General features: G+C 39.6%; 2 protein-coding genes and 1 long non-coding RNA gene across 8 annotated transcripts; 2 read left to right on the forward strand and 1 right to left on the reverse strand.

Moving 5' to 3' along the window:
* The first annotated feature begins 82983 nt into the window (after positions 1–82983).
* COL9A1 (collagen type IX alpha 1 chain) lies at positions 82984–144197 on the forward strand. The gene is made up of 32 exons (XM_037012601.2): positions 82984–83165; positions 84593–84667; positions 85011–85046; positions 85170–85232; positions 90938–90991; positions 91189–91224; positions 93129–93152; positions 93545–93598; positions 94811–94864; positions 95509–95541; positions 96359–96415; positions 97857–97910; positions 102665–102718; positions 105165–105218; positions 108101–108154; positions 109524–109577; positions 109716–109769; positions 109905–109958; positions 110387–110440; positions 111479–111523; positions 112599–112652; positions 112758–112811; positions 121309–121362; positions 121879–121950; positions 122411–122446; positions 123025–123069; positions 124431–124463; positions 127457–127603; positions 127798–127852; positions 129446–129634; positions 136048–136125; positions 143276–144197. Exons 1-32 carry the CDS (start codon positions 83088–83090, stop codon positions 143458–143460), a joined length of 2043 nt encoding a protein of 680 aa, XP_036868496.2. The 5' UTR covers positions 82984–83087; the 3' UTR covers positions 143461–144197.
* A 1067-nt stretch (positions 144198–145264) lies between these two features.
* Positions 145265–431359, reverse strand: COL19A1 (collagen type XIX alpha 1 chain). 6 transcript variants are annotated; one of them, XR_012125983.1, is made up of 54 exons: positions 431247–431359; positions 423311–423404; positions 420729–420855; positions 410442–410516; positions 408550–408649; positions 385483–385606; positions 383838–384113; positions 380249–380329; positions 377645–377770; positions 376478–376540; positions 354723–354767; positions 352339–352383; positions 319384–319437; positions 310760–310813; positions 309123–309158; positions 283213–283266; positions 247758–247811; positions 228237–228290; positions 221284–221328; positions 216061–216123; positions 211741–211776; positions 210817–210852; positions 210667–210720; positions 209946–209999; positions 208018–208071; positions 207290–207379; positions 206507–206551; positions 206320–206397; positions 204757–204792; positions 204597–204650; positions 204440–204493; positions 203044–203085; positions 199471–199575; positions 199335–199388; positions 199017–199070; positions 194120–194173; positions 192679–192732; positions 190434–190478; positions 188490–188540; positions 188353–188397; positions 187886–187912; positions 184827–184880; positions 180596–180640; positions 177841–177885; positions 177689–177751; positions 173511–173546; positions 173330–173374; positions 170566–170736; positions 168840–168906; positions 159098–159226; positions 153032–153109; positions 152741–152857; positions 151272–151622; positions 145265–148071 (listed from the first exon to the last, which is right to left on the reverse strand). XR_012125983.1 is itself a non-coding variant. In XM_073224018.1 (53 exons), the coding sequence occupies exons 3-53, from the start codon at positions 420817–420819 to the stop codon at positions 151543–151545; spliced, it is 3492 nt and encodes a 1163-aa protein (XP_073080119.1). In that variant the 5' UTR covers positions 420820–420855; positions 423311–423404; positions 431247–431359; the 3' UTR covers positions 145265–151542. The 6 variants fall into 6 exon arrangements, 5 of the variants coding, with proteins under 5 accessions (XP_073080119.1, XP_073080120.1, XP_073080121.1 ...); XM_073224018.1 differs by having other exon boundaries at positions 145265–151622; XM_073224019.1 differs by lacking the exon at positions 211741–211776 and having other exon boundaries at positions 145265–151622.
* Positions 294802–315428, forward strand: LOC140846650 (uncharacterized). Its single transcript, XR_012125984.1, has 2 exons — positions 294802–294964; positions 314644–315428. It is a non-coding gene; the product is annotated as an uncharacterized lncRNA (long non-coding RNA).
* Positions 431360–482084: the final 50725 nt, after the last annotated feature.

Raw genomic sequence — 482084 nt, forward strand, 5'->3', positions numbered from 1 at the left:
TTGGAGTATTCACTAATAAATAGAATATTATAATATTAATAAAATACTAATGCCCCTTCTGGAGCAGTGACTCTTGTTTCCATACACGAGTATAGGTTTAATCATTTGCACATATTTGGGGAATGCTCACAGTACTCAGGTACTTTTTTTAAAAGTTGTATAACCTTAATAACAAATGTGGGATGGAGCAAAACAAAGTTTCATTATAGGACTTCCTTCATGGGTTAGTTAACTACAAACCAGAAGGGCAAGTGTATTACTTCATAATGTTGTAACATTATTTTATGACTTAATAGCCATGGCCTTTCTGGAGGAACCATGATATAAAAGTCAAATACCAAGTTTTTCTCCCTTGTAATGTAGCAAACCTCAAAAAAAAAGTTTCCTTTTTTTCTTAAACTGGTAATGGTTCCTTCTGAGAGGAAAAATCAAAGGCTGGGACCCTTGGTAAGGGGAGGAAAAGATCTTTTTATTGTATATTCTTCTGAGTTTGAACCTAGTGAATGTATTAACGGAAAAAAAGTGAATCTATGTGACATGAATAGTTTTAAAAATGCATACACCATAATCTTTAATAATGATATTACTGAAAAAGAAAACCCCAACCCTAGCTTTAGTATGATTAAAGTGCAAACAACTTTTTGCTATTTGGTGTGAAAGGGGCAGTTAAGCAGTGACTTCTTAGTTGCACCTCAGATTATCTGGATTTCCCAAAATCTGCTTGGATCATTCAGAGAAAATCAGAAGACATTCCTCCTGCCATCATCCCACTGAATCATTTCTGTGAAGTATAATTATTTAGTATGCACTGATAATAATAAAATTATTTGAATTATTCTTTCTTATATGCTTGAAACTTATTTAAAAAAAGATATTTATACTAATTACCATTTCATTTGTGATAGCAAATGTATTAGGGCAACAGTCTCATTCTTCCAATGACTCAGACATTCTTGAGTCCCGATGTTTAAGCCAACTCCAGTCACAGAGCTGTTTTCTATCAGACCTCGTCACTTAGATGTCCTGCTGACTCGTATTACTCAACAGAATCCCAAACTAGAATCCTGCTTTCCTTTCTTCATCACACACAGATCCATCTCCCTCCCAACCTTCTAGTTTCTGTTAATGATCCTCCTTCGCCCACATTTACCTCAACCCAGAAACTTACAGCCGTATTAGTAACTTCATAAATTGAACACATAATCAAAAATTCAAAATATCCTTCTAAAATCTGTGATCTTATACTTTGTATAACTTTCTTTTCTAGCTTCCTGATCTCTAAGATGAGTATCATAATAAGATGCTGCTTCATGAAGACACTGTTGATTATTAGCAAAAAAAGTACACATTTCTGATTATCCTTGTCACTGGCAGGGATAATGAGAAGTAATGATAGATTAATTGCTCAATTAAACTTATAAGGATCATCCATAATTAGTGCTGAGTCCCTCTTAAAAACCAAGACATAGAACTCTTAACTCATGTCAATTTGCAAACCTCCATAGAGAATGCAAAATTAACCTCATGTATTTTTAAATCTCTTCAGCAAAAAAAACTCTCCTTTCCACTTCTTAGTTTTTGCATTGGGAATATTGATGGAAACACAGTAGAAAGGGGAAAAAACTATAATCATTTTTCTGTATTACGATAATCATTTTGCTTTATTTATTTCGTGGTCAACTACCAAATATATTTATACTTAGATTTATTTGAAAGGTGTAACAGTTGCCAAGTTTATCTTGGGTAGAGGAAAAGAAAAGCTTCTTTGTTCCAGGAAATATGAATTTCATCATTTCCATTATGTCTTTAAAAGGTACTTAAACCATCTTTTTCAATTTGTTCTGGGAAAAAAAGTGCAATTTAAAGTGATCTGGAAAGTAAGTAGTTTTTGGGTGATTCTATTTGTAGAGACTCCTTGAAGAAAAACATATGCTATGTGCTTGCTTTTATAAGTTAAGGGAATATATTCTTGGCAGTTGCTTTTCTCTTTCGTTGATACGTCAGAGAGTATAAGAACTAGACAAATGGATTTTATTAAGCTGCACCTTTAAAAACTTCTAATTTCTATGTTGATTTAAAATGATCATATGAATACTATATTGTCAAGATTTAAATTTGTAGATGAAAATTTGTAGGTATTTAAGCAAAACTTACAGATTTCTAAAATAGTATACTGAGATACAATCAACATAGCTGTACTTATTGAACATGTGCAACTTGATACATTGATGCTTGTAAAGTCATCACCATAATCCTGACCATGAGAAATTTCCTTGTGCCTCTTTGTAACCTGATATCCTACCCCTTTCACCCAAGCCCATCCCTAAGGCAAGCACTGAATGGATTTATTTCACGATAGGTTAGATTGCATTTTCTAGAATTTTATATGCATGGAATCATACAGTACATACTTTCTTGTCTGAATTACTTTAATTAGCACAACTATCCTGAGATTCATCTATATTATACATATCAGTAGTTCACTCTCTTTATTGATGAATAGTAGTCCATTGTATTAGTCAGTTCCAGCTGCCATAATAAGACACCATAGACTGGGTGGCCTAAACAAGAGAAATCTATTTCTCACAGTTATGGAGACTAGAAAGATCAAGGTGTGGACCTTTTCATTTCCCAGAGAGAGCTTTGTCCGTGACTTGTGGCCAGCTGCCTTCTTGAGATCTCTTTCTTCCTCTTTTTATAAGGTCACTAATCCTGTTTGATTAGGGTCCCACCCTTATCACCTAATATAAACTTAATTACCTCCAAAAAGCCCTGTTTGCCAATACAGTCACATTTGGGGTTAGGGCTTCCCCACGTGAATTGAGGTGGTAGGGTCACCATTCTCCCCTTCCAGAACTTGAGCTGTTGTCATACATTTTACTTCTAATGTGCTATAAACCTCCCAATGCATTATTATTTTTGTATTAGCAAATTTTCTAAAAAGAATTTTTAAATAGAGAAATTCTTCTGTATTTAAAACATAATTGTATTTTTAGCGCTTTTAATTTCTTTATATTAATCTAGATTTCCATCTGCTATCATTTTTGCTCTTCATTGAGGTTCTTAATTTAATATTTCTTTAAGTATAAGTATACTGATGATGAATATGTTCTGCTGCTGTATATCTGGAAATGTCTTCATTTCACCTTTTTTTTAATAGGGTATGGAATTCTAGATTGACCCATTTCAATGTTTGAAGGTTATTCCCCACTGTCTTCTCACTTGCATTGTTTCAGAAGAAATCAGTGATTATCATTATCTTTGTTACTGTGTAATGTGATTTTTATTCCCCCTGCTTTAAAGATCTTTTCTTCATCCCTGGTTTAATCTAATTTGCTCATGATAAGTCCTGGTGTAACTGTCCTCGTGTTTTTTTGTGCTTGAGGTTTGTTGTGTTCATGGATCTATGGGTTTATTGTTTTAATCAAATTTTGGAACACTTTTGACCAGTCTTTATTCAAATATTCCTCTCTATCCTTCTCTCATTTCCTTTGAAAACTACAATTACACGTTAAAGAGCTTACAGCAGTCCTACAATTTATTTGTGCTCTATTGTGTTTTTGTTCATTTTTTTTCCTCTTTGTTTTATTTTGGATAATTTCTATTGCTATGCCCTCAACTTCAGTAATATTTCCTTCTCCATGTCTACTCTATTGTTAACCATATACACGTGGTTTTCCCATGTACAATAGGGGTCGCAAACTATGACCTATGGCATCATCAGCCCATGGCATTTTCCAGTACAACCCATGAGTTTGCACAATGGTTTTCTGTTTTTGAAAGCATATGTGATGGAAATTGTGTGGCTTACAAAATCTAAAATATTTACACCTAGAAACTACTATGAAAAATTATGTGCCAACAGATTGGACAACCTAGGAGAAATGGATAAATTCCAGAACGATGTAATCTTCCAAGACTGAATCAGGAAGAAATAGAAAAATTTGATCCTTTATAGAAAAAGTTCACCGACCCCTTATCTAGAATTTTGATACTGGTCTTCTTTATATTGCCTGTAGCTTTATTTAACAGGTTCGATATTTCCTCTAGTTTCCGGAATATACAAATACAGTTATAATAAGTCTTTTAATGTCTTGTCTACTAATCTGTATCTTGTCATCTGTATCATTTTTGGATCAATTTCAATGGATTGATTTTTCTCCTTATGATGGGTTGTATTTTCCTGCTTATTTGAATGCCTATTAGTTTTGATTTGATGGTCAATGTTGTAAATTTTATCTTTTTGGTTTTTGACTTTTTTGTATGTTCCTGTAAATATTATCAAAGATGTCCTAGGGTGCAACTAAGTTAGTTAGAAACAGTTTGGTCCCTTCAGATCTTGCTTTTAGGCTTTGTCATGTGGAATAAAAGCATTGAGTCCAGGATTAATTTTTCCCTAATATGAGGTGCAACCTTTGTTAGTAGTCTATGTTACCCTCTGAAGTGAGATGTTTCCCACTCTACGTTGTAGGAAGAGGCATTGGTCCTAGCCCTGTATGAGTTCTGGGGATTGTTTACTCTAATCCTCAAATAAACCATATAACCTTACACTTACAGGGACTAGAAAAAGAAGAAACAACAAAGCCCAAAATTAATAGAAGGAAGGAAATAATAAAGATCAAAGTGGAAGTAAATGAAACAGATAAAAAAAAAATTCAGAAAAGATCAATGAAACTAAGAGGTGGTTCTTTGAAAAAATAAACAAATTTGATGAACCTTTAGCCAGGTTCATCAAGAAAAAAAAAAGAGGACTCAATAAATAAAATCAGAAAGGAAAGAGAAATTGCAACCTAGAGACTCTATTACATGCCAACAAACTGGACAACCCAGAAGAAACAGATGGTAAGTATTCAATACAAAACTGACTCTTGATTTCAGGAGAATTTTTTTCCTACAGAAGATCAGATTTCATTTTATGTCCTTCCATTTATTAATTCTGGTAATTAAATTAATTGAATTAACTCAATTCTGTAATTAAATTCTGTTGATAGTGTCTTATGATTTGTGTCCTCAGCTCCCAAGTGGATGAGAACAGATCACATTTGCTCCTATAAAAAAGGGGAGGTGCCCACCTTGCTATGTCTCATCAAGACCTCCCTGCCCTGCTTTCTTCCAAGTTCTCCTTTGAATCAAGTGTGCGCCTGGTTGGAGGGAGAGGTGTCTCAGACATTGTGTCACTTGACCTTGCCACATCACAGGCTTCTACACAGAACACATTCCAGGGAGTCCATAGGCTTTTCTCTTGGAGGGAAGAAGGGTATATGTTCCCAGAGCAGTTTTTCTTCCAGGTGGAGGAGGAACTTCTCAGCTTTCAGTTGTGTTTAATCATCATATTCTCTCACTTCCAAATTCCCACTTCCATGCTCCCTAAGTTTGGACAGAACTGTACTGTTCTATGCTTTGTGCTAATAGCGCAGGGCCTCATCAAAGTTGAGACGAACAAATATTTGTGAACCTTTTGTAACAAACAAGGCAATGTGGTTTAAAAGATAACAAAGAATGATTCTGTTCACAATGCATCTTTTCATCTGTTAGCTGCTGTGTTTGTGTAACCATGGAGATGTGATGGCAGACTTCCTGGAGCATTCTGCCTTCAGCAGCCATATTTACTAAAAATTACTGATTTGCTGAAATATGAATATACAAACACCCGACTCAACCAAATCGTTTCCTAGAATAGTTAATTGGGTGGAGGCTCACCAAGTTAATAACTAAACCCAATGCTCAAGTCTATCGGCAAAGGGCATATTTAAGTGTAATGCCTGTGTACCCACCCACAAAGATAAAGGAGGCTTTGATATCCTGCTCAGTTGAGTGAGGAAAGGAACGTGACTCATTGGGCACCTGAGATGCTGAGTGAGTGCCTGTACTGGAACTATTTTGAAAGGTGAGTTGCAGTGCTAAACCAGTTCTTGTGGAGACTGAATCACATCGAGCCTGAGGCAGGTGATGATTCAAGAAATAAGACATAAAAGAGAGAAGACCTTGTGCAAGAGAAACATAGGGCAGAGCAAATAATCTTTGCATTATAAACCTGTGAGTCAAGAGTTATGCTGACTTAGACAAATAAAAACTAAACACCTCCCCGGCTTTAGAACATTTCCTATCTACCTTTGTTGCCTAATGACCTAATGTATATAAAGCATCCTGCCCAGTGTTGGGTGGATGATGACAGTAGTGTCACTCAATATATGTTTCTTCATCTCTGATCTTTGCTTTATATTATTATTTTTAGATAAAACGTTCTCTGAAATAATATCTCTATTTAGTTTCACGTAAGCTCATTATTTCTAAGGTATTCGTGTCTAAAATCTAACTCTCTCTGTTGGTTTTACTATGAACAATAACCAAAGATGACAGCAAGTGCAGTCACCTGCATCAGATCTCTGCCATCTGGTACAGAAAGTATTTGGGGGAACATTTTAGAATGAAGACTGTTTGCTCACTTTGGTATGATTTTGCAAAAAAACAACAACCTGTGGCAATAGCCAGAATATGAATTTTAACTGGTAACTCCATGTAGTTACTCGTTTTTGAATGCTACACTACTGATTTTACATTTGAAGCCAATCTTTCTATTCTTTCCCTCAAAAATAAATGATGCCTTGAAATATTATCAAATTAGAATACCTCTTCAGTTTTCCACAATGAATTATTCTGCAGGCTAGGAAAGAAGATTCCCCAAGTACCATTAAAAATCATTGCGTTCTGTATTAGGGTGACAAACACCCTCAGGCGTGATAACAAATGTATAGAGGAAATAGACAATCTAAAATATTTGTGTGCCTCTTTATCAGTTCTACCTCGTCACCTACTTTGTGTTTACTTAATGTGTGTAATAATGATTCTATATATTTAGGACTTCATTAACTTAAGTATATAAAATAATCTCGAAATAACTTTTTGTCACTAACATTTTTTTAAAAATATAGTTGATATACAATCTTATATTGGTTTCAAGTATAAAACACAGTGGCTCAGCAGTTACCCATATTATTAAATCCTCACCCCAACTAGTGCAGTTACTATCTGTCAACATGGGAAGATGTTATCAGAATCATTGGCTATATTCTCCATGCTGTACTACTATCCATCCCTGTGACCAACTTATATTATGATTGAGAATTTTTGTTTTGTCACTCAATCAGAATCTCTCAATGACGTTTTACTAGCATTTTTATTTTCTCAAATATGCTAATATTGCTGTCTTCTAGAGCAAAATATCAGTAAAAACAATCTGAGTACATATCAGTAAAAATTGACTGAGTACGTATGAAATTTGGCAGGCTGGATTTTTATCTCTTTTGAGAATCCAGTTTCTTATTTCAATTTCCCTCTCCTACACCCCTTCTACTCCAACACACACCCTTTGGAGCAAGCTTCACTTCAACAGAAACAACCTTTTGTTGGGCCAGTCTGTCTACAGACAGGATATAGCTTGTAAGAAGGACTGGTGTGCCAGAAAGATTGAGGCAGCCCGCTGAGGGGTAAGTCTGCCACTTGTCTTTGTTCTGCTACCTAGAATATGCCGAAGTGGGCCACTGCATCTGCAGGCATGAGGTCTTGTGACTAGAATCAGGCTCTCAGTACGGAAGTGGGGAGAATGCAGGATGCAGGATAATTGAAGGGCAGGAGGTGCTTCCAGAAGGAGGAGAAAAGAGCCAGAAAGGGTTGTTTGAAGACTTCAAAGATTTGGCCTTATCTTCTTACCTAGGGCCACTGTGTGTGTGCGTGTGAATATGTATACAGGAAAGAACTAGCATTGTGAAATCTCCCCAAGCACAGCTGGTCAGCTGGCCTCTCTTTGAAAAAAAAAAAAAACTTTGAATAATCTCATAACAGGAAGTAACACACTGAAACCTGGAGAATTGTCATGTGGAAAAATCTAAGAACTTAGAACAATAGAAGCTAAATTATTTATATATATAAATTAAAAAGTTGAAACTATATAGAAAGGGGGATTTAGGCACTGAGTTTAGTTCACTAGACTTCAAGTAGACGAATGAAAACTAGTGAGTCAACCATTTGCCGGGTTTCCAAATGTTTCAATAGATTTTTAGTCCTCTCATCCTCAAATAAAATTGTAACCTCTATTCTTTTTGTTTGCAACTTTCTTAAACTCAAATAATGGTAGTAAAGAAGTAAAGTATTGATTGCATAGGTTTCAGGAAAACACAAGTGTTGGTGGTTAGAAAAACCTAACTAGTAAACATGGATGGGTTATTTTGGAATAAAAATGGCATATATGTCATTTTATTTTAATCAAAGAACAAGTTCATCCTGCTATTATGAGCAGAGATACCATGTATATGGCTAGTTAGTGGAGAACCATTGTTTTTTTTATGATATGATATCTACTAAGAACACAATTTCAAAAAGCACTTACACTCACATCAAGGTTATACTCTATGAACTTGAAGGTTATAGAAGGGGGTACTGGAAGTAATAATGAGCCACACAAGCAATTCTCTGATGAAACGTGTTAAGGAATAAGATTTTTTCCCTACCGCTTCTACCTTATTATCTTCACAGTCAGTCTCATTTCAAGACCTATATTTCCCCTTCCTTTAGACGCAGACCACCTCTGCTGCCTCTCATGAACTCATTTCCGTGTAGCCTTTAATTGTGTTTCTTTGGCCGCTTTGCTTTGAGATCAACAGTCAAAGAAAGACGTGGGGGACCGGCTTGAAGAAGTTGCTGCCGAGAACAAGTTTCATCTGTTTTCGTGCTTTGCCTGATGGGAAGCCTGCTGACTGTCACTGGTGCCGCCCTCCCCGAGTTAGTGGGACCGTGTGAGACACTAAAACCCTGTGTTCATAGACTCACTGTTCAGAGTTGTTTATTTTGAAGAATTTGCCACATGAATTTTATTTATAAAATGCACCTTACTCTTCTTATTTTGTTTCCTAATCACTGTTCTTCCTTCTTTTTTTGTTTGCCTCAGTTTGATTCATTATCATTCAATAAATTGCATTGTCCTTCACTCACTATTTCTTGATCATACTTTTTATATTGACGGTCTCCTTGGAAGGAGGGAAAGTAATAATAATTCAATCTCCAAGTAATGATTAGGAGCTGTACTGTCAATCCCGAGCCGTAGTGTTGTTTTGTGAATGTCTGTGGTATTTAATAAACTGTATTTTTGAAACGATCATTGAAAAGATTGCCTATTTATACTCAAAATAATTTGCTATGAACTACTGAATGCTAAAATTGGACAAGAATGCATTTTATCTACATGAGCTACTTGAAATATTGAATTCTAAAACGTCTGTTAGGCTGGTATTGCTCTTTGTCAGGGTTTCAGATGCAGGACAAAGAAAATCCTCCAGACTTTTACACTAAGTACGAAAACTCAGGTCTGAGACTGATGTTCTCTGACTAAGCCTTGTACTTTCTATAGCTTATTATATAATCAGTTGTAAAAGCTTTTAGAGTAGCTGAAAGAAAGGATATTGAAACAATAATATCAACTTGCAACTTTGCTTTCCTTTTCCAATGACTAGCTTACCCGTTAATCAGCATATTCAAGCTTCCTTCTCATTAGTTTTTAAAAATTCTAGGAAATGCTTTCCTTTGTATGCGGAGAGATTTTATTGTAGGATTAAAACCCTTGCAGCAGACAATAGGGGCATGAGCAGGGTACAGGTATTGCGCATCACCAGCCAATGCTATTCTGCCAGGTAACTCGAAATGGACTAAATTGAATTATTTTCTACTTTGTTTTAGGCAAAAGTAAGCCATGTTATGAACTTTGCCTATGACATCTCACCTCATATTCTCCCTCCTGGATCTATCTAACCATCTTGTTCCTATTCAGAACACTGGAACAGTTGCTGAGTCCTGCAAAACTTTTTAAATTTTATTTTTACTTTCAATACTATAGTTCTTATTTTTTATTTAGTGTCTCCTGTGTCCTCGATGTGACTTTTTTTTTTTTGGAGAAGGGACCCCTCTGGCCGCCGTGAACCACCCCTAACGTTCACGGCCGCACTGCTTTCCGTACTGGGGTGTAGATGCTCTTGCCCTTCATTTATGGACAGAACCAAAGCACAGGTGGGGAACTTTTTCAGATGGACCACCATCTGTCAGCTTGTCTCCTTGCACACCTGTCCTTGCAGCTCTCCCTCAGTGAAGGCGTGTCTTCCTTTAAGGAAGCCTGCCTCACTTATCTGTGCTCTCCAAAGTCCTCGAGTGTTTGCCCCGTCTTTTACCCTCTCTCTGCACTGGTGCCTTGTCACAGACCTTGGTCCTCTGCCCAGCCCGTGAAGGCGGGTGTTCCACAGGCTCACTTCTCATCCATTCCTTCCCTCCTTGTGCCCAGGACAGAGGCTATCTTAGCCACTCCCAGGGCTTCAAGGTCACATCTGCCTTCAGCTCTGGCTGCTCTCCTGGGCTGTGGCTACCCAGGGACATCCCTAACTGCCAAAGAACCTCAGCTTTAAAATGCTCAAAAATGAATCCTCTACAATCAAGAAAAGTTTACAATCTTTTCTTCTGTATTCTCCTTATTAATGAATGGCTTTGTGATGGCCTGATCCTGAAACCTAGGCATCATCTTTATCTCCTCCCTCCCTCTGGCTCTCCCACCTTCAAAAAATTACGAAGTGCTATTGAGTTTAACAATAATTAATAGTGCTTAATATGGGCCAGACATTTGCCTGAGTGGATTAAATACATCATCTCATTTACTCTTCAGAGTCACCATATTATCTGGGTGGCTATTATTATCTCCATTTTAAAGGTGAGAAAACTGAGGTACAGGATAATAAAGGGTAGAGCTGGATTCCCAAACCAGGAAGTTTAATGATAGAGCTGCCTTTTAACAACCACACTAAGCTGTCTTCCAACGCATCAGGATCCTCACTGGCTCTTCAATTAATTTCCTCCTCTTTGTTCTCACTGCAGCTGACTTGGTTCATGAGCTTCCTCAGATCTTGCCCATGTAACTTCCTACAACTCCTCACCCAAATCCATTTTCTAGGATATGTCTGATTAATTAGCCTTCATCAGATTTGCTGGTGTGTTGACTAAGCTATGTCTTTGTGATGTATGGATGTGAACCTTATTTCAGGAACACTTATTGAATTAGTATATATTTAAATTTTTTCCTCATCCCATGTATTCTTTTATTCCAAAACAGTGATTATTTACATGTCACCCATATTTACCACATTTTTCTTATAATATTATCTATGTTCTTTTCCATTTCATTTTGTTATTTCCTCAAAACTTTCCTCTTTGTCCCTGATGACATTTTTATTTATTTATTATTGGAAGGTAGTCCATATACAATATTACATTGGTTCCAGATGTACAACATGATGATCTGGCAATTATATACATTACTAAATGTTCACCATGGTGTGGGTAAAATTGTAGTATTTCCAGAATATCTTGCCTGGCTTTAGTATATCTGCATATCAATAGGTGTTCTGAGGTGGAAAGAAGTATAGCTTTAGTGCATTTGCATCATTCCTCAGGGGTGGAGAGAAGTTCATCTCCATATCAATAGGTAATTACCTGGGCAAAGAGGGCTTATCTGGACCTGAGAGGGGAGGGGAGGGCTGGTTTTGCTTCTGCTGGAGCAGGAAAGAGAGAAAGGCCCAGACTGCAGTTTGTAAGCAATAAATGAATTTTAAACTATTTCTCCCTTTAACTGATTTCGGTTTTTAGAGGTATTTTAACCCGGGATTTCCTTTCCCTGGACCTACATTTGGCATAGTTGGCAGGACTCCTCTGAACCTGAAATCTGTCATAATGGGTGTGACCTTTGGGAGGGCTGCCCCTAGAAATGATGGGGAGAAGTGGCACTCATGCCAAGGGAAGTGCGTCCACACTTGTGTGGTCATGGAGGTGCCAACACTGCTGCTGGCCACGCCGACCCCAGCCCATGGCCCAAGCCTAAGGCTACTGCTTCTGCCACTGCTGCTGCTCCTGCTGCAGCCAGAGCCTGGCCACAACCATGGAAAGGAGCAGAGGTCCAGGTCACCTTGATAGTGAAGCAACTGCCTGCTGTGTACCACCCCTTCTGACTATGGAGCCCACTGCTGGAACAGCTACGACCAAGTTAGTAAGCACCTATCCCACCGTGGGGTGGATGAGAGACTGGGCCCAAAGGCCATGGAGTCATGTGGCACAGACACCTACTGTATTATCATGTGACTGGCCATTTGCCTTTGGCATCCCCAGGGAATGATGAAGCAGATGCATTGGCCCAGGTGCGCTGCTACAAGGAAAGCCTGCCTCTGATGTGGCCCAATGGCTACATCAGCATTTGTTGCACATGGGGCAAAAGACAACGTGGGCTACAGCCCATTGGTGGGGCTTGCCACTGACTTTTGAAGAAGTCAGCCGAGCCCAGGAGTGCAGATCAGCAAACCAGCAAGAAGGGCCTGGAGCGTCTCTTTGCAGCCTATGGCTGGCTGCAGGTGATTGAAAGTGATCAAGGCACCCACTTTGTTGGACATGTATTACAAGAATGGGTGCAGCAATTAAGAATAAATCGGAAATTTCATGTACCATATAATTCTACTGGGGCAGACATGATAATGAGGTACAACAGTTTGTTGAAATCTGACCTGAAGTTGGACACCAATAGTCTACGGGGCTGGTCAGTTCACCTATGGACGGTGCTGCTGTGTTTGAATGAGAAGCCACATAAAGGAGCTCCGAGCCCCGTGGATGTGCTCACGCACCTTGCCGCCTCTCCTATACAACTGTACGTCCAAACCAAAGAGGAGCTATTGAAGCCAGGATATGGCCAGCAGAGCAACATTCTGCCACCAGCCCCAACTGCATTAGGCCCTGGGGACACTGTTGAATGGACCTGGCCCTGGACATTTCCACACATGGACTGGCGATAGCTGGCTCTTCTGACACCTTCGGGAAAAGGCCTGGAAGCTAGCCTCCTGTGTATTCCTGGAGTAACAACAAATTGGCACCCCCAAATCATGATTATTTGCTTCTACAGTTCTTGTGTCCTGGATGCCCCCCCTGGCTGCACCTGCCGCATGATGGCTGGAACGGACGAGCTTTGGACTTAATCTGCATGGGACTTTGAACCTAGCTGAATCCTCACGTCATCCCACACCAAAGGTAAAGGAGATGGGCTGGTTATCCATTATCCCCCAGACAGTCATTGGCCGAGGGCTTCTCCCAAAAGGCATTAATTTCTTGGCATTTCTAGCCGTAGTGTATGTTTGGACAATGAAAACCTTCAGGCAAGAAAAAATAAAAACAAAAACAATCCAGCCTTTGGCAAAGGGAAGTCAGGCTAGTGTGCGTGGAGACAGTAAAGGCGAGGGGATGTTGGCTGGGCTTCAGCCGCATCAGAAACAACCCGTCTTCTTTTAGTTCCCAGGGGGCAAGGCTGCTGACTCCACATGGCATCCTGGGGGCTGGACTCAGACACCCAAGCAGAGGCAGAGGGAACACCACGCAGGGACGCGGGGGGCTGCTGCCAGGAGCGGCCGAGAGGAGGTTGTGTCAGCATTGCCTAATCCAGAAGAATGAAGCAGGAATTGAGAAGCTGTACAGCGTCATACTATAGCTCAGTTATAGTGAAACAATGTAATTTATTTGTTTCTGTCTATAACAAGTCCAATCTTTTTAGAAGCTCCCAGCTTCTAATTAGTAGAAAAAGTTAATATTCCAGCCTATGACTTTTACAACTTACTCTAGCCCTCTAGCCTAAACAGGCCTGTCCGGTCAAGTTCAGGTTCATGGAGGATATGTTCAGGCTATCAGGCTATCAGGGCCTTCCATCTCCACAGTTCCCCCTGTGGCTCCTGCACAGGTGATGTCTGGGTACCTGGAGAGAGAGGTGTACCTTCCTTGGCCAGGTCCTAATGGTGGAAGAGCTAAGGTCCTCAGTTGCCACCTAGTCTCCAGGGTATCAGCCTTTTTATCCGTGTAAGGCTTAGCTAAGAAGTTTATTTCATTTAGCCACAATCCCAGTTATAATAATTCTTTACTGGGTTTTACACACACTAGTGCATATTTATCTGCTCATCATTGCGTCTCTCTTCTCTGGCAACAAATCCTCTAATTGGCCGCATAAGTGGCTCCGAGGAACTCAGCAGAGCGCCTCACCCATTGGTCAAGTGACTGTTAATTTAGGCCCAATCAGCATTCTTGTTAGGGTCTTTCAGTCTGGAGCTGAGGCAAAATTGGAAGGAAGAGAATCTATAACTATAGACAACAATGTTCCTTACTTCATGGAGAAACTCATCTGAGTGAGACCAACATCCATTGAGAAACAGAAATGAGAGCTGGAGGAGAATTCTTGAAGAAACTCAGAGTTCTGCTTCCAGTCACAGCCAGCGCCAACTCTACCTTTAGTCTTTCCACAGTTGGTTATGTGAGCCAATCAATTTCTCCTTTTAGACTTTGCTTCTAATACTTGTAACTAAGGGAATCCATAAGCAAAGTTAATATTGCTGCTTTATTTGTAACTGAATAAGTGGGAATAAAAAGTAAATCCAGACATTCGAGAATGGAAACTTGGACAACCACTTCAGCAAAACAATTTCGCATTATCTGCTAAAATTAAAAATATGCATACCGATGACTTATGAATTCCACTCCTAGTTACTTTTAAGAAACTTTGGCACATGGGTATCAACCGACATGTCTAGGAATGGTAGTAGCATCATTTTTTGTAAAAAAAAAAGAAAAGAAACAAAATCTCAAAGTGGAAACAATCCAAATGCCTTCTGCATGAATATAAGAATGGGTATTTTATGTTACGTATTCACACAATTGAATATACAACACTGAAAATGAATGAGGCACAGATACATTTATCAGCATGGTAAATCTAAACAATACAATGCTCAATAAAGAAAATTTATTGAGGAATTCTACCACATGATTTCATTTATTGCTTAAAAACATGTAAAATTAAGCAATATGCATAATTATATGGATCACACACATGTGATAAAACTGCAAAGAAAAGCATGGAGTGATATTCACAAAATTCAGGATACTGTTTGTCTCTTAGGAAGGAGAAATGGAAATGAAGAATTTGGGTATGTTATTTTAAGTTGTGCAGTAGGTGCATGGATGTTTCATTAAAGTAAATCCAATCAATTTATCTTGAGGTGGCACATGACTAAGTTAGGTTCATTTTCAGGCTTCGGATAATAATTATTGGAAGTTAGAAATATTTTACGAATTTAGTTGTGTGGAAGCTGTTGTTACCAACTCTAATACTGAAGCGTTTTTAAGCTTCTAACTATTTTATAGCTTAAAACAAATTATACAGCACACACGGGTACCTCATCCAAAGCCGTCTTACCTAGATGTCAGAATAGTGCTAGTCAGTCAGTTCAAATAATGGAATGAAAAACCACAGCCACTGACTATATTTTTTTATCTTCTAATATCTTGGTTAAAGTTTTAGTTTAGTCTCTGGCTAAACACACCTAAGGCGAAATAAATTCAGGGATATTTTCAAAGTGGCAAAATGACAACTTCTGCCCTTGTATAAACCCCTTTGGGATGTACATTATTCCTCCACACGAGGTTGGGAGCCACAGAACTATGGCTGACACATTGTTGGAACAAGCAAACACAACTATTTTTAAGACAATGTTGATTTTGAATATAACCAACCCTGAACTAGTAAGTCCCATGGAATTAGACTGGCCATGTATTTAGTGCTGAATGAATGCTCACAACCTCTGATCCAATGTCTTCCAGTGAAACATCATAACACCCCCAGGGGGTGAGTCCTCTGGGCCAGTACACAGATAAATATTCACATAAACCTGCTGTGCAGCTTATGTGAACTTAAAAATAGCTGTGTTTGCTTGTTCCAGCAATGTGTCAGCCATAGTCCTGTGGCTCCCAACCTCATGTGGAGAAATACTGCGCTCTGTTATCTTAGTTGTACGTGTGGAGAGACAACTCAAACATCTACAACAAGAATGTCTCGTGCCTCCTTTGGGCTGTAACTTATTAAATTTGTCTTTTAAAAAATCTTTAGTTTTTTCTTGTGACATATGACATACATGCATAGAAATGAATGAAACATAAAGTTACACTTGATGATTTTAAAGGGAATGCCAGTGTAACCACCACTTAGATCAGGAACTAGAACAGGGCCGTGACCCCAGGAGGCCCCTGTGCCTCTGCTCGTGGCAGTCCCCCCTGTGCCCTCTAGAGGGCACTGCTGTCTGGGCGTTTTGTTCATTCCTTACTCTCTCTTCTGGTTGTTTGTCCTCAGTGCCTCCCCAGACAATACAGTTTAGTTGTACCTGTTTTTATGTTCACACGGAATCAGTCTTTATTTACTGTCTTGCTTCTTTTCCTCAACATTGTGTCCCAGTGGCTCCATCCCTGTTATTATACAGAGGTGTTTTTTTAATCCCCTGAATCTTTCTTACGTCTATCATGGGTTGTCATTTCCATAGCACTTGAGTGATGGCAGTATCTACTTTGGTCTGTATGTAATTGTCATCTCCCTGACCCTCCAGCTACATAATATATTTGTAAAAATTATAGTACTTGCTTTGTATCACCGAGTGTTTATATCTTATTGTCATACTCAAGATAATTCTGCACGGTATGTGGGCCTAGCATGCTGTTTTTTGCAGAAGAGAAACTGGAAGCCAGAAAGATAAGGTAAATTTAAGATGTACACTTTCTGAGATTTAGTTACCAGGAACACCAATCTTGTTTCTATTTTTTTTTAATTTTTATGATTTACCATGTGACATGAGTGAGGAAACTCACTGTTTCACAGTAGTCTTTGTCATTGTCACCAAGCTCTTGGCATTTTGCCCTCAAGTCCCCTAGCATATTTTAGGGTAACAACCTTTCTTCTACTAGTCCCACAGTGGCAACTGCCTTGTGGTCTATGGCACCTGCAGAATACTGTCCGCATACTTCCCCTCGTGGGTGTACTGGAGAGGTGACCGCTTCTGTTATAGGAACCCCAGAGGGCAGTCTAAGTAGGCAGATGTCACGGAGGGAAGAGCTCATATCTGAGAGGTGGGCTGCATCCATTCTCTACCTGACTGTCATTACCTAGCTGCGTGACCTTGCGTAAGCCACTGAACCCCTCGGGGGGCTCAGGTTCGTCATGTGAAAGTTGGTGGATTAGGCAGTAATTTTCAAACTGGAGTTCAAGAGTCATCCTGAGTTCTTGTCTTACATAAATTTCATGAGATTTTTAAGCTCACAAAAACCTCCCATAGTTGGAATCCATGTTTAACAAGCTCCTCAATGATGCTCAGCATTAGCGAGAGCCAATGAAGTAAGCGAAGGCCCAAGTCCCCTCTGATTTTAAAATTCTGGGATAGAATGTGAGCTTTTGGTACCCTGGTATATTTCACCAGAGCTGAGTGCTTCTGTTTCCAAGCATTCTGTTTTCTTTTGTTAATAAAAATAAATACAAAGCCATTAAAATTTAAGATGCTAAATAAATACCATCATTGCTAGGAGCAAACAGAAATAAAAGTCTAGGGTACTAGTAATCAAAACAGCTTGGGTCTCTCTGGTGTTCATAAACTGAATACAAAAGTGACTGCCCTGATGGTACTGTGCCCACATGCCCAGGGGGCCCAGGGTAACAGGGAAGGGTAGCACTGCCTGCTTACAGCACACAGCAGCAGCATGACTGACAGCACATCAGTCTTATTAGGAGAACTAAGGCATTGTTTAGAGTCTCAAAACAACCTTGAAAGTCAGCTTATTTAATTACAAGATACGCTAAATATAGCACCCAGCAGATTGGGGACAGTCTGTTCGCTGATCTATTTTTACTTTGATACTGCATTCCTGGCATATTTTTCAAATTCCTATGGAACTACTTAAGGGGAAAAATCTTCTAATACTATTTAATCTTTCTGGGGGCGATTCTTTATATTCTGAGGAAGTAGAGTCACCCAATTAATTGTTTCCATTTGTGTGTGTGTGTGTTTTCTTTTTCACTGGAAATAACTAACCTGAAATTGTGTAGCAGTTCCGCCTCTTCCCACCCGCCTGACATTACCGGGCAGTGGTTCTCAGACCCACACCGGAAGCACGTGAGTGAGAAGACACAGACCTGGGATTCTCGGGTAGCGGGCGTAGCCCCTGAGGGACGTGATAACAGAATCTCCGGGCATGTGTATTATTTTGAAAAGCTCCCCAGGTATTTTTCTCTAGTGCTTGAACTGCAAAGTTGGGCCTAAAATCTGTCAAGTAGCACTTGTTCATATAGTCAGTATTAGGCTAGAAACCTTTAAACATGGGATTTGCTGTGCTACTATAAAAACAGGACATTACTGTTTGAAGTAAATAGGAAACTTCAATATCTAATGTATATACACACATGGGCAGGAACGATACTGTTTTCAAGATCGTATAGTCATCGATCTCTACATTAATACAGAGGTTGCTATTTATTTTCTTCATCAGAGTCCCCCGTCTTTTTGCCCTTCCCTTCTTTCTGGCCCACCAGTAAGGTAAAATAGGTAAAACTGTTTCGTGATTAGTCTTGCTTCCTCCTCCTCCTTTTTCGTAGAAGCCTTGGAATTAACCCGGTCTTGAGGGCAGGTGGGGTTGCTTACCTGAGAAAAGGCAGAGGGCGGATCGGTTAGGAAGCGGAGTGCGCCCGGGGACTCCGGAGGCAGGGACAGCGACAAGCCCGTCTTGGCTGACGCAGGTAGGGGGTGGCCCTCGGGTGCACAGGGAAGACCAACCCTGCAGACGTCACACGATGGGCAGGAGAGGGACAAGAGAGGGTGAGGAATCACTGAAGTTCCTTGGGCGGAGCATCACCCCAGGTAACTGGCGTCCTGGGAGATGGGTCCTGCAGCAGGCTGGGGTGCGGCTCGGGAAGAGGCGCAGGCAGAAGCCGGGGGGTGGGTGGGGGGACCGGAGGCCGGCCAGAGGCGAAGAGGGCCTGACAAGCAACCGAGGGAAGGAGAGGATGGGTCGCTTTTGAAGAGAATTTGAGTGACGTGTTAAGAGAACATGTTTTCCGACGGGACTGAGGGAGTGATGAAGAAGAGACAGGCTCAAGGTCCTCAGTTTGGGACATTTCCCTTGGTCCTGGCTTCTTCACAAGCTGCCATTTTATTTCCTTGTTTCCAAACTTCTTGAAAGAGTTGTGCCTTTGCCATCTTATTTTTGCCCCCACGCCACTGAAATGGCTCTGGCCAAGATCACCAATGACCTGACGGCTAAATGGCGTGGCTTCTCTTCACCCTTCGTTCTCTCAGCCCCTTCTAAAGGGCTGAATTCCGACTTATTGCTTCACTTTGAAGAGTCATTCCATTGGCTGGTAAGACACGGTATTCATTTCACTCCTTCTCACACTTTTAATTACTTTTCAAAATCTTTTAAGGACTTGTCTTACTCTGTCAACATCTTATGTATTGCTCTGCTGCCTTCCTCATGAGACTGGGTGCGGACATGTATGGGAGCATCATAGGCATTGGTAAATAAATAATTTGTAAATAAAATAAATAAATGCATTCAAGTCTTTGCCATCGCTCTTTTCGTGGAGATGCAGAGCTTTAAAAGCAATCAGAGGACAGGTAGTTTTCTTAATGTCTTTTTTTAGGAGGAAAAACCTGTGAAGGCAAGAGAGAACATACTTCTTTTTGGCCCCCATATTAGGGTTCTCCAGAACCAGTGGGTTGTGTGTGTGCATATATAGAAAGGATAGATTAGTATATATACATGTCTGTGTGTGTGTATAATTATAAAATTGATATAATTACAAAATGGGTAATATAAAAATAGATAAAAACACACATACATATATAGGGAGAGACTTGAAAGAATTGGCTCACATTACTGGAGGAGCTGGCGAGTCCCAATCTGCAGGGTAGGCTGACCAGCTGGACCCCCAGGTAAGAGTTGATGTTGCAGCTTGAGTTGAAAGGCAGACTGCAGACAGAGTCACCTCTTCTTCTGGAGAACTTCAGTCTGTTCTCTCTTAAGGCCTTCAAATGATTGGATGAGGCGCACTTACATGATGGAGGATAATCTGCTTTGCTCTAATTCTACTGATGTAAATGTTAGTGTCATTTAAGAAATACCTTCACGGTAACCCCAGACTGGCAGCTGACCTGACATCTGGTTGCTGCAACACATAAAATGAGCCACCACTGTCCGTCACCCCTGGTTTTCCAGGCTCCTGCTTTCACCTGGGATCTGCTGAGAGAAAGCTGTTGTTTATGCAGCCAAATAATGCTGGTAGTTGGTGTGGAATCTTGTGGCTGCTTTTATTTTTCTGTATCGGTAGAAATTTTTTTTACTATCTCGTTAATTAATTACTAACTTGCTTCTCCTGTTAAGTATCTGATCTCTACTGATCAATAGCTTATTACAGTTTCTGTAGCAAAGAATTCTTAACTCATAGTCTTATAAACTAATTTTGATACAGACTACTTTTTGAAAGGATAGATTTTTGAAATACACATAAACAAAACTTTAGGCTTAAAAAAATACATTCTAAGTTATTTCACCAAACTCTATCTGAGATTTAAACAAAACAAAAAATTACTTTGAACATGATTTGGACACTTACAACTACTTACTATCCCATTTTTCAATAATGTTATCTTAACTTTCTGAACTTCTGTTCATCTCACCATTATTCTTGAAAACTGCTTTTCTCTGAGCTGTTACTGTTTGATTATCAAAGCTTTTGATTATGGCCTAACAGACACCAGGGTCATGGGCTCAGTTCCTACCCAGTGCTGTTAGCGCTACCTGCTTTGAACCTGCAGCACCATGTCTGGGCTGTCTCCATCCATTGTGCAAATGTATGTACTAGGGGCCCATGAGGTATTGTCTATAAGAATGAATGGATGTGTGCAAAGCTGTAGTTATTAATAGAAAATCAGTTGGAAGTCTATCATCCTATTAACAGTGATTCAGGAGTGTACACGTAAGCACACTGAAAAAAAAGGGTGCTTTAAAAATTGATCTCCTTAATGATTTATTTCTATTTTTTCCCTCAAAAAGAGAAGAAAAGAATTCCAAGGGAAACTTCCTTCCATATTGCACCACCTAGATGTTCTGAAGAGTCCCCTAACATTTCATGTATTTTTTCAGCATGATCTACTTTAGATTAGCATGAAAATCATGATTGCTCAGATTTTCCTTCTGAACACCCTCAGTGAGGTAGGTGAGATGCCTATAAAGTTCATGGAAATGAATCTGACTCTGTCTTGTGCTTCTAGAACATTTTAGATTAGGTCCTGCTTTTGGAAGGCTTTGAGATAACTGGCATGCAAGCAAATTTCTCAGTATTTTTTCTTATCTTTTTTCTTTAACTGAAATAAAGTTTTGAAAGTGTGATTATTATTCTGATAAATCTTGGGGGAAATTTTGGTTGATGTCAAAAATTTCAGTTATGTGTTGAATAACAAGGTGGCTTGGACAGGGTGATCAAGAAATGAGAAGATGGCTAATTATTTGATGTTTCAGCTTTAGATGGTGCTCTAAACAGTGATTCTTAGAACAGATAATCTGTCATTCATTGTTTCTTGTTCTTCTACTGCTGATTTATTGCGATAGAAGCACCCAGACTTTAAGGGTTTGAAGTGAGGGTTCCTTGTCACTCTTACCACTGTCAGCTAATCTCCTACCAAATTTCTCTCAAGGACATCTTTCCAGATTTTATCAAGGTTGGATGAGAAGGAGCTCAGAACAGCTCATCTTTTGTTGAGGACTAAAAGTAATGGAAGATAGCGTGCTCTATTAATGCTGCGTGCCCATTTAGCAGTTTTAGTCAGCTCTTATCTCTTCCTGTTCCAGTGAGACAACTGACTATGGGGATTTCTAAAACTTTCTGTCAGATCTTGTTAGCAAGAGTTGGTAAGCCTTCAGACTGATTCCCATAGATGCACAGCTTGGCAAACTGGGCAATGTTACACCCTCATTTCTGCAACTATTCTCACATTAGCATGGTTTCTTTTGATGTAGTTTTTTCCTTTCCAAGTTTTTCTTCAAATTTTCCTTACAGAATTTTAAAAAATGTGTTTATTACATAAGTGATCCATGAATATTCTCTCATTAAAAAAAATTCTCTGAATTAAAAAAAAAATAGATTGAGACATTATAGATAAAGTCCAAGATCTCTCTGATAGGTTTTCCAGAAACAATCACTGCTATTATCAGCTGGCATGTCTTCTTGCAGCCCTTTCTTTATGAATTTATATACGTATGTGTATAGGATATGCACACAGGAAAATAGCATGTGTGGGAATGTACAGTTAAAATGTATCACATCATCCCTGTTTCTTTTCATGCCCAAAGTATTTATTACTTGAGTTTTGCTACACTTGGTTAAATTTATCTGTGGGCTTTGTCACATTCCAGACTTCCCTTCCCTTATCAGGTTCCCACACAATTCCCTAGACATTTGCTCTTTTTCTTTGGCCCTATGATACAGCACAATGTAACAACACACTTGTAGCTCTTGTATATACCAAATGTATTCTTTTCTCAGCAAGCAAATCAGGGCTAGATGAAAAACTGGCCAGGAAAAATGCCTTTTCTAATAGTTTTGGCTCCTAGCTTGCTGTTCATCATGGAAGTTTCAAGTAGCATGGAATATTAATTAGAGGTTTTTGAGAAAAGGGCTTGTAATTTTTAACCTTCTTCCCTTTCCTAGAGTCACAGAGGGTTTTAAAACCTTGGCAAGCTGGAACTGTCTTGAAAGACTCATACTCTGAGACAGAATCATTGTTTCATTGAAATGGAAAAGATAGATCAGTTGGTTAATAATATCTACCGGTGGCTGCTAGATTTGTTCTTAATAAAAGTTAAGTGAACTGAACAACACATTAGAACAGACAGACCTGACAGACATTTATGGCACACTCCACCCAAAAGCAGCAGGATACACATTCTTCTGAAGCGTACATGGAATGTTTTCCAGAATAGATCACATACTACGCCAGAAAAAGAGCCTCAGTAAATTCAAAAAATTGCAATTGCACCAACCAGCTTCTCAGACCACAGAGGTATGAAACTAGAAATAAATTATGCACAGAAAATAAAAAAGCCCACAAACATATGAAGGCTTAACAACATGCTCCCAAATAATCAATGCATTAATGATCAGATTAAAACAGAGATCAATCAATACATGGAGACAAATAAAAAAAACAACTCAACAGCCCAAAACCTGTGGGATGCAGCAAACTCAGTTGTGAGAGGAAAGTATATTGCAATATAGGCTCACTTCAAGAAAGAACAATCCCAAATGAGTAGTCTGAACTCATGAGTAATGAAACTAGAAAAAGAAGAACAAATGAGGCCTGAAGTGAATAGAAGGAGGGACATAATAAAGATCAGAGCAAAAATAAATAAAATTTAGAAGAATAAAACAGCAGAAAGAATCAATGAAACCAGGAGCTGGTTCTTTGAAAAATAAACAAAATAGATAAACCCACAGCCAGACTTATTGAGAAAAAAAGAGAGTCTACACACATAAACAGAATCAGAAATGAAGAAAGAATAATAATGGATACTGCAGAAATACAAAGAATTACTAGAGAATACTATGGAAAATTATATGCCAATAAATTGGACAACTTTGAAGAAATGGTCAAGTTCCTAGAAAAACACAACTTTCTAAGACTGACCCAGGAAGAAACAGAAAATCTGAACAGACCAGTTACCAGCAATGAAATTGAACTGGTAATCAAAAAACTCCCCCAAAACAAAACTCCAGGTCCAGACAGCTTCACAGCCGAATTTTATCAAACACTTAAAGAAGAACTAATATCCATACTCCTTAAAGCATTCCAAAATGCAGAAGAGGAGGGAATACTTCTGAATTCATTCTGTGAGGCCAGCATCACACTAATACTAAATCCAGTCAAAGACACCACAAAGAAAATACAGACCAATATCCCTGATGAACATAGATGCAAAAATACTCAACAAAATATTAGCAAACCAAATTCAAAAATACATCAAGAGGGTCATACACCATGATCAAGTGGGATTCATCTCAGGGATGCAAGGATGGAACACCTTTTGAAAATCCATCAACATCATATACCACATCAACAGAAGGAAGGACAAAAATCATCTCAATAGATGCTGAAAAAGCATTTGACAAAATTCAACATCCATTCATGATAAAAACTCTCAAAAAATGGGTATAGAGGGCAAGTACCTCACATAATAAAGGTCATATGTGACAAACCCATAGCCAGCATCATACTTAACAGCAAAAAGGATTGGGAACAAGACAAAGATGCCCATTCTCCCCACTTTATTCAATATAGTACTGGAGGTCCTAGCCATGGCAATCAGACAACACAAAGAAATAAAATGCATCCAAACTGATAAGGAAGAAATTAAACTCTCACTGTTTGCAGATGACATGATGTTATACATAGATAAACCTAAAGACTCCATCAAAAAACTATTAGAACTAGTAACTGAATTCAGCAAAGTTGCAGGATACAAAATCAGTACACAGAAATCTATTGCATTCCTGTATAGTAACTAGGAATTAGCAGAAAGAAAAATCAGGAAAACAATTCCATTTACTGTTGCATCAAAAAGAATGAAATACCTAGGAATAAACCAACCAAGGAGGTGAAAGACCTATACTTTGAAAACTACAAGGCACTCATGAGAGAAATTATAGTAGATACCAATAAATGGAAATGCATCCTGTGCTCATAGATAGGAAGAATTAATATTGTTAAAATGGCCATCCTGCTTAAAGCAATCTACAGAATAAATGTAATCCCTATCAAAATACTGACAGACAGCATTCTTCAACAAACTAAACAAATAGTTCTAAAATTCATATGCAACCACAAAAGACCCCAAATAGCCAAACCCATCCTGAGAAGAAGAACATAGCTGGGGGGTTACACTCCCCGACTTCAAGCTCTACTACAAAGCCACAGTAATCAAAACAATTTGGTACTGGTACAAGAACAGACCCATAGATCAGTGGCATAGAATAGAGAGCCCAGATGTAAACACACACATTACCACCAGCAGAACAAAAAGGCATCCTACAGTATGGGAGATATTCGTAAATGACTTATCCAATAAGGAGTTAACATCCAAAATATATAAAGAACTCACACACCTCAACACCCAAAAAACAAATAACCCAATTAAAGAATGGGTGGAGGATCTGAACAGATAATTCTCTAAAGAAGAAATTCAGATGGCCAACAGGCACATGAAAAGATGCTCCACATCACTAATCATCAGGGAAATGCAAATTAAAACCACAAAGAGATATCACCTCACCCCAGTTAGGATGGCCACCATCCAAAAGACAAGAAACAACAAATGCTGGCACAGGTGTGGGGAAATGGGAACCCTCCTACAATGTTGGGAATGTAAATTTCTTCAACCATTGTGGAAAGCAATACAGAGGTTCCTCAATAAACTAAAAATAGAAATACCATTTGATCCAGTAATTCCACACCTAGGAATTTACCCAAAGAATACAAGTTCTCAGATTCTAAAAGACAGATGCACCCCTATGTTTATCGCAGCACTATTTACAAGAGCCAAGAAATGGAAGCAACCTAAATGTCCATCAGTAGATGAGTAGATAAAGAAGAGGTCATACATATACACAATGGAATATTATTCAGACATAAAAAGATAACAAATCCTACCATTTGCAACCACATGGATGGAGCTAGAGGGTATGATGCTCAATGAAAGAAGCCAAGTGGAGAAAGACAAATACCAAATAACTTCACTCATTTGTGGAGTATAAAAACAAAGTAAAACTGAAGGAACAAAATAGCAGCAGACTCACAGATTCCAAGAAGGGACTAGTAACTGGTTACCGATGGGAAGGGGTTGGGGAGGGTGGGTTTTGAGGGGGAAGGGGATTAAGGGGCAGTATAATTAGCACTCACAAGATAGGTAGGTCACAGTTAAGGCCGTACAACATGGGGAAGACAAGTAATGACTCTATAGCATCTTACTACGCTGATGGACAGTGACTGCACTAGTGGGGGAATGAGGACTTGATAATATGGGTAAATGTTGAAACCACAATGTTGTTCATGTGAAACCTTCATAAGATTGTATCATAAGATTATATATCAATGATACTTTAATAAAAAATAAAAAGTTAAGTGAAATCCAAGTATTTGTAAATGACGTTGTATGTTAATGGGGTAGTGGAGTGTCTCAGCCAGGAATTCTAGTCGCATGATATCCACCAAGCCATTAGATTCCTGAATTCTGAGCGTGGTGCCCTCTCATTTCGGCCTTTCACTCTGCCGCTTTCTCCTGCCTTCACACCGGCCTCCCCATCCCTCTCCCGGACCTCAGCCTGCTACCTGCGGGTTCGCTTCCCAGCAACTACAGCATGTATCTGGCTTCGTGTTGCTGCGGTATGGACTCCAGCTCTTTCCCCACAACCTTTCACTTCTGGAACCTAGCACGAGTGGGTTCTCTTTGTCTTTGATCTATCAATCCTTTGATCTGCCAATAAATTAGCAGCCACAGGCAGTCTTGGTCCAATCACATGCGTCTTGAGGTTAGAGAATGAAATTACATAGTACAAACATAAATGTCTGGGCTGGGTCCCTGAGTGGGATTATAGATAAAGGCAGTTTGCAGAGACAGAAGCTGTGGTTGGGGCAGGAACCCCCAAACATGTTTACCTCTAGGAGCACATACAGCTATTTAAACAAAAAGCCTTGTGTGAATATGGTAAAATAGTGGAGTCTTTTCTTTTTTTGTAGAACAATGATCCGTACACAGCACACTGATACAATACACTCTGCTTGCTTGCTTACCAGCAGAGGCATACAGTGATTTAAACTGTTGGAATGCATCACCTGTTGTGGGGATGGAAAATTTCAATTTCCTCCAGAGGAGGAAAGAGGGAGACAGAGATTTTTCTCTTATTTTAATTAGGAAATTTACATTTTCTCTTTTGTATAAATTACACCTTGCAATGTAAGACTCTTTTTCATGAATTTAACTCTTTCCTTTTTGTTACCTGTGATACCTGATACGTCAGCAAGATCTTCTTGGTCTTCCTTTAAAACATATCCTGAATCTAATCACTTCCACCATATCCACTGGCCATTTTTTTTATTAAGGTATCATTGATATACACACTGGCCATTCTATTTCTCTGCAATTAACTAATATCCAAACCCCTAATCATAGCTGACAAGAACCTAGGTGATCCGACCTCAGCCTGCTTCCCAGATCTCGTCTCCTTCCAGCCTCACTGCCGTCTGCTGTGTTCTCCCCTCCGCAGCCAGCTGCCTGCTGCTCCAGCAGCAAGCTAGTCGCACCTTCCTATGCTTCCGTTTGCTTTGTTTGTTCCCTCCGCCTGGAACTCTCTTTTCTCAGATCTTGACATACTTGGCTCACTTTCACCTAGAGACCTTTTCTGACTCTGCTGCAAAGTGACCCTGACAACTCTTTGTTCCATCATCCTTTTGACATCTCTTCGTAGCTTTCCTCACCATCAAAAATGAGCCTATTTTATTTTTAGGCAGTTATATTTCTCGTCTGTGTCTTTCCACTGCACGGAAGGTCCACAAGTGCAGGAATTTTTTTATTCATTGATATATCTTCAGTGCCTAGGATAGTGTCTAGTACGTGATCATCACGCTCTAAGCATTTACTCAGTGAATGAAGATCACATGAATGAATATTGTCATGTTTCACATTCTGTTACATTTCTTATAGATATGTGTGTGTCTGTATTAAGAGCTTGCATGGGGCACCTGATTTGAATAGAAGGTCTCATTGTCCCTGAGTCGCCTCAGTGTTATTATCATTATAAAGTCAAACCCTGTCTACACATCTGTAGACACATGTATTAAGCCTTTTTTGGGAGATTTAATACAATCCCTACTCTCTCTGAGGATACAATAAAGAGGCCAACAAAACTGTCCTTGGAATCAGACAGATCTGGGTTTGAATCCAAGTTCAGTAGTTGACTAACTTTGCCACGTTGGGCCAGTGGCTTAACAGATGTGAAAGGCCCGGTACCGGGCTCAGTCGAGGGTGGTGGTCATTGTCTTCAGTATATTGTAAATCACTTTTATTAAGTAAGTTCATGAGGTTTGCATGTCATCTGCAGTTGACACTGGTATATTGGGGTCACCTTTGAGAAACAGCACTAATAGGAAACAAACAAAAATATTTCCATCAAACTTGATCATCTAGTCAGATGCTATTTCAGCATATGTAGGTTTCTAAGCATGTTTCTTTGTAGTAACCATTTTTATTAAGATGCAAAATAAATAGATATAAATAAGAATTTAGCGAATTTAACAGTGTCATATCTTATAAAAGTTGAGAATTTTATCATTCATAAGTAAAATGTACAAAGTCAGAGTGAAGGTGGAGATACATTAAGTTGGTTTTTGGGAAGAAAAAGTAAAGTGAATGAAAGCTACAATAAAATAACATTTCACACATTCCAGGGCAGTGTGTGAAAAAAAACACAGAAATAAACTAACACATAATCTCCAGAAAAATAGTACTTGGAATATGTGTACATTGCTAGTGAAAATGTAAAATGATGCAGCCACTGTGGAAAATAGTCTGGTAATTCTTCAAGAATAAATGTAGAATTAAATGTAGAAGTAAATATGACCCAGCAATTCCACTTCTAGGTATATACCCCATGATTTGAAAACAGACAGCCAAACAGGTACTTTATGCCAATGTTCATAGGAGTATTATTCATAATAGCCAAAAGGTGGAAACAACCCAAATGTCTGTCAGCCAATGAATAAATGAAAAAATGTGGTATATCCATACAAATGGAATGCTTTCAGCCATAAAAAGAAATGAAGGTCTGATCTATATTACAGCGCGGATGAACCTTGGAAACATGGTGCCAGGTGCAGGAAGCAGGTCACAAACGATCACATATTGTGTGATTCCAGTTAGCTGAAATAATCCAGAGTGGGAAAATCCATAGAAACAGAAAGTAGATTAGTGGTTGGTAAGTGGGGAGGTAGACAATCTGGGTAGTGACAGCCAGTTGGTACCGGGTTCTTTTAAGGGGGACAAAATGTTCTAAAAACAGATTGCAGTGATGCTTGTATAACTTTGTGTCTATACTGAAAAATACTGAGTTGTACACTTTCAATGGTTGAATTGTGTGATGTGAGAATGTTATCTCAACAAAGCTATTAAAAAATGTTTACAGTACAAATTATCATTGGGATTTATAGATAAGGAGCTACATTCAAACTGCTCAATATGTCACCAGATGATTTCCATTTAAATTCAACCAGTTTATTAATCTGAAACTATAATGTTCCTAATCGTTATATACATATATTTATCGATGTTCTCCCAGAGTAGATGGAGGGGAGCCACGGGTTTTAACCTCTGTACTTCTTCCTTATTGGTATTCTGTTGTGTTATTTGTATAGTGAAAAATAGACACATTTCAGGGAAAACATTGTTTTTCACCAATTATTTTCTTCCCTCCTGCTGTGTGTACCAAATTGTAATATTCTAGTATTTTAAATTTTCCCATGGGAAACCTAAATCTGGTATAAGGAAAGACTCCTTATTAATTCCTCTTTTATTCTTTGGCTCAACGTATAAACTTTGTTTCTCTATGACTACCAATATAGTTGAGTGAATAAGGTTTTTGTGCTTTGTTTTAAGTAATTTTAGACCAAGACTAAGTCTCCGTGTTGCTGCCATCTAGTGTCCATATTGAAGAACTACTAGTTTCCTACATAGCTTTAAGTATAAATGTTGGTAGATGTCCAAGAAATGTTAAGAAACATCAGCAAATTAATGACTAATCTTTATGTTTACTCTTCAATTCAAAGCACTGAACTATGTGTTTACATAGATGTTTATGACTTTATCCATCTTTTATATTTTTGATGTTGACTGCCTGCAATACAAAACCTGGAAATTGAAGACATACATACTAACTTCTTACTAATTTCTAACCACCTATAATTGAGGCCAACTGGATTTTACAAAAAGATTCTGTTTGCTGTGTAAACAGAAGATAACTGAAGAATTTTTTTCATTGTAAATGTTACCTATATTCAATCTTAACACATTAAATGTAGGTTGGGTCCACTGTTTTATAGATGATTATTTTTCCCACATGTGCATAGTGATGGATTTTTATATTATAGGTTATTCATATGATGGATTAAATTATGTTTGTCACGTTAAAAATCAGGATCAGGATGTCTCATTTCCTAGAATATGAAAAATCCAGTGTTGGTAATGTCTTTATCTCCTGGCAACATTATAACGAAGTTATTTTAAAGCCATTTTATAATACATACGTTACTTATAATAAGTTATGCTTACTTCAGACCGATCTACTTTTTGTAAAACTGGCAGCATAAAATTTGGTTTGGATCAGCTGATTTTGTCCAATGACAGAAAAATACTTCTTCACGGAAAACGCCGGAGATTAGTTTAAAAGGCAAAATAAAATACAATTATTTGAAGTAGAAATGAAGTGATTTGTTTACACTGTAGACTCATTTTAGCTCGCTTCTGGGTAAAGTTAATTTACTTTTGAAAAAAATTATGTCAGATATGTAGGCAACATAGTCAGTAATAACTTAGGGAAGGATTTTAATAAATCCTGCTTCCAGACACTCAGCTGCATGTTTATATTCAAGTGAACCAAAATCTTATTATTATGGATCAATTCAGAGAGGATAAGCTTAGAACTCAATCCTCCATAGATCATCTGGTTTGGAAGTGACACTGGCAGACTGTGAATCTTCTCATCACTTTAGAAAATAGAATCATTAGCATGTGTCTGTATTTGTGATTTAAAAAGTCGTCCATTCTCAATAGGGTTGTACAAGGAACAGGAGACAGAGGTAATGAAATCAACATGGCTAGTGTCTCCTCTTTTGAGTGAATGCCATTGATTAACTTCTGCCATGTTCTACTATTAGTAATATTTTTCACAATCCTTCAACTATAGACCACTAGATTTTTAGAACTGGAAGGGAACTTCGAGAGGTCACCAAGTCTGTCCCCAATATTTCTGGGCCCAGCAGCATTCTGGGAGGTAAGAATCATTTTCTTGCTATTGGTAAATCTCAACTCATGGCTTCATGAACTTGGCCGGGGGCTGCCGCAGCAAACAGCCAGTGCACACACCGTGGCTGCACTCCCAGCTCACCGTCATCTTGGTTCATGCACATATTTGCCTGTCCTTTGGGTGTGATTAACTATCATTTTTCCAGTTTTGATGAATTTCTCACAGAAGTTTACTGGCCATCCACATGGGAAGTAGCATTTTAATTTTCTCAAAAAGACCTGCACAATTTGACCCACAGAGACCTGGTCTTATAGTATAATCTTTTGAATGCCAGGGCCAGACATCCAGCTAAATTATTAACTCCTGCCTAGCAATTTGTAAAAATAAGGATTGTAAAAAGAAAGAGTGACCAAGAATATAGGAATGTAGAGAAAATGAAATGATAGGCCTTGTAATGGAGACCTGTGACTCCCATGGAGGCTGTTGGAAAATGTGTAAGGGGATGATTTTCCTGTAGGAGTGGATACAGGGAGGAAGAGAGAGGCCCTTGACTTGTCTCTTTGAAGATGCCTAATATTAATAAGCAAGAAGAGGAAATGCAGGAACGCTCAAGTGCCGCCAGAGAAGTTTTGAAGGAACCCAGGAGACGTAGTTGTCTGTGAAGCCACATCAGGAGCAAACACAGAAGCATGCAGAAGCCAGAGGAAAGAGCAGAGAGTAACTGGTTCCCAGCAGGATCCCTGGTGACCGTGGGTTCTTGTCCCAGGGTCATTCCTACTTGGTGACAGAAGGGGGCAGCAAACAGCGGCTGGGGTGGCCTGGTTGAGTCAAAGTCAACTTGGAGGATGGAAAAAAGCAAGGGAGCCGCTGGAGGGAGAGCCAGAAAGCCTCTCTGGGCGTGTTACAAAGCGCCGGCCAGGCTGATCACACGGCGCAGGCCTGCAGATTAAGCACCAGCATGATTCTCCAGCCCGAGAATGCCTTTCTTCAAAGGACCGTTCAGATACCCCCTCAGCATGGCTGGGCAATGAATGGCCTGGGTCCGGAGAGAGCAGACGCCAGACAGCATTACTTTACCCAGCGCCTATCAGTCACGTAAGGGCACAATACCAGCAGTGAACTTAATAGTGGCGAAGGCACCCCTGCCTCTCCATCAGTTACTCGTGAGTGTCCCCAGGTTTCCATACAGGTTCCGCTCCTCACTCGGTATTGTCTCTGGGTGTCACCTGTGACACGGATTTCTGTGTGACAGCTGTTGACCTTTCATATACCCAAACTCAACATAATTTCAGAAAGCAAATCTGGATGACTGAGATGCTCCAAGAGGAACCTCTCTCTCAGTTCTGGCTGCTGCTTGCGTCACCCTAGCTCCTGGAAGTGTGATGGTTAACACCACCCTTGGGACCAAGATTTTTCTGTATAGACTGGTGATGCTCGACTGTGTTTAGGGCCTCATGTAGGAGGTGAAAAATTAGATGTTTTTACCAGAAAAGTAATATACAGCATAAAAAATTAGTACAGAATTTCAGTGCCTTTAAAAATCCCCTGAAGCCCATTCATGGATGCCGGGTAACTCCCATTATACACAACAGGGAAACGTTGCAAGTTTTTAGGTCTGAGAATAATATGATGAAAATGATTTAAGGCGAAATATGGAGGTTTAAGCATAGACTGGAAGGCTGGGGACTCTGAAGAGCTATAGAATCCAGGTGAAAGGTGATGAGGGGTTGAAATAAAGTGTAACACAGTGTGACTGAAAGAAACAGGCAAATAGAGAGACACTGGAAAAGACGAACAGACGGGCTGGATTGTTCATTGTACTGAGGAACCAGCTAATAGCTATTCTGTGCTCTTGGGATAAGACCCTTGAAGAAGTGAAGTTTGATCTGTTGCTGAGACAATTCATGTAAGAATCATCACTTGTTTTTAAAGAGTGACACTGCACATGTAATATTTCAAATCCACTGACTCATTTGTTGGGAGTAGTACATTTGCATGTCCAGTTATCCACCACTGTGGGTTTAGGCATTTAGTGGGAAAGGGGAGAAATAGGAGGCAGGGGTATCATAACTGGCCAAATTTTTAGAACTGGCTCCTTCCCTCCCTCCCTCCACTTTTCTCTGCCTTCCTCCCTCCCTTCCTTCCTGTCTCTTTAATATAAAGCAGAACACGTTTTTCTATAAATTACATTTTTCCAACATATACCTTTTTCTTCTGCTTGGTGCTCAATTCAAACAAATACCTTCCTATACAACCTGTGCAAAGCGCTGTTGGACTTCTATTGAGTTCAGGTTGGTAAACTCACATCTCAGGAACTCCTGGTCTTAATCTATGATATTGCTGGTGTGCATGGAGCACATGTAACTCTGCCTGGAAAGGCATTAAAAGCATGTAAGATTTAGAAGCTATGAAACTTACTGTAAATTAAGAATAGGTATTAAGTGAGGTCTATGGGGATACAGCTGCATAAATTTAAGTATGTCAGAGAAGGCTAATATAAGCTCAAATTCATTTGGAAATTCCTTTGATTATACCTCTATCAGAAGATGAGCAAAAGTGGTCCATTTTGCTATTAGGATTTCTACAACTTTAATCATTTTCCCCTCATTTCTGTTTCTTCTCCATTTTACTTTCCTTTTCTCTTGTCTCTAACCAAACACTTCTTGCAAGACTTATGTCTTCCTTTGCAGCCTTAATTTTAGTGCTTCATTTCTTTCCATGAAAGTGGACCCATTTATTATCTCCTCTCTTCTTTAATTGCCAGTTCTTTATTGGTTTCTCCCCAGCCATGTACCAACACGCTCACATGGGTCTCCATCACTTCATCTGATCCCCATCCTTTCTCCTCCATTTCTTTGGTCAGATCCAGGGCAGCTCACTCTTCTTACCTCACCTCCCAGTCGAGCTTTGCACTAACGAGGCTCCGTGATAGATTACACCACGATGACAAATAGGTGCTGCAAGGTGTGGGCTTAGCCGGACACACATGCAGACCCTTTCACGCCACAGTCTGGCACAGGCTGTGGGCCATCTCTCTCCTAGCGGCAGCCCAGAGACCCAGGGTGCTGTTAGCCCAGTTCTGCCCCATCAGAGCCGAGTCGTTTGTTTTCAGCCACATAGCCAAGGAAGAGAGTGTAAGAGGAGAAGGGACCCTTGGTTCTAACTGTCCAGGCCAGAAGACACCTCATTTCTTCTTCTGTTCCATTGGTGAGAAATAGCCACATCGCCCCACCTTGAAGCATAGGGCTGGGAAAGGTGGAGGGGCACATGGGTCTCTGATGAGCACTGGTGGCCTGGTCCCCATCTCAGTGTCACCCCTCCATTCCCTCTTCTTGGAAGGGATGAAAGAGGAGATCAGACCTGGACCCAGTCCACACCCCTCAGGGCGCTTTGACCAATGCTTTGGAATGGAGGTTATGAATGCTAAATTGGACATAAGATCTGAAACTTTCAACTGGCCTGGCCTAGATATTTTAATATTCAAATAACTACAAACTGTGGGTTCTGCTTGAGATACTGTTAGGGGTCAGGAAAGGGAAATTTGACAAAGTATATTTGAAAGCAGTGTTGGGGGAAAAAAAAACATGCAACATTTGCATCTTATTGTGCTCTAGACTGCCAGTATAAAAACCTGTGTGTAGCTGAGAAAATGATATTACTAGATATAAAGAAATCTGTGTGACGTTTTATTGTTAAAAGTAAGCTACATGAAGAAACCTAAATCTAATGATGTCATTCTTTTGTCTTTGAATAAGCGTAAACAATGCCTTTACTTCAGTTTAGTTAACAGAAAAGGGAGCGTAATCACATTCTTAAATGAAATTCAAAGATAGATTTTCTAAAACGAATTGAAATTTGGCAAATGCTTTTCTGCTGAAAGGGCTATGAAACTCTTGTCATTTGCCGAATGTGCTTAATTCCCCCGGTGGATTGCAGTGAGTGTGGATCAGCCCTCATCACAAGGTACGTCACATCTCAGCAAAGTAAATGCCCTTTAATGTTCTTACAACGACCTCTTGAGCAGAGTTCTCAAGTTCTCAAACACGTTTTTAATTTATAGGGACTTTAGTGTGAATTATGATTCAAAGAGTGTGTTTTATTAATAATATATGTCCATGGATAATTAAAAGAACTCTTTTTCCATGGAGAAAAACACCTTAGGATGAAGAAAATGTCTCAGGTAATGTTCGGAGGGCTGGAAGGTGCCTGCCGCTTCATCTCAGTTCCCTATTTCTCAAGCTGCAGTTCAGAATCGACTTCAGTTTTAAAGACCTCTAGAGAAAAAGATTTTAGCAACACACAGTTTAACCTTCCTTCCAGCCACAACTTAACCTGTGTATTATTGATTCTTCTGAACATCCCTTATTATATATTTCGTAAAGCCAAGCCTATTGTGTTCTTACAGATTTTCTTGTTACTTATTTATATAAATTCTTTGTACATGAACAATTTTAGGTCCATTTATCCCCCCTGGAAGACACAACATTTATTTGTCATGAAATAGCAAGTTGTTGGGATCTAAAATAATGTTAGGGTTGGAAAGATATTTATCACACAATTTTAAACCTGGAAGGACCCACCCACCTTGTTTTACACAGTCCGAAGTGACAGAGCTGAGATTCAACTGATTTCAGGCCAGTACTTTGTATCTTATGTAATGATTTCTCCACTGTATGTACCTCTTTGATACATACAGTGGATGGGAAGGCTGATTTAGGGTCTAAGCAAGCAAGATTAATAGCAATAACTAAAAAGTAATATAGACAAATTGCTTAGAAGGTATACTCAAAATAAAATCCAAATTACTGTTTGTGATTATACCATGATTTGTTTATTTAATATCTATCTGACCCATTAAATTACCAGGTCCAAGGTAGTAATAATTACATTTTAAATTATATTTTGATAACAGGCATATGGATGTCCTTGTTGAAAGAGATATTTGGCTACTTATAGTTTCCCTCTGAGCATGTTTTCTAATAGTGTATTACTAGTTCCGCAGGTGATTTCAAGGTTCTGAATTTTGTGAATTCTTTGAACTCTTCTTTTTCAAGAAGTCACTGTTTACTTAAAGGGTGTCTTACTGCCACCCTGGTAAATGTATCACTTTAAAGTAGACAAGCGGGTCAATGAGACGTCCTAGAAACGAGGAGTGCGTATTGGTGAAACTGTCCATTCGTGACTTTCATTGGTGACTCATCCAAACTGCGGTGGGTCTCATTCTGGAATTTAAGGGATATTGGAAGGAACCACTACGAATGAAGTATAAGTCTTCTCCCTCCTTGATTTTCTTCTACTTGTTTTAAATTATAAAAGAATACATTCATGTATTCTCAAAGAAAAGCTAAATAAAATAGCAGTTACAGAGTAAAAATTAAAATTCCTCCTTGGTAAGTACATTAGTCTGTTCAGGCCGCCATAACAAAACACCCTAGACTGGGTGGCTTAAACAATGGAAATGTATTTCCTCATGGTTCTGGAGGCTGGCAGCCGGAGGTCAGGATGCCAGCATGGCCAGCCTCTGATGAGAGCTTCCTTCCCCACTTGCAGAGGGCAGCCTTCTCACTGTGTGCTCACGTGGTCCACAGGGAGGGCAAGCCGTTTGGCATCTTGCTGAGGGGCACTGAGCCCATCATAAGTACCGCTCAAAGGCCCGCCTCCAAAGACCATCCCAATGGGGGTTAGAGCTTCAACATACCAATTTTGGGAGGACACAATTCAGTCCACAGCAATAATATGATCAACATTTGTGTGGTGCTTGCTAATTTCAGTAATGCACGTTATGGGCCGAGATCTGTTTTGAGCAATAGTTGCATACCTATACCCATTTCACAGATAAGGGAACTGAGGGATGGAGAGAAAACACAGAGCTAATAAGTGGCAGAGCCAGGACTCAAATCAGGAGGTTTGACCACAGAATCCATGCCCTTAAATATACTCCAAAGAGCTTCTCTTTCCATATGACCCTCCTCAGAGGTAACATTGCCAGCAAGTGGTGTGAATTCTTCTAAGACCATTTATAGGGCATTTTTGGCTCTGTTTTTTGGTCACTTAATTCATCAGGAGCGTAATGGCGTAGCATGTGGATACAGACCAAGATCTCCTGAACCATCCGGACTGCTCTCCTGCCTGCATCTGCCCCTCCCACCTGCCTCATTAATACCGGCCCTTCTGATATCAGCCACGCTGTACTCCATCAGGGGAGCCTCCTAGACTTCCCACCCTTTGATTCCAAAGAGGAAGAAAATGAGATCCAGACGGGTTAACTGACGTCTGCGAGGCTGCCTGTCTGTCTGGTATCTGAGCTCCGACTAGCACTCGTGCCTCCTGGTTTAGCTGACAGCTCTCTTTCAGCACATCACACTCATTTTCTGGAACTCAAACTCACTGCTTGTGACTTAAGGAAGAAATTCGTAAGAGTACTTGTGATTTGGCTGATTTTGGAGAGGTACATTTTGGATCTTGAATCTGTAAACTGGTGCTTCTAACAAGTTGCAGCAGGATAACAGAGACCGTGCTAGCATCTGTACACAAAGCGCATGATACATTTTTGAAATTACTTCTGGGAAAGACAAGATCATTTAACATAATCTTTTGATTGTAAGTTACACGAAGGTAGGGAGCCATTATTACTATAGTATTGGAAAAGCAGAGAGGATCACATTCTTGTAATAATGATCTTAACCTAACTGTGAAGTGGATAGGTATTAGCTGCCTATTGTTAACAAACTCAGCAGCTTTAAATAAGACCCATTTACTCTCTCACAGTTACATAGGCTGGACACCTGGTAGGCTTAGCTTGTGTCCCTGCCAAGGGGGCCACAGGCTGAAAGCTGGGGGTCGGCTGACCTCGGTGCACCTGGAAGTTCTGAAGGCAAATCCACTTCCAGGCTCGTTCAGGTTTTTGGAAGAAGTCAGTGCATGTGGTCATCTCTCTGAGGTCCTCGTCTCCTCGCTGGTTGTTGGGTAGGGGTTGTTTCTGCTTCTAGAACCTGCCTGTGTTCCCTGGCTCGTGGCCTCCTTTCTCCATCTGTAAAGCCAGCAATGGTAGGTCCAGTCCTTCTCATACTCTGAGTCAGCCTTCCTTTTTCATGAAATGTAGCATGTTTTTACAACGGAGTGACTGTATCATCCCTTTTCCTGCAGGCAGAACTGTAGGAGTCTGACGGCCACTTTCAGTCTGAGCTGGCAGTGTTCCTGCTGTCATGTATTCAAAGAACTTTGTGACTCTGCCATGTATGTCACAGGGATTCACCTTATACACCCAGATCTTCCCTGGACAGGCTCATCTCTATTTATGGCTTCTGCTGAAACGGCTGACGGGACCTATGAATCACACCTTCAGTCTCTTCAAATAGCTCTTCGTGCAGCTGAATGATCTGACCTTTGAACTTCCTGAGGTGTTAGCGGTTTTTACAGACACACCTGCGCCTTTTCTTGGTACCATGTCTTCCCAAAAAGTGGATCTCTTTAAACCTGGCAGTGGTGGGCAAGCCCTTCTCAGGGTTCGAACCTCTCCAACCCCCGTCCGCATCATCTCTTTCCTGCCCCTTCTGTCTCCTGTTGCACCTCTCTGACTCCAGCCAGAGAAATGTCTCCACTTTTAAGTGCTCAGGTAATTAGTTTGGGTGAACCTTTGCAATCCAGGGTATCCTTCCTACTTAGGATCTGTTAGAAATGACATAAAACTAAATGTGACTTATTCCCAGAGGAATTAATGTATAAACAAAAGGGTAAACATTTAAACAAGAAGCCTACGTGTAGAAAGATGTACCAGAGAGTCCCTCTGGCTGGAAGGGGGAGGAAGATTGAGAAAGAGCAGGCTGTGCGTCACTCCAGAGAAATGCAGAAAAGTTTTGAACCAGCCAATAAAATCAAGACAAATGTAAAGAAAGCCTAATATGGCTATAACTTCCTTAGGTGATGTCTGGGAAAGACTATGAGCCGTTTAGTTTTCAGCCAGTAAGGAACCAGGGGAGGGCCTTGAGTACCAAGGAATAAGCTGCTTCTTGTAAACGCCCCAAGTGTGCCTGCCCAGCAGACACCCCATCTTGCAGGACGGCCAGTAGAGCGCCGCCCTGCTGTTCTCTTTGACTCCGTGCCCACTTACTGAGCTCGGGCCAGTGAGCGCATTTCTTGCAGATCTGCAACTCTAATGACATTTCCAAAGCCTCTTTCCCATGCAACGACACATTCACAGGTTGTGGGGATTAGCATGTGGAAATCCTTGGCAAACCATTATTGTGTCTGTCACAGAAATATAATCCCACATCCTTTCAAGTTCTGGTTACAAGCAGAACAGAGATGGTAACTGGAGAGAAAAGAGCTTCTGGAAGCCAAAGGGAGTTGGACAGCATCCAGGGGCTTCCGGCCCTTAGGCTGTGGAGCAAGTGCACTGGTCGGGGCTGGGAGCACCTGTTAACCTCTCAGCAGGCTGATGGCCCCAGACAGCGTCTCTGCTTGGAGCTGAGAAAGGTAAACATGGGCGGCGAGGAAGCCCAGGGAGAAACAATTCGCCTCTACCTTTCATCATTATGAGTCAGTCTAATCAGGAGTTTGACAGCGTGAGAGGAGAAAGATATGGTGGCTTCACAGGTCAGCCCTGACCTGTGCTCGTTGGTTAATTAAATGTTTTAATTTAGTCCTGACATGGTAAGAGTCCTGGCATGCTTGTCTCATATTGCAGGTGTTTTCACGAGTGTGAGACTAAGGTTGGGTAGTAAGCCAGTAACATCAAATTCCCTGAAACTACGGACTTGAGAACTCTTGTTACGTGTCAGACAGGCCTTTCTGTGGCTACAACACAGAGCCATAATAGCTGTTATCACTTATTAGAGGAGCTGTGTGGTAACTGTATATTTATGTTTTTCTGCAGTAGAATTATTCACCTGGATCGTGTGAGTCACACTCCTAACCTGGCAGCTTGATCGGAGTAGCAGATATCAACAGCAAATCCTATTAAGATAGGCCATGGTACTTAAATAAGAGACTTCTGAGTCCTGCAAGAGGGTGTAGGAATCTATTGAAGGACTGCCACTTCCGTCTTCTGTAATTGAAATTGCATTGCCAGTGTGATGTTTAAACAGTCTTGTACTGGAAAATTAATCAAAGAACCTCATTCATTTCAGTTTGCTTTTCTGTGGTGTTGGCTTACAAGGACAGAAATATGATGAGATGCTGTATTTAGCTGAGCACTTAAATCCAAGTTGCCAACTCTCTCAGGACATATAGTGACTTCATTGTATTCATACCCCTTTCCCTGCCCTGATGACTTGCCTTCTGACTGGGATTCTTTCCCAGTCCTTTCCAAAGGGCAAATAAAAGCAATTTAGAATTTGAAACAAGCCTGTCTCAGTAGTTCACACTACATGTTTATTAGGAGGCTATGTCTTAAATTAAAATTTTATTCCAATTATCAAGAATTTGGACTTAGACTACAACAGTAACTGAAAAGTTTCTATTTCTTTTCTTTTCTTTTTTTGTTTATGTTAGTGAAATAAAGTCTGTGGTCTGGTAGTTCCCACATCCCCCTCTAAATTGGGTATTTTTCTCATTTATGTCCTTCTGAAAGATTTAATACTTGTATATGCTGTACTTGCTCTTGATGTATTGTATTAAACTCAACCCCAGAGCACCATTTAGTCCGATGTGTGACTTCTCTTTACTATGCCAGGTCACGGGAGATGGTGTGGGATGGGACAGGGGAGTGGGAGAGAGTTAATCTTTTGGTGTACCTAGATTTATAGCCATTTAATTCAATTTCTTATCATTCCCACAGGGGGGCGTACCTACATTTCCTATCCTATGTCACTAATGGTCTGGCTCCAAAGTCCAGTTTTGCCCTAAGATGAAGGAATTTAAAACACAAGCTTCAGAGACTTAAGAATCTTGGCCACTGTTTAGAACTCAACTGGTGTCAAATAATGTCACCTGGGACCCCTTGCCATCTGCTTGGCAGCCTGGGGCAGGGGACTCTCCGGTCCCTAGTTACCTTGGCCTCAGACCTCACATTGCCCAATGGCAGGAGCCAGAGACAACTTGAGAAAACAAGAAGGTAATAACAGATGTTAAAAGTTATTTGTAGAATAATGTGTGAGGTGACCTCTTCCCGTATGTACTCACCCCAGCCCCCACCCTCCCACCAAAACCTTCGGTCAGTTTTACTAACCACATAAATGTTCCTTATCAGAGGGCTTTTTCTTTTTTTTAGTGGAAACTGATGGAAGGTTTGTATTTTCTGTCCAAACTGCTGCCTATTGAAGTAGAGAAACATTCATGGATATAAGAACCCAAGAGCAGAGGAGGCCTTGAGAATATAATCACTCCCAAATCAGCAAAGTCCTAGAAAGGGCTTTGGACTTATACAGACTGGGGCAATTTCGTCTGGAAGTCAAGGAGTGGGGAGACCCCAGTACCACCAGCATTATGCATGTTAACACAGGAATGTACTTAAATGTCACTATCAAAACCTTTATCATCTGTTGCTGATGTCCATTAAAGTTCAGATCAGTAGAAGCATTATTGCTTGCAAAACAACACAGCACAAACGTGATCTCTGCCCTCCTGACAGACAGTTCCAGATTCTATAATCCAGTCTGAGAGGACGTGGGAAAATCAGACTTGAGTCATCTTCCTGCTGTTTCTAAATTTAATTCCAACCCTCGTACCATTTCTTTCCTTCCTACTCAACCTGTAGTTGAAAATTATTCGGCACCAAATGACCTTCTCCAACAGAAGTGGACGATTAATAACAACTCACGGATCTTAGGGGAGGCTGCTGGTGGGGCAGCCATGGTAGAGTGTAACCACCCTCTGCCGGTCTTCGATAGGACACTGGCAGTTTTGCCGGAGTCCAAAATATTCCAGGAAATCTGCAGTCCCAACACTGAAGGTTTGCTGTCTCTCCAGGATCTGTAAGCACACATCTGGGAGCAAAGGGTCTGCTACTTGTTTGCTTTTAGGCAACTGGGCAGGAAAAGAGTTTTAAATATAAAGGTGGCTCTGAGTTTTTCATTTCCCACCTAAAGAAAATCTCTTTGCTTCCTTCCCTGACCTACTTAGACTCTACCGAAGAGACTCTGCTGGACAAACAAGAACTTCCCTTGTCTGCTGTTGAGATGCCAGAAATACGATGAGAGAGGTACACAGGTCCATTTATAAAATAAAATAGGTTTAAGCCATGATGAGCAGCATTCCAATTCAGATTTTCCAGGCTTCACATATTTCTGTAACATTTGAAGAAACATTTTTCTGACATGTTAAAAATTTCTCTAAGCTCTTAACTTTTAGGTTTTTATATTCAGTACTGTATTTAAGATATTAATAGAGAGAATTCATATGCATGTGGTTTGGTTGACTATCATATTAAGAAATCTTTTGAGATGTGTGAAGTTGTGGCTGTAAATAGTTGCTGAGTATGTCATTGATGGGCTCTGCACAACTTGAAATAATTTGAAACAGGATTTTCCTGCAGTGATATATTTGTTCTACTTAACCTTCTGGTGCTACCAGGTAATAAAAGAAGTGACAACATACTAAGAAAGACATGCTGAATACATATTCAAATATATACAGATATACTTGCTAATGCGGCTGCAATTAAGAAAAATAAAAGTTGGCAGATAGTGTTAAGATGAATCTCATGTGCTCTTAATTTCTTTCTGTTAGTCTGTTATTAGAATATAAAAACACAACAGATTTCTACATATTAATTTTGTATTCTGCAACTTTATTGAGTTAGTTTATTAGTACTAATAGTTTTCTGGTGGACTCTTTAGGTTTTCTCTATTATGTCATGTCATCTGCAAATAGTGACAATTTTTCTTTATCTTTACCAATGGGATCAAAAGAGTAAAATGCATAGTAATAAATTTAACCAAGGAGGTGAAAGGCCTGTACTCTCAAAACTATAAGACATTGATGAAAGAGATTGAAGAAAACACAAATAAATGGAAACACATAACATGCTCATGGTTTAGAAGAATTTATGTTGTTAAAATGTTCACACAACCCAAAGCAATCAACAGATTCAATGCAATTCCTATCAAAATCTCAATAGCATTTTTCACAGAACTAGAACAGATAATCCTAAAATTTGTATGGAACCATAAAGGATCCCAAATAACCAAAGCAATCTTGAGAGAGTAAAACAAAGCCATAGTTATCATACTCCCTAATTTCAAACTATACTACAAGCTGTAAGAAGCAAACCAGCATGGTACTGACCCCAAAATTTACACCTACGTCAATGGAACAGAATAGAGATCCCAGAAATAAAGCCATGCTTATCTGGCTGATTAATATATGACAAAGGAGACAAGAATATACAATGGGGAGAGACAGTCTCTTCAGTATACAGTGCTGGGGAAACTGGACCACTTTCTTGCACCATGCAAAAGAATGAACTCAAAACGGATTAAAGCCTAAATGTAAGACCTGAAACCATAACACTGCTAAAAGAAAACATAGACAGTAACTTTTTTTTCTGGTTATGTCTCCCAAGGCAAGGGAAACACAAGCAAAAATAAACAAGTGAGACTATATCAAACCAAAAATTTCCTGTACAGTGAAGGGAACCATCAATGCAAAGGCAACACACTGAATGGGAGAATATATTTGCAAATTACATATCTGATAAGAGGTTAATATCCAAAATATATAAAGAACTCATACAACTCAACAACCCTCACACACACACCAAAAATAGTAATAATCTGATTAAAAAATGGGCAGAGGACCTGAATAGACATTTTTCCAAAGACATACAGATGCCAACAGACACATAAAAAGATCCTCAGTATCACTAATGATCAGGGAAATGCAAATCAAAACCGCAATGAGACATCACCTCACACTGGTTGGAATGGCTTGTATCAAAAAGACAAGAAATAATATGTTGGTGAGGATGCGTAGAAACGGGAAAACTTGTCCACTGTTAGTGGGAATGTAAATTGGTGTAGCCAATATGGAAAACAGTATGGAAGTTCCTCAAAAGATTAAAATAGAAATACTATACCACCTTATAATTCCACTTTTAAGTATCTAACTAAAGGAAACAAAAACACTAATTCAAGCAGTTATATGCACGCTTATGCTTACAGCAGCATTATTTATAATAGCTAAGATATAGATGCGATTTATGTGTTTCTTTTGATAGATGAATGGATAAAGATGTGGTACATAGAGACAAAGGCATATTACTTAGCCATAAAAAAGTGAAATCTTGCAATTTCTGACAACATGGATGAACCTGTAAAGCATTATGATAAGTGAAATAAGACAGAAAAAGACAGACCACATGATTTCAATTTTATGTGGAATCTAAAAAACAAACAGAAGTAGATTCATAAATACAGAGAACAAACTGGGGGTTGCCAGAAGAGAGGGGTCGGGGGGGCATGGTCAACACAGGTGAAGGAGATAAAGAGATATGAACTTCCAGTTATAAGGCAAGTTAAGTCCTGGGGATAAAAAGTACAATGTAGGAGATAGAGTCAATAATATTGTAATAATTTTGTATGGTAACAGATGGCGACTACACTGATAGTGGTGAGCATTTTGTAATGTAATTGTCAAATAATGTAATTGTTGAATCATTATATTGCACATCTGAAACTAATATAATATTGTGTATCATCTATGCTTCAATTAAAAAACAAGTTTAAAATAAAACTTTTAAGACAAAAATAAATAAAGCACAGAAGAAAGATGAATCTCATGTTTTTTTTGAATCTTGGAATCATTGGTTTCAAGTTTTACTTTTGCTGGTGCACAAATTTGAGTTGGCTCAGTATTATTAGCTCACCCAGTATAAACCATTAAAACCTCACCCTGTTTTCTAACATACCACCAGCTAGAAAAATTTCTCTTGTTCATGCTATTTTAATAATAATTTAATAATAATATACAACAGGGATTGAGTATTTCCAAGTAATGGTCATGTGCTAAGTACTTCAATGAATCATTTAGTCCTTAGAACAACTTCATTCAGTCCTATTATCAACCTTATTTTTGCAGATGAAATTACTCAGGTTCACATCAACCCAACAATGAGGGAGAGAAGATTAAGACAAGAAATAAGTCGTGAAGTCAAAATTTGAATCCAGTCAGACTCTAACTCTAAATATTAACCAAGAGTTTTAAGTTATAAAGTTATGCTGTCCAATATGGTGGCCACTAGCCAACTTGTCACAGTTGAAATTTAAGCTAATTAACATTTTTTTAAAAGTTCAGCTCTTCAGTCACATTGACTGTATTCTAATGCTCAACAGCCATGTAGGGCTAGAGACTACCTTTGTAGGGCAGCACAGATCACAGTGCACTTCCATCGCTGCAGGAAGTTCTCCTGAACAGCTGCTCTATGGGCCCTGCACTAATGTTGTCCTGAGGAAATGTTAGTGGAATAATGTGGATTCCAGAAAGAGATTTGGGAAACAATTAAGTTTTATTGTCAACATGTGGACTGATCATTTGGTGTAGACTAATTTTATGGATGGCTCATTTAATTAATTTCATTTTTATTCTTTTTAATCATAAATTTCATGTGAGAAACATTCCTGGTCTTGTCCCTAAATGATGCAAATTTTGGACGCTTATTTTGGATCTGCGGCTCCCTTATCGTGGGTTACATGCTCTTAATAACTTTCCATTCGGTAATTCATTAAGAGGCAAAAATATTGTCAAGGGCACAAGAGGTGCACGAGAACATTAACAATCCACTCTAAAAATTTGAATTCTTCCAATAAATAGATTTAAGGATGTTTTACTAAGAAGAATAATGCTTTTTAAACGAACCATCGCGTTCTGTTTAGTCATTTGAAACATACCTTGTCTTTTCTGAATGGCGTATCTTGCTCTATTTGAATGTTGTTTCAAGAATAAAATAATCAAGAAGAAGTGTTCTTACTTTAAATATCCTTGTATTTTTATGTATATCTAAGTTGGCTTCTTCCTTCTTCATTTGTTGACTTTAAAATAAATGAATGGAGAGAATGCAGCTTATTGTATAAATGCTGCCATTTGGGGTACCTGTTGGATTCATTCCAGTTCATGAAGGTGTTCTGAATGATAATTTCAGAATTGACTGGATGTGTTTCAGATAAAGGCCTGTTTCTATGGCAACATACTGGGTTTATAGACTAAAGAACTATTGCAAACTGCATTAACTAAAATTGCATATTCACATGATGACTCCCCTCCTTCTCTAGAAAACTCATTAAGAGAAAAAAACCAGAACAGGCCAAACCCAATCCCAGTGGCCTGTAATGGTTATGAGGTCACCTACAGGTTGTCTTACCCAGCCTTAGGAATACTCAGTGTCAGAGCCAATATGTGCCCCTGAGGGAAGGGGTCCCTTACTGGGGTGGTACCAGAGTCCCGGGACGAGCTAGGTAAGAACTGTCTCTGGTTGGTTATTTGTGGGAGCACCTTGTGAGAGGGCATAAGTTAGACACATGAGTCAGAGGCAAATCTGAGTCCTGGCGCTGGGAGTGAGCAGTTCAGGCACCAGACTGGAAAGGGTTAGACCCAGTATGGAAAAGCCAGTGGGAAGCCAAAGGGGAAGATGGACAACTTGGGGCTGGCGGGGGGAGTGTGGAGCTCCCGCGGGCCGGTGAGCGGTGCTGTGAAGCTGCAGTAGGAAAGCCAGAGAAACAACCATGTATCTCAGTATGGAGTTTTACTGCCTGGTCGTTGGGAGAAAATTCTCTATCAGTCTCTTAAGTCTCTGTCCATCTTAGGAGCAGAGGCACTGACTGTCTTGTTCTAGATGGTCTTTGTCACGTCTGCACATCTTTGCGGAGGCACTATACAATCCTTTTGTTAGGATGGATTGATTTTATCATCAGTGGCCTCCCTTATCTCCTAAGGATACTGACACCTTCTTGGAACTGAGTTGGACCTTTCCGCCCTCCCTTAGATTCGGCTGCTGCGCACTGACATTAATGCATATCACCTGGCTCGCCTGGGTGTGACATTGGGTCTGAGGAACCCCTTCTTGGAGATTGTTAGGACACAACTGATATTCAGCATACAGAGAAGATATTTGTGGGACAACTGAGAAAGATCAGAATTTTAATTATTAAGTCAAAACTCTCTAAAACATAGGAAAGAAACATGATTTGTTTCTAAAATAATTTCTTGCTTTGTACTCTCACAGAGGATCAAAAAAAAATGTGACTCACAGTTTGCTGCTAGATTCTACTGAGAATTTTTCAACCTGGTGTTGACGTGTTTTGCCCTAGTGAGAATCACAAAACGCTGGATTCAGAATTCTTCCAGATCATCTCCTCCTCCAGTCTCAGGCCGTTACGGCTTCAGACAGTGTCCAGGTTTCTGAGAAAGAAAAAAAAGGCGTGTGTAAAAATTTCTACAATGGAAACCATAAAACCCAACTTCCCCACTCCACAGCTAGCTTGAGAGTGATTTCTATTCTTTTCATGTTCAAGTTCCTGTGTAACAACACGACCTTTTTAAGAATACAAATTAGTGGTTTTAATTTGCAGTTTCATTCACATTACAGAAATATGCGAATTCTAATGGTGTTGGCAATTAACTTCTCCATTTGTGCCCAATCTTGTCTTGCTGATGCATAATGATTGGTTTAGAAAAGAGCCTAGGTAGATAGGAAACACGGCCTATAACTCATAATTGCACATGCGTGCTGTCTTGCCCTGAATTTGTATTTAGAAACAGTGCCTAGCTTTTAACCTTGTGAGCTGAGTTTTTGTGCAAAAGCATTATTTAATTATTTTAGAGGTTTTTCTGTTTTTATGGATCAATTTGTATCACTGCTCAGAATGTCCATCTGGTCTTCATGTGTCCTGGGAATAAAGTGAAGCTTGCGTACTATTTTTTCCCCCATTGGTAATGAATCAGAATATAACCGAAGAAGACATCTATATTCATTAGCCAAATAAAAAATGCAATACACCCAGTAAGATTTTCAGGCGTTTACAGATATTACAATTATAAAATTTGGTTTGCTTTTATTTCAGGTCATTCTTCTCCATTCTTTTCCCCTCTGATAGCACAGATGAAGTAGTTATAAGGATTTAAAACAATCTGGCAACACTATTAAATTCTGCTAATTCCATCTACTCTTAATTTAAAGTAAAAGAACGAAATTTTTTGCTCTCTTGATTCTTTTATATTCCTCATCAGCTGACTGAAGGGCTCCCAGCCCTGACTGTTTTGGCCCCAATGATAATTTAGATGCCATAAGAGTCTGTATTAGTCAGTTTGAGCTGCTATAAAAAATCACCAGAGACGGGGTGGCTTAGAAACGACGGAAATTTATTTCTCAATTCTGAAGGCTGGGATTCCAAGATTCAGGTGTGGGCAGATTCAGGGGCTGCGAGGACAGATTCCTGGTTTATAAACGATTGTCTCCTCATCCATACCCTCACATGGTGGAAGACGCAGAGATATTTGATAGCTGCGGTGTCTTTTGTAAGGATGCTAGTCCCATTCCTGAGGACGGGAGCGCCGCCTGAAGGTGCCACCTCCTAATGCCACCACACTGGGGAGCAGGATTTCAACTATGAAAGTGGAGGAACACAAATATTCAGTCCATAACAGAGGCCACTTAATTCACACATAAAGTTCAAAGGAAGTCATTTCTGCTGCAGGGAATACTCACAACTCTTGGAGAACATCTAATCCAGAGAAGCTAAATTGTATCCCGGTGCTCCATCATGGCCAGTTGGTAGAAGTTACCGAGGAACACTTGAGTCCATTTTTGGTAGAGTATACCATTTCAGTGCCAACATTTAGGTTATACAGGTTTTCCTCAGAAAAAGACCTTTCTGGAAAGCTCTGAAATGTGCCATGTCCAGATCTTCTCCAAGAAAAAGATATCCTAAAGACAGACAGAAATCCTAAAGATCTTTCATTAAACTTTCTCAGAAGATTCAGTTATTAGAGACTTTGGATATAATGGAGACCCTGACAGTTTTAGGGCTGGTTATTGATTCTGCCACCTGTAAATCTGGCTGTCTGAGCACAGCTATGAGTATTTTAAAAACTTGTAAAGCTACGGAACAACTTTAAGGTGATGCAAAGTGAGAGCACACATTAAAAAAAAAATTAAATTGAAGGTCAACATCAAAAAGCTGCCTTCCTGCCGTTCTGCTGAGATATCCGCATGGATACCCTGCCAGGGGCTGTTCCACATTATCTACACGCTCATTTACACTGATGGACATCAATTCTTTTTTTTTTTTCACATGTAGCTACTAGAAGGACATCTCCTGTGGTATGCACTCCTCTGAAGATCCAGCAGGAGGAAGAAGATGCTAGAACTCACCTGCAAGGAAAAATTAGGAGTACACAGGATGGCCCCGTAAAACGCCCCAGACGTGACTTTCTTTAGGAATATCCTTGCAATTATGTTGGTCCAAAAATATGTTGATTTGACTCTTATACTGAGAACAAATATGCATGGTTAAGATTTAAAATATAAATAAAAATGTCTTGCCCCTTTTAGACAGTTCTTAAATAGCAGTTTTATGATCCTATTTTTCTTTGTAAGCATATAGGATAAATCAAAATAAAAAAACTTAGCAAATCACATTTACATTAACTATTGTTGCTCTGAGGAGAAATAACTAGGAACAAAAATATTTTATACATATGAATAGGAATTCTTTTTGCCTAAGGCCATAAGTAATTTACTGGAATATTTCAGAGGATGTCACAAAGAATTTTATGAATTTAACTTTGGGCAATTTGTAAATATAAATTAGCTGCTGGTTGTCTTATTTATGCCCTGAATTTTATTGAATTCATATGAATTCTATATTTTGTTTGTTATTTCCATTCTTCCTCAATATCTTACTACCTGGTTTTGCTTTAGCTCTTACAAAATTTCCTCTGTGTAGGCCTTAAAATTTGTTACAGTTGATGGACTTCAGAATGCAAGAGGCGGAGAACAGAACAGACGGAACATGAGCTTTGAAGTCAGAACTAGGCCTGAATCTCAGCTCCACCACTTCCTCCCAGTGTGGGCAGGCTGTTTAATTTCTCAGTCTCAATTTCTTTATCCTATGATATTAGGATAATGGCAATTACCTTCCACAGTTGTTGGGAGGATTCCCGACGTGTAAAGCACAGCGGAAGCTCTTACAGGGTGGTTAAGGGCATCAGGATGGCCCTCTTTGCCTTGTGTTGTTTAGCAATATCAGGAAAGAACTCCTGAAGGATGGATGGGTCCTGAGAGATGGGTCCACTAGCTCGAAGTCTACTCCAGAGGATTCTGATTCTGGTCATTTTTAAGGTAACCAACTTTCCTGATTCGCTTGGGTCTGGGGTTCGAGAGTGGTTTCCAGGACCCCAGACTTTCAGTGCTAAAGCTGGGGAAGTCCTGAGCACGCTGGGAAGAGTTGTCACCCTAGACATTTTGTTTATGTATTAGTGTGGATGAAGTGTGTGTGTGTGTGTGTGTGAGAAAGAGAGAGAGAGAGAGAGAGAGAGAGAGAGAGAGAGAGAGAGAGAGACAGAGAAAGACAGAGATGAATCTAAGCCTAGAGGCTTTATGAAACAAAGAGCTAATCAAACTGAGTGTCATGAGACTTGTCTCACCGCCCTCTGCACAGTGCAGGGCAAACGTCCCTGCGCCTTGAGAAAAAGGTCTCAGGCTGGTGGCCGAACCAGAGCGTGAAAGCAGCCGGAAGTGAAGTGTAACTGCAAACAAGGCCGAGCCGCTGAGGAGCAGCCGTGGCTGTGGTCAGCTCATAATTAAACCTTGGAAGTGTGATTTATCTTAGTTTATGCCCTCTGAACTGGGGTGCCATTCTTCAGTTTTCACAGGCAATTGAAGGGTGAAAGTTTTGTTATTTTAAATACGAACATTCTGCCTTGGGACCACCTGAACACCCATCTATGATACGACTGGAAACCAGGACTTGAACGGAGGAGTGGCTTCGGTATCCCAGAGATCCCTGTTATATCCTACTGTCCAAACCAGAGTTACACAGTCTGTTGACTAGATGACTTTTTTTTCAAGTACTGTATCTTATCCTACTTACTTTTGGCACAATATGCTTCTTTTTCTGTCATGGCTCAGAGTCTTATTAGCACGTAAAGATAATTTTCCCTTCCAAACAACACTGCTGTCGTGTGGGGTAACTTTGGCAATGTCACATGCAGCTGGTATAAAGATAACTAGGTCAGGTTTCTTGGCTAATCCCCTGAGCAGAGCTGGAGTGCTGTATTAGTTTAATATTTGTGTGCATGTTTGTAAGAAAATAAGAGATATTTTGGTGAATAGTTTGACTCTATTTTAACCTCAGATACAACCTTTATCTTAATAAAAAATAAACTAGATCTAGAATGTGTTCCAAGATTCAATGAGAATACATATATGTTCCATCACCCCTGAAGTTTTTAGGTCTTTGGAAGGGCTCTATACCAGCGTTACTCAACTTGGCTACACTTCAGCATCACTAAATGGGAGGAAAGGTGGGAGAGTGACTGAAGACACCTACGTCCAGGCAGGCATCCATCCCGGAACAATTACATCTCTATCTCTGGGGGTGGATCCAAGCATTTGAATATTTAAAAAGATCCCCAAGTAGTTCTAATGTCCTCTTTCTAACAGCTTTCTCTGCATCACTATTTTTGTATTGTTTTTTTATTATAAAGATGCTAATGTCAACTGTAGAGAAGTCAGGAGTTAAAGAGCAATGCAGTTAGATCATGTCTCTGATGAATCAAAGAATCAGAGGTCAAATAGTACTGGGCTATCAGGTATTGCATTGCATGGCAAGTTTAATGTAATCCTTTTGTGAATATAATCAACTTACTATTTGAGGGGGCTCTCTGTTTATTCTCCTCCTGGGATCCCTCTTACCTGCATTTCTAGGGAGAGTATGAAGTGGGTGCACACTTCTAGCATGCACCTCTTTCGTGAGTGTGCTCAGGGCAGGTCTGCACAGCGCCAGTATACAGAGACTGGCAAAACACTTATCTTTTATCCTCCCCAGCTCTGTCTTCTTGCCCTGACAAAGCCCTGGAACTGGGGAGGAATGCTGCTCATGGAGGGACACTGGAACGTTACACACATGGTAGTCAGGAAACTAAAGGGAATAGTTTTCATGAGAATAAAGAGAAATGTGAACTTTGGAAATGAAGGGAAAGGAAGAATATCAAAATAGAGGGGGAAATGCCATTTCTGCTCCTTCTCCCTTAAATAAACAGAAACAAACTTAAAAAAATCAGTATGTGAGAGAAAAACTACATTAGTTTAAGACTGAATGCAAATGACTGAAATTCAATTTGTAACAGTTTATGACAATGAGAAGGAAACAAAAATGATAGTATGCTCAAATTATTACCTTTTTCCAGGGGAAGCATCGTGAATCCCCAACACAGGAAAACTAAAAGCTGATAATGAAGAAATCTGCCCCCTGGCCCCAGAGGAGCCTCCTTATTTTCTAAGGTCCCTAATAGTGGTGGTGGGAAATAGGTTAATGGAAAGGGAAGAGGGGTGGGGGGTGCGGAGAGAATTAAGAGCAGATCCTACAAGTACTTGAGGATAATAATACTGGGTAGTTGGCACATGGAAAGCTGAATCTGGGGCAGTGTTAACAAGGGTCTGGGTTTGATTGGGTTAAATTTTGTTCCTTTTGAAAGACGCACACACAGGTGTGTACCCAGCAGGTGATGGGGGACAGGAGGCAGAGGTACCTTCCTGCTCTCGGGGAGCCAGCTCTCTTACTGGAGAGCTTATTTTTACATAGAAGAAATAAAGAACCATTTAAAGACAAAATAAATCCCTATTTTTATATTGGCTAGTTTTTTTTTTATTATAAAGTTGGTAACATCTCCTGTAGAGAAGTAAGGAGCTTAAGAGCAATGCAGAAAGGAAAATGATGATCGTGTAATGTAGGTAAAATGCTCACAACAGTTCCCAGCATGGATTAAACACCATACAATTGTTCTTCTTTAATTATTATCTTAAAAAAAAAAAAAGAAAACCTTCTGCTGCTCCATCCTGTCCTCTGACCACTGTCTCAGCTCTTCCTGTCCCTTGCCTCCTGAGCCTCTGCTGACACCTTCTCTTTCTCCCCATCGTGAGCAGGTTTTTGCTGTGGACTTGCAGATACGCTAACCGACCACCCATCTCCTGCCAGGGTGCTTTCCCAGCTCAGCCACATCTCCGTGGTCACCTCCCCTTCTTCCCAGCGCTCAGCTGCCTTACAGTGCTGGTCAATCCGATGCCAGATTTGGTTCTTTTAACCTTTTTTCTGAAAATAAAAACTCAGTCTTTGAAAACAGATTTTAAGCTCTGATACCTCCTGTCGAACTTTGTCCTCGGCATCTAGCCTAAACCTTTTGGTCTAGCTACCCAGACCTAACTCAGCCCCGGTAAGCATCTCGTAAGCACCTTCTTGACAGTGTTTATCATCACCTGCCTTGTACTGGCATTGCTGTGTCTGTCCTTCCCGCTGGACAGGTGACAGTGACCCACTGTGTCTGACTTTGTATCTTAAGAGCCTGTTTCATGGATGTTTGTCAAATTGAGTTGAAGTCCTGGGTGTATTGCTTAAGGCACTTGCATTTTAATTATTAAGGTACATCTTCACTTTTCGACTGCATGTGAAGGTTTTTGAGAGTTGGGAATTGTCTTGAGTTGTGCTCAAAACTGTGCCCTACATGTAACAGGCACTCTCTAATATTTCTGGGACCATAATTACCCTTGTAGTGTACTTTATAATTACAAAGCTCTCCCCCATGGATTAGCTCAGTGAGCCCCTAAAGGAAGTCCTCACTGGAAATATTTGTGAATTCCATTTATATAGGATATATATAGGATGTTTCTCGAAATGTAATGAAAGTGACCCAGTTCCGTATATGTGTGCATATCACTCAAACAAGCATTTCTAATTAAATGCTCGGTGGTTACAGAGCAAGGAAAGGACACATGGTGGTGGAACAAGGGGGCCCCAAGCCCAAGCTGTCTGGTTTCAGATGCCCCTGTTGTCTCTTGCTGTTCTCCTGCTTGTGAAGCTGAGTGTGTAACACACCTTAGGTCAGCAGCTTTTCCTGTGAGAGACCAGAATGGAGAACACCCGGTGGAGGTGCAGAGGGAGGCCTGCGAATAGGAGGCCTGGAAGCAGGCCTTGGAAGGGCGTGCAGTAGGATCGGCAGGGAGAAGGTGCATGATGGTTTGGAAGATCGAGGACATGAAAATCTATTAAAATTAGTTTCACTATTTCTCATTGGAGAAAACAGCAGCCCTTAGATTTGCATAAAGCATTTATTTTGAAAGGAAACACATACATCGCAACTGTACCAATTATAGTTGAATTTGTTGCTGGTATAACGCTGGACACAGAGCAATAGGTATGAATATGGTGGCCTCTGTAGACCCCACAGCAAACACCCAGATGCTTTTTGTAACCCTTCAGTTTCTTAAAAATGTCTTTTTATGGTTATTTGTAGTCCAGTGAAGGTCAACTAGTGGTGTTTTTTTTTCTTTTTAAATAACTTCTCACAATAACACACCAGAGGTCTATTATTTAGTCTCTTGCTATAACACTGAAGTTATTTATTTCTTGCTTTCTGCATGTATAGTGTGTATTTATGGACACGTTTTTTTATGGTACACATCTGTAGCCACATGACATTTCCCAATATTATACTAAGTGACAGGTTTCTACTGGTTACTCCTGTGATTCTTGTAAAAACATTTTACACATTCTTCTGGCTTTCAACAGCGCCCCGTCAGATAACAAAACTTGAAGGACTGTCTGCAGTGCTGAACGCCTTGTGGAGGTGCAGCTTCTCTACAGCTGCTTCCAAAACCAACCCTGTGTAGCAGGTCATGCTTGGTGAGGCCAGTAATTCTAGGTCATTTGTTCTTTTACTGTTTCTCTACTGTTTTGTTCTACTTGACTGAATAGGTTTCAGGAAACCCACCACGGGCATGCTGATGGCCCTTTGAGCTGCTCCAGCTACACTCTGCTTTCCCAGTTTGCCTTTTGAGCTCCACTTGAGAGCTGATTTCACTGTTCAGAGCAACTTCAATTTCAAATCTTTTTTCCTGCATGTAGCACATCTCCCATTCTTGGCCCTGTGTCTTCACTCCTGCAGCCTGAAGCTTAGTGTGAACCCAAGATTCTCTTGGACCTTTAGTTTTTTTAAGTAGTGTATATCTTTATTTCCTGATCAGCTTTTCTGCAGGAAAAGGAAAGCATTGCTAACTGCTTATGCCATCCATCTCTCCTGGCACCTGACTTTAGGCAAGCTTGGGAGCCTATTACTTGTATTAGTGGAAATGGATGAATTGTCATCGAAGTGGTAGCATATATCTTGTTGTGGCCTGGTAAGGACCCTACCTGCTGGCCTCAGGGCACCTGGCTGTCCTTATGTTTTCATGGAATCTGCAAACAGCATCTTTTGCAGACAACAAAGAGGTTCTTCTAGAACTGTACCACTGTACAATTGAAACTCTTATCTCTATGCTTTCCACTGTAGAAAATGGATGGCCGATTTGTTTTTCATTGGCAAAATATTATTGTGACAGGCAGCCTAACAAAAGATAGTCACAAACATTGTTAGACTCATTATTTACTTATCCACCAAATGTAGTTTAAAGATACTAATTTTCTCAATAGCTGGACTAACGAGGATGCACAACTCTTTTCAAAAAGTTATGTTGTGGCGTCTGCATAATTACATACACTCCATGCTTTATCAGGTCTCCAAGGTTTTGTTCTCATATTCCGACCGCCTTGTAATCCTTTCTGACCTTCTCTGCCTATAAAATGTGATTCATTCCGTAAGGTCAAGGTAAAATGTCACTTTTTTGAAATTCTTTAAAATCCTTCTGAAAGGTATCAGTTACTTTTGCCTTTCTGTCCACTTAGTTTCCTTTGGAGGTCCTGTTCGGCCGAAGGGTGCTTCACAGTTTTGGGGTGTGTATGTGTGTGTGTGTGTGTGCAGTATGTCCTTTCTTGAGGGCAGATAAGACATTATGTGGCTCTGAAAATGTCCTTAGTACTAAGCACTGTGCTTTAAATACAGTGGCTGAAGTTTTCACTGCCAAAGAAAATGCCAAATGACGGTCACAATAGGTCATAACAGAAGTGTGGGAGAGATTACAAATAATCGAGCTCCTTAACCTGTCAGAGTTTGAAACGTGAGGCACATTTTGATAATGGAGAGACCCACAGGCCAATACAGAAAAGACCCAACTACCACTGTCTGCCACTGTCAGCAAAGCACCAGTAAGGCAGACCTGGACACGGCCCACCTGCCAGGGTACCAAGCCGGGCATCAGCACGGCGGGCAACCTCCTCCTCCTCTTCAGGAGTTCTCAGCCTGAGCCTTAATGAGGAACATGATTACGAGGGATTAGCTGCACAGCGAAATGGAAAATGTTCTTAAGCTTATTGTGCATTGCGTGTGCGAGCGTGTGCAGGTGTGCCCCCAGAACAGCCAAGACCCGGAAGGACACTGACACTCGGGGCCGATGACCCCAGGCCTAGCTCTGCCCTGACGTCCGGACTTTGCCGAAGCAAGTTATCTGCCGTCTTTGAGCCTCACGCACGTCATCTGTTCAAGGGCAATAGCAATGGGTCGTGTCTATTAGAGGCCTGACTTCTTTTTCTGTTCGCAGCACAGCTCCTGGCGCCGTAGAGGCGGCCCTTCTCCCACTTTTTCCTTGTGCTTCTAGAAAACGGTCTGGAAGCCCTGGCAAAGCCCTAGGCCAAGCCAGGGAACAGCAGTCCCTGCCCCGTCCTGTCGCCTCCCTGGTGCTCCCGGGCCACCTCTCCACCCCCGTGGGCACCTCCTGCGCCGACCACTGCCTGGGATCACTGACTGCATCACCGCTACCGCTGGTCAGCCCCTAAGGGCTCCCAGTTCAGTACTAAGAACAAAGGCTCTTTATCACCTGCCCGCAGCCTGCCGGGGTCATTCCTGGAATTAATCACGGCTTCAGGAATATTTGAAATGCAGCAACGGTAGCAGGCAGGGCCCCTCTGTGGTTGCCATTTCGTGCCTCTGCTGCTTTGTGGTTATTCGGATGGTTTGTGAGTTTACAGTCCCACATGGCTCTGGGTGAGAAAAAAAGAATGTCTTTCAAAAGCCACAAGCTGCTGGAAGAATCCCTCCAGTTACTCAAATGTTTCTTTCCCTACTGTTGTTTTCTCTTGCAAGGTTATACCAGCTGCAACTCAAGCCCGAAATCTTCAAGGCCAAGTTGTTTATGTGGACTGTGCTATTTACTTTGTACGCGATGCGATGCGATGGCATTTAAATGTTGTGAAAGAAAACGTGAGTCCTTGAGGTGATGTGCATTTACAGAAGCTGTCAAAGTATGTAGAGCATGACCACACCTTGTGCACAGGAAAGGGACTGAAAGAAAACATCCCAATGTTAATAGTAAGTTGTCTCATGAGCGATTTTTTTCTTTTTTCTATGTCTGTATTTTCTACTTTTCTATAATGTTCACAGATTGCTTCTAAAATGAAGAAACCAATTATATACGTGTGTGTTCATATGCATATATTTTTGTAAGCAGCTGTTTTACTGTTTCTGCGGCGATGGACGGAGTTGCCCTTCCCGTGCATCTGCTCAAGGTGCAGTCAACAGCCTGGGGCACCTCTTTTTTCACCAAGTAAACTTGGACTCCTGCAGGTCTCTTGTCTCTTCACTTGTTTCTTCATCAGGAGAACAGGGTGGTCACATCTGTCTTGGATTGTTGTGAGGTACAAATCAGGGTATGATGATAACATGCTTGAAAAACCATACCGCAGTATGAGGGAGAAGGCCTTCCTAAATGCGGAGGTGGGCTAAGGGCTTATTAAGGGCAGTTTTGCAGAAGGAAGAGTCATACAAGTGCAGCAAACAACCAAAGATATGAACGTGATTTACTTCGATATGTATAGGTGGATTTTCCAGTAGTTGGATATTGTTTGAGAGTTTTTAGCCCCTAGGGAAGCCCTATCCTTCTTTTCTAAGGAGACTGAAGAGGGCACCACTGACCGCAGCAGGGTGGGGTTAAGTGGGAGAATTTAGTAGATAGACAAGAGTGAGTTATAATAACAAATCAATTTATCGCAAAAATGTATTGCATTCCAGGCACCACTTAATTTCATCCCTAAAACTATCAGATAGGTACTTTCATTTTTCATATTTACAGATGAGGAAACTGAGTCACAGGGGAGTTAGTTACCTCCTCAGGGTCTCCCAGCTAGGAAAGTGGGAGCACCGAGATTTGAACCGAAGTCATCTGACTCCAGAGCCCACACTCTTAACCTTGGGGTTGGCCCTGGTTATCTGTAAGGCTCAGACGGTGGTGGTGAGGGAGGCTGAAGTGGATGGTCACTTACTGGGGTAGAGTGAAATTTAATTGTTCAGTTAGTGTGTCTTTCACCTACGATAGACCTTCTGAACAATCAGAATGCACTGTATTTGCACATTTATTCTAAGAGCAACTCTAAAATGGGTTCAATGATAATATTTCAATGTATATATATGGAAAAGAACCAAGAATGGAATATTTGCATGAAATCAAAGTTATCTACTTTTTAAAGACAAAATCAAGTTCTAGCTGATTCCTTAGGTTAGGTTTCCAATTTCAGAATGACACTGCCACCCACTGGCAACAAAACCTTCTCCCAGAATGTGAAAGCTAGTGGAGGCACGTAAAAATTTCACAATGAGGCAACATAAAACAGTGTCCACTTAAGGGTTCTTTCATAAAAGAGAAAGCGTGATTTCAGAATCAAGGCTATTTCTACACTTTCTCTATTTTTCTGATAAAGAGTTAACACGGAATTCCGGAGCACACATCCTATGGTTTGGTTGATAAATGAAAATAGTGCAGAAGGGAAGGCTTGAGTTTCTGTACTTCATTCTGCCCAATAAATGTCTTTAATAAATATACAGTGAGGAAATTCACTCCATTTTTTTTTCATGACCACAAATCCCCATTAGGTCTTAGGGGTTCAACTGATAATTACTTTAATAGTTTATTCTGCAAAAACTTCCTAAACACTGTCAGAAAGTCAATGTTAGTTGGTAAAAGGAGGGGGAGCTAAACAGAGCTTGGAAACATTACCTTCTGAGCAGCGTTTCTCACTAGGCCAGCATCTCCCAGGACTTTGTCAGAAATGTAAATTCTCAGGCCCACCTTAAATCTCCTGAATCAGAAACTGGGGGTGGAGCCCAGCGGTGTGTGTGTCTAACACGCCATTCAGGTGATTCTACTGTAGCTTTGGGAGCCACTGTTAGAAAGAGGCTTTACTCCACCCCAGATGGACCAGTATGTGAGTTTTATTGGAAGAAGCTAGAGGCGGAGGAGAGGATGGACCCCGCAAACAAGAGCAGGCAGCACCATGTGTTGGAAGCACGTGGGCCGTGGAGGGGACCTGATTTCTCTCTTCCTTGGGGAAATGGAAGTGCACATAGTTTAAAGGAAGCAAAAGTAATATGCCAGAAAGCTTGGGGGTGGGGTGGAGTTTATGTTAAATAACACATTCTTGTATTGAGGGTCCCTGGCAAGAACACATGTATTTGAGTGATTTCAGAGAAATGGCTGTCATCTTGGGGCTCTATTTGCTTGCTACATATGATCAGGCTACAATTGCCAGTATCGAACCAAAATAAGCAGTTTAAAAATAGAGCTTTGATTGTGGTGAAATTTCTTTACAGTTAAATTGAACCCAATGCAAACCTGTGGGAGTCCTAGGTTTAGCAGCTCTCTGATTGTTAATCAGCCTCGCAGCCAGAGTTCTGTGATACATTTCAGCCTCTTGCTGTGGCTAATTTGCAACATCCTCACACAACTGGTATGTGCCACTAGGCATTTTAGGTCTTTTATGTTTAAAGACAAGGTAGACGGAAGAAAGCTCAAAACTAGATGCAATCAGGAAGGTAGTTTTTAAAGCACCTCTTCTTTGTTTTAATCTATAACATAATTGAATAGGGGAGTTATGGCATCTTTAATCAATTCAAAAAGTTTATGGCAATTTCACTTCAAAAGAATACTTAAAAAAATACAGTTGGTCACAACTAAGAAATATGCTCTACTATTTGATGGGTTTCACGGTGTGTCCCCACTACGGTGCCCCACCCCAGGAAACGAGCAGAGATCTCTCTGGGCCTTCCTTGTACCCATTGTATTCTAATCCAGTGTTTTTAAAACCATGGGCTGCACCCCATTAGCTGGTCCTGGAGTCAGTTTATTGAGTTGATCACCATCACTAAGAAATGAAGTAGGATAAAACAGAAAACAGAGTACATCACATTTACGTGGGTAAGTATTGTCTTCTGAAACTTTTGTTCAGTTATATAAATGTAAGCACAGTTATCAAATCCATTCAGTTCATCCCTCAAGCAATATCAGAATCATCTTTCTGAAGGGACATCTAAAAAGTGGTTCTTAGCCTCAAACTCTTCACCAAGTTCCCTTAAGAGCCAGAATAAAACTTTTCAAAGTTTTTCAGGGTCCCGTAGTCACTCCGACTCCACGGCATTTCAGAAGACATCATCACCATCTACTCAGCCACTCAAGCTGGAAACAAAAGGTAGTTGTACTGGCCACCCTCTCACCCCTTTTCCAATCTCTCTCTCAGTCTTTCCTCTTTATTCTCACCCAGTCTGAGTCAACGTTTGCCACCTAAGGGGAGCCTTCCCTGACTCCTCAATGGTGATCAGCCTCTGAATGAGCCCTGCCTTTCTTTAGCACACACTGCCCTCATTCATATATTTAAAAAAATAACAGTTCCAACTGAAATTATCTTGTTTATTCTTGTAAACATATTTGGCACCTGTTTCCCCACCAGAGTGGAAGCTCCGTGAACACAGGGACCTGGTCTTTCTTCTTGTTCATTTGTGTGAGATGAGTTCAGGGCTCATGGTAGACAAGTCACCAATCAATATTTACCAAACGAAAGAGTTGTTGAACTAAATTTCTGGCTCCTGAAATGTTGTCTTTTACCTTTTTGTCACGGTACCTGCTATTTCTTCTGCCCCAAATACACTGTATCCATTTGCTTTCTTGGCAGACTTCTCTTTATCATTTAAGATTTCATCTCTTTCCTGAAAAGTTTCCCGATGTTGTGGGACTGAGTTCATACTTGTTCTCAGCTGATGCTACAGCCTCTTTTCCTCACTATTTTGCTGTCATTTTCCTGTTGGGCTTCCCCACTGGGCCACGAGCTTCCCCAGGACAAGGAGAAAAAGCACATGCTTCCTCATGCTTTCTGACTCAACTCCCAGCACTGGGTAGGAGTGGTGGATATTAGGTACACAGAGCCATTCAGTACGTGGTTGCTGAATGAGCCAACAAATGAAAGAAAGGAGATGATTAGGAAAAAACTATCTGTGATGATGTCCCCTGATTTAAATTGTAAGTAGAATTCTGGATGTTTAGAAAGGGCAGGATCAGTTTGCATGGTGTGTGGAGCCGTGTGTGTTCTGTGGGGTGCAGAGGGGGAGTAGGGAACAAAAGTGTACGTCTTCTGTAGAAAATGCCTTTCTGTTTGCAAAATGGGTCATTTTAAATATCAAGCTGTGTTAGTGCATTTGCAACGTGATGTGATGGACCAGATTCCTTTTTTCATGTGGTTTTTCAGGAACAGAACTTTTAGGTAAACTGAGAGAATGGTGTTAATGATAAAAAAGCTCATGTGCCTATGATTTTAGGGTATGACCTGACCCAGACCAGAACAGTGTGGGGTTTGCACTACTCCCGTGAGAGTCCAGTGCCATGTCAGGTGTGTGATTAATAGAGAATGGCGGTGGAAGGGCAAGAAAAAAGTGTCCTTAAATGTGTGTGTGTGTGTGTGTGTGTGTGTGTGTGTGTGATTAAAAATATCTTGTTTATCTAGGCTTACATTCTTTTTTTTAAATAAAGCCGTTGCTTGTTCTTCACCCTCTTAAATAAAACTGCCAAGCTGAGAAGAAGCCAAGCCGCTTATAAGCAAACCTATTTTCCTTATTCTTTAAGCTTTTATTAAAAAGCCCCCCCCTCACTGGACTTCAGATTCTAGCTACAGAGGATTCTTCCAAGTGGGGGATGAAGGGGGCAAAAGCAGAGACCTCTAAAACACTTAACAAAAGGACTTCTCAAATACTTAATCACATAGAAAAATCTGACTCCCTTCTTTCCAGAGTAAATGATATTAGAGAAGCATATTGGAAATGAAGAACTGCTGTGGGGACAGTCCCTTTGGAAAAGTGCTCCCTTCCCTGCGGATGTAGGGCTGGCAACCTCTGTGGTTCCAGGCTGCCAGGGAGGCTCGCAACTGCACAATTTCTCCTCCAAAGTCCCACCATTGGAGGTTCAGTTCTATGGGTTAATAAGCGGCTCTAGTCAAATGAGCCCTGGTCCACTTACCAGAATAAGCTGAGCTGGGGCCGTATGTAATCCTGTGATTCAGCCCAAAGGGCTGCCCTTGGGAAGCACAATTTTGACAGATGGAAGAATGACAGGGCCTTGTGGAAAGCCCCAAGCGACCTGAGGAAGTGGACGTCCCTATGCCAGGGGAGACAAGAGTCCAACAGGTAAGTCAAGAGTGGAGAAGGAATGGGGAGCAAATGGTGCAGGTGTTCAAGTCTGCCCTGTTCTCGGCTCGTCAAGGCGAGCTTTCCAGTAAGCCGGAGGAGGCAGAGGAGGAAGGATTTTTCTTTTTTTGAAAAGAGATAAAAAATACGCAATACTGTTATTTTGCAAAAAAATATTAATTTAAAAATTAAATAAATTTCAAGGAAGCAAAACTATTTCATGCTAGACACCATGATTTGTTAAGATCATTGGATCTTTTGACCCTGAAAGTCTCCAACGCTCACGTCACTCAAGATGGGCCCAGAAACAGGCATCCTGAGTGGGTGGGGTGCAGGCTCTTTCTCAAGGTGCTCAGGTTCTGGAGAGAGGGTGGGCATGTGAGACAAGGTGTTGATGAAAGTCTCTCTCTCTCCAGGTCGTACTCTTTGTAACTTTCTCTCAGCTTGGAAATTATATGGCTTATTTCCAGGGCTATTCTGCTCAGCTCCAGCAGTTAGAGTTTAAGAAGAAATATGAACTCTGGGGTTTGATGTCACATTTTATGAAGATTTCCAGCCATCAGTGCAGAGAGCTCGCACGTATTGAGTAATTAGCTGTGTAACCTTGAACAAGGTACAAGTTACTCCGTTTTCGGTTGTCTCATCTATGGAACAGAAACGATTTCAGTCGTGCGGTGTAGTGCTGTAAGAAACCTTACCAGGCTTCGGGCATTGTCGCCGGAGGGGGCCGCACGGAGCAGCGTTGGCTGTGATGATGCTGGTGATGGGGAACAATGTGTGTTCTCCCAAGTCGGCATTAGACTCTCTGGTTTGCTATCTTCTTTGAATTCTCAGGACAAATCAATTGTTTTAGATGACCATGTTCAACCCATTTTGCAGTGAAGGCAACTGAGTTAACCGACAGATTAACTAATTTGCCCAAAGACATACAAACAGGAGCCTGTAGGAAAAGCAGGGATTCCAGCCTAGGTTGCCCGGGCACCAAGGCCCTCGTGAGTTCCCACGTCTGCCTTCCAGTAACCCCTCTTGACCTCAGTCCTCTGAAAGCTCCCACTGTTCCCATCGCAGTTCTAAAGCTTCCCCTGTATTCCTACAGCAGCCTGCCTGGTGTTTGCTGGTGAATTTCTCCACATCCTGACTTTTTTATTTTCAGCAAACTTTCCCTTGCTAATCCCTCCTGTTAGCTTTGGGGACACACCCCGCGCTTGCAGGACCGCCTCTCCCCATCTTAAACCAAGCCTCTGCTTTGGTTTAAAGTATCACCTGATGCTTCTGGTTTCCTCCCTTTGCTTTGAGCCCTCGCGGGCAGGAGGCGCCAAGGCTGGGTCCGGAACTCATCAGTCCCGGGGTGGCGGTCCAGGGCTCTTGGGGGAGCACTGACTCCCCTACAGCCCCTTCTTCACTGGGACTCTCGGAAACAAAAGAAAACCGGTTGGGAAAATGAAGAACGTCTGGTAAGACTTTGACCCTAGAAAGAGTGGCAGGGAGACTGGGCTGGGGGGGCCCTCAGAGCCCAAAGTCTGTATTTTTGCAGTGATGGCAGGATGAGAGGGGGTGAGGGGAGATGGAGAGAGGAGAGGAGAGAGAGACACAGAGAGACAGGCGCAGACAGAGACAATGGGGGAGAGTGAGCATAAAAGCCAGAGAGAAAGACAGAGAAAGAGAAAGAAACAGCCACTGACATGGGCAGACAGATAAACTGAGATAAAAGAGAAGCAAATAGGCATAGAAACAGAGACAGGTCAAGATGGAGAAAGTTAAGATAGAAAAAACAAAATCTCATGAGTGGCGTAGGATGGGTGATAGAAATGTGAGAATTCATTAAATCTCTCAAGATTCCAAAGCCAAAATGGAAAAAAATAAACTATGCAGAGATTTGAGCATATACATTCATTAGGTTTGCTACATTTGAAAATGTCAAAGTAGTCCCCATCAGGAGGGACTCTGGTTTGAGTCTTTTGTTCTTCTCTCCTTTACAGGAAAATTCCACTTTTCTTCTTTGTATGCAGTTTCCTGGGACCCTGGGCATCTGCAACTGTCAAGCGTCGCCCAAGTAAGGGCCACAGTTTCTAGATTTGGAAGCATCCCTTGTTCCCAGAAGGCTCGGGTGGGGCCGTGGTTGAGTGAGGGCGGAGGGAGGCATCTGTGGTCCTCCGCGCCCTCGCCCTTCGGCCCCACCGAGGCCGTGGGAGTGCTCTGTGGCTGGTTTCTGCGGGCAGTGCTGGCTGCGGTCACAGCTGGTTGGAAGGCCAATTGTACTCCAGGGCCTAGCCTGGTGCTGGCCTGGTTCAGATGGTGGGTGGCTAGATAGAGGCCAGAAACCTGGACTAAAGAGTGTGTATGTGTAACAAGCACGTTTGATGCACTGTTTTGGCTGGGCCATAGCTCTGTAACTGGAAAAGGCTTCTTCTGAAGTCTTGGGAGCCTCGAAAGCCTCTGTCTGTCTTCAGGGGAGTCTCAGCAGGGCACAGGATTGGACAGGCACAGGAAGCCTTCTGTGCTGGTGATCAAATGCTCCCTTGCTGCAACCTTCCACCTGTGCCAGGGGCACCCAACTTAATTCTAGGATTTCTCGTCAAATTGAGGGCTTACTCCTCAAGACTCTTTTCTTCTCCATGCACTTCCTCCTTTCTGGGATGCTAGCACAAGTGTAGCTGGGAGCCTAATTTGATCTCCCAATACATTCATGAAATTAAATGTGTTCTCTGTATTTTACTTAAACTTAGAGAATCCCCAGACTTGCCCGAACCCCTCCTCTATTTGACAAAGATTCCTAAGAACTCCACTCTCTGGAAGTCCCACTGAACTGGCTCAAGCCCTGTTGTGGATTCTCTTAGGAATTCTAAAATTTGTGGTGTTTAAGGAATATTTCTAGCCCAAACCACCAGAAGTTCTCCAAATAGGCTTCCAACAGTGCATCATTCAGAACACTGAACAGCTCTGGTTCCAAAAGGAGCACATTCCTAACTTCCCCAAAAGGAATATTCTCCCAGAACTTATTAAATCAACTTTGTGCCTTGACCCCCCTTCCAGGATGGGCCAAATACAGATGAATTAAGATCATAGAGTTGTAGTATTAAAGTCAAATGCACTACTTACAAGCCAGTTGTTCGGTCCAATCTTGTACTTTAACTAGTTGCTCAGCTCTTATTATTTTTTATATATCCTATGATCCTGTTAGGGGATAAGGCAGGATGACATGCCATCTCTTTTGCAGGGTTCCCTGTCAATTCAAATTCGAATGGTGGAAATGAACTTTGTCCAAAGGTCAGGATTGGCCAAGATGATTTACCAGGTGAGTAGCAATGTATTATATTGAAAAATGAGTGCTTTCTAGAAATGTACCTGTTGTATTCTTTTATTTGGCAAAGTTGTGGAAGGGAATAAAACCAATCTCACTTCAGGCTTTTTATTTTGTGTTCCCTTTCTATAGGGTTTGACTTGATTTCCCAGTTCCAGGTAGATAAAGCGGCAACCAGAAGAGCCATCCAAAAAGTAGTGGGATCCACCGCATTACAAGCGGCTTACAAATTGGGAAATAATGTAGACATCAGGGTCCCAACCAGGTAATATGAAAAATATTTCACCTAATTATCTGCTTCAAATACATAAAAAAAATGAAAAGCTATCCAATGTTAAAGAATCTTTTCATGCTCAGTGTTTCTTGGATCATGATATTATTTAAAGATGAGGGACTTTATTTGCCTACCAGTCATCAGTGTCTGAATGTGTGAATGCTCTTCGTGTGTTCAGTATGCAATTTACTTTCCACTCCAGGAAAAAAAAAAAAAATCACTGAGACTATTACACATTGATTTAGGACATGTTCTTATTACTCTCCTCTCTGTTTTTATATAATTTGTCTGGTTTTGACTGAAAGGCCCCTCTGTGGAAAGTGCCAGAAGTTAAGCATAAATTTAACTAGGAACCACAGCCTAAGAGGACCTACAGTGGCGCTGTTCAATGTCCTGGTGCTGAAATAGAACCGCAAACCCAGGGCTTGGCTCCTAGCAGGAACCAGAGGCAAAACTGGACTAATGACGACAGAAACAATGGTAGTGATGATAATAAAATAAAATATCCTGCACCTCATTCATTCCTTTCTCTGGAACTAAGTCTTTCATCCTTTATTCAACACGGAGGAGCTTTAGTGCATGTGTAAGTGTTGAGGCACGCCATTGTTATGAATGAGCTCCAAGAGTTTCAGTTTAAAATCACCTAAATACTTGTATGTGATTATTATGATCATTGTAGGTGATAGTGCATTGCAAAAAAATTAAGATCCCTTTGGTGGATGAACAAGAAGGTTAGGGCTTTGATAGAAATTAAGATGTAAAGGTAAATAATGATGACCTAGAACATTAAAGAGTACTATAGAAACTCTAAAAGTTCATGATAATGAAAATTTTGGTCAAGATACAATATTCTGATATAGTGCCAGACTGCAGATAAAAATTCATGTTTTGAACATCTACATTTTATAAAAAGATAATAGTGCACTATATAAGCTCTTTGGTCTATATTTACTAATTAACATTAAATCTCATTCACCACAACCCTGTGGTGGGGTCATCATGATCTGTATCTCATGGAGGAGTAAACTGAAGCCAGAGAACTTAGGTTATTTGTATAAGGTCACAGGGCTGGGAAGGGCTGGGGGTCTGAAGCCCACTCAGAGGATGCACGTCCAATAGCTACTGACCCTGGAAAACCACTCACCTATAGGAAGGTTAAAGACATGACAGCAGCTATGGACTGTTTTTGCTTTCCATGCCCAGAAGTGGCAGTTGTGCTCTTCAATAAGCTTTTAAAAACTTGTATTTTTTCTTTCTTTAATAAATAATTGAATATGACACAACCTTTACCTCCCCACTGACCTGATTTCCTCTTCTACAATTTAAGGAACAACCCATTGTCCTTAACTCACTCTGAACTCCTGACAGCGACCGACTCGGGGCCACATGGACCCCCTTACCGCCTGCTTGTCTTCCTTGTTCTTGTCTGATTGCCTGCACAGACCACTAAGTATTTCCCCAGTCTGTAATCAATGTCCCATCTTCTCTGTCTCCTTTACTCCCTGCCCCTAATAAAACCCTTATTTTGCTGGCAACACTTAATAATGGATGAAAAAGGCGGCAGAAAGAAGGAGAAGAAGGAAGAAGGGGAAGATCCAGAGGGCTGAGATAGATGGGGGCCCGAACAGGTGATAGGGTCTATTCGTAGGCAGGTTGCTTAAACTCTCTCTGCTTCAGGTCCCTCAGTTTAAAATTAGGGGTAGTGACAACTGTGTCACAGAGTTGCCATGAGGAGTAAGTGTCAATAAATGGAGAGAGCTTGGGCAGAGCCGGGTTTGCACTGTGTGGTGACGTGTTTATTCCAAGCAGACGACAGACCTAGGAGCAGAGAGGGCGTCTTTTCCCCTTAGTGGATTCCTTCTTTTCAAGCTGCTCTCCACATCCTCTGCATCCAAAAACCAGGTGGCAAGACAGGCAGGGACTGAAATGGCTCTCAGACCATGCAGGGAGTAGACCGTCCTGGTTTACAATGAATTTCTATGCTGGAGGATATAGGCTCCGAGGGAGGGAGAAGAAACTATTAGCAGGCTCTTCATGGGAGTGGCAAGTATGGCATGTGAGCTAACGTGATAGGGTTGAAATTTATCCTTATTTATCTTTCCATTTTTTTGGAAACATCATGAGACACATAATTTTTCCTGCCCTTTATTCTCTATTTTAGGCATAATAGTTTCATAATCTCAATTCATACAAACAGGCTTGTTTGCCTTAACAGATACAGTTCTTAGCTTTTCTTTGGGTTAAGGTCATAAGCAAATCTTTCAAGGTCTAAAGACTTATCTCTTATTCAAACCCTTATGGTTCTCCTTTTAAGATATTCTGTGCAGATTGTAACATAGCGAAATAAATCATTTATAGATCCAGCTTCTTGTAAATTATGTATGCTGTTGAGTTTACTTATTGATGTGCATAGCATATTTGCATGAACAGAATCTCAGGTATTCAAAAAAGACATTGTGACTGACGACTGTTCCAATAATTAGGCTTGTGAGGACTTCTAAATGGTCTAGATATATACAAATACATATGTATCTTCTTAGTGTAAACACAGGAATTTCCCCTCTTATACTGAATTTCTGCTCCTCTTATACTATGTTAGCCAAGTTTAAAAGATTAACAACACGATAATTTTGAGTATATTTGTATACACACAAACACATTCACACATATATAATCTTCATGTGTATATAGTGATACAGATGGATACCCTGGTTTAACACGTCTGTAAACGAAGTATTCTTCAAGCAACCCTGACCACCACCCCATTAAAAAACAGGTGGCATTATATAATCAAGTCAGAGATGAATGGGGATGTTATGTCCTACTCTCCCTTCAACACAATCTCATTGTTCATTTAACAGGAAAGATCGGATGAAGTACAAATTGGGAGGGACCCCCTCAGTTAACTTCATGATGTCTTTGCAAAAGAGTCACTTATCCCAGTTACTGTAACTTCTAGAATCAAAACAAAATAGATGTGTTTTTTTTCTAGGGAATGATAAAATTCTATGGCTTTGCTCAGTATGTCAGTGAACAAACAGGTGTTTTAAAAAAAACCTAGGAAAAGAATGCTCTAAGGAAGAGAAGGCAAAGCCTTAGGATTTCTCTTCCTTCTGGGAAAATCTCATACCTGAACAATAACTATCTTGGACAAAAGAGAAAAATATGTTCTTTAAGTATCTGGTTAAATCCAGGTCATTTAGAGAAAAGAATATTCAAATTATCTAATCATAATTCAAATGGATACTTGTCAAAGTTCACCACTGAAAAAACTTTTAAAACATCTCCCAGCTCCAAATTAATTGAGGTCAGTTAAATGTATAAACTTTGATAAGGTTTTATAATTACATAGTAGGCAATATGTTATGCAGTTATTAGTGAACCTAAGTTTCTTCTCTGAAGGTTATTCTGGAATATGAATATTCTGGAAAATCTAAAGTCAAAGGAAATATGACAAACAATGTATATTAAAAACAAATATCATGCTAGATGTGGTAGGCATCTCCATGCTGGGGAATAGTTCTTATATTCACCTTGCCTTCATGAGCTCCAAACTGAATCTTTTAAAATGTACAAAGTTCCTGTACACTTGATAGACATGAAAGATATTAGGTGAATTGAAAGCTTTGCAGTGAGTACAGCACACATCACGAGTGATCATTTAAAAACTTGTAGTGACAAAGACATTCAACCGGTATTATAAATAAAAACACATCATTTTAGAAAATAATGGCTAAGGAAGTACTTGGGGGAGAAAAGAGTACAGATGAAAAGTTTCACATTTTTGTTCTTTCTATAAAACTAACAAAGCAATGAAATTTGTTGATGTAGTTGAACTGTTTTATTGAAGGTTTGCAAAAATATGTGTAGAAAAGTTATATGTTTGTTTATGCTATGATAAAGAGTGATAAAGTTTTATGGTTAGTCAAAGTAACATTAGGAAATCTTACTAACAAGAGTTATTCCACTTCCTGCTACACATTCTTGGAACTGAGGAATTTTTTGGTTTGGAAGATTGCTTGATTTGATCCCAACAATGTATGTTAATGGAACTGGCAACAACACATGCCAGTACAATACATTTATATGCTATTCATTTTAGTTTGTAACAAATTAAATTGGTATCCACTTAGAGATTTCTTCTTACCTTTTTCTTCTTTACTTTTCACAAGAAGGAGGCTACTTAACAGAAATTTGACCTGAAGGACGGTATTTGGAACTTTGTATCCTGGTCCATAACTATTCACAGAAATGTCAAATTGTATTAGTTAGCAAACAAAATTAATTGGCTTCTAGTTTTCCTAGCATTTCTCTCTTACTTAGGAATTTTGCTATACTTAGATGGAGAAAGGTAGAAAAATATGACCTATAAACCCTTGAAAGATGGTGTTTACATTTAATATGTTCTGGTTTTTTAAAGTTCAGTCTTGGGCGTTTAGCAGCTTGGCTTCAGCAGAAGATTCAGGTAGTTGTTGGGGCACCAGATCAGTTTCCACGTAGACTGGAGATACCTTAGGATCACGGATGGTCTCTTACTGCCAGTAAAGCAGAAGTTGCCATGTTACATTTAGCCGGCAGACTCAGGTACGACTGGGCTGGAGCAGAGAACTAAGAACTGCTCATCTTTCCTTTATCACACGTCCGATGACAAGCAGCCAGCTGCTACTTTAACATCACTCTTTGAACACCCGGGAAGAAATAAGCATTCTCAGTGTGAAAGCGCTTCTCAGGTCTGCAGTTACTGGTTCTCAAAGTGCTTATGTGGGTTTAGGATATAATTGTGGAGGGGAATACCCAAGCAATTATGACAATAAATACTCCTAGTCTGTTGTAATAAAATAAATAATTTAAAAGCTCCTTTAACTAAATGGTTTCATAAACCAGTATTGCTGAATTGGATTCCAAACGATCTCTTATTTGTGGAAGAAATGTTGCCAAGAACTTGGCAGGAATGTATTTTTTGGCTGAGATGGAATTGCTGAATAGTAGTAGCTCTTTGGCTAGTATAAAGGGTCATACTGTTGGGAGCATGTGGCATTGGGAACCCTCTTTAGCTGGGAGGGAGGGTTTTTTTAAATGTGTATTTTAAGATGGAGCAGTAATGTATACGCATGATTGGACCTCTGTGAAGGTCTTTATGAAGAGCCATGAAAGAACAAATAGTACATAGTTTTCACACTGTAGCTTTTCTGTAGGTCTAGACTCTCAAACAGCATAATAAGGGAACATGGTAAAAGCATGGGTGCAGAAAACAAGATTTATATTTACTGTTTTAAAATTTCACTCAGGCATTTATATCCCAGTGGACTGCCTGAAGAATACTCCTTTTTAACTACTTTTCGGATGACTGGAAGCACACTTGAAAAGAACTGGAGCATTTGGCAGATCCAGGATTCCTCAGGGAAGGAGCAAGTTGGCGTGAAGTTTAATGGCCAAACAAAATCTGTTGCATTTTCATACAAGGGACTGGATGGAAGTCTCCAAACCGCAACCTTCTCGAATTTGCCCTCCTTGTTTGATTCCCAGTGGCATAAGATCATGATTGGTGTGGAAAGGAATAGCGCTACTCTTTTTGTCGACTGCAACAGGATCGAATCCTTACCTATAAAGCCAAGGGGCCAGATCAATGTTGATGGCTTTGCGGTGCTGGGAAAACTTGTGGATAACCCTCAAGTTTCTGTCCCGGTAAGTATGAAACCATACACTATGGTAGGCTGACACAAACCCAGATTGCTACAAATGAATATCGCAGACGTCTTTGATAATCTGAAGGTCTTAAATAATGAACAGTCAATTTTGCACATTCATTCGCAAGCACTTACTCAAAAAGCCTTCAGTGCCTGTGTTGTGCGTAGCACGGACCAGGTGGAAAGGGGAATCAGAGGAAGTTGTTAGATGGCTCCTGGTCTTGAGGAGCTTAAAGTCTACTTGGAAGATCTACATGCCCACCGGAAACACCCAGAATCTTTCTGAGGCCACATGAAAGAAAGCTATATGGGGGCGGTACATGTTGTGTATGTAAGATTGAAAACATCCAAAGTAACATTCAAAAGAATGGTGGATTTCAGCTGTGACAGACAGGAAGCAATGGTGGATTCATGCTTCTTGGAAGCAGTGAACCTTGAAATAGAAGGACTAGAATGGGCAAAGAAGAGGATAAAGTGTCTTCTAGCCTAGGGAAAGAATATTACAGGAAAAAGAAGTAGAGAGTAAAACCCCAAAGGTCTAGAACGGCTGGTGTGGATGAAATGTGTGTGTGAGTGTGTGGGGTGCTGATGGTGAGGGGTACTGACTGCAGACGGTGAGGGATGAGGTCAGGAAGCCGTGTGCTGTCTGATCAAAAAGAATGAAAATTTTACAGATGGAACAATATTTATTTATTTAGAAGTAGGTCTTGTATGACATAAAAGTAAAGGCTTTTAGAGCTCTGTTCATGATAATATTACTGTATAGGGATCCATGGTGTAAAAGTAAGGAATCATATAATGATGCAATGGCTGTGCCAACAGGTACCATACAGTTCATTGTTTTAAACTGCTAAACTTCCAGCGAACGATTCTTTGAAAAGATATTTTATAATATTATGAGAGGAATTAAAAAAAATATATCTTACAGGACAAGTGTTCTTTGGGGGAAGCTAAAGCATTGCGAGCTCAATAAATAAGCTATTGATGCCAATATTTCTCCCTCCCTCCATCTCTCTCTCTCTCTCTCTCTGATGGAGCTGTTAAATTCTAGTCACAAAACTCATATCATAGAGCATAGCAGGGGTGATACAGTGATTTTGAATTGTTTCTGTGTACTTCTCCAAAGAAAAAAGGGTTATCAGGCATCTCAGTACTGGAATTGTTCAAATAACTTATTTTCAAGGGAAGACTTGCGATTAGTGTAAAGGGTAGTGTGAAATTTCTATATTCTGTGACAGACAGGAAGCAATTTGTAGCTGCAGCGTTTACTGCTCTGGCTTGTAGACACTTGAGAAAGTATGTCTTCAACTAATGAGTCATCACACCTCAAGTAGCTGGGTTAGAAAACCAGCGGGACCACTGTTGTGTCGTCCTGAAATCTGATGCAGTAAGATCATGGCAATGCAGTGGTTTTCAAATGACACCACACTTTGGGAATATCTGTGTAATTTCTGGACCACGGGTGAGGGGAAGGACACCTTAGTGTACCTCATCACTGAACATCAGTCAAGTACTTGCAAAATTGATTAATTGACTCAATGGCCTTGAAAAACATTCCAAGTCATTATGATTCTGAATTCTGGATGCTAAGTGCTATTAAATTGTCTGATTGCCAGATGAATAATACTTCAGTATTACTCGATTATATCACAGTCTAGCCAACGTTGTTATGGCTGACAGTAGGGTTTTTTTTTTGCCAAGTCTAGTCTCACATCACAGTGGAGACTGGTTAGGACCAGTTAGTTATCTTCTGTTTTGTTCTGCCACGTGCAGGCATGCAGTAAAGAGCCTGACAGCTGTTGTATTTTGCCTGTGGCCCACCAGGGAGCTTCCCAAAGCCAGTACACTGTAGCCAATGTGAAAAGTACTAGAAACAGGCAGGAACAGTTTTTTTTCCTTAAAACTGAATTTAGACTCCAGCACAAGGAAAAACAGAAGAGAGTTGAGCCGAAAGCCTCATTAAATTTCCATATTTGGTGATATGGCGGTGGAGGTGGTAACAATAACTAAAATAGGTCAAGATTATAGACCAAAAAATTCCTACTGACAGCGACAATGTCAAACTCAAATTTGTCACAAAGAGGTATTCCTCAACTTTCACCCCATAAGACAAAGAAATAGAAAACTATGTAAGAAAAGCCCATTTATGCTTTTTTAGCATCTTAATGTCCTTTAACATGCCAATTTAAAGTTTCTAAAATTCTTTCACACCCATCAACTTATTTGATCCTTGCATTAATTTTCTAAGACAGCAAGCACAGATGGGACTGTTTCCATTTCTCAGCTGGGAGGTGACCTCAGGCTTTCTTGGCATGTAAGAAACCATGTTAGGCCTACCATTTCTAACCTGCTTTATTTTCTGCTATGCCAAACTAGCCTCCCTTTGAGAAAAATAAAAATATGTATAACCACATATCTTTCCTTATCAAACATCTCCTCATTCTCATTCTAGAAGGCCTTCATGATTCACAAAAATTTTTACTTTGCAGGACAAAGAGTTTTTTTTTAAAAAAGAAGATTGTACAGTATAATCCATGTCTTCAGGCATTAATCCTTCTTGTTTATTAATTTAGTACACTTTTGTTGTGTGCCTGTACCCTGGGTATACACGGTCAGCTGAATCGTAGACCTCGTTCCCCTCAGTTTGGTCTGTTGAGGGTGAAGGGTTACAGGAAGTAAACAATGGCGACAGCTGCGGAATAGACACGTGGAGAAAGCTCCCCGCTCAGGTCAGGGCAGGGAGTCAGGAGAGTGGAGTTCAAGGATGTTTCCTAAAGGAGATGATGTCTGAGGGGAATCCTGGGGGCTGGAAATAAGCATTATCCCCAAGGTAAGGTCCAGTGCTCTGGGTGGAGGGACTTTCACTTGGCCACACTTATGCATTCTTCCCTTTCCAAGTTCTATTAGTCCTCAGCCGGTTCATCACTCTTCTTGACTAAGGATAGTCAAGTATCCATACAAGTCCCCAGCAAAGCCCAAGTGCCACACGTCCCTAAGCCCTTGTCTTTATTGACGGCCTATGATTTCTCACCCACTTTTGGCTGACACCTGAAGTCGCTGACAATGAAGTGACAGTGACCACCTGTGCCTTAGAAGACTTAGGAAGTGAGCAGTACTGGGGTCCACAAATTTTGAAGACGTGTATTGATAGAAAAGCCCTCCCTTGATTTAGATGCAGCAAAAATTCAATATTAATGCATGAGAAATTTTAAATGAAAGTGAAATGTGCCCATAGCATGAAAACAATAAGACTCTGTGTAGTTTTCAATTTTTCTTCATGAAATTAGATGCAGTCTAATCTGTGATACTCCACATTAAGTAAGTGCTTTTCTCAGAACCAACACGTGCTTTTCTTCAGTGAATATATCAAAAGCAAATGTCCCTTCTCAAGGCACTAACAGATGTCAGATGTAGCCCTAGGAGCTACGTTATAAAAGATGGATTTGAAGATGGCATTTGATGGAGCACTAATGCCAAGACTCATTTATATTCACTTGTTTGTGATTTTCTCCTATCTGTTCTATCTTTTGTCTCCTTCCCTTTTCTAAATTGAAAAAGGAAACCAATTTCAGGAGGTTTTCATAAAGCTTGCAGTATAGCTGCTCACGTGATCTACAACTCAAACACCTTCTTATCATTCATGGTTATTTAGAGGGCTCAGAGCATTTTATATTTTTTCCCAATGTACTGCTATAATACACTGTTAGTCTGATTTTACAGCAATAAATCCCTCATTTGCTATTCTCCTTTGTGCCCATATTTTAGGATGGTGCCATTTATCCCACTGCAAAGCTCGGCTTCCTGGCAGCATACCATAAAAGCATGTTATTTTATGACAGATTCTTTATTGTTTGCTGTCAGTGTGATTGCCTAGGAGAGTTATTTGGTACAGTTCTATTAGAAAACAAAGTTAGCTGGTCTCCCTTTGCAGAGATGTACATTAGGGGTTTGGGCTTGTTTGAGGAAGGATAAAAGTTTATTTGGCTTTACAAATACATGATTCAGACCCGTTTTCTTTTCACCTTCACATATTCCAAATAAACCAATATAGGACATGATTAATCAGACAGATACAATGCTTTCAAAAGTATATTTCAAGTGTGTGGTCCTGTGTTATTTTTGTTAAACTCAGAGAAAATGTCAGAGCAAATAGGAAGGACTGGCAAAACTGGTGATGGAGAAGTTGTCATTTTCTCCGCCCCACAGAACTAAACTGTACCAACCTCCACAAGTAAAAACAATGAAAGCTTCATGAATGGGAAAATTGATTATGAGGTTGTGGTTAAGATTATTTCTGGGATTTAAGAAATATTCTAGGAAAGTTATGTCTTTAATGATTTAAGAAATGCATAATATCTACTGTGCATTACATATAAACTATTAAGTTTGTTTATGAAATTGTTTTTGACAAGTACACCATTTACAAATACTCTTTCACTTGAAGTACTAAATAAAGATAAAAGAAATGATAGTGTTATCTGTACATATACATAGGAAATACTTTCATAACACTTTGGTGTGATTTGATTGGAATCCTTTTGAATACTGACTGCCAAAGCAATTTTTTTAGAGAGAAAACCTCACCTGATGCATTCTAGACCATATTAACAGGATCAGCTGGATTTTCCACTAGGTGGCAGGGAAACAAGAGCTCACAGAGAAGGATCTGCTGACACAGGGGCAGCCGGGATTGGGGAAAGGGACCTCGGGTGACCAGGAGAAAACTACACGATGGTCACACTTGCTTTTAATGGAAAACTACAAACACTAAAAATCTTTATTGGCCTCAGCTGTGCCTATACTGTTGCAATTTTTTTACAAAAATGGGCTACTAGGCTTTCAATTAAGATATATATGGGCTAAAATCATGAAGAAATCTTTGTTGAGTAGACTGGGAGGCTATAAGGTAGGAGATGAATTCCTTCAGTTTCTGTTAATCTCTATGTGTGTGGTTTCTTCGGTTGCAATGCAGTGTAAGTAGCACTATGAGCTCCCAAAGCTGGAGGAAGCCTCTAGGTTTACATGTGAAGAAATTGAAACCCAGATGGAGGGGGCAGGGGCTTGCCCCAAATCGTGGTTAAACCAGTTCACTATATTCTTTGTTCAGTTCTTTTTTTCACTACATTTCTTATCCAACTTTGTATATTCATTCATTAACTTTCAATATTTATTAAACATCTGCTAAGTAATAGACAGAAATAAAAGCTCCAGCAGAGCTTGCGTTCATTCCGGGAAGAGGAGATGGAGATGAGTGAGTGAGTGAATGTGTAGTGTGCCTGATACTGCTGATACTGTTAATATGGTCTAGAATGCATCAGGCTAGGTTTTCTGTCCAAAAAATTGTTTCGACCATCAGTCAAATATGTTTTGATAAGGTCATAAATTGGGGTGCCTGGAAAGAGGGCCTCTTTGAGAAAAAGCATTCTAGCAGAAACGTGAAGGAGCTGGGGGGATCAGCCTGCGGCTGTGCAGGCCAGGGGGAGCTGAGGCGGACAGAACACGGAGTAAGAAGGACCTGGTTCAGCGTCTGCGACGTCTGCGGAGCCCTCGGGGGACTGAGAGGCCAGAGTGAGGTGGAGGGAAGCAGGCAGTGAGGCTGGGGAGGTGACGTGAGGGACTGAGGATGGGGGATTGTGTTAGCGAGTGGCTTTCATGCTGTGTGAGATGCCAAGTTGGCAGATGGTTCTGGATAGAGAAGACGTGTTCTTTTCTGTTAGTATGTCTTTGGCGGCTGTTTGACAATGGACTGCAGGGTAAGAGAAGGCCAGAGCCTTAGGGGCGCCTTAGGAGGAGACCCGAGGAGACTATTGCATTGACTCCGACAGGGAGAGGTGATCTGGTACAGGGTGGTAGTGCGGCAGGTGGTACAGGGCGGTCAGATCCTGACACCTTTTCAGGGAGGGTGAGCAAATGGGACTTGAAGTTTAAGAGAAGAATCAAGGATGACACCAACATTTTTGGAGGAAGTAACAGGGAAACAGTGTCATTTATTGACATGGGAAAGAATGTGGGGTGAGAAGGTATCAGCGAGCATATCAGGAGCTGTTTGAACACGTACATTTGATCAGGATTTGCTCACTATTCGCATGAAGATGCTGAGTGACAGTGAGATGTGTTTATTCTTCTGGAGTCCAAGAAGCAGGTCCAGCTGGGAATCAGACTTCAGGAATTCAATATAGATATGGTATTAAAGCCATGAAACAAGACAGAATCACTGGTAGCTGAGTGTAATAGAGAAGTCCTGGAATGGACTCCTGAAACAACGCATTTACAGGGTGCTGAGATGACGGGGGCTAAGTGGCAGGTAACTCAGGACGCCTCACCACAGCTCAGAGGGTAAAATTCTGGATGCTTCACAGTCGTGGCTGCCTTCTGCCGCAGAGGGTAAGGCAGGTAGTAGCACACGAGCCTCCTTGAAACGCCCTTTTACATTAGGCCACCTTTCCCATCCCTATTCCTGTTGTACAAAAATCTTCAGTGACAATCCAGCAATTAGGTATTCAGTAATACTCAAATTCCTTAGCTTAGATTCAGGAAAGGGGAAAAAACCTGATGAATACTTAGCCATAGTGAGTTGGGCCTCATATTTATGCATCACTTCCTACCCCGGGACCTTGGTCTAGTCACCTCTTCTCTTCAGAACTCCAACCTTAACCCTCCCCAGTTCTGCTTATTACATGTTCTATGAGCCCCTTGTTGATGACCTTAGCCACCATTCATACCAGCTGCCATGGTATTTATTGCCAAAAGCATTTTTTGGCTTATGTATCGCCCTCTACACTAAATACCATTTGTTTCTCCCAAGGTATCTGTTTCACAGGACGTGAATGTGTTATGTAAAGATACATTGAATAGGAAAATGAATAAATGACTACATGCCAGGCCTGCTAATTCCAAATCTTCTGCTCTTCCCTTTCACCAGTCTGCCTTTGCCCTCGGCATGATTCAGATTATTGTCACGTACTCATATTTAATGACAATTCCAAGCACTGTGTCTGGAACTACACGGCCCAGACTACATGGATTCAGGAAAATTTCTAATTTCAAGGTAGCTCAGAGCCTCCTGCTCAGCCACCAGGAAGCTTCACATGAAGGAGGTCCTTTATGATGGTAGAAACCAACATTTTGTCATAAACTGAAAGGAAGGATGAGATCTGTGGATTCAACTATGTCTTTAAATCTTTGTTGCCACCGAGGAGAGGAAAGCTTAATGGAACATCCCTCCTGTTAAAAAAATTATCTTTGAAGAGCTAGTTTTTAGGCATTTCACACTTGTAAAATGCAATCATAATTCCATTTGCAAAACATCAATCCTTGTATCCATTCTCATTAATATTAAGCCAAGTTCCATAGTTTGTCATTAGAATTCTCTCTCAGGAGAAAAAGAAATTGTCTGCTCTTAGTTTTTGTTCAGTTCTAATGAAGGGCTTAAATACCTTATTAATCTTTCTCAACAATCTAGCAAAATAAGTAGAAATCACCAGCCCTATGAATAGAGTAGAGAGTTGGGGCCAAAATTCCTTGTCTTAATGTGTCATCACCTGGACACTACTCTAGCTTAGAGGACCGAATCTTAGCTTTCTGTCCCATAGAAGAGAATTGAGTAATGTCCGGTCTGGACACTTAACACACACACTCAGTTTTCTGGAGATAATGATGAAGTATTTTATGTTGAGAAGGATGGATTGTGCTAGGGCATTTTATGTGCTAACAGATTAAAGAAACCCTTTTATTTCACTTACTTGTATTTTTCTCATCTTACCAACTGTAAACTCATTGTGGGGAGGAGGTCATCTTCGGTTTCCCTAGAATGTTTCTTTAGTGCTTGGTCTATGTTGAGACTTAACAACAATGTTGACTGAAGGTCTAAATTAAAATATTTGTCACATACAGTTTGCCAGTAGGTATTCAAAGAGAAAAATGATCCCAGGTATGAAAAGGAGAAACGTGTGGTTATCAGCATTTTAGATGTATAATGAAAGAGACTTTTACCAAGGAACTCGGCCAGTCTTCCTTCAAAATAATTAATATGCAAATTGAGATTCATATTGCCTGCCAAAAATGGTCATTGTAGAGATGATTATTGGTGTGTAGGTGGTGTTTGTATGGCTACACAGATGTGTTCAGAAACTTCTGGTCTACGTGGCACTCTGGACAACCCAGCTTGTGTTCATAGATGAATCACATTTCATTTATATTTTCCTGTGCTACGATTGCATCTTGCATATTTAAATGGGTGTACCAACTTATCCACAGAGAATGACATTTTTGAGAAAACAACTTAATGAATTGCTTTGCATCTGCAATAAGTAACTTGAATGAACTACCTAAACAAAGGATATAGGCTTCTTAGTTAGCCATAATTAAGGTTTCTCAAGGTCATTAAGGAATGAATAAACTATCTACTGAGAATCAAAATATCACATGCATACAATGCATGCCTGGTTTGAGTTAGCAATTCATAGAGGAAGAAGATTATATGAGTGGTCACTTTTATTTAAAAGTTAGGGATGGGGAGACATCCTTTCCTTTTCTACTAGCATTTTTTTCTCTGGTCATTGAGGAGAAATAATTATAATTCTCTTTCCTATGTGATATTGCATTATAAATCTGAATACATAACTGCATACAGAAATAGCTGTCAGCTTTTGGAAGAACACTGGAAATTTAGCTTCTGGATATATTTCTATAATAAGCATGCAAATAAGGAAAGATTTGAATTCTTATGGAAGTTTCTTAGTCTGGTTCTGAAGTTTCCTAGCAGATGTTGGAAACATGTTTATGCAATTCTAATTTCTAGATCACTCCTCTCTGCTACTCATCTTTAATACAAATGTTCAAACACCCAAGGCCTTGGTTACCTGCTTAGAAAATTATGACTCATTCTAGAGACAGGATGTACTCTTTGGGGAGGTTGAATCGGATAGAGAGTCCCCCCCACCTCCCTTATTGTAGAGTCAGCCACATTTGGAATACTAGCTCTGCCTGTTGCTGGATGTCTGATTCTAGCGAGTGACTTAAACCTGCCCACTTTACCCGTGGGTGACCTGCTTGAAACAGTTTTTGAGGCACTGCCAGGTATTTAGTTTTAATTAAGGAAAAAGTTGTTCCATTCTTTCTTGCATCTTTTTAAAATTTCCACTGCAGTTCAGAACAAAACCCAAATAAAATCCTCCCCAGGCAAACAAGACTATTCCCAAAAACAATGACGTGTTTGATTAAAGTCATTTCCTTAACTGCAAGATGCTGTGTGACTTGGAGAGCAGCTCCTTGTAGAATGTCAGTATGCTGTTAAGTAATTCACACCACGAACACACAGATGATTTGCTTACAATTTTTAGGTAACTTTGCATCTTAAAATGTCTTGATTTAGCTGCTCTCTTTCTTTTCATTGCACTTAAATCATTTTTCCAGATGTTCACATTTTCTGGAGAAAAGGCGGGGTAGGGTTGAGAGAAGCCAGAGTTATGGAGAAAGAGGGGAACTCTCGCACAGTCAGGAAGCATGTGAGGTGAGAGGCCAGGGCAGGGCTGTGAAAGCTTGGATGTCTTGTCTTCACCACTTCAGGAAACGGAAGCCTTCATTTTGTTTACCTATTTCCTTCCTTAGGGGTAGAGAGGGAAGGACGCACTCCTGTGTCCTCTCCAATTCTGATCTCCCATCCAGTTAGCCTCAGCTCTGGATGTTTCCGAAGCAGTGGAAAAAGAACATATCTAACTAAATTCTAGATCTGGCAGATCTAGAGTCCACTTGGCAGGTGGGATGGGGTGCAAATTACTGTTGAATGAAAGAAAAGATAATGTTTAGATTTGGGACTGGGATACTTAACTAGCCAATGGCATAATGCCAGGAGAATCATCAGAGCAGGAAAGATGGATGTGACTTGATTGAAATGCCTGGCAAGGAACATCCTCAATCCACAGGGGCAGGGAACGGGGCAGGCTTCTGCGGGGCACTTTTGTTTCTGCTGCTTTAACCTTGTTGCCGGAGGCTTTCAGATCCAGACCTGGCCTTTCCTCCTTTGTCCTGTTTCTTTCCTGTTGGACCTCCTCTTTCTCCCTGAACACCTGCTACAATGTACCAAGTTGGCAGGATACATTTGGATTTAAGTATCTGAAAATTTTCTCTCTATTCAACCAATGAAAGAAGATCACACCAAATTAATTCTTTTTTGTTCTCTTGTTTTTTCCCCTGAGCCCTAGATTTCCCCCTCATTCCCTCCTATTTCCATTTTAAGCTGTGACTCTGTGTGCTCTTCTCTGCTGAGTTCAACAGGCCTGGGTTCTAATCCAGACTCTGGGAAACACTGGCTTGTGACTTGAACAGTTCCTTGTTCTCTCTGAGCCTCATTTTAATAGAATCCGCCTCTTGAGGTTGTGCGAAGGACAGAAATAGAGAGTCTGTGCCAGGGGTCTGTTTCCTGCCTCAGGCTGTGCTGCAGTCCTGCAGTGACAGACGTCTGCACCCAGAGAAACCAGGAAGGGCTTCCAGCCCATGTCCACTGGGAAGTTTGTATTCAAGGAACAGGAATACATTAGCCCACAGAGATCAACCAATTCAAGCTGGTGTCAGTCACTTAAGTGGACCACGCTTACAAATTCATCAATGTCTTCAGTGGTCTGCTTCGTCCTCCGAAAGAACCTGAACTGACTGTCTCCTGTTTTTCTACAGTTTGAGCTTCAGTGGATGCTGATCCACTGTGACCCTCTGCGGCCCAGGAGAGAAACTTGCCATGAGCTGCCGGCCAGGATAATGGTTAGTCCCCCGACCACCTGCAAGGGCCACTCGCACCAGGCTTACCTCTCTTGGCACCCGAATTCTCCACCTCCACACTCCCTTTTCTAAAGAGCTCAGGATTTGCTGTTAGGACAGATACTAAGGAAGCGCGGGGCCCATCCACATCCTGGCCTGTGGAAACGACCTACACCGTCTGGTTCCACTTGGGTGGCTTACGACCCTCCCTCCTCTCCCAAACATCTCTCTAAACTCACTGGTGGCCTGCCCGGCCCCCCAGTGACCCACAGGCCAACTGAGGAGGCTCCCAGGACAGTGGGAAGTGCCCTGAGCCTGGTGGCACTGCATGTGTAGTGGCAGGGAAAGGGTTAAGGGGGACTTGTCATTCTATCCGTGCTCCAGGCCACGAGCTCTCCTCCAATCCCCAGGACCCTCTCCAAGGCCCTTATTAAGCACGAGGAGCAGACGCCGCCCAGGCCGGGCCCGCTGAGCTCCCACTACTCCCGGGGCGCCTGTGCGCGCGGCGGGCGGGGAAGCCTAGCGGGCGGCCCCAGGCGGTCTGTCCGGGGCTAGCTGAGGGCGGCGGGCATGGCCTGGGCGGCGCGGGGCCCCGGGGCCCTGGGGCTGCGCCTGCTGCTCTCAGGGCTCTGCCTGTGCGCGGCCCAGGTAAGTTGCTCCCTAGTTCGGGGGCGCCTTCTCACTTTATCCCCATCTTTTCCCCTCCAGCCCAGCCAGCCCACCGAACAGGTAAGCTGGCGGCGAGAAGTGCTGGCGTTTGTCCAGCTCGCACTGGGAGGACTGGGGAGCAGCCGTCGCAGGAGCGCTGGGAGGCGCGGGGCCTCGGCGGGGCTCGGGGACGGCGCGCGCGCCCCCGCCCTGAGCACCTGCCGCGGGAGGCGGAGCAGGCGGGCCCCCTGGAGGACCCCGGCTGGGAAAGGGCGCCTCTGCCCCACCCGGGCCCCGAGGCTGCAGGCTCGCGCGCTGCAGGCTTCGGTGACCCGAGCCCGGAGCCCCGCGCCCTCCTGGTCGCAGGGCCGAGCAGGCCTTGCTGGAGGCGGCGGGAATCCAGGCGGGCGGCCCCAGGCCTCTTCGTGTCCTCGCGCCCTCGGAGGCGGCCCGGAGCCGGTGCCGCGCGGGCTGTTGGGGGTGGGCCCCGGGCCTTGGCTGCCGTCGCCGTTCCAGCAGCTCTGCGACGGCCCGGAGTCCCCTCCCGCCCGCGCCCGGGACGACCCGGCGGGGAGCGCAGCCCAGCCGCGGTCTGAGGTTTCACTTACAAAGACCCCATTGTAACCTGTCCGCCCATTGGAGTTTAGAAAAACACAGTTTTCCTTGATGAAAGAAGCTTTTTTTTTTAATTCAGAAAAGAAAAACAACTCCACATTCCCTAAACTACCTTCTCACACTCTTTCAGACGCCAGCATTCCCTCTAGTCATCTAAGCGTAGCTGTTCGCAAGCCTTAAACCGAGTACACACACCCCAGGGTCAGCGTGCTATTGGGGGAGTTGTGGAGCGAGGTGCAAAGATCTCTTGCAAGAGTGTCTCCGCAGGCGGTTCGGAACCGAGGCCGGTGCCGGCCCAGTACCACGGCTCCCTGCCCTTCTCGGCCATCTTCCTCAAGGGGTTCGCCCCCGATTTCCCCCCGACAGGAAGGTTTACAAAAAGACACTGTAATCGACCTGCTGTGGAGCGCCTCCATTCTTAGCTGTCCCCTATGCACCAAAACAGTGACTTGAAATTACTGATTAAACCGAGGTATCGGACGACCACCATTCTCATTACGGAATCAGGCCCTTCCTTCCTCAAGACCCGCTTGTAGTTTAATGCCCTCTGTAGAGGTGACGCCCTGTCACCCCTCTCCCCACCTTGGGGACATAGATCCTGTTCTAACTCTACTGTTCAGCCTCATTAAGAACAGCAAACCCACGCGCCCTTGGAAGTTTGATGCACATTTATTATATTGTGTTTTAAAACGTGGCCTCCACGGGGAGGTGTCTTTATGGGCGGTGGGAGGGGGAGGAACGCTCAGAACATTGCGCCCAGTTTCTCGTCGTGGGCCAACGTGCTTCACTAACCCGCGCGCTGTTTTTGTCAGAGAGGTCCCCCAGGCCAGCAGGGTCCCCCCGGGCCGCCGGGTCCCCCCGGAGTTCCGGGCATCGATGGCATTGACGTAAGTTTCTGTCTCCAGCCCCAGTGTGTCCTGCCTTTGTGTGCCCTTCCTCCCGCGGCTTGAGGGGGTTTCGGAGAGGGCGAGATGCCCACCCCCAGGCCCCCCTAGAGGCCGGATCGGGCGTGGCTGCGAGTTGGGGGTTGTATCCTAAAAGCCCGGGGGTTCCGGGAGGGAGGAGGTAGACGGTCCAGGTGTCCCTGTCGGTCACGAACCTCCACCGGTTAGCTCTCACCCTGCCTGTCCCAGCCCCCGACCTGCGTGGTGGACACGCGCGGGCTTCTCCCAGCCGGGTCCCCAGCGCCCCCACTCATGAACTGTTTCTCCTTTTCTCCTACCCCTCCAGGGTGACCGAGGCCCAGAGGGTCCCCCGGGGCCCCCGGTAAGTTGCTCAGAGCGTCGGTGCTCCACGTCTTTGCATTAAACCTGCTTTGCAGCCACGCTCATCCCAAGAGTCACAACTTTGCCCCCTTTTCTCTCCCTGCCTCCTCCTCCCCCTGCTCAGGGTCCTGCAGGAGAGCCGGGCAAGCCGGGAGCCCCGGGCAAGCCAGGCACGCCGGGCGCTGACGTGAGTAGGCGTGTGTGCGTGTGCATGTGTGTGTGTGTGTGTGTGCACACGCGCGCGGTGGCGGTGCGGGCGGCGTAGGGACGTGGCCCTGACCCCGGCCGGTGCTCTGGCCCTCTCACCGACACCCCTAGATAAGAACCTGCTGGCAGGGGAAGGGCAGAGCGCCCCTCTAAGTCCTAAGGAGAGAAAAAGGGGAAAGATGCCCTTGAACGAAAGGGATGGGGGGGGGGGGGGCGCAGGGAACGGTCAGCGTTCACTCAATGGGAAATTCAGAACTAGTTTTCTCTCTTTTTACCGTGTTTTCTTTTCTGGCATCGCTGGCAGAAAAGTAAGCTGACTAGGGTTGCTTTAAGATTGGGAACCAGCAACCTTTCCCCAATTTACTCACCTCCGCACTCCCCTCCCCCCGTGTGAGGGAAGCTCAGATGCTGATTTGTACGCTGAACCTAATAATAAGCAATATTTCTGCAGAGTAAAATGATTCCAGACTCTGAGCTTCTCTCTCCACGCACTGGAGGAATGCTTATTGAGGCCCCAGCACAGGCCAGCCCTTGACTTTGCTGCTGGGGTACAAAGTGAAGATAGGCATCTGTTCTCAGAGAACGCACAGTGGTGCGCCCCTCAACTTACCCTTCAAATTACCACTTCATGTGGTTTCCAAAAACTAGAGAGTTTTCTAAATCAAGGGAGCACCTGAAAACCTATTACTATAATTTTCAATAATGTTTTGACTAGAGTTTAAGACATCCTTCATTTGGAAAAGAAAAAAAAAAGCTAGATTTTAGTGGTTAATGTGTTTTCTTTATCAGAATTACCATAATGAGGGTAATTTGGCTATGCCATTTAGTACTTTAGAAAACAGATTTTTTTTTTTACATTTCAGAGCCCCTAATTTGAACTATATGCAAAGTGGCAGTACAGAGGCCCCAAGAACAAATATTTGAAAATACAAACTAAATATCAAACTAATTTTTGTATAATAAAAGCTGAAATTATGTCATTTTCTGGCTAACAGGCTCTTTAAAACACCTTGAATTACTTGAAACTGTCATCATAATAATGTAACTTGAAATTGTAATAATAAAAAAACTGATAAATACAGCCTCTAAATAAACTAGTAGCGCAGTATAGGTCCATTTACTTCTGCATTCCTTTGACATGTGGGACTGCCTTTTGTTTTGAAAATAAAAAATCAGATTTTGTGGTGGTTGAAGCATACACCAATCACCTAAAGTCTTGTTTCACAACTGAGTTGTAGTAATTTCAGACAGAAGACTGGACAGAAGGCTGTGCCTCAGATTAATGGTGCTTTTATAGTGTGCTCAACAAATTCTTCTTTAACTTTTATCATAAACTCATTAAGACAATGCCTGGTTTTACTTTATAATTTCCCCACTTGAACAGAAATTTTGGATGAACAAAAGAAAGTGTTTCAAAATCTTTAGAAGTACAATGTAGATAACAATTACAAGCAGTATTTTTCTTTGTCGGTAGTTGCAGAACAAACCGGTTTGCAAAGTTAAAGAATATAAAAGAATAAGTCTTATATTACAGAATTTTTGACTCTGGAAGGTCCTCAGGGGGAAACTGGTAAGAGCACTGAACCAGTCTCCTAGGATTGAGGTCTCCCAGGAAAGCTAGAAAAAAAGGAGAAGAGAAGGGAAGGAGAGAAAAAAGTAAGAAATACATTTATGTGCCAGAACTAAGCAAAAGAATTAACTATACTAATTTGCCTTTGTGTAGAACTTTTTTCTCAAGTACAGTCACAAATATTATCTCCTTAACCTCACAGTAAACTGGAAAGCAGGTTTGGCTAATTTTCTCCATAAGTAAGGAAACTGAATAATTAGGAGGATAAGTAGTTTTTTCAGGGATCCAGAGTTACTTAGCAGCTAAGACAGCAAAAGAAACCAGATTCCTTGGTTTTTAGATTCATTCTTTCCAGTTTTGCCTCATGTGGGTAAAAATGAGGTTCTTAAATAGATGAATAATCAGAGAAAATAAGGAGAAAAAGATGACAGTGAATTTTTAGTGTCTGAAAAATGATATGGATAATAAAAATAATTTATAATTATCTGTAAATATTGGTAGGTTCATAGTCACCAAATTTTGAAATAGAGCCACATGGCACTTACAAGATACAGAGCTGAAAAATTTTCCTACTGCACTCTTTGGCTCATTTGATATTTTAAGCAAATCTTTTATCCTAAATTGAAACTAGACATTGAGAATAATGAAATACCAGTAACTAATCAGAGTTAGCTGCTTGCCTGTCCCTGGATAGAGGGAAGCTAAGTACTCAGTAGTCTTTTCTTGATAGGTGAGCCTGCGTGCAGTAGGAGGTCCTTAAACCTCAACCACTTTGTCTTCTGTTCTGTGGTTCACTGCAAAGCTGTATTTTTTGGTAATTTTAACAAATGGTTAATCAGATGATGTTTGGAAGAATCTGAAAGGGACATGATTTAAGGGTAACTATCCTAAGTGGATTTTTGACAGAAAAGGCAGCAGAATCATGGCAGCTGTGCAGAATTATGCTGTGAGCCTCAGGAGCCGAATCATTGGAATGCTGGAAGGAAATTACTCCTGAGGGCCGCTGTTCTCTGCCAAGCAACAGCATGAACGTTCAGAACTTGGCCTTGGAGAGCAGTTAGCTTCGATATCCTTCTGTACAGAACTTAATTTCCATTAACATTCATATGAAAGCAATTCTTTCTGCCACTGGTAGTATTTTCTTCTGTCATTTCTTTGACAAATAAGAATTGTTGCAAATTGTGTGTGTGTGTGTGTAAATGCAAATGTGGGAGATTTTTTATATATGTATAATTTTTTCTTTCCTGTGAAGACTTTAGTGTGATTCTTTTCCCTTAAACACATTTACAATTAGAGAAGTCAGAGCTTGTTCATAACCTTGCACCCAAAGGACAACTGTGTTATCATCGTCAGTTATATGAATTGAGTTATTCTGATAGGTATTATTGGCTGTGGTGTGCTTGGCAAGCTCTGTAAAACAGTATTTTACTCGTTCTTACATCATCCATCCAAGAGTAGAGGTAGAATAAATATAGGAATTCTAGTGAAACTATGCCACTTTTTACAGGGAAGAGGTTACAACATCCTCTGAATGTATACACTACTTTCCCTGGTGGATGGTATAGGATTAGGATAGTGAGTTAATAAGAAATTATTCTGAAAGGTTATTATAAGTGGAAATAGGCATCAAAGAAATGTGAGGGACCCGGGAAGTACAGTGCCCAGGGTTAATATCTGGAATGCTTGTTTGCTTGTTTGCGGAACCTTTTCTGAATGAGGGCTTAGGTCCCAGAGGGCAGGAAACATATCTTATACTTCTGTGAATTCTTCACACCATCTAAAACAAAGCTGATCACAAAATAATGATGGTACCTTATGAACAGGTAACATAATTCAGGCCCCACTACACCAGGCACTGTTTTTATTACACATAAAATATCCCATGTAATCTTCAAATTTACCATATGAAGTAGATCTTACTATTATGCCTATTTTACAGATTAGGAAACTGAGGCACTATACAGTTAGGTAACTTGTCCATGGTTGCACAACTAATAATTGGCAGAGTTGGGATTTGACCTACAAATAAAGATGATGTGGAGGGACAAGTGTAATATCCTTCCACTTAATAGGCTAATGGAAATTGATTGTATTCAGTAGCCATGTACTGAGTGTTAGATGCCAGGGGCCATGTGCTGGGACTGTGGTGGGCACACACTTCTTGTCCCCATGGACCTTATAGCTATTTCCTAACAGAAATCACACTACCATCTGACACCAGGATGTATTTTCAGTTTAATTCAAAGAGCATTATGTCCTAGTGATGGACATAATGTATCCTAACTTACGGAGGATACTTTCAGTAAGAAGTGACTGGAAGCAGCTTCCAAGTTATCCAAATACCTACTTGATTCTGCTTTATTATTATGCAGCGGGAATCCTACCATATACAGAAGCTACTGTCCTCCGATCTTGTCAGTTATTCCAGACACAGGTGAACGAGGGTTAGCTGGCTGCCTGGGTGGGACTTGGCCGGGAAAGGTCTTGGAGGGCATGTGTGTGAAGTGGGAGTCAGATGTCCATCGGTCAGACCTGCCCTGAGGTTTAGAGTTTTCTTATGTGCTCCTGGTGAATGGTTTGTCTGCTGACGTACAGAGGGCAACGCTCCACCATCACTGGTGCTCGTTCCCAAATTACAGTGTTTTAATTAAACTAGGGCGATGGAAAACCAAAGACAGTCTGTCAAAAATCCTTTTGTGTGTGTTTAATACTTTTCTTGTGTGGCAAATTTCTTGTAATTACTATTTCAACTCACTTCTTTTTCTAGTTCCTTTGGAGTTATGACAGAAATTAGTTGATGTAAATGTAAAAAGTAAAAATGATAGAAATGTGAAAATGGTGGCCAGTGAACTGGTTTTCTATATACATTACATGGAAGCATTTTATTGATATTTATACAGACTATGATGGACTAAATGTGGATTTTGATAATTCAGTTTTAAGTAGGGCTTTCATACTTTCAAGGAAACCCTCCTTTGATTAGTATCCCTTGAGTCTTTTTCAAGTCTGATAATAGATGGGTTTTGTAATATGCATATGTACATATAGGTAAATATATATACAGATACACATCGACATTATTTTTAGCAAGGTATAATTTCAAGATTACATTATAAATTACAATGTCTGAGAGTGTCAAAGAGTAGGGAAAAAAATGAAAAAATTAAAATGCATCTTCACCAAATAAGGAAATTCAGATGCACATATAGAGTTATCATGCCCTAATTTTATATTGAGGTTGATAATAAAATAAGTATTGCCAGGGAAAAGGACAATGTTTCAAAGATATGCTTTAATAATTGCTTTATTGTTACAAATGATAGCTAAAATGTGTTTTAGAGTAACTGGCGTAAATTCTATATACTGAGTGGCTCACAAGAAAATATATACTTAAATATAGCTATTTTTACTAAGGAAGATAATGCAGAAACATGCATGTTCTCAAATGTTTCAACTTTAAAAGTTAATGTTCTTTAATAAGCAATTTTCATTGCTTCAAGATGGATAGAGGGTGTTAGGTGGTTATAAGACAATAATGAAATTGTTTACTTTTAATTCTTATTAAAGAAAGATTTTCTTAACTCTTAAGACATTATTAGAGAGCTATGCCAACGTATAGTGTCTTTATTTTTTAAATGAAGTACTGGGTGCACTTCATGGGTAAGTGGCAGAATCAAGGACTGTTCCATCGGATTTAGTTTAATTCAAAGAGCATTATGTCCTAGTGATGGACATAATGTATCCTAAGTTACGGAGGATACTTTCAGTAAGAAGTGACTGGAAGCAGCTTCCAAGTTATCCACAATTAGAACACTAATTGTTATACTGTATTTTTTCAAAGCACAGAGAAAAAATACTAAATTATTGAAACCTGTGATAGTGCAGTTAGTAGGAAGTTGGGAATAAGATAAATTTATCAATAGAAACTAACAGGCAGATCTCATGTTAAACATTCCCCTTGGGTATGAATACAGAAAGATATTTCTTTATAAATATTTGCATCACAGGTAACATAGGTGACCATTCTATACATACGAACAAATAAAATGGAATCATCGACTCAGTGGCTTGCCTTAGGATACTGTAATAGTTCTAACATCATCTTGTTTTGTTAGGGACTAACAGGACCGGATGGATCCCCCGGCTCTGCTGGACCAAGGGGGCAAAAAGTGAGTCAGCCACCTGGGATAAAGTAAAAGCTGAAGTATGATTTGATTTTGTTTGCATATCGACTAACAGATTCATTGTAAAGCAGCTGAAATAAACTCGTCAACTAAGATAGTGTTTTAATGATTTCAACACATATGTAGTCTGCATATTTACATATTGCAAAAGCTAAGTACAATGAAGCTGTTTTTATTTTTAGGGAGAACCTGGTGTGCCGGGATCTCGTGGATTTCCAGTAAGTAAATATAAAGTAACAGAATTGACTATCCTTAGGTAACATTCTGCCATTATGAAATTTTTGAATGCAATATTCTATATAAAATAGATCACAGAGGAGTTTACGGCTTATCTGGTACGGTAAGCACTCTATGAGTAGGAAAATTATACAGAATTTGAACTACAGTATGAAACATGTATGTCTGTCTCAGCTGGTATTTCCCAATACACCCTTTGATAGAAAACATTTCTTGCATAACAATAGCAAATCTAAGTATTCAGTGTTTAGACTATGGCATCACATGACTTTCTTCACATCAGGTTTTATCTCTAAGGAAATATCAACCGTCAGATACTATCGCCTGCCTGATTCCCTGGCTGGTCTGTCCCCCATCGCACAGTCCGCAGACTTGTGCTGTTTCTCTCAGTAAGAGGACTAGGTGCTCAGTGTGCTTTTCTTTTCTATTTTGCTCTTCATTCCTCTCTTGTTCTTGTCACTAATCTGTATTTTTCCTTCTTGTTTTCTGTTTACTCTGTTTTCTTTCCCGTATTTCAGCATCTGTCAACTCTTCCACTACAATCCTATTTTCAGAAGTGAATAGCTTGCTCTCCTTTGTCCCATATTTTTCGATTCAGAATTCAACAAGTTAGAGAGATGCCTCTTTAAAAACTTTAGTGACATTTACCAGATATCGAGGTCCTTGATAGTGAAATGATTTATTGATTACTTTGGGATTTTTGAGTGTAGCACTTATCTCCCAAATTGATCCATGTATTTAAAGGTTCAAATAGGTGTAATTTTTTGCAGAATGCCTTGACAATGCTTTACTTTTTCATACTGCGTATGTGAAATTCTTGCAAGTTTTGGCTGCCTAAATAATTAGAAATAACAGTATTATCATCAGAGGGTGTATATTGATCCCACTCTGGATGCTTCAAATATGGTTATTTTATAAGAGACCGTGTAGAGTGAAAAGCTGCCTTGAGGACTGTGTCAGAGCCGAATCACAGAGCGCTGCGGACAAAAGCTGCTCAAGCCGGCATAAGAGAGAGAGTAACGAGCGATCCCAAGGCGGGGAAGATTGGTCCTGGAAATAAAAGAGAGAGAATGAAGGACTGTAGGCAGCTGATAATTTCAGCTTTATTAAGTTCTACAAGCATATAGTTGGGGTTTATTATGCCCTAGGCCCTGGACGAGGTACTGAGGTTAGGAGGATGAATAAGATGTGGTGTCAATCTTTGCTTTCTAGTTTGGCGTTGCTAAGGAGATAGAACGTGGAAAGAAGAGGGAGACCGAATGACTGGCTTTAAAGACAAATTCAGCAGATTAAATTAGGATCCCGTCGTAGGTCACTTCAGGAGTGACACCATTTCATATCAATATCTAGTGGATTTGGTGTCTGAAAGTGTGGCCCTACCTGTCAGGAGGGGGTGTGTTCCTGACCCTTTTTTCTCCCTACCTCACACATCTGGGTGTTTGTTCGGGGAGCTTCCAAACATGATTTGATACATCGTAAAGCAGTCCACTGAACTGTTTTTAGTGTAGGTTTCTTATAAACACAACAGGCAAGAAAGTCCTTAAACTGTCAGGTCGTGGTGTACCTCTTTGTGAGTGATGGTAAGTTCTCCTGAAGTCAAGTATGGATGACGTGTTTACTTTGATTTTCTTTAAAAAAAAAGTGGGAAAAAATATTAATGGTTATCTTAGACATAGGATTCTTTGAGGAGCTGAAACAAACTTCTTTGTCCTTTGGAAGGAGAGCCATGTTTGCTTTTCTTCATCCAGTCCTTTCTTTAGAAAGAGCATCATATATTTATTTAGTGGTGAAGTTTATAGTTACTTTTGAACTGAGTTATATCTGTGTCTGTATTTATACTAAGTATAAATCACATACCATAACAATTTTTATTTTATTCTTTCAGGGCCGTGGCATTCCAGGACCCCCTGTAAGTATTATCTCTTGTTTATTTTTCCTGTAGTTTGTAAAAATGGGCTATTTCTCCGGTCCCAACTTTAGTCTCTAACTAACACTCTACTCAATGGATATTGATAGTATCCTACCCACACGATTTTAGGTGGCTGCTATGACAGCACCCCTATTCTGCTAAAAAAATTTTTCTCATAGCTCAGATACGTAATTCCAAGTTGGTTGTTTATTATGTTTGACATCATTTGTAGTAGATGGTAAAATCATCCATAAATTACCATATCCCTTTAATTTTTCTCATAGCTCAGATACGTAATTCCAAGTTGGTTGTTTATTATGTTTGACATCATTTGTAATAGATGGTAAAATCATCCATAAATTAGCATATCCCATTAATTTTCTTGACTTCAGGGTCCCCCCGGGTCGGCAGGACTCCCTGGAGAGCTTGGCCGGGCTGGATCGATTGTGAGTACACAGTGCATTTTGATAGACATTTGTGGCCAAAAGTAGACATTGCTAATTTAATAGGGAGGCACATGATCCTAACTGTGTATGTTCCCTGCAAATACAAAAAATGGCAGATGAATTTCATTCCAGTTCATAATATTGATGGGGACCAGGGATGATAATGCTGCCTCGTTTTTGTAGACTGATTTTTAATTTTTTTCCTAAAGTTTTCAGCTAACTGTCTCTTCTCAACTTCCAGAATTAATTAGTTATCAAGTCAGAAAGTGTCACCTCCATTTTACAGGCTCTCTGCCAGGATTGGGGTGCAGTGTCTTTTAAAAGTGTTAGATTCTCTGTACGAAAAGTGAGCAGCCATTCGTACCTTGTATAGGTAGGATCACTAAAGTATAACTGAGCCGACATAACTTAAGGCAACAAAGAGTTCAACTTCATAGAAGAAATTGCTGGTATTAAATGCTTGATATTAATATTCAATAAATATTTCAAAAATTCACTAATTCTAGAAGTTGAGAATTTTATTTCCTGCTTCTCTATGTGTGTTTGTTGTTTCACAACTTGTTTAAGGAACAAATGAACGAGTATGAAATGATCGTAAAGCTAAATTAATTGTAAGGTGCTTTTGACTTCTTATGGTAGAACATGAAGAAAGAAAAAAATATGCCAGGGGTAAAACCGGCTATTCAGGCGAACTGGAACCCGTTTTCTTCTGAGGGGCTTCTCTGCAGTTAGCCATCTGCAGCCCTCTGTCCCGTTCGCCAGCAGGCCCCGCAGGGGCTGGTCTGGGGCAGCAGAGCCTCGCCGCCCGTTTCACAGCGTCAGGCCGGGCGCAGGGCTTCCTCCACTACTTGCCGTCCACCGGGTGGCCCAGCAGCGGGGCTGCTCCAGCCCCTCTGACAACCAACTGGAAAAACGCGTAGTGTTCCCAGTTTGTTTTCACAATAAGGTGATCGTTCTCTAAGGAAGGACATGCTCTGCCTCGTCCCCCAGTCTCCCTTCGCCTCGTCCTGTCACTTTGGTGAGCCTGGAACTCCTTCACTCTTCTAGGTTTGTGGAGCTAATTGGATTATGTGCCACCCATCGATTTTAGTGGCAGGTCTATGCACGGCTGAGCTCTGCAGGGGTTTCTAATGATATCACGCCTCACCGGTTTCATACACTGTGTTTTGACACATGTAATAACCACTGTGTCCCAATTCTCAAATAACTTAGGGTGACCCTGGGAGAAGAGGACCACCTGGCCCCCCTGGGCCTCCGGGACCCAGCGTAAGTTATTTGCAGTTTGAATTTCTCTGTGTCTGAGAGTTGGGATTAGAGAAATCTAAGAACCCCAAGTAGAAGTACTGTTGACAGAGCCATGGTCCTAAAATTCCAAAGTGGCTGCCAGGCGTTTCCACCCACATGGACCGTGGGTCCTTCTAAGTCAGAAAAATAAAGGATCATAATAATTGAAACGATGGTTTTCACAGGGAATGGCTTGCTCATTTTATTTGAAGTCCTTTGATGCTGTGATTTCTCAAATGCTCAAAGCTTGGAGGTATCGAAGGAATATTTCCAAGTGAACTAGTATTTATGAAGGATTTATACAGTAAGCAACTTAAAAATGAGTTTAAGTAGGAGATAATCCATATTTTTTATTTATAATTTGGAGTTCCCACATCTTTTATTCTCTCATTTCATCTTCCTTCAGTTCCTTGAAAGAAATAATCTATTGTAATTTCAGGTTCTCCAAAACAAACATATGCCCAGGAGTCAAGTTTTTAGAAAACGCACATTATATGTTGCTATTTGTTCCTTACATTTTATTGAATATATTTATTATATTTTTATCCAGTGAGCTTTCTATTATCAGTGGGTTTGAATTAAATATTTAACTATATTCTTAACTTTAATATTTTCTTTACTTTTAGGGAACAATTGGCTTTCATGATGGAGATCCATTGGTAAGATGTTTTCCTTTGAACAAAATACAGGTTTAAGTCGAATACCATGTAATCTTTAGACGAGTCCTCTTTAAGACAATCTTGCTGGAATATGCTGTATTTCCGTCTTCACTCAGATGGCAGAGCAATCCACAGCACTAGGGGACTGGTGGGTTGTATATACTCAGGCTGTAACTGGTTTTCATTATAGAAATTCCTTTGCTTTTCTGTAGTCATTCTACTTTCTGACTAATGAATGCATTTCACCAGAGCACCCCAATTATAGGAGAGAGAAGTCAGATAACTCTGAGGTTTATTTTACGTAAAGACTAACGTTCAAATGATGTTGGTAAACTGCACTAAATGCATTTTTGGCCCATTCAATGAAAGGAGATAAACCCCAAGGCAGAGCTATTCCAGCAGAGGGGGAGGAGAAGCGGATCACGGTGAGGTGCAATGGGTTGTCTGGAAACATTTTATTTCTTTAGTAAATTAAATCTGAAATGACTATGGCAAAATATTAACATGTATTAAACCTGGATGGTGGATGCATGAGGGAAAGGTGTTGTTATGTGCTATGTATTTTTCTGTAAGCTAGGAATATTTACAAGTTTCAAAATGAAATAAAATATTTTAGTTTTTCAAAATAAAAAAAGAAAAGGGTTATGTATTAGAGTTATTATATGAATATAATGACATTGGAGCTCTACAGCTGGAATCCCTAAAAAAAAACCCCACCATTGTAAAGGTAGTAAAGGAGTAGTAAAAAAAAAAATCATTGTCGTAAAGTAGGGACTCTGGCTTATGCTCTCTGTCTTTGTCTCTCTCTCTCTGGCAGTGCCCCAATGCCTGTCCACCAGGTCGCTCAGGCTACCCAGGCATACCAGGCATGAGGGTAAGAGAACAATTTCAGTTTTTTATTTTCAAGAGTTATCCACAGGAAAAAAAGGACCTTTCCTTTAATCACTGGCCTTGGTGCAGAGACCCCACTTTAATGGATGAGGCCAGACTGTGTGCACTGATTCTGTGGCTTTGTCTGCGGTGTTTATTCAGTCCTGGGAGTTCTGGCCGGTGCACTGCTGGGGTGCCCCTGATAGGCCCTCCCACCGAGACACAGGTGTTTCCTTGTACAGCCCTCTGTTCTGGGAAGGAATAAAAAAAACTTAAAACAGCAAATTAAGGTTCAGAAATTTTTCTCTTATGGAGGGCAAACTTTTCTCCTATGGAGGGGATTGCACACATGTTTTAGACTGTTTTAGTTTTAAAAAAATTGAAAAAGCTGAGCAAAATAGGCAAGAACAGAGACCCTCCAAAAGTGTTGTTCTCTCACTCCGCTTTCATAATCACTTTACAATTTCTCATAAAAATAAAAAAATAAATACCATGTGCTGGAGTTAAAAGGCTCGCTCTCTCTTTAGTCTACGAGTCTGAAGTGATTTTGAAAAATTCCAGCGCCCTGGAGCCCTGCCATGATCTGAAAGGCTCCAGGCACTGCTTCTCCAGTGATGGTTTTCTCTCTAATGCAGGTTTTTAGGGGTTCCCACAACTGCACACGATCTGGGCCTGGACTGGTCCCTTATTTTCCCAAAGCCTTGTGCCCTTGGAACAAGCAGGGCTCTGAGGCTGAGAGCTGTGACAGGCTGTCCTGAAGTGCTGCGTCACATTTGCCTCCTGTTACACTGCCCAGAGCACACGTGTGCTTAGAACAGGTGGCCTGAGCTGTTCTAAGACGGGGATCATCTCATGCTATGCAGCCTTCACTGACTGCCCTTCATGGATTTCCCTGCGTACTTCAGATTGTCAACAAGAAGAGGCAGCCGGCTGTGCGGTCTGGGAAGTGCCCTTCTTACACCAGCCCCTCTTCAACGTCCAGGAGGATTGGCACAGAGGAGGGGGAGGGTTTTCAGAATAGCCTCTGAAGAGCAGAGAGCCTGCTGAGCTAGACCAGGGCTGTCACCTCTGACAGTAAGCTCTTGATGCTGGAGAAGACTTACTGCTCTTAAGCCGACTGTGAGGAAGTGTGGGATGGAGGGATCTGGGAGCCAGCAGAGAGTGAGTCATGTCGCTGAACCAGGTAACGAAGCCTTGTTATTTTAGAACAAGTGTTTCTCTATTAACTAAAAATGATACTTATCATATACAGTAGTCATGTAATACATGCGGTGTTATTAGGGCCGATTAAGGCAGTCATTTTCTTTGTGACATAACCTTTTTCTTAGCAGCACATTGACACAGATTGAGGGAAGCAAGGTCACCTTATGAGCCTTCTGACTACTTTCTGCACCAAACTCAATATGATTTTTTATTATTTGTGTGTTTGTTTTTGCATTTGTTAGGGCCATAAAGGGGATAAAGGAGAGATTGGTGAACCCGGAAGACAAGGTCACAAGGTAAGGAAAATGGGCATGGAGCTGGTAAATTATGATTAGGAGGCAGTGATCTCTTTCACTACAGGAACTAATAAAGCATGACGCTTTGCTCTTCATTTTCTAATGATGACTGACAAATTCTCAGTAGCTGCAGCAATATTTGGATTAAGCATAATATTCTAGCAATAGCCCTGTATAGTTTCATCCTGGTTACCCCTTGCTTTCCTTTTCAAATTCATCTTGCTCAGCTCTTTCCCTTGATGCTTTGGAAGGTCAAATGTTACTCAGCCTGCTTTTCCACTCCATGGAACAGGCTTTTCTGACAAGTGTAAAATTTTATCACAAGTTTGGCTGCGACTAGCAAATGGAGAAGTTGGTAATTGGCTGACAGCTTCTCATCTTAAGCTCTGAAATAATTTGTGTGTTTCTGACCTCATTTCAATAGAATTTAGAATTTTGAGAGATCTGGAAGTTAGTGATAGGACTAACATGCTATCGTCTGGAGAAATATGGACTATGGACTCCAGAGCACACCTTGCATTGAGGCTGGCATGCCCTGCAGAAAACCAGGGCTGAAATAAAGCAAAGTGACTTAATGCCCTTTTCTCAGCCACTAGTGTAAATCACCTTTAAGTGTCTAAGAATTTGACTTGCTGTATAGAATTTTTGTCCCTGTTAGTTCTATCATGTTTTACAAAGTCCAACTGTTCTTATTAATGCAGATCCTCTAGACTTTGTTGACTGTTTCCTTCTATACTTTTACTGGGTAGAGGCAAAGATTAGCCATGTTCTTTGGAATTTAAGGCCTTGAGAAGTTATTAATATCAGCAGGCATTAATATCCTTGAACTCCTTAGCTGAAGTCAGTCTGTTGAACAACTTCAGATAATCAGGATGAATGAGCCAATTTCTGTACCTATTACAGTTTAGACATTTATTTCTGAAGTCTTTTATTACTGAAGCTCTGAATAATTAAGGCATTTTATTTGTCTGGAGTATAACAGCTGGGTCTTTGATGTTAAATTGGAGAAAATAGAGAAATAAATTGAGTACTTGGAAATTTTTCTGCACCCTATTCCTCCACTGAACTTTAAAATTTATAATTAAAAAAACTCAATCAATATTTGTTAAGTACCTGCTGTATGAGAAGGTTCATTCTAAGTGTTGGGGCACAGAAGTGAAAAAATATGTCTAATTACAGGGGACTGGCTTATGACAAATCCGTATAATGGATTATTATCTAACCATGAAAATAGGTGTGAAAGAATATGAAATTTAACTAAGAGATAATTATGAGGCAATAAGTGTAGTAAAATAGATACAGTGGACTTGTATTATTTTTGATGCTAGGAATCCCTTTCTCTGTCTTTCGGTCGCCGCTTTTCTTTGAGGAACATCTACTCCCCCAGCCCATGGGGTTTGGGGGCGGAGCTGTCAGGTACTCTCCACTGCCCACATGAAGCCAGTATTTTTGATACCTATACAAGTTAGTATCTGGACTATCAAATATAGTTTGGTCTCCAGTGAAGAACCAGCAAATTGTTTTGGATTGTTAGATAATGGGCCAAAATTTCCACTGGAAGTTATTGAAAACTCCTTTCTTTCACATTTTGTGTCACTTAAAATTTTCAATGGTTTCTTTGAAAATGGACATATGAAGATAGGATGACAACAGCGCATTGAAGAATGAACCTTGAAAGGGCTAATAGGTGTCCTAAACTATATATTGAAAGCATAAGAATCTATGATAACCATCAGGGAAGCGCAAATCAAACCACAATGAGATATCACTCCATACCAGTCAGAACGACCACCATCCAAAAGACAAGAAATGATCAGTGTTGGTGAGGCTGTGGAGAAAAGGGAGCCTCCTACGCTGTTGGTGGGGATGTAAATTGGTGCAGCCACTGTGGGAAGCAGTCTGGAGGTTCCTCAAAAAACTAAAAATAGAAATACCATACGACCCAGTAATTCCACTTCTAAGAATTTACCTGAAGAAAGCAAAATCCCTGATTCAAAAGACACATTCACCCTGCATTACTTACAGTAGCTAAGATATGGAAGCAACCTAAGTGTCCATCAACAGATGAATGGATAAAGAAGATGTAGTACATATACAAAATGGAGTATTATTCAGCCATAAAAAAGAAATCCTGCCATTTGCAACAACATGGATGGATCTAGAGGGTATTATGCTAAGGGAAATAAGCCAGGTAGAGAAAGATAAATATCATATGATTTCACATACTTGTGGAATCTAAAAACAAAATAGAATGAACAAAATAGCAGTAGATGCATAAACAGTGAGACTGAGCAGAGGCAGGTGGTTACCATTGGGGGGTGTTGAGGTGGGCAGGTGGGGAGTGTGAAGGGAGGTAAAGGGGCACAAAATTTTTCTATCATAATCTAAGTTGGCTACATGGATAGTAGTACAGCATGGAGAATATAGCCAATGATTCTATAACATCTTCCAATGTTGACAGATAGGAACTACACTCATGGGATTGAGGATTTAATGGAATGGGTAACTGTTGAACCACTGTATTGGATATTTGAAAACAATGTAAGATCGTGTATCAATGATACTTCAATACAAAAAGAGAGAAAGCACAAGGATGTGGAATTAAGAGGCCAGGAGCCTGAAGTCTGCATTTGGATTCACAATTGTGCCTTAAATTTACTGTACAATTAGTAAAGATTTTTTAAATTGTTTATGAATATAAGAATAGTCAATAATCTGTCAGTAAAATTATAATGGATTGCTATTCTTAAATTTATCATTTACTTCATGGTTTTTGATTAGTTGTGTGCTGTTCATCTGCTGGTGAAGTATTTCAATCAACTACATTACTCTTAAGGTTTACAAGGATCTATGGGAAAATATCCCAAACCCTGCTAGCGAAAAGTTCCAGTGGTCATAACAATCTCCATTAGAATTTTTGGGCAGTACAAGTAGCATTTAAGTATACAATGTGCTGATTATCTACTCCATGAGCAGGGTTATTCACTGGCTTTCCCACTGGGACAGCCTCTCCCCACTGTCAATCATATGTTTTTATGGAATATAATCTGAATATAATTATGAAGCTAAAAACCACTGTACAAGACTCTTATAATTCATTCAAAAATCAAGTATAAGTGATTTAGGCACAACTGAATTATGTGTATTATGTGCCTAAATGTTCTATATGAATACTGCTGTTAAATTTTCTATATTTCCTTGTGTGTGTGTGTGAAAGTCTCTAAATGTTAGGAATAATCTGTGAATCAAGAACATGGATGAATTGAAACATGTAATAATAGAAATGGATTCTTATTTGATATTATATATATAATATTAAAAATTACAAATTTTTCTCACTATTAATTTCAAAATTTAAGATACCCATTACCATAGGCGATGTAGGGCCATATCTGTTGTAAAAAGTGAACCCTTCTCTGAGGGGAACTAACCTTTTTTTGGAGTCAAGAAAGTAATATTTCTGTAAGAATAGCAGTTGGATTTCTTTCTGGAGTATACTAACATTTAAAAGTACATCAGAGGTTATAAATTAATATTAAAAAGTTAAAACAATAATTAGTTAAAAATCAAAATGGAAGAAGAATCTATTGGCAATATAGGTGCCAAATAGTCAAAATGCATTAGAAGAAACTTAAGAAACTTTTGAGACGAATATGAAGATAGGAACACAACTTCATTGCTGGAAAGAAAAACAAAAAGAAAAGATTTGACTAAACAGAAATACTGAGTTCTCAGATGGGCTCAATATTGTAAAGATTCTAATTCTCCATATGAATCTATTGACTTAATGCCATTCTGATACAAGCAAGTAGTATTTTTGTGAAGATCTGCCCAACACTTCTAAAGCTCATCTGGAAGAGTAAACATTTAAGAAAAACTGGAAAAAAAAAAGAGAGTAACTAAAAATGAAAAATAAATATAAAGCAATTCTCTCTACTTGAGATTAATTTCAATAGTTAAAATGTGTTATTGGCAATATCATACAATGGATCAGTAAAACAGAATAGGGAACCTAGAAACAAGTATATTTAAGAATTTAGTGTCTGTTAGATTAAAAATGTCCAGCCTGTGTGGAGAGACTATTATTTGATGAGTGATATTGGAGAAAGTGGCCAGTTACTGCGAAAAAAGAATTCCACCTTATATTTTGTATCAAAATTAATTACTGATAATGAAATATCTCTATATAAGAAATTAAACCATAAAATGAGTAAAAGAAAAGTATAGATGACTATTTATATATATTGAGGGTAGAGAAAGCTTTTCTATGAGTGATATAAAAAGTTTAAATCACCAAAGGAAAGACTGATTTAAATACATTTTAGAAGTCATATACAGTACAAAAATTATAGTGAGAAAAGCAAAAAATGATAATTAAGTAATACTGTAGTTTATAGAAAAGGTCACATAGTATTATATCTTCCTAATAATACCCCTTGGCCCCACAAAATACACACACACTTGTAACAGGAAAGCATACATATTCTCTCTCTGTCCCTACCCCATCTTTAGAAAAGCATCTAAAAACTTACTGGTATTTACAGTTGAAAGGTGGGATTTGGGTGATTTTGTATACTTTTCTGTGCTTTCTGAATATTCAACAGTTAATATGGATTACTCACATAAAATAACTTAAGAAAGTATAGTAGAAAAACTCAGTGGATACCAAAGGGATTTAAAATATGCTCAGTTAGCCAAGCCTATTTCTGTGTTCGTTTGTTAGAATAACGCTTGGTGTTTCTGTGTCTCATTAGGGTGAAGAAGGTGACCAAGGAGAACTGGGAGAGGTTGGAGCTCAAGGACCTCCAGTAAAGTATTTTAAAAAAATATTTAATGAAGATATGCAAATAACTCTTTTTTTCTGCATGACTTCTGGAACCTTTTCTATTTAGCATTTGGTTTAACAGGTTTACATTAACATGATATTCTGTATTTTTCCACCAATCTAGCATTGGGAAATTACCATTGCTTGAAAACAGGAAAGCATCCCTTTGTACCTTCAAGCAGTATTTTAACAGAAACATTCTACCTATAGTTACACGCCTTCCATTACTAGATTTCAGGGCTGGGCAGCCTGAAAACAGATACCGAACACAGGAAGATAATGTGTATGTTTTATGTTCTGTGGTCCTAGCACATGATATAGTGAGAACATTTCATATGCCCTGCATATGATCACCACTGGATTTAATATAGCTTATGCCAGAATGTAATCAATATAATTAGAACCTTCTTAATTGCTCATAACCATGTCTTTCTAATAGGAAGTTGGTGCTTTACGCTTTGGCAGATTCCTGCAGTAATGTACGGAGTGTGCTAACTTGGGGCATAGACAGACTTCAATTTTAAATGTTTGTTAAATCAGAATATATGTTACTTTTGTATATAAAAGTGGAATTGTTACATTATTTTCTTATCATAATGAGTAATAATTATGGAAACAGTAGTCTCAGAATATTCACGGAACATTGCAGCTAGCCACAGGATAGACTGTGTCAACAATCAGCTCAGGTTCTAGTCTCAGAAACTGAAGAGTTAGGGAGACAAACCTGGGTCAACTCCCTTCTCAGGTTCGGCTCTTGCCTACATGACTGGCCTTTTACAAAGTGCTCAGGGAGCTGTGCAGATTACCGAGAGCTTAAGGGAAATCAAGCCAAAGGAAATGAGCCAGAGAATCTGTCAGACATGGCCTCTGCTTTTAAGCCACGTGAGAACTTAAAGGCGCTAGTGGAGTCTAAGGTGTCTGTTCCAGAAGCTTGCCTTCCCTGAGTCTTTGGTGTGAGACAATAAGGAGATAGGCTAATTTCGTGGGTGGGAGATAGAGATAATTAGTATAAGACATATTCCTTTTTTTTATCTGATGAAAATTTGGTATAAATGACGTTATTTTTAAAGCCATTTCCACAGATCCTCAGAACAGGATTTTGCAAGTACTGTTTCCAAAAAGGGCTTTGATGAATCAAGGATCTTGGTTGGGTGCTGTGTGGACCCACTCAGGTGGCCCACTGAGGGACAGTGTTGTGCTTGCTGACCTTCTGGTGTTTGGGAGTCGATATGCCAGAATACTTCAGTCAAATTCACAGACTTCCCATTTTTAAATATGTATCTATAAAGTAGTGCACAGATTTTGAAAAAAAAATGCTTTTTAACTCTTATACACAAGCTCTGTCCTTCAAAGGAGTCACATCAAAAGAGAATATGTGACATTCTTATGTCACTGCTGTTGACTCAAATATTCTTGGAATTCTTTTTGTAGAATTACCTTCATAAAGAGCAGCTTTGGTCTGATATGGCCACATCTCACTTCATCTCCTAAGTGGGTATCCTAAGCTGGGTTCTCTTCCCATTTTGATTTCGGGTCATTCCTAACTGATCTATGTGGAATTTTGATGGACCTCGATACGCAATGTTGGCTGTGGAATTCCTGCATTTTCTCCAAGTGAGGGCCCCAGGGAGGAGGCTGGCCTAGAGCTGCTCTGTCTTGGGCTAGTTCCAGCACACAGTTAGCTACCTGCTCAGAAGTAGCCACTCCGCGTTCCTGACAGGTCCCCCACCCACCCTGGTGCCCCCATCGCAGGATCCATTTCTGTAGGGCCAGAGACTTGAGAATGGTGACATTTCAATACTAACAAGAATCCTAGAAATCACACCGCACACCCTCATTTTTAGGATTACCTATTCCTGTGCCTCAAATGGGACAAGATGGGTCCCAACTGCTCCAAATCGGAATTCAGAATGCAGCTATGACAGAGACGGTGTGATGGACAGTGGCTCCTAGTGGGTAACAGAGACTCCAACTCTATTCACAGATCATAAGCTTTCGTGGGCTAGCCTGGGAAGCTAGTCTCTGATGGCACACATTGGTGGGGAAAAGTCATTCCAAGATTTAAAATCACAACCATGTGACATGTAGCCAAGTCGCAAAGCATGAAGGAGGTGGGATGGCAGTGTATTTTGTTTATGTGAGAAATATATCATCATAATTCTTGTATGCCAATGCTATTTTTTTTATCATCAGTAATTGTTCCAATTCCAGGTCTATATAAGTTTATAAGATTTAAAAAAAGGTTTACCATCAGAAGAATTCTGCCTGGATTTTTCTTTCTATACTAGAAAAGTTTGTCTATATAATGTCACGATCTCTTAGTACTACCTTTGGTTATGATGAAATCCTTCTTCAGGATTGACTTTTGTGGTGAGATAAACAAATGTGCGCTCAACTCAAATAACTCACTTTTCTTTTTTTGTTTCCAGGGAGCCCAAGGACGGAGAGGCATCACTGGCATAACTGGTGCCAAAGGGGAGAAAGTAAGATGGTGATCATGATATAATGGCAACTGTATAAATACTCAAATTTCTGGCCATTTAAAAATATCTTCTTGTCAACAGCACCACTTTTTATTTTTTCTTTAGAGCTATGTATATGTTTGGTTAGGTTCTCAGATTCCAGTTATAAGCACAGGTGACAGAAATAAGTAGGATGCAGGATACATATCACGTATTATGTAATTTAAATTATCTCAGGTAAACAGGAGCAGGCAGGACTGTCATATTTTATCTCTTTATCAATAACAATAGTTAATACCGATCGCACTGACATAGTACCTGGAGAGTGAGGTGAAGGAGGGCAGGGTGGAAAGGGAGAGGCGAGAGGGGGCAGGGTGCCCCAGGGCCACTAGGGCCACCCACGGCCTTCCTGCCCAGCGGATCCCCGAGCTCTGCCCTCAGCAGAGAGCAGACCCTTGGGGCTGGAGTTCACCAGCCTGTCTTTAGCCTGGTCTCAGAGGCCAGATTCTCCTCGCATTTCCATAGCAGGGCACCTTGAGATGCTGGGGGTAGGGGTGGGTTCTAAGAGGAATAAGCACTTTGGCGAGGGTGCTATTTATTGGGAGAAATGAACAAGCAGACAGCTGACTACCATGCAAACAAAGAGACACAAATTTCAGGGCGGGTGGTATGAGGGGTGGAGACCCCGGAAGGCCGGCCTTGCCACGCCCTGGGAGGGCCCCCGAAGGAGGTGGGGCTGGAAGGATGCGGGTCTGGAAGGCTGGGGCTTTGCTCGGGGTGGTGGACAGCCGGTGTTGGGCTGAGTGAACACCATCAGCGCGAACAGTGGAAACCTGAATATTCATGATGTGCTCAGCAATGTTTTTCTTGCTCTGTGAGTGGGTGTACGGGGGGGTGTTTCGCTTCTCCATCAGATTTTAAAAGAACAGTCACCATTTCTTAGAAAGTAGGCTAGGAAGCCAATTTGTGAGTTCCCGAAAAGAAAGCAGAGCATTCTTGCTCACCACCTCATTCTCTTTGGAACCTCTATGGCTAATTGGTGTCATTCCACACAGAGCCTTTTATTACCGACTAAATAAGAGTAACCTGCACATTATACATGCCCAATAAATAAAATTAAATCTGTTTTTTTTTTTAAAAAAACAGATGCACAATATTTTGTGAATTGAAGGAATTATTTTGTGAATAATCTTTTCAATTTCATTTTTTCCCAGCCTCTTCTAGGTATTCTCATTCTGTCTGTTTTGCTCTTCCATTTCCTCTAGATTATTTATTTTCTAAAAACACTATTTCAAAAACGTTTCCTCTTTCTGTGTTCATTTGCCATAAGTAACCTCCCATGTGTGTCTCTTCTGTTATTCACTAATAAATCCCATTGATTTTGAAGTTGCTGATACCTAAGGCCTTTGCTTTCTCTAGGTTTAAATCATCTACTAAGTTTTGTGACCCCTCACTTTGAAATCAGTCACTGTTCTTGATATGCTCGTTATTAGAGGTATTTTTCTAGTTGGAATTTTTAATAATTTCTCATTTCCTCTGATTTCTGTCAAACTGCTTTCAATAAAAAAAAGCTCTTCCCGCGAACTCAGACCGGTGGAGTGGTTACCTAGTAACAGCACTTTGGGTCTGAGCTCATGCTGAACAGCAAGAGAGAGGGAGGGAGTGCATCAAAGCCATTTCTATCCGGCAAAGGCCGCGCTCTGCTCTCTCATCGCAGGGTGGGTGACGGATTCAGGGTCTTGGTCAGGCCTTCCAAACCTCTTCTTCCCTGGTGAACGCGGAATGCCGTCTCCTCTGGTCTCGTTTGTAGGGATCAGAGGATTTCCAGGCTCTGTGGTGCCGTGGCTGCAGCTGTGATCTCTGTTTGATTCTCCCTATGTCTGAACCTTCTATCAAAGGTTTTCTGATTTTTAGTTCTTCCTATAGATGTTGGTCCACCTGGTTTCCTTGACCTGACATCTATCCAATACTCTTTTGACTGTTTTCCATTTATTTTATCAACTCCCCATCTCAACCTGCTCATTAGGAGATGGCCTGCTGACTCTAGTCCCCCCTTCTGCCTTTCATTCACTTAGTAGGTGAGAAAAAGATGTAAAGAAGGGGGTTGTATTCCTCATGTAGCTTATGCAGAGAGCACTCAAAATCACTATATTTTTGTTTTATAATCATATTCTGGTTTTTATACTGAAAATAAGAAGGTGATATGTACAATACATAGCCAAGTTGGAGTTAATTTAAAAATAATTAGATTTATAAACCTCTGTAGTTCTTATGCCATCATTGCTTGGTAGGGGGGGACTGTTGAGAAGATCGATCACTTTATACAGACTGAACCTAGCATCTATCCGGGATGGAAAAGGAGGTGATCAAATCCTTATTACAATTTATTCTTCTGAATAACATGGCTGGATTCTGGTTGTAGATCTTGGTGGAAATGCAGTCCCAGAAATCCGCACCCCACCAGCTGTCGGGGCTGCAGGGTCCTTGGCACAGATCCTTTGGCTGACTCCTTCTCCTCAGTGGTGGATCCCCCCGGGATTCCTGAGCCCCTGGACGTTGAGCACCAACCCCCTCCCAATAGGTTTGCTCCGTTCTCTGGATAGGCTCCAAGGTTTCAGTTCATGTCATCAGTCAAGAATGCATACAAGGTCAACTAAAATACCCAGAGGTACCTGCAATTGGGTGTAAGTACTTTCAGCGGGATGAGAAGATGCAAAGTAGTGTTTTCATATCTGAACTTTCTGATAACATTCTCCCTGGGGTTCACTGATGAATGGATTATATATGAGAGATACAAAACCTCCTTTTTATCTGGCTATTAAAGTTCTTTGGAAAGACTGAGGTACCCTTTAAAATATATGATCTGACCTCAATTTCATTTCTTTGTCTTGTTTCTTTGTAAGGGTGCTCGGGGCTTAGATGGAGAACCTGGGCCTCAGGGTCTTCCTGGTGCACCTGTAAGTAGTTGTCCTTTCACAAGACCCAATGATAGATATTTTTTAGCAATGATCAGTGATAGAGTTTTTGCTATGTGTGTGTGTGTGTGTGTGTGTACATGCAGGTATCTTTTACAGGTGAATAACTGAAGTGGGAAAATAGGCAATAGTATTTATATTTATTAAATTTTTAAAAAATTAAGACAAGCGACTCTTTCTTGGGTACAGAGAAATGTTCTTCTGACTTAATATGGGTTTTATTTTTCTTCTAGGCCAAGTCAGATTGTCCAGTTTTCATGTTTTCTGTGTTTTCTTTTCATTTTGGTTGTCAGGATGCTTAGTCACAGTATCTCATGTCAGCTTCCTGGCAAGTTCTATTCTTGTCCTTTTCTATGACTCCTGACCTCATTAATCCCTATTTTGATGGTCGTATGTGCATATGTCATTATTGAAGGATGCCTCACACCTTTTCTGGAAGTAAATAAACAAAAGCCACTCACTAATAATCACCTATGCCACAGGAAAAGTAGAAAAGGTATAAGTAAAGTAAAATTTCTAACTCTTGAGGTCCTATGGTCCAGTGGGAAGGCCAGAAGGTAATGAAACGACACATTATAGGGTCAAGCGCTAGAGCACGTGTGAGGTAATCCTGCAAGAGGACCTCAGAGGAAGGCTGGTCTCGAAGCCACCCTGGTTGGGGGGGGGCGGTGCATCACCATGTGGGTGGGACGGGGCATGTGCCCTCAGTCCCTGGAGGGGAACGTTTCTGTTGAGAAGATGAAATTAAATAGGCAACTCCACTGTGGAGAGTGTTTATGCCAGTCTGAGCAAATTTGAACTGAGCCGGTAGCAATAGGAAGGCATTTGAGGTTTTAGATAAACAATTCAACAGAAGCTATATTTTAGGAAGATACCTCCTCTCATTGATTACTACTATACCATTTGTTAACAATAGCTGGATAATTTTGACAGGAACCATTATTGTTGATTAGGGAATTAAACAGACTGGAGAAAAGGTTGGCAACCAATCCAAGCCTCGACCCCCCATGATAGCCAATGAGGATAGCCGGTATGAGATACAGATGCTGATGTCAAGGTTACCTGCAGGATGCGCCTTAATTTCATTATACCTGTACCCACATCCAAAGAACTCAGAAGCACTGTGCATTGAAAATGAAGTCAGTGCATGCAAGTCTCAGTCATCCCTATGGCAGTATCAACTTTTAAGACAATATAATTTTCATAAAAAGATCTCTTGAGCTGGGCATCCATGAGAGAGCAAAGCCATTGGGACGAAAGAGCGAGAGCAAGGTATATGGATGGTGTTTTATAATTTCAAGAGTCTATCAGTAACTTCGGTGTATATTAACAAAATGTTATTTGCATACAGGGTGATCTGGGACAGCGAGGCCCTCCGGGGGAAGCAGGTCCCAAGGGAGATAGGGTAAGTTCACATTAGTGTCAGTCCCTACAGGCATGTGCTTCTCCATGTCATCTGCTGATGACTCTTCTCCCTCTGATGTGTCCTAAGAATTGTGGTAACTGAGCAACTCTTGTCTCTCTTTCCCCTGCTGCCCTGCAGGGGGATCAAGGTTCTAGAGGAATTCCTGGCCTCCCTGGGTCCAAAGGAGACACGGTATGTCCTGGGCTATAGTCATCAAGCACATTTTCCAAAGTGATTATTAGCTTGTCGTAAAACTTCAGAACATAATGAAGGGAAGGAGAGCGTGACGGTGTCTAAGAGACGGTGTGTTTTTTCATGTGTCTTTAGGGCTTGCCGGGCGTGGACGGCCGCGACGGGATACCTGGAATGCCCGGGACAAAGGTAACTGTGTGATTCAGTGAGAGTGAACCCGGCTGTCTCTGCCCTGGCCAGCCAAGCATGGAATTTCCATTACTGCATTTGGGGTGATTTAGTTAGCTGGTTTTGGCTTTTTTCCTCCTTGTAATTTTTTAGTCAAGTGTCAGTTCGAAATACTTATTAGAGTGGTACATTTGTTTGCTTGGTTTCAGGAACTCAATAAAATTGCCCCGTTGATGAAAGTAGACTGGAGAAAATTGTGTATTTTGATTGAATTTATGTTCTAAGTCCTATCCCATTCCTCCACCCTCAACTGGATCCCATTAGAAAAGTGCATGTAAGGTCAGCTGAGGGATAATCCTGCTACTGAGAATGTCTGTGTCCTTCCTCTTCTTAAAAGAAATACAGCAGTTCACACAGGTGCAATGGTGCAATAAAAACTTCTTTTTCAGGGTGAACCAGGGAAACCCGGGCCCCCTGGAGATACAGGATTGCAGGGGTTACCTGTAAGTATTTGATTCCTTAAATGCTTACTGGTGTACATATGTATTTTGAAGAGAGGAATTTGGGGGAGAAATGTTAACTAATTTGGTAAATTCTGGGGATGACATGATGCTTTAATTCTATACATTTAGAGTTCTGCATTTGCATTGTTTATGCTTTTTTCTCTGAATAGTTGTTTCTCTAAAACAATACTAAACTTTAATTTATATTTTGCGTCCTTCTTCTCTAATTTACTCACTCTTCCTTATATCGTTGTACTGATCCTCAGGTATGGGCCAGGGTTGTACCCCGCCTCCTACTTCAACAGTTCTGAAGCTCTTGTTAGTGGGTTGAGCCATAGAGGGGTGAGAGTATCCTCAGAGAACCGCGTGAGATACAAGATGCCATTTTTTGATTATGTGCTCTTTTGAATTATCAGCATTTCTTGGCATTAAGGTGGCTGGACGTTCATGTGAATCATACCACATGTGTCTTTAGCTCTTTGAGGGGAAATGCCTCAGGTTATTAAGGGATCCTTGGTAATATTGAAGTCTGGCCTCCGATTTTTTATGCTATCTGACATTTTAAAAATAATCAGTTGGAGACTCTCAGGACTCCCAGCTTTATTCTCTGAATAGTTATTTCTCCAAATATGAAATCTGAGACCCCACATCCTCCTGCCATTCCATTTTTGGACTTGAAGCTTAGCATTTTTTGATTGGTCCTTGTTTTGTTATGTTGTACATGAAATCATGCCATTAAGAGCTCCTGTTGACTTGAAAAATAGCACTGGATTCTAATTTGGAAGTTCATCCTTGGAAAATAACTTTGGTTTAGAGGTAGAATTTGCTATAAGGGTGCTTCGGACTTAACAAGCCAGCTACAATACAGTGATGCCGTTTACACTGTGGGTAGTTCTGTAACTGACCATTCAGAACTGGGGGCCTAGGGAGAACTGCCCTCACATTAAAGCTTTGAGGTTACTGTGATTCTGCCAGGACTGGCATCTCACCGCCTCTCAGATGGGGTGATTAAGCCCACGTCTGTATGTGTTCTTTTAGGGTGTGCCTGGCATTCCTGGGGCAAAGGGTGTTACTGGCGAAAAGGTAAAATATTAAAATGTAATGGCTTTCTGTATTTCTTTTTGCTCTTATTGGTGTATTTTATTCATCATTTCTAATGTTTCCAAACTGCCTTTTATTTTATATTTGACCTTGAGGAGAAATCATAAAAGCTTTAATGTTTCAAATGCTAATCTCTTGAAGCTGCAGAAGGAATTCTTTGACAAAGTGTTATTTAGACTTGCTTCTTGAAAGTGTCATCCTTTGCCAGTATAATAAAGCAGAGAAACTTTTATTGTTCTTTACCACTCAAAATAAGGAAGATATTATTAAGCCATAGAAATTATGTCAGTAAATATTATTGAGATGATTAGCTTAAAGTAAAAAGATATTATGCATTTTGTTCATGTACTGATCAACCAAATGCTTATATTCTAGCAAAAAAAAATAGGTGAAAGAAAAAAAGTAAAGGGATAAAATACAGCTTTACTTTAAATTAATGGATAAAATGTGAAAAATGTAGAAATGGGTTGCTATTAGATTACATGGCTACAGCCCTCCAATTACAGTGGTCTGTGGCATCTTGAGCAGAGATGTGCCCTAATAAGTGGACCACGAGAGACGGATGGCAGAGAAGCGCGTTCAGGCACGGGCTTCCCTGAGGCTTGCTGGCAGAGTTTTCTCAACAACATATCTTCTTATTTCCTCATGTTCACAGGTTTCTTTATAATTTTAATAGTGTCAATGTCAGGTAAAAGGGCTTTAAAAAAATGTATTGGAGGTGGAGATGGTAAAAGAGAGACATATAATTAATTTTGTGAAGAAAGAAAAATCCTTTCATAATCTTGTCTGGCTAGAGACCTTCATTTTTTGAGATCTGACCTTCAGGTTTGACATTTTGACACTTGTCTTATACTTTTGGGAATTACAGAACAGTATCCTAAATCTACAGAACTTTGATGTATGTACCAAGGGAGAGATTCTACATCCTCCCAGATTATAGATGTGTAATTGGGAAATTAAGGCTCTTTATGTGTAAGAAATACTCATTCTGGAGGAGACAGATTGGCCATCATGCTTACTAACCCGAATTACTTTGACTGTTGCATTTTATCCTTAGGGTAACACAGGTGCCCCAGGGAAGCCTGGTCAGTTGGGGAATTCGGGCAAACCGGTAAGATGCCATCAGTTACTGTTCCTTGCGTTATAGCCTGTTGTGATCACTGAGCAAGGGATGAGGGTGTGTTAACCTTTTCTCTGCCTGCCTTCCTCATACCAGGGCCACCAGGGGCCACCAGGAGAGGTGGGGCCGCGAGGACCCCGGGGGCTTCCTGTGAGTACCCCTTTTCTGGAGAAAAGGTTTTGAGCATTCCTCCATTCATTCATTCCTTTACTGGGTGTTCTTCCATTCATTCATTCATGTACAATGCCTTCTGATGTCTGGGCATGTGCTAGTCCAGAAAGACAATGACATGGAAATGGTGTTTAGATATGCAATATGCTTTTTTTTCTTTTCAGAGAGTGGAAACAAAAATGAAGTGTTAAAAAAAAACATGATAATTATTTCCATGTTGAAGGAAATATTTTGGTGTGATTAAAAGAACAACTTTACTGAGCTATCATGCATATACTGTAGAATTCATATACTGTAGACTCATTGAAAGTATACAGGTCATTCATTTGTAGTGTACTCATAGAATTGTGCAGCCATTACCACGGTCAGTCTTAAAACATTTTCTTCTCCCAGAGGAGAAACTCTTTTCTGGGTATTCGCTTGCAGTCACGTCCGTCAGCCTGGCAACCACTAATCTACTTTCTGTCTCAATAGATTTACCTGTTCTGAAAATCAGATATGAATGGAATCATGCAATATGTGGGGTTTTTAAAGACTGGTTTCTCTTACTTGGCATAATGTTCAAAGTTCATCTCTGCTGTACTATGTATCAATCAGTACCTCATTCCTGTATGTTGCCAAATAATATTCAGTTGTATAGATAGATAATATTTTATTCATCCTTTTATCCATTGATGGACATTTGGGCTATTTCCACTTCTTTTGCCATTATGAAGAATGCTGTTTTGAGTATATTTCTGCAGGTTTTTGTGGGGACATAAGCTTTCATTTCTCTTGAGTACCTCCCAAGGGGTAGAACTGCTGGGTCATGCAGTAATTCTGTGCTTAATCTTTTGAGAAACTGCTGGACTTGTTTTAGTGCACATGTGTAAATGTGTCCATCTTGCAGCAAGTATAGCAATGTATAACTTCTCATCAGATTCAGTTTAACCCTTAGAGAGAAACTGAGTAGAAAATTAAACATTATGCATTTAAAGTTAACTTAAAAAAATTCTCTCCAGCCTTCCTTCTAAGTTCGTATTATCAAAGTTGGCTGGGTAACAAAAGGAACTCCAAGTGAGAACATAGAAACATTTCCAAATCTCACAGTTACTTCTTCTAAAGCATTTCTTGAGCATGTTGATGAGGATTTTTATGCTTCAGGAAAGTGAAATGTTCCAGGGGTCTTGTGACACGGCAGTAGAGTCTTCGTACCGCTCACAGATTCTTGCTGACCGACCTCTACCAGGGGATTTCCAGGAGTCTCTCTGCAGCTCAAGAAGCTAGCTCCTCCTCCCCAGTATGCTCCTTGCTCATGGTCTCCTCACTTCCCTTTTTCTTATCTCTTGCTTGACACCTGTGAGTTTCTTATTAAAATACTCTTCTTAAACGGACTGTCAAAGCAATGAGGTTATAACCACATCACATTTCTAACACAATGAAGATGCCATATAACTGGTCCAGGAAGACTTGACAGCATGGGTGAGGGGCCCCGGGACTGCGAGCACGCTGACGTGATGTCTGGTGTTCATTCTGTGGAGCAGGAACCTGAGTCTGGGTGAAGGACACCCGCTGTGTGCCCGGACCATGCACTCCACACAAACGGTGCCGCAGGTGCGGAGGCGCCTGACCAGTTCAGCCCCGCGGGGTGTTAATGAACTAGAAGCAGCGCTGCCGAAGGAGGCTAGTGTGTGTGGGCGGGGGTGGGGTGGGGTGGGGGTTAACCCTCTAAAGTGAGGGGAGGCAGATCACAAATTGTGCCTTTGCAGGTTTTGAGCTTGATTCAGGTTTCAGTTTTTGAGTTTCTGCGAGAGGTCAGACTCCCCCCATTGCTCCTGTCACGGAGGCGCAAAGCCTTGGTGTTCTTCGCATTTCCTCTCTCCAGCAGCATGTGCTGATTCTCCTGCCTCCTGTTCAAGGTCTGTCTTACTTGACTCAGTCCATCTTCACTGTCCATCTTAAGCCGTCTGTTTATCCCCTAGTTTTACTTCCCATTTCTGCCTTGGTCAGAGGCGCTGTTCAAGTCAGGCTGGACTCCATGCTGATTTCCAAATCCTCTCTGCACTGCTCAGCCTGCCACGCGGTTTTGTTTTCTTTCTGTCATGCTCAGCGTTTAGATGGCCATCTTCTCCACTTCTCTGACTCAGCATCCCACATGCCTCTTAGATGTAGTTGAAATATCAACTCTGCATTTGAAGCATCTGTGATTATGCCCCGCCCCCAGGTAAAAGAGGTCTCTCCTTGTTCTGAGCCCTGTAACCCCTGGCCCCTTGCCGCCCCTCGCTGTGGAACCTGCAGGAAGGCAGGGTGCCTCTGGTCCGGGTGTGCGTGCTCCCTGCATTGTGTACTCAGGCCTGCCAGAAGGTAGTGCTCAGTAAGTATTTCTTAAAATGAACTGAAGGAATAATAAATCTTGCTATGCTGCTTCTGTTGGTAATAATTGACTTCTCACCCACTATAAATTTTTCAGAAAGGTGTCATGAGAGGTTATAAATATTATAGTTCTGGAGAGTTTTAACACCAAATCTGCTTACTGAAAGATGCATTTGTTCTTTCACTTTACATCATTAAACTCAGTTTCATACATAAGTTCACACATTTTCAATGATTCCTCACACATTTCATCAGTTTTTCCTACAAATCTCAAGAATGCAAACCTATCTCTAATGTGTCCTACAATGGACCAGGGTAACTGGCACGTGCCTTTGAAATTAAACAGTACTCCCCTTCCCCCACCATTGTTCATGAACATTTTCCAATACCACGGCGGAGCTTTTCAGCATCAAAAAACATTAGGCACCTACCTTTACCACTTGCATCATGCATCTGGCTTTCTCTGTCACACTCCACTTGGATTACTCCTGGGGCTGGATGGCTCCTGGTTTAGAGCAGGCAGGTGGCTAGGGGGTCCATTCCCCTTCCCAGAACTTGCGAGGCCTGCGTTTGCTGGGCTCTCGTGATTCTGATTCGGATGAGTGCCATGCTGGTCTACCTCCAGCTGTCCCAAGATTATACACCCCTGGAATTACAGAGGCCTGTGTCATTTCTCACAAAGCCGCCCCCTGCCATCACCAACAGCCTCAAGCACAGAGGTCCCCATATGGTGTGTGGCTGAATGATCTAGGCTGCTTTCCTGCCCCATTTGGTCCTGGAATGTTACCCCTGCCAATAATTTGTGAAGCAGCTGTGGTGGTTATAATTTAGACAGATTTTGATCTGCCTGTGTGTGTAAGGGAATATTGAAACCTACACTAGAGAGGAATACAAACCATATAATGCCATAAAATTAAATAGACATTTAAAATATTTGTGGCTAACCTAAAAATTATCATTGTAGTAAGACTAATATGATCTTCCAATGTTAATATGAAAATGAGTTTGTAAAACAACAATCTGTAGACATCATCACGTCTTCTGGGTTAATGAGCATCCTTTTTTGCCAGAGAGAGGCACTTAGTACATACGGACTAAGTATAGTGATTTATAATTTCCTACTTCTAAAATCAGCAAGTTAGTTAGTTCTCTAGCTAGTTAGCATTTTGGATAATCAGATAAATACAACACCCATCACACTCTAAAGTGCAATGGAAGAAAATATTTTTGATAAAATAATTGTGATGGGTATAATAAAATTGATATTCTGTGATATTTTAAAAGTCCAGCAGTTTTATTTTAAGAGGGAAACTCCCAAAGTGAATTATTTGTCTGTATTTGTTGAAATGAGTTTTACACAGTAGCTCTCAGTAGTTGTTTGTAAAGATGGCACCTTCTTGGTGATCAACGGTCTTGACAGAAACTCAAGAAATGAGAACTAGAGACTTGCTTTTTCCAAGCACAACTTGCGCTTTTCAAGAGAATCATATTTGAGAGGCAAAAAACATCTAATTAAGTATTTGAGGAAAAGACATAATTTTGACAAATATCTCTAGTCCTTAGATAAAACCTGGGATAAAAATAATAACTAACACTTCTCTACTGCTTATTATGAACCAGACACTTAATTAATGCCATAAAATTAAATAGACATTTAATTTTCTAAGTGCTTAATATACCTATTCAGTCTTCTCAGAAACCTTTCAGAGACAGATACTATTTTTATCCCCATTGTACAGATGAGCAAACCGAGGCACGGGGAGGTCAAGTGGTGGGCCTGGAGTTAGCTGGGACCAGCAGGGCCAGGCTACATACAACCTGGCACCGGGTTCAGCACCCTTGCCCTCCTCTCTACCTCGACAGCTCAAATCAAGGCTCCACAGTGTGGTTTTTATTTGAAGTGAGCTTGCCAAATTCTAATGGCACAAGACATATTTAGCAAATTAAAAATTTAGTTATTTATAGAACTATCAGAGTGAGCATTTAACAAATGTCTAAGTCAAGCTAGTGAAGACACACACAACATAAGCCCAAACACATTCCTGGGTCTTCCCGAGAACTACAGAATGCGGATCTGGGGAGGGGTTTGGGACACGGAGGAGGAATGGGGAGATGGAGCCGTGGGGGTCATCCAGGGAGATCTGTTTTTTCTAAAAAGCTCCTCAGGGGACCCGAGGCCACAGCCAGAGCTGGGAATCCCTGGCAGAGGGCCTGCATCTCATATTAAAGCCTTGATTGACTCCTTGAATAGGGATGAACTGGAAGATGAGCCTGAACATGTAGATCTATGTAGTGGCACAGAGCTTCCAGGAGAAAGAGTCTTTATCATCGTCTTCACATTTTTAATGGTAGGATTTTGCCTTTTTTTTCCTGATCCCTTCCAATTGTCTTGCTAAAAATCGTAACTCTTGTTTTCACGGGGCTGTAAAAATGAGCCACTGGGTAGAACAGCCATTTCCCTACCAGCCGCCCTTGCCCGCATCTGAGAAGATGCTCATCACCACAGCCACTGAAACAGAAGAGGTTCTTCCGATGTTCAGGGCTCTTGGGGTTCCTAGTCACTGCTAACGGCTCCCGGCAGAATGTATTAAGCTTAATCTGTGGTTTTAGAAATTACTGTTTATATTTTGTTTACTTATGTTCATTTTACTTACAGGTGAAATTTCAAAACTTAGAGAAAGAATATGCATGCTTTTAGAACACAGAGAATTCGTAAGACAGCTACCAGAAAATCTTGCCCTAATACTTTGTTCGTAGCCATTTGGGCATTGTGGAGAAAGCAAACTTTACATTTTTTCAAAATGAGATGATTTATATAGAAATAGCTAAGTTTACAATGGCCAAGGATTTATAGGATGGAAATTAAATAAAAAGGAGGAGCCACATGCTGTCTGTTTGCGCAGTAACACAGGAGTAAATGCCCAGGACTTCCGCCCAACACAGGTGGACTCCTTACCCCAGCCCTACACATAGCCTCTGCCCATTTTTTAATCGGGTTATTTGCTTTTTGGGTGTTGAGGCAGGTTTGTGAATATTGATACCTTGTTCAACTTACAGATGAATGAACAGCATATAGGTCAGATCAGGATAATCTTATTGGAGCATTTATAAATATGAAGCATTAATATGAAGTTGTCATGTCATTTTAAAGAGAAACAAACTCAAAAAACTTTCAGGAAATATGATTATGCATCCAATAAGAAATTCAGATGGCCAACAGGCACATGAAAAGATGCTACACATGTTGGGCTCTCATTGGTGCAGAAGGTCCACAGAACAGGCTGCCTTTACTAGGATTCTGAGTCATTCGTATGTATTACCAAGGGCCTGCCAGTGTTTGGAAACACTTATAAACTGAATAATGAGAACTCACAAAAGACAGAGAAAATAATATTCCAGCAGAGATAATCTTTGTCTTTGACCAGAGAATTAATCTCTCTAAAAATAAATGAAAGGTTATGCAATCCTTTATTTTAATTTAGCCTTGTGGTTCATAGAAGAGAAAAAAACCCTCCATTAATCATCTTTATTTTGGGTAAGACAACACAGTGGCTCATTTTAGAAGTGAATACTTGAGATTGTGTCAAGAACTGAGCTTTCTCCTTCTGATATATCTTTTTCTCACCAATCACTGTTAATTGTTCTGTGAATTAAAGGCATGTTAGCCTGATGACATTTAGGATCTCAATTGTGATGCAGTTAAGAAATTACATGAAAATGCCAACAGAGCAGATACATTAACAAAAATCAGTCTTGAACTTTGAAGGGCTGGGTGAATTTAATGGAGTGGAACCTAATCTCTATATTTATAGGCTGATAGAACTCTATCACAGTGGTTGCTTTTCAGCTAGACTTACATCTCTCCAGCATCTGCCCTCACTGGACACTGCCTCTGGCCTCTAAGCTGCTCACAAGGGTTAAGGACCAACGTGTCATTCAAACTCACATACTTAACAGGTGGCTTATATAAATTTGTTAGAAAAGTTTTAACAGCAGTTCCTTTAAGTCACCTATTAAGTCATGTAATATAATGACTACCACAAAATTATAGCTCATCACTAAAGACTTGTAATTGGGAAAATATTTCTTAATCATTAAAGAAATAAAAAATTCAGAAGGTTTATGGATTTTTTTATTAAGGTATCACAATCTTATGAAGGTTTCACATGAGCAACATTGTGGTTATTACATTCCCCCCATTATCAAGTCCCCCCATACCCCATTACAGTCACTGTCCATCAGCACAGTAAGATGCTATAGAGTCACTACTTGTCTTCTCTGTGTTATACTGCCTTCCCCATGCACCCCCCTACATTATGTGTGCTAATCATTATACCTCTTAATTACCTTCTCCTGCCCTTCTCGCCCGCCCTCTCCACCCCCTTTCCCTTTGGTAATTGCTGGTCCCTTTTTGGGGTCTGTGCATCTGCTGCTGTTTTGTTCCTTCAGTTTTAGCTTTGTTCTTATACTCCATGACTGAGTGAAATCATTTGGTACTTATCTTTCTTCACCTGGCATATTTCACTGAGCATAATACCCTCTAGCTCCATCCATGTTGCTGCAAATGGTAGGATTTGTTTTCTTCTTATGGCTGAATAATATTCCATTGTGTATATGGACCACATCTTCTTTATCCATTCATCTACAGATCGACACTTAGGTTGCTTCCATATCTTGGCTATTGTAAATAGTGCTGCAGTAAACATAGGGGTGCATCTGTCTTTTTGAATCTGGGATCTTGTTTTCTTTGGGAAAATTCCTAGGAGCAGAATTCCTAGGTCAAATGGTATTTCTATTTTTAGTTTTTTGAGGAACTTCCATACTGCTTTCCACAATGGTTGAAGAAATTTACATTCCCACCAACAGTGTAGGAGGGTTCCCCTTTCTCCACATTCTCTCCAGCATTTGTTTTTCCTTGTCTTTTGGATGTTGGCCGTCCTAACTGGTGTGAGGTGATATCTCATTGTGGTTTTAATTTGCATTTCCCTGATGATTAGTGATGTGGAGCATCTTTTCATGTGCCTGTTGGCCATCTGAATTTCTTCTTTGGAGAACTGTCTGTTCAGATCCTCTGCCCATTTTTTAAATGAGTTATTTGCTTTTTGGGTGTTGAGGTAGGTTTATGAATACTGACACCTTGTTCAACTTACAGATGAATGAATAGCATATAGGTCAGATCAGGATAATCTTATTGGAGCATTTATAAATATGAAGCATTAATATGAAGTTGTCATGTCATTTTAAAGAGAAACAAACTCAAAAGACTTTCAGGAAATATGATTATTCATCCAATAATCTCATCTTCAGTTTAGTTGAACCTGTACTAGAAATAAAACAAGCTTTTATCAGATTGCATAAAACTGTACGAAGTTCTTGGGGAAAGAAATCGAAGAGTTTATGTGTCTCCTCTTCTCAAAGGGTTTACAGTTTCAAATAAAAAACTGAAATTGGCTCACAAAATGAAATTAGAGTGTTGCTTTTGGTATATCTTCATTATGATTTGTACTTTCCAAAGTCCATTTAATCTCTTGAGACATGTTTGAAGCAGGAATGAGTAGAACAAAGAATTTTTTTTATGTCAGGAACTTTATAAACTTCTGCTGTGTCTTTTTGAAGTTGCAGTGGTAATTTAAATGCAAACATCTCTGTCCTATGTCTCTTTTTTCAGTCTTTTGAGGTTCACAATCAGTTGCCAGATGTTGCTTAAAAATGTACTGTAGGCTTAAAATTTACTGTGTTTAGGGCATTATGTAGATTTCAAAATTAACGTACCTATACGTTAATAACACATAAAGTAAGTGAATGGATAAAACCTGTGCACAAATAACAATGACATGTTAGATTGTGATTTAGCTGCTGGAAGTTACTAATTGCCGTTACCATGTAGATCTAACGGTCTGTAATCGTAGTGAACAGCACCCGAATGCTCCCTGGAGGATGAACCCCAAGGAGGCCCTGGGCATTTGTGTAAAGGTCACCACCTTCATTAGAAGATGGGAGAATACTTTGATGACTTTTCTATTTAAATATAAACCTAGGAAGACTGTTTTTTCATTGACATAGTAATGAAGCATTTGAATTTTGGTGAGCTCTCCAGCTGACAGCCGTGCTTGTGTTTTTCCAGGGCAGTAGAGGAGAAATAGGGCCCGTGGGACCCCCAGGGCCGCCAGGGAAACTGGTAAGAATTCCAGCCTCCAGCAGTTTATTTGCTTCATATAAAACACAACATCATTTTACAACTAAGCAAGGGGAGAAACACAGTTTACAAAGGGTGATTTCATCATCCTTGCTTGATTTCTATCTAATGTGAATGTGTGGAAATGTAAATGTGGACTCTCAAGCACCCTCAGAGGGTATGTCAATCAGCATGATTTGTAGAGAGCATTTTGAAGTCAGGAGAGACACGCATGCCCCTCCTTTGCGTGTTCTAGGAATGCTGAGATCTGCATGAATGTGGCCCTTTACTTCAGTGCCGGGGCTTGGCTGAAAGGCCCACTGTGGGGGAGCTGAGCACACCCGGAACTGAGGACCTCAGAGCTGGGATGGGGGTTTGGGGGAATGGCCCTTCTTTTCCTGAGAGTGTGGGAGAGAAGCAAATGGGACGAGCAGAGTCCAAGCACCCACAGCGTGTTTCAGACAGGTGTTTTCAGTGTTGCGGTAACGGTGGTTCTGGGGATTTGCATTTGTTTTCCAGGGCTCTGTCGGTAGCCCTGGCCTCCCTGGCTTGCCTGGCCCCCCTGGACTTCCTGGAATAAAAGGTGACAGGGTAAGATATCCAGCCTTGCTTTTGGCCCAGTGGAGGATTTTTCTAGAAATCATCATAGAGAACTATCAGGAAAGATGTCTTTAATTACTGAGCATTGAGACTGAGGGGCAAAAGAAATCATTAATAATTTATCAAAAGGAACAAAATAAAAGCTGAGAAAAGTGAAATTTTCAGTTGTAATCACATTTCCTATTTAGTGCTAAATTTACATTCCTCCTAGTCAATTTTTACATGGATATGAGCAGAGAACACCCCAGGTTGGCAGCAATTTTGGAACAATTATCAGTTTCTCTAGGTTTTACCTGACTTGTTAGGTGAGAAGGTGGGGGACATTCTCTTCCATCACACTATTCATACGTCCTCTTATCCACCAGCCCAGTAAGGGGAGCAGTTTCATTTGAATTTATATAGTCAAAAAATCTTAAAATACTGAGAAAGTATTATATTTTATTCATTACAGGGTGTAGGTGGAGAACCTGGCCCGAAGGGTGAACAGGTAGGTTCTATCATCAGAACAGCACGAGATGCCGTGTCAGTGTGAGTCGCTGAGCTCCACCATTAGAGTTTAGTTTGGGCTGTAACTTAATCTATTATTTCAGTGAGCTGGAACTAATAACGGCTCTCCCTCCAGGACTATACATTTTCTTTCCTTTGAAGAGTGCCCCTGTCTCTCTTACTCACCAAATTGATTTTCTCATGTCTGGTGAACCTTCCATTGCCGCATCATAATGTTTTAATTTTTCTTTATCAAGACAACTTAACAAATAAACTATGCATATGAATTAGAGTTAGTCCTTTTTCTGGGTTCCTTTTTCAAGGATGAGCTACTTAGAAGACTGCTGGATAGAGTCATTAACCCTCATCTGTAGCAGAAACTCAATCTCACCTTCTGGCTTCTCTCTAGGCTGTTCTCTGATTGGATCAGCCACTGACAGCTAGACGGGAAGGCCGCTGAAAACACTTCATAGTTGTGCATGATCTGGGGGCGCTGTGAGCACTTACCAGTGTTGACTGGTTAAAACTGAGCCAAGGGACTGAGAATTCAAAAATATGACTTCTAATTTTAATTTTTAGGGCGCCTCTGGTGAAGAAGGTGAAGCAGGAGAAAGGGGTGAACTTGTAAGACATGTTATTTTTTCTGGTTAATGATGGAGACTGACTGATTTCGAACTATATCAGAGACAGGACTTTTCCTTTCTCTGACAGTGTTATTCTCACTGACTTCTTTAAAGGCCAGCATGTTTCTGTATAAGTCAACAAATGACTCGCCAAGATTGCAGTCTGATCAAGTGAAGCCGAGGGGAAACACCCCAAAATCAATAGACGTGGCCTTAAATATTTGGAGGGCAAAATGTTCCCTTGTAAAGGTGGTGAATTTCCTTGTGGCTTTATATTCTAGACATTCAAGGTGATTCTTATATGACTACAGAAAGTCTATGAATAGTGCCTACCATGGAAGGAAAATTAAAGTTTTATTATAGTAAGAAACCTGTGGTTCACGAGTGTGACCGAGGGCATCTCTCTAGTCTAAAACCCTCTAAGGAAGTGACCTCCACCTGCAGAGGATGCTGCTGCTACATCTCCAGGAAGGCAGCAAGAATAAAACAAGTGCTCTGTGCCGCCAGAACTGCCAGATCGGCTGGCTCCTCTTTATGGCGTGGATGCAATCTAACATGACTTCATGTGGAAACTGATGTTTGCTCCTTTGGTCGGGGGGTGATAGATTTCTCATAAAATAGTTTTGAGAGCTTTCAGTGCAGGCAAAAATTCTGTTAATGTTCTATTCAGATTTCCAGGATTTAGAGTTAACAGAAAGGTAACATCTGAATTAGGTGAAGATTCCTAACTATTAAGTAAATTTTAAAAAGGGTGATTTCAATTTTATTTTCTGTTAAATGTGTCCATTTTATGGGCTAAGAGAATGTTTTAAGTCATTCCTTGTAGTGGAGATGAACTGATAGGCTAAAACTTGAGTTAAAACTATATCTAGAATTAGTGGTGGGAGATGTTCAAGACTTTTTTTAAAAGCCTAAAAACATGCATTATTTGATTAGAGAGACTTTTTGGGATGAATTATAAAATATTGTTAGAGTTTCAAAAATAAAGTCATTAGGTTTAAATGTCTGTTATATTTTATAACAGCATGCTAGTTTAGGATCTTTGAACTTAAACATTTTAATTTTTGCTGCCTAGCATTTTAGATCTGGTTGGAGCTTTGGAGAGCTCTGACTCAACCCTGTCATTTAAGAGATAAGTTAGCAAAAGGCTGGGAGGTTAGAAAGCTCCCATACGGTCACAGAGTTAAGTAGCAGAACTGGGACTTGAATCCAAATTTGAATCTAATGTTTTTCTACAGTGCCCGGGATCATCTGTTCATGGTTTTCTATAGATTTCAGCAGCTTGATAACCTTTTAAATGTTTTTAGTAAACTATCAAATGTGAATACGTTGTTCTAATACGATTTTGTTTTATTGATTTAGGGAGATATAGGATTACCTGGCCCAAAGGGATCTGTAAGTATAATGAGAAGTAGTGGTATAAAGAATAAAAATATCAATAAAGGTATAGAAAATACAATGCTCTGCTTGGAATGATTCTATAAAAGCAATTGTTAAAGGACTTACCTTCAAGGAAATTAATGTCTAAATCTATTCTTTAAGTAATGGATTAATCTAAAGAAGAAAACCGTCACAACAGTGTAAGTGGATGTGCCTTTTGAACTAACCACTCTGAAGGGAGTTTTTTTTCATATCCTAAGTGGCTCAGTGACTATACCTGGCAATCTTTTTCATGAATCGGTCATTGTAAAAGAATTGACTTGTGCTTTGTGGTGACTAGAGTATAACTGAATTTCATTGGAAGTCATGCCATTGCAAATATTTCAGAAATTTTCTTCATCTTCTGTGCATTCTAGTTGGCGAAATAAGATAAAGGCATAATGCATAAGAAAATGTAATAGGGAATTATTAGAGCTAGAAAATGATCATCTCATTCAATTCATCATTTTACAGAATCTAAACTGATGCCCTTAGAGATTGGATGCATTCAGAACTGCAGAACCCATCAGTAGCAAACCAGGAATGATAAGCTAATTTGAAAGGAATGCACATTTGATATAATGAGAAAATTAAGATGGGTTGAGGAGAAGAGCTGAAGCTCAGCCACTACCACCAGCTTCCGTCAATCTCCAAGTCCTTCCTATTTCTGGCATTTCCCCCATCTTTGTCCCTGCCCAACACATTATCCTCATGGCAGCCAGCGGAATCTAGATAAAAAGATAAAGCCCACTATTTACCCCTCATCTGCTTAAAGCCCTTCAAGAAACACACATTATAGAATAAAATCAGACTCTTGGCCAGGTATACAAAGCCTTCGATGCAGAGGACTCGGCCTCGCCAACCTTTCTCCTTCCTCTTGGGGGCTGGTCCATCGCGGCATCTGTGCATGCCTGGTGCTGCCCTGGCAACCTGGGGCCCCCTTCCTCTCCCCTAGAATAGCTGCTTCCTACTCATTCGGCCGCATCTCAGTCCGACTTTCTCCAGGAGGTCCCGCCGGACTTGGTTACAGTGTCCAGCCCTGGGCTCTTTATGACCACTGAGATGGAAATTATTAGACTGCGTTAATTTACCTGTTTATACACTGCCTCTCAAGCAAAGTCTCAAGCTTCAAGTAACATCTTTATGCCTGAGAATCTTTGATAGAAATGGTTTAGGATTGAGAAAAATGTAAACTTTCATAGATTTTGGCCACAGAAATCCTACTTGGCTGCCTATCTAGAAATTATCAGTTAAGTTCAACGGTGAGAATTCAAGTTATAAAAGGTAAAAGTGAATGAAAGCGCAGTGGTCAAAATGAGTTAATTTCATTTAAATTTGGGTAGAATACTAGGAGTTCACTCTTGATTTATCAGCTTCCCCTTCCTGTCCTGCTCTTCTCTGATGCTACCCAAGTAATACTGATGAAATTGAAATGTACTGTCCCAGGATCAGGGGAAATAGCTACTAACAGAAAACTCTCCTCAGTCATTTCAGCACAGACACGCCTGGTAAGTAGAAGTGTGCGCCCTGGTTTCTACTTCAGTATACCCCTCCTAGTGGAGGAGTTCTTTCCCAAAGACCCCAGGTCCTTCCTTAGGCTGTCCCGGCCACGTTGGCCTTAGGTCCCCTCCTCAGAAATGTCCTGTCCCTTGTTCTGGCAGTATTACCGGCATTGCCAACAAAATAATACCCTCTGGTTTTGTCTCCTTTGGTTTCTGTCGGTTCTTCGGTGCATTTCCAAATGCATTTGGCTTCTCTTCTGGGTGGTTTGCGCACTGGTGCAAATCACCTGACCATTCCCCAGCCCTCTGTAGCTAGCACACCGGTAGCTCACCCTGTTGACACCATCTTCCAGGAAGTCTTTTAAGCCGTAATATCTTCACAGAAGCAATTTTGATGGGTTGACTTAGATGAGTATGATTTTTTTGCATAAAGAGTGATTGAAAAGGCACATTCACTGAGCTATATTTTTAGATGTGTCTAGTGAAAGCACCACTTCATCACCTTCTTCCTTCCAGTTTAAAACAGCTGAATGTTTGAAAGAGTTGGCTTTTTCTGGACAAATGTGCATGATAAAGCAGCAGGATTAAGTTGCTTTCAGAACATTTGCATCCTGAACTCTAACCTCCCTTTGATGTCTGTCCTTTCCTCTTCCCGTCCCCCTATAAACAAGAACACAGGGCACCCACTCTGCTACAATTCCCACCACAGGTAGATTAACAGAAGCTGAATTAACTAGTAGTCTCTTCTAAAGGCAGTAATTGTAAATGAAAATTTTTAAATATGCTTTTAGTGGTCTGCTTTAAAAAAAAAGTTTGACTGGTATATCCTTTTGTGCTAAAGAAGTGGTTTGTTTTTAACTTCTTTAATATTTAGATCTTTAACGTTAATCAATTGGAGACATGCTCTTTTCCGGTGTTTTAAACACTTGAAGCATTTTAAATATGTTGATTTAGTTTATGTTAGTATTTTATAATTCCTGGGTACACGTGGCTTCTTTAGATTCTTCAAAGAATGTTCTAAAAGCTAAATAGCTTACGTTCTTGGAAATATCTTTATTTTATGCCTTCTGTATTGGTGATATACAAAGTAACACGTCACATGAATGCAGTGGCCTTTTTGAGACCAGAAACACTTAACAAGTCTCATTAAAAACGAATTTGCATTTAGGAAATAGATTGAAGTAATACAACTGTGGTTTAAAAAATGTATTATTTCAACTAAACTTTTGCAATAATAACCTTACTAAAAAGAAAGATTTGTAAAAGTTTACCTGAACTAGCATTCTAAGGGCCTGGTAAGTTGTGTGGCATTTCGTATCTTTGCCTTGAGGATCTATAACTTCTGACCGAACACCTCTTGGGACACAGCACGTAAGGAAACCCAGTTTCATACATGTGCTTGTGTTGCTATTAAGCTGACTCTTTCCTTGTGTGCAGCTTGGTCTTGTGATGTGCTCTGTCTTCTAGGCAGGTAACCCTGGCGAGCCGGGCTTGAGGGGGCCTGAAGGAAGTCGAGGGCTTCCCGGCGAGGAAGGGCCCAGAGGACGCCCTGGGCCTCGAGGCGTGCAGGGGGAGCAGGGCGCCACCGGCTTGCCTGGCATCCAGGGCCCTCCGGTGAGCAGGGCTCCTCTGCAGGCCCCACCCCAGCCGCAGAAGGGATGGGGGGCATCTGGGGGGCTCCTCAGCCGCGTGAGCAAGTGTGCTTGTAAAGCCAGCCACCTGGTTCCTGGCTGAGTCTGTCCGTTGACCGTTACACAATGGCCTCTTCATGGTTGGGTGTGAGCTGTCTTCTCTCTTTTCTGTCCCAGGGCAGGGCACCGACAGATCAGCACATTAAGCAGGTTTGCATGAGAGTCATGCAAGGTAAGTGAATCATAAGAGCTTCACTTTGGTGTGCGTTCAAGGCGGGAGTTTTTGAGTGATATTAATGTCAGTTATGTTTTTCCAATTTGTGGCTACACAATAGCTTTGTAAGAACAACATTACATTTCTGGGTTAATCTATTTTTGTTTTTGCCAAGGAGGTTAATTTACAGGAAAGTATACATGCACACACACACACACATACTTTTTCTTCCTTTGAAACACAAAGTCTCAGGTACCTGTCCTGTCCCGGCATCCTCCCACTTAGTGTGAGCCCCACCCTGCCCTCGGCTCTCTGTAGTTTACAGAAAAAACCGACAGACTCTCTACCTGTAAGAGGACATTACTTCTATTCATGTATCACATATATAGATAATCACTAACTAATATTTTATCAAAATGGTGGTGTATTGTCACATTTGTTAACCTTTCTCTAAATTAAGCTGTAACTGTAGCAATTGCTATTGGTCATTGACGTCTCAGAATTGCTCTAGCTGTGAAACCACACAGAAAAGGAAGATGTGGCAAACGACCCTAGAACTGGGGAGATCCTGTAACACTGGGGCCTTCTAACAAATAATTACCTTCTGTTTTGGACCAATTCTGTCTTGAAGAAATACTCTTTTTTTGTATGCTTATGAGAAAGTCTAATTTGTCTAGTGGACTTGTAGAATTTTCCAGAATGAAATTGTCACTTGTGTATTCAAAAACCAATATGTCTCTTGATTTCAGACATTTTTATCTTGAAAGGACATTTCAATTGTATGCATCACATATGTTGGAAATCTTATGCTAACTCTTACATATGAAAGGCAAACTAGAATACTTGCATTTAGACAATTTAAAAATGTTGGTTAGAAATCATTTCTAAGTCATCATGTCCTTCATACCCTGGAGCTTGGAAGGAATGTTCCACCAGATTGTTTCCTTTAGGGTTTTTAATGGGAACATGTTCTTGTTCTTCATGGTTTTGGTGGATGGTTCTTAATCTATTTAATGGTTTCTGAAAAAAGCCCAGTTATTAATTTTTAGATGGACTGAACATTCCTGAGAAGCAGGCTATTTTTAAATACCGGTTGTCTATTCCAAGCATAAAAAAACTTTTCAGACGATAATTTATGAGAAGTCATGAATCCTGGGGCCTTTCAGTATCGTTTAACTGAGGATGTGGGGCTTGGTCTCAGGCCGTGGCTCACTGATAATTCTGGAGAATGTCTGTGGCTTTTCAAGAACTCCTGGACACACACTTCCACCTGTGTTAAGAAACTCACTTTCTTCATCCTGGGCTTCCAGATGCCCAGCTGGGATCCGGGTGACACACTCATCCTTGTAGGACGCCCCTCATCCTGAAGCCCTGCAGCTTATGGTCCCTCACCCCCCGGCCCCCTTGTCACAGAACAGCAGGACCAGAGGTAGCAGGGCTGAGGGAACCTCAGTGGAGTTCCTGGCGGGAAGCTCACGGAGAGCTCATCTGACTATTCATTCTGAAGCTCTGGTGCCACATTTAGAAAAAAGGCACTAAAATGCCTCTTTTTTTTTTTAAGTCTCTTTCATGTTCCAGACTTTCTGCACTCTCCCGTTTATTATCTTTTAGAGCACCTTGCTGAGATGGCTGCTAGTCTCAAGCGTCCGGACTCAGGGGCCTCCGGCCTCCCCGGGAAGCCTGGCCCGCCAGGCCCCCCAGGGCTCCCCGGAGACAATGGTTTCCCAGGCCAGGTGGGACCTCGAGGCCTCCCGGGGCTCAAAGGCCCTCCTGGTGCTCTAGGCCTGCAGGGACCTAAAGGTAAGCCAGTACTCCCTCAATGATGGCAAAGATTAGAAAACAATTAGCTGACATTCCCCTGACCTTGCTGTATGACAACAGTAGACCAAAAACTAGAATTTAGGTCCCTGGACTTGCAGCACTGGTCCTCAGTGACACTCCGCCTCAACCATAGTTCAAAGTAAACTTGACCGGATTGGGTAAGGGGTAATTCAGCTTTTTTTTTTTTTCCTGGGAGGTTGGGGGGGACCCTAAAATCATTGTAGAGCTCTCCTAAGGTGGGAGTCAGCCCTGGAATGTTTGCATCCATCACCTAAAATGACAACATTTGTTACCAGGACATAAGAACAATTACATCCTGAGGTAAAGCCGCCTCCCTCTTTTAAAAAGAGACATTGGATGTTTAGTTTGTCTGTATATTTCAGCTCTGAAGCGCAATCTAACTCCATTCCTTCTTTCTCATGTGAAGGAGTGAGAGAGTTAGTTTCTTCCCCTGTTACTTAGAGCAAATTAAGCCGCCGAGGTCAGTGTCGCGCAGAAAACCCCGAGTGGGGGCGTGGGAGGTGTCAGGACCTGCCGCAGGGCCGCCCGCTCAGAGGCATTTGCGAGTCAGACTGAGTGTATCAGCTTTCGGAGTGTGTGCCCCGTGTCGAGGCGAAACACAGGAGTTTCAGTGTCATGATGAGTGACTGGCAGCTCTTTAGGGAACTTCAGAGAGACGTGGCAGCAAAAATAAGAGACGGGGGCTTCTTTTCTCCCCCAACAGTAGTTCCCCAATTAGGGATAAATCTTATCGTGTGAATGGTCAGAGGCATTTTTTTTTGGCTCTGTAAATGAACGGCTGAAGCATTTGGCTAACTACGTCCTTAGCAGAAACAATTTTGTTAATTACTTCTTTTTTTTTGGCATGTGCAGAACTGCACATTAAAAAAAAAAGTCCTAATTGGAGCCCTTGTAAGTCTGGCACAAATTCAAAGCTTTCAGAGGCTGGACAAAGTCCAGTACGGAGAGAGCTCAGAGTTCACCTTAAAGAGAACTGGGTATTTTCCCTGGAAGCGGGACATGCTCATTCATCCCCGTCCTGCCTTTAGCCTCTAGGTCAGGACCTCACGCGGAAGAGCCTTCTCTGGGCTTAGGCCCCATTCGCTCCGTAAATCATTTCTAAGAAAGTCTACTTGCCTCAGGTGGCTCGTTGGCGTGGATGGCTCTGTAGCGCAGGAGGCAGGGGCGACTCCACAGCCGCCCTGGAGCGGCAGGTCAGAGCCGTGGCTCCCGGGTGCACCCGCATCGCCCGGAACCCCGTTAGGACGCCGGGCTCTCCAGCCCCGCCCAGCCCCTGATCAGCGGCCCTGCACAGGGGGCCCAGCAGTCCGAGTTGCAACAAGCTTCCAGGTGATTCTGATGGAGGCAGATGCACGCGTGTGCACAATCACCCGTTTTCCTACTGAAAAGGAACACCTTGTAGGGGTGATAGAAATCACAGGCCTGCTTTCTCTGGCTAAAAGGAGGTCTCCATATTTGGGCCAGAGCTTAACTTTGAGTTAGTGGGAGAACTCTCCTGGAGCCCCAGCTTATTCCCTAAGAAATGAAAACGTCTACTGCCCACCCTGGGAGATTCTGCCTGACGCTGTGTTTCTCCCCCTGAGCTGCACGCTGGAATCACCTGGGAGCTTTAAAAACCAGCCATGTCTGAGTCCTGTCCGACAGGTGGTGATTTGATTGCTCGGAGCATCAGGAGTGAAAAATTTTCCTCAGGTGATTTTAATGTGCGACCAGGGTGGAGAATCACTGAAAATAAAATGCTCAAGAAACTTCCTGGGAAGCTCCTAGGACCACTGAACCGTGGCTGGAGTGGACTGGGTTAGCTCTAGCAGATGGACCTTATTTTGGAGGGAAGAGAACTGTAATATTTCTATATTTGGAACCTGTAAAACGTCTCCAGTGCTAAGTTCATCCATCCATTGAGCGCAGCTGATCATACAAGGAACCGCCCCTAATTCTTCTTCAGTATAACATTGTCTATGATCTAAAAGTGATATAGTCCTTTTCTTTTTTCTAAAGGACTTTATCTGTCCACCTTCCTCCTTGGAACCCTCATTGGGTTCTTTTAAAGCAGCAACTTCTCTTCATTTTTCTTCTTAAGATTTGGGGTGTGGGTAGAAAGGAGCAATTAGATTTTCTTTTATCAATCAATTATGTCACACAGTTGGAAAAATATGATTCCAGGTGACTGGACTTGATCTTTCTTGCCCCACTACACACATTAACAATAATATTCAATTGAAAACATGGACTGTTCTCCTATCCAAAGGTGCAGGTTGAATTTTCCCTGAGAATAAATACTCCACCATTTGAAACTTCAATGTTCAATTAGAGAAAAGAAAAGATGTATTTCAGTATCGCTGTTGCCTTTTCCGGTGCCTAATGAAGAAGGGATGGTGTGGGTCTCACTGCCATAGAGCACTCTGCGCATCTTTTTTCCAGAAAAATTACTAAGTAAATAACAATATTTTACCAAAACTTTTAACCGTTCAGGCTACGTCTTAATCAAATCGCTGTTTTTGTCCTGAAACATTACTCGGAAAAACAGTGAAACTCTTTCAGTAGGAGCTGGTAGAAATAATGCCTAAATCTTACTTATAATTTTTTTGGTTTTCATCAACATGTTTTATCCACTATTACACAAACATGTCAGGGCCAAGGGCCCTGCTCCATGTACATTTCATGCGTGTACTCAAGCAGAAACATGACAGACGTTTAACTGGCCTTAGGTTCACTTCGCTTAGTATTAAGTCAGTCTTTCATGTCATAAATACTCTTTATATGTTGATGGTTTAGATTAGGTTTAGGTCTCTTTGGAGTCAGGCTGTATATTTTTTTATATGTTCTAATGTGAGTCAAATAGATGTACCAATATGTAAATGAAGGCTTGAGAAAATATACATGTCGTAACTGTGACCAAGGCCTTTCTCAGCATTCATCTGCTCACACTGGAGATAGGGCATCGGTTATAGTTTCAAATCAATGACATAAGTAGCAGCTAGGAGCAATGAGAATTTTAGTTTTAGCCGGTCTGTTCACAATGAGCTGTTTTGCTACTCACACTGTAGATTTCCCTTTAATACTTACCTAAAGTTTGTTTCACGAGGTCTTTGTATGTATTTTTCGGACCCAAGAGGCTAGCTACAAAGGTGGACCTGTTGTTCCCCGAGCCAGGTTTCATGCACCTCAAGGAAGACACGACCAGGGCTTGAAGCAGCTTAACCCTGGTGATAAACAGAAGCAGACAGCACATGGCTCGCCGTGGAGTGTGTAGGCAGGGTAGCTCTGTCTTGGAGATCATCTACAATTCTTTTTTCTATAACCAAAAGACAGCCTCACAATTAAAACAGCAGCCTTCTTCCTGCAAGGAGATGCTACATAAGATGCTACAAGTCGGTGCGGCTTCACACTTGCATGTGGTTCACTTTCACTCTCCGTGTGATAGTTACATCAGAATTTATAATCTCCATTCTGTATCTTCAGAAAATGTAGTCCCTTCAGAGGCCCTCTTCTCTCACCAGCTTCCAGAATTACAGTGATATAAGATTTAAATTGCTAAGGTAACAAGGGTGCTTAAGTTGTTAGTTTTTAAAATGTCTATTGTCATAGCTTTCAAATATAGGGAAGCAAAAATGATGATGAGGTAAAAAAAACTCACGTGAATATGAATTCAGCCTGAGCTCTGTATCCTCACACAGTATTTGTATTTAAATTTCAATTGTTTTGAAAAGGTAGCTGATTCATCATAAAATATTCATCCAAGGACTCTTACAGCTAAAAATCAAAGAAGGTGACTCTTTAAACATTCTCTTGAGAATTAGGGATTTTTGACTAATTTGACTATTTGACTAATGTGCAGATAGTTGTACAGAATTCTTCCTGTTTTTGTTGCTTACATCCTTTTGTTTTTTAAATTATAACAAACTTGGTCCAATGTTCAATGAGGTTGGGCTAATACAGATATTTGGAGAGATGATTATGTACAGAATTTGTCACAAAATGCCATTGCATCTTTTTAAAGCATGGTAGAATAATAATATACTATACTAATGGGGTAATAGAATAGTGCCTTTAAGTAGGAGCGGTTAAAAGTGTTTGAGGACCAGTTAGCTAAGTTATTAGGGAACTCTGTTAATAAGGCCAACTTTCTGGGTTTGGTCTCTGCAGGAGCCAGAATCTTAATGTAACTTTGTTCTGTGGTTGCTAAATCCCCAAATTCAATCAGCTGTCTTGCAAATTTACATGGTTGGTTACTATTGAAAATGTATTCCCTATAAATAATGAGTCAGAAATGAAATGTGGGAATTTATGGCAGCATATTTTAACTTTAAAAAATTCATTCATTTTCAGTAATACTATTTCAAGAAATTAGAAATGTATAAAAAGATGTTTAGTGAAGAGTTTCTCTCCCACCCCTGCCTCCCATCGGCCTTTATCCTTCCCATCAGGAAATCACTATTAGTTTCCCGCATATCTTTACCAGTGATAGTATGCAAGCATATATGAATACATGTATTTCCCACATCCTTTTAAAAACAAATCATATTGTGCTTTAGTTAAAGTGATTTGGATCTTGCTTTTCTCACTTAACAATATGTCTTGGAGGTTATTTTGGAGAACTTCCCGGCTCTTCTTCGTGGCTGCATAGTATTCCACTCTGTGGCGGTACCATCGGTATTTAACCCTTTAACAGACATTTACGTTGTTTCCAACCTGCTGTTACAGCAGGGCTGCAGTGAACAACACTGTATATATTTCATTTTGGCACAGATATCAACATAAGCTCTACATCTGTAGGATAAATTCCTTGAAGAAGAATTACTAGGAAAATGGTACTTCTATTTGTAATTTTTATAGATATTATCAAATTGTCCTCCAGGAGACTGTACCAATTTACACTCTTTTAACAATGTGTAATAATGTATTTTTCCACAGACTTGCTAGCATATGTTTAACTAAACTTGGGAAACTTTGCTGATCTTCTAATTCAAAAGAATATCCTTGTCCTTTTTAATTGACATGTATTTTGTTATGAGAGCGAAGACAGGAATTTTTCATTTATTTAAGAGCCATTTTTGTTTCCTTTTAGTGATTTTCTTGTTCATGTGTTCTCACTTTTTAAAATACTGCTGTTGGTCTTTCATATTGACTTTAGGAGCTCTTCATATTTCTGAATCATAATAGAAATGCCAACTTACATCTGAGGTTATAAAGTAATTCTCCTTTGTTTTTTTCTGGTTCTTAAATTATATTAATTGATCCATTTTTAATTGATCTTGGCTTGTGGTGTGGGGAATTGATCTTTTTGTTCTTCAGTATCATTTATTGGCTTGTTTAACTGTTTCCCCTTAAGATGCTACTGTTATTACAAACCAGGTTCCTAGGTGTATTTAGGCTGTTTTGGACTTTCTGTTTCACTGGTCTGTCTATTCATACCAGTACCACACCATTTTAATATCTGGTAGGATTAATTCCCTTCATGTTGCTTTTCTTTTTGGTGTTTTTGTGGTATTCTGGCTTATGTGTTTTTCTTTGAAAACTTCAGAATCACCTTTTCCGGTTTAAAAAAAAGATCTGAATTTTTATTGGAATCATGAAAATTCAGCTTAGGGAGAATTGACAACTTTTTATGATGATGTCATTTCACCTTAAAACAGTTTTCAAGTCTTTTTTTTATCCTTGGGAAATTTAAAAATGTTTTCATGCTGGATTTGCATATTTCTGATTAAACTTATTCCTAGTTATTTAATAATTTGATTGCTATTAGAGATGAGATCTTTTTTTACTATATCTCATTACTAGTTGTTTGCATATGAAAATTATTGCTTTCCATATATAGTTTTGTACCTTGCTACTTTATTGAATTTTCTTACTGTTTGCAGTAGATTTTGAGTTGATGTTCTAGGATTTAAGATACATACTCATATTCCCTGAAAATAGGGGTGGTTTTTACTCCCCCAACCAAATGATAAGTAAGTGGTAAGCAGGCATTCTTACATGGTCTGCCTACACTGGAACTGTCTCTTGTGTTTCTGTTAGGCATGATGCTAGCTTTTAGGTTGAGGTAGATTTATTTTCTCCTGCTAAGGAACTAGCTACTGATTCTTACTTTATTGAATGTTGTAACAGGAATGCATGTTTACTTTGGTAAATGACTTTTCAACATCTCTGGATATTTGATTATATCTCAGCATCTTCATTATTTGATATCCCCCCCTTAGATCGATTAATATGATTAACTTGATTTTGGCCTTCCTAAATTTGCTACAACGTATTTTATGGCAGCTTCATGACATTTGCTTTCTAAATTTGGGCTTTGCTTAAAGTTTAAAAATATGGAATTTTATTTTTATAGATGTACAGAAAAATAACATTTCTCTAATGAAATGCAGGTGACTTGGGAGAAAGGGGGGAACGTGGCCCTCCGGGAAGAGGTCCCAAAGGTTTGCCTGGAGCTCCAGGTCTCCCAGGTAAGTGTGTGGCATGGCATGATAAGGAGAAGTTGGTAGCTCTTGGGTAGTCTGAGGATAACATTTTAAAGAATTGCCCTTTAATTTCTTAAGCATATCATGCGATAATAATGTTTGGCATAGATTTTTCAAGACCAATTTCAGTGAAGAGTTAAATGTTCTGTAAATCATGTCGGTTTTCTTTGTGGGAAAGTAAGTGTTAAGGCTTGAAATACTAGTTTCTTGAATAGATGCGTTTAAAAAATTGTGTCAAGGTCCAGCCACAATATACTTGTTACAAAATTCTGAATGAAGGGGGTCCTATCCATATCTAGCTCAGTTGATGGTTTCCTGTTTTGTGTTGACTGAGAAGAGTAACAAGAAAATGAATCTAAGTTTTCAAATTATTCATGTTGCACAGAGAGTAACTGCAGTGTTATTTTAAAAGCTCCTGTTCAAACATCCAGACCCTTTAGAAAAACCCATACCCAAAAAAAAAAACAGAAAAAGAAAAAACCCCAAACATTCCTTTTCATAGCTGCAAAGAGCCGTGACAAGCCCCATATTACAGCTGCACTGGCTGAGCAACAAAGCAGCCTCTGTGTGAAGAGTGGGTTCTCTCACCGGCCATCTGTCCTCTCTTTACACACTAGCTAGTCTGTCCCCGGAGTCTAAGCAGCCATGCACTCACTCTTGGGAAATGACGGACAGGCTCATCCCAGCAGCAGCGAGACAGGGCTGAGAGCCAGGTCAGTTTTAGAGCCTGAGTGATGGGCAGCCTCCCAGCAAAATCTCTTTTGAAGCAGTGGCTCCAGCGTGTGTGGGGGGGTGTCCCCTAAATCCCCGGGGCTGAGGGGAGATGAGGTCAGATGATGAGCAGAAAAGGTGAACCTGGACACTTGATTTAGACAAGTTCAGAAAAAGCAATGATTGTTTTCTAATTCTGCCAGAGGCCTGCGTATTCAATCATGGCTATAATTGCAGCCCGAACATCATTGCTTTCTAATTATCCATTTCATTGCCCTTGGGGATTGCTTTCTTAATAATAAATTTTTTAAAAATGAATATATTTGGAGATAGCGTGAACACTGCCTTTCTAAAACTGTGATTCATGGGCCTGTCAAGATGTTTTCACAAATTGGTACATTTCTGTGATTGGAAAAGGAATGATTAGAAATGGAAAGAAAATCTGGTTGGAACTAAATGGGACCAAGAGAAGATTTTAAAGGATAGAGTCTAAATTCATTGATGGACATTTAGAAGAGAGAAAAAGGAAATAGAACTTACTGAGTGATTTTCTCCTTTATCAGTGATAGCAATAAGAGGTTTTAAAGCTGATAACATCATTACAACTTACCCAATTATCGACATATTTATAAGATAGCCTTATAATTTCTCTTTCCATTGTGTTGACAAATCACTTAGCCATTCTTAGACCAGTGGCTTACACTATTGGCAAGATTTTCCTTTATCAAAAATACATTGTCATTTCTGGTGAGTCTTATATTTAAAAAAAAATCTGTTGTAAACCACATCTTAAATTTAAAAATGGGAAGATTGCAGAAGACTGTCTCTGTATGGGCAGTGTCCCTGGCTGCCACGAGGGGGCGCCGTACTCCCCCGCATGTTGCAACCCCCTGGGAGTCACTGAGCCTGGTGGGAGGTTGGAGACTGTTATCTGTGCTCCTGGGCCGCTGGCCACCGGAAGGGGTTTTGCTAATTTGTTTTTTAGTTCATCAGACATCCACGTATGGGCAAAATGGTAAGGAAGACAAACATCATTGGCAGCTCTGCCTGGCCCTCATCTGTCTCCCTTACGGAAAGCATGAGATTTGTTACAGCTGCCCCTGGATTGAATGTTAAATCTGATTTGCTGAAAACCGGATGGGCTCCGTAGTTCAGCACGTCAGCCTGTCCTTTGCCTTGTCCTTCCTGCTTTTTGCCAGTCCTTGCCGCCTTCCTGGTACCACTCTGAAATCCGGGTTTGCGTTTTCTGCACTTTTATTTCAGTTGAGAGGATATTTGAGATTACGTAGTGAGAAGTCTGAGTTTCAGATTATTTTTTTAAAGGTTAGGCTAACTTTTGAAAGCATGCCGTTTTCTAAGTGTGTTTGCACACAGGCACAGGGGGGCGCACGCTTGCTCAACCACCAGCTGGGTGCTTGGGTTCCAGGTCGGCCCACGTTCTCCTGCCTAGGCTACGAACGTGCTCAGCTGGCAATTTCTTGCGTCCATCAGTCCCTGAACAAGAGCTGTTCGGGTCACTCTTCCCCCAAAGCTAGTCCTGGGAAAGTGAGCTATTTGGGGCACCACAAGTCAGACATCTGGGTTCAAATCTTGACTCTGTCACTTACAAGCTTTATGGCACTGAGCAAATTACTTAATTCCTTTATGTCTCAGTTTCCCATTTATAAAAGAGTGATAATCATTACATCTCCCTGCTAGTGTAAGTCTGAGAAATCAGTCCATGTTTCGAAAGGGCTTAGTTTCTGGCCACAGTAGGTGCTGAAGAAATGTTGGCTGTGAATACTATTATTAGTAAAACAAATCCACCTGTGCTTTCTGAAGTGGGGAGGAGAGCTGGGGGCACAGCTGCACCCTAGTCAGGCCCTTGCAGCCTTGCCTCCCGCTCTCAGCAGCGGTGACATGCCCGTCTTCTCTCAGTCCGCAGCAGCCCTCACACCTCAGACCTCCTTCCACCAGAACCACTTCAAATAAACCAGCTCACTTATTCTTTGTCTACTGAGAGGCTGGGCCTCATGTCCCTACTGAGCTTGGAGCGTAAGGAGGAATATAATTTCTGGTCTCTCACAAATACAATAGCAACAGGACTTCAGAATGTGCAGGAACCTTCAGTAGGACTCTGGGCAGGAACCTGCCTGGAACCTTCTAGATAAATAACATCTCACCTGCAAAACGGGATATTCTGCGATCCTCTTTGCTGTCTCTGTTGTTGGATTCAGGACTTAAGTCTTCCTGCATGGAAAAAAAAATCATTTGATCATTTTTCTTGGTGCCAGCATGCCAATTTATTTCAAAAACCTGTAACTAATACCTTCATTATCTATCAGTTATCAGATTTCCATTATTCTCTCTGGACAGTTTTAATTCTCTCTCTCCCTGCCAATCTCTCAGCTTGTTCTGTGTTGAGCGTCACAGGGCCCTTTGGGGGTGTAATGGTACCTTGCCTAATAAGGACCACAGGTTATTGGAACTGTTACATCCATGGTCATTCAGGCTGTTGTGCTCTGTTGTCTAAAAAGTACACACAGACCATCCATCTTGTTTCTCACGGCTCCAAGTGGGCAGAGCAGATGTTTAAGAAGTGTGAGCTCCGGCGCCAGGCTGCCCGGTGTGTGCGCTGCCCCTTCAGCCGCTCCATCCCTTGTCATTCTTTCTGAGTATCCGGGGGAGGGACCACACCTGCCCATGGAGTTATTTAGGGGAATGTAGGTGCTGCTAATGCCTGTGAAGCACGTAGGAGCATTCTGCAAGCTGAGCTCTTACCATTCTTGTCGTCTCTCTCTTTATATTTGAGGGAACGCAGACCTACTAAGGTCACACGGCCTGAAGGGCCCTCAGGTTTAAGCGATGGAGGCGATGCCTCCTGCATCCAGGTTCACAGAGTGGATGAAATGATGGGCTGGCAGTCTTTTAATGTGATCAGTTGGACCTTTGCACCCTGGCCTCTGACGTCGGCATGTTCCGTAGGCACGGAGTCTTGTCTGCTCTTCCGCCTCTCTCACAGAGCTGAGTGGGTCACATTAGAGACCCCTGGGACTTCAGCTCCCACCCAGCCCCTCTTCCGCTTCTTACCGAGCATTTCGTGGTGTCGCGTAATTGGGTGGTCTCATTACCTATGCCCGCTGTCCCTGAACTTGCCGTTTGGGACCAGTTCCTTGAAACACTGAGGATTTTAAGGGAAAATATTTGATAATGGGTCCTGACTTCTTGTGCATTCAAACTCAAGGGGGAAAATAAGTTAAATAAGGACTCCTGTGTTCGACCAGCAGGAACATGGCTTGTGAGCTGAGATGCTTTGCCCTTCCTTCCTGGAGGTGGAGGGCAGAGCTGGCTTTGGGCGGGGCCATCCTAGGTGACTAGGCAGTTCAGGTTTCCTGTGCAAGATTTGCATGTAGGTGAGCTGAGCTCCTGAATGCTGAGTGAGAAACATGTCCCCCTCCCCCGGCCCCCGCCCCTCCCGAAACAAAGGGCACACTCAGGCTTAAGTGGAACAGTAGTCATCCTATTTTTATTGCTGCAGCTATATTATTTGGTTGTGGGGATTTTACATAAACAAACCATTTTACAACAATTCCTTAATCATACAGGCTTTGCCAAACACCGCAGGGTAAGCTCACCATGAGGTGGGAAATAGGAGAGAGTCCCTGTGTCCTGCCAGTGGGTTTCAGCCCCTGGCAAGTTCACGATGGACTCAGTGAGACCGAGATATGACAATGGAATGTTCTTGGGGTGAAAGGGTTTATAGCCAATTTTATTCTCACGGTGGCAGGTCAGTCACTAGAATCCCGTCCACGCAGAGCTAGTCTGCTTGCAGCAAGCTGGTCTCTGCCTCTGGGCCCCTCTGCCCCCACAGCCTCTTGGTCTCTGTCCTCAGTGCTGCCAGCACTCCAGCCTCTGCTCTGCTGCAGCCGTGCGGCCATGCCACGTCACCCAGACTACTGGGTGGAGCTCTTTATATAGAGTCAGTAACAACATATTGCCCACATGTGTGTAGTGAGCCAGCCGACCAGGGCTGGGTGAGAATCCTGGGCACTGGAACCTTCACTTTATCCACACCCACTCCTCCAGGATTCTCGCCTCCCTATCTGTGTGCCCTCAATATTCTGCAGTGGCCCCTGGGCGAGGAAGCTGGAACATTGTAACCAAATTCCTTAATAGCATAATAACAACAGAGGCTATGACAATATGAAATAACAAAAATTATGACAAATTACAATAAGCTTCCAGCCTGAGGAGACCCATTGCCACCGAGTGTTCATCCTGGCTGTATTCAAACCAGCTCTACTCAGATGAGTTAACGGAAAGGGCCACGGGTGGGCCTCACAGCACCCACCTTCTCTAGCCTCTCAGCAGAAGGTCCTGCAGACACACGGCCGCTCTTGTCGCTCTGTCTCCGGCTTCTGCTTCGTCCTCAGCGGCCGGAACCGCTGCTCCGGTTTCGCTTGTTGCCACAGCTGCAGTGAGATTCTGTGAGACCGACTTCCCATCCAGTTCCTGCCTGTCTGCTCCTGCCCTTATCACATCAGCCCACATCTGGGTCCTCGTGACCTTCACGGGGCGTGGATGTCCTTTTGTGCCTTCGCCGCTTGAGCCTGGGGATGGGAGCCGAGGCTGGATGCCCCGCGACCTGGTGGGGGCCTGCACCCCTCCTGGAGGAGCCCGCGGCTGCCCAGTCTCTATTTTCTTTCCGGCTCTCCACCCGCTTTCACCGGGTGGGGTCTCCCCCGAGGAGGGGCCGCTGCCTCCTGCTGGCAGGGCCTCCACGCCCACCTGCTCGTCAGACCTCCGCTCCCCCATCCCCGGGACTGACGCTCCCTGACCTCCTCCACCTGCCCCGGGCCCCCGGCGGCCTGCTTCTCGGGCCGCTGCTTCTCGGGCCTCTGCTCCTCCTCGGGCTGCCCCGTCTCCGGCCGCCACGACATCCTTCACCACTCCCACAGCGCCTCAGAGTGACGCCATGTCAGTCACCAGCTAAGTCTGTACCTGCTAGACGGCACCTCGCCGCCCACGTCCTCGCGCTGCCCCTCCACTTCCCAAAGGGCCCACTTACTATGCCAAGGGCCCCCCTACCTCCTCGGGGGTCGCCTCCGCCCTTCCCAGCCGTGGGGTGGGCCAGCCCCCCAGGAGGCAAGCCACGTCGGCCACACGCCACCGGGGGGTCCTCGGCTGCCTCCGTCCGCAGGGGCGGCCCGCGGGGACACCCCTCCCACGAGGGCGGCCCTGCTGTTCCTCGGTCAGCAGCGAATCCTGCCCACGCTGCCGCTGTCTTGCTAATCGGTCTCAGCCCCGGGCAAGTTCACGATGGATTCAGCGGGACCGAGGAATGACAACCAACGTCCTTGGGGTGAAAGGGTTTACACCAGTTTTATTCCCACGGAGGCAGGTCAGTCACTAGAATCCCGTTCACTCGGGGCGAGTCTGCAGGCAGTGAGCCGGTCTCTGCCCCGGGCGCCGCCGCCACCCCGGCCTCCGCGCGCCTGCGGCCTGCAGCCCGGGGCACCGGGCGGAGCTCTCCGGATGGTCAGTAGCGGCGTATTGCCCACACGTGCGGTGAGCAAGCCCACCAGGGCCAGGTGAGGATCCTGACCTAATGAACCTTCACTTTACCCACACCCTGGCACGTACAGCAATTGTATATAACCCGTGAGTTGGGCTCCCGATACCCTCTGCAGGTTTTCTGGTGTCTGTGGTTTTGCTCCTTTGAAGCCTATTTGGAGCCCCTTTCCGCCTGCCGCGCGCGTTACAGCCTGTAGACCGGCCCGGCGGGTCGTCTTCCATCAGTGAAACACGAGTGCCCTCTAGTGTTCACACAGAACGGCGGACATGCATTTTTAAAAATCATGAAATGGTTGGTAATAACATTTTCATAGGTAAGCCCTAGAAATTTCCGGAAACTGTGTCGTCATAAGGCAGTTAGTGTGGCTAACAGACCCACGGGGCAGACAAAGCAGGATGAGGCCACTTCAGGTGTCTGCTTCCTGCTCCTTAGAATCGTAAAGTAGTTTATAGACGCTCACTAATGTAGCTGCGGGACTTCTTGAGTGACTTGGACTGTGACGTCGTGTTACCCCCAAAATTGGGCTCCCACCCAGTCATTTTATAACACCTCTAAGCTCCCAACGTGACGGTTCGCTAGAAGCTGATGACATGTTAGGGGAGGACGAGCTTTTTCCCTGGCCATTTCTATAGGGCAATATCTTAGTATTTCCTAGCAGTACAGCTGTAACTATAGCTATAACCCCGATGGTTAGAGCACTAGAAAAATCGATATACTTGAAAATCGATATTTTATCACCATCATCCATCATTATGAAAGCACTTATTAAGCCCCTCTGTGTACACTGCTGGCCTGGGGGTCCCGTACCTTCTGCCACTTTGCAGCCATGAGGGTTCTCCTGCCCCATGGGCAATCTTTTCTGTGTTTCAGGTGACCCAGGCCCCGCCAGCTACGGGAGGATTGGCCGGGATGGCGAGCGAGGGCCCCCAGGAGTGGCAGGAATTCCTGGTGTACCCGGCCCCCCAGGACCTCCCGGCCCTCCTGGTTTCTGCGAGCCGGCCTCCTGCACCCTGCAGGCCGGTCAGCGAGCATTCAGCAAAGGCCCCGACCAGTGACGGGCCTAGTGCCGCACGGCCGTCTGCATGAGCCCTGCGTGCACAGGAGCCTGGAGCAGAGCCGCCACCCGCGCGGGGGCAAAAGATGACAACGCATCACCTTCAACGTTACCCGGAGTCCTGCTTGACAATCAGACTCAGAACAATGGTGCTATTCAGTAAACCCTCTTTCCTTTCCCTTGGAGGGAGATAACAGAATCATCAGTAAAACAAAAACCAAAAACCCCTCCCTTTAGATAAACTGACAGTCCTGGGCCCAGGATCTTGACCTTTGGTGCGCTATACAAATGTGATACATCACAGGCCCCTGTGCCAATAAACAAAGTCGACTGTTCGGTTTACCTCAGTTGCAGTAGTTATTTTCATTTTTTATTTAGCTGTTCTCAGATTATTGTAGGGGATTGCCAGACTAGTTAATGAAGAAACCCCACTACAGCCAATAGAATCGGTGCTTCAGAATCCCCAGCAGTGCACCCCAGGGGTGGCAGGGAAGCTCTGTGCCACCCGGAGTGGTGTCCTTACATCACATGCCGGGTTTCTCAGTCATCCTGAAGTTTTGTTGGACTGTACTGTACCCCAAACCCGTTCATACCTTGAGCTCTGCTCTGTGAAAGCAAAGAAGGAATTTTAATATTCTGCCATTCATAAGTTTTATTGATAAAATTATTTATTTTAAAGGTTTGAGGTAACATCTCTGGTTGTACCAAGGAAGAAATAAATATGGTTTCTTAATCTCTTGCATGTTTTCTTGTAAGTCATCATGATCATTGGGAACAAGTCACTGAGATTATTCAGATATGTTGAAAAATTTAAAATTACTGGTATTTCTATAGGTATGTTTATAGTATTAGTCTTTTTTTTCTATAGAGAAATTAAAAAGCCTTTATTGTTCCCCAGAGGGTATGACAGAAGTTGTATGTATGTATGTATATGGGGCTGGGGTTGGGGAGCTTCTTGGACCTTTTTGAAATTAATAACCCAGAAAAACAGAAGTGCATATGCACAAACATGTTTGCAGAGAATTTCACAGGTTCTATGGATCCCCTAAGTCTGGCCTTGCTTGGTTTCTAGGTTAGAAACCACTCACTGCGTTCATTTCAGTGATCTGTTAGCTTCCTGCTATGCAGAACTTCATTGCTGCAAAAATGATTTCTGTTTCTCCATTTTTTAAAACATTTTATACAGTCAGCTCAGTTAAAACACTGCATTCTTACCAATAAGATGGGTATTGCCTGACTGCTCAAGCTCTTAACTACTATGCACGTAGTAACATTGGTTGCTGTTTAATCAACATCAGTATAAACTATTGATCAGACAATATATGCATTTCATGTCACAGTGATATGAGTGACTTTGCCTGGGGATAGCACATTGTTCAAAATAGTCAATATCTTCTATTAATTTATGGAACTCAGTTCACTCAAATCAAGGGGGAGTGAGCCTTACTTAATAGGATTTTGGTATAAATTTTTTCTTGTGTACTTTCTGTACATTTAAAACTTTAAGCCCTGTATGTTTAGCTACATCAATAATCATGTAATCTGTATTTGGATTTCTTTAAAATTGTTACAGCATCTAATTCTGTGCTTCTAGCATGGAGTGTGCCTAAAGAGAATGATTCTAACTTGGTTATGTAGATCGGTGCCATTTACACACCCTGAGAAGAATGCCCTTCCTTCTTGTGGAATCAGTAATTTTCAGAAACAGAGATACCTGCTACAACTACTTAAAATGGTCTTTATATAAATGCAAACCTTCTCAGGTACTGTGACACTTACTCAAATAAATGCAAAGAAATTGCCTTGTTGTTTCACCAAGGTGGTTTTACTTTAACGGGGAGTGACATAATCAAATACAACAAAGGAAAAATTAGATAACCAAATAAACATGTTTCTTAGTTATACAATATTGCATTCATAAGAAAATTAAAAAAATTTTTTTAAAGAACAGCTCATTCAACTGTTTTACAAACTTGATATATAAAAAGCTGTACAAGCTCCACGGATACCATAAGCAATAGTGGAAACAACCACTTACAAATAGATGATGCCAAACAAGCACATTCCAAAAGGTGGGAACGATCCATTAAGAACTCCGTTAAGTGAAATCGTTTCCAGAAGCAGAAAACGCCTGACTTAGAAACTGCAAAGAAAAGCGTCCAGCAAAAATGTATCAGAGCTGATAACTGAATATGTATCAAGGTTGATACATATTGAATTAGACTCAATCTCTCTCTCGAGTGAAATGGAAATCTCCAAAACCTCCTTGAGATATTTTTAAAAGTTGGGTGGAATGTCACCCAGAGCCCTCGCTGAGAGATGAACAGGTGAGTAATTAAAATTGGTCAGACACAGGCATGTCATGCAAGGGCCAGTGATTTCTGACTTATTTCTAGTCAGTGCTTCTATGGCCTTATGACATGATTTTCATCCCAAATCTCTGACAGCTTGGTTAAGAACTATGGCAATCACCTCCCAGTCTGACTGAGCACAGACACTCACTGGCATGGCTTGGGCGCAGTGGCGCCCGTCAGGAGAGGAGTATGAATGAGTAGTCAGAGCCGTTGTGGGATTGATTCGGGGTTTTAGGGGCACTTGAAAGTTCAAGCTCGCACACAAGTGCTGCTATTCTTAAACGTCATGAGTAAAATCTGATGTATTTGCACATGGAAGTAAGCTTCATGTAAATCCCTGCTTTAGAAGATCATCTCTGATTGTATTATTTAATATTTTGGCTATTACAATGTCTCCGATGTAAAATACCTCTGAGTTTAAGAATAAGCCAGTATAGGGGGAGGAGCACTAGAAGTATATAAAAATCATACCGATTATCAGGAAAATTACTTTTAAACATCTCTGAGTAGTCCTGCTGACAAAAAAAAAAATACTAGCAAACAAGCAGTTCTGCTGATTACAAATTTTGCACAGGACGTGAAGTGATTTTAAATATATATATATTAAAAAATAATATTTGTGTTCAATAAATATAAGGCAAGTCTTTCACAGAATAGAATAAGTACTTTTCAGTTGTGCACTTAGTCTTCTTTAGTGAGTTTGTGATAAGGACATGGCAGTACTAAGGGCACACAGCTCAGCAACCACTACATCAAAATTGGTTCAACTAAAGGCAGGACTGAACATGCACAAGCTCAACTGCTCTTCAACGATTGACCAGAAGGAGTGTGACATGTCTGCTCCATCTGGTCATCAGAAAGAGGATGCTGACTATTTTTAGTCCTAGTAAATGGTAATCTATACTAACTTTCTCCTTAACGTACCTTCACATCTTGCTCTTGACTTCAAGTTTTTTAAAAGTAACTAGAGAGAGGTCAAATGACTGGCTCTAAGAAATGAACTTTCTAAGATTTATTTGAATTTGGCTTTGGCCTCCAAGTTGAAAAATCTGTGTGGCAAAAGACCTAAAAATATTCCTTAGAGAACACTTGGGTAATTCGCCATATCAAAAAGGGACCTGAAATTGAAAATAGTTACAAACTGTGTTAATCCCTTCCCAGTGTAAGCGACCATATAAATCTGCCAGCATGTTTTGATGTAATGAATTTCTGTTAAGGAAACATGCTATCTATTTAACTTACTGCCTATGGTCTTATCACTTGTGATTTAAGAGCTTATATTTATGAGACAAGTGAATTGTGATTATTTCTTCATCTTGTACAGGCCTTTCTACCCCAATGAGTCTCCAATGATTTTAGTGAGATCATTTTGTGGGACAAAAGTCACAGAGTACAGCCTGCTTATAATTCTACCTGAAATCATGAGACAAGGCTTTTTATGAGCTGCCAGGGAGATGGGATGTAAATTTAATTATTATGGGCTAAGCACTGATCCACGGGACAAACGAAAGTATAATTACCAGCATGGTACAAACATGAACTCTGTAAGAGACCAAGTTCCGGGTTCCTTGGACATCTGGTGACCCACGCCCGGCCTGTGACTGCCCTTGGAGCATCTCTGCGGCTGAGCCCTACTAGAACGTAGCTAAGTGTGGAACTCCAGCCACAAGAAGTGGTGAACAGTAGGTATGGTGTTAATAACTGCACCTCGGAATACCCTGATCCAGGGTCAGATCTTTTACTGCTGAGATAAGTGACAAGCTCATTATGTATCATGAACATTTAGGAACCAAGGCCTCAAAAAGCATTATATCCACATGGGACTTGGAATAAAACTAGTGCCACTCCACTTAACATGAGTATCTTGAATTAAATCTTAAATAAGTGTGATGAGGTAAGAGAGAACAAACAAAATGAGGGAAAATACATCCTCAAGGTTATTTTAAAAATAAATAGTTACAAAATATGCCATAAAACAATCTGAATTTAAGTACGTTAAGACACTGAAAAATGTTTATCCCTAAAATATACTATACATAATACAGCAGAATTTGTAAATTGCAAATATTATAAATTGTTGCAAATTAATTAGCATCTTTACACCCATAAGCTTATTACAGTCAAGCAACACACACCCTTCTGGTAAATTTTACTAAGTTACCCGCTAAGTTGAGTGAAGTCTCCTTCTTTATTCATATTCACTTCTGACAAATTCATGAAGCAAGTAGCTGACTCCATGAGATCACTCTTCATTGGACCTGAACATGACATTTTTTTCCAGTTAGACTTTCTTAAACTTAGTTTTGGTTTTATAAGGCTGCCTTACTGTTGAGGTACATTTTCGCTGCTCTGGGTCTGCTTGTCTGGTGCGTTTCCTCTGTGTTCGCCTTGGCTCTTCATTCCATTTAGCTGAACTTACTGGTTAGCCTGGCATGATTTTGTTGAGTAAAATGTGGGTTATAGCTCTAGCTATGCCACACAACAAAACAGAAGACGTCCATATATCTTGTTTCCTGAGGCTCTTAGTGGTTAAGCAAATTTAATGTAACCCGTGCTGCTTTAGCAGACAGCTAATACACGAATACAGTTCGATGGGCTAAGTCACTTTGACGAGCCCAGGGGAAAAGATACAGATTCAGTTCTTTTCGGCACCTCCTGCCCTTCCTAGAAGCCTGTGTCATCTCTGTGAGAGGAAAGGGTATGAAAGGCGGGCACATTCTCTATAGAAACGGGCCTCGGGAGACATGGCAATATGTACCTGTGCGTCTTAAGTAGATGAGCACAAATGTGAAAAATAATGTAAGAACAAGATCAATGAACAAATTTACAAAACTGTCTTGAGAAATCACTCAGAAAAATTTAGCATGTAACTTATTCTAAAAATTCTGTCTCAGGATATTGTTACCAATGTCAGGAAAATTAAAATAGCATTTTGAAAAAAGGTGTTCCTTATCTAATTTTTGTACATAGTGATATATTTCTAGAAAAATAGGAACATTATACAAATCTAATTGTAAAACTTTAAGTGCTTTGAACAATATGGAGATTTAGACATTGCATAATTTTATAAATAGCCTGCTTCTTGGGACAAGCTAGATCCTTCTTACTGTCAATAGAGTATCTTGTCTAAAAGGTCGAGTGATTATTTAGGTGTTTTCAAGTTAATCACTAAACTATGAGGGTCATATACAAACTAAAGTTACAAATAGTAAGCTTGCAAGTCAATTAAGTATCTGAATTCACTGAAGAAATAAAACTGAAACAGCCAATGAGTTAATGGTTATTGTAGCTGCTTCATAAAGATACTTAAAATGAGGAAAAACAAATTAACAAAACAAATGAATATAACATGACTTAACAAGAAAGTATTTACCAAAGTAAAAAATAAAAAAAAGTGCAAAGGCAAAGGTCTGATTTAATTATTGTCCACTAAATTGTCTCTAGCCTCACATCTCGGCAAATCTGTTATTTTGATCAGCTGGCTTTAAGCGCCATCCCGTGGACAAAAGGAGGTATATCGGGTTCTCAACGTGAGAACGGCTGCAGGGAAGCCAAAACCTACCTAAATCCTAAAACACAGTCACAACAAAATATTTTACAATCCAAGCATCATATGGTATCTTCAACAGATAACATATTTTACAGTACCTTAGAAAGTTATTTAAGCTCTAAATATAAGTGACTAAAATTTTTAAATTTCAACAATGTCAAGAAGAATAGAAATGAGGTTAAGGGATTACTTTAGAGTCATTAACTAAATCACTTTGGCCACAAGGTGAAAAACTCATCATTAAGACTGGCTGTGTTTCTGAAATAGTTAGGAAAAAAGGTTAACATCTTCAGTAGGAAAGAACAATGAACAAACTCGCAAATAATTCTTCCTTTTTCCTTCAGATCCCTAAAACCATAACTATTAATTGAAGTCACATCTTGTTCTTTGCATAGAAACACTTCTATCTGAAAGTGTTAATTGATATTGGTAGAAAATGTTAGACTGGAATTCAAACATACTTACATAGGGCAAACACACTTTTCATTATTAATTGTCAGCATGGCCTGCAATTATTTTGCAATTTAAACACTTTCGTGGTCTGGAGTCTAAACAAGAGATAATTCAGGAAATTTGATAATTATTCTTCCCTGCTGTGGGCATGACTGACATTGGTGTGAAAGTAAACAGTGGTTTGGAATGGAATAAAATGATACGAGAGAGTCGGCAAGCAAGGTGCTCAGGGAAAAATTTCTCACCCTACTTTGGGGCCGTATCCACTCCCTTTTTGTTCAAGGAATTAGGCTGCTGTGAAGTCTTCCCTTTACCTGGTATAGCATTAGCTGGGCCCAGCTTTCTGGCTGCTCTTTGTTGCACATCCCGTGTACAGAGATGGGGCAAGGAGCATTGCAAGGGGAATAATCCAGCAGGTGAGAGAGCCTCATTCCAGGCGGACACAGGCCTGTTTCTCTAGTTATGCCAAAGGTAGACTTAGTCATGTGTTCCAGTTATAAAAAAATGAGCTTGAATCACTGCAATATGCATTATATTCCTCCCCTTCTGAAATCACCTGAATAAATCCAAATTCTTGAAACAGGAATAAACCAGTCCAACATTAATGGAACTTAGAAAAAGAAGGGTTCCTAAATATACAATTTGTAAGGAAGGATGCATGACATATTCTGTGGGACTAAAATGAACAGAATTTATAAAACAAGAAAATTGAGTCTTTTTATGTGTATGAGAGGATTGACTCAAAGGAAACCAAGAATACATTGATCACCACTGGCAAAAAAGTTCATGAAGACATTAAAATGATAAAATAAATACTTCTGGATTATCAAAAAGGCAAGAGGATAAACCTATTAATTAATATGAAAAAATAATCTTTAAAAACAAAATAGTTCACTTTATGACAAATTCAAGTAAGTTAATGAGTGGCAGATGAATTGTAAGACTTCAAAAAATTCAAAAAAGTTCAACATATTAAAAGATCAAGATATACACATAGCACCAGATTTTAGATCTCTGTACAGTGTTTGGGGGATAAATTATCATTTGGCTAAGAAAATTCATATATATATATTCCAATTGTGTAAGTCTAAAACCCAGCACCATTGTAGGTATTGCACAGGAAAGAGTGAAGAAAATCACTTTAAAGTTAACAACACTTGAAATAAATAAAAGAACCTTGGAAGATAAAATAAACTTGGAATTGAAACATGCAGCATAATTCAATATGAAATAACTACAAGGCTGCATGTTATGTGCAGCCATGTAGACAGTACCTGACCAGCAGTGCATTTATCTATAATGAAAACCGGTTCAAATCATGGGTGCATGTGAACAAAGCTGCCGTCACTTAGGCACGCTGCCTACACAATTCCCTTCTCGGTTTTTTCCAGTGGCAGTTGGGCATGCTTTTCTAAACTCATTTTTCAATTAACAGATAAAAGCTATCATCCTAACCTGCTTCAGCCAGGTTGCAACCTGCGCGGCTCCTGATTTCTGTGCCAGGAAGTCGCAAGGAGGCCTCCTCTCAGCACCTGTGGGATTCACTACTTTGATTTCAGCCACATCCTCAAGTCCAGTGTTCTAGAACATCAGTTGTTTTCAACCAGGAGTTTTCTTAAAATCAGGTATAGCTAGGCAATAAAAACACCTTTTAGTAATTTGTTTGAGGATCACTGTATTTCATTGCCTGCCAGAGGACATGGTCTTTGCAGCGCTCTTTCTCATGTTAACTCTTTGGTCTGCGTGCTTGTTGCATGTTCGGCCCCACGGCTTCCCTCTGCTGCCCTGTAGCTCCTGCTGCTGCTTCTGGGGAAACACAATTCTCCATTAGAGCTTTCGGACTTGGCCTTGGTGATGGGCACCTGTCAAAGCTGCACGTTCATCTTCTAGGCAAGGGGGTTTCTTTTCCAGTTGCTACAAAACCCATTGATTGGTGGGTTCTTGTCTTCAAGGCTGAGAGCAAGGAGGTCGGAAGGCTGCTGGGTATGGGGCTCCAAAGTTCTTGCAGGCCATTTAAGCCTCAAAAGTACCAAAGATGGCTTGGTGCCTTCACCTGGTGGTGAAGGCCTTCCCCAGATGCCTCTGAGGAACACCAGCTTTCTGTCTCCCAGTGAGAGATGCAGTGAAGGGAGCACAGACAGGGCTGGGTGTTTCTTGTGGAGCTCTGACAGGCCTGGACGCTGCTCCGACCTTTGCATGCAGTCCTCATTCCCACCTGGGGGCATCGGTTTGAATCGGACTTTTACACAGAATTAACAAAATCATCTCGGTAGTTGGCTACCGTGGGTTTCGGGCTCCGTGATAAGACAGCCTCCTAGGTTTTTTCCAAAATTTAAGTTCTGAGGTCAAGCTCGTCTCGCCCATCTATTTCTCTGCCTAAGTAGGACGGCTGTAGGATGGTACGAGAACTCTTCAGCTATAACAAGTTGTCAAAAACCATTCAGCAGGTGCAATGCACTGTAGCAAAAATGTTGGTGAAATTTTTGGCAATGATAGTAATTTAAACACCAAGAAAACATTAAAGTAAGTCTGAAATGTTAAAATTCAGAAATCAAAGGTCAAATACGAGCTGATGAGACTAGCAAATGTCCATCACCATCAGTACTGAATCATAAGATGTAATTTCCTCTTGAAGAACTAAGATAAGATATGCTTGCAAATTTCATAGAAAACTGAATAAAAATCATAGTGATGGTGTAGCAAAATATATGGAATGAATTTGGGAAAAGTCTAAAAATGCTGATATCACATTTACTATAGGAATAGGATTCTAACTTTTGCTTTTAACATCTGGCTTATGCCAAAAAATAAAAAATAAATGAAAAGTCACCCCCATATCGTGAGGGTTTGACAGTATTAAGATTGTTCCAATGCCAAGGGCATGTCACCACCAATTGTCTTCTTCAGGGGTGTTTATTTCCCACCTGTCCGCTGACGGGCACGAGACATAGGATAGAGGCAATCTTCTGGGTCACATCGCCCACTAGGTCCTGGGGGGCCCTGCGGGCCTGCAGCACCTGGTGAGCCTGGCATGCCCGGAGCTAATGAGAAAAAAGACCCATCAGCATGCAGATCAGAGATGGCTCTGCTTCCCTCACACCGGCCAGCATGGGTCATTCACCTTCTCCCAGAGTGACACACGAGGGCCTCGGGGGAAAGGCATGGTTGCTAGTTTTGGAGGCTTATTTGTGTTGTGGGGATGCTCTCACTATTACCTGGAGGCCCAGGCAGCCCCGGACTCCCTGGAAGCCCAATCCCAGGTTCTCCTCTTTCTCCTTTCTGTCCTCGGTAGCCTAAGTAAGGGACACACACAAAGAGAGACACAAAAAGTAAGAGTGTTTGATGGGAACACAGCTCGTTCAAGAACCCTGTGCTTACTATGACATTTACGTAATCCCGTCACTTGCTGTACATAGTATACTCCGTTTCTGTTTTGCATCAGCCACATATTAAACTTACATATCAAGCAGATCAAATGTAATAGGCAGGAAATATGCAACTACCATAAAAGTTCCAACTAGTCAAACTCTTGGTAGTGAGGCTTTTGGCACTGAAAATGATACCTAAGTCACTGAAATCAGCCATTCATACCTTCTTTCAAACAGATACAACAAGATGTGTGTGCCCTCTTCAGCAGGACCTGTGGCTGGAGCACGGGCACAGGCTAACGTGAGAAGTGTGCAGGAGGGGCTCTGCGTGATACGAGGACGTGACGGTAAAGCAGCAAGAATCTGGACCCTCCTCCAGGAGCGAAGGGAGTGAACACACACTCGTGGTTCTCAGACACGACAGTGAGAGTGTTAATGTATTTGACTCTCCCATCTCAGGAGTCAGGAGGGGACAAATCAGGTCTTTGTTCAAATGACTGGTTAGAAAAATGTCACAGCCTTCCCAAGGAAAGTGAAGGCAGCTGCCCTGTGGTTTAATATGAGAGTTCCTCACTCCAAACGACCAGGAGCTTCATCCACTCTCGGAAGCAAGACCGAGGGATGCACCTCAACTCGCTTGCTCAGTTCAAGATGCTTCACCCAAAATGAATGAGTTCTAGGATGTACATTTTAAGATAAAATTATTCTTATTCTTGAATATGTTTGTTGTCTCCTGAGTTAGAATAATACAGAGTAATTTGTGCCTCCGGGAGTGCTTATCCCTGCTTTAAACAAGCATAACACACCTTTTATCTGTATTTTATATACTGGCATCTATATAAGACTTTGTTTGAAGAAAAGGCTCTATGGCTATAGAAATAATGGTAAATAAGACTTTTAATTTCCAACTTTTTCATACTTAAACAGCAGTTTAAAGACTTCTTCTAGTCCCCAGTGAACAGAGCAGCCATGCAGAATCATGCAGACACACAGCAAGACTAACAACCAGGGGAACACCTCAGCGGGGAACAGGCTCTGACTTAGCTGTGCTTTTCTATAAAGGCGTGTTAATGCAGCAGAATATGATAGGAGGAGAAATTTTAATGTCCTCTATAAATAGTAGATAGGACAAAGTCTTTCCCATCATTGTTGAGAATCAGATGTCAGCTTTGCTGCTACCATTCTCAGCTGTGACCTGACCATACAGTGCACACTTCACATCCCAATGGCATTAGCTGTGTAACCACGATGCTATTATTTCTTGGCTCTGGAGGTGTGACCTGACCGTGAATGTGAGCACAGAGGAAAAGAGAGATGTACATTCAGGAAATACTTTGAGGTTCATGTTAGAAATATATCCAGGGAGAAATCTTCACACATTATTTCTGAAAATTATGTTACAAACATTCTATACGATCCTAGATCCTAGAGATGACAGTGACTTGAATATGGGGCACAATATCCTGTTGAAATATTCAAATTTAAAATATTACTGGGATTTCTTTTATGTAAGTGACTTTCCCTTAATGTATGTGAACAACAAAGAAAAATGTCTGTACTTAGGGTAATGTGAAAGCTCCCTTTCAAACCCATTATTTAAACATTTCTGAAATAAAATACCATTTGTCACAGGTATAGTTGATAGTTCAACCCAGGTCCCACTATTACAGAAAGATTGTCAATCTGACCCTCAAGCTATCTCAGGAAGTGCTTAAGGTCACAGGCTGAAAAAATGAGGAAGAAAGAAAAAATAACTAAAGATACATGAACTTCTGATTGTCAAGAGGATTGACAAGACTAACACACGTTCTAAATGAAAAACGTATCTGCTAAAACCTTCATATTTAAGTTCAGTTCTCAGAATTTCATAGAACATAACAATACGTTATTCCCTACAAATTTCTGTGCATATATCACAGAACAATAATTTGTATATTTGTATTATAGGGTAACATTTACACTTCTATTAAATGTAACTTATTTGTACAAATCTCTCAGTTCTTTAGGTTAATAACTAACTCTTATTAATAGACACAGCCATTGGGTAGTACAAGCACAAGAGATTCCTATTCTTAAATTTCCTAATGAGGTCTCAAGCTTGTTCCTTACGAAGGCTGCCATAAAGCTGAAGCGTCGTATTTTATAATTGCTTCATAACAAAACTTTAGGTTGGAATGCTAATGAAGTCAGTAACAGCTTTCCCATTTCCTAGAATTACACTCTTCACTCTTTTGGGGCAGGCCTCTCTTGAGATTTGGAAAAGACTAAGGGGCTGGGCTGTCTGCAAACAGATGTGTATTTTCATGGCCTATAAGCATGCAGGATGGCAGTTTGACAATCCCCGTAGTTTAGGTTGGAAGACTGCAAACAACAGTGGTGTCCTCTTTTAAAGCATAACCAGAGGTCAGAGTCACTGGAGAAACTTGGTGTGTGTTGCAGCTCTTCAGGGGGTAGACTTTATGCATTTCCAGTATGGTGACTTGTGTGTCAACTCTAGGGATTTACTTCTAAAGGTATAAATCTGGGCACCTATATGCACCCCGGACAAGGAAAAGGGGTTTCTGGCATTTCAGGAGGACTTCCATGTAGGGCCTGTGGGCTGCCCTCTGGGCTGCCAGCCGCACTGGTGCTGCCCACTGACTGCCCACAGTGTCCTCTCATTTCCAAAGACCACTTCTGCTAACAAATTTCAAAGGTCAAACCTGTATCACATGAACTGCACTATGCCACTGGGTACAAGACAGATTTCCTTCATTATAAGGTGGTAACAGCTAAGCTTTAAGTTCAAAAGTAAGAATGACCATTCCCAATGGTGTCCTTTCAAAACTGATGGAGGGCCCGGAATGGCTGGACCTGTTTTCTCCCACTCCCCCCCCTGCACTCAGTGTGGGGGCCCTTCTGAATGGACAGGGCTTCCGAGGGTGGCACCTGTGCCAGGGTTTCCCAGAGGCGGAGAACCAGCTGTGTTTGGAAAAAGCATAAAGCTCTTCCTCACAGGACTCGCCCACGAGAATACAGTCAGTTAGGAAGATTCAGTCTCTCTTGTGTACACACAGGAAGGCAGCCGGCCCAGCTTCTCGGGGCTTCTTCGATCCTAAGGTGGCCCCTTCCTGTTCAGTCCCAGCAGCCCCAGCCCCCAGGCCCTAAGCTGCAGACCCAGGCGGGGCCGGACTCCAGGGGAAATCCTCCCAGAACCTGGAGGGCTGCAATAATCAGAAACCCATGGATGGTTAAAATATAAAACTATCTGGAAATGCTTCTGAATTTAAAAAAGAAGTTAACAATCACCCTCCTTGGGACTTCAGGAAAAATGCCAACGAGGTGAAGCAACTCAGAATGATAATGGCCCCACTTCTCAGTGCAAGAAGGTCAGAGCTCCGACAGGGGGGCTGCTTTTCCGTACTGGGATCTTGGTGGGAGCAGTGCTTCCCCTTTCACCTTGGATTCTGCACTTCTAACAGCCTCACGTCAGCATCTCACAGCCCTCACTGTTTCCTGCTTCCCGGAATAAGCGCAGGACCTTAGGGGACCCCTTTACATTTCTGAGCTTCTCTAAAGATGGTAGGAGAGGACTCATCTCAAAGTGCATATTCCAAACCAAGCCACTTCCTTTGGAATGAAAATGGATTTCTTTCCTGAAAAATACTGACAAAAAGTCTCCTCCAGAATTTTCAGGAGAGCCACCATCAAACAGAATTTGGGGGTGGGCGGGAAATGCCAGGAGCTCCACGCCCACATGTCCCTTTCGGTGTGAGTTTCTCCTGCAACCGTTTCTCAAATGCAGCCATGCTGTGTCGTGAAGACCACCAGTTCAGCCAGCAGCATCGAGCTTCGTGTGGTCCCTACGGTAACGGTTTCAGAGGCAGTTTGTTTCTTCTTGAGAAAACGTTTAAATCGAGCAGAGCAAAGCTTTGAAGTTACACGTGTAACTTCACCTTCTGAGCACGTGGTATCTATTCATCTACCGAAGGAAAGAAACGCTTCAGGTCCTGGTGAACTGGAGAGGCACCAAAAACCAAACAGCAGCCCCTTGTTCTCTTTTTTTTTTCAGTAAGATTGGTCTGTGGCTGCAAAGCTGCAGGAAGATTTGTCTAAAAGGCTGCATGCCAAATGCTTTTCAGTATTCAGTATTCGTTAAATTTGCCGTAATGGCAGCAGAAAAAAATATTGTCCTACAGGCAAATAGTCCTTATAAACGGATCCCACTTTCTGCCAGTTTCATTTTTCTGCTGCAATTGTGAAAATGCAACAAAAGCTGGAAAGGAGCTGTCATGCAAAAGCTGCAGAGACACCTGAGCTGTAGTCAAGACATGTCTGTTGTCAGAAACTCTACAGTGGGACAAAAGTTTTCTCAATTTTACTAAACCCTGACTTTACAAAAATTTGGAAATCTTATGGGGAATTCTTTTAAATTCAAGAATTCATCCAAAAGCTCTATTCGGAGCATAAGTGGTACAGAAGATTTCCTAGGCAAAATAGCAGATAAAACCCATGGGAATCCTTCACAAAAGGGAAGGTACACGGAGTGGTGAGTGGAAGTCTTGTTTCCAGAAGTTTCACTAACACTGTTGACTTAGCATTGCCTCCAGGAGACAGGTGTTCGCATGGACGGGTGACTCCAGTTCCAGAACTATTTTCATTGAAAATCCAGGTTTTCCCATTGTTACTTATTGTTTTAGACCACGGCTGTTTGAGGCATCTGTCCAGTTTTTCTCCTACTGGTGCTAACGGTCCTTATTCCTCACTAGGTCTGAGTCATCAAGTGTCTCCAGGTGGGCTTAGCAGCTCTTTGCTCCAATGTCACATTCTCTGACTTCAGGACAGACCCAACTAGCAAAAGATTATAATTAACCACCCTCTGCACAACAGTGAACACACAGAAGGCTAAGCCTGATTTTATACTTTTTCTTCCATCTGTCAAACCTTTCTATGATCTAAGGCACAGAGAACATACTGTTTAGGTGAACTAGAGTTTTTACCATGTTTTGCACTGTGCTACCTAAACCAGTTGTGAGTGTCAGTTAGTTCCAACAGACCCTGTGATTGGGGGTAGCTGCTGCCCTTTCAGAGGAGGGAGGGCACCCGTGTAGTTTTGGGGTTAACTTTCTCTTTCTCCTTTATACAAGCTGTCAATTATTTCAGGGAGGACCCTGAAGCACCTGTATAACACATGAAGAGCAGTCTCCCTGGTCTTAGCTTTCATGGTATATACTCATTGGAGCTAATATTTCCTTGTTAGAGTTGTGAATCTTCTAAATCAGGGTCTATTTAACCTCTCTGCTGACTGCTAACCATCTCTAGGAAATGGCCTTGACAGCTTAATATAGTCAAGCTATATTCAGAAGCATGTCTTCTCTTAAGTTGTCATTTGATCAATGGAACAAAATTTAAGTTTTGTCTTCAAAGTGAGGAATTCTTTAAATTCAAAAGTTACTATCCTCAAGATCTATTAGAAGCAGAAAGATTCTAAACTTTCTGAAATATTTATTTTGGACATAAATCACTACTAACAGTAGTATCTCAACCCTCTTTCTTCAGTTTATTTAAGATACTAGGATGATTCTTATTGTCTAACTTAGATCAATAGGGAAGCATAAACAACTCTGAGACTCCTAGATAATGATATATAAGCACATATTCCTGCTGTTTTAACAAATATTATTAAAATACATTTAGATTAGCAGGTAATTATTAGTTTTCAATTTGAAGTAGTAATAGTTAAATATCCACTTCAACACTGTCAAATATTTACAAGATATTCTACATTAAATCATTTTTATATACATGTACATTTGCATACATATAAATATATACATAGTATATACATATAAATGTATTTTGCCTGAACTGTGATTAGCACATTCTAACTAGTGTTAAAAAACTGGTAAGCAGGTACCATACTTGAAGACTTACCTTGAGGTCCAGGGTCTCCTGGTGGCCCAGGTAACCCATCCTTTCCTGGTGGACCAGGCCTTCCGTGAGCTTGAGCGGCCAACATGGCTGCTGGCACCTTGAGCTGGGATAGGAACACAGCCATCCTCTCTTCATTATGAAAGGAAACACATATTTCTATTACAGGATATAGTATTTTATGTCAAGATTTTCAAAAAATTTTACATGAAATTCAACAAAAAATCTATCTGGTTTTCAATTTAAGCACAATTGCTGTTTTTTAGATTCCACATATATGGAAATCATATGGTATTTGTCTTTTTCTGTCTAATTTATTTCACTTAGCATGATATCCTCTAGATCCATCCATGTTGTCATTAATGGCAAGGTCATTCTTTTTTAATGGCTGAGTAATATTCTACTGAATTTTTTTTTGTGTATATGTAATATATGTCTAGCACACTTTCTTTATCCATTCATCTACCAAAAACTATTAGAACTAATAAATGAATTCAGTAAAGTTACAGAAAACAACCAATATACCACATTTCTGCTTTCTAATAATGAACTAGAAGACAGAGAAATTAAGAAAACAATTCCATTTACAATTGCATCAAAAAGAATAAAATGGCCAGGAATAAATATAACCAACGAGGTTAAAGACCTGTACTCTGAAAACTATAAGACACTGATGAATAAATTGAAAATGACACAAATAAATGGAAAGATATACCATGCTCATGGATTGGAAGAATTAGTATTGTTAAAATATCCATACTATTGAAAGAAATCTACAGATTCAGTGTAATCCCTATCAAAATCCCAATGGCATATTTTATAAGACTACAATAAATAATCCTAAAATTTGTACTGAACCACAAAAAACCCTGAATAGCCAAAGCAATTCCAAAAAAGCTAAAACAAAGCTGGAGGTATCATGTAATGCTCCCAATTTCAAACTAATTCCCCTATTTTTGAGTGGGGGCTGGAGTTACTTTTCATTTTGAATGAACTGAATGAGCTGAAGCAGAACTGACAGTGGGCAACTGGGAAGAACTAGTCGCAGAAGGTACCATGGCTTCCTGGCTGCTCAGGTAGGTAGCTTGCCTAGTGGAACCAGCTGCAGTGGAATGAGGTCACTTAGGAAGTTCCGTGGAGAGGCTTATGGGATAGACTGAGGCCATCTGCCGACAGCCACATGAGTGAGCTCGGCAGCAGATCTTCCAGCCCCAGTTCAGCCTTCGGGTAACTGCAGCCCTGGCTGACCTCCTACCTGCGGCTTCATCACAGACCCCGAGCTACAACCAGACAACTAAGCAACCCTTCAAGTCCCTGACTCAGAAAATGTGAGATAATAAACATTTGTTGTTTTAAGTCACTAAATGTTGAGGCATTTTCTTAATCAGCAATAGATAACTCAGTATGTGACACTTTATATTCTTGAATAAAATTGCTTATTACTACAAAGGTTTTTTTTTAAATTGAAAAATGGTCATGGGCATCATGTTCATTATGATTTCACTGTTTAGTTTCTCTGTTGAACAAATACTATACTTGGTGAATGACTGATTTTTGCTTTTGAAAGCAAATGTCTTATTATATATGCCCTCAATATTATTCATTTTTTTCTGGATCAATTTCCTGTTGGTCAGTCCCATTATTCAGTCAAGGTTTTAGTAGGAAGGATGTCTAATTTGCCCCAAAGAAACACTTCAGCACTGGTACAGAGGAGCAGCTCTCACTGAATTCCAGATGCAGACAGAGTGAAAACAACAAAAAGCATATCTGCGAGCTGGAAGGAAACATGGAAGGGAAGGACACACGACTTACAGGATGTTGACGAATTATCCAGAGCACTAAAACATGCCAGTAAAAATAAAAATCTGTAGTAAGGACCAAGTGATGTGACCGTTACGAATTGAATACTTCCTGAATAAGCAATGCTGCTTCTTAAGGAACATTTTGTCATTTGCCCTTTGCTCATTAACCAAACGGCCTGGGTCCTAATTTAGTTAATAACATGTTTACCTGGATCCTAAGGAAGGAATCCAGGGAGGGAAGCAAGGACTGATGAAAGGTGCTTCCTCAAGGTGAGCTCGGTGGTTAGGCCATGCTAAAGTGTCTTTATAGGTGTCATGCAAATATTACTACTTTACTTAGAGACTTATGAATAAGTCAGCAACACTTTTGTATGAAAGCGAATGTATTTTGTAGAACATTGGTATATTAATAACTCATGTTTCCTATGGACACTGACGAAGTTCAAAGAAAACGTAAATACCAAAATACAAATAAGAATTTCCACTTTAAAAAAAGTTCCTAAATAAGACATATTATTACCCTAATTAATTAAACATTCTCTGTACGCAGGGCCCTATAGTGGGCATTTTATACTTTCTACATTAAGGTCTCTTGTTCTAATCACAGAGGGAGCCTGAAAGAGATTATTATTCCAATAAGAATAATTATCCATGTTTTCCTAAGCACCAAATTCTATAAAGATTATTAGCAGATAAGCTTTATTTTGTGACTAGATATCTGTTACCTAGGACATTGCTTCCCAGAATTACTTTTTTGAATACTCACTCCAGGGTCACACTTATTACCATTCACTTCTCAGTTATTAATCTCACAAACACCATTGTTCAGTTAAATTTTTCTTCAAAAACATATTCAATATGTTACTATATTAGGAATTAATTTTAGGAAAGTTAATGATGCAAATTAATCCAAAGTCCATTATAACTACAATGTACATTGGATTCTTTATTTAAACTTGCCTGATTGGTTTACACTTTGCATATCACACATTAAACAAATTGTATGTACAACTAGATTTAAAATAGAAAACTGGAGGAGGCCATGTTCTTGCCATGACAAACAAAAATTAACCACATCGCCTCTTTTTTTCTTTTCACATATTTTTTCCAAAAGCAAATTCAAATGATTTCATTCATAAAACTAACTTAACAACCTTTGAAGAATACATCTGGTGTGTGATAACAAAGGCATAAGTATGGTGCACACAAATCTTCCAGAAAACGTTCTTACTAACTTAGTGTTTATTTTGCAAGGACCAAATGACAGCAGCATGCTGGCAACTATAGCTGTCAATCTGAAAAAACAAAGGCCAAATCCCACAGACTTTATAGAGTCACAATTTTCTCCAGTCTTTTCATTCCATTTAGTTTATTAAGTTGAACTGTAAAGGCATGTTTCAATTAAGCAGATATATAAGTTTTACAAATTTTTGATAAAGAGAAAACTACACCTCAGTGAAATCTGTTTTTCAATGAGCTTTCAATAAAAAATTATTTAAAAGAATGTAGGCCCTTACACTGCTTAAGAAGCTAAGATTATTTTTTTTTCAAATAGATTAAGGGAAAAGCCCCAAAAGATGTAGAATATTAGCTATAATTGTTGAAGGAGTAGTCACCCTACACTGACATCCTCAAATCAGAAAGCAAGCAGCATGTAAACATCTCAGCATCTGTAGGACAAGAATCTTTGGCTGCAGCTGATGGACAGTGAGGATGGACACCGACAGGACCTGATGAAGGAGCCCCAAGAGTAATAAGAAATCACAGGCCTTCAGTGAAACTTGTTATTATTACCTGACTGTCCACCTGGGACGTGTTTCACTGATGTTAATACATTTGTTTCCAGTCACTTAGTAGGTAAAAGAAATTTATAATTAGTATATGGTTATAGTTTTGAAAATCATCACATTGTAGAATGTAGATGTAATATTTTTATTATATTAGATTTTAAACTGGGTGTTTTATAAGCAAATATGAAACTCAATGATACAAGGGGAAACACTGCATTTTATCATTGTTTTGCACATAAAAGATATATTTTTGCAGTAGAATTTTTCTTAGTTTGAGACATATCTCTGAATACCTTCAATGTCTAAACACAAATATTCACAGTATTAATTTTTCCTCTTTAATGTATGAAATGAATTTATAAGTAATTTCCTTTGGGTATTTTAAAAATATTTTTAGTAAAACAAAATACTTTTAAATGATTACTTCTAGCTGTAAATTAACTAGCTTTAAGATACATGGAATAGTTACTTAGCAAAAGCCTAATTGCTTCTTCTGAACCCTACTCTAATGCTTTATAATTTAAAATACTATGTTTCTGAGCCTCTCAATTAACTGTAAAGACCTATATCCTTAACTGCTTTGCTGTTTTCAGGGATCTTCAGTCTACTAAACTGCTTTCGGCTAGGTTTTCTAATGAGGCAGGAGCTTACATAAACCAAACACGAAGGTCCATCTGCTGACACAAAAGCACAGCAGTCATTCTAACAAATGAGCCCAACGGCTTGCCTTCCTGGAGAATGGGCTCATTCATACAAGGGAGACACTAATATTCATGAGATGATAAACTGTACTGTATAGAGACGGGACATTCCTTGTCACCTGACCCATGTGTACCTTCTACTGCACAGATAGAATTGTACATATTTTCAAAGAGAGAAATTCATCTTTTTCTCCAAATGCCCATTCAAATGTTTGATGGCTCATTTTCTTGGTACAGTTTCAACTTTTCTTTTCTTTTACGCCATTATGGAAACAGAGACCAGTTAAAGAGTATTTCCCTTGGAAAATCAGTCATATACCTGATGATACTGTTATCTCTCCGACTTCAGGTTAAATAAGACGTCATCATCGGCTTGGTAATCTGTTTTGCAAATCATGTTTTGGTTTTACTATCCCAGGGTTTTCCCATACATTTCTTAAATCTGAAAACCAAACTTCATAGATATGGTTCTCTCCTCAGGGCCAAAAATAGAAGAGTAATTTCCTTTCATATCTTAATAGTTATTTTCATATCTTAATAGTTATTTTCATATCTTAATAGTTATTTTCTAGTTGCATTGTAACTGTTGATTTAGTGGCATCATTTGGTGGACTCACATTCATTCTGTGGTTCCTGTGACCCAGAGGCTGTGCCTTCTACATTGATCTCTGGCCCAATTCTTTGCCACCTTTATCATGTTGCTTTAAAATGTTATTGTGGGTAAAGATGCTGGACTGAACACCGGGGTCAACTCCCTCCTGAATCCCTGTAAAGCTATAGTAAGATATTTTTAAAGGTGTACAAGTGCAGGAAGGGGACACTATGAAAGGGGACACAACAGACATTTTAGCAGCTGAGAGCCAGAGGGCTGGGGGACAGATGACTTGGCGGACTCCAGAAATCCACGTCTTTACACTAGGAGCTGAGAAACAACCTACTGGAAATCACAACATCTTTAAAAGTCTCAGGAATTGGCAACTTACATCCGGAATTTGGCAGTGGGGTTGGGTGGGGTGGGGGGCGATGAGGAAGGGAACTAAAATAAGGAGAATTCCTTGAAAATCTGTTCAAGCAGAAGTCTTAGAAAGCCCTTTCTCTATTCTATACAGCTGGGTAGCTGCCTCTCCCCAAGCCCAGAAAAAAGGCTGAAGGTTTATTATCTGAAAAGGGAAAATAGGGTGGCTTTGCACTGGGACCCCCAGACTCCACTGAGTCTTGGGCATCTCCGCTGTACACAAGGAGAATAAATGAGCATTTCCATGCTCAGTGCTGGGGTCCCAGCTCTATTCTCATGCTTTGCTCCCCACAGGCTATCATCCAGGGAGGAAATGGAAGTGTTTCCTCTGGGGAATCTGGCCAGAATAAGAGAAAAGACTTAAAGACGATGACATGGAGGGTCTTTTGTTTAAGGAGTCCAGCTAGATTATCCTACAGTGAAGTTCACTTATAAATAACTTTCAACCAGTGTTTTGCATGAGCAGACACGCAAGGATTGCAGGCACTGTGGCAATCCTACACAATGAGTGACAGACCCAAATGAGGACACAGAAGGAAAGAAACCAGCTGGAAGAAATAGACTATGCTGTGGAAAGCTTTAGAATTATATTTCCAATGTGCACCTATCAGATGATGTGTATACGCATATATACATATATATACATATACAATATAAATGAATGTTTTAGTTGTAGAGATGATGTTCCAACCTTGAAACAAGAGAACTTCATAGTCACGAGATGCTACATATTCACCTAAATGTGTATGGAATATATGCATGAAAAATGGATAAAACACAGGCACTGGGCTTTTCTGAACATTGGGTATATGGAAGCAGATTTCAGAGACACTATAGACCAAATCTTCCTTTTCTCCCATAGCTGCAGGTGTGGCCTGGTTGAGCCCAAGTTGCACAAGTTGCACCTTCAGCCTTTTTTCTGGGCTTGGTGAGAGGCAGCTACCCAGCCGTATAGAACAGAGAAAGGGCTTTCTAAGACTTCTGCTTAAACAGATTTTCAATGAATTCTCCTTATTTTAGTTCCCTTCCTCACCGCCCCCCCAACCCAACCCCACCACCAACTTCCAGAAGAATTTGCACAGGTTGGCAAATTCTTCCTCAGCATGATCTAAGCCCCCGAGTATAACAGGGGGGCATCAGAGCAGCAGTTAAGCTTCTCAGGTTCGGCAGGATCCTAATTTGTGTGGGTATTGTCAATGGCGGCTGCAAAGGCCCAAAGAAGCTAAGCTGAGACATGTGGCATCTGTCCCTTCTGTGTGGTCACCGCTCTTGCAAAGGATTTGACTTGTTGGCCAATCAAATCGGGATGTAGTCTAACTTTAGGCTGTGTGTATGTTTGTGCGTTGTGATCCAGCAGAGACAAGGCATGGGGTTGCTGGGAAATGCCTTCCTCCACCACAGTTGGTTAGGGATGGGGCACCAGGATGCAGAAGGAAGCCTTGGCGGCTCAGGGAGCAGGCCAGAGTGTGAGATCATGGGTGGTACTGTATCCGTGGGGTAGCGTGGGAACCCCTAATGAGAACCAGAAAGCCCTGTGAGGACAGCATGAGTTTTGGGTCCTGGTCTAGGTTTCACTAGAGGCCCCATGAGGACACCCGGGATAAGGAGTGGGACAGCAGGAGCTCGGGGGGATTCCTGGGAGCCCCTGCGGACAGTCCACGGCGTGCTGAGCAGAGGCAGTCTCTCGGGAGGCCTCATCTGGTGTCCACTGGGGTGCAAAACGAACACCTCCCACATATCAACACATCATATTTTTGTGATTGTCCTTGGTTATATTTTCTAACATTCTTAACTGTAGCATTTAACTGTAACTGTTTTAAGATGTGAAAATTAACCTTTGCTTTGACAGAGAGCTTTCTGAAAAGGACAGCTGTGACCTTAGAGCTCTCTGAGAAGCAAAAATGAAGTTTTTCTTTTTTCTTTTCTGTAAATGGTGTTCAGAAGCCAAGGGAAAGGTGACTTCTAAGTGGAAAATTAAATGGACTGAATTGGAATAATTTTGGAACAAATTAAATTAACTAAAGTGGTAAATAACTAAATTCTGGGTTTCAGGTACAATTTTGTTTGAGAGGAATTTTAGCTGGACTGGTGGCAACTGAGATGAAAGGGGATGGGGTCCTTCTGCGTTTGGAGTCGCAGAGTCTGGAAGCCTTAGGAAAAAGTTTCCTTGTGGGCTACCGTAGAATATTGTTTGGAGGCCAAGACACCTGCGGCTTTGGAGGGAGCACTGGCCGCTCACCTGCACCCAGCCAGGCTGCAAGAGACTGGGAGAGGCGGTGGGAGAGCTGGGGTGAAGCCAGGGGGGCTGGGGAAGACCCTGCACCCGTCGGAAGGGCCCTGTGCTTGGGATAACATCCTGCTCTTCTTTCAAAATTTTTAATCCTTTTTGAACAAGGACCCTGCATGTTCATTTTGCATTTTTCCCTGTGGGTCAGCTGTCCTGCTTGTGCTTTTATATTCTCCAGTGTCCCCTGGAAAGCCTGACATGTCTTTTTCTTTTTCAGACAGTTGAAACCTGAGAGATGCTTTTTGAGCAGCGATATTTGAACTGCAAAGTTGGGAGCCTAGTCCCTGATGGGTCAAAAAAAGAAAATGAAAGGAGATTTCTAAACTGAAGGGCAACATTAAACTTACAAAGCAAAACCTGATAGCTCAAAAATAGGTGGACAGTTGTATTAATAAATTATCACGTCAGAGCAAGGTAAGGATACTTAGTAGAGATCAAGGTAAATTGAAATCAACAGCATGAATTCATCACTTTTTAGAACAAATTTTGTTTCCATTTTATCACCAAAGGGGCCAGAGGTCCCTGTGTTGCTCTGCTGTACCTCTAGTGCTCAGGAGAAGAAAGAAAGTGTGCACTCAACTGTGGAGACTTTGGTCTCTAATACTAATCACTGCTCAAAATAATCAGAGCTTTTTGGGGAATAGCTAATTTCCATGTTTGCATTAGAAAGATTTATGATACCCTCAGGGCATTTTGTAATCCCATGCCTGACAAAATTCAACAATGTGTTCTTAGTTTAGCAAAGGAAGGAAGCTTTGGAAAGGAAGCAGGAATCTTTGAGGGCCAAGGTGGACTTACTTTCTGAAGACAAATAATCGCAACTTTATTAAGCTTACAGTTGAGGGGAGTGATCTTGACTTTTAGGAAATCATTTGACAAAATGCTGTGATATCCTCGTGAATGAAGAAATATAGAGTGGATTTTAGGGCAACTACATGGATACAGAGCTCACTAAAACAATAGATTAATAGGTGATTTACAAGCAGGCAGGAAGAATGCAATGGCATTTAGAAGGGCCTAATTCTGGATTCTTGATTCTTTTTTAATTCAACATGCACCAGTTAGAATGATGACATGTTCGCAAAATTTTGAGAGGACACAAAGTTATGAGGGTCCGCCAACCTGTCCTACAACCAGACCACATCCCAAAAGGCACCTTCAGGTTGGAACAATGAATCACTTGAAATTTAATAAGTGGAAACACAAAATCACACATTTAGATTTTAAAAACAGACACAGTGCAAAATGAAAAACACCTAATTTAAAAACATTTGCATAAGGAAGGTTCAGGCGGTTAGTGATTGAAAATTCAAAATAAATCAAGGATTTAAAAAAAAATAAATAAAGGGATGTTATCTTAGACTGCATTATTGAAGTGTCTATATCAAGGGTCAGAAAAGTTCCTCTGCAAAGGATCAGAGAGTAAATATTTATACAGCCCCTGTCATAACGCCTCAATTCTGCTGCCCTAGCATGAGAGCGGCCAGAGCAAACAGTCCTGTGCTCCAGTAAGACTATACGCGCACATATTTGAATTTCTGATCGCTTTTGCACGGCATGGAATATTCTTTTGATTTTAAAAGGCCACTAAAAAACATCCTCCAATGTACCCCTCCTCCCACTGCAACCCCCACAAAAGTGAAAACCTTTCTCAGCTTGCGGGCCACACAAGGACAGGTGGCAGATGGGTTCGGCGGGAGGGCTGCATTTGCTGACCCTGGTCTAGATAGAAACAACCCCGTACTCTGGTCAAAATAGTCCTGCATGAATGAGGGTCATTTACAAACAGTCCTTTCTTCAGGGTGGTGGTGGTGGCACAGCTGGACATACTTACTCCTTGGCAGAGAAAACTAAGGGGCAGCGCCGTGGCTACCGACCAATACTCCAAGGGCTGTCCTGTGAGCAGAGGACGGTGCTTTAGCCACGCGTGCTGTGTAAAAGGCCAGGAATGAGGAGATGTTGCAGGGAGGCAAGCTCACCTCTGGGTAGGGAATTTGCTATCAGAAAGAGCGGCCCTACCATCAATCGGGGAGCCCCTCATGCTGCTGTTGCAAAGGTGCTCAAGGAACCCCTTGAAAAGGACAGGACGCTTATCCCCAGTGGGTGGGAAGTGGTGAAAAACTCAGAAATGTTTATTAAGCAAATCTAACCTTCAAAAATCCTTAGAACCTCTTGATTAATATACTTCTTTATTTCTTCAAATGAAACCGCATCGGCCTAAAGAAGAGGAAAAAGAGGTCTGTGAAAACAGAGCCCAGCACACATGAATAAAGACTAGAAATGTTGGACTGGTGTGCACACTTGAAACTTCAAAGACATAAATTCATCAAGCAAAATGCTCTTGGCCTTGACTATATTAGGCAATAAATATCTTTTGTTTTGATCACATGTGGGGAAGAAGTTCAAGTGCGTCATCATCTAAAAAGCTGTGGGCTGGAATCAGAACCAGCGATAAGAACCTATTTCCTGTTAAGTGGTGAGACTGCTTCAGACGTTTAGGAAAGCTATCTCTTATTACTTTATTTTCTGAAGTTAAAGAATGTGAACAGTGTTACCATGACGTGAATATCCCAGGCACAATTTAACTTTTAATCTGTCCTTAGAGTGGTCAAGTCAGTATCTGATATTATGTATCTTCAAAGGAAGAGACCGTGGAAGGAATTCCAAGTATGTTAGATTATTGTTTAAAACGTTTTATTTACCATTTCATGGTAAAATTTATTCTGTCTTTTACACTTTGCAAGTGTATTTATAGTAAGCAATTTTCTTTTTGTAATAGAAAACGCTATGGGATGTGGTGAAGGAAGTAGGTAAGTGATGTCCATTGAGTTGTTAACCCCCTTGGCAAATAATCTACACGAATGTGACAAAGAATTTGACACTTAAAATAGTAACGTTTTACTATAGCAACTTGGTATTTTTAAAAGATGGCTATTATTGTTCATGATAGGATTTCAAAGCACTTTATTACTCTTCTTTGTATTTGGTGGTTATTATCTGGGGCTATAGATGTGGCATTAAAGACGACGTGATGGACCCATGAAATGATGACTTCTGTAGGACAGAATAGTTTCAAGAATGCACTATTTCAATATTTTATTTTCACTGTATATAGGACAAATAAAGTTGAATTAATGCATCTAATACCAATTACTGACACAGAACTGAGAGGTCATTATATATGCTCTACTCAAGTAGAGCTTAAGGAGAGTGGCTAAAGAAAAAGGAGTGTGAACATCGTGGGATGCCCGGTTTGGTCCTGTATCTGGTTTGTCTGATTATTTGAGGACAGCATGTCCTTAACACCCACATACCCCCACCTTATTCTAGGACATTCCTTTCTCCTACCATGGGTATTTTCAGATTAATAAAGACGTGGGCTTCCTTACCCATCACTCTTTCTTGGCCTAACTGGTTTCCTTCAAAGCACCCTTCAGGGAAGCTTTGTCATTCTGATATTCAACAAAATACAGTTTCAATACAAGCAGACATACATGCATTCTGTGTAGTGTCTGGAGGCATTGCAGGTCTTAGTATTTAAGAGCATGGCTTTGGAGTCAGACCTGGGTCTGACCCTTAATAACTGTGACCTTGGACAAGTCAAGTCTCAGTTTCTGTATTTGTAAAAGTGGGGTGGACAGGACACGTATCCTTCCAGACCAGCTGTGAGAAGCCAGTGAAGTAATGCACATGAAATAGTTAGCAGAGGGTTTTGAACATAACTTGAAATAAATGGCAGCTATCGCTACCATTTATTTGTGGGGACCAGATTAGGTTCATCCCGTTGATTATGAAAGGATAATGATTGCTTTCCCTCTAAAAGGGACATGTGGTCAATACCAGCCAGGAGCTCCCGGAGCTCTGGGTGTGACTTACCGGGGTGCCAGGAGTGCCTGGGTCGCCGGGAGGGCCTCGGTGCCCTGGGGAGCCCATGGACCCCTTGTTTCCTGGTGGCCCCATGGGACCTGGGTCCCCCTTCATGCCTGGAAGCCCTGGTTTTCCCTGTTCGCCTTGTGGGCCTCTGTCTCCTGGAATTCCCTGATCACCCTGATAAAGGAAAATTTAATAAAAAGAATGATCTCTTCTAGAACCACAGTAGCAGTTAAGAACAAAGGTTCTGGGTTCATACTGGAAATTACTAGCTGTGGGAGCTTGGATAAGTGAATTAAACTTTTTGTGCCCTGGCTTTCTGTCCCATAAGATGCAGATAATTAATACTGTCCACTAAGTGGGTGGTGCTAAGAAGTAAACGGGTTAAGTCAAGGGCTCAGAGCAATGCCTGCGCACTGAAAGCACTCAGTGAGAAGCTAGTGACAATGTTAGCTGTACTACGCTGCCAGTCTAGAATGAAGACATTTTTGAAAGTCAGTGGCCGCTGTCACTTCAGGCCTGGGCCCCCTTCACAATAAATAGTAAAGGAACACTGCCAGAATTTCAACATTGAGATTTTTCTCTCAGGAAAACCTCAGGACACTTGAAAATATCTCCTAAATCATGTCCTTTTCTTTTTGTCTGTTTTCTCCTGTCTGTTTGGTCCTTACTAGATTCTGTGTTTTGGTTTCTGCACTCATGTTTTACGTATGTGTTGTGTGTGTGGTGTGTGCACACACACATGCATGCTGTGTCCTAAAGGTCTATGTTCAGGCAGGTGAGAAAAGCGAGCCTCTGAAGAGGTTCAAAGCAGGGGACTGGGGTGGAGGCTCATCGCTGAAATCATTTACTCTATAACAGAAATGAACTAGAAGAGAAGTTATTGAGTAAGAGGTCATAATAAGTTAGGTATACAGTTATATTAGATGCGCCTGCATCTGATAAGAAGTCTCTTTAATGCTGACGTTTATCCTGCAAGGTGTCTACTTACTGCTGGTTGCATTTGCAGATCACGGGTAGAGCTAGAGACAGAGGGAGAGGTAGAGATGGAGAAGGAGAGAGGGAGGTGTGCGTGTATCATGGCAGGGGTTTCAGTTGTACGCATTTCAAACATTTAGGTCATGACTCCAGGAGGTGATCATCACCCCAAGTATGATGGAATGGGGGGTGGGGGGCAGAGGCTGCCCTGTATTTCCTTGCATTATTTTTTTTTGTGACCATCTTTCAAAAGGCCAAACTCTATTTCTCTTGATTTAAAAAATAATAAAACTGAATGAACAACTACAGAGACTATCTGATTATGGACTGAGGAGATGTAGAACGAAGCTTTGTAGAAAGAAGCAAAGAACAGATGGACCTAATTTCAATGCTGCATCTTAGTTATGCAAATGTTATGCATACAAGTACATTAACACTGCTCACATATGGAGAAATATGAGATGACTAGAATTTTTAAAAAGAAATGAAAGAAATATTAGCATACTTTGATCAATACTCTGAGCATGAGCAAAATAAATACAATCTTTGAAATTGAAGTTATTTTATAATTTGGGCACAAGGATGTTCATTATAGTGATGTTTATTATGAAGAAATCAGGAAATAAATCTAAATAATCAGAAAAAGTGGTCAGAGTAAGTGAAATAAGGTAAATTCAAACAGTGGAATAACATATAGCCACTAAAGGGTACACGAAGATCTGTATTTACTGACGTGAAAGGATGGTCATTATATTAGGTGAAATAACTCATTTATGAAATAGTATGAACCAATTTCTGAAAAACTGTATATTCATTTGTGTTGATACATTAAGTTTATGTGTATATTATAAGAGTGAGGGATGGAAAGGTATCCAAAATATCAAGTGTTTACCTCTGTGTAGTGAGATAAAGTAGATTTTATTTCTATTTTCATATTTTTTCATATTTCCTTTAGTTTCATGGGTTATTTGTACAATAAGTAAAAGCAGTAAACCAAACACCAGTACACAAACATACGTGTGCACACACATACACGCTAGCAGCCCTTTCTAGAATTCCACTAAATAACTATGCTGGGAATGACTCCAATTCTACTAGAAAATGTTAAGGCTCACTAAAGAAAATAATGGGAAGTTGCAACAGTGATATCAAACACCAGAACAATTCAATTAAAAGCACAAAACAGCATTATTAGTAACTTTATACATTTCCATTTTCCACTTCTGCACCTCCTCACCTCACCCCACCCCCTTATTCAACTGGGGATCCCACCTGGTGAGGGGTTCTCAACTGGGATAACTTTGCTTGCCAGGAGGCAGTTGGTGATGTATGGAGACTGCTTTGATTGCTGCAATCAGAGGGAGGGTTGTGGTACTGCATGCAGTGGGTAGGGGCCAGGGGTGCTGCTGAACACCTCACAATGCACAGGATAAGCATGTACAACAGAGTTATCTGTCCCTGAATGTCAACAGTGCTGAGGCTGAGAAACCCTGTCTTATGGGAAAAGAATCTGGGTGATGCTATAGTAGGGATATGTGTCTGAGACAGGAAGATGAACGCTTTCCAAAGTAGAACAGCAAACTAGACTTAGTTGTGAATGTATAAAGGTCCACAACCCGCTTCTGGGTCCTGTAATTGTTCTGTTTTATGCCTGGCAGAGATCTTGGATCACATACATGCCTTTTCACACTGGGAGATTTGTAGGGTTCTACATGCATAAGAGTGTAACTCAAATGATGGGACAATTGTAGCAGACAGACTTAAATAATGACCATAGTAGTAATATACATACACGTTCTCCTTTGGGACCTCTATCTCCAGGCTTACCCATGATGCCCTGAAAAACAAATTTCAACACTAAAAATAACTGCTTGCCAAAATTTTTCATCAATCTACCCAATCAAGTATTCTGGCAGCTATTCTGGATGAAGTTTTGCAGTAGAACATTTATTTTAAATGGTATTTTTCCATACCTGAGCACCTGGTAATCCATCTTTTCCATCTATTCCCTATGTAGAGACAAAAAAATGATTAATATTTCTAAATGCTCATTAACATAGTCAAACACAACAAAAGGGTAAAGTTTCAAGGACTTAGTCATATTTCTACTGAGATTTTGGTGAAGCAATGTGACAAAACGGAAAACAAAATCAGTAGACTCAGGCATTGCCAGGTTCAAACTCTGTCACTTAAACTTCCATTTACTCCAGGCAATTTGGTTAATAACCTTAATAGCTTTGATCTCTTCGCTTACAAAGTGAAGATAAAATAATGGTCTTAAAACTAAGGATTTAGTGAAATAACAGAAAATGCCTAAGCTCTCTACAAACAGTCAACAGGGTTATTTTCCTTATTCTATTAGGTACATTCTGAGAAATAAGAAGGAGCCCCGTGGTGCGGGGTGGCTGGTATGTGGCATTTACTGTTGTTACCTTCTAACAATTTTTCCACCACAAAGAGTCATTCTCGGTAAATGGTCTTAGTTGCTACTGGGGAAATTTCATAACATGGCCAGAGCAAGATCCTACTATGAAATAAACTGCCAGCCACAGAGAAAGATTGTTATTTTTCAGTTGGAAAATATGAAAGGAAAGTAAGAAATCTGTAATCATGGTTTTTGAGAGTACTAAACAGTGGCTTTTTATTAGGAAGCTGGAAGTATCCTGGACTCTACAAGGCAGTTTCTGGAGGTGGTAATAAAGCCCAGTCCTGCTCAGAGATTTATAAGACTGGGAGGACTGCTGGCTGGGAGATGCAAGATGGAGAAGCACTTGGGGTCAAATCAGATACCTAGAGCCCAATAGCAGATGTGTTTTTGAGATTTGATTTGAAGAGGGAGATCAAAGTGAGGAAAACGATTTCTTCGGCAGCAGGCAGTTGCAAGGAGGACATGCTCCTCTGAAAAGCCTCGGAGCCTCTTACTGTGCTGCGCTGGGTTCTGCAAGGGTGGGTCTGGAGACCCCACGTGTTCTCACTGCCGTCAATCACACTAAAATGTGTCCGAGCTGACAACCCAGCCAAAGTCCCCAGCCCCTCTGAAGCATCCTGGGAATTATCTAGAGTACTTTAACTCCAACATGTTTCCTGAAGTGTACAGCTGAAAGAATTTATTACATCCAGAGACACAGCAACAGAGATAAAGCTGATTAAGGACAGGATATGAAAGAAACAACTGTCTCACTTGAATAAAAGATGACAAAGATGTAATTCATGTTTTTGGTAACCATACAAGAAAAGAAATAACCGTATGGTCTCTTTTTGGGCCTCTTGTAATTCATCAGACTCCTGGGTGTTTCCTTTTGAGTGTGAAGGTGTCACCAGCTCGCTCTCCACAGGAGAGTTCTACTTTCGGAGATTTTTACAATAGTCTACATGTATTTGCCGCTCTCTCCCCTCCCTCACTCATCTGCAAGAACCCCACTCCTGGCATATCCCGTCCCTTTCTGTCTACACACGTGCATCTGAGCGGCTGCAGACGAAGACAAACACGTGCGTGTCCTTGATCACTCACCCCCGCCTGAATGTGCCCCGGCTGACACAAGCAGCCTCCTGCGTTCCTAGGCCGCCCTCTGTACTTCCTGAATTGACTTCCTTTCCTTCTTTCCAGTAGTACTCTTCACCCATTTCCGTGTCTCCTCAAACCTGCAGCATCGCCACCCAACTCTCCCTTCGGTGAGGAAGTAAACGGAGAGGAAAACCTGGGCTCTCCTCCCCCAGGTCCGCCAACTGCTGTGCTTTGGTTCTCCAGCTTCTGCCCGCCCCCCTCCCTCCCGGTAAGAAGGACGACGGCCCCTGTCCCTTGCTGGACCGATTTCCACCTGCGAGGGAAACACCGGCCTTCTCTCTTACTCAGAGTTGTCTCCACGGACCCGTGTCATCAGAATGTCCCCTCTCACCGGACCATTCTTACCAAGGTGCTACCGTGCTGTGATCCCTCCCACCTATGACCTCCACGTTTCTCAACCTAGCGGAGAACTGTCAGCTCTCACGTTACTCGTCTGTATGTTTATCACTCCTTTTCCTAGCACACTAGCGCCCTTGACATACAGGAAACCTCACTCTCTGGTTTTCTTCCCGTCTCACTGGCTGCACCTCCTCCAGCTGTTCGCCGGGGCCTCAGTCTAACAGCCGGAGGGCTCCCTTCCCTCGGCAGTGACTCCGTTTCATCCAGCCTCGGGTCAGACCACCCACGCTGGTCTGTCCAGTCCTGGCCTGCACGTTACTCCAGAAGTGAATATCCACTGCTCACCTGACATTTGTACTTGGACACCTTCTAGCGCTTCAAGGTGAACATGTCCAAAACAGAGAGCTCCTGGTTTTCCCTCCCAAGCCCACCCCTCTCCAGTCTATCCCATCTCACCAGACCCACCACTCTGGCATGGCTGCTCAGACCTCAAACCACAGCTTTGATTTGATGGGCAAGTCTTATGGCGCGTGCCCTTCGATGCACATCCCGAATTCCCCCACTCCTCATCGCCTCCCTGCTCCCATCACCCCTGCTTCTCGTGGGGATCACGGCGGTGCTTCCCCACCATTCAATCTGCTTCCACCCAGCTCCCTACACTCTGCTCTCCACACAACAGCCCGAGGGATCCTCCTTGATGTAGTCCACCTGCTGTCCTTCCCGACTGCAAATGCTCCGATGGGTGTCCATCACGCTTCACGTGAAATTCAAGCCCCATTTGTGGCTTAGAAGTGCTCCGTGGCCACAGCCTGCTTTCCTCCCAGGATCTCACCCAGTCTCTAGCTTAGTTCATTCTGGGCTTCACGGCTTTTACAGTTCCTTCAGTGAATCACCAGGCTCCCTCTGCTACCAACCATTTCTCTTACTGAAACAGTGCCCTCCCCTGACTCTGACCTCCCGATGATTTGAGGTCTCACTGCAGGCCTTTTCCAGCCCCTCTACTTAAATGCTACTCTAGCACTCACCCTGTTTAGATCTTCTACTTGAAACTGTGTGTGTGTATTTATTTGTTGTCCATGTATACACTAGAATATAAACCCCGTGAGCTGCTAGCACCCAGCACAGTTGCTAGTATGTACTAAGTGCCCAAGAAATATATATCGAATGAACAAATTGCCTTTCGCATAATCCCCAGGGAACACAATGGCAAGCATTTACCAGATGGCTTACAGGGGTTAGGGGTGCAGAGGTGGTAAGAGGAGGTAAAGGAGACAGGACTGAAACTAATATTTATAGAGCACCTCCCATGGCCAGGCCCTGGAAATGCGTACCATGTGTCACGTTACTTGAGTGACTCACAAAACGCTTTGAGTCACGATTCACAACCCTGACTATGAACTGCATATGCTCCCCTTTCGTCACGCTTCTTTCCCTGGGGAGATGGTGGCCGGGCAGCGCTCTGACCCTGAACGTCTCACAGGGTCACCAAGCAGCCTCATGTACTCTGTGCCGGGTCCCCTTCGCTGCCCGCTGCCCCCAGCAGTACCAGCTTCCCACACACGCCGCCACGGCAAATAAACAAGCATAAGCAGAAGTGACTTTCCAGAAGGAGCAAACCGGATCAGGGCAGGTCTTATTCATCTTTACATCCCCTCCCTCGGGGCCCAGCGCTTCCTTAGCAAACAGCAGGCATTAGAGGAATACATGCTGGATGGAACTGAATTAGCAGGAATGATGGTTACAATGTCACATCAATTCCATCTATCAGTAGCCAAGAGCTCCTTCAGGACACAGGGGGGTCATATATTTGGCAGTAGTGGTTGTGGAAGTCTAAGAACAAGGCTCAGAGATAAAGGGGGGATTCTGAAAAAACAGCTTCCACTTTAGTCTTTAGCTTAACACACAGGTGAGTCGGTGAGTCTTCAGGGTCTGTATATTTTAGGATGTGACAGGCCATTTTATTTTTTGACTCCTCTGAGAACATTTGACTTAAGAAATGATGAGTTCAATTTCCTGACACTTAAAAAAAATCTCACCTTTCTCACCATTTTTTAAGACATAAAGATACCTCCCAGAGAGCCAGGACACTCAGAGAGACCCACATCCCCCAAAATCCACCGTGGAACCCGCCCTCGCTTCCTGGGAAACTACTTATTCAAATGTCAGACTTTCCAAGGAGACAGGTGAAGAGGTACCGTTTAGAGTACTTCTTAAACTGGTCAAGTTTAAATAGTAGAAAGGACTTACTGGCTTTCCTGAGGGTCCTTCTGGTCCAGGGAAACCTGTATCTCCAACAGGTCCTCTCTCACCCTATAGGCAGGTCCACAGACAAGCATTATTTACCAAGAAAAGCTTTAACACTGCAGGCGAGCACAACAGCTAAGTCACTGGCAACTCACCGGTTCCCCTGGCACTCCGGGCGGCCCTGGGGCTCCTGGTCTTCCCTGGGAAATCAAAGCAAGGAGAAAGGTTGGAAGTCAGATGGCCAAGTGGTGCCACCTGCCTTGCCTCCACGCCCGTGAGTTCAGTGGGCTGCCAGGGCTGTGGCCCTACAGGAGGGGGGCTCCTTGCCTCCATGCCCATGAATTCAGTGGGCTGCAGGGGCTGTGGCCCTACAGGAGGGGGGCTCCTCGCCTCCACGCCTGTGAGTTCAGTGGGCTGCAGGGGCTGTGGCCCTCCAGAGAGGGGGCGCTCCTGGCTGGATGGCCCCCACAGGCTCGGCTCTGTGGGGTCGACTCTCACAAGAGGGCTTTTTAGTTCATAGTAACATAGCCTTGAGAAGGCACTGCCTCCTGCATCCTGTGGACCTGCCGTGGCTGGAAAGGCACTCGGGGGGATGTGGGCGTGAGGCAGAGACCATGACAGCCCGTGGGCTGCAAGGAACTCTTTCCCCCACTTGCTGTTTAGAACTCAGGGAGGGGACCTCCACACAGGCCTCCCCTCCGAGTGGTGGCATGGTGCAGCAAGGTGGACAGGAGGCCTGAGAGAAGCCCCAATACCCCGCAGCCTGTGTGCGCGGCCAGGACATCCAGAATTTCGCGAGGGCCCCAGGTGGGGGATGCGCCAGACCTGAGAAGGCCAACGCCCTAAGGGTCCTGGCATGGGACAGGGGGCACAGTGCTCGGGCCTTGAGATCTGAGACAAAGGCCCAGAGTCAGGCAGAACTCAGGGGACCCGGGGACACGTGCAGACCAGCGGCTCCCCCCCACTGCCACCACTCACGGCCACCTCCTCCCGCATAACCATCCCAGGGGGCGGTGGAGGGGGTCAAAGTCCTGGGTGGGCGTGAAAATCCTGGAAAGGGCTGGACTACTCTGTTCTAGGAAGACAGGCTTGGGTCCCCCTGGGCCTCAGCAGAGTGACAGTGATGTGTCTGAGCAGGTGGGTTTCATTCCTGCTGCAAGCAGGACAATCCCCTTAAATTCCTTTTTAATTGTGGTAAAATAAATATTACCTGGCATTTACCATTTTGAACCTTTTTTTTGAGTGTAAAATTCAGAGGCATTAATTATATTTACACTGCTGTGTAACCACTGCCACTACCTATACCTAGAGTCATTTAACTATTTTATTTCCTGAACCACGGTAAGGCCCAGTTTCAAAAAATTAAGTTGCATTTGTAATCACACAGTTGTATATTTGTCAGTGCACAAAATTTTTTCCCCTTTGCTATTTCTGTAATTGTCAGTTGATCCTCTTAATTTGAAATAGGGAAACTGCATTTCAAATAAATATATCAGATTTTGGACATCCCGTTAAGTAGTAGGCTAGCTCCTTATTTCAGTCATGTCGTGTCCTTCAAAAATATCTTTGGAATTCTTCATCTGGAATGACTTCTGAGCCTGCCACTCACTTTTTAAAGACTTTCAATGGTTGCCAATATTTATTTATGGGATGATAAGACTTAATTTAGGGTGACAGCCAAAAGTGATTTGTAGTCACACCTGGTGAATACATGGGGAGCTAAGCTCCATCATCCAACATGGAAACAAAACTAAGGTGTGAATACAAGGGGCAGGTTGTAAGAAAATTCAGGGCAATTCTGGAAACAGTTCCAAATATGTTGGTAGGAATGGTGGTGAGAGGCAGGGAGAAGGAATGGAATTAAGTCTGAACCAGCTTTGAAGAAGGATACTTCCTTGTATAAAAGATTCTACAGTGCTTGCTAAAGAAAGTATTTTCATGCTACTTTTCAATCATATTAATATTTAACTTGATCTATCCTAGCTAAATAAGAGGATGGTATCATCTATAAAGTATGATTTTCTACAGACTATAGATAGGTTTTAACTTCTTATTATTAGACCTGGCAACTAAATAGAGTGAAGTTGAGTGGCTACTGGCCTCTTGAGGGACTGGGGTGGTGCTGGGTGTCAGTAGATGTCAATAGGTGGCAGGTGGCAGTGGGTGTGATGGCAGGGCCCTTTCTCCTCTTTCACATGTCCCCATGATTTGAGCACGTGGTTTCCATTGACTTTCCTACCCTGGGTCTACACTGCAGGGGCACCTAGCAAAAGGATAAATGGGCTCTTATTCATAAAATTTTAATTGGAGTATCATGAATGAAGATCCGAATGCCCCCTAGGGCTCAGAGAAATGATTTCAACCTTTCTTGGAGCATTTCCTATTCATTTGAAAAGACCTTGGTGAGATTAAAACATTTTGACACCAGAGAGCAACAAAAATGAGTGAGAGGATCAAAGGGCTAGTTCGCGAGGAAACGTCAGCAACAGTAAAGCTGCTAGTAACGCTGGGCTGCAGGAACCGGGCAGACGGGAGTTTAATACGAAGGACAGCAAGCACATCCTGAGGATGAGAACTCTGCCTTTTGAGGACCAAGCCACGTTAAGGAAGACAAGAGTAGAGAAACGGGCTTCTCAAAGCTGTGCTCCCGTATGAAGATGCCCTCACGGCGCCTGCGCTTTCCCTCCCCTCCCTCCTTCAGTGAGCTGGGGAGAAAAAAAATCCAAAGGCCAAAAATAAGAAAAAGGTGAAAATAAAGGAAGAAGTATTCTTGAGGTGGGAGAGGAGGGACGGGGCCTTATTGTTTAGACGGGAGGTCTCAGGAACCTGACGCCGCAGGAGTCAGCAGGGCTGCCCCACTGTGGGGGTTACTGTGGAAGCTGAAAATGAAGGGAGATAGTCTGGACTCACCGATATGCCAGCTATTCCTGGGGGACCTGCTGGGCCTCGATCTCCCTGTTGGGATTAAAAAAAAAATGCTACTTACACTGATAATTATAAAATCTTTACCTGTAAAGTTAATGCTCAAGTAATAATCTGGATCTGCTAAAGCTCTCCTTCGAAGTGATAAGCTTTATTAACAAGAGCTGGTGTGAAGCTACAGTCGATGGGAAAATAACAGAAGGAGGCAATCTAACCTGTTAATGCTTTTTGCCATAGAACCAAAGCAAATAAAAATCTTAATGAAAACAAGCATTCACGTCCCCAAACCTGTGGCCTATTTTTAACAGGACTCCATAGGTGCTTTCAACCAAAATTGGTCAATATTCTTATTCCAAATATTCAAAAACTATTCATTACCAATACTTAAAGAGTAAGCACATTGACTACCCCCCAAAAAGCTTTTGCTGTACTTGTCTCACTGGATGTAGGGAGAGAATAAAGACAGAACAAGGCGCTATGTAGTTCTCATTCGGCCAAGCAGAAGATGCCTTGAAATGCTCTGAATAGAAGAGGGTTCAGAGAGACTCAAGGCTTTCCAAAGGCAGTGTGGCATTTTAGGGAGAGCTGACAGTGGTAAAAATGCTAATGGTTATATATGGGATAATAAAATGGCAATTTTTGTGGAGAAGAACCTACATTAAAAAACTTCATAACTTCACTCAGGGACATAAAAGAACACCTGATTAGATGGAGAGGCATGTTTTGTTCTTGGAGGGCAAGACAATGTTGTAAAGGCATCACTGCTACCCAGACTAACTTATACGTTTAATACAATTCTTGTGAAATTGCAGCTTGATCACCAGATATTAATGTTCACTCAGGATGCTGAGTAAATGAGAGGACAAAAGAAAAAAAGTAAAACATGATGCATTAGCAATACCAGTATTTAAACATTTAAGCTATAATGCTTAAAAGTTTGGAATATTGGCATTAGATTAAGCAGCATAACAATGCATTGTAACAGAAACCTCAGAAATAGACCCATGTTTATAATAGGATTGTTTCAGTGAAGGGATGTATTATTCAAGAAATAGTGCTAATAATTGAACAATTTCTTGGAAGAAAGTTTGAGTACTCTCTTTATATTATACTACATATAAATGCTGTATAGCCAATATAAAAAGTTAAATAATATGAAATATAAAAGAACTAGAAGAAAATATAAGTGACCATCTGATTTTGGTTAAGAATAAGAATAAAAATCATTTAATGTCTAAAAGCACAACAAGAAATCAAACAGTTTTATATTTGACTATGTAAAAGTTGTATTTATATACAGTAAGATTAAACATAAATGAAAGGCAAAGACCACCTAGGATATAAACTCCAACATATAAGATAGAAATAAAGTCTTCATAAAGCATAGCTATAGTCAAATAGAAAAAGAACTCATAGAAAAGTGGGCAAATGATGGAAAGAGGCAATTCTTGTCATGTTTCACTCTGTTCCTTTTAAATAATGGGATTTTTTCCCCTTGAAATCAAGATCCTGGAACATTTCACTCAATGGAAACATTTGCATATCTGATAAAGATTAATGTTAAGAGGTCTTGTCTCAGACAAGATGCTCATTCCAACATCTGGGTCTCTTAGTTCTTTGAATCGTCCTCTCGTGACCTGGCCTCTTATTTTCATAGATACACCTGAGACCTTGTCAATAACAGCATCTGCATCCCCTCCATCATCTCAATTCCATGCATTCCAAACTTGGCCCACCATCTCCCATTGTTCTAACTCAGTACCTTGGGCTCCCAACACTCTAACCCATTGGTAGTACACATTTTTCATTTTCCTTCAGTCCCTGAATGGCCTCTTTCTCTTATTTATTAGTTTAAATTCCATGGTCACTTGCTATAATCATCCCCCTGTGTATATACCATTGACTCTTGCCCCACTGCTTCTAGTATGCACTTGTCAAAACTAGAACCTTGTTTAAATCCAACTCCCCTCCTCTTCTGTGCCTTACCTGGGCACCTGCACATGCTTGGAGAAGATCCTGCTGTCTGGTCTCACTTCAGTTCATGACCACCAACCTCAAGGAGGCCCCTGGGGCTGCTGAGCCATCACGCTCTGTGGTCCCAGGACTCTGCCTCTCTCCTAGAAGACCTTTTCCTTAAATCTCCAACCTCTTCTCCTGGCCTCACTCTCAGATGATGGCCTTGCTCCTTCCACCTCTGATAAAGTCTGAGCAACCAGAAAAGAACTATAGATTCCAACCAGACCATCTCCTCACATTTCAGCTTCTGCACCTCTATAATCTCTTTCCACACCTGTTCCTATAGACGAACTATCTAGGTTCTTTTCCAAAGCCAAACCCTCCATGTATGCACTAGGTTCCCTTCCCTTTGGCTTTTTCAGGACATCATTGCAGCAATTCTCCCCTCTCCTACTGTCTCATCATCCACACGCCCGCATCTCACCCCACCTTCTACTGGATCATCCTTTAGCATTTAAACATGCTGGCATTTCCATGGTCTTACACTCCAGTTTGTAAAACCTTGCCCTCCAGCAGCCACCGGCCCTCTTCTTTGCTTTCCTTTGCAGCAAAACTCCTTGAGCATTGTCTATGCCGTGTTTGCTGTCTCTAATTCTTCTTTTTTCATTCTCCCTTAGACCCATTCAAGTCTGTCAGTTGCTCCTAGCAATAATGGGAAGTAGTGATAATTTATCTGGTGATACAGGACTGCTGTTTTACTAAATCCAATGCTCAATACTTGACCATCCTACTTGACCCCTTCCCCGTTATTCTTGGTTGGAGCTGTGTGCAGTACTTGAGGCAGGTGATCGCTTCCTTCACCTTTACCTGGCTTCCAGGACCCCAGGTTTCCCTCCGACCTCCTGGCCACTTCATCTCAGTCTCCCTTGCTTGTCCCTCCTTTTCTTCCTGACCCCTTAAGGAGGGCCTCAGGGGTCAGTCCTTGACCCTCCTGTTACTCCCTTGGAGATCCTATCAAGTCCCCTGGCCAGAAAACCTGGCCAAAACCCTGGAGTCGTCCTTGACTCTTTATTCTCTCACACTCACATGACCGATCAGAAAATCCCATTGGCTCTACCTTCCCGGTATATCCAGAATCTAGCCGCTTCTCACTGTCCCCATCATCTCTCCTCTGATCTGAGCTGACCCCAGGCCCGCCTGTATTGCAGGAACAGTCTGATCATGCTTTCCTGACTCTACCCCTGCCCCCGCAGAGCAGGCCCTGTCACTCTTCTACTCAGAAACCACCACTGGCTCCCTATTTCACCCAGAGTGAAAGATCAAGTCCTCACAATAGCCGATAAGCCCTTTGTTAGCGCTCCTCAAACCACTCGTGCTGAAGGAGCAGTGCCTTTACTTACCGCTCTTCTAAGGCCTCAGGAACCAAGATGCGTCTGCCGGTCACGTGTCTGGCCATCACGGCAGTCACGCTGCTAGACACATTCTGAAATGCTTCCTCTCAATCTCTGTGCGTATCTTGCCACAGAAGCCATAACAGAGTTTGCAGCCTGGCCCGGTGCTCTGCTGGCTGGATTTGGAGTCCACTGCTCTGTGTGACTACCTGACAGGCCTACACCTTAGCTCCCCGCCGCCCCCCACCCCACCTCTACTGCATCAGCCTCTCCCCTCACTCGTGCCCCCTGCTCTCCTCTGAAGTAGCAGAATGCTCCTATCTCCAGGCATTCAGACCTGCTGTTTTCCTTTAAAAAAAAAACCAATTGTACATATTTATGGTATACAGCGTGATGATCTGAGACATGTACGCACTGGGAAATAATCAGCACAGTCAAGCTGATTCACATCTGCATCATCCCACATTGTCACCTACCAGCGCCATGCTACTCATTAGGTCTCTGGAACATATTCCTCGTTCGGTGCGCGGGGACTCGGCCTAGCACACCTTCTTCTCTGCGAAGTCTTTGCTTTTCTCAGACACCTTATTCAGAACTGCAACCCACCAGCCAGCAGTCCTGATGCCCCTTGATCTGCCCACTTTTTCTTTCTTTCCACAGCACTTACCAACAACACTATTTCATTATTTATGTTTGTTCTTTTAGTTTCTGTATTTGCTTCCTAGATAGTAAGTTCCATGAGGGTAAGGACTTGTGTCTGTTTTGTTCCCCTGTATCCTTAAACCTAAAACAGTTCCTGGCCCAACAGTAGGTGCTCAGCAAACATTTGTGATTGTTGAATCAGTGAACACGTTTCTAACTCCTGTACCTACCTTTATACCTGGAAATCCTTCTAGTCCTGGCAACCCTGTTGTACCAGGTTCTCCCTGTTAAATATGAACATAGCAATGGTCAAAGGTTTTTTAATCATTGGCTTCAAAAGCAGAGATATTTTTTGCCTAAAACAATACCCCATCAAACACTGAGTGGTAATTTAACAAGTAATCGGTGTGCTCTATTTTTAAGCATCTATATTCTTGCATTTGGTGTTTGAAAATAGTCTGAGAACAAAGCTCTTCCCTGGAGAATATAATATGAGTACATTTTCTGATTAACTGATTTTATTCTGATTATGAATCTAATCAGAATGAATCTCTTCATTCATTGATGATTCCAATTCCAGTAAGAATTAGAAGAAAAGGTTTGCTAATTTGTAAGGTACCTGGGTTTGCTAGATTACCAGAGAATAAAACGAAACCCCTTTAAGAGAGGATGAAGATGGAGTTCTGAAAGCAAAGTTTATCCTCCTCCAATACTCTCTGCCACTGGACATGAATTGTGAATGCTTAGAAGATGGTCCCCAGCGCATCATGTCCAGTGATCTTAAAAGTTGTTTCTCAAGCTGATAGGCCACTGAGGAGACAAGTGTCTCTACTTAAAACAATCTGTTACATATTCTAGAGTATGGTCCCAGGCTGGCTGGAGCCTGTAGGCCCTCAGGGAACACATTTGGAGAAATTATGGTAAAGGAAGCTGCTCACTTTAAACAAATAAACATTAGGGTTTCTAAATTAAGAGAGAGAGGTGGGTAACTGTTTGATACCTACTTGTTAATGCATTAGTGTTAACTGTAAGTATTTTCTTAGGACACTGGATGCTTTCGACATATTCACAAAGAAAAGGGAGTTTTCATTCTCTGTATACGTATTTTGCATGCATGAAATAATTCCAATCTGCTTCAAAAATATAACCAAGGCTCTAACTTCCATTATTATTTATGATACTGTCTTCATTACAAAATACTGAATGAGCAAGCACTTGAATTGACACTTTTTATGCTTCAGAAATATTTTTAAATGTCGATTAATATATAACCTGTCGATTGGGGTTGGGGGGCGGGGAAACGTGTTGGGATTCTATTCTGCATAAAGCTTTGTAAAAGAGGCCCTGGGTTATTGACAAAGGAAATAAGCTCTTTGATTTTCTTTGTTTACATCATCAATAGTCCTTAGAATGAAGGAAAGTATTCAACCAATCAATCAATATGTGTTTGAAAGTACCTAATTATTAAATATTTAATTGAAAGCCACTTATAAATTAAATGCCAAAGAAAGGAAAGGGGGCACCTCAGAAGATCAATTCAGTGAAGGGTAATTTTTGTCTAGAAAGGTTTGCTGAGATCTAAACTGGTACAGATATAGCAGCAGTGAGTCTCCCCCCACCCACCTCAAAATGATTTTTCCATTGTCTAATCTGAGAGTGACCTACACTTCTACCATTCCTGGCTTATTTCTTTAGGATAAAGTATTACTCTCTCTCCTGTGCACTGGTCCCAAAGAATATCTTCCAAGTTTACCTAAGAATAACTTTCAAGTTTTATCTAAGATAGAGTGTTTAATGTCATTATTTCATATTTCTGTCTTTGCGCTTCATCTTTTTAATTCATATATCTAAAATCCAGAAACATTCTTCAATTAGTTGTCATTTTTATCCTTTGTGGCTGCTAATAAATTTGAAACGTAATCTCCCAAATTCTACTCAAATTAGTGTGTCTCTCTGTTGCCCTCTACTTTCCAATCCAAGTGAATTATGATTTATCCTTTATTATAATACTTTCTAGAAAACTGTATCACCTTAATCTGTATTTATTAATGGAAACTTGAGAATGTTGCCAAAAAATCAGGACAGAGAAGTCTAGATTCCTCTAAATGATTCAGAGGGCCTGTATATGAGTGTGAGAGGAAAAGACCAGGAGGAAATGTTTATCAACAAGATGAAAGAAAATTGGAATTAGAATGAAGGACAGGCTGGTCAAAGCATAAAAAATGTTACAGAGGAAAGAAGGGCAGCATGAGTAACACACCAAAGGAAACTCCTAAATTATATATTTGGGGTTTAGAAACTGGTACTAACTAGTTGAAATCATGCTTTCGGGGGGGGAAGCAAGTGGGCTCTTCATAAATATTACCTAATAACAAATAGTTAGCTCCTTAATTCTTCTCTTTAAAAAAATATATTTAGATGTGTGGAAGGATTGTTTTTGATGGCTTTGGCTAATTTAAAATTTATTCATCTAGTGTGACTAAACTGTCATAATGAAAGGGCCTTACATTATTCCATGTGGCAACAGGAAATGGCTTCAAAGTTTATTTGTTGCAGGTACATCTGAGTTTGAAGTATATGCCCAAAGGTTAAAAGGATACACAAATGAAGGATGAAAAATGGAACATGTGCTTGGAAGGGACGGGACAGGAAACACTGCCAAGGACTGAACGGGGTCTCATGGAATTCGGCCGAACCTTCTCAGAGAGGCCATGTGGCTGAGAAGGATGCATGAGAACAATTAGCATCCTTTGGGCGGCTGGGGGACATGATCTCTGGCTGTGCTGAGCGCTAACCTCCTGATACATGGCTCCCAGTCACGCGTCTGCAACTGCACACCACACCTCCTACCGAGTAATTGCTGATGACATCCAAAGCAAATAAATAGTCCCTTTCTTTTTTTGTTGGGGAGATGGCAGACATTAAGGAGTTCCTTTCCAGTAAGTTATTTTTCTTCCACATCTACTTAACAGGAGTTAGTCATCAAAATAGTGCTACCAGAATAAAGTGTCCCATTTGTCAGAAGTTTTTTACGTGCCTTTCTCCATCACAGGGTGATTTTAAAAACACGCGGTGAAAGAGACAAACGCCCAGGGCAGGGACAGCGTCAGGAGCGAGGCATCTTGGAGACGCACACCGCCTCGCCGCGTTCTGTGCCGGCCTGCGCCCCCCTCCGACGTGTTAACTGGTGAACATCTGTCAAGGCAGGGCGCCTCTGCCTCAGGCTCTTCTTTCAAACTCGAACAAAGACTAATTTTCGAAATGACACGAAACACGGGAATATACATACCGTGGGGCCAGAATCTCCTTTCGGACCCTACAAGATGAACATGGGCAGTCATTTTAAAAGGAACGACCGAGGCAAAATTACAGGATGTGAAGCATTTTTACCCAATTTGCTTTAAAACACGTAGAAATATTTGCAAGTTTCATTTTGTTTATGGCTTAGATGTGAAGAGTAAGATGAAGAAAGAGAACTTGCTGCCACGCCCATGACAGTGATTGCCTGGACGTTGATTTAGTCCTTAGATTAACAATGCCAAACGTGACACCACCATGCAGAATGCGATTTTTCATTATTTTGGCTGTATACATTTTCTCAATTTTATTAAAATTTGTTTCATTCATTTCCTCCTGCATAAACTTCTGGTTATAATTGTAACATGTATTTTTTTCAGTGAACTTTGGAGTTTCTGTTTTTGTTCTTTTATGGTGGCTGTTCAGCTAACATGCATTGTGATAAACAACTGTACTCACAGGGGGTCCAGGCGGCCCTGGATAGCTGGGAACATTCACACCTCCCTGCAGGAAAACAGAAAAAAGAAAAAAGGTGAGAAGAATTTATAGTAATCCACCACTGGAAAGTGGTTTTACATAATTACAGAAGTAAATACCTGGATTTTATACAAACTGCTCATTCCATTTCTTTCATTGAATGGTACACCCTTAGGAAAGAAATGAGATACAGAATTATTCTTTGAAGTTAATAGCTAGCATCTCTGCCTTTCATCTTTTAATCAAATGAAATTTTCCCTATTTCATTTTAGAAAGTGAGCTTAATACTGTAAGTAAGATAATACAGTGTCTCCATTTTTGGCTTTTCAAATGTAGCAAATATAGGGGGGAAAAAAATGAAAAGGAGCCTTGAACGACTCCAGGAGCAGAGGGCCACTTTTAGGGGGTGTGATTGATGTTTGGGTTTGACAGAGGAGACACTAATGCATTCAGAGGAAAATATTATTTGCTCATTAAAATTCAGTTTCTGAATTGCCAATTTATGCCAACTGTTTACAGCCCGCTGCCCTGCAGGCTGTGACATGGTAGTGCTGATGAAGATGTGGACAGGGAGTAATTTGGTTACTGAAAGGTAATTTTTTTCTACAGTCTCTTCATAGAAAAGAGAAAATTAAGGTAAATGGGGGAGATGATGTTACTCACAGCTCTGTGTGGATGTTTCTACAAATGCATATTCTTTAGAACAATTGGGAACAAGAACTTCCTAAAACTGACCCGTGAATGGAAAGTCCCAGCGTCACACATTTTGGCACTCAGGAAAATCGTGCATATGAAAATTTTAGTTAGGAGCTCTTATCCTTTAAAAAAAAAATTCCCATAGAATCAATAATCTGCATTTCCCTTTTTGTGACGTTAACATTTCAGTTGCAAAACTGAAGAAGTAAATCACTACGTGGATTTTGGGTAATGGTGGCCCCTGGTGCTCAGAGAACACGATGTTCACGCATCTTCAAAGCACTAGTGACGGAAGGAGGAACGCCCCAGTCACTTACTCCTTCATTATTTCGCTCTTTCATTGGACAACTGCTGAATGTCTGCTCTTTTAGGGCTGTGCCCTGGGAGATGAGGGGTGCTTCTGTCAGATTCCCAGAAGTCTCCCAGGAAAGACAACATGTAATCTACCCTGAAGAATCAATGATTTTGGAGGATTCAGGGGAAAGAGGAAGATTTCTCAAGCTTGTTGTAAAATATAGGTCCCTTTCACGAGTTCATTCTATTTAGCTGTTCCTGTCCACTGCGGGGGGAGTGGCTTTTAGGATCTGAGCCCCAAATGCTTTCTGCCCCGCTTTCTGGTCAAGAGAGAAGGAAAGTGAACGGGATGAACTGGTTTAGGGAAACATTGCAAATCTCTTCATTTACGTGCGTAAAGCGTGTGACTGGGCGCAGACTGATAATATCGCTCTTGTTTTCAGAAAGTCAAATGAATTCTGCCCCTTCTCAGGTGAGTCTGGCTTCTTCAACTATTGCTACGGAGGCTCTGCTGTGATGTGCGCGTGGCCCCACACGAGGGCACACTTGCTGCGGCGAGAGGCCGCTCGCAGCTCAGATGCAGGGTGCGCATCCGTCTCCATCAGGAGCATACACGCAGCAATGGCCTCTGAACGTTTTATTCACTAAGCGCTACCTAAACAGAATTTCCTTGCATCTCAGACATCATGGATGGTAATGAACACATGTAGCATCCTACCAAAGTTTGTACCAATTCATATTGCTGGAAGGGATATTTTAAAAGCTCCTCTGTTTCTCTGTGCATGAAGCTCATTGACTTCCCCAGGGTCCCCCAGGCAGGAAGTGGACATTCGGGGCACACACCCTGGTCGGGGTCCACAGCACGGAGGCCGACAGGATGCGAATCTGAGCACCGTGCACTGGGGCTCAGCTGCAGGGGAAAATCGGGTTTCCCCAAGGCTACACTGGCTATCAAATTATACACGAAACTCAGACAACTTATCCTTGAAAACACCTAAATGTAATCTGACCTTGTAGTTATAAAAGTCTTAAGTAGACACATGAATTTCAGTTTTAAAACAGAAATAACTCACAGGCGGTCCAGGTGGTCCGGGTCTCCCGGGGGGGCCCTCGCTGCCCTGCATGGGATTATAGACCGCAATCAGTGGTTTAGACATTTGTACCCCAGGTCGTGAACAAGGCTGTGCTGGCTTGGAGAGTCATATCCTGAAATCAGCATGACCTGTCCTTTGGTTTCAGCCATGCAAAGCCTTAGTTAGCTTGGTGTTGTCCTTCGCCTGGGGCAACACATTTCTCAACCACAGGAAAAGTAAATGCCTTTTCTCATACCCATTCAGATTCTCCCTGTGGGAGGCCCAGGGATAGAGCTTATTTTTAGAAGGAGCTAGAACAACCCAGATGGAGTCCCGGACTTCAAGTGCAGCCTGGAGACCTCTCCCCAGGTGGGGGAGCAGGGCAGAGTCCCTGCAAGCCGGGGGGGCCCTCTGGGTCAGCCCCTCACTTTTAGCCTCACCTCCACCACCTTCCTCTGCTGGCTCCCATTCTGTAGATTCTATAGAATTTGACCAAAGTAGAAGAATCGCAACTTGTGTTGTGTCCGCAGGAGGAGAAACCTCTTTCACTTCTTCAATTAATATTAGAACTTAAAACCAAGTCAGTCAGGTCCGCAGAACAAAAGGGACTGTGGTGCAACACTGTTTAGGGGCAATGTTCTGTATGATTTAAACAGCCTCAGACATCCGGCTTGCTGGAGAAGCAGACTGAAAATGGAATTCATGATGCAGGAATTCAAGTTGAAACTTGAAAAATGGATTTCAGTTTTATTTTTATAGACAGAATGCTTACTGGTCCATAATAAGCAGAGGCACTTTAAGCAGTTCTTCTGTAAGTGTGCTTTTCTTTTAGAATAATAGCCTCACTATCAGGGGCAATGGCAAGAAACGGTTAATTAAAAAAGAGTCCAGAGAGAGTAAAATTCTTACAATGCCCAATAATTGAGGGATTTAAGTTTATTTCTGTAACTCTGATGAAGAATTTCATTCCAATATTCCCATTTTTTTCTCAGTAACAAAATAAAGTACCGTAAAAACCTTTTGCTTGTATCTTTATCAATAAAAATGAATTGTAATGTTTCTCTTGCCATGTATCTGCCTGAGAACAAGTGACAACGAGTATATTGTATCTTCTCCCAAACTGCTTTCATGGTGGCTCTCTCTCTAAGACATGTCATATTCTGCTGACTGTTGGCAGTGTCTTTCAGAGAATTATGTCACAGTTCTCGTGGACTATGAGAGAACAACAAACAAGGAAAAATGTGTGCCTATTGAAAAGACTTTTTTTTTCCTGGCACAAAAAAGTCCTATTTTCGTCCTCAATCGTGCCCCAAAGCTCATCTCAGTGTGGAATTCCCCTTAACTTCAAAAGGCAAATCTCTGATTGAATAATTTCCATAGAGAACAAAGAAAGAAGGGTTGTGGAAGGAGCTTGGGATACTGTCAGGGGAAAAATGTGCTGAGACTATCTAGAAAGAGCACGTGGTTGCTTTTCAAATTTTAGGGGACTACTTTTCTTCTTGATGCAATTATGACTCATTTTGGTCATTTTGGCATGGAAGCCACTTGAGTGGCCCCTGTGGACTTTTGATTCTTACTTTCCTAATCTGAGTAGCTAGTCTTATTCCACCCATTTGGTGGCTCTGTCTGGACTCACACTGTGGGGCCAACATAGATCCTAAATTGGGTAAACGTAGGAAGCCCTGTGGTCTTTCTGTCTGAGACTCCTGGGCTCCTGGTCCTCTCTTTTTACCACAGTCACCCATTTGTCCAATCGACTAGACTCCACAGGAAACAAGTTATCTTGGTTTCTTGGTGAATTTCCCCTAAAACTGTGAAAGGACAGAACTTAGATTTTCTCAGCAAGCCCTGTGGTTATTGGGATCCTGGTCCTGATGGCCACCAAGTTGTCTGAAGTCTTGGCACCTGCGGCTGGAACCCCCAGGTGCAAACTACCTTAAGCTGCCCGCCTCAGGAGGCCTCCCCACCATCCTTCTCCATAGTTGGGTGCCCAGTATCCTGAATCCAGACTGGACTTTTGCTCTATGGCACCAGAGTCCTGTTCACCCTTCCCTCTAGAAGCACATCTCCTGTGTTCAGACTAGTTTGGGGGCCTAGGTCCTTCCGAGCCCCCTACCAGAACAGCTATCCTCTGACATTGTTCCTCTCAGGTCCGGCATGACTTTACCGCCCTCTCTGTAAGTGACCCCACCTTGCCCCCACCCCAAGCCCCAGTCTGGGCATAAGCCAGGCTTCGCTTCTGTACCTTGTCACCCTTTGCTCCCGCGGGACCAGGATGTCCAGTTCTTCCCAACAGACCCTGTAAAACACAAAACTGAGTTTGTCACAGAAGCAACAACGAAATGGCCAAGGGGTATTGGAAGTGGGTTGGTAAGACTGATTCATTTTGAAGGTCACTGGATCCTAATTAAATCAGTCCTGCAAGCTTACAGTTCTTCAGGTGGATTCAGCAGCTGTATCCTGCTGATAAACTCTTGCAAGGGTAAAATGTGTATGTGTGGTGGCTTTTTCACCTTGGTGGACCACGTTTAATGACCTTAATTGGAACCTTTGATACATTCAGGAATTTAACCTTACTGTTTAAATGGCAATTTACATAACGTGATGCCTTCCTAAATGAGCTATAATGTTGGTAGCGATCAACATTTTAAATACTTCAGGATGCAGCAGAATTAACAATGCATATTAAGTTACAAGATCTGCATTTTACCAGTGGAAAATAAAATTTAATGTTAATTTTTCTTTGAGAATAGATTTAGCTATAATTTTCATAGTTCCTTTCACAACTCTCTTAGCTTTTAGTTTCAGTCTACAGTTTAAAGCCAGGTTTGTTCTACGTAACTGTGGTGAAAGCATAAATGATAACATTTTAATTGTGAGGAATCTATGATTCAAAACATTAAGGAATATGATTCCACTTCTATTTGTGTGGTAGATACCATTTGCTTAGGAATTTTAAGATGGGAAGAGCTGGAGAATTGAGACGAGTTGGATGGCTACATTTAGCAAATAAAGATATATTATTTGGGACAAACTTAATGCTAAAAATCATTTGTTTATATGAAATTCAAACTGAACTGCTGTCCTGTATTTTAACGGGCAGCCCTAGACTTGAGCTCCACTTTAATGAGAGGTTAGGTTTAGCAGGTGGGAAAGAAAAAGGGATTGTGTCTTAGGACAACAGTCTAACCAAAGATACAAATGCCTTGATGTTGTTTGAGGAGCAGAAAAAAAAAAGAGTGCTGGTTAAAGTGGAGGGTATTTAAATTCATGATAGGAATAAAAACAAACTGAATCTCAGAATTCTTGAGCCATTTTTCCCTCTAGAAAATAAATTCTTAGTTTCTGGAGCTTAAGAGGGTAATGGTGCAACCATCTGAAAATTGCTTCCGAAGGTTAACGCCCAAAAATTATAACTAAAAAGTAAAATGCGCTTTTACATGCCACTTCTGTTCAAATAGACCAGATTAATATAGACTGCTTTCTGGTCTGGCCAAGTCTGCGTGATCCTGAGCGACCTTACATAACGTGACCTGAAAACCTGGGGTGCTGGCTGCTGCCTCTCTAGGAGCAGCTGGGCCGTCTACACCGAGGCACAGAGAGCAAAAGGCAGTGGAGTATTAGTTCAACTAGCATCATCCCAGCAGGTGTGAACTGGGAGCGGGACTGTGTTAGCAAATACTTACCGGAGGTCCAGTTGGGCCTGGAGCGCCTGGAGTGCCTGGAATTCCTTGAAGACCCTGGAAGAGACAGTCTCTGTCATAAAATCTATTATATCACTGGAAACGAGGCATTTTAGTTCATCAACTATTTTCACAATTGAAAGTTAAACATCTCCCTTGGTTAATAGAGAAACATGATATATGTCCTATATCCCATTTTCAAAGATAAGTATGGCGAGCCAAAATGCCATGACATGGAATCTGTAACAAACATAACTTAATGTGTTTGGTGATTCATAGAGCATTTCTGATCTCATAGAGCCACCCCATTAACAATAGCATCACTGAGAATCCTGCATAGCTAAAGCATGGAAATACAAATTTCAGACTGGCAGAATGCCATCAATGAAATACATGATAACACTAATGCTTCATTCAGCTTGTGGAAGAATGGAATATGTTTTATGATATAATATTTAGTTTAGCTGGCCAATTCATTATAATATGAAATTTGGCTCACCAATGAATTTGAATTTAGAACCCCATTTAATGGCTTAGGCATAAAAGTGAATGGCTATCCCTTCCCTCTCCTCCTCGGATTCATACAATAATGCTAAATATACTGGATAGGGTGGAAGATGCTGGCTGCTACATTTATATATTCAAGGAAGAACTGGCAAGATTAACTGGTAACTTGTGCAATTAGTCTTGTTCCTTTACTAAGTGTGCCAGCAACAGAATATCTGTTATTTAAAATCCATACTATGAAATAGTTTGCAATGATTAAAATCATGTTTAGCAGACTATTGAATAACATGGAAAAATAAAGTTTGCAAAATGTTATGCAGAGTAAGGTCCAAATTATTAAGAAATGGTAAATGTGTCTCATAACAGAAGAGAATGACAGAGGTTCACAGTGCCTTATCAGGAAATATTGCTGTCAGATGTATTTCAGAATACTGAATTTTCAGATTTTTTACAAAGATAGCACAGTGATAATACTGGATTTTCTGTAATGCTCCCAGTGGCATGTGGGACCCTCTAACAAACACAACTATTTCTGTAGCTAAACATATAATATTCTCACCAAATAGGATATGTAGACCAGCTCCATAAGTTCAAGTCAGATTTTGCTGCCAAATGAATTTGGTGCAAACCTGTAAAAACTTTCTAGGGTTTTCAGAGGCTTTTGAGCTTTGGAATTATAGATGAGGGGTTGTGAACCATAATATTACTATGATCAACAACCTCCCCCACCCCAAGCAGTGAAAGTAAGGATAACTTTTATGTTTTTCTGCTTTTGTGTATTTCCCAAAGTTTCTATAATGGATTCAGATGACTTCTATGATCAGAATAATTTAGGTACTTTTATATACTCTTGTTAGTTCAGATAACCATACTATGTATCAAGGTCTAGATTCAAGGGTTCCACTCATTCAGGATTTAATTGTCTTCATTGGGTAAGTCGTTTTCTATTGCCAGAGGATTCATTGTTGTAATAAAATTCCTTTGCCTTTTACTGTGATGAAATGTGCACTTTTATACACATTATAAATATTAGGTGATGTGACCAATGGTAAAATTACTGCATATTTATTTACAAGGGTTCTATAGAACCAAGGATCTAGAGGATAAAGGTTCTGTGCATCAATGGGATCAAGGACCGAGCTCTCCCAGGCCTGTGCATCTAAAGTCAAATGGAATCATATGCTACTTTAGGATTTTTCATGTGACATAATATGAAGAAACACTGAAAAGAATCTTGAATATGCTAAATTCCTCATGTAATAGGTCTTGGGTAAAATTTTAGTATGCTGGTGTTAAGGAATGGGGATGTATTATTTCTTCAAGACAACATCCTCATTGGCAGTGCTGTGTGTGCATTGTGTGAAAGCACATATGCATACATGTGGACAGTGCACATCCTATTGCATTGAGTCTTTTTATTTCCTCACCCTTAACATGTTCGTGGTTTATAAGTGTAAAGAAAATAAATTTCCTTCGGGAATAGCACCTCTAAATGACTGTAGATTACAATTGTGATCCCACAAACTGCTTTATTTCTGAACACCCACATTTCCATAAAATTCTCTCTGTATGTACATGTGTAAGATACACGTATACATACTTTTTTCTTTTTTTTTGCTACTTTTAGTCTCCAACACTGAATCAGTCTAAAGAATGCTGAGTGAGTCTTTAGGTAGTCTAATTTATAAGCTTGGGACTCTTTAACCTTTGATAACCACATTAAACTTTAAAATAAACCTCAGTCTATAAATAAAAAAATATCACTCTCAGCAGTCTTTCTCTGAAGAAGCTGAAGTTTTGTAGTAAGTGTAAAAGTTACTATGGTTGCATAAAGGGCAGTAAGATAATTTTAGAAGACAAGCTGGTCATTAAAGAAGACATACATATTAAAGAGCAGAGCAGGCAATTTAGCATATAGTGCCAAACTAAAATACAAATTAAAATTTATTGCATAGACACTCAGGGATCACCAGACTTAAGTTTTTCCCTGGTCTCATATTTTGATTTGAAAGCCCTAGCTCAGTTGCTATCAAGAATATTTATTTTTTCATTGTTATAATTTATGGCTCACAGTTTTTTTTCATGTCCTATTTATCAATTATTTTCCTGAAATGATAAAGGAAGACCTGCATTCCAAGCAAGAATTCACTCTATGACAGGTGAATCTTGTTCAGTGTCTTATAAGTTGCTTTGTTGAGTGTGAAACAGTTACAAAAAATGTAGAAGATTTCACTTTTCTAAGCATAATGAACAGGTAGTTCCTCTTAGTTCCCAAATAGATTAAACTGAGGACATAGTTTTTAGAAGTCCTCAAAGAGATGGGATGTCCCTCTATATCATTTCCACTAAGAGTAGGACATTTGAGATTTTGTATGATTAGATATTATGTATATATTAAAATACAGAGTTTATTGGCCAGTTGGGAATATGTTCTTAGTCAAAGTTTCATTTATTCAAATCAATAAATTATAATTTCAGGTAGCCTCTGAGTCCTAGTAGAAATCAAGATGACATCCACCTCCATGTGACCCCCTCGAAAGACCTAACTGAGCTAGTGTATTACTTCAGGTTTATTCACATTATTCAAGTAACTGAAGAGAATCTCCTTCTGAACTTGCTGGAATTCCCCATATAATAAGGATCTTATGCAAAATTTTGTGTATACAGTGTGAAAGAATTGGTAAGGTGTACAGTGTTCCCCCCTTATCTGTGGTTTAACCCTTGTGGTTTCAGTTAGCCATGGTCCACAGCAGTCTGAGGCAGCTGACCCTCCTTCTGACATGTCAGGAGGTCAGCAGTCACCTACAGCTCGGTCACCATGCCTGCGTCATTCACCTCATGTCATCTCATCACACAGGCATCTTATCATCTCATGTCATCACAAGAACAGTGAGGACAGTCCAATAAGATATTTTGAGAAAGAGAAAGAGAGACCATATTCACATAACTTTTATAACAATTTGTTGTCATTGTTCTATTCAATTATTCTTGTTAATCTCTTACTGTGTCTAATTTACAAATTAAACTTTATTATAGGTATGTATGAATAGAAAGAAACACAGTATCTATATGGTTTGTTTTGGTACTATCCTCAGTTTCAGGTATCCACCGGGGGTCTTAGAATGTATCTCCATGGATACGGAGAGACTCCCTACTTCAGAAAGAGCACCAAGAAATCCTGGGGCAACAGTAACTGTAGGCTTCAGTTCACCAGGAGGGTAAGATGTCCTGCAGGATCAATAAAAACTTACTTCCAATAAATTTAACTTGGAGTCACTTATAAAACACCTGAATTCCAATTTCCTGATCTTTTGTTATTACCTTCTCAATTGCTTTTAAAGCCTACTTCTTGAATTGAGGCCCTTAAAAGCTATTAGACTATAAAATCAGATATTGTACTTGAACTTGAGTGAAACTTTCTGTGGAGCAAGAAGAAGCAAAGCTCAATAACTTATTTTGAAAATAAAATACCTTAACTGTTTAATTTATGGATAAAAATAAATGTCATATCTCTTTGTTGAATTTTTAACTTGGAAAAACACCAAGCCAATCCGCACAATTTTCTAGAATAGAATCAATATTAAAAACAATAACATGATGGTAATTTGTAACGTACTATTTCAATATAACGCCCACTCAAAGGGTAGATCCCCTTTATACTGTTACGATTTCCTGCCCTAACATCAAGGTTAATATATGCCAGATGGCTTACTTACTTTCACTTATCAAAACTGTTTAAACTAACAACAGTTCATCATCCTAATTGGTTTTTCTAAGAGTTAATGTGAATTATGCAGAAAAGAACTCTATCCTGGGCATCGCCATGGCTTAAAGTCAGAAAATTATACCATTGCCTCAAAAGACATTTGACTTTGAACCTTAGATGTCAGCGGATCTGAATTAGTCCAATCAGATCCTTTTAATTACATTTTTTCTTCCAAGAGTTTGAAAGGTGAGCAGAGACACTGACAAAGCAAAGGCCCTGAGACTGGGTTGGAGTGGCGTCCCAGGGCAGTTCAGCGGAGCTGCCCTGAGCCCCAGGCTGGTTGTTCCAGCACTAAGCCACCCCTCCCAGCCACGCTGGGCTTCTTTTCAATATTTCTCTCCTTGTTTTGACCATGAGAGAACTGGACTTGTTATCTGCTCCAAGAAAACAGAAACATATTAACTGACATGTTCACTTTGTGCTTTAATTTTCTTGTTTCAAAAACCAGACCGCCGGTAATAAACATCAATATATTATTTAAAATGTGTGAACCTTTGGAAAACACTAAAGTCTTGTTTTAATTTGGTCTAGCACTACACACGAGCTGCAGAAAAACCAGTGTTCTTCCTCTGCTGAGTCACAGAAAGATGGACAGGAGGGCCGCGTTACGGGAGAAGCGTCTCTTACCTCGTCGCCTCTGTCCCCAGGAATCCCCGGGTAGCCGCGCTCTCCTTTGCTTCCCTAAAAAGGCAGTAAGTTCGGCGAGTGCGCTCAGTCATTTTGTCATCTTTCCGAACAACGACAAGATCCCTTCCCACTTGGGGCATGCAATTCAGGGATGTGATTTGGACAGAGTCAGGCAACAGATACATGACGTTTGCAAATGGCTTTTACACCACTTTTCCGGAATATGTTTATAAAAAGTAGTGTATTTTAAAATGGATTTCCTTGTTTCACGCTGAACTGAACGCACGTAGCCCGGAGGAGGGAGGAGAGACGGCGTACCTTGGGTCCCTCTCTGCCTGGGGTTCCCGGAGGGCCCCGCGGCCCCGCGTCGCCCTAGAGGACAGAGCAGTGACCGACGTGAGGGAGGCGCCACGGGTGACCCCCCGGGGCCGCCACCCCTCGGCTCCCTCCTCACCTTCCCGGCGCTGGAATCATGCTTCCCAGGGTCGCCAGTGCCACCTTCCTCTCCTTTGTTGCTCTTCAGCCCGGGGACACTGGCTTGGCAGTTGCCACAGAAGTTCTGGTGAATATGAACATAAGGTCACTGAAAGAGTCACCCAAGTAGCCTATACAGGCAAGGTTTGAGCAGATTCGAGGTCCTGTCTGAACCTTCCTCCGAGAACCTGTGCGTCTTAGGGCACTAACTACTCCCAGACACTGAGCTTATCCAGCCCGAAAAGACTACCCGTTGTGAGATTAAAAACTACGTTATGACACTAGTCAGCGCTACCTGTTGATGATATTGGTGAGCTTCGATTAAAAGAAAAAAGCATGTATGGTGATATTTAAATGGAAAATCCCAAATAAATAAGGAAATGATGCCTCAGTCAAGAACACAGCCAGAGTTTCAAAAGCTTAGCAGCGTGTTTTAAGAGGGAGGTGGTAAAAAAGTTTGGAATAACCAGAAGATTACAGAGCTCATACGACCAATAGCAGCAGGCATGAAAAAGAAAGCAAGGGGCGAAAAGCTGAGAAAGAAGGATTTCTTGTTTTGAGAACAAAATTAGTTGGAGAACCCCATACACAGTTTACCGACATTTTATTTGTCAGGGGAGGCACTCATATGAAAAATAATTGCTTGAGTGACTTGGACTTGACTTCAAACCCAAGTGCAGACAGGAAATCTAATAGAATCCCCTTTCCACTGCCTTCTCTGGAACCTTTAGTTGATCTGGAAACGCTTGAATTTAAGTGTCTGAGCTCACAAGATAAACTTCTTATCACACTGCTGAAGAAAAACTGTGTGTGAAAAGCTCTCTAAAAGCTCATTTTTAAATAAATTGTTAGAATACGAATATGATCAGGAAAGGCATAGAATAGGGACCACTGAACAGGGGAGACAGTTTAATTTTAACAGTTGACAGACGGGTGGGACAATATAAGCCTCTGTTCTTCCATCCTTTTCCCCAAAGGGAAGAAGCTGTAGACAGGAAAGGGGGCTGAGAAGTTAGTTGAAAGCCCATGGCTATTCAAGTTCAGCGTTTTGGCCCCATGGAATACCAGCTAAGTCTGATCCAAAAATAGGCTCCTTGGAGGGCTAATTTTGTGTGGTACTGAAAAGGTTCTGAGGCAGTTTGTCTAAAAAACGCTGGGTTAAAGAGCACACTCTTCACGGCGGGGCCTCTTAGAGCTGGGATGCAGAAAAGGCGGCTGGTGTGTGCAATGGATCCCAAACTATATGTATTAAGAAATACATATATATAATTGTAGAAACGCAGCTTAGGATATCTGAAGAATCTGAAAAACTATGCAGAGAGAGAGAGAGAGAAGCCTGAGGACTAAGAGAACCAAAAAGGTTTCCATATTTCAATAAGTATGAAGAAAATGAATTATTGTATCTGTAGACAAATACGTATGGCATGTCAACATAGAGCAACATTTTAGAATGGCTTACTCAACTGATTGTTTTCACAAAGCATTAAAAAAGTTGTCAGTCATTATGAGCCCATTAGAAACCTAAAGAAAACAAGGTCAGGGTTATCATAATGGTAAACTAAGGGAAAGTGGATTTCATTAAGGTTCTTGAAAAAACATCTTAAGATTTTCTTATGGAGAGAACGAAGATGCATAAGTTATTGGCCAATGCACAGTGTTGTTCAAAGAGGGTTTGACTCACAGATCAACCTACAGGAAGGTCCTTGAAGGGATATCATTTGGGCCTGGGATTATGTCAGTCCCTTGCCACACTTTAATTAAAGATATTTTTGATAACAGAAAGCAGGATGATCAAGTTTTCTAAAGACTCAAGACAGGGAGAGAGAGTTAACGTGTTGGGTAACAGGATCAGTATTAAAAATTACATTATTAGGTTGGCCTAGTAGATCCAATCCCCAATCTAAATCCCTGTTTTTAGACTTTGCTTTGGGGAACTACATGCTTCCTCCTTCTACTGAGTATGGTTTTTGGGGACTATCAGTCGAGTGTCCTGCCCAGCTCTCAGCAGGCAGCCCCTCTGCGTCTCAGATCTCAGCGAGAGGATGTGGACATGGGACACTACAGGGATGCCGCCCCGGGGAAGCTGTCAATCTTCCGCCCTGAGACCCTGGAGCCTGGCTTCTCTCCTCGTCACAGCTGTTCAGGCTTCTCGACTACCCCATGAGCCACACCATATTCTCTCAGGATAGTCACGTCTGTTTAAGTGCATGCATTTCTGACCCTTAAAGAACCCTGCTGATTCTGGGATGGTGTAACTCTTACAGTCCGATCATTTCCTACACTACTGCCCTTATAAATGAACCTAGGACAATGTCGGAGGACCTGTGTTCTATGTTAATAACACACTAGCTTTGCAACTCCACGCAAGTTGCTTACTGCTCGGAACTTCAGTCTCTCATCTACAGACTGGAGATAGTATCATAGCCTCAGCTCACGGGATTATTGTGAAGATTAAGTGAGACGATATAAGTAAGGCAGCACATTGCTTGGCATAGAATTGTAGCTCAGTGAATATAAGCTCTTCCTGAAGCACCCATAAGTATTCCTTTCTGACTTATAAGAAAATGTTGGCTTTTGCAGGTCTTAAAAGTCCCTCTAATATAATTTTATATTTATATTCATATCTACATTTATATTTATATATCTAGTCTCAAAACTTTAATCACCTAACAAATACATATACTAGAATTCTTGAGTCTTTTGAATTCAATTTAACAAATATTCCTACCTGTATACTACTATGTAAGTTACTGCTCAAACTGTTGAGCTATATGCAAGAAATATAAAATAAATCACATATACACACATATAGTCCAACGGTGCGTGTATTTATATGCATGGGTATACACATATATACTGTCTATTCATACATAGACATAAGACACATAAGGTTTGAGTAAATGAACAGTCTGGGTTCACCTAATCTTAGCATACCACAAATAAACATGTGGATACACAATCTTGTAACTATCCTATTATCATTCTCTCCCATCTGTTTTACAAATAAAATACAGGGAAGTATTAGAGAAGAAATGGTAGCAAGACTTATTCCCTATGAGATGCATAATAGGTAGAGATAGCTTATATTTAGTAGAGTAACAGGTATTAGGGAAATGGTGGCTTTGGAATTTTGTAGCTCATTTTGTAAACTCCCATGACATCAAAACGCAGCCTTGCAAGTTAGCCGTTTATTGAACACCACTGGTTTTCTTCCTGGGACTGGCCAGGGCAGACACAGTGAGAAGTATTAGGTTTCACAATGGTGAGCTAAGGACACTATTCCTTCCCTGCAGCTCATCTCAAAGCTACCATCTCCCGGCCCAGCTCCTCGACACCCAAAATGAGAGGGAGGTAGAGAAGACGAGAGAGGAAGGATTAATATATGCAGTACAGGATTCACAAAGATATGGGTTCATTTTTCTAAAAGGATGTTCTGCTACTTAAAAATTGAATTTTAGTTCAGGCTACAAAATTAACTCAATTTCTGGTAAAGATTTCCTTTCGGACTTTTCCTAGAAACTAACACATAATTTCTTACATAGCAACAGAGTACCTTGAGCAAGACACCGATGTCTCCCAAGAGAGGAAGTGCAATCTGTGGTTCAGGGGAAAAAACAAATACATGTATTTGTACACATACATGCACACAATACAACACAAACACATAATACGATGTGATAATTTTCCTTGAAAGACCATGTCGCTTGAGATTTGCCATGGGGCTCCTAAGAACATCACTATTAGAATGGTTGGCTTAACATAATGTTTCTGTCAAGAAATGGACACATGGCACTGACAGAATCATACTGATGTTTGAGAAAGTCATTATTCCTCTACTGTGATGAACACACAAACACACACATAGCGTTGTTTTGATTTTGCATCTCAATTTCAGATTTTATGACACTGTAACCTTTCTGCCAACCTAATGTGCAAGTGGTTTTAAATAATACATAAAGGTAAATCATTTATTAAAAGGAAATCATTCCTCTGCCAAGCAAATTATCAGGCTGTTGAGAAATAAGAGAAGTACAAGATGGATTTGCCCTAAGGTCTTTTCTCACTGAAGTTCAGAAGAGCCTGTGGTGGCTTAAAGGATGGCCAAATAGATGCTGAGGGGAGTTTTGGACTCATGTTTTAAAATGTCAAAGAGACACTGTAAACCTAGGTAATGCTTCACAAGATTCCCAGATGATGCACACATGATTCACTCCACGGTGTAGCTAAATTAAGGCCAAAATATGCCTCTGCACATAGTTTATAAAACCCAACCAGTGTGGGAGGGAGAAAGATTTGTGAGGTTTAGAACTGAGAAGCCAGATTTTGGTTTTATTATATAGAACTCTTAGTACAATGTCATGTACCATATGGCCTCTCAAATTATAACTGCAGAGTCTGAAGCAATTTAAAGGGATTTCACTGTCGCTCAAAGCAAGGTTTAACCTAAAATCAAACTTTGGAACACACATTTAGTTCCTAAACCCATTTTTTAAGAGCCTATACAAGCCAGTTTTTGTAATTGAAGCTTTTCAGCCTTTTAAAGCCACAGAACCAAAGAATATATATCACACTGTAGCTAACTTATCTGCAAACTTTCATTTAGAAAAATGAAATTCATTTAGTCACAAGCATTAGAAAGAACAGAAATTGTGGCTATATATTTTTAACTCCATTTTCCATGGGATTCAGACATTATATGCCAAGGATCAGCCAGGGGCAAAATTGTACAGCTGCATTATACCCTTAGGAAATAAGTGTTCGCCACACATAAAAAGATGCTGACACAGCTTTAATTATTTCCCCTCTGCAAAATAATGGGGGGGATAAACAAAATCACCAAGCAGTCACTGAGCCTTCCAGTTAGTCTGGACAGCCACATTTGCTTGGTAGGCTGTTTGGCTTCTGGTTGCATTAAAGACAGACAAATCAGAAATGGTCTTCTGACATACCGGGTCACCTGGGGGGCCTGGCAGACCTGGCTTTCCATCCCTTCCTGGGGGTCCCTGAAAACAGAAGCATCACCTTCAAGTCTTTGCACAGTGGCACAGGTGCAGATTAAAATGGGGGTGGGGGATGTGGGGAGGAGAAGGTAAAACTGGTCCTTACCTCGGTCCCCGGAGTGCCCGGAGCTCCTGGCAATCCAGGGAGACCTCGAGGACCCTGGGAGAGGGGGAGATGAGTCACTTACGAGGACAAGCTTTCAGTAATCTCCCCCAAGTAAGCAAGCCGGATTTGCTGTGCCAAATAACTTGGTTAAGTAGCTTACCTGCATACCTGGCGCTCCAGCTGGTCCTTGGGGGCCCTGAGGAGAATGAGGTCCAATTATCAGAATTCTGCCAGGAATGTCCGTAAGTTACCCAAGTGTTATTAAGGGCGAAGTATTGTGATTTCCTTAGTGGAGCGACAGGGCTTGCCACCATGCACACCCTGAAAATGCTCCGCCAAGTCAGCCAAGACTTTTGGGGACAGTAAACACTTAGGCAGATGCTCATTGCTAGAAACATGAGTGTGGTTTCGCTCAGATGTCTGGGATGTCTCCTGAGTACCATCTGGCCTGTCCCTCCACGAAAGCACAGACTCCACGTCTAACATCTGTTCAGCAACTGGCTGGGCTCGGGTCACCTGGCTCGGGGCCGCCTTTCCTTGCTGCTTCCCTCTCTGCCTCATTTCTCTTTTTGATGAAATTGCTGGAGCCAGTCACAGGTGTAGGGACTAAAACACCCATCAGTTATCCTTTCCTATTTTAGCAAATTGGAATTGGGGGTAACTAAAATGAGGCTGGGGGATTACTGGTGAACCTAGTGACCCCAGCTCTGTGCCTGTGACCTAAGCGTGGACACTAAACCAGGAATTGGCAAGCCAGCAAAGAGTTGGTTTCCCAGCGGCTGACTTCAGTAATGGTTCCTTTCCTATTTTTAAAAATAAATGCATCACTGTTATTATCAAAGCTACTTCTTGCTCCCCTTCTGTTTATACTGTGTAAAGGTATTTTTTATTGTTGTTGTTTTGTTTGGCTTCCACCTTGCTCACAGACCTAATAACTTCCCAATATACTTTTTTTTTTTTTTTACCATCTCCAATGGTCTTTTATATTCTTGTCCTGGAAAATCAAACACCCACACAACATAGCCATTCCTTCTTCACATCTTTTAGCTTTCATGATAACTTCACTACAAGGCCAATTTCCCGAATTAATATCATTAGAGTAAGCATTTGTTTCCACTTTTCTTGTCCCAGAATCTTTTACGTTTTTTCACAGTAAATAAAAATTTTCTTTCTTACCACTATTTAGTCAACAAGTACACATAAAGTGCTCTTAATTATCAGGCTATCCTTATAGTTAAAGTATGTAAAAAAACCTGCCCATTCCTTGTCTTAACTGTGAAAAACACCTATTCTTTCTTTTGAAGATATCGTTTAGGGATCTCATTTATGTGTACTCCATTCACTTTAAATATTAACTTATATTTTATTCTAGTTAAAAACAAACATAATATATGATCACCTAGTATCAGGCATTCTTATAATTTTACAAACATTCATTTGTATTTTTAAATCTATAAAATAGAGGAGTAAAGCATTAAACAACTGCTTCTAACCAGAATCAGTCTATGTACAATGAGTGGGTGTTGGGCCGGCAGTGGGCACCTTCTCTGTGTTTCTCTGTGATGTCACCTCAGTGCCCATTAATTTTCTACCTGTGATGAGTGTTTGTACTTCCTCCTTTGACCATTTTATTCTTTCCTTCCTGCTCAAATTTGTCACTGGATTTTTCTTTCATGGTATTGGAATCAACTGGGTTTCAAAAACTCGATTGCATTCCACTTACTGTTCGGCCAGGCATTCCTGCCCCTGGGAGGCCTCTCTCACCAGGGGGTCCGTGGACGCCAGCAAGTCCTCTTTCGCCCTGTGCATTGAGAAGCAACTGTTAGTTCCAAGGCTCAAGGGGCATGGATTTTCTGGCTGTATTTTTTTAGATATTAATTCTTTTAAAATTATCTATCATATTTTTATACCTTTGGCCCACGTGGACCAGGTGCTCCAGGATTTCCATCTAATCCCTAAAAGAAAAAGAAAGGTGAAGACATTAATTTTTCTAAAAAGGTTAAAAACATCCTAGAAGTCACGACACCAAAGTGTTTCACTCCACTTCATCTTTCTTGAATAAACCTTTTTCTGTAAAAGAATAAAGAACAGAAAATACAAATTTCACTAGGTTATAGATTTTGTAATAGTTACTTTAAAAGATAAGATGTTTTCATCTTTAAAATGAGGCATCTGATCCTGAGAACTATTTATTATTATTAATTAGTATAAAGGTCAAGGGGGATAAGAAAAAAAAGGTACGTGACATAGGAATATTGGTTATTTAGATTTCCTAGCTGTCCAGTTTCCTATGTCCTGGGAATAGCCTGGGACATGAGGACATTTTCTGGAAATGACTGCCTATGGCCATACCTGTAGGGCTTCTGGAAGGGAAATTTCAGGCAGTTCTTCTGTTTTAGCATAGTGTCCTAGGAAGGCTTATCATTTAAAACTAGTGTATCTTACTAGGTTCCATAGATTCCCAGAAATTTGGGGAGGGCCTATGAATCTTCCAAAATTGTATGTGAACTAGTGAGTGTAGGAGCATTTTCTTAGAAGAGAGCCCTTTGCTTGCATCAAATTTCCAAAGACATTAGACCTCTGATCTAAACAATAAGATGGATATTTCTTTTCCTTGTGATCTGATATTGGGAACATACCAACGGTTCAGTGATGAGTTTCAGGATAAGTATTAGTAAAGGGCAGGTACTTACCGGCTTCCCTGGCAGGCTTTTCCCTGGAGGACCAGCCTCACCTTTCACACCTGGCAGCCCAGGAGGGCCTGTCATCCCACCTGGATCTCCCTGAGGAAAATAGGGGAAGGGTCTTCATCACTCAGGCTCACGGGGAAAGGGGTGGAGGTGCTAGTTTCCCTTGTTTCAATTTCTCAATCTCAGTAAGACTCTCATAAGAAGTCATCATTCTCATTCACTCATTCAGCGCCAGGCACTGTTGCAGCCACCTTAAATGTGCTTGGATTTGTAGTGAGTTATGTTACATTATGCATCATGACGTATGTATATAAATATATGCACAAGCAGGCCTCTATTCATAAAGATCTTTAGATGATCTCTGTGTTTTCTTTAAGTTATTCCCCAGTAATGGTTCAACGTTAATATCCTATTTCCCTGTAGACACCAAGAAACAGGACCAGAGAGACTGAGACTTCTTAGGTCTTTACCAGAGGCAGTAGCTGAGCCTGAAGCAGCCTTTCTGAGTCCCGAGAGCTTCATCTCCAAGTCACTTCTTTTACCACATCGTGTTTCTGTGCCAGAACGAGGCCCTTCACACACACCATTCACACCTAATTCAGTGACCGGCTATCCGCTGCACCATCCGGGCAGCCTGGTCCTGCCTTTCTGCTCCCCTAGCTTCCTTCGGATCCTCTTCTCTTCCCCCCACCTAGCTCTTAACACACGGGTGAGTGCGACGGAAGCCGTACCTTTTCTCCTTTAACACCTGGTTTCCCGGGGACGCCGTGTTCTCCTGGCAATCCCTGGAGAATTCATAATGAAAGGGAGGGGAGAGAGCAATCAGAACACCTGTTATCATCATAGTATGTCTGTGAATCTTTGTCAGGATTACAGATCTTTAATGAATAAACTGAATAAACTGTACAGGGATGGATTGATTTTGGCCTAGGAGACGGAAAACCTTTAAAGAAAACACGTGACTTGTTGTTTCAAGTGAAATAATGTGGATGTAATGGGAAAGAGCTAAATAAGGGAGAATTAAACCAAATCTGCATCCATATCATCTCCAAGAAGGCATCGGGGAGGGTGGCCGGTGCATCTTATGATTCAGAGGACAATGGGTAAGTCGAAAATAAGTTTTACTATGACTTCCCAACAGCGGCTCTTCCCCTTCGGATTTTATTCTCTCTTACCTCCTGTTACTATCACCTGATCTCACTTCCCAGGTGTCTGTGGCTGCACCTCTCTCTTTGTAAGCATTTTCTCTTTTTTGGTAAGACCTCTCCACTAGGGACACCTGTGACGGCTCACCAAGTGGTTTGGGGGAACAACAAAAAACTTTGCTCCATGCCCTGAGTGTTCAAAGTGTCAGGCAGACCAGATGAGCTGAAAGGTCGGCCTCTGGAAGCTGAGTCAGGGAGCGCAGGGAGAGAGCAAAGGTCATGGGCTGTTCCCAAGAGGATGGGAAAAGGACAGAGTCTCATAGCAGTGGAGAGGGTCCTGGAATCGTGGTGCGACAGAGATTGGTTTCCAAGAACTTATGTCCAGAAATTTTTCTTGTTTTGCTTAAGTGAGGACTGATGGTTAAGACTAATGGTCTCAGCTCCCAAGTTGTCAGAAGGCTAGGCTGGGGAGCTTGTCCCTGGGACAAAAGGCTTACCAAGCAGAATGGATAGAAAAAAGTGCATTTAAAGGGTGTGATTGTGTGTGTGTGTGTGCGTGCATGTGGGTGTTGTTGGGGAACATCCTTGAGAAGACATGACCTGTGAGCTGGACCCCAGGACCTGGAGGCTTGTCCCATTCCCTCCCCTGTCCTTGGAAGCTGGCTTCACTTGCCTTGCCTGGTCCCAGAGGCTGCCGAAGAACATAGCCTTGAAATATTGATGTGGTATTGATACCATCTGGACAGTGTATGTGCTGAACCTAGTTAAGGATTCTACGAAACCTTTTCAGATTTGGTGCATGGGTACTGAGATCTCTTGTCTTGCAGTTGCCCAAGACAAGCCTTGTGTGTAAGTTCACTTGCATATTAAACCTGCCTCTTACCAGTCTGGGGCGGTCTGCCTCTTTCTCCATCTCTCCCTGCCCTCCGTGTGCGGGGGCTGGTTTCAGATTACACCTGGGAAGTGCCAGACCAATGTGTGTGTGTGTGAGACTGGGAGAAACTAGTGAGAGAGCTGGGTTATAATGCAACCTGAGGACCTTTCTCCAACCGATTTACAGAATTATTTTCAGGCAGAAGACTTGCCTTTTCAGGAGACTCTGGGAAGAAAACAACAGGAGCTTTGGGGTGTCTTTTTTGGATGGAGAATTGAACCAAATGTCATGCATGATGGAAATGCTTTTTCCTTACTTCTTCTGATGTTTCCGAAATTCTTTATTGTTGGTGCGCCAGTGACAAGTATCTCCCCAATAATGATTTAGTTAACTGTAGTTCCAAAGGCCAATTTATTAAGCTGATGATATTCAAAAGGACCTCACCTGCACATATGAAGGTATTAGCTTCCTGGCAGCCCCCGACACTAGTGGCCATCAGTTTTAGGGGTAGAGATGACCCACATCTTTGGAAAATGTGGTGTGACTCAGTCACATGAACAGATGTTGACATTCTTTAAGACACAACTCAGTCCCAATTTAATTGCCAAATATCAAAGACACCTGTGTCTGCTATACGTACAGTGTCTCCTGGTGGTCCTCTGGGTCCCACAGAGCCTGCAGGTCCTTGCTGACCCTAAAACAGAAGGTGATGTATACTTCAACTTTGCTTAAATAAATGGATTGTTCCTGAATATATGTACAATGTGGCGTGGCCTTTATCTGTAGAAAGACTGACTTTCTGCCACCCTACCTTTTCCATATTATACCGAAATGTGCTTCGGGCTTACAAAGATCGTTTCAAGAGGTTCTCATTTAAATGGGTGTGTTCTCACCAGCAGGTGAGGCGTGGGTACCTGCCTTACCCATGGGTAGAAGCAAATCACATTTATCCCTCCCGCACCTCCCAACAGCTGGTCCCTCCTGCAGGTTCCCACATGGGGAACTCCGGCGTCTCAGGGCTGCATGATTTTGGCTAAAAATCGAATCCTGAATCTTGTTCTCTTTAAGTATATAGTTCAGGGTCATAGATTCAGTTCACACTGTTTACTGTAAAAGCTTTTAGGGATGCTATTGTGAACATGCTCTGAAAAAGAGTTAAAAAATCCTATTGTGAACCAAGAGGCACAGTGACTATGTGGGATAAATGCAGCCAATGGAAGGAAAATCGCCATGGAAACATGACAGAGTCTTGAGAACACTTGTGAAAAAAATGAGTGTCACACCAGAGCACCTTGTTTTACACAGAAATGGCTCTAACTCCAATGTTATTTCTTCATTTATCTCTGATATTTCTTATATACCTTTAGTCCTGGGCCTCCTATTAAGCCAGGGGGACCAGGATCTCCAGGTTCGCCCTAACACATACGGGTGGGAAGAAAAGTGAAATGGGTACTTTAATTTTCACAGTCTTATTAGGTTGGAAGTGCAATTGAAGAATGTCGGGAGGTTACCTTGATTCCCTGTGATCCTATTATCCCAGCTTCTCCCTGTAAATAAAATAATCACCATATATGTAAGCTTGCATTCAAGCTCAGGTGAGGGCCTCTAATACCTAAATCATCTGTATCCCACTCATTCACATACAATAGAAAAGGAAATTACGGAAGACAGGATGAAGTCAAGGCAGGTTCACTTTAAAATGTGATTTAAAATCCTTATTGCTAATAAACAGTTTGTCATTTTCTTTCTTCTTTATAGCAGCTTTTTTCCCAGTGTCAATTTTGACACTGTAATCATCATGTTTCATTAGCGATCACTTGCTGACATTGTTATGATTTATTAGTGAATCTTCCATCTCAGGGAATTAAACCTTCAGATGAGCGGGAAAGAAAGGGTAGAATTTAAGTTGATACGTCATGGCGATTCTACTATCAGGTACATGTACTTAATAAAAGAGAAACAGAAAAAACTGAAGGTCACACCAGAGAGGACAATATTGGCTGAAATGAGTTTGTTTTCTTATTTGCCATGACTTATCACTGATCCTTTTGGTAGAATCATCCTGTTTGATAAATTCAATTTGTATCATTAATGGAACTCCTGAAAAAACTGTATCTTGTATCTTAATTTTGTATCTTAGATAGTCTAAATAGATATCTTTCAAAATATTCAAGTCCAACCACAAATAGTAGTGGGTTAAAGAAAATACACATCACCCAAGCCAAGTGGTAAAGTGTCATCACAGGATCAAACTTACAAACGTTTAAAAGTCCTCATTTATCAAAATAAGAGAGTCAAAATTCACAGAAAAAGCAAAATGCTCAGGGACCTTATTTTATAAAATCTATTAGACTCTAAAGTAAACATATCAGAAATCAGAGAGAAAGAAATCAATGAAGTAGAAAGCCCAAGAGAGAGAGAAAACATCTACTTACTCTATCTCCCTTTTCTCCTTTGGTAAAAGGATCCCCCTAGGAAAATGGGTAAAACTGAATCAATTAGAAACACTTAGAATTAAACTCTCCAAACCAGAATATGGATAAATCCTGCAGAGCAAATTTGGATCTCCGTCAGCAACAAGCCTCTAAAATAATCAGGATGCACACAGCCTGCCTGTACAGCTTAAAGGGTGCGCATGAGAACTAATTCAAAAAAACCTTCCATAGTCCCAAATGAACAACAAGTTCATCATTCTAATTCCCGAGTGGCTCACAAACTGGAACGCTGCCCAGCGCTAAAGGTTCCTGCTGCACAGTTCACAGATGACCACACACACACACATACACACTGACACATATAGAGACACACGTAGGCACACACAGACACAAGCACACAAAGATACACACTCAGACACACACACAGAGGCTTTCTCTTATTTGCCCCTGTTCTTAAAGTTACATGTTCATAACCTCATTTACTCACAGCAACGCAATGAGGAAGATTCTGTCCCATTTCAAGAATGAGGAAAGGGACTCCAGAAGGTTCTGAGTAACTGAGTTATTTCCCCTAAAATACCATTTGCCTGCTTTATGTTTCCTTGTTTATCTTGCCTATAAACTCGGCGGGTGTAGGGATATAAATCATCTTGACTCTATAGCATCTCTGGTGCTCAACACTTATTAAATTAGAGAATTTAAAGTTATGCAGATAAAACAATAATAGTTGGCCTTTACTGATTTCTTATATTGCATAAAGCACTGCTCTAATCACTCTGCATACATCAATATAGTTAATCCTCATGTGTCCGCTAGGTAGCTGCCATTAGTACACATTTACATATGAGAAAACTGAGGCACAGAGAAGTTAAATGATTTCCCCGAGGTCACAAATCCTTAAGAGGTCCTTTGGGATTTAAAGCCAGGCAGCCTGACTTCAATGCCAGGCTTTGGAGGCTCAACCTTTTTGATTTGATTTGTAATTTGGTTTGTTTATTATTTGTATTGAGTAAATCGACAGGAAGATGGAAACCATATATTTAAAAATTTCCTTTTGCATATTATGAAAGTCAAGAGAAAGTGGGAGAATCATTAGAGTAAACAATACAGCCCCCTTCCCCTCGGGGGCGCCCTCCTCTTACAAGCCACTAGGGCGGCTACAGAATGGGCCTCTGCTTTCATATTGAAACTGTACACGTTATGTGCGAGGAACTGTGGGGTACGGACCTTCTCTCCCGTCTTGCGCAGCTGCCTAGCACTCATATGGGTCCACGCAGCCAGGTTTAGCAATACAGGATGAGCAGGAGAGACGTTTACTTGCAGGCTGAGGGGCTAAGAACCCCCTCGTGTCTCCTGAGTCCCACTTCCCTTTACCGGTGACTCCAGATTCCTTAGCCCCCCAGGGTTGATGAGCCGGTCCACTGTGTGCAGTGAGGTGAGGGACCCACCCCTCCAAACGGAACCACACTGGGCATGCTGTGTAAGCAAGGGATAACATTTCTTGGGTTAAGCCGTAGAAATGTCAGGGTTAATTCGTTACTTTTCCTGACTAATATGCCCCTTATCTAGCCAACGTGATTAATTCCCTTATCATTGGTTAACTTCTATACATTAGAACAAGGTTGTATTTATATCCTTGTCTTTCAGCCTTAATTCTAAATTTGCTTTTTAAGATAGGAGATGGTGTAAATTAGGGATGAGCAATGGGCCACACCGCTGATAGAACTGCTTATTTCTGCTTATCTCATATTTTCTGTGTCATTGTTTATTTAGAACCACACTGAGGAAAAGTAACTGTTTTAAAAACCAAATCAAACCAGGGGTTTGGTTGTCTAGAGACCTGATATTTAGTCCTGGCTCTGATGGCTTCTATCTGGGTCAAAACACTGACATTTCAGAACCTCTCTTTATCTAAAAAGTCATAGGTTTTAACCAGATGATCTCTGAATTATATTTTGGCCCTGATACAATATACATCTAGTCATATTCTAAGTGTCTGTAGTCGGGGACAAACTGCCACTCAGGACAGGTGGTTCAGAATTCAGATTGGGATGAAAACTATTTTTCTCTTTGGACCTTCAGGCTATTAGGCAAAGTCAAGTCCAGATCCTCTTCTGAAATAGAAAGATTGAGACCACAGAGCTGAATCGCCCTGCATAATCATGTAAAAGTTGCTTGTTTTAAATGGGGCTGGGGGGTGGGGAGGAAGGCAGGCAAACACATACAGCAGTCGGCCTCACCCCCATTTCTCTCCCGGGGGTTTCAGTTACCCGGGGTCAACCACAGATGAGCCTCCTCCTGACTCATCTCCCGAAGGCCAACAGTGACCCTGCGCAACAGCAGTGCCTCCCTCCGTGTCATCGTGGGGGCATTTCCTCTCGCATCACCACAAGAAGCGTGCCTCCAGGGCAGTGAGGTACTTAGGGAGAGGAAGAGACCACTTTCACGTACCTTTTATTACAGTCTATTGTCACAATTGTTCTATTTTATTATCAGTTGTTAATCTCTTACTATGCCTAAATTAAGCTTTTATTGTAGTTATGTACGTACAGGAAAAAAATAGTGTATAGAGGGTTTGGTACTGTGCATGGTTTCAGGCCTGCGCTGGGGAATGGATGGAACGTATGCCCCCCAGAGAAGGGGAACCACTGAGCAATGGAGGCAGGGTACTCAGAGGATCAAGAAGTAACTGGCAAGGAGAGGACTTGAGAGAAGAGCAGCTTGCTTCCCCCGGGTGAGGCAGGCAGGGCTAAAGGCGGTCCCGGCGGGGCAGGCGGGCTGCCCCCCATATGGGGGCAGGAGAGAAAGCCGGAGGGAGTCTCCTCGCAGCCGCGACACCCGCCGCCCTGGCTACCCAAAGCGTGGTCCCCGGGCCACCAGCAGGGAGGCCACATGGGAGCTTCCGAGCAGCGCAGCCTCGCTCGCTCCCCCCAGACCCCCGGAATTAGGGTCAGCCTCCCGGAAGGTCCCCAGGACCCCCGGCGATCCCGGGCACAGTCCCGTTCCAGAAGCGCCGTCTGTCCCGGTGGAACCTCTCTTTCCTGCCCTCCAGCCCCCAGCTGTCCCAGCAGAATGTCAGGAAACCTCCCTGCTGGGCCCGCCATGTGTCCCAGGGAAATTAGGGAGGAGGGTCCATGCTCAGGCTTGGAGGGGAGACATGGAGACATAACGAAGCAATTAAGAGATGGCGAGAGGCGCCACCGAGGGCGGGGCGTCAGGGGTGCCCCGGCCGACGGAAGGCGCAGCGCCCGCCGGGCTGGGCTTGTGGGGCCCAGGGGTTCCCCGGACATTCCTGGAAACGCCCCGCGGGGGAGCCCCGGTCCTTCCTGCGGCTGAGGCTGGAGGCAGGAGGGCTTGGGGACGCGGGTGACACCAGGTTCTAAAGCTGCCTGAAAACTCACGGGCACTGCTAGAGACGTCTACTTTTGAAATGCAGGAAAAATTTATAATATTTACTATTATTATACTGTCCCCGTTCGGCATGAGGGCATTTCAGTGACCTCTTCATTCATTACCCCTGGTGAGGCCACGTCCCTTGCTCACCGTGGAAAGAGGTAAACCTGATTTTTTAAAAGTATTTTTTTCAGCAAAGATTAAACATTTGTGAAGTCTGATTCCTGCTGATTCCAAAGAGCTGCTTTAGGGTTGTTGTTGTTTTTTAGCTTTAACTAGTTATTTTTGTAACTAGGATTCATGTAACCTCTTTAGGTTCATGATACTGTAGGTTGCTCCCCCCACCAAAAATTAAGTTTTGAAAGAAATTGGCCTCAGTAATATTGAAAAGTAGCTTGAGAAGCTACTTTGATCTTACAAAAAACAAGAAGGAAAAATAACTTTAGAAAGCATCCTGAGAGCAGTTATTTGAGCAGATAGATACATGTTTCTAATTTTTTGGAAACATTAGCCCCTGTCTTTTGATATATTGAATGTATTACTCATTTTAGCTATAATGTTTAGTTAAACAGTGCAGCTTAGGGATTCTTAAACCCTGGATTTGAGAATCAGCCTACCTATGTGAGATTCATGGCTCCAACAATTATTAGCTGGGTGACCTCGGACAAGTTACTTAACCTCTCTGTGCCTCAGTTTCCTCATCTGAAGAATGGGGTGATAACAGCCTACCTCATTAAAAAATGGATTAAAGAAGTTAATACACATAAAGGACTTAGTGCTTCACATACAGGGCTTGTTCAAATATCTGCTCTGTTCTTATTTGCCATGGCAGGGGCAGAGTGCATAGAATTGGGGTGGGTTAGGAAAGATATTTTTAGTTTTATTTTTTGGATATTCTTCCTCGGACCTAAAAGCTAAAATACTTACAGGTTCTCCTTTTTGACCTTTAGGGCCAATGGGCCCTGGAAATCCTGGTTGTCCAGTTTCACCCTTTCAAAAAAAGAAACAAGAGAGATTTTGCATGAGGTCAGATGAACACTGTTGTGACTGTCAGACTCAGCGACTGCTTGTGCTCATTCTAACCACAGAATAATTTATCTACTATCATCCACCTCTGTTTGCATAATAGTGCATTGGTCAGCACTTCACCATGCCTTTAGGTCTCTCAGAAATCCACAGCATCAAAAAAAATCAGTATGAAACAAAAATTAATTCTTTTTCAAGGGAAGAACATCTAGAGGAGAAAAAATTATCATTTGACCTGCTGTACCAATAATAGAATTTTTGTGGTCCTAAAGGCACCAGATAGTTTAACTGGCGCCATAACCCAGGTATTGTATTTCAGACACTTCTTTCTTTTCTACAGTTGGGGGAGCAGGAATGGTGAGCTGCTGGAGGAGAAATGAGACTCTCAGCTGTTTCCAGCATTTATATTGTCACTTAGATGATTGACTGTGGATAAATAAGTCATTTTTGTTGATGTGGTGACAGCGACAGCTTAGACATGTCTAAAATGTCCTGGTCAAAGAGTTTGAGGGATTTTTATGTGACATACAAAGATTATTTTGAGAAAATGGCACTTACAGAAATAATACTTGTGGAAAGGAAATATATCATTAATCAGACTTCAGAGGAGTCTCAGCAGTTCACCTACTTTTAGTGTTTACCAAAATCTTTGAATATCACGCACTTGTTAAATTAACTGTAGCTACTAGAAGTTACGTAATGTTGAGTATATTCCCAACTTGAAGAGCAGTTTTGCAAAGCCATGCTCACCATCGCGTTTCTGGGCATATACCATTCTTAGCTGTCATCTATTTTTTATTTCAAAAAATAAATACGGAAAACCTAAAGTCAAATACACCAAACCTCCATGTACCAGGCCCCCGAAATGAAAGAAATAAAAGAATTTATAATCAAAGAAGAAATCTTCTACGTTTCCCTCCCTATTCCTGCCCCAGAGGGAGTCACTCTCTTGAATTTGGTACTTATATTTTAGTCCACATTTTTGCACTTTTACTGAATATGTGGAATCATAAGCAAAACATTATTTGAATATTTAAAACAAGTCTCATAAATAGCTTTGTCTTATATATTCTGTCACTTTTATTTCACTCAACACTTTTAATATCAATTCCTGTTCATACATATAGGTCTAGTTCATTCAATTAACCCCTGGGTGGTATTTTATAATGGCAATGTACCAGGGCTTAGCCAAGCCCCACTGAAGGGCATTTAGGTGGTCTCTACCTTTTTCCTTTAATAAATAAGGCTGCAAGGAACATCTCCATAGCTGTTCCCTCATGTGGATGTGTTTACCTGTTTATTCTGAAGCCTCAAACCACAGTCTAGGCAAAGTACTTCAAGTACAAATCCATTACCATTTAAAAATGTTGGCTTACTTGACATTTCTATTCTCCTCACTACCTTGTGATTTTTAGACTAGAGAAAGAGGGAGGTTGTTGCATATAATGGATAGATGAGATCATGTTTTTGTTAAGTGGTCTCCTAGATTTGTGCAATGTATTTTTGTAAATTTAGTCTTGATTTATTAATATAAGTATTTCTCCTTATAGTATCCAAATATCTAGTGTACCATCAGTCTTATGCTCACCACATGGTAAGAGAGGCCATTTTTATTTTAGAGAAAGTCTATCCAAAGTAAGAAAATGGAGAAATTGGTAGATATATTTAAGGGACAAATTACTGTTGGTCTGAAAGAGGAAATAAATAATTGGCCTTGTATGAGTATTAGGGTGTTCAGAGTGACCTTTCTACTCATCTGGTAGGTGCTAAAACCCCCAATTCACAGGTGTGATGGAAAAAATATGCCTAGTAGACCGATCTGCAAAACATGAAAGTACAAATCAGGGGAGGGGTCTACAAATTACTATAAAAATCACATCTGCCCAGTACCAAGGTGGAAGGGGAGGGGAATGTGCATGGAGGATGAGTAATTATATTTGTAGCTGCTAAATATTTGAACTGATGTCAATAGGTCTCCACGGAAATGAGCAGGAAGGGCCCAAGGGGGCCTCCGGTCCGGCTCTCTGGGTGATACTCGGGTGTGCCTGGGCTTACAGGAAATCTTTGGGAACAACTCCCACATATAAAATTTTGCAAACAAAAGCAATTCTTATCTGAATCTTAGACACCTGCAGAATTTTTGTTCATATTTAAAATAAAAATGGATGTTCAGTGACTTGTCCCTGTGGATATGAGTTGAAAGATAAGTGATGAATTCACTTAGCTTCAGGAAAAGCTGTCCTTTGACACTTCCTTTGCTGTTTGGAAGGCCTGATACTATGGACGCTCTATCTTTTCCCTTTGACAAAAGACACAAAATTAGCACAAGACACCTGCTAATTTCTCAGGGGTCCTTAGATATTCTGCCACCTTCTGCAGACTTTACAAAGAAGCCGTTCTCCCCAACCAGTTTTCAAAGACATTATTTCTTTGCCACATTCCAACAGCCTCGGGCGAGCTACAGAGCCAAGACCATCATTTCAGTACTGGTAGCCCGGTCATGTGGATGCCATGGTCTCTGCTGCCATTTACACAACGGCCACTAATTAATGTTCCTGACGTTTCTCCTTGCAACTCGGTGCTCCTAGAACAGGATGGGGCTGGGAAACCAGGCGTGAGTGTGGATTCTACCGCTGCTGCTGTGTGTCCTGGAGCTTCACCGTGATTTTGGGTTCTGATTGGTGGGCCGGTTTTGTGATTCTATTTGGCCAGTCAGTGCCCTGCGAAGTAATGGAGTGTATGGCAGTGACAAAACATCATTATGTGTTAAAATCCTACTTCTGGTTAAATCTTTTATTCTACAAATAAATTGAGTCCATTCTCTGTCAAAAATCATAGTGGGAGATGGAAAGATGAGCAAGGTGTTAAGTACGGCGACGACTATTAATGCCAACAAGAGATAAATGACAGTCATGAGCAGAAGGAAAGCGTGGGACAGATGAATAGGCAGGAACCACTCTTTACAGGGGGCTGCACGTGTGTCTGGGACTGTACTTTTGGGTAAATTCATTTCATCTCACTTGATTGTAATCCTGCCAGCAACTCTTGGTGTAGATCATGCCCATTTGACGAATAAGGAAACTCATACTCAGAAGAGTGATTTTTCCCAAGGAGACAGAGCTGCTAGTGGCACAATCAGTTTTTGACCCCAAAGCTCACGCTCTTTCCACCACTCAGCGGTTCTCAGCACTGACTGCCTGTTAGAATCATCGGAAGCACTTTGAAATAATAGAGATGAGGACTCCACCCTGATCAACCAGATATGGGCTGCTCCCCAAAACAGAGTCTCTGGGGATGCGGCCAAAGTACTGTTATTTTCTAAGAGCTCTCGAGGTGATTCTGATGTGCAGTCAGGGTTCAGAAGCACCAGGCCTGCTGAAGGTGCCAGTCAAGAGCAGTGAGGGCAGCCCGAAGGAGCTTCAAGTCCTCACTATCATGACCCGTGAGCAGCCTTATAATTTAAAAAAACTAATGTATTGATTCAGAACATACACTGCGTGGGTGTGCGTAGGGAGAGGTGACTTCACTCTCCCAGCAGGTGCTATGCTCATGTTTTGTAGTTCATCTTATGCATTATTTATTAGCAGAGCCTTTCTCCTTTTAATTAGAATTCTTACAAGTCATTTCATATGTACATTTATATCAGGTGCTGCATCAAGTTCCCTGTAGACACTTCTAGCTTATATCTTTGGAGGGAAGCAGGGAACTATAATGCTGCTGTTTTTTTCTAATTCCACTTAAGATTCCGAAGCAATTAGAAAAGATATTGAGCAATAGAAAAGGTCTGTAAAGTTTGAAATACACCTGTTTTACAGAATCAAATTTCTTGTCATTGAGGTCTTAAGAATTCCTAAGTAACATATGTTTTCTAATGAACATAGCAACAAAGAAGCCAGCTGTTTTGTTTCAATAAATGAATCGTCATTTAAATACTTTATAAGTCCCACAACTCTCTTCTTTGCTCAGCTGTTCTATGTGACAAGCCTGGTGGCTTCTTTTTTCTTCCCATTAGGCTGCATGTGTCCAGTAGTAATTGCTTAAAATGTAATGTGTTCGCTATGGTGCTGGCGGAATTCTGTAAGCTATTTGGTTACAGGAAATGCTCATGTATGAGCAGTGCAATCTAAGATACATAAATGACTTATTATTGCTGTATGGTATGTATTTTTTTGGATGTCTTTTTTAAGAATGTTGAAGTTTTATTTATTGATTTGCAGAAAACATCATTTTAAATGGTTCATCTACAAGAAGCTCCTACCTTCTGTTGAGACTATCCTTTAGCAGTATTTTCTGGTGATGGATGTATAATCTTTTGCACTGGTTTATAAGGCACAGATGTCATATTTTCTTGGATTCATGTTGAAATACTCTGCCCTCAATCAAGAGAATTTTTCCTGGGTGAATGAATGAAGGTAGCACTCACAGGCTACATTCCCTCAGAGTATTTTCAAACCTGCTCATCTCTGTCTGCAGGTTCAATGTGCATTGCTTTTTCCGGACAGTGGTCCATTCACACTGAATCCAAGGCTGTCACAATTTCTGAATTAAATCAGAGTGAAACACCCTTTTGAGTGAGCAAGTGAATCTGTCATCTTCACAGTAATACAATTAAACCTGTGAAGGATGACAGTAAGCATGCAACGGAAATTCATCAGCATTTTAATTTCAAAACTGTCTTGAAATAATGACTTGATTATACCATGACTGTACATTATGAAACCCCACCAAAAAAATGCCCTCCCAGCAGCTAATGTTTGAGCCCATAAGGATACACGAAGACAGGGAGCAGAGCCTCAGACTTTTTGCCAAGGGATCTTTGGATTGTTTTTGCCACCTCACAGTTTCAGGAATTACAGACTGAAGCTTGTATCCTAATTTCATTTGCCTCGGAACAGCCACTTCCCCTTCATGTTTTCCCTTCCTTCTAGCCAACTGCTCCTCAGCCGTCTTCAGCGAGGAGCAGATCCCACTTGCTGCCAGGTCAGGAGGCGGGGAGGCTCGTGACCTCCACAGGCCGGTCTCCCCAGGGATGGAAGCCCGCGTGTGGTGGGGCTGCCCCAACATGTGAGTGTGAGTCAGCCTAAAACCCTGGGCACTTTTATCCACTTGAAAAATGCTGATTACCTTCTCTCCCTTTGGGCTGCCAGCTTCCTGCTCACCAACATTTCCCTAGGTGAATGTAAAACAAATGAAAACATTTAAATGTCCATTTATTTTGAATACATTCAGTCCTACTTAAAAAATATACATAGTTAATGGTACTGTAACAATTTTTTGTAACTGTTTTTGCCTCTCCTACCTTCCATGCAACACTTGGGAAACGGCTTTGGAGACCCTGTGTATCTTTGTGACTTCCCCCAGGGGATACTGTTGGAGAAGCGTCACACCTCCAGAGGAGAACTGTCACTGCTGCGAATCAATGCCTGGCAACCTCACTGGATCCCCAGCCACTCCACTGACAGGACACTCCTGTCATTAGTGACATCTTTGGTCATATATAGTAGTGGATGGTCCATGAACTGAGCCCTTGGCTGCACTTTCTGGGGTCCTGGCTTGTCTGGCACCTCCCTGACCTCTCCTCCTCCCCCCTCACCTACTGGTGAAGGTGGGAGTCCTCGGGGCTCGGTCCAGGCTCTCTTATCCTGTCACTCAACATTTTCTCCCACTTTTTATTTACTCCCGTGGCTCAGGTACCATCTACGCAAAGACAAATTTATAAACCCAGCATACATCTCACCTCTGAGTTTTGACCCATAATAGTCTAACTGATGTACGCACTAGTAAATTCTAGAAGACACATATGCAACAATGAACTAAAAGAAGAAAACCAACAAACACATACATATATGAGAGAAAAAGATGAGAGGATTACATCACACTGTTAACATTCTTTAGTCTAGAAGTGGGAGAGTGATAATCGTGTTCTTTCTACTAGGGTCTTTTTTAAATTAAAAATACACAGTTCATAGAAAAAATTGAAAGTACAGAGGCATTTAAACAACAAAAATACAAAGAGGCATCCATGCAGATGACCGCTGCCATAGTTTGACATTTTGAATGTGCCTTCCCTGTTATTCATGCTATTTCATTTAAAAATAGGTAGTTAATAATGGTTGTTGTTACTGGTCTTGTGACACTCTCTCATTTTGCTTACTTTGATCTTGGATGTCTAAATTGAAAATAAAAATTATATTCTTAAAATCCTGAGCTATGAATTATTACAAGGACATATCAGAAAATGAGGCATTAAACTAAGACATATACACACAAAGAATCAGCAGTTTACAAATGGTAGGTTGGATATAACCTGTACAAAATACAAATTTTAGGCACCTTCTGACAATACTAGCCATCTGGGCAAGGTGCCAATCAGTGCATGCAGCCCATCGGTGTCTCTCCCTGGCTGTGCCTAGGCTAGGACATTTTCAGGAAAGCTGGAACACTCTTTGGTCTTAGATATGAGTTGTCCAGAGATGGTCTTTGGGTTGGGAGGCCCCACGCTCTTGGATTCATAACAGAAGAGCATGAGGGCGTCTGGTGGGAGCACATTCCAGCGTAGCATCTTGGTTTAGATCCCCCTCCCATCTCAGCCCCCGACAGCATACAGGGGGTCAGAGATGCTGTGCTTGGGATGAGGAGAAGCCTCTGCAGCTCCAGCCGTATCATTCGATACTTAGGCTCTGTTGTTCTAAAGTCTTGATTTTCCAGTGACTTTTACACCCAGAAAAATGACAGGGACACTTACTGCCCAGCAGGGCACTATATCTTTGCTTCACTCAACAGCTTGCCAGGAAATCCATCTAAACAAAGATCCTTAGTGGTATATGGAGCTGTTCCCCACTCCAGGGCTAACAATGCTCAAGGCAGACTCGAACTCCAGTGACACTTATTCACCGATACGTGAGATTCTCCTCTCTAATTCCTCCGAGCCAATTGCACTGATTAGTTGGCTCTATAGAAATAATCAAGGACATAGTCCTTGTGTTCCTGGAATCTGGGGTTCTGCCTCAGAAGCTATTCTTATTTTACCAGGTCATTTTGTACTCTGGTTGTTACTTGCATGGGTTCTGTAAGTGTTTTGAATAAATGTAATAGTGGCACAGTTTTGAATTCCTTTATCTGAAAATTCTTATGGAGTGTGAGGGTGGTGGGACAGTGGGGTTCTGATCTGCCTGCCCATTTCAAGGATTCTGGGATGTTGGAAAATGCTCTCAGTTTTCTTGTGGAAAATGCTGAATGGAACTCTGGAACCTGGAGCCAAGCACGCAGGAAGGCTCAAGCTATTCCCAGCACCCTGGAGAGGGTATTCTCTGGAAAGAGGGGAGGGTATCCTGGCATGTAGAGGTTGAACTGTAAGAGATGGCCATTTTTGTAGGGTCCACAGAATCAAATATCAGCAACTTCCTGTGATTCAGTCTAATAAAAGAGACCACGGATATGAACCTCCCCCCAGAATATAGGGTCATTAAAAATTTCTTGGCTTAGCCCTTGGGGAACTTGCTATAAAATCCATAAAGTTCAAAAGAACCAGGTTGTCTGGTATGGGCTGAATTGTGCGTGTGTTCCGCCTATCCCCCGATTCCTACATTGAAGTCCTAGCCACTGTACTTCAGAACATGACCTAATTTAGAAATCAGATGGATCGCAGGTGTAGTTAGTTAGGATGATATCATACTGGAATAGGGTAGATCCTTAATTCAATATGACTGTGTTCTTACAAAAAAGGAATTTGGACACATGGGGAGAATGCCCCGTGAGGACGGGGGTTATGATACCACAAGGCAAGGGACTTCCAGAAGCCAGGGGCAAGGCCTGGAACACACCCCTTTTCTAGGGCTTTTAGCGAGACATGGCCCTGTGACACCTTCAGCTTGGACGTCAGCCTCCAGAGCTGTGAGGCAGTAAACTTCTGATGGGTAAGACACTCAGTTTGTGGTGTTTTGTTACAATAGCTTTAGGAAGTTAAAATCTAATGACACCTAAGAGGGCTGTACTCACTTGAAAATGAGACTTCAGGCCGGGTCTCAGTCTGTGGATAAAGTGAAGGTTCCTGTGGCCAGGATTCAAACCTGGCCCTGGTCGGCTAACTCACTACACACATGTGGGCAATATGTCGCTATTGACTCTACATAAAGAGCTCCACCCAGTGCTCTGGGTGACACGGTGGCACAGCTGCAAGGCTGCAGGAGAGCAGAGCAGAGAGAGGCTGGAGTGGTGGCAGCGCTGAGGACAGAGACTGAGATGGCAGCACGGGTAGAGAGGCCCAGAGGCAAAGATGGGCTTGCTGCATGCAGACTTGCTCTGAGTGGATGGGATTCTAGTGATTGACCTGCCACTGTGTTAATAAAGTTGGGTATAAAATCTTTCACCCTAAGAATGTTCTATTGTCATTTTCTTGGTCACACTGAATCCATAGTGAACTTGCCCAGGGCTGAAACCCACTGGCAAGACACAGTCCAACCTCTCAGTTGTAGGAAAATGTTATACCAGCTCTATGCCTAGTACTGGTGGTGAACCACGGTGGGGAGGGTGAGGACCCAGGGGTTGGGGGTTCTCTGTAATAAAACCAAGATAAAAAAATCCACACATCTGTGCCTAAGTCCATGATGTTCCCCAAAGCTAGTGGATCCTGGGACAGAGGAAGGGCGAGCCAGCAAGTTAGGATTTAAATTCTGTTTTTGAATCTTTGAGCCCAGAAGGGTGGCCTCTAGAATCTCTGAGGAAGCCTTGACTTTCTGTATCATCATTGGGTTTAATTCACTGCTGGGAAAGACCTTGAATATTTGATTTTGGAGAAAGGTTTTCAGTTTTTTCTAGTTTGTGGATACTGAAATGAAGTTATGATTTGATACTCAAAAGGAAAAAGATTATCTTGCTAGCAAATAGGGTTTTGGGGATCAACAATTTGTAGAAGTGAGCACCAGCCCTGGTTGCAGGGAGGCACAGCGTCCACCTCTAGCAGCTGAGACGGGCTGCCCACGGCACCAGGTGTGACCACGTGTGGTACCACCCCCACGTGTTTGCAAGGTGCAGCTTTAAAAACAAGACCAGATGTAGAATCTGTGTACTCAGCCTCCACAGATAACACTTTTCTTCCCCCATCTAGAGCCTTGTAAGGGGCTCTGGACCTGATGGCTTTAGCACTTGACAGAACCTATCAAATTTTTATTAAAATCCCCAGAGCTGGAGACAATGACGAGCAGTTTGCTGGATCATAGGCAGATTTTCCTTAAGGAGAAAAATATTCTCAGCATTGCCGCCTCCTTGCACACAATCTTACAGAATGGGAGCAGCTGTTTTGTGAATTATTTTTGTGATGGAGGGAAATCTTCTACCTTTTATTCTTTGCAGCCTCTAGTGGGCAGGCAAAAATACATACACATGCACCTATATAGCTTCCCTGATTTTACTCCTTCGTCTCTCTGTGTTTCTTAATTCCTTCTTTTCTCCCCCATTTCCTTTTTGATTTGTGCTGTGAGGAGAGACGGTTTCTCATGGCTGAGCTCCTCCCTCCGGATGACTTAGGAAAAATTATAGGGGGAAAGACCAGCTCCTGTAACAGGGGCTCCAGGATAACCCCTCTGCCTTAGAGGGTTCCGGAGCAAGGAATGAACCGCGGGCTCTACAGTTCAGAACAGGAAGGACGTGTCCGAGCAGGCTGCCCATCCTCCTGTGGGCGCTGCAGCAGCAGAACCCGGGCTGCCTGGCTGGTGGAGCTGCTGGGAGCTGAGGCCCAGGACTCGAGAGCAGACACTACATGAATCAACACCAATTTAAGGGGAAGACTATTCCAACCTTGGAACGCCACTTTATATGTCTCAATACATGGTCCACTATTTCATCTCCAGGAGAGCTTTGATGGTGCCCGCCCCTCTCTCTGTTCTCATTTGCTACAGCCAGACCATCGGGCATGCAATGAATGGCAGAATGAAATGTCAGCACCCAAAACCAGATGGAGGTGGGGGTGGGTGAGGACACTGCTAAGAGAAAACATGCATCTCACTCAAGGGGCACATTTGGTCCTTTCCTTTGTGAAGCTGAAGGTGAGGATGAGGCGGCAATGATCCAGAAACATGGGTCAGTACAGGTCATGTACTGGGAAGGTGGGCCCCACCTTCTCCGTGCATCCTGTTGGGACCTCAGTGTGCTAGTTCTGAGTACACTCAGAAGGAGACCGAGCAAAGTGTTCTGGAAATACCTCCCATTAATTCCCACGTAGGTCTAAAGCCTTCTGGGGCTAAGTGGTTATAATGCATCATTTGGAGAAGACAAGCTATGGTCTCTCCCATCTAAGCAGTTATGCTCAGCTCCAAAGCCACATTTTGAGCACATGTGGACTGTACTTGGGTGCCTCAGTCCTAAATGGTAGTAAGGATAACTGGGGTTCTCCTAGCTGAGCCAGTAGCTGAGGTCACAGGACTGCTCTGCTGCTAGCAAGGCACCCCACTTGCCTGCTCTGGTCAGCCGCCACTTTTTCTTTTATGGAAATAGAACCCTAACGTTTAAAAATACACATTCTCAACTTTAGACTGAAATATAAATGCTGCATAAATCTTCATTTGAAGGAAAACTGATTCATCAGCAAGATAAGCTCTACACAGAAGTAGTGTTGAGAGACCTGTAAAGAAATGAGCTTTAAAAGTTTTGCAAGGGATAGCAAATATTTAAGGAGCTGAGCAGCAACTTGGTAAATGTTATACCAAGGTGAAAGCAATATAGTGTGTTCTTTAAAAGTTTTTCTAGCTGACACTATGGCATCCGAACTAACTCACTCTCATTATTTTGAAGCATTTGTGATACATCTTATTTTGTAACAGTAGGTGTCATTACAGAAAAGCACTGTATTTGAACCAATTAATTTTAGATATGCTTTCCTTACATTTTTTTCACTTGTGCCAAGCCCTAATGTTTCAAAAAGCTCATACAAATTACTCATAAAATGTTTCATAAAGGATCATAAACTATACCCAAAACATTCTTCCTATGATAATACTCCCTGGAAGATATAAGGAAATGAAAACTTTAAGATAGAATTGCTTAGGAAACGTAACAAACTTTCCACACATGTGACTTTAAATTTACCAACCACAAGTGATCCAGATCTTTATGTTGAACTTAATCCAGTGAAAGAAGAATTGGGATTTTTAATTAGCTCATCATTTAATAAACTTTTCTAAGCACATGCTGTCCTCAAGGCCTCTGCTGGCACATGGTGTCTATTTGGGTTTCTGAACAGAGAGAAATAGCGGTACTCAGAGGACTTCATAGAAATGGAAAGTAAGAAAAACATAAAGGGGTGTGTCTCTGAGTGTTTCAGCAGCCAATTACTCACCAGCAATGCATCAGTGATAAGTTATTATGTATATAAGGGACCCTAGTCAGTGGACAGAATGCCTCACACCAAGTGATAAGACCCCAAGTATCTGATGAGTCAATGAATGGCCACGGGTCTCTGAGTCTTACTTCTTTGGTGCCAACACCCATTCTTCTCCCTCTGTTGGGCTTCCCTGGAGAACTGGGTGCAACGCTGGCTTGACTGTAGCCACTCAGATACCTCCCCCATGTCTGTATTCCATCCATCCTACTTGTAACATAAAAACCCTAGGGAAGTTAAATGTGGCTCCTCCCTGAAAGCTGGGGCACTCTCCAGTCTTGCCTTATGGTATATAAACACTTGCTTGCGATTTTAGTGTAGTGCCTACAGGTTTTGATAGGAGGTCTATCACCTATTGTGTGACCCAGAGTTCAAAAAGTAGCAAATAATTCCTTTTGCCCTCAGATAAACTAGATGGATGACATGATCAATGGAGAAACATGTTTTTTGCATTATTTTTTTGCATGAAGTTTTGTGAAATTTGAAGTAAATTTTTTTATTTATAAAGATAATATTTTGCTTTTGTAAAAAGATGCTGAGCAAAACACTTTTTTTGAAACAGATTTTCAGTGTGCAAAGATGTTAAGTCCATGTGCTCATATTTAGAAATCTGAGCAGTTAGGAATTTGTAAGTTTGGTTTTTTTTGAAAAATACAATCATATAAAATCTTTGTGAATAAAACGTGAACAAAAGAAGCCATACCTTGTTATAATATCCACCAAGAGTCTGTTGCACTCCTTGTTTCCCAGGAGGTCCCTGTATTAGAGACAAATCAAAGATAAATAAACCTACCAAACAATGTGAATTTAATAAGATATCTAAAAACTCTTGGAATCTTACAGTTAAGAAAAAGGAAGAGTCTATTCAGTCAGATATTCTCATTAATAGAGAATTACAGGAGCATTAACTCACCAAGTTCCTAAAGGTATTTCTAGGTTAATTCCTAGCTTCGAAGTGGGAACATGTAACATTTCCCCAGAAGGTCAGCCATCAGCATATTCTTTATTAAAAGGAATGGTACCCATAAAATTCCTCCAGGAAAGAGGTTGTAGCTTCAGTTTATTTTTGACACTTATCATAGGGTTGTGATCAAAGTATTACAGAAATGTGTGCCCGTGTGTTAACTTAGAAAAAAATGGAAAAATGATTTTTTTCTATTGCTTTACTCTTTTGAATTTGGGTGAAAAGGGGCTGCACATGCACTTTCAGGCCACAAAAACATGTCTCCTCTAAACCCTCAGACTTAAGACATTTAAATATTCATAGTTTTCTGTTGACACAGAAATATTTGTTAAGTATGATCATGAGCTTTGGATAGATAGGAAAGAAGTACAGACATTTGTCTGTCCCTAAAACTTCCAGGAAAAGATGAAGGGAAGAGTTTTCCAAGTTTTTCAGGACTTAGCTTTGGGGAGAGAGTCATAGAAAATACAAAGCTTAGCATTATTTTAAATCAAGTAGGTCAAGCCAAGAGAGTCAGCTATTTCAAGAAAAGAGACTATATATTTCATCTGGACCGCGAAAGCTCCTAGGAAGAGAGAAAATAGTATAGAAGCCAAGTTCTTTATGTTTTACTTCAGAAGAGGAGACAAAGACTCTGACTGAGCAAATCAAACATTACTGTTATATGGAGATGTTTTTTTAAAAAGGGAATGAAAGCTTTAAAAAATGAAAACAAATCTTAAGGAACAATTTCTAGCTGTACACACTGATGTAGGTTAACACCTTTGGTATATTAAAAAATTAATGTTGGTTAACATTTATGACAGGTGTTTCATGTGACTGAAGAGCTTTTCTAATATGAAATCTGCATTATGCCACTAAATGTAGAGGACATGAAGCCGTAACGGGGGATATCTGGCGGCCGGTTGGAATAACTCCTGAGTAAACAAAAGGCCTCACAGTAACAGAGCTGGCAATAATTGGAAAGAAATTATGCTGTTCCCTTGCTGAAATAAAAACAGAACTAACACCAGAAAAGAATTCTCAGGGCACCATATATTTTTCAAGTTCTTTTTCTATGAGCCAGCTTTGTGTATTCTAAATCAGTTTGATGAAGAAAGGATGAAACAATTATTGAGTCAGGGGTTGTTGCAAAAGGTTTCTAGCCAAGAAGATGCCAGTGAGAAACTCATTCTTGAAACTTAGGAGACATAAGATTCCATAACAAAAACAAAGAAAAAAAAAAGATTCCACACGAACTGTTCCTTCTGCAACTTTTTAATGAAGTAAGGAGAAATTTAAATATCTATATAGTAGCAGAACAATTAATAAAATGGTATCTCAAATAGAGCAAATAATCAATCAAGTAATAATAGCCAGCATATTTATGGAGCATATTCTGTGTCAGGTGTTATACAGGGTTTTATGTGGATTAACTCCTTTAATTCTGACAGTGACACCATGAGGTATATACCATCATTATTTCTAATTCAAAGATACAGAAAATGAGGGTTAGAAATGTTAACTGGCCCAAGGTCACATTTCTGGTGAGTGGCAGCACTTATCTTTAATGTAGGCAGCCTGGGTCCAAACTCATCTCCTCGACTATCTTCACTGAAAATCATTCTCTCAGCCTAAAATAATTTTTGCACTAATTTTAAAAATCATGCTGGCTGGCTGTGACCTAGAGAATACTGGGTGATAACCCTTCCATGTTCTACCTACCATACTGAAATGGAAAAAAAAATCAACAAATCTTGCCCTTGGCATTTCTTACGAGCCAGCCCCATGCATGGCGCAGAAGGGGGTGAGATACGCAGGCTGCCTTTAGACGCAGTCCCTCTGCACAGTGGAGGGAAGCCCCTCTGTCTAGTCTTCGCATCTCCCGTCTATCTTCACACATTCTCTCAACCCATGATAAGGGGATGATGCCTGAAGACGCCAAACAATTCCTCCCGATCCACAACTGTACTCAAAACACATTTTATTTGCAGAGGCCGGGAGAGCACGTGGTCAGAGGACATGAGAAGTGGGTGCCTTCTGAGGGGTTCTAGAGGGCAGGAAGGAGGAAGCAGCGGCAGGAGGGGTTGTGTGGCACCGAGCAGGTGGAGGTGTGGGTGAGAAGAGAGAAAACCGCAGGAGGGAGCTAAGGTTTTAAATCACTGGGTGAGAACGCGTCTGGTCTACAGACCGGCTACCCGCCCGCAGCCTAGGGCTGTCCTCTGCACACGGAACACACTCCTCGCCCAGGCTCCTGGCCTTGCTTTGAGCGTTCCCCCGGGGGGAGGGCAGGAGAGCTCGGGGCAGCTCCCCCGTCTAAAGGCGGTCCAGGAGCACAGCTCACTCAACAGAGCCACTGGACAGTCACAAAGTCTGAACTGCATTACTCAGATATCCACAAGATTAATAAACCCATAAAAGTCACCTCCACATTTTCTTATGTTCTGTGCTTGAGAAAATATGTCATGTCCACGAAGTAGTGCTCCCAATGGGGTCGGTCTGCAGTGTTAGGCTCTACTACCTAATCTGCTGACGAGCGTTTGGGGGGCATTTTCTTTCTCGTTCTTTTAGTTACTGGGGGTACTTTGGGTACCACAAATCCCAAGTTCAATGCAGCAGAGGTTTATAGGGAACAGTCAACCCTGTGGGCAATGCTTTACACACACCCTCCCAGAGGGCCGAGGGAACCACGCGGCAACACCAGGTCAGAGTCCCCGGGTGCCCTGCCTCCACGCTGAACGCAGCCAGTGAAGCAGTGACTCACAGCTCGTTCCAAACCTGTCAGAAAGAAACCATCTCCTAGTGATCAGAGAGAAACGCTGTGCATGTAAATGCCAAGAGCTGCTGTCTGTTTACTGCCACAAAAACAATACAGGCCCTGGGGTCTTGGAATTGGTGGCTGTCCTATAGCCACAAGCCAAGAGATGTGCTATTTTTCTACTTTCCATTCTGGTACAAAGTAGGGCTGGACAAAATCCAAGGAGTTATTTATTTCCAAATTTAGCAAGAACTGTCCGTCTTGTAGACTATCCATCAACAATGAGGAAGAAGGTAAGACCTGTAGTAAGTGAGAGGTCTCCTGCCATAATACAGTGTTAGGAGATGCTCCTGGGCACTTGAGAGGTCACATTCTCTGAGGTTTGCAACTGTAAGGACTCATCAAGGAGATGCGTAGATGGCCCAGGCTCAGGGGAGCAGAGAGGCCAGTTGTGGAGGGCACATCAGTATTGGCTAATGCTCTCGGGAGCCCTAGCAGGAAAACCAATTGAAGAATCATGGGAAGAAAAAAGGTCCCATTATATTACTAGGATAGTAACCTTTAAATAGCTATACAGAAATCATGACTATACAATGTCTCTCTTTCATGCAGCTCTCCTTTATTCTATTTGTATTGGGTTGGGAAACATAGGACATCTGGGTTAATGTGATGAGTACACAATTATAAAGCAGCTTTGAATGTCTCATGAACTCCAGGGAGATACACCTGCTCAGGACCCAACTGTGCTCAGGTGCAGTTACCTGCGAGGTCTGTACACCCAGTGTAGGTGGGATCCTGATGTTTCTTACTGCAAAGAACTACACCTGGTGCGATGAAGTGAGTTAAAGCTATATGCAGCTTGGGAGCATATCCTCCCAGCAATAGTTTAAAGCATTTAAAAAGATTTTTTTTTTTTACTAAAATCTTGCTAAAGATAGAAAACAGAGAAATATCATGTCTGCCACCAGCGTCATCAGACACACAGTGTAAAAATGACGACCTGTTTGCATTACCATCCCCTCAGTGGATTTTGGTTTTGGCTGCAGATTCCCAAAGTGTAAAATATGGGAAGAGCTCTGTGTTAAAACCACGATTCTCCAGTCCCGGCGGGAGCTGCGCTCTCCCTCTTCAGCCGTTCACGCAGTGCCCTGAGCTCGGAGGACCCAGCTTCTGCCTTCTATCTCCTTCCCTGGTCTTGGCTGTAAGCCCTCTGCGCGCGTCAGGAGCAGGGCCTTCCGGGTCAGCGTGAGACACCCTAGACATGCCGAGTCCAGACCTCCACGGCTACTCAGCCACTCCACTCCTGCTCTGATCCCCCCTCCTGAACGGTCTTCCTTTCCCTCTTTTCTCTGAAAGCATCCTTCCGTTCTTCACAGCTTCTGACCGGGCCCCCTGGAGCCATTGGGATGCCACTCACTCCTTGCCCCATACCTCGTCAGTCTCTTATTCGGAGCTCCTTTCAGGATTCACACATACGTATTTTCAGGTTATACACAACTGCCTTCTGGCCCTGTGGGTTTCCAATTAGCTTCAGTAACAACCTTTGAAATACCAAAAACCTCTGTGAAAAGTTGTACTGATCAACTCTCTTTAAAACATGCTAAAAAAACAGCTTTGCTGGAAGAACAGACAGGAAGTTTGTTATTGGGAAGTCATTTGGGTTAATTTTCAAGGAACATTTCCAATCTTCTAATGACTAGTAGAGAAGGCAGAGATCAGCAAATTTTCCCCCCTTGTATTACAAAAATATCATTAGGAAGCCTAAACTCATTGCTAGAAATTGTAAGAGGAAGCATATTTCAAATATATAGCAATTGTTGGAAAAGCTAATGCCACAATGAGCCTCTCTCATACATATTTCTCTCTGTAACATTATCTGTGACGTGGTAAAGCACATTTACACATTGATCACGGAGGCTTGTGTACAGTCCGTTGTCCCAGTTGGAAAGAAAGGACAAGGGATTTTCATCTTTTTATGTTATTATAATGTAGGATGCAGTGCATAGTAGCTCACCTCTCCCTGAAAATGTCCGCTGAATGCGACAGAATCATCACTTTTTACAAAAGGAATTGCGATGGGGAAGCCAAATTTCCTGCTTGTTGGTTTGGGTTTAAGTTAGAAATGGTACCAAACCAAGCAGAACAGAGGTCTTGCTTCTTCCAAATGCACAAAAAAGAGGGCCAAGAGATTTAGATTAAACTAAGAGTCTGGCTAAATAAAACAAAGTTGCAGTGAGCTCCAGATGGGTAGAAAAGTGCTTATGGATGGAATTTTGACCAGAATTACAACAAAGACAGTTATTGCCTAAGTTGGAGAGAAAAATCAATAGTAGTGTTTTGATAGAAAATATTAGGGAAATCTGTTCCTTTAAAAAAAAAAACACACACAGATCCTTTTATTTATCTTAAATATTTGCTTTACATGAAAATTTTTTCATTGTCTCTTGGGATTTAATCATGTAAGTGAAACAGTAGTAATTTTATAATGGATTCTTTTTTTTTCTGACAATGCTTCTCCTACAGATTTTTAGTGACTAAGGAGATACCAACACCCCAACCCCCACATTGCTGAAAACTCTCAAACAGCAAAATATTATTTCTGAAGCCAAGAGAAGACGCATCGAATGTTCAAGTGTTTGTAATATATTTACATTTCAACACAGAGACCTCAAAGCTCTCCTTTTTGGAATCACATGGGAATGTGGGCCAGATGGGATGTATGAGGTGAAATTTAAGCTTCCCGGGAAGGATCTCTTGTTCCTGAAAATATCTCATAAACTTTCCGGTCTTTGCCTAAAATTTCATAAAGACAGATTGGCTTATTTTTTTTTTTTGGTTCTATTACCAGCTCAAGTGCAAACATTCCGAGGAGATGTAATCCTAGTGTTTCATATTTACACAGCTTGGGGTGATTCTAAAGTGTGTACATTTACATTTTCTTGGACGACAGGGTAATGTGATTGCAAAACATGTTTTCTTACTTGACTATCATAATAACTGAGTGAGGTGGGGGTTATTATATTCTCCATCCGACAGGGAAAAGCTGAGAGACTGTCCCGCAAATCACACAATGAACAAATGCTAGAACCAAGGCATTCTTACGGATATATTCTTACGGATTATTTATTAAATATTTCCTGAGAACATGTTGGGTGAGGCAGAAGGGGGGAAGAGTAAACGGATGGCCGCCAGGGCGGAGGGACAGGAGGACACCACCGACAGGGTAAAGGTGTGGAAAAGGAGCAGGACCCTGAAGCTCTTGTTTCTGCTACGGTCAGGCCAAGGCCCCGGCTTCCCGGCACGAGGCTCTGAGAAACGAAGTCACTTCTTCTGCATCGAGCCTCAAGGTTAACTTTGATTGTAAGAGGTGGGGACTCAATAAATACGCTCAGGGAAAATGCAGGTTTCAAGCCAACCAGGACGATTTGTGTCATCCATTTGGTCAATGCACAAAGATATAACCACGAAACTGGAAGGGCCCTCATCCTTAAACAGATGTTTTCATTCACATTGAAAATGGAATCTACTGAGTGTTGCTGGGTGATGAATAATAAGTCAATGAATACATTTAGGTCAACATTCTTAGACGGATGAAATGTCCCTATTAAGACTTGGACAGAAGGAAACAGAAAGGAGGGGAGCCAGGCAGATAGAGGAAAAAGTTGCATGAGAACAATAATGTCAGAACTGGGAGACGTATCAACACTTTGCTTTAGAAATGGTAGGTCCTGAGGTGGACAAAAATAATGGGCGGATGGCAGAGAATAATAAAATGGGATAATGATAATAATATTAATAAAAACAGTTTCCCTTTGAAAGTAATAAGTGTGTGGCGGGGACATACATGATTGCACTTTACTCCTGCCACAATCCAATGAGTTAGGTATTAGTCCTACTTTACATGTAAGAAAAGGTTGACTCTCTTACCTGAGGTCTTGCAACTAGCAGACAAGGGCTAGATTTCAACCCATGTCAGTCTGATCCCATAGCTTTGTTATTTTTAACTCTTTCCCTTCTCTACCTCACAGAGAAGGGTGACAAATGGGAAAACAAAATAGCAATTATCTTAAAACTCAAAAAAAAAAATCAAGTAGGGCCTTCAATGGTAAGGGATCACAGGATTCCTTAATGAGATGCAGAATCAATAAGGCCCACAGAGAGAGAGAGAGAGGGAGAGCTCTGGACCACGGTGTGGATGCACATTGTCAAAGATCCTGCTGATGAGAAGAGATCAAGAGGAAAGTGAACTGGACTGGGGGAGGGTCAGGACAGGAAAGAGCCGCAAGCAGACCACAGATGGACTGAAATCACGGAAGGCTCGGATTAGAGAGGAGAAGATTTCTGAAAGGGAAAAAGGAAGAAATGAGCAACCTTAGTCAGCGTCTTAAATAACGTTTGAAGTTCCAATGACACAGGATGAGAGGCAAAGAGTCTTAGCACTTATGAGACGGTAAAAGAAAAGGAAAAATAAAAATGGTCATAGTTGGTGGAAGAAGGACTAGCTGACCAGCAGGATAATGTTGTGTGGGGATGATTTTGATAGGCCTACATTCCTATGAGCACGAAATTGCAGAGAACAGTCACCGGGAAGTTGTCACACTTAGTAAGGAAAATGAAATACCCTTCAAATAAGACTATAATACTGCCATTCAACTTGTTGTGGCAGAGAGACTTGTGGATTAGCCTTCTGGAGTCCTGGAGGATTTAAGTGATACAAAAATACACCGGGTTAAGCATTCATCAAGGACATCTTTTGGGGACTTCTTTTGAAAATGGTAACAAGCAGTTTCCTTAGAAGCCGTCAGTGAGACGCTGCTTCTTGGTGAATCTCTGGAAATTCTGAATAGCACTATAATCCAGGATCTACTCTTGTGTTATCCAGCCCCACCCTCTTCCCCGCACCGTGGCATATAACAGCACCATAGTTTGGAAGAGCCATAGCTCCTAAGTGTCTCAGTCTAAGATACTGCCAAGCATCCCCTGTTCAGAAGCTCAGAAGCAGTGCGATTGACGAGTGAGCGGCTGCAGCAAAGGCAGCTTCTGCATCTTGAAGGAGAATTTTTCACATCTGCCACTTTGGACATTTTTCAAACTCATTCCTCTGAGCATTCCAGGAAGTGCTCATTTGAGCTGGGCCTGCCTCTCCTGGTCTACACACTGAGCTGTGTAATTGAGGGAACTCAAGCATAGGCAGTTTATGGTTGTATGAATACGCAAAATACTCAATATGTGACCTGATTGTTTTCCCAGATCGCACAGTCCCTGATTTTACTTGTCATTTTGAAACAGGAGTGGGAGGGACAGGCTGTGACAGTGAATTCATTCAATGGGCATAATTAACACATTTCATAAAAGCAGATTTTCTAAATTATGCTATGAAGCTCCAAAGTTTTTAGCGATTTCTTTTCCAAGGGAGAAAAAAAAAATCATTTTTAAAGGAGCTTCTTTTCCCTGATACCATGAAACAAACCAATCTCATTGGCATAGCGCCCGCTGCATTACTGATAGAGTGGGTCATTTTGGACTGATTTCCATGGCATGATGGTTAGAAAAAAAAGATGCCTCCCCTAATGCTGTTATTTTGCTCATCCATCCATAAAATATGTCATACTCATCTCTCCCCAGCATGTCCTGCAAAAAGAAAATTATTATTTGTCAGCTTCCTGCAATATGAGGAGCAGCGGGAACCCTGAGAGTGGCTTGCCACCCCACAGAAGCAACATCGTTGACCCAGCGCAAGGTGATAAAAGCCACAGGGGCATGAAAACTAGTAGGACGGGGATGTGGGCAACACATTATTTATATCCAGCGGTGTCCCCAAAAGCTCACCACCAGCAAACACCATACCTGGAGAATAAGAGCACCAGCCATTGCCCCCTCTGCCCTCAGGAATCTCACAATATACCGCCCAAATGAGGGGGGAATTGGCTTACCCAGCCTGCACCTGTCAGTGCTTTGAGCTTCCATTTACTATAATGAAGTGATAACATTCACTCTCTTTAAAAGTGTTGGTAGAATGATATCCTTCCTGTGCAGAGAAAATGTATTTTCAAGGCGAACTGCTGGGACTTATGATAAGCAGGCTGATGGTGCAGGCTTACACACCACCAAGCTCCACAGGGGTCAAGAACCCCTGCAAAGTTTGACTAGTTGGGGACATCCTCAACAGCTCTGGAAAAAGCAAAATGAACAATCCTAGGTTTGATTTTGGGGTGATGGTAGTCTCCACTTTGACCTCAAATGTGTGCCATCAAGGTTTCTCTCAGATCTGTAGGTTGTACTTGTGATAAATCCGCAAGTGACAATTCATGGTTCAACTGAAGCCATGGTTACAGCAGGCATACTCAGGGGAGTTTCAGGAGAAAACAGAGGTGAATTCATTTTTCAAACACCCAGCCCCATTCCACAGAAGATTTCATGCAACAGAGAATGTGCTGACACTCTGGGCCAGTGAGGAAGAAATTAGTGATATTAACCTTTACGTATCCCGTAGGGTGATTTTTTCCAGTTCTTAAAATAAAGTTGGAATATTTCAAGCATTCTGAAAAGATAAATCCCCATGAAATCCAGTGTCACTAAATCCTATTTGCTGTATTTGCTCCAGAACTTTTTTACTTTATAATGAAATTATAGCTGAAGCTGCTTCAAGTTTCATTTCCTACCAAATTTCCATCCAAAATTTGGGTCCTCCAGATAATCCTGGGAACTGGTTGCTTCTCTGTTGTGGAATTTCTTTCAGTCTTGCCTTTTATCAAAAGAGTTTCTTACCAGATGGTCATTGTTATGCAGAGAAAACTGGCTGCGTGGATTTAGCTAAGCCCCTTTCTTTACAAGGCCCAAAGTTTTGTTATTGTCAAAATGGAGAATCTGTTCTTGTCTACCTAACAGAGTTATACAGTGATAAAGTTGAACACTGTATGGCACTATTTTTGGAAACTTTGCCATCAAATACAAACTCTAAGATGATTTGGGAAACAAGTCTCCCTTTCTGAATCTCTCTCCAGGGCCACTCGCATTTATCAAGACATTAATGTTTACCCACCACAAGGAAATGGTGTTTAATCCATAATCCACGCACTGGGCCAACTAGCAACAAGGTTGGTGGCCATGTATCAAGGATTTCAACTGTTCTGTTCCATCACTGCTATAACATAATGCATGTCGGTGCAGCAATCTTAATAGTCATGAAATCTTAAAAGATGAAAGAATCAGTAGCTATAAGACAAACTCCTTTTCCACCAGAGTGTAGCTATTAGTAAAAAATTTAGAAAGTCAGAAAGTAGGTAATAATGAACCACTGCTGCTGTTCATAGGGTTAAAAAAAAGAGAAGTAATTAGGGAACTGAATCCAAGCGCGCGAGTTTTCAGGCTCAGCCCGATGGCCCCAGCTGCCCCCTTCATGCGCGCCTATGTATTCTGTGGCTGCACAAGGTGATGCCGGAATTTTAGCAATGTTGGCAACAGCTGTTTTGTCTGGGACCATGACCCCAGGGAGGGACAAGTGGCAATAAAAATGATTAACTGGCCATATCTCCATTTTAAAGGTCTTACGTGTCTTTATTTTTAAATCTGAGGAAGTCATCTTATTTTTATTAAGAAATGAAATTACTATCCAGCTGACTCATATAAATGGTTAGGCTCATTTTCTCTGAAGATATTATCATTATAGTACATGATCTTTAGCCTTTAATAGACCGAAGAGACTGAGGTTCTTTGAAAGGAAAATGGAGACATCTGACCTGATCGGTTCAATGCTAGAAGAGATGCTGAGACTATGAACTGGATTTGCATTTAGACATGTTGAGCCTCAAAATGTATATAGTCACATACTGGGTGTTTTAACAAGAAATCAAATGTTTTAACCATACTTTTTGGTCATCCACTTTATTCAGTAGAGCAAAATGTGTTTGGGGCATTAATTTGTTTTATATGTGGGCCTTGCTATATGCTGAAAACAATAATTTTGTACCGTGGTCCTCAGAGCATAGTAAAGTTGGAGATGTAAGATATGAAAGTTGGGGGTGGTATGGATAATGGGGTACAGGCTTGTGAAGGCATTAGTTCTATGGTGTTTTGAGGGCTATAACCCAGCCCACAGTCTATCAGAAAGGGAGCATCATCAGGGCTAGTGGTGGAGAAAAAAAGACCGACTTACACGTGATGAGAGTCTGCCCTCAATGAAAAATATAGTAGCCACCGGGCCGAGGCAAGACTGAAATTAAACAGGCTACTATCAAAGCTCTGTCAGTTTTCTTTTTTCTCTCAGCAAACAAGCCTGTTCTCTGTCTATGCAAAAACTAAAATGATGTGCTAAAGTGATGTTAGTTTTAGGGTTATCCTAAAACTAGGAACTTCATCCTATCAAAATAAAAATCTAACCACCTCAGGTAAAAACACACATATTAAGGCTTACAAAAGGGAGATGTGACCCAGTGATTACTTTCCTTGCCACTTATTACCCACCCTCAATACCTCCACCACACTTGCTTCCACCCACATAAGGCCATTTGTGATAAAAGTCGCTCAACTCCAAACCCCTTTCTGGCACTGTTCTTCTCCTAGCTTCTTTACATTTCCTGAATACATTGAGCTCTTTCTACCTCAGGCCCTTTGTACATCTTGCCCTTTCTGGTTGGGAAAGTCTTGCTCTGGCCCTTACAAGGCTAGCTCCTTCTCAAGTAATGTCACCTAGCTGCTCAGAGACGTCACCTGGCTCCCTTCAATTAGAGTAACAACTCTTCTTTCCAAATCACTTGCACATTAACCAGTTTATTCCCTTGTAGCACCTCATTCTAAACTGTAATTGTTTTGTCTATCTATTGCATTGCTTACTAACCATTGCTCCCCACTCCTAGTAGAACATAAGCTACTGAGGGTAAAGACCTAGTCTGTAGTTGCTGCTTTTTTGGAAAAAAAAAAAAACTATAAACTTCATGTTTGTAATAGTGATGCATACATGGTAGATGATCGTAAGTATTTGTTGAGGTAATGAGTTCAATTTCACAGCCTAAATTTACTATTTTAACTGGTTCACAGGTTTCTATAACCTTCAGGATTGTGCAATGACTTACACTTTAAAGGTGAAAAGCTTTTCTACACTGAAGTGAAACCTAAAACAGAAATAACATGGCTGTATAGGTTGTAAACTGTATTGTTATTTTAGAGAACAAGCACAAATTCCATTGGAGTCAGCACCCACAAAATGAACACTATAGAGTGTTATGAGCATTTTACAACAGATAGGCATTTTAGAGATCCATGAATTAAGGGTTTTCACTTCCAGAGAGTATCAAGTTGACATCGAAAGGACTGTGGATGACACAGCTCGTATTTAAAATGCAAGATAAGCAGAAAATGCAACAAAATCTTGAAAACAAATTTTGAAAATCATGTAGATTTATAATTAAGCAACAAATACTGAAAAATGTCCATACCTTGGACATCTCCAAAGGGCTGAGGAAACGTCCCTCTCTGCCCAGAGCTTTTTCCGTGGGACCAGTAGAGGGAGCTGCTGCCCTACATTACAAATTTCCTGAATTTCTGTTTTCAACATAAATTGCTATGCACTGAAATGTGACACATTTGAGCCCACTGCTCAATTCTCACACTGCAACAACGAAACAATGCACGAAAACAATGCCAGGAAATAAATGAAAGGAAATCAAGAGCCTGCCTGTGACAGAAAGAAGTAATAACACACTTTAAAATCAATGTGGTTTTTAATAAACACTTTGTACAGTGATGATGAATGAGAAGTAAAGTTAATGTCAAAGGGGCGGCCTAAGACGTATTTCCTTTAATGGCTCATTAGTTAAATTCTCTTGCCTTCCCCCCTGTTCTGCCTCATTTCCAGCTGTTTTCCTCTCTTTTCGAAAAGAACTAAAAACCAGAATACTTTGAAATAAACTAAGGCATTTTCAGGCTTGAGACTCTCCAAATCTCATTATCATAACACGAGGCCATTATTGTCTATTGCTTATGCTACTCAGATAACTAGAAGGCTTCAAAAAAAGAGAGAGAAATTTTTATTAGAGAATGAGGAGTCGTAGTCGAGACTTAGAGAACCTCACAACTAATAAAATGCAACGGCTCAGATGATGGGTGAGCAAATCCCACAAGCAAGCAAGAGAAAAAAAACCCTCTCTGAATACTTTGAAGTTGAAAGTATAGAAATATCTCTACACTTCCTCTATACAGAGAAAAAATATCTCTGAAACCAGTTATCATTACTCAATTGTGAGTAACTTCTGTATTTCTTCATAAGTAGATTTACATCATCTACAGTAAGTACTCCAGATGTAGGGCATGTGAGTTTCATTTTAGCAATTCATTGAAAGATATTCCACTTTTGTTAACTTTTTGGGAAATTGTAAAGAGAAAAAAATGTGTCGGTTCGATTACAGATATAAGACAGTCTCTTCCATTTACAATGCTGAACGTGTAAGTGGATGTTCAGAATCATAGTGATGGGCTTAGGTTATATTTAGACAGAGCCTTACAGTTGTAAGAAAGATCTTTCATATGCATGCGTATGATTCGCCCAGCCACTGTGGGAAGTAGGTGAGGCAGTACACATCATCATTTCAAGTTTACAGGATGGGAAACTGAGACATAGAAATGTCAGTGAATTGTCCAAGGACACGCTAGTAAGGAGAAGGATCAGGTTCCCCCCCTACCCCCCCAGCCTTGTTACACTATGCTGCTGTCCTAAGGCACTGCCGCACCCTACGTTACCACGGAAAGATCAAACAATGCTGTGTGTGTGATGTTTAAGGAAGGCTGAATGTAGCCAGTCTTAGCCAAGTTGTAAACTAGAAGCTTGTCTTTCACAACTGTGATCTAGGAGAATGCAGGAGGGTTTAGGGATCAGTTCCTAGCTTTCAGTTCGGCACCCACCCCATCCCCCTGCCAAAACCTTATATTGTGTGATGTTGGGCAAGTGACTTGATGTTTCCAAGCACCGCTACCCTATTACATAATGAGACGATTTCTACTTCTACTGACAGTTGTGAGGGTTACACAGGCGATGGCAGAGGGCATCAGCTAGTGCAGAGCGCGTGCTGTGATGGCTCTCCTGATGGGTCCCTCTCTTCTCAGCCTGCTTCCTCAGGAGGTCGTGGGCCTTCCTGCCCTGCGGAGATGCTTGACGCTCTCACGCCTCTTCTGAAGAACTGCCCTCAGACATAATCTTCATGTATTTGCTGGTAATCTATCCAGGACAACTGCACTGAATGGCATCCCTCCAGTGAAGAACAGTCATTCAAAGCAAGACAGCAGAAGTAACGTGGAGGCATCTTGGAGCTTCTTCCTTTCTATAGGGAAGACCAACTCTTCCCTCTTATTAGGAAATTGGACCAAGACTTTATAAAAAAATATTTTCATCATAAACGGTCATGGCTAGCTCTTTTAGCCGGTTAGTTGCTCCTCAATTACAAGCATTGTGATTAAAAATAACTTTATCATTGTAGTTTACATGTGTAAGCATTTCTCAAGGAGAAAAGAAACTGCTATTAAATGTGGGAAGCTTAATTGTAGTAATATTTCGGACTTGGATGAAACACTAATTCATACAGTCAATTAGATCTTTATTAGTCGAACAGACCTACTTTTAGTAAATACTCCATTATTAGAATTATTTTTTCTCTAGGAAATAGACTCTCTCAGCGGAAAAAGTGTTTCCTTTCACAAATAGTATTTATGATAAAGTGGAAGTTGTGGGGAGTTATTTGTAAACAAGTCATCTTTTTGGTACAGATGTTTCTTAAGAGAGTGAGAAAATACAAATTTGGCTTTAGAACAAAGAACCACCAGTGGAAAGTTAAAACGTTGATTGTTTGAGTTCCTCCGGGCCATTCGCGATTTCCTTCAGTTCAGCTTTTCACAATCTTCACTGATGTTCTCAACAGCACTAACTCTGGTTTAGGGAACGTCTGTAAAGCCCCTAAGGGGCATCCATTTTCTTGAAGGAATTGAGCGAAGTATGCTGTTATCAAAGAATCCATGCCTCCAGATAATTCCTGTGTTGTGGTTTTTTTCAATCACACCGATCAGATTCAAATTTTCTCCCCCTAACTTCTCTAAAGGCTAACTGCTCAAATATATATGCTACAGTCATATACTGTTACCTCATCTGAGGGATATTACGTATTATCTGCTTTATGTTTGATAAGACCGATTATAATCGTCATAAGAAATTCTACCACGTACTTTAGGAATCTGACATGCAGGCCACTGGGGTAAGTCATACACCATCCCTCAATCTCATGAGGATTTTAGCCCAGGCTGGCCTTTCCTTACTTCTCCTACTACTTTCTTTTCTGCTATGAAGGAGGGTTCAGCTCACATAGGGTACAATGTTGAAAAAGACCCATAAATGAAAAACAACATTTTGATCTAAAAATGTCCATAAGGGAGACATCACTTAAGCTATATATTTGTAATAAAATATAAATAGGTCCATGGGACAAATACAAATTGTAATAAAATATAAATAGCTCCATGGTACATCCTAACAGAGATAAAAAAAGAAGAAAAAACACTCTGCCGATACTAAAGGTGGTATATATATATACTAAGAGAGCTGCAGGGAATCTTTCCTACTCTCAACACTCCAGCCCCAGCGTGGCCCTAGTGGGACCCAGCAGGGAAATCTGGCCGCGAGACTTTGCACTCAGAGCTCTTCACAGATTGCCGCAGCCTCCCATGACCCGCGGGACTCCACACAGGAGGACTGGCCGGGTCCTGCCAGGCTGCGAGCCCTCCCCCAGCTCTCTCCCTCCCTCTACCTGCTTTACTGGACAGACATTTTCAACATTTTTTAAGCAGCTTTTGAGGCACAGTTGATACGCAAAGAATGCCATGTATTTAATTGCACAGTTTGATGAATTTGGACATAGGCAAACACGAGATTCTATCACCCAATCAAGGTAATTGATGTATCTGACACTTCCCAGAGTTCCCTTGTGCCCATTATGTCTTTTGTTATTTTTTTGTGTGGTAAGAACACCTAACAGGAGACCTACCCACTTCACAAATTTTGAAGGGCATAATACAGTCTTGTTAACTGTAGGCCTATGTTGTACAGCGCATCTCTAGAGCTTCTTTATCTTGCCTAACTGAAACTTCACACCTATTTCCTCCAGTCCCCAGCCCCTGAGCATCTAGGAGTGTGGCTGTTTTGGGATCTTAAGTTGGTGGAATCACGCAGTCCTTGTCCTTCTGCGACTGGCTTATTTCACTTGGCACAATGTCCCCCAGGTTCATCCATGTTATTGTAACTGCAGGATTCCCATTTATTTTTAAGGCTCAACTTTCATATTTCAGTTGTCAGTTCCTGAAGGAAACCATCCTGGCCACTATCTTTTTAAGTGTTCTCCTCTCTGCACATGTCTGTACACTAAACTCGAATGCCTAGAGGGCAAAAACAATACCTTATTCATCTCTGCAGCTCTTAACAGAGTTACGCACACAGCAGCTGGGTGTTCAATAAATGTTTGTGAAACTGTTTATGTGAATTAGTGGCAGTTTGTTTTCTTTTATAAGCTAATTTTCTTAAGATATTAGTTAATATGATCATGAAGGAACTGATTTCAAAGAACTCTGTTCATTTCTAACCATTTGAGAAACAATAGTCCCCTTGCTAACATCCACTATGTTTAGAAAAATTAAACATGGAGGTGGTACAGACAAATGTGGGGAGCCATCTCTTTTACCTTCTGTGCAATGCTGCCCTTTGCCAAGTCCTGTATGAGCAGGTACTTCCTGCACGCTGGTATGCAGGTCAGCACTTCCACCTTTCTTCTGAACAACTTCAAAAAAACCCAAAAGCTAATGAAAACTGTACCCCAAGATAAGGTTTTGATGACACTTGTCTTAGAGAAAATATATTTCAGTCAACTAGAGGAGTTATCCCAGAATCAAAAAGACAGAGTTTCCATGAAGCACAATATTAAACAGAAAATAAGCTGATGGTAGGCCTTCACACTACCTCTTTTTAAACAATAGCTCATCAATGAATAAAAACCTTGTCTTTTATGCATAGATTTTCCCTTTATTTTGCAGTCTAACAAATTGGTATTTTATTATGTTAACAAAAGATAATAAACTACTTTGCTTTTAAATACCATGTAGTCAGGATTTAATGAGCTCTGTGTATCAGACCCATAGCTGAGTTTAAATTCTAAATCCAATACTGGAAATAAAATAAGTACCTCTTTCCCCCAAATACTCTGGCAATAAACTAAAACCCATGGAAATGAATATTATAAATCCTTTCATACAGTCATATATTTCTTAATTTTCTAAATCCTTCAGTAAACTCATGTGATCTATAGTGGAGAACTCATTCCAGGATTCAGTGTGACCCTCTTCTCTCCTGGACGTTTGGCAGCTTCTCATAAAGGCCTTCATCATTCAAATTCCTCCTCTGACACAACTATTATCCTGTTTGAAAGGAGCAACGTATGTTTAGAAAACTAAATGAAAGTCTAATCTTGTCTGTTAGTCACCAGCTTTTCTTCTGTATGGCACCAGACAGTTACTGAAAAATCTTACAATGTGTTCTCTATTTGGCCAGAAAATTTGTAACAAAAATCAACAAAGCTGATTCCTTTAAAGACTGGATTTCAGGATGCCCAATTTATGCCTGTTTTATTCCCTACTTGCTTTTATAATGGTTATCAGTTGACACTAGTACATCGCTAGTAGAACAATTCACTAGAACGGCTGAAGTGGATGAAATGAAATCAGTGACAGGGCAGCAATGATGCTCATTTTGGGCACATGGCCCCACCCTACGTGGTTCCTACGGTGTTTGGCCGGGAGCCCTCTAGTGGTAGTACAGGGTAGTTCTGGTCTTTACCGTTCTCTGGGCTTTAATTTCTCATCTACAAAATATAATCGTTTGTTCACTCAGCTATTAAATAGTTAATAATCAAACACTACACCACAGGAACTGTGCTAGGCCATGGAGGTAAAACAGAGGTTCAAAAAAATTTGCAGTGCAGTGCAAGGTCAGATTCGGAAAATAACAATAACAAAGCAATGTGCTGTGTGCTTTACCAGTGCACGGGTAATGGATTATAAGGGTCACGGAGGAGGACACCTCCACGGGCAAAGAGCTCTGGCAAGAGATTGATGTTCAGGTGAGTCGTGGAGATAGAGGAAAGCTTAGTAGGCCTCTGGGAGAACATGCTCAAAGTATGACGGTTTTGAGATAACAAGGGAAGACTATGCTACAGATGACAAATGAAGGAAGGACACAGAGGAGGTCAGGCACAGACAGTGCAGGGCAAGAATGGCCCAGAATGACACTCAGGAGATGTGGACCTCATCCTGAAGGAAAGAGAAGCTATACAGAGACTTACACAGAAGAGTTACACGGTCAGAGTTTCACTTAGGAATATTACTCCACTTGTAGAAGGTAGAGGCAGTGAGACCAGCTCTGAGATGGCTGCAAAAATATAGGGGCAAATTGACAGGGGCCTAAACTAAGACAGCAACAATGAGAAGGGAGGGGGGAAATGGATTCATGAGCTCCTGGGATGCAGAACTGACATGATGTAGGAACTGTCTGGATGTAGAGGATGAGGGAGAGAGAAAAAAATTCTAGGATTAATTTCGAGTTTAATTTTGGACATGCTACTCTTGTGGTATGTAGGGGACCTGCCAGGAGACACAGTGAGCAGGCAGGGGATGGATGAGCCTGCAGCTCAGGGCAAACGTCTGCGCTGAAATAAAACACTGGGGATTGTTAATCCAAGCAACACAGTGTTGGGGAAGAAGGAACATTGCTAATGAAGGAGACAAAATAAGGAAGGCCTCAGAGGCAGGAGGAAAAAAAATCAGTATCGCTAAACCTAGAGAACAGGGCGTCTCAAGCAGAGAGTGTCAGCAGTGTCAACCCCAGCTGCGCTGGGAAGTGAGGTGAAGCCTGAGAAGAGCCCAGGGCATCTCGGGCCTCAGGGATGACTGGCGACCTCGGAGAGTGCCATGTCCGTGGACCAGCTGGGACACAAACCAGACTCCAGGGCGCCGAAGAGTGAGCACAACCACCAGAAATGGAAGACTTTTTCTAAGCCCAGGGGTAAAGGAAGAGATCAGCAAGTTGGTTAAAGCTCTCTTCTGTAACGACGTTCTGTGAGCTTCGAACCAAACAGCTGTATCAAGAAAGTGAGCACTTCCCCAGACACCTGACTTCCTGCCAGCCTGGATGCTGAGCCACTGTGGAGACGGGGGCCAGTAGGTTTAGAAGAGAATTCATTTCTTTGGAGGCTTGGCTTGGGGCATTCCTGCAGGCAGGACAGTTGTTCCTGCCTGTGTAAAAAAGAAGTGGGTGAGGTGTTTGACAGCTACCCACCTGCCTTACCTCTTGGTTTGTGTGGTGGTGGGAGGTGTGGGGGGTCAACCATTTGAAACAGTGGAAAGATGGACATTATTATCTACAAGTAACTAAAATAACCCTTAGGCCAACACGTAGCAATAAAGATGGATTCTGCAAGGGAGCAGTCATCAGGTTTACTCACAGGTGGTCCTGGGGGTCCTGGTTTTCCGGGAGGACCTGTTTTTCCTCGTCTTCCCTTGAAACCAAAGAGAAACAGAGAATAAATACTGTGATTTCATTTTATTTTAAGATAAGACAATATTACATGGCAACCTTAGAGACAGAAAAAAATTAACTGCAAGTTAAAAAATAATTCCAAGTCCACGTAACCTTTAAACATCATGAAGCCTAAGAAGCATGAGCCAAATCTTAACAACCATGAGGAGAAAAATAGTGCTTGGAATGAATATTATCTTAATTGCTATTAGCAGCCCTTCAAATACTGCCTACCGTGATACACTAGTAAAGTAATATAAAGTGTCTGAAAAGTGGTTTAATATGGGCATTTTATCTGATGGTTCTGTTGTTTCAGATGCAAAATACATATATTTGTTATCTTAAATGGTGTTTCTCATGGTCTCAGTTCTAATTTCACAGGAATTCCTGAGGGTGAGATTGGGTGTTAAAAATGCATATTCCTGGGCTCCATCTAGAATCACTGGGGAAGGGGGCGTTATAAATCTGCACTTTTAAAACCACTTCAAGCAATTGTTATGCTCACTGAAGTTTGAAAAGTACTTCCCTAAGCCATATTATAATAATAAAATATAACTATAATTGTTAATTATTTGTATATACATATACACACACATATATTATACACATATATACAATGTGTATATATACTAAAATATATACTAAATATATACTCCTTGCTTATTAATCCTCATTATTGTAACTGAAGGTTAACTCTCCCAAGTTGGCAACTGAATTCCAATTGTAAGAGTTACAAAAATAAGATTGTGTTAACATTTCTAAGTGATTGTATCTAATATCATTTAAAGAGCAGTTAGTTATTTATTACAATTTTATTTTCCTAAATGTTTTTTCCTTTCTAAAAGAAGGAAGTAAGCTTAGGTATTGAAAGCATACATTTTGAACAAGAAACATTTCTGAGCATGTTTTCTAGATATGGTCACTCTATTTCATGCTACTAATAACTTTATTTCTTTATCATATTGGTAATATATTAATACATATTAAGGCTTGTTGCTACTGAAAAAGTAAAAGTATTGGGTTGATCTTTCAATGCTTTTTTGGGAGAATTATAAGCACAAACATAGGAACGCCCATTTAATTAATGAATTGTCCTCCTCTCAACGAGTCAGGCAAAGTTGCTTGAACTCTCTGGTTTTTATCTAGGCTTAGAGTTGTAAGAATAGAAATAGGTTAGCATAAGCATAGCCATCTTAAAGGCCTAGAAGCCATTTTCTGAGTATGTGACTTAGAAAGAAAAACTGGAACTGGGTAAGGCCTTGAAAAACAAGTTAATCATGAGCACCGGGTGGTGGGCAGCTGTGACCCTTGGTCAGCTAACCTTGGTCAGTTAACCTTACATACCAAGCTTATCGTGCAGAACCTCCCTAACCATTGAGGAGTAGTCTTATCCTGCCCTTGCTTAACCCCAGGATGTATGTCTTGCAAGAATAATGTATAGTTGTGGAAAATTACTATGAGTTAAGTGCTTTGAAAATGCTATATAAACCCTTGGCTCTGAGTGCTCGGGGTCCTTGTTGAGACCCGCTGCGTCGGGCTGACATTGGACCCCAGCTAGCTGGCTGAATAAAGACTTTGCTTGAATTTACATCTCTATGCCTGTGTAGTTTGTTCTCTGGAGAAGCCTCGGAAGCCCGGACCCTAACAGAGTAAGGTGGGAAGTCCAAGGCCACCGGAAGAGGAAGCTTTGGGAGACAAGTAACACTTAGGACATAGTGATTGGGTGGTAAATGCTTCCATTGTTGCTGAAGAAAAGGTAAGCGAATACCATCAAGACCTTGTACAAAAACAGCAGCTGTTTTTATAAATAATCCTAGCTATCATCTACAGAACAAGTGTTTAAAAGTTTTATTAAGAACAGAAATACATTAGTGGCGTGTTCATGCACCTTCTGTTTTAGAGATGCGAGCCCTGGAGTTCCTCGCAGGGACTGAAAGATTGGGAATGAACATATAATTTAACATTCTGTGTTTTTAATGACAAGTTATACACATGTATATCCTTTACGAGTCTTGGAGTTTACACATTCTGAAAATCAATACATTGGGTCTTTTAGTAAATGGTAAGTCAATTAGACCCTGAGGATTAATCAATGATTAAAAGTTTACTTAGGGAGTGGAAGCATTGTCATTTATTAATTCACAGGAGCACAAAGAAACAAAGTCGATGGCATTGATCTAGGTGATTGGTCCTTTCTTTTAGGTTGAGGTAAGTTAAAACTGTAAGATCAACTTTTGTGTGCATTCTTTCTTTAAAGGAGAGACTTGTAGATTGATTTGGGCAGGAAGTGGGGAAAATGAGACTGTTTATTGATCATCTTTTATCACAGACTTCATGTTTGAGACGAACCAAGTGTCATATATGGTGACAAAATGTTGGCATGTCTTCAGAGGAGGAGGAAAAGACACTCAGAGTTCAGCATGGGGGGTGGGCAAGCACCCGAATTCTTGCATGTCACTGCGGAGTCCCGGTCACTTAGGTCAGCCCCGCAGGCGTCAGTGTCTGATGTGCACGCTGAGGCGCGCAGGGGTAGTGCGTCCTTGCTAAGGGCGGATGTGCAGGTAAAATACACTTTAGGGTTGTTACGTCATTGGAACGTATTGTGTACATATTTCTTTAGCTGGCACATGTTTTCAGTTTAAATGCGGTTTCTGGGCTTGAGTTTCTAGTAATGCCCTAAAGCAGATTTGAACAATTTGTAAAGATGTGCTTTACAAAGCAACAGTCACTATTTTCTTAGCCATACTACCAAACACATCTTAAGTAGAACTCTGCCTTAGAGCCTGAGGCTCAGCTACCTGCAGAGGGGGCTCTGACAGCACAGCAGAATCTATTGGGGCGCCGCGATTTCAATCACTGTAAGAGTTGAAGCCCACTCTCAGACATCATCTTCTTCTCTCCAAAGAGTCCTGGGATGAACCCCTTGTCTTCCTCCCCCACTCAAGGCCCCAGCTGCTGCACGGAATAGTCTCCCAGTCTCCTGTTCCTCCCCAAAACCTTTCCTCTTTTCACTTAGAAGCACTAGGGAAAAGGCAGTGCACCGAAGAGGTAACAGCAGAGTTCTGTTGGGCTGAATTTTATTACATAAGCCAGGATAATTTGGGAAGTATTTCATTACTAGTAATTATGCCAAGACAATGGGCATAAACCACAACTCTCACCCTAGAACTAAAATCAGATTCCTCTCTTTTTCCCATAAAGTGTAATCTGGGAATCTCTGTTCTTTTCCTCGCAGGGTTCTGGGGCATTGTATGAGGACACGTGGGGTCAGGGGCTGGGCCTGGGGCCGCTGATGGTAGGGCCTGGGGCACCCTTGTGACTCCGGTGGGAGCAATGATTATTGCATGTTAGTTTCCACCTCTGTCTCCTTTCATTTCAGTCCCCTCAGCACCAGGCTCCCTGGGGACTCTCTGTAAAGTGAGACAGAAAATAGATGTGGGTGGGGATGGAAATCCTGGCAGGTAACAGAAATGCTGAGCTGGGAGTGGTCTTCCTGTCGAGGATGCCTGGTCCCTGGGACATTTGTTCATAAACAGCTCTGATAAATTGGAATCTGGCTGATTCTCCAAATGGACGGCAACATATTCCAGCATAATGACAAACTGGGCTTTTCTGAAAACGAGTATACAGCACAAAGCACAGATTGACCATAGCAGGTTGCCCTGGAAACCTCAAAGTGCTCCGTATGTAAGTTCCTGTTTGGCAACAGTGTACATGTTATTAGACAGCAGTTTAGACATTTGTCTAATGATTTAAGCCCAGTGGTGTTCAAACCTGATCATGCTTGAGCATCCCTGGGATGGCTAGGTAACACAGATTGCTCGGCCCACTTTCAGAGCTTCAGATAGAGTAGGTCTAGAGTGGGACCTCAGAACCTGCATTTCTAACAAGTTTCCAGTAACACTGATGCTTCTGGCCTGGAGAACACACTTTGAGAACCCCTGCTTTATACCTCAAGCTCTTTTTTCATATTTAAAGTCAGACAATCTTGTAGAGTCCCTAATATCTTGCACAGCTTGTAGCTCAGAACAAAAGAGTTCAATTAGTTTTGTGATAATGTGAAAGTTTGAGAATAAAAAGCCCCTTGTCAAGTTCAAGAGCACTTGGACTGGACTCTCGGCCTTTCCTCTTATGGAAAATTGGTACTTATACGTTGAACAGGTTTGATGAGGATTAAAAAGAATGTGGAGAAACTGGAATGCCTGTGCACTGTTGGTGGGCCTGTAACATGGCATAGCTGCTATGGAAAACACCAGAAGGGTTCTTAAAATATTAAAAGTAGAATGACCATATGATCCAGAAATCCCACCTCTGTGTATATACCCAAAAGAACTGAAGGCAGATATTTGAAGAGGTATTTGCACCCCCATGTTCAGAGCAGCCAAGAGCTGGAACCAATCCAAATGTCCACCAACGGATGACTAGATGAACAAAATGTGGTTTAGACATAGAGTGGAATATTATTCAGCCTTAAAGAGGAAGGGAATACTGAACCATGAGGACATCATGCTAATTAAATAAGCATAGTGAAATAAGTCACGAAAAGATAAATGCTGCATGATACCACTTGTATGAAGTACCTAAAGTAGTTCAAATTACAGAAACGGAATGTAGAATGGAGGTTACCATGGGCTGGAGGTGGTGGGGTGGGTGGGGAAGGGAGTTGTTTAACGGGTAGAGAGCTTTAATTTTGCAAGACTAAAAAGTTCTGGAGATGTTTCACAACAATATGAATATACTTAACACCACTGAATGGTGCACTTGAAAATTGTTATTAAGATAACTTAGTAAATTTGATGTTACATGTTTTTTACCACAATTAAAAAAATAACACTACTCCTGCATGTCTGACACATGTGCTAATAATAAACATTAGTTCTTTCTCTCCCTTTCTACCATCCTCTTTCTAATTCTCCATTTTTTTAAATTTGAAAAGCTTTGATAGTATATCAAGAAAAGCTTTTAAAATATGTATTGTGCATTAGTTTAAAAAGTGTAACCAACTCATAATTATGCATATGGAATTTTTTCATCTAAAGTAACAATCAAGGTGCCCATTAAGAGTGGAAATAGAAAAAATAAATTGTGGGTTATTCATACAATGGAACACTACACTGCAGTGAAAATGAATGGGATACACTAATGCAAAAATATGGGTGAATCTTGCAAACGTAATGTTGATCAATTTATATAAGGACTAAAAATGGGCAAAACTAATCTATGCTGTTAGGAGTTATGCTAGGTTCCCAACGTGGGAGTGGAGAGTGACTGAAAAAGAGCCGGGAGGGATTTTTGGGGCTGGTGATGCAGATGTTCTCTGTCTTGAACCATGTGTGGTTCCATGAGTGTGTTCAATTTGTGAAAACTCATTGGGCTGTAACCTTATGGTACATACATTTTCTGAATGTATGCTAAAATACAAATTAAAAGTAAAAATGAAACCAGGAGATTTCCCCAATGGAATGGTTGTATTTGCATCATCTAATGGCTTCATCCATTTGCATTTGCTGTGTGCAAGACCACAGAGGGTCACTATAGCAGGGAGAAAAAAAAAGCAACCCAAGGCTATTTAAATATATGACATCTACAAATTTTCAACAGTAAAAATAACCTGACACTTCCAGGATGACTTGCTGTGTGAGAGCACGTGTGTCTTAAATTAGCCACTTGATTTATAAACACTTGGCCCTCCAGGAACATTAAGAAGGGAAGAATGCAAATAATGGATGACTGGTGCTTCAGTGACAAATGGTCTGGGTTGCTGAGGAGGATGATGGGATGAAGTCAAGGTTACAGCAGTCATTGGACTTGAATAAAGGGTGGTATGCAGACCCCAAGCCCGAGGGGGAATGTGTGTGTGTATACGTATGTATAGTCTTTCTAACATGCCAGGTCTTGCTAATACAGCTGGCCCCTCTCAAATGTTTCCCTGTCCCCATGTGTGTATTTAGCACACCCTCAGGCATCAGCTCAGCCTGAACAAGGTATGAAGGAAATGTCAAGGAAGGGGAGACAGGGCCTTGATGGGCACCCGCAACTGTGAAGGAGGTGTTAATTACATAGGAAAACATTACATACTCTCTGGGAAGATTTCTCTTTTTTTACACGGTGAACGGAAATAAGATTTATGACAGATGTAAAAAGTTACACATTTTGAAATCAATGATATGTGAAAAAAAATAATGGGAACGAAATACTTATGTGAGTAATGCATAATATCCTAAGTGCATTTTATTTCTTAACAAATATTTAAAACTATATCTACAATAGCAGCAACACACTAGTTATAAAGATCTCATTATTTCAGGGCTCAGACAAATAGCTCTTGTAAGGACGTGGGAAGAAGATGTAATTCAGCATAAACAAATGATTTGAAATAGATGGAGCCGAGGAAAGATGAACCCATACTATGACGCTATTCTCAGTCCTGCCTTCCTCATTCAGGTTGGGATGTCACAATTTCTAAGTCCTTTCACAACTTCCCCATCTCTCTGTCCCTTTTGCTTGAATGTTGCTTTTCAAAATAAGCTAGAAGTTATGACCTTATTATCTAACCCCCCTCAGCTATGACTGAATAAATGATCATCTGAATAAATGATAATACTTCACCTAAACCTTGGACTGAGCCAGGTGCTCTGATGTGTGGTCAGTCACCGATTAGTATTTCTATTAAGCTATAGTGGGGGTGAGGATTCAATAATATGGGAACTGTTGAACCACTGTGTTGAATACTTGAAACCATTATAAGACTGTGTATCAACTATGCTTCAATAGAAAAAAAGGATATCTTAAAAAAAAAAGATATTATGTTGGTACTAATTTGGTCTGATTGGTACCCTGCCCTCCAGCCCCTTCTGACTGGGTGAACCCAGCAGTCAGCCTTTCCTCGTGTGCCCTGATGGGTCCATGTTGTATCAGGAAATGTAAGAAAGGTCTATGACTAAAGATCATTAAATCGGTTACCATTTATCAGGTGCTCGCCACGGTCCAGGCACTGAGTGCTGAGCATTGACTTACCTTATTTCATTTAATCATTTCAAAGTTACTATTGGTGGGTGGTGCTATTCCCATTTTATAGAGAAAGAAAGGTTAAATATTTAGTTCTGAATTTCTCTCCTCTTAATTGGCGGGACCAAAATTTAAGCCCAAGTAAATCTGATCCTAAAACCCTCAATCCTCAAAATTCAGGTTTCCGTGGTGGGGATTCTGATCATTCATAATTTAGGTTCCCCTGCTGATGTAATTGTTGAGATTCTCTTGTTTTCTCACTACCACAGCAGATGTTGAAATGTCCCATTTGCGTATTGCCCTTGGGAGACTGGGTCTTGCTAGTTCTCATCCACTCGCCTGATTTCTGCTTGTGCTCGCCTCGGAATCTACCCCGACTTCTGCCTGCCTGTTGTCATGCCAGCCTCAGCTTCCCATTCAGTCTGGACTCCTGACTGCCCTGCCAGGCCACCCACCACCCCTCTCTGCCCGATTCCTGGCTGTGCTGTCTTTGCTGCCGTCTCCCGTCTCTGGCACTTGACTCATCCTGGTATCACGGGTGTGGCCAAACAACTTCCTAAACATGCTGTAACATATCTTCATGTCTCCTGTGGAGGCAGGAAGTGCACTGTGAAGGGTTCTTTTCCTCCATACTTGGAAGTTCACAGTGGGCATGTCCACAGCCCGGAGAAGGGGAATCAAGCCATACACTGCCTGCCTTGACTGGGAATTATGCCACTGCGTTTACAGGTCTCAGCACTGCCGTAATGTCTTAAGAATGCACAATTTCATCCTTCATCCCATAACTTTTGTTAGGGGAACTGTTATATTTTTGCATTTAAGTAGACAAAATCAACATGTGTGGGGACAAATAGTGCACATGAACGGACAGTGTCGCATTTCACAGAAATGTTCGAATGAAAACGCTGCAGTGAGGTCGCTCAGCAAACTTCAGACAGGTCAGAGTCCAGGCCAGTGAAACAGGCACAAATTCAGCCTTATCAGCCAGCATTGGAACAGAAAAATCATTAAGGACATTTTGTATCTTGATTTCAATTAAGTAAAGTTATAGAGGGTACATTTTGAGCATTTTTGAATTTGCAACTTAATCTGATGCCGACTTTAAAAGATGAAATATATCCTCAAGGGGTGGAATTTAAGAACTGCATTTTCAGTGTGAAGGACTGAGTGAACTAGCACTAAACATATTCATAGGAATACAAGCCGTTCAATACTGCCCGGTATTGAATAGAATTCAAGAGGATCCACAAGGTGGTACTTATCAAGGTTCACAGAAGAATTTTCAGTGCCGAATTCTCAATTCATTCATTTGAATTTAATGGGTTAAATTGCACCTAGATATTTAAATGCTGACTGCAGAATCAAGCCCTATCTCAAAGATGAGTAAATTTACCCAGCAAATTTTACCGCTGTGTTTTATATACCATGTTAGAGGAAAAATACATTAAGATGACTAAGACCTGCATCTTGCCTTCAAGGTGAAACAGGGAGAGTTACTCACAGCAGCTAATTGGACAGACTCGTTTATCTGGTTATAGGTAAGCGAAGGAGATCTGGGGAGGGAAAGTGGGAATTCAGTTCCTTCCCAAACCGATCACGTGCCACCCTTCATTAACTCTCCAGCACTCCCTTTGGGAGGGGGTGTGAGTAATGGCGTCGCCGGGATGGGAAGGAAATGTGGGCGGAGGAAGCGATCTGTACACCCTCGCTAACAGACGGGGCACTAACCCTGAAAGTCCCCTCAGGAAGGGGCAGCTTTCCCCTGGCACTTCCGAGTGGGCACAGCTGTGTCTCCTTTGGCTCTCATCTCTGACACTTGTCACCAGCCTTTCAGTCAAGTGTGTCCAGAAGGCACTTCCCAGCGACCAGCCCTCACTGTTCTTCCACGATCGGTTTAGTATTGGGAAAATGGATTGATGACTTTTAAAAATTGAATGTTTGGGAACATGCCATTACTCAAATATGCATCTATTTTTTCTTGATTTTAATACTACTTTTCAGTTCCTTAAAGTTAACTTCCAACATCACTTGAGACTGTGACTGGGTCAAAGTAACTGAAAGTCCGTCCCTGTCAATCTGTCACTCCACAGAGCTTCTTCCTCCTTCAGCTCCAAGCTTTTCACAGATAAGGTTAAGGTTTGCTGGGAAACTCGGGGGCCCCATCGATCCTAACAGCTCCACGATGGGTCATTGGCTAGATTCTTTTTATTTTCTGCCTTGACTTTTTCCGTTCCCTCTAGGGAACCATTCTATAAGCAGGCATTCCAGCTTCATCTGGCCTCTGGCAGCATGCTACATGTATTACACACACACATGCATATATACATGCATGCATACATATAAACACACACTTAAAATCTAACTCAGCTTTCTCAGTTAAAAAAATTTCCATTACAACTTTTAAACGCTTCATTTGTTCATCTGCCACCTCTTCACTGTATCTTTATAGGACTCTCAGCTACCATGTGCCCAGATTCATTCAGTAATTCATTAAAAAAATATTTATTGAGTCCCCACTCAAAAGGGTATGGCCAGACCCTTTTCTGTGTTCTGGAAACACCTCGAATCTTGTTTTCATAGTGCTTATAGGACAATGGAGACATAATAATATAGATAAAACATGGTCCTTAATCTCCACCAGACACCATTCTAAGCAATTCACATCTACTTATTCATGAAATCTTCAGAATATCTTTGCGCCATGTCAGTTTTACAGATGTGGCAACTGAGAGACAAAGCAGTTTGTCTAAGGTCACATGGCCAGTGACTAGCAGAGCTGGGACTTAGTCTGATCATCACCGCTGTGCTATACATACTGCATATCTGATAACTAAACCAAAACATGCACTTTGGATAGCAATAAGAGTTATAAAAATAATGCAGGGTAAAGGGAATAGAGTTCTACAAGGAGATGGGCAGTTCTAGATGGAAACATCAGGGGCAGCCTCAGCAGATACGAGAATCAAGGGAGCCTGCAGGCCACGGGCCATGCAAGGTCTTAGGAGCGTCCGGCAGAGGGAACGGCAAGAGCAAAGCCCTGAGTGTGGCTTGTTCAAGGAACGCAGGCAGCTGGAGAGGAGCGAGCCTGTGGGCGGTGGGCAGGCCACGTTATCCTGGGCCAGGTAGGTTATGGTGAGGCTCCCAGTTTGAGGTTTTTGATTATGATGGGAAGCTACTGGAAGTTTTTGTCTTTGAAAGGTCATATAATAGAGGTTGATCTAAGTACTTGCCTATGTATATTATAGGCAGGAAGGTAAAAACCACTATAAACTCATCACTTAATACAGAGGCTCAGTAGAACTGATTTTAGGTTCCCTGACCTATATTGCTTATGGCAATATTTCCTTCCATTTTTGCAGATAATCAGGAGTTGATTCTCTGCAGTACTTCGCAATGGTTAATTTTATATGCCAACTTAGCTGGGTCATGGTGCCCAGAAATTTGGTCAACCGTTTTTCTGGATGTTTCTGTGAAGGTGTTTTTTTGGCTGAGATTAACATTTAAATTATTAATTTAAATAATTAAGTAGTTATTTAATTATTTGGACTTTGAATAAAGTAAATTGTCTTCCTTAATGTGAGTGGGTCTTATCCAAACAGTTGCAGACCTGAATAGGAAAAAGATTTAGCTTCCCCCAGGCAAGAAGGAATTCTGCCAACAGACTGCCTTTGGACTTGAACTGTAACTATTCAGTAGGTCTCCACCCTGCCTGCCTACTGTACAGATTTTAGATTTACCAAGCCTCCACAATTGCTTGTGCCAATTCCTTAAAATCTCTCCCTTTCCACCACCCTCACACCTCTGTATACATATTTTTTTAGCTTTGTTTCTCTGGAGGACACTGACTGATACGCATTTCCATTCACATGTACTATTTTTTACCTTGCATTAATATTTTACGTTCCTGAGTACAATAGTATCTATAATTCTCTGATACTTATCCAGTCCACTGTTTTTGACTGGGAAAAAAAGATATTATAAGGAAGTGAGATTTATTTCAATCTTCACTGTGAGCTATGACTTTAGAATATGGAAATCTGCATTGTGTAAGTAATCCTGCAAAACTTATACAAGGATATTAATAATTTAATGAACTTGTACTCAAGAGGAAAAATGCTCTTGAAACATGTCAGGATGAATGTTCAAGGGAAAGACCTAATTAGCAGTGTCTAAAGCACATGTCATCACATTTAGAAAACAAGAACTAGTCCCTGTGGACAGAATGGTATGATGGATTTTAAAGCTTTAACTACTCCAGTTAATATGTATGATTAATGAGCAATATGTCAGTTGGCTAGCCTAACTCAAGTGAAAGACCTTGTAGGAAAAAAAAGGATGTTTAAGTTAATGCACAGAAATATGCAAATGTAGTTTATACTCTCTTTTACTCTTTTATCTTATGATCAACCAATACCTTAAAGTCCTTACTGGGAAATAATGCCACAGCCTGGACATCTTTTAAAGTATAGAATCAAAGCTGCAAAGATGCCCTAAAATACCACGATGGCCAAAGGTCCCAGTGACTTCATGAGTGAGAAGTCGGATAGGCTGCTGGAAGGGAGAAAAAAAGCCCTTGATGTTGGATCACGGCTGAGAAACCAGTACCTGGGAAAAAGCACAAATGCAAGTAGCAATATCATTGTATCTTCCTTACATACAATAAAGTATTTTTACCTGACAATCACTTGCAGGAAATCATACTGAAGAAAGAAATTTAAGTCTATTCAAAGGAGAGAACATGTTTGTGGGGGTGTATTTGATATCAAGATCTCCAGCAGCAAACAGAAAAATCTCATCAGTTGTATATGTGCTTCTAAACATAAAGTTATGTGGTGATGCCCTCACGTTCGTTTGGATGTTGCACTCCTGAAGATTGATCCTTAATTTAAATCCTTCAGGGACATCAACAGCTAAAACTACAGGAGCTATTGTTGGAAACAATCAAAGTTACAGATTTCTTCATGGTCTGAGAAATCAACTGTCAATTTAGAACACAAATGAATGGGAAAATAGAGTAAACAGATTATTTTATATCAATGACAAGCATTTGTGCATCTCTTAAGTGTTTGCTACATGCTGATTATTGGAGATTATAGAGAAAATCAGACACAGACTCTGCCAATGAGGGGATTATAGTCTAGCATTAGAATATTTTTTCTTTCCTTGTGTTTTTTTCCCATACAAAATATTAAGGCTGCTTAAAGAGACCCAAGAAAAGAGAAACCTAGTTCACCATTATTATCAGGAGGTGGAAGTTGCATTAAACCTGAACATAAGTGGCCTTGGGTGGTATTAGCAGTAATAGTTCTATTTTGGCATCTTTAAATATGTGGTACACTTGTCCATGGTTATGTTTTATATTAGAGAAAGGTATGAATTCAGTTGAGGTAAATATAGAATCTAACTGCTTTATATTTATGATAAAACAACTGATCACTGTCTTATCAATAAATAGGTTGGAAAAGAGTATACGTTGTACTGAGAAGGCAGAAACCTGGCAAGCAGTGCCGTCTCTTTTGTTAGTTAACTAAGTAAACATGACCAAGTCATAAAAGCTCTTAGGCTTAGCTGCTTCCACTTTAAAAAAAAAGAATAAAAAGATGATGGCCTAAAGACAGTGGACTGGAATATGTGAACACCTGAGAAGTATTTAAGAGAAAGTATCTGTTTAGAAAGAGCTTTCTATAATCTTTTCCCATTAGACTACAAACTCCTTGAAGGCAGGGATGGTTCCTGGCATCGAGTGAGTTCTCCCTACATAGCCTTACATAGACTGTGCTGTCTGATGCTAGCATGTCCACAAGGCTGACTTATGGGTAAGATACGTCCACAGAGATGTTTTTCAAATAGCGTCAGCATGCCATCATCAGCTGTCCAGTTCTTTCCCCTCTCAGCACTGGTAAGGACTGTGGGATGAAGGTCAGGATTAGAACGGAAGTTTGCAAACATAAAGAGCATTTTGCCTAAGGAGGTGGTATCCACACCTTCGGCCTCAGTCTCTAAATGAAATGAATACTCTAAATCTTACAGAGGACAAACTAGGGCCCTCACCCAGAGTAAAAGCTGAGCTCCTCACAACGGCCTGCAGGGCTCTGAGCCACACGGCCCCACGCACTCTGCCGTCTCTCCTCTCCCACCATCCTGGCCACACTTCTGCCTTAGGCCTGTGCCCTTGCTGCCCCTGCTCCCAATGGCCCCCAGATTTCCAGAGCCTGCTCCCTCCCCTCTTTCAGAGCATTGCCCAAAGGTCATTTTTGCAACATAGATTTCCCTGAATTCCTCACGATACCCTCACCCCTTTCCCCTGTTTTAATCTAGGTGGCATGGATCACCATTGCCTGCACTAGAACTTTGATTTTGTTACTATCAGTCTCTGTAACGTATTGTAAGCTCCGCAAGGGCAGAGATTTTTGTCTACTGCAGGGGTTGGCAAGGTTTTCCTGTAAAGGGTAAGATAATAAATACTTTAGTTTGTCTCAATACTAAACTCTGTTGTTGTAGAGCAGCCACAGACAATCTCTAAGTAAACGAGCATGGATGTGTTCCAGTAAAACTTTATTTATAAAAATAGGTGGCAGGTCTGATTTGGCCACAGGGCCATAGTTTGCTGACTCCCCGTCTTGTGTTTCCATTGTTATATCTTCAGCGTCTACAATGGTGCCTGTCAAATAATAGGTGCTCAGTAAATACTGTTATTTTTGGACTGAGCTAACAACTAAAATGGAATTATGTGCAGCCTTTGGAAAGGCACCAAGCAAATGAGGAACCTTCACTCACAAGGAAAGCAATGGGATCCCATTTATTTCTATGCTTACAGACAACGACCAATAGCAAAATCGTGTGATTACTTTAAGTCTTGAAAGTTCTTTAGGATCTGGTGATGTTTTCATTGTTGTTATTTTTGTTATTTTTATTGTTACTGATGTAGAGAATACATGATAAAACCTTTAAGTACTTTGGAATTATTTTGCTGAGAAAATTAAAAAATGCAGATATATAGAAAAAGGTAACAAATGCTTATTGCTCCATAGCATAGAATTAACAACTAGTAATATTTTGCAATATTTTCTTCAAGTCTTTTTAAAAATAAATAAAATGTTACAGATGAAACAGAAATCCATCTTGACCACCTCTAGCCCTGTTTTCCCAACTATTCCGAGTTTGCAAATGTAAACAGCGCAAGTCTGACGTCATCCTTCTGGTGCGTGTACTCTTTGAAACACACACACACACACAAGTAAGTAGTGTGAGTATTTTGTCCTTGTCATTGGGTAGATGCTTGTAAAATCCAGCAGCGGATCAGGACTAAACTATCTGTAACACAGGTCGACAAAGTAGTCTTTGAGATGTTTAATGGACTGCAAATGTTTCATAAGGATTCTTCATTCTTTCTCCCTCCTTTGCTTGATCTTATGAAATACGACAGGTTTATTTAAGGTCACCATATATCTAGCTTATTGAAAACAGATACTCTATTTAAGAGCTCCAAGAAACCGATACTTTGGATCGGCACACTCAGATTTAGTTTCAGCTTACTCAGTTCACATATTGAATTCTATTTAAAAATAATTGCCATTATTGTGCTATTAGAACACTTACATTTTATGTAACTAGAAGTCCCTTACGATTCCCAATTAGGTGTTTTCAAACTTAGCTGCATACACAGAAATATTGTGAGTTATGCTACTGCAACACTTACCGTATGCTAATAACTGAATTGACATTTTATAGGATACAGTTTTTATAGCAGAAGAAAATAAAATGGTGCTGAATTTCTGGATTCCCCAGGTTATTAGTTCTTAGATGAAAGACTTGAACAATGCTAGACTCTAATATAGAAAACCTGAGAAAAAAATTGAGATTTTTGCCTTAGAGTATAAGAAATAGTATTGTACTTTTATACTTCTGTGTTGTAACTTTGGAAATATTTTCATTTGGAAGTGTTATTTCTCTCAAAACTGTTCTAGAATATGAGAAGTACAGCTATCTGGAGGGGACTAATTACAGTAAGAGTTTGTTCATCTCATACTTTATTAAATGGAATAGTTCACTAAATGGCGCCCCCAAGCTCCCACACAATAACGTGAGGTGACTTTGATGACCCAGGAGGCAGGGCCCCCAGTTAGCTGATACGGTGCTTCTGTGATAATGGGAAAAAGACACCCCCCACCCGTGGCTGCAGCCCTACTCTGGGGCGCACAGTTGCTTAGCAGAGCACAGGCTGGGTTTCAGCCCTCAAACACCTGTTGACTGGTCACACTTCTTCAGGGCAACTGTGCTGAGTGACAAATCCCCCAAACCTCTAGGATTTGAAAAGAACTACATCTTTTCCATGGTTTTAGTGCTAGCAGATTTTATTGCACTCATATACTTGGAAATGAATATTATAACTAGCAGTTTTTGAGAATCTGCCATGTGATGGGCCCTGTCCTGGCTACTTTCCATATATGTTTTTCTAACCTAACGTTATTTCAGTTTAGGCATTGTTAGTATCATTTTCTGCTGTGCAACTGAAGACACTGAGGCTCAGAGAGGCTGGGAGGCATTCTCTACAGCACAGAGATGGGACTCCCCTGTGAGTCTGCATAACTCCGTAATTCTCAGTGTAAACCTTAGAGGGTTTGCGCTGCTGAAGTGATACAGAGGTGAAAATTTTATTAATAAAAAATTCAAGGAGTCACACAGAACCCAAGAATGGACTAACAGTTACCAAAGGGAAAGGGACTGGGGAGGATGGGTGGGAAGGGAGGGATAGGGGGAAAATGGGGCATTATGATTAGCACGCATAATGTAGTGGGGGGGGACATGAGGAAGGCAGTACAACACAGAGAAGACAAGTAGTGACTCCATAGCATCTTACTACGCTGATGGACAGTGACTGTAATGGGGTATGTGGTGGGGATGCTGCAGTGATGGGGGGAGTCAAGGAACCATAATGTTGTTCATGTAATTGTACATTAATGATAACAACAACAACAAAAAATTCAAGGAGTCAGATCTCCATAGGCACAAACCAGTGAAATGATGAATGGCCCTCTTTTCATTGGCAAGATCTGTGGGTTGTTCTGACTTCCATCACCAAAGTCACTCTACACCAAGAGGAATGTCTCCACCTACCAGCTAGCATCCATGTGCACAGGTATGGATGAGGGGAGAGAAGGAGAGCTGAAGATACTGTTAGGGAAATGAATGAAGGCAGCTCCAGACAAAGACAGAGCTGTGCAAACAGGCAGAGAAGCTTCTATATTAGTCTTAGGTATGGTCTCTGAGGTCACCCATTTTCCCCTACATTGGTTAAACTACATTGTGTATTCTATTGTATCCTGACTATCCCTTTTTAAAAAAGTCTGATTGAGACCCATTAAGCTCATTTTTGACCTTCTAATGAATCATGACACACAGATTGAAAAACATGGCTATTGTGTGACCAAAACTTGGCAACAGAATTGGGTTGGAATCCAACTCTACCAATTTCTGGTTCTGTGACCCTGAGCAAGTCACCTTCATTTCTTCAAGCCTCAGTATTCTCATCTGGAAAATGGAGATAATAATCCATAACAGAGAAGGATGTTGTGAGGGTAACATAGAATCATCATACATATTATTTTTATCGCTGTACTATTGTATATATTAATGTTATTGCTATAATGTAGCACCCATAACAGATGAGATGGTTCAGAATTTTGCAGTTTTGTGGCCAAGTCAGCGTTAGCCATGCCAAAATCAGGTATGTTCATCCCACCTAAAGAAAGCCGGTTAGTCTGGCCTACGCTCAGCCAGAAAGTTATCTTCATAGACCGTACCTAGATACCTTCAACTGTGTCCTGCCTACCTGTCCGTACTTCTAAGTCCGACATATAATTTCTGTTTATGCTGAGCTCTAGGGCATTTGAACCCTTGGTATAAAATGTATCCTCAGAGCTTCAGAAAGTAAATAAGACTATTGTTCATACGTGACCCACTAACTTTCCTCTTATCTTCTTCCCAAGGAGAAAGCCAAGAGTGAGAAGAAAGCGCTCTTTCCTCGTGGAATACTACTTCTGAGATTCCATTTACAGAATCACTCTTAGCCCCCCTAGTTATCTTGGCTGCATATAGATTCCAGAAGAACTGATTTAGGTAGCCAGGAATAAAACGCAACAGACAGTAAAGCATGTTACCCTTACCTTCTATGGTATATGGCTGCCTGCATTCTAAGCCCCGATTGTATATACTGCATAGCTGAGAACTCATTACATATTTTAATAATTCTTAGAGTTGACCTGGTTAAGTGCACATTCTCTTAATTATTACAAGGTTAAACTATTTTTAAAAGCTTAATGAGTAACGCTTAAATAAAAGGACTTTTTTCTGCAAGTGATGAGATTTTCATTGTTACAGTTTTAGCTTGGAGTCAATGTAACGGAATTGGTGCTTCTAGAGATGGATGTACATTCCATGATAGAAGACTAGTTTTCTAAGTTTCCAATTTGCTAATTGTGTATCAGTACTTTTATAAAGTATAAGAAAACCGAATTAGAAAAAGATTAAAAAGGACATACACATTATAAGGCCTAATGTTTAATTTTGGATTCAATAAATTATATAAATATAATCAAAGGGGAAAAAATTAGAAAGTGTACACGTAGAAAGTACGCATATATGCATACTTATATGGATTCACTATCATGCTTGGAACTTTTTGTCACTCTGCAATTTTAACAGAACAAAAGTTATGAGTGAAACAGTGATTCCCATACTAAGTGCTTATAAACACTCTTTGAACAAATAATACTATTAGATCAGTATTTAAAGTCTGAGTGTAAAAAATGAGCTTGGTTCTTGCTTGTTGACAGATCTAACCTAAGTTGAATTGACAATTTCACTGCTTGTAGGACATATGTTTTATCTATAAATGTCATTGTTTTGTTTGAATGACATTCAGTATAGAAATCAGTTTAACAGATGTATGTTGAAGGGATTGGAATAAAAGATTCCAAACTGGCTCTGAAAAACTCAGAAGAATATTCTTTATAACTTCTATAAAAAGTGGAGCAAGTGATGGTGTGTTTCCAAAATTCATCTTCAGTCTTCCATCAGTAGCCAGTTTCAGCAATCAACCACGTACATTTTTGTTTAATTTGTTTTTCAATGAGAGAAATGAATTTGGCATCCTGGAATTCCTATATACAGATCTTCTTTTGATGGATAATACAATTCAAAACATTCTATCAAATATTAAAAATAGTTGGCGATAATTTTCACAGATGTAGAATATCAAGATCATTACTTATTTCTTTTATAATCTGTTGTGAAACTATTGGGAAATATATTGTAATAATCTGTGGAAAGTTCACTTTTTGCCCTTTAGTTTTCTTCTGTCATTGAAAGTATGTTGCATTCCTTCTGTGCATGGAAGTATTATTATTATTAAAAATACTGCAGGCATCAGACAAATAAGCAAGTTTGTCTGTCAAACTGTCAAATTACATTTTTAAACAGGTGAGAACTGTTCTTTTTTCTTCTTCATTTCCCCACCTTGCAGTCACTAGTAACCATGATTTTAGTCTCTTGCTCTATGAGTTCAGCTTTTTAAGATTCCACATATAAGTAATCTCATAAGGTGTTTATCTTTCTCTGATTATTTCACTTAACATAATGTCCTCAAGGCCCATCTTTGTTCCAAACAGGATTTCCTTCTTTCTAATGGCTGAATAATATTTCATTGTATATACATACCACCTCTTCTTTATCCATTCATCTGTTAAGGGACAATTATGTTTTTCCACATCTTGGCTATTGTGAATAACCCAGCAATGAACATGGATGGGAGTGCAGATACTTTTTTGGGATCCTGTCTTCATTTCCTTTGGATGTATAAACAGAAGGAGATTGCTGGATAATATGGTAGTTCTATTTTTAACTTTTGAGGAACCTCCATACTGGTTCACATAGTGGCTCCACCAATTTACATTCCCACCAACAGTGCACAAGTCCCTTCTTTTCCACATCCTCACCAACATTTGCTATTTTTTGTCTTTTTGATGACAGGCATTCTAACAGGTATGAAATCGCATTGTGATTTTGATTTACATTTTTCTGATGATCAGTGATATTGAGCCCACTCACTGGCTTCTTAAGTGGCAGAAACAATGAGTTAATTATGCAATTCTAACTTTCTTGACAAAATTTTTCTCCTCAATAATCATCATACCTCAGCATATAATAGTTGTTATTTTGACCATTTTCCATAGATCTCAAAATTTTTAGAAAATTTCAATTTTAACATGTCTTTACAAATTCATGACTTTTACCATGTCATGAAGCCTACTATTTTGGTCAGCTGACTTTCTTTGTTAGTAAGAGTTTCTGGATGAAGGAAGCGGTATGCGGGTTTCTATTCTGATGCCAACTCCTTAATCAGGTTACCGGTCCAGCATGTTGCCCTGCTGCCCCATCAGAACATACTCCTCTACAAAAACTGCACTCTGAAACCATATTAGACGGCAATGTAATCCTTCATGTTTTTTTGTAGCTCAAAGCTCCTTACAGTCTCTGGCAAGGAAGCTGATGAAAAACACTCTCCCTTTCAGCATCTTACCTACAGTTGCACATACACCCAAAGAATTGCCATGTGAGTATTACCTGTGTATTTGTCAGAGGCAGTAAAAATATTTTGCAGGTTTTATTTGTTCTCTGAGTTGGTATGAGCAAGTATTCTTTAAATATGTCAAGCCAGGGCATCTTTGCCACATATTCACTCAATATTTCCAAGTAAATATCTTTGATGTCATCTTTCACCTAATGCCTCAGCAACTGCACATTTATTTTTGCCTCGGCAATCTGAAGCTTTACAAAACATCACCAAAGCACTAATGTATCAGTATGAATTACTGGGCATTTACTTCAGGTGGCTTTTGTAGTCAATGTTCATTCTTTCAAAGTCCTTTTGGTTTTGAAGGTATTTCTGTTTTGTGTAAATGCTGCTTTTGTTTTGACAGTTTCATTGCTTGTTTAAACCAGTCTATCTCTGCAAATAATATCTTATGGTTTAATTCTATACCATCAATTAACTGTATTCAAATGAAGGATGATAGTTCCTAGTAAAACTAGTACCAGTTATTCTGATCTTCATTTCTTTGGAATCACTTCTGCAGCCATCGGTTTATTTATGCAGAAAATATATGTCCAAAAAATCCCATGAAGCTTCTTTTGACATTTAGGGTTAATTTGTTACGTAATACAAATTTTGCTTCCTAACTTGGTTAAAAATTTAAATACTTTAGAAAAACAACTTATAAGAATAAATGATTATATTCTCTTAGATTTTTGTGTATTACAGTTGACAAGCTAACCTCAAAATGTCCCATGTTGTGCTGTGGCCCTGCTGTTCATGACCTGTAGGCAGCTAGCACCTCTGTGATTCTCCATGTGTGTCCAGCAACACACCAACTCATTTACACCCTGTTCTACTGAATGAGTCTAATAATAATCACGTGCTTAGATTATACAGCAATATTAAACTATTACAGAAGTTTCTAAACATGTGTTTTCAATTTCCATCCTTATCATGGTCCATTAACACTTTGAGCACCACACTTGAGTAGCATTATACTATAAAGACTCCATGGCTTATTAATGCCCAGCTGTTTCATGGGGACAATATCATCAATTCTTCTATTTAAAAAAAATCCTTTTGACTAGACGGACAGTCGTCTATGCCTTAAAAGAAAGCAAACACAGGTTATGAGGTTATGTGGAAAATGAAGATAAGGCAGGGTGCGTTTTCTCTGAGCCAGTCCCTTTCTGTCTTTCCCCAATCACATTCTCCCAGGGCTGCAGCAGACATTTGCTCCATGCCAGTCCTGTTTCATTGGCTCACTCTTCCCCACCTCATTAATCATCCATCTTAGTGTAGCTCATTCCAATGTCTTCAGAAAGCAATGGTGCTGACGTTTTTGTATCGAATTGAGGTTAAATACAACAATTCTCAGTCATAGGATATTTCTCAAGAGTGTCCTCATTTGATTTTTAGAGGGAAGTCAAGACTTTTAAAACCTGAACATGAATAGTAGGATCTGAGAAAGTTTCACAGATTTGTTCATCTTTGTAAATGCGTTATTGCTAGAAGATGTGGGTAGTTGTCAGAAATGATGTGGCAGGAAAATAAAGCAAATAAACTGTGTGTTTTTAAGAAAACCCATTATAGTAATTAGATTTGAAATTGAATTGCAAGATATAAAGGAGGAGTACAGAGGTGGAACATAAAGTAGATAATTAGGAATGTTGTCTTAAGAATAAAAGATTACAACTGAAAGCCTCACCCCGTAAATACTGTGAGGAATTCATCTATTCATTTTTTTGCTTCAGATTTTCTTACATTAGAAATTATGTAATAAAGTGTGTGTTAGGCACACACATTTTGCAATTTTGACATAAGGAAAAACAAAAGGAATAGTACACCATTTTCAATATTAGATTAGAATCATTTCTTTGGAATTAGTAATTGTTATGCCATCCCTGTTTTACTTGGAAAAGGTTTTTATCACTATGGCAACAATTGGAAGAAATACACTATGTTCATTTCCATCAGCTCCCAGGGAAAAATATTTTAAGCCTATTATAAGTTAGCAGTATTGTATATACAAATTTGTAACTATAAACACAAGGATTTCATGATAAGAAGACATGGCCACACTACTTATACGGTAAAGCAGTCCCTTGACATTTCCTAGCTGGGAATTATACTTCATTAGCATGCTCAGAAATTTTACATCATTTGAGAAAGAATAAATGGTAGTTCACAAAATAAACACAGAGATATAAAAGGTGAAAGTTGCCAAAAGCAATAAAGTTAAGAACAATTTAATTTTGGCAACAATTTACTCTTACATTGTTTACATTATACCAATAAAACAGAAGTTTTCCAAGAAGTTAGAATTGTATCCTAGCAAAACTGATTCCTAAAAAAAAAGAAAAGAATTCAGACAAATGGCTGATAACAGACATGCTCTTCTAAGATACCACTGGTCAGGTACGTGGGAGAAGGGCATGGACACAGGAGCAATATGAGCTGCCTGGACCGTCCCCAGCTGCTTGCGGAATCCAGCAAGACTGCAAGGGCAAGAGACCCTTTCTTCTCCCAGTGCGCTGCCCGCTCCACCTCTTTTTAGTTCGGCCTCCTCCACTTCCATCCTTCTGTCTGCTTTCCCTCGACTGAATCGGGCTTGCTGTGCATGTGGGAAAAAGCTGTACACTTTACTGGCCTGGACACTGTGAGCAATCTGGAGACCAACGCCTCGTATAAAGAGCAAAAGTTAAATTCAATCGTAGCTACACTCAAAGCTTCCTTCTGTAGGAGAGGACTACGCGTGCTGCCTTCGTTACCGTTCGCCCCTAACATGGGTGCCTATGCTCCCCTCCTTGCCAATGTGTCCCCAGGCTAGAGGAGCTGACCCCTGTTTATGCTTGTGCTTGCCTTTTAACCTCCTCGGGTGCATCCAGTTTATTTATTTATTATTGTTTCCCGTTGCTTGCAACTTCAGTTACTGCTTTTTCATCGACTTCTTTGCCTCAATTACAAAAAAATAACATTACCTTTTCCCTGACCTCTCTAAATGTGATCTTAGGCCATTTCTTGTGATACCTCAGCTTCTGCATAGTCCCTAATCTCTTGACTTTCTCAATAGCTACTATATTCCCAAGACCCATGAAATGTCACGTCTGCCCCTGCACAGCACAGCCGCTCTTAGACTCACTCAAGATCACCAATGGCCTTTCCGCAGGCCCCATCGTCCCTGCTGTCTCTGAAGCATTTCCAAGCAGTTGACCATTCTCTCTTTCAGAACGTTCCTCTTATTCTGTTTCCCAATACTTTTAACTTTCTCACTCACCCCCCAGCAACTCTTAAATAGAAGTTTACCCTAATTTCAAGGTTTTGCCCTCTTATCTTTCCTTTCTACACTCTCTCTCTTGGCCATCCTATCCACCCGGGTGACCTCAATTAATGCCCATAAACTGATGACTTTCTAGCAGTGACCTCTGTCCTTTTCCCTGTGATCTCAGGCCAGGTTTTAGGGGCCGGTGCATTTCCATTTGCAGATCCTTTCAGCATCTCTGAGGCTATAGGCTTGAAAGGGACTCATTTCCTCCAAAAAGATATTTTCTTCCAGTGTTTTCTACTTTAGTTAAAGGAACTTTTGCCATTTCAGAGTTGATACTTCAGTAATCATTTTTGATACGTAAGTCTATTTCCTTGTCTCTCTGCTCACCCTCTCTCCTTGAGGTTTGTCCATCTGGTCATTTCACATTGTTTTTATAAGCATGACCTAAATTTAGCCTTTGATTAGTTATTGATTAGCCTAAAAATATAGTTCTATCATTTGTTCCAATATAAAACACACACACTGTCTATTTCTCTCTCACAGGGAGGTAAGTATCATCAGAATTTTCAACACCTCTTTGCTTGTGCCCAGAGGTGCTCACTGAGGACTCTGCATTGGTAACGTTAAGGGCCTTGTTTTATCCCACCTCTGACACAGATGCCAGGCTTGGTGCCCAGTTACTATGGGCGTCGGCTGCTAGTGGTTTCCACCTGCACCCTTCTCCAGAGGCTTGCCTTTGTCTATGTGACCTGCCTCGCCTGGAGATCCCTGTGATATTACTGCCCCCTCCCCACCCGGGGCAGCTGGGTGGGTATCAAAGCCTCACCCCTTAACCCAGGGTAGGGATGGATTCTGTGGTGCTCCAGAGCGCCTGGTGGGACCAGAGATTAGACTCTTGAAGCCGGGTTTTTGCCTGCATTCTTCCTCTACCTTTTTCTGCTTCCCTCACTTTCTTACGGGTTTCTTCTGAAAATCACATGCACACGACACAAATCCCATCTTAGATTGTGCCTTTTGGGCAACCTGACCAAGCCAGCTTCCACGTTATCTCACACAAGACAGGCACTCAAATGTCTCTTGAGTAAATCAATAGGCTCTCAGATCTCTCACAGAGGTTTTTGTTCAAAGGTAGTTGCTTCCCTAAATGTAGGTGTTTTTACCTCTTCCTGCTTTTATTAATTAGCTCTTGTCTTTTCCTGTCAGTGTAGAGATTTTGGTTTGATTGCATTTATAAGACCCTCAATTTCAGTTGAAGATAAACAAAGTAGAAACATGATTGACAAGCACACTGTTAAAATGTTTTAAATTTAAACACAGTTTCAGTGGGTGCTATTGACATGTTTCTGCAAAAGATTTGGAACAGCAGAAAACATGGACAATGGAGAGTGCAAAGTGGCAGCCTTCAGGGTTGCAGAAAAGTATACATATTTCCTTTAATGGATTATATTTTCTATGGCTAATTTTCTTAAGGTTGCATTGTTATTATTGAAAAAAATACTATGATTATTGTTGAATTTTAGCACCTATGAGGCATTAAATATACTTTTAGATGTTCTTTTTTCATGTCTCAGAGAAACACTGTTAATATCTCTGACAATACAAACAATCCTTGCTGCTCAAAGTGTGGACTGTTTAGTGGTTTTAGAACCACAAAGACAAATAACTTACTATAAAGGTCACAGCATATACGTTGTTAGGAATTCTTAAGGCGCAATTATAACACATATACTGATAGATGCATATATGTGTATGTTTGTGCTGAACATATTCAAAGTGTCAAACAGATGTCAAATGTATCTACAACTGTTCATGCAAAAAATATCCAAGTAAATTTAAGTTTACTGGTTTTTAAGGTAAATTAAGAAAAGGAGATCCTAAGCTATTTCTGCAGAATCCAAGAACTGCTCTGAATACTATTATGCTGAGTATAGGTTACTTATATCTCAAAAAAGAAATTTCCAACTTTTCTTAGAATTGTTGTATCACCTTTATTTCGCAATAGCTCTGTTCTCCCCTGAGACCTGAAATACAATATATTGAAAAAACTGAAGTGTTTTGAGACTAAACTTGCTTTGAGAATTCTGTGCTATCACCTAAGGTAACTCAAAATAGTATAGAGATTTGCAAAGTCGAGGTCTGGTATTATTTATTGGAAGTATAACTTGCTGGCTTTCAAAGTCAATAGGCCATAAAAATGTTACATGTTCCAAATGTCTTGCATTTCTAAAAATTTGCATGTTTATATTTCCCTAATTGATTAATAATTTGTGATTAATTCCTGGTTTTGGCAGCCACCCACATATATATTCACTGTATCACAGGTGGATAACTAACTTTGTACCTGCCATTTCCAGGGGTAAATGCACCAAATAGCTACTAATATGTTCTGTGTGATGTTCGGAATCAAGACATGGACTGACGCGGGAGTATTAGCACACTGCCATTTTGCAGAGCGTGCCCTCGCTGTTTCCTTTCTCTTTAAGTGTTTCTGTGGCTAAGTAGATAGTACTTATAAGACTCTTTCACAGAACACCTGTCACCAGAGGGCATTCAAAGTGCTTTAGGCTTAATCCCATAATATACCTGAAGGCTCACTGTGATGAAACAGATAAATTCTTGAGTGATTTGCCTGAAGGCACAAATTAATCTAATCCTACAGCTGGGAAAAGAACAGCGCTGGTTTCCCACGGACCAGGCAGCGCCGGCTCCCCACGGTTGGTGCAGGCCAAGCAGAGAGCGGGGCCTGAACGTGCCGTCTGTATGCTACGGGAAGTCCGCAAAAGCGCCAACTGTACCTATTACATCTGTCCCTTCATTCGGGCCTTGATTAGACAAAGAAAGTGGCTTTGAATTCCCACTCTTCTCCTTTTTGAACACATGCGAATCTGGATCTTGGCATGGGGCCACACGTAGGCAGTAGGTGCTGGATATCACACAGAACAGGTGAAGAGACTAATGGCCCCCGCACCCTTGGAGGGAGAGCTGCCAAATGCTTCAGGGCCTCGGGGTCTTTAGTTGGTGGATCTGAATGACAGTCCAGTTCCCTTTTAGCTCTAAATGGGACAATTTGAAGTCCCTGAAAGGAGCCCACCCCCGGCCACCCCTTTGAAGCGGCTCCCTGCCTCTCCGGGCCTCAGGGCCTGTGGGTGCCTGTTTGAAGGCGTCCGTTGAGATGGCAGGCTTCTCCCGCAGTGGAGACCAGCCCTCGGGCCTACTCACATAAATAAGTAAGTCATTCAGAGTCAGCATCCTATTTGAAAAACATGACACACTTCCTCTTTATTAGTCCAAATAACAGAGATAGCTCATAAAGCTATTCTGTTACAATACAAAGAGTGTCACTTGGCCCTTCATTTAACTGAATAAGAACCTCAGCTTGTTGTGGTTTAGTGATCTATGTAGGTATTACTGGAACCAAACCACTGGTTACAATACAATCTCTTTCTCATTACAGCCTTCCCAGGGCACTCTGCACCTTGCGCTTCAAGTGAACTGCAGAGATTCACTAGAGTGAACTTGACCACAACGTTAAGAGGCACAGCGATTGATAATTCAACTTTATCTAAGTGACGGCCCATTCTCACAAAGTCTGGGATACATCTCACATTATGTCTCTTTTTCACCTGATTCTAATTAGAGCAAGCTACAAGTTGTCTACCAATATCTTCTTCCTTTGATTCATCTTTCCCACCAATCAGAGTGCGAGGCAGAAGTGGACAATTCATGTCCTTCCTCTGTGGACACTGGTTTGACATTAACACGTGGGTAGCCTCTTTCCCTTCTTCCTGCCTTACTCAGTTGCTGCAGGAACTATATTTGATGCGGCTTTGATGGACACCAAGCTAGAGTGAACAGGACACCAGGAGAAAACTGTGCAGTACAAATTTTCAGGTAAAATACACCAATGTCATTTCTGGAACTTGTTTTACAAAGTTCTCCACAATTCTGATTCTACTTCTAGAGAAGCATCTAACTGATAAGAACCCTGAAATACAATTAAGAAATCTCACAAATATTAAGTCATACCTTATTCTGTGGGAGAGGTGATGGTGAAATCACATGCTATTTGGAACCTCATTACTTAGGACGAGCATAGGAAGTTAATATGTAAAGAACTGTATGGTGCTTTTGTTCTGAGAAATGCATCATTTGGCAAAGGGAAGAATGCTTTGCAATTTTTATATCCTACTGGCTTCTCACTTAATCTCTGAAACAGGGAATAAAACAATGGAAGCATATAGATGACTTTATGTTTGCTTATTGACATATATGTATAATATACAGCACCCGGGGCACACAGAAAAGAACTGAGTAAAATCAGATTACAAATACGTGAAATCTGCACACATAATAATGACACAGATATTGATAATGCTTGAGTGCTTTACAGTCCTTAATACAAACAGAATAGGGGTGCAAAACAAACCATTATATGATTTATTATATGGTAGGATTTATACTCTAGCATATTTTTCTCCCAAGGTGGCCAATTTATCTCAGTAAGAGTTTTCTCAATTATATAATGTTGACCTTTTATGAATGTTTGTTTTAATTGTCTCACAGGTAAACTGGGGGTAAGTAGATGATCCTAATAGGTAAGTGAATTTCCAGAAAGACAGCAGGTAAAGGGAAAGCCAATGATAGCAGGTACCAAAACAATAGTGGAACTCCTCAAAGTCTGCTGTGGAGCTCTGCAAACTGGAATGTAGGGATAAACGTAGATTTGATCAGTTTGTCCTCTGAGTCTCACACTTGATTTTGTACATTCAACTAAAGTGTTGGGGTAAAGCTGCATAACTCTTGGCACCTGAGCAGGGTGCACAATGACCTATGTGCGTATGTTGGATAGGATCAGAGATGCTATCCTTTGGAAATTTTCAAGGTAATCCTGAAGGAGACAGTCTTGAGAAATTTCACAGAAGTAAATGGAAAATGATGTCATCTGTATGCCAGGAAGTTTAAAATATGCACTAAACACATAAGCCACTAGTCATAGAATGGAGCATCTCCAAGATGCTATTGACAACATGTGTATTTACACATTTGTATAGGAACCCAAGCTAAAAAAAAAAAATGTTTTGTTCCCCTCTGTTTATATTCTACCTAGGACTGGAGTTAAAATGATTATTTAAGATAATTTTTTAACTTTTTCTTCTTAGCGATGCAAATTCTTGGTACAAAGACACCAGTCATAGCTTTAGTGAGAAAGCAGAATTATGAATATAGTCACTGTGCATTTTAAAGGTCAATGTCAGATTCCATACATAAAGATAAGAAGATAATTTTATATTTCCCTCTCATCTTAATGTGCAACTAACCAAATTACTTCCTGAAGATGAAACTCATCACCATTCATTATTTTCTCTATAAGGTTTCTCCCCCAAATTCAAGCCCATATAAAATAATTTAACTATAACTACAGATAATTGTTAGTGGTTTCTACCAGACCCTGAACTCATTTCACTGGACTATGAGGTCATTCTATAGTGCTGAAGTTGGCACTGTGGGATAAGCTACACTAAAGTAGGAAGAAATGGTTTATTACCATATCGTGAGGCAGTTCTGACCAGCTTTACTGGCTTGCTGTGTTCACAAAGCTTGCATGGAACATTCCTAGACTATAGGGGCAAAATTTCACTTACAAAATGCACCAAGCCACTCCCCAGTGAAAACACTACACCTCACTTCGGCTTCTTCAAGAGAAAGGACATAATCTACTTCATATTTGCAAACTTTTCTCCATTCTTAATTTTATTATGAAGCTACATAAACAGTGGGCCTCATAACTTTGGGGGCGTTAGAACATGAGCATAGGCCTTCCGGATAAAGCAAGAATTCAGGTCGAAGTAAAATAAAATGAGTTCAATGGTATGGTGGTAAAAACATTCATTTTACCTTGAATGATTTTTTTTCTTGACCAATTAGACATTCTCGTTAACCAAGTCCTAATACTCTAAATTTACATACTTGTCTTCCCTTCCCTTCTACAAATGGCCCTAGGTTACCAGGCGAGGTATGAGAATCACGACAATATTCTGTGGGGTAGAGATTATTAGAATCTCCCTTTTCTTGAGGAAGCTGAGGAACTTGCCCAAGATCTCGTGGCTAGTAAAGGGTAAAACAAGGTTTTAACTTCAGGGAGTCTGTCCCCAGAGCCTGCTGCACCCCTGCACCACACCCCACGTTGCTTGTACTCTAGAAATTGCGACGCACATCGCCTGCCCTGTCTGCCCATACTCCACAAGACTGACCTTCAGCCTCCTCCTCATCAAGGAAATATGACTCAGTTCCTCTGCCCTCAAGTCTGTGCTGGTACAAAGGGACGCTTCCCGACAGGGGTGAAGGCTAAGGAGACTGTGGTTCTCTGTGCTGTTCAGAATGCAAGGAATCCTGACCCCGGACCCAGGCTGCAAAGTGGGCTTGGAGCAAGCACTTCAAGGGAAAGTCAGAAAGCAGAATCTGCACAAAAATGTTGGAAGAAGGCAATTAGAGGGAGGGCTGCCTGGAGGGGGTGAAAAAAAAGGCAGGCGCAGGCAGAGAAGAGACAATGAGAGCAACATAGAGGGTAAAGTGTCAGGAATTGAAAACAGCACATTTCTGTTCAGGATCAAAATTGGGATCCAGCAACAAAGAGTGCAAGAGTGAAGTGCCCTCTTGGTTCATCCACACACACTCCCGCTTGGGGCAGTGACCAGCTGACACACTGAGAAGTAACTGACTCACTGAGAGTGATTTTTTCAAAAAAGGCCATGCTTGTTTCATACCGTCCTGAGATTATTCAGACATGTACTTAATATGACTATAAAGGAGGAATCCAAGCTTGTGGTAAAATGATTACTTTTTAATATATTTTGGGAAATTCTATTAGGACTATCAGAAACCCTGCAGGGAATCTAGATGTTAGAGGGAGTTTTTATAAATGCCAGTTCTTTTGAGATGTTTCATGTAAACTTCTATGAACATGTTCAGCCATCTGAAATACTTCATTTCCACCAAGATGCTTTTCTGGGCTCCCATTCAGTTCCTGTCCTTACTGCTCCACCAGATTCCCCATGGCTCCCTCTCTTTCCTCACAATTCACCCCCTAATTCCCTTAAACATTTTCTGGCTATTTTTGTTTCCAATGCTCTCTTGTTATTCAACTAAAATTTCTCTCCAGTGACACCAATCCAGCCACCTCTTCTTTTATTCACCATCTTCCTCCTGACTTAGTTCCAACTTCTAATCACTGTGAGCCCTCCGTGCATCTTGCAATGCTCTTTTGTCTATTCCTTGGCCCTGTGGTGTCTGCGCCATCCAGGCCCTCCTCTCGGACATCCCCTCGGCTCCCCGGGGGTGAATGCACGACGCTGTTCCCCCCTGCTCTCTGCGGTAGCCTCATCCGGGGCTCAGGGCCAACACTCGCCATTAGTTGAACTTTTAAAACTGTGTTAATCTATAAAGGATGTGGGATTAGGAAATATGCTAGCCAACTGTTTTACTTGTAGGACTTTGAAAAGATAAAATAAAAAATAAAATTTGAAGGCATATAAAGAATTCAAAGAAGAAAATCAGGATATTAAAAGGTCACAAACCTCAGAGAGACACTGCCCCCAAGCATTGTTGAAGAGCAGTGTTTTTAAGTACAAGAAGCAAATTATAATCTAAGATTTAGCAGAATACAAGCTTAGGAAAAGAACAAAACCAACTAATGAAAATTTCAAATAGAATTTTGGTGTAGTATACTTGGAAAAAATAGTGTTTTTATTGTGCTTATAGGAAACAAAGGGTTAAAGAGAAAAAGGAAAGAAATTTGCCAATCAGAATCTTTATGCCTCAGTATAAATAATAGTAGTAATATTAACATGTTTCTATAATGTTTGGCATTTTTCAAAGTTTGTATATATGTGACACCCATGTTTGAAATTCACTGTAAGTGTGAGATATCGGTAGGGTAGAAGCTACTATCTATTTCATCACTGAGGAAAACCAATAAGTCAATGATTTGTCTAAAAATGTTCTGCTTTCTCTAAGGACATTATGCCCAGGAATACGGTGCCTAAGACCTGCCACATAGTTTCCATTTCATTGCAATAAACTTAATGATAGTAAATTCCTTCCTGGTGAAAATATAATAGCTTTGTTGACAATGTACCAATAAAAAATAATTTCAAATTCATAGACTTTTCTGTTATTTTCTATTGCAAGCTTCAGTGAAATGGAATAGTTACTGGCCTCAGATTTCACATACATAAGCATACAAATACATTAATATGTCTAAAAGACCTGAGTGCCACCTAACTCTTGATCAGAGCAGAAATGGTGGCGCAAAGATGGGTGTTACTGTAAACATGTAAGAATCCTCATTTCTTAAATTAACTTGCTTCTCTTTCAAGCAGCTTACACAGCAGAATAAATCACTGTGTGTTGGGAAATAATCATTTATAAATGTGGATAATGTCGATAATGCCTGCTCCAGTTACTTTCTCAATAAATACAACCTTTGTGAAAGGGCAGCAGGAACAATGACAATCTATGCCGAAGAGCATCTATAAAATTCAATTATATTCTTTAGTTTCTGACACTGTTGGTCTTACAGAAAAATAAAAGTAACGTAAAATTATCTGGACTATAATTTATAAATGGAGCAAATTTGCATAAAAAGCAGTGGTTGAACTCCACACCTGAATATGTTCCTCCACAATTATCATGAAGATTATGTGCATTTAATTTACTCTCTAACACACCTTCTTCTGAAATGAAGCTTTGGTAGGGTACAATTTCAATCAGAAACATTATTACTTTTAAAAAGCCTCATTTGAACATTTTTTCCCTTCGGCTAAGATCTGACAAAGACTCTCATAATTATCTTACAAGCCAAATTAAGAAATGTTGGAGGGAAGGAGGTGGAGTTCAAATGTCTTTGTCCGTGATTTAATTATTCTGCCATAAGAACATCAATGGTAGACAAATGGCAGCCTTTCCTGCTGTTATGTTGAGATTTCAGGCCCATTCTGTTCTAAAGATCTGAGTGAACCCTCACGCTTATCAAACTTTAAGATGACATAAAGCTGGGAGTTATTTCACTGAAAAAAAAAAATGGTATTAGGGACTAAAATCCAGAAGATGAAATTGAGCAATGACAAGGATCAATTCCTACTCTGTGATTCAGAAAGGTAACTGCACAACAACAGGATCGGTGCAGATCTGACCTGGTGCAAGTTTTCACTGAAATAAAAAAAGAGGAATATTGAATTGATCACATGTTAGTACAAGTCGAAAGTACGATATCGTACACTTAACAATATGTTAAAAGGGTAGATCTCATGTTAAATATTCTTTCAATTACAAAAAAGCTCTACCGCAGGAGTTCAGACATGCTTCCCTCAACCTAGCCTCATCCACCTTCTCCACAATTTCCTTCTCAAACCACCTGGGGAGTGTGTGTTTCTGGAAGTTGAAACTAAAAATCTGTTCATCACCATTATTATTATTTTTCTACTTTACTGAGCAATAGTTGACAAATAAAAATTGAATGTATTTAAGGTATACAACTTTATGATCTCATATACACTGTGAACTATTCATCACAATCAAGCTAATTCGTATATCCATCACCTTATACATAGCTAACCACCTGTGTGTGTGAAAACACTTCAGATTTACCCTTTTAGCAACAAGTATTGAGTATGATGTTAACTATAGTCTTGTTGTAAACTAGATCTCCAGAACTTATTTATCTTACACAAATAAAACTTTGTGTCCCTTGACCAACATCTTTCCATGTCCCCTTCTCTCTTGCCCCTGGTATCAACAATTTATATTCTCGGTTTCTATTAATTCAACATTTTTAGATCTCATATATAAGTGAGAACATGCAGAATTTGTATTTCTTTGTCTGACTTATGTCACTTAGTATAATGTTCTCACAAATGGCAGGGTTTCCTGCTTTATTAATGCAGAATAATATTCCTGTGTGGCACGTGTGTGTGTGTGTGTGTGTGTGTGTGTGTGTGTGTGTGTGTGTGTGTGTGAGATCACATTTTCTTTATCCATCCAGCTCTCAATGGACATTTAGGCTGTTTCTATAGCAGATAGCTCCTCAAAATACTGATTTTTATTTCCTCTGAATGTACATACAGAAGTGAGATCGCTGGCTCAGGGGGTAATTCTACTCATAATTTTTTGAAGAGCCTCCATACTGTTCTCCATTGTGGTCCTACCAGTCTGCTGTCCGCCGAGAGCACACCAGGGTCCCTCGTCCCTACATTCCCACGAAACCTGTGATCTCTTGTCTTTCTGGTCATAGCCATTCTAACAGGTGTGAGACAATGTCTTGTTGTGGTTTTGATTTGCATCTTCCTCAGGACTGGTGATGCTGGACATCTTTTCACATACCTTTTGGCCATTTGTATGTCTTCTTTTGAGAAATGTCTGTTCAGGTCCTTTACCCATTTTTAAATTGGGTTCTTGTTTCATTTGCTGTTGAGCTGTATGAGTTCCTTACATATTTTGCATATTAACTAGGGAGTTTGGTGTATCACTGCTTCCAGGAAGGGGTGGTTATTAGAAGGAAAATGTTCCTTGGATGCTGAAGACAGAAACTAATTCAGAAACATGGTCCTAGATGCAACAGGCATCTTGGCCATCACTGGTAGAAAACAGAGGAGGCAGCTCAGAAATTAACTTCACAAGGTCATTTCATCTCGTCCTCTAACCCCTAATGGGTTAAATGCTTAAAGCAGCATCAAAAGCACAGAATTAGGAATATAATTTCCAATTTTTTCCCTGAGCCTATTTAAGACTTTGATCAGGTGGGTTAGTGAACTCTTGGGTCGAGCGCAGACGGAGAGCCAGAAGGAAACTACAATTGTACACACAGATGTCGAGAGTAGAACCCAAATATGACTATTTTGTAAATAATTTTAAACTATCAGCATAGTTCCACTTACTAGCAATGTGCCCTATCCAAATTGCTTGAAAACTACAGTTTCTCTATGAGAATTATAGTAAAAGCCACCTCACAGAGCTTTGTGAGGAATGCATGAAACAATAAATACGAAGCATTTAACACATTATAGGTAGCTCATAAGTGTTAGCCATTATTCATAAAACTTTTCCTTTTATGTTCTTAGCCATCAAAATTTATGAAGCCCTTTTATGTTCACTGAATAAAACCGGACACTGGGAATAAAAACCGGACATTGAATTTAAAAACTGAACAAACTTGGATACCATCCAGTCCATTTCTTCCAAATCAGACTCCTTAATTGTAATATCAAAAGAACAATAATTAAAACAGAGCTACTCTAGAGGAAAAAGTTTTTTAAAAAGTGTGCTCCTATACTCAGAAGAGTCGGCTGAAGCACAGGCCTCAACAGCGGGTACTGTCTGTGGCAGGACGTAGGAGCCTCTGCCCGAAACCAGACCACATGTGTTCAGTGCCATTCCTGACATCTCCAGAAGGTCCCTGAATGTTTTCTGGGAAAGGCTATCAGCATATTAGGGGGCCAAAACTCCATATGGGAGAAAGACTTAAGAGAACTGGGATGTTATTAACCTGATAAAAGGTAAACCTTGGTACAATACCATTGATCCTCAAAGATTTGAAGAACTCGATATATTTAAGGCAACAGATTTATTTGCCAGAGGGCCAAACTTGAAATTAGAAATAAAGATGACTTAAAAACAGATTTGGGGTTCATATATTGAGACAATACAAGAAAATACGGGATCTAGAGTTCAAAGCCCCAAATTCAAGGCCTGGCTCTGCTTTTATCAGCTCTTCGACTTTACACAAGTCATCTACACTCTCTGAGCCACACGATCCTCCATCTATAAGGTAAGAAAAGCTAGTAACAACCATATCAGAAAGCACACAAAATGTACTGAGATTTTAAAATGACTCGAAAACAAAAACAAGCCACAGAATGGGGGGCCTACAGCTGAAAGTGTCCAACAGAAGCCATGCATGGTCCCCTTGAGTTGAGGGGAGTCAGGCTGACTAGACTGGAGAGAGAAATTGTTATACCCTCCAATGCAATTGCGATTTATTCACTTACTACCTATTTTATCTCAAATGCAGTAAATAGCAATGAAAGGAGAGGTAAAGCGTCTCTAATGTTAATCATTTGGTTTGGCGTAAGAATGTAGCTAACATCCACAGTCCTTACAGAATTCATGAAAGGGCTGGAGCCCCACATAGATACTTACCAACCTGACCCACCAAAGATCCGCTTAACACAAAACCCCAAAACATGACAAAAGGGCTCTCGATCAAATTATGGTTAATTCATTCACCTAAACTACATCTTTAAGTTTGTGTTGCTGCTCTTGAAAATATATTGAGTTTTCTGGATGGCAAAAGCTCTGTTAAAGTCTCAACTCTCAAATCTCAAATTTCAACCTTCAGATAGTTGATAGTCTCCTTATGCCCATGAACTTACTATATTTTGGTTCTGTCTTCATTAGTGTTCAGGAATAAGGAACCCCTGAGTTAGTAGGCCTGTCAGTTGTTCCAAGTTTACTTACCCTCTGACCCTCTTTTCCAGGTGGACCTTGGGGGCCTGGTATCCCCAGGGATCCCTGTGAGGAAGAAAGGATGCATGTTAACAGACGGTTTCAAGTACACCTGCCTCACAAAGAGTGTTGTGATAATTAACACTTACTTTATTGATGAAATTAAACTTTTAAAGTGATGTTAGCTTTTCCAGGGCTAGACTCTACAATGTATTAATCATGATGAATTGTCCTTCTTTGATGTATCTTTGTAATTAACTCCAGAAAAGAAAAAAAGGCCATTCCAAACCAGGTGTGTGGTTTGACAATTTATAAATAATTTTAAGTGAACACCCTCGTCTGATTGGAACCATATTTTATCAATCTATCATAAATAAATGGTAACAATATTTGCAGGCAGACAAAAATGTCTCTCTATATATTTAAACTCAATACATAAGCTACATTTTTGGTCGGGAGTACTTCTAAGTATCCTTTAAGAAAACACATGGTTATGATGTTGGCTTCAACATGTATTTATTCATAACATTTAAATTTTAGTATCACAGACATTATTTAATACTTTCTCATAACACTGTCAAGTAGTAGTGGAAAGAAACATTTTTTTTCAGATTATAAAAAAGGCCCAGGAAATCCCAGCTGCGTTAACCTGGAAGTCAAGTCTCCTGATGCTCAGTTACTATTACGCAGGAATTCTTACTCAACGTGAAACTCAAAATGATGATATTGCCATTTAAAAATGGCTCCAGCAGTTTCAGCCAGTCGTTTCCTCCCTGAAAGTCATTGCCTCCTCCTTCCCTGGTCAATGTTTACATGTGGGGCTTTAGTCTCATTTTCTTCTCAGTCCACCATCTCCTGCCGTGATCTCACGTATCACGGGCTTTGGGTATCCTAAGGCTACGATTCCAAGATTTATAGGCGCAGTTTGTTTTCTGAGCTGAAGATCCACATTTCCTACTTGACACAGCCACTCCAATCTCACGGGCCTCAGAAATTTAGCATGTTGAGCACCAAACTCAGGATTCTCCCTCCAAAACTGGACCCTCTTCCAGCATTTTCCAACCCATAAAACCTGCTAATGCTCACACCAGAAATCTAAACTCATCCTCCATATTTTTCTCTCTCAAACTTCTCCTTCACATCCAGTTACCAAGTGTGGTTGATGTACCACCAAAATATATTTGGATCTGTTTCTCTCCATTCCAACTGTGGCCATCATCAGCTATTACTGTAGGAGCTCGTAGATAAACCTGGACCCCAGCCCCTCCAATCTCCACGTCACAGCCAAACTGAAATTAAGACAGCCCTGCCTGACCTTTCCTGACTTTCCACATGAAGAGATGAACACTTGTGCCATCAGTCTTGTTGTACGTTGTGCTTGTTCTTTAGAGCGTTTATCATAAGTACATTTAAATGGTTATTCACGTAATGATTCGCTTGGCTCTGAGGACAGCAGATAGAGCTGTCTTATCAACACTGTGTGCCTTTTAATGTCTGAGTGAAAAAAAATCATTCTAGGGAATCAGTTCACTCTAAGAAAAGGTTTTAGGTAAAGCCAGTCATTTTTAGAGGGTTTTACAAATATATTTATGATAAACCTATCATATATGAAATGCCTTAAATGGTTCAGAATAAATGAGAAATCTAGTAATACATATTGAAACAAATCTGAATTTGCCTTCATTTCAGAAGAAATATTCTTTTGTTACCTAATTAAAAAAATTTTCATTTTTTCAACTAGGATTTTTTTTAAATTGGGATTCATATTTATAATACAACCTTTTTCTTTAGAAGTCGTGGCTACCTTTAAACTAAACATCAGATGTGCTTGCAATGATCTATAATTATATGTATGTATTCATTTCTTTGTTTTCCAAAGAAATTTTCATGTCACAATATTCATAATTCCACCATCCAGTTTTATTTTGAATAAAATTACAGACATTTTAATTTTTCATTCTTTGAATGGAATTGTAGACATTTTAATTTTTCATTTGATAAAAGTTGTCAGAATTTAGTATAAATTACTGAAACTAATTCTCAAAAAGTATTAGTATGAAAACTGCATGTATCACCAATTCTCATTGTTCCCCAAATCTTTCTGACTCCTTCTCCACAGAACACTAATAAAATGTATATATTACTTTCATTTCTCTTAACAATTTAACATTACAGGGGCAGGTAGAGACTATGTTTTCTTGGCAGGATAAAAACCGGAGGATAAAAATATGATCAGTTCTGTTTGTTTCTATAAAACAAAACAAACCTGCCAAATGGCATATAACCAAGGAAAGCTGGCTACTTAGGTCAACTTAGGATAGTTAATTCCTAGTGCATAGAAGAAAACCCGATTTTGAAACCCAAACATACCACGTATCAGTTACACTGTAATTATAGGGAGTTGTGTCATTTTTCTGTAAGACTGACGCAATATTGGCTCTAGAGTGAATTCTTCCCTGTTACTCTTAGGAAACTATTATCATTTCCTGAAAAGCTAAACTTATCTATAACATTTTGATATCTGTCCAAATGTTGACAACTCTGTCAGTGTTTTAAACACGAGTTACTAAAATATATATACGCCAAACATTCATCAAGGGACTACAATTAATTCTGAGCCACGTATCATCAACATTTACTCCCTCTCCTATTTGGAGAAATATATAACAAAGGCCTACATGACGCAAAACTATTAAAGTTGATTTGAAATGTATTAAAAAAATATTCATGAGAGCCTTTTGCGTGTAATGTCCAAATAGTAGGACACGGTGCACTCACACCAACAAACCCACTGTTATGCTTCCCGTATGGTCGTGATTCTGACTCCGCCCCTTCCCTTTGCTAAGGCTTGGACCCAGCTGATGGAAAATGGGAAATGAATTTTAATCTCCAGTGGATTATTTACTCTTTGAATTATCCATGACCTATTTTTAATCTTAGCCATGTTGCATTAATGTTCAGAATATTTTTGATCTGCCTTTATTGTATTTTAGTTGGCATTTACAAAGAAAAAATAATATCAATATTGACACTGGTAAACATAGGTCAACTAACTGTAGAAAAATTGTATTTTTTCCCAAACTAAGAAATGAAAGTTTGAGGATGATTCATTATTTGTAATTAACCAGCTCACTACCCTACCCACTTAATAAAGACAAACAATGGATTTACTTATCATTTATTATGATAATTACAGATAAACCTAAACTCCAGTTCACTTAAATTGAACTGAGGTATAGCTCAGCATTTGCCTCAGAATACTTCCTGCAGTTCTTTATTATTCTGGCCTCGTAAATACCATTATGTGTGTGCTTTCTCCTCTTAGTTGACTATGAATTCTAGAGCACAGAGCACCATTTTTTTCCTGTACTCTACCACCCATATAGAAGAGACTCATTAAATACTTAGTAAATTGTATTATAAGGAAGAAAACACTGGAATAGAAGAATGCTGGGTGGTGGTGATGGGAAACAGGCTTCTGGTTTACATGTAATCATAATTATTTGCAAAACTTGGACTTAAAATTAAATACCCCATTGGAGAACTTTCAGTCTTGTCTGTGTTTCTTATCTGAAGTGGCCATTCCATTCTCTCTCTGCTGTCTCAGAGGAAATTGTCCTACAGCTCACTTAAGGATTAATCTTACCATTTTTGACATCATCTCTATTTTGGAACTTATTTAAATCTCTGAAAACTTTTTGATATTTTATGGGTTCATACCATTTTTCTAGTTAGAGAATCATATCTTAAGTATCTTTGTGCACAGGGCGTATTTGTATACACCATGCATCATTCTCTTTTTGATTAAATTCGCTGAGGAATAATGCCAATCCATTTTTCTACTTTCTTTACTTAATCTTCTATGAAAATAAGTGTAAATTGGGTTACTCCTAAAATTTTACAAACATAAAGATTTATTGCCTTTCTATACAAGAAGCTTAGGTATATATTTAGGACAGTCATGATGTAAACATCAGCTCTTTTTCTTTTTAGCATAATTCTGGACATTAAAAATGTTGACAAAGAGAGGAATTCATAAGGCTATTACCTCTTTTGGCTGGCATAAAACTATGCAAAACATAGTCCAAGCCAGCTAACGCATTTTCGGTTCCAGTGGAAGCTATCAGTGTGTTCCACTTCCCGCAGCTCTCTCTGGACAATCTGCTGCTTATTTCAGACAGGCTAGAGCTTATCATGGAAGCCCATGTAAATATTTAACTGAGAAATTACTTAGAATTAACTGGTTCAGAAGAGAATTTTGAAGTGTTTAACAAATACAGCAGACGTTTGGTAGAGTTAATAGGGTAGATTAATTGCCTTAGAACACATTTTCATTTGTGAAAAGAGGCACCACATATTCATAACTTCTCAATCAGAGAAAGGAGCTTAAGGAAAAAGGGGAAGTTTCATTTTTTAAGGATTGTTTGCACTCCCTTCTCAGGAATGTTGCAGAATATATGATACCTAAGTCCCATGTCAACAAAAATGTTACACAAGTAAGTGTATTTTAAGTGGGATGATTATTGCTTTAGAATATGCTTCATGGCCTTGAAACATAAGATTAAACAAGAATCTGCATACATTCTTAAAATACCACTAGGGCATTTTTTGTCTTTAGAAACAGAGTGTTCAAAATTAAAATGAAACACAGTTTATCTGTCTTTATAGGAAATTTCATGCCTTTAATATGAGAACAATGGGAACAAATTTAAGTTGGATACATCAGGAAAAAAACCCCAAAAAGCAATTAAGTAAAAATATAGCAGACATATAGTCTGGTCATGGAAGCAAATTACATACGAGTTCTGAGAAGTGGCCCTTATGAATGTTTGTATTAATAAATTAAAGGAGCAACCAGTTTTATGTTATTTCACAGAATTATCATAACACAAGATATAATTTCCCTTAGGGTGTGTAAGTATTCAAAAGAGGAAGTCTATGTTTTCTACAAAAAGCTTATCATTTTATCATAAGCAGTTGTCAGCACACACTAGGAAACAGATGTCTTTGAAATAAAGAACAAAAGAAACAAAGAGCAATCCCTTCCATATACTAAAAAAAGCCCTCACAAACCTTTGCAGTAACATTGACAAGAGAGGAATAGAGCTGTCATTACAAAGAAAATGCTACAAACTATTTGGGTGGACAGGAATGTTTCAGTCATTATCAGTTACAGTAAACAGGTTCCATAATTGGATGGACAATGGTATCCTACCTTCAACAATTTAAAAAAGAGAGGCCATCTGTGCTTTCAAAGCCTAACAATTTCATCTGAAAGCGTGGGGAGCATTTCAGACATTAGACATAATGAATTATGGTCATTCTATGTGGTTGCAGGGATAAATTCTAATAATAACCTTTTTCTGTGTTTTCTGAACTCAGAAATTACATCTCTTTTTATTATATAGATTCCCACATTCTCAGTCACTACTGATTGAATAGAACTAGAAATGTTATGAGTGAAATAATAGACCCTGTAGTCTGTGACTCTCCAATGCTGTGGGACATTTGTACTTCCCACAAACTCCCCTAAGAGCGATTTTTGCCCCTATTATGAGACATTCCATTCTGTAAGTTGTGAATATCCTCAGTTCCCTTTCACGTGCATATTATCCAGCACAACGGATTGCATTTAGGAGGTGCTGAATGGATGAATGGCTGCTGAGTTTCTGATCCTTTACACTTGGTGCTTTAACTGTAGCGAGCATATAATTGCCATAGCTACAGAAATTCTTACTTAGAAACTTCTATTCTCCATCCACAAATCCCACTTGATACCAAAATAATCTGTTGTTTTTAATTCTTCTGTGGTAGTATTGCAAAATAGATGCTATGATTCTTTTTGGAGAAGTTTGACCTTCATTAGAGGAAGAAATATAAGCTGCATTCTTTATTTCACATTGATGAGATTTAAATAGTTACTTTGTGAATAAACCACATGAACTGAAGAAATTAAAGTATTTATGCAAGCCATTAATTAATAACAGAACCTATCAAGTATTTAAAATGCTTATGTTATTTTAAAAAATGGAGTTTCATATTCGGTAATTATTCTTGATTCACTTTCATTTATGTCTTAAGTAATTTTATATTTGTAATTATTCTTGACAATGAAAAACTTTATGTAATTTGCTTTATCTTAACCCTAACCTAATAAATGAAATGGTTTGATTACACTTAACACATGGCCCTGCTGACAAGTAAAAAATTGCGAGGCCAATGGCCTGTCAAGTCCATTTGTACCATCTGTCTTAATGATTTATGTGAGGGAGAATATGATTGATTCGGTTTTAATGATTAGTCTGATCAGAATAGCAGTCTGCATTTAGGGATTGGCTTTGTCATAGGTCAGTGGCCTCATGGAGACATGTTCCACTGCAGGAAGAGGGAATAATCTATACATAGGTATTTAAATGTCTTCCTGTGTCTTCTGAAGAATGGACAAATGATAGAATGCAATCCCAAATTTAATATCATCAATAACCCTTGCATTTAGGCTATGCAACATAAATGCCTAGACTGAAGGAAACTTAAATCTCATAATTTTACGAGGATTAAAACATCAATCAGCAGAGTATTCACACACCACATGACAGACCTATGCATAATGCCAAGAACTGAGAAGATGATTCCTACAACAGGAAGCTAAGATGCACTTGGGTAAGGTGATGAAAACCAAACTTTTAAGAAGGAAAAATGTTCCATATTGTAATAAAGACATTTAAAAACAATATTAAAAACATATATTGAGGACTTTTCTCTTTAGCTTCTTTCTACTGGCTAGTCATCTTTTTCTGCCAGAGGCATTCACTTCCCTCAGGTGGATTACGACCATAACAGTGTAAGTGTGAAGACAATGGAACTGTCAGTGCCCCACTTCTGACATCTACAAAAGGGCTATAGAATTCACACAAGACAGTAGCCTGCAGGTTAGGTTCTTTTAACAGAAAATACCAATATTTACACGGTCATGAAAATGTGAACATTTTATATATTTTAAGAAAAGTAATACTATAACACTATTAACTATTCACCTATGACTGGGCATTTAGGTTATTGTCAATCTTTCGTTATTTCAACAATGCTGAAATAAACAGCTGTGTACTTGCATAACTTATTAAGTGAGACTACCTATAGCTCTATTTTCTGGTTCACAGCATATCTCAAATTTTGATAGACAATATCAAATTTTCTTCCAACTAGATTTTATCCAGATATACTTCCCTTAGATGTATGAGTATGCTTTTCCACATTTTTGCCCATGTACTGCACCATTGAACCTTTTGACTTGGCCAATTTTTTTTTTTATCATGGTAAGAATACTTAACATGAGATCTACCCTCTTAAGTTTTTAAGTGCACAAGGGAGTATTCACTACAGGCACATGTTGTACAGCCGCTCTCTGCAGTATATTAATCTTGTATAACTGAAACCTTATGCCTGTTGAACAGCAGCTCTCTAATTTTCCTTGCCTCCAGTTCCTGTCAACTACCATTCTACTCTCGTTTCTGTGAGTCTGGTGATTGTAGATACCTCAGGTACAAGGACTCATATAGTAGTTGTCTTGTGACTGGCTTATTTCAGAGTTAATGTCCTTCAGGTTCTTTCATGATGCTGCACAGGACAGGATTTCCTTCTTTTTAAATGTAAAAATGGAATAAGATTCCATTGTACATGTACACTGGATATTAATATTTTTCCCATTCCTCGGTTAATAGATTGGAGGTTGTTTCCGTATCTTGGCAATTTTTGTCACAGGCACATGAAAAGATGCTCCACATCACTAATCATCAAGGAAATCCAAATCAAAACCATAATGAAATATCACTTCACACCTGTTAGGATGGATACTAAAAAAAAAATTATAAGAGGTGTTGGCAAGGATGTGGAAAAACTGGAGTCCTTGTACACTGTCAGGAGGAATGTAGGTGCAGCTGCTATGAAAACCAGAATGGAGGTTACTAGAAAAATTAAAAATAGAACTATCATATGATCCAGAAATCCCACTTCTGGGTACATATCTAAAAGAACTGAGATCATTGGCAATCTTGTAAATGAAAACTAGTATCTCAGAACCATTTGTTTACATTTCTCTTATTATGAGTGAATTTAGATATCTTTGTATATATTTAAGAGCATTACTCTTTCTTTTCTAAAATTCTGTTCACATTCTTACCCATATTTTAAAAAACTGGGATTTTTGCTTTCCTTTAAAGTTGATTTGTAGGAACCCATTTATATATTACGAAATCTAGTCCTTCGTTATGATATGAGTTGTAAGTATTTTTCCCCAGTTGGCCATTTGACTTGATAATTTTTTTTGCCATACAGGAATTATTTGTTCATGTGATCAAATTTACTGATTTCTTTTTCATGTTTACTTTTTTTTATATTTAAAAATGTATTCTTTATCATTTCTAACATTTCTATATTTTCACAGAACTTCTCTAGTTCAGCTTTTCATCTTTAAAATTTTGATTCATCTGTTATTTTTATTGGTATAGAAGTGATGAAGGGGTCCACCTTTGTGTTTCTCCAAATGCTACATAATTGTCCTCAATCCACTTATTGAAATGTGATATTTATTTTTATGACCCTTTAGTTTTGTTTGTTACCTATATAGATGTACCAATAAAGTGTACTAAAACTTTATTTAAAACATCAAATAAATTAAGGCAAATAAACTGATTCTCAAAGTACAATTATTGCACTAATTTTTAATTAAATCACTACATTTAATAAAAAATTTTGTATTGTGTACTAAAATTTTATTTAAAACACTAAGGTACTAAAGTACTAAAATTTTATTTAAAACATCAAATAAATTAAGGCAAATAAGCTGATTCTCAAGTACAGATTCAAATTTAGCATTTGAAATATCAGGGAGCTGCCCTAACTTTTATAACTTTCAACTTATCCTCAAGTATGCAGCAGGTTAGTTGCTATTGCTGTTAACAGAACAGGTTTCAAATGGCAATTATTTGCCACTGATTTGTTAACACAATGGCTATTATCATGTAAAATATATATTTTTTATCATCCGATTCAACTTAACTTATTGGAGACAGAATCAAGGATATGGTCTTTATGGATTGAATAAGACTGGTTAATTCTGCAGAATACTTGAAAAAAAAATACCAAGGTGGCCAGTTAAGTATCAAGTGGTTAATTCTTAATTCACAAAATCAGTGAGAACTCTCTGAATTAAGAATGAACTATATGGAGCATTTTGGCAATTTGTGCACTAGCTGATGGGTGAAGTAGTTGCATTGTCTACTTTTTGACTGTTTTGTGGATGTTAACTGAGAAAAATGCATGCTAGCAGTTTTCATATTAACAAAGTCTAATCCTCAAAATGTTAGAATTCTAAGACTTAGTTAAATACATCTGAGAGCTAACTCAATTTTTGAAATTATATTTTTGTCAATGAACCGATCAATCTATGTACAAGTATCTATTTAAACACAACCTTTTAAGAACAGGGTCAAGCATTTAACCTACATAAGCACATCTTTCACAGATGGAAAAAGTAAACGTTGTGTCTGTGTAACTCCAAATCAGTGCAGGCAGCGTTACTGGGAGCACTCACGCTGGCTCACACAGCCCCCCAGGAAGTTATCCCTGTGTCACTTCTCAGTTTGCTGGATTGGTAACATGACATGTTTCCAAATAACCAGACTGTGATGCTGTCCAGGCCAGGATCAAACCCTTCCGTTTTCAAGCTACCAATCAAACATTAGAAAGTAAATTACAATTAATGTCCTCTTAATATTTCATTGAAATGGAGCAATCAGAAAGGTATTTTCAGGCTTTTGAAATAGTAACTGCTGTATCATGCGAACAAAGCGAGATAGTTTGAGAATCAGTGTGCTAATGTAAAGCTGAAACAAGCAAATAGTGACTAAAAGGACTTCGTGAGTAGCATAGAGACTTACATTTGCACAGAACCAAAAGGTAGCAGCCCCAGTGCAACATTTCATCATCATTTCAGCAAGTCCTTTGATGACCTCCACATACTCATAATAATAAATTAGGAAGAGGGTGGAGAACTGGCCTTTATTGAGTACTGGCTATTGTGTCAGCAATTCCACTAGTCACTTTACATAAGTGATTTTATTTAATTCTAACAACTCTACGAAATGGAATTTTCCCCTCTTATAGCTAAGAAAACAAAATTCCTAAAAATAATTCTCCAAGTAAGTGGGGGACCTGAGCTCTAAACTCAAGTTATGTCTGACTCCAGACATCTCTTTTCTACTTCTAATATATTCTACTTCTAATATATTCTACTTCTACTTTCCAAAAAATATTTGGAGCATAAGATATAATTACATATGCATCATTTTAATCCATGAATGGGGCTCAGGTCAATCTTACCAGATTTTAGGCATAGGATCACACTTAACATTTTTGATACATGAAGCTATTCAGCTTTCCAGAACATACTATATTGACAAACTAAGAAGCAATTGTGAAACAGGATGGCATACTATAAGAAATGGAATGAAAAATCAACAGCATAGACTGATGGGAAGTAAGAAGGGCAAAGCCCCAGAAGGCATCTGAGGATTAGAATTGGCCAGAATCTGAATGAGGTGGCAGGACAGAGAGCAGTCGTGCAGGAAATAAGAGAGCAACGGCCTACAATGCACAATAGCTTGCTGTTGGGAGACAGTTCACCATGAATCTTTTGCATTTCTGTTTGTTATGACTGAGGAGGCACTAATTTCTGTATGTTTTGAATTATCTTTTTACCCTTCAGCTGGTGGCCCAGCCAAAAGAGGACCTAGAAAATTCAAACTTAATGCTGGCTCAGCCACCTACCCAGATGCTCTTGTTGGCTTGATGTGGTGTCAGACCAAAAAGATAATGGCTGCCTGGTCTAGTCCTCTGCTCACCTAGCCTTATGGTAGCCCAGCTGGCTAAAGCTGGGGACAGAGAGGTCCTGTGGGTTTTATAAAAACTGTGTAAGTCTTTGTTGATGTACCTGGATTGATGATTCAAGTTAAGGGGAAGAAAGGTCAATTCAGAAACTGAAGGAGAAAATCATCTGGTTTTCTAAGGTAGACTTGGGATGATTTATGGGATTTGTTCAGATGGTTGGGTCTGGGATCCTGGGGAACACGGTTCAGATTAATATGATAGGTTGGCCTCAAGGACTTGCTTGGAGTCCTGTTAATAGTAGCCCTCATTAAATACCTCTGAGATACGTTGAACAGTTTTGGTCCTAGCTCTTGATAAGGTTAATCAGAGTGGTTGAGAGAGCGGCGTACTCATAGGAGAATCTGAGATGAGTCAAGACACGATGGAAAAGCAGAGTAAATATTGTTGTGGCACAACGGGTCTTTCCATGAGTCTTTCACGTTCCTGCATGTCTCAATTGCCTTTTGTTCTGGACTATCTTTTTAAGGATGTTTACATCGGAAAGCAAAGGGAAGATTTGCTTACTGTTCAGAATATTAAAGGTAATGTCTCCCTTCGGGCAAAAGCCAGTTCACTTGCAATCCATTATAAAAGATTTGGGTTCCTTAAGCAGAGAGTTCTTCAGCTGTGACAGAAACCCACTGCATGTACAGCACCTACTCGGGTTCCTTGGAGGCTTGGAAGCAAGGGTGCTCAGTGCACACATGCTGCAAGCAGGGAGGACTTTGTCTCTGACTCAGGAGTCTCGTGTCTTCTGCCAGAGTCCATGAAATGGGGGTGGGCTAAATTGTTTCCTCATACATAGGGTAAAATTTGATACCTTTCACAGTCCTTGACAACGGTAAGTCAACCCGTTTCTCTCTATTGGGAGTATATTTGACTTGACTATGCTATTCTTCATATTTAATCCTTATCTTTTTGGGTTTAAAGAAAAATGTTATTAAAGGGGTACATATGAGATCACATGCAGTTGTGTGAATTACAGCTCCTTAGGGAAATACAAAAGAGGAATAATAGAATTTCACAATGGGAAATGATCTCTAAATATTAGTAAGTGACATGCCCAGGGTAAAATAAATAAGTATTGCACACTTTGGGTTAGGATAGATGTTTTTTTTTTACCTTATTTCCAGTGTTTCTTGAACTGTTTCTCAAAAGATGACTTTAGTAATGGATCAAAATGAATACAAAATGGATTATGTAGCATATTAAACAGCAATTATTTTTGAATTTCTTTTTATAGATCAATATAAGGTTTCTACCAAAAGATTCTGTTCATATCTTATAGTATATTAAACAGAAAGTAGGAATCTTTAATTAAAGAGATAATTCCAGTTGCCCATAAACAACATGACTCTCAAACTGATAAAAAAAATAATCAGGGACAGTGAGTGACCTCAGAATGACTATCCGTCCTAAATAATTAAATTTATCTGGAAAAAGAGGAATCTGCTCATCATGACATTCAGGTCGGTGATTTTATATTTTCCTATCGATAGTTTAACTGGGAGGATTTGGTGATATTTTACTTGGATAACATGTTTTTCCGTGAAAAATATTGGTTTCCTCTACCTTTGATGATAAAATATTTACTGACTACTTATGTTGCAACAAATACTTTTAGTCTCTGGGGAAGTTGTACACAATGCAGATAAGGCTGCTGTCCTAATGGAGGTTATACGACAGATAAAAAAGAAAATACTGCAGTTCAGTTTATAGTGAATAGTTTTCTTAAGATGAAAGAAAGAAGTCTACTCACAGAGATACTGCAATAATACAAAAGTTCTCTCAGAACGTCTCTCAGCAATTACTTCATAAAGGCCTCAATCCTATTGATATTCAATCCTATAGATACATTTGATGCTGAGTATTAATATAATAATGGTAAGAACACAGCTAAAAGTTAAACAGTACTAGGAGTCAGTCATTATTTTTAAATTTACATATGTTAATTAATTTAATCATCATTGTAAAACAATGCAACTAGAAATATTTTTATCCCATTTTACAGATGATGAAACAAGGGCACAAAGAAATCCAGTGGCATGGTCAAGTTCAAACTCAGGGTCTGGATTCAGGATCTGCATAATTCCTAAGCTATACTCCATGAGTTTTTGCTGCAGTGAAATAGTTAACTGTTATGAATATAATCTAATCCTTTTAGACAGTAATTATTTTTTAATTGCATTTTATAGATCAATATAAGGTTTCTACCAAAAGAATTTTAATGCTTAGAGTGGAATTGAACTCATTTCAGTGTAGATTTATAACTTAAATACACATTTTTCTGCATATAATTTTTCAAAAAGGTTTATCTATTTTATAATTTTCTAATGGCACTTTTGATACATTTTAATGTATTTTTCTAGATTGCTGAGTTTATCAACATGAAATAAAGTAGCTCTTTCATAAAGGTTCCTCATTGCAATGTATAGCATTTTTGCAAAGAAAGTTCACTGTTGAATTTTAAAATGTATAATTTAGAATTTTGATGAACACATTTTGAAAAGTCTTTTGAAACAGAAACAAACTATAAACAGAAGGGCAGAAGGAGCAATTCTCAAATCATTCATCTAATGGAAGATATATAAATCACCTCCCTGTCAAATGAGCTCGTGGTAGATTTTTCCAAAACATAAATCATCTCTGAGGCTAAACATAAATCTTTCTAGGGCCTTAAGCATCAACTTCCATATATTTATGCACAGAGTAGGTAAAAACAGTTTTATATTATAGGAACACCTTCTATTTTAATTGACTTGTTCATTTATGTAAGTATTTTACCCACAAATTTAAAAAAATAGACTTAAAAAAATATTTCAATTGTTTTCTTTCTGATGGTCTACTAACCCTCTGAAAATCCCAATACTGAGCTGTATTACCAGGTTCATAGAGTTAACAATGAATTAAATATGAATTGTTCAACATTTTTAGACTAAAAGTATTAATAAGATTCAGTCAATTCTTAGAAAGACCATATAAATAACTCATTTTGATACGTAAGTAATTTTAAATAGTCTTACACTGAATTGCCTGTTAATTGCCATACCATAGTATATATATTTATATGTCCATATAAATATGTTCAGTACGTATATGCAATAAAAGATATATTTATTCTAGTCAGAATAGAAAGAGAAATTATGCTCCATGGGCATTTAACAAGAACTTTTCTATTTCATTCACCTAAAAGGAAATGGTTATAGCTCCTTAGGAATTTTAGTAAGAAAGCATTACTTAGCAGCAGAGTCTATGACTTAAAATGTATTTAATGTAAATAACTGCTTAAATTACTGTGCAAGAATTCTAGTAGAAAAAATAATTTTGTCTGAAATAACTAATTTTTTTTCCTAGTGCCAACATAACTACAGTTGTATAAATACTTACAGATCATTTATATACTAATTGCAAATGATCAGTTTAAAAGTGTTCAACTTTAACCAAGTGGTTGCTTTTTCATAATGCAAGTAGGTTCTGAGAAGGCAATGAGTGCTGTTTGTTTCTGTGTCCCCAGTATCTAGCATATTTTCTGACACATTAGCATTCAAATAAGTGGGTAGGTAAAACGGAAGGAGGCTGGGACGGAAGTCCCATATAATCTACTGAACAGATTGGTTTTTATCTTATACACACTAATTTAGAAGAAGGATTATTTCAAGGCCTCACGTGAATGCCATATGATCCCTCGTTCCTTGGGGCCATCTGTTAATTTGCGTGTCATTTGATTTATAAATGCCCAGCTGAGATCTGCTCTCAGTTGCTTATACACTGAAGGTAGTATTCACAGGGTGGAATCTGTGCTCCCTATCTGTGCCTAATTTTCCCTTAAGCTGGATTTAGCTGGGCCCCAAGGAACTGGCATTTAAAGTATCATTTAGTAAGTATGTCTAAGACATTTCTGCTGTTGACTGACTTGACCTTTGGCTTCTATGTCAACATTTGGTGCCATCTGGATGAGTATTTCATGACTTCCCAGAGAGACAGCGCCAGATCCACACAGTCCTCGTCACGGTCACTGTATATCCATTGGTGGATATGTTACATGAAATACCGCTGTTCTACCTTCCTTCACCTGTCCCTTCTGACATGACACGCAAAGGCCAAAAGAGAAAAGGGGGAAGGAGGCAGCCTCATTTCAATGACAGTCCCTGCCTTGTTGCTGAAGTTCGGGATTTTAGCAAAAATTAACTGTAAAATTCAGTAACGGAATTTAGTAAAACTTTACTGTAAAAACAAGAGTATATTATTTAGTTGAGGAGAATCTGGTAATAAGGAATAAGGTAATAAGAACATACACAATTTTAAAAAGTTATATATAAAGACATGCTACATGTATATAAAATTAAGATTTTAGCAAGTGACAAAGCATCAAAGATTTATACTTATTATACCAGCACATTAATATGTAAGGATTTGTATCTAATATTTAAATGTAAGCCAAACTAATAGAAAACACCATAAATTCAAGTAATCTGGTAAACCATAAGATATCTACCTTTAATAGAAGATTTTTATATGAAAATCTTCATGATTTCAGAATAATTTATCAGGATCTACCTTTAACATAAATTTGCATTACCATCTTTGTATTTTGATCAAAGAAATCTGGATTTTATTATGATGTTTTCCTTATTCAGTGTTGCTTTTAGCTCCCATAAATAAATACTTGCTTTGTAATTATAAATGTCAACAGAAGAGATTATTTTAAATTCATCAGTAACTTGCATTTTTCCTTGGCAAAGTATATCATTGACATTTTAACAATTAGTTCTTTCAATCCATGAATGTGGACATCTTTCCTTTTATTTGTGTTTTCCTCAATGTCTTCCCTCAGAGTCTTGTAGTTTTCATAGTATAGATCTTTTCACTTTCTTGATGCCCAGGAACTCACTTAAGTGTCATTGTGACATTCATTCCAGGTATGGTGGCAATCAAATAAGTTTTGGAAAAATGTGATTTGGTGACATTTCTTAAACTGGAATTTTTAAAAGTTATATGCGTATATGCAAAATGTATTTATAAATAAATTATTTTTCTGTTGTTAATAAGCCAGTTGCTTAGAGGACTTTGCCTGTAGTCATGGTACTATTTGATTCTTTTTGACTTCATTTATGCTACTGAAAGCAAAGGCCCCAAATTTATAGCAATTTATTTCACATCTTTGCAGATTAGAATGCCAAACTTTACCTTATAGGAGTTAAAGTGTTGAGAAATGGTAAATAAGTCAGATAGGATACAGTAAAATTTAAAACTGCAGATCAAAGATTTTTGTTTCAATTTATACTTTTGCATCATAATCAAGTCACAGTAACCATAGATTTATTCTATTTGGCCAGCACTCTGCTTTTCAAAAAATTGATTAGACAGTTTCCTAGGAAATGGATTTAAGAAAACTTCAATAAACAAATGATCTTGAAATAGTGAAAATGGAATAAGCAGCACAAGAATTTTGTGAGGAAAAAGCATCAGTTCAAATAGTTTTATCAAAATCATTATGTAAGAGCTAATCTTTATCTTACACAAACTAAGGAAAGTTAATAAACTGAATTAATAAGGCTAATACAATGAAGATTAAAAATTGAACAAAACAATATTCATTAATGCCATTTTTTTCCTGAAGACATACTATGTATCAAACATTATTCTGCATGCTTGCAATTCAACATTCAAAACTCATAAAGAATCTTTGTCCTCATGGGATTAATATTCAAATGCAGAGGAAGATTGACAACAGTAAACATAATAAATAAGCATTTTAAATGATAATGTTAAAAAGTGGTAAGTGCTATGGATAAAAGGTAAAAAAAAGTGGACCTTATAATGGAGATTAGAAATTCCAAGTGTGCCTGTGTGACTATAATTTTAAAGTTCAGTGTGGCCATCATTAAGTGACTTTAAGAAAAACTTAAAGGAAGTAGCCATGAAAATAGGCACAGGCAGGCAGAAGAAACAGGAAGTGCCAACACCTCAGGTGGGGGTGCGCCTGGTACACTTGGGGAGCTGCAAGGAGGCCTTTGCGGTGGAAGGTCAGCAGGAAGAGCGGGAGGGGATGTCAGAACTGGTAAGAGCTGAGTCCTGCAAGACCTGGTAGGTCATTGCATGGAACGTGGCTTCCACTCTAAATCAAATGGCGACACATGAGGGATTTTAGACAAAAGCATGACAAGGGACATTCTGGCTTCTGTGTTTAGGAAAACCTCAAAGAGATCAACAGAAGAAGTAAGGGAACCACTAACTGGCAACTGAAATAGTCCAGGGATGAGTGAACCAAAAGGCAGTAAAACTGTGAGAATCAGTCAGATTTGGACATAGACTGAAGGTGAGGCAAGTAGAATAAATAAAGGAATGTGTAAGGCTAACTCACTTATGTTGACTGATGCAAAATATCTAATTAAATTATAGGTAATCCAGCACTGCATAAAAAATGCATCATAGGCTTCCAGGAAGTTTACGAGTTCCTATTGGGTTACAATATACCCCAGGATAACAACTATTAACTCCAGACAAAATATAAAACAATTACGTAAAGACATGGGGACCTCAACAAAAGCAGGCAGACACTGAAAAGGAGTCAACATTTGGAAAAATGAAACAGCATGTCATCAGTTTACAGTTTTTAAGAGGTTTAGGTTGAGGGCAGTCCCCCCTCTGGGACAGGGTGGCTAAATGGAAATCTTCCAGTTTTGCTGGCTTGACACATCAGAGGACACGGTTTACAGCAATCGTACTTACTAGGAAGTAAAGATGTGGCGTGAAAAATCCTGTAAAAATAAAGGGAGCCTCAAATTCTGTGTATAAACTGCCAAACCTTTGGCTGACCTCTAGCCATACATGTAAAATGCAGATGACAAGTTAACCCAGGTTAGGTTTAAAGGACAAAACTGGGATTTCAGGAGAGGCGCTTTGCAATGCACGTCCAGCTAATTTAACTCCTTGCTTTAAAAGATATTTATGTTCTCCAGACAATCATAACAGAATTCCAAGTTTCTATAACACACCACTCAGTGTCTAAAATGTAATCCAAAATTTTTTGACATAGAAGTTAGTATTAAAATTAACTCATTCTAAAGAGAAAAGACAGTCAGAGACCCTTGACATTACTCAGGTGATGGAATAATGAGACAAAGATGTTAAAGCATCTATCAAAACTATTCTCAAGGACATGAAGGAAAATACAGCTCTTAGTGAATGAAAAAGAGAAAATATCAGCAGAGAAATAGACATTATTAAAAAAGAACAAATGGAACTTCACTAAATTAAAAAAAATAGTATCTGAAATGAAAAATTCAAAGGATGGGCTTAACAGTGGAATGAAATGACCAAAGAATGAGTAAGCTTGAAAACAGTCCATAAGAAATAATCCATTCCCAAGAAGAGAAAACCATATGGGAAACAAGTGAAGCATTTTATGGATATGTGGGAAAATATTAAAAAGCCTAACATATGTGTAATTGGAGTCCCAGAAGGAGAAGAGAGACACAATGAGACAACAAATTATTTGATGAAATAAGGACGAAACTTTCCCAACTTAAGTGAAAGACATAAATTTACATGTCCAAGAAGCTCAAGGAGCCATAGCAGGACAAATTTAAAGATTAAAAACACCTACATGTATCATTATTAAACTGCTAATAACCAAAGATAACATGAAAAGTGTTGAAAGCAGTCAGAGAAAAATGACATAGTACATACGGGAAACAACCATTATTGGAATGACAATTGACTTTTCATCAAAAACGACAGGAACCAGATGGCAGGGGAAAATTTTAAAGCCTTTAAAGGCTGAAAGAAAAAAACTGGCTAGCTAGAATTCTGTATCCTCCATGACAGGTAAAAATATTTATCATGACCAAGTAAGGTTTATCTCAGGACAGCAAGGATGGCTTACTCAGAAAAATAAAAGATTGCTTAGCACATTAAGTACTAAAGTAGAAAGAATATACGAAGATTTCAATGATGCAGAGAAACCGTATCACATAAAACCCTTGGAAAACTACAAACAGGAGGGAAATTTCTGTAATCTGTTTTAAAAACAAACAAATTATAATGAGTTTATACTCAGTGTTAAAGTTTAGAGCACGACAGAGAAAAAGACCAAAAAACTATCTTCTTCATGCAAGATTCTTTAACTCCAAAATAAAGAAAAAGATGAAAAGAAAGATTATATATTGTGAAATTTCAGAACCTTCACATTGAAGTCAGGGATGAGACTAGGATAATAACCATAATCTGTATGTAATAAGACCAGGGAAAGAAATAGGACATGAACATTTTGAAAGGGAAGAGATAAATTACATAATTTAAGGACATTATGGGAATTCTTATAAATTGATGATTATACTGATAATGAGTATAGCCACTTTGGAAGGTGACCAGGCAGTATCCTGTTAAACTGATACCCAATAACTCCTAGGTTCATACTGAAAAAAATCCCATGCATGTGCATTAGAGATAAGCACAAATACATTCATTGTACATTGTTACTAAAAGAAAGATCAGGAAAAACCCAAATGTTCACCAATATAAAAATGCCAAGTGGTATGGTCATATGATGGAAGGCCATAGATGGAGCTAAAAGGGATAAGACCGATCTACAACATCAGTACAGATGACTCTCAAAAACAGTATGATAGGGAAACAAATTTGCAAATACTTATTTACAAGAAGATCCCATTTATGTAATGAACAAAGCACATAATATATGGCTTGAACTGCATATCATAAGGTAAATGTGTAATATCACTCATATCAATACAGTATCTCCCTCAGTATGAAAAGAGAGGAAAAAAAGGCATCCAATAGTATTTTGGTTTAAGAAAATTTGAAACAAATTTTACAAATTACTAGCATTCTGTATTAAACAATCTTGAAGAGTTTTTAATTTGCGTTTGGTTCTATGAGATAGATTATCCTGCTCAACAGTTCCCAGCATATTTTAACATCTTACACTGAGCTGTGTTGCACTTTTATATTACCAGTCCCTGGTAGGCACTTGATTTTTTAAAGTCTGGCTTGGAGATTAAAGGAAATTGAATATTAAAATTTTAATTGTAATAGTTTAGGACACCTCCTTAACATTTCTTTGCTGTTTCCTGCTCTAGATTTAAATAACACATGCAGTAGAAGATAAAAGTTTAGGTTTACAGAAAAGTCTATTTTAAAAATGGGCAAGAGACACAAATAGACACTTTTCCAAGGAAGGTAAGAAAATGGCCAACAGCTACATGACAAGGTGGTCAATAGCTCTAACCATCAGGGAAATGCAATATGCAAATCAAAACCACAAGGAGCTATCACCTCACATCTGTTAGAATAGTTATTATCAAAAAGACAAAAGATAACAGGTGTTATCAAAGATGTGGACAAAAGGGAACACATATGCAGTCTTGGTGGGAATGTAAATTGGTGCAGCCACTATGGAAAACAGTATGAGGGTTTCTCAAAAAATTAAAAATAGAAATACCATATGACCCAGCAGTCCCACTTCTGGGTATATACCCAAAGGAAATGAAATCACTATCTCAAAGTGATATCTGCACCCCTTTGTCACAGCATTATTTACAATAGGTAGGACACGGGAACAATCTACATGTCCATCAATACATGAATGGATAAAGAAAGATATGAGACATACATATTTCAGCCATAAAAATGAAGGAAATGCTGCCATTTGTGACAACATGAATGAACCTTGAGGGAATTATGTTAAGTGAAATAATCCAGACAGAAAGACAAACATTTTATAAATGTGGAATCTAGAAAAAATATTAAACTCATAGAAACAGAGATCAAATTGGTGGTTGCTAGGGTTGGGGGTAGGAGGGAATGGGTGAAGGTGGTCAAAGGGTACAAACTCCCAGTTATAAGATACACAAGTTATGGGAAACTAATGTACAGCATGTGACTATAGTTAACAGTAGTGCACTGTGTATTTAGAAGTTTCTAAGAGAGTAGATTTTAAAAGTTAGCACACACACAAAAATTTGTAACTATGTGACATGATAAATGTCTTAACTAACCTTTCTGTGGTATAATGATTTTGCAATACATATATATATATATATATAAAGTCATTATGTTATACATCTTAAACTTACACCATGTCCTATGTTAATTACATCTCAATAAAGCTGGAAAAGTAAAATAGGAAGAGAATGATACTTTAAATAAAAATAAAATAAATAAATTCTTTAAGTAAAACCATATGCAATCTCAAAAAAAGTAGGTTTTGGAGTCAAACAGGTATTTAAATATTAGCTCTGCTACTTTATCGCTTATGTAAACTTAGACAAGTTATTCAGATTTCCTACTTCTCAGTTCCCTCATCTGTTGTGTGGTAATAATAATTCTATCTCATAGGGTGTTTATGAAATGGTCTGCATAACACACAGTAAGTGCTCAATAAATATTTCCCACTTATTTAGTTTATAACAAGACGCGTTTTTTAAAAATGGTTATCAGTTTTATATATAAAAGAGGATAAGGAAAGAACGATCAATTAAATAATTTAAAATAGGTAAGGGAATCTCATGTTTATTTCTTTAGAACATTAAAATTGCACTTATTGTAAGATGGTATAATAGCTGACTATGTTTACACAATAGTTAGCTTAGTACAAACTAATTAGTGAATTTGTCATCATCCAAAAAGTTGCTGAAAAGAAATCAAAGTGATTTAAGTTTTTAAAAATTTTCAACCAGCTGTGTTTGCTGAAAATTTGTGTAGCAAGAGATACATAGAAGTAGGGTTTATGGTGCTGAGCAGGTTTTCTTTTTCTTTCTTTTTTTTTTTTTTTGGCACTTAACCACATTCTCACCTTTTGAAATTTTGGGGATGAAAGAAGCTTTATTCTTCTTGCCATATCTCCAGAGAACATTTTGTACAAGAAAAAAGTATTTAGGGAAGATTCTTGGACACTGTTTTATAAACTACTATCCACATGTTCCACATACAGATTCACAAACTTGTTCTTGAGCTTATTCCTTAATCCTTTGTTGTTAGAATAATCTGGAAAGGCTATAAATTAAAGGAAGTAACTGCTAATATTTACAAGATCATTAATGTTGTAACAAGAAGTATCATATTTTTCCAAGTCAAGTAGACTGACAGAATATTTGAAGGTTAAAGGATGTAAGTGCCGGTTATGCCATAACGGTTACTCTAATCTCTGTGGTGTTTTCCCAGGCCCCATATTTCTCTTTCTTCCTTCCTTCATTCTTTCCCTCCTTCCCTTCCCTTTTTTTCTTCCTCTTCTTCTTTTCTTTTTTTTTCCTGGAGCAGTTGCATTGGTTTCTTTCCATATCATCCATGAACATTCATCCATGGAAGGATTCAAATGCTACCAAAGGGATTCGACAGTGGAATTTTAAATGGGATCTTACTTCTTCAAATAAGAGTTGTTTGGTGCACATTTGCAAATTGCAGCACCATTTTGGCTGTTTTTCTCACTAAGATGTTTCCTATATAATGAAGAGTGAGGAGGTATAGATCACTGGCAGTAAGAACACTTTAAGGAGGTAGGAAGGGAAAGGTGAAAAAAAGAGGATAAGAGCTGTTATAGTTGAATTTAATGAACAAAACTGTTTCTAGGACTCTGGTCTGTGCTTCATTCGATTTCCTCAACCTTAGCTTTCCTTATTCCTTCTAAACTTTGCCCGTCTTATTCCTTTATCCATCTCCTCTACTGAGACTCAACTATATGCAATCAGTTAAAAGAGAAAGTATAAAGAAGAAACAAAAGTAGCACTTAATTAAAATAGCTGGAGGGTTTTACTGTTGGATTTTTTTAATGAAATGGTTCTATGTGATTTTTTAAATTTAAAATAATAGCCAAAGCATAGTAATCCACAGGAACAAGAAAATAATAGTAAAAAACACAATTCTCTACAAAAATGTTCTATATCAAAAAGGATTGCCACTATCTTGGTAAATTCATTGTTTCATTTTGCTCATACTATTTTTCTCAATTTCTTATTAAGCAGAATTCAAATGAAAGTAAAGTAAATATAGTATTATGTTTTGGAAGGAAAAAAGTGCCCAACTTTTTTCTTTATTTATTCAGGACAATTCAGCTCAGTAGACTTATACAGTCTCTGGAATTCAATGTCCGGAGTTGCTAATGCTCACAGTCCTGTCAAGAAAGGATTGCTGATGGACTCGCTAGTGGGCTGTAAATGTGGAGATGGTAGTTCATCCTCTAAATCAAATAGTTAGGAGTAAAATCATAGGCATTAATGAGTCTGGCATTTCCTGGAAGCTTTCAAAATTAATCAGGTTGGGTGTTTTTGATCCAAATACTGGTGTAATGAGTAATTCTGAAATGTTTGCTAAAGCTCTGGAAGAGGACACTGGAGATAAGTGTCCAACATGCTTTCAGAGCATTAGTTCTCAAACTTGGCTGCACATTGGGATTGCTTTGGAAAAATCTAAATCAACTGCTGCCTGGGTTCTACCCCCCACCCCCGAAATTCTGACTTTACTGATACATGGTGCAGCCTGGGAACCAGAGGTTTCAAAGCCCCTCGGGGGACTCTAATGCCCAGTCCAGGTGAGCCAGTGATCTAGGGAATGGGGCAGTCTGCAGTGCAGCTGAGAGTCATGTGTGGTCTGAGGATCTGTAGCATCTTCTTGTGAGAAATAGAGAAGCTGAGGCTCCCATTCCAGATTCATGGAATAAAATATGCATTTGAACAAGACCCCTGAATGTTCCTTATGCACATAAGTTTTGAGAAACATTAAGGCACCTGAGTCCACCAGAGTCCCTGAATGGCCAGATGAAGGCTGTAATCGACTTTCCTAGCCCTAATCTCCTCCACTTAACCAAGCAGGCTTCAATCTTAATTTTGTTTTACCAGCATGCCTTCCTGATGGAAAGACGTATTTCTTTATTATCATGTATTAAGTTGGATTTCAGATAAAAGCCAGACTTCAAAGGTCTATAAGAATTTTCTGAGTAGGAAGAAAGCTTGTTCCATTATAGTGCCCATAAACAGTGGCTTTCAACTCCAGCTACATATTTAGAATTACCTGGGGAGCTTTTAAATATAGTGGTCCCACACCAGATCTATTGAATTATGATTTCTGTGAGTGGAGCCCCAAACTGGTATATTTTAAAGCTCTCCAGTGGAGTGGAGTGAAGTTTACAGCTAGCTTTGAGAACCAACATGGACAAACTTTAAGTTTATTGACTCTGTATATTGGTATCTCACTTAATGCAGATATAGTGGGTCAGTCATTTTGGCTTCTTTCAAGACTGGTAGCAATCACTTTCTTAAAATGTATTGATCTGCATTATAAGATCAATGAAATATTCAGTACATAGTAAGTTAGTATTCATTTCAGTTTATCCCTTTTCATATTTAACAATTGATTACATTAATAAAGTAATGACAAACATATGAAGCATAATGTCTATGTAATAGGAATATTTTACCTTACAAAAGAGAACATTTAATTTCACAGTGTTTTTGCTTTGCCAAATCTTTAGATAAGTATAAAAATGAGTTTTTACTCCTCAGTGCCTGCCAGCTGAACAGTGCAGAGACACCCGTGGGTACTACTTAGCAAGAAGACATCGGCTGTCATAAAAAATCCACAAAACAGATACAGTCCAATACGGTGTTCTGGCTCAGGAGCCAAAACTGCATATAAGGTGAAATGATACACATAAACTGGATTTTGGTCTTCAGACACAGTTGAAAATGATTAGGAAATCAGATAACTAAATGGATACTTGGGCATATAACTTAGTTAAGAAAAACAAGCATGTGACTTAAGTAAAAGGAGCAGGCTTAACTCTAAAACACTGCCAAATAATTTTAAAAATAAACTCCACAAAGTATAAAAAAATTGGATAATCCACAGTTAAAACCTGCTCTAGAATAAATAGTTTTTGTTTCTATCTTGAATATAAAAGCTCCAAGCACAGAATTCCATTGCAAATTGAATTTGGTGATTCTTAACTAAGTCATCCATTTGGGCCCTTAGATTTTCCATTTATGAAGAAATATTTGTCTTTTAAACAAGCACTGCTCAGAATGACATTTTCAAGTACAAAGATAAATGCAAATATTATCAAGCCACATGGTCTTTGAGATCCATGCGCTGACCTGTTGGGAAGGGCGCCTCTGCCCAGGTGCTAGAAGACTTTAAACCTGACCTTCTATGATCAGGAAGGGGTTTTGAACACCAGTGATTTAAATTTGTAATTTATGTCATTAGGTAATAACATAAAATTCAAGACACCTCAGGCTACAAATGATCTTATTTCAAAAACTTCTCTCTTTTCCGTTAGGCAGTCATTCTTAGATGAAATCTTTAAGTGAAATGAGAGTCTTTAATGGCCTATGAAGAAAATTTATAATGGTAAATTATACCTAAATACAAAGTCATTATATATTTATGACTAAGTGCTTAATAAATGATGAACCCTTTAATTGAGAACAATCCCGTTATGTGTACATTATACACTTTTTTCATAAATCTGTTACTGAAATATTACCATTTTATCATTTTCAAGTTTCAGAAGCAAATCACGTAACAGAAAACAATGGTGTTGAAAAGGTTCTGGGAAATGTAACAATTGGTTTAAATAGGTAGCGGTTTATACCCTTTGGGCAATCATAGTTTATTTTGTCCTTTTGGAGTTTTTTAGAGTAAGTAGAAAGGTCTCTGCATCTATTAAGTTTAAATGTCATGCTAAGAATGTATAACCAAACAGTTACGGGGCACGATTATGAACCATATGGAGCATAGAGAAAACTGTTCAGGAAGGGTACTGCTTCCAGACTTTTCTAGGACCTGCCTGAGGCTAAGTTACTTCACCATTATTGACAGATGCCCCATCTTTAAAATCTGAAGATTTGGCTTGATCAACTCCAAGGTCACTTTCAATTCTCAAAATATCCTATGGCTTAAATTCTGGTTTAGTCATGATATAGTATGAAAAATAAACAAGGTAACATATTTCAATTTTGAATTTTGATTTAAAAAATACTTACAGTTAAGGCTGGTGGTCCTGGAGGTCCTGTATCTCCCTAAAATAGATGAAAGAAAAGTTGCAATTGCCCATAGCCTTTTTTGCACGTATTTATACATTTTCTGAATGGATGGACGCAATAGCTAGATAGATTGTGAAGGAATGAAGAATACAGTTTCATCTGAGAAAAGTCTCTGCACAATGAAAAATTTATCATGAGCTTTTAGCTCTCATGATATAAATGTCACCCTGTGCACCCCCATGCTTTTCACAGCAGCAGAACTTGCTTTTGAAATGCTAAAATAATCTAATTTTCTATTCTTTTGTCTACGAATCCAAAATTAGAAAGAATATGTCTTCAAATACCATTACTTGCCAATGGAGCAGCTGGGAAGTGTCACAGTGACAGATAATTTTTCTGACAAAGTTAGTAAGAAGATCACCAGAAACACTAAGTGGATCTCCCCCCTTCACGCCTACCAGCTGCAGGCGGCGGTCCCGTTGCCGCTTCTGAAGTTCTGCTAAACTGGCATTGTGCTTGTCACCAGTAGTAAAAGGCTTTGCCCCCTTACGTATTTTTAAACGCTGAAGTTGCTTCGCTGACCTATTCATGTGAATACAAATTGCCAGGTGAATATTTTGAGAAAGGAGTTGAAAGTTTTAAAAAGTGGTTCCTCTGAAAGCTCGCTATTTTCCAATTTCTCTGTCACCTATATGCTTTATTGTATCATGGCCCCCATTTATTCCCTAAGAACCCTGAGTCATTAGGGCCAAGCATTACAACACCGCGGCCGCTGTCAGGTAGCCACCATGGGGACCGCATCCTGTGCAGCATGGGTCTCTGGGCTGTTGGGTCCTCATGCTGAGAGCACCTCTATGGCTTTCTCTTTTCTCATCTGATACAGTCACCTCAAAAGCCAAGACAGCACTTAGTCTTCAGTACTTTTTGAACGACTGACTAAAAATAACCAATACTTATTAAGGAACATCAGCGTAGCTCAGTGGGTCAGTGAGGACCAATCTGCAAGATCAAATTTAGCAGAGAGGTAAATACTGAAGAGAGACGAGGATTTCTAAGTGTGCGGAGAATGGAGAATAAAATGCAGAGCAAAAGATGCCCGCATATAATTCTCATCAAATTGGGATCATCCAGTCAGTCACCTTCAAAACGACTCTTGCTTTTACTATTTCTAAATCTCTTTTCAAGGTCGCTGCCAGTAGGCATTTTATAGTGAGGAAAAAGTGGCAGGAATGGGAGTGGTTAGGCTCAGCCTGAGACGCAGCGTCAGCCTCCTCCCCCAGAAAGGCCACCTTGCTCTACCCTTACGGCCGCAGTTCAGCGCAGTTGGCGATGTTCCCTGACACGGGACACACCTTCCGATTTGGTAGTGGAAGGCCTACTGCTGTTAAGCAAGGGAGAGAAAAGGGAAATCTTATAAACATGAATTTATGTCAAGCAGCAATTGTGCGTTTAGTCTCTTCAAACTAATTAAATAAACCAAAAGGTTTTTCTTGTTCAGATGCTTTTAAACATAATAGCCTTTGGTTAATTTTAACAAAATTAACTTTTGGCAGTTAGACACTATCATTGAAAAGTCTCTGCATAGGTTCTCAAGGTTTTCTTTAAAAAACTGGCACTTTTCTGGGCGAATACACTACCTTTTCTCCTTTTGGGCCCGGTGGACCACGAGGACCCAAGTCACCTTTCAAACCCTGTAGAAAGAATACAACCAGTGTGATTTTTATACACAGCTCACAGAAAGCTTCAATTTCTGACAAGTCATTAGTCACAAAATAAATCATAATTTACTGAGCTCCCAAATCCCATTCTTCAGATTGTAGTATAGTGAGAAATAGAGACAAGTGGCGCTAAAATGATAAGCAACATCTGCGTTGCGGTGGGTACAGATACATTAAATCAGCATGAGGCCTCAATACTGCATATTTGTGCAACTTTGCTTCCTGCTAAAATTACATTAATTCACCATCTGGGGGAACATCATTTAGATCTATACGAGCTTTTAAGTATCCACTTTGGATTAAATTTGTGGATGTTGTAAATACCTTTGATTTAGCATTGATTTGGCCTTTATAAAGCCTGCCAAAAAAATTCAAGAGTTACATCAAAAAACACTTTTACATCTCTATGAAGAAATCTAATTGTGGGGGAAATGGAATGAAGGATGTATTCTTTTCCTATTGCTCACAAGCTGGAGCTCAAATGCAATCTATTTCCTGCTTCCAAGTGTGTTTTCCTTCTCGAATCCCTGGATTTATAAAGATACCAAATGAAACTATGTAAGACATGGACAGCATATCAGATAAATACATTGATGAATCTTTCCGACTCTTAGGTGTTTCGGTGGGCAGGTATTTCGGTGGGCAGTTTCGGTGACTCAGAAGTGACAGCACTCGGGAGTCCCACAGTAGGTGGTACTGGGGCTGTTCTGCAGTCGAGTGTGAACGGAAAGTTAGACGGACATGTCCTGACCCTGTGCGAAATGGGAAAAAACATCTTCCTTTGTCCTTAATTGAACACATTGGATGGGGGAAGAACAGTAATGGAAAAGCGAAGGAAATACTCTGAAGCTGCACAGCGTGCAGTAAATCTAGACGGCTTTCCGTTCCTAGCTGAGCATTCAGCTGGTGCTGCTCTGACACTGTGTAGTGGATAAACAATGCCAAAAGCCATCGCCAAAAGCTACTCAATACACAAGCCAATAATGAATTCAAAGGAATGAAAGAAAACTCGATACTTGAAATAATCTTGCTGCGGAGAGTATGTGAAAACTGTAGGCTTACACTAAAAAAATTTAATGGATGAAAACATCATCCAATTGGCAAAAAAGCTTTGGAGTTGCATAAATACCTTTGTAGGTGAAACAATCGGTACGTTGTTTCCATCATTACCTTGGAGTATTTACGGAAAAAGGATGAGTGAAAAATATGAACTCATATTTGAGATGTGATATTCTGTGTTTATCTGAAATAGCCATTGCTTCCCAAATCAAGCAAATGTACTTTCTTTACACATGCCCCTGGAATAAAGCTTGACACCCATATTATGAACACATGGGGAAGGAAACTGCTGTTTCTGTGGATAAATTTTATTAATAATTCACTCATTCACTTGCCCATTTATTCACCATGTGCACATCTATTGTACAGCTGTGTGCAGTCACTCTCCAGCCTTTAGACTTGCACCATGAGCCACGAGTGGCTTTTGAGTCCTTGAAATGAGACTAGTCTGAATTGAGGTGTGCTGGGAGTGTAAAATACCACTGGGTTTTAGATATTTCATACAAAAATGACTGGTAAAATTTATTAATGAGCTATTTTATATTAATTACATATTGAAATAGTAATATTTTGGGTGTATTGGGTTAAATAAAATGTATTATTAAAATTAGCTTCACCTGTTTCTTTTACTTTTAATGTAATCTAGCAGTTAGTAATATAATCTAGAAATCTAGTAATGGCTATTAGAAAATGTAATACATTTACATTTGTTTTGAAATTATAATATAAATACATATACATAGAACATTATAAAATATACAGTAATAATATAATATATTCCTATTGGAGAGTGCTAGTTACAGATACAAGAAGGAACTAGTTGTTGACAAACTCTCTCTGACCGACCTGCACTCAGGTGCCTTTGTGTCTCTTTGTGATGAGGCCTCAACTTTGGCCCCTGACCTGTCCTGTCTTTGGTCTGCCCAGCCCAGTTTTAGGGAGAATCTCACTGAGTTAGGTTAGAGAGAATCTCCCATGCTTGGTACCTGCCCGGGTCCCTCACCCCTCCACCTCTGATGTTGAAATCTGTGGCCTGCCCTTAGCAAGAATCCCGTGAAGTCACTTTAGCAAGAATGCCCCTGCCCTTGAGACCTGCTCTTATCGCCTTTCCACTCATTGACCCTGTCACTCTGTTCCTCGGCTGCTAACTCTCCACCTGAATTTGTTGCACTTGGAGTTGAGCCCAAGCCCTCACCTCTATTATCATACCTCATTCCAACAGTCTTGAACAAAAAAGTCTTCCTTACCCTTTAAATAAGTGTCGGGATCATTTTTTCCTTAGCAAAGTAAAGATTCGTGACCTCACAGAGCTCATGTTACAGGAGGAGGGTGACTGACAATAAACAGGTCAACAGGCTCCATGTGTTAAGAGTCAAGGGGGGAGACCTGCTCTTCGGAAACAGCCTCTGAGTGGAGGTGACATTTATTTTCAGAGGATCCAGCCTCGCACGGATCCTGAGGAAGAGCACCGGCCACAGAGGGTGCGGCAGGGGCAGGGGGAGCGCAGATGCAGTCACGGTTAGGCGGGGGTCGTGGCATAGGGAGAGCAGACCACGGGAAGGAGGAGGCGTTGTTCTAAGTGTGACGGGAAAACACGGTGTGTTTTAAGCAGCGACATGACGTGATTTTGTCCCCAAAAAATCACTTTGGCTACAATGTGAAAATAGACTGTAGGCAGCAGACACGAGAGCAGGAGAGGGGCTCCCGCAGCTCCCCAGGGGGGAGGGCAGGACGGCTGGGACAGGCGGGGGGCCTGGAGGGAAGTGCGCACCGGGCACCCGGCTTGCACACCCGCCTGGGAGTGGGCAGGAGAGCGGCGGCCGAGGTTGGCTCCTACTTGGTTTACGCACCTGTCTAGGTAGGGCCATTTTTTACTGGGCTCAGAAATTTATTAAAAAGAGGTTTTCTCTCTTTTTAATGCTATCCAGAGAAAAGACACACATGAAGAAAGAAATGGCTGAGAAAGACACCAAGTATCTCTTAATTCAACAAATACTATTGAACATCTACAAACATTCAAGACTGAGCTCAAAATTCCTATGAACATATGAATATGAAAACTTTATTTTAAAAAATGGATGGAAACATAAACACAACGCTCAGGAAAATGGTTCACCCCACCTCTGGAGTAGGCCTAGGATCACACTGAGTTTAGGGTACATGGGCATTCCAGATGTTTCTATGAGTCATAGTCATTTTCTATGCTACATGTTACAAGCATATTATTCTTAGCCATTAAATAATACATTAAAATTTTTTCATTACTCATAACTGACAAACTAACACTCACTGCAACTTCTGGGAAGGGACTCTGGCTATTGAGCCAGCTAACCATCCTGGGTGCCACCCCCCATGGTCAAGGACAGGGTGGGGGAATGTTGCCACCAATTACCCGTCGATGTGAATACTGAGTGCTATTATAGAAGCATATAACCCGTGTGGAGGGAGCGGGTCCAAAGATGCCTAACTCTACAGGAGGTGCTCAGGACTTCAGAGATGCAGAGTTTAGCAAAGTAGGAAAGGAGTGGTATTTTATGCATAATTTTGAGTAAATTACTTAAGCTTCCCTATATTATAGGCATGAATACTAGTTATCTTAAAGGGCTGTTCTGAAAAATCAACACTTAGCACATGGCAGGTACTTAATAAAAGTCCTTTTACTTTTCAAGTCTAAGTTTAAGGGACTTGTTCAGTTTTGTACGCAGTCTGATGGATTTATAACAACTGTGCTTTAACTCACACAGGATACAATGCAGCTGAGAAGGACTGTGCTTGCCAAGCTCCTACGTGGACGGTCCCTGAAGTGAGCCCGCGTACCTCCCGTCCTCTGGGGACAAAAGGCCATGCTTCGGAGGCCATGGCTCACCACAGGCTCGTTTGGAGCAACAGATCGGTGATGCTTTTCTCAGGAAGATTTCCTCCTCGCGTCACCCCGCTGCTGCTATCAGTGGTTATTGGGGACCGGGGAGCAAAAGACACGGCATTCGCCATAAAGCGTAAGGAATCTAATGGAACAGACTCTGGCTTCTGTACTGAATAAGCTGGCTGTCTATTCCCCAAGTTCTCAGTAAAACTCACGTATATGAAGACTCTCAAAAGCCCAGCAGCTGACCGTTACTAGGAGACAGAGCTCCACCCGAAGGCAAGAGGAAAGCCTAAGGCCAGCATCAAGACTAAAATGACAACAGCAGGTAGACTATGAAATCAACCTGTTACGGAGGACCGACTACTCAGGGTATGCAGTATCTTTAAAAGTCAGAAGATGATACAAAAATAGTATTGGTTAAAATTTTTAGCCCATCAATTAGTTCTGGCCCCACCTTCCCACTGACTGCATTTTATTCTCAGGCAATGGCACCAGCTGCTGTCAGCTGATAGCTCAGCTTTGTGGTTTCAATATTTTTGTTTTTAGTAATACAGATTGCACTGGTATAAGGAGATTAACATGATTACTTTAGAAACATCAGATGCTGTAATTCTGATCAAGGATGTTTGAAAGAATAATAAAGATGCAGAGAAAGAGACTAAACTCAATGACTGGAATTGACTTTTCTAGGATTATGTAACTTCACAAAACCAAATATTTCAAAGATTATATAACACCACAAAAAGATATTATGCAACTCCAAAAAATCTATTTCTATTAGAGATAAATGTGTTTTATTTAAGCCAGTTTTTAATAATAGCAAATGTTTACATAACTCTTACTGCATCCGAGACACTCCTCTAAATGCTTTACATGTGATAACCCTTTAGTTCTTAAAAAAAAAAGTCTTGAAGTACATGCTGTTGATATTATGATCTCACTGTGCAAATGCATAAACTGAGGAACAGAGAGAACAAGTAAAGTAAAAAGTAGTGCCAGGTAGGCGGTGGCAGAGCTGGGATTTGAGTCCAGGTAGACTGGCTTCGAAGGTCACATTAACAACTTTAAAAACTCCCTTTAAAGTCCATTGTAAGATGCCATTGTTGAATGTATCACATAGTAGGTCACAATCAAAATCATTTAATTATAAAGTTGGATGTGTATAAAGCTGAGGTCTTGTGTTTTGAGGTTGCAAATGCTAGCAGTTCAAATTCTGCACAATGTCAATAATTTTGGTATGCATTATTTAAACTGCAAGGGAAATATGAGCAGTCTTTAGTCCATACTTTTAGTTCAATATGTTGGAGATCAAGCTAATGTTTATACATGTACATACACACACACACACATACACACACACACACACACACACACACACACACACACACACACACACACACACACACACACCATAAAGGATGCATTTAGAAGGATATAGGAACATTTTTTTTGCCCCAATTATTAAGAGCTGCTAACTAGCATTTAGCTGGTGAGCCTCAAGGATGCTAAACCTTTTGCTCTTGCAAGACAGTTCCACGTGATAAGAATAGTTTTGCCCCAAATGCCAATAGCATCCCATTGAGAAAAGCTGAACTGCTGCATACTTTCAAAGGGATTTATGTTTTCCAAAGTGAGCTTGCCCATTTTATGGGGAAGCTGGCACAGAAGAAATTATTAAGAGATACATTTAAATCAAGGTATAAGTAACATGCAAGAATAAAAACTATAAAAATAAAACTTTTGAATTCATTTAGTATGAGTATTAAATTCTCCCAATTTTCTCCAACTTGGAAAGTAGTTGGAGTGAGCTGGCCCATTGAATTCGTTCACTCCGCAGTCTAACAGAACGTTTCTGAAGTTATAGTCCCCAGCATGGCTTGACTTCAATTCAAATTGAAATTGCGATTATAATGCTCTTTATTCTCTAAGAATGTGTCCCTGTGCATACTGAAAGTCAGAGTGAACTGTCATAAATGCTGAATAATTTCAGTTTGCAGAGTCAGTTTATTTTAGCATTGAAAAACAGGTAGTGACAAGTACGGCATGATTTAGTGGGAAAGTAAGAGACTTTTCAGTCAAACATATAGGGCTGAAAGCTGATTTTACCATTTTCTAAAAGAAAGTTGTTTAAATTTCCAAGCCTTTCTTTCTGGCCTCTGAAAATAGGGACTCTATCACCCCTGGCTCTAGCTGGCCCATAAGGCTGGGGTAAGGACTGAATTTCAAATACTTCATGAAAGCAATGCATGAGCTCCAACATAACAGTGACACTACCACCACCCTCTTTACTCCTTGGGAGGGTAGAGGGGGCAAAGGAGAACTGTCATCACTTTTGCGTATTTCTCCTTACTCAGGACTCCTGAATATCTTTGACAAAATTAGGGAAAGGGAAATAATATTATCTATCTATATATTAATTACGTAACACATGACAACAGTTAGCTAATGTGCTTTATCGTGCTTTCAGATGTGCAATGAACCACATTAAACAATGATGGAGCTAAAGAAACAACACGCTTGTGCTTGGGGGCACCTGAAGGACTGACTCTTCCAAGGTCCTCCTCAAGGAGGAAAGGTCACACTGCCCAGGAGGCTGTGTGGTACCTCAACAGGTTGGCCCTATTCAGATTTGGAACTTACACAACAGCTGCTATAGAGATCCAAATATGTGTGTGAATCAACTGACTAATTCTAAAAACCCAGTCACCACAGAAAAATCTCCACATCTCTACCTTCATGTGAATACATTCTAATCCCCAAATCTCTTTCCAGTTTTACTCAAGTGTTTGGATAAATGCTTTCTCTATTCCAATTGTAGGATCGTCTTAATGAACTTCTAAATATCGCTGTTGTGCTTTTCTATGTCACGAAGCCCACACACATGTAGTTTCATTGTCTTTCGCAAAAATATAGCTAATCTCTTTCAACAGTCCTACATTTCTTGCAGGATAATGTCCTTCCCATAATGAATGGTCAAAACCTTGGGCTGTTTTTGGGTTTTCATTGCAATCGAGTGCCCAATCACACAAAATCTGCCTACGCAGTATCACTATCTGTATACTCCCATCTCTGTTATCCTAGTTTAAGCTCTAATTATGTATATTCTGGACTAGTCTAATAACCTCTCAGTTTTTTAAATTAAAATTTAGCAAATAATTTTTGAGAAGTTGGTCCAAATATTTATTAAGTTCTAGGGATTCCAGGAAATGGTCTTTGCTCTCATGGAGAGTATGACAGAAAAAACAACACAGGCAAAGATCCAAATTCTACCCATTTTATAGGACGCTCTGTAAACCTAATCTTCGCTAAACACAGTTTGGACCAATCGCCCCTCTGTTCGGGGGAGGAAGGCAGACCTCCTCCCGTACAGGATCTGCCTCATTCTGGCCCCAGCTGTATTCTGTTTTGTTTTCTCTACATTGACTTCCATGAAGCAGGAATTCCAAAAACTTGAATGAATACTTCAAATATCATCCTGTTTTTTCAAGTTTGTAATCCTAATAATCTCTGTGCAGAAATAGGACATCATGGTTATGGAGACCTTAGAATCTATTCTAAGTCCATCACTTTATACCTCTGAGAAGTGATTTTATCAGGGACAAAAGTAGGACGCAACTGAGCCGGGGCTTCCCAGCCCAGAACTCTCGCCACTATGCCGGGTGCCCCCAGTGCCGGGGCAGGAGGTGAATCACATGCCCTATGTAAATGTCTGGGCCAACAGCTGTGACATTCAGTGTCTTGATGTACTGTAAGGAGCTAGAGAAGATGCAGGGATTCCTCTGCTACAGCCACTGGTACTAATTCCCATTGTCTTGAGTAGAAATATCACTTCAAACAGGAGAGGGGCAAGAATGACAATCATGTTAAAGATGTGACTGGAGCTCCTCAGGAAGTACACAAAATGTAAGGCTGCAGGAGGGTCAGAGCCTGAATCCAGTGCGACTATAAGGTTAACTCCCGGGCTAATTCCTTTTCGGAGGAACCTCCCCCCACTCCCCCACCCCCACACTGCACACACATTCAGGCATCCCTTTACTTTGTCCGTAAGTCCCAGGGTCTGCAATGATTAAGCTCCCTCTGCACTATAATGATCTACTGCGCAGAAGACTGGTTTCATAACATCAGGGAACCCAACGTACTGTCCTTTTCTTTTATTCATAAGCATGTAATGTGGCCTTTTGGAATCTTTCTAAAACATATTTATGCAGGTGAGAAAAGGAAACTATGGAAAAAAATAATAATTCTCATTGTCAGCACTTCCTACAGTAAAATTAGTGTATCTACAGTAAATGGTGAGTTTCATGACCAGAAGTAAGATGAATCTGCATCTCAGAGACAACGCAGATTTGGGCTGTCCTTCAACACAGCGAAGCTCTGGGTGACAGCTCTCCTAAGGGAAAGGGAAAGAGATGCCAGGACCATTTTTTTCGAGATGCTACAGGCAGTTACATCCCTGAGGTTGGCCGAGTGGCGGACTGAGGGGGGGCGATACAGGTACGCGCTTCCTTCCCCCCCCTCGGCTGATTCTTTCAAGGGGAGTTAAATCTCAGTAACGTTAGATAGCGTATTTCAGTGGCAAAATATAAACAGAGTGTTAGGAGAAAAGAGTTGGGCTTACATCTTGTCCATTAATGCCAGCTAGTCCAGGGCCTCCTTTTTCTCCTCTTTCACCCTAGAAAGAAACAATGTATACAGTGAAAAAAATGTGACACCCCAGAACCTCTACTAAGAAAAAAACAAGAGAGTTATACTGTTTGGGTATTTAAAACAATCTGATTACTTTGCTAATCCCTTGAAAGAAACATTTATTAAAAACGATTCTGAGTCCTAAAACCGAAGAGAAGTCTAAAGGGTCAAAGAAAAGCTGCATAACAGTGATTAAAGGGCAGAAATAGAACAAGGATTAGTTATTTTTTTCTAACACAGAACTTTCTGTAGGGCAGTTTGGCAATATATACATAATCAAGGCTCTTAAATCTGTTTCATTTGGCCCAGTGATTTTTGCTTCCAAGAATGTATCCTAAGGAAATAATCAAAGATGAAAAGGTTTAGGCACTAAGCTGTAGAGTGTAATGCTATTTATAGTAGTAAAAAAAAAGAGAAACATCCTACATGTCCAATGATAGGGAATAAATTGTCTAAAGAAATTATTATAGATATAATGAATATGATGTAGCCATTAAATCATGTTTATGAGTTTTATTTTACACTATAGGAGAATTTTTATGATGTAAAGACTAAGATACTATTAACAGATTGACTAATTCAGTAAATAAATGTTAACCAAGACCTGTTTTTATTACCTTAAAGTTTACAAATATTCAAAATGGCCCTTGATACCATCACTGATGACACATACCCACAGTGACATATATTTTTCGCTGCTATTTAAAAAGTCTGTACTTTCATTATCAAACCTTACACATCTGCAGTATAATTAAAAAAAAATTTTTACATGCCTGTTTACCTATCCATCTACCTACCTACCTACCTACCTACCTGTGTGTCCATCTACAATGGTCTTACAAACAATACCGACAGACAGCAAAGCAGAGCAATGAAAGCCGTTCATCTGCGCATTCTGTGACTGTGGGTGATATTTTCCCCTTCACTATACTTTGCGGTGTTTTCAATTTTTTTAAAACAATGCACATGTATTATCTGCATAATCAGTAAAGTGTTTAAAAATAAAACAATATGTTATGTACAGAAAGAACTCATCCAACCCTCCAAGCCTATCACATAGAACAGTGTGTGTGTGTGTGGAGTGGTAGTAACAGTGTAGGTAGTAACAGTGATCTGTTTTGTGACACTAGGATGATTTTTATTCTTTTCTTTATATAGTCTGTTGCTCTTCTTTATTTTTTTCTACAATGACTACTATTGTTTTTATTCACAAAAAATAAAAGGAAAGCAAGCCCCTGATTTTAAGAAATAATACATTTTATATTCTACAAACAGAAATACACACATATAGTCCCAATCATCTAAACTGTGTATGATTACTATATTTAAAACACAGAATATGAAGTAAAAATAAGTTGATTACTAGAATATTAAATTATATATATAATATTTAAGCTGAAGCAAACTGTATATGGATGTTTTTATGAAGCAAGTTCAAGTTAGAATGAAGCTAAAAATTGTAAACTGAAATGGAGGGGTGAGGAAATACCCCATAGCTGTGCTGTTCAGTGTGGCAGCCACTAGCTGCATTTGGCCATATAAATTTAAAATTAAGACTAAATCAAATTTAAAATTCAGATCCTCACATTGCCCTAGCCACATTTCAAGTGCCCAACAGTGCCGACTCTACTACTGGACTGCGCAGATTAGACCATTTCCATCATCACAGAAAATTTCACGGGACAGCGCTCATCTAGATGTCACGTGGGATTATTCCGTATAGCAAAATAATCTGTACAGCAAAACAGAATGAAGAGGCCCAGAAGTACACGGAAGAAAATATCAGTCTAGTCAGGGGATCAGAAACAACATGGTGTCCGGATGTTGACATAAAATGTGTTCAGCACAAGTTAATAGAATGAGTTGAAATTTTTGACACAAGAAGACAAATATTCCATCAATATCATCATTACCTTTCAGAATGTAACTAAAAATGAAGGCAATCTTTACTCAAAATTGATGGTTCTCATAGGCAGAAAAAATAAGCAACTCTACATAATAAAGAGACATTTGCCTGCAAAGGGAAAAATGCAAGGTTGACAGTGGTAATACAAATGAAACAATAACGATAGAACAGAGTTGATATTCTGATGGGGTTTATGCTGCATGGCAAGAGAATAAGATACATGGCAGGAGGCTAAGGAAGAAATACACTGCTCCAGTTTGACTGCTGGCAAAAACATGCAACAGATTTTAAAAAGTACAATTTTTAACATAAAAATTAGTATGGGTACTGTGATTGAATAATGTTTTTAAAAAATTAATCATTTACTTTATTATTACCATTGTTAACAAACCCTTTGAGAATGTTTACTATGTGTAAAGTATGTTTTAAACACTTTGCAATCATTTAACAATATAGGAAGTATGAATATTACCTTTACTTTACAGATGAGGAAACCAGACAGAGGGTAAGTAGCTTGCCCAATGTCACACATCCTCCAAGGGGAAGGACCTGGTTCAGCTCAGGTTGTATGGCTTTAGGGTCTGGGCTCTAAAACTATTAGCTCATTTGTTTTTGAAGAGTTCAAGGATAATAGCAAAACACAGACTATTTGGATTTCTGCAGAGCAGAAGATAGTCTCTTACGATGCCCCTTAGACTAGAAAATAGAAATATAGGCCAGGTCATCTTACTACTGGGGAGTGTGTAACTGGCAGTGGAGTGGTACCCAATCAATGGCTATCTATCTATCTATCTATCTATCTATCTATCTATCTATCTATCTATCTATCTATCTATCTATCTATCTCTTATCTATCTATCTATCTATCTATCTATCTATCTATCTATCTATCTATCTATCTATCTATCTAATCATCTATCCATCCATCTATCTACCTATCTCTCACTCTTTCTCTTTCTCTTTCTATCTCTTTCACCTATTAAGGTCTCTTCACCTTGGCATTGTTGACAATTCTTTGTTGTCCTCACGTTGTAAAATGTTCAGTATCATCTCTGGCCCCTATTCACTAGCGGCCAATAGCCAGCCTCTCTCCTAATTTCTCTACCCTCAGTCCTGACAACTAAAATTGTGTCCAGATATTGCCAAATTTCTCATAGAGGGCAAAATTGCCTCCAGTTGAGAACCACTGATATATATTATGAATAAATATATAAAAGAATCATGATATGAAATATACAACAGACTGAAACAATATGCTATAATAAACAATATGGACTTTATTAGGAATAAATGTGCAATCTTTATTTAAATTACTTCTGGATGAGTTAGAGAGTCCACTTGAAAATAAAAATATTTAAGGAGCAGAAGAAAATATAATTGAACACAGCGCAGAATTCATGGTAAGTAAAGTGTCCCTAGTATGGAACATAATAGAAAAAATATATTAGACAAAATATTAATTATACATTTGTAAGCAAAAATATAAATTGAACTGAAAGGCAAATGACAAAATATGGGAAAGCATTGATTTAGCACTCAATATCATTACTTTTAAGTGTTGCTATTAGTCATAAGAAAAAGAATAATATCTCAACTGGTAACTGAGTGTAGGATAAGTCAGGCAATTCACAACAAATTCAAAAAATGGGCTAGATGACAATTATTGATATTTTAACTAGTATTAATTCATCAGGTTATATATGGGGATGAGGGCTGCTCTAAAGCCTCTCCATTGTAAATTCCATCATCCTTTGAAAAAAAGCAGTGGGAATTCTATATCCAGACAGGAAAAAAAAAATGATGTTCAAGGGTTGCATACTTAATAAATCCTAAACAAAAGAAACCTGACAATAGCAACCAGCTGTTCCTTTCTTCTCCATTGAGAAGAAAATGAGTAAAAACAAAACCACAGCATTAAAGGTTTAAACTACAATTAAAGACAACTTATTTGACATCAGAGACTGTCAGAGAGTAAATGCATTTAGATTGTTTCTCAGTGTTCAGATAATTTCAAAAGCAAAAAGGATTCAAACACGAAATGAGTAGAACATCTCTGGAGATTTCTTTGAAAATCCAATAAATCATTCTAGTCTGATGCAAACTTAAAATGCAATCCCGACCAAAGGCAAGAAGATGAATGGGAATTCGATTATATTTAAGATTTTTCCAATACCCCCTCTTTGATTAAATGACTTTCAAAACTACACCAAAGGTTAATGTCCTTCCAATCAAAACTGCAGTGCTTTGACATTCAAAATACTACATTAGGTAAGTGTGAAACCCTTTACAAAGTTTGAATTAATCCATTATTATACACAATGGAGGTATTTACAAACATTACTAATATTTCAATAGATATACTATTATTATATATATATATACTATATATAATATAGTATATAATATAGATATACTATATATAATATTTCAATAATATACTAGGTTCTATTCTGTATTCCTCACCACACACCACTCTCAGTCTTTACATAGTAAGGGCTCATTTTAATTCCAGCTATAACCTTACAACTAGAAAATCAACAATGCAGAGGACATATGCAACTTCCACATGGCCGAAGAACTCCTATTGCCCAAGTTATTTGTTCAATTACTTTGATCTCATAGGGACTTGATAAACTTTAATGTATGAATTTTTCCTTTATGGATTGTCCTCTTAGTGTCATAGCTAAGAATTTATTTATAAATAAATAAAGTTATATATAATAATATATAGTGTACAATGTGGATAATATAGATTGAAATTATTTTTTACATGAATATCTTACTCCAATATTGTTATTAAAAAAAACTATCCATTCTCAGCTGAATTGTTTTTGCACCTCTGTTGAAAATAAGGTGTCCAGATACATGTAGTTATTTCTATAGCATATTATTTTATTATTTTCCATTTGTCTATCCTTACACTAACATTACACTTTCTTGATTATCTTTGTAATAAATGTTGAAATCAGGTAGTATTAGTCCTTTAGTTTTTCTTTTTTTCCCAAAGCTGTTTTTATCCATACCAGGTCATTTGTATGTCCACATGACTTTTAGATCACATTTAATGTAATTACTGGTAGGGTGGACACCCATGTGCAAAAATGAACTTTGGTCCATAAATCACACCCTGCATGAAAATCGACTCAAATGGGTTTTAGACTCAAATGTAAAATACAAAGCAAAAAGAAACTGTAGAAGAAAACAGAAGAAATCCTTTGTGTTACTGGTTTGAGCAAAAGTTTCTTTTGTTATATGATTTCTATGGCTCATATCTTTTCACTCCTTTGTTCTTTCTTTACTGCCTTCATTTTATTCAAAGATATTTTTAGCATGCTGCTATGGTTTTATGAGTATTTAGCTTTTTTTGAGATTTTAAAAAAGTGGTTGCTCTGGCATTTATATTACATCTATAACTTATTGCAATCTATTTTAGTTAATACTGACTTAATTTCTATTAACTATGGCAATTTTGCTCTAATTAAACTGCATTTCCTTCCTGTTTCTGTGTACTGTTACTGCCATATAGATTAAATCTATATGCTACAAACCTACTAGCACAGAGTTAATGGTTTTGCTTTAAAAATATTTTTAAAGAAATTAATAGTAGAAAAGAGAACACAAATGTATATATTTATGTATCCATACACTCATATATTGGTAACTATATATTCACATATAAATCTATAGATGAATATATATATAAATATATATACACAGAGACACACTGAATCTTTTATATTAACCCATATATTTACAACTTCCAGTGATTTTTCATTCCTTCCTGGAAAGTCAAGCTATTGTCTGGTATCATTTATTTTCAGCCTGAAAGATTTCCTTTAGTAACTCATGTAGGTCACGTCTGCTAGCAAAGAATTTATTTTATTTCTTATTATTTGGAAGTGTCTTTTTTTTGTCTTCATATTTGAAAGATAGTTGCACTGAATAGAGAATTATTCATTAACAATTTCCTTTTGAGTGTGTTATTCTAGGGCCTCTTTGTTTTCACTGTTTCTGAAGAGACTTTAGTCATTTTTCTTATTGTGGTTCAGGTATATGATGAGTTACTTTTCTTTTTGCCAAACCCATCTGGATTTCTCCTTCATATGCACGTAGCTTCCCAATCATCCTTCTAGCTTCACATGTGTGTGTATTCATGTAATCAGGGCAAACTTTTAACAAAGTAAGTTCAGTATGGGGATATCTGATGTGTGTTGGACTTTTGGGCTAGAAGTAAATCTACTCAATGTAGGAGAGCAGAAACAAAACACATTTCTTTTGTAAATTACTAAGGTTTAAAAGTTTTGAATAAATTTATGATCTAGTTAGTCTTGCAGTAATTCAAACCATTAAAACGTCGTTTCCCATTCACTATTAAGAATCAGTAAGGAACATTAATTTAAGCAAAGTCCCTTTGCCTAAACGTTGTAAATTTGAAAAATAAAACAATACATATAGTATACTATCAACTCACATCTATAGATTAATTAACCAAAGGAAATTACAAAACAGAACTTTTCCAGATAAGAAATTATTTTCCAACTTAAAAGATACCTGTAACTTACCATCTTAATATTTTACAACAGATACTAATTTAATGCTTTGTTGTTATTGATGATGGTAATACTACACAAGTGGCTGATTATGTTTCTGGAAGACAAATTCATACTGGGAAACATGATATAGTTCCACAAACTGCCAAGCTGCAGCTTAAGGTTCTAATTGTGATCCAGTGAATGGAGTGTGGCACTCAGAAAAAGGTCTGAGTCCAGACACATCTATCTCTATAGCTACATAAGCTTTTCCATTACTGGCCCTTTGGATTTTTATCTGATAAAAGCAAAGAACTTCTAAACCTACCTAAACAGTATTGTTGCCATGAGATAAAAGAATCTATCTATGTGTACCAAACTATATTATGAATAACATTCACCCGTATTGTTTTTGAATGATGACTTTATGAGGCCACAAGGATGAAAAGAGATAAAGGCTGAGACAAGTTTGTGTTCAGAGACAATGCCTCTGCTTTTTAAAGTCTCAAGGAGACTTTGTCTTGACAACCATATTTGTTATGTCACAAATTTTCTGAAATTCTTTTATCTAAATGATTTAGAGTCAAGATTACTCACCTAATTGCATTTGTGATATAAACCTAATTAAGTCATCTCTCCAAGGGAAAGAAAGAATTTAATCTAACAGAGTAAATATAAAATCAGCTTCTATCAATTTTCTTTAGTAACTAAAAATGCAGCTTTATTAATAATCATAGATTATAAATTTGATTTGGTTCATATTTCATATATGGAGAGTAAATCCTCTGAAGACACATTCTCAATGATCATCATAAACCATTTCCAAGACCTAGCTGATAGTCCAGTACTTCAAATAATTTTGAACACAAAAATGTTAATTTAGTTAAATAATGTTGATGGTTCTTAGAGTTCAAAACAGCAAGAAGTGGTCTTTGCTTTGATTCGCTAACTAACCCATGGCATAATTCTGGTAAAACAAACACACGGTTTTACATAAACTCAAGTCATCCATTATTTGGTTTCCCTAGTCTTGGCTCTGGTTAACTTGGCTATTTGCTAAGGGAGAAAAGCCACCTAGCCTGCATCTGTGTAGAGCCTGGAATTCCAGACTCTCTTGTAGAGAGCTAGATCGGGAAATCTACTATTAGGTCATGTTTGCTTATGAAGTGTCAGAATTTCTAAGTTTCATGGAAACTGGTTTTTTTATACAGAGACAAAGGAGACATTCAAAGAACTGGAGCCACGACCTCTGCAGATACTAACACACGGCTGTAAACGAATGCATGCATAGAAATGGTCTCGTTGTACCGAGTTGGCAAGATGGTGTGTCACAGCCCACCTTCTCACTTTGCTTAAAATTGTGGTCACTACTTAGGAATGACAGATGATAAGACATAAATTATTTTCAGATTAGTTGAGGAGAGAGAGAGTGAGAGCAATCATTTGATTTTAAAAAGGAGGGACGCAACATAGCGGGAATAAATCCCAAGTAATGCAGCAAACCCAGAGGGCGCCTCTCTGGGGAAGCCGGGCCCACGGGGATGACTGAGGAGGCACCTCAGGCACGGCCAGGGCATGAGGATGGGGGCATGTGAGGTGTGCTGATGTACGGCCATTCCTCAGAATCCTCAGCTGGTCTGCCTCTTCTCAGGTGCGTGCAGGCAGAGACACACAGTAGGTCTCCCGCAAATGTCTCCTCAACACAATACCATCAGGAAGGATTTTAAATGAAATAATGGCATTTAAATGACAGCCCCTCAGGCTGATTTGGAATGGGTGCCACATCTAGTACGGATTCTCGAAACTGCCAAGTCATCTGTACCAGAGTGAAAATTTCCAAATTAGAGCAATGTCGGCAAAAATATTTCAAGCCCTTTTCAAAATTCTCGGTTTCATTTCGTTTTGCTGATGAGGAAAGGAGATGAAACTTTATCCTCTTCTGGGAGAGACAATTCAGTCTGTTGCAGCTGCCTGGGATCCAGGGAAAATGACAGACCTAGAAGGAAATAGTCTCCACATCAGCACAGGCAAATCTCAGCCACGTCCGAGGACTCACTGTTCCCACGGCTGCCTCCAACTTCTTGATCTGCTTAGGATGCATGGACCAGGGTGTTTCCTTTTGCTTTTTTTCGCATTAAATCTTCTAAACTTTTAGAAGGTCTCACTCAATTAGCGTTAACAGGATATAAAGAGCAAAGATTTTAACATCTGTAAAATCATAACCTTTCTAAGCTTCCTATCAATAAACTTGGCCAAACAGTATCATCTATTTCTTGGCATATTTTGAGCTGCTGCCCATGACAGGTGTTCACAAACTGCCTATAAATGTTACTTATTTTTGTTAAAGTCAAAATATGTAATGAATTAATGTAAACTTATGAAGCTGATCATGTAAGAACATGTCCCTATTCTTAGAAAATACACAATGAAGCATTTAGGGTTAGAGGACCATGATTTAAGTAACTTTTTCTCACGCTGTATGGAAAAACTATATATAAATATGATTGTATAAATAAATATGATATATATCTATATAACAAAATATTATATATACTTATATAATACAAAATATAACAAATTACACATAATATATATTATATATTCACAAATATATATGGAGAGAGAGAGAAAGAGATATAAATGACCTATTATATGTGGTAAGGATACATAAGTGTCTTCTGCACTATTTTTATTTTTACAATTTTGGTGGTTTTATTTTGTAAAGTTTGTGGTTTAATTTTACTCACTGAAACTAGACTGAGGAAAACCCATGCAAATATACATGCAATGCCAGGAACCTACCTTAGATTCTCCAGTCCCATAAGAAGCAAGATTATTCCCACTAAATCCTTGAAGGGTTTATGTAAGTTAACTTAACTAGGGGAGTATAAGTAATGAAACAAACTGATTGCATGACAATTCTGTGCAAGGCCTTCTACCAAGCACTGGGGATATGAAAACTCAACGTTACTGTTTGGGGAAGACCAGCCTCTGACAGCTGACAAAGGAGTCCACACCTTTGGGAGCCACAGGGGTTTAGTGGAAAGGTAAGTAGGGTGAGCAGACATCATTCAGAAACCTTTGTGTTGGAGGTGAAACCTAAGTTAGGCTTGAAAGTATGGTTAGGACTTAAATAATGTACAGATGCCTGGAACATGTAATCCTAAAAGATAAGCTGTCAGAGATGCCTAGTTTATGTCAAGGGACTCAGAGGCTCACAGGAAGAGGTTCCTACTGACCAAAAATGGGGTAATTTGAGTTTCAATAAGGATAACGACCTTGGCTGATGATAGGTTCATAATACTAACAAACAAAGTAAACAAAATTGGTAACCACTAGAAGATACTAAAGAAGATACAACTCATTATTTTGAAAAATAGTGTATCAGTGGAAAGAATCAAGCATTTAGCGGGGCTTTCCTTTGTGAAGGACACCACTGGGTAATCAGGATAGATGAAGGGAAGTTCTTTCTTACAGAAATATTGCAGTGAATAAATGCAGAGGGAATGATAAATTTAAAATATTTGCAATCCTCAATGAATTAAAGGATGTAGGTATTGATCAGTGGCTGTTTGTATCACAAACAGAAAGTTTACAGACATTAGGCTGCTTCTGATGGAATACCATACCAATTACGAAGTAGTCTTGCCAAACACTTTGGATCTCAATCTGCTTTAACTACCCATTTAAAGGAGACAGAGGAGAGAGCAACATACTGAATGACACTATGGAAATGCCGTCAGGAAATTCACACTGGAAAATTTTTCAAGACAAACAATGTGGCTTTAACAAATAACATGATAAAAACAAACAACAAAAGGTAGAAAGATTGAGGTTGAAATTACCAATTAAAAGACACTCAAAGCACAGCAACCAGCTGGAACATGTGGCCTTATCTGGATCCTGCCTAAAGTAAGTTGTTAAAAAAATTTTATGACTTTTGTGATATTACCGGAAATCTGAACACCAAATCACTACTTAATGACATGAAGACATTGCTAAAAATATAAGTGTGACCAATTTCATGGCATAATGTTTAGACAAGAAAAGTTCTTGTCATTTAGAGATTCACACTGAACTGTTTATAGATGAAGCATATGCTGTCTAGACTTGCCTCAAAATAACACAGGTTGGGGGTTTAGCTGAAACAAGACTGGCCATGAGTTGAAGCCAATTGATACATACATTGGGATTCATCATCCTATTCTATTACTTCTGTGTTTGTTTAAATTGTCCTTAATAACTTCTTTAATATTCCAGAGTATAGGCTCATTATTTTACATAAAGGTAAGTGAAGTGCATTTTTCATGCCCACGAATATAGAGAGGTATTATTTACACATATTTGTAATTAAACTTTTTGATGCCTATATAAGCATTTGCTCAATAAAGTAAAGTTCTAGAAATGAAAGGTTTCTCAGTCACAAGTGACTCTCTAGCGCACTTCTATCGGCCCTAATGTGCGTGAGACACCGTTCACAGGGCGTTCACTCCCGTACCTCGGCATCGCCCACGGCGCAGGAGCTGCTGTTTCCCTCAGCAGGGCTCCTGAGGAGCAGCGCCGGGGCTTGAGCCTGGGTGGTCCTGTTCTAGGGTTCAGGCTCCTAAACTTTAGCGCGTATTGGGTTCTGCCTGATCACCGGGCAACTTCCCGTGTTTTAGGAAAGATCTAGATAAAAAGAAATGGGAGGAAGCATCAGAAGAAATGTTGTCCCAGAAACCAGGACAGGTAAAAGTAAAGGTGCAAATATATCAGCACCGGCAAGTTGCGTGGTTTGGATAAAGCGCAGGATTCTTTCTGAACAAGAGAAACACTATGAAATGCAGAAGAAAAGTCAGATAAGATCAGGTTGTGAAAGACCAAGAAGGGCACGTTAGGGGTGTCCGGCCAGCCTCCTGCAGCCAGCGGGGAAGCACCGAGCAGAAGACTGACACCATGACGCTTGGAGATGAACGGAGCGGACATGTAGGACCATTTGTTGGACGAGGAGAGATTAGAGGTAGGAGTTCTGTCAGGAGGCCGTCTACAGGCACAAGCAAGGAGGGCTGGCGCTCAGCACGACGGCGTGGGAATGAGAGAGAAGGGCAGTTACAGGAAACGAGACAGAAGCAAGAAATAAGACAGACGCAGAATAACAAATCATGAGTTTGGGGCCTGGACAAGCTTTGGGAGTGCGGTGGCTCCTCCTTACCACAAACAGGAGAGAGCACATGGAGGAGAGGCGGACGTGAGAGGAAACAGGAACCGTCTTGTTCTAGACATACTGAGCTACAGGAATACACAAGACACCCGGGGGATAGGAACAGGGGAGCAGACTCCCGCAGAGAACGCAGGTAGAGGATGCAGACCTGGGGGTCCTCCCGCTGAGAGGTGACGGTTGAACTGATGAGAGACTGAGCTGCCACGGGAAAGGCAGGGAGGTACTTTGGTTTGAATCTCCAACAGTACGGTGAGTATCTGAATACATGGCCGTCGTTTTCTGTTTTCTTAAATTCCTCCAGAGCATGTGGCACAGAACTCAGTGAACTCTCTTGTCTGACTCATGACGAGATGTAAGAGGTGCTTAGGAGTCTTTTCAGGAGCAATGTTTTAATCTCTCAAATGATCCCAGTATGGCATTTATTTATCAGCAGCAAAGATGGTTTGTTTTCCTACTGTCTCATCTGGGAGCTGCCCAACAGGGAAAGGCCAAATCTCCAAAGCAAATCTGTGGCAGACTAAAGACCCTTTTCACATAATTCAGACACACAAGTCTACCTTAGGCCGAGCTATCTGTTTCTCCCGGCCTTTTCCACTCAAACAGCAATGGGGCCGTGACTCACTACTGAGTTGTTAGCCAGTTTGAGAAGGAGAAAAAAATGACATGTTAAGCTTTTGCCTGCCTCTAACGTAATTAACCACTGATAAGTAAGGCCTCATTCAATTGAGAATGAAACTACAGGAATGGGGAAAGAAAACTGTAAGAACACTCTACTTTTGCACATTTAAATAATTTCTAATATATTAAACATTTCTTTAAAAACTAAAATAAAGCTGTTTCTTACAGCAAAGCCAAATGCAAACCATTTCTGAATCTTTCCCAGAACGGATATGAGTCAGATTGTTTAGTTGAAAGCTTTAAGGATCCAAATAATTACCTTTTTTTTACTAATTCAGTTTATTCCTCCCATGTCAGAACGTGACGTTCATACTTAATTTCCAATTTTCACATTTTCCGTTTACTGCAACCTTGGGCTCAGAGAGCCCACTAGATTTTATAGGGCACATTTGTGGTATTAATAACCCTGCTCCGGTAGGAGTTACCTGCCGGAGAAGCAGAGGCGTCAGAGGGCCCCTCTGGGAATCCTCGTCAACGGTCAGAGCCCTTTGACCCAGGTAGAACTGGAGGCAGTTGGGAGCCATTTGTTGGATGCAAGTCTTAGAAGCCAGGGAACAGAAGAGCTATCATACAAATGGTGTCCTTATGTCTGGAACATTGAGAACATTTCACAAGCACATAAGCACCTCTAGATGGTTGTATGTTTTACAACCACTTTGTTATTTGTGAAACCAGTAACCGGGCAACCCCTTCAAAGACTTTAAGGCACCAGTGTGAGATTTGTTTTCAATGTGTTTCAACCATCAGAGTTGATGCTTCTCAATAGCAAATGAAGGGGGTTCTCCTTCAATGCAGCCTTGTATCTGGGCCACAGGTAAGCACAGTTTTCCCTGGGCCAAGGGCTATTGTCTGTACTTCTAAAATGAGAGAAAACATGCAAAACAAATTTAGAGATAGGGTTATTAGTTAATAATAGAATTCAATTTTCTATAAATCCATTTTTGAGGAAGACTGTAGAATGAAATAACATGACAGAGTTTTTGTTTTGCTGTGTTTGTGTTGCTATAGCTGGAGGTGTGCGGTAGATAAGAGTCAGTTATAATCGCTGAATGTCCATAGGCCTAGAGTGGACGTCTCTAGGGTGGTGGCTTTCGATTTTGAACTGTCAAAATGATTTTGTTTAAATGTCTAAAGTCCTAGCAGTGGAAGAGGATTTCTAACGGACAATTGCATACAAAGCTCTATGGAGTTTCCAACTGCTGCTACAAAGTTAGAGCTCATGACTTGGTGTTAGAGCCACAAAGCTTGGGGGCATCCTATGTAAGGCAGTACAGGTCAGGACTGGTTTCAAAACAAGGAGTTACAGTGTACACTCTGCAGTCGGAGTTCAGTCTAGGTAGGAGTCCAGGTGCTGATGACATTATGTGGATAGTTAGAGATTAAAATAACCACCCCTCTCAAATGTTACTTGGGCGCGAATCTGTGGGAGTTGATTAAAATGCAGATTTCCAAGCATGCATCTAGACTTCTGATGGAGGATCTAGGCTGCAGATTAGGAATAGGTATTTTAAGTACTTAGAAAATTCTGGTGTAGGTAGGTGGTCTACAGACCACATGAAAACAATGGATATAATTTATCCTCAATGCTTTTTATTACAGTATATCCACTGATAAGTAACCATTGGTGAACTCAGCTTAAATTAAAACGCACTACCCTCACATTTATGACACAGAAAAGGATTTTTTTATACATAGTTATCTATCCATTGTTAAACAGTATTACTTGCAGCTATTATTTTTAATTGACACTTTTCTATTTGTTACTTGAAACTAAAAACAATGTAATTCATTGTAAAATTTGTTTTCCTGACTTAGTAGTAATGAAAAAATTTACTTTTCTATTTTTATTTTTCTTAACTAAATGAGACACGCACATTCAAACTCTAATTTACTAGATTCAGCTCTCTAAGAAGAATATGACATGAAGGGAATGTTTTAGCAAGGCCCTGAACTGTGTTTTCCAAAGACCATAATGGGCCCAGTGGAGTTGTTATAATCTATTAAATTCAATTTATGTAGGTGGAAAGTCCTTAAATATGCATTTTATGATAATATGCTTTCTAAGAAGTCCCCTGATATAAATTACACACACTGTTAGACCATAATGGCTTTTAGCTCAGTAAAATTAATACTATGCATTTTTTAAATGGCCTAAACTTTCAGATTCCCAGGAGGGACTTTCTTGAGTGAAACTTTGAAATAAGGGAAATTTTTACAATTTTGTGGAGAAAGAAAGAAATGCCTAAGGAACTTTTGAAGATGTTCGGTCATGGTGACGGGAGCTCAGGCTCCAGGGTCCACGTCTCTATTTTTCCCTCTCTGTACCCACTTCTGAGTGGTCCTGGCTTTTCTAATTATGCTGTCTCTCCAGTGGACCCGGATGCAGGGTCTCTGCCTTCTCTCATCCTTTGCCTTCTTTTTCTGGTGCTGGACCCACACTGGACCATGGAACTAAGGATGTCAGGGATGGTGTTTACAGTCAGAGAATGAGCAAAGAAATGGCTATAATGCCTCTGTGGTTGGCATTAGTCATTCTCCATTGATTCACTTAAAATCTCTTCCACTGAGAGTTAAACCCTGGCTGCACACGGAATCTTTAAGCTCAAGATTCCAAAACCACCCCACACAGCAAAAGGCAGGTTCAGAACAACTTTCAATACAACCATGTACTACCAAAACTTCAACAGTAAGGAATTATTTTCAAGTATTACAATGCCCACAGAAATAATCTCTTTCCTAGAAGACATGTTTTGAGGTATACCTTATGATTTGACCCCAACTCCTTAGGTAGGGAGAATTTTTGTATTTACCCCCCCCTAAAAAAAAAATTCTCCCAAATGCTAACAGCTCTTACATGCAGCCCTTAAAATGACACATGTGATTATTATATTTGCATTAATTCCTTCTTTCAAATGAAGAAAATCATCAGTTTCCAGTGGAAAAGGTTCAGGTGGGTCTCAGATGACTCCACAGCGACATTCAACGCAGGGAGAGCAGACAAGGAGGCTGCCACCGGAGTCATAAGCCCGACTGAATCGTCACGCAAGTATTACGTAAGAGAAAACTAGGGGGATTTGCACATACTCTGCATATATATTTTTCATGAACTTTTTTGACAAGAAACTAGTAGAAGACCAACATCAGCAGAGAGAACATAAACAAAGGACTGGCAATAAACATAAATTCCACATAGCTGTAGGTCTAAAACGAAAAAGGAAAATTAGAGATGGTGAACAAGAACAAAACATAAATATTATAGAACCTGAAAAATGTTGAGATTACGTATCTAACAAAAATTAGAAGAAGGGAGAGAAAAAGAGAGTGGTAATACGGGTATAATTGCTTAATCTTTTGGGATAGGTGTTAAAAGATTGTTAAAGACAGCAAGTCAAGTAACAGAGATAAGGTTATCATACCACCAAGTAAAAACTAAGAAAAATAATACAAGTCATTGAAGTCAGACAGTGGTGGGGATGAAAGTGGAAACAGATGAATTCTGTGATTCTAGAGAAGGAAATCAATAGATTCTGAGTGGAAAAATAGAGAATGTAGTTTATTAATATATCCGAAGGAACACAGTTTTTCTAAATTTTGGGGAGAAACACAAAACAGAGCAATTAAACAAAACAAAGTAATTAAGCCCGTAACTTAAAATCTTTCACAGAAACCTTCTAGATCCTATTGACTTTTCTGGTAAATTCTTAGAAACACTTAGGAAGAATTAACACAAATATTACACATACACCTCCCGAGAAAAGAAAAAGAGGTCACATTTGTAACTTGTTTTATGAGCCCAGCATAACTTTAATATTAAAGTCTGATAGGGAAATTAAAGAGGAATCTCTCAAGTTTTTCATAAACATAGTTGCAATATCCTTGAAAAGGATATTAGTTAATTAAATCCAGTGATATACAAAAGGGATAATATATCACAAACAAATAAGTTTTATTTGAGAAATCCAAGTCTGGTTTAATATTTAAAAATCAATTAATTCATCACATTAATAAAAAAGAGGGAAAATCATATTATCATTTGGCCAGTTACAGAAAAAGCATTTTTAAAATTAAATATCTGAATGGGTATTTAGGGGAAAAGTCAGAAAACCATATTCATTTCCTTATTCTGATATAGGGTCTCTACAAAAATGTAAACCATGATTAACAGTAACATTGAATGCTAAATGTGATCACATAAATATATATTTTAGTACATATTTTTAAATGTTTTCCTATGAAATAGTTAATACATGTTCTAGAATATATGTATCTGTGAATGTAGGTAGTATATATATTTATACATGTATTTTGGGAATATAAAACTTACACATATAAAACAATATTGTCGTTGTCTTTTTATTTTGCTTTAAAAATTGGTTAAATTATATATATTTTTCTGCATTTTTATTTTCTCCCTCAACATTACCCTCTATAAAGCAATATAGATTTACTCAGTACGATCCTGATTTATTCTCTTCAATAGTTTCATAATACTCTGCGATGTAGATGTACCATAATTTATGTATGCATTGTCCTGTTAATGACTATTCATTCTGTTTCCAGTTTTTTTGCCACTTACAAATCATACTGTAATAAACACCACTAAGCACATGTGATATACAGATCAGAGTCTCAAGAAGGGGATTGCTATGTAATGGATTATACATTTAAAAACATTTTTTAAATAGATGTGGCCAAATTGCTTTCCAAAAGAGGCTGTAGACCTACACATACCACGGGCAATGTATGAGAATGCCTTTGTCCTTGAATCACATCCAGCAACAGGTGCCAGGGTGATGGGTGTAAAGTCATAGCTCATAATTGCTTTAAATTACATGTCACTGACTCCTAGTAAATCTGAGCCTCTCTATATGTTTGTTAATAGTTCGGGCTTGCTCTTCAGCAAACTACCTAATCATATAACTTGTTCACTTTAAAAAATTAAATTGTTCGTATTTTCTCATCAATTTTTAAAAACTTTGAAAAGTACAAATGTTAACTAGTTACCTGTTGATTATATTATCCAATTGCCAGAACCATCACTTTCTAACTGATTTTGATTACTGTTCTTTACAACTGAAATGTTGAATTTTTATATGTTGAATACATTGCCCTTTACTTTATAGTCCCTGGGTTTAAAATACTGGTTAAACGTACCTTTGTTCCTAGAGTGTATAATGCAAAATATGTATTATTTTGTATTGATTTTACATAAATCCTTCATCCATCTGGAATTTTTTTTTATAGGGTATAAGATGGTTTTCCTATGGAAAGGTCAGTGTTGTCAGCACATCTGTGGAATAATGCCTCCTTTCCCACTGAATTGAAATACAAAATTTATTAATTAAATTCTCATACATTTAGGGATTAATTTCTAGAGTCTCAGTTTTGTTCCACTCATCTTTACAAAACATTATGCAATATATATATTAGTATAGTGACTTTATAGAATGCTATGATGTCTGGTAAAACAAGTCCATCCTTACTATTGTTCTTTCTCAAAATATTTTTACTATATTCAAGTAATTGTCCATATAAACTTTAAGCAATTTTATCCAACTTTGAAACAAATTTTAAAACATCAGAATTCTTCTTTGTATTGCATTTATTTCACATATTACTTTGAATTACAGAACTTTTTATAGGAAATGGTATCTATATTCATTTAGTTCTTGTTTCATGTGCTTTGAGTTTCTTTGTGTATATCATGCTCCTTTCTCATTTAAAATTTCCCTAAATTCTTATTGCTTTTACTACTTAAATTAATGGAATACTCCCTATTTACATTTTTAGATGTTTATGATTAAGATAATGAAAACCTATTGTTTTTTCAGTGTAAGTCTGGTATGTAACAAATTACCCAAATTCTCTTATTAAAAGTCTCTTTATCTCTTTGGGCTTTCTATTAATACAATCCAAACTTTAGTAAAAGTGGTAAGTTTATTACTTCTTTTCCAATGCATACAGGTGATTTAAATTTCTTGTGAAGAAAATTACATGATGGTAATTTTACCTTTTTAGGTCTTAACTTTGCTCAATTTCTAACCTAGTTTTGCCTTTTCTTAAAAAGAATACTATTCACTGTTGGGTTTTAGTAAAAATATTTCATTAATTTCTATTTACTTGGAGATTTTATTGTGAATGATTATTACATATCATAAAAGCTTCAGCATCTATGTGATCATATAACTTTTACACTTTAATTGGTTGATACAATGTGTTATGCTTAGTTCCTTAAGCTGAATCACTCTTGACTTCCTAGTATTATCCTATTTGACCTTTTAAATTGTTGAATTCTATTTGCTAATGTTTTATTTTTAAAAAGTCTATATATAATCATAAATAAAATTTGATTATAGTTTTATTAGGTTTGGTATTAAAATTATGCTAATTTCATGGAGCTGTCCATCTTTTTAATATTGGACAGATAAAACTGCTAAAAATCCCAATTAGTTCTGATGCTTTACCCAATGATAGATCTTGACTCACTACTCCAATTTCTTCCACAGTAGTTGGTGTAATTATATTTTCCAGTTACTCTTGGTCAATTTTTTTACATTTTTCTGAAGGAAATCTTTCATTTTTCTAGGTCATTAAATTTGTTTCTTTAGAATTACACATAGTAGTGTCTCAGGATTCTTTAAATCCTTACACTATCTGTGGTTGAATGTACAACTTTCTTATTTCTATTTTGTTTCCTAAAGTGATTTTATTTATTTTATTTTATTAGTCATTTTACTATATCAGCTTTTGGAGCTGTTTATTCTTTTTATAATTTAAAAAATGTTCTATTTCATCAACTTTAGTGGTTATATTTATTACTTCCCTCTACAACTTTATTTAGGTTTATTTCTTGCTCTTTTTATTATTACATAAGATAACTTATTTCCTGTACTTTTGTATTTCCTCCTTTACAATAAATAAGTTTGCACTATATATTTTCATCCTCAGTATAGCTTTTTTTATGTTTCATATATTTTGGTATAAAGTATTTTCTCATTTATTGATTTTTGTAAATTTCTCTTTGCATTTACTCTTTGTTTTAAAAGTATATTTAGGAGTGTTTCTCTTCATTTCCTGGTTTCTTTATTATTACTTATATCCAGAAATGTGTTTTTGCCAAATGTTCTGCTTTTTGAACTTAATTTTGTTTTTTGCCAAGGAGTCACAGATTTTTCTAAATATCCCATGAATGTGCAAAATAAGTATCTATTGGAGAAATTATTTTCTCTGCTCTCTGGTCTCTCTGTCTCTATCTGTATCTGCATCTATATGTATACCTCTATTTGTCTATATAAAACTAGCAATCAACCTAAGTGAATGGAGATCCAGCAACAGCTACTTACACCTGAAATTTCTTCCTCCTCATCTCAAGAACCAAAAGAAGAAATGAGAGCAGCAAGGCCTACTTTTAACTCACATGCTGATCAGAGGTAACACATACAGAAACCCTGAGAATTCTTGTGACAGTTTGAGGAAGGAGATCAGAAGAAAAGAATAGGTATCTGGCTGGTAACTTATTGGAATTTAGATCGATAAAACTTTGAGTTCTTTTATAAACATGACCATGGCTATTTATTAGCAGGTAAACCAGAAGTTCACCCACACTAAGAGCACACTGATAAGCCACAGTATCACGAGATGAAGGCTGTGAAGAGGATGAAGAACCTATGAATCAGAATCCGTGAAGCACAGTGGGAAACAGTGGAACACGAGCACGGTTCAGGGGGTTGCCTAAGCCGGCTTCAACTCTCCAGATGCTCGTCAGTCACTTGGAAGAAGACACAATCTGAGAATGCATTCTTCCAAAGGATTAGAACTGGGATAAATTGGCCAAAATAACAGCGATTAGATTTTATTTAAAATAAAGACCTTAGAATTTTCTTTTATTCACATTAACAAGTAGAGTCTGGATGACGACCTGTCAAAATCCAAATAGCCAGTGCATTTGACCCCCTCCACTCCCTCCAAAAGGAGGAACCCTCGACGGGACCTCCATCTCCTGGGTGCTGTTGTGGGCCTCAGCCCTGTGTTTTTTAACCAACACGTCAACTCGGTGAATCATCTATACACCCAAGTAAAGCTTACGCGGGAGGAAGGATAATGATCCATGAGTGCCTGGAACACAGCCAGCGGTGAAGCCGCACACTCCCTCCCCCACCCCCCCCACCACCCGGGGCTGGACAGCTGGACAGCGCAGGTGCTCCGAATAACACTCCACAAAACGTTTTCCCAAAGCGTTAACGTTTTCCCATTTTGCCTTTTTATCTCATGGTCTGATTAGCAGCAGAACATGAAGAACAAGGAAAAATGTAGAAAAGACAGAGCACATGTTAAATGCTTTCTGTAATTGACTCATTCATCCTCGACTGCTTTTATAACAGATCACCGATGGGGAGTTACATGGCTTAAAGGGGATTGTGAAGATTAACAAGGGAAAATAAGAACCCAGAATAATTTCTTCAGGATATTACATTAAGAAGCAATAGATGAGCATAAGCCCAGACAATAACATGTCACACAGTCATGCACAGCATCCACTCGGCCCAGCAGCTGCGCTGACACCTCCTTTCTGGGCCGTGGAATTCTGCTATTTAAGTCTGGTGGGACACACCTGTTCAGCAGCTACTACACAGTCAATGGCTTTTACACTGACAGTGAAAGGAGTTCACATGCCAGCGGCTTCTAAATAAAAATAATGCACCTGTCATCTAATATTTGAAGACACTGAATTTATTATCTTCCTACTACGTGGAACTACCTCCAGCAAAGTGATCTGGTTAATAAAGTATTTTATTAACTGCGGTTTGGTGAACGCGGAAATGATGAATATCTGATGATTAAGTTAAGAAGAAGCAATTGCTAGGTTAACCTTTAAATCCATTTCATTGAAGAGGTTTAAAAAAAAAAAAACCTATCTTGTTTATACAAGATAAACTGTCACCAAATGCAGGGGCGCCTTCCTCCTGGTCGGCAAAGCACTCTCACTCAGGGATGCTCGGGAGTGAGCGGGGAGCTGCAAAACCATCTTCTCCTTGGTTTTGAGAGCAAAAACATTGTAGAGTTCCCTGTTCATGAATTTGCATAGTTATATTAAAAATTCTCTTCTTTCATCAGAGCTGCCTGAATTGAAAACTGAAAGAAAGTAACCTGAAAAGGGAATCCAGCTTGGATGGAATGAAAGCGCAATGGGTGGTGAATTTTAGGGAGCAGGGGAATGGACGCATTTGAGTCTGTGGCACAGGCAGACGTTGGGCCATCAGGGAAGGGGGGCACTGACACAGCAGAGTGGGAACCCAGACAGTGCCAGAGCCTGGAGAGAAGAGATGCGATCATTGGGAAAAAGGTCAAAATAAATGCAAAACTGAGGCAAAGGTAAGCCAGTTTATTGAATGCTCAGCACTGATTAATGAGCAACTACCAAAACTCAAGTTGTCTTAATCATTATATAAGTGAGGATCATGCCTTTTCTACTTGTCTCTCATTATGTGCCCCCAAATTTCCATTTTTCCTCGTCCTCAAATTACATAAAATATTCTCTGAATAAATTTCCTTACTAAAACCAACCTAAGGTCACTGCAGTCAATAGTTTCCAAGATTCACTGTAATTGCGACTAAAAATTATGACACAGAATCAACAGGCAACCTTCAGCACTATGACTAAATTAAAAAGACACTGTAATATCTGGTATTAAAAGAATCATATTATGTTACTTAACAGAATAAGGAAATCGTGTCTGCCGAAGGCAATGAGCTTTGCAAATAATGAAAAACAGCAATACATTAATAGATCCTTCCCCTCACATTTAGTATACTATTAAATATACTAATGTTTTCTTTATTTTCCTTTTTGAAATACAATTCTAGAGGTTATATGTGTAAAGCTAATTTTGACATCTAGCTCGACCTCATAAAGTCAACAGCAGGAGTCTGAAAAGGTAGGGTTGATACCAAATTGAAAAATCAAAGCAATAATTACTAAATCCTTCAGGAGGCTGAAAAGAAACGTATGTAGCCTTGTCTACGCTAATCTCCAGCACTGAATTAACTAATTGAATTCTTCTATGTGCTAGGCATTCATTATGCTGAGTGTTGAAGACAAGACTTAGACAGATAAGGCCCCTACTCTACCGGGGAAACAGACAAACAATCAAACAGCCCTCACGTCAGTCAATTTTTGATTACAAATTGTGATGAGTGCTGTAAAGGTGAAGTGTAGGGTTGAAGATACAATGATAATTATAACAAAAAGAACTGGCTTTGACTGGAACATCAAGGAAGCCTCCTCTGAGAAAATGACTTTCAAGATGTGATGGATTGAGGTTAGCCAGGTAAAGGGAAAAGACGTTCCAAGCAGCGGGCACCCCAAAGGGCCGCTCTGAGGCAGGAGGGAGCCTGGCGAGCTCCAAGGACTGGGGGGAGGCCCGTGTGGCTGAAGAAAGAGAGCAGAGAGTGTGGGGAGAGAGAAGTTCAGCGAGGCCACGCCCTGCAGGACTCTGTAGGCTACCTTAGGGATCTTGGGTTTTAACATAATGGGAAACACTAAATGTTTTAAGCACAAGAGTCACGAGATGTGTTCCATAAAGATCCATCATTGATTTAGACAATGGATCAGACAAGAAGCAAGAGTGAATAGGACAATGGCCAGAAATGTCAGAATACTGCTAAATAATAACGGAGATACTTTTGTCTAATTCTTGATTTTAATGGCAACTCCTTAAATATTATATATTTATGGGCATGAATCTGGTGTTTTTTAGGGAGCATAGAACATTTGCGATGTATAACTGAGTGTGGTCTGTTTTTCTCTTTGGGGTCTTACCTTCATTACGAATATTTTCCTATTAAAAACTCATGCCTGCTGGATATTGGTACATAAAGGGTGTTCTTCAGTCATCCACACCCTCTTTGGCTACTGTCCTCCACACAGACATTTCAAGAGAGGGCTTTCTGCATGCTCTCTTTACTTTTTCATTTGTAATTTACTTTCCAGCAAACTCCACCTTTGCGTCTACCCTTATTATTCCACCAAAATTACCTTTGCCATAGTCCTCAGTGACCTATAGGGATCCTTTTACATGCTCACCTAGGGAGGTAGTGAGTTTGAGCCCTGGTATTTCTTAATTTTCACTTTCTGCCTCTGTCTCCTCATCTATAGAACAGGGTAATATTAGCAGAGGGTCGTTGGGAGCATTAAGTGAGGTAATTCGCATAAATTCATGGAAGCAGAATACCCACATGTAGTAAATGTTCGATAAATATCAGGTATTAAAATTATTATCTTATCCAACTTCTAAGCAACATTTTTACCATTTAAACTCACTTTCTTAAACATCTCTGCTTTGACAACATGTTCTACTGATTTCCCTATGCTTCCCTGGATGCATCCTTTTTTTCCCCTCTACTCAACTTCTGAATGTTTAAAGTTTCTCAACTCACAGCCATAGGCCTTCCACACCTCTACCCTCTCTCTATACAATCTCACCCACTCCCATTGCTAAGTGCTGACTATCCCTTCACCCCCATTTGTACCTGTAGAACAGATTTTTTTTTTCTGAACTGCAGGCTCAGGTCTAATTAGATGATTTACATGCATCTCAAATTTGTGGTACCCCATCCAAATTTGTTTCTCCTATAACGTATGGCCAGAAATGTGACAACAGTCTCCATTACTACCCTCCTTTTCCCTCCCACATCACCAAAAACAGCTGATGCTATCCCAAAATTATATGTCAAATCTACCTATTTCTCTCCATTTCCACCAAAGTCACAACCTAAAATCATCTCTTGCTTGACTACTGTAGAGCTCTCTCAAGCAGTCCCTCTACAGTACCATTTCCATCCTGCATCTTTCACCAATCTATGGCAAGACTTGAAACATGAGAATTAGAACAATTAGAACAAAGAAGCCAAAATCATTATGTACATTTCCTATGACACTGTCATACACAGAACATTGCTTTCAATGAGAAAATGAATGAAATCACTAGAAATAGCAATTATAATCAATAAGAGAACTGGGTAAGGTGACCAGATACTAAATAAAGATAAAAAATAAAGGTAAAAATCAAAAGTTTTCCCATTTATCAGCAATACTCACAGCCCTATGGCTGCCTTTATTTTCTTTAGTCTACACCCCTTCTTAAAAATCCTATGCACTCTCTGTAAGTGAGCTGAGTTGGCTGCAGGACTTTCCAGATATAAGTGATCACACTTATAACTAGATTCTCTATACTCACAATGTGGATCTGAGACCAAGTGATTGCATTTGTTATTAGCACTGGGTTTATGAAGGCATACAAAGTGGGGGTCAGGGCTACCCTGTGGGGTGGCCACTTAATACTGAGTTTACTAATGAGCAATCAGAGAGTCAGGCTGTAAGACAAGAGAATAAGAGCAGCTTCATCCAAAAGGAGGAGAGAGAGAGAGAATGAAGTGTCTTGATTATTGATGGCTTTTTAATTCCTGATTTCAACCCTCTGAGTCACAGTCACACCCTGTTATATCCCAAATCAACATGTATACTTAACATAAAACCAATCAAAATACCAATGATATTTATATTTAGAAACTAGGAGGATTGATACTAAATTCATAAGGAAGACAGAACAAAAGAAAACACTTTTTCAAAATCTTACTATGTACCAGGTACCGATCTGTATCTTTTGCATAGTAATATCATTTAAGTTTTACATAAACCCAACAAAATAGGTAACATTATTTTTCCCAGTTCAAGGAAGAGGAAATTGAAGTTAGAGAGGGTAACTGTCCAGATTTAAACATCTAACAACAAGTACAATAAATGGGTAAAAAATACACAAGAAAACATTTAAAAAGTAGAATTAATTAAATTACATGTTCAGTGCCTATTGTTAAAATACATTATAAAAGCTGAACTAATTAAAATTATGTGGTAGCAATACAGTAATTAACAAACAGAATACATACCCCTAAAAATATGTATATAGCATGTGATAAAGAAAGCATTATATCAGATGTGTAAGGAAATTATTATCAGACATGGTATTGAGGGAAATGTTGTTTCATCTTCATTTTGCAATAGTTACCAAATAAATTTTAGGTGGAAGAAAGGGTTACAATGTGTAAAAACAAAAGTTGAAGAACATGTGTGTGATTATTTAACTGATTTCTTGAAAGACAGGATTTCAAAACAGAAGTAATTAAGGAATCGGGAAAAAACAACTGTCAACAATGCATTTAGAACTTCAGTTCAATATGCAATAAACACTGAAGGCAAACCTTAAGATGTGGGTAATATTGATAACATATATGATAAAGGATTGTTATCATGTGTGTGTGCAAATATTTAATATGTGTAAAGAAATAGAATAAATAAAACTTTAAATGGAAATAATATTTACTGGTGAAAAAATTGTAAACATTTAAAAAATGTAATACTTAAGCTAGTGAGGGTAGAATAAAGATGCAGCTGCAACTTGTGAATGTGTAACCTGATTTTAAAAACTTTGAGAAAAGTAATTTGAGTATATGTATCAAGAGTCTTAAAAATTGCCATGCTCGTCAACACCAAAATTCTGATTCCATTAATCTAGTTTAAAGGAAGACCAAGGGATGTGTTTAAAGATGCTTGTCAAAGCATGCCAATTCTGCATTATATGCAGTAGCTAAAACAAATTGAAAACAAACACAGCAACAAAAACAACTAGGAAAGACTTAAATTTCCAACAAGAGAATGGGCAAATAAAATATTACATACCTACACAGTGAACTAGTATGCAATCATTAAAAGAATACTTTAAAACACTATTAATATTCATGCAACATTACAACTTTTGATGGTTATTTTCTTTTCCATGTCTCCCTTTTTTGAGATTTCCCTTTTTCTATAAGCACTATTAAAAGATGCAGCAACAGAGGGTTAAATATTTCCACATAATCTAGTTATTCCCTGTAAGGAATGAAGAAAACGACTCATGATCGGTAATGACTACTATTAAGCCTCTAACTTGGCAGTGGGATTACCATTACACTTCCCGACTGCCAGCTACCATGGCTAATTGAAAGTTGGCATGGTTACCCTCATACCAATTGGCACTGGCCACAGATAAATTGCTGTGATTTTTGAAATCATAGTTATTTTCCACTCCATCTGTTCTCCTCATTTTTCAAGTCAGTTGTCAAATTAAACAAGTCCTTCCTAAAAGTTGTAGAATTTTGCAAGTTACCAGGGTAAATGAAACAACTGTATGACATGCTGGTGTTCAGAGAATTCTAGGAGGTGAACCAAGAGAGAATTCACAGGACGTGGGGTGACAGACTTGGCCACAGTTTGTTTTAGAGTGATGATGGGGAAGTGCTATATTTATAACAACAGTTTTTAACATTCTTACATTAATTTTGAATACTTGGCATAAGTGCCAAGAAAGCTCTAATAGTGAAATACTAAAAATACATTTCAACTCTGACCTGCTTTTCCCTGTTGTTCCGGTTTCAATTTTATGTTAACTAAAATGAATAAGCACATGACTATGTCAAAGTACTAAACCATTCCTTGATTCAGTGATTTCAAACACTGTATTTCTCTGTTCCTATTCTCATTAAGAATTCTATTTTACTACAATTCTATCCTGTTACACATAAAGCACCTCTACAATTTCCAATAGGACAGTAACTTCTGACATGGCAACCAAGTCCCACTATGTAACATAACTTTAAGAATTATACTACAGGTCATGGGAAGAGGGAAGTTGTGAAATTTACTCCCCCTTTTTACTCTGAAGTGGAGTTTCACTTTTATATTAAAATAAGAACATTCTATCTCAGGTGTGCTCAATTTATGACAAAAATGGCCCCATTTTTCACCCCCTCCAGGTATCCAGATCTCTTTGTAGCTCATTCATCACGGGGTGGCATCTGTTTTCCCGCCCTTTGAATCTGGGCTGGGATTGGATCTCGCTTCGGCCCAGGTGATGTGGCAGAGCTGAAGGCGTGCTATTTCCAAGCTGAGGCCTCAGGAGGCCTGTATGCTTCTGCTGCTGTCTTTGGGCCTCTGCCTTTTACCTTGAGAACAAGATCAGGGCAGTTGCTGGGGGATGAGAGACTACTCACAGCAGACCTGCTGTCCATCAGAACCCAGCCTGGACCAGCCTCTCCCAGTCATCCTGCCAGCTGAGCAGAGATGTAGGAAGAATCCCGGACAAGATCAGCTGAGACCAAAGACCCAGGGCACGGAGCCCAGGCCAAACCACAGAATCATGAGCTAAATAAATTAATGTCGTTTTAAGCTGCTAAGTTTTGGAGTGATTTGTTATACACTAATAGCTAACTGTTGTCTTTTGTTTATTTATTTAGAAGGGAAATTATGTTGCAATACTAGGCAAATAAAAAATCAGACGTAATCATTAAATTTATTTTTCTTAAAATATCAATTTTTTTCATATTTTGGTTATTGAGGATATTAACATTTATCAAATGCCTTTTGTTTACTAGGCACTTATTTTACTCCCATAACAATCCTATGAGGTAGGAATTACTTTATTTTACAGAAAAGGGGACGATGGTAAAGAGAGCGAGGAACATGCTCAGGTTCACACAGCTGGCAGGGCAGAGCTAGACGGGAACAAGGAACTCAAGAACCGTGAATCCACTTATTGTGGGCTGGGTCACCATCAGTTCCACAGTGAACTCTCAAATCTGGGCTCTCTTTGAAGCAGTACTCTAGATACTAGGAATGGTTGATCCCTGCAGAATGACGGAGATGCTGTCCCCAGAATGTTCTGAATAACAGTTTATGCATATTTTGTAGACTTATTCAATTGGGCTTTTTCTGATTCTCTAACAAATTTTAAATGGCCAAAATATCACAGCTACGCCTTCAACTTCTCCACTCAGTTTCTATGTTCAATTACCATAGCAATTGAAGGAAAATTAGCTTATGTTAAATGAAAATATCTTCCAGTATAAAAGATCTTGATTTCTTTGAAGTCCTAGCAAATGATTACCAGTGATTGCCTGACTGGCTATGGTCTCATGATAGTTAAGGTTAGAAGTCACTAAGTTGGTTATTTACTGGCAGGCAAAATCACTTCTTTCTGGTACTAGTATAAAGATAGTCAGCTTCTAGCTTTGGTTGTTATGAGTGAAGTATGGAATTTACATCCATCTATGAGAAATAAACAGTACTGCTGAATAACTGCCTATCATTCTCATTAACGTAGCCTTTATGTATCTGGACTATATATGATCTGTCACAGGTACTGATACATTTTTAATACTGAAATCAAAAAGCAGAAGAATAACAGGGAGTAGATTCAGTGCTGCTTTTTAATATTCACTTGACTAGAAACTAAAATGAGCAGATTCAGCTACGAAATAGATAAGTAAGGTATTTTCTAGTAAGCCTTTTCCAATTTGCGTTCATATCTTTAAAGGCAACCCCAAAGACAAAAGGCTGCCCATCATACATAAAATCAACATGAGGCCCAAATACATATTTTATTTGAGGCTAGCTTATGAAATAAGTCATCAGAAAATGATCTGATATTAATTGTTGAGAGAAGAAATACAAATGATTGGATGCATAGCTTAATTATAAATAACCTGACAGTTTTAGAGTAGTAAAGAAGACCTATACTTCATCCTACATTATAATAGACATTTTAATAATTTTGTTAATTTTAATATCACATTTTATATAGAATTCTACAACAACATGTGGTTAAATAAATCAACAAAGAATAGGGAGCAGTGCAATGTTTTTCCAGTGATTTCTGTCAAGGTAAAAATATTTACTACAGCTATATAACCAGAGTAATAAATACTGAAACATAATTTTTTCTGATTTAAATAAATGCCTTATATCATATAGCGTTTCAAAACCTAGAGAATGCTGTGGTAATAAGACAATAAAAATCACAAATTGCTGGAAATTTATAACAACCAGCTTTCCAAAGTTTCAAGAGATGACTTAAAGCAGGAACCATATGCATTTGTTAGTTTTGTGACTGTGTTTATTATTAGTTTAACTCAGAGTAGAAGCCAAGATCAGTTGTCAAGATGATTAAAGCAGGTAATGCCCACAAGCTTATTTCAGACTCGGTCAGAACCTGCTTAGCCACGAGCCCCCTCGGCTCTCCCGAATCCATCAAATGCTGGGTCCTGGCCACATCTCCTTGAGCCCTGGGGCTCATGAAGAAAAGTACATTTGATTGTTCTTTTTTCTGATCACTGAACTCAAGAGATACTCAAGAGACCAGATCATTTTAATTCCTCAAAGGGAAAAGTTCCATATTAGCTGAAACAACTTAGATCCTTTTAAGGATCTGCTGCTATACGGGACTGTCACTCTTGAATGAACCCAAATCAGCTACATTTTCACTAGAAAATGAAGGGAAAATGTCAGGAAGAGTGTGGTGTAAGTAGCAGTTGCCACTGGATGTTTCTTTCTCATTATCATATGATACTTAATGATACAGTTCACGATTAAGCTTAAAGCCGAAAAATTTTTTTTTGACTTTAAGTCAGTCAGGGCGTGAATGACAATATAAAAGAATGATAACTTTAAAAGCAAACTAGGTTATCAGATTTGAAGCAATTACTTAAAAATATTGAATGTTAAAATGAAACAGATGCTTGTATTGCTTTTCTATTTGCGTTTTTCTTTCCATAAACGTAACCAAGTAATATTCCTATTTTCACAAAGTGAAAGTGCTGTAGACCTAAAGTAAAAACATGGGCTCAGGGTTGAGGAATGATCACATCAGGGAACCCCCACTAGATGACCTTTTCCTAATGGGATGTTCAGAACTTAATTCATGCATTTACATTTGGCTGTAAACAAGTTTGGCTACACTATTGCTGGGAAGGCTGATAATATGGGGGTGACTGTCACCTCAAGAGTGAAGTTTCCATTTAGTTCACTAATAGTGACTCACACACGCCAGTAACCCAGAAGGAGCCTAAGGAAAATCCCCAAAAGGGGGGATGTTTAAGCCCATTCCCGTGAAACCAGAGGGGCCAGGATCCAACCTCCGCGGCGGGTCTGCTACTCGGGCAGAGCGTAGACCTCGGGCCTGCTGCCTGACGGACTGCGCTGTTCAGGTCAAAGGGCCTTGAGTGGCTCACCTGACTTTGCCACCCAGGAACGGGGCAGTGGGAGGGGCTTGCTTCAGTAAGTCTAAACTGACAAGCCAGAGCCTGGCACACCTAAACATAGCTGTCTTCTAGAAGAGTCCTGCCACAGTAAGGAACCGATTTTTGAGAGAACAATCCACCCGCCAGACAACTATCACTTTAGGACCAACTTGACTGAACTGCGAGTGCTGGGGTAACACAGGAGTTTCTGCCCTGTAACAAGCTCTTGTAGACTCAGAAACATACTTTCAAATGAGTTCCTCTACGCTGCTCAAGTTTCCTGGGTTCTTGGACTACGGACAGAATGTCTGACATGTTGAACAACCACTTGTCAGTCTGGCTTAAGAGGTAAGCTGGCCTGAAGGATCCTTTTCTCCCCGTGAAGAACAGCAGCAGATTGCTAAAGGTGGTTTACACTGGACTAGGGAAATATCACCTGAAAATCACCACATAGAATTTTTTCTTCAACAGTTGGATACTTTTTTCGTGAGGAGCTATGTGCCTTTGGCAGATAATGACGTTTTTGAAAAACAACTTCCTGGATTATTTTATTTTACAACTAGTGAATTGTGTCATTCAAAACAATTTTAAACACAGTAAAGGCCACTATAAGGTAATTAAGGAAGAAAGGTAGGTCTAAGTGTAATTATATGCTCAGTTTTCCACAAAGAACTGAAATTGAAGTTAGATTATCTTTGTTCAGGAAAAAATAATGTTGCAAGTAGCCCAAGAATGTCAGGGTGGTATCCCACAAAAATGAGTGCTTCACATACTTGTTTAACTAATCTAGAAATGAAAAAGTTTCTAATCTACAAACAAAAAGTGATGCCAATTATTTATCGTATGGAAAAAATACATGTCATATATCAGAATACATACCATGTAACACTGAGAAAATTCAAGCATTTGATATGTGGTAAATAACTAAGTAGAACTCTTTTTATCATAAGGTTTATTACATGAAACTTACATCTGACTATAAACCTTTGGAATTGTAATTCTCATTCAAGGTATTGTCTTTTCTATTTGATGCTGCATTTCTTCCTGATATCTCAGTCATTCTCCATAAATATCTTCACCTCATGGTGAAATTGCCTATTTGAAGGCAACAGTTAATAGAAAAGAGAAATTTTTCTAAGCCAAATATATTGAATGTTTTTCTGTACTGCATAGCCTGGGAGAATCTGTTTATTACTGAGTAATGCCAACTACGTATAGAAAATATCAAAACAACCACTAAGATTTTAGTGAGATGATGGCTTTGAGTTACTTATTCTCACTTATTCCTCCAGTAAAGTCCCATTAATAAAACAGGAATGTGTAAATAAAACATTTATTTCAAGGCATGGCCTTGCAATGACTATTATTCTAAAACAAAAAATATTCTAGAGAGCCCTAAGAAAGGTCCACTTTTAAAAAGTAGTCATCACTTAATGGAATTCACGCTCTTCAATTACGTGATGACTGTACAGCTCCCCTTTCCTCCCTCATAGCTCTGTGATTAGCGAGCAGCTTACACCATGTGCGATTCGTCTTATAATTACAAAAGATGCTCATTCTATCTATAAAAACTTACTGAGGAAGCAAAGAACCGTTCACTGCCCAGAATCTAAATACAGGCAATACTGCCCAATTTGAGATGATTTCTTTCCCTTCCTAGTTCTCCTTCTGGCTGTCCAATTACAGGACAGTTTATGAAACAAAGGAGTGACGCTGTTTTATGTTTTACTTAAAAATAAAATGACGTATGAAATGCAGAAGGATTGAAAGGACTGTGTCTGAGGGAAATTTTGGATGAATTAGGCATTTCTATTCTGTCCTTTCAGTAGAAAGATGTTAATTTATAAAACAATGAATGTTGGGTTACCAGGGTCCCTCAGCTCCAGTCTGCAGCCCTCTCCACTCAGGGTTCTTTGCTGCTGAGTCTGGAACCTTACGTGGTGTAAATTCACAATAACCTGATCTGGGACCTCGCATAATCCTCGTGGTCTTCCTACAACTTGCCCCTACTTTTAAACCATCCTTTTATTTGAACTCTTTCAAACTATTCTATTCTGAGTGTGCCACCTCTTTTCTACTGGAGCCGATTATAGTTGGTTCTTATTTATTTCCTCAGGAAAAATTCCACTGATCAGCCAGGTGTACATATAAACAAAGCATTCATTTAAAGACTTGGACATTTAGTGCATCAATAATGTCACAGCACAGAAATATAATGCTTAATAAATGTTTGAGTCATTAATATACAAATGGAATGCATTTACTAGAAATACATAGATATAACTACTAGAAGGTTTCTGACAATCATATCAAGTCTATCTTAAGGGAAGCAAATATTTTAAATTATTTCTGCAAAACTATTGAATTGCTTATATAGAAAACACAAGTTAGATACACCACTGGAAAAAATTTTCATGAACACAATTTATTTTTACAGATGCATATGTAAAGGGAGATATTTACCTTTTCGCCATTTTCTCCTTTGCTGCCTTCAAAACCTTGTTCTCCCTGTAGAAGAGAAATATGATGTGTACAATAGGCCCACTACTTTTAGCACATGTAATTACCACAATAATAATGGTATTGTTTCTAATAAAAGGATCAATAATTATAAATAAAAACACATTTATGATATGTAAGATCTAAACCAATGTTGACATACCCAAAATATAAATATTTCTAAATACTGAAGGAATGATTTTCTTGGGTACAAGCTACAGTTTCATTACTTCCAATGCAGTTTAATCTCCATAAACCTGAATTTTTCTCTATATAGTACTTTTCTCATATGTGTTTTGAGAACTGAATATATCAACATAGTGTCTACAGACCAAGTTAGTGGTTATGTTGTCACTATTACTATTTAGTTCACTAGCTCCAGCTGAAACAGCCCGGTCAACCTGACTTCTGAGGGATACCAGCGCAGGGAACGCTGGGTGATGAACAAGTTCAGGTTCGAACCCTGAGTTCTAGCTCCAGCTCTGACACCAGAGTCGTGTTCTTCACCATCCACATCTGCCTCTCAGTCACAGACAATTGACTGGCATTATTAGGGCTGCTGGCTCTCAAACACCATATTTATTCTAAAAGGTATAAGTCCCCTGTTCTTTGACTAAACCCTCTCTGATTTGACAAGCTTATTTTCCCACTTAGTTCTGCACAGATATTTATAGTGCTGCTGTTTCATTCATCCAGCCAACAAATACTCACTGAATGCCAAATACATGTCAGACACTCACAACAGAGCCCGGAGCCAGCAAGCGGCGCTGGGTGGGCCATGCTTACCCCTCTACCCATAAGAAGCATTCAGTAAATATGCCCTGAGGGCTTGGGGCAAGTGATGAAGAGTTTACATCCAGTTGCTGTTGTGACGCTTCAGCAGAGTGACACGATAAAATTAAAATTCGTATGTTACACAAGGAATGCCAGCTTTTTACTCTATGTATAGTCTCTGTGTGTATAGAATATCTATAATCAAATATACGTATATGTATATATGTATACACACACGTGGCTATGTCATTTCTGCATCATATGCCCTCATGAAAATAAAAGGTTAGTATTGGGGTATATTTGTCACTGAATGCATGGTCTATATTCTACCACTTTTCCTAAAATACAGACTTGAACTCGATCTGTTAAGTCAAGCTGACACTGACACTGCTAAAAGCCCCCAGTACATGAGCCACGGTGTCAGCATGATGCAGCAGCCACAAACAGCTGCTGGAAAGTCCGAAACTATTTCCCGGCAGATAAATCTGTGCATCCCTTGGCTTGCAACTCAACTCGCACACACAGCACATGCTCTATCAATGGTTTTTATTTAAGAATTGCTGTGAAGAAATTTCGAAGCTTGCCATTTCGTCGTTGCCAGTTCAATCTTATTCTCTTTATCAAGCCAAGCAAAGGGAGATTTTTCAAAAGCTGAAACTATAAATAAATGCCTGTCTTCTCTAATGGTAATTTTTAGCTATAGAGAAAAACCCGGATGCAGTGGTAACTTCTGGCATCTTGTTGCCAAGATCTGTAAAATCTCCAGAGCATGGATACGCTGGGCTTCAGTGGGCATCAAATATTGCAGCAATAATGGTCTCCCCTGGGGTTGGGATTATCTGGGTGGTATCATGACGGCTGGCCCCACCTGAAGGGGCTCCCCATCCCTCCAGGAAACTAGAATAGACCAGTCTCTGTGTTTCCAGTAATGCTGGTTGTAAACAAGTATACTCTTTCCCAGGAGGGGAAAACAGCCCTTGGGCAGTAAAAAGGTACACGTAGAGTCCACCTGGGTAAACAGAAAGCTACTAGGCAGGGAAAGAGGCAGCCTGAACCATACAAAACTCCTCATTTACTGCAAATCTGTCATTCTGAAAGGAGGATATTTTTTAAAAGATTACTTGTAGCATGGTTGTAATATATAACATTTGATGTCATGTAACTATTATGCTTAGCTCAATGTGGGACCTACAAAAAGGAAGACAAACAAGAAATAACTAAATAAAGCCAAGGGAATAAAACTCTTCTTTTCTTCATGTTGGACTCTGACTAATAACTGAAACATTCCCAGAGCAGCTACATACACTTCTATGGCCCCTAAGAAAGCGCCACTGCTGACGTGTCTGGACCAGCACGTTGCTGAAGCTCTGATAAAGCTCTCTGCTAGCATGGTCCCTTTGAGAAGACTTACTCCATGGGGTCTCCTTAGGAAGACTAGTTAGTAGCTTTCTTAAAAAGTCTCTCCAGAAACTCAGTTTCATCACATACATTTTCTGAAACCTCACTACATTATATGCAAATTCAATATTTTTCAAGACATTAAGATTCTTACATGAAACATTCGAAAACTCTACCTTTTGACCAGGTAAGCCTGGAGCTCCATGTAAACCATTTTCACCCTAAAAGAAGTATAGAAAATAAATTATATTAACCTTAAGAAACAAATGAATAAAGAAATGTTTACAGTCTTTAAGACCTAGATCTATTGCCGGGGGAAAGGTGGCCTAACAGTGAATGTCTACCACGTGCAGAGCTTTTCCATCTATACCTTATCTCACACCTGCGGAATTAGTTTTTCAACGTTAAAAAATAAGAAAATGAAGATTCTGAGAGGCTTGGTGACATGCTCAAGGTCATCCAACCAGCAGCATTCCTTGAGATTTGAATTGAAGATTCTCTACTCCACAGCCCATGTTTTCCTACTTCCTATTTCTTTCATTTTTCTCTCTTTCAAATCTCTGGGCATAATATTGAAGTTTGACATAGGCCTTCTCTGGGCCCGGCTGTTCTCAGAACAAACCTACCAAGCAGATATATCATGACCATCTTATTACTGATGGTCACACAATCAGTAGGAGATAGAACTGGAATTTGTGTCCACACACTTCAGTTCTGTACACCTAACCACCACCCTACAGTGCCTCACGGAAGAGATTTAATTCTGGCTTGTAAATGAACTCATCTAAAACTAAATACATGCATATAAACATGCCTGTGCTTATGTAGGAGCATGTTTACTTTCTTGTTCCTACCTGTTGACTGCCTTTGGATCAATTTTGAAAACACTCCCTTGAAACAATTCCTTTCAAGAATTTTTATTTTTTTCCATTCACCTGGTTCCTGTCTTGGGTAGAAAGGTTTTCAGCAGAAACTTATGAACTTCCATTACTGGAATTCACGGGTCATCTCCTTAGCAAGTCTAGCTCTAAGCAGCACACATGAGATATTCCTGGGAAAATGTGCATATTCTCAATGATGCCTCAAGAATTCAACTGTTTATAAGAATTGAGTTGGGCTCCTGAATTTCTAGATTTTGATGGCTCTCAATAAATTAACAATTCTACTGACCTGTTTTATTTCTTGCAAGCATTTATAATTAATGTACAAGACAGCAGTTTTTTAAGCATTATACAGAAGGACATTAGATATCGTTTCTTAGGATTTGTACATAAAATTCAAATATATGAAGAAAAAAATTGTACATCAAACTTTAAAACAGTAATAATAATATTCTGCCTAAATCTAAAGAGATCTTTAGTATTTCATTAATTAATACATTTTTGTATAATCTTAGTCATTTCTATCAAAGGTATACTGCTATACACGTGGACACATATTATTTTAAAGACTAAGGCTGTTCTTAAATTACCTAAGTGTTCCCAGTATAACTGCTATCATGACAGAATATACTAAACACTTAAGGGGGAACTCTGTTGCTTAGTATAATTAAGTGTTGAAGTATCAATAAAATATAGTGTACTTATCTATGTAATAAACACATTTCTATTCTTTAAAAAACCCTTATAGTTCTAGAGCCCAGGCATCACACAAATACATTAGAAACTTCTAATTTCATTTGATAAAGTGAGAGTAAAAGCACATTAAGTATTTCATGCCAGGGGACATTCGTAGAAACTGAGCTGCTGTTACTCATCCCAGAAGTATGTCCACTTGTCCATACGGAGCAGAATTATTTTCATCGGTTGGTTCAATATAATGTTTTGTATCACATTACAAGTTATACATGATAACAAGATACGGCATGTCATCCAATAAAGTACACTGATACAGTAGACGCTGCCAAAAATACTTTTTGGAAAAAAAATAGTGACAGTATCTCCTTCTTTTCTCTGCTCACAGCCTACTGCTATGTTCTATGTGCTCCAAGTACTGGCATCTGAAGTCCCACTTCTGGCATATGTCAGGTGAGGATTACACCCAGGCACACTGCTAACTGAGGACCAAAAATCTCTAAAGCTGTAAGATTAAGACTGTTTCTCTCTCTTAAATGGATACCGGTTTTATGATTATTGTAATTAAAATATGTTTTCCTGTGGCTGTGTTAATTGGTCCCATTCTTTCCTGATGAGGACATTTTTTTTGTAAACATAATTCTAAACTCCAAGATAACCCAATGGACACCACTGATTACTTTTACAGGAAATGTGTGGACTTCACATGACACTCAAATGCGTGTGGAAGATGTTGAGATTTTGAGTGAACACCACTGAAGCTTAAAGTTTGCAACTTTGGTATTCAGAAACCTATTTATTTTCTTCTCAGTGATTTTTCTCAAAGTTGCCAGAGATGTCCTACTTAGAAATAGTCATTTAAAAATCATTTGCCATTTTTCTAGGTCCTGTGGGATAAATTAGCATATTTATTTTTATCTCTATCTCAGAAAAAAAAAAGATTTATTAAGTAGCAAAAAATCTAAAGAAGAAATCTTAAAGAGAAAATTTTGTTTAACTGATTAATGAATGATGATGTTTCTGCCAGGACTTTATCCAAAACCTAATTTCTGTCAACAGAATGAGCCCTTCATTGTGCCCACTTTGAATCACAGTTGCAAAGCCCCTGTGCTCGAGGCAGCTGGGGTCAAATGGAATTCTATTATCAAATAAATGCTTGCCTAAAATTACTGGATGGACAGACCTTAGTTGCTTTCTCTGAACTCTTGCTGTCACTTCTTCCTCCCAGTCTCAGGGCAAGGAAAAAGTAAGAAGCTTCTTTGGCTTCTAATCAGCATCTTAGCCCGTAATTGAAAGAAAATTACAATTAATGTTCCCCATAACTACCATAACTTGTGAAACTTGTTTCTGAGGCATAAGCTTTCCATTATTTTCTAACAAAATGTGTATTTCCTTTCAAAGGGCTTATGTCCCTTTGCCATTACAAATTCAGGTACAGACTCACAAATGAATGAATATGTATAAAATAAAGCAGGACAACACCTCACATGGAGGTTGACAGCATTGTTGACATGTTATAACATGCAGAGTATCTCCAACTTCACAGAACAACCTAAAGCACCCTTTCCAGAGCTCAGAATAACCTCCTTGACAAGCTTTTAGAAAAAAAAAAACTTAAACTAAGGTGTGATTTAGGGCTGGCTGGTGGATTTCAGGAAAACCAATCCAAGGATTTCATTTTACCTTCTTTTTATCACTGCACACTTCCCTGAAGTAAGCGCAGCTAGGCATAAAAGATCAATTATTAGTTTTCCTGGTTCTTTTGCTATTGTGATCTATGTCCTGTTACACAGGAAATACATGTTGACTGAAGGACACCTGATAAGGAATCACATTCCCTCGGACTATCGTTTGAAAACTGGTACCAATGAAACCAAGCAAAGAAGGGCCAATTAAGCAGGTAAACAAAAATTTGCTAATACCTAGACCTAAGCCCAGAAAATAGAAAGTTATATACTATGTTGTAGTTATTTTTTTTCTTTAAAAAGTTAGACATACAGGCTCTGACTAAAAAGTGTGAGATCCTATTAGAACACTTGTTTGCATATTAAAAAATTTAATTTGACCTATCACTTCATTTATGACACATTTTCCAGGAATATAATTATCCATATTAATTTAGTGCACACTTGGAGATTGATAAAAATTTTTGCAGTAGTTACTTCAAATTCACTAAGAGAAATTTTACTTGAATGAATGTTGAGTGAAATATCTGAAAGAAACATCTGAGGTGAAATGCCAGAACTGCAGCATGAAACCAATCAAAGAGGGAGCTAAAAGTAAATCTGATTTCGATTTTGTGTATCACTAACTTGACCTCTACACTTCTGATGCTAGTCTGGCTCTGCTCAAAGCTGTCATCTTTGGAAATTCAATTTTTATACGGCTCTTTAATTGTTGTCTCTCAACTAAATGTTTCAGGAAATAAAATTCATACTTCCTATATTTTTCAGATATCCAATCTGAGTCCTTTTATTTCAGGGAGGAATATTTTTTCCTTCTATTTTCTGGGACTTCATCATTCCAAGAAATAGCCAAGTTAAGAAAATATACCACATAAGATTTAAAACTTCAAACTTTTTGAATTCTTTGCATTTGTTGGATCCTTAATGCAGCCAGCACATGGGGATATATTATCACAGTAATGCTCAGGATTAGGCAAATATAAAACATTCTTAATCATCAAATGAAAGAGGCCCTATTATTACTTATTCTTGTGGGTCCTTTCAAAGATGCGAAAACCAGTCTACCAAAGATAATGTATGGTTGACACATGTCTTAATTCTAGTATATATAAATATGGATATTTACATAGATATTATAAATTATAGAATATATAAATATATGTAAATTATAATATATAAAAATTACAGTGTAGTATAAATATGGGAAACTAGTAGCTATGTCTCAAAAACCAACCTGAGTGCATACATATGTATGGGTACACAAGTATACACAGTACACATACCTAGAAAACAAGTAGAATGGGCATTCTCAAATATAGAGGCAAGTATAAATTTATATCTAAGACCTCCACTAAAGAATCTGTTACGATACTGACTCTATGAAAGCTTCTTAAAGTCAGGCACTTTGCTGTTTAATTCATATTGTGGAGAGCAAAACAAAACAATTCTGTGTGGATACTGGAACAATGCTTTCTGAACCCAAATTAACCTTCCCCCCCAAGTCTCTGCCCATTGGTCTTTTTTCATACAGGAAATATATCTTATGGGTCTTACATGTTATATCCCTTTGTGTCACTGTCAAGCATATAGTAAACCAATCATCTTTCAAATGATAGTTTGGAGTTCCTTAAATATTATAGTCACTGTTCTCTGGGCACACACTGGTCAGCCAATATGTCTTTTTAAAATATGGCATTCATAGTTCAGCACTTCATTCCTGAAATGGTCTTACCCATACAGAATAGAGAGTGGGACTGTCTCATACACACACACAAACCCCTCATTCTGCATTCTATACAGTACGTCCATTAATATGACTTGCTTTTTTTCAAGCTAAATTGCTTACTATACATTGAGCTTATTGGTCAACTACAACCATTAAGTTTTCCTTTTCAAAGGGAACATAATTTACTCATTTTTCAAATTAACTGAATATAAATTATACTGAGTTATACAAATAAAAAATAGTTTTGAAGTAGTTTGGAGGGATAAATGTTTCTTCTCCATATACAACAAAGTTAGAGAATTGAGCCTTGGCCGATGTTGTGGACCCCTTTACAAAATCTGGGCTCTATGTAATTATGAGGAGTGTCTTAAAATGGATCTCTCTGTTAAGGACTAGTGTTTGGGCTTTTCACTTTATTGTGAGACTAGCTGTTAAAACGGCCTTGAAGCTTCTTAAACGTACTAGGGAGAAATAGAAGACATTTAACATGAATCATCTACTGAAATATCTGAATTATATTAACTAACATCTGAATCAAGTATTCTAAGAAGTGAAAAGATGATTTAAGACATAAAGAGAAGGCAATGTCATCATAAGCTCCTAATTGAGAAGAGTGAAATACCATCAACCAAACTATTTCCTGTCCACAGTATTCCTCGTGATGAGTAATTTATAGTTCTACTCCGTATCAGTTACTTCTACTGGAGCTTAAATGCACTAAAATCATAGATTACTCATCTTTAGCCCTGAGGTAAATGGTGGTGAAGATGTGGAGAAATAACATGCCTTAGCAATGTTGTAAGAAAGTCAGGAGATATTTTCAAACCTAGTTTGGAGAAAAAGAGAGCAAGATAATCTGAAGATTTATGCTTGAGAGAGAAGAAAGAGCATAGTTTGTCCAAGAGAAATGGAGAAGCAAATTCTAGAGTTGCACACATTTCTTTCTGCTTTATTCTGGGAAGCAATGCCTGCAGTTTGCTAGGCAGACAAGAGAATCTTCTGCCCCCCTAGTTCCCTGAAGTGTGCGTTTTCAGAAAGTACAGAAGAGGTGCATTGAAGTATCACTGCCATTGGGGTTCTTTTCCAACCTCCTCTGACATGGTTTTCTAACAACCATCCTCTATTTCCCTTCTCTGTTGGCCTGGGGCTAAGCCCACCTGGATTCTGAACAACACAGGAAACATTTATCTAGAACCAATCAGGTGCCACATGCCAGGCTGGGGGCTGGGGTTACAGGGATGAGAGAGATACCAAGACCTTGTTCTCCTGGCACTGCTGGGGGACAAAGACACAAACTCTATTGGTAATGTGACAAAGAATCATGTGAGCAGAGCAAAGGGGCTCTCCATTTTGCCTGGTGGCCAGGGAGACCTCATGAAAAAGATATAATTTTTCTTGAGCTTTGAATTTAATAATCTCTGAAAATACAGTGATGGTTAGAAGGAAGAGCGCTATCAAGTGTCTGTGATCATCCTCTCAAATCTTCTGCGCTTACCTAACGGTTCATTCAGTACCTTACACTAGCTATGGCTGTCCCTGACCTGACTGGCTGAAAGAGCCTTTAAACAGAGCCAGTTTAAGAAAACTGTAATATCGGAAATTGTAGATGTCTTTATAAAGTACCAAGTACATCTTTAAATTCACTGCTGAATATCTCAGCAATCTCCATGAAGAATACAATAATTAACCACTCAACTATGCAGAGAAGCAGGGAGTGTGTGATCTTTTTTATGGCAATATTTTAATATTTACAAGCTAGATTCTCATAGAGCATTAAACCAAACAGGAACATTAGGAGACGAAGTTCTTGAAATCTAGCTAACTGTTTAGCAAACAAAAGTCAAGTGCCTGGGTGCCAGATCCACTGCGTATGTTGAGCCTGTCGCCCATCTGTTGTGTTCTCTGCCAACTGCTCTACTCGGGGTGTGAGTGGAAGGCATTAGGAGGGAATAAGAAACCCTTAAGAAAGAAAATCAACTGCAGAGTGAGCAAATTTCTTTTTCTTTTTCCTGTCCTTCTATCACCTCTGTCCTTCTCATGTTTCTGCTTATGTTACTGCTATACTGCATCCATAGACTACCCACAGAGAACACAGTTAAATGAGACTCCCTGTAAAGGCAGCATATTTTTCACTGATAATTCAAGTATCATTCTTGTAACTTCAGTAAGCAAAGCCAACAAGCAGGCTGACAAAACTTTCTTTGTGGTCATTTTTTTTCGATGAATATTGGTTACAAAAGAAATTCAGTCCTATACCCAGATTCGACTATATCTTCATTCGTTGCAGAATTTCCTAAAATCCAGGAATATATAGGGTGATCCTCTGTTTAAAAGGTATTTCCTCTGACACTAGCCTCATAATTGTTTAATAAACCTTGGCAATTTCATAGGAGGAAATATCCCATTAGATGTTAGACTAAAGCTGGGCTGTCCTTTCTTGTTCCCTTTCCCATTTAGCGTTTCAAGTCCTACAATACGTTGTCACATACAAATAAGTATGTTAGTGGTTTTTAACTTGAGAAGAACTCTGAAATTAATCTTAATTCTGAATCTCAGTGAAAAATTAGGTGAAACTAGATAATACAGAGAGAAAGCCAAAAGACTTTTAAAAATTCTCTAGTTTTCAATAAACAATAAATGCCCATATGTTTCGGAGTCTCTGAGGCATTACCGGTCCAGCCGGACAAGGCTGTCGCAGAGTCCATTGCAATTCACAACAGCTACCGGCCGTGACTACGCTTTCACCGACCGTAACCGCATCTGCCTTTATGTCCTGAAACTGCAGTCTTCTCATAAAATCTCTTTTTAAAGGAAAATTGAGATTCAAACATCACAGGCATTTCATTTGCAACACAAAAGAAATACAAAGATAATCAGGGAACAGTGGAGCTGCCCGTGCACCCTCATCTTGCGGGAAGACGGAGGGCTTCAGAGTTTATGGCTAAAGGACGCATCAGACAAAGCGCCTCCTAATGAGGACAGTCCGCCTGGCCAACCAGGGTGGCCACCCTCACCAGGGTCTCAGACATATTTCTCAATGGCCTTAATACATACGGCTTCTTACTTCTAGAAGTTTGATTATTTTAATCAAGTCAGTGGCACTAAGTTAAACATGATTGTTTTTGAACAAATGAATATACAATTTATACATATGTAGATATATATCTATATCTATATCTATCTCTATATATAGCATATTTGGTGGAGAACATAAAGAGCGAATTTTCTAGGTTACTTATTGAATAGGGTTAATCTGAGGAGTGTGGCCAGGATTGGCCTGTCTGGAGGTGAGCGTGCAGGGCAGATAAGGATCTCCAGAGAGTCAAGTATGCGAAGTTTAAAAGCATATTTCAAATACAATTTTGGATTTGGAAACGAAGCAAAATAAAACCGTCTTGTTTTCATAATACTTACTTTGGAAGTTAAAGCTAGACAAAATCCTTTCATTTGGTGAAAAAACACATGGTGATGATTTCTAATGGGTGGACACAATTTTCTGAGGGTGGGAGAGTGAGAATCTGTAAGGTTAGGTAGACTTTAAAAGGGGGTCCACAGATTGAAAGAGAAGGGACACAGCCCTGCCTGGAGCAGAATACAGGAAACCTGCTGAGCAGTTCCCTCTCCCTGCAGGCAAACGAATTTCAGGTCTAATTCAGAACTGTCAGTGCAAAGGAAATCTGGATACTGAAGGATCTGTCCAGGTGGGGTATTACGGTAAAGGTTCAAGACTGGATTCACATGGAGATTCGAATCGTGACTCTGCTATGAGTTAGCTAAGAAACTTGGGGAAGCTCTTATTCTCTCTAGATAGGCAGCTTAATGTATGAAATAGTGATAATAAACCTCACCTCACAGAGATATTGTGAGGCATGAATGAAATGATATAAAAGTCTCTTGATAGTGTTTAGCACATCATTATTGAGAAAATGGCTGCTATTATATTATTGTAAAAGTTTATACTCATACATATTTTGGTTAAGCAGAAAACTGATTGGTTTGTTAGCATCCAGTTTGTTTTAAGAGGTCAAAGTCATCTAAGACATGTGCCTCTTGCTTCAGCACTTCTCACCAAGTATATATGGAATAAGTTCCCTCAAATGAGTTCTAGTTTAGTCTCATTGTAAGCCAGAGTTTAGAATTGTAGAATTATCAAACTGTGTTCTTTTAAAATTACATCTATTGTTTATCAAATATTTATGTATCAGGCACTGAACTTTATGAACAGGCACTTTCATGAATAATCTCATTTCATCTTTAAGACAAAACTAGACATAAGTACCATATAATTTCTCATTTTATAAAAGAGAAAATTTAGAAGAAACCAAGAGATGTGCTCTATATGCCACAAAGAGTGAAGCTTTGAGTGGGGATTCAAAACCCAGGCCATTAAACTTGGGCTATTTAGTATTTGAATGGTACAATAATGATGGCTATCATTTACTGCATACCTACTGCATGAGAGGCAAAATTAATTTAGTAAAAGTTTTTCCATGAAAATAAACATTTTAGGACAAATTCTAGGTAATTTAGCAGACAGAAAATTGGTTGTAGCCTAAATTAGGCTCTATATTCAATGTTTACTATCACTTAGGATTAAGATTATTGGAAGACAATTATTCCTATTTTAAAAAATTATCACCACTTCTCACAAAACATATCTGATACCTGACATACATAAGTGAAATAGAGAAGGAAATAAATGAAATTTTATTTCATTAAAAATATTCAGGAAATGAATACAAGTGTGTCATGGAGTGTTACGTTTGGAGGCAACACTGGGCAGGATTTCCTGCCAGTGTCTAAATCCTCACTTCATTTCATTTCTCCCTTGGATACCATGAGGGCGTGAGTTGGGAACACGTGTATACACATGCATGTGCACGTATGATCATATTGTGTGAAGTCATTCACTTCTCTTGGAAATGGGACCACCCAATTTACTCATTTTGACAGAAATTGGCTTCTGTATGACCAAGCTTATCAGTGACTGAGAACTAGTAACACTGGTTAACTAAAGAGATTTTCTCACATGAACCCAGAACAGAAAATTCACCCAACCTCTTAGACAAATCTTAGCTGTGCCGAATAAATGTAAAGGACACAGGCATTTTTCTGCAGTGTGTTGAAGCACAGCTGTACAAATAAAGTTAGAATGCCAAGGGCAAGTCTGAATGAGGTGATGAGTATTTATAACTACACATGGACATAACTAAATGCTATAGTTCTTCACCCTTAAAGTCTCCATGACTCCATATTCCATAAATTGATTTCATAATATAGTGTTGTTTAGTGTGCTATTTTTCTCCTGGGGCTTAGAAGAAAATGTCACCTCAGTAAACTAATACCTTGTTTAGGGCCTTTACTTAAAAAAATTTACTGCCATCACCCAGCCAAATTTCAAAGCATGGGTTTATTTTAAAATAATGGGATTTATATGCAAATCACTTAATTTATTACTATATCACATTGCATGTACATATAAAGTGCAGCTAATACACAAACTCTGCTCTGCATTGCTCAGAATAAGCTTTATTCCATTCATATACATCAGTTTTCTAGTTTAAATATCACACCTTAAAAAATAAGCCTTCACTTTGAGAATATGATACCTGAGATAGATGTTCTATGACGCTCTGCATATGTTCTTGTTCTGTTTTATTTTATATTTTAACAGAACTCTTAAGCCCTTCTAATTCTAAGAAAAAGAACCTCAAAGAATTACAAATGCTGAGGAGCAGAATCAAAGTGAAGCTCAGGGTTGCTCATGAATACTCTGGGAGAATTATGTCAGTCTCATTAAGTCAATGGTGGGAGATACAGCTCTAAGAATACAGAATGCTTTAAGAACTAATCATTTTTCTGAGGAAGCTTACTCAGAAAGCTATCATCCAAGTAATTTCATTATAAAACAATGGAAGTCTCTTACCCAAACATCAATGCTCATCTTCACATCCATAATTTAAAAATTTTGTAATGTTTAATATTTAAAAAAATGATGTATCTTGATTGGAGTCAAATATTATTGGAAACTTATTAACTGTGCCGTTACATAATGCAGTAGCTTTCTTATTATTTGTATTCTCTGTATGTTCATTATAGTTATTGTAAATCAATGGTAACCAATGGATAATGAAAGTGAGAAAAGATGCTTGAGGTGACATTGCTTCACTCACGACTGCTACACGCTGCAGCCCTTTAACAGCTATATGAAGTGATGAGTTAGAGGCGGATACCTGGTGCTGCTAGTGACTGTGACCTTGGACAGCAGATACAGCCAAAGGATTAGTGACTCTACATATTGGGACGGTATCAGCCACTAAGGAGGGTCTGTGAAGATGCAGGAAACCAGAATCCAAGAGCTAAGTGTACCCTGGTACCATGTCTACACCACCGGAAGCTGCACGAATTCTTGAAATGTCTGTGAAGCTCCAAGAGCTACTAAGTAAATTAGACCCAAAGAGAACTGCCTGAGGAGACATGAGAGTGTCTGTCAGGCCAGTGTGCATTGGTTTTACACTACTATAGATACTGCTGACCCCTGGAGACAGTGTCCTCTTCATGTGGACACTGAAACTCACTGACTACGTGGGACTCACTCCATGGTCATTTTGACGGAATGAGTCCCAAAGACTGAGGCTTCCAGTTCCTGGAATTACTAGGAACAACTCTACAGCTCATATATTCCTTTATATTCACTGCACTTTTAAGTGGCATGTAGGATGAATCATCACACAAATTCTTTCTACGAATTTAGGCTTCTAGGAAAAGATACAAACTCTTTCATTCTGAGTAGTGTTGGTCCTTGCAACACTGTCTCATGCTCCAGTCCCTTCACTCTGCCCGAAATGTCCTCTTTTCCAAGAAAACTGCTTTTTTTTCTAGAGAATTTCTTGACTTGCACACTCAACTTTCTAGCCTGTTGCTTTTTTACATAGTCTTCTGGCCCTTGATTGAGATTTATTTGATCCACTTTTGACTGAGCCTGTTGATTAATTCACCCAGTTCTTGTACTGAATACGGTCTGCTGATAGAACCTTATTAGGAGTTAAAAGCCTCCTCCACAGCCAGGCAGTAGTTTATACCCGGTTCTCCCAAATAGGACCCAAGAGACAGCCCTTTGGAGTACTGAAGTTTATGGTATTTTCTACCAATCCTAGCAAATGCTGTTTTAAAGTGTATTCCAGGAGAATTTTATCCTGCTTTTCCATAATTTATTATGTAAGCTTATATGAATCTTACTTTACATCCCACAGTAAAAGTCCAATAATCTATTATGTAGTCTAAGTACTTTAGTGGTTCTGTATTTGGCTTTAAAAAAAGTTCCCATATTCAGAGTGATCTGAAAAATCCTGATGATCAGAGATCTAAACAATCAGGTGGTTATGATGTATTTTATGAAAAGATCGGGGGAATAAGTATGTAAAACAAATGTGGATTGGGGAAATGTCTTTAGAAGGTAGGTGACTGAGTAGAATTCCCCAGGGGAAAGGGCATTTTGAAGGAATTTGAATGTTTCCAAGGAAATTTACTTATGATGAAGCAACTGTGATTCATGTAATCAGCACATTTAAGCAAGAGGACAGCAGCCTAAGTAAACATGAACTTCACTGAAGCAAGGTGTCATTGTTCGACAAAGTGTGTTCGATTCCACTGAGTCTAACATTTATACTATAATAGGAGTAAAGAAAATGCATATTGGGCGAATGACTTCCAAAAAAGAAAAACAGCATCAATGAAGCAGTCAGATATCAAAGACGCATTTAACATGGACTCAAAAAAATATCTGAAAATTTCTGCACCTCCTTCAGTTCAGTTACTCCTGTGACAACTCTAGGTTAATGACTACAAGGGACACGGCATTGTAGATAATGAGGCACAATAGACCCACTTGATCATTAGTGCGGCTGGATCAACTATAGAAACTTATACTAAACTTATTTTTAGTGAAGAGGATTTTCTTAGCATCAGTGTGTGAAACAAATAATTCAGCAATTTAAGTTACATATGTAAATATACACAGGACAAGTTAATTACAGTTCAATGTACAAATAAAACAATTTTTAAAGTTTCTATAAAAACTGAACTTGAATAAGATGTTGAACTGTACCACTAACCTCTAGTGAATCATCTGTAGAGTATTAGAGAAAATAACATGAAAATCAACCATTTTATGAGATACTCTATTGCATTTTATTGATGGATTGAAATATAGTTCTTGTATTTCATGGTACTATATTTTTAAATGTTTATTTATGTCTACAGTGAAATATGTATAAAGATATTATACCACACATGAAGGAGTGAAATTAAGAAGCCTTTGGGCTCTTAGAACAATGGCCGATGTTCTAGAACAGGAGTCCGCAAGTTTTTCTGCAAAGGTCCAGACAGTAAGTATTTTGGACACTGCAGGCCATATGATCCCTGCCACAATTACCACATGGCACAAAAGCAGCCTTAGACAATATGAAAACAAAGGAGAGTGCTTGTGTTCCAGTAAAACTTCAGCCTCAAAAATCACACAGGGATAATTTATGTAGCCCTGCAGCAGGTCCACAGTTTACTGACCCCTGGACTACCAGACGGGCTCTGCACGTTTTCCCTTTCCATCCGGCACAATCGTATGCAATAGCCACAAAACTGAATCAAATAGAATATCAACACACTTTTTCCCTAGGAACTTCAAGAACACCAAATTCACCTTTTATGTCAACTGCACCCTAAAATACAGGAATTCTCATTAGGAGGTTTTATCAAAGGTGTATTATTTACTAATACTGTCAAAGAGAATCTACCATGTGACAGATGAGTTGCAACAAAGTTTGTATCCGAAGTCCCTTCTTCATATTGTCCACAATTCATTAAACTGTACTTTTGACAATTAACAAATTATCAAAAAGATTAATAATAAATATCAAAGTGCTAACCAAAATTAAAACTAGACATTTTCCACACAAACATAGCAATATGGCTTTGTCATTTCTTTTATATTTATCAAAGATGAAGAATGAGTTATTACTGTTCCCTCAACTAATACCTGATGCTTTCAATTAAAATAAATCACAAAATTTCACACTCTGGTACCCATTCTTGTTTCATTTAGGGCACCTGACCTTCCATTACATCCTCCAGGAAAGAAACCCTAAGCTGGTTCAGTCCAGTTACCAGCTTCCCTGCTCTTCAGTCTGAACTGGAAAAGTCTGCCTGGTGAAACTGATGGGTCACCTATATCGACCGTAAGCGCTCCATCATAATACCAGGCTAATAAATTCATCCTGGAAGAGTGGAAAATAATATGAACTTTTGGAAAGAGTTTCTCTATCACAATGCTTGGTAGAGACCAAGAAATATATCAGAATTCAATGAGTATATAATACCACTATTACACTGATACTGTACATTAATTTCAGATTTAAGGAACACAGGTAAATTTTGACTTCAAGTTCCTATAGATTAGATGAGATTATATCATATTGGGTAAAATTGACAAAAACATAAAAAGAATTGCCAATTAATCCAATATATTCAATATTGGCTTACAAAGGATGAAGAAATATTCTTTATTTCTTAGATTGACATACACCAAAAGTCAAAAGCTTATTAAACCCTACTTCTGTGAGGTTATTACTAAGGGAAGACATTTCTTCTTTTTAAAAAACTGTGAACACATTTTGATTCAATTATTATTTTATTGGTGTGGTGTGGCTACACAGTGGGCATCTGAGTAATGTCACACTGGAAAAAAAATAAAGGAAAACTCACGAGTAATCTCTGGGTTACCATAGTAGACTACTCAGAATGGAAACTTCCATATAGTGAAGTCAGAGGGTAGGGGTTGTAAAAGTTTTGACCATACAATACCAAAGTTTTTGACTACAGAGTCAAGTAAGGTAACTTATTCCATTTTAAATTGTTTTGCTTTTCTCTAAAAGTATATCAGTGAAGCCCTCATTTCATAAAGCCTACACTTTATGGGGGAAAAAACTGGATATGTGGAAGATAATAATACAAAAATAAACTGGAAAATTCTTCCCTAAATAGAACTCAGATCACACTCACCCTTTGGTTCAGGAACATTGAAATCGAGCTGCTATTTTACAAAACTCTGAGAGAATTTCAGTGCTGAAGTGGGTGAGAGTATTAGCAAGGGTCTTGAAGAGCTGAGAAAGGAATGTGGTTGCTAAGTAATTAGGTTGCTAACTACACTTGCAAAGAAAAGGGAATTAAAAGATTCAGAAAATTATAATAATTGAGAGTAAATGAAAGAAAAGTATTAATTATTATTTCAAATAATGTCATCCAGAGTGAAGCCTTGTAGCCCATGGTTAGAGCTGCAATGTTTATTTTGAGGGAGGTAGAAGGTCATTACTGGGTTTTGACCCATGTGGGACAGGACTGACTTACATGACTATTCATTGTCAAATAATATTGAGAACAAAAGACACTTATTTGAATGAGATATTCATATCATTGAAAGAACGTTTGAAGAAATTAACTATCAATGAATAATATTTGCTATAAGTAGCAGATAATAACAACTCACGATTTTCATATACTAGAATATTTAATCAATTGAAAATCTGAGATTATTCTACAAATGAATATTTCTTTGTTTTTGGTCAAGTCACATGAAAAACTCAACTCAACCTAGGATTATCTCCACTTTTCTTCAACACGTGAAAAATTGCATTGTGGCTAGGAAAACAGAGGAAACATACTTGTTCTATATCTATTACGTGCAAGTTTTTAGTACTAAGTATTTTATAATCATTTGACTGTATTCCTTCTTCACAATAAACTGTTGACTTTGTTATTAAGGCTCATTTGCAAAGCAAGTAAGAGGTGGGCAGGATTCAATCCCAAATGGTTCAGGCTTCGAAGCGGTACTCCTTCTAATGCAGTGCCCTACCTCCTAAATACCCTTTCTTTATCTTACAGACCAAAAGGAAAACCCTGTGAACAATATCTCATTCCCTTAGTAACACTGCACTTCTGATCATTTCATAGAATTAACTATTCAATGTGCTTTAGAGCAAAATTGACTTTTGATCTTCAAGTCATACAGGCATTGTTTTGTACACCTACTCTAATAATGAAAAGTATGTACCAGACTTAAATACAGAGGAAAGACATCTTTATTTGCATCCTGAAGCTGCAGAATCAGAGTACAACAGGAATGGGAACAGATTCATTATCAACTCCTTCAAATGAAACAATACATCCACACTTATTACAAGTGTCAGGGAAGCGAAACACATTCACGGTCACTGTCATCTGAAGTTGTATTTACACAGCAAGGGTCACACTGGTTTAATCAAATGCTGGTACTCATATTGAAAAAATGAAGGAAGTATGCTGATTTTGTTTTGTTTTAGAGACCATCAATTTACTTTAGATCAACTGTTTTTGCCTTGCCATTAAAATTTCTTGCCTTTGTGACTTTTGTATAGTCTGGAGGTTAAAACAAATGTTAATATTTTAAAAATATTTTATAAATGGGAGATTATGTAATGTGTTATAGTTCTAAGATTGATTTTTGTATTCTTTACAGATCTGGCATACAATAAATTTGCTAATAATTTACTCATTCCTTCCCTAGTTATTTTCTACTGGTTTTTATTCCTATAGGAGGGAAGGATCCTTGAACAAACCGTCACTGGCTTTGTTCTCAGTGAGAGCAAGCCCAGTGTTTGCTCATCACTGCTATTGCTCCAACACTTGGCACATTTTTTTGTTATAGTAATGGGAACTCAATAAATAATTGTGGATGAATTAATGAGCATAATAAAAAATGAATATTTAGATGTTAAAGTAGTAGACCTCTTCTCACTCATGATTAAATAATATGAAGGGAAGAATGAGCCTTTAAAAGATATGTGCTCTAAAAAGAGTGGCTCAGTGTGTAAGTTTAAAAAAAATATTTAAAGAGGCTTTAATTATTTTCTTAATACTCACTTAATACTTTTCTTTTAATTAGGATCATACTTCTGAAGAGGAAATGTTTTTTTAAAAGGGACAGGGATGTTTTTAAAATATTTTACCCCTTCTAAGACTGATGTGAAACTTTTTTCCTATGCCAATAATCTTAAGTTCATAGAATTAGTAAATCAAAGAACGGGAAAGTCAAATGGAGAAATGTTACTGTGTATTACATCACAGTCACCAACAAGTAAGGCATGTGCCTTGTCAAAGCAATTCGTGTCAAACTCGTGATGGGTAGAACTGATAGATGATACACCCTCCTTGACAGATGAGAGAAATGAATCAAGGAAGACTGGTTGGCTTGGCCAAATTCACACTGCTGACCTGAGGAGAAGCTGGGTTTAATCCAGTGAGCTTTCTACTTTATGAGCCTCTTAGTTACGTTACCTTGGACACATCATTTTCCTTACATGTGGTTCTCTCATTGCAAAATGTGGATAAAAATATTAGATTGACATCCATTATAAATTTTTAAGGATAAAATAAGATACTATGAGCTGAAGTACCATGATCAAAGAACACAGATAAATAATACTACAGTGCTTTTAAAATATGGAGTAACTTTCAAAATGCATACTGGTTACAAGAAAGACACAGGAGTCAACAGGCCTGGATTCAGGTCCCAGCTTGACCATTTACCATGCAGCCTTGGTTAATAATTTAACCTCATTGCAAAATCTCAGTTTTGCCTTCTGTAAAATAGTAATACTAATACCTAATAGGAAGAGTTGTAAGGATCAAAAGGATAACATATGTAAATCACTCTTACCCGTGTCTGGGACATAGTAAACACTCCATAGATACTAGCTATTGCTATAATGATTTATATGTTCATTTTGATTGAAGTAGTCCTTAGAACTAGATATTATTTAATTATTTTAAATATTTTAAACATTTTAAATATTTAAAAAATAAAAAAATGCAAAGGTATCCCAAGTACTGTGATTCAAAGAACAAAAATAAATTTTCTAACCTACCTCAAAATTGTCTTCTCAAACACCTGCTAAGGCGCATGAAGTTCCCATGCAAGCTGCAGTGGACAGACCTTCCTTTAGGAGTCAAATGACTGGATGATTTTGGCAAAGCTTGCAGTGCAACTGTGAGGGATCAGTCATTACTCAGACATCAGTCTCCTATCTTTCAAAAATCAGGAGTCCAACATAACTCATTCCACAATGTAACTAATTTCGAATCATGGACTTTCAAGTTAAGGCATGAAAGGAATTTAAATCTGTTTCACCTTGGAAATATAACAAAAACATTATATACTCCTAACCTTAGCTCAAATTAATTTACTTAGCTAATAAAAGACATGACACTAAAGAGTAAAAAACAGGTCATTTAAGTTTTGATGGACGGGGAGAAAGGAATGACAGATCTCTAAGCATGAGATATTTACTGCCTAAAATCAGATCCTTAGAGGTCCAGCTCACTCACCATCTCTTCCATTAAACTCTCTCCCCAGTCTCCCAGACCATTCTCTCAGGACATCTGCAACTCTCCTATTCCTAATATACACAGTCTTGCAATGTCCCTCTATCTCCTCCCAGATATAAAATCCTTGAGCACAGAGAATGTGTCCTATTCCTTCTAGCCCTATAATATAGGCAATATGCCTTACACAGAGGAGGTGCTCAGCAAAGGTAAGCTGTTTAAATAAAGAGTGGGGAGCTAAGGAAAAATCTTCAGAGGGGACCCATCCAGCCCAGAAGAGAAACAAACCACCAGAAAAGAAAATCACAGGCCTGCTGAACATAAATGCAAAAATCCTCAACAAAATGTTAATAAAATGAATTCAACAATAATTAGTTGTTGCCTTTGTGAGTTTTGTATAGTCTGGAAGTTAAAACAAATGTTAATATTTTAAATATATTTTATAAATGGGAAGTTATGTAATATCTTCTATCTCTAAGATAGATTTTTGTATAATTTTATATGATTACCCTTATACCAAAACCAGACAAGGATAGTACAAAAAGGGAAAATTATAGGCCAATACCCCTGATGAGCATAGATTCAAAAATCCTCAACAAAGTAGTAGCAAACCAAATTCAACAATATAGTAACAGGATCATACATGATGACCCAGTGGGATTTAGCTCAGAATTGCAAGGTTGGTTCAAAAACCACAAGTCAGTCAATGTGATATACCACATGAACAAAATGAAGGATAAAAATGATATGATCATCTCAATAGATGCAGAAAAAGCACTTGACAAAATTCAGCATCCATTTATGAAGCTCTCAACAAAGTGGGTAAAGAGGGAACATATTTCAACATAATAAAGACCATCATACTCAATGATGAAAAGCTGAAAGCCTCTCCTCCAAGATCAGGAACAGAAAGATGCCCAGTCTCACCACTTCTATTCAACATAGTACTGGGAGTCTTAGCCAGAGCAATTAGGCAAGAAAAACAAAAGACATCCAAACTGGAAAGGAAGAAGTAAAACTGTCACTATTTGCAAATGACATGACACTGCATATAAAAAAAAATCCTAGAGATTTCATCAAAAATATTAGAGATAATAAGCAAATTTAGTGAAATTGAAGGATACAAAATTCACAAAAATCTGTTGTTTCTAAACACTAATTGTGAACTATCAGAAAAGAAATAAAGAAAAAAATTCTCATTTACAACTGCAACAAAAAGAACAACATACCTAGGAATAAATCTGGCGAAGGAGGTGAAAGACCTGTATACTGAGAACTGTAAGATGTTAATAAAAGAAATTGAAGAAGATGCAAATAAATGGAAAGATCTCCTATTATTATGGATTGAAAGAATCAATATTGTTAAAATGTTCATACTACCCAAAGCAATTTACATATTCACTGCAATTCCTATCAGATTTCCAGTGGTATTTTTCAAAGAAACAGGACAAATAATCCTAAAATTTGTATGGAACCACAAAAAACGCAAATAGCCAAAGAAGTCTTGGGAAAGAACAAAGGCAGCTGTATCATTTTCCCTGGTCTCAAATTTTATCACAAAGCTACAATAATTAAAACAATATGGTATTGGCATAAAAATAAGATATACACATCAATGGAACAGAGTCCAGAAATGAGCCCACACATGTATGGTTAATTAATTTATGACAAAGGAGCTAGAAGAAAAGCATAGTCTCTCCAATAAATGTTGTTGGGAAAATTGGACAGCCACATACAAAGGAATGAAACTAGACCACTGTCTTGCACCAGCTGCAAAGAAAAATAACTCGAAATAAATTAAAGACGCGAACATAAGACCTGAAGCCATAAAACTCCTAGAAGAAAACACTGTCCTAGTAGCTCCACAGTCGTAGTAAGCTCCTTGACTTAGGTCTTAGGGATGATCTTTGAATGTGACACCAAAAGCAAAATCAATAACAGCAAAAATGAGTGGGATTACATCATACTAAAAAGCCTCTGCATAGCAAAGGAAATCATCAACAGAATGAAAATTCAAACTATTGAATGGGAAAAAAATATTTGCAAATCATATACCTCATAAAGGGCTAATATCAAAAAAATATAAAGAACTTATACAACATAATAGCAAAAAAAGAAACTGATTAAAAACAGGCAGGAGATCTTAACTGACATTCTCCCAAATAAAACATACAAATTGCCAGCAGGTACATAATAAGATGCTCAGCATCGTTAATCATCAGGGAAATGCAAATCAAAACCATAATGAGATGTCACTTTACACCTGTTAGAATGGCTATAACAAAAAGACAAACAATAACCAGTGTTGGCAAGAATGTGGAGAAAAGGGAGCCCTCACAGACTGTTGGTGGGAATGTAAATTGGTGCGGTCACCATTGAAAACAGTATGGAGATTCCTCAAAAAGTTTAATATAGAATTACCATATGATATCTAGCAATTCCACTTCTGGATATTTATCCGTAATACATGAAAACACTAATTCAAAAAGACATATATACCCCCATGTTCACTATAGCATCATTATTTATTTATTTATTGTTTGGTATCATTAATATACAATCATATAAGCAACATTGTGGTTACTAGATTCCCCCCATTATCAAGTCCCCACCACATACCCCATTACAGTCACTGTCCATCAGTGTCACGATAGCATTATTTATAATAGCCAAGATATGGAAACAACATAAGTGTCTATCAGATGATGAATGGATGAAGAAATTGTTGTATACTTCTCTATATATCTGTAAGTATAGATAGATATACATATGGTGGAATATTATTTAGCCAATAAAAATAATGAAATCCTGCCACTTGCAACAACATGGGTGGACTTCAAGAGCATTATGCTAAGTGAAATAAGTCAGCCAGAGAAAGACAAATATAATATGGTCTCTCTTACACATGAAATCTACAAATAAAAAACCAAACCAAACCAAACAAAAACAAAGTCATAGATACAGAGAATAGATTAGTGGTTGCCAGAGGTAAAGGATGGGAGAAATAGGTTAAAAAGGTATAAATTTATTTTAAAAAAATCAATGGATGGCTAGATAGATAGATAGATAGATAGATAGATAGATAGATAGATAGATAGACAGACAGACAGACAGACAGACAGACAGACAGACAGATAATAGGTAGGCTGCTAAGAAGGAATCATCAGTTGGGACCCATCAGAAGATAAGAGAAACAAGAGTTCATCTGGTATTTGGAGAAGAGGATGCTAAAGATGGCTAGGATACAAGTAAACAATAAAATTTCTTGCTTCACAATTTTGCTTACAGTTTGTAGGTAAAAAGATTTGTGTTTCTAGAATTTAGCAGATTTTAGGCCTGCTTTGCAGTAGGAACTCCACAGCAGACTTGAATGCTGCTGTAGTCTTGTTTCCGTGATCAGTATTTAAATCCAGCCCTTGACAGCCTCTAACAGAAATGTGCATTTGCATGGGACAGAGAAAAATGAGACAGATATACTTGTAGGTCACTTTTGAACAAGTGTGCTCTCGTTCCACAGCGAGATAGTGTCTTACCTGTTCTCCTTTATCCCCTTTCTGACCAGGTGAGCCCGGAGTTCCTGGTAATCCTGCTTCTCCCTGAGCAAAAACAAATTTCTGTTATCAAACATTCTGTCACACTGAGCTACAGACAAACGGCTTATAAACATGGAGCTGACAAAGTGAGATAAAGCTGTGCTGTCCTCTGAGCTGATGCCGGTCACTCTGTGGGAAGTCCTTCTTCCCTTGTTCACGGGCTCACTACGCTCCCTCTTCAAATGCCGTTTAGCACCGTCTGTTCCATGAGACCTTCCATGGACGGGGACACACGCCCACCCTGACTCTTGCCCTGCCTGCCTCGTGGAACTTACTACACAGTAGTGGTCACTTAAGGAAATGTACAGTTCCTCTAAATCTGCACCTCACCCCATCCCCATCCCTCCAGCCAGGAGTGAAGTGGTGCCAGGATACGGTAACTATAAGGGTGCGCACTAAGCTGCAGCGATGGGACATTCTGCCTTAGGAACTGGGCAAGTTTTCTTTTTCCTTTCTTTTCCTCAGGTACGGGCCTAGGGGAGAGCCATCAAGAGATCAGTCAGCCTACTTTCAGCACAGGACTCATGACTGCCACTAACATCTACAAAAGGCATCTCTGTAGATCCACGGGCCCAGCCTTCCTGACTAGGGCCCACCCTGGTGTAAGTGAAACAAGCTCTTTGGGTAATGACAGAGACCCTGTGCGTTTTCCCCATACAAGCTATGGTGCAAGGGGATCGCTGGTTCACTACCTGGGAACCCCAGTCAGTCTCCGCACAGAGAAATACTTCGCAGATTATGTGTGTGTGTGTGAGGAGCAGGCACTGTGTTCCTTCAGCTGAGGCTCCCAGAACCCAAGCCTACTCCTGGCACATGCCAAGCGCTTCGTAATGGTCTGCTGCACAGCTGGTTCCCCCTTCACCTTTATATTTATTCTAATTCACAACCTGGAAAGAAGGTCACATGGCCTCAGAACTATCCAGACAAAAATCCAGGAAATCCTTTGCCCACCTCCCTTCTAACTCACCCCGCTACCAAGTGGCTTATGCATTTGATTGACAGCGCACTGGAGGGCAGGACGCGTGCTGGGCACCAGGGCCTCACTCTCGCGGCCCTGCGCGCTCTGCGGATCGGCTCTTCTGCGGGCACAGGCTGAAGCTAGCATACCTTGCTGGGGGGGCACCGGCACTGGTCTGGGGGTCCCTGCTTTGCCGGCAGGTACGTGGACACTTTGCTGGTACGAGCGGGAACTAACGACACCGCGGCGCCACCCGGGCCATCCTGTTCTGGACACTAAAACCCGAAAAAGAGGCTTTAGGAAACAGAGTCAATTCCAGACATTCTGACATTACAAATATCAGGGATGACAGGGGTTACCTGCACGAGCTGCCTTCTAATTAACCGAAAGTCGGCACTAGCGTGTAAAAGTTCATAACGCCTTTGCTCTTTCACTTTTATTTAATTTTCTTTATTTAAAAATAAAATCCCCCTATGCATTTTATTCTCTGACAACACATTAGATATACATTAAAATGTTGGTTTTGGTGAGAAATTCTAAAGCTATTATAAATGATTTTATGACAAATACAGTAGAATCAAACATTTTTTAAATAAATGTATACAGATGACATCAGCATATGAGTTTTGGGAAAAAACATTTAAAATAAAAAACAAAAAATGTAATTTGAGCTTTTAAAAAACATTGTTTGCTTCAACAAACATTGTTCAACTTACTTAAAATCAAGATGATTTTAAAGGCTTGTACAAGTAGAAAATAATTTTTACACTCTAAGATGGTATGTAATTGATAAAGTATATGTTATTCCAGCCCAACGTCCTTTAAAGTTATTAAAATGCCTCCATTGTAACAGACAAGTGGTGAATTTTATACTGATCCAGTGAGTTCAGAACATGTGGGACAACACGAAGTGAAATTTGCTTAAAAGCAATGAATTATCCCAAAAAAATTAATTCAGGTGGAGATTCTAAAGACAATAAATGCAATAAATGTCTTCTGTTATGTTTTCCATAGCTGGAGATAAAATCCTACTTTCTTTTCTGCTTTTTAAAACTAACTCCTAAATAATCTCTTAAAAACATTATTTTTTTTTTAATTTGTGAGGTCATTTCACTGCTTTTAATTATCAAGTTAATCCACCAAATCCATCACCTTCCTTAGTTTTCTCATAATTTGAATTGAAAATGTCTATTATGTGATAACACAGACTGGTGACTATTGGTCAAGAATATAATATTTAGATTTGTCAAAACATCATTATGTTACTTTTCAATCAGGGAAAATTATTCTTTTTAGATCCTACATCAAAAAAGCTTAATTCATATTTTAAAAAAAAGACTTGGAGAACTAACATCTTCAAGTTTAAATGTGTGGCTCTAGAAAGTCCAGGTATTTCAAGTCTACAGATTGGTATTCTAAATTATCTTTTTAGATATTCACAGAAACACACTTGGCTGGCTTTCATTTTACTTGGAATGAGAAGCATACATCAGGTTGGAGATGTGCTTTATAAAACCAAGTTACATAAGCAAAACATATAATTCGGAAAAACTAAGCTGTGCTTTACTTAGTGGGCCGTGTTATTGTTTTACTACCCATAATGAGCAATAGAAATTAAAAATATTTTTGAAATGCTAAACTATTGATAAAATGTTCATATATTTTTTGATGGCAAGTGTAGAACTGAGAAATCTAAGATACAAAGAAAAACATTTTCACCTTTTACTTCTACTTTCCACACATTCTTCCTGTGGACTTTTTCGAATTAGTCCCTTTCACACACTTCTTTGACCCACTCTAGAAGTGGATAAACTAACAAGTCAAGAAATAACATTTGGACTGTCTTCTACAAACAAAGCACTAGGAATAAAAGGGTATAAAAACATAACTCCCTTCCATGTGTTTAAAATGTAATTTACTAAGTTAAAAACAAATGTGACCGTATCTAAGCTGTAGAAGGCCACACATGATCATCACAATGAGAGATATCAAAAGTAGTGAATTCAGTATTTTTTTTTCAATGGAAGATTGCTACAAGAAAGCGGGAGTGGCACAGTTCATTGGGAATATTAAAAACAGGAGGCTACGGGACTGGATTTATGTTCTGCGGCCAACAGAGAGTGACCAGGGGCTTTGAGATGGACAGAGGGCAGGGAATGTGTCTTATTCGTGCCTGCTAGCCCTGTTCCCTGGTAACACGTCTAGAAGATCAGTTTTCAAGTAATAAATGTTTAGTGGGAGAAAGTCAATGAATATGCAAAGCAGTGATTCAGAAACTTATTCTGATTATGCTGGGAAGAAAACGAACTAGAGACCCAGAAGGCAGTTGATACCATTGCACACCAGTCCAGGCTGAGGTGGAAGGACAGTAACCGGGCGTGGGGAGGTACAGGGGGAAGCCTATCCCAAAGACAACCACCCAGGGTGGGAGATAAGTGGGGAGAGGGAAATGAGTGAGAACTTAAAGCCCCTGTAACTGGAAAATGATGATGCTACTGTCAGAACATAGCTTAGGGAGAGAGGCATAAATTCTCTCTCACTTACGTGGAGCCCGAAGTGAGGACATATCATTCCTGAAGTTCCAGATAAAACTGGGAAAAGAAACTGGGAGAACACTGGGAAGGGCCTCTTACATGGAACAGACGACTCACATGGCTTCAGCAGAGACATTCAGCGCTGCCCTGCTTTTGGACTCTGCACAGACTAAGTAACTGGCATTCTACATTCGTCACTTGCCAAGAAGATTGATTTACCTTAGAATCTGATATGCCACAACATGTTTCTTGAGCTATGATGTTTGGGCTACAGTAGATTTTCAGCTGGTGAAGTTCAATCTATTAAAAAATTAGTGATAAGACACATCATTACTTTTTAAAAAATCATATTTAGGTACTTAAGAACTATGGTAATTGAACTGGAAAGAGAAATGAGGATGATACAAATGAATTACTGTTAGCTGTTTTTAATGTTTTTATTTAATTTAGGATTCATGATTTTATGGATCATTAGAGAAACAGACATAGAGTCTAGTTTTGAAGATGTATACATAAAGGAGAGCAGGTAATGAAAACACCAGCACATCTTTGCTAGTTGTCTCAAACAAAAAAAGAAGTATTTGATTTCAAGAAAAGGTATTATGAGGCACTACAATAAAGTATGTCCACAAAATGGAGAATATTTCAAAGTAATAAATTCTGGAGAAAAAGTAAAGTCAAGGTATGAGCACATGATGGAAAAGGCTTTATTTGAAGTTCCAGACGTCCTATTTGGGGCACTGAAACAGATACTCACTTTCTAATAAGAAACAGTGTCTACTTTTGATCTATTTTCACAATCCTAATACCTATGGATTTTGTATTATATTGATATAACCTGCAGCGAGACTCACACTCTTTTTACAAAAATAATTGATTCCTTCTATTTGTTCAGCAGATTCATGCTTTTTGGCATTTGGATGTGAAATTAAAAGTAGTTCAAGCAAAGTAGAATCATGCCTTTAAATGCAAGTTCAAACAACCATGTAAGAGAAAGTGGATAGTACACACTACTGATACAACTTTAATAGGATAGATGTGTCAATAGGCTATTTTAAATTAGTTTGTGGTTACCAATTAAATAATTTAATTAACAATTAGTCATAAGATGAACTGACTTGTAGCACAGGTCAAGAACAACTCTTCTCTCCTCCTCCTCCCACCTTCCTCTCTGTCTCTCTGTCTCTCTGCACCTCCTTCTCTGTCTCCCAATATAAAAGCTAGATTATTCATTACTTTGAGGTTGATAAGTACTTTCTACAGAAGATGCAACTGTAATATTATAATAATTAATCCCACAATATTAGAAAGCAGATAACTGCAGTTAGTTCTGAATCTCTACCCTAACACCAAAAAAGCAGAAGGGAGGGTAAAAACTGTAACTATGACTGTATGCTGAGATGAACAAAATCAATTCAGCTCATAAAAAGTATTAAGAACTCGAGACATCTTATAGATTCAAGAGCAACCTTAGATTTGCAGTCAATGCAAAATTATGAGATGAAACAAAACAATGATTTCTTTTCTGTAACTTTTTGCAAGTTATTGAAGTTAACTTTTATTTACAAAGTTTAAATACACTCTTACATAGTCTAATGAAAGGCAATAATATATTCACATAGAATGAAGAATGGGGATGTCAATTAATTAATATTCTTAACAAAAATTAATTTATCACCATCATTATTTTCAAAACAACCAATAAATATTAAAGTTCTATTAAGTATCTTCTACTGTACTAGGCCTTTCATGTGAATTATTTTACTTAACTGAAGATAGATGATCAATTTTTGACAGATTAGAACTCAATCAAGTATGGTATTACAACTATAATTAGCCTAGTTTAATCACTCTTTTTCATTCATTTGGTACTTGTGAATCCCTCACTGACACAGTGCTTTAAAAGGAGAATGTTTAGGGCTAAGTCTGTACTTGTCACACAGGATTTGTTAGTTAAAATAAAAATTCTTTATATCAGTATTGTCACCTCTTTCTCACAAAAGCACATGGCTAGTGAATGTAAAATAAAACCCAATCATTAGAATTTTTAAGAATAATGTTAATTCTGAATAACCAAAACATTTTTATATTACAACAAATCTTAAGAATCACAGAGCTTATATGGAGATGATAAAAAAATTAGTCAATTTAAAATTTAAGGACCAAGAATCTCTAAAAAATGAAGTATGTATTTTATTTTATGTTTAACTTCAACAGTGACTATCTCTTAAAAGGGTTGAATTGTTGTGATATGGCTTTAATTTTATCCTCAAATACACTAAAGTTCTGCATTAAACTAAGAACCACTGTGACACTACAATTTTCATAGTTTGTCTTTTTATAAGAACACACCTGATATTCTTCAGCCTCAGATTCTGGGATTAATTCTTTCTTAATACTGCTTCATTGGCAGCTACCATTTACCAGCAGAGACTTTAATCCTCCCAGAGCCTTCAAGATCTTTGCAAGCAGAAGCAGCCAGTTAGTTTGTTCCCACTCTCTTATGCAAGGGCTGAGTGACATGTCTGATCCTGAATATATGAATGAATAAACAGAGAACTGACCCCATACTAGGCACACACCCTACACAATTATAAGTAGTAACTCTACCAACACTATTTTATAACTGAGGATACTAAGACTCAGATAAACTAACAGGCAACAAGATAAATTAGTAGATCATAACTTAAGCAGATGTGTTAGGATTTACTCATAAACCATAACCATGTAACTGCACCTGTCTGTCCCCCAAGCCAGCGCAGGCTCCACGAGGCCATAATATCTTGACTTCATAAGTGGCTTCTCCTGTTCCGGCCTATTTTGTTGGCTATCATTGGGCCCTAGTTATGACATTCTCACTGACTTATTCACTCTAAGAGAAGATAGTTTGAAAATAATATTTTATTGAAAATACATACACATACACAATATCTAGCTAGCTAGCTAGCTAGGTATCATCTATAGAACTATGATTCCTTCCACAAGGACCTTGAGAAACAACACACTGGCCAAATAAGTATCTGCACAAAATGTCACTTTTGAAATAAAATTGAACTGTGAAACTGTGTGTTCACTAGCAATTCCTATTGGTGATCTGTTTTCAGATTACTTTTGTGGATTTTCTCATTATTCTATCCATAAGAAGATGTAAAATCATAAAATTTATATATATTTCACTATATAAAGGCCTTCTTCTTTAGAGAAATTAATAATGGTCTATATGACCTGAGCATCAAATGTAATTTTTAAAGGAACTTTTCATCTGAAAGGGTTTTACTAGCCAATTGTTCTTACCCAAGTGACCTACTGATATAATTAATGGCTACATTTCAGTTAAACAGAACCCTGGAAAACCATTATAAGCTTTTGAAAAACAAATCAATGTTTATTGATTCTGAGGATGAATAAACAGCTTATTGTTCTTTAATGGAAATATCAGATAATCTGGAACCATTTAAAGTTCATCTTTTCCCAGTCCTTTCTATTCAAAACATGTGAGCTTACACCAAGTTTACTTTTCATATCATATTTTAGATTTCTACTAAAATTTGTGATAAACCTATTGTTTAGGGCATGATCTAGTTCTTTTAAATTAACAGCCTGGAAAAATGGGCAAAAATAGATAGAAGATGATATGTGTGAAAATACAGTTGGAAATACATAGCTATACTTCATACGTCTGATGGCAAATTAATTTAAATAGTGTTCAGGGGAAGTATTACACAGTGCTAAAGCAAAGAGGTGTTAGTAAGTTATTTTAAGTTAGAAATTTTACTAGTTCTCTTTTACAACCACCACCACAACTCACACCCACGGGCTTGCCATCTGAAGCTCGTGCAGCAATAACGGTCCGTCCACGGAAGTCCACAGCATCCTTTTCATCAGTTTGCCAGCTTGCAATTAAATTACAATCCATATAGAGTGAGATGCCCCGGGCCTGTATACCGATGCCGAGTTTATGCCACTGGCGATCGAACAAAGGACGGAGTTCTCGATTTTTAAAAATGTAGTTCAACACATCTCCCTCGGCTGCTCGGACTGTAAATTCCACCACTTTTTTTCCACCATCAACTACTACAGAGACCTGCAAAAATTTAAATTACCGTTAAATGTTCTAAAATCAGTGTTCAAAGTTATTAACGCAACCAAATAAAGACTCAAGATGCATGTTAGTACAACTGAGACATGTAGTAAAATGTTGTAGATGATACCTGTGTCCACTACATTTGTTAACAAAAAAACAGCAAACGTCCAGCTAAAAAGTGGTTTAAATATGGGTATCCGCGTGACTGCAGTATGCTCCTTTTTTGAGAGAATGTCTAAGAGTATATATATATGTGTGTGTGTTTGTGTATGGGCATGTGTGATTGTATGTACATATATAAAGTATATGTATATATGTCAAACATATGCATAATATATATAAAGTATTTATATATGAAATCTGTATGAATAGTTCAGGAATTAAATGTTACTCACTTTAAAAGAATAAGAATATGATCTCTTAGCATGGAAGCTGAAATAACTTCTTTAACCCTTAATGATGTGCATAGTACAGAGAAAATGCATTTTATAGAGGATATACTCTTTCAGCTCAGCTCATTTTTCCATCATAAGCTTGTGACTACGATAACAGTTTAAAAGACCAGTAAAGTGAAAAACATCACAATGGGTATGTATGGAAATAAAACTCAATGCATGGTGCAGTAAGTACTAATGAGGTTCATCTCCCCTCCATGGAGTACCCCTTTTCTGCCCAGATGCTATCACCTGCACAAGTACCCCTAGATTCCTGATCTCTGCATGCCCTATTTTGGGGAGCTGCTCTCTCTGTGGTCCCAGTTTCCACCCAACCTTGAGTTTATCTCTACCACTGCCCTTGTCACACTGTGATTATGTCTCGTGGGTCGTTCGCCCAGAGGACATTCCCTTAGGACTTATGAGCCCTCAGAATTGGAATCATGCTTTCTTAATCTCTTTGTCACTAATTAGCATAGACCATGTGTTCAATAAATTTTGACTGATGGAATCAGTATTTACATCTCTCCTCTTAATTCATTAAGGATTTTCAGATGAAACAATGAATAGCTTTAAAAATAATAAACATCATAAATGATAGGAGGTAAATAATTTATCACTGAAGTGGACTTGGTGTCAATGAAGCAGTTGGGAAGGAAAGGCAGTTTGAGTATCTAGAAAAAATATGAACCTAGAAGTAAAAAAATAAAAGCAAAAACTAAACTTGCCTGACGCACCATGCTCTCCCATTACGGATCTCAGCAAGATCATCCTAACAACGAGCAAAGCTGAACGTCCCTATTGATGGTTTGTCTAAAAAGCAGAATATTTGGATACTAGCTCTGCTCCCAAATTTGTGCACACAGTTCCAGTATTCAACTGGCCTGATCACAGAAGAGAAAACTGATCGGCAGAAAACTCTATGGGCTCCTTACCTGTGGCATATTCTGCTGGCTTAACACCTGCCACAAAAACCATCGGTCCTTTTTGGTGCTCCTTCGTACACGAAATGTGGCTGTTATGCTGTACTCTGCAGGAAGGCCTCTGGGAAAGACCTTACTGGGGGAGGAAACCAAAGAACTGTTGTGGGATAACTGAACAGGGCAAAGAAAGACAATCTAGGTAAGTAGTTCTAGGTAACACAATATCTGTCATATTTTTCTTACTGAATTTTTAATTCAATATGCCTTTTATAGTAATCCGCCTAATGGATATATGGAAGCAGCCATGTCTCCACTACCCATAGAATTTTTACCCTTGTTCTTTCTTTTCCAAAAAATGTTTGGAAGGTGTTCTTAAAGCCTGGGCTGTGTAAAAGCAGGCCAGTAGACTATGATGCTATGTCGTGATATCCCCTTCCTCAACAAGATATTCCGGCAGAGGAGAGTCTCAGAATTCACCATGGTGTGGCAAATAGTAGAAATTTATAAAGGAAATAAATAGTCCCCCTCAGTTTTTTTCATTAGAGAGAAGTATAGAGCATGTCAAAGAAAACTGCTGACAGTTAAATGTCTCTTTTCCAAAGAAGTTCTATGATATTAAACTCTTGCAAATGAGTTCCTAATACTAATTTCTTAGCATCAATTTAAGACTGATACTGACTACAAACAAAGAGTTTTTAGCTTATTTCTCACTCCTACAAAAAATAAAATAAGCGAATTCTTTTCACATAGCAGAGAGCAGCCAATAGACAGTCCAAATATCCTTGTTTCAAAGTACGGGTCTCACTGGACCCATGAAGAAACTTGGAGAAAAATTCACCATGAACATATACTGTCTTTAGACTTTCATTGGCAAACAAGTAAAAATAAACTCCTCCAAGCAAACTTTTAAATTTATCTTTATTGTATGAAAAAACTCCGCAAGGCAGGAATCTTGCCTATGTTTTAAAAAAATCTTGAGGAATAGTAGGTAAGAATTCTCTTAAGGACCAATCAGCCGAAAGTAGTAAACATAACACCATGCACTGAGCTGGTAGCTACTAACTTTGAAGATTATACTAAGGTCTACTGAAACTGCCAACTGCTTTGTCATGGAGAATTCTGAAATTCTGGTTTTACTCTTTGTGTTAAAGACGAAGCCACACGTAGTAGGAAAATCAGGGAAAAAAATATGAGAAATCTGTGCTGGTTGAAAGTTTTATTTACTTGTTTAAACACACACATACACACATAAATGAGTGTGTCTTCTTCTTTGAGGATATATTAAAGAGAGAGGCAACTGGCTTTATTGCATCTACATTATGAGCAAGTGATTAGCAAATTGTTTGTTTTCCACCCCATCAAAGTAAAGGAAAGCTTCTCATATGAAACTTTCTGGAAAGTCACTGGTATTAAAATGAATTTACAATGACCATTATTGTACTGGCTTAAGCAATTTTGTTCATTAAAACATAAACTAGGCTTTGATGCCTGCCAATCTTTTGGAGACCAGCTATAAACCTGAAAGGTAGGCACAGGTAGAGGTGAGAGGTGACACCAAAATATAAACTTCCAAATGGAAATTATGTGAACTCTATAGTTGCATCAAAAGCGCTTTTAAAAAGGAAACCTCAACTCATATAGAAGGTCCCCCACCCCCAACCACATGGAATAATTTGTGTCTCCATCTTACTTCCAATTTCCTGTTTCCTTGTATCACTCTCCATATTGATGCTGTTAGGATTGTATCTCAAACATTTGGGAATTTGACAGCATTATTTCCTGTTTTTTTTTTCCTTACATTCACTACATTTAAGCACAGCTTTCAATATGGGTTGTGCATTACTGAGAAACATTTTTATAAGGTTTATTATAATTTTCTCTTATCCCCTCTTTCAGGAACTCCTTTTTTAGACAATTGTCCAACTCCTATATTAATAATATAGTTTTCTTATCCTTTTCTTATATTTTTCCACCTCCTTATTTATTCTATTTTCTGGGATGTTTCCTGATTTATTTTCCAATCCTTCTATCCAACCTCAGTTTTTTTTTTTATTTCCAAGATTCTCTTTTGTTCTTTTTTTCAAAATATACTCAGTGTAGTACTTTACATCTCCGATGTCATCAATTAGGTAGACTTGTAAATGTTTTTCTCTGCATCCTTGAATATCTCCATTTCATCAAGGTTAGTTTTCCTGTTTGATAGTTCGGTCTTTCTCATGTTGGAAGCTATACTCTAATTTCTGGTGATTTTTTGGTAGCCCATATATTTTAAGAATGAAGCACTGAAACTTCAATTGCAAACTTGATGTGTGCTGGCTGGCAAAGTGATGACGAACAGTCTTCACTGTATCGCATGATCAGCTAGCAGATTTCAGAGAACCCCTCAAATGTTAATATAGGGAGATTTCTCTAGGGACACTCCATTCTGTTTCTCTAAGGAAGAATCCTTCTATTTCCCACATGGCACATACTATTCACCCAGCTGCAGGCATTCTGGAAGCAGGTATACAGGAGGCCCACAGTTCAGGATAGAATTTCAGTTTATCTCTCTGTTTTTGCTGCCATGTCTCTTTCCTGCCGTCACTATCCTACTAATCCTTAGTCTGGAGAATCTCTGGCTCAGTTTCTCTTGTAACAAACCTTTCACCTCTTTTCTGGTTGGAAGAGGAAAGAGGAGGTCTCCTGGCGGTCCTGTTTCCACTGCACACATACATGCACACCTCAGCAGCTCCTACACAGGCGGGCTCCTCCTAGCAATGTCTCAGGTGTCCGGCAAGGTACACTGGCCCACATCTCACCAGTATCCCCAGCCCTGCAATATGCAGGTTCTAAATTCTTCCTGTCTTTTGATTCTAAAGTCACGTTTGCATTTTAGAGGCTTCAATGGCTTTTAAATCTTCAGTTCCTCCCTCAACAGTACCCCTTTTATCTTATTTTGGTTTACAAATATATGCATGTCTTATCCCCTGCTATAAAATAGACAAAACTTCCCCCAACCTTCCTACACCATTACATTACCTTCCCTTCTATCCACCAAACTTTTTCTGAATATCCATTGTCACCATCCACTCACCACTTAACCCTCCTGACTTCTAAAAGCATTCCCAGTCAACTAACTCACCTGCTTTTCCTCAATCCTCATTCCCCTCAATCCTTCTGTAGGTTTTAACACTGAAAACATCCACTCTTTACTGATATAAACCAAGGGTCACAACCACATGGCTATAGGGCCTAGCCAGTAAACTGGAATGTAAGCTTCCTTTAGTTCTTTGTTTATCCTGCCCACCCCAGCATCTACAAGAACAGTGCCTGCAAGGTAAGTACACAACAAATGTTATTAAATGAATCAATTAATGAATTGAACTCAGATATAAGCAATCTAAAACACACAAACACACACATACACCCTCTCCTTCTGGCTTTGGCTTTTTCATCTTGGATAGAAGTGTGCATGTAAGAAATTATCACATTCCTCTTAAAATTTATTTCAGAAAAACAAATAGAGCAAGTGAGTTAATAATAGCAACTGATATTGTTCTCATGCAGAGGACATGTGTGGATCGAGGGAAACTGAGCCCATCTACAGGGGCAGCTGCTATTTGGCTCCAGCCAACTTCCATACCATCTGGGAATGTGGATCCAGCATTGCCAGACCACCCCATTTTTAAAGAGAAGCCAAATGCCCAGACTTTTATCTGAAAAGTTTACAGTTTTAATTTTGGCACTGTCCAGACCAATATGTAAACCAAACAAAAAGAGTGACTTCTAGTTTGCTGAATATTCACCATGTGTAGAGAACTGTGAGGCTTACAAAGATGGAAAAAGGGAAGCTCCTGCCCTGTTTCTTAAAATTACTTGAGAGAGGGAAAACACCCACAGAAAAGATCAGGTAATGATATAAACGGGAAGAGAGCAGGCAAATACAGTGCATGGCTCAAACTAGAACTCAAAGTGGTGAACAGAAAACCTAGTGTTAGGAATGGAACTGCTTTTAAATCCTGCAACAGCACGATGGTTCAGTCCTTTTAAGTTTATTGAGACTTCCTTGGTTTAACATATGGCCTATCCTGGAGAATGTTCCAGGTACACTTGGGAAGAATGTGTATTCTGCTCTTATTGAGTGAAATGTTCTACAGTCTGTTTGGTCTAATTAGCTTAGAGATTTGTTCAAATCTTCTATTTCTTTATTGATTTTCTGGCTAATGTTTTATCAATTTTGAAAATGAGGTACTGAAGTCTCCAACTATTATTTTTGAATTATCTGTTTCTCCTTCCAAATCTGTCAGTTTCTGCTTCAGGAATTTTGGGGCTTTGTTGTTGGGTACATATATGTTTATAATTGTTATATTATCTTGATGGATTAATACTCTTATTATCAAAACACCCTTCCATGTCTCTTTAACAGCCTTTCCTTAAAATCTATTTTGTCTGATATTTGTGCTATGGGCTTAATTGTGTCTCCCTAGAATTCATTTGCTGAAGCCCTAACCCTCATTTGGATATGGGTCTTTGGGGAGTGATTACACAGGACATAGGTTGAGATTCTCAAGAAGGAATTAGTGCCCTTGTAAGAAGAAACCAAAGGACTCCCTGTCGCCCTTTCTCTCTCTCCCCCTCTCCTGCGTAAGGATGCAGAGAAAAGGCTGCCATCTGCAAGTCAGAGAGGGGGCCACTACCGGAACCTAACCATACTGACAATTTGATCTTAGACGTCTAGTCTATAGAACTGTGAGAAATAAATTTATATTATTTAAGCCATCAAGTGTGTGGTATCTTGTATGGCAGCCCAATCTGGCTAAGACAATTAGTGCAGCACTCAAGGCCTCTTTCAATTTCTGTTTTCATGATGAATATTTTCCCCTTTACCTTATTAATTCCTTTTTACTTACACTTTAAATCTAATGTGTATCTCTTTTGACAGCACAGTTTTCTTTTTTATCCATTCTGCAAATCTTTGCCTTTTTATTTTTTTAATATTTACATTGAACATAATTACTTCTAAGGCTGATTTATATTTGTTACTTTCTATTTGTTTTCTACATATCTTTTGTTTTCTTTAGTTTCTCTATTCCTCCATTACTGCCCTCTTTTGTGGTAAGTAGACATTTTCTAGTGTGCCATTTTAATTCCCTTCTTTTACTATATTTTTTATAGTTATTTTCCTAGTAGTTGCACTGAGGATTACAATTAACATATTAAATCTGCAACAATCTAGTTCAGACTGATACCAATTTAATTTCAATAGCATATAAAAATATTGCCCCTATATCGCTGTTTTCTCTTCCTTTCTTTGTACTTTGTTATATAAGCTCTTTCTTTAGATTTCTATATACCCATCAACATAGATGTATAATTACTGTTTTTTTATGTTTATTTATATGACTGTAATTATGATGAGAATGAAAAATTTATAAACAAAATACATTTATTCTGTATTTTATATTTAGCTTTGTAATTAATTTTACTGGCACTCTTTAGTTCTGTGTGTAAATTTGAGTTACTGTCTAGTTTCTGTTCATCAAGTCTAAAGGAACTCTATTGGTATTTCTTGTAGGGAAGATTTACAAGTGACATATTCTGTTTTTAATCTAGAAATGTCTTGGTTCCATCTTCACTTTTGAAGGACAGTTTTGCTGGATATAGAATCTTGATTGTATCCTTTCTCCTTCAGAACTTTGATGTGTCACCCTATTGCCTCCTGCCCTTTATGATTTTTTATGATAAATCAGCTTACTGTTTTTGCAAACCTCTTGTACATAATAAACTACTTTTCTCTGATCCTATCAAGTTTCTCTCTGCTTTTGGAAGTGAGTAGGTGTAGCTTTCTTTGAGTTTATCCTACTTGGAATTTGTTGAGTTTCTTAAATGTAGAGATTAATGGTTTTCATCAAATTTAGGAAGTTTTCATCTATTATTTATTTAAATATTCTTTCTGTCCCTTTCTTTCCTAAGACTATTACACTTATGTTGGTATGATTGATGGTGTCACACAGGTCTCTGAGTCTCTGTTTATTTTTCTTCATTCCATTTTTTAGTTGTTGTTCCTCATAACAGAGCATTTCAATTAACTTATCTTCAAATTCTCTAATTCTTCTGCCACCTCAAATATGCTTGTGAGCCCTCTTGTAAATTTTTCATTTAAATTATTGTGATTTTCAATCACAAATTTTTTATTTGCTTCTTAATAATTCCTATCTATTTCTTGGTATTTTCAATTTGGTGAAACATCACTTTTATACTTTTTTTTAGTTCATTGGGTAGTTCAATTATCTGAACATATTTTAAAGAGCTGATTGAAAGTCTTTACCGAGTAAGTCCAATACCTAGGTTTCCTCAAGTGCAGTTTCTATTAACTGCTTTTTTTAAAATCTGCATATGGGCCACACCTTGTTTCTTTACATATCTTATAACTTTTTAAATTGAAAAGTAGACATTCTAAATAATATAATATGGAAACTTTGGAAATCAGATTATTATCCACCCATTCATAGTTTACTGTTGTTGGTCTTTTATTATTTTTGTTTCCATTGTTGCTGCCAATTTTTAGCTTAGTCATTTTCATGAAGTAATTTTGTAAAGTGTGCATTCTTTGTCATGTGTGAACACTGGAGTTTCTGCTTAGTTTAGTGCTCAGCTAATTATTGAATAGATTAAATGCCTTTGACCTATAAGCCTCCCAGTCTCTGCTGAGGGACTACGTGTGCATGTTGAAGAAAACCGCCAGTGCTCAGACAGCTTACATCTCTCCTTAGCCTTCACTTTATGCCTGCTCAGAGCTTCAAAGTTCACCAGAGCTAACTTTTCAGAAACACCAAAAGATGAAACTCTTGTGGATACGCATAGGTGTCTGGAGTCCCCAGATCTGGAGCTTCTAATGCTTTCTATGGAAATCTCCTTCCCCTGTTTTCCCTTTGAAATTGTTTTGGTCATCTTCTCACTTGCCCCAATTATAACTGCTGTCTTGGGCAGCTGCAATGATAAACAATTGCTCTTCATTATTTTCAACAAATTCCAGGGTTGGAAAAAGGTTGTTCTTACCAAGCAAGCTCTGAGTCAGGTCAAATAAAGGCAAACCCTGTGAACAGGGGTTTCCAAGCAACTATCAATCAGGTAAAATAATGGCAGTTATCTGAGAATAGGGTTTTTATTGATCTCTAAACCCATTCTTCCTCCTCTAACGGCTGCTAGGCTGCTAGTTTGCACCTGTGATGATGGAATTGTTGGTTTTCAAGTCGGAGAGAGATGTGAATAGAACAAGTTAAAATTCACAAATAGTCCCTCAATCTCCAATTAGAGTATTACAAGCCCTTGGTTAATTTTAAGAGTTCTGAAAAGATTGATGTTGAGCATTTTTGCTTGTGTTTTCATTGCTTTTATGAGCTCTTTCCTTTGCCATCCTGCTGTCATAATCAGTAATATCTGCTTAAACCTTCTAGTTCAGCCCAATTGCAAGCTTGAAGCAGCCAACAGAGTGACCTGGGTGAAAATCTCATGAAGCAGAACAATGTAGATAAATCTTGTTCCTGTTTCTGACTCACAAAATCATAAGAAATAATAAGTTGCTGCTTTGTAAGCCACTAAGTTTTGTAGTGGTTTGTTACAAAGCAAAAAATATTGAAAGAACTTTTCTCATCACTTTCAATTTAGGATTATAGTCATATAGCCACCTGTCACAGCTCTTCATGAGACTGAAGACCTTTTGAAGGCAAGAACAACATGTAATCTATCTTAGTATCACCCATGAAGCCTAAGTGCAGTGCCAACAGGACATCTGGAACTGTTTGTTAAATGAATGAGTGATCCAGCAAATGAAACAGATAAAAGACATATTAATGTTGACATGGCTCTTTAATACTTCATAAATAAAAATAATATAATTATTTTTCAATAATTTAAAATGTAATTCAAAAATTAAAATGTTTTATATTTCATGAAAGGTTTCTTCTGTGACAAATAATAAAACAAAATACTATTAATAGTAACAATGTGAATACACAATAAATATAGTCTCAAAACAAATCAATTATGTTTAAATAAAAATTAATTTTGTCTTAGCCTAAGTCCATAATGGATAAAGATCCTTGCAGTTACTACAGCTCCTTTTCAGAAATTTATATTATGTTTTCAAGGCCAAAAATGACTTTGCTTGCCAAGATTGTAATTTTTCAAGAAAAATTTCTGTACTTGAAAAATAAATATGTGACAAAATATATCTACTCTTACAGACTATGTTTCTTGCTTTTATGACACAAGCACAAACAATGTGACACAAAATTATTTCTCTGGGTCTTGCCAAGGTTTCTATTATAAAAGAAGCCATATTGGATTACTAGTCTGTTACCAGAGAGATATAATGACAGCTTGCTATGTCTAAGATATCCATGCTTGAATATTTTTGATCGGAGTGTAATTTCCTATAAGAAATTCTATCCATTGCTTATTCAGAGATACTCCCATTAAGAAAAATATTGTTGATTCTTACTTGCCATACTCATTCATATATATACATATTGGGCTAGAAATTCTCAGGGGGTTATTTTCTACCCTCCCTCCATTTTATACACATTGTGTCTAGTTCAAAGCTGTAAATGGAAAATTCATCCATATAAATGAATATTAACTTACACTTGAAGAGCTCAAAGTTTAGTGAAATTTAAGTGCAATTAATCATTTATTTCCCATTGTCTACTTTTCTTTACATTAATGAAAGTCACCTATTAGGTGAGAGCAGAGATATACCAGATCAACAAAATATTCCATTAAAAAAAATTTTTTTAACGTACTAAGTAAAAGTCATACAGAACCGAACTAAAGTCAGTCCAAATTATCCAAAGGTGCCAAAGGAAACTTGCCACCCGGGGAAGTCCTCTCTACACTAGCCCCTGAGAAGGCCAGTTTTAGAGACAACCTGGAGTGTCTCTGAGGCCTTGTAATTCACACATTGTAGACTTCTTTGAACTTGTAAATTTATTTCAATATTGAAAAAAAATCTAAAATGTCATTTTCACCTGCTCCCTGAATGTCTATGCGTAGCAGCCCTCTGCTCAGCCATAAAGGGGAAGGAAATGCAATGAAACTATAGGGTAAGTGTCAGAAGATCAAACAGTGGGGGTCCTTATAACAACCAGTGGAGGTAGAAGGCAAGGTCCAGATCGGAGAGCCAGTACCAGTAAGACGGGACCTCAAGTAAAAATTTATTTCATAAGATCTTAACATTGCAATGCTTCCCTCTTAGTGTTAAAGTCAAAAGAGATTTTTATTTTCTTCTTTATATTTTCTTTCTCAATTTTTTCAATAAGTATAAATTGTATTAATAATTTTTTTAAAAACTCTACTCTTTTCAATGTAGGAAAAGGTAATCTTAACCTTTAAGATGACCTATAGATTAACCTTATATTCTTCAAGACACAGATGAGGAGAATTATAGTAATACATATATAGTTTTTGCTATTAATGAGTGTTAATGGGTAAGTCATTAAGGCATTAAGGGATGATGAAAAAAACTTCAAGTGTAAATACACTTTCACAGTATTTTCTCCATATGCTTCGAACAGAATATCTAACTATAAAGTACTAGTATCTGTACTCATGGAGCTGGAAAAAATTACAATCTTATTAACCATGAAGGACTTCATTGTATAGGATAATAAAAATAGGTTATATTTGTCTAAATGGCATATCAACTACATTCACTAGATCTTCTTTCCCACTTGAATAATGAAAAATCCTTTCCTGGTCAGAATTTACTTAAACTCAGAAAACACAAATAAAATGATGATTTCTAAAAGGGTATCTGTGTTATAAGAAAGATCTTAGTATGAGATGGAGGAAAAATTTAATCATTCTGTGTATATATATAGAGAGATAGAGAGCTGTTATTAAATAGCAGTCCATATCCACTGTCTTCTGTATATGTGACATGAACTCAGAGATAATGACATTCTCCCTAAGAAGTACTTTCACTAATAAACCAAAACACCTAATACTCTACTATTAGTTTCCTTCCTCTCTGGAAAATGCTTGTGTTTATAAAACATAAGCTCTGTTACCACTATAATGGTCCCTAGATACCAATCATACATTACTAATGAATTGTCTAATAATTAATTCTTGCCTTCAAAAGCATAGAACAGGTATCTGTGGGGATTGTTCTAAAGCAAGGAAATTTAAATAGGGAAGGCATGCAGATGGAAGAATAAATTCAGAGCAGGAAGGCCCCTGGGCAGCCAGACCAAGATGAGACGCCATTGCTGTGAGCCATGGGCAGCAACAGTGTCACCTTAGGCACTGGAAGTTCGAGAGGAAATTTCCAATGTGAAAAGAGGTGATGCCAAAGAGGAGATGTAACCAGGATAACTCCTGACTGTAAGTCCTCGCCTATGCTGTGGACTCACATACCGAAGTCTCTGCTCAGCAGCTTCACTTGAACATTAAGGGTTCATTTAATTTCTCTAATTAAATAACTGGAATTGAACTTTTTGTCTCCTACCAAATGCATACCTTTACAAGGATTCCAGATCTCAGTATAAGACGTGGCCATTCACTCAGCTACCCCAGCCAAATACCTAAAGGCCATTCTTGATTCTTACCTTACCTTTATTATCCCCCATGCCATCCAGGCCACTGGTACATCTTACTGTCTCTACCACCAGAACAGACCCCGACTCTGCCACTTCTCTGCAGCGCCACTGCAACTCTGTAGTCCACGCTGCCACATCTCCCCAAGACTCTAATAGCCTCCTCATTGTTCTCCCCCCTTTACCTCCCTTGAAGTCTAGGCCACACTCAGCAGCCAGAAGGAGCTTCTAAAATGTAATCCAGTGAGGACGATCTCCTTACTTACAATCTTCCTACAGTGTCCCGTGGCTCCTAGGGCACAACGCCCACGATCGTGGCCCTGGAGGCCCATGTGCTCTGGCCCCACCCCCCTCTGACATCAGCTCCTATGCAGGCTGAGTGGCATGCATGTGCCCGGGTGTCGTTCCTTGCACACACCAGGCTCGTGGAGCTCTCAGGCCTTTCGTCTCCCCATGTCCCCTCCTGGGACGGTCATTCCCAGAGTCCTCACTCAGATGGTTTCTCCTCACTGGTCAGGTCAGAGCTCTAAAGTCACTTCCTCTAAAAGGGCCATAGTTGTTCTCGCCTCAGTCATGCGTAACACATGAGCTTGTGTTATTTTCTTCATAGGCTTATCATTACCTGACTTAAGAAAAAATGAATTGGTTTATACATGTATGGCTTTTCTTCAACCTCTATAATGTAATGCCCATGAAAACAGGGGCTCTGCCAGACTTGCTCTTCATCAAGCATCTGGACTAGTCCCTGGTGTATGGACTAGTACTGGCATTCATAAGACTTTACTCCATTCATGGACATCCTCCGGGATGATCACGACCAGTCCTAGTAGGTGCCAAACACTTGGATTCAGTGTGAAATCTATTCTAGTTTGCATAATGCCTTATAAGACAACGCTACACTACTTTCAGCAGGAAAACAGGAGGAAAAACTGAGCCGAGCCCCTGGTGACGCTAAAACAGGTTAATCAGCAAGTTTGACACAAAACCTGTCCAGGAACAAACCCAATCAGTATTCTTACTTTCAAAAAGAAATTTAAAATCTCTACAGGCTGTAGGAAAATAGGATAGCTGCTCCAAGACTTTGCCAAAAATAGCCTTTAGCAGAGGTCTTCAGTCCTTGGAAATGTTTCAGTTGTAGGAAACCACACATTATAGTTTTGTGTAGCTCTACACTTCTGAAGCTGACAGCAACCTTCACAGTGATTTAGATCAACTATTGTACTCGTAAGTGGGAAATGAAAGCCATAGAAGTTAAATAACTATCCTACCATCCCTGCCAGACAGAGGTCACGATGGGACTTGAACTCGGGACTCCTAATTCCAAGGTCAGTTTTTTCCAGGATATCAAGTTGCTTGCATCCTCTGGGTTAAGAATAAAATTTCCCTCATCATTACCAACCTGACTTAATGTCTTAGGACTCTAAGGGAAAAATAAACTCTATTTTTTTGAGTACTGGGACAGGTGGAGAGGAAGGGTGACTATGCAGATAAATATAAAATACTGATTTCAAGAAATGGATAAATAATCTAAGTGTTTATAACCTTCCTAAAATATTAACAACAATAGTAAATCATATTTTGGACTTGAGCAACGTATTTATCATGATATTTGTCATACATCCTAGGTGACCAGTAGCCCTGAGGGATAGGTTATTACAGTTCCTTCCCCTAATCATATTTTGAGCATAGTTCAGGAAGTATCGCAAAGCACACAGTAATATCTTTAAAATAGGGATACTGTCTGTTGGGTTTTAGGAAAGATCTGCATGGTACAGAAGTAGATAACCAACTGCAAATATTTTCTCTGTATTCCTCAGAGATTGTTTTTAGAAAAATTACAATTTTTTTCACCAAGGGCATCTTTAAAAATGACTGCCATTTTCAGAAAGTAGTTAAAATTATTAGAATTTTATATATACTAATAATTAAGGCATGTGAAAAAAAGTATGAAGTGTTCTGATAAAAAGTGCCTCTGTGTTTATCCTACTGGTGAGAAGTAATACATTGGGATTTTGATACCTTCGGAAGAATGTCAATGGCATGGTAACTAAAAAGACAATTAATTCCTTACAATGTGGAAGTAGTGATCATAAATACACCTATGCCAAGTGATTGCAGAAATAGAGAGAACTCTTAGCATTGATCCTACATTAATGCTTTCCTGGAGTAGGGATCAGTGTAAGCTGCCATTCCATTCATCCCGAGGTGTGAAATCAAAGCCTAACAAAGCTATACAACAAGTTAACTGAATGAAGGTGGAGTGGCTGGTCTCTCAGGGGCGAAAGGACATCAACTGAACGAATAATGAGCATTTCCGGCTGTCCAATTAATGAGAAACTAATAAAACTGACCTAAGAAGATAAAACTTCATACTCTCTTCCAGATGGGGAGCATTGCAAGCATTGCAAAGCCAGGGAAAATCATAAAACTTAAAAAATGACTCTTTCTTTTAAAGTGCATGCAAATATTTACTAATAAAGATATTTTATAGAGAGATGGAATGAGGGAGTAGATCTCATTTATTCTTCAGGATGAGGCTCTGGCGGTTTATTGTGACGAAAAATAAAGAGCATAACGAAGCTCATAAATTTCCTTCCTTGTTAATATACTAAGTAACTGATAAGTTCATTGTACAGAAAGTTCAGTATGATGCGTCTGTTCAGCAGTCCTCAAAGAATCCTAATGTGTAATGTAGCAAGCAGCATCTCTGTCTCATGTGTAGAAAAAATAAAGGACAAAAACCACAGAATAAAAGGGGATTAGAAAGAAAAACCCATGACTACCAGTTCCTTTTTTGTTCTTTCACTTAACTAAATAATAAAAACACGAGGCAAGGAGTGAAATATGAAAAAGAAGCAAAAAAGATTAACAAACTTCCACAATGTCAGCACCCATAAAATAAAGAGCAAAAGGACATAAGTATTCTAGACAAATTTCATCTTGTAAATGGTATTCTAAAAATTGAGTGTAATACACATTTTGATAGCAATGTGTTTAAGAAGTTCAGTTACGACTTACAACGGTTACAGGGGTAATTCTTCAACCAGCGCCTTGAAGCAAAGCCCTTTTTTTAAAGGTGCTCTTTTAGTGGAGCTGAAGTGAGCTTCCAGATCATATTTAGCAAGACGAATCTTTATTTATTTTTTTGCCTTTCAAATGAAATGGCTAAACGGAAAAAAAAATCTATTTTTAAATACCTAGAACTGGCTTCTAAATTAATTCTTCCATTCTAAAGAAACGTGAGGCAGGGTTTATGAAGAACTTCCGTATTTACAAGTATCAATGGGGCCTCTGACTTGCTGAGTATCTTCCAGGAAGAGAAACATGATACCGTTTCATTTCCTGAGAGTGAAGTGAGAGATGCTTGGAGTTTATAGTAAGTCATTTCTTTCCCAGCTGACATCCACCATCACCTGTCACGTTACAAGCAGTCTGGATGGCAGTGCCTGGAAGGTTTATCTGAAATGCCTTCCCCCGCCTCCCCCCTGAAGCTGGGGGATGAGATTTGAGTTCCACAGCCACAGAGACTCTGAAATCTTAGCCTTTTCTGGGTTTGCTGAGAGGATCCAGACAGATAGGTTGTTAATAGGAAAACAAAGCGTGGATGACTCTCTAATAATCTTAACGCCTGTTGTGATTCGCACTAGTTTCATTGCGACATTGTAAATGACTTCCTGCAGAAAACAAACCCTCCTCCTAGACGCCATGCAGTCAACAGAAGTCCAGGATGGACCAGAGAAGCTGCTCTGTAGAAAGGATTTGAAGGCTGGTTTTTCCAGGTGTTCCCCGTTCAGAAGAGATCAATCCTGGGTCCAACCTACCCCCTCCCCCAAGAGGTCCTCCGAGTTCTGAGGTGTTCCTCCCGAGTCTGGGGGCGCAGCCCCTGCTTCAGAACAGCCTGGGAGTCATAGACCTAACTGAAAGCTGTGATTTCTCCCAGTGGCAAATACCTAGCTTTTCTCTGAACTAGGGCACCTATGCCATCACTTTATTTTCCAGCAGTTTTGTTGAGGTGTACTTGATATACTCTGGTTTCCCTTCATATTGCAGAAATCTTTCACCTTTTATTTTACTCTTTTTATATGAACACAGTTTAAACCCATAGTCTGGTACATACGTCCTCTCAGAGGAGTATTTTGCCCTTTGAGCCTCCTCAACCCCTAGGCATCCTCTCTACCTGTGTTCACTAACCACGTGGGACTTCTCACCATTCTTCAAACTGCCTTGACCTTTAAAACCACCACGACACTGCTTCTAACTACCACACACTGGCCCTCTTGGTCACCTGGGAAATTTGTACTTATTCTTCAACCCTCTGCTTTTTGCATCCTTTGTGAAGCTTTTCCTAGTTCCCTCAAATTAGCTTCATATGTTCCCACACAGTCTATCATACATACATCTAAAGATTGCTACTACATTCCATAATAGCTAATTGTTTGCATATCTCTCTTGCCAGACAGAAAATAACTCAATGGCAGAGACCGTGTCTTTATGCATCCCTAAATCCTCAGGGCCTGGCATATAATGAATGCTCAATGTCATTTAGGAATTGAATGAACTACTTTGCTAGAATTTTTTCTTTCGTTGGCATCAAAGCTGAACTTATAAATAATAGTGACAGTATAGCATGAAATATCTTCTATGTGGCTCTCACAAACAAACAGAATTTTATATTCTTATCATGTGTAAATTAGAAGAGAGATAGGCAATGTAAATAGAATAGAAAGGATTGCCTAGAATCCATATCCATGAGCTACTGAGCCCCACAGAGGAAAGAATGCCAAGAGTGGATGGAATTATATTTGTTGAACACCCTGTGAGGCTTTGTGCCTAAGAAGCACAGTGTTAGGGTCCAGGGAACAGTTAGATAGATGGCCAGCAAACCCGTCCACCACCCTCCAAAGCATGTGCGTGCGCGCACACACACACACACACACACACACACACACACACACACACACACACACGACTCAAATATAAGCCGCAAGGCAACGCAGGCATCTGAAGCCATGAGTAGAGGTTGGCTGGGTCCTGTGATACAGCACTTTCATGGAGGGAACTCTTAGCAAATGCAGGGGTGACATGCATTACCAAGGACATTAGAACATAGGAACAGAAGTGCACTTGCTTTTGAACAAGAACAAATATGCAACACTCCAAATAATGAGAGCCACCTTTAGGAGGGAGCCAGGTTCTACAGCTGTGCTGTCAGAGAGTAGGAATCATAATAATCAAGGCACTGACATCATTTGAACCCATACACTAATGAGACCTGGGAAAATTCAAATAATTTCTAAGCCAGAATGAGATCAGCATTATATAAAAGTATAAAAATGGTGTACTGGCTGAGCAAAGAAAGAAGGGATTTCGCCTAAGGACATGAGCGAGGGCTGTGGTTAGAAGGTAGGATGTGTACTAAGCTTTCTAGGATATGTAGGATTCCAATGGGCACAAATTGTGGACAGAATATGACAGAGAGAAATGGGTAAACAGAGGCAGTTTATAGCAATACTTAGGTCATTGGCATGGGCATGGGATGGTGGTCACCAGTAACTTTGAAAGAGAAATTTCCATAGTGTTCAAGAAGTCCTGGCCAGATAGGAGTGGGTTAAAGGATGTGTGAGAAAGGAAAAGCAGTCAGTGACATCATTCCTTTGAGAGTTTGGGGAGTAAAAGGCGCTGTCAAGGGAAAATGTTTCTAGAACAGGGAAGGGTTAAGTATGTATTTGTAAACTAAGCAGCCAGGATACTGTGGAGAGACTCATTGAGAGAGAAGAGCAAACAGGATCATGGGCAGATCAAGGTCTTAGGGGAGGCTGGCAAGGGGAAGATTAAGAGCGTAAGTAAAGGGGTTAACCTTTGAGAACGGGAGGGTCATTTCTAGAGAGAACAGCTGCAGCAGAAAAATCCTGAGAGAAAGAACAGAAGTTGAGATGGTTCAAATAGGAGGAGTGACATGGGTAGAAGCATCCAGTCAATCCAATCTCCTTCAAGCAACCAGATATTAAATCTAGGCAGCACTATTCCATATGTCCACGTTAATTAAAATTTTACTGAACTTGTGTCTGCTTCCAGATCACACAGATTCTGTCAAATGAGAGGAAGATTAAAGTCAATTGTTTGAATATTTTTTTTAGTTTAAAATTATAAAAATGTCACCGAATCTGGAACAAATGCATTTTAGGAGATGTAAGTGCTGACTAAAATGACACAACAGACAAGGTGTTCCGAGCTCATCTGAGTCACATAAAATAACAGCAGCAGCTTTTGGCTACTATTCTTATTTTTTGATTAGCTATAAGTTGAAAGAACTAAAATGATAATGATTTATTAACTGACAAATTATTTTCCTTGGTCGATATAAATTTCAAATTTATCACTGAAATTCAAATTGTATCTTAATATCTGATTCTGGTCTGAGAATCCTCATTCAGTGTTATTTTATGAAATTAGAGCCCTATCAATCTGCAAAAAAAATCCATCAGGTTGTTATAAAGTTATTCTTCAGCATGAATGTAACAAAACATCATGTATTACTACAATCACTTCTCTGGCTAATAAACAAATTTGAAATCATTGCATAAATGGAGGTTTACAATGACTATAAATCTATACATTTGCAACCACCTACAGTTAATAACTAGCTAATCCTCACAGCATTTTTATGGGCCAAATAAGATTAAAGATAACTTGAAATACTTGCTAACATGAGTTCCTTTGTATTCTCAGAAAACCTGCAGTGCGCACTCCACAGACACATACTTTCCCATCCCCGGCCAAGCTACTGCTCTGCTCTCCCTTATAAGGTTTGATTCACTGGATAAAAAGATAAGTGAAGAAAGAAGAAATTCTAATATATAATCCCACAGTAATAGAATAATTAATGCCTGTCAAATTGGCCCAAGTCACTACCACAACAGAATACTTTAATTTTATTACTTGATGGTAACATTTGCATTATCATGACTCCTGTAGTACATTTAAGTTGTACTTCACTCTGCTCAAGGTGAATGGCATAAGGACATTTTAAGAAAAGATAATTTACAGGCAATTAGTCATAAGAAGAGGAAATAAACTCTAGAGATATGCTGCATAACACCGTACCTTTGGTCAAAATTAATATATGGTACATATAGTACATTTAAAAATACATTAAAAGGGTAGATCTCATGTTAAATGTTCTTTCTGAAACAAAACAAAATCAACATGAATGTCATAGAATTCTATAGATATGATATTCCCAAAACAGTATTGAATTGTATGAAATTTGAAGTAGGAAAATCACAACTTACTTAAATTTGATAGTAGTATTAAATGCTTCAAAAACTGGTAAATGTAAACACTGAACAGGTAATATTCCATGTTATATTACATTTTGGTAGCCATTTCTATGCAAAGCAATTTTGTTACTAGAACATATTAACATTCCCTGAATTTTCTAGAAAAAGGTAAGACAGGTTCTTGTGATAGGTTCTTGTGATGGAGGAATAAATATTTCCATGCATTCTTAAAATCTGTATAATGATACTGTTAGAATTCTGTTCTATCTAATGTCATCATTTGGCTAACTTGCGTGCTTTAAAGAACTAAGTAATTGTGAACCTATGAAGCTTTTCTTTTCATTTTAAGAATGTCTGACTTAATGACTCATGTCATATTTTGGCATGACAAACTGTACATAAGGACATACAGTGATGACATATGAATTGCATGCAACAGTCATTCAATGTCATATCAACAGGTGGATTCTTTTTAACTAAGTCACTTTTCTTCATATGGAAAACTTCTTATCTACAAAATGACAGAATGCCCACATGAAAATCCATGGGATTTGTAAACAGTCACTCTCTAAAGTTTAATAGAATTGTGAAGTAATCCTCCCAAAACCTTCAGTGATTTGAAGCTTCAGTATCAGAGTTCTGAACATAATTTTGAGCCTCATAATTAATTGGTTTTAAGAACTTGGAGAGGTTCCAAAGGACAGCAGTAAAAATGAAAGATGGTTAGAAAACCAGCCCTTATGAGGAAAAGGTTGAATTTCTGCCTTGAGTGTGATGCTAAAGGAAGTTTAGCCTTTATGAGAGAAGGAGCGGGATTGAGTCCTATAGCCTATGCTTGAACAACAGATGGCAATATATTTCAGTTCCTTCAAGAAGGCAAAAGAGAACAGTCTTTCCTTAGACCATGTATCTTGCCAGCAGGTTCTAGGCAGGCAAGACTAAAATAAACCCTCATTCTTTCACCAGTATGATCCCACAGTCCAATAAAGTACCCAATCCCAAGCTCAATAATGCTTGTTGAATAAGAGCATGACCTCTAGACTATACTGCATGCATTTCAGTGACTGACTGAACCCTACCTCTTAGTCACCCTTCATCAGAACATAACCATTTCAGGAACCCCTAATACCTATGCAGTAAGCTACAGCTTCTATTTGTTCTTGCTGCCAAGTTGTTAGTTTAAAAAACAGAACTGAACAACAAAATTTAAAAATGATAATGTATAGTGGTACTGAAGATCTTGGGTAATATGCATAATAGATGGATAAAGCAAAGATAGGACATAATTAGATGTATTAAGATCTCTAAAATTAATAATTCCATTTCACAAAATCAATCTTAAGGAAATAACCCTAAACACAGAGAAAAACAACTTGCCTGTATGTTGTGGTGTTATTTCTAATAATAAAAATCTGGATGTAATATAAAGGTCCATGCAGAAAAGAAATGCCCATGTAGCCATTCAACAGTAGCAAAGCTAAGGTATGGATTCTGTTGCAATATACATAATACTTTTCCCCCTATTTAGGATTATTTCCAAGAGAACTGTGAAGGTCCAGAGAACCTAAAAAACACTACCCATCTTCCAAATGTATACTTTGGGATTTCCTATTTGCTCAGGATTATTATGTTTACAAAAATATGAAAAACAAGTAAGAGTAGCTCCTACCAGCTCTTTTTTCCCTATGTAAAGCTGTGAAACGAAACAGTGCTTGCTCCCAGAAAGCGACCACCGATTTAATGAAAGAGACAGAGAGAAAAGACTCCTCTTGACTGGAGATTTATTTATTTGTAAAAAAAAAGCTAAGGGGGACCGTATCTGTCAATTACGCCACTGTGTCTAGCAACACTATGCAAGCTCATAAAATCTTATTAAGGTTAATTTTTGTTGACTAACTTTTCACACATAGCTTCATTTCCCCTCTTCTCAGGAACTGTTTCAGTTGCAAAACTCACCAACTCCTAGGAAATCCTAAGTCAGAGAAGCTACAGATGAATCACACATGACCATCCCTCTCTCCTCTCCTATTGTTAATGGGTTACTCTTATCTGCTGAACTCAATATGGCCTCAGAATCCTTCTCAACACAGTTTTCCAAACAGCCACCAGCTATCAATCATAGAACCTGAGAAACAAGGTTCTTTACCATCCTTGAATTCAATAAATCAGAAAATTCATTTCCCTGCTCATTTGAAATGGTTGATTTCCCCACTGGTCAGTCGAAATAAAGGAGTGTTGTCCTTTCATAATCAACAATGTGTGGAAAATCAGTATTTTTCAACTCTTTTAAAATATCCACTTATTAAGACATTTTTATTTAAAACATGTTTCTATATAAGCAACTAATGAAGGATAAGGATTATCTGTACCAGGAGAATAAGGTGTTCATTGCATAAACATGTTTTCTGTATATTTCCTCTCACAACTTCACCATTTTGCCCTGACAATTGCCAAATGACAATTTAAAGATAATCAGAGTATCTGGGATATAGTTCTCAATATGTATAGAAATAATGAATTATTTCTCTTCATAGCTGGGGATACTTGTAGATACAAGAAGCCAAGGAAATTTCCTCTAAGAAGATAATTCTAGAAAACTAAGTAGCATGCCACCCAAAATCTTTTAAAGCCTCCAAATACTTACCATCTGCTATCCCAAGGAATACTGAAGAAACGGACATGGATTTAGAGTAAGAGCACACATATAAGGCTCTGCAGATTCCCGTGCGTGCATGCCACCTGTAAGCACCCGCTCATGTTTATAGGAAGGGGCCCTGCAAGAACAGCCTTTGGGATTCCCACACTAAGCCAGGCACAGGGCACTGAGGGCACCTGATGGGTATTTGACCGACACACTCATTAAATCTTTCCCCTCATGCATCTCACCTGAAAGATGCCAGAACTATAAAAACACTCTCAGGCACAGAAATAAGCCTCATTTTCCACATAAAATAGCATCTGCCTTTTCCCATGCTGATTCTGCAAGGCAGCTTATTTACAGATATATAAATAGCTGCAACTTTAGTCCAGTCCCATTGAAAAATAAAAATGGCATCGTACAAGAGAAGGAGCCTAGCACACCTGGCTCAGTGGGTGAGATGCAGTGGAGGCGAGCCGACTGCTTGACCCTGGCCAGTCAGCTGAGCCAGATACCCCCCAGTCTCCTGCGGTGGGGGTACCAGGGTTCTGCTCCACAGAGCCAGAGAGTTCACTTACACTGACAGGCAAGGGATCGTGCAGTGATTTAGAGCCAAAGGTTGGAATCTAAATGTCTCATCACGCCTAATATTTTTATCAAAAATATTCAAAGAGGAATATCATTGCCTAAACGTGGCAGCCAAGGTTTCTAGTGTGACTACTTAAAATTAGCTAAATCTTAATCTTACATACAGGTCCGATACATTTTTTTAAAGTTTTTACTCCAATTCTTTAGCTACCTGGTCAGAATTACAAGGGTTTAAATTGTCAGGAAGAATACAGGAGAGGAAATGCATCTTAATTACTGGAACAGAATTTATTGCCTTTTTAAAATTCATTAATTAAAGTTACCGCCTAGTAGTCAAGAAACATCTGAAACAATATAGATTGATAAATACATATTGATACATATTTATATATATGTACTGTGGGGAAGTTGGGGCTCCTATGGCCAGGATCCTCACCGAACTTAAACCACTTCATGACGTAACTGGTCTGTTGCTAAGCCACCGCTTCCACACCTTCAGGCAATAAGCTGTTATTGTGCTATACAAAGAGCTCGGCCCAGGGCTCTGGGCGGAGGCAGAGACCCTAGTGTTCGACCTACTGCCCGGAGAACAAGCCGGGTAATAAACCCTTTCACTCCAAAGAAGGTTTTGCTGTCAATTTCTTTGGTCACATTGAATCCATAGCTAACTTGCCTGGGGCTGAAACCCATTGGCAAGACATGTACCTACTGACTTTTCTTTGCTGCATGTAAACACCCAAACGTGGAGCTGCTGTGCTGTGAGGGGTCAAAGTCTGCACGTGAAGCCACCTCCAAGCATCCCACAGGAGCACAGGTCTGCCTTACATCTGCTGAAGTGCCCTGACAGCAACCCATTATATCCCCCCAATATCAAATTGCTTTCTTCCTTAATGCTCTTATTTCTTAGTAATTAATGAGCAGTTTACTTTTAAGGAACCATATCATTAAACTAAAAGTATCTAGTGTATCACAAAATAGAAGGTTTAAAAGAAACTTTTCTCAAGGAAAAAGTAACCTCAGAACCTAGATTATACAGAGTACTCAAAGGTAGGCATCAAGATGATCAATGCTATTTCCCCTTAAGAAATCAAATGCTGAGAGTCTCAATAACTCTGTCTAGTGAGCTAAATATTAGACTACACACCAGGAAGTGAAAACACTCATACGTGTTTTCACACCAAAACATGTGTTGTTTTCTAAACCAAACAGAATCGCGATGTTTTTCCGTGACTGTATTCGTGAACTGGAATGGCCCTCTTGGGCTCAAAGAGTACGTATCATGACCATATATGCTGTATGATTCAGGCTTTCTCGATTACAATTTATCCATCCTCCCGTTACATGCAGCCAACTATATGGGGGAATTACTGCCCTGCACAGTTGCTGACCAATTAGGAGTATTTAAATTATAAGTGATTCTTTTTTTAATCCCAGGTTTATCAGTAGAAAAAGAATAGTAAAAATAACAAAGCAAAACTTGGGTAAACTAATTTTGAAATGAAATGAGTATCAAGACCAAAAAATAAAACTGCAATGATTTTTATTTACTAGGCACTCTACACAATATGTAAGAGGCATGCCTGACGGCTAAGTTCTTTATTTTAATTTATCGTGAAGCACAGTAAATATAGAACACAACGGTAGCAGTCTTTTGTCTCTAAGTTTACATTGCATCTTCTGTTTTAAAGTTCACATTTTAAAATCTGAATTTGGTTATGTCTCTTTTAAACATAAATACTATTTCTCTAAAATGAATTTAGTTGCTCTTCTTTAAAGATTATGCCTCTATTTAGTTTATGCCTTGAAAGACTATACGCCATAAAACAAGATCAGATTGCAAAGGTTATTAAAGACAACAAATACACACAGAGCCCATTTACCACAGCATTCAAGTGATGATGACACCACTGAGATTTTTTTAAATCTTAAATTATTTGGAGCCTCTTTAGAAAGTAGTTTACATAGTATTAAAAGGTAAAGAAAAATTGTTACTTACATAGTGTCTCTAATAAGAAGTGTGCTTCCCAATTTGAAACAGGGTTTATCACCTTCACAAAATGCACGTTTCAGAGAAAAGCTCTCTCCTAGGTCAAAGCCTGTAAAATGTGACAGATGATTTAATCCAGGAGCAGTTTTATTAAATTTAGCAAGATCACAAAGATATTGATTTTTAAATAGGATTTTTTTTATCCTTATCTACACATTGATTTATTTCAAATAAAATCCTGCTCTTTGGGATTGGCAAATTTCTTGATTTAATTTCTCTCCTTTTAGAAGACAGGTGGATGAACTATGTTTTGGAAGTTTCAAATATTAATTTTCTTTGACCTAGGAATTATCCTAAATAAATAATCAGAGTAGCTCACTGTAATAGCTGTGATGTCTAAAAACAGAAAATTGATTAAGTAAATAATATTGTAGCCATTCAATTGACATCTAAGCAGCCCTTTTAAAAAAAGTCATGCTTTAGCAGAGGATATGAACAGACAATTCTCCAAAGAAGAAATTCAGATGGCCAACAGGCACATGAAAAGATCCTCCACATCTCTAATTATCAGGGAAATGCAAATTAAAACCACAATGAGCTATCACCTCACACCAGTTAGGATGGCCAGCATTGAAAGGACTAAGAACAAATGCTGGTGAGGATGTGGAGAAAGGGGAACCCTCCTACACTGCTGGTGGGAATGTAAGCTAGTTCAACCATTGTGGAAAGCAGTATGGAGGTTCCTCAAAAAACTAAAAATAGAAATACCATTTGACCCAGGAATTCCACTCCTAGGAATTTACCCAAAGAATACAAGTTCTCAGATTCAAAAGGACATATGCACCCCTATGTTTATCGCAGCACTATTTACAATAGCCAAGATATGGAAGCAACCTAAGTGTCCATCAGTAGATGAATGGATACATATACACAATGAAATACTATTCAGCCATAAGAAACAAACAAATCCTACCATTTGCAACAGCATGGATGGAGCTAGAGGGTATAATGCTCAGTGAAATAAGCCAGGAGGATAAAGACAAGTACCAAATGATTTCTCTCATTTGTGGAGTACAACAATGAAGCAAAACTGAAGAAACAAAACAGCAGCAGACTCACAGACCCCAAGAAGGGACTAGCAGTTACCAAAGGGGAGGGGTCGGGGAGGGTGAGAGGGGAGGGAGGGAGAAGAGGATTGAGGGGTATTATGATTGGCACACATGGTGTGGGGAGGATCACGGAGAAGACAGTGTGGCACAGAGAAGGCAGATAGTGACTCTGTGGCATCTTACTACACTGATGGACAGTGACTGCAATGGGGAATTGGGGGGGAATCGACAATATGGGTGAATGTAGTAACCACAATGTTTTTTATGTGAAACCTTCATAAGAGTGTATACCAATGATACCTTAATAAAAAAAAAAGTCATGCTTTAGAAGAATATATGTTGATGTGGGGAAATGCTTGGGTTCAGATGCTCTATCTGTATTATGATTGTATGTGTGTGTGCATGAGACAGATTGAGAGGGAAAGCAGGTGAGGATGAAGGGAAGAAAGAGAAAGACAGGAACGTTATACCAAAATGGAATCATGACTATATTTGGGTAGGGAGATCTTTCTCATAAATTTTCTTTCTTTTTTCCAAATTTCTACTATGGCTACAACTTTAAAAATTTTAAATAACATTTTTCTCCAAGAGGTTGAGTTGCTGTTGCTCTTAGCTTAAACAACATTGAACTCTGCTCTCAGCATTTTTTTCTACATCATGCATCTTCTTTGCTCTTAATTTCTTATATTGATGTTATCATCTTAAATTACAATGTCAATCACATGCAATATATTGCATATTTAGTAGTGATTTTATACAAAATGCTTCTTTGCAATGGATTATGATGCTTACCTGAAACTTCAAGCTCATCTCTGTTGTCCTGTGTAAACTGATGTCCCTCTGTTCTCAGTATAGGACATTGTTTTTCTATTAAAAAAAATAGTATGGAACATTTGTACTCCATTTTCCACTGATTTTTTTCTCAAATAAATTTGAACCACATAACACAATCAGAAATTTAAGTTCAAAGGAAATAATAGACCATTTAAAAAAATTCCTGTAAAATAAGGATAAGAGTATTAACCCACTTCACAGTGTGTGGTGAGCATTACATGTAGTTATGTATGTTACATGCTTAGAACAGTGCCTGGTGCACATCGAATGCTTGTATTAGTATTATTGTCATTATTATCTAACATTTCAATGTTGCTGTATATTTGGCATTAGGAAGTTGACTAGTTTTAATGTCATTAAATTTTCATATATAAAGTTTATTTTAATATTCAAATAAGTGAATTACTACTATGAACCCAACTTTAATTCAGGATTGATGTCAGGTAATATTAAACTTTAGAGCAAAAGGGACTGCTATGGACTGAACATTCCCCCCAAATTTCATATATTGAGCTCTCTATCCTCACTGTGATGGTACTTTGAAATGGGGCCTTTGGGGAGGTAATTAGTTTAGGAGGAGGTCAAAGGGGTGGAGCCCTGTGATGGGATAGGTGTCCTTATAAGGGGACAGAGAGACAGGAACTGTTTCTCTCTCTCTGTCATGTAGGGACACCAGGAAGAGACCCCTCACCAGAAGTTGGCCATGCTGGAAACCTGATTCCAGACTTCTGAGCCCTCAGCACTGTGTGGAATAAATCTGTTGTTTAAGCCACTGAGCTGATGGTCTTCTTGTTAGAACAGCCTGAACTGATTGAAGGAGCAGCGCAGATTGGAGTTAGTACAGTAACACTCGAAAACAAAGATGCAAGGACCTCTGCCGTACCAAAATGGCCCACTATGAAAAAATGAGATAAAATCATTGGAAGGTGTGATTATGTGCTAAGGCACTGACTGGTATTCAAAAAAATAAAAGATAAATTCGCTCTTTACTCAGAGTGAATTTACATATTTCATACTACCCCAGCAGAGTAATACAGTACTGTACAGGCACACATTAACTGTTCATACCCAGGGCATGTGTCAATCTAATTCAGGTTAGAGTCTCGGAAAGTAATAGTTGATTCAGACAACAGTACAGCCACTTTTTGGAATATACCAAGGTAACTGCACAACTGGCCAGATCATGAACGGGGATCAATTCATGATCTTGGCACCATACAACCACAGCCTTAATTCTCCATGTCTAATACTCATGTGTGGGCTTAATGACCTACACGTTCTTAATACAGAGGGGAGATAAACTGCTTAAATACCAAACTGACCTCCTACCTGATGGAGAGTAGAAACTACCCATTCTCCAGTTCGTCTGCTCAGCTCCTCTGCCCTTGTTTAACAAACGTATCACAGACTTCCTGGGGTGGTGGCAGGGAATCATCTTAATATATTTAACAGAAGGCTAAATCAGGGGCTAAATAGTGCTATCATTTCTTCAGATCTAAAATCTGCCATACCCATAAGTAAAATTATAACATTGAATAATTTGAGAGATGACTTAGTTACTGGGAATTCCTATCGTACAGATCTTAACATGATGGCAAGGACTTAACAGTAGCGAAAGTGTATGCGTTGTGGACGTTACCAACTTTGAATGTGAATTCATAGGTGTTTTATAAAAGCCAAGCACCTCATCCAGATCTCTGCCCTGAACACTAGAGAACATCGTGGAGAGAAATTAAAGTCCTAAAATTACTATAGGGATAAACCATGGATTTAGGTTGGAAGACTCAATAATGTTAAGATGGAAACTCTCAATTTGATTTCTATAGATTCAGTGCCAAACCAGTGAAAATCCCAACAGGTTATGTGTGTGTAATGGACAAGCTGATTCTCAAATTTTACGGAATTTCAAAAACACTAGAATAGCTAAAGCAAAACTGAAAAAGAACAAGCTGAAAAACGTACACAATTAGATACCAGAAATTTTTGTAATGTGCTATTAGTACACATATCGGTAAACGGATCAGTGGAAAAGAGTCGAGTCCAAAAACAGACCCGTGCATACAAAGTCTCCTTATTTACCACAAACGGGCCACTGCAATTCAGTGGAAAAAGGATGGCCTTTTCGATGGTTCTGGATCAATTCGATTTGCACATGGAGAAATGCTGAACCTTGACCCTTATCTCACTCCATGCACAGAAATTAATTAGGGATGATCTTAACTGTGACGATCTAAATGGGCAAGATAAAACAGCAGAGGAATGCAGAAAACAAAATCTTCATGACCTCAGGGTAGCAAAGATTTCTTAAGGGGATACAGAAAGCACTAATTATAAGAGATTAATAAATTGGATTTCCTTAAAATTAACATTTTTTGTTCATCAAAGACAACATTAAAAGAATAAAAAGGCAAGCTACAGGCTAGGAGCCACACACTATTCCAGTACATAAATCCAATAAAGTGCCATATGCAGAATATATAAGGAACTATCACAAATCATTAAGACTGAAAACCCTATTTTGAAAATGCACAAAAAATCTTAAGCATTACACAAAAGCGAATATCCAGGTTGCCAACCCACATATGAAAAGGTACTCAACGTCATTAGTAGTTGGAGAAATGCAAAGTAAGACCACCATGGGGTAAAATAGCAAATGACTACACATTAAAGAACCCGTGGCGCCCGTGTTGAGGGTGTGCCACAAGAGCCCTCCTGTATTGCTTGTGGAAATCACTTTGGAAAACTGGCAGCATTTACTAAAGTTATACATACATGAACTCTATGACTTGAAAATTCAAAGATGCAAGAGAAATGAATACAAAGAAAATGGTGTGAATGACCCTTTTAAAAGAGAATATTTGCTGTAGCATTATTCGAAATACTCTAAAACAGGAAACAAATGTTTACTGACAGAATAAATGAATAAATTGTAGTATACACAGTGAAAAATTGGATGGCAGGAAAAAAAAGAATGAATGACTGATACATGCAACAACCTGGATAAATCTCAAAGATATAATATTAAGTAGGAATGCATTCCCAAAAGAATGCATACTGTCTAATCCCATTTATATAACATTCAAGGTTGTACAACGAATCTATGTTAGAGTACTGGTTACCTTTGTAGGGTATTAACTGGGAACAGATACAGAAGTCTTCTGGGGTTCTGGAAATATTCTGTATTTTGACGTGAGTGGTAGTTACACAGATGTATAAATGCATATGTAAAAATTCATTGCACTGTGCATTTAAGATTCACTGACCTCGGTGTCTCTAAAATACCTCCACATGAGAAAAATAGCATGTCTGTGAGAAAATAAACTAAAAACAATCTTGCAAAACAAAACGCAAAATTCAAACTTTTATAAAATGACTCTGAATGACTGTAATAAGTGAAATTAACTTTAAATTCTCCACCACATATGCAGGGCAACCACAACAGATGATTGGAAAACTCATTTAAGACAGTGGTAAGGTACTTCCTATTATAACATTTTGATAATGAGGGAAGGGTATGCTGGCCTATTGCCAAGTTGGATACAGACAGTATCTTATTTAAATCCTTCCAGAGACTCAATGAATATATGACCATGTATAATAAATCTGTCACTTTAAAAAGAAAGGAATTCAACACTTCCAAAAAATATTTATGAGTATTTCTCCACTAAAGTCTTTAGTTTATGAAAATAAAATATAGCTTCATATCTGTAGAATATGTGCTTTATTGTGAAAAGCTGAACATAACAAATGAAAACTAAATGTTCATTATTTGGGGGTAAGATTCAAGGCACAATAATCTGAATGCATCAGTCTTAGGGACCCACTGCATAAAAATGGCAAGGTGGTAGACGTGGCTGTCACAGGTTGGATGTGTACATTTAAGTATTGACTGTCAGGTTGACAGAAGAGATCACCACAGCAGTGTCATTTCAAAGGCTCTCCACCATGTTTCAAAAGTAATCACTAGAACTTCACAAAACAAGGTGCACTACGTAGGACCCTTAATCAAGTGGCCTCTGGAAATGCAAATGCAAATGTTTTTTAAAAATTCATACTAAGATGTTCGTGATGGTCAGACCCACTTTCCTCCTGACTTGGCTTGAAGGACCCAGGCAGTTTACGGGGTTGGAAGGATGCTGAGAGGGGGCAAAGGAAACAGAAAGGAAGGCAGCTAGGTCAGATTTAGGTGAATTATCTTGATTTTAACTAGATTACTTACAAAAAAGTATGTACTTTTTAAAGAAGGCTTTTACCCTTCTCTCCCTCTAAAAATTAGAATTTTGAGGACCTATGAACAAATTATTCAAAGGAAGTTGTGTGAATTTCCCCTGATCACATAGTGACTCAATGGGAAAGTTGAAATAAAACCCAAGTTTCCCCTAGTTCAACTCTCTTTTTCCTCTTTATTGAACATTGCTTTTCAAAACCATATTAGAAATAAAATACTAGAGTATCTAAGATACTCACCTCATATTTTAGCAGAAATCGATTTTGTTCCCTCTCAGTTTGAAACAAGTACTTAAAAAAATTCCTTGTTCCCTGGGCCTCCTTGTATATTGTTAAGCATTCTAGTCTTGATATTAGGTCAAATGTCTTTTGGAACATATTTTTTCTATCATTGTTCTGGTGGTTTTTCTATGCCCACTCATATAAAAGTCTCCAATATAATATTGACTTAACGTGTGTTGAATTCCTTCTTTCTCTTCTCAAATAGCTAAGAGCCCAGACCAATTAAAATCCATTCTTTTAATTTTTTTATTTTTTCAACTAATACCTAAAAGATGTGTGGAATGTTGCTAATGTTCAATCTGTACATGGACCAGTCACTCTCCAGGGCCACAGAGGCCTCTGGCCTTAGAACAAGCCAGGAGGTGAAGTCATACCAGAGGCTAAATTAGAGACAAAATGAAAACTAAATGTAAACATATTCTATTACAGTCTTTCACAATTTGTTGAGGTTCTTAGTATCACTTAAGCTATTTATAGGTTTACTGGCTGCAAAGAAAGAAAATACATAATTTGTCTAGTGGAGACATAATTTATATTTTAACTTTGTTAAAGTGTACATGTTTCTGCATATCTGTACTTAAATAATGCATTTACTGAATAATACAATATCACAGTAGTCAATTAACTGTGAATTAAGGCTTGCTGAGAGGTCTTTAGGGAAGGTATGTTAATGAAAGATACAAATTCAAAGCCTACCTGTTCATACTGTATCCAGGAATTGTTCTAGAGGACAAGGGTTGACCATCTCCTAAGAGGTCTCACAGGGCAGTACTTATCATGTTGGTGAATTTTCTAGAGTCCAACTCTAACCTTTGACCTTGCAAGCTTAGAAATCAGATTTTGACCGCACACAAAGCAGAAGTCCGTTTCTCAGTAGCGGATCCTCCCTTTCCTCCTCCTCACTCGATTCTATTCTCCTGGCCTCTCTTATCTTCCCCACATGCCAAACATCCCCCTGCCTCAGGCCCTTGGTATGTGCTGCTTTCCAAGTGCTCACATCCTCAGTTTCTCAGTGCCTTCATATCTCCGCTTCAATGTCCCCACATGAAGGCCACCTTCCCTGACCCCTCCATATATAATAAAATCACCTCTCCACCCTTCACATCATACAAGATTTCCAAATACAGCAAATAAAATTACAGAATGCTAATTCAGTCTGAGTGTCTGAGAAATAACAAAAATATTTTTAGTGTAAGTATGTCCCATGCAATATTTGGAACATACTTTAAAAAATTCATTTTTTTTCTGAACTTCCAATTTAACTGGATGTCCTATAGTTTATCTGGCAACCCTATTCACATGTTCATATGTCTGTGAGGCCAGATATGACGGTAACCTGGGCTAAAGTGGTGACAATGAAAATGGAAGAAAGGGGAAGGAACTGCAGTGCGAGAACCAACCGGGCATGATAATGGATTGAATGTAGGGAGGAGGGAGAGCTGGCTTGCTTAGCTGGGTATAAATTTAGTTTACTGAAACAAATCCCACTAGAGGAAGAAAAGGAGATCTGTCAAGGAGTAAATTAATCTGTGGACTTAGAAATGTTAAGTTTGAGGTGCCATTAAGGAATTCAAGTGGTGAAGTTATTAAACAGTCAGTTAGAAATACATGTATTGAACTCCAAAGAGAAAGAGGCTGTGAAGTACATTTGGGAGGGACTGAAAAACACAGGAATGGATAAGGTTACACAGGGCATGAATCTAGAACAGAAGAAGGGTGACTTCCTCCAGAGAAATTACATTTCTCTCTTGCCCATATTGCCTGCTTTATTTTTCTTACTTTATATCCTCAGTAGTACACATAATATATTCTGGAATTATTATTCCCTGTAACTTCACGATTAAAATCTGTCTAGTTTGGGAAATGCTCTGTTTATCACTCTTCTCCTTTAACAAGCATTAAGGAAAATGATTTCTTTACTTGCAGTGACAAAATTCATGACACAGCATTTGCCTCAAAATTAGAGTTCAGTACAAGAGTAGCAATTTGCCACAGATATAAAAATGGTTTGTTTTCTTTTCATAAATGGATCAAAATAAGAGTCTTCAGGTGTTCTGTGTTTTGTTTGTTTTTGAAGGTTAAAGCAGAGTTATTCCTGGACAGAGAGGATGAATGCCTTTTCATTCTATGATTACTAGTTGCCCGGAGGGCTCCCTGTACACTTCACATGTGACAATTCCTCTAATAAAAGATTACAAAGTATCCTAGGTTGGGAGAAACACATTGGTTAACAAAAATAGGTAAAGAACATTGGACCAGAATATAACAAAAATCTTCTGGAAAAGCAATGAAACAAGAAAAAAAAAAAAAAAGGAAACAGCTATTTTAATAGGAAGGTCACAAAAGGTCACAGAACCTTCACTTCCTATTTTGATTCAAAGCTTATTTTGGATTCATTGGCACCCAGAGCCATTCTTCCCAGGAGATTGCCTGGTTAGGAGGCATAATCTTTATTTAATAATGTGAAGTTTCCTCCACTTAAAAGTTTTAGGAGTGGCAATGTACCTATGTCAGTAGTAGGCTTCTTACAGGTACCATTTTGAAAATGAGGAATTCTTAAAAAAAATAATAAAATTCTCTATTTGGTAGCATATTTCTACCCTGCATTTAAGAGTACAGTATGGGTCAATTAGTAAAAGCCAAATTCCAGAATAATAATTTTTCCTTGTAATTAATAGAAAACAAGTTTAAAAGGGTGTATGTGTATAGTTTGTGACCTCTTTATAATCAATTCCATCGAGGCACTTAAACTGAAGTTTTACCATAGGTAAAAATAAATGGCATTCTATCATCTCTCAGAGTCTTTTTTTTTTTCTGCTCCTTTCCTTATCCTGGCTTTCTGTTTTTATTATTTTTGATGAAACTCAGTACTTGCACCTTATAACAGAAAAAGGGAAGTAGAAGAAAAAGAGAAATTTTTAATTTGATACATAAGTGTCTATCATAGAAGAAAGTTTTAAGGAATTGATTAAAGTGAGTTTTGATCTAAGCAAGGCATATTTTTTATTTAATTATTTTTTCCAGCCTCTTTTGACAACTGGACTGATACTGCCACATTCAAATTATTTATGTGCAGCATGAAAATATGCAAATGTACATTATCTCATAATCTCAATACAATAGCAAAATTGATGAAAGAATATAAAATAAAGCAATTCTTAATAGCTTCAAGATTTTCAAATTCAAGCTGTTAGTAAATCTCTCATGACTCTCGACTCATATTCTGTCTTAACTGGACAATATTCCAAGTACTGTAATCATTAAACATACCATAGAACTAAAGTCAAGTGATCAAAAGACTCAATTTATCCTTAGTATATTTAGGTTTAACAGTAGACTGCTGACAACTTCACAGACTCCAGAGTTGAAACCCTAGCCTGTCTTTCAGATTTGCTATATTTTATTTTTAGATGTAATCACTTCCCTCCGGTAAATGGTTAGTGACCACAGGCACAGGTCTGCACATGAGGAAACTAAAAAGGGAACCCTGTCCCGTGAATCAGATACGCAGGACACAAGAAGAGCCCCCTGTCAGGCCTGCCCAGCGTGTCATATTCTTCAATGATCCTTATGACAGTGCTGACATTTTCAATTAACGCAAATGAAACTTGAAGTTGGGTAATTTCCACAGCATGTGTAGTATGTTTGTTCCATGAGGCCCTTTGACCAAATAGCCTGATAAAGATCAACTCTTGATTTTTCTCTTTATTCATTTCCCTTTTTGTTACATGTTACGTGAATCTGGTTAGAGTTCAGATTAATTGTGAATTCACACTCTTAGGAAAATCTTTCAGAGAAATTAATTTGATAAAGTAAGTTGGACTGGAATGTATGCAGTTCAGTAGCCTCACGTGCAATATAACCTAATTAAAGATTTGAGATATCAAACCCACCAAAGCAGTACATTCAGGGGAATCCCAAGTCAGGGAAGTTTCAGTTATGCAAAATGACTGAGTTCTAGAGCTCTGCTGTACAGCATTGTGACTATATTTCACGGTGCAGTATTACACATAGAAATTTGTTAAAAGGGTAGCTCTCATCTTAAGTGTCCTTGCCACAATAAAAAAGTAAAAGAGTTACTGGAGGCAAAAAATAAAACAAAAGTCATCTAGTAGCGTAAGATGCAAGAAAAAGAAAAAAGCACTGTCAGTTAATTACCCCAAAAGTAAGTGTTCCCCTAAGTGGTTTCCTCAGATATACTGTATTAGATTCACTACCGGAGCTTCTTAAAGACATAAATTGCTGAGTCCTACCCCACCCAGCCTGTCCTGCATCATCTCCTGAGACTGAGACTCAGGATCAATGACCCACATGATTTTTCCTCACACAAAAATTAGAAAACCATTTATATAGATACTTCAACTCATTGTTATCGTCAAGAACATTTATTACATATCAGTAACTCATTATTTCAACTCATTATTATCATCAAGGACATTTATTACACACTAGCATGTGCCTACAACTATGTTCTACTCAACCTAAGATGTATTTCCTTTCCATCCTATAAAGTCCTATCTCCTCTAATTAAGTCTCAAACCACATTATCTACTATGTCTCTTAAAAGGAAGAGATGTAACTCCCCTTCCTATTCATTCTTTTTTGCCATAAGTCACTCCTGATTTATTTCTCACTGAAAAAAGAGAGTTTTTCTCAAAAAAATTATGACAGCCACAGGATGTCATTTACACAGAGGGACAATATTCAAAATCTCATGTGGATTATTTTAGGAAATACACTTAATAAATTAGTATAAAATATCATAAAGACTTATATAACACTCTGAGAGACTAAGATTTGTTATTTGTTATATGAAATTGTTTCTATTTTATGTGTGCTTCAACCTCACAATCTTCTACTCCAATGTGTGCATACCTATTTAGCAGAAGTTACTAGATATATTCAAAACAAAAAGCACAGTAAAACTCACAGTCTCAGAATATATTATCATATGTGACCATTATCAGAATATATCATATCTGATCCATTACAGGAAAGTTGAATTTCTCTTTGCTTAGCAAATGGCTTCAATGCATCTAGTTCAACTTAGATGTACATCTAGATCAGCAACTTACACATACTCAATATGCAAGAAAAGTCTTCCAAACAAGCCACATAACCACTTCTTAAAAATCAGATGTGGAAATAAATGTTTCAAATTGCCTTCAAGCTCTTTGAAAATATTTATGAGGTTGATAATTTAACAATTGCAAATAAATATTACCTGTTTAGTCCCAAAAGGGCTCTAACAACTATTAATCTTTTGCTTATCTCACCTGAGACTATAAAACTGATATATAATTAAATTATGTTTCCTTTTATATCTCCCATTCTGTTTTTCTCTTTCCCCTGTTTAAGATTAATATGTCCCTGATTAATACGCAATGTTAATGGGGTTCTGTACTTCTCATTTCAGTAACTTGAATAACTTAAAGAGGAAAGGAAGATGTATACATTCGGAAATGCAGCAACATTTTTATTTATAAACTTCAGCAAGAGAAAGGAAAGGGTATTTAGACTAATACAATGTAATATGCATGTGAGAAATGAGGTAACTTTAGAAATTCTCAATGTATGATGTGAAAGTCAAGTGGGGAAACGATGAATTTGTTTTGCACTAGTTGATTTAATCTATGACCTCTTCAACCTTAACAAGATTCATCTTAATAAGCTTTTGAAATAATTTAAAGACTATAAATAACACTTGGTGACTGGACAAAGAGGTGGCCCGGATACCTGGCTTGTCCCTGAATGTCACAGAAGCGGAAGCAGGAAGCAGCAGGATCGCCACCCAGAGCCAGAGTCCCCAGGACCCAGGGCGCCTCATTGTGCGTCGAAACCCTGGGAACAGGTGGCCACAGATCTGCAACAGAATAAAATATTTTAATTAAGCCTAATGTATACAGTTCCTTTTATCACTATCAACAGAAAATCCTCATCACCAAAGAAAACGCAATAGCTTTTTATATTACATATGTAATTATACCCATATGTCAATATCTACCTTAAGCATATGAAAGAACTCTGAAAATATTTTAGATTAGTTCCTAATTATCAATGTCCATACATCCTCTTATAACTTAAGTTTCTTCTCCTTCTAAATGTTTTTTTTAAAATCTCCACCACTTACAATGACATGTGTATATACATTTTTTTTAATCCTGGTAAATACACAAAATGTAAAATTTATCATCTTAACTATTTCTAAGTGTACATTTCAGTGGAATTAAGTACCGACACATTGCTGCATAATCATTACTGCCATCCATAACCTTTCATCTTGCCAAACTGAAACTGTGCACCTATCAAACAATAAATTCCCATTTGTCCCTCCCCCCAACCCCTGGTGTCTACCATTCTCCTTTCCATCTCTTTGAATTTGACTACTCTAGGTACTTCATATAAATAGAATCATATAGTATTTATCCTGTTGGGACTTTATTTCACTTTACCAGAATGCCCTCAAGATTCATCCATGTTGTAGTATGTGTCAGAATTTCCTTCCTTTTAAAGCTGAATACTATTCCACTTTAGGTATATAGTATATTCTATTTATTTGTTCATCCTGATATACCCTTGCATTGCTCCCACAGTCTGGCTATTGTGAATAATGCCACTATGAAGATGAATGTACAAATTTCTATGCAAACCCCTGCTTTCAAATCTTTGGGTACATACTAAGAAATGGAATTATCCTATGATAATTTCATTTTCAATATCCCAAAGGTCCACCAAACTTAGCAATTGCATTTTATATTCCAACCGATAGTGCACAATGGTTCCAATTTCTCCACATCTTAACCATCATTATTGTTTTCTGTTTGTTTTTTGTTTTAAAAGCGGCTACCCTAATGGGTGTGAGATGGTTTCTCACTGTAGTTTTTAATTTCCCTAAGCATTAGTGATGTTGAAGATTTTTTAATGTGTTTTTAGCCATTTGTATATCTTCTTTGGAGAAATGTCTATTTAACCCTTTGCCATTTTCCAATCTACTTGTTGGAGCTCTTTATGCATCCTGTATAGTAACCCCTTATCAGATCCATGATTTGCAAAAATTTTCTCATTCTGTGGGTCACCTTTTGACTATGCTGATTGTGTCCTTTGCTGCACAGAAGTTCTTTGTATCATCTAATTCACCTTTTTTCTTTTGTTGTCCATTCTTTTTGTATCATATGCAATTATTTATATTTTGAAAATATAACTATTATTCACAATTGTATTTTCTCTTCTGAATATTAGTTTTACATATTTTGGCTTAACTGATATCATTACATTCTCTATAAATTTCACTCTGCTGTTACTGGATTGAATTATCACTGCTACTGGAGTAATCACTGCACACATGAAAAGTAATCTTTCCTTCTATTTGAAGAGAAAAACAGACGTGTGCAATGCCTCCCCCAGCTGAGCCTGCCACTGGCATATTTAACATTAGAATGTTACCTCCCATAATTGTTTGTCTTTCTGAATGTGGACTACTCCCGTAGAACTGCTACAATAAGAGATTTAGTAAATAGGATCCCTGTAATAGAAAACTTAAACATTATTTAAATTAATTTTTTATAGTGAATTAACTACCATGGAAACAAATTGCAAGTAAAACTATGATGGTTCCCTCAGTGTATTTGACAATTGCAGTATCATTGGAATTGCTACTCTAGGAGTTCTAAATATGCAAATAATATCATTTATTTGCCATCATTCAAAGTTCACTCAAGAGTTAAATATAAAAGAATCCACCATATAAATTCCTAAATGCTGTCAATAGACATTTCAAGATTTTAGATATTTCTGGATGAATAGCTAGAAGCAGCAATTTCAGTTAAAACTGTATATGTGCTTCTAAACATCAAATAGCTGGTTTTATGCCTTATTTCTTTTGGACTTTCTCATCTAGATATAGTTCTAATCCTCACATGACTTTACAGACCTCTAGCTATTATTTCAAGTCAGTTGGTAACTGGTAAAGCAACTAATTCTATTTCAAATAAACGAACTCACAAATATTAATCTAACTTTCAGAGAGTTCCTTGGTTGTTTGCATTTTTAACCAGAGTGATTTTTATTAGTGGATAAATTAGCAGTATAGTATAGTGATTAAAACCACGGCTTCACATCTGGGTTCTGCTACTTACGAGCAAGTTTTATACTTTTGTGAGTTTTCATTTAAGTCACCTGATAACTGGGAATAATATTAGCAATAAATTATTTAATACATGCAAAGAGTAGAGGGCTGTGAACATAGTTCAAAGACTACATGCTATTATAAATGTTTGCTCTACATATTCATAAATAATAATTAGTAAAATTTTAGTTACATTTATCTCCTCAGCCTGAGGTTGATATTGATATTTGGGCAATGAAGAAGTGCTGAAGCATCCTAGATATTCAGGTTCAGTGAAGTTTTGGTCCCTGTGACAGCAACGAAGAACAAGAGAACTATATAACCATAAGTATATTAATTCAATCTTGAGTTAACCAACTATTTCCTTGAGCTACTTAGGGGATGACAACCATTAGCCTCAAGCTACTTTATCCAAAATGTTTGAAGAGGAAGATGCTCTGGTTAATTGACTAAACGTTCTGGTTACTGAAGAACCGCCGTCCCACGACTCCACTGAAATGTCTCTTGCCAAGTTCAACAAGAACTTGAGAAAAGGATACTTTTCTCGCCCCATCTAATCAACTCTTGGTGGTATTTCCAATAGCTGGCCACTCCCTCCTTCCTGAAATTCTCACTCTCACAGTCCTCCTTGCCCTCATTCTCTCTGCATTCCCTTCTCATTCGCCCTCTTAGATCATTGTTGCACCTGATTTCTTAATGTTGGGGTCTTCCTTGCCTATTTTTGTATCATGTCTCTTCCGGTGATCTCACTGTTCTTTCGGCTCTAAACAGTTACCTGTCAGGTGATGCCTGTAAAATTTATATCTGCAGTCCAGTCCTCTTGTCTGAATTTTAGACTGTGCATCCAGCTGCCTGCTCAATATTCCCTCTTCGATACGTCACAGACATCTGTAACTTCATGTGCCCAAATTAAACACTTGATTCTAACCACAACCTGCTCCTCTCATGGTCTTCCCACCGTAAATAATCAGCACCCACCAAAACGCTCAAACCAGAACCCGTGTCGCACCGATTCTTCCGTCTGCCTCATCATCATCTCCCACATTCAGACCACCAACAAGTCACATCAGGGTCGCCCCAAACACGTCTCAGATCCACCACTGCTCCCCATCCCGCTGCCCCTACCCTAGTTCAGGCTGCCCGGGTCTAGACTCCTCAACAGCTTCCCCACTGGTCTCCCCAGCCGTGAAGTGCTTCTGACCAGATTCATTCTCAGGGAGTATTAGAGAGCTTTTCATAAAATTAGAATCAATTCAAGCCCTTTCATAGTTTCCCATTGTACTTCATATGTAATCCACAAGCCTTTCTCTGGCCTGAAGTGCCCTTGCTCTGTTATTCTCTCACTCAGATTACCTTGTCTGTGTTCATACGTGTTTATTGCCCTCACTCAACTCTAAGCTCCCTGAGGGCAGGGACTGTCTTGTCTGTCACTGTATCCCAGGCACCTAGGATAGTACCTGGAAAATCAAGGTCTCAATAAATATTCTTTCAGTTACAGAAAAGCAAGAGACTGCTAATTTTCAAAGCTTAAGATACAGTAAAGTATCTTTAAATTTAGAAGCAGTAAAGATAAAAAATTTATCTTTGAATCTGTAGAGATAATTAAATCTTTTGTAATTCTTAAGGCTTTTCAAGGTATTATAATACTTCAACCACCATCATCATGAACATCCCCTCTCTTTACATATTTCTAAAATGTATTCACTACTTGAGATTTCTGTTTTTTGATTCTGACAAGTAGAGATGTACCACTCAGCTACCAACATTTGAAAAAACCTGACGAAAGGTCTCCAAATGAATGCGTGTATACATTAAAAAAAGAACACACACACCTTTTCCAGATCTTTAACCTCTGCTGCAGGCAGGTGCAGGGTCGGCCCCAACAAAACTGTCAAGGGGAAAACATCCCTTGCTGTCCTGCTGTCCCTCTCCTGCTGACCTTTCTCCCTGTCCCCGGATACCTGCTGCTGTCAGGCTGCTTCCTGCTGCTCCAGCCCCACCCAGCACCCTCCCCAGACTTCTCTCTGAGCTTCCCCACCCCCTCCTACCTCATCAGAACTTGCCGGTTTTCTGTCCTTTCCCCTCAGATCCCTGCTGGCTGACTGTCAAGATAGTTTTAGAAATGAATCCAAGCCCGCGTTATCACAGTTTAATGCATCGTTCTTCCCAGGGTAGATTTAAACATTAACGCAGACCTCCACTGCATTCCCAATAGGGTGGTCAGTGAAGACCCTCAGAATAAAACATGCGGCTGCTGAGGTTTCCTAAGGCCCTCAAATCACTTATTTCCAAACTTCTACAAAGATGGCTCATGGCACATCTTACGAAGAATATGGAGAATACTGGTCACACGTGTTCTCATTTTCTGAAGTAGAATTTCTTTTACTTATGGTATTATATTTTAATATTCTTAATAACAGCCCTAACATTAGTGTATGACAAGAGATCCATATATCATATGTCTACATATGAAGTTTTTTAAAAAGCTAATAAAACTGGTAAGAAATATGTGCTTTATCCTTCTATCTTGGCAAGTTTACCTTCATAAAGACCTGAAGGCCCAGGTCAAGTCTGGCCTGAACAGAACAGGCTGCAAGGGGTGAAGTGGGCCTGACCACCCTCCTCCCTCGTTTCTCCCCACTCCCGGCTTCATCCGCAGCATGCAGGCCTCACCACAGCAGGGGAACAGGCCGGCAAGTCTACCCTCTGGCCACAGCACCCGCCACCAGCCTCTCCTTGACATGCCCTGGGGCCTGGGTGAGCTACCACCCGAGGCTTGGTCTGCCCCTGGGAAAACAGACCTAAGGAAGAGGTCCTCCCCGTCCGGCAGTAGGATTAAGGGTCATGTGGTCAGGGAGCTTCAGAAGCCTGGGCTTTGGGCAGGCAGGTCCTGTTACCCAGGTGGACTCCCAGCCCTGAAAGCCGGAGCTTGTCCAGAGCAGGGCCAGGTGGCGTCCCCCTAAATTGTAGGGCCAACAACAGGGACTCTCTTGCCTGGGCCTAAGGGTGCTACAGGTACCAGGCCCACCGTCTACAGATAGAAGCCATTAAAGCTCACAGAGATCTCGGAGGCTGGGATTCAAGTTCAGGACTGCATGATACAAACCCTGTCGTGTTACACCATGAGGCTTACTATCAGGATGGGGGGCTCACCTTCCACATTCCTACATGCTTCCCATACACTTTTCAGCTACTCTCTATCAAGCTTCTAGCCAGACTCCAGACAGCTCCTTCCCAGTGCTACAGAGTCCCAGAGCCACAAGTGTGAGCATGCCCAGGACTGGCCACCTTGATGAGCTGCTGGAGCCCGAGTCCTCTAAAGTCACCCAGATAGCCTGGCCTGTGACCCACTTTGTATTGCATGGCAACAAAGAGCTGATGACCAGCAGAAGCCTGGCTCTAATCTCCCTCCAACCCATTATTCTCACCCTCCGTGGCCAACTGGAAGAGTCTGGAATACTGGTTGGGGTAAAGGCATGTTTTTAAAAAGTCACTATCCCTTAAACTTCCTTAATCCAGCTCTTGAAATCCTATAAGGCAATACCAAAACTAGAATATTTGAATTAGAATATGGGTTTAAAAAAATTCCTAATTAATCTAGATTTGTGTAAAGAGAGCACAGAAAAGGCAGAAAAAGAACATTAAAACAACTTTTAATCTCTCATTCCCTTGACACAATGAGGTTCCTGCTGTGTGCCATGGGGGACACAGTGACCATTAGGGACACAGCCGTGAGCCAGAGAGGGGGAGTCCCTGGTGTCAGTCTGGTCAGGGAGACTGAAAAATCAACAAACACGGACATTATCCTTGAGAGAGAAACTCTAGGAAGCAAAGGAAAGCAAAGCAGAGTGATGGAGTAGTGAGCCGGCGAGGTAGACGGTCAGGGGCTTCTCAGCAGAAGCTTCTGCGTAAACCGAACCAAACGTGCCTGTGGAACATGAACAATTTTACTGTTAAGCCTCCTAATGCCTCATAGTGCTCATTCTGCATCTCTGAAATTTGGTATTAGGCAAAGGGTAGAGCATAAGATCTGAGAAAAAATAGAAAGTAACATGGAAAAGGGAATTTTGCTTTACGTAGGCTGTTCATGAGCAGCACATTACAACTTTCAAAAAAGTAAGTTTTATTTGTTAAATGACTGAAAGAACCCAAGTTTTCAGAGCATTTGTCAGAAATAGAAATTCTGTGCAGTGACTGGGTAAAGGATTGATTTTTAAGTGAAGTACCCTCCAGTGCATCTGTCATAACTCCAACAAGAAAATCTGGCCATCCCGTTACTAAACGTCACACCTTGTAACTAAGAAAAAAAAAACAGGTGTTATACATCTGTTCTTTTACCAATCTTTAGAAAATCTCTCTCCAGTGAAACTTGAGTAGATTCTCCAAGCTATTGGAGAAAACTGGCTGAAGAGTCATGTCTATAGAGGCAAAAATCCAAGCCAGTAATAGGACAAAAATCCTCAAGAGCTTGGAACTAGACATAGTATTATTTCATTATTTTATCATTGCCTGTAGTAATGAACTGAAGCTACTGTGCAGAAATATTTTGCAGCTTAGCGAGGTTTCTGGACTTGTTGACCGTTAGTATTTTAATTATAGGCATTATCTTTAATTTAGGAACCCATGTTAAAATTCCAACATCTTCAATTTTCACCCTTACATCAAACCTCTATCAAAGTCTATCAAACTGATTTTTAAAAAGTTTCTCGAATCCATGCCAACTGCTTCATCCTCACAAAAACCGCCTCAGTCCATGCCCCCACCACTGCTGACCTGGAAGTGTACAGCAGACCCCAAACTAGTTGCCTCCCCTTGTTCCGCTTAATTCCATCTCCCCACGCTCAAAAATTCTATATCCTAAAACAAAGATCCAATCACTTTGTGTTTGCTTTATTAAAGTCTCCTGGTGGCTTTTCACTGCCCACTCTTAAGGGAGGCACTCAAGCCCTTTTACAATGGGGCCTCAGCTCATCTGACCAGTCTTACGGCCGACTAGCTCCTTTCAAACAGATGCCACTCCGTCACACTAGCCACAGTGCCCCAAAATGCACGTGCCATTTTGGCTGCTGGGCTGCCCCTCCCCTTCTCTCTCCATTTGGTGAACATTTGCTCTGCCTGCCACATGCAGTTCAAATGCCACATCCTCTATGAAATGTCTGAGACCCGTCAGAGGCAGAGTCCCTCATTCACTGTCCTGTGATCCACAGAGCTCAGCACCCAGCTCTGCCTCAGCACGGTCTGCAGTGCATTGTAATAACTTGTGTACCTTCTGCCTCCTTTCTACGTGGACCATCTCAGAGAGAAAAGACCGGATCTTACTGTTGGCATTTTGTTTCGACTTGGCATTTAGTAGGCACTTATTTGATCAATTTGTAGGATGAATGTAGTCTAAGGTAATACATTTGGACTAAAATTAAACAGATAGAAGGTTGAAACTGCCAAGTAATAAATACATCCAGATATGGATTTGACGTTTATAGAAAGATCTGGACGAAGTGAAGCATTATAGGGAAATATAGGAAAAACTAATAAAAGGCGGCTCAGTGAATTTCGGTACTTTAGTGAGAAAAAATTAACACTATTGAAGTTCTCTTCCTTCAGCAAAACCATATTCCCTGGTTCTTGGTGTTTGTACTTCTCGAAAAGCGACCAACTCAATCTCGCTTTCTCCAAGTCCTTTGTTATTTCTCCTGTCATTTCCAAACTAGTGTCTACCTTCTGGAGGGGCACCTGAGGTTCCCTCCGAGTGTGGTTAACTGATTCTCTTCACCCTCAACAACTTGTCTGATACTTTTTTTTGATACTATTCTCAATTTCAAGCATCATGTCAGGCTGACTTTGGCCCACAAAATAACACCCCAAAGAGCCCCTTGCATCCTAGCTTCTCTTTCCCAACATCTCCTTGGCAGGTGCTGTCTGCTCTCCTCATCTCAGGTTTCACCGCAGCTTGGATTCTGGGTCTCAACCAGGCACGTGACTGCCCACTCCCACCTCTAAGCCTTCACGCATGCCATTCCTTCTGGCTGGAATGCCCTCTCCTGCTCTCTCCTGCTAAGCCTGGTTGTTCTCTACCTCTTTAAGATATACGTCCTCAACGTGGCCTGCCTTGAATAATCCAACTCTAATTCCATCCATTCTATTTTTTCCCAGCACCCTTTCCAGCTCATATATTAGCATCTCTCCAGCCCTGCTAGCTTGTATTCCTGTGAATTTTTCATTCTTCCCTTGGATTTCTATTTAGGTGCCAGTTAGCCATATAACCACGGTCGCTACCTCCATATCTTCTGCCTCTGAAACCACCCACACTGTGTACCCACTATGCATTTCTGCCTGCTGGGAAAAAAAAAAGAACTAAAATTGCAGCATGAGAGATTAAACTGGAGGACCAGAAAGAAGATGGAAATTTTCCAATTCTGGAGAATGGAAATGGGCTTCCATCTGTTTGGGATGATTTCCTCAGACGACGATTCGGAGATCATGCCCCAACTGTGATAATAACCACATTTGGTTTTCTTTCACCTCTTTGCTCTTTCCCTGACCTTTTCCTGTCAGGTTCAGCCTCTCTCTCCTGCCCTGCTGCCAAACCTTCTCCCCCTTTCCCAGGCAGCCCCACTTAGATTCCTTACCAGTTCGAGAGATTAGGGTGGACAGAACTTGCATGGAAGCAGCTGTCAGTTATTCTGTCCATTCTCTGTCCCCTGGGGAGAGAATGCAGGGTTCCACCCGTGGGGATCACCCTCCTCTTTTCCACTCTGGAGACAGATTCCAACTCAAAGAACCCTGTCGGCCCTCCACGGGACGAGGCTTTTAGGCACTTTGGGCATCATCAGAACACCTGAGCAAGTCAGCGCCTCTTGGCAGGCACATGTGGAAGATGTTTAGTTAGGGTCCTGCAGCTTTCTAAGGAGATGTCGACAGGCCACACATGTGGGAAGTTTGAAAAAAGATCTCTTAACGAATGACAGTGGTGCTTGACTTGGGCAAAAGCTCTCTTTCTTTTCTCTCCCTTTTCCATCCTCTCCATGAACGGATGTAAACTCCTCCGGGGCGCCCGCCCACCCTCCCACCGAGGCTCTCTCGGCCTTGGCCCCAGGCTGGGGAGCGCCCCAGGCAGCCTCGGAACTGCGGGTGCAAAGAGGCCCCACGACGACCTCCGCGCGCTTCCTCCCTCCCTCCCTCCCCCGCGGGCTGCGGCCCGCGGCCACCCGCGGCCGCGCTTCCCGGACGGAGCCCGTGACACTCCGCGCACCTCCGCGGCCGTCCGGGGCCCTGGGCCCCCCGCCCCGCCGGCAGACCCCGCGGCGCGCTCGGGCCCGGTGCCTCCGCAGCCGGTCGGCCCGGCTCACCTGCCGCGGGGCCGCCTCGCCTCCGCGCCCGCCCCTCCGGCGCGCCGGCGGGCGGCGTGCCCGCTGCCGGCCCGGCAAACTTGGTCGGGCCCCCGCGGCGGCCGCCGGGCTGCGCGCCGCCCCTGCTCGTGGCCGCGGGGCCCGGGCCCGCTGCGCTCGCCGCCAGCGGGGTGGCGGGGTGGCGGGGAGCCGGGCGGCGGGGACGCGCCGGGGCGGGCGGCGCGGGGCGGGATCCCGGCGAAGGCCGCGCGTGGGAACCCGGGGCGGCGCGTCGGAACACCGCGCCCGGCCCGAGGGCGGGGGCCCGGGACCTCTGCCCCGCTCTCCTCGCTCCCGGGGGTAGCGCCTCCCGACACCGACCCAAACTGAAGACCTGACGGCGGGAGTGGAGGCTGTTGGTTTTTTTGTGCCTTTAACCCCGTGGATGTGCTCCTCCTGCGGTGGCCCGCGTCGGCCGTGCTCTTGGTCCCGCTTTACCAGCGCACGTAGCCCGAAACGCCCCTCGAACTAAAGTCCGCAGCCCGGAGCCTGCAGCCCGGGAGCCTGCGAGCGCGAAGCCCGACTGCGGCACGGGACCGCGGCCGCGTCCCTGAGCTGCGCCCGGGATGCGTGACTGCAGGTGCGCGCGATTTATCCGCCGAAGCCCACTCACACGTGTAGCAAAGCGTTTACATTTTCTTGAAAAGCAGATGCACGCCAATGACCAGCAGCACGAGCAGATGACACTGACGCGGCGCGGGCGCGCGAGCGCGAGGGGCCGCGGGTCCGGAGCCGCCAGCTTACCTCGCCGCGGGCGGGAGCCCCTCGGAGGCGCGGCGGAGTGCGGGCCGGGCTGCCGCCCCGCCTGGCCGCTGCAGCGCCCTGCGAGTGGGGACGGGGGACGCATCTCTGCCCTTATTAGTCTCTCCCAGTGTGACCCTCCCACTCGGCGAGGACGGAGGACTCCGCAGGACAGGACGCCGCCAACTCACGCACAGGTTTTTCTTAATTACAGCAATGTCGCCTTAGGGCTGGAAATAGTGCCTTTCAGGTTTATGTTTTATTAGCAGTTTCACAGAATGACGGTCGGATGGAGGTGCTTAGGGGTTCTCTGATTATGAAGTGTCAAAGTGTTGTGTGTGGCATACATTCACAGGTAGATGATTGGCTTTTTTAACAGTTGGGCTAAAAGGTATGATTTATGTTCCATTTTTTCACTTTTAGGGCAGCAGTTTATATCAAGTTAATCAAGAGAGCCTGCCCACCTGCTCATCATGCTCACGGGTACAGGTTTCTGTGGCACGGTTTGCCTCTGAGTCCACAGGAGTATTTTGTGATTTTGAATGCTTTTTCCATGGGTTGGTACAGCAAATCCTAGGTTTTGAACTCTTTGGGATCCCCTTGAACATGTGTGAATGTGGCATTTTCTGCAGATCTCTATTGTAGGTATATGTATATATACATATATATGTGTGTGTGTGTGTGTGTGTGTGTGTGTGAAGAGACATGTACCTATATGCACACATATACACAATAGGTATGTATATATGTGTGTATATACATATATGTTGGTACGTATTGTGTGTGTGTGTGTATATATATATATCCACCGAATATATATATTTGAATGAATAAAACCACCATAGAATTCAGAAAAGCCAAGCCTTAGAAAACCTATATTGGCTTAATGCTTTTAGTTCAATATCGGCACATTTGGAGAAATAAGATAAATTATATTATTGATTCATAACGGTGAACATTATTAAGCTTAGAAGTTACCTTAAACCACAGAAATCTTCCCATAGCAGAGCTCACACATCAGGAAATAAAGTCAGGCCGGCAAAAAAAAAAAAAAAATGTTAAGAGAAATTTTAGGAGATAGCTCGTTTCCACTTCACTGAAGGGAAACTGTTAAAAAGTCCATGAGTGGCTTTTCAAACCTGTCTTTTTATCTGCAGGTTTAGAGTCTTGGCATCCATCATGATACAAGCCATGTATATATGTCAGCATTTAAAACCTCCTGCTGTGTGTCCTTGTCATGGGGTTTTCCTCACTAAGTTTTGCTTGACTGTGGAAAGAGGTCAGGGAGGGAGGACGTCACGTGAGTCACGTTGCTCAAACGGCCAATTGAAAACCACGGTTCGCAAACGTTAATCAGACTTTTGGGGATCATTCTCTAACTTTTTAAAGGGTATTACCCCATTTGAATTGTTTTCTCTCTCTCATCATTATACTTCACCTTTTAATTATTTGTGAATTGAAATAAGAGCAAGCTTTATTTCTTACACAGACTATTCACCTTATTTACATTTAAGTGGTACTATTTTAAAGTAAGGCTTTAAATCTACCTACCAGGAAGCCCAAATGTTGCCTCTAATTTGTGTTTTAGTACAAATAAATCAACTTTATTTTAACAGTTTTCATAAACATTTTAATGATTTCATAATAATTTAAGATGTTGAAATGACCACTGTTATTTTGTTTCTCGAAATGCTCTTTTCCCTACTCACAGCAGTGAACCAAGTGAGAGTCTGGAAGAGAATGATAAATGAATAAATTACCATGTGTCGCTTCTTTTTTCCTAGGTACACCAGCATCCCTGATCAATAAGTATTCCTGTGTTTTTTCTTTCAGGAAAGGGGTCAAATCTGGGCTCATTTCATGATCACAAACTATTATATCCCTAGGTTTTGGTCCTTCCTTCATTTCTTTTCATTGAATTTTAAAGTGACTTCAGGGAGAAAGTTCCTGACTAAGAGCCTTTTATTTATCTAAACCAAGTACAGTTACAAATGATTGTCTTTCCACTTGCGTCTGAAGCTACTGCTGTTGAACGGACATCTGAAAATAATGGGGGCCTCTGACAGGACTTTGAATTCTGGCAAATAGCTTTGGGGACTTCTAAAGCCTAGTTTAGCTGTGTGCATGTGTGACCTAAAAGGTTCCAAAAACAAACTGCTCTCAACATTTGTGCCCCACAGAAGACACGTTTAACTATGTTTATACCATATAAGGGATAAATTCCTTTTAATGCATTAAAATAATCTGTTCCATATTGTGATGCCCCACTTAAACAATTAAGCCAATTTTTAAAAAATGAACATCGCACCATATTTTGATAATTGAAATGTAAAGAATGTGTTTCTCAAACCCTCACTTCTCAGTCCCTTCTGGTTTAACATGACTATTTCTTTTTCCTTTTCTTCTTTATCTGTACTTCTGCGCTCCCAGACATGTTGCTTTGCTTTTCCCCTTTGTAGGTTCTTTCACTTTTCTCCCCCTTCATAGTTTCCATTCCCCAAGAAGAAAGAATTTCAGCATTGCCGCCAGCTAACTTCTGAGTTACCCAAACATAAGAGTGTTCATTCTTTATTGAATTTACAGGGCACAGCCATACATGCCTCCCATACGTATCCGATGGAAAGACTTCAGTGCATCGACAGTGCATGAACAGACGTTACTGTTAACTGTAATTACCAAATCTGACTTGGCATCACCAGCATTCACTTTCCACTCTATTCCTTTTCAGGCCAGTACATATAACATTCTTAAGGGTAAAAGGAAAGCATTAGCTCTGAATTTTTAGTAATCGTCCAGACTAAGTTAGGGCATTTCTAACTTTTAAATGCCATGTTTACCATTGTTTCTGAAAATAATTCTCCACATAGAGAAAATAATCTTCCACTGGTTGGTATGTTTGCTTCCATTCCTGGAAGACATTCTAGCTCCTGCCATTGGCTCAGCTTAGAACGGAGAGGAAGAGGCGATCATAGATCCGACTTGCACTTAGTTTATAGACACTCTTCCTAGAGATCCGTGACTGGAAGGAAGTAGGATAAAAGACAGACACCTGCCCGGGGATGTTTATTAATACACTCCCAGGTCTCAAAATCCATTTTTAAAAAAGGAGAGAGGTAAATAGCCAACAGAAAATAGGCAAAAATGTGAAGAGGCAATCTACTAGTGAAATATAAATGGTCAGTAACCATATGAAAAAATATTTAAATTAGTATTCAAAGAATTGCACATTGCCAGAGGAATTATTTTCCCCACCCATTTTGCTGGGATTAATAGTAATGACTAGATGCAGTGCTGACATAAATGAGGAGCAGCCTCAACACCTTTAGAAGGGGTGCACAATAGTTCACTCTTTCTAAAGGGCAAATTAACCATTTATGCAGAAAGCTTTAAAACATGCACATAGAATCTGCTTCATAAACTCTAAAATAGTAACTTTTTTTCTGAGTTAGGATTATGAGGGATTTTGATTTTTTCCTTTTGCTTATCTGTAATGCATAAAGTTGCTACAGTGAACATATATAACTGTTATAATAAAACTGTAACAAACATGGACAAGGGCAGTGTTTTACATATCTCCAACAAATGAATATGACAGTGGTGTTAAAAAGGCGGAGAAATTCACGTTTCAAGTACTCTTCAATCATTTCCAGCAGGAATCTTCCAGGTAAAAATTAGTATGTAACCTAAGACATTTAAGCTTAGTCTCATGATTTCATTAGGAAGCAGATGTGAATTAAACGTTTCATGCACTCGACACATTTTGAATGCCTCTTAAACTGAGCACTGTAGACTCTACGAAGATAGGTTGCACTGGATATTAACATTTGGAAAGAAAGAAGATGTATAAACAATACTATAAAATTAAAATACAAAATGCAATAAGCAAAGAACATATAAAATACTGGGAGAGTCCAAAGGAGGGAAAACTATTAATATGTGGAAGCAGGAAGGTCAAAAATTACAGTGAACAAAGTACGTCCATTTTTTGTCAGTCTATATATTTATTTAGATTTCATCTCAAATCATAGAATCAGTACTAGAAGGGGCATTGTAATTAAATATGTACTTGTGAAATGAGGAGCTTACTCTTTCTATATTTATTTGTTGAAATATTTGTTCAAAGAATCAACAGAGAATAAGCCCACTTTTCTCCAGATTCAGATAAAGAATGTGAAGTTTTTTTGTTTCCAAATGAACAAAATACTTTCCCTGGAATTCGAGGCCCTAGACAGTGTAACCTTAAGCTACTTGCCTCATATCCCCTAATTGTACATTATGCCAAACCAGATTAATTACTTGTAACCACAGAAATTATAATTCTTTCCATTGCAACCTCTTTTTGGAACATTTATTTTTCCGCTTAGAACTTATTAGCTCATCCTATGATTGTCATGGAATAATTTTTTTAAAATCATCATGTACCAGGCACAGTGCTAAGTGCTTTGCATAGTTTCTATTTTTTAAATCCTCCAAGAACCCTATTGCCCTGTTTTTACAGTTCAGGACTAAAGCTGTGAGCCAGCCCCAGGAAGAGACTGGATTTGCACCCAAGTCTGTCTCCTGCCTTATCCAGGCTTTCATCCACTGTGCTCTGGCCCCTTGTCTTCGCGTTTTCAACAAGCATTCTGCAAGCACCTGTTCACTGCCCCACACCACCCACTAGACTGGCTAAGCAGGTGCTCACGGCAAAGCAGAGGCCTCAGAGTTACACGGCAGCAAACATAATTCCCTTTACAGGATAATATGAAAAAATACGAAATGAACCCATCAAGATGGGGTGACCTGTTTTTCTGATACTCAGGGACATTCTTGCTGTCTATTTTACCATAAACCCATTTTTACCCACCTTAAGTGTAAACTTCTCTGTTTATAAAACCCCTTTCAAGTAATTATAAGAAGTCATGAAACATAGTGGACAAAATAATGGTAGTTCATAAATCTATATTTATTTTTAAGTACCTTGGATGTTAACCAAAAACTACAGAATATGTTTTTCTTTTCCTATATAGATCAGTTCTTCAATTTCAATAAAAACCTCCTGATACCTTTTAAGATTATTATTGCTATATTAAATCCACTATCTTTTAGCTAAAGACTCACTCCCACTGGCTGCGAGACAGACACTCTCCTGCTAATCCCATCCCTGCCCTTGGTCGCTGCCCGGCTGGTTCTGCTGTGGTGCCATCACTCAGTTTGGGCCCCGGCCCTGGAATATTGCCTACACCAGGAGCCAGGGGCCATCTGAAGCTGAGGAAGGATCTGTGTTCTCCATCAAGGTCAACTGAATGTCAGTGTTTCTGTTAGAACAACAGTTCAAAGTAGATGACACAAATGGTATTCTCAGGTAGTGTTTGGCTTCTTCACTCCATGTATCATCAGCAAATTCTGCATAATATCCTTTCCTGAAACTCTATAGCTAAAGACAGTAACCATTTATTATTGCTCATGAGCCTGCTGGGTGAAGTTCATAGCTGGGTTTGATCTCAGCCGAGTGCACTTATCTGCTATCAGCTGGCAGGATGGAAGACTGGCTGGTCGTAAGGTGGCTCAGCTGGGACGGATCATCTCTCCTGTACCTGATCTCTCACCCTCCAGCAGGTTAGCCTGATCTGAGGTCACAGGGGTTCGAGACAGAGTGACAGCCACCAGGGCCTCGGGAGCTTAGGCTCAGAGGTGGCCCACAGTCACTTCTACTGCATTCCGTTGGCCAGAGCCAGTCACAAGCCTAGGTCAGGGTCAAAGTTCTGTCCGTGGATGGGAGAAGCTTCAAAGTCACATTGTCAAGAGCATAGATAGAAGAGGGTGAACAACTAGAGCCACTGGTAGTTTTCTCTGGTTAGGAGAGTGCACAAAGGTTATCTTCATTCAGCCCTACCAGCGCTGTGTCCCATGGCCGCCTCTGGATAACCTGTCACCTCTAGAACTGCCACAAAGTAACTCTCTGTGAGGCTGTCCAGGCACAATGCCCCAGCTAATCCGCCCCTCTCCCTGGAGATCGTGGGAACTGAAGCGATCCCTCCCTTCACTCCCTCCCAGAACTGAGGGGCACTGAACGCGGGCCTGCCTGTTCTCCTCCTTTGAAGCCCGAGTCTGTAGTTCCCACCTGCCCTGCTAGTCAGAAATCTCAAGGGAAGAGATCTTGTCATCAGTCTTCAGAAGGTCTCACCACATCTCAGGGGAGACAGACCAGCACCCCAATAGGGTGAGAAGGGACATGCCAGGAGCTCTTCGTTGCCTGTCTTCCAGAAGAACTGCTCTGTCCTTTGCAGCTCCCATAGCTTTGCTGGTGGCAAAGAAGGTCAGGGTGAGCCTTCTGCGAACAAGGAGTGGCCTGGGAAGCTAAGGGACCAGAACTACTTTCTTTTGCACCGGGCTGTTGTAAATTTGGCATCTTATTTTAAAATTTCTAACTGCTTGGTCTTTGATAATATGGAAGTGATGTGATGAAAAAATGACCAGGGGAATTTCCAAGGGGTAACTTTAGATGGGATCGCCGTAGAAAGCATCTCTAGTGGTGATATTAGGGCTGAGACCTGATGTCCAGAAGGAGCCAGCTCTACCGAGAGCACAGAGAGGAACAGCCAGTGCGGGGGCTCGGCCACCCTGAGCCTGTTCAGGAGACATAGGAATGCCTCCTGCCTGGAGGCGGTGAGCTAAAGAGGGAGTGGGAAGAGATGATAGGGTCTGGAGCCAGATGGTGCAGGGCCTTTTAGGCCCCAGTAAAAGGTTTATATTTTATACTTTGAATTAGAAAGTATTAGAGGGTTTGCACGGGAGAATGATGTGAACTGATTTTTGTTTTTAAAAGGTCTCTCTGGCTTCTCTGTGGAGAATGGGGTCATAGCAAGGCAAGAGGAAAAATAAAGACAGTTCTGAGGCTGTTGTATCCAGAAGAGATGACGGTGACTACAGTGAGGGCAGTAGTTGCAGAAGGAAAGTAAATTCCAGAGACATTTCAGAGGTGGGCTTGACAAGATCAGCTAAAGGCCTGGATGTAGGGGCTCAGAGGAGCAGAAGCACAGAACAAGACCTTAGAAACAGTTTGGACCAATCATGTTTCTAAGCTTGTTTAAATTAATAAAAATTAAATTGTAAGTTGCTCTATTTTCAAATGCTCATCCTTCAGGGGAAAGGCAGAAAGCAAAAAGTTTGTGTATAAATGATAAGCCCACGTGTTGCAATTTATATTGGAATGCCAAGGAAGGCTATAAGCCCTCACAAGTGCCCCCTATCACACTGCGGGGCAGAGGGCAGGCGGGAGGAGGGGTGACTTAGAAGCACACCAGCATCTCCAAGGTTAAACAGACTGACGCAGCAAGTTCTGCAAATGATACTTGATTTTTCTGCAGAAGTATGATATTAATAGCTGTTTTTGGTCCTTGAAACTGAACCCGAGTTAGCCCTGGGTGCCTCCTGTCCAAATGCCTTGGATAAAATGAGGGAAGGAGACGGGGGTGAGGAGGGGGGAGGGGAAGGGGATTCCAAAGAGCCAGAATTTAGGTAACTTCTTTGCTTTTCTTGAATTGTCATTATGAACATGGAGACACTTACAGATATACAGAAATGGAAGGGAGAATGACGCACTGTATTTTAGAGTGTCTTATGAACTTGGTGAAATAAATCAAACTTAAAAATTCTGTGTTCATCTTGTGCTTATATTTGTTGCGGACGTAAGCTCCCTGCATAAGACTTGGCCAAATACTGTTTTAATAATACAGTGATTTAAATCTTGAATCTGGTTGGGGTTTTTTTAGTAAACAACCATGCACACTCACAGAATTCCCTGGTAAAGCGGGGAAGCTAATGAGGTGAGAGGCTGAGGCCTGTACCGCTACCCAACACAGCAGCCTGGCTCCACAGAGCACCCAGCTCTGTGTGAAGGGCAGGGCCCCCTAGCGTGTTGTGTTGCCATCAGCGAGAAAACATAGTTGGACTCAGTTTCTTAAGATTTCTTCTCTTATTTAATAATCCTTCAGTATTTTGGAGGCTGTGGATTTATTTTGGGAAAAGAGAAAGAAATAATAACTGTATTATGAAAAACTGGTATTCATGTATTTTTAAAAATATTAGAGTTCCAGTAGGTTCACAAGAATAAGACTGAATTTAAGGTAACAATTATTTGTATTTTAAAATCATTTATATACATATATGAAAACATAATCTTAAAATTATTTACAGCAAAATATATTATTTAAATCATCAAAAATCAATCAATTCTTTGTCTTTTCTGGACCTTTTCATCTTAGTGAATCTCTTCAAGGGTGTGGGCTGTAAAGAGAAAGATCTGGGAGAGGTCCTGCCTCTTAGACAAAGAATCTTTTCACTTGATTGTGTGCAGAAGGATTTGAATAGGGTGACCAGATCATTTCTTAGCGGGCACACTTTCGAGAGTGAAAGGACGCTCTGTCACTATTGCAACAAGACAGTGGGACTAAATGCCCCAGTGATGGCCCTAGACCTAAAGCATACATACGCCAACAACATGTCAGCAGCAGGGAAAGGCCTCATATAATTACCTTTATATTAAGGATGTATTTCCAGGAATCAGATTAGGACCTAAGTATCCTCCGGTCACAACTCCAGAATCACAAGCTTCTGTGCGACTCTAATTAATTTGCACCGGACCTCTAGGGCCTAAACCTCCCTCGCTGCCTGTGCCACTGTGCTGTGTGTCTATGGTCCTAAAGTAGCTCTCTGGATGCCTGCAAGAGTTAATGTGTTTCACTAAGCACCTTTTGTGCCCTAAGCAAAACTGAGGCTCCTGGTCTAACATCTGTTTGTTGCATATTTAAGGTAGGTTCCTAACACTGTTTCAAATGCTATCCACATTCTTAATGGTTTTATATAGGCACCCATATAAATGGTTTCAATAGTATCATAGGTTCCTTCTTATAAGTAAATAAAAACCTCAGTCCTATGTTATGTTAACACATGCTGCATAAACATAATGGACTTTGAAAATGTATGTGTGCACATGTGCTTTCTTCAGTGAATGTTTAACACATTGTTGAGCCTAAGGAATCCTTATAAAGATAGATTGTGTACTATTAAAAAATTGGAAGGCATAAAAAGGAGAGATCAAATGCTGTATATTACTAAGGAGAACACATGCACAAATTGACTTCTTATAAAAATGGGGCATTTATAAGTAGCAGCTGGCTTGGGTTAATGCCTTGGTAATTTACAAGGTTGGAGCATTTGGCTTCGTTTTTTATTTGGAGATGCAAGAGAAAATAGAATCAAATAAGAGGTTCTAAACCCATAGAGCTTTATCCACGGTAGGATACATACATAATATATATGTACATATAAACACACATACATACAAACACATACACACATATATTCTAATACAAGCAGTATTTATTGAGCTTTTTGCACTGTTTATACTTCTTGGGAAATGACCATTAAGAGGACAGAAAAGATTCCATGCTCCTTACATGAATTGTGATGGAAAAGTTAATTGACATGGAGAGAGTTCCAAATATTTCCATCCATACTGCTGTTTAACCAATTGCAGATATGTGTAAGAATTCTTCTAGGTGGGATGAATGCATAGCAGTTTTTCATGTGCAATGCTATGTTCTAATTGGAAGATTGAATTTAATTTCTATGAATAATCTTTTAATGGTTTAAAAGAACTGAATGCCTCCTGAAAATGCTTCCTTATTATGCATTCAGCATTCATTTATTCAAGTTTTTATTCACTGCTACCATGTGTCAGGCAATGCTGTAGTCACTGAGATGCAAAAGTAAATGAAATGAATTATCCTTCCTCATAGAGCATATATCCCAAGGGAAGAGACGGATAATAACATCAAAAATAAGCACATAATATGTAGTATGTCAGATGGTGACATATGCAGTGGAGGAAAATAAAGCAAGGAAGGAGATGGTGCCACGGGGGATGCTGGGCATGGGTCACTCTTTTGCAGAGAGTGGTCAGAGGCCTTGCCGGAAAGGTAGCATTTGAGCAGAAACCGGAAAGCAGTAGGCGAGTGAACTATGGAGATACCTGGGGGGAAAATATTTCAGGCAGAAAGAAAACTTCATGCAAAAGGCCCTGTTTAGGACCGTGCTCACTGTATTCAGGGAACATGAATGGCAGTGCCGCAGAGGTGGAGCAAACAGGAGAGAAGGAGGAGATGTGGGTCTGAGAGGCCGGGCTGCCTCGAATCGCTGCAGACGTGGTTTACTCTGGACGAGATGCTGACACTAGGCAGGGGTGTGCATTTGAAGAATACTGGGCATTCTAGAAGACACTGTTCTGCTCTATTTTGGTCTACTTATCCTATTAAATTCTTTCTAGGATTTTTATTTCTGTGATATAAATGTGTATAAAGTAAGATTTCTGAAATTACTCTCCTGAGACTTTTTTAAAAATTTAGTTTTTGGAAAATGATACAACATCCACTCACTGAAGTATCATTCAAAGGAAACTTTATGAAAAACAAAGCAAGAATATTTATTCCAATTCTGGAAATCATGATATGTTTAGTTACTAGAAAAGTGGAAGATTTTTTGGCCAATCTGCTTTGTGAGGAAAAAACATATTCTCTCTCTCTTTCCTCTGTGTGTGTGTAACTATGTATATGTAATATGTATATTTGTAATTTTTCAAATCTACTTCCAGCACATGAAGGACCTAACCTTAATTCAAACTGCATAAAATCTTTAAAAATTATCCACTTATTGGCCAGTGAGCTATAGATTGAAGAAGATACTGGATATTTTCTTACAAATTAAAGTAAAATACCAAGGAAGAGGAAAAAGTAAAACCTCCAAATGCCAAGAATTTCTTTTTTTAATCTACATTCATGTAGCTATGTTTTATGGATTTTTAATTGCCCATGAAAACACATTTTTTTTTCTGTCCTGATGCTTAAAACCTTAGGCATAACAGAGTAACTGTTAAAAACTTTGGAGTAGACAGACCTGAGTTCCACCTCTCGTGCTTTCTGGTAGGAAACCTAACTTCACTTTAAATGCTTACCTCACAGAGAAACTAAATATTATCTGATATAATGTACATGGAACATTCAGAACAGTATCTAATATATTATAAATGCTCAATAGAGTACGGTAATTTTCATTTCTTAACTGCTCCTTACTCTTTCATTTTCCATGTTCACCCAGTTACCATCTCCTATCAATTTTTTAATAGAAAAGCTACAAGTTCTGTCCCTATATCTATACTTCTAATACAATTAACTAAAACCATTCATTTATTCATTGAACCAGTATCTGTTGAGCACATGCCCTGCACCAAACAACATACTAGGAGGCAAAGAGAGCAGTAAAAAAGAGAATTGCCATTAAGCTTTCAGGCTAAATAGTACTGTCTTGAATACTAAATTTAGATAAAATAACCCCTCAAGTTTCTAGCACAGTGCCAAACATTGGGGATATTCCAAAATAGCTATAGACTTAGTCTTTTAGAATTAGAAAAGAACCTAGAGATAATCCTACATAAATCTCTTACTTTTAAATAAAAGTTTGTGGCTAATAATAACTCAATATTTTAAGGTGATGGTTCAAGTAGTATAAACAAAGTAGTTTTATTTATTGCAATTACTGATCTCTTTATTTGGTAGAAGAGAAACAGCAACATAAGGACTTTCCACTGCCCAATGTAGAAAAGTCATTAGAGTTAGAAGTGGGACTTAAAGAGATTAGAGTTACCAGTCATGAACTTTAAAATAATGGTGAATAACATGTCTAAGAAATTAGATGAAAAGGTGGAGAACTTTTAACAGAAACCTTATTATATGAAAAGTAATCAAGTGGAAATTCTATAAGTAAAAAGAGAAAAAAAGCAGTGATCAAAGTTAACTGGCCAGCAAATGGGTTTAATGGTAAATTAGATGCAGTAGAAAAGAAGAATGGCAAAACTGGAAGAAAAGTTAGTAGAAATACCAGATAGAAGTATGAAGACTAATGAATAGAAAAGTAGCCAGGAAATAATCGGAACAAAATAAAATATCTCCCATATGTGTAATTAGAGTCCCTGAAGGAGAGGATGTAGAGAATAGGCTGACAGTATATTCAGTATATCTATAGAGATAACTGCCAATGTTTTTCCCAGCCTGAAGAAAGCTACAAAGCTACAGATTCAGAAGTGCTATAAAACCAAGCAGAATAAATGCAAAGAAAACTACATGTATGAACATCAGATTAAAGCTGCAGGAAATTAAAAATATTTGGAAAAAAATTGGGACAATTTCAAAGAGTAACATAAGATTTACAGCTTACTCCTCAAAAGAAGCAATACAAGGCAGAAGCAGTGAAATAAAATCCTTAGTTTTGAAAATAACTGCCAAACTAAAACTCCAGACCCAAAAATTATTCTGTAAACCAAAGAGAAAATACAAACATATCCTGAAAAACAAAAGTGAAACATTTCATCACCGACACATCCTAACAGAATATAGTACAGGAAATTTTTCAGACAGAAGGAAAATAATCCTAGAGGGGAGCACAAAAATGCAGGAAACAAGGAAATCAGTGGAAAAGGAAATAGTTAAAGCTAAATAGATTTTGACTGACAAGATCAAATATAATGCATTTTTAAGTTTAAAATATACATATAATTAAAAATGTACATGTGTATATATATATATATATATATATATATATACACATATATGAATGGTACAAAAGGGGGGGAGGTAGGTAGCACTGTACAGTGTTCAAAGTTCACTGAATTGTTTGGGAGGCAATAAAAAGATTAAATTTTATGAGACCCTAATAAATTAAATATTCATGTTATAATCTTCAGTATATCCCATGGAAAAAATAGCAAAATAATACATAATAAATAAAATAGTAAAGAGGAAATGGAATTTAGAAATAATTAATTTAAAGAAGGCAAAAGGATAAAGGACATAAGGATTATAAAAATACAAAAAATTCATTTTTCATACATAACAATTGAATGGTAGAAAATTCAAAAAGTTTTATATGTTACTAGAATTAATAAGTGAAGTCAGCAGTTACTGGTCTGTATGTAAACATTATTTGTTTTCAATACTGGCAACTGATAAAGTGAAATTTCTCTAAAAAAATTTATAGCAAAAAATAGAATAGAATAATTGTAATAAAATTGTGCAAATTCTGTATAGAAAACCTAAAACATTATAGAGGCCATTCTAAATATGTAAATAAGCAGAGATATATACCATGTTTATAATTTGGTAAACTTGCTGTTGTTAAGATACCAGTTTCCCACAACTTAATTTATTTCAATGTTATCCCAACCAAAATCTCAGACGTTGTTTTTTAAGTATGTATCAATCAATATGTAGATTCCAAAATGTATACAGAAATGCAGAGAACCAAAGTAATCTTGGGGAAGGTGATGGAAGTGGGACTTCCACTTCCAAAATCACTGTAAAACTGCAGTAATTAAGACTGAAGTATGGATGCAAAGATAAACAAATAGACCAGAATAGAGGATCCTGAGACAAACCCATATGTCAATGGTTTATGTCAGAAGTGGCTTGCAGGACAGTGGAGAAGAAAGTGTCCACATGTTTTCAGTGAATGATGAGGTGGCTACTACTCTACATGACACCAGATTCTTTTAAAATTCAATTCCTACTGGATTATAGATCAAGATACAAACATAAAAATAAAACTTTTAAAAGATAATATTGTAAAATACATTCATTACTTGATAACTTTTTTTAAATAGAGCACACAAGGAATATACTAATTAAAAATGGGTGAACTTTGTTTTATATCTAATGTAACTTTTCATTTTTTAATTTTTATCTCTGATTAGATTCTCTATATTTTTACTACACAGTCTTTCACAAAATTATATTGTTAAAAATTTTGAGTGTTGATTAATCTTTTGTTGTTAAATGGCCCTTTCTTTTTCCTATCTTTTCCATAATTCATGAAATTTTTAAAACGTAATCAACTTCTTAAATGCATTGTTTCTATTTTTGTTTATAAGCTCACCCACCAGATAGTAATCCTCTATTTCTATATAATATTTGAAACAATATTTTGAAAGAAATCTAAAATGAAATCTCTCTTTCTGCTCATAATTTATAAACCATAGATCATAGAATATTAGAGTTTGAAAGAGTTGAATGAGTGGATTGTATGGGATGATTTCAGCAGTGAAGAAAACTAGAGTCCATTGATGATCAAGTCTGTCCCCAACAGGCACTAACAGGGTTAATGGCATAGTCAAGAGAGAAGTCATAGTTTTCACACCCAGAATAGTGCTTCCTTTTTTTTTACATTTTAGCCATTAATTGAAATTCCTAACTACATTGTGGATATTTGGAAAGCAGAAAAATAATGTCTGATACTCTCACCATTCTGACATAATCTTATTTCTTAATATACATTTGTTAGCAGATACAGTAATAACATACATTAAATCTTGTGTGATTTTTTCATTAAGCTTAAAAAATGAAAAGGAACAGTCAAAAACACCTTCAGATCATTGTCTAAAGTAAGAAAAAGAAAGAAAATCTGTTAGCCCTGAGAGTGAGCCCTGAAAAGTTGCCTTTTCTTCTAAGTAGATTTAGTAAGATTATAAATTTTTATAACTGATTATCTTGAAATCAGTAGATGTTAAAAAAGAAAGAAAAACTTTTAGCAAATACAGTGGATAATGGATACACAATTAATATTCCACTTAGATCAATGTATCAATTGATTGATAGATAATACATCAGGCAAAAAACACTGAAATATGTATTTACATAGGAAAAGAATATGACAGAAAGTTTACAAAAGGGGAAAAACACAAGAAACAGGTGGAAAATGTTCATTTGATTTTCATTAATTGATAAATCACATTAATATTTGTATAAATGAAATGGAACCCTTTCTTACAATTAAGATAACATGTTTTATATTGCTGATGATGTAAACATTTCAGTAATTTAGCAGTATATATCAAGAGTCATAAAAGGTAGAAATTTGAGGGACTATGACTTAAGGAAGTAACCTCAAGCGTGGAAAACTCTAGATTCACAAATTTGTTCATCATAGTTTTTAGCAGTAAAAAAGAGTGACACACCTACACGTTCCAAAGTAGGAGAATGATACACTACACCTAATTGTTGGAATATTGTGCAGGCATTATAAATATAGATTATTAGAACCAAAACAAATGACTATCTGAAGATATCATTTTTCTGTTGTGTCACAGTAGAGTTTGAGGTTCAAGATCACTTTATATGGTTTTAACATTGCAAAGGGATCCCATGCAAACTCCATGGGTAAATTAACTGGATACATGTTAGTGGCAATAGTGTGAATTTACATTCAAAATTAACTCATTTATATGTACATCAGGATAGAAAATTTACATATACCACCATTTGGATGTGCATAAAAAATGACTTCTTAATTTTTCTGTAACTGATCTTCATGATCCCACCTACACACCAGGAAATGGTGTTAAAATACTAAATTTGGCCCAGACCCAAACATTAGTCAGTCCGATTATCTGGACAGACTATTAGTGTAATGCCAAAGCAACCATGCAACAATGTCAGATGTTCCCTCTATTCCTCTGCAAGACAGAATTTGGATGCCATGCAGGAGAGAAGTATAAATCACCTCACGGCACGGCATGAGAGAGGGAATGCTGGCCTCGTGCTGGTCCTGGGATATTCACTGATTGATGAAGTTTGATTGTTACCTATTGGTTTCGATAGCAAAATCTTTAAAAAAAACCAGTACAACATAGGCAGCTAAGAATACAGATACTGACTGTAAACACCCAGCACAGTCATACTATGCAGGCTGGGTGAATCACCTCTGCACCTGCTGCGTGTGTCTGATGCCAATAAATCCCTTATCTGTCCCACCTCAGCAAGGCAGGATCCACTGGTTCCTTCCAGTTGGCTAGGTCTCCGCAGACTAGTTCTGAAGATCCCTCTCCTGCCTTTGACTCCCCAGTTCCCTGCAAAAGTCTCCGGACAAAGCAGGCAGGCCTCCCACAACATCATAATCTCTTCCGTCCAGAGAAAGCATCTCTCCCTCTCTATCACTTGGCCTGGAACCATTCGTGTTGGGAGAGAAAACCAGTTTATCAAAAAGGGGGTAAAAATCAGAAATTTGTTTTAAATCATATTGTACTTGTATCATATGCAATAATAAAATAAGAAAAGGGGTGTCATAGAAATACTAAAATAACAGAGGTTAGAGTAGGCTTTAAAATAGTGAATCAAAGTACTACAAATCTTTGTTTCCTTCACGTCAATCTGAAGCAAGAGATAATTCCTTGTAAATTTGCTTCCAAAGACTCTATGTATCCATTCTGATACCATAAAAATCGATATGAACTTATATTCTTAATGCTAGTCGTGTAAAATGCAAATCAAATATCGTATGTGGAAAAGATAGTAAGTCAGTGGAAGTCATCTAGTTGTAAATAAGACTAAGATCTGCATATAAGGGCAAGGTAGACATTTACTGTTTTTTCCTATTTGTGTCTTTCTTTGGGGAATAAATAGCATGTGTTTTTTCTCTCAGGAGCCAGAGCTTGCCCACTTTCAGTCTGTGTTACTTGCCTGGAACAGACAGTAACTCTCTGACCCAGGAATGGGCGTGTGACCTAGCCTTGGACCAATGACTATATTCCATCTCCTCTGCTTTCAGAATACCCACATGATCCAGGTCATCCAATAATACCTAGTATTGGAATTCCGTTGGCACTTTCGAGAAGAGAACCCTCTTCCCAGTGGAATGACCAGTAGTAAGCAGAGTTTTAGCATTCGTCATAATTGACTTCCTGAAGAGTATAACCAAAACAAAGCTAATTAGAGCTAGGAAATGAAAAGGAAATCTCTTGAGCATCTGAATTTAGCAACTCCCGAAGCAGGACCGAACCCTTGAGTTTTCCATGGTGTTAGTCAATGAATTCCCTTTTTTATTTTTGTCTACTTGAATTTAAGTTTCTATTACTTGTAAACAACAAGACTGATGAATAATATAGACTGTAATATTTCTACTTTATACTACACCATAGCCAAGAATTTATCTGCCTCCCTTATAGTTTATTTAAATTCTTCCCAGAGGACTAAATTAAGGTTTATGAGGATATACTTCACATGCCATTGATTCACATAAGAGAAATTGAGTTTTTGTTTATTATCTCTCAAGAGATATTATTATAATTGGGTAAAAATCATGCCTTGCAGTGCCTTGCATATATTGTACATATATAACAATTAAAAAAGTAAACAAGCCAAACAACAGAAAAGCAAGCAATAACAATTTAACACGAATTACATATTAGCCTCTGACAGCCTTCTCATTTCAAGTGCCAAAAGGCAATAAACTTTGCTACTTCAAACATAAATGCAAGTCTAGGGATAGAAATTCCAACATTAGCAGGAATAATCAATTGCAATGTTTAAATATAATGGTAAGATGTAAATTGCATTCAAAATATATGATGGCAAGCTGATAGATGGATTCAGAGCCTTTAGTAGTATTTGCTTACAAATTAATTAAAAATGTTTATTCTAGAACATGTTTATACATTTCCTAGAAGATTATGGGTCAACTTATTACCAGCAGCACAGACTTTAACTATTAACAAAAATTGCCTTTGTCTAGATTGGGGTTTCTTTAGATTCTGCAAAGGCAGTGATTTTTAATTTCAGTGTATTTTCAGCCATAAAGACAAGTGGAACATCCAGGTCATAGACGTAAGTGCTAGCAAAATATTAGGGTTCTAGAGTATCTAAGAGATAGTTCAATATCTTAACAATATACCATGGTTTCTGGGGGCTGGTGGAGAGGGATAGACTAGTTGTATCATTACCAAAATGTTTTTGACAAGCCTAACACATTCATTATGTAATTGCAACATGTACATTATGTATCAAACCACATATACTCTGTTTTTAAAATTAGATATGCTAGATCCGTTTCAATGTCAGCTTTGTGCATAGCAATCTAAGAAGCTCATTAGGAACAAAAATAGAAAATGTTCATAGCTTCTAATTAGTACTTATATTTTTGAAAGCTAAAAAAAGAAATCAAACTTTTAATGAAATGGAGACTGAGTATGCTATCATATAATTTAATATGAGAAAGTTAGGTAGCATTATAAAAACAAACCAAATCTGAAACTCAGACTCTTATGATTCCAAGAAGTATTTATATTTGGACTAAACACTGAGTGTCTGAACTCATTAAGAAAGTGGCCACTGCTTTCTTTTTATTCCACGTAATCCAGTTGGCAATGTATGATAAATAGTAGCTTTATATCTTTCTTTAACAAAAATTGACTGTCAGGGTGGGAACTTCTTTTTGTGAGTAATTGATGTAAACAACCATTCATGACTTATAAATTATACTCTACTGAAATAGCAAAATTAGTACTAACTCAAATTTTAAGCTTTCTTTAAAAGATAAGCCAAACAAGCCAGAGACGGGTAAGATTCCTCAAGGGAGGAACAACCTAAGATAGGCACAGTCGCAGGGGGGCCATCAGGTAAGAAATTGGGGATCAACAGAGGTGAGGCTTAGAACCTCTCCCCCCCTGTTCTGAGAGAAATCTGCATCCGTGGATGTTTTATTGCCCTTGTCTAGCTTGGATTAACACTTAGTCTACAGGCACACACCTGATCATCTACATTTGCTCTCTTACAACACTAAACTATGTTTTCTACCTTTATCTTGCATCTACCTACCACTTCGGCATTTTATTAAAAATAATAAAGAGAGAAATGTGGGATCCACATATAAATCAAGTATAAAAGTCAAACGAATATTCATATTTGAACTGATTGTTTATAGTTCATAATGCATGATCAAAACCGAAAGTTTCTGTGATAACTGCCCTTGTACTGTTCACCATGTAACTTGTTCACTATGTAAGAATTTGTTTTCCATGTAAGAACTTGTTTGTTATGCTTCAGAAGATTGGAGACTGACGAGAATTAGGCTTGGGATGGATTAATGATTGTGCATTGAGCATTGACTCCTCTATACAGAATTTTATTGTTGTTAACAACCATTTGATCAATAAATAGGAGAGATGCCCTCACAAAAAAAAAAAAAGTACACACTTCCAATTGTAAAATAAATAAATAACCGGGATGTAATGTATAGGATAAGGAATATAGTCAAAATATTGTAACAACTTGGTATGGTGATAGCTGGTACCTAGAATTATCATGTATATAAATGTTGAATCACTGTGTTGTACACTTGAAACTAATGTAATACTGTGTGTCAACTACCCTTCAATAAAAAATAATTATCTACACACACACAAAAAAAAAGATAAGCCAAACATTAAGAAATACAATAAAATATAACATTTTAATTTTTGTTTTTTTGTGTGTATTAAACACTATCCTGAAACTTTTAATAAGAATAAATCTACCTGATTGGTTTTTATTCAAGCCAAATGTTAAATGAAACACAACATCTCAAGTAAAATGTGTCTCTTCGTCAACACTTTTAGCTTAAGTGTAAAGTGAAAATCTATATCTGCTTGTCTAAAATGTTGTTGACAGCATTTTTTTAGTGTGTTGAAATTTTTCTGATGTGACCCAGGCCATAGAGGAAGCTGTTAGGCAATGCACGAAGACCGCAGATCTGGAAATACCCCCGAACACACCAACACAACTACCCCTTTAGCATATTAGCTGTGTCCTCTTAGCATTTTGCTTCATCTTTTCTGGAATGTTATCCTACCCCTTTTAGTTGGTTGTTACAAGAACCACTTTGAGAGAAAATTATCATTTATTTTGCATTCCTGATATTTTGTATTCACAGGTCTATTCAAATAGTTGTTAAAGAAATGAATAAGTACATAGAAAAAAATGAAGAGCTCAGGGGTTTACCCTGTTGGCTCTGTCACTTATGTATCACTGACATTAGGTAAACCACCTAAGCTCTCTGAGTCTCAGCTTCCTAAACTGTACAGTGATAGATACCTGAGTTTTTCCAGACCTAAAATCTGAATACCTGAGATCTACAGCCAAACAGACATCTTTGGGGCAAACAATCCTAAATCATATCTCCTATTCTAATGTTTCATGGCTATACGAAAATAAGCTCGCTGAATTTAATATCTCTTTTCTATTCTGTTTGAAATCCATTAATACCACTATAATATCTTCTTTCCACATCTATGATGCCAGCAACAAATAAATATAATATGACTGTGAGCTCTGGGAAGGGAGATTCTATTCAGGTTCCTATGTCTAACATCTCCCTTAGTGATTGCAGATAATATGGGTTCAACACCTGTTTATTGTGTAAGTTCCTAACAACCACATCTTTATTTGTAATATAATATTCCTAAGTTTAAATGTAGGTAATTATTGACTCATGAGCCTTGCAAGTAATCACCACCCACTTTCCTAAATCAAGCATACCAACACAGTGTGAATAATCATATTCTGGTACCTAACTCTTGCTTTAGCATAACTGAGCCTACAAACATCTGCTACTCACAGATGAAAATACAGAAAATGATTAAAAATAAGTAAGGAAATCAAGAAAAACCAATCTGAGAACAAATTCAAGCAAGAGAATTAAAACAACATTAATAAGACTGAAAGGCATAAAAAGACATATATAATGAAGAAGAAAAGCTATTACAGAAAAAATTGACTCTCTGAGAAAGAATATGAAGAAAACATTTCTAAGTTCCAACCCTAAAAATCTAGCCAAATATTTCTATTGAAAATGACTGCCTTAGCCAGACTTTTTTCCCGATATTTATTTCATGTATTAATGCAATAAAAGGAAGTAAAAATGCTTTGGATTAATTAAAAGACAATAATTTTGCAATGCCTCTAAACACGGGTCCTTAGTTAGAATGGAAAAAGCATATTAGGCTATCCTGTGAATAGAACTACCAACTGATTGAAATAATTATGAGTCATAGAACATGAAGACAAACATGAACTTTCAGGGTATATGGAGAAGTTTAAAGTGCAGGACCTCAGTGTCAAGGATGTGGAAGGATACTACTACTTTGGACATATTAAAAAACTGAGATTGGAAGGGAAGTAGTTGTGAATAGCAGGTTGAAATGTAAGTAATCCAGAGCCTGGCTGGTGCTGGAGAAGTCGAGAGAGAGAGTGGAAGAAACCCCACCTATTAACCACAGACTGGATGTGGCAGCCTGCTTACATCATGGAAAGAGATACAAACACAGAGGAGAGATGAGAAAGAATTCATCCCAGTCAAAATAGACGGCAGCACAATAGAGACTTTTAGAGCCCAAGTGGCACCAAAATGATGCAGAGAGCTTCGATCTGATAGCAACTTAAGAGGACCCGGTTTTGAGAGTCTCAGCCCAAAACCAAAATGCTGGGTGACCACACTTGACGTATTCATTGTCTAGGATCATTCAGTAAATGCATCCCAGGCTGTGCTTATCAGTTCTGAGCCAAGCACAGCAGCAGAGGGGGACACGGTGACGAGCGTGTTGGGACTTTGCCCTCATAAAGGATTGTAAAGGGATAGACAAAAGTGACAGGGCTTTCTGGTTCAGAGTACAAAGGCTTGCATGTTAACTAGCACATTGTGAGTCTTGAATTTAAAAAACCATAATGCTCCTTTGGGGGTGCAGAAGAGAAAAGTTTTTAACTTGTTCAAACATACAGCATAAGCCAAGGCAGAGAGGTAACAAGGTACCATACGCGGCAGGGGCTAGTGAGCAGATTACTATCAACTGAAGTCTGGGGCGTGAAGCAGATGCGCCTGGAAAGTTGTGAGAGGTCAGGCCTTATGCTATAATCCTTTGGCAATTGACTGCAACTACAAAATTTTTTTGCAACATGTAAAGGCCCTCAAGGGTAAATGACTGGAATTAGGAAGAAAATCTACTTATGATTTATACTTTCAATACCTCTGAGATGCTAAGGGTCTTTGCTTTTCTCTCCTGATATCCGCTTTGCCCAAACTTACTATGGCCTTTGGAGGATCTAATGCAAATGCATCATGTGAGCATGATCTACATTCCGTGTCTCACTAGCAAATATTCCTTAGTAATACATAGTATCAAAATATAGTTTTGTGTAGAAAAAAAATCAAGTTCAAATCCTAAAAATTTCAGAGAAAACAGCAATAAGAGAAACAGCTGCGTAAGAAAATGCAGTCAGCAATGGATGTGGGTCGAGGCATTTCATCAGCCTGGTGAGACTTGGTGGGCTCTGCTGAGAAGCACTGTGTTCATAACAGACAATAGCCGAGTACCATCTGCATAGGCAGGTTATACATAAAGAAAGAAAAGCATAGCAGTATTCCAAGAATATAATGAGAAGAAGGGATGCTTTCTCTGAGGTCATTTATTAAGAACACTTAAGCTCCATCTATAGAAGAAGTAAGTGCTAAGGATAGACCAGGCAATAAAAGTTTAATTTTCAAAAGTCCTTTCAGCCTTTATTATCTACTCGGGTTCTTTATATTGATCAGATTCATTGGATATTCACCCAGTTCCCCAGGCAGCTTTGAGTTATAAATGGACCATAAGGTGTTTACCCAGGGCAAAAATAAATGTTTTCCACTGTGGGACCAACCTAGGGATTCAGAATGGGAGCTGATCAGAACAGAATGTCCTAAAAAAAACTTGGTGCAAAAGTTATTGTCAAAGTTGCAGTGACACACTAGTAGAGATGAGGCCAAAAACATCCAACATAAAGAGAAAAGTTAATCTGTTGGTGAAATCTATGATTTGTGGAATCTGAATGGAAAAGATGTGTTTTTTGAAAAGTTTCACTACAATTCTCTTGAATTTCCAAGTAGGCAATTTACAAAGCCAGTCCTGATGAGAGGTGATCATTTGGAAACAAAGAAGCAGAAGCAGAATTAGAGTGATAATAGCATGAAAGAGACCCATGACCTACGATCATTTGAATTTCCTGCTCTTAATTTTCTGATCTTGATTCCCTAACCACCCAAAGGAAATTCCAAAGAGGAAGATGTTGAATGAAGAGACACTTCTGTCAACGCATATTCTATCTGTTGATTACATAGCCTTGTATTCATGTCTTTGCCTGGCTACAGTGTCTCCCCAGTTCATTTGGGACCCCAGACTTCTCAGTTATCATTCAATCAGTCAATTTTGATTACTCACAGATTACAAAGAGCCATGATATGCTTTATCCTCTTAAATCCTAACAACACCTCTGTGAAATGCTAAAGTGGTTATGGAACCTATCAAGTCCCACACAGAGAGTCAACAAAGCAGGGTTGAGCCCAGGCTTGCAGCCAGTTCCTGTCCTTGTAGCTGTAGGAGTTTGAGAACTTGCTGCTTTTTGTCTCAGTTGACTCATCTGTAAAATAGTCACAAAAATAACACTCCTTTCAAAGCATTGTGAGGTTTAGGTTAGTTAGTACAAGTACAGTGCTTAAAGCCATGCCTGACACTAAATAAAAATGAGCTATTTGTATTCAATTCAGAGTTAGACCTGATTTTGAATCCCAGTTCCATGGGACTTACTGGCTATGTGCCCTGGGAAAATCTTTCACTTATCCGGTGCTTGGTTTCCTCATAGGTAATTTGGAGATTAAAAAATAATTTTTAAAAATTTCACAGACATGTCATGATGGTTGCATGGGTAACATGTGCCATGGCTCTTTGTAATCTACAAGGGCTAAAAGGTGATGAGGGTGGTTCTGAGGTCTGAAGTCAAATGTACATATATGATGGCCAACCTACCTAGTCACTCTGGCCCCAGCAGTACCTTCCAGATTGGCCTGGTAATAAGTGCATATTTGTTCCTGACACATCAGGCTATGTGGAAAACTGCGGGTGTCGTGCAAAAGGAAAATATAAAAAAAAGTTACACCTCTGACAAAAGTTACACATTGGCGATAGCTTTCCACTTCAGCATGAGCATCATTCCCAGCTATGTGATAATGCTGTAATCGGATGTTGAGAAAAACTAGTGAAATACTATAAAATGTCAAGTGTAAAATTAATTTTAGTGGAACCCATTCAAGAAGTAGAAAAGAGAGGTTAGTAGGGAGTAAGGTCATCCTAATAAGTAGCCTCAGAAAAGGTCTCACTAAGTATACCTGAGCTCACACAGAGGTCAGCTGCTAAGGTTCTGAATTCTCATGAATCAGAAAGGGACTAGTACTCAGAAATCAGAACAGAAACTAGACTTCCAGCCATGCACCATAATCAGCAATAGGTTGCTCTTTGGCGATAAACACTTTAACTCTACAAATACGTAGCAACTGTGACAAGCCAGGCTGAAGGGAGGCGGGGGGGAAAAGAGCACAGCTTCCCATCCGATGAAGGGGCTGTTCAAGGGGTCTACACAGATACGGGTTTCTAATAAACCAGGCAGGAAATGAAAGTCCTGTGCTGTGACCAATGGAATTCTTCCACCTAATAACTGATTTCCCCAGGATTATGTCCATGCATCCATGACTAGGTGTGGCAACAACTGAGCATGTCCCTTCCGCAGTCCCTCCGGTCAGGGGCTCTGACTCAGCCATCATTCTGGCCCCTGCAGTGTCCGGTTCTGTTTTACACATAGTTGTCAGTAAATAAACGTGTAACAAATAAATCTTCATAACACGTCTTACCCAGTAATTCATTAAAAACATAAAGAAGAAACCCTGTCTTCTATTTCTATTATTCTTTACAGTGACTGTATATGGCATAATAAACATAACTGTAGTAAACAGTAATGTAGTAAACATAACAATCAATACAACTTAATTGGAAGAATTTAATTTGTATTCTTGAGAAATTACTTTATGGTCATAACAAATATTGTTGATCACTCACTCATTGTCTAGCAAAATTGTGAAATACGATAGCTTATATCAATCACAGGAAATAAAGCAAACAGCAAAAATACACAAGCTGGCCATTTTCCTGTGTTTAAGTTTTGTCTTAAAACAGAAACATATATTCTTATCTGGCATTGCCACTGACTCTGGCAATTTGAGCTTGGAAATTTCACTTTCTATTCATAGTGCAACAGAGTTGGCTAGTATATTAAGTGGATTATATATAGGATTGCATCATACAATTTTAACCTGGAAATACGGCATGCTCACTGTAGACAGACACTAGGAAAGAGAAAAACGACCAGTTTCTTAATCAAAGTTGTAGAAAACCTCATAGGTTATGGAATTGTAGACGTGGCCAAATCCTTAACCTGCCACTTACTGACCTTGGGGAGTTATTCACCTGCATACCTGATTCAACATATGTCAAAAAAAAAAAAGAAAAGGATCACTTATTGAAACCTCCTTTGATTGCTTGAAAAAATAAATTAGGAAACGTAAGTGCTTAAATCAGTGCGGGGCACATAGAGTGAACTTATCAGTGGGCTCTTTCTGGTTTTCTTCCTTCTGCTCTTCTATCAACAGATCTTCAGAGCATAGGACAGGGACAGTAAAGACATTCAGAGAAGGGCGCTCAAATTACTATGAAGATGGAAGAAACAGCAAGAACCGTGTCTCATGTTTGGGTCCTCTGACTCCTTCCCGTAAGTGGGTTTAGTCTTCCTGCATAGGTTTTCTTACCTTGTTAGGTAAGGTGGCTAGTTTTGGTAGTGCAAAGATGAGTGTTAATTCGAGCCAGGAGTTTGACTAGCTGTGTAACCCTGAATATTTCCCTTAAAAATTACTCTAGGATTTAATTTCTTTATCTAACACTGATATATCTCATAATTTTATTGGTGTTGAACAAGGGCTAAGAAGTGGAGCAAGGAATAACTAAGCAATAAACAGGGGAAAAGCATGCTTTCTACTCCCTAAAGAAGTCTATGGAGGAAGAAAAAGAGAGGGGTCAAATCTGAAATCCACCTTTAATTCATAATATGCATGCCTACCTAATTAAGCCCTTAATTCCACCCACTCTAGACCTCTGGAAATTGACTTGAAACACTGACAACTGTAGATCGCCATCTAGTTGTGGCCACTAGAACTGCAACTGAGTCATCTGATTCCCCCCAAGGCATAGAAGTAAATTCTCTGGGTACTGGAGATAGAAAATCTTTGTCATGTTTCAAATGTCTTCTTTGTTGAAATTCTAAATTACAGCCATTGACTCCCTGTCTCTCAGTAAACTAAGCATGCTTTACAATAGCTGCTGCTCATTTGGCACATTAGAGTTTCTTATGAAAAATGAATGATCCATAGGTAAATAGATACTAAGCTGATCATAATATCAAAGATTTTATACATATTTAAGACACTGTCAGAACTTCATCATGAAGTATTTTTTCCAGAGTTTAAAGATCAGATACATATATTTACAGTTACTGTAATCTTGTATATGAGGAGCTCAGGTATATTTTAGAAACAATCAGTATTTTATAAAAAGGGGAAGGATTTCATTTCAACCAACAGTTTTAATTTCAAAAGTATATTTTAATCATGAATGAAAAATTAAGTTATGGTTCTCTGAAAATATTTTAAAACAGAATGCTCTTGCTGTCTTCATTTTTCCTTGGCTTAGAGATTATATTATATACTTCAGCTAATAATATACACTATCCTTTTAGGTCAACTGAAATACTCCAGTTGGGCTTACTGTGCACATGTAACTAGGTAGGAATAATTGAAAGAAGGGAAATAAAAATTTTCCAAGAAGGACTTTTTAAAAAATGAGAACACAGATTGCTTTAGTTAATATCAATTCCATTTATAAAAAGATACCCTTGGTGCTTAGCAACTCACCATGATAGTCATGTTATATTCTTACATAAATTTTTAAAAATATTCATTAACTACAATGAGGATAATCTCTGTAGTCTGACAAAAATCTTTCAAAATGTTCACATTGAAAAAAGATTATAACAAATAATCAATGCTTCAAACTCATAATAATTCAAAGTATTTATGTAGCATTTGATATATGGAAACACTATTTAATAAGTCACTCATTTATACAGAAAGGATAATTTCTCTCACCGGAAAGTATGCTTTATATGCATTTATATGCGTAAGTTCATTTTAACCTTTACCTTTTCTAGTCTTCAGTTATTTTTTCTGTAGTTAATTAAACTTCTGAGGCATCAATTTCTCTTATTGTAATTAAAAATGTGTTACTCCAGGAAAAGATTTAACTACCTGATGCCAGAGATCCACTGGGAGAAGTGAAGTCCTAGTGTTCAAGCTGTGCATCTTTGAAGCTTCTCAGAAGCTGAAACATTATCAGGTAAAACTGAACCTGATAAGAGGTAAAATAGACCACAGGTAGTTGCTTCTATAACACCCTGATCAACTCATTCCATACTTCCTGACCCAACCACACACTGCTCTGAAGAGGATACAACATGGTTGTTCTCAAATAATTTATCTTTATTATGGTGCCAACACTTCAAGACCGTATCATAGTGAGTTTCAGTAGAAACCATATATCCAATTTTCTCCCAATTATGGCTGACGGTTCTAAACCAAAGGTAGTATTATTGAGTCAGTTTGGAGTTAAAAAGTACACATATCAGACCATCAGGAAACAAATTCAATGGAGGCAGGTAAGAGAAAAATGGTCAAATCACTGGCTTTCTAGATAAGACAAAACTGTTTTAGTAAGGGAAAATGCATGGAAAGATCAGATCTGTCAAAATTAAATTAGAATGTTTTGGATACCTGAATGAAATTGGCACACATATTTACGTTTTTATTTTCGAATTGGTTTTTGGTACTCAAAGAAATATTTGAAACGTCAAAGACAAAACTGTTAACCAATTTTCAAGTAAGACCATGTACCTTTGCAAAGAATTACAATACAATATATGTATGCAATACAGTATAACTGCCTAAAGATGATTATTTAAAATTTGTATTCATATTGATAGAAAAATTCAGAAATAATGCATGAACTATTTACTGTAGTGCACCTGCATAGGGAGTGCTCCAAAAGTGTATTTTTCAAAATCAGTGGAGATTCAACAAGTAAAGGAAAAAGTCTTCTGCAAGTGATTTGGAAAAGAAAATTCTAATCTTTGTAGAACAACTGCAACAATTTGCCACAAGATAGTAAGTCTGCATTAATAGAAAACAAAATGCACAAACACATGGAACTTTGGTCCGTTACCTAAAATTGTTTCTCTTGGAATTGTGATGAAAAAGCTTTCATCTGACCAGAAAGAATCCTAGAACAAGTATTATATTTGGGGAACTCCTTCCTTTTGCTTTGTATTTTGTAGTTGGATCATGTCCTTGAGTATTGCTAGAAGTTTTCCTCTAATCCTCAGTTCTCCTGGGACAGCAACTTTCTATTGGTGAAAATGTCAAATTGCCAATGATATCTTTGCAAGTAAAGGTGTTCCATGATAAATGTATGAATTTTATAATGATATAACCATTCAAGTCTTGAATTATATGGAATCTTGACATTTAGTGTTGATTTGCTCTCAGTAGGTGACCAGACAGTGGGAAGAGAAAGAGATAAAAACAGAAGGAAGAATTAGTTAAGGTACAGGGACCAACCTGCCCAGGAAGTCACGGCTGACAGAATGGGTAGAATGCTGGCAGAGCAGGATGAGATATGTCATGCCACATGTCTTGAGAAACACAACAGCCCCATAGATTCCCATTGGTTTCCATTTGTTCCCATCACCTAAAATAGGTAATACAGCACAGAGCTTATAGAGTTGATCAAACATTTTCCCTATTATATTTATATTTGCCATGGAAACAAATTCGACAGAACATGAAAAATAAAGGCCAAACACTGAGGTTGATGGAAAAAGTCAAGTCTATCATGTAATACTGCCTTTACTTATAAAGGAATATAAAGAGGTTTATATTCCTCTTGTATCTATTGCTTTCTTCAGTAGTTTCAGAATTCAGACCTAACAGTGACAAAAAGATTGATCAAATTCCCATATAATCTCTGTAATTTTGATCCAGTTCTCTACCATTGTAAAACTAGTTAGAGTCCACATTGTCTCATCTTTTTCTGTTACCAATATATACAACAGATGGAGTTTTCTGTTAATTGAATAAGATATTAATCATTCAAAAGTGATGTGTGTGCTAATGTACATTATTAAAGAATATAGACCATTTACAGATTCTTTTATTTATCACAATATAAGCTGAAGACAGTCTTGTAGACATTTTATTCTAGTGCAACACATGAATTCCTTTTCCATGTTTGCAGAATTCCCACCTCATGAGGCTGAACCCTCCTTCCACTGTGAAAGCTGGAAATATGAGATACTTTCTTTCCCAACTAAGTGCACAATGCAGGTGGCAGTAGTGTTTTTACCAGACTGTTTCTATGGTGTGATATAGTCATTGTTCTTTGTTGTATCACCTTGAAGAAGTTGAGTGAGTTACTGAATATCTGTTTAACAAAACCATTTTCTGCTTAAATCAAAGACAGTTGGTTTTGTTTGTTGAATGATAGAGCAAATGAGGAGGCACGGGACAGACCCTAATCCATTCTAGGAAAGGAACACCTGGTTGGAATTGAGAGCAGTGAAAATCTAGCTTATATTAATTGATGGCACTTCAGGAACTGAGAGCATCAAATTATTCACTGGGTTACTTGAGATGAAATACCCATTGAAGAAAGGCTTTAGGGAATTAAGTAGCCAATCCCCTGATGCTTGAAGGACTTGAAGAATTAAGGGACTGTGGGGAGGGATGGTTATTTCTAATAGCATCATAAAGTTTATACATACAGAGAATGAGTGACAAGGTCAAAGCAGATGGCTCCGGGTAGCTCTGCTGCACATTATGGAACAAATATTTCTGTTTGTCTGACTGTTTCTGGACATGTATTTGCCCCAAGGACATTCACAGTGGGATGGGTACCTGATAGAACACTGATATGACTAACACTGATTCCTTTTGCAAAATGTTCAACTTGAATTTGGCATTATTTTCTTCTACATTGGCAAAAGTCAGATACCATTAAATGATCATTAAACCCCACCTAGGTGAGGATGCAAGAAAACACGTAACCCTTACGTGTATTCAAATATCCAGGTCCAGAGAAGTGAATTCTGTCACTAGTTAGGCAGGTTAAGGTACAAGGCAGGCTTCAGGCCTTGGAAACACAGGGTGGAGTAGAGAAATTAGGAGCAAAGAGTGAGAAAGCTGAACACAAGTATACAGGATTTGAAGACCAGAGGAAGCCAACTTGACTTCAAGGATTAGCCTCAAGGAGAGGACTGAGTGTAGCGCAGGCTCACGCGGGACTCCAGCAAGCATCAGCACCGGACAGTTTAACTTCAAATGCAAGGTTAAGTAGCAAGAGAATCTCCTTAGTTGTTCAGTTCAAAAGTTGGCAGAATCCCTACCCTTGACATTTTCTAGGGAAGGAGGGCTCACAGGAATTAGCTGAGTCAAAGAGCCTCAACCAAGGGCTTGAGTTCAAGTTGATGTCTCAAGAAGATGTATTCATTAAGATAACAGAACTAAAATAACTAGGATTAATATATAGATGTGCAGGTGGAAATGCAGCCTGATAATCCAGACCTATAGAGAAGCTGAGCAGGGAAGACAGGATTTAACATTACCCCAGGTTACCGGTAGCACAGAGGCTCAGAGCTGCAGGGGAGTTACGGCTGTGCCATCAGATTCTTGGTCTAGGAAATAAGGCTACTTCCAAAGGCCAGACAAAAGAATTCCCTGCCCCAGCCGTAAAAACGGACTCTTTAAGACATAGATCGAAACTGATTTTTAAAACTGTTTGACATCAGGATGACTGCAGAAAACTAAACAAGATAAGAATTGGAAAAACTGCCTCAGAGAGAAATCTTGGAGATTTTGTCCTCACATTTTATAGATCACAGGAAAGGGGAGCATAGTAGAAGATCAGATATAAGTAAATATTACCTTTGATTTTCAAAAAAAGAAAAATAGGTATGTCATTTGAAATCTTTTAAAGTAGATTAAAAAATAGAAGTATCCGGAGAATGAAAAGACAAGCTACATACTGGGAGAAAGTATTTGTAAAAGACACATCTGATTAAAGGGCTGTTACTCAAAACACATGAGAACTCTTAAAAGCCCATAATAAGAAAACAAACAACCCAATTAAAATAATGGCTAGAGTTCTTAACAGATACTTCACCAAAGAAGATATACAGATGGCAAAGAAGGATATGAAAATATGCTTCACATCCTGTCAGCAGGGAAATGCTTCTTAAAACAACCATAAGATGCTGTTACACACCTATGAGAATAGCTAAAATCCAGAATAGTGGCACCAAATTCTGGCAAGGATGTGGGGCAACAGGAACTCTCATTCATGACCAGTGGGAATACAAAATGATACAGCCGCTTTGGAAGACAGTTCGGCAGTTTCGTACAGAACTAATGTGCTCCTACCACATTGTCCAGCAGTTGTGGCCTTGGTATTTATCAAAAGCAGTTGAAAACTTCTGTCCACACTAAAACTTGCTTTATTCATAACTGTCACAACTTTGAAGCGCCAAGAGGTCCTGCAGAAGGCGAATGGGTGAACTGTGGCACATCTTCACAGCGGAGTACTGTCCAGCACTGTAAGGACAGGAGTCGTTGAGCCATGGAAAGATACGGAAGAACCGAAATGCATATTACTAAGTGAGAGAAGACTGTTTGAAAGGCTACATCTTCCATATGGTTCCAATTATATTACATTCTGGAAAAGGCAAAATTTTTAAAAAGACCAAGAGTCGAGAGGGTTGGGAGGAATGAACAAATGGCCACAGAGGATTTTGAGGGCAGTGGAAATATTTGGTATGCTACCACAGTGATGGGTGCATGTCATTATACATTTGTCCAAACCCGCAACATGTGCAACACCCAGAGTGAATTGTAATGTAAGCTATGGACTTGGATGATACTGGGTGTCAATATAAGCTCATCATTTGTAACAAATGTGCCTCCTGGTGGGGGGTGTTGATAATGGGGGAGGCTGTGCATGTGTGGGGACAGGGAATATATGGGAAATCTCTGCACATTCCCCTCAATTTTGTTATGAACCTAAAGCTGCTCCAAGAAAACAAATCTTAACAAAATGATTTTTGAAGTAAATCTTGAAAAAAATTAAGGTAAATGTTATTTCCTGGGGGTTATTAAAAAAGTCCATTTGGATCATTATGTAAAGGAATTGCGGGAAAACAATGTAGTAAATACTAAATGAAATAATGAGTCACTTAGGTAAAGGATACCAACATCATATTATTTCCTTTTTGAAAAATGAGGTTTCTAGACTGGTGTTAAATAAAGTAAAGACCAAATGTGTAGTGTGCCTTGAATTGAGCCAAAGCATTTTATTCAAATCTTTCTTAATAGTCCCATGGAAAGGATGATGAAATATTAATTAAGTAATGGTGTAGGTATTAACAACATGAATAGTTTGGAAAGATGTTACACACTGGATGAAGTTGAAACACTTTTTCCTGACTAAAATATCCTCACATATTAAGGATATTAATGATTTAACTTTTTATAGAGATATAACTTAGGTCAGGAAGCCTAAGATGGAGTTAATGAAATGAATTTGCAAGTACATATGATCATCAAATAACTCATATTTTTCCATTTCTCCATAATTCCCATAGCTGCATCACAGTAACTTCTGCTAAGTAGACTCTAGTGGGGGAGAATTGGATACAATTGAGATTTTTATCTTGCCTTTGCCTGCATTTCATGGCATCCTTGTGTTTTCTTTGTTAGATGTGTTATGCTGAGTAACACTTTTCTCCTCATCCTGAGATTTCTCTGAAAATAGGACCACCTGGAGCACTCTGCTTTCTCTTTGCACAGATTCTGATGAGAATGAACTTTGAGGGCACTTTCGCTATTGCTGTGGATGGTCTTTGTGACCTGGTCACTTCTCTTTGATGTGTGGACGTTCTTCTTGAATGGTACTCTCAGGAAGCAGAATCTTTGGTGAAAGTTTTACAGGGCTGATGATGGTTCATGCAGACAAGAAAAAGTCACAAACATTGGAACTCCAAAGGTTCCCGACTCATCTTTCTGACAAAAGCCCATTTGTTCATCCAGAAATGGGGTGGGGGCTGTCGGGGTTGGGGTGCTGACTTGGACAGAGCTGGAACAGATAGTACAGAGAGTACATGACAGTCAGGGATTAGCTAAATTTAGACTGAGGTTCTAGACTTGTGCCTGGCCAGGAGGCAACGTAAAGCCTTTAAGTTTCACAAGTCTCTGTGAGAAATATTGCTCTGCCATTTTTTGTAACCCTGAGCCCCCAGTGCGCAACTCTCCTCTGGGGGTTCCACTTTTCTCCTTGGTCCATCTACTTTTCTACTTACTCATTTGTCACTCTTGCTTTCCAATCTCCTAAAAGGTGGGCCTGCCCTGAGGAACTGTCTTTCATTCTCCTTTTTCCTATTTTCCAACCCTGTGTTTTGATTATCTTATCTGCTCTATGCCTCCCACTATCTCCTCATGAGAATGAACCCCAACCCCCATTTCCAGCCCTGACCTCTTTCCTATCTCCAAATTTAGTTTGAATTGCTAAGTAACTCAACAGAGCACCCAACTTAACATTTACAAAAATTATTCTCAATTCTCAGAAATAAAAAGAAAGAAATCATGCTTCTCCAATAAAAAAAAAAGTTTTAAGTGGCATCACTAAGACTATTGACCTGTTAGTTACACATAAAAGCTCAGGTTTTGTTCTTTTGCGTTTTATTCTCTTGTAATAGACTATCTGGTCTACTATAATGTATTTTATTTTATAAATTGTATGTATGTCTCCCTTATTCATGCTAAGGTTGCTCTGTAATTCAGGCCCGTTTTGTTTGGACTATTACAGTAGTTTCCACAAGATCTCCAAGCTCCAATGCATGCTATATACTGTGAGGACATCAATTCTTAGAGTGCAAGGATAATCATACCACTTTCCTCCTTACAACCCTGAGGGTCTCCCCATAGTTTACCAGATCCAGTATAAAATCTAGTCTGATGTTTTGGCAGCACCCCCTCATCCTACACTTTGTCTTTATCTTCCACCATTCAAAACAGAGATGAATGAGAGTGGTTTCTCCATCCCTTGCATCTAAATCCCTGGATGCTTGTTAAAATCTGCAAGTCATCTACCTACTAAAGTGAAATCTCTAAAAGGTACAGGCTTAGAATTTTCAGGTTTAGTAATCTTGTTACATACTCTCAAGTTTTAGAACCACTGTTCAAAATTCAGGGTAACCTGACTATTTGCTGATTGTCAAATATGTCTTATGTATTCTTATCTCTTTTCTTGTGTTCACATTCCTCCCTCCTTCTGAACGCCCTCTTCCTGCCAATCAGGACCCATTGAAGTCCTACCCATTCTTTGGGAAGTACACATAACCATATGACAGGTGTAGGTGAGTAGATCAATAAATGTATTTTTTGGAGGTCAACAAATACATGACTTTCTTTCTTGGCAAATTCCTTAGCTTCTCTACATCATAATTACTTCAATATCAAAAGGATTGTTTTGAACTAAATGACCCATAAAGCAATGTTAATCTTCCACGTTGTTATTCTTATTTTTATGTCTCTCTTGGTGTTTAGCACAATCTGCCTGACGTTATTTGTGCACTTCTATTTTCACCTTTATACTATAAAGACCTTAAGAATACGAATGACATCTGTTCCTATCCAGGCCCTACACCGCTTTGCAACACGCTTGCCACACAGATGGTATTGAATAAATAGCTGATTCACTGAATTAATATAAGAGGTAAACAGATATTTAAATTTTGCTATGCTTTTGTGTACTGGGTTTTTCTGCTTTGGCTATAATTATTTAGGGATATGTACTTGATTTATATTCAGAATAAATCTGGATTCCTCCAAAGTAATTTAACTGTTTTGTATTTATTAATTAAATACTACAGTATTAATGGCATTTATTGTTTTAACATAAAAGGTTGTGAAATGTGAGGTTTGAAAATCAATATTCCATTAGATGTGACATTTTTAAGTTCCCTTCAAAAGCCCTTTGACAGTTCAGTGTGTTTATGATACTAGCAGTGCCTTAATATGCACGATAGATCAACTGCAATGTAATGTTATCAAAGAAAAAGCTTTATTTGAAAGAAGTCAACACATATGAGTTAATTACACTGAATTCTGAGATACAAAAATGCCAAGAGAGATTGTGTTTTATATTTAAGTACTTTAAGAAATGTGTCTGAAATTTAGCCTGCTGCCGAGGCTGTCAAGGGATTTGACTATTTCTGGATATATGCAGATATGTTCTCTGATAATGAGTACAGATTTCCAGTGGAGTAATTCAAGAAAGAATTAACTAAATGAGCTGAAGCAGAAAGAATGATGTTTAGATATCAGGAGGAACTTGATAGCACTTAAAAATCTGATTTATAAAGTCTTAGAAATAATAGAAAAAGGAAGTATGTAGGCTCTTCAGAGAAGATGAAAAGATTTTCAGTTTGATTTACAAAAGGGGTCCCAAACACGCACCACATCTGCCATGTGCACAGACATAAAATAGGGCTAATTAGGGAAAAACTTAACGAAGAAGTAGTAGAGAGCCCACGGGCCTGAGCTCTTGTTTTCCCGGGACTTAAGCCAGGCGTAGTTTGCGCGCACCATGCCTAACCGTCAAGATGAAACTCTGCTCCCCAGTGTTCTACATCATTTACAGGGTAGAGGGTCAAGAGTATCTATACGACGGTGTAAATCTGGAAGTTCCTGTTGCAGCCCGGGGGCTCCTGTCCGTCTCTCCTTCACGTGCACTGATTCTGGCGTACAGAACCTGCTCTCTGATAAACCACTTCCTGGGGAGGAATAGGCCTCTAGGACCGTTCGGTTTTGTCTCTTATCCCTCAGTGCCAGGGCTCTTGGGGGTTTGTTTAATCTACATCACCTCCACCATCTCCTGGTGGCTCTGGGTCACAGCAGTTTCCAGTGTCCTTGGGAGTATGGCATTCTTCAGCTTGAGTCTGGGACGCAGGCATTTCAGGTTTTATGCCAGACTCCCAGTGCCAGCCCAGACGGGACAGCCCACTACACTTATTTCTCCCACTGACGAACACCAGCAACCTGGTGCTTGAGCCAAAGCATTTTATTCAAATCTTTCTTAATAGTCCCATGGAAAGGATGATGAAATATTAAGTAATGGTGTAGGTATTAACAACATGAATTGTTTGGAAAGATGTTACACACTGGATGAAGTTGAAACACTTTTTCCTGACTAAAATATCCTCACATATTAAGGATATTAATGATTTAACTTTTTATAGAGATATAACTTAGGTCAGGAAGCCTAAGATGGAGTTAATGAAATGAACAAGATATGAAAAGAAGCTACCTGAATAGCAGCCGACTGGAGAAGGTCAAAATTTGAAGGATGGCTGGTGTAGGGGAGGGAAGTTGCCTGGATTTCTTTCTTTTTTAAAAAACTGCTTTATCTCTGGGTTTTGATCCAGGTGCGGGTAGACTCAGGTAGAAGAAATACTAAAAACTCCAAGAGAAGCTGTCTTTGTACCCAGAGAGCCAGGAGAATGGGTGCCCTATGAGCAAGAGACTATGGGGGAAACCCCTATTTTCTCCAGCCCTTCTGAGACCAGCACTAGTTGCAGAACTGAATTGCCAAGGCTACGGCATCGATGGGGAGGAGGAGCTTCACATCGCTAGGAAGTGGTGTGCCTGTGGCCATGGCAGGCACGTAAAACCCCGGGAATTTGGATAGAGGAACTAGGAGTTGGGCAAAAAAGGCACCTATTGTGCAAAGAATAGAGGGTGGAAATCCCAGGTATCTTTTCTCTCTCTATTCTCTTCACACCAAGAGAACCCAGGCACACAGAACTGCAAACAGCATGAGGGACTAAAACTCTGAGAGAATACAAATTTGGGGGCCATTAGAACCAGGGGGTCTCTGGAAGCCAGAGAATGTGGGACAAATTCCAGAGAGTAGAGAACTAAATTGACATATTGCAGGCTCCCTCCCAAACTGAGCATGCACAGGATGCAGCCAGAGAAGAGGAGCAAAGTCTTGGAGAACTAGATTATGGAATGCACCACCACCCACATCCCGCACTAAGCTAGGACATGGGCAGACACAGAGCACACAGCCAACACTTTGCAACTGCACCGGAGTTGAATCCCTCTTTCCTCGCATCTCTGGAGCTTCCTGGGCGAAATCTGAAGCTGGCCCCATACATGCAGAACAAGGAGAGGCAGAAGAATGAGGCAGCCCACCACAGATCAGTAGGTGGCAGATTTAATAAGCAAGGGAACTTACATGTAAGTTTTATCTTGGGCAACCACAGAGAGGTAGGTCTCCACAACTGCCTGCCAGAAGCTTAGAAGTGTAAATGGAGGACTTCACAGGGTTCAGGTATATCACAGTCCAGGTGGCCTCAGCACCACACTACTGTCTCAAGGCTGCATCCCTGGAACAGCTCCAGTAATGGGAACAGTAGGTAGAAGGTCCATCCCAAGGACGGGGACGAGGTGAAGAGCCTCCGATTGTCCAGGTCCATCTTGAGGGTCACTCATCTGTCACAGCCCCTTGATGATCTCCTCCAACAGACAGTAAAACAAACAGAATCAACATTCTCTAGAGAATTTTAACTGCATCCAGAGTTTCACAACTTAATGTTCAAAATGTCCAAGATAAAATGCAAAATTACTTGGCATACCAAAAAATAGGATGAATTTTCAAGGGAAAAGACAGTTAAGAGATGGAAACTCCAAGATGATCTATATGTTGGAATTACCTGGAAAAATCTTACAGTAGTAATTAAAACCATCCTTGTCAAGGTAAACCTGAATACTCCTGAGATGAATGGAAAGGTGGAAGTTCTCAGAAGGGAGGTTTGTGGATGTGACTTATGTGTTTAGAAAGATACGTATTTTGTGTTCATTGGTTATCACATTCTGCATATGTCCACGGGTCTAGTGTGTGCCCTGCATTCCTTAAACCTTCTGCATCTGTATCGATTTTTGCACCTACATTTTATAAAAATTTCTTAGAGAGATTCAACGATTTTAGATATTGTTTATATCTCCTTGTAATTCTGCCAGTTTTTGACTTGTAAATTTTCAATTCTATTCAGTGTATGCAAATTTAATATTTGATCTCTTGTTTGGAAACTGAACATTTATCATGATGAAGTTACTCTCTTTATCCTTAAAAAGTATGTTGGAATTAAAGTCTATCTTTTATATGAATATGCAATATTAGTTGTGATAAATATTTATATATAAGTATATTATACATTATAGATATCAAATATGTAACCTAACTAGCTGTCTCTCATTTAGAATCTGCCAGGTTTTTTTCTTTATTTTTTACCCTATCTGTATCTTTACTTTTTATATATTTCTGTTGTAGAATTTTAAAAATCGAATCTGACATTTATCTTCACTGAAGCCTTTAGCCCATGTACATATAATATAAATACTGGTATAGCTGGCTTGTAATCTTTCATCTGATTTTCTACTTTTTTTTGGTGGTCCATGTTTCTTTTCTCTTTCTTGTTCTTTTGAACTGATAATTTTTAGCATTTCTTTTTTTTTTCACTACTAGTTTGAAAATTATATACTCTGTCCTTCTCAAGATTGCCCTAGAAATTACAATATGCATTACTTCTCAAAGTCTAACATTGATATTTGTATTCTCTTTGCAAATAATACCAAGATCTTACAACAGTTTAATTGTATCTGTGTGCTTTTGACCCTTCCTCTAACATAGCCTCTAATCTCTAACATAGATAATATTATTTAATTTTTATAATTAGGAAATATCTCAGACATGATAAGTATAGGTAATGTCTAAGTATATTTTAAAGAATGATAATACAGTGACCACCCAAACATCACTGAGCCTACAAAATAAAGCTTTAAAAATCTGTTGAAGCTCCCTGTGTGCCACCTCCTTGCAACAGTTTCCTTTTTGCATAACAGAGGAAACCACAGTTTTTATGTTTATTGTGTCTTTGCTTTGTGGGCAGCTTTATCACATTTGTATCCCTAAGCAATATATTGCAAAACTTGGCCTGTTTTAAAGTATTACGTTAATAAAATTATACTGTGCGTAGTCTCTGGTCACTTCCTTTTTTTGCTCCATGTTTATTTCTAACATTTTTTTCAAAGTAATGTATGGCAGTGGTTCATTTTCATGACTACAGTAGTATTTCATTGTATAAAATGCTTTACAGTTTGTGTGAGAAGAGAGTTTTTGGGGTTTTCATTTTTTTTTGTTATTATTTTTATACTGCTGCTAAAACCTTCCTGTATGAGCCTTCTGGTGAATATGAGTAGGGATTTCTGGCAGGTATAAATCTAAAAGTTAAAATGTTGGGTTGTTTGACGGGTGTCCGTTCCACTTTACATACTGCCATACTATTTTTCCAAGATGGCCGTATTTCCCAAGGTACTTCTAGAACAGTTTTCACTGCTTTACAACCTTGCCAATACTTTGTATTTTCAGCCTTGAAAATTTTTTACCACTGGGTGGGTATGCATAGTTTATCAATTGTTGGTTTCATTTACATTTCCCTGATTACTAAAGAGTTTAAATATCCTTTCATATGTTACTGGCCATATATACCATATGGGCCTTTATATATTAAGATAAAATATACGCAAAATTGATCTATAGTGGTAGAGAATAATAATGACCTCATGATGAGAAGGTGGGTCATTGTCCACCATAAGAAAGCTTTTTGAGATACCATTTATTTCTACAGCTTAATATGGGTGGTGCTTGCAATAGGTATACTTAACTAAAAATATAATCTTAAAATTTGTGCATTTTCTGTAGATGTTTTATAGCAATAAAAAAGGAAACACTTGCAGGTAAAATGGAAAATGTAAACAAAATTACAGAATTCCTAAAACAATACAAAGGAAACATTATACAAAAAAATCTGGGTTAAAATTGAAACAGCAATCTGAGGCAAAATTATAATCTTAAAAACGTATCACATAAAAAAGTAATAAACATAAAAGCAGAAATTAATGAAATGGAAAAACAATGAAACTAATAAAAAGTAAAATATTGGTTCTTTAAAATCAACAAAATAGACAAATATCAAGAACACAAAATAAAATTATGGGAAAATAATAAAATTCCACAGAAAGAAAGGAATTTTAAAAATTGAGACTACTTTACGCAAATAATTTTTAAAACGTAGATCAAATAGGTAATTATCTCGGAAAATACAATTGACCAGAATTGACAGCAATTGATATAGAAAGTTTTAACACACTATTTTTCCATGTCATAGAAAAGTTGTTTCAGCAGTCTCTACTAAAGCTAGACATACATGTACCTTAAGACCAGGTACTTATAAAAGAAATTACCTACAAAAAGTATAGTCTTTTTCATAAAAGAATTCTACAAAATCTTGAGATCAATAATTGGTACTTACATGATTTCAAAACTTAGAAAAAATAGAGAAAACTTTCAAATTATTTTTATGAAGAAGGTGTGAAATTAACAACTTTAAAATATGTACACAATAACAAGTTAGACTATATAGTGTAGGAGAAAACCCTATTTACAATGAAAACAAAAAAGACGTTATATGTCAAGGACATGTTAATGTTAACTAAATCTCAATTTTTTAAAAAAATGGGGGAAAAAGATCAAAGCAAATAGAAAATGGGTACCAAAAAACAAAACAAAATGAACAAAAAACCCAAATAGATTTCAGAAAAAAATTACAGTGACTCTAAATGTATCGAAAGGAAGCACAACTTCAGTCATTCTAGAAATTCTAATGAAGATTATATTTATATGTCTTGCATGTCAGACTGGCGGACGTCGAAAAGCTTGGCTACTCATTCTGTTGATGAAGCACTCATTCATTGCTGGTGGAAGTGTAAAATGGTGCATTCCCTCTGGAGGAAAATGTTATTTAGGGAAAAAGGCATATGCATTTATTTTTTGACCCCAAAAGTAGCACTTTTGGAATTTACCATGAAGATTAATTAACTCCTACAAATATGTGGTAACATATATATAAGGTTATTCATCATAGCATTATTTATGAATGAGTAACTAGCAATGCCATTAATTCTTTGAGAATAAGGAGGAGATTTCTGAGAGAAGGTGATGAGTTCAGAATCAACTGTGTAATCTTGAGATGCCCTAAATAGAATTATCAACCCTTACGTCTAGAAGGCCATGGGAACTCTTGAGGAGATTGGCACCGGCTGTCCCAGTGCCTAGCGGCCTGCAGGGACCTTCAGAGTACAACAATGTAGCTGCTACTTCACTTCTGCCTTCCAAATCTTATGCAGAATGTCTGTTGTGGCTGACACTAACTGGAAGTATAGAGTTAAGGGATTCTAGGAGAGGTAATTCCAGTCTAACAAAGTCAACACAATGTGAGACCACAGATGGTAAACAGAACCTCTGAAGGTTTTAGTTATTTATGCTATTTCATTGCAAAGCTGGTGTTGTTTCTGGTCCATTACACTCAAATTTTTACCAGGACTGGCTATACATGGGTGGAGAAACTCTTTTTGTATAATCATGCATATACATAGTAGAATACATACATTGTTTGTGGTTCTATGCCATTTGTGGAGATAGACACTTAGCAAAAAAAGATGAGATATGACGTTGGAAATACTGTCCACGAGGGTGCTGGAGAGCCAGCTGATGCTGACAGGAGAGGAACCTGTTACCGTCTTTGCTCTTTGCTTCTGGAGCCCCCACTGAGATACGGAGGTGAGGTATTTTCTCAGTGCATTCCAGCTGCTGTAACAAAATACCACAGACTGAGTGCCTTAACAACAACAAACATTTATTTCTCTAAGTTCTAAAGGGTGGATGGCCAAGATCAAGGCTCTAGCACGGTTGGGTGAGGGACCCCTTCTGGGTAGAAGACTGCTCATTGTACCTTGACAGGATGGAAGGGGTTGGGGGGTGGATTTAGGATGTCTTTTATAAGAGCTCTTATCCCATTCTTGAGTGCTCCACCATCGTGACCTAATCACCTCTAAAAGGTCCCACCTCCTAACGCTGTCACATTATGCGTTAGGATTCCAACATGTGCATTTGCGGGGAACACAACCCTTCAGATGGTAGCAGGCATATCATGCAATGATCCCCAAACATTGTCGGCACAGGGAACCATTCACGGAGCTACCCACTTGTCCTTCAGTGTTTGGAGAGACAGGATTCCCAGATGACAACAGCATATTTTATCGTTAATCTGCTTTGATGTAGAGAGACTTGTAACTGTTTTGGAAATGAATGCTTCTGCAAGGTAGATGGATGGACGGACAAAACGCTATGGAAGGGTGCAGGCAGAGTGAGCCTCGTGGGAATGAAATCACGTGAGGCCCCACATTCTGGACACCATGTTTCACTTAATGCTTTACTGACGTCTTGAAATTCTTAATAATTAATTTCTTAACTTATTTGAATTTGATTTCAAAAATTGTATTTTTGAATTTTGTAGTAAATCCACTGGGAATGAGCATATACGTGAGCAGAGGGGAGAAGTGGAAGAAACGAACAAACTTTCTATCTTAGTACCTTCAGTGGCACTTTTTCCCACGGTCAGAAAAAGGGATCCCTTATTTTCACTCCTCTCTGGCTCCTGCTGATTATGCAGCCAGTCCGGAGTACAGTGGTAATAAGAAACCAGTCCCCTCCAAAAAGAATGAAATAGGTATTTGAAGTATATGTTAAAGCTAATCAATAGCTAAGATCAATATCAACAGTAAGAAAACCAACCATCGTCATGAAGTAGCACCTGCTTTTCATTGAGCGGAAATAGGTTTGTCCACAGGAGTGACAGAATAGGAACAAATCTATGATATTCGATGTGGAACACTAACTCTGGACACATTTGGAGGTAAGCACCACTTGTGTTACGCTCAGAGGTCGAATAATAGGAGCGGTGGGCATAACTCTGAATAAAAAAGGAGTTTGGAATTTGGAGACTCCCAACCTGTCCTTCTAGCCACTGGATAAAGCAGGGGGTCAGGCAAGCACGCCTGGCAGATACCATATGGCTTGGAGAATAAAAATGTGGCAGCTGGGGTGCCCCCAGAGAAGGTAAAACAGAGCAGATGGGCATGCGACAGAACTGGGAGGGTGCAGTGTGAAATGGGCAGCGAGGATGCTGGCTGGCCCAGGACCAGGACGCATGGGGGGGACAAGCTGCCCGGCGAATCACAAGCAAGAGAGAGAATAGTCACTTTTACAAATAGGTGAGAAAGAAAAGAGCAAAAGCGGAAGAGATTGAAGGGTAAAGAAGACCAAATATATTCATAAAGAGGCCAAAACAGCACAAAGAAACATATCCAGATAAACTTCTCTACAAAATGAGGCTAATATAGTCACATTTCTTTTATTGTTAAAATGTGAAATCTCCAACGGATCTGTTAGCAAGAGGTTTAGTCTCTTGACACGAAATGCTCTTGAGACTCCCACCCACCCACACACCGGTCACCCAGGGACCCAGGGGTGCTCGTTCTGTGAGGGTTTCCATGCTATGGGGCCCACGGCAGCCAGGCCCAGGGACCTGAGCAGCAGGCCCCTCCGTGGCCCTCTCCTGCAACGCCATGATGCCAGAGGAGACCAGGGGGCTGTGGCTCCAGGGTCACGGCCATGGCTGCAGGTTTGTTCTGCTGGTTCAGGGCTGGGCACAAGTTCTCAATGATGGCCTCACATTGGGTGCCAAGGTGGCCTCTTTTCTCAAATAATTTTCCCTTGATCAGCCCTTTTTCTCCAAATCCTAACCACTGTGGTGGGTTAGGAGGCCCCTTCCAGGACTAGTCGGCATAAATCTTCACACAAAGCTGAGGGACCAATTTAGGCAACATTGTTTCAGGGACCAAATTTTTTCAAGATGAGTTTCTTGAGAAGAGGTTTCTTGCTCTTCCTTGAACCCCTGAGACCTATGGTATGGTGGTCCATACAGCTGAATTTTCCAGTGTCGGGTCGCAGAGAACAGGGTTGGAGATAGAACTACTTTTCTTCCAGAAGGTCTTGGATTCTCCTCCCCACTATTTGGCTTTTGGATCGCAGTGTTGATAGAGAGGAACAGCATTGATCAGATAATAAAAGTTTCTTCTGCACGTTTTCCATGCCCATCCCCAGTGAGCCTCTTGCCCCTGCTGTTATAGAAGTGAATGAGATTCTCAGTGATTCTTTACAGAACAAATAACTGCTTAAGAGGGACTTCCGATCTTGCCTTTGTGAAGTCGCTAGAACCAGTGGCAACTTCTCTTATTAAAATGTGTGTGTTTGTGTGTTTGTATCTCATGCATCCGCCATAATGGGGACTATACTGTGCGTAAATGAAATGTGCAATACATAGAGGTGATTTCAGGCTGGTTTGTGTGTTTATAGTTTCTCGAAATGGCTGTTTCATTCATTCATTTGCTACAATGTATAGATAGTTTCCCATGTGCCAACACTGAGGTTACGGACAACAAACACAGCCCCAGGCCTAGAGACTCAAGTGGTGGAAATCAATAAGTAAAAAAGACCATTTTAATACAACATGGTAAGGGCATACGCTAGCTAATGAGTGTGGTGTAATGCAATTATAGAAAGGTTGCATTAATTAGGCCTTCTTTGTTGTTGCTAAAACAGAAATTTCCCCAGATTGTCTTAAGCCATGTGCAGTTTATTAAAAGGCTTCATGTGGAAATAACAAAAAAAGAAATCCTGATCACGTAAGCTGGCCTCCTGGGAATCCAGGAAACATCCCCAAACCAGGCCCCCCCAGGAAGAACTGGCATCCTCTTCAGTAGGGCGAAGTTTATTTCATGGACTTCAGGAGAAGAAAGTCAGGATCCAATCAATGCCATCTTCAGTTCTCCACTAGATAAATTTTTTTATCCTTTACCTTACCTGCCATTGCTGATTAAATTTTCATTTATCTCCTTGCTGAGTTATAACATGTGTGTTTTACCTTCTCCTGGTTTTGGGTAACTCACTGCTTCTGCCCAGGAACTTTAATTTTCAGATGATGCCTACTGCTTTATTTCAGTGTATCTTTTTCCTTCTGTTCTATTTGCTAACTGGCCAACTCTCTCCCCTTCTCTTTTGCTAATTTCAAAACTTCCAGAGTTTGCATGCGGTTTATCCCTGTTGTCATTGTTGGGCAAAATTTCTTAGCCTGCCCCTCTGATTTCCTTCTATCCAGTTTACAGTACCAACAACTGGCCACAGAACCAGTCATACAGGGCATAACATGGCCACTGTTGTGTTCTAATATTCCCAGGCTCACCCTTAAAGGGTCTGCAGGCATGAGAAGCACTTGAGGCTAGGTTGCTATGGGCAAAATTGCATTATTTACAGAATCTCTCGCCTGGCCTTAGTGTGTCTCCATATCAATAGGTGTTTCCAAGGGATGGAGAGTAGTTCATTTCCATATAAATAGGTGATTACAGGGTTGGGGGAACAAAGGCACATCTGGACCAGAGAGGTTTAGTGGCGACCCTTTTTGCAGCTGGGTTGTGAGAGTCATGGGAGAGTGGAAGTCGACAATTGCTAGTAAGCAATAAACAGGTTTCTCCCACTTCATTTCTTCCTTTGACTGATTTCAGTTTCAAAGGTTATTTGTCCTGGGCTAGGAATATATTTCACCCTGGAGTTACATCTGGCAGTAGTCAGCAGGACCTCCGAACCTGAATCTGTCTTCATGGGTGTGATACTTGGGAAGGCTGCCCCTAGATATGGTGGGGAGATATCCAGAAACCCCCCCCTGTGGATGGTGGGGAGGCCCCAGTGGCTTCTGCAGTTGAGAGTGATGACTCACCCTTATCTCTGGCAGCTGTGGAGGGTGCAGGTTCAGCCGGGAGCCCCCTATCTGTGCAGCTTCCACTTAGTGAGAGCCCTTCTGGGGAATTGGTCTAGGGTAAAGGACCTCCTGAACAGGTGAGCCCTTCCCCAAAATTGGGGAAGTGTGGAGACATTGGAAATTGTGGAATTAGCCCTCTGTGAGGTAGGAGAGGCCCTGAGTAGCTGTGTAGCAGCTGGGATTGTGGGATGTTTGTTTCTTGACATAGTGGAAGGGGTTATCAAGGAGAAAGACACACTTTGGAGAGAGCAACACTTCGGCATCACTTGGAAGAGCTGGGCAGTGACTTATGGGATGCCCTTAAGAAAGAGAGACAGTTATTGAGAAGATGGGTCTTGCTCCTGGAAGATAAATTAGCAGTGAGGGAGGAGACAGCCGGAATATCTGCTTTGCAGAAGGCCGTGGGGGAGCAGAACGAAGAAGTGGTGGCTTCAGCCCCAGAGAGAGGCAACCCCTGAAGTGGAGGGCTGTGGCTTTCCATCCTAAGACTGAGACAATATGGATGGAGGATGGAGAGGGGAAGAGCAGTCAATGGGCTGAGTTGCTAGCAGTATGGCTTGTGATCACCCAGGAGCCCTCCCCTGGAGTTGTCTGCACTGACAACTGGGACGTCCATCCGGGATTGACCCTGTGGCTACCGACATGGTACCATGCCAACTGGATGGTTGGTCACTGACCCCTTTGGGGGCAAGAGTTTTGGCAAGACCTTTGGGCCTCTGGTCGGACTAAGACTGTTACCGTTATATCATGTGACTGGCCATTTGCCTTTGTCATCCCCAGGGAATGATGAAGCAGACACAATGGCCCAGGTGCGCTGGCTACAAGGAAAGCCTGCCTCTGATGTAGCCCAACGGATACATCAGCATTTGTTGCACAAGGGGCAAAAGACAATGTGGCTGCAGTAGGGGGGCCAATTCCCCTTGTCAGGCGGCAGATAGACTATATTGGGCCTCTGCCCATATCAGAAGGATATCGGTGTGCCATGGTTTGTGTGGACACAGCTACTGGACTCCTGGTTGCTTTTCCTGCATGTTGTCCAAATCAGCAAAACAACAAAAGGGGCCTAGAGAGTCTCTTTACAGCCTATGGCCAGCCCCAGGTGATTGAGAGTGATCAAGGTGCCCACTTTACTGAACATGCATTACAAGAATGGGTACAGCAATTAGGGATAAAGTGAAGTTTCATGTACCATATAACCCTACTGGTGCAGGCATGACAAAGAGGTACAACAGTTTATTGAAATTTGGCCTGAAGTCAGACACCAATAGTTTAGGAGGCTGGTCAGCTCGCTTATGGACAGAGCTATGGCGTTTGAATGAGAATCCCTGAAAAGGAGCCTGGAGCCCTGTGGATATGCTAATGCACACTGCTGCCTCTCATATACACCAGTATGTGCAAACTAAAGAGGAATGAATTACTGAAGCCAGGATATGGCCAGCAGGGTGACATCCTGCTGCCAGCCCCAAATGCGTTAAACTCTGGAGACTTTGTGGAGTGGACATGGTCCTGGACATTTCAACACATGGACCGGTGATGCTGGCCATTTTGGCACTTTGGGAAAAAGGCGTGGAGGCTGGCCTTGTGTGTATTCCTGGAGTAACAGCAGAAAGGCCCCCAAATATCACGGTAGTGTACCCAAAACTTCTGGGTGGTGAGAGTATCTTACGGGAAGTTTTGTTTTATCTTTATGGCCAGTCATGTACCTCCTGCAGCCCTATATATTGACCCATCTGTAACTCCCACAGAGAAGGTGGTGAAGGTCTGGTATACTAGACAAGGATGAAATCCCATTCCTGCCACTGTCCTATCACAGTACAACTTTTCTTGCATATATCCTACCTGATGGACAAGATTTACCTATGCTGGTGTCATTAAAACATGTATCTTATTGCCCTTAGGTTACTGTCTTCTACAGCCCCTGTGGCCTGGACCTCTCTCCTGGCTTCAGCTGCCGTGTGATGAATGCATTGAACTCCCTACCAGTTCAGTACTGGCCTCCTGTGGAATTGGTGAGCTATGAACTTCATCTGCATAGGACTTTGAACATAGCTGAATCCTCTGGCTTGAGGATTGTCATGATTTTATCACTGTTTTTGTTGTATGTTATTAGTCTGGTCACTGTGCTCCAGTTTTCTCACATAGGGGCCATTGTGGAAGATGGGGAATGAGTAGATTGTGAGGTGAGATTTCTGGAGGGGTGGGTTGTGGGTAAAACTGAAATATTTCCAGAGTCTTTCACCCAACCTTAGTACATGTCCATATCAATAGGTGTTTCCAAGGGGTGGAGAGAAGCAGTCCATCTCTATATCAATAGGTGATTACAAGGTGTGTGGAGAGCAAGCACACACCTGGACCTGAGAGGTGTGGTTGGGTTTTTTTTTGTAACAGGGCAGCAAAAGACAAGGCAAGGAGAAGCAGACAACTGTTCGTAAGCAGTAATCACGTTTCTCCCACTTTGTTTATCCCTTTGACTGATTTCAGCTTCAAAGGTTTATTTGCCCCAGCCTGGGAACCTATTTTCCCCCTGGAGTTACAGATGCTGTGGGTAAAATTGCAGTATTTCCAGTATCTCTCACATGGCTTTAGTGAATCTCCATATCAATAGGTGTTTCCAAGGGGGAGAGAGAAATAGTCTACCGCCATATCAATAGGTAATTACATGGGAAAGAGAGGGCTTCTCTGGACTGGAGAGGTGGGGTGCAGCTCTCTCTGCTTCTGCAGCCCAGTCCACAGAGACGCAGGATGACTGCTTGTAAGAAATAAACGGGTTTCTTAACTCTCCCTTTTACTGATTTTGGTTTCAATGATATTTTGCCCCCAGAATTTTACCCCCCAGAGTTACAGATGCCAATCTCAAGTACTGGGTCACTGATACTTCTGACTGCCTGGCAATAAATATGGATTTCCCCAACTCTCTCAATTATTTGCTAGGTTCTGTAATAAGCTAGAATGGCTTACAGAATTCAGAAAAGCACTTTACTCATTGTCACACGTTTATTATAAAGGCCACAACTCAGGAAGAGCCAAATGGAAGAGATGCCTAGGACCAAGTGTGGCAGAGGGGGTCCACAGTGCTTCCATTTCCTCTGGCATACTAGCCTTCCGGCGCCTCAATGTGGCCGCTGATCTGGAAGCTCTTTGATTCATGTACAAGAGTTTTTATAAAATTTAATCTCCAGCCCCTACCCCTCCCTCTTCCAGAGGTCAGTGTGTGGGGTGGGAAATCCCACCCCTCTAATCGTTGGACCTTCCCAGTGACCAGCAGCACCCTGAGGCTATCCAGGGGACCCATCGTAACTACCCTAAGTCAGCATCCATTCAAGGTGTGACCAAAAGGGGCTCATCATGAATAACAAAACACATCCCTATTATTCAGGAAATTTCAAGGGTTTCAGGAGCTCTGTGCCAGAAACCAGGGACAAAACCCAAATAGTTTTCTTATTACACCACAATTAGAATAATGGGTTATAAGAATATTTCTGGGAATCAGTCCTACACCTGGAAGCCTAGCAATAACTTGACAATACATGACCATGAGCCATAGAAATATATTCCGTTAAACCCAAACTGCTATAGTAGGTAGATAGCCAGACAGAGCAGGAACGGGGAGGGAGACTTCAGTTGGGTGCTTGCTTACATTCTGTATATTGCATGCAAGCTGTTCCTCTTGGGATGTGGAGTGAGAATATAGACGACCGACTGGCCAAAACTGGCTGGTTTGGTGAATTTGATCCAAACTTCACTCCAAAATACATAATGCACTTACTAGCATATGTCTTGCCAATGGTTTCAGCCCTGGGCAAGTTTGCCATGAATTCAATGTGACCAAAGAAAATTGACAGCAGAACACTCTTTGGGGTGAAAGCATTATACCCAACTTTATTTCCAGGTGGCAGGTCAGTCACTAGAATCCCATTCATTCAGAGAGAGTCTGCAGGCAGCAAGCGGGTCTCTGCCTCTGGGCCCCTCTGTCTGCACAGCCATCCTCTGGGCCTCTCTGCACAGTCGTCCTGCACAGCTGTCCTCTGGGCCTCTGTCCTCGGTGCTGCCACCACTTCAGCCTCTGCTCTGCTCTCCTGCAGCCTTGCAGCCCTACCACCATGTCACCCCCAGAGGACTGGGCGGAGCTCTTTTTATAGAGTCAACAGCCATGTATTCCCCACAGGTGTGCAGTGAGCTAGTCAACCAGGGCCAGGTGAGAGTCCTGACCACAGGAACTCTCATTTTATCCACAGCATAATATGATTCACACCTCTCTTCACCATGATAGCTCCAAGGGAAACCAAATATAGCCAAAAATCCCTCTGCCCAACATGAGTGTGGATCAAGCCTAAACTCTGAAAATACATTACCTCTTCCCTTTGAAACCTAACCCCATTTGGTGAATATTCATCTTCCTTTGTGTAAAAGGGGTTTCGTGTTGTCCCCTCAGCACTGTTCCCTCTGTCTGCCTGTGCTGCTGTGCCGACTTCCGGGCCTGTACTCTTGCCTTTCTCTATACTTTTATTCTACAAAGTAACTCTTAATGCTCAACTGCTTTTCTGCATCTGTTCTTGAATTCTCTCTTGTGAAGAGACCAAGTACCATATCTGGTGACAAAACTACATAGAACCCCAACCCTATTTTCCCAGCTGGACCCTTGGGTTGCCTGTGATACCTCAAAAGGCATTTGTATGAGGGGAAATGTGGTGGAGGATAATTGAAATGGAAAGAGACAGTGATGGCAAAAGCTTGAAGTGAAAAGACATTACTTTCAAAAATTTTACAAACAGCATAAGATCTTGTGGGCACATTGCTACGGACTCTTTTCAGGGACCAAGAAAAATGCTTGCACAAGTGGGTCATTGAAGTTTAAGCTTCATTAGCATCACTGTAAATCTGCCCCAGAGACATGTGATAGAAAATGAGAGTAAGGTCTAAAGAGGACTTTAAACAAGTTTAATTACCCTAATCATCCTTTGGTAATCTCAAGAGACTGAAGGATTTCACTTGCTTCTAATTATATTTTTATGTACCATTTGTAATTCTTTGAATTTGAGTCTGAGAGACTGGATTGTGAGTGTCTCCAGAATCATACAGATTATAAGATAGTTAGATAATAGCTGACTTGGGTAGATGGTAAAGGTAAGGATGAATGGTTTTCAAAAAAAGTTGTGGA

Source organism: Manis javanica, chromosome 16, assembly GCF_040802235.1.
Source record: "Manis javanica isolate MJ-LG chromosome 16, MJ_LKY, whole genome shotgun sequence".
Classification (NCBI taxonomy): domain Eukaryota; kingdom Metazoa; phylum Chordata; class Mammalia; order Pholidota; family Manidae; genus Manis; species Manis javanica.

Bases quoted from the DNA above. Each gene is read 5' to 3' on its own strand.
- COL9A1 (XM_037012601.2), top strand. From the start codon at position 83,088: ATGGCCTGGGCGGCGCGGGGCCCCGGGGCCCTGGGGCTGCGCCTGCTG. The intron at 85,233-90,937 runs GTGAGTAGGCGT...TTGTTTTGTTAG, and splicing joins CAGGCACGCCGGGCGCTGAC to GGACTAACAGGACCGGATGG. The intron at 109,959-110,386 runs GTAACTGTGTGA...CTTCTTTTTCAG, and splicing joins CTGGAATGCCCGGGACAAAG to GGTGAACCAGGGAAACCCGG.
- COL19A1 (XM_073224018.1), bottom strand. From the start codon at position 420,819: ATGAGGCGCCCTGGGTCCTGGGGACTCTGGCTCTGGGTGGCGATCCTG. The intron at 247,812-283,212 runs GTAAGTAAACTT...TTTGGTTTCAAG, and splicing joins CTGGAAAAGAGGGTCAGAGG to GGAAGACGAGGAAAAACAGG. The intron at 153,110-159,097 runs GTAAGTCTTCAA...TCCCTTACTTAG, and splicing joins AGGAGACCCTGGACCTCAAG to GCTACCGAGGACAGAAAGGA.